The sequence below is a fragment of the Carcharodon carcharias genome, chromosome 7 (assembly GCF_017639515.1).
Source record: "Carcharodon carcharias isolate sCarCar2 chromosome 7, sCarCar2.pri, whole genome shotgun sequence".
Classification (NCBI taxonomy): domain Eukaryota; kingdom Metazoa; phylum Chordata; class Chondrichthyes; order Lamniformes; family Lamnidae; genus Carcharodon; species Carcharodon carcharias.
Window position 1 is genome coordinate 104,131,801 of NC_054473.1, and position 576,716 is coordinate 104,708,516.

The 576,716-nt window shown below is 42.1% G+C and overlaps 1 protein-coding gene across 1 annotated transcript; it reads left to right on the forward strand.

Moving 5' to 3' along the window:
* Positions 1–429,679: 429,679 nt before the first annotated feature.
* LOC121280384 (tyrosine-protein phosphatase non-receptor type substrate 1-like) lies at positions 429,680–440,634 on the forward strand. Its single transcript, XM_041192332.1, has 6 exons — positions 429,680–429,970; positions 434,145–434,426; positions 437,576–437,677; positions 438,533–438,576; positions 439,322–439,432; positions 439,573–440,634. Exons 1-6 carry the CDS (start codon positions 429,835–429,837, stop codon positions 439,768–439,770), a joined length of 873 nt encoding a protein of 290 aa, XP_041048266.1. The 5' UTR covers positions 429,680–429,834; the 3' UTR covers positions 439,771–440,634.
* Positions 440,635–576,716: the final 136,082 nt, after the last annotated feature.

The window sequence follows — 576,716 nt, forward strand, 5'->3', positions numbered from 1 at the left end:
GGGACAAATCTACAGTGCTCACCTGCCAATCTACATGCGACCTGCAAATGATGTCATAGTTAGTTTATTTTCTTGTTACTTTTATTGATTCTTACATGCATCACACTCATTTTAGCCGACATAAAAGTGATCCTGGTATGCTCGAACATGATTCACGCACATTCCAGAATAGGAATAATGTGCAAGGCTAGATAAGAATGTGGGAGAGCAGCACTCGTTGAATTGTGTTTTCGAAGAGCAGGCACAAACACCGTAGATACTCCGTCTGTGGTTCAACCAGTCGATAAATCTGCATGGAAGCTAAATGTATTTCGGTTTCAAAATATTTGCAGAAGGTACGGGCTGAGTGCATGAGTGAGCTCCACATCGAACATTTTATTGATTGCATTACAGCAGCACAAGGTCCATCTGGAGAATGTTTTGTCCTTGCCAACTGCCATGGAAGGTCGCCCCATTTGAATGCTACCCATTGAACATTAAGAACATCATGAATCTGACATTTAATTGGAAGTCTGGGATAACCACGTTTCGACACAGGTTTAGATTAATATCTGTTTTCTTCAATGTTATCCTTCTGCACTTGAACCCCTGGTTCTGATTTTAATGGTTTTTGCTCACCTTTGAAGAAACATTTGATGATTGGCGAATTCGTAGTTGAAAATCCCTATATTATTTTATCCCACCTAAACATGCATTGTGCAAGTAATACGTGACCTCACTTATTTCCCTTCATAATATGCTACTTCACATTAATAGGTATTGAAATTAATTTTAACAGTAAATGTGCCCATTTTCCCTGTTTACTAATGCCTTCCAATATTTTGCTGTAGTTCGCCTTAGTATTGCTTATTCTTCGCCCCCCCCCCCCTCCCGCCCCACTCGCACGATACCCCAAACACGCCCCTCCCCAAACAGAAAAATGCTTTCGATCTTAAGGTTAGGAATTGTCTTTTTACTGAAAATTCAAAATCGATCGTATAACTTGGGTATAGCATGGCAAATCATTTTCTTATCTACTTAGCCTGCTATCATCTGTCGAATAAAGAAATCAACACGAAACTTGCAAATCAAATATTCGCAAAAATAGCAAACCTCTGTAGAAATAAGAACATCTCCATAAGAAGCAGAATGAGGTTACAAAAATGCTCAAACAGAACAATGTAGCTCAATGAATGCGGAAGTTGAAATATAAAAAAACAGTGGCAGATGTTTGAAATGCTTGGTAATATCGAAAAAAGGAATTACAAAAAGATCAAAATATAACAGTGGAATCGAAAGAAACAAACCTAGCTTAAGCGATGGAATAGGTGACCATGTCATCCAGAAGCACATAACACTTGCATAAAAATGCATTAAAATGCCAGGTAATTAACAAATACGAACACGTGTATGAATATGAAAAAAAACAAGAAGTGAATAAAAAATGCTGCCAATGATTAATTTTAGAATATGAATGTGGTGTTTGAATATAGTGGAAGATACATTTAAAGCCACATGGATACATGTTTTTTCAGATGCATGATGTTGATTAGTTAGACAATACATAACTAGTACGTACATTTTGAACAAAGCACGTAGACAAGAAGTACTTTTGCAAATGACCAACACCAGACAAATACAACAGTTGTACAGTTGCTTAAGAGAAAAAAAAATAAACATGGGCTAGTCACTGGAATAAAGGGGGTAGCAGAGAAAGATGATGACAAGTGAGGAAATACACAGAAGATGGACAAGATTTGAGACCAACAAAAGCTAAAGTGGGCAGTTATGAAGAACCCTGCAAATTGGACAGCCACGAGTGCCTACATTGTAAAAGGAAGAAGAAGAAGAACCGCAGCGGTGGCTCGAGCAAAGATCAGGTGGAATACCTCCTTCCAGCATAATTAACGATATTGTATCCCTGTTTCTGTCTCGAAACCAGCATGCAATTCAGTCTCCCACTTCTCCTCTGACATCACAATCGCAACATTCGCTTGTCTGCGATGAAGGCATTTTGAAAAGTAAGAACAATTAAATGAATGACTTACTATTGCCTAATCGCTTTTGACAGCAAGAGCTGGTTGTCTATGATCCGTACCTTGCCCGTAGCGGACAGCAACTGGGACTGCTGTTTGGGACTAACGGACTGCATACCAGGAATCACACTGGCACTGAAATCCTTAGGCAACATTATTCATCAGTTTGATAGGCAAAACTCATTTTTGGCTTGATATGTTACCACTTCGGTTGCTACTGCACAGTAGCAGAGTGAAACAATTAGCTTCACTTGTTGCTCGTATTTTTGAGATGGCTTGCATCTCCAAGGTAAGATGAGTAAAATTGGGCGCTTTTCATGTCAAAGGTATCAGCCTTAGGCCCGTTCTTGAGTTTGCGCGACATATATTTTAAGAGTATCTGATCATGGTAGATATCATCCAGCGGGATTTCTTTGATGCGCCCTATTTCTGCGTCAAGCTAGAATTATAAACACATGGTTCGGGCACTATTTGCGAGTTTGCTGGTGAGGTCAACCATCTAGCCTGTGCAAAAGCAAGAGTTCTAATGTGCGAATTGAACAGTGAATGTGGGATTACTGCAGAACGTGGTTGAGAACCCATTGGCAGGTTTCGCAACTATTACTTCAAGGGAAGCGAGTTCATTTGTCTGCTCCTTTTCAAAGTTGAATTTCAGCACAGGATGAGACCCATTAAGACTTGCATGTAAATTCCATCTTTGAGCTTTCAGATTTCCCCAGCAGTAGCAACGCGAGTACTATTAACCACAAACAAAATGCTGCCATCAAGCCAAATTGACGTTCAGCTTACCGCATCAATGAATAATGTTGTATATGAATTTCAATGACAGCGCAATGATAGTTATATAGACAGCACGTCCGAAAGGCTTGCGGACACTAGAAAACAACATGCCCCTTCTGCTGTTCGCAACAGACAAACTATGGACTGTACCCAACTAACCCGTGCTTACAAATCTCAAAGCACAACGCCCAACATTTGACATGATTCTGCGATTGGACAACGTTTGTTAACTAATTCTCAGTGTCCTAAGGATTACGCTGACAGGCGGGTTAAGTTTGTCAAACGGGCTGGAAATGTCGCATATTTGCATGTACGGGAAGAACCATATAGTAATACACAATACCCTGTTCTTTTCCGGCAGAAAAAAAACGTGCACAGGCGTACCGGTTGAACTGTCGGCGCGACATTAGTCGTCTCAATTTCTCTGCTCCTCTCACCCATTCTAACCTTTCTCTCTCTGAACTTACTGCACTCCATTCTCTCAGGTCCAACCCCAACATTGTCATCAAACCCGCTGACAAGGGTGGTGCTGTTGTTGTCTGGCGCACTGACCTCTACCTCGCGGAGGCTGAGCGTCAACTCGCAGACACTTCCTCCTACCTCTCCCTGGACCATGACCCCACCACTGAACATCAAGCCATTGTTTCCAGGACTGTCACTGACCTCATCTCCTCTGGGGATCTCCCTCCCACAGCTTCCAACCCGATAGTCGCCCAACCTCGGACGGCCCGCTTCTATCTCCTACCCAAAATCCACAAACAGAACTGCCCCGGTAGACTGATCGTCTCAGCTTGCTCCTGCCCCACAGAACTCATTTCTCGTTATCTTGACTCCCTTCTCTCTCCCCTTCTCCAGTCCCTTCCCACCTACATCCGTGATTCCTCTGACACCTTACGTCACATCAACAATTTCCAGTTCCCTGGCCCCAACCGCTTCCTCTTCACCATGGACGTCCAATCCCTCTACACCTCCATCCCCCACCAGAATGATCTGAGGGCACTTAGCTTCTTCCTCGAACAGAGGCCCGAACAATCCCCATCCACCACTACTCTCCTCCGTCTGGCTGAACTTGTTCTCACGCTGAACAATTTCTCCTTCAACTCCTCTCACTTCCTCCAAATAAAAGGTGTGGCTATGGGTACCCGCATGGGCCCCAGCTATGCCTGTCTCTTTATGGGGTATGTGGAACATTCCTTGTTGCAGTCCTACTCCGGCCCCCTTCCACAACTCTTTCTCCGGTACATCAATGATTACTTCGGTGTCGCTTCATGCTCTCATCAGGACTTGGAAAAATTTATTAATTTTGCTTCCAATCTCCACCCCTCCATCATTTTCACGTGGTCCATCTGTGACACTTCCCTTCCCTTCCTTGACCTCTCTGTCTCAATCTCTGGTGATAGACTGTCCACCAATATCCATTACAAACCCACCGACTCCCACAGCTATCTTGACTATAGTTCCTCACACCCCGCTTCCTGTAAGGACTCCATCCCATTCTCTCAGTTCCTTCGCCTCCGTCGCATCTGTTCCGATGATGCTACATTCAAAAACAGTTCCTCTGACATGTCCTCCTTCTTCCTTAACCGAGGTTTTCCACCCACAGTCGTTGACAGGGCCCTCAACCGTGTCCGGCCCATCTCCCGCGCCTCCGCCCTCACGCCTTCTCCTCCCTCCCAGAAACATGATAGGGGCCCCTTGTCCTCACTTATCACCCCACCAGCCTCCGCTTTCAAAGGATCATCCTCCGCCATTTCCGCCAACTCCAGCATTATGCCACCACCAAACACATCTTCCATGCACCCCCGTTATCGGCATTCCATAGGGATCGCTCCCTCCGGGACACCCTGGTCCACTCCTCCATCACCCCCTACTCCTCAACCCCCTCCTATGGCACCACCCCATGCCCACGCAAAAGATGCAACACCTGCCCCTTCACTTCCTCTCTCCTCACCGTCCAAGGACCCAAACGCTCCTTTCAAGTGAAGCAGCATTTCACTTGCATTTCCCCCAACTTAGTCTACTGCATTCGTTGCTCCCAATGTGGTCTCCTCTACATTGGAGAGACCAAACGTAAACTGGGCGACCGCTTTGCAGAACACCTGCGGTCTGTCCGCAAGAATGACCCAAACCTCCCTGTCGCTTGCCATTTTAACACTCCACCCTGCTCTCTTGCCCACATGTCTGTCCTTGGCTTGCTGCATTGTTCCAGTGAAGCCCAACGCAAACTGGAGGAACAACACCTCATCTTCCGACTAGGCACTTTACAGCCATCCGGACTGAATATTGAATTCAACAACTTTAGGTCGTGAGCTCCCTCCCCCATCCCCACCCCCTTTCTGTTTCCCCCTTCCCTTTTTTTTCCAATAAATTATAAAGATTTTCCTTTTCCCACCTATTTCCATTATAAAAAAAATAAAAAAAAACACTAGAGCTATACCTTGAGTGCCCTACCATCCATTCTTAATTAGCACATTCGTTTAGATAATATCACCAACTTTAACTTTAACACCTATGTGTTCTATTGTACTATTGTCGTTGACATCTTTTGATGATCTGCTTCTATCACTGCTTGTTTGTCCCTACAACCACACCCCCCAACCTTCACCTCTCTGTCTCTCTATCTCTCCGCCCCCCCCCCCCCCCCCCACACACACCTTAAACCAGCTTATATTTCAACTCTTTCTTGGACTCGAACTCAAGTTCTGTCGAAGGGTCATGAGGACTCGAAACGTCAACTCTTTTCTTCTCCGCCGATGCTGCCATACCTGCTGAGTTTTTCCAGGTAATTCTGTTTTTGTTTTGGATTTCCAGCATCCGCAGTTTTTTTGTTTTTATCTAAGGCGTACAGGTTGTGCCTGTTTCAACTAAACAAAGTAATTGACAGACATTGGCTGGTTCCTTCCTCAAGACAATATTTTGACCAATCAGAGTCCAGCTGCCTGGCGCAAATGTGAAACGAGTACTGGAAGTTAGCTATCAGTGACGGACCACTGATGCATTCTCCACGCAACGCCTCTACCAATCAGTGTCCAATTGGGGCGGGTTTTCAAACTGCAGCTTAGAATAAAGTCTTAGCCTTGCAGTTCAGAAAGCTCTGGCCACATCGAGTGTTCATTTAAATGGACCTTGCATTATCCTTGGATTATGGACCTTGGATTATCCTTCTTTCGAAGAGCTGCCCTCTCAGTGGCAGAGGTCTTCAGCACTCTCAATTTTCACCATATGAATGTTCCATATCATTCCTTAAATAATTTGACCAATACTCTCGCCAGTATATCAAATGTGGTCTCACTAGTGTCCCGTACAACTGAAGCGTAACCTCTCTTCCTGAAAAGGTGGTGGAAGTAGAGTCTTGGAATATTCTGAAATAGAGGTGAATAGATAATGTTATCGGCGTTAGTGAGATGCAGCTTTCAGGTTGTTATCAGATCAGCCATGATCTTACTAAATGCCGGAGCAGGTAAGAGGAGCTGAATGGCCCACTCCTGCTCCCATTTAATAGTTTCGTAACTGAATGCCTTACTGAAATATTCAATTATTGTTCACTGTGAGGCTGCAGAAATACATAAACATCAATTAGCCATGAATTTACCTCCGTACAGTGCAAAGGAATATCATGATCTCTGGTGCACAGTTCATTTCCCTTCGGGATTCCTTTAGGGCTCCCTTGACTCAGCATGCTGATCTGCCTTGAGTCGATAGGATACCTTGATGAATGTCATCCCAGGCTGCCAAAGAAGTTGGGATAGAAACAGCGTAAAAGGGCAGCCATAACCTACCAATCTTTCCTGCATGTGAGGAGAGGAGCCACAGGATTGGAAAGTAGCAACGGTGATACCATTATTCAATAACGGTGTTAAAGACAGGCCTCGCAGCTGCAGGTCGCATAGTTTAACATCAGGCAAATTAAGCTTTCAGGTTCAATTGTCAGGGAAAATAATCAACGGTCGCTCGGAGACGTCTGAGCAAATTAATGATATTTAATAACAAAAAAGAAAGTCTTGCTTGATTGAAACATCTATTTTTTAAACATGAAGTCGCATATAAGGTTGATGAATCGAATGCCGTAGATTAAGTCCGTATGAGCTTTAACAAATCAATATCGCATAGAAGGCTAGTTAACACTATTGACGTTCATATAACAGGATGGATGGCTTTCTATTAGATAATATAAAACTATTTAAGGACAGAGAACAGTGAGGATTGATGACATTAATTTTGTAGACTGGAGAATTGTAGCCACTGCTCTTTTTGCTACAACTACATGACCTGCATTTTGAAATTCAGAGTAAAATGTCATTTTTTTACCAAAGATACCAAACTGAAAAGAATTGCAAACAGTGAGGATGAAAATTCAGTATGATGACGCCAAGTGTCAGCTGGTAGTTAATACCGCGAAGTGTGTGGTTATGCGTTTTGCAGATCCCATGGGGAGGGAATATAGACTTGACGGGATAGTTCTCCAGAATCTGCAGGAACAGAGCGACCTGGGGTTTTCATTTGCTTCAAACTTCGGATGTGGTAGGGTACATTGAGAAAGTGCCTAGCAAAACATATGGGATCATGAGTTTCATAAAGATAGGTTAGTAGTGCAAAAAACGAGGACGTTATGCACACGGGTGGCGGATGCCAAAATAATGAATGATCGGAAAATGAATTGAAACTAGCAGTTGCAAGACTACGCTGGTCAAGCGAGCATTGCCAGGGGCAGTGCAGGTATAGGCCGAATAATCTCTGTGTGTTAATTGATTCTTTGACTCTCTGAACCGATGTCCACACAGGGCGCAAGATCTGCTATTACGAAAGATTAAACAAAGCATGCCGATTCGAGCATGTTGATATCTATGTTAGTTATATTTACAAAGCTAGTTGTTTGTACGTTTAGGCAATAGCAGATGGACCCCTGAAATCTGAATATCGTGAAATAGAAAGTGATTTGGCACCAGTAAGAATTAGGAAAAAATGTGGTTAGGACGTCGATGAATATGGATACGTGTGTTTTTACTTACTGACAGCAATGAGGAGATGTTATGCAGGAGAATTTGCTTTATCTCGTTATGTTCTATTCAATATAGCTCCACCCTCACCCCTGAGGATTGAAACCATGACATCGGAAAGAGGCACCTCTTACTTCCCGAGACTACAGTGCCGATCGGCTGCTTTTTACCCGAACGAATTTAATCTCACATGGCATAAAAACGGTACCGAAATTGTGGCCGGATTTAGAACTGAACAGCAGATGACGCAAAGGGGTTTGTATAAAGCCAACAGTGTTTTAGACGACACACAAGCAATCTGGCCGGGCACAGTCTACATCTGCCAAGTCCATCATATTTCAAATCCAATTCCAGCAAACGCCAGCTACACCGTTGTTGATAAAGGTACTGCAATATAATATGTGAAATATTTGCCCAATTCTGTTTTTTTTCATGCAAGAATCGGGCGTCCATCATAGATAATGTGCTAATGGAACCAGTTATCTTTACTGAAGTTTGCATATTTTTCTGGCAACTACGAACGCTATACGGAAAGCTCCAATGATTAGATCGGCATTACAAACTGATGCGCGCACACCATATATATAAATTGAAATATAGTTTCCATGATCCACATGAACAGCCATATAATTTCAAATTCACTTAAAGATGCCACACTGAGAGCTTGCGCCAAAAATCGCTCAACGTATTGAAGCGATTGGAAAAGTTGCTGAAATTTGGAAGTCTAGAGTGAGGAAATGTAAGAAGTTAGCAAAACGCAGCCGTGAAGCAAACCAAGTTGAGTCTCCGCAACAGTACGTTGTCAGTGCTACGCCCGCCATAGGTCATCAGGCATTCAACAATAAGTACTTTGGTCGCTCCTGGAGGAAGCCTTGGTAAATTCTGACTCCGAAGGATATATCATGGCAATTTGTAAACGCCTTCACTTATTAACATTTTTCAGTGTTACGTCAGTGTAAACAGGTTTAAAAAAAGAGATAATGACGTGTAAAAAGAGATAATGACGTGGAATTGATGTATATTTCTTCACTGTAGTACTGTATTCTAACAAGACGATACTTGGGAAAAGGCGCTTGTGACGGAGAAACCTCTAAGTTACCGTTTTATATTCAACAGTTTAGACTTTTTCTTTTATCCGAAAGGAACAGGTTTTGGTTCCAAGGTCAATATGGCTCAGGTCGCCAGATGTGTTGTGGGTGCGGCAGTTATTTTAATGTTGACAGTGATGATTATAAAGGAACTTCAAACAATTACATCTAAAAGTAAGAACAACTTCGGCTTTCTTGATCATTGATTTTCTGCAGCAGAGTACAACACTGCTTTTAGAAATGGATACTGTAACTTTGTACGCTAGTGGAAATAAAAGATCAGATTGCAACATGTCCCCAAGATTTTAAGAGCTGTTAAGTACAGCTGACAGATGAAATCGAAGCAATTTTAAAAATAACATCTCCATATCTATTTATTTGGGCTCAAGTGCTGATTCATTACTTGACATCAACAGTCTGGTAGCCGTGGTTTCTGAAAACCTTCTGCAGCAGTGGTATCAATATGTATCAATTGTCATGAATTTTCGACATCTTCACTACAGACTGAAAAACAATTTGCGAAGCGTGCCCTATTTAACGCTCCATATCGATGGCATTATACTTGTTAAAACATGTGACAGAACATAATTCGATATACTTTAGCTGGTCTGGAGATAAATCAAAATTATTTCATGAACTCAGGGCATCATTGTTTTATTAGTATTTCCTGCCAGTTACAACGAGAAACTCACTCGTAATTCAATTCAATGGAATGTAATTCACAATGAAGATCGGGTAAAGTTCTTCTTAATTTTCCTTCCACTTTTTTTTTATATTTCAACTGACTTATTGAAGTTTTTTGCTCAAACAAACATGCCATCATTACGTTTTCATGCTTGGTATTTCGCTTTTTTTTGTTAATAATATATATGATTGATAAGAAACGTGCAATTATAGTCAATGAAAAAGTCATTTTAAATGATCTTGCATCGATTTTAAACATACTGGCATATCATTACATTTAGAATGTAATATTAATTGTACTGTAATGTTCCTTAAACCAAATCACCATTGTAAATGAATCAATGTTCATCTTTAGTGCTCGGCAGGAAATACTACATGGATAAAAGTTGCAGCATTGAACGACCGGATGAAATAACGGAATACTCAGTTCCAGCAGTCTCTGTGTATTTCCATAAGAGCACATTATTTAAAACCTACAGCTCCACGCAAAGAATTATGCACAAAATGAAAGAAACATTTTTTTCTTTCCCCCCAGGGAACTAATGTGGAATCTCGCAGGTGAACTAATACAGAGAATTTGTGCTGTGCAGCCAGTTTGTTGTATTTCGCAAACAGGCAGCTGAATGGTACGACATTAATGACAAGCTATTAATTTCCTTCGACTAACGAGCCGTGATGTCAGGGCAACTGGACTGTGTAGATTTCGTGTTAGAGTGCCGAATTCCTAAAGGACATTTTTGAATCTGCCGAGTAGTTAGGACACTCCAACAGCAACATTGGCATTTTTACCAATATTAATTTGTTTTTGTCATTCCCATGTTTTTCTTTCCGAATTCAAACGCTCAAAAAATCAGCGGACGTATTATGTTAAGAATTATTGCCCTGGCTCTTGAATAAGTTAAACAAATACATGGGGGAAATCTGTTTATTGGGTTATGTTTTTGGATGATTGTAGTAATAATGAAAACTGTATCCTTCTATTAATATAAATATTGAATTATTGCCAAGTATTTACTTAGTACAAGATGATAAAATAACTAGGCAGCTCAAAAAATGTGGTTGATATTTGGAGATATTGTATAATATAAAGCAATATAAACTTATTAAGATATCAAGTCCTACCAATGAGAGATTATTGATAGATTAATCAACTTTCCAGAAGCTAAAAACGCTGGTCTAGGTGAATTATATCTTCACATATTAACTTAAATGAGAGAAGAGCACTTGAACAAGTGTTGCATCAAGGAGCCCGACTAAAATTATTTTTCTATGGAAATCAGTGAAACAAAATATCCGTTGTTCGGTTTTATACCTAACATAAAGCAATGTGGTTGTGAATGTTGATGAGTTGTTTCTCAGGAAAGCACCCCAGTCTATAACGCCTAATGAAATGAAGTTCGCTCCATTAAAATTGAGAATTGCGGATGTACATTGATGGTAGCAAAATGTTATTCATTGCTCCCTATTTGCTGAGGCATGGGGCAAAAAAGCCAAGAAGTTACGTTAAGAATATATGAAACAATTGTCTGGCCTCAACTGATGTTCAGTTATGGCCATACCACTCTACCAAGTATGTGAAGGGGTTTGGGTGGGACAGCAAAGGTTCACGAGGATGGTTTCAGAGATGAGGGTTTCCAATTACCAAGATAGGATAGAAATGTTGGTTTGTCATTCTTGGAGAACAGATGCTTGAGAAGAGATTCGAGGGAGGTATTCAAAATTGTGAGTGCGTTGGACAGAATACATCGGGGGAAACAATTCGCAGTATTTGGAGTATTGAGAAGCAAAGGCCACAGATTTAAGGTTATGGCCAAAAAATGGCATCATTCGCATTTTTTTTAGCCAGAGGGTGGTTAGGATCGGAATGGGTGTTTACTAAAACCCACTTTCATAGCCAAATCCGACAAGGTGTTTACTAAAACCCGCTTTCACAGCCATATCTACAAGATGTTTACTAAAACCCGCTTTCACAGCCATCTTTCCTTTCTCAGTGACTGTCTCCATCTCCAAATTACCTCCTGTGGATTTCAACTGAAATTCCATCCCTCTTGTTTCGAACCCACCCAGAATTACAGTTATCTCCAGGACATAAAACCTTTCTCGGACTGCTGTTCCCGTAACATTCTGAGATCCACAATCAGTGCCACGTGCAGCCATATGAACACACTCGACTTCTCCCTCCAGCAGCACCACCACACCATTGTCACAGCTGTGCATGCCCCCAGTTACCTTCTATTCTTCGCCTCATCCAACGCCTCACCAAGAAACATTTTCTCTTTCTCTCAAATGCTAAGGAATGCCACCTCCAACAACTCATCAACACCAACACTGATCAAGAACCCTCCAGCCCAGCCAATCTCTCCATCGCCACCATATCTTCCAATCTCAGCCCCAGCCGTGTATTCCATATACACCCTGACCTTCCCCTCTCCCGCGCTGAGCATTCGGTGTTCAGCAAAGGACTTAGTTTCATACCCTTACGCACTCATCTCAATGAATTTAGGGCTCGGCACGATGCTGAACTCTTCTTCCGCCGTCTTTGTCTCCGTGCTCACTTCTTTGGGCAGGCGTCCTCTCCCCGTTTAATGAACCTTTTAGACACCTCCAATATTCCCGTTCAACCTAGAACCCTTCCTCTGGATTCTTACCTTCTCTTGTTCTTTTCATTGAGAACTGTCGGTGCGGCATTAGTCATCTCATTTACTGTGCTCCTCCCACCCATTCTAATCTGTCTCTCTCTGAACTTACTGCTCTCCGTTCTCTCAGGTCCAACCCCAGCATTGGCCTCCACCCCGCTGACAAGGGTGGTGCTGTTGTTGTTTGGCCCACTGACCTCTATCTCGCAGATGCTGAGCGTCAACTCACAGACAATTCCTCCTACCTCTCCCTGGACCATGACCCTACCACTGAACATCAAGCCGTTGTTTCCAGGACTGTCACTGACCTCATCTCCTCTGGAGATCTTCCTCCCACAGCTTCCAACCTGATAGTCGCACAACCGCGGACGGCCCACTTCCACCTCCTGCCCAAAAGCCACAAACAGAATTGTCCCGGTAGCCTGAATGTGTCAGCTTGCTCCTGCCCCACGGAACTCATTTCTCATTATCTTGACTCCCTTCTCTCTCCCCTTCTCCAGTCCCTTCCCACCGACATCCGTGATTCCTCTGACACATTACGTCACATCAACAATTTCGAGTTCCCTGGCCCCAACTGCTTCCTCTTCACCATGGACATCCAATCCCTATACACCTCCATCACCCACCAGGATGGTCCGAGGGCCCTTAGCTTCTTCCTCGAACAGAGGCCCGAACAATCCCCATCCATCACTACTCTCCTCTGTCTGGCTGAACATGTTCACACTCTGAACATTTTCTCCTTCAACTCCTCTCACTTCCTCCAAATAAAAGGTGTGGCTATGGGTACCTGCATGGGCCACAGCTATGCCTGTCTCTTTATGGGGTATGTGGAACATTCCTTGTTCCAGTTCTACTCCGGCCCCCTTCTACAACTCTTTCTCCGGTACATCAATGATTACTTCGGTGCTGCTTCATGCTCTCGTTGGGACATGGAAAATGTTTTAAATTTTGCTTCCAATCTCCACCCCTCGAACATTTTAACATGGTCCATCTCTGACACTTCCCTTCCCTTCCTTGACCTATCTGTCTCAATCTCTGGTGATAGACTGTCCACCAATATCCATTACAAGGCTACTGACTCCCACAGCTACCTTGACTACAGCTCCTCACACCCCGCTTCCTGTAAAGACTTCATCCTATTCTTTCAGTTCCTTCGCCTCCGTCTCATCTGCTCTGATGATGCTACCTTCAAAAACAGTTCCTCTGACATGTCCTCCTTCTTCCTTCACCGAGGATTTCCACCCACGGTTGTTGACAGGGTGCTCAACCGTGTCCGGCCCATCGCCCGCACATCCACCCTCATGCCTTCTCCTCCCTCCCACAAACATGATAGGGTCCCACTTTGCCTCAATCATCACCCCACCAGCCTCCACATTCAAAGGATCAATTCTCTGCCATTTCCGCCAACACCAGCATGATGCCACCATCAAACACATCTTCCCTTCAACCGCCAACCCCCCCCCCCCCCCCACGGCAGCATTCTGTAGGGATCTTTCCCTCCAGGACACCCTGGTCCACTCCTCCATCACCCCCTACTCCTCAAACCCCACCTATGGCACCACCCCATGCCCACACAATGTATGCCACACCTGCCCCTTCACTTCCTCTCTCCTCACCGCCCAAGGGTGAAAACACTCCTTTCAAGTGAAACAGCATTTCACTTACATTTCCCCCAACTTAGTCTACTGCATTCGTTGTGTCCAATGCAGTCTCCTCTACATTGGAGAGACCAAACGTAAACTGGGTGACTGCTTTGCAGAACACCTGCATCTGTCCGCAAAAGTGACCCAAACCTCCCTGTCGCTTGCCAATTTAACACTCCACCCTGCTCTCTTGCCCACATATCTCTCCTTGGCTAGCTGCATTGTTCCAGTGAAGCCCAACACAAACTGAAGGAACAGCACCTCATCTTCTGACTAGGCACTTTACAGCCTTCCAGACAGAATATGAATTCAACAACTTTAGATCTTGAACTCCCTCCTCCATCCCCAACCCCTTTCTGTTTCTTCCCCCTTTCTTTTGTTTTTTTTTCCAATAATTTATGTAGATTTTTCTTTCCCTACCTGTTTCCATTATTTTTAAAATATTTTATGCCCTATTAGCCTTTCCAGCCCAACCCCACTAGCGCTGTACCTTGAGTGTCCTACCATCCATTCTTAATAAGCATATTCGTTTAGATAATATCACCACCTTCAACAGCTCTGTGTTCTTTGTTCTTTTGGCTGTGACATCTTTTGATTATCTGCTCCTATCACTGCTTGCTTGTCCCTACAACCACAAACCCCCTACTTCTCTCCCCCACACAACCCCCCCCCTCCCCCCCTCCACCTTAAACTAGCTTATATTTCATTATATTTCACTCCTCTCCTTAGATTCACTCAGTTATTTTGAAGGGTCATGAGGACTCGAAACGTCAACTCTTTTCTTCTCCACCAATACTGCCAGACCTGCTTAGTTTTTCCAGGTAATTCTGTTTTTGTTTTGTATTTCCAGCATCTGCAGTTTTCTGCTTTTACCTCTTAAATTATGTTTGATGCAGTTTCAATCGAGAAAATCAAAAAGGACTCGTATCAATATGTTATCTTAAACTGAATATTTATAAATGAATAGATGTGTAGATTTATGTGCAATGGCGGAAGAGTGGCACAATTTGATTTGTAACTGCAGAGAGTTGGCAGAGGCACAACGATCTGAACGACATCCTTCTTCGCTGTAACCATGCTCTGATTCTGTGTTGAAGAGAATTTAGAATTATCAGGTGAAAATACGTGGAGATATGTTTAACACAAATGATAGATTGTTCAAGATAACACTTGCAGGTTCACCATACAATTTGGCAAATATACTTCCAAACAGGTTAGTTAGCTTTATGGAACGTCTGGATTTCGGACAAGACAGGAGGTGCCAAATGCTCTAATTTTGTTTTGTAACTATTGTGCGAGTGTACGACAAGTTAAATGAGTACGACCGATGTGTTATATTTTGGTTGGATTAATAACGGGATCATCAATGCAATCAATAGCAAAAATAAACATGAGATATTGGAGAAATACGATCGAGGTATGAAGGCAAACAAACCAAAAGAGGTATCAATGTAGGCCTATAAGATCACCATAAAGCAAATCAAACACTGGGGTTCATTTCACTGCATCGATTAAGCAAGATAAATAAAGCGAGGGGATGTTAGATTTCTATTGCAGTTTGCAACAAGCCTGGAATAAAATGCCAAGTGAAACTTGCAAAACCTACTTGGAACCGTATGCGGAAATGTGCTGAAATTAGTAGAACGGTCCGAGAGAGTAGTCAAGCAGCTGTATGACATAATAATATACTTAGAACAATTTATTTCAGCCTGCAACCTATACAGCTTCATTACAATCTCCTTGTGTACACAGTTTCATGATAGGGCAGGCCTATTAGACTAAGTGGCACATGATATGCATTTGGCGTGGAGGGTGCCTGAGAGTCTGCAACAATACTCATAACTGCAATGCGATATTATGTAATTATGTAAGACAAATGTCAAGTAAAAGCGTAAGCTGCTTAGTACATACTGCGTTTTGACCTTTGTGCTGGTTGGCAGAATTGGTAGAAAAGTATTCTATTAACTGAAAGGACAGAAACTACAGAATGCTGCAGCGTAGACAAATCATCGAATCACAAAATTACTAGCATGCAAATAAAACATCAATTAAGAATGCAAATGGAATGTTTGCCTTGTGAGAGAGTAGCAGAGGAGTACATTAAGAATCTATTGTAAGGGAGTAACATTGTCTGAATCTCCAAACAGGAAGTACCTGCAAGTGCATAAACCATTAAAAACCACCAAATGAACTTGGCACACACCCTCACGGCCTGTGATCATCAGAAAGTCCTGGGGGGCAGGCTTGACATAGAAGAATGCAAATAATTGGTATCCTAGGGGTAAGTCTGGAGACTTAGGTTGAAAAGTAACTAAGATTGAGCCTGTTTTCCATAGACAGGGGAAGAACAGATGGTCCTAGTTAAGATTGGGAGAAAGGTCTCTGCCTGGTGAAAATAGGGATATACGATGTATGTACCTGCTACCAGGGGTAAATGTTAAATGTAAACCTACATGTTGACGACAATGGAATCTGAAAAATGTGCTTGGACGTCACCAGTAATTTATAAATATTCTGAACACTTGCAATTTAACCTCAAGCTGCTTGAGGAGGGTCAGTCCATGCAATTGTTTGAACAAACTACCGTAACGTGTACCTGAGACTCATGTAGTCGATTGGTCAAAGTAACCATAACAATAGGTAGGATACCCAGATCGGATCCTCCAGATGGCTCTGCGAAGTGGGGTGGGTCAGTAAGTTTATTTACCACCCATGGTTAGTGCAGTAAGTGTAACCAAGAAGGTATGGTCTAGCATCAAAACGACTGGGAGGAGGACGCAGGAGAGGAGGAGCTGGGGTAGGAGGCAGTGCCAGGTGAGAGAACTAGCAGAGCCAAATTCGTGCATGGAGGCCGGACCACTACCGAATATAGGAGGCGGTACTGTGCTGGCCGGCTACGATTAAAATGACCATAGCTGAAGCTACGCAGGGAGGCCAGGCCCCAGTGAAAGAAGTCAACTGCAGTTACCAAAAGTAACTAAGCTGTCAAGGCTGCACAAAATAAGTGTGTGGAGGCAGACAGGAATATAAGAATGGATTGCCATAAGGAAAACCAGAAAGTGCTATGGAAATTGACTGGGGAACAGCGGACTGCATCACGGCATACCTGAGAGGCTTATGAAGAAAGTTATGCTCATACCATTAAGTCCGAGGGAGAAACAGGTATTTCTGAGACTTAAACCTTGCCCGGACAATCCAGATTTTTGGACCAAACTGCGGGAAATGCAAGATACCCATTTAGTGGCAATGGCCAAATGCCCAGAGGATATTTGGGGAAGATTGCCCCTGAACTTTCGGAGTGGTGATTGTGTGAAGCCTGGGGACAACCAAGGACTGTAAGGTAGCAGATAAGGAAGCCTTGGGGGTGCAAGAAATGAACTGCAGTTGAGTAAAGTCCGTGGTACATAAGAAGAGTGAGTCCGTAATGTTCCATGAAGAATGGAAGTGTGAAATATATGTACAATCCTCAGGACAACCACATCCCGTGCGAGATGAGGGGATTTCCCTGAAAATATTGAAGGAAAGGTTCAGGTCCGAATATCAGGATGGACCTCTCAGTAGGAGGAAACTGCCTGGACATTATGCATTGGGCCATAGGGTTGGCCGCTACGGAGGTAAAGTGGCCACAGTGGCAGTGGATAGTTGAGGGATAAAATCTGTTAATTGTGGAAAGGAGGGACACATGGCCAGGGAAGGTAGGAGTTGGTGAAAGGTGCCTGCTAATATGGGGTTGTTGTGTAGGAACTGTAAGGAAGGGCGGAGATCCAGATTGATATTTAGTCTACAGGAGGGGGAGTGGAAGGCCAGGATCCCATATGTCCCCTTGCAGTTTCTGAGCAATAAAAAGATCATATCAACATTGTATCACTACGCTACCATAATCCGATTCTGCGTGTCTCAACGTATCGCACATTGCCTGGCAGATAATAGCCAGTCTATTGTGGAACCCCTGCGGCAAGGGTATTTTTCAACAAAGCAGTCGCCTGTGACTGGCAGGATGTCTAGGTGCATAGCAGCACTTGACTGCGCATTCTGGGCTTTGAGAGCCTAGGCACCAATGTTAATGACTGGGGACTTGGTATCACGCAGAATGCATACTATAGTGGAATTACTCAATACGGGAAAATGAAGAGCCGTTTCAGATAGTGGGCAAATGGCATGGAAATTCACGTCACTCCCGCAAGATAAATTGGTTGTAATAGTTTGTGATTCAGGAACTCACCCAGCAGGGTTGCTGTCAGATGGGAAGGAACATGGTATTGAACTCGAGCATGAGTGCTCGCAGAAGATAAATGAGGAGAATCCAAAGGCACTGAGGGAAAATTTGTTAGAAGTTCTGGAAAGGGTCCTGTAGATATGTGCATGATATGCTGTGCAATGGGTGAGCTGTGTTAGATGGAGAAGGACGGACCTTGGCTAGGGGAACAATAACAGGTAATTCTTCAGCTCAAATAGCAGAGTTAGTGGCACTGAAAGCGGCTTTGCATATAGCACGGGGGAAAAAATGTTAATATTTATACCGACAGTGGATACGTTTTTGGGGTAATACATGGTTATATATATGATTAGTAATACATGCCTGAAGCCACAGGGGTTATGTTACTTCGTGCAGAGTTCAGGTGCAGCATGATGTGATTTTTAGAGGCCTTGTAGAAGCTGCTAATATGCCCATTGATGCAACAGTATAAAAACTTAATGCACATCAGAAAATAGCGCACCCCTCGAGCTGAGTAAACAGCGCTTGGAAAAAGCGGCTAAAGAGGCTGCCGCTACTGGCCCAGAGTATCTGGTGGCAGCAAAGGCGGCTGGGTTAGAGGAGGTGAATGTAACGGATTTGCACCGAGATTCTAAGAAAGAGCAGTGAAGGCAATTGAAGGGGTTGGGTGCAATGGAAGGCAGGGATGGGGAGTGGCAGAAAGACGGGAAGCACCCCAGAGTACCCAACAGAGTCTGATGAGAATATCACTTGGGAACTCTCATCATGGAAGGGAAGCCATGTTAGGGCGGATGGACATATGCATGTGGTGGCGGGGAATGGGAAGCGATGTAGCCAAATATTGCCAGTAATGTTTAATATATGCCCAAAATAACACAGGTAGTCCCATCAAAATTTAAAAGTCACACCAAACTCGGCCTAGGTGTCCCTAGGAACAGATACAAATAGGCTTTAACGACTTCTCCCGCCAAGCGGAGAGAAAAAAATGTATTATCGCCTGGATATTATCGATCAATTCCGGAGATGGATAGAGGCTTTCCCAAAACAGGATTCTTCAGCCACCATGGAAAAACTCAGCAGGTCTGGCAGCATCTGCAGAGAAGAAAAGAGTTGACGCTTCGAGGCCTCATGACCCTTCAACAGCAGTTGAGGTCTGTTGAAGTGTCATGTGGACTGGAAATGTCAGCTCTATTCTTCTCCGCCGATGCTGCCAGACCTGCTGAGTTTTTCCAGGTAATTCTGTTTTTGTTTTGGATCTCCAGCATCCGCAGTTTTTTGGTTTGTCTCTTTGTTCAGCCACCATTGTGCCCCCAATAATGTTAGGGGAAGTAATTCCACGCTGGGGAATAAACTTGCAGATTTATTCAGACCAGGGTATGCATTTTAAGGGGCGCATACTCAAATGAATTTGTAGATGGATAGGAATTAAACAGGAGCTCCATATTCCCTATCGTCTACAGAGCTCAGGCATGGTTGAACCCACAGTCTTCAAAATATCTGGTATTGCAATGCCCCAGTGGTGCACAAGCCACACTCGAGTCGTTTGTACGGCTCTAATGGGCGAGTTGATGACTGAAGCAGTTCAGTTAAATGGTGGGATATAATCACATTTCGAAGGAAACCTGGATAAATGCAGCCTGATGAATGACGCTGCCATGATATTCAACATAGGGGCATCAATGGTTATTCTACCGGCCTGGTAACTTTTGACCATAGGCCCTTTCCTTGAGCTCTAAGCTTAAGGATTTTTTAGAGCGGGAACAGTGAATTCATAACATCAAATTAAATACAGACCAGGACATGACAAGGCTAATTCAATCCATGACTATCGTGTTCAAAAGTCATTCGGAGACTATGAATAAGCTGATTGGGATAGGGAAAATATTTCCGGCGAAGCAAGCAGAAATTATATTTCCAACACCTATGGATCCTTGGCACTGGAACAAGCCCGAGGGAATTTAAGACAATTTAATGAAGGGATAGCTCCTTTATGGTTAGCTAATGAATGTTTATTTAATCCTACACAAAATCAGGATCATGACTTGACTGGTTGCCAGCGCAAAGGTTTAACAAGTGTATATAGAATGGATGCTGAATGCATAGTGAACAACAATATGCTAATAGACATTACCTTCCTAATACCTGTTAAAAGTAAGTCAACAACTGACAGGACATTATATAGAGCAGAAATATTGGGGTGATACGGGGGGATTGTTATCTTAACTAGCATGGTATTCCACCATAAAAGTAGGCATAGAAGGGAATATATTTAGCACCACATTGCAAGAATGTAGTATGGGAACCACCCCAGTACTATGTGCATACATATCGATATATGAGATGGAAGAAGCTGGGTGTGGATGTAAAGCAGCAGCAAATTGCACAATGGAAAGTATATGAGTTGCAAAATAACCAACCAATATTGCATATATGGGATATGGGAGATTTTGTATTGCCACATGACAGTAAAAGATCCAGTATGGGAACAACCGGATGTGTTCATCCACATTCATTCAGTTTCGCTATATCTGCAAGGGTGGAACTGGTCAAAATATACAAGAGGGAAATTACTACTGCTCAGGTCATGGAAAACCTTAAGGATAACGCAGCACGGTTTTTGAAGCAGTTCGCTTGCGAAATTCCCTAACTTCCAGCAAACTTAACAGCGATTTGGGGACAGGCTCAGCCAATGTGTAACGCTGACTATATGCTGCAAAAACATGCTTAAAAGAGGATACAGATCAAATAGTTTTCTGCACATGGTGGGGGGAGCTGTGGAATTGAAGATCAAACTTAAAGTTACATCTTGATTCGGAATATCTCCCTTGTCCTAGTTAAACTTCAGCTGATATTAATTCTAAATCTAAGGTCACAAGAAAGGTGCCGCTGTGGGAGTTATAAAAGATGGAGAACGAATTTAGCAAGTCAGAGGTCTGAATTGAAGTGCCAGATGATACATATGGTCTGACCTGTGCCTTTTTATGTGACAAAGCTGGATAGCTGACCAGTATCAATGGGTGAGGGTATGTAAAGGGCAGCAGCACTGCAGTTGTCTACCTTGGGCTAGGCCAAGGGCCAACAGGAGGGACTTTTAGAGGGAAATATAGTAGAACAGTAAGAATCTATTGTAAGGAATTACAATGCTTGTATCTCCAGTAAGCCAATTCCTGCAAGTACCCGAGCAGTTAAAAACCACCATCTGACACTTTTACCAGCCTAGCTGGACATAGAAGAATGCAATCAAATCAAAAATATCATCAACAACACTGCGGGTCTGACAGCATCTGGGGAGAGGGATACGTTTCGAGTCTGTACGATCCTTCATCAGTACTGAGGCATATAGAAATGAGATGTAATATAAGCTGAAAGAAAGGAGTGGGTGGGACAGGTAGAGCTCGATAGGGGGCGAGTGATAGGTGGAGGCCAAGAAGAGACTGCCAAAGATATAATAGACAAAAGGACAAACGGGTGTTGATGGTGGTGATATTATCTGAAGCATCAAAGGCCCCTCTATCGAGCTCTACCTGTCTCAACCACCCCCTCTACCAGCTTATATTTCATCGCATTTCTATATGCCTTAGCTCTGATGAAGAGTCATACGGACTCGAAATGTCAACTGTATCCCTCTCTTCAGATGCTGTCACATTTTCTAAGTTTTTCCAGGTATTTTTGTTTTTGTTCTAGATTTCCAGCATGCGCAGTATTTTGCTTTTATTCCATAGAAGAATGCAAAGAAATAAATTAGGCGTCATAGGAGTCAGCATGGAGACCTGAGTTGAGGAACAATTATGATTGACCCTGTTCTCCGCTGTTAGCAGAATAAAATATGGCCCAATTTAGATAGGAGGGAAGGTCTCGGCCTGGATGAAAATACGGAAAAACGATGCATGTACCTGCTGACAGGGACATCTGTGTAATATAAATCTATATGTTGACGACATTGGAATCTGAAAAATGTTCTTTTACGTGACCCAGTAACGTTTAAATATTCTGAACACTTATAATTAAGAAGAGTGCTACCTTACGCTGCTTGAGTGGGTCTCTCCTTGCAACTGGCCGAATAAATGATCGTAACCGATACGTAACTCTCCTGTGCTCCATTTGTCAAAGTTACCACAACAGCTTTGATTGCAAGGTCTTTGGTATGAAAAAATGCAATTATTGCTACAACTGTACAGGTCATTATTGAGAATACACCTGGCCTACAATGCACAGTCTTCGCCTGCTTAACGTAGGAAGGGAATTATTTTGTTGGAAGCATTTCATGGTTCACTAGGCTGAATCCTGGCACGCAATTGTTGTATGGTGAGAAAAGGTTGATTTGGTTGGGTTTTTACTAATTAGAATTTAGGAGAATGAGAGATGATCTTATTGAAATATGTAAGTTTCTGAGGAGGCTTTACAATGTCGATGCTGAAAGAATGTTCCATTTCATGGAGGAATCAAAAACTCGGATATGCAGTGCAATAATAGCTGTTTCCCATTCAAGCCCATGTTAAGGAGGAATCTCTTCTCTCAGAGTGCGGTTTGTCACTGGGATTTCCTTCCTGAAAATGCAATGGAGGCTGGGTAATCGAATATGTTCAAGGCTGAGTTGGACAGATTTTGATTGACAAGACAGTCAAGGGTTATGTGTAACAGGCAGGAAAGTGAAGTTAAGGCGTCATTCATATCAGTCATGAATACTTTGAATATAAGAGTGTCATCGATTGGCCATGAAGCCTATTTCTTTTATTGTTTCTTATGATGTCTTTTAATGAGTCGTTGTTGATTAGAATTTGGAGAACACTATTCACGTGTTCTTTGTGTTAAAGCATGTGTTCCAACTTGAAAACCTATGAATTAATGCTGTTAAAAAGCCACCCTAGCCTCTACCATCGTGCCCCAGTCCACGTATTGAAAACCCAGTGGAAAAATTGATTTTGTCAGGGGCAACAAAGCCCAGTAATAGGGGAAGCAGCACGAATATACGAGGATAAAGTTGATAGCCAATCTTTTGCAAAAACGAGCTCAGACAGCGCTGTGGATACCATCGCTCTACAAGAAATCTGCCTTCTCAGCCATACAGCATGATTATCAAGAATCGCAAGCAGATATAAAAAGACATGCAGCCTAGAACCCTACACTAAGAAGAGCTAAATCAAAGATGCAGGGGACTCAATTCAGTTTACCTCTACTATAACTCAACGAAAGTACGTAAAGCGGACATCAACAGTGTCTTAGAGCCACAAAATATCCTATCAAGGTACCAAAATGGAGCAGAAGTAGTCTATACGGCCCCTCGAGCCCGCTGCGTAATTCATTACTCTCATGGATGTTCTATTTTTGCTTAGAATCCCACTTTCCCATCTACTCCAGATAACCTTTGACTTCCCTGCATAAAAATGACCCAGCAGCCTCGCCCTTAAATATGTTCAATGAAACGCCTCCAGTGTGGTCTGAGGCAGATTTCCAAAGCCATACAGCCCCTGAGAGAAAAAGAAGTTCTCCCAACATTTGTCCGAAAGAGTAAGCTCTAATTTTCAAACAGTGCCCCCTTGTTCTGAACTCGCTTACAAGAGAAAGCATCATATCCACGTCCAGTTTGTCAATACCTTTTAGAATTTCATAAACTTCAATCAAGTCACTCCTCACGCTTCTAAACTTCAGTAAAATCAAGCCCCATCAAACTCATGTTTCCTCATGAAGCAACCTGCTCATTCCACATCTCAATCGAGTAAACCCCCTTGAACACCATCTGAAGCATGTATAAACTGCACAGAATATTCGAGAAGTGGTATCAACAATGTCCTCTATAAGTCAACCATAACATCCTTTCTTTTATGTTCAATTCCTGTCGTAATAAAGGATAACATCCCATTAGCCTGCTTAGTTACTAGATGTGCCTGCATACTAACTTTGACCTGAAGTCAATATCACAAAACAATTGCAGCACACCAAGCAATCTAAGTTGGCGCCTTCAACAACAAGCTTTCATGACAAGGTATCCCAATATCCTGAAAATGCAGTGATGGCTGGGTAAGCGAATATGTTCAAGGCTGAGTTGGACAGATTTTGAGTGACAAGACAGTCAAGGGTTATGTCTGACAGGCAGTAAAGTGAAGTTAAGGCCTGATTCATGTAAGTTATTATCCTTTGAATGTAAGAGCGTCATCAATCGGCCACAAAGCCTTTTTCTTTCATTATTTCTTAGGATGTCTTTTAATGAGTCTATGTTGATTAGAAGTTGGAGAACATTATTCACATGGTCGTTGTGTTAAAGCATATTTTTAAACTTGAAAAACTGCGAATTAATGCTGTCAAAAAAGCCGACCTAGCCTCTACCATTGTGCCCCAATCCACGCATTGAAAACCCATTGAAAAAATGGATTTTGTCAGGGGCAACATAGCCCTGTAATAGGAGAAGCAACACGAATATACCAGGATAACGTTGATGGCCAATCTTTTGCAAAAACGAGCTCTGACAGGACCGTGGATAACATCACTCTACAAGAAATCTGCCTTTTCAGCCATGCGGTAGAACAAATGTCAGGCTACACCTCCGTGAAGTAATGAAAGCTTGTATACAGTGCAAGGCATCATAGAACATTATATTTTGCCAGGCGAGAAAATAAGTATTCTTTTGACCTATGTTTCAAGACCCACGACAGCAATCATTGTCTGCTGATTTGGCCCTGGCAACTGCTACCATCTTCACCCAATCGCAAAGCTCGCCCATGTCTTATTTAGATTGATCTAGAGCTCCCAGACATAAAATCAAAGCAAATCATCTCTGTAATCAATGGGGTGGCAACTGAGATTCTTTTAGCAGATGCAGATAACAACTGGATCATAACCATCGCTTACAGGACAGCCGAAACAGTAGATTTTGCCTGTAGACAGACATCAAATGTGTTCCAAGGACTTCAAAGAAAAATATTTTCGTTCCATCCTGGGCTTTGCCACGTGAATAATACCAGGAAAAGTACAGATGTATTAAGATGCCAATGTTGCAAAGGCACTCCTCAAGCCCCTTGATGAAGGATGCATCATAAAATGGTGTGGAGCAGAGGAGGCCATTTGAATTCATGCACTAAACCTACCAGGCATGGAATCTACTGCACGACTAAGGGGAAGCTTACCAACAAGCAAACCAGAAGCCCAGGAACAACCCTGGTGTCATTGCTTCACAGCTCCTAATAAACTTTTTTTTTCAGTTCCAAGTAAATGAGAGGGATGGACGGAGCAAACATGATGCAACGACTTATGAATTTCCTAGTGCATACATATTCACAAGCGGTTACAATATAACGGAAGAGGGTAGCGTGCTAACAGCTACCAAATAAGTCAAATCAGTAGGAGCCAAGAATATTTTCTCAGAATTCCCCAAGAACTTTGGAACACAGGGATGGAAGTGAGTAAAAAAGTGACTGGACAACATCCGCAGCAGAATTACCATTCCAAACATCTGGCGCTATTTCCAAGTAGTGACCATTGCCAAGTTAGAGAAACCAGTTGACGACCCATGTAGCTGCGGCGTATAACGTCTAAGGTCTGGGAAATCCTTCTAAAGTGACTGAGGCCCATACTTGAAGCATCAATGCACCCCCTCAACAGAGAGGTTTTCACACAACCTGCAGCTGTGTTCAACAGGTCCTAATACTGACCTCGCACAATGACTGACGTTTCCAGACTTGCCTGAATATGCTAAATATAGGAATACTATTTTGCCTAGTAAAGAAGGCAGGAAGGATCTATACAAATATACATCAGTCTATCATTGACGTTATTATTTTATTTCTTTAAATGGACCAAGGCACCAATCACTAATTCTGACTAGCCGTTACTCATATTAGGGGAATTCCTAACCCTCAGAAACCAGTTAAGACTATCTTCTATTGAAAGATGCGCTAATATCCCAGGGAATGCTGAATATCAAATGCCAAAGAAATGCAAAGACTCCTTTGACATTTCCAACACAGAGCTCTGGCCAATGGAGTATTCCTCTCTGCAAGGATTTGTCCTAGAGGACAGCCCCTCCTGTACTAAACAACTCACAATTCTGGAGATGGGAAATAGATCTTTTGCCCAGAAACCCGGAGAAGAAGGGGGAGGCATGTTTCATGACCTTCCGAACCTGCTTGAATCTGTAGTATTACGGTGTAGAACTGAAACCAGGCAGTCTACCATTTTACCATCTAATTTGTAGCAGCAGAAAGAGTTCTGCCCAGGTAATGTGGCTGACCCTAATCTACTCTGTAAACTAATGGAATATCTGTACTCCCGTATCTGTACCTAAAAAAAAATCTCATTAATCTCTACTTGTCGTCTTGCACCTGGAAGTTATTTCTCCTGGAAAGCCGGTTCACCCTGAAACATTTTCAGCCTCCTGAACCCCGAGGATATACCTCATTGGACATTTTTCTTTCTGGACGCTGGACTCAGGTGTAACCATTTTTATTTTTTTTTATTTTTTTCTTGGCGTTTACCCTTTCTTTCCCTTAACTTTCTTTAATTTTGAGTGCAAAAAGGAGTGAACATTTAAAAACGGCTTTCCCGCGTTTTCTGCATAAGTGTTTGTGTGTGAAATAAACTTATTTCACATTACCTCTAGTTTTCTGCGGGTTTAATAATACAGCACTGGACCACTGCAAAGTAAATGCTTGGGGAAAATACGCCACCACATTGAAAGGAGGAAATCAGACAGCAAAAACGCCTTTTCACTTGCAGAGGCGTAGTAAGCGTGGAAAGAGTGCTGTTTAAAACAATTCTCTCCTGTTCGTAACATTTTTTTTTATCCTCTGCCTATAATACAGTTTGACCTACAGGCATGATACATAAGCTCTCCAATGCTGGTGTGAAAATCCTGCAATCAATAAACTCCATGCTCAGCAACTAACAGTTCCCTGTGCAATTTGGAAATCAAATCAGCTGCCCACGCATAGCCAAACAACAGCCTCCCACAGGGATCACTCCTCAAACTCCTCTTTAGCATATATACAATTGATCTCCGTATAACAATGTCACGGGCTTTCTGTTATCATGCCGAATTGATCCCTTCAGCCTTCTCAGACGTCATAACCACAGGGCATTTAGAAAACAATCAGCAAAGGCCTATTTTCCTGGAAACCTGCTTCAGAAAATTAAGACCTCGAGCAAATGATGCAGAGAGCGCCATGTCAGCCTTTTCTCTGAAAAATTATGAAGCCAAGGAAAAACTTCATGTACACTTTTTACCACCAGTGACGCAAGGCACAGCACTGCAATAGCCAAAAGACATAAGAGCAGAAATTAGGCCATTTGGCCCATCGGGTCTGCTCCGGCATTCAATCTTGGCTGATAAGTTTCTCAATCCCATTCTCCCGCCTTCTCCCTGCTTATCCCCGTAACCTTTCATCCCCTTACCAGTCAAGAACCTATCTCTCTCGCTCTTAAATGCACTCAATTACATGGCCTCCACAACCAACGGTGGCAATGAATTCCATAGATTCACCACTCACTGGCTGAAGAAGTTTCTCCTCATCTCTGTTCCAAAAGGTCTTCCCTTTACTTTGAGGTTGTGCCTCCGGGTGCTTGCCTCTCCAATATTGGAAACATCTTCACCACGTCCACTCTATCCAGGCCTTTCAGTATTCTGTAAGTTTCAGTCAGATCCCCCCTCATCCTTCTAAACTCAATCGAGTATAAAACCAGAACCCTCAAATGTTCCTCATATGTGAATGTTTTCATTCTTGGGATCATTCCTGGGTTCATTGTTGTGAACATCCTCTGGACCATCTACAGGTCCAGCACATCCTTCCTGAGATACCGGGCCCAAAAATGATCACAATATCCTAAATGTGGTCTGACCAGAGCTTTATAAATCACCAGCAGAAAACCCCTGCTTTTATATTCTAGTCGTCTCGAAATAAATGCCAACATTGCATTTGCCTTCCAAACCTGCAAGTTAACCTGAAGAGAATCTTGGACTAGGAATCACAAGACCCTTTGCACTCCAGATTTCTGAATTCTCTGCCAATTTAGAAAATAGTCTACGCCTCTATTCTTACTACCAAAGTGCATAACCTCACACTTCCCCACGTTGTATTCCATCTGTCACTCCTTTGCCCATTCTCTTAACCGGTCTAAATCCTTCTGCAGCCTCCCTACCTCCCCAGTTCTACCTGTCCCTCCAGCTGTCTTTTTATCATCTGCAAAGTTAGCCAGGATGCCTTCAGTTCCTTCATCTAGCTCATTAATGTATAAAGTGAAAAAGTTATGGTCCTAACACTGACCCCTGCAGAACTCCACTAGGCACCAGCCGTCGTCCTGAGAAGGACCCTCTTATCCCCACTCTCTGCCTCCAGCCAGAGAGCCAATTTTCTATCCATGCTGGTAACTTGCCTCTATCACCATGGGCAGGCACTTAACTTACTAAGCATCCTCCTGTGTAGCACCTTGCCAAAAGCCTTCTGGAAGTCCAACTAATGACATCTATTTGCTCTCCTTTGATTATCCTACTCATTACCTCCTCAAAGAATTCTAACAGATTTGTCAGGCATGACCTTCCCTTGATGAAACCACACTGACATTGCCCTATTTTACCAAGCACTTTCAAGTATTCTGAAATCTCATCCTTAGTAATGAACTCTAAAATCTTACCAATGACTGAGGTCAGGCTAATCGACCTGTAATTTCTGGTCTTTTGCCTCACTCCCTTCTTAAACAGGCAGGTTACATTAGCGTTTTACCAGCTCTCTGGGACCCTCCCTGACTCCAATGATCCCTGCAAGATTACTGCTAATGCCTCCAAGATCTCTTCAGCTATCTCCTTCAGAACTCTGGGGAGTAGTCCATCTGGTCCAGCTGACCTATCCACCTTCAGACCTTTCAGTTTTGATAGGACCTTCTCCTTGGTAATGGCCACCATACTCTCCTCTGCCCCCTGAGTCTCTTGAACTTTCGGGATACTACTCGTGTCTTCCACTGTGAAGATTGATGCAAAGTACCTACTCAGTTCCTCTGCCATTTCTTTGTTTCCCACTACCACTTCTCCAGTGTCATTTTCCAGCAGCCTAATGCCCATTTAGTCTTCTCTCTTACCCTTTATATATCTATAAACAGCTGTTGCAATCTTATTTTATATTACTGAAATCATATTTAATCTTCTCCCTCCTTATTTCTTTTTTTAGTTGTCCTCTGTTGCTCTTTGTACTCTTCCCAATCCCTTGGTTTCCCACTGCTCTTCGCAGCATTGTATGCTATCTCTTTAGCATTTATGCTGTCCCTGACTTCCCTTGTCAGCGGTAGTTGCCTCACCCACCCTTTTGCATGCTTCTTCTTCCTACAGGTGAATTTTTGCTTTGGCTCCCAAATAACTCCCAGAAATTACTGTCATTGTTGTGGCATGGCAACACTCTTCCTGAATAATTGCCAGAAACATCTTTATAACACTGGGGCCATGGCCAAGATGCTACCTGTGAAAGCAGGACCAGCACTTTAGGCAGTACATCTCTCGACCTGGTTGCCAACAGTTGAGACCAGCTGCTCAATCTGAGTCATGAACCGCCACACATTCGTGGGAGATATTCACTTCCATGATGTCATGGGAGTTATTTCTGGAATGCTGGGATGAATACAGTTTGTGTGGACCCCTATACTAACAAACAACAAACTTCCGTCCATTAAGAAGCAATGCTCCGTTAAGAACACCATTGGCTGCTAGAGAATAAAGCACCCCCACTGACGAAGTAACTGAGTATTAAAAAAAACGAAACGAATACATCGACCTGAAATCCTGTAGAATTTACTGGAAGACATTCACCGCCATATAAACTGATGGCAAATGCACCTCTCGTTGGAGCACCTCCGAGTTTGATCCAAGAATTTCCCACAAAATCCTGACAACCAACGCTAGTGGTGAAGTACGAGTTTTCAAACTTCTCTGAGAAAACTGGGCCAAAATTGTTATCGTGGAAGGGAGGTGTAATGAATGTCTACTTCATTTTTCATGTTAACATTTAGGGGTAATGTTTAGTTCTGGGTAGATTGTTTTTGTAAAGTTAATGTAACTAAAGTGACGAGCTTTAGTGATTGCCAGGACACCTCATAGAAAATGGCAGTCCACTAGCTTTACCATGCTAGTGTAATATAAATAGAATGGAAGAGATAGATCAGTCAAACAGAAAGTGGGATTAATTAGCTGGAGAAATGGAGGTGTCCACAGTGCTTGGAAATAAGTGTAGCCCAGGGTGCTGCTGTGTATTCTGAGGTAGATCGATCTTCATTTAAAATCATTCACTGAAAGGCTACATGTCATCGAGATGGGTGGAGCTGAAGGAGGTTCTCTGGTTTCAATTTACCTGTATTTTTGCTTGGCGAGAGGCTTGGTGCATTTTGGGCCTAGTGTGTTTTGCAGTTCATAGAGATGCCAAAGGAGCTGCCAGCAGTCTTCACGGAGTTATGGATCAGGAAAGCTCTGAGAGCTATTTATAAATGGGGGCAGCCGGGAGAGCTGTTTTACAAAAACTCAGGGGCAATGCCATCTAGGTGAAGCCAGCTGTTTGCAAGGCATCTGGAATTGTGTCCATAATTAGCAGTGAGAATGCAGCCTTGGGGATTCGATGGAGCACCATCTCAGGAGAAGAGACTGAGCAATCAGGATGTGGTCAGAGATTGAGGCAGTCACAGCCTAATCGGCTTTTGCGATAAATCAGATGCTAGGTCTGCCAACTTGAGGAAATGAAATCACTTGAGAGGGAGACAGAGTTTTAAACATATTTTGTGACACACATTATTTACCGACGTCTGAGTGGTGTGCTGAGAAATCCATGGAATCTGCCTTGGTCCCATCTGCTAGTTCATATGCAACACTTTTACAACTCTTTGCCTGCTAACTATTATTGATTTTAAGTTACTCCTGAATGTTAGGTTATATGATAGGGACTTTAGGTTATTTTAAGTTTCTGACTTTGTATATTAAAGCTTATTTTATTTTTATATAAGTGCTGAATAGTGGGGCTTTATTTTCCTCGCCGGGAACAGGGATTTCAAACCTTGCTCACTATAAATAAAAAAAAACATTGATCATTAAAACCATTTCAAAAACCTAAAGAAAAGCACAATATTGGCTTTGTTTCCGTTTCTTTCATAATAAATTTCCGACTTCCTGATCAAAATATTTTTCAGCTTTTCCTGTTTTTTTATAGGTCATCTCATTATTATGGGTTACTAGTGTTTTTGACAACATCATATGTCAAATCCTTTGATCTCTCATGATTTTAACCTCGCTTGTTTACAACGATTGAAGCACACGTTGTGTTTCTTTTTGTCCCTTAAATGGTTGTACCTTTGATGAAAATGATCCATTAACGACATAATTGGTAGCCATTCCTTGCCTAGCCCAGCTTATATATTAATGTAGTTGGGGGGAAAATTAATTCGCCCATGACCAAATTACTGGGCTTCTGTGTATAGTATTTATAGGAAGCACGGCATTAAATGCCATTGTTGGTTCAGTGGCAATTTCTAAACCAATAATTTCTCCTGGATACAACAGGGATGGTATGAGTATGGGAACACCATAATATGCAAATTCCTATCGAAACAAAATAGGACCCTGATTCAAGTATCAAGTGTTGAGGGCAGAATTCATTTATTTGGTTGATAAACACTAATCTATGGAACATCTAATCAGAGTATTTGCCTCAGTTTAATTTTTCATCCTTATTAATCTGAATAAAACAACTTGATATGTACTTGTATTATTTTTTTTATAAATATATTTTAACGTCAATTCATTGTTGAGCACTTGAGTATTATACAACAAGCATTCTAAATTCAGAATACTATGCCACTGATGCACAGCATCATGTCGCTGAACGAATACTTCTGCGCTGACGCAAACATTTCTCCTTGGAAGCTGCATAACTTAACACCACATCCAGTAATTTTCAAAATGTTAAACACAATAAAAGTAAATTGTTGATGAAGAGATTACCATTTTCTAGCCCATAAGATTAGGGAATAGTGCTGAATGGTGCACTGTTTGCGGAATGAAAAACAAACAGTTTTACATATCAACAAAACTCATAACGCACGATTCAGCTGAGCTGCCTTACATATTAATTATATGTGAAGACTTCTCAAGAAGTGAAATATCATGAAAAGTTAATCTACAATTTTGAATGTTGACTTCGTAGGAAGATCAATCGGCAGCTGAAAACAAGGTGATATTCGCGGCTCTGCATTTGATGCCTCCGAGTCAATCTACAAAAGTTAAGCAAAGGGAAGAGACTACAATTTATGCACAGGTATAGCTGACGTTGCACGTGAAAATTATAGACATGTAAATGAGAATATCTTTCATCGTGGGATTTGTCTGAGATATTGTGTAATATAATTGTTATTCAACTTAAATTTATGTTTTTGTAACAGAATTTTTTACAGACCAGGCATAGCAGTCCTGAAAACAAATTGACATATGCTGCTTTGATCCTGACTAATTCCAAGAAAGTTGAAAAGGAAAGTGAAAGAAACGCAACCATTATCTGCAACGATGAGGCCTAGCAACTAAACTGGACAGAGATGGATACACTAAAAAGTTTCAACTGATGTTGTTGTCACAGATGTGTTTACATTGCCGATCTAATTCACTTAGTCCTCATTTATTCAGGCGTTGCATTCTTACTCAGTACTCGAGGGAGCTGTCGGTTTCCATGATTCTTTTTTGGACAATCCCACATCTGTATCCTAATACACACACTGGGTTCAATCAAAATGGTTTATTTGCAACTTTCAAGAATCTGCTGTAAAACCTTTTGGTCTCGAGCTTGAGACTTGAACCATTGCACTATTCTACAGTTGTTTTAGTGGCAATCTGATACCGTAGCACAGGCTCTTGTGATTTCGGTTGTACATTCAATAAAGGCGATTATTTTATTTTTTTTATCCATTTCCTTCATGTAATTTCCTCTCTGACCGATGTGCACTGCTAAGGAATGAACATTCCCTGTAATTTCTTCAAATCTTTTATGTCCAAATCTAATTCTTGGAGAGTAACGGTTCTTGCAACATATGAGGACCCCAGCGATACTTCCCTCCTTTGTTTACTGCAGAGCTCCGAAGCACTCTCCATTTTTGAGGAACAATAACGCAACACTTTACCTGTCAGTTCTCTGGGTAGTTTCTGCCTAGCTCCTCTCTTTCCTGTTTGTTTTTCTTGGTGTAATTCAGAAATTGCAGTGTGTTGGCATTATAACACGCCCAAAGCATTGCCGCCCCTTGTCTAAAAGATCAACTAAAGTTTGCCCAGTGATCCCTAAAATGTCACTGTTCAAATGTAATTTCTTTCAATATTTTTTGACTTTATGCTTTCTTAGATATGCGCTACTTACATTTTTGTTAGTGTATAATTTTATCCTACTCTTCAAATTTAAGCTTCCAGGCACAGTGGGCACAATTGTCACTTGAGACTGTGGCATTCCTATTATCGTGTGCAGCAGTTCTCTTAGAAACCAGAATCAGGAATTTCGCTGTGTGCTGGCTCTCAGTGGACAAGAAACCACAAGCCAGAAGGGGCAAGCCCAAAAAAAGGAGGAGGGCATTCAAAAAATTTATGGCATTCTTGGAACAGCCTCCCAAAGACATTGAGCACTCTGCAAGGCCAGAATGGTCACTACTGGAACCTAACTTGGGCTATATTAATGAAAATAAGTATGCTGCCTGAAAGCATATGGGAGGGTGCTTTCTTAACTAGCCGTTTTCACAGACCAGGGAACAAATGCGGAAGAGCAGATGAAACCCCAGGCAAGGCGGCAGTGCATGGGGGTAACAGATAACTTCATTCTAACACTCTAAGTTATGGAGCATTATACAAACAGCTTGCGCTTGGAGTCAAATAAAACTGATGCCAATCAACTTTTCTGTCATCTTCTTACAGTAGTGTTAAACCAAGGAACTAGACTGAGGATTTTCGTTGTTGTTTTGAAGATGGATTCCTGGAATGCACGGCACCATCCGCCCTGCCTGTTCAGGGAGCACACGTCTTAGAAACTGGAGTGCGTTATTTATTGTGCTTTCAATTCATAGGCATTGATAAACGTCCAAGATTCCGTGAAAGGTACTTTCTGAGAATATATTCTAAGTCCTTCTTCTAACTGGCATTGAACATGGATGAGTTGTTATTCGCCTACTGAAGGCAGATACAAATTGGTAATAAACGGCAAATTTCCGTTAGCCAATATTGACTTGACACCATGATCTTTCACGGTGTCTAGAGTCAACCCGGGGCCACTCAATCCCAAATGTATATCATTGTGGTGCCGCCTCTGGGCTCTCTGGTCCTCCATACAGAGAAGTTATTCCTAAGGGTGGTGCCGGTGGAGTCTTTCAGTTTAGATGAACGGTATGATTCTCGGATTGTAACGGACAAGACCAGTGCGGAGATGCAGTCAATTCTGTGCGTATTCTAAATTCTCCACGAGTCATTGTGAAAGGCCATGACAAATCAATTGGCAACACGTTAGAGACAGGTCTAACATTTCGTAACCATTAGTTGTACTGCAGAGTATATAAGTAAATATCTAAATGGAACACTCACCTTTACATCTTTCGGCAGTGCCCGATTCGTCCTATATTTTAAATGAGCTTAGTTGGTGGTGAAATTATGCTCCTATGTTTCACAGATGCCTTTAACAAAATGTAACATTGTATGCAATGCCAAATTTAAAGCAAAATATGTGCTCCCGCAATCACTTCCTAATGTCGTATCCTGTACAACAGACATTATAATTATGACAGTAAAGCGTGAGGCCCTGTGCAACGGATGACGTACCAGTCAACTCAGCTAACATGAAAAGAATTATTAATGAATGACATAACGTTTGAGCCAGAGCCAATAAAAAATGTTATACAGTTACCTCTTAGGATCTAAGTTCCCTTTGGGGATTTTGCAGATTGATTACAATAGGTCATTCAGTTCGTATTCTTAACAATTGGCTGTGTTTTTTTTTCAAAAGAGGATTTGCAGGAATTACATGAAAATGTTTTGAGTTAATAGGGTACATTAAGTGATAAGTGTATTAGGGAGAAGGAAGGATATTATTTTGCACCTTTTCTACTGTGAGACACTACAGCAGGCCTTTCGTTTTCGAAAACGTGGTGTATTTAAAAGCTTGTTTAAGAGTCAGAGCCCAGAAGTTATGGCATGCATTCGTTTGAGTAATAATGTTAAAGTGCTTTTTTTAGCTGTGTAAAATATATTTTTGTTTATCTATATTGTTTATTGTAGTTATATGATTTTGTTATATTGTAGCCACATATTTTAAACGACAGCTGGAAGAAAAAGAAAATGGAGGGCGGCTTAAGTCAGAAGATTTCAAGAAGAAGGTGCCAATATTGGTTCATATTACGTTAAGAAATATGAGCAGGAGCATGCTACTCAGTCCATCAGACCTTCTTCAACATTTAATACGGTTATTAATGAACCTGTAGTGGTCTTAACAACATTTTCTTGCCTATTCTGCATGGCTCTATAATCCCTTGACAATCATAGGGCTGTCTAATTCAGCCTTGAATGTACTCAATAATTCAACCTCTATTGCTATCTGCCCAAGAGCAGTTCAAACACTCACGACCCTCTGAGAAAAACAAAAATGTTCCCCTATCTGTCTTAAGTTGGAAGCATCTTAGACTTGGCATTTTGTTTCTTACTTATTGAATAACCTGATTTGGGCATTCTTGGCTGGAACAAATTGTACTTCCAATCTTAATGGTCATTGTGGTCGTAGTGAATGCCCTTTTTGAAACTGCAGCAACATACATTGCTTACGTACACCCATAGGCTAGTCTGAAGGAGAATTCCAGGACTTTGACCCAGCGACAGTGAAAGAACAGTGATACAGTTCTAAATGAGGATGTTGTGTGGCTTGGAGGTAAATATTCATTTGTCAGTGTTCCCATGCATCTGTTGCCCTTGTCATTCTAGATGGCAGATATCGCGGGTTTGGAATGTATCACAACGGAGACTTGGTGACATGGTGCAGTGCATCTGCTACCGCATCACTTCTGGTCTTACGATTGAGGGGAGGTCATTGATGAAGCAGCTGAAAATGATTGGCTCCAAGAAGCAGCACTGAGGAACGGTTACAGTAAAGCTCTGGTTCTGAGGTGCTTGACATCCAGAAACGAGAACCACCTTCTTTTTGCTAGGTATGACGCCAAACATTGTGCAGGTTTCCCCCGGATTCCCAATGGTACCAGTTTTGCGAATTCTCCTTGATTCCACACTCGGAAAAATGCTTCCTTGATATCGAGGCTAGTCATTCTCACCTCTCCTCCTGAATTGAGCCAATTTGTCCATGTTTGGACCAAGGTTGTTATACAGGTCAGGAGGTGAGTGGCCCTGGTGGGAACAAACCTGAGCGTCAGTGAACAAGATATTTTTGACTAAGTGCCACTAGATCGTACTCTCCATGACCAGTTCGGTGATCTTGTTGAAGATTGAGAGGAGACTGATGGGGGTGTAACCGACCGGGTTTTATGTGCCCTGCTTTTTGTTGAATTCAACTGATGCAATTGTCTAATGATGTTTTCTTTTGAAAGAAAGCGTCATTTAATTTTCGTTCCCTCGTTATGTTTAGGCGTTGCTGCCAAATCGACAATTATATTCCATTCTCGATTTATTTGAAATCCACCCTCTGGAATCACCAGAACCTATTTGCTGTGGGTATTGCTGAAGTGCAATTAGGTGAGCAGCTCAAAGATTGTGACAAACGACGGTGATAAAACTATTATATATTTCTGAATTAATGCTGGATGACTTTGAGATTTGCTTGCAGCCTTTGTTCTTCTGGATTGTCGGGGTTGCGCCTTTGAAATGTGCTATCGAAGGATGCTCAGTAAATTGGTAAATTCCAACCTATAGATGGTACTCAATGCATTCAAAAGTGTGATTTTTGTTGAATGTGAAAGGCTTTGAATGTTATAAAATGGAAAGAGTTATCGACAGTGCTATCAAACAGCAATTACTCAGCAGCAACCTGCTCCATGACGCTCTGCCTGGGTTCCACAGGAGCCATTCATATCCTGACCTAATTGCAACCTAGGACCAAGAATTGTAAAAGAACTGAAGTCAAGAGATGAAGTAAGATTGATTTCCCTTGACGCCGATATTGCATTTGATGGAGTGTGGCATTAAGGAGACCTAGCAAAACTGGAATGAATAGGGGTAAGGGTGAAAAAAAGTTCCTTTGCTTGTAGTCATACCTAGCACGAAGGAGATTGCTTGTGGTTATTAAGGTGAATCATCTCAGCCCCAGGGCATCATTGCAGTAATTCCTTTGGGTGGTGTCCTGTGCTCAACTATGTTAAGCTACTTCATAGTTGAAATTCCCTCCATCATAAGTTGAGCAATGGGGATGTTCAGTGAAGGTTACACAATATTCAGCACAACTTGAGACTCCTCAAAATCCAATTGCCACCCACCCACTCCACCCCAACGACCGCCCCCACCCGCCCCACCCCCCCCCCCACGACATTTGATGGCATTACCATCACAGAATGATGCACTATCAGCACACTAAGGGTTACCAGTTATTAGAAACTGAATTCCACCAGCCATATAAATGTTGTTAGTACAATACCAGAGCATTGGAGAGAAATCTGCGGCGGATAACTCACATCCATCGTCCAAAAAACGTCCTGCGTAATGATTTTAAATGTTTAAGTGCTTCAAGAAATGCTTTCTAGCACTTCGTATAATTTGTCTAATTTTTTCAATATTCCTCACTACTTCAAAATTCTTTGAATTTCAAGATCTTTTCAACTTGGTTGACAATTTATTTTCTCACCTGGATTCTGCATTTTACCTTCGCGTTTGGATTTGACATTTTCCCAGCAATGAAGCCTTTGGAATACTTTAAAAGCAAATTGTTGTTTCAATCTCGCCACGCAGCCACCGTTCCCCAACCCATTCAGGGAAATCGCACCCACAAAGAAAAACACAGAACCAGCAATGCACCAGGTAGCCACATTGCCGTATACGGCATCCAAGGGACACTAAACATCACTTTGCCTCCCAGATAAACGCAGATTTGAACCGAGTTGAAGGAACAAATCCGCATCTTCAATTAAGCTCGTTCAGATTCACTGAAACCTTCATAAACTATATGCAAAAACATCATATGAACTCAATTAAACGTTCAGTTCGTCCTATCTGCAAACTTGGCTGCTCAGTTCAGCAGCAGAATTTACAATTATTCTACCGTCAGCTTAATTTCAGCTCTAACAAACAACACGCGAAAACGTGTGATGTTTGTGGTAAATTTGGGCCAAGTTCCAACAATAATGAACACTGCCGCATTAGCCACAATCTCGTGCGATGATCTTTAAGATTCTCCAGAAGTTCGTTGAGAAATATAACAACTTCCAATGTTCGGCTAATCCGTGATGAGCAGAATTTCTGGTGCCATTCCCGGTTTCAATAGCAGCGAAGAATGCAGTGCTTGCTGCTGTTAAGGCAACACAATTACGGTCATCGGATTAACTTCTCCAATTTGCACTTTATGGTTTAGGCAATCGTTGACTCGACGAGGTTTCCTAAATCTGATTGGTTAAGGAGTTGAAATTGTCTTTAATAGACCCCCCACTCCACCCTACCACACATACCCGCACGATCCACTCTAAAGGGAGAGACATTTGCCTTGAATATCTAATAGTCTAGGCTTCAAGTCCAAAAGTCAATGCGAAGCTTACGGGTAATGTTACGTGCAATAGACGTCGCTTTCCATTTCGTTGTTCCTTACCAAAATCTCGGGAATAGAGAAGATCGCTGACAAAGTACGTGTTTTTTTTTCGTTTTAGCGCACCAGGCTGAAATGGCTCCACCGTCTTTATGTAATGTTGCTTACTGCTGTAAGGTCGGGGGATATTGACTGCAACGGTCTCACTGAATGCTTAGCAGCACTTCAACTGGGACCAGTCGCGTATCAACATGTGGAATTGTTTGATCATGGAACATAGATTCATGCTTCCCATTTTTGGAAGTTTTACTTTTGCATGTTTATACTGGTTATATTTATATATATATATATGTTCATGAGTTCGGTGAATTGTAGCCTTCTGACAGCCAACAGAGTTGAAAACAGCATCACTGCTTCCATGTGTGTTTTGCAGAATAACTGAAAATTGCCAACTCTTCGTTTTCTGGTTTAATTCTCATCTAACTATCCATTCATAACACAGAGAACATTGCTCCTGTTGTTAACGTATTCTGCATTCAAGGCATAAATCCCTATCTTAAGAGCACACCACGGGGCTCATTAACTGACATTTACTAAGACTTTCCTGTTGGTGTTAAATTAAAACATCTGTCACTAATATAATTGCCATATTGATGTCAAAATCTACATTTATTTCGCCCTGCAGGGAACGTTCAGCCGAATCGTTCAATCTTAGTTTGAAAAAAAAAAAATAGCTCTCCATTACACCTGCTTCATGGCATGAACACACTTGAGTTGCGCCAATTAGGCGGTACCTGAACTTTCAGCGAGGATTCTTGGAATTTCAAGTGATATTTTGAAAGAAAAATATCCATCCCTATTGTTCTCATCTGATGACTTTGAATGAGCGTGTGTGTGTTTGCGCGCGTCTGCACAAATCTATGCAGTTGCTTTTTTGCCATTGTGTTGCATATGTCTTTTATGATGATATTTTTGTGTGTACTTCTTATGTTTTCTTTGTGCGTTTTCTTTTGTACATGTTTGTATTTCTGTTGTTTTTGAGAGAGATAGAGAGAGAGAGAGAGAGAAAGTGCGCGTGTGCATTTCAATGTCATTGTGAGCTGAGGTTTAGAACCTGACGGGCCAGGAACAGAGGAGGTCGATCTCTAAAAGCAACGACACCGTGCGACATGGTTGCTTCATCCAGCCGCACCCACCACCCCACCCATTACCGTCCATTTTCTCTGTGAAGGGTTTGGGGTGGGGCAAATGACTACAGCCAATGGAAGTAATCAAAATTCCATTGAGACAACTTGAAGGTGAACAGGCATTTTGTATTCGGCAGCCAGGTCCGTGATGGCTTTGGGGAAATCCACATGCATCGAAAGGGGCAGCATTCCCCTTAGTCTTTGAGGCCTTCCTTGCCTGCCAGGGCTCAGCAACCACAGGCTTCCATCTCGATTGTCCAGACTCTACTATGCCAATAAAATGTGCTTTAGCTTCGAATGTTATTGCTGATTCATTTCTTTCAATGTTGGAAATGGGGGCATTCTCTATTTTGGGAGCCCTCTCTCTCATCAATCGCCCATGACATCATATTGCACCTTTTAAACACGAAGGCCAATAAGGACATGTTGGACTAACATTGGCCAAAATTCAGAAAAAAAAAAGTTACATGTTACTGAATCTGATCCACAGAAGAGAGGCTTCGGACCCACAGTTGGGCCTAAGGGTACTGTCTGAAAGTGCATAAGAACGTGCCGCCATTTGTGCATACATCTATTATGTGTCTTTGTCCCCTAAATGTGTGTGTTTGTTGCTTTATGCCTCTGTCAAGTTTGCCTGTGTTTCTATTTCCTATGTGCCTGAATTAATATGCACCAGCCCTTTTATGTATGTGCTATCTGTTGTTTTTGGTCATACGGACTCGAAACATTAACCCTGTTTCGATCTCCACAGATTATGCTAGGCCTGCTGGGTTTTTCCAGCATTGTCTGTGTCTTTTTCAGATCCTGGCATCCGCAGTACTTTGCTTCTAACTTGCATATGTCTATTTAGATAGGTGGAGATGAGCTATTGAACAGAATCATGGGAGTCAGCCAATGAACTTTCAACATAAACATAACGCATTTATTAGACAGCAAAATATGAACGATATCACAATAATTCTTCACCCACAATTATACCTTTAAAGGTATATATCAATTTGTAAGGATAACACAAGTTAAAAAAGCTGCCTTACACTCTTGTGTTAACAGTAAGTGTGCAGTCCACGTAAACCAATTGGCGACCTGTGGTCGGATACTTCACCCTCTGAAACACGTGACCGATGCCACCTCAAACATTGATCTCTACTCAGCTTCCCCCAGACGCTTGTTACACAGTGTGCCAGTCAGTCTCACGGACTTTTAAAGGTGGGCTTCCAATCTCCACTTTCCAATACCTCGTTTTGGAATGTTCTCCCAAACCGACGCTTTCTTTTAGGAGTCTTCTACAGCTTGAAGCTTTTTGACTGAACCTTGCAGCCTTTCTCTACCCCACACGATTAACTTTAGTTCACAGGAGCATTTCCAGTTTTCTGTTCCTCAATTGACTAGAAAGTATGTTTCGGAGGTTCTCGTGTTCCACTCTGCTTGATTCTTGGGAACTACTTTTTTTTCCTTGAGACGGACTATGTGTCTTCTTTGTTCTCCATGACAGCTATGTTCCACGAAACTTACCTTGGAATTGGCTTCATAAGCCTTCTATGATGCTTCTTCTAGGCAGCTAGCTTCCGAATGGAACTCAAAAAATGTGGCTTCCAGTTTCCTTTGTGTGTTTCTGAGAGGGACCTGCGTCTCCGCCAGGCAACAGCACAGTTTTTGGACGCTTGTGTTTATTTAACATCTCTTTCATTCGCAATCTCTCATTTGAAACTCAAGCACCCTTTAATGTGAAACTAAAACTCTACGTGACCTTTTCTTAATACAGATTACAGACATATAAAGCACACTTGAACATAAAAGCTAAAAGTCATTCATAACACCGACAACTACCAATCTAATTTACTTAAACAATCCATATTTCCCCACAATTCTTCTTTCTCTGCGTACATGTTTGATTGTGTTTGTGTTCCTACGTTTCCTCTAATGTCTGTTTCTGAGTGTGCACAGGATGTAAATAAATGTATATTTCTCTCGCTAGAGATGGCATCAGGCCTTCTGAATCCGTACACAATTTTCTGAATTTACTTCAAATTTCCAGTTCAGCAGATTATTGCTCTTTGTTTATTGCTTGTCCGTGTGTCTGATCTATGTGTGCCTTTCCATCTGTGCCAATACATTACTGTTTGTGTTGGCTGCCTTCATTTTCCTCTATTCGTATCTGTGCATTGCATGGCTTGCTGTGTGTATATATTTGTGCTTGTGTACAAGAGCATGTCTACGTGTGAGTATGACTTGTATGGCATGAGAATGTCACTGACAAGACCAACATTTGTTAGCCATACTAAATTGCAATTGAAATGGTGGTAAGCATCAAAATTGAGCTGCTGCGGTGTATGTAGTCCAGGTGCACCCACATAACTCTTTCTGAGGGGTTTCGAAAGTCTTGGCCTCGAGGAGATGAAGCAATTGTCACACACTTCCAAATCGGTTCTCTCTGTGGCGTGGATGATACTTTGGAATTGATTCAGTTCCCTTGCAACTACTCCTGCTCTTCCTCTAGGTTGTAATGATTGCGACTTTAGAAGTGTCTGTAAAAGGAAGTTTGGCGAGTTCCAGCAGTGCGCCTTGCACTTGGTATCCCATTGTCACGGTTCACTGGCATTTTAAAGAATGGATGTTTAAGCTGGTGAATGTGGTGATGATCAATTCTGCTTCTTTTTTGCTGCATGATGTCCAGATTAGTCAGTATAGTTCGAGCTGCAGTTAATCAGGCAAGCGGAGAATAAATGAAATTCAAGATTTGTTCCTTGTAGATGATGGACAGGGGTTGAACAATAAGAAAGTGAGCTGCTCGTTATAGATTGCAGCCTCTGGCTGGCTCTTGTCTTTAAAATATTTATGTCTGGCCCAATTAGGTTTCTGATCATATTGTGAGCCCCTGGATGTTGATTGTGAGCAATCCAGCGATGGCAACATCAGTGGATCTCAAGGGGAGATGACTATGTCCTGTAATGTCAGAGATGGTCATTTGTTGGAACTTGAGTGATTTGAGTTTGTTACAGTCTTGTCAAATAAAGCCCGGCTCCCCCAACATCCTGCCGAAAATTCCCAATCTGATAAACTTGTTGTGGTTGTCACTGCTTACATTCTCGTATCCCCACTGCTCCCAGACTCACATAACAATCCAAGAAATTACAAAGCCCTGGCCATTCCGCTTTAAAAAAAATAAACGCTTCTCGTTTCAACCGCCAACCGCTCAGGAATCGCAGAAAACATACAGACGTATGAAACTGCACATCGCAACCCCATTCCTACCCTTCCATATGACCCAATGTAAGATACTCCCGCGGCATGTCACCGCAGTCCCAAAGCCCGGGAATATCCAAAATCCTTTTGAAAGTCAACTAGTGGGGGACTCCAAACACCAATCTGATACTGCAGAGTTTTCACGAGCACCAGGCGGCCTATCCTGAGCCTAGACGTAGTAAGGATTTTAAATTTACTTAACATGGAAAGTCACAATCAGTCCTCACTCAGGAGTATTGGTTCAGCATAATAAATTAGTGGGGATTAAAATAAAAGGCTTATAATTGTTTGAGACAGGATTTTAACCTGGCAAAGTGCAACGAGACACATTTAATTATATAAATTGTATATTTTGATAATCAAAGTGGTGCAAGACAGAGCGAGATTTGGCGGAGGCTCTTGGCAAGCTGCTGCCACTGCTGCCGCAGCAGCATGGAAATCGAATCGTGACATCATAGGGAAGTGGCAAATTGATTGGTTAGTGAGTATTGCTGCTCATGCGCTAAATATCACCAACTGGAAGGGAGAAAACCGGACAAATATATTGAAATAAGGCAAAGCATGAGTAGCTGATGATTTTTTTTAAATAAGGTTTGCCACAACAGGGAAAGTGTGTTAAATATTGGGAGAAATTACCATTGCTAGAAGTTCTAACTAATACTAGAGGAGCAATGGCATTGGTTTCATATTTTTGCCCCAAGATGATTATTGGATAAATGAAGAAATGGAAGAGCTGCTCCAACCTCGAGAAATGAAACCTCCGCAATGTGTAACTTTGAGGACCCTTCCCGTGTCCTGGAGAACCAATTGTGCAGGCAGTGTCATCAATTGCAGCAGCTTGATCTGCGTGTTTCGGAACTTGAGCAGAGATTGGATTATTGCGTTGCATCCATGTGGCTAAGAGCCACGTGGAACACAGGTTTATGTATGACGTCTGACCACAGCTTAAGAGTAAAGAGGGAGAGAGAGAAGGGTTGTCTATCAGACAGTGAAAATTATCAGATATGTAATGCAGGACTTCCTTCAGTGCACCGCACTCTCAAATCAATATATAATTCAGAATGCTCATGACAGTGATCTTTCCACTGGGGAGAGCACCCACAGCAAATTCCTGGTCTTACGGGTTGTTCAGCTGCACAGGGGAGTGTGGGAGTGTGAGCGGCAGTATAAGGAAGTCTAGGAGAGCAATATTGATAGGTGCCTCGATAGTTAGGGGGACTGTTAGACATTTATGAAGCTGAAGACCTGAAGGATGGTGTTACATCAATCTGATGCCAGGGCCAACTATGTCACTGGGCGGCTGCAGAGCACGCTAAGTGTGGAGCGTTACTAGCAAGGAGCCATGCTTCATATCAATACCAACGACATGGCTAGAAAGTGGGATGCGATTCTGCAGTCAGAATGTAGTGAGCAAGCTTTTAAACTAACAAGCAGCGGCTCAAAATGAATACGCTCTGGATTTCACATAGTGACACACCTAAGGAAAAACAGAAAAAGGCATATAATACAGATGGATGTGTGGCTAGAAGGATAGCAGAAGGGAGGAGGGCTTTATATTCTTGGGGCATTCGGACTGATTATGGGAGAGGAGGACCTCTACAGACTGGACGTATTGCAGTTGAACAGCATTGCTACTGAGTTCCTTTTTAGTGCTGTTGGACAGGCATTAAACTAATTCGCAACTGATCTCGGAACGCAATGATTAGAGAGAAAGAAAAGGTGTGCATGATATTTGGAAATATAGATAACACTACAGTGGAAAATGATAATTTACTAGGTGGAGTCGGAGTACACGAGAAAGTAATATAGTTTAATGCAGGGTTAGGGTGCATGTATGTGAATGCACGGAGGGTGGTAAATAAGATTGGTGAGTTACAGCCACAGAGTGCCACATGGAAAAATGATGCTGTGTCTTTAACAGAAACATGGCTCAAAGAACAGTAGGGCTATGTCTTATTCCTCAATACAAAGTGTTCGGCAATGATAGGAACTGAAGCAACGGAGGAAGGGTGACCGTATTGATCAGGAAGACCATGGCAGTGCTGGATAAACAAAATGACCCAGAGCATTCAATGACATAATCTACTTGACTAGAGGCAAGTAACGAAAAATATGCAATTTGATTGCTTGGAGGACTTGATACGGCACCGAATACAAGGAACTATATATAGGAACAAGTTTTCAGGCAAATTACAGAGAGGTACAAAGAGTAAAGACCACTTTTGCAATGGTTAATTATCAAAATATCGACTCACATAGCGTTTCTGTAAAGAGCAGAGATGGTCAGTAGTTTCTAGAGTTTGATCAGGAATTTCCATTCTCATAAAAGGGTCATGAGGACTCGAAGTATCAAATCTTTTCTTCTCCGCCAATGCTGCCAGATCTGCTGAGCTTTTCAAGGTAATTCTGTTTTTGTTTAAAAATAATTTCAGCATGTTTCCAGCCTAACAAAGAAGGACGCAACTGTTCTTGGGAATATATTGGGCCAATTGTCAATGGGGGGGTCATCTAGTGAACACTGAACGTTGTGTCATCAGGTATAGGCTAATTATGGTGATAACAAAGAACAGTGTGTAGTGAGAGAAAATAACTGGTCGTAGGTGATCTTGACTGGGATAACAACAGATGTGGGCCAAACCATTTAGAATCAAAGACTGACAGGGAAAATAGGACTGATCAAAGGGCCCCGTTCAATGAACTGTTAATTCGATCACAGTCAAGATGTAATCACCTCGAAAGGGAAAAGGTAAGGCAAAAATGAAAATCATATCGAAGACTCTCTGAACAACGAAATTATGATACAGAAGAAAAAACGTTCTTTTGACCAGAATCCTGTAGAAACTTGAACTGAGTACCAGGTGATTACAGAAAGCTCAGTGAAATGCTGAAGAAACAAGTATGACAACTAAAGATTGAGTTTGAAAAGAGACAGGCAGGCAACATAATAGGGAATCCAAAATTCCTCGATAGACAGCGACGTAGTAATAGCGTGGTAAAGCAATGAATAGGGATGGCAATGGGACAGAGAGGAAAATTACACATGAAAACGAAAGCAGTGATGAAGTATTAAATTAGTACTTTGCATCTGTATGTAGCAATGAGTAGGTGCGACCAGGCTATGGTAAAAGAGGAGACATTTCACGCATGAGAAGTGGTCAAAAATCATAAACCAGGGATATTGGATAGGTTATCTGCAATTAAAGTTAATAAGGCGAATGGGCAGGACAAGAAGCAGAGAAGTATGCTGCGAGAATTTACAATATATATGGCGGAGACACTGGCCATATGTTTTGTGTATTCCTTAGACTCAAGGATAATTGCAATTATTACAACCTTGATCAACAATGAGTGCAAGGATAAGATCGCCATTGACCGGCTAGTCTAACTTCAGCGATGAGGAAACTTCTGGAAACAATAATTCGGCACAATGTTAATGGTGACGTAAAGGCCACCAAGGTAATGAAGGAAAGCCGGTATGCATTAATTAAGTGGCTTGCTGGATTTTATTTTGAAGAGGTGACTGAGAGGGTGATGAGGGCAATGTTGTTGATGTTGTGGGCATGGACTTCAGAAAGGCGTTTGATACAGTGCCGAACAACAGACCTATGAACAATAGCTATTGGAATAAAAGTGATGTCAGCAAGTTGTACACGGAATTGGCTGAGGAGCAGGAACACGAGAGCAGTGATTAATGGATGGTTTATGGATGGGGAGTTTATGTAGTGGAATTCCCCAGGGGTCCGTTTTGGACACTTGTTTGTCCAGCCAAATATGTATTGTCTAGACCTTCGTGTAAAAAATAGAATTTCAAAGTATTTGGACGATTCAAAACATGGAAGCAATGGGAAATATGAAGAGCATGATGTAAACTTCAAAGGGGTACCGGCAATTTTGTGGAATGGCCGGCAGGTGGCAGATGAAGTTCAATGGACAGTAATTTGAAGTGATTCATTTTGGTAGAAGAAATATGCAGAGGCCTAACAAAGTAAGGAGTCGAGTTATACAGGGGGTTCAGGAATAAAGGGACGTCTGTGAGTATGCGCATAAGTCATTGAAGTTGGCAGGACAGGTCGGCAAAACGGTCGGGTAGCAAAGTAATTTTCTTCCTGGGCGTCATTTTTAGTGTGATCGAGTATAAGATCAACGACGTTATGTTGAACTTATGTATGTCACTATTTAGACATCTGCTGAAATATTGCGGTCAGTTCTTCGAAACAAACTTTGGCAATGATATGAAAACATTGGGGGCAATGCAGAAGAAGTGCACGAGAACGTTGCCAGAGGTGATGAACTTTACGAATGACGATAGATTGGAGAACGGAGGAATATTTTCTCTACAGAAATGAAGGTTGAGAGGAGATTTCAAAGAGGTATTCATGATCACGAGTGGCCTGGACAAAGCAGACAGGGGAAATCTGTCCCCATTCGTCGATGGATCAAGAACGACAAAACAACAGTGATACTAGGAACATCGTCTTCACTCAGAGATTAGTTATGGCCAGAAATGCGCTTCTTGAGAATTTGATGAAGGCATATTCAAATGAAGCATTCGAAGGAACATTAGTATGTTATTTGAAAGGAAAGACGCTATAGGGAAGGAAAGGAGAATGCTGCTCATTCAGAGAACCAGGGGAAAAGTGATGGACCAAATGTCCTCCTTCAGCACAGCTAAAAACAAAGCGTGATTCTGCTGACAAGTCTCTGGATTTGATGGCCTGCATCCCATATTGTCAACGAAAGTAGTTGCACAGATAATGTATGGAATTGTTGTAGTCTTTGAAAAATCCTGAGATCCTGGAAGAAGTTTCTAGTGGTTCAGCAAAGCGCAAACACTGTTCAGGAATGGAGGGACTAAGAAAACAGGAAATTACAGCCCAGTCATTCCAATATCAGGCATTAGGAAATTGTCAGAATCATTTAGTGAAGAGGAAGCAACAGGGCATTTGGGAAATGGTAATATTATTACGCAATGTGAACACGGTTTTGTGAAGGCGGAATCATGTTAGACAATTATATGGGAGATGTTTGAGGATATAACAAGCAGAGTGACTGAAGGGGAAGCAATAAATGTAGACACTTTAGACTTTCAAAATCTATTCGACTAGGTGCCACATTAAAGTTGTCCACAAAAGCTAAGAGCCTAATGGTGTTGGGGCGTGCTTTATGAGCATGGGAAGAGGACTTGCTTGCGAACAGGAAATGGTGTTAGGATAAATGGATCATTTTCATGATGGCAAAATCTTACCAACAGACTGCATCTTGAATTACTTGCGATCTAGAATAATTAGTTAGATGAAGGGGCTAATTGAAGTGTCGCCAATTCTGCTAATGGTGCAAAGATAGATAGGAAAGCAAATTGTTAGGAGGGGATCAAGTGGTTGAAAAGGGACAGAAATACAGGGTTAACATTTCGAGACCATATGACTCTTATTTAGAGCTCTGAAGAAGAATCATATGGACTCGAAACTTTAACTCTGTCATCCTCTCCAATGATGCTGGTAGACATACTAAGTCTTTCCAGAATTTTCTGTATCTGTTCCAGATTTCGAGCACCCTCAGTATTTTGCTTTTGTCTTTAAAGCGATATTGGCAGGCGAAGTGAAAGGGCATAAAAGTTCCCAGTTCTGAAAATGCGAGCTTGTCAATTTTCTCAAGAAGGATAGCAAATCATAATACATTTAATTGAAGAATGGGCACAGAATGCAGAGTTATAGAAGGACTTGCGTATCTTTGTACATTATTGACATACAATTAGCATGCAGGTGCAATAAGTAATTTGGATGTCAAATTAAATAAATCCTAGAAACATTAAAAATAGGAGCAGGAGTTGGTCATTCTGCTCTTCGACCCTGCTCCGCCATTCAACAATGATGCTCTACCTCAACGCGATACTCCTGCACCCTCCCCATATTTCCTGAGCATTTGAAAGTCTAGAAATCTATATATTTCCTTCTTAAGCGACTTGGCCTACACAGCCTTCTGTGTCGAGAATGCAATAAGTTCACCACCTTCTGAATGAAGAAGTTGCTTCTCAAACCCAGATCGAAATGCTTTAGCATGCAGGTCGAGACTTTGGGAATTTATTCTTCACTTCCCAGCCAGAAGAAATATCTATCATGCATTCAGCCTGGCCAACACTCTCAGCATATTGTATGTTTCGGTGAGACCTCCTCTCATTTTCTTGAGCTCCTAATCGACCCCACCTCTCCTCAGAGGGCAACCATGTCATTCCAATAATCATTCTGGTTAACCCTCGCTGCACTCCTAAAATAGCAAGTATATCATTTTTAGGTAAGGAAACAAAAAAAGCACACGATGCTCCAGCTGTGGTCTTACCAGGGCCCCAACACATCTGCAATTAGAAATCCTTCCTATGCACTCAAGCTCTCCTGCAATTAAAGCAAACATGCCATTTGGCTTTTTAAATGATTGATACAAACCTATGCCTGTTTTCAGTGATTGGTGTACAAAGACACCCAGGTCCCTTTGTGCATCAACATTTCTCAATCCATTACAATTTAGCTAGTAATCTGCCATTCTGCTTTTCCTACCAAATTCGATAATTTCACACTTATCCAACTTAAACTCCATCTGCCGTGTTGTTGCCCAATCACTCAACTTAGTTAAGTCGCCTTGAAGCCTCTGAACTTCATGATAATCGCTCACAGTCCCACGAATTTTCGAGCTGCCAGCAAATCTAGAAATATTATATTGGGTTCCTTCATCCAAATCATTGATATATATAAAAAATAGCTGTGGTCAAAGCACTGATCTCCGCTCGTCACCGCCTACCACTAGGAAAGAGACCAATCTATTCTGACACTCTGCCTCCTATCTGCTAACCATTTCTCAGTCCATGCCAAAGTATTAACCTCAACCCCATGTGCTTTAATTTTGCACACTAGACATTGTTCTGGGGCTTTAGCAAAAACTTTCAGAAAATCCATATACAGCACACCCACTGGTTTTCCCTGATCTATTCAGCTCGTTATGGCCTCAAAGAACTGCAGGTAACTTGTTATTTATGATTTCTTTTTGATAAATCTACGTTTTCTTTGTCTAATCGGGATGATATTTTTCTCAGTAGTCTGTTATAGTGTCCTTTATAATAGACTCTTAGGATTTTTCCTACTACTGAGTTTGGCCTAACCCGTCTGCAATTCATTGTTTCCTTCCTCCTTCGATTTTAATTTAAATAATAGGGTTATATTTGACAGCCTCCAATTTGCCTGGGCATTGCCGGAATATACAAAATTTTGGCAAATGACAGCCAAAACACCCATTATTTCCATGGTCTCCTCCTTTAATATCCAGTGATATAGTTTATTGGGTCCTGTCGGTTTATCAGCTTTCAGTTTAATTAATTTCTCCATCACTATTGTGCAGTTTACTTAATTTTTCCAGCACTAATTTCCTTCAATTCCTCCTTGTCAATAGACCCTTGGATGCCCTATCATTTTTGGGAATTTACTTGTGTCTTCCTCTGTGAAGACAAAACTAAAGTAATTGTTTAGTTGCTCTACCATTTGGTTGTTTTCTGTTAAAGGTTTGCCAGTTTCTGACTGTAGGGGAGCTAGATGGGTCTTCGCTAATCGCTTTTCTTGTTACATACTTATATAAGATTTTAAACTATGCTTTTATATTCCCTGCAAGTTTACTCTCATGCCCCACTTTTCCCTTCTTAATCAATCTCTTTGCCCTTCTTTGCTGAATTCTGAACTGCTCTCAATCCTCAAGCTTGTTACTTTTTCCAGCAACTTCATATGGATCCTCACTGCATCTAATGTGCTCCTTTACTTCTTTCGTTAGCCATGGCTTGACAGTTTTTCCTGCTGTATTTTGGAGCCAGAAAGGAATGGATCACTATTGCAATACAAACATAAATTGCTTAAAAATTTGCCACTGGCTAATTTGTCATGCCTTTTTATTTCCCCAATCTATCTTAGCCTACTCACAACTCACACTTTCACATACTTTTGTGAAGGTTTAGGACCCTAGTTTCCAATCGGACCTTTTCACTTTCCACCCGAATGAAGAATTCAAACCGTTTTGGATGCTGTTCCTTAAAGGACCCCAGGCAAGAATATTATTAATTCAACCCTTCTCATTGCACAATAACAAAACTAGGATGGCCTGTTCCCTAGAGGCTTTCCTCGAAATACTGGTCCGAAACAAATCTCGTACACAGTTCAGGAACATATTCGCCCCAGTATTATTACTAATTTGATTTTCCTAGTCTATATATATGGTTTAGTAATCCATTATTATTGCCCTTGGCAGGCTGCACTTTGAATGGAACTCGGATTTGACTGAAGAGTAACATTGCAGAGTGCTAATGAGTGACGTTTGTTGATGCTAAATGTTGAATCGCATTGGTGTGAGTGGGAGGAAAGGCTGCTCTGTGGTGGAAAGCAGAACATAAGTACGTACTGTGTGGATTTGATGGCAAAGATCAGTGAGGGAAGCAGCCACGCCTTAGGGACAAATTATATAAAATGACCATTCCTCTACGGGATGTAAAGCTTGGGCGAGCCTCCAGCTTATTTGCCTAGGCAAGCCATGCAGAGCCAGGAAAGTACCAACAATTGATCCAGAGTTTTCCACCCCTCGGACGTTGACAGCAAAGTAATGAGTGTTTTAATGGAATGCAGAACAGCTGGATGACTGTACAGGATGTACAATCTCTTTGCTAAAGCTGGCCGTGGGGCAGTCATTTCTGCAGGCACTCACAGCAACTTACAAAGACTTCATTCTGTTATGGAGCATTCTCCCCAATGGTTCAAGGTAACAATGCAACTTAGCAGCGTGGGTTAGGAGAATGTCTGTGCCTCGGGTGAAAGCACAGCATGCAGCCCAGTTTGCAAAGCTGCCGCCAATTTTTCAGTTGGAGTTAGGTGGAGGAAGGAGGTATTTTGCGCAGCCAAGATGCGCACTAAACTCTAGCCACCCAAGTGGAGGGCAGGAATCTCTGGGGTGCATTAAGGGGCTTTCAGGCTTAAGCAAGGGAGGTTACTGTTACACTCATGATAACCCATACGCCTCTCTTTCTTTCAGCCTGCAGGAGGAATACATTGCGATCATGGAGACTCGGGAACTATCTGCATGCCTCGTGCCATAGAGAGAGTGAAGTTAATGGAGAAAATGGGAACTGAGGAACCTGGCTGTGCAAAGGGAAGATCAGCACGTTTTGGAATGAGAGCTGTCCTGGGCTCTAACACATGCCGCTGAAGAGGCACAATGAACCTTCACTGCATGATGCCTAGCTAGACTTAGGATCTTTAGATGACGCCTTTCATTCCTGCAGACAGGCGATAACAAGTGTCTCTGAAGTCTGTGCATGTCTTGGGAACTGTTTGGTCAGATCTGCCAGGTACGGCAGGATCTGGCGCCATTTGGGCATGGAGGGCATTCACTGTCAGTGGTCGTGACCATGACAGCGGTGCTGAATTTCTACCCTAGTGGCTCCTTTCAGGGCACCACAGGTGCCCTCTGTGGGACACCACCAGCCTCGAGCCACTAATACATCCATAATGTCACAGATGCCAGCTTCGCTTGGGCACATAGGAATTTGCATTTCACCTGGGACAATAAGGGAACAGGTGCTAATGGAATTGGGTTTGCCCAGATCTCGGGATTACACAGATGCAGGGTGCAATCGACTGCCCTCTCGTGATGCTCTTGTCTCCTTGTCAACACACAGTCAATTTTGTCAGGTGCAAGGGATACTATTCCTTGAATATGCAGCTGGTGATTGAACATCACAAACACATCCTGCATGTCTGTACATGTTCCAAGGTGGTGTGCACGGCTTCAATATCCTCAGTGGTTGGCACCACCCTCATGACCTCCAGGGTTTACAGATGCGCAGGGCTGGCTCATTGGTACAGTCTCTATCCATAGAGGACATATCTAATGACATCCATGCAGCAGCCTCAGACTGCAGCAGAGCGAAGCAACATGGAGGCCCATGATGCAAATCTTAACTGGGTGGAGCAGCTTATCTGTATGCTGAAAATGTGTTTCCGCTGTCGGGACTGGGCTGCTGAATCCCTGCAATTTAGTCCACAGAGGAGGTCAGGCATCGCCATTGCCTGCTGCACACTTTACAACCTGGCGTTGTAACATGAGAGGGGTTGGCTGAGGAGTAGATGCAAGAGCTGAATGTATCCTCTGATGAACTGGACATAGTGAAGATGTGGAGGACCTGGAAGACGTCAATGATGGCAATGAGGCACTCACACTGCCAGCTGAGGCAGATGGACTCGTGAGGCTGTCATAGCTGCTACATTTTTGGAGGATGACAACATGTGGGAAGGAGTCAACATAACTTTTTTACATTGCATCTATGAACGTTTGACTCCAGTCTGGATCCTGGCAGCGCACATACTGTCTCTGATAATGTGGAAAGGGTTCATATCTTAGAGCATGAAACCTGCTCATCAATACAAGGAAACGAAGGCAATGAGATACGCCTGGGAATTCATTGCTAAAAGACAACATTATGAACAAGTGATTAACACCCATGCCAAGAATGCGCAACTATATCCTCTTAAACATATTATGCGTAATTACTTGTTGCTCCACGGACATCCACAGAGGGGTTGTAGGCAGCATACTGACAGCTATGGGCTACTAGTGATTATGTTGTCCGGCTTAGTCTGGATGGCACAGCCCTGCAGGACATCGCAATGATTTTGGGACCTGCGGTGTGGCAGTGGCACACTCCTCAATCTGTGGTGCCGGAGCCGCTGGGTTCAGAGGCAGAGGTGTTCAGGTCGGCTGAACACCCCAGGAGTCATGTAGGTGGATGTCCTACCTGCTGATGTGTGTGCACCTGCTGATACTCCTCTCTATTGCTGTGCCTAGGTAACTTCTTCAGGAGAAAGGGAAGCTGGAGTGAGGTTGAGCAGCTTGGCACAGTTCCCACGTACACACAGTTGGAAGTGAAATATTGCATTAGCGATGATTCTCAGACCATGCACCTTTGCAGAAGTGATGTATTGGGCCAAGTCCCACATGATGACCAATATAATGACCTTTCTGCTGTTCGCAGCAGACAATCTATGGACTGTACCAAACTAACCCAGGCTTACACAAGCCAAAGCACAACGCCCAACATTAGACATAATTCTGCAATTGGACAACCTTTGCTAAATAAGCCTCAGTATGCTAGGAATTTCACTGACCAACTTAAGATTGCCATTCGGACTCGATGTGTGCCATATTTCATGTATGAGGGTAGGGTAAAACTCCAAGAATTATGACTAATGGGAAACAAAGCTGCAGGTTAACATGTTGGGGTGGGGGGCGGTGGGTGGGGGTGGATTTAACTTCACGGAAAATTATGAAAAAACATAAAAGAATGAAGAGCCCAGGAGACGCTATTAAAGGCCCCGTAACGCAAAATAGGACAGAGTGTTTGCAAAGGGCTAGGAATCTGACTTCAAGCACATCAAATAAAGGGACAACAATGAGAAAGGGGACGGGAAATACAGGACTGAAGGTGTTGTATGTGAATGCACACAGTATACGAAATAAGGTAAATGAACTTGTGGCGCAGATTGAAATTTGCAGGTATGATGTGGTGGGCGTCACGGAGACATGGCTGCAAGGGGATCAGGATTTGGCGCTAAATATCCAAGGATATACTTCCTATTGGAAAGATAGGCAGGTTGGCATTAGGGGTGGGGTTCCTTTGTTAGTAAGAAATTAATTTAATTCTATAGCAAGAAATGACGTAGGGTCAGATGATGTAGAATCTGTGTGGGTAGAGTTGGGGAACCGCAAAGTTAAAAAAAAAAGCATCATGGGTGTTATGTACAGGCCTCCAAACTGTAGTCAGGATGTCGAGCACAAGATACACCAGGAGATGGAAAAGGCATGTAAGAAAGGCAAGGTTACAGTGATCATGGGGGATTTCAATATGCAGGTCGGCCGGGGAAATTAGGTTGGTTGTGGATGCCAAGAAAAGGAATTGGTAGAATTTCTACGAGAGGGCTTTTTGGATCAGCTTGTGTTGGAGTCCACTAGGGAACAGGCAATTCTAGATTTAGTCATGTGTAATGAGGCAGATTTGATAAAGGAGCTATAAGATGAAGGAACCCTTAGGAGGAAATGACCATAATATGATAGAATTCACCCGGCAATTCGAGAGGAAAAAACTGGAATCGGGGCAACGGTATTACAATTGAATAAAGGCAATTACAGAGGCATGAGGGAGGAGTTGGCCAGAATTGACTGCTTCTCATCTGAGCCCGAAATGGTCTAGCCCGCAGGGCGTGACTTTGAGAATGTGTTCTTCACTTCCCAGCCAGAAGAAATATCTATCATGCATTCAGTCTGGCCAACACTCTAAGCATATTATATGTTTCAGTGAGACCTCCTCTCATTCTTCTGAGCTCCTAATCGGCCCAACCTCTCCTCAGAGGGCAACTATGGCATTCCAAGAATCATTCTGGTGAACCTTCGCTGCACTCCCTAAATAGCAAGTATATCGTTTTTAGGTAAGGAAGCAAAAACTGCACACGAACCTCCAGTTGTGGTCTTACCAGGGCCCCAACATATTTGCAATGAGAAATCCTTCCTATGCACGCAAGCACTCCAGCAATTAAAGCCAACATGCCATTTGGCTTTTTAAATGATTTCTGCAAATGTATGCCTGCTTTCAGTGATTGGTGTACAAGGACGCCCAGGTCCATTTATACAGCCACATTTCCAAATCTATTACCATTTAGCTAATAATCTGCCATTCTGTTTTTCCTACCAAGTTCGGTAACTTCACACTTATCCAAGTTTAACCGAATCTGCCATGTTTTTGCCCAATCACTCAACTTATGTAAGTCGCCTTGAAGCCTCTGAACTTCATGATCATCATTCACATTCCCATCAATTTTCGTGTAGCCAGCAAATCTGGAAATATTATATTGGGTTCCTTCATCCAAATCATTGATGTACATTGAAAATAGCTGGGGCCAAACCACTGATCTCCGCTAGTCACCGCCTGCCACCCTGAAAGAGACAGATCTATTCTGACACTCTGCCTCCTATCTGCTAAACCTTTCTCAGTCCATGCCATTGTATTAACCTCAACACCATGTGCTTTCATTTAACACACTAGACTCTTTTCTGGGGCTTTAGCAAAAAACTTGCAGAAAATCCATATACAGCACACAAACTGGATTTACCTGATCAATTCAGCTCTGTATGTCTTCAAATAACTGCAGGTAGCTTGTTAATTATGATTTCCCTTTGATAAATCTATGTTCACTTTGTCGAATCCCGGTGATATTTTTCTCAGTGGTCTGTAATTGTGTCCTTTACAATAGACTCTTAGCATTTTTCCTACTACTGAGGTTAGGCTAACCCGTCTGCAAATCGTTGTTTCCTTCCTCCTTCGATTTATTTAAATAATGGGGTTATATTTGACAGCCTCCAATTTGCATGGGCAGTGCATGAATATACAAAATTTTGACAGATGACAGCCAAAGCACCCATTATTTCCATGGCCACCTCCTTTAATATCCAGTGATATAGTTTATTGGGCCCTGAGTGTTTATCAGCTTTCCATTTAATTAATTTCTCCATCACTATTGTGCAGTTTAATTAATTTCTCGAGCACTAATTTCCTTCAATTCCTCCTTCTCAATAGACCCGTGGATGCCCTGTCATTTCTGGGAATTTGCTTGTGTCTTCCTCTGTGAAGACAAAATTAAAGTAATTGTTTAATTGCTCTGGGTGTTTTCTGTTGCAAGTTCGCCAGTCTCTTACTGTAGGGGAGCTACCTGTGTCTTTGCTAATCTTTTTTCTTGTTACATATTTATATAAGATTTTAAACTCTGCTTTTATGTTCCTTGCAATTTCACTCTCATGCTTCACTTTTCCCCTCTTAATCAATCCCTTGGCCCTTCTTGGCTGAATTCTGAACTGCTCTCAATCCTCAAGCTTGTTACTTTTTTGCAGCAACTTTATATGGATCCTCATTAGATCTAATGTTCTCCTTTACTTTTTTAGTTAGCCATGGCTTGACCGTTTTTCCTGTTGTATTTTGGAGCCAGAAAGGAATGGATAACTATTGCAATGCATACATAAATTCCTTAAAAATTAGCCACCTGCTGTCATTTGTCATGCCTTTACAGTTTCCCAATCTATCTTAGCTTACTCACAACTCATACATCCATAGTTAATTTTGTCAAGGTTTAGGACCCTAGTTTCCAATCGGACTATTTCACTTTCCACCTGAATGAAGAATTCAGCCCCGTTTTGGTCACTGTTCCTTAAAGGACCCCACTCAAGAATATTATTAATTCAACCCATCTCATTGCACAATACCAATACTAGGATAGCCTGTTCCCTAGAGGCGTTCCTCGACATACTTTTCTGAAACAAATCTCGTACACACTCCAGGAATGTATTCGCCCCGGTATTATTACTAACTTGATTTTGCTAGTCTATATGTAGGTTTTAGTGATCCATTATTATTGCCCTTGGCGGGCTGCACTTTGAGTGGAACTCGGATTTGACTGAACAGTAACGTTGTCGAGTGCTAATGACGGACGTTTGTTGACCCTAAATGTTGAAACACATTGGCTTGAGTTGGGGGGAAAGGCTGCTCTGTGGTTGAAAGCAGCACATAAGTACGTGTGGTGTGGATTTCAGGGCGCAGGTCGGTAAGGGATGCAGCCATGTATTAGGGACATATTATATAAAATGACCATTCCTCTACAGTATGTAAAGCTCAGGCGAGCCTCCAGCTTATTTGCCTGGGCAAGCAATGCAGAGCCAGGAAATTGTCTCCAAGTGATCCAGAGTTTTCCACCACTCGGACACTGACAGCAAAGTAATGAGTGTTTCAGTGGACTGCAGAACAGTGGACTGTACCGGATGTAAAATCTCTTTGCTAAAGCTGGCCGTGGGGCAGTCATTTTTGCAGGCTCTCACAGCATTTTGCAAAGACTTCATTTCGTTATGGACCTTTCTCCCCAAAGGTTCAAGGTAACCGTGTGGCTTAGCAGCGTGGGTTAGGAGAATGTCTGTGCCTCAGCTGAAAGCACAGCATGCAGTCCAATTGGCAAAACTGCTGCCAATTTGTCAGGTGGAGCGAGGTGGAGGAAGGTGGTATTTTGGGCAGCCGTGAAGTGCATTAATCTCTGCCACCCAAGTGGAGGTCAGGAATTTCTGTGTTGCATTAAGGGGCTTTCAGTCTTAAGCAAGGGTGGTTACTTTTACACTTATGATAACACATACGCCTCCTTCCCTTTCAGCCTGTAGGAGTAATATATCAGGATCATGGAGACTCGGGAACTATCTGCAGACCTCGTGCCATACAGAGAGTGAAGATAATGGAGAAAATGGGAACTGAGGCACATGGCTGTGCAGAGGGAAGAGCAGCACGTTCTGGAATGAGAACTGGCTTGGGCATCCACACATGCCGCTGAAGAGGCACAATTAACCATCACTGGAAGATGCCTAGCTAGACTTATGGTCTTTAGATCATGCTTTTCATTCCTGCAGAGAAGCGCTAACAAGTGGCGCTGAAGACTGTGCATGTCTAGGGAACTGATTGGTCAGATCTGCCAGGTACTGCCGGATTTGGCACCATGTGGACATGGAGGCCGTTCACTGTCAGCGGTAATGGCAATGACGGTGGTGCTGAATTTCCACCCCAGTGGCTCCTTTCAGGGCACCACAGGTGAACTCTGTGGGACACCACAATCCTCCAACCACTAATACATCCATGATGTCATGGATGCCATCTTCACTTGGCCGCACAGGATTGTGCATTTCGCCCGGGACAATAAGGGAAATGGTGCTAATGGAATTGAGTTTGCCCAGATCTTGGGTTTACACAGGTGCAGGGTGCAATCCACTGCCCTCTCGTAATGCTCGGGTCTCCTTAGCAAAACACAGGCAATTTTGTCAGGTGCAAGGAATACTATTGCTTGAATGTGCAGCTGGTGAGTGAGCATCACAAACACACCCTGCATGTCTGTGCATGTTCCAAGGTGGTGTGCACGGCTCCTACATCCTCAGTGGTTGGCACCACCCTGATGACTTCCATGGTTTACAGATGCAGCAGGCCTGGCTCATTTGTACAAGGTCTATCTGCAGAGGACACATCTAAAGGCATTCATGCAGCAGCCTCAGACTGCAGCAGAGCGAAGCAACAAGGAGGCCCATGATGCAAATCTTAACTTGGTGGAGCAGATTATTGGGCTGTTGAAAATGTGTTTCCACTGCCGGGACTGGGCTACTGAAGCCCTGAAATTTAGTCCACAAAGGATGTCAGGCATCACCATTGCCTGCTGCACACTTTACAACATGGCTTTGCAACACGAGAGTGGTTGGCTGAGGACTAGATGCAGGAGCTGAACGTATCCTGTGATGAGCTGGATGTACTGAAGATGTGGAGGTCCTGGTGACAATTATGGCGATGATACCATCCCTCTGGCCAGGCAAGGAAGACGGGCTTGAGAGGCTGTCACATCTGCTACATTCTTGGAGGATGACAACATGTGGAGAGGTGTCAACATAAGATTCTTACAATGCATCTATGAACGTTTGACACCAGTCTGGATCCTGGCAGTGCACATCCTCTCTCTGATAATGTGGAAAGGGTTCATATGTGTGAGGCATGAACCCTGCTCATCATTTCAAGTAGACAAAGGCAAGGAGAAAGCCCTGGGAATGTATTGCTGAAAGTCAACATTATGAACAATGATTAACACCCATGCCAAGGATGCACAACTATATCCTCTTAAACATATTATGTGCAATTTCTTGGTGCTCCACGGACATCCACAGTGGAGGTGTAGGCAGCATGCTGACAGCTATAGGCTACCAGTGATTACGTTGACCGGCTTACTCTGGATGGCACAGCCCTGCAGGACCTTGGAATGATTTTGGAAACTGCTGTATAACAGTGGCATTCTCCTCAATCTGTGGTGCTGGAGCTGCTGGGTTCAGAGGCAGGGGAGTTTCAGATCGGCTGAACACCCCAAGAGTCACGTGGTGTATGTCCCAGGTGTGGGCACGTGCTGATACTCCTGCCCGTTGGTTCGCCTAGGTGATTTCTTCAGGAGAAGGGGAAGCTGGAGTGAGGTCGAGCAGCTTAGGACAGTTCCCACATACACACAGTTGGAAGCAAACTACGGCGCTAGTGATGGAGCTCAGCTCACGCAGCAGTGCAGAAGTGATGTATTGGGCCCAGCTCCGCATGGTAACTAACATAATTCCAGTGTTGACCTCGGTTCATTTGCATTCTGGCGCTTTCACCTTAAACTTACACCTGCATAGTGCCTCGCAACCTGAGGACTGCACTGGATATCCCTCCCTGATGTTCACGAAATTGCCTTTGCAGCTCAAGCAACTGTGATATTACCGAGTCCAGAGGTTCGCCATTTGCCTCCGATTCAGCAGATCCCTGACCTGTAGCTGTGCCCTGAATGCCAGACACGTGGGGAGTCCCTGCCATCGCCTGCTGGGGATCAGAAAGTGTGATGTTTTAAAGAGGATGTATTTTTTTTGTTGGGCTGTGGCTTTTAGGCTGGGCTTTGGAGATGAAAAGCTACAATGGCTGCAAGTTAAATAATAAAACAGAATGTTTTTCTTAAGCAGAAAGTGAAGATCTACAAAGCGTTAGCTCCTTAGAACAATGTCTGTCATGCTGGATGATCATTCCGGAAAGGATATGTTTAAGAAAGAACAGCCTAGTGAAAGCGTTTGATTGCCTGCTCACCAGGTGGCCAGGGTTTTGTGATTTCAGTAGCCTGCAGAAGGATCCCAACCTGCCCATATAAATACCAAAAAGCCCCTCTCTCTTTCTTTCTCTGTCTTGTGTTTTTAGCAAATCGGCAATAATTCTGCTGTACTAATTAGCTGGCAAGCTCTCATATCTCCGTATCCTATTTTCTCTTTGAGAAATCATTATTAGAGACTTTAAAAACATGTTTTCAATTCGTAAACTACAGACTGGAAGCACTGAAGCAGCACCTCGTGTCAGCAGTACAGGCCTGCAAACAGCTTGGAAGACTTCAAACAAATCTCTTCACTTTACCCTGTACTCCAGATTGGTGCTATTAAACTGTTTTACCTCACCCTGAAAATCCTTGTTTTTTTTTTGTCTCATGTGCGTGCCTGCTTGTGTAAAGGAGTTAAAACGTGGTCGAATAAGTTACAGAGTTAAGGGTCAGCAGTTCAAACTTCTTTATTTGATTTTACTTAAAAACAATGTGTTTAATGAACATTTATCCATTTGTTACTTAACAAACCTGGTGCTCGTTTTCTATTAATCTATGTTAAATTAAACTTCACAGTTAGGTAATATGGAGGCAATTTGGTGGTCTGATTAAACTTTTCCCATTTGCAAGGCTCGGAGTGCAAGGGGGCTTGATATCACAGCGTGCAGTCAATTATGACAAAGTCCTCATCACGTTGTGATACGAAGTTTACTCTGAAGCGATGCCACGAGCTGTGTTTCCCTGCTGCTGGAAGGTGTGGGTGAGAACGGTGAATTCCTTCAGAAGTCTTTTCGGGGATTGATTGGACGCCACAGAATCTGATGGGGACAGAATTAGGCCATTCGGCCAATTGGGCATGCACCAGCTCTCCATATGAGCACGATGACCTCGTGCGATTGTTCTGCTTTTGCCCCGTGCCTCTGCACCTTCTTTCTATTCAAATAATAATCTAATGCCCTTTTGAATGCCTCAATTTATCCTGCATCCACCAGAGGTCCAGATGATGCATTCCACACTCAAACTTCTTGCTGTGTGAAAAGGTTTTTGCTCACATCACATTTTCTTCTTTTGCAAATGACTTTAAATCTGTGCTCCCACCTTCATCCTTTTACGAGTGGGAGCAGCTTCCCCCTCTCTACTCTGTCCAGACCTTTCATGGTTTTGTAAAGTCCTATCAAGTATCCTCGCAGCCTTCTCCTCTCCAAGCAAAACATTCCCAACTTGTCCAACCTATACTCATAGCAGAGGTTTCTCTTCCCTGAAGCGATTCCTGTAAACATCTTCTGCATTCTCTCCAACGTGTTCACATCCTTCTTATAATCAGAGATAATGGGAAGTGTCCAGATCTGTACACAATATTACAGTTGAGGTCTAACGACGGTCTTATATAAATTCAGCATAAACTCCCTGCACTTGTAATCTACGCCTTTATTAATAAAATGCAGAATACTAATTGCTTTATTTACTGCCCTCTCCACCTGTCCAGCCACCTTCAATGATCTGTGCACATTTACACCTCATCCTTTCTGTTCTTGTGACCCCCTTCATAATTACTTTATATTGTCTCTCCATGTTCTCCCAACAACAATGCATCAACTCACATTTCTCCACATTGAAACTTCATTTCCTCCTATCTGCCCGCTCCACCAACTTTACTACATTCTCTGGAATGTCCCCAATGTTCACCTTGCAGAATGCAATATTCCAAAGATTCGTATAATGCACAAACTTTGAAATTGTCCCTTGGGCACAAAGATCATTAAAATATATCTGGAAATGCAAGAGTCCCAATCCCAGCATCTGGGGAACTCCACAACAGCCCTTCCTCTAGCCAGAAAAGATATCCATTGGCCATTAGTCTCTTCTTCCTGTTTTTCATCCAATTTTCCATCCACGTTTCTATTGTGTCATGTATTCCATGAGCAACAGCTTTTCGCACAAGTCATTTATGTTACTCTGCGCCAAATGCCTTTTCAAATTCCATGGACACAACATCAACAGTATTATCCTAATTGACATTTTCGGTTACCTCTTCAGTGGTAGGATGGAAGATTGGGAAACATTGAAAGATCAACAAACGGTTGCTATAAAAATAATGAAAGAGCAAAGGTAAGTTATGAAAGAGAACTAGCACAATATGTAAAGGCTGATAGCAAAATATTCTACAAGTATATAAAGGCAACGGGAATAGTGAAAGTGAATTTTGGCCCCCTGGAGGACAGGACTGGGGAATTTTGGGGAATGCAGAATTGACAGAGATGCTTAATCAATATTTTGCCTCAGTTTTCACAATGCAGGACACGGGTCCCACCGCAATACTGCAGAGCAGAAAGAGAAGGAGGAACTTAGAAAATTCACCATCACGAGAGCAAAAGTACTGACCAACATATATGGATTAAAGTGCATCAAGTCTCCAGGACCTGATGTCCAACATCCAAGGCTCTTAAAAGAACTGGCAGCAGAGATAGTAGATGCATTGGCTATAATATTACAAGTTTCCTTGGATTCTGGAAAGGTTCCAGTGATTTGGAAAAATGGTAATATAACGCCCTTGATCAAACAGGGTGGAGGGGGTTTGGGGGGCGGGGGCGGGGAGGCAGAATGTAGGAAACTATAGACCGGTTAGTTTAACATCTGTCATTGGGAAATTGTTGGAATCCATTATTAAGGAAGTCGTATTGTGGCATTTGAAAGTCAAAATGCAATCCATCAGAGTCAGCACGATTTTACATAGAGTACACCACAATTCACTACTATGCTGGAGTTCTTTGAAGATGTGACAAGCAAAGTGGATAATGGGGATCCTGTAGCAGTAGTTTTATGACTGGACTTCCAGAAGGCATTTGATGAGAACCACAACAAAAGATTAATACACAAGGTAATATCACACTGATTTAATGGTAATATATTAGCTTGGATAGAGGATTGGCTAACCAAAATAAAGCATAGAGCCAGGAAAAAAGGGCCTTTTCCTGGATGGCATGTTGTAACTAGAGTACCAGAGGGTTCAGTGTTTGGGCCCCAACTATTTAAAATCGATATTAATGACTTGCATTCAGGGATACAGGGTACTATAGCTAAATTTGCAGATGACACCAAAATAGGTCAGAAAGCATGTTGCAATGAAGAAATAAGAAATTTACAAATGGATATTGTCAGGTTAGGCCAAAATGTCACAGATGGAGTTTAACATGGAAAAGTGTGAGGTTATCCATTTTTGCTGGAAGAATAAAAATGTGATGGATAAAAACTTCAGAATGCATCAGTGCAGAGGGATCTGGGTGTCCTCATGCATGAGTCACTGAAAGCTATATGCAGGAACAACAGGTAATAAGGAAGGCAAGTGGAATTTGGACAATTATTCCGAAAAGCATAGTGTATAAAAATAGAGAAATGTTGTTGCAAGTTTTCAAGGCATGGGAGTACTGTGCACAGTTTTGGTCCCCTTACTTGAGGAAAAATGTAATTGCAATGAAGGCCGTTCAGAAGAGGTTCACGAAATTGATTCTGAAGATGTGGTGCTTGTCTTATGAGGAGAGGTTGAATAGTTTAGGCGTAAAATCGCTAGAGTTTAGAAGTATGAGAGGAGATCTAATTGAGGTATATGCTAAAGGAGATAGACAAAGTACTCGTGGAGCTGATTTTTCCCCTTGTGAGGCATTCTAGAACGGGAGGCCATAGTTTTAGGCTAAGGGTTGGTAGGTTAAATCAGAGATGAGGAGGTATTACTTTTCTCAAATGGTGGGATGCTGTGGAATTCACTACCCCAGATGCAGTGGATATCGGGATGCTGAATAAATTTCAGGAGGAGATAGATAGATTTTTAATACGTAATGGTTTGAAAGGTTATGGGGAGATGGCAGAAATTGATTTGAGGCTGAAATGAGATTAGCCATGATCGTAATGAATGGTGGGGCAGGCTCGAGGTGCTGAATTGTTTACCCTGCTCATAGTTCTTTTGTTCTTATGTATGTTCTCTAAAATCTCCAGCATGTAAGCTAAACACTATTACTGCTGCATAAATTCACGCTGGCTCTTCCTTGATAACCCATTCCTTTCCATTTGACTACTAATTCTATTCCAAATAATTGTTTCTAGAAGCTTGCCAACCACTGAATTTAAACTGACTGGTCAGTAATTGCTGAGCTTATGCTTACAATGTTTTCGCAACAGGGCCGTAACTTTGGAAATTCTACAGTCTTCTGGCACCTACCCCGAATCAAGGGAAGACTGAAAGCTTAAGGCTAGTGCACCTGCAAATTCGCCTCTCAATTCCTTCAATATCCTTGAATGCAACACATTCCTGTTGTCTTGTCAACTTTATGTACCAACAGTCCATTCAACACTTTCTCCTTATCCAATTTGAACCCTTCGATTGACAAAATCTCCTCCTCTGTCACTATGGCCTGTGTAACATCTGCCTCCATGCTGAAGGGAGGTGCAAACTATTCATTCAGTACCTCAGCCATGTCCTCTTCTTCCATATGCAAATTCACTTTTAGGTCCCTAATGGACCCTGATCCTCATTTTAACACACAATTACTACATATATGCTGATCGAAGATTTTGGGATTCCCCTTTAAGTTGGCTGTCAGCCTTTTCTCATAATGCCTCTTCGTTTCTCAAATGTGATTTTCCCATCACCACTGAACCTGCTGTATTACTCTTGGTGCTCATGTATTTTCTACCTGACGCCTCTCAGAAGCGTACTTTTTCTTCTTTACCTTAATTTTTAGCTCTTTTCCCATCCAGGGAGCTATGGATATGTTTGTCCTACCTTTCCTTTTCGATGGAATATACCTGGACTGTGCCCCAACCAATTATTTTTTGAAGGTCGCCCATTATTGAGCTGCAGTTTCCCCTGACAGTCTTTCATTCCAGCTTATCTGGCCTCATCATATGCGGCTCTAGTCCAGTTAATTGTTTTTACTCTGGATTGACTGTCATCATTTTCTATCATCTGCCTACAACATACAATACAATGATCACTGTGTCCTAAATTTTCCCTACTGACACATGATCTACATGACCCACATTTTTGCCAAGAACCAGGTACAACAGTGCATCATATCTGGTTGGAAAAGACACATATTGCTGTAGAAAATTCTCCTGAACATTATCTATGAAATGTTGTCCCTCTCCACAATTTGTATTACCACTGTTCCAGTCTACATTCAGGTAATTATAGTCCCCCATTGCAACTACTCTATAATGGCTGAATCTCTCCTTAACATTCCTGCAGATTTGTTCTTCTACATCTTTCTCAATATTTTGTGGCGTACAGACAACACCGAGCATTGTATTTGCTCCCTTTTTGTTCTTTAGCTCTAGCCAAGTTAATTCTCCCATTCCACCCTCTGGGACACCAGTTATCTCCAGCACCGCCATGCTCTCCTTAACCAATACCAGTACATGACGTTTTCTTCCTTTTCTATCTCTTCTCAACACCCTATGGCTAGAAATATTTAACACCAAGTCCTGCCCTGCATTCAACCAGACCTCTGTTATCACCACAACATCATATTTGGAGTTGACAATCTGCAGCTGTAACTCCCCAATTATATTTACTATACTCTGTACTTTCATATACATGCATAGCAACACTGCTTTAGGTTTTGTTACTTTCTCCTTTACCCCGGCTTTACCTATTAACTTCCTATTCCTGTACTAGGGCTAGTCCCAGTTCTTTTCAGGTGTAACCCTTCCGTACAGGTGCCATCACTCCCAGAGACAGCCAATGCTCCACAATCACACACCCTCCCGCCTGCTTGATCCTTCCAGCTGTGCATTCATTTGTCTTACCTTCCTGTTTCTGTACTCATTGGCATGTGACACTAGGAGCAATCCAGAGATTACTACACTGGAGGTCATAATGGCTTGCTACTTTTCTACATAGGTCCCTAAATTCTGATTGCAGGGCCATATTCCCCCTTCCTACCTTAGTCATTGGCCGCAATGTGGGGCAAGACCGCTGACCTACCTCCCTCCTCCAGAAGAATTCCCTATAGCCACTATCTCAAATCATTGCCCCTGGCGTCGGGGAGGAAACATATTATCCTGGGGTCACATCCACCGCCACAGAAACGCCTGTCAGTTCACATAACCAATGGATCCACTATTGCTGTGGTGTTTCGTTCCATCTTATGCCCCGTATATACAGCCGAGCCATTCGTGCTGCCTCAAACCCGGTTCTAGCTGCACTCCACTGAGGAGCCAACGCCCTTATCAGCTTCCAAAATGGAAAACTGATTTTTGAGCGGGATCCCAGGGTATTCTTGCACTAGCTGCCAATTTATCCTGTACTGTCTGTTGGTCACCATTTTCTCTCTGTCTCCAGGCCTTTAAGCTACAGTATGACCATCTCCTTGAACGTGCTATCCATACAACTCTCTGACTCGCGGATGCACCACAGTGACTCCAGCTGTTGCTCGAGCTCTGAAACATGGAGTTCAAGGTGTTACAGCTGACAGCACTTCCTGCACTTTTGGTCGCCTCGGACACTGGTAGCGTCCATGACTTTGCACTTATTTAGAGATACGCATTCCACATTACTGGGCCGCCCTGCCATGTATTAATTCTACTTCCCTTACATTAATTATATTGTAATTTGAATTGTTTATATTAACTTATTATATTGCCCTTTAATCCCCATTATTCCTGGTGCTTCACACTTAAATCAAAGTATAGCAACTTTAAAAGCATTACAATTTTCTAATTTATTCACCAGTTTCTTCTTTCCAAGGCTGCCACTCTTCCTTCAGAGGAAATTCAGATAAAGAGCGGAGCACTCCATCCCTTCTCACCGAACTCCCTGTCACCAAATTCCAACTGAAGAACTCTACTGCAGTCAAACACAGCACTCCAGGGCAGACAAAGTCAGCACCATAAGGTAACCTACTTTAAATGCAGAGTTCAGTAAGAGCGATTGGCTCACTGTGTGTCAAACATCAGGAGAGAGGTTGAGGGATCCATAGTACCTGTTTGTGGTCGCATCTGTCACTTGATTTCTGACGGTGATGTCTCTAACCACAGGTCGTCTGTCGGTTTATATGGAATGTAAACGAGAGCATATACAACGGCTTTTGCAACTTTTGTTACGCTTAGCAATTTGGATATATCTGTAAATGTATAGTTGAGGGTGAAGGATTATTGCAAAGCACTTCGTCATTTCTTGTTTAACAAATGTTTCATTATTTTATTAAAAGTTCATCTGTTAGTCAGTTACATAGCCACACTCCACGTTTCCAAACAGGAAATTAAAGTTATGATCTATCAAACCGAGTTCCACACTGGGATATGGCGTGGGCAGAAATAAGGTCAGTTGGGATTTTAACACGGTGAAGATGAACTCCAGGTGTTTTCGTACTATTACACATTTAGAACACTGTCACAGAGTCTGTTGCAATTTATCCATTCTACCGGAATATTTCACCTCGGAGATCTCTGAATTAAATTGCGTGTAACGCTTGTCTGCCCATTACGCTCGTAAGTCTATGTTTTGTTGCAGCCCATGGCTTACATCCTCGCAATTTGTCGTTCCTCCAATGTCACGATGTTCCTACCTTCCTGCCGCTGCGCAGTGTTTAATCCCGCTACTTGCCAGCCTCTCATGTCATTCTCTGAAAATTCTATCGAGTTTCTCATCACTGCCTCCGCAGCAGCAGAAACCACTACAGCCCTTTCCTACACTTTTGGCGAACTTTCTGTCCAACGGGTCGAGGACTGGATTAATCTTATTGACCTCCTTCCTGCCCAGCGCACCCTTTCTTATATAATCTACTATTATTTCCCTGATATTCCTCTTGTTTCGCCATAGAACTTCAGAAGACATACTGCCATGGAACTGGCTCTGAATTAACTCGCGTGATGAAACATCGCCCCATTAAATATGCAGAACTCAGTAAAGTTTGGAGAGGGTTATGCACTCAGTTCACATACACAATTGCTGCATGTCAGGCCCGTTCCCTGTGCATGCATATCCTTAAAGCATGAGTTGAGCGTACACAGGCCGTATTATTCTTCTCATTTTCCCTTCCTTGATGCACAATGGTTTATATTTTATTTATTCTTTCATGTGATATAGGCATTGCATTTGTTGCCCATCCCTATTTGCCGTTTGATTGCGTAGCTTGCTATGACATTTTAGCTGGCAGTTTATAAATCTGGTGACACATGCAGGCTAGAACGGGCAAACAATGCAGATTTAATTCCCTGCAGATCTTCAGTGAGCCAAGTGAATTTTTACGACAATCTGTGATAGCTCCATGGTTACTGTTAATGGGATTGGCTTCACAATCCCGATTTATTAATTTAATTTCAATCCAAACAGCAACCGTGGGCCTCATGAATTTCGTGGTCAGCGACCTTAACGCTAACCACCGCCTCCTTATGTCAATTACTGCTCAGAATCCAACACTCAGAGAGAGAAATCCTTTGGCAGGCGAGTAGAGAAAACATTTACTCTAAATAAACATTTTAACGTGTGAAGACTTTATGTGGAGCGACAAATAAAATCCTTCATGAAGGCCCGTTTCAGCCCTCACCAGCATCCTCCCCCAGGGCAGAGGCACAAAACGTAGGGTAACCTAGCTTTAGGGTGGCCAGGGGGCCCCAATCTAATAAATATTTTCTAATCCACATCAGGCTGCGGAAGATACTTTCCTTGTGCCTGAGGCCCGGAAGACTGCATAAGGCCAGGCATGTACTGAGTAGTAGTCAGATGACGAGCCTCGGGACTCGGTCATGTTACAGTTGTTGGAGCTGTAATGACAAGCTCTGAAACAGCAGGCAGCAATGTCTGCAGCACACATCAGTTTGCATGGCATGGTGGGGGAATCTGTCCGCTTTCAGGCTGAGGTGCTAGTGCATTAATGCCAACGTGCTGAGGTCAACAATGGTGGGATAGCAGCAACCATGCAGACCTTTTTCCAGGAGCTCGCCTCTGCACTGTTGTGCAGGCTGAACTCCATCGCTCATGCAATAGTTGAACATCCAACTGCGTGCAGGTGAGAGTGTTGGGGAGCAGCTGGATCATACTACAGCTATACGTTCCATTCAAGAACTCACTCACGGGCCCGTGGGCACAGTAGGTTGAGGATCAGCATGCCTACCACCCGGGGACATATTTTCATGTCACTCCAAGAGTGCACAGCCAATCCAAATTCCCTCTTCCTGTGACCTCAGCAGCTCCAGCTCCACAGCCTGGGGAGAGCACATTTAACACATAGCAAGAACCCAAGTAAGGCAGGGGCTTTCCATTCTCCACCCTGCAGAGGATACCCCTCAAGTTCATCTCATAGGTAGGAGTCTGCCTCCATCTCTTCTATAGATGTCCGGAGAATACAAAGACATAGCAGCAGGTCTAAGAACGTTGGGGAGATGTAGTTACAAAGCCTGGGAAAGGGTGTTAACCGGTTGCAGATAATGTTCTCTATTGTAACTAAGATCTCAAAGATGTCTTGCTGCCTACTGCTCCTATCAAATATTTATGCACAAGAGAAAAGCTGGTGGCTCAGCACGGGGCCTTTTCACTGTGCTTTGTGCAGCTTTCAGACGAAATGGATGTCCAAACTTCACACTGCCTTGACACATAAATATACCTGCACTCCCACAGTGCTTGCTGGATCTGAAAAACTGTTTTCGGCAGGTTCCCCAGAGTTGCATCATACTTTTTCTGTGCTCTGAGAATTTTTAAAGTTGGGCAGGCCCCAATGTCTTCAGATTCTGTGACCTGTGACGCTGCAGGGCTCCTGAAGGGCTCAGGTGCTGAATGGAGACATATAATTAGGAGTTTTCAAAGTTTTTTTAGCTGCACCTCCATGATATAACTATGATCACAGAGCACAAGCAAGCATCCCTTGGCCAGACAGGTGTCAGGCATTCTCAGACACTAAATGAAGATAGATGGAGTGCCCCATTGCATGTCATCATCATCCTACCACAATCGAGCGACTGTTAGGCCATCCAAAGCATCCCATTGACATGAGCATTATTAGAGAAGTTATCTGCGTTGCCATTAGCCATACGGGAGTCAAGGATTCGGAGATGCAAGGTAAAGATCTATGGTGCAAGAATCATCATATTTTTCCAAACTAGGAGCTCTGATGGCCACTCGTCAGCTACTGTGAAGTCCCCATCCCTGATGTCGCCACATACAATGACCTTCTCACCCCCATCACCATCGACATCCTCCTGATAAGAGGTGGCCTCCAACCTCAGCATCTCCTCATCAACCAGGTCCTCTCCCTTTGGAACATAGGTTGTAAAGTGCGCACCAGGGATGACGGTGCGTGACACCCTCGTTAGACTATATGGCAGAGATTCACCAGACCGATCCAGGCACTGAAGCCCCAAGCACTTCTGCTCCACTCCATCTCAATGATTGGCGTCAGCCTAACCCATTTTCCTACACGGTGTGGTCTCGGATTAGGTGCAGATATTCCAGCACTGCAAGATACAACTGTTAGCTTGAAACACGTAGGAGACTACTCCAAACTGGTGTGCTGATATTGCAAGGTGCTATAAGTGCCTCCACCAGTGACTGCGCAACGCCAGCTTTAGCAAAGAGATTGAACAACGTGACAAGTCGTCCAAATGTTTTGCAGTCCACTAAAACGCTCATGGGTTTGTTTTTTCTATCCGATATGCTCAAATACTGTTCCTTAATATAAAGTAAATAGCACATGAATCAAACAACTGAGGCGAGCGAAGCAAGATTGAGCACTTCGGCCCATTCTGAAGAAAAACAGCCATTCAGCACTAGCGTCTATTTTTGAAGTTTAACTTATTGTCTTACTTTTTTCTTTTTTTGTTAAGGAAAATAGCAACTGTCATAACATGCAACCATAGAAAAAAAACACTTACATTATAGCAAAATTGCAATACACTCATATTTGGAAGAGAAAGAGAAAGAATGAAGAACAGAAGTAGGAGGAAGATGATGAAAAATGAGAGAAAAAATACACCCAACACCACACTGCCCCCACTCCCCCACCACCCTCCTCCCCCACATGAAAAGAAAATCAGCAACAACCACAGGCAGATATAGTTTTGCCTCATATAATACATAGAAAATAACGAGGGTCAGCTATATGAAGCTAGAGAGCTGTGGTTCCACTAAGCAATGTATGAAATGTTGCCAAGCTACAAAAAAACCATCAATGGAGCCCTCTAATGTATACTTCATTTTTTTCAAGTTTAAGAATCTGCATAAGATCACGTAGCCGATTAGTAAATGTAAGTGGGGCAGACTGTTTCCAATTTAATAGAATAATATGTCTGGCAGATCGTATTTCCAACAGAGAGTCAAAACGAACAAAAACATTATCAATGTATAAATACGCAACAGTTGACGCCTCTCGCGTGCCATATTTAAATAACGGAATCTCCTCATGAAGACGATATTAAATACTTGACATTAGTAGGGCTGCATAATGAGAGAGATTGTGACACAAAGTTTGTTCTAAACTAGGTCCAAAGCTGAAATGACTGTCTGAAAATAGGGTTTGAAGAAAAGTGACTAGCTCAGAAAAAAAAAGAAGGGGCACAACAGAGCAGGCAGCGAAGTGGATTGACAGGGGGCTGCCTCCAATCGCATCCACGCTAAACTAGCCCAGCTCAAACGAAGCAAAAAATAAATATTACGGATATTCGCAGACAAATAATAAAACTGAACATATGGCAGTCCCTACCACTTTTGGTGCTTTGGAGGAATAACAAAAAAAATACGAATTCTGGGTGCTTTCTTATCCCAAATAACGGAAGAAATTAATTGGTCTCCAAAAAAAAATAAAGAAAAAAGCTTGAAAATAAATAATGGAATTTATTAAAGAAGAACAGATATTCTGGCAAGGTATTGATCTTTGCAGATTGTATACGACCATCTACAGAAGGGGTAAGCGCCACCAACGTGACAAGTCCATCTTCGAACGTTCCATCAAAGGTTCAAATCTTAAAATTGTCTCCAAAGGATCGAGTAACTAAACTGCCTAAACTTTTAAAACGCTTTAATAAGAGCTTGAAGGGGAGGGAAGAGAAAAGCTAACTATTTGCAATAGAGTTAATATGAACAATTTCACTCGTTTGAAAATTAAATTTAGACGTTGAAATATGATCAAAACTCTCATGGATGGAGAAAAAAAAATGTGCCAGAGATTAAGCCGAATGCGAGATGTAAAGAAGCAGGTCAGCAGCATATATGGAGAGTTTCTGCTAGACTTCACCCCAGATAACACCCCAGATGTCCGCAATGAAATTGCCATGGATTCAATAGCAATAGCGAAAAGGAGGGGGAAAGGGGACAGCACTGTCTGATACCACGATGAAGGTCAAAGTGTTTAGAATGGACACCATTTACACGGAGTGAAATAACCGTGAGGAGTGCAATAAGTTTATCAAATTTACTAATGTTGGTCCAAATCCAAGTGTTTAAAGGGTGAACAAAATGTGGTCCAATTGCATTCTATGAAAAACTTTTTCTGTATCCATAGTTATAACAATCTCAGGAAGAGGAGCAGTGGAATCTGTACAAATAATTTTGAAAATATACCTTTACTAAGCGAAGGGTGGCCTGTCCTATATAAAACCGCTCTGGTCAGGAGATATAATAGATGGAATCATAGATGGGCTAAGGCATGATCTAATACATTAACATTTGCATTGAAAAGGGAAATAGGCCAGTATGAATTACAGTTCAGAGGGCCATTATCCCTCGTGAAAATAATAGACAAAGATTCCTCAAGCAGCATAGGAGGGAATATTTTAGAGGAACCATTCCGAAAATAGGGGTAGTAATAACGGAGAAATTTGTGATAAGATTTAAAAACAAACATTCCTTTGGAAATCCATCAGGGCCCGGTGCCCTAGTACTATGCATGCATTTAAGTGCTTTTCGTATTTCGTCTGGGGAAATGGGTACTTCTAAAGCATTCGTACAGTTAGAAATAAGATGTCCATGTTATAGAAAATGGTGAGAAAAAGGAGACTAAGGTGTAAAGAGTAGAATAAAAAAAACATTGAATATTTCATTGAGCTTCTAATCATCGGGGGTGGGTGACGCTGTTGGAGTGATAATTTCAACAATAAGCTTGTAAGGAGCAAGATGGCCCCAAAGAGACAGCTGGTTGTCTGTAATTCTTTGCCATGTGCATGTGAAGTAGTGGTGTACTGTTGTCTCTTTGAAACTTCTTGATCCTAGGAAGCCCTTCTCACTTTAAACCTAAGGCTTGGAGCACTTCTTTCTGCCCCTCAATCTTAACTTTACTTAACAGGGCGTTTTACCCAGGTTCCTGTCCTTCTTTTGTCTAAAAGGTTTCCTTCTAATTTTTCTCTCCGCAACCCGCCTGGTTTCCAGTTTTTTTCATCGCTTGGGGCCATGTTGTTCTTTCTGGTAAGTCTTCAGTTCTCTCTCCCTTTGTCCAGTCTCGCTGGAGTCCTTGCTTCAAGGTAACTTTAAACCGTTGTTTCTCTAGTTCTCTGTGTATATGTGTGAGAGAAACCTGCCTACCAGGCCCCTTGTTGTTATGCTCTTGAATTTTTGTTTTTACTTTATAGGGGTCATTGGAAATGCAAGCACCTTTTTTTAAGTGAAACGCAATTTGACTTTTCTTAACACAGAGCTACAGAATTTTACACAAACTTAAACTGTAAAGCGAAAATTCATTCCTAACATGCATAATTACTAATACAATGGAATTAAAATATCTCTGTTTCCGAAAACACGCCGCTTTAGAGAAAATGAATCTTCACGATGTGAAGATTCCTTTTCTATGGCCTTACATCTGCCTCACACATACTTAACATCATAAATCTCTAATAATACTACTCAAATATTACACAAATACACTTCCCATTTTGTTTCATAATTAGACATGTTACATCATACAATTACAAAAACACACCGAAAAAAAATCAATGAATGTATTAAAATGAGCAGGATCTGTGCATCATAGTATTATCATAAATCAAGCCTAGTGTTTCTTTTTCCTCTTAGTCCCAGCCTTGAACTCAGCAATTTTTTTTTTTCATTTATGTCTACAGCCCAATCGTCCTTTTCGTTAATGCCTGTTTAATTGCATCCTCAAGTTCATTTTCTAAACACAAATGTGGCAAATTCTTATTTAGATTTAGCAAAGTAATATTGGCATTTGTGTGTACTAACACATTTAATCTCCTCTTGTTAAAATCTATTTTCACAGTTTCAGGTATGTCTTTAAGATCTTTTTTTTTATATTCATACAAAGCAGTTTCATACTCCTGCTTGATTTGAATGTTAAAATTTTTGTGATTTGTTGTTTCTCCAGATCCTTTTTCAAACCGATCTTTTCAATTCTTATTCAAGACTGTCGATTTTATTCTCCCTGTTTGGTGTTCCAGAGATCGTTCCAACCCTTCAATTATTTTATATAGTCCGTGAACTATGACGGTTTGAAAGGCCTTTTGAAAACTGTCCACTTGCCTGGATTCCAGCTGCGCAAATTTGTATATAAGCATTGGCAAGCACTTGTAAATCAGCCATTGACTGGGAAAATACATTGTGTGCTTTCCATTATTTTTGTTGTCAATTCTTGATTTCCAGTTCTGCACACACATTAGTGGTTTTCAAATTTTCCATTACTGGATTACAAATATTAGTAATTTTACTTATGTCAGCTCTTTGCTCGACTGGATGACAATTCAACAAAGAATTTTGCTTCATATAAACAACTTTGTAAAAATGAAATTCGATATTAAATATACTATTTTTTTTTCTCATTGCTCTTTTCCCGACAAAGTTCCAACAGTTCGTTAGTTTTTTTTTATTTCGGCATTCAACAAATTATTATGATTTACCAACAATTGATTTTCTTGTTCAAGGCATTTTCCCTGATATTTCATAGCCACTATTGCTGCTCGAACTGCATCAAGTTTTAACTAAAGGTTGACTTTTGTTGTTAGCTGGTACAAGTTTATCATTTGGACATTTCAAGTCCTCAGTCAAGTGGTCTACTTTCTGTGACTGATTCTCAACTGATCACACCAATTCTCATATTTCGTTGGCAAACTCCTGGTTCAAATATGGCAGTTAATTTCCTACATTATTCTTGTTTTCCTTCAATTGCTTGTTATCTGCATTAAGTGTTTCATCGATGGCCGCAGTAGCTTCCTAACAAAAGATCATGAGGACTTGAAATGTCAACTCTTTTCTTCTCCGCCGATGCTGCCAGACCTGCTGAGTTTTTCTAGGTAATTCTGTTTTCGCTTTGGATTTCCAGCATCCGCAGTTTTTTTTTTGTCTTTATGTAGCTTCCTAACGTTTGTTCAGAACAACATGATCAACGGCTTGCTGCAATAATCATTGCCACATTGTTGCCTCCACTAGCCAAGTCATTGCCCATAATAAAATCCATCCCTTTAAGTAGGTGATGTGGGAATAATTACCACTGTAACATTTCAATTTATGAAGCAACCAGGCAAGTTAACTTCATCCAAGAAAAAGGTCAATCAATTCAATTAATATTCATTGTTAAAACATTTTCCTACAAGGAAAACTATCTGGAACACAAATTGTATCATCAGCCAGCATCACTGATTGATCTGTCCCTGTACCACTAAAATTTTTGATCTGTTTACTTATTGTGTTGGAGAAGTAAGGACAAACATCTCTCTTTGACACAAAACATCTGAGCCTCTAATAGCCTTACTTCCTTTGCCAATAATCAAGGATGACTTTTATGGACTTTCTGAACCAATTCCCCTTTTTATGTATGTTCCTGGGGAACTCATTTCACCTGTGCTGCAGTTTCAAAACTATATCCTTATCGGAAATAACATTTGCTGAGGATTCATTAGGCGTTCCCACTACTGCAATAGGACTAAAATTTAATTTCAGGCAGCCTTCCTTAATACGCCCACATTGTTATTTCCGAATGCCACTTCTGCCCTCAGCATCTTTCTTTCTTCTCTGAGGACAAACTTCGTGACGATTTCTAACTGTGTTTTCTCTTCTATGACTACCTGTTTTCCTTTGGCTTTCCTAACTTCTATGCTCATCGGCTATATGGCAATGACCGAATAAAGGTTTAAATTGATGGTCCATATCATAATCCTCAGACATCTCCGCTGTATTAGCCTTCTGGTCTTCATCATGAATTCCAACTACAAGATGGAGTGAAAAATTAAATCCTCCCAAGCTGCTTATTTCCCTAACAGCTGCATATGTTCCTTCTACTTTTTTTACAGCAGTAAATTTACTTCGCTTTATCCTTTAAAGTCAATATCCTCGTGACCTATGCTGTTCCATTATGTTCTGAAATGTCTTCTTGTATGCCTCAGGGGCGAACTCATGCACATTGAGGATAGCCTTTTTTTACCACATCATAATCCACATAAAGTTCTTCTGCTAGTGAAGCTTAAACCTCATGAGCTGAACCTAAAAAGTTAGACTTTAAAAGTAAAGTCCAGATATATTTTACCACTTAATTTGCCGAGTTATATTTTCAAACGAAATGAAGAATGCCACCACACCCCTTTCCTCAAACCTCGGAAGAGCTTGCACAAAGTCTAACTTCTTCCCATTGGTTTTGAATTAGGAAAAAAAATGTTTTCACCAAGACTGTTGTTTATTTTTTTAACTGCTAGCATTTCAAGCTGGAATTCTCTGTCTGTTTCTTCTTCTCTTGCTTCCTTTTTTAAATCCTCGCCATTCCTAACTCCCTTTCCTGCTTTCGTTCTTTCTCCTGCCATTCTACCTGTACTCGTTGGAGAGGCTTTTTTCTTTCCTTTTCCTCCTAATCATTTATTGTTTTCATTTGCAACAGAATGTGAGCCAATTCCAAGGATTTACACTTTGGGGAACTCAGTCTCTCGGTTATTCCTTCCAACTTTAAATGCTGTAATCTACCATAATTATTCATCATGCCCTTACCCCAGCAGGTAATCTTAATTGTAATGTACTTGTCAATCCCATCAGTTTACTCGTGGTTAATCTCTGTAAATTAGTCAGAATCATACTTTCCATCTGTCAACTGCCAATGCCATTTGAAATTCGAACCTGTATAATACCTCACATCAACTCCAATTCCTATGTACAGGGCCATTTTACTTGCATGTACTTGTTAAAAATATTCACAAATCCAACGAATATCAATTATCCCCTGTCCCAGAACAATTATTATTTTGCATCGAATCACATGTTGTACAAATTTCAAATTCTGGATAAGCCCCAACTTTTTAAATTCCCAGCTCAGATTACCCCTGGACAAGCCTGACTCTAGAATGCAACTCAGCTGGATACATCTAAACTTTTATTTGCTTCCCTATATACGTGCAGAGTAGCTACTGAACAGGGGGACATGAGTCAGCTCATGAACATTAAACAAACGAATAAAACATGTATTCAACATGAAAAGATGAATTATATTAAAATACTCCTTCACTCACAGCTATACCTTCACAGACGATTATAGATTTTTAAGGATAATACAAGTTACAAAAGCTATCTTATACTTTAATGTTCACAGAAAATACAAAGCCCATGTACACCTATGGCACACTTTGGTCAGCTACGCCACAAATTAAAATGTTATAACAGTCTTCACTTCAGCCAGATGCAATGGATCTCTTCTCAACTCCCAAGCGCCGCCAGAAGCTTGTCACACCGTGAGGAAACCAGTTCTGCTGAATTCAGCCCTTCATGCGAGGGTTTGCCGTCTGCACTCTCCAAAAATTTGCTTTGGAATCTTCGTCTCTACTGATCTTTCTCTCAGACAACGTCCAAAACATTTCAACTTCAGGGCTTCGATCTCTGCTTCAGATGTTCCTCTTACTTGAGCCACCACATGCATTAAAGCTGCCTCCCATGTACTCTCTCTCTCACCAACTCAGCCTTAACACCACTGCTTCAAATGTCCACCGCAAATAATTACAGGTCTTCAGTTGTAAATTTGAACATTTTTTTTGCTTATTGCAAGCTGTTGTCCCTTTAAAATTGAAGCTTGGAGCCTTATCTATGCCCCTCATGCTTAACCTCACTTAACAGGACCGTCTCCCACGGTCCAGTCTTCCAACTGACTACAAAGCCTCCTTTGGACTTTCCCCTCTTATCACTTCTAGATGCTTAGGGTTTTTTTCTTCAATTGGAGCCTTTTTCTCCATTTCGGAAATCTGTAATTCTCTCTCGCAGTATCTACTCTCTCTGGGACCCTGACTTCAAATGATCATAAAACTGTTGTTTATTTAATTATGTGGGCATGCCTTTGCTAGTTACCTGCAGAACCTGAAAGTGAACACACGGGATGTCATTATGGATTAAAATTGACGCGCCTCTCACTTTACCATGAAAATAAGAATGCAACATCTGCCCAACCAATCCCTTCCACAATCGAAAACGGTCAGTTGTGCGTGAGTGAGTTTCCTGCAGGAAGGTAATTCGCACTTTCAAATGGTATAAGCATTTTAACTGGGTGATTTCGAACTTTCACCTTGCAGTTGGTGAACTGCATTGTACAGCCACCCCGTGAGACTTTAATGTCCCTGGATATTAAGATAAAAAAAGTGTATCAAGGCACATGGCTCCCAAAGGTTGCACAATGCAAATAAAGATTTAAACATTTTTGAACCAGAGCTATCCGTCTGAAGAATGCTGAAAATTGACCAAGAGGAAAGCATAATGCATTTTTGGAAACGACCAACTGAGAAAATGAAAGAAGATAAAAGGTAAATGAGAAAAAATAGAAGAACGAGAAGAAGGAAAGAAAATCTTACATCACCTCCCCAAACAAGATGTTGGCTACCCCTCACAGTTTGCGTGCTATTCATAACTATCTTACCAATCTCTCCCAAAACGATAGCCCACAGTCAAGCAATGCACCATCACATACCCCAAACAGAAGTATTGTAAAGCTCCGCATATACTGAACAAGGTCAGAAATCTGTCCGAAGCAACCATTTTGTAATGCAGTACTCATCAGGACAGGGAGAATATAAATAGCGCTTCACCTCTCAAAGATTTCAGTTGCATATGTTGTAATAGATGAACAAATAAACACCCATAGGATGTGTGAAAATTTCCCGTGATTATTGCAGTGGCCAAAAGATGTAAAGAGATAAGCATAACCAACATACTTACCATGTAACAGGACCGTCACACATAGTTACCTAATTAAGCATTGAGTGTCTTTTTGTCCTGAGTGAAGTCACCAGATGACTTATTAAGAATCGTATAATTGTGACGTTGGAAAAAGTTGAAGCTTCTTGTGCTGTGTTTAATAATCTTATTCACCACATTGAAAGCTACACTCGGGCGGGCAGGTTGGAGAAAGTTGGGCTTTAATAAATTTATATTCCCCACGACGTCGGGCTGGACCCACTATGAGGTCAGGGTAGATGAACACCTTTCTTCCACGAAAGAGTAGTTGACTTTTTTTCTCTCGAAATACGCACATTTCGCTCCTTCTGTAGCGCTATAATCTGAATATGAGCTGCCTTGGAGGCTCGCCCTGCTCTAATTGCGGCGCTAAAGACCTATGGGCTCAATGAACTATCGGTGGTGAATCGAAACTCTTCTTGCTAAAAACCTCCTAAAGGAGTGCCTCATTAAAATTTGTAGGTTTTCCCTGTTCCATACCCTCGGGCACCGACAGATTCCTTATATGTCGTCTTCGGTTGCGATTCTTCAAGCCTTCGTCTGTAATTTAGTATTTTGGGCTTCCAGCTGTGTGCAGTAGGCCTCTAGAGCAGCAATTGCATCAGTCGGGTCAACACACCGCAGCCTTAGATTGAAGGAGGCGACAAAGGATGGTAGAGCAGCGATGGAAGCTTGAAAATCAGCAATATAACAGTACAAATTCAGTGCGAATAATTCTCTAAGTCAGCAAGTTCTACCAGAATTAAATTCAAGTGGGAAACCTGTATAATGCTTACCAGCTGTAATATCGGACAGTGCCTGGTTTCATTCCAATTGCATTTTTCCACGGGTTTAGACATTTCAAATGCATGTTGAGCCTCAGAGCAAACCACAAAATACTAATCCTCAAAAAGCTGAACCTTTCAAGCCAACATCAGCAATTTCCACAAGGAGAAACCATATTAATCATGAGAGCTGTCTTCAGCCATAACCTACTCCATTCCCATCGCATGACGGCTCCCATTGCATGACATGATACTCCCTCAGCTGCTTTCTTTGGTCACTGAAATCTTCCAACTGTTGTTCTTCTTATGTGTGCACAAAAGCCCATTCCGTATGCATGCTGTAGGTTATTTTCAATCCCAAGTGTATTAGCAATTATTATATCGTGTGACACTTGCTCAGTCAAATGCTTTTTGACTGTACAAATTAATCATCCTAACAGCAGCCACGTCATCAATAATCAATTGTGCTACATCAAATAACGCAGACACGTTCAGCAAACATGATATGATTTTGCCTAATAAACCAGGGCTAACGTTCCTCGTGCGAACGACAACCAATTATGTCCCGATAAATTGTGCTGAATTCAGCAAAGTAAAAAAAAAAATACATGGGGAGAATCTTTTTAAGCTAGCAAGTGGTTGAAACCTGGAGTTTACTAACTGAGGGAGTAGTGGAGTGAGGTTCAATCAGGTATTCCGCTGAGAACTGCATTATTATTTTTATCTGAAAAGTAACAATCTGCAGTGCTATGGGAAGAACATGGGAAAGGCACTAGGGGGGTTGCTTTTTAGGAGCACCAACGAAAGCAAAGCAGGATAAATCCGATTCTTCTGTGTTGTAACAATTCTGCGATTTTAGATAGGCAAAGGGGGTTTTGCTACCATGCTTGAAAAAACACTGTGATGGTGGTCCGTGTTTGTTTGTGGAAGGGGTGGGGTGCTAGTGGGGGCAGGGTGGTTGCTAAGATTGTGGTGTGGAGGTACGTCAGAGTGCTGGAGTCCCCAATTCATTTTCCGTCAGCAGACAATTCAGAGGCTGCTGCTTGGTCTGCAATTCCCATGACCTATAGCAGCCTGTCCCATAAGCTGATGGCCCAATCATTGGTATATCAGCAGCCTCAGCAATGGTGGTCATTGCTGACTCTGCACCAGAACAAGGAGGTGCATCAGTGGCAATGCAACAGTCAGTGCTCTCTGTTACTTGTTAGGAACCACAGATCGTTAAGTAAGATATTTTTGCATTTGTATGTGTTAAGAATAAGTTATCTTCAAGGAATTTGAACCTTAAAGGTTAATTTCAATATACATTTTTATATTCGTGGATTGACATGGAACTGAGCTACATTTTATAGGGGCACAAAAGGACGAAGGCTTTATTTGTGTCTCTGCATTCTGATGACATTTTTCGAATCCTGAAGTGAAGTTAAAACAAACGCAAGGTGACAAAAACCTGTACTGCTGGCCAGCAACAGGAGACCCCACAGAGACAGAGGAAACCTGAAACGCAATGTTAGTGCTGTTGAAGCCAATATTCGACAGAGATCGGATGGGAGAGGGAAGTGCAAGGAGCAGGTTACAAAAACCGAAGAAAGTGCCCAAGACCAGGGTGTGGAACAGGAAATGTCCCAAGATTACAGTTCAGTCAAAGGACAAGGAAAGAAACACCGAGAAGGTAACCTTAAGAGAAGTTAAGAGTGAGTACCTGAAAAAGGCTTCTGGCCTACAGGCAGAAATCAGCAGGAAGTAACTGTAAAGCTATATATGCAAGGAGCCAAAAGATCCAAGGGGAGAGCTGAATGAATGCAACTATTTAGAGTGGAACTGTGAGGCAGTGGTGTTTAGTTGACATGGCTGAGCATTTGAGATATAGTGCGTAATGGAAAGTTTGAAGGCACGTGGTGATCCAAGGGAGTGGGTAACGGAGGATCAATTTCAAACCCTGGATCTTCACTATTATCAATTTTTCAATTTTTGACAAAAAAGCGTCGGTTTGGAAGAAGACTCCAAAGCCAGTCCTTTGGGAGTGGATATTGGAAATCCTCATTTGAAAGAGCTCAGTGAGATTGGGTGGCTCACGGTGTGGCAAGTGTCTGGGGGAAGTTGCGAACATAAAAACATAAGAAATAGGAGGAGATTAGATCATTAGGCCCCTCAAATCTGCTTCGCTATTCAGTAAGATGATGGATGATTTGCCCCAGGCCTCAACTCATCATTAGTGGCAGTCCCTCATAGACGTCACCTCCCCCTAGTTTCTGAAAAAAAAATAGAGAGTAATAGTCATAGAAGTCCACACAACACATAAAAGTCCTTCGGTCAGTCGAGTGTGCGACAGTCACATAATTATCTGACTATTCTAATCCGATTTCTCCAGCACTAGGCACACAGTCTTCTATGCCATGATATCAAATGTGCACATCCAAATATTTCATAACATTTATGAGGGTTTTTACCTCTACCGCCCTTTCAGGCAATGAGTTCCACGTTCCAAACACCCTCTGGGTGAAAATATTCTTCCTCACATCCCCTATGAACTTGCCCCTTACCTTAAATCTATGCGTAATGGTTATTGATCTACCACCAAGGGGAAATGTTCCTTCCTAACTACCCCACATGAACACCTCATAGTTTAATCACCTCAATCATGTACCCCCACAGGGAAAATAACACAAGTCTATCCAATCTTCTTTCATAACTAAAAACTTTAAGACCAGGCAACATCCTGGTAAATCTCCTCTGTACTTTGTCCAGTTCAATTACATCCTTCCTGTAATATGGATTCCAGAATGGGAGGCAATTCTCTGGCTGCTGTCTAACAAGTGTTTTATAATGTGCCAACATAACCCACCCTACAGTTATAATCTATGCCGCGGCTAATAAACGGCAAGTAGGTCATATGCCGTCTTGGCCACCTTATCTATCTGTCCCGCTAACTCAAGACATTGGTGGACATGCATAGCAATATCCCTCTGATCCTCGGTCCGTCCTGGAGTCCAACCATTCATCATATATTTCCGTCTCTTGTTTGTCCTGCCCAAGTGCATCACCTCACACTTATCCAGATTAAGTTCCATTTGTCACTGACATGCCCAACTGAAAAGCACTTCTATATCCTCTCGCAATCTAAGGCTGCCTTCCTCACTATTTAGCACTCCACCAATTTTCATATTATTAGCAAATGTACGAATACAATCTTCCTACATTCAAGTCTGAATCGTTTATATACACAACAAACAGTAAGGGAAGCAACACTGATCCCTGTGGAACCACACTGGACACTGGCCTCCAGTCACGAAAACACTCCTCAACCATCACACTCTGATTCCTGCCACTCAGCCAATGCTGGACTCAATTTGCCAAATTGCCTTGGATCTCATGGGCTTTTAACTTCAGTATCAGACTCCCATGGGGGACCTTATCAAAAGCCTAGCTGAAGTCCAATCAGACTACTACATCAAATGCATTGCTCTCATATACACACCTGGTCACCTATTCGAAAAATTCAATCAACTATGTCAGGCATGACCTCCCCTTAACAAAACCATGCGGACTGTCCTTGGTTAATCCGCAGTTACTTCCTTTGATTACGTTGAATGCGAACCATCAGATCTTGGCAACTTGGTGGCCTTTAGCCGGATTACTTTGTCAAATACTTTGTCCCTTGCGATAGAGACTGTTACCACGTATTTCCCCCAATTAGTTCCTTGCTTATCTGATCTCTTTGGGATATTGATAGTGTCCGATGCAAGATATTAGGTTAAGTTTTCCACCCCTTATTTAAATACATCCAATGATCTAGCCTCCACAACTCTCCGGGTTAGATAATTCCAAACATTCACTATCCTCTGAAAGAAAAAGTTCTTTCACTTTTCTGCTTCAGCTGGAGTGTGCCCTTATTTTGTAATTATGTCAAGTAGTTCGAGATTACCCCAATCTTCTGAACACCTATCCTGGGAAGTCCCCTCAGAATCTTGTACGTCTCATTAAGATCTTCTAAACTCGAATGAATAAAAGTCTTACTTGCTTAGCCATTCCTGCTATGTCAACATATTGATCCTTGGAATCAACCCAGTGAATCTATATTGATCTGCCTCCAATGCCAGTATATTATCTCTTAAATGTGGTGACCAAAGCTGTACACTGTACTCCAGACGAATTCCCTCTTTTTAAGCTCCAAACCCTAGCATTACTGACCAAAATTCAATTTGAGTTCTTAGTTACTTGCTCCAACTGCATGCTAAGTTGCGTTCTGTTTCATGCACAAGAACAGCCAGATCCCTCTGTGATGCACATTTTTGGATTCTCTCTCCATTTAAATAATAATCTGCCCGTTTGTTTTTCCTACCAAAGTGCATGACCACAGAATTCCGTGCATCAAACTGCCATGTTATGCCCCACTCACTCACCTATCTCTATCCGCTTGCAGATTTCTTATGCCCATCTCACAAAATGCCCCCCAACTTTGTTTGTATTATCAGCGAAGTTGGACACATTACACACTGCACTCTCCACCAAATCATTTATATCAATACTACGTACCTGAGGCCCTAGGGCTTATCTCTTTTGGCAATCCACTATTTATGTATTTCCAACCTAAAAGAAGACCCATTAATCGGACACTCTGTCATCTGTGTGCTGACTAATCCTCCATCATTGCTGATATATTACACACAAAACCATGAGCTCCTATCCTGTGCAACAACCTTTAATGTGGTGCCTTATTGAATCACTTCTGTAAATCCAAATACACTACAGCTACTGGTTCCCCATTACCAACCCTATGCGTTATATCCTCAAAGTTCTCTTACAAAGTTGTCAAACATGGTTTCTCTTTCAGAAAACCATGTTGGCTCCGTTTGGTTTTGTTATTTTTTTAAACACCTGCCATTCCTTCCTTAATATTGGACTCTAGCATTTTCTCAATGAGAGATTTTAGGCTGACTGGCCCTTCGTTTCCAGCTCTTTGTCTCCCTCCCTCCTTGAAAAGCAGCATCGCATTATTGGATTTTCAACATGTTGGAAACCTCGTGGAATCCTGTGAATTGTGGAACATTTTAAAAAGTGCATCCATCATCTGGGCAGTCACTTGCTTTAACACCGTTGGATGCAGGCCACCAGACCATGGCAACTTGTCTGTCTTTAGTACCATTAATTTGCCAAATGTGTTTTCCTTTGCGATAGAATTTTTTACAAGATATTTCCTCCCATGTGCTCCTTGAGTATCTGATATTTTTGTGATGTTGATAGTGTCGTGCACTCTGAGGTCCGATGTAAAATATTGGTTTACATTATCAAGCATCTCTCAGTTCCCTGTTACCAATCCTCCAGTTGCATCCTCCAATGGTCCCACGTTAACTTTAGCCATTCTTTGTTTTATTTACCCAGAAAAGTTCTTGCTGTTTGTTTTTATATGTCTTGCAAATTTATGTTCATAATCAATTTTCTCCTTCTTTAGAAGCTTTTTATTCATGCGCTGCAGGTTCCTAAAAAAAATCGATCCTCTGGCATCCCAATATTTTTTCAACTTACTTGTATGCCTCAATTTTAGATTGGATACTGTCCTTATGGTTCTTCGTCGTCAGCGACGGGTGGATGAACTATGAGTAGTTCTTGCTTTTCATCAAGTCCTTATTTTTGACTGGTATAAGTTTTTGCTGAGCGTTCTGATATATCTGCTTAAGTGCCTGCCACTACTCATCCACTGACGTTCCCCTTTGTCTACTTCCCCAGCTTGCATCACAGAAACCTTCCTTCATACCTCTGTAATTGTCCTTATTAAATTTAACGGCACTGATTGCAGAACTGATTTTCTCGCCCTCAAACTGAATTTGAAATTCTACCATGTTGTGATTGTTATCCTCTACACGTTCCTTAGCTACGATATTTCTTTTAATCCTACCTCATCACACATTACTAAATCTAAAATGGATTGTTCCCAGGGACATTCTGCGGAATATTGCTCAAAGAATCAGTCCCTGATGCACTCTCCAAATGTGCCCTCCATGTTACCCCTGGCCATCTAATTTTTCCAGTAAGTATTCAAATTAAAGTCATGACAATTTAGCTCCCTTCTCACACACCTCAGTTATTCCCGATTTATACATTGTTCTACAATGATGCAACTCTTCTGTGATCTACAGATAACTCCCACCTCTGACTTCTTCCCCTTGTTATTCCTTATTTTAACCCAAAACTGATTCTACATCACGATCAATTGCTTATATAGTACTATTCACCACAGCAATGACAACTTCCTTCATAAACAAAGCTAAGCTACCCCCTTTCCCTTATTGCCCACGTTTCAAGGATGTCAACAGCCCTTGAAAATTAAGTTCCTTTAGCCATGTCTTTTTAATAGCTATCAAGTCATACTCATGTATTTCTATTGGTGCAGTCAACTCACCCCTCTTGTTACAAACGCTGTGTGCATGCAGATAAAGTGCATTAAGCTTTGACTTTTTTCTCACTCTTGCTCAATCTGTTCTGATTTCTGCTGTACTCTTCTGCTGATATTTTCTTTCCAATCTTCTGACACTTTGACTATCGTTCGCCTCTTCTCTACCCTGCACCTCTGCTGTCTTGTTTCTATTTGCTTTTTCAAACTTCCCGTCACTGAATCCCCACCCCCACCACCAAACCCTCACTAATTAGTTTCAAGTCCTACCTTCAACATTAGTTATACGATTCACCTGGGCACTGGTCCCATCATGGGTCAAATGAAGCTTGTCCCAATGGAACAGCTCTCTCCTTCCTCCTTCCCCATTACTGGTGCCAGTGCCCAATGAATCAGAACCCTTTTCTCCCCACCAACGTTTGAGCCACTGGTTTGTCTCTCTAATCGGATTCATCATGCAGACATTTGTACCTGGTTCAGATCGTAATCCCGAGGTAATCACTTTTTTGGCTATGCTTTTTAATTTAATTCGGAGCTGCTCGTAGTCCCTCAGCAGAATCTCTTTCTTACACCTACCTATGTCGTAGGTAACTACATGGACCACAACAACTGGATCCTTCCCATTCCACTCCAAGTTCATCTCACACCCAGAAAAAAAGTCCTTAACCTTGACACCAAGTAGGCAACAAAGGCTTCGGGACTCTCTCTCACTTTGCTGCAGAGACATTATCAATCCCCTAATTAATGTATCGTCTATTACCATTACATCTCTCTTTTCACCCTTCACTTGAATAGCTATCTTTACCACACTGCTGTGCTAACTTTGTGCATCCTCCCTGCAGTCTGGGTTCCCGTCCACACTGGAAACAAGAACTTTGTATATATTAGAAAATGGAACTGGCTGAGTTTCCTTTAAGGCTAAATTTTGCATCTGCATGGCTGCCTCATTCACAGTCACACCCTCCTGTTTCTGATGACGGCACAAATTTGATGTTATTAATCTAATCATTGTGATTGCCTCCCGAAACATTGTGGGCAAGTAAATCTCCTTCCTGACGTAATGCAGAGTCCAGAGCTCGGCTTCCAGCTCATTTACTCTGAGCAGAAGGTCCTAGAGCAGGAAACACTTGGTGCAAGTGTGGTCACCGTGGAACCCACCAGCGCCCAGCAGCTCCCACAGAACTACGCATGCAGCATTTCAACTGCCCAGCCATCTCCATTCTATTTAATTAATTAAATAGGATTTTAAATATTTTAAATGTGAACATCTTAACTGTACTCTTCAGTTGTAATAACGTCTCCTGATTTAAGCCACTTGGCCTATCAAAAGAGATGTAGAAAAATACCCACCAAACACCTACATGTTTTCCTTTGACGTCACTCTTCATCCCTGACAGCTAGAAACAAGTCCTCCTCTTACGCTGTCCTCTTGGTGCTGTTGACTGTCTGTCCCGGAATCTTTTTTCACACTCTCCTCTTGAGGAGAAAGCCATTCCATATTTTTGGAGCGGCATCTGTCATTTGTTTTCAGAGTGCTGTGTGACTGAGCATGGGTTGCCTTTTAGTTTATATGCACACAGTGCTAAATGTCAACGATAGAGTATAATGTAGCTTTTGTATCAAATGTTTTGTTACAAACACGTAAATTCCTGTAAAGGTATACTTTTCGGTAAAGGAGTATTGTAATGCAGTCCATCTTTTGCTGTGTAATAAATGTTTCATTATTTTGTTAATAGTTCATCAACGGACTCCTGTGACTCTGTTCATTGGCATCTCTCCAAGCGTCCAAACAAGAAATGCAAGCTACTTTCTATTATGTAAGGCTCGACCCTGGGATCTGACTTGTCCAGTAGTAACATAAGCTGTGATCAAAACGTAGTTAATAGTAAAACATACAAAATGATCCAAACTCCGGTTTGCATACTTAAAATGAGAAATCAATAAATTGTTCTCGTTTCCCACATTTGTCAGATACCTTTGTCAGAAACTTTGATATAATTTTATCGCGTCAATATAGTGGGGGTTCACAAACATGGAAAGGTATGAAGATAATATAGCTACCTAGCCAGTTACCAGGAAAAGCATGCATGTATTGGAAAATTGTGAGCAAGCCAGTATGTATTAATGGTGCACTCTTTCCCAATCCAATCAATCAATCCTTTCCGTCACTGAAATGAACATTTACGAGTCTTTCTTCTCATTCTTTTGGATTTAAAATATCGTTGCATTTTTGGAACAAATACTTTTACGTTCTAAACCTGTTATCCACTCTCACACTCCTGCACTCTTCTTAATCACATGATTGTTTGACTGTCCTCAATCTGTATTCACTCGAGAATTTGATTTTTACACTGGCCTTACTTATGCTTGAGCAGTGGCGCTTACTAATGAAATTGCTTAGAAAGATAATTTGCCTGATTCATTGCCTGCAGAAAGAATTCAAAGCCATTATTCAAACATAATCGAAGGGCGAAAGTATCTGTGATATACAGCAATTAGCTGGGTGCTCGACTAAGCCATGTCCCAAAACGATATTAGTGGTTCAGTTGAGGCCCCTTGAGGTTAGTCTTCTTGTGAAAGCAGATGCGTGTATTAAAATTATTCTTTAATAAAGAAAATAAAGCTTTGAAACAAAGTTTCTGATAACCTTGAAATACTTACGAATGTATCTCTGAATGTCAAGAAATGTTCAAAGTGATTCTCAATTCATTGACTCATCTGGTTTCCGCAGTTTTACTTGCCTGGTTTAATTTGTTTTTGATGTCTTTCCCTCTATTAACAGGAGAGAATGCTTTGGATTAACTGAAAATCTTGCTTTCGTCCCTCCTGCTCCAACCGCCTAACTCCACCCACCTCGCCCTTATCCAACACCGCCCACCCCCACAAACACACAAAAACTCCCAGACGCACACACACCACACACAAACACACGGCTTTGCCAACTCATTGCGTTTGCCGAATGACGCACTGCAGTAAGTTATTCTATAATCGTCAGAAACACGTTCTTCTCCCAGTTAAATTGATTTGCCGAGCTTATACACCAATTTGGAATAACCGCATAAAATGTCCTTAAATGTTACTCAAATTTTGAACCGGTGTTTTTTCTTCCTTGTGCATTGAGGTCCAAAGTCCTACTATCCCGCTTGTAAACGAGCTCCTCCACCTCCTTCCCCACCCCACACGTCTACACCATGCCACCACCTCACTCACACAAACACAGATACATGCATCCTAGCCTGTGCTATCCCCATTTAAAATGCTCAAGGTAAACACTAAAATAATTTCCACCCACCTCCACCACGAAAATTATGTTTCTGGCCCATTGAATGAACTGGTTTGTATGATTCATTATAGTTCGTGCAGATATACTTATACATTCACCAAAGGTATGTAAAACAACAAAACCATGTTCTTATGAAATCTTTTGAAATTTCAGTACATCCTGCCTGCATATTTAGTCCTTTAATCAAAGCATCAGGATTTACATCTTCCCCTCTCAATTCTCACATAAGTAAGCTCAAATTTCAGCAACTTGTTGGCAAATAGCCCAAATTTGCGCAGTGCTGGACTCTGCTCCTAAATGGAGTGACCCTTTCAAACCATCATGGAGAACAGTTGTGACGCCCACTGAGTAACTCAGCAACTCCAAGTTTTGAACATTTCAGTCCTCAGCAGAATTTGTGTTGTCGTTCTCGCACACAATGGCAGTGAACAACACTGCGTTAACACCATCATTGGGAAAACAGAAGCCGGGCCATTGGATGAACTTTCTAAACTTACATTGTTTGGTTTAGTTTCTAGCTGCCTCAAGAAGGATTCTTAGCGCTGATTGTTTAATTGGTTATTCGTTGACTTTGCTGTTTACAGATCGTCCCATCCCCTGCAGAGGGAAACAAACACTTGACTTCTGATCATTTCTATTTCAAGCAGAAAAGCGCATAGGGATAGAATGGGAATGGGTAAGCACAGTGAATGGATAGCGATATTATATTACCCCTTACCGCAAATCCAGCAAAAATAGAAGATTAACGGCAGCGTGACATTTTTTTTTCGCTGTAGAGCACCAAAATGAAGGACACATCCGCTTTCAAATAGCCCTGCTTACCCGTGTAGGCACACCAACAATGATGTTTGGGGTTATCTGCACCACATGAGCTTAAGCGATTTTTAAAAATCGGCTGATCATCACCTTCCCCATATTCCACTACAGTATTTAAAAATGTATTTCATTGAAAAATGCAATTTTTCGCATGTTGTAATTTTATTGCACACTGCTAGAAAATCGGTACAACTTATTCCACAAGTATACATTCTTGAAGGGCCTTGACAGCGAAAAGAATAACTTTGGAGCAAACTTTCGTCAGTTGAGAGCTTTTTGCTTGATTTACATATGTTGGTTGGGAGACTTCAACAATAACTCTATGAATGCGTGTAGAATCACTGACAAGAAGATTTGGCTATCTACTTTTAAGTTTTTAAGTGTTAAGTAGTTCATGTCATATCAGACGAGTACTGACGATGAACATTAATAATTCTGCCTGCACTGCTCAAAATTGGCAGCCTTAAACTAGACTAGATGCAGAGTTTGAAACCTGATCTGATACTCCTCAGACCAGATTAACTGCAACTCGTCAACTGGTATCCGCCCAACTGTTCTCCATTTTCAGAATAGGAGATGCTCCTGTTTGGATACTCTGTTCTAATTACAATGTCAACGTTATAAATCAGTGGGGTTCCACGAAGGTTCATAATGAAAACATGCACATTGGTTGGGCCGGTACAATATTTTAAGGATCTGTGCATTATGCAATCATGAAAATGTTATTCAATCTTCATACAAAACTCTACACCAAAAAATCGCAGGGCCTAATCAAATTAGTATGTCATGATTTGCCTCAAGTCATTTACTACTATCAACTAACTTAATTTTTATAAGAAAAAATAAATTTTCCTCAAGGTTATGTCAATTAAAAATTTCCTCAGTGTACCGTCGGTGTTAGACGAATGGGCCTCGACTTATGGGGTTCTGGCCTCCCATATATAACAAAAGCAAAATAACGTGAAATTTGAGAATCTGGAAATAGAAGTGCTGGAAAAGATCGGCAAGAGTGGTAGGATCTGTGCCAAGCGAAATAGAGTTAACATTTCGAGTCCATTGTGGCTTTTCTGTAGCTTCTGAAGAACTGTCAAATTAGATTTGAAGCATTCATTCGTTTTCTCGCTTGTCAGACCTGCGAGCCCTTTCTTTCAACACTTCTATTTGTTTTGCATTTCAAGCCTCTCATTCTCTGCAAAAAGCTGTATACCATTCACAACATACCAAAATACTCAGGTCAGCCCCACATCTGGCCATGGCTGTAGAAGCACTGCCAGGGCCTCCACTACTTAGAAAATTACTTTCCTAACCTTGTTACTCAAAACCATCTCACATTTCATGTACATCACTTCTATCTATCAGGCTATTCATTTTACCTGCCCTCATATCTGTTGCTGTAATGTTTGCAAAATTCTCTTTTTTTGGGAAAGTCACATGCAACGTGTCCATGTTGAGACTCATCCATTAGCTTTGGATACATATGAAGCTGTTCTATTCAGCCTGTACTGAACACCAAATTTTCCATTCTCATTACTGTTACTTTTCTGTGTTCACCGATGGAGGAAAGCTCAGAAAGACAAAAAGTAAAAGGGTATCACGAACCTGTAAAACCCTCCTTACCAGTCCCTTTGAGATTGTAGAAGAATTGGCAGAACTCTCTGCAGACCAGTCAAGAAGGAGTCTGTGCTGACATTATCATACTCAAAGAATCGTCCCTTAAAGCCTATGTCCCAGATATGACGAGCAATGGTCTTTGGCATGTCTTGTCCCAACTGGAATTGTAGACACTGCAAAGGTTGAGGCAAAACGGTATACGATGTGAATGGAGTTACTGAAAGAATCCACAACATTTGCTCCTGGCCGCATGGGGGTTCATTGCATGAGGTCAAAGAGAAGCAAAGGGGCCCCACTCTGATTACCATCTACTTGCCTCTGAGAACTGATGAATATGGTCTCATATATTGTTGATGAAAGAGTGAAGGTAGCAAGAACAAGTTATGTAGTCTGGGAGGAGAGCATCAATACTCATCACGAAGTGTACCTCATTGGCATCACGACTGAACAATCTTGTTAAGCCCTTAACGATTTATGTACCAGGCGTAATCTGTGACAACTGTCGAGGGAAACATTAAAATTGGGGGTTGGGGTTTGGGGGGATTAATGACGGGAACCTTGTCCTCACAATCTACCTGTCACAGACGCATTTGCCATAAAAATATATACGGGAGTGATGACCACACATTCTTTGTGAATACGATGTTCCACCTTCATACTGAGGAGACCCTCCATTGTGTCATGTAGCATAAAGCATTGTTAAATTGAAAAATGTTCAGAATAGATATATGAACTCAAAAGCACCACCAGCTCTAAATGAATAGTCAATCTGGTCAAAGTACAACAAACAGCAGAAGCACCGTGTGATGTAAACAGGTGATCCCACAACCAATAGACGAATCACAGCACTGCTGCCCTGCAAGGTCCTGTCATGAATGGTGGTGGGCAATTAAGCAACTCGTTAGAGGATGCGGCTGTGGAAATACCCTTATCTTCATTGTTTGTGGAGATCAGTGTCCTGTGTAAAGGACAATGACATCCCCTTCATCATTAGGTGAGATATGGGGATGTTCGATGTTGATAGCAAAATGTGGAACGCCATTTAAATTCCGCTGATACTGATGAAACAACCTATGTCCTTATGCAGTAAAGCCTCAACAACATTCTGGCTTGAACTAGTATGTGACTGGTTTACTTTGATTAGCAACTGAACGAGACCAGACAAAGTAAGAATATGACTACAAAAGCATGGATATGCTACTTTGAACAACTGACCCCAGTCTCCACAAAGTATACTCAAAACTGACAAGGCACAATTCAGGTGTGGAGTAGAAAACTGTACACTTGCCTGGATGAGCGTTCCTCCAATATCAGTCAAGATGCTCAACACCTTCCTGGACAAAGCAGCCCGTTTGATCGGAAACTAATCCACCATCAAAAACATTCCCTACCTCCACCAGCAGCACAAAGTGGCAGCGCACCACATACACGATGCATTGTTGCAAGTTAACAAATTCATTTGATAGTGCCTTCCAAACACGCGACCTCTACCATCCAGGAAGACAAGGGCAGCATTGATGACTTTGAAGCATATTACAGCTCCTTCACACCTGTTAGTAATATGGGTAAATCTGCAGCAAAATTGCTGCAGCATTCAAGAAAGCGTATGACTACAACCCTTCCAAGAGAAATTACAAGCGGCCACGAACGAATGTTTGGCCAGCCTCGTCCGCAGCCCATGAAAGAGGTAAAGGAAACAGGTTTGCATTATGATGCCACTCTGTTATATCTCTTTATAAGAGGTTTTACTTTTTGGTTTCAGTTTCATATATTGTCCAATTGAGAGTATTTTCCTTTCTCACACGCAGCCGCAAATGTACAACCCGGCTTCTTTGCCTAGTCCACTTCAATCTCAATGTATTTAAACATCGAGGGAACTCTAAATGTGGAGAACATTTGTTGGCGACCGATGTGACAACGGACCCGACCCAAAGGAAATATGTAATCTCTCAAACTTTTCACCCTTGCATGGTCAGAACTCCAGCATCTGGAAATGTTTTTTTTTTATTCTGTCATAGAATGTCGATGCGACTGACAGGGCCAGAATTTGTTAACCTTCCGTAATTGCCCTTGAACTGAATTGTTTGCGATTTCAGAGGGCAATTAACAGTTAACCACATTGTCTTGTGCCTGGCATCACATGAAGGCCAGAAGAGGTAAGGATGGCATATTTCCTACCCTGGAGAAACTTAGTGTTACACTATGACAGCACCACTGCCGGTTTACTTTTCACAAGGAGCCCATTCGGCCGCTCGTGTCTGTACTGGCTCTCTGAAAGAACATTACACTTAGCCCCATTCCCCTGCCTTCACCCTTGCACGTTATTTCCTTTCAGGTGGCGATGCAATTTCCTTTTGAATACTTCACACGAACGTGGATACAACACCCTATCAGGAAATTTGTTTGCGACTTCAGCCACCCTCTGGTTGGAAAAAACATTTCCTTGCATTGCACTTACTCCTTTTTGCCAATTACTTTGAAACCTTACCCTCTAGTTCTTGACTTTATGTTGAATGGGAAGTGTTTTCCATTTGCTACCCTGTCTATACACGTCAGGATCTTGTATACCTCTTGTATTTCCTCTCCACCGTCTTTTTTTCATTGAAAACGTTCACAAACTCTCTAATTTCTCCTCATACCTACAGTTCTACATCCCAAAAACAACTATTGTGAATCTCCTCTGTACTCTATCTGCCTTCATTTTCTTCCTGAAATGTGGTGCCCGGAACTGGGTGCAGTGCTTCAGATGCGGTCTAACTAGTGACTAATAAAAATTCAAAATGACCTCCTTACTCTTGTACTCAATGTCGTTATTTATAAAGCCAAAGGTACGATATGTATTATTAACTGCTCTCTCAACATGCTCTGCCATCTTCAATGGCATAACTATGCATGCATCAAAGATCCTTTGTTTATGCACCTCTGTAAGAGACTTTCCCTCTTTTTAATGCCATAAAACCATATTCTGCCTGCCAAAACAAACGATCTGACATTTCGCTGCATTGAAATTCATCTGCCATTTATCTGCCCAGTCCACTAACATGTCTATTTATTTTTGAAGTTCAAGACAATCCCCTTCACAATTGACAACAATTCCAATCTTCAGGTCATCTGCAAATTTTGAAATCATGCACTGCATACGGCAGTTTATGTCATTAATATAGTTAATGACTATTAAATGCCTTTTAAGAATCCAGATGCACCACATCATCAGCGTTTCATTTAACCAACCTCTCTCATCTTCTCAAAAAAGTCCAGCTCGTAAAACATGATTTTCCCTTTATGAATCCACGCAGGCTTTCTTTAATTATGCTACACTTGTCTAAGCGATTATTGGATTTTATGCCTTACTATAGTTTCCTACAGCTGAGTTCAAACTGACTTGCCTGTCGTTGCTAGTTTCAGCCTTGCGCTCGTTTTTGAACAAGGGTGGAATATTTGCACTTCCCCAGTGCTCCAGCTCCTCCAACGTGTCTAAGTAAGAGTTGAAGATTATCACTTGCGTCACTGCAATTGCCACTCTCGCTTCCTTCAGTACCCTCATATGCAAATCATATGGTGGTTGGACCTTATCTAGTTTTCAGTAAAGCGAAGCTTTGGACCATCTCCGCCCCCTCTATTGTTAGTTATATAACTGTACCAGTTACCTCCTCTCCCACCTCGGCAAGCTCTTCTTTTGTAAAGAAAGGTTTGAAGTACTCGTTCAACAGCCCCGCTATTTCTCCAAACTTCACATGCAAGCCCACTTTTTCCCCTAAGCAGCATTTACCACCCTTTCATCATATACACACCTATATGAGACCTTGGTCTTCCCTTTTATTTTCGCTGCCAGTCTGCTTTCATGCACCGTACTTGCTTTTCTTATTAGTTTATTCACTTCCCCTCTGGTCCTTCTATATTGCGCTTGACTCTCCATTGTATTTCCTACCTGATACATGTGCTACATGCACGCCTTCCTTTTCATCTTTACCACAATATCTCTCTCGGCATCAAAGGTGCTCTGATTTATTTGTCCTACCTTTCTTATTCAAGGGATGATACCTTGACAATGCCGGCAATACATTTTCATTGATGGTGATGCATGGTTTAGCCATTGTATTTCCTGGTAACAATTGATTCCAACTCACTTGACTCAGAAGCATTCTCATTAATCAAAGTTGGTTTCCCACACCCCCAATTAATTATCCGTGCTCTGGATTATTTTCTGTCCTTTTCCAAAATTAACCTACACCTTAAGATACAATGATCACTGTCCCGTTAATGCTGTTCCTCTGATATTTGATCCACTTGGGACAACTCATCCCTCAGAACCAGGACCAAAGGTGAATGTCCTCTCATTGGACTGGAAACATATTGCTGCAAAAAATTACCTTGAACACATTCCAGGAACTCTTGTATTTTTTTAAATAATCCTATCCACACTATATTTGATAATTGAAGTCACCTGTTTTGAGTATTCTTTAACTCTTGCACCTTTCCATAATTTCATCGCATTTTTTTATCCACAGCTCTTCCTCTAACTGGTGGTTTATATACAATACCAGTCAAAGATATTGCACCGTTCCTATTCCTTACCTGTAGCCAGAGAGATTCAGTCCTTCACATCACTGCAACGTTCTTTCTCTCCCCTATTGTAACACCACCTTCAAACGATATCTCCATTCCCCATTTCCCACACTACTATCCCCGCACCATTCGCCCCTATTCCTTTCTTGTCTCTCCTAGACACCTCGTACCAAGGAATATTTAAAACCCAGTCCTGCTCTGCTTTGAGCCTGGCCTCTGCTGAGGCAATAATTCCATGATTCAATTTGTCAACTTATGTCTGCAGTCTCCAGTATTAATAATCGCACTTCGTGCATTTACATTTGCCCTGGTTAACTTGCTTTTTCTTTCCCGCATATTCCAGCCCCATCAAATGACTTACTGCTGCCTACTCCAATGATGCCAATCTCTCTAATTATTCCACCTACCTTGATGCAACATTCTGACATATCCTCATTATCACTTGAATCTTCACCACTTCCGGATGTCAGTTTTTCTCCTCTGCACTCTGAATTTCACCCCAGTTTGCGATCCCCCTGCCAATCTAGTTAAAACTCTTCCCGAGGGCACTAGAAAACCTGCCCGGGTTGACTATAATCTGAGCCCTGTCAGGTTGTAAACTGTCCTTCCTGTAAAGGTTACACCTGCCGTAGAACCGATCCCATTGCCTCAGGGGGGATTTTTTACAACAATCATAGTTGTCATTATGGCGAACTTTAATGAGGCTAGCTTTCAATTCCAGATTTTGTAGTTTGAATTTAAATTTCAACTGCTGGAATGCTGGGAGTTTAACCCACGACCCCAGAACATTTGCCTTGCCTACGGATTATTGGTCGCTGTGATATTAACAGTGCGTTGCCATTTTTCTGACTGGAAAAGTGGACAACGTAATCTGTGTAGAAGGATGCTGCCACGAATGTAGGAAACCCTATATAAAGCAGTGCTAAGTTTTCAAGTCGATGACATTTCATTCGACCGTTTTTTGTTTGACATGTAGCCACGAAAGGAGGTTGAATTGTATATAACGTTGTATGCGAAATTATGGCTCTTGAATAATATGCTTACCTTGTTGAATAATTCTTCTCTACATTGCATTATAGAATATGCAATTTATCTGCCAAAGATGTTGTGGATCCGCAGTAAATGATCCTGAAATGCTATTGGCGGGATATGGATGATCATCAGTTGGTGGTGCAGACTTACTTAACTAATAATGTAATATTTTTGAAATTACATGAGTTCGTTTTCTACATGAGGTTGATCGATTGTTTGGAATTCCATTTACATTTCTGAGTCCTACTTTCACCAAACGGACGCAATTGAGGCAGATTGTGCATCTATAGCCTTGCTTTTTTTGCGCCCATTATACTGTCTGCATTTATATGACCTGTTCAGTTCGGAGCAGAAAACACTTAGTCACTGCGCTGATGTGTGCCGTGCGGATAAATTTAAAATAGGGTTCAATGATATCAATTGCCAATTCTTTATTTTTGAATGGTCGTTTTTTGTCATCAATGTGCTCCTTCATTTTCATACACGTAATGTACCCGGCTCAATGTATTTATCGCACTTTTAATGTATTCTGCAGCCTGATAAATATATGTGTCGAATCAGCCCTAAACATCAGCCCCCAGCCGTGCCTTTGTGCTCTTTTAGTGACAATTACAAAGTATGCCGGCTTGTTATGACATGAAGCAGACTGTTATTTCATATTGTTGTAAGAAGGTTTTTGAAGTATAAATATTATGTTAGGTTACGAGAAATATTTTGTGCTTCATGGAAAAAAAGGCCATCTTGATCGTTCACTATGTCGCACAACATTCCATTTAACAGTTGGTGGCAAAAATACTCTATGGTGAAATTGGATGCCCATGGTAGTTTGCAAAGCAGCACGTATGGCTCGACTGACGCCTCATACAATTTCAATGCGGCCGTCAATCTGCAAACTTATTTTGCGAATGAATAAAACAATTTCCCTATTTGTTTATTTGAATTTATTTTTATTCTTCGGCTAGGGACTATGCATTCAACCTGCTGTCCGAAATGCGCGCAAAAATTGCTTATTGGAAAACACGAAGATATCCATTTCTTGGAAATTGATTTTCACAATCCTACTGCCAATGGATTGAAACAGCAACACACCATAAATTATTCGATCCTAACACAATAAAATTCAAGTCATAACAAAAAAACCCTGAACTTTCTCGTTTCATTTTCGTCGCAACAAACATTGACAAACACGGATGAACTTTTGATTCTCGTGACACAACGCAGCCACGTGAACATCACCATGTCGGTTTATTACGCAACACATACTATTCTGCTGACCAGAAAGCCAAATGGAAACATTGTCACGCGGATATAAGGTCAACGCATTCAGCTTCATTTTTTTTCCATTGTAATGGACATACTTTTACTAGATTATAGATGTTGTCTTTTGACAGTGCAACTTTTGAAAACACTTCGCTTTTTGTTACCTGCATACTTTAAGGGTATACTGCAGAATCACGAGCGTTATTTTCAGTCTTTACAAACTAAACGTCATCCTACAGAGAGCATAGCAGATGAAAGTTCTGCAGCCCTGTCACATTCAGTCATCATTTGTGGTGGACAATCAAACGTTAAACAGGGGGAGGAGCCACCTACCTTATCAACAGTAGAGGCAAGACAGAGTGCTAAGAACACATCTGTCACATCCTGGTGCCCTCACAGCACAGGTATCAATGTCCGTACAATTCGATTCATTCCATGCGACAGCACGTAACAACAGAGCGCAATAGTTACACCAAATCATCTGAGCACTAATAAAGCTCCGTCTCTACTTCTGAGGTCTTAGCTTTAACACTAGGAAAGTATCTAGCGCGCGTTTCCATCACAGCTGCCACGCTGCCAAATGTCTGACAACATGTGGATAAATACCAAGTTACCTCCAGCCCACAAACTGAAGAATGCATATAGTGCATTCAGTAAACTTCGCGCCGGCCCATTCTTATTATTGTGCACATTTATACAAGTTGCCATCAGTAGTGTCATAATGTGGAAACCAATTCACAAAGAAAAGCTTCAGCTATCGTCATCTGTGTGCTGCTGGAACCACTCACTTCCAAAATTATTTCATCCTTGGCCAAACATGGGAAAAATCATTGAGTTCTCATGAGGAGGAGACAAGGTCTATTTTGTCATTATTCAACATTTTCAGGATTGGGAAAGCAGCAGCTCCTTTAAATATGAGACGCTTATTTCAGTCGTAGGACTTCACAGTAGACATCGCTCGGGGTGAGATTAATGTTGCAATTATATTTCGCTGCCATAACAATGGCCATCCTTCCATCATGTCATTACATTAATACAGATACGCTGATTTATTGAGTGTTTTGTTTCATTTTTCGTTCTTTAAGCAATAAATGACCTCAAGCTGGCATAAATCAATGGTGAGAAAACATCAAGGCTTTGACTGATAAGTGAAAAGGGACATTTCTGCCACACAATTGTTAGCCGATGACCATCTCTCACGAGATAATATAGCATTATTCCCTTGACATTCAATGCACTGCCAACATCTTACAAACACCATTAACATCGTGGGGTGTTGTTTTGACCTGAAATTTTACCTGACCATGGAACTATATACTGTATCTTCAGGAAAACGTCAGTCAGATACCTGCGATTCTAATGTGTGTGATTGCTATCCTGTCTCAGTAATAATCAGCCCATAATTCCAATCCAGACCATCAGAAAACTGTTAGAGGTATTCTCCGACAGTGCAATCAAGCAACGCCGAGACAGCAATAAGCTTGTCACTGATGCCCATTTTGTGTTCCCCCAGCGCTATTCATGTTCTGACCGCATTACAGTCAAGCTACAATTATGGGAAAAACAAAGAAAACCAAGAGGCGTGCTGAAAGTGAATGCCGTTGACAGCTGAGCAGCATTCCACCGCTTGTGCCTCCAAGGAGGCCGTGCAAAACTGAAGTTAATAGGAATTAGGGGGGATCTGTCCACTGCCAGAGTAATAACGAGCGTTGTGGGACGTCTCTAGGCCCAACCGTCTTCAGATGCTTCATCAATGACCTTTCCTCCAACATAATGTCAGAGATAAAAATATTTGATGCCGATTCTGAAATTGTCAGAATATTCAAGACTGCTCGGATAAGGACCAAGTCACTTTCCATGTGGAGAAATTCGCGGACACCATTCAAGAACGAACTGATAACTGTCAAGGAACTGACGCACCAGAGAAGTGTAAAACAAGGTCCATGGCCCTCAAGAGTGAACGTAACCCTATACTCTTTAAATAAAACAGCATGACCTTCGCTGGTTCCTTAATTATCACCTTCCTGGTAACTACTATTGACCAACAACTGAGCCAGGTCAACCATAAAATACTGTGGTTACAGGTGCTGGTCAGAGGCAGCGGATTGTTCGGCAAGTAACTCACTTCCTGATTCTGTAAGAACAATCCACCATCACCAAGTCATAATTCAGGAGTACAATGGAATACTCTCCAATTTTCTAAATGAGTGCTGTTCCAACAATTGTCAGCTAAATGTTTCAAGCCAAATCACATCCCTTGCTCTCTGGGAAACTCATCGCCGTTCGTTCACTGTCGTTGAATCTAAATCATGGAACTCCGTTCCTGAGAAAACTGTTGGTGCAAGTACACTCCATGGATCACAGCTGCTGAAGCGGGAGCCACACCACTATGTTCTGCAAGGGCAATTAGGGAATGACATCAATGATGGCCTATCCAGGGGCGATCGCGCACAGTGAACTAATTTCGAAAAATCACAAAAGCAGATATTTCATCGTCAACACAACAATAGATGAATCAATATTAACTTTATCACGCGAGTCGTGAAACTTCAATTAATTTCAATTTCTAGCGGGAGTGTCCAAATTTTCCAACAGTGGGACACAAATTTTGGGGAAAATGTACTGAAGTGTCTCATGTGAAATAATCCTCCATCTCAATTCAAAACAAATTGTTTATTATCTGTCCACATTTTATTGCCCGTTGTATTAGACGGATTAGCTTGGCAGTAAGCACCTCAAACAGGCGCTGCTTGTCTGCAGTGAGCATTCCAGTGACTGAAACCTGACTGGCGAGTTTTGCATTAATTTAACTGCGGTCAAAATTAAGTGCCTGAAACCTAGCGTCCACAACGGGCTCCCAAAATTAGGATAGAATAACTAGAAGTTAAATTAGAAACTTTGCGCAGTTTTACGACCAGCATTAAACAACCTCGCCTCCCACAGCCCGGTCGTGGCGTCAAATCTCGCAAAGGTATCTTTCGCCAACAAAGTTCTGTCAGTTGCTCAATTTCAAAATGCGTTTCTTGCCCCAGTCCGCCTGAGAATCGGGCCTTTGGCGATCAAGCAATCAGCTTCTGGTCAACAGTTAACCAATGAGATTATTAAAGGAACTGAAATCGTGAAAACATGCAGAACTCAGCCTTCAGGGTGGCTGACCAGAAGTCGAATGAATTATGCCCTGGACATATAATATGCAACTTATTCATCGATCCGCCACCCCATTCAGATATAACTACAGCTCTATAATTACCACTACCGTTACCCCTCACAAATACGTTGCATAACTTGCACGACATGGGCACGCAGTTGTTCCACTCGCTAGTTAATTATTCATCTGTTTCCTGACATCTTAGGTCAGTAATTGATTATATTGAACACAGAACCGCCCATTCGACAAACGCTTGTCTGTTCAGATCACAGCCGCAGCGGGTCTCCAGCTATAATTTCATTGCTTGTATGTGCATGAGTGGATATCTGTGGGTGCAGGTTTTGTGGCCATTTTGTATCCAGGTAAAGCTTTCTTTCTCATGTTTCATGCATTAACTGTTCTTGGTCAAGCGGCAACATGAAGTTGGCCTTATAATTGGCGTCAAAGCGTTTTTTTATCCTTTTCAATTCCGTATTCATTCCCATGTCTTCTGTTCCTAGCAGAGGGAAAGCTCTTGGCTAGAAGATAAAATAATAATTTATGTAAGTTGAATAAGGAACAAGTTCAGGAACCGGAGAATATTTTTTGCAGCGAGGGTCCTAAAATTGTTGTAATATTAATGATTTGGACAGGGATGTTATTTTGGTGGTGCTGATCATATGTTGCACGTGAATAATTTAGTATGTGTGTGTAGCTTCTCTTGATAGTTGCTGTGGGGACATCGCACAATGTGCCTCCGGGTATTATGCAAATAAAAACGCTCAGTCGCCCTTTCTAATTCGACCTCGACGATTCAAAAGTAATCGCTTACCGGTGGAGAGATTGTGATAAGATCATTCTGCAGGAAGAGAGCTGAACACATTTCAATATAATGAGAGGTGGAGCCTACATTCATCTGATCAATGTGACTGTCTCGGACGCCGGGATATATTACTGTGCACTTAAATATGAGCATCGAAGGGTTGCAACTTATTGTATATGGTAAGTGACGCTGCAGTTTAAAAACTGAACTGTTAAATGTTTGAGACAATCAGCGACAGTTAAAAAAATATTTCAATAACTACATGAATGGCGCACAAAACTAATTCACTTATTTTCAACGATACATGTTAAGCAATGTGGAAAGTTCGCAAGAGCACTGCAACGTTTTACTACTGTCATGTTTTGGTAAATTGTATTTGCATTCATGTTGGTCGAGGGAAATACATACAAAACTGGCAATTAAAGCAAGTGTTCTATCTGGCAACGCAGTCTGAATAATCTTTGAGTTACCCGCATTATTGTGTACATTAGCGGGGGGGGGGGGGGGGGAGCGGGGGTGGGGGGGGTGGTGGGTGGTGGTGGGGTGGGGGGGGCGTTTCTAGTGACGTTGTTGCAAAACTTCTATTGAACTGCAGGCACGCTAAGTCCTGTTTAGTAATGCATACCGTGTGCCCCGAAATAGTTATGGGCTAGTTCATGAAACTAAGGAATTTTGAGCAGAAGTATTGTGATCTATCTGATTTTTGATATGTACCATTCAGCTACTCCGGCATCCTTGAAAATTGTTCACGAGCCATCGGAAGGATTTTCACCTGCTTCTCTCAGAATCCAGTGCAGGACTTCTGCTTTTTACCCTGAAACCTTCAACCTCACCTAGGATCAGAGCCGCACCGAAATTATTAATAGATTTAGAATTGAATAACCAAAGTACAGGGCCCTCTATAAAGTTGTCAGCTCCATAGAAGCACAGACAATCGAACGCGGCACAGTTTACACTAGCAAAGTATATCACGTTTCGAGCTCAATTCCAGCAAACGCATGCGATACTCTGGCAACTGAAGGTAACACTAGCTGAAAGGTGATACGTTATTCTTTCGTCCATCGCATAGGCTGGGTAGATGGAAACATGCACGGGAAATAATTACTGCAGCCATTTGTATATTCTCTGTAGAGACCTACATCTGGTTTTCTTACTTCGGAGAAGGTTTCCAACCGTTTGGTCATCTGGATCAGATGTGTCATAGATTGTCGCAAGCAACTTAGCTCATAACGGAAAACAGTCCTCATCACTGTTCCCATAATTCAGATCAACCACATAGCATTGCAGCTGACAAAATGCGGCCCGATCAGGGTTTCATCCGGACACCGGAAAAAATATTAATGTCCAGTGGAATTGAATCGAAATTTTTCAGCAGTTGACAGCCGTCCAACATTTTTTACCATTCGTTAGAGTGCGACTCATTCGATACTTTGCTAAAGATAGAATGATAGACAATTGTGTCCCCTCTGTGGAAATCTGAGGGGAAATGAATTAATGAGTCTGCTGTCGATTGACAATTTCAAACGAATTTGTGAATATGTCCCATTATAATGATTTATTTTCTTTCTAAGCTTCATCGACGTGAAATGCGATGATACTCGAAACACCAATCTATTCTGTTTCAGCATGACGCAACCATTTGAAAAACTAATGCAATTTTTTTGATTGCCATTAATCGGAAGATGACCATTCGAATCGACATTGTTCCCTGAATTGACCTGAGTGATTTTCTCCAAATTACTATATTCTAGGCATATTGTTTCAGACTGCATACAAAACAGCTGAATATATACATAATGACACGAATGTGTTGTGCTTTCATTTTCTGTATTATCATTTTAAATCGACAATTTATTTGAAATTGGCGCATACGATATTTAAGCTTGTTTATATCCAGCTTGCATTCCACTCTTTTTTTTTCATCAATCGTGCAGCTATTCCCTCTAAAATCAGTGTTGTTCTGATCACTGGATGTGCCAGTCATGCATTTCAACTTTTGGCGCTGCTGATTGTGATATGATTTATTATATCCAAAGATATGAATGACACATCTGACACTAAAGGACTCAATGACTCAAAGATAAAGGATTAAAATGTCTGATTAGAATTAACATAAGTGGGCCATTAACTGCTGAGTTACACAATTTAAATAATGCTTTGGTATGAAATTACTTTCAAACTTGCATGTTGATTCAGCTCAAATATTAAATGTGAAGTTGGCCTTACAAGACTTGCCGTTTCAGTAAGCTAAACTGCATCGTTGCAGATCTAAACCACTGAAAGTGAATTTAATTAGTGTAACAGTTTCTGCACAGCATCAACACAGAAATAGCTGCAAAGCCAATTAATTTGGTTTTAACATTTTGAGATAGATTGCGAACTCGTTCGTACTATTAAATCCTGCACGTAACCGAATTACATTTGAGTTTGTTGGAATGGTGAGGAAAGCAAATATCAGCATGAATTAACGATTCCTTTTTGAATATTATTTCTCACCAGGAGCTAAGAAAACTTCAATAAGTGCTACTTAGTATGAAGATAAGGTAAGTTCATTTTATTATTAACCCTGAACGTTATTTCAAAGTTCAGGTGGACGATTCATACATTGGATCAACTTTATGTGCTTTGAACATGTTTGGATTCAGTCTTAATGTTTCCTTGCTCCGTCCAATGCACAATACGTTCAGTCAAAACTGAAAATTCAAACACCGGCCAAAGTGTTTACAAACTCTCACACATTTTCTAAGCAGCTGGATACATTTTTCAACTTCAAACTAAATCAAAGTATCATAGGTTTTAGACTAACAATGACAGGTTTGAAGAGGACTCAAATGTATGCATTTTTTCGTTGCCCTTCGGAAGCGACAACAATGTGAAATAATGCCAACATTGCTTGCTGCACATAAAATTAGATTGGGTACCTTCCCATCTCAATGTAGGATTGCTAATGAAAATAGAGGCTGTTATGGATGCCATCCCTTTCTATGCCTTATAACATGAAAGCATCGGTTATTCATTCCTTAAGAATAAAACCCGGAACCTACAAGCGTTCTAGCCAAGAGACTCTTTACGCTTTAACGCTTGCCGAGGTTCTCTTTCACAAGCTAGCTGCATTAAACAATTCACATTTTCAGACCGTTCTTTTTGGTAGTGCAATGCGTTGCAGTAGCATGGTAATAATATTAGATTTGATGGTTGAAGCACTGCATTTTAGTATTAACTTTCAGATATGGATATCATTGATAAAGTAAGTGTCAACTGTGCTTCTTGCGAAGAGATGCATGGTCAGAGAGGGGTGACTTTGGCTTGAGCGAGAGAGAAACAAAGTGACGAGATTTGGGAATTTGGTTCAAAGCGGGAATTAAGTGCAAGGGAGAAAGAGGTGCTTTAGGTAAGCTTTACTAGAAGATTTAAATTGTTTCCAGTGGGGAGTTCGGCGAAGGGCGGGGAGGATGTGTTTTTCCCCCTTTCTACTTTTTTTTCAGCCACCAGTATTTGATTTACAAAACGGTGCATCATGAGGAGCAGGTTAACATTTGCCTGAAATTATTAGTTTTATCATTATGATAAGTATTGTATTGTGGTATAAGTGTCGTAAGGTTTACTGGCAGTGCCAAAGGATACCAGGAGGAGCATGCTTTATTTATCATAATACAATTATTAGCAATAATTATTTATGAATATATATTTGAGATGGCAGGGCAGGTGCTCTGCTGAGATAGCAGCATGTGACAGATTCTGGATACCGGTGTGTTCAAGGACAAACACATCTGCATGAATTTTTGCGGCTGTAGGAACCTTGGCGCCAAGCTATTGAGCTGGAGGGCGAGCTGCAGATCATCAGGGAGGGGAAAATTACTTGTACTTTTTATTCCAAGAGGCAGCCACACCACTTAGAATAGAGTCTTCTAATTTGGCCACTTGTCAGGGACAGGAGAGTCTGACTGCAAGTAAGGCAGATAAGGTGACCCAAAAGACAGGAGTGCATCAGAATCGGCCTTTGCAAGTTTTAACCAGGATAGATGGATGTTCACGTTGTTTGGAGGAGAGTGGGGTCTGCAGGGTACATGGGTTAACTGGGCATTTCATCGTGGTACTGAAAGCTATTAAAGTTGGGGGAGGTACTAGGAATGTATTGGTAGTAGATGGTGGTGTAGTCAGGGAGATTGATACAGTTCTCTGCAGCGAAGAGCATGACTCCAGACGGCTATGTTGCTAGACTGGTGCTCGGGCTCAGGACATCTGCACAGAGCTGGAGAGGAAATTGCAGTGGAAGGGGAGGCCCCATTCATCGCGCTCCATGCACGTATGAAGGTCAAAGTCAGGAAAGGAAGGAGGTTTGGCATTATCAGTATGAGGAACGTGGCATCAAATTAAGAAGCAGATCCTCAAAGTCCATAACCTTGCATTATCTGAGCAACGTGAAAATGGACAGAGAAAAAATCTGATTTTGGTGATGAATGTGTGGCTCAAAGACTGGATGGGAGAAGTTGGTTCTGGTTTTTGGGGCATTGAGTAATACTTTGGGGAAATGGGAGCTGTAGCATTGAGAGGGTTTACTCCTGAACAGTGCAGGGACTCGGGTTCTTGCGAACCACATAAGCAGGAAGTAGAGAGGGCTTTTAACTAAGCAGTGTGGACAAGAGATCAAATTTGGGAAGATGTGGTTAATTGAAGCGTAGAGGTCTGGCAAAAGAGAATGTTATTACTATGGGAAATCAAAAACAGACGGTGACAGAAAGTGATAAGAGTATAAATCTGACAGTAAATCAAAAGATGAAACCAGAGCTTTTAAGAAAAGTAAAACGTTAAAAGTAAAGTCTCAGCATCCGAATGCAAGAAGCATCTGAAAAGAAACAGACGAACTAAGAGTTCAAAAAGAAAGAAAGATGTCCAATTTGAAAGCCATTACAGTGGCATGGCTGTAGGAAAACCTGGACTAGGAGGTGAATATTAAAGTGCATGGGGCATTTAGGAAGGATGGGGAGCGAGACAGTGGAAAGATAAGTCTGTTAGTTAATAATGGCATGAGTACAATAGAAAGGAATAACCTAATTCAGGGAATGAGTCTCTGGAAATGCTTTTGGTAGAGATGAGAAATGGCAAAAACAAGATGTGAATTATGGGACTCGTGGGAGCCATAAAAGTGACCAAATGGTAGGATGGAGCATAAAGCAAGAAATAATGGGAGCTTTTCAGAAAGGTATGGCGACAATAAAGGGAGATGTTAATCTACATGCAGCCTGGAAAAGTCTGATGGCAAAGGTAGCATGAATTAAGAGTCCAGAGAACGTTTCAGGGATAGTTTCTTAGAAAATAATGTTATGGAGCCAACCAGAGAGCAGGCTGTATTGGACATGGAATTATGCAACAAGATGGAATTATTTAATGATTCATACAGAAGGCGCCCAATGTAGCAGCGACAATAATATCATTTAATTTTGCATATAGGTACAGGGAGAGAGGAGTGGTTCTCAGGCGATGTTTTTGAATTTAAATGAGAGCAATTAGGGGAGCATGAAAGGAGAGTTGGGCAAAAGTGAATTGGCAAATTGGGTTGAGCCATATGTGCATAAAGATGCAGTGGCAAATATTTAAGCAGATATTTCAGAATACACAGAATAGATACATTGAAACGAGTAAAAAAAATGTGGCTAACTAGAAAGGTTAAAAATAGTAACAAATTCAAAGGAAAAAGTATATACTTGTTCATAGATAGGCGGAGAAATGCCAGAAGATTGGGCAGAATGTAACACATTGCAAAGGATAGTTAAAAGGTTAATAATTGAAGGAAGCATTAGAGTACGGGGAAAACCTAGCCAAAAGTACACAAACAGATAGTAAGCGTGTCCACAAATATATACAAAAAAGAAACATGCTAACAAAGTGAGCATTGGTCCATTAGAAAGTGAGCCTGGCTAATTGATAATGAAAAACAAGGAAATTGAGCAGGTATTTTGCACCAATCTTCATATAGATTACACAAGAAACATCCCAAAAGCAGCAATAAATGAGGAAATAGAAGGTGGAGGAAACTAAGGAAAATGACAGTCAGCAGAGAACTGGTACTGAGTAAATTGTTGCAGCTGCAGGCTGACAGGTGCCCAGGTCCGGATGGAACTGATCCTAGGGTCTAAAAAGAATTGGCAAGTGAGACACATTTAACTTCCCGAAACTCCCTAGATTCGGGCGAGGCCCCATTAGATTGAAGATAGAAAATTTAATTCCATTATTCAAAATTGGAGGGAGACAGAAAGCGGTGAAACTACATATCAGTTAGCTTAACATCTCTCATGGGGAAATGCTAGAAACTGTTATTGAAGAAGATATAGCAGCCTATTTGGTAAACAGGCATAGTCAAAATAATTTTGTGAAAGGAAACTAATGATAAACCAACTTACAGGAGTTATTTGAGGAAGCAACCTCAGTCGTGGATGAAGGGGTGCGGTTGCAATTGAATAAAGTGCCAGATCAAAGGTTATTGGAGAAAATATAAGTTCATAGCATAGGGGGTAGAACTTTGATCTGGATAGAATATTGGCTGGCCAAAAGGAAACAGATAGTACGCATAAATGGGCCTGTTTCTGGTTGGCAAGATGTAACGAGTAGTCTGCCAAAGGAGACAGTTTACATTAGTACGTTGGACGAAGGGATGGATGGGCTGATTGCCAAATTTGCTGATGACACAAGGATAGGTAAGAAAGTATTTCTGAAGTTAGGAGACTACAAAAAAAGGATATAGATATGTTATGTGAGTGCGCAAACACTTGCCAAATCAAGTATAATGCGACATTCTCCATTTTTGCACTAAGAATACACGTGGAACAGTATATTTACATGGTGAGAGATCGAAGACCTCTTAGATGCAGAGGGATCTGAGGGTCTGAGTGCATGAATCGAAAAAGGCTTTTATGCAGGTACTGCAAGTTATTAGGAAAACAATAAAAAACTATGATTTACTTCGAGGGGAAGTGAATGCAAAATCAGGGAGGTTATGTTCAGTTATAGGGAGCATTAGTGAGACCAATTCTTGATTTCTGTACAGTATTGGTCACCTTATTTAAAGAAGGATGTATGTGCATTGGGAACAGTTCAGAGATGGTTTATTGAACTAATGCCTCAAATGAGCGGGTTGCCTAATAAGGAAACGTTGTGCAGGCTTGGCTTATACCCGCTGGAATTTAGAAGAGTAAGTGGAGACTTGATTGATATGTATAAGATCATGAGGGAACTTGACAGGTTGGATGTGGAAAAATGTTTTCTCTTGAGGAGAATCTAAAGCAAGAGGCCTCTGTTTTTTTAAAAAATGTGGCCGCCCATTTAATTTATATTACGAGTATGTGTTCCATTTTTGCAGGCTTAATTCTTTAGGAAATCTCGTGCAGGTACACTGAAGGAGGTGACCCATAATGTTGCCTCTCCGCACGTGCAAAGCTCCACGTGTGATGCCTGTTTTCCTGTGCAATGGTTCAGATGAATAGAAAATACAGGATTCCCCATGTCTGAGTAGAGTTAAATAGACGATTCAAAAACATGATTTTAATGTAAAACAGCTTGTCAATTCTTGCGATTCGTGTTTTGGGTAAAAAAGAGGCAACACCCGTTAGCTGGTAAATTGAACAATTGTTATATATGCGTGCTTGTTCTTCATTAATTCATTGGCACATGTGTCTACAAAATAAAAACTAACTACATGATATTAAATCAATAATTTGCTATGAAGTTCTGTGAGACATCAAGGGTACGTCGACTCTTTCATGTCAATGTATTGTATTTTCATCGTCATCTTCACACTTCGCTGCCTGAAGTATAACTTTTAGATGGACCTAGAGGTGTTTTACCTTCCCTTTCTTAGAGGAGGCACAGATACTATTTTTTGTTATTTACGAAAATATAACAGTTGCTTCTTTACTCTAATAAATTTCGTAATTGATTTGTTAACCGTACATGTGAGGGAATGCATTATTTTACCCATTTGTTGCACCATGAACCCCACGGTAAGGAAGTTATTTCACAAAACTTGCACTTGTAGTTTTACTTCCGAACAAGGTAACTTGTGATACAATTATTTTTATTCATTGTTATAAAGCAAATTCATACCAATTTCATTTTGAGCTATCCATCCCAAATTAAAAACTTTGAGTAAAACAACAGGGCATTACTTACCTGAATTTCGAAAATCAGTCACTATGCGCTGATGCCTAAAACATATTCTTCAGGAAATAAAATATTTGCATCTGTCATTTAATGACTTATAACGTTGGACAATGTTTTTTTAAATTATTTTGAGAACAGCTTACAACCTTCAAATCAAGTAAATTTAGGTTTTTGTTTCATGTTGAGAAGCAAACCGAGGACAGAAAGAGAAAAATATTAAGATTTTAACTTACCTGAAGGAGACAAGGCAGCAATGCAAATGTTCCCTATAACAATGGCTTACTGTGAAACGTGACAGAATTAATTAATTTTCTCATTGTAAGGACACCCGAGCTATCAGTGGTGAAAACATGATTAAATTTTGCATTCAGTTCGACAGAGTGATGAGTGTTTCTAAGGACTGCTTTGAAGTTAAATAAGGGCAATAATGTGGGTTTGAAGGAATAACTGGCTAAACTGAATTGGGGAATTAGGTGAAGAGATAAGTCTGAGAAATGCTGAGGCAGACGTTAGAGAGACATTTGGTAAAACACGGAAAAAAAAAATCCCAGTGAGAAAGAAAGGCATAGGGGAAGGATTTATCATCGGAGAGTCACAAAGGAAGCAGTAGCATCAAATTGAAAGAAGAAAAAAAATCATACAGTTCTGGGAAGTTCAGTAAAAGGTAGATCAAAATAATGGACAGAATGCAAAATACAACAAAGGACTTCGGAAAAAAAATATAATGACAGACACTTGCAATCCAGAGACTAAGTGTAATGTTCTGGGGACCATGGTTCCGATCCTGCCATAATAGATGGTGGAACTTGAATTAAATAAAAACCTGGAATATGAAGTCTAACGATGGCCCTGGGACCATTAATGATTGTATCAAAAACACACCTGGTTCTCTAAACTGGTCCTTTAGGGAAGAAGATGTATAGTCCTTACCGGCACTGGCCTGCAGAAAACTCTAGAACCACAGCAATGTGGTTTAATCAAACATGCCCCCTGAAGTGGACTAACACACCACTCAGTTGTAGCAAAACACTGCAAAGTCACAAAATAAGAATGAAAACTGATGCACCACCCGGCATCGACCTAGGAACTGGAAATGACAATGGCAATCGCAGTCTTGTGGACCCTGCAAAGCCCTCAAAACTAACATCTGGGGGTTAATGCCAGAAATGGAAGAGCTGTCTCACAGATTAGACAAGCAACAGCCTGACATATTCATCCTCATGGAATTATGCCTCCCAGATAAGATCCCAGACATGTCCATCACCATCGCTGGGGACATCCTGTCCCACCAGCAGAACAGGTCGATCAGGCGTGGGCACAATGATATACCATTGGGAGGGAGCTGTCTTGGGAGTTCTCAACATCGACTCTGGACCCCATGAAGTCTCATGGCATCAGGTCATAAATTGGGCAAGGAAACATCCTGCTGATTACCATGTACCATAGATGCTCACCTGATGAATGAATGCTCCTCCATGTTGAAAACAACTTTGAGGAAGCAGTGACGGGGGCAAGGCGCAGAATGTTCTCTGGGAGCGGGAATTAAATACCCATCACCAAGCGTGGCTTGGTGTCACCACTCCGGGACGGGCTGGGCAAGTACTAAATGACATAGCTGCTAAACTGGATCTACGGCATGCAGTGAGGGAACCAACAAGAGGGGAAAACATATGTGACGTCATCCTCACCAACGTGCCCGCCACAGATGTATCTGTCCATGACAGTTTTTGCAGGACTGACCATTGCACATTCTTTCTGTAGACCAAGTCGCTCCTTCCTCTTGCGAAGGCCCTTAATCATGTTGTGTGGCAGTATCACGGTCCTAAATAGGATAGATTTCGAACAGGCCTAGCCACTCAAGACTGGACATCTATGACGCGCTGTAGGCCATAGGTAGAAGGTGAATTGTGCTCGAACATCAAATGTAATCTCATCTCCCGACATATCCTTCAAACTCCCATTGCCGCCAAGCCATGGGATGAACAGGAATTCAATGAAATGTTCAGGAGGGCATGCCAAGAGCAGCACCAGGCATGCCAAAAAATAAGGTGTCATCCCGGTGAAGCAATAACATGGGTCTACTTGCGTGTCAACCGAACTAAGCAGCTAGTGATAGACGGGGCTGAGCCATTTCACAACCAACGGATCAATTCAAGGTTCTGCAGTCCTACCACATCATGTCCTGAGTGGTGGTGGTCAATTAAAAAACACACTGGAGGAGGAAGGTCCACAAATATCCCCAACAACAGTGATAGAGGAGCTCGGCAGAGCAGTAGAAAAAGTAAGGCCTTATCAATTGCTACAACCTTAAGCCAGAAGTGTGCAGTGGATTACCCATCTCGGCCGCCTCTGGAGGTCCCTGCATTACAGATGCCATTCTTCAGCCAATTCGATTTATTCCATGTGATATCAAGAAACGGTTGAAGCCACTGGTTGCCACAAAAGCTTCGGGCACTGACAATACATCGACAATAGTATTGAACACCACCGCTTCAAAACTGGCTGCACACCTAGTCAAACATTTCCAGTGCAGCTACACTACTGACATCTACCCAGATATGTAGAAAACAGACCTACACACAAAAATCAAGAGAAGTCCAAGCAGGTCAGTTGCCTCGCCATCAGTCTATTCTCTATGATGGGGGAAGAGGTTATCAACAGTTATATCAAATGGCTCTTGCTAGCAACAACGTTCTCGCTGACACTCAGCATGGATTCCGTGAGGGCAACTCAACTGTTGACCCCATTACAGCCTTGGTTCAAGCATGGACAAACTAACAGATTTCCCGAGGTGAGATGAAAGTGAGTGCCCTTGATATCACGGCAGCTTATGACAATGTGTGGCACCAAGGAGATCCAGCAAAACGGGAGACAATGGGAATCAGGGGAGAATCTCTACAGTGGTTGGAGATATAGCTTGCTCAAAGGAAGATGGACGTAGTTGCTGGAGATCAGTCATCCCAGCTCCAGGGCATGACCACAGGAACTCCTCATGGTAGTGTCCTCTTCCCAACCATCTTCAGTTGCTTCATAAATAACCTTTCTTCCATCATAAGGTCAGGAGAGGTGATGTCCGCTGATGATTGCAAGTGTTCAGCACCATTCACGAACCAACAGATACTGAAGCTTTCCATGTCCAAATGCAGCAAGACCTGGACAATATCTAGGCTTGGGCATTCAAACGGCAAGTTCCATTTGCACCACACAAGTAAAAGGACAATGACTATCTCCAACAAGAGAGAACCCAACCATGGCCCCTTGATGTTCAATGGCATTAACATCACTGAATCGCCCACTATCAACAGTCTCGGGGTGACCATTAAGCAGAATCTGAACTCGACTAGCTACATAATCACTGTGGCTAGAAGGCCACATCAGGGACTCGGAATCTTCTGATGAATAACTGACCTCCTGACTCCCCAAAGCCTGTCCACCATCTAGAAGGCACAAGTCAGGAATGTGATGGACTACTCTGTATTTTCCTGGATGACAGCAGCTCCCACAAGACCCAAGAAATTTAACAGTGTTCAGGACAACGAGGCTTGCTCAATTGGTTCCCCAGCCATAAGCATTCATTACCTCCACCACCGCCGCATGATAGCAGCAGTGTATACCATCTTAAAGAAGCAGTTCAGTAATTCACCAAGGCCCCTTTGAGAGCAAATTCCAAACCCACAACTATTACCCTCTTTAACGGGTATATGCAGGAGCATATGGACGGGAGGACCAACACCGGGATGTTCCACTCCTAGTCACACAATCCTTACATGCAATTATGTCGCCGATCTTGCACTGTCACTTTTTCAAAACCCTGAAACTCCCTTCCAAACAGCACATTGGGCGCACCTACACCACAAGGACTGCCGAGCTTTAAGAAGGCAGCTCTCCACATCCTTCTCAAGGTCAACTATGGGTGAGCATTAAATGCTAGCCCTAGCAGCGAATCGCAAAACTCATGAATGAGTGTAACAAGAGCACAAATGAAAGCTCGGTTAGACAAATACGTGTTTCCAGAGGTAACATCTAAAATGAAAAGACCAAGCAAAGCCAACATTGGTCTTCTCCAGAGGTCATCTGCACAAGTCCTAATAAAACATAAGGAGGTGTCGAATGAAGTGAACAGATAATTTTTTTCTCTGTCTTCACTCGAAAGGGTACAAACAGCATCCTAGTGATAATTTTATATCAAGAGTTGAAAGGCGTTGAAGAACATAAAGCCATTGCATTCACCAGAGAAATGGTATGGAAACAATTATTAGGGCTGAAACTGATAAGTTCCCAAGTCTGGATGAAATTCGTGATTGGGCCATAAAATAATTAACTGCTGAGATAGCAAATGCTATGGTTTTAATCTTGTAAGATCACCTAGGTTCTGGAAAGTTCCAATCAAATTGGAAACAAGTGAAAGCATTTCATCCACTTAAGTAAGGAGGGAGACAGAAAGCATGGAACTGCAGGCCAGTTAGCTTGACATCTGTCATAGGGAAAATGATGGAATCTATTACTAAAAACGTTATAGCAGGACATTTGGAATACCTCAAGACAATTACGCAGCGAGAACCTAGTTTTCTAAAAAGGAAATCATGTTTAAATAATTTATTAGCGTTAGGAAATGGTAAACAAAGAGTTGGCATCAATGGGACTTTTTCATGTTTTCAAGATGTGACAACTGTAATGAATGTCACATACGTCAGTAGTGGGGCCTCAACAATTTTTAATCTATATTAATAACTTGGATGGCAGGACCGCATGCCTGGTGCTAAATGTGTTGATGATATCAAAATTAATTTATGAACAGGACATGAATAGTCTGCAAATTGATCTGGATAGTTTATTAAGTTTGGAAAAACCTTGGCAGATGGTGATATGACGAGAGAAAATGTGAACATGACCACTTCGCCGGATGCATAAACATATTCTTTTTTTGAATGGTGAGATATTTTAGAACTCAGCTGCACAGAGGGATCCAGATGTTCAGTTACATGAATAATAACAACGGTAGTGCACCGGGACGACAGGTGAGTGTGAAGGAAAATGGAATATTGACGTTTATTGCAAGGGGGATGGACAATAAATATGGATATTCTGCTACAGCTTCATAGGGTAGCCGTGAGGCCATATCACAATAACAGTTTACTGTTTGGTCTACTTAGACCATAAGGCAAAGGACCAGAAATTAGGCCATTTGGCCCATCTAGTCTGGTCCGCCATTCAATCATGGCTGATAAGTTTCGCAAACCCATTCTCCCACCCTCTCCCCGTAACCTTTGATTCCCTTTCCAATCAAGAACCTATCCATCACGATCTTAAGTACACTCAATGACCTGGCCTCCACAGCCTTCTGTGACAATGAATTCCACAGATTCACCACTCTCTGTCTAAAGAACTTTCTCTTCATCTCTGTTCTAAATGGTTTTCCCTTTATTCTGAGGCTGAGCCCTCGGGTCCTCGTCTCTTCTACTAATGGAAACATCTTCCCCACGTCCACTCTGTCCAGGCCTTTCAGTATTCTGTAAGTTTCAATTAGAGCGCCCCCCGCCCCCCCCACCCACCCCCCCCCCCCCCCCCCCCCCCCCCCCCCCCCCCCCCATAATTCTAAACTCCATCGACTTTAGACCCAGAATCCTCAAACGTTCCGCATATGTTAAGCCTTTCATTCCTGTGATCGTTCTCAATTAAGAAATAAAATGATTGCATTCGAAACAGTTCGGGGAAGTTTCACTAAACCGAATCTGCTGAATGGGCTATCCTATGAGAAATGTGTGTGGAGATTGAGCATGTATCAACAGAGTTTAGAGGAATGAGAGGTGATCTCATAAATTGGCATAAAATCTTGAGTGGCCTTAACAGGCTGGATGCTTGTCGGAAAGGCTAAAACTAGGGAGCACTACTTAAAAAAAAAACAAGTCTCCATTAAGACGGCGATAAGGCGATTTGTTTCTTTCTCAAGCTGTCGTGTATCTGTGCAACTCTTCCCCATAGAGCGGTGTAGACAGCGTCACTGAATATTTTTAAGGCTAACTTAGGTAGCGTTTTGATTGACAAGTGGGTCAAAGAAGTTGAGGTCAGGCGCAGTTCTACGACGATCTTATGGATTCGTGGAGCAAGCTCGAGGGGCTGAATGGCTTAACCGTGTTCCTAAAGTGAATTCTCGCATGTATGTTCTTGACTTCTGCAGATGTAACTTGCTGAATTGTAAACATTGACTTTCTAGAAGGAGCGAAATGCAGGTGTACAGAGGCGGGCGTACGGTTCTCTTGATCTGGCCCGTTCCAAGCCTCGTGAAATGGCTGAAAAACATGAGAAAAGATACTATATGCAGAGGTACATTTCATTTCACACGTGGAAACTATAATATTGTGAATTAAAAGTTGCTTTTTAATGATATCAAAAATCATTTCGATGCAATTTTCATTCCGTATATTTGAAGAAATAGCAAACAACTCTCGATTTCTCTTATACAACCTAAACAGAGCACCGCTGAGAGACAACTGACTAACCTTGCCCTTAATTTGGCTGCTTCCCAGCATCGTCGAAACCTCAATTCATAGAATCAAATTTAACACACGCAGCGGTGAAAACCAACAGCTAATTTAGACCAAAAAAATTCGATTTAAAGATTCAAGCGACGAATGCATCACAGATGCGTTTACGTTGCTTGCTAATTTACGCTGCAGCTGGCATTTTATTGGGCCTTTGCTATTTTGGAAAATCGCTGAAGGAGCAATTTATTACACAACTTCTGCGTGGACGTTTTGTTTCGGCTTCAACCCCACGCAACGTTTGCCATCTAAAATGAATACTGTTTTTTATAACTGTTAACAATCTCCTAATTTCATTGACAATTCCATCAAGTTTGACACTGTGAATGATCACAATATTCTCTAACATTTTTGCCCACAGTCCTGTACCGCCGGACATTCGTTTTCTAGTTGTTCTGGATGTGCGGTTAAACAGGTGAAAACACCAGAATTTCTGCTCTTCTATCCACTGCGATTTATGTTTAGGTTGTATGGATGTGAAGGTTCTTAATGCGCCAAATGTTCTGGAGTTATTGTTGCTTTATGTTCTTTAATCTGTAGATGTTTCATTGCATTTCATCACATGAATTGCTGATTGACGCATTAGGAAGTCAACAATACATCAACTCTATTTTACTCTCTCAGGCATTCCTTTTTACCATGTTACATGAAAAAAAAAATTCAGATGATTCAGAACATTCAACATATAGTCGCTATTTCCCTAGGTACGGTTTAGTTCGTTTTCCATCCTTGATATTTCACGCTTTCAGCGTTGGTGTGCGATCTCATCCAATAAGATCAAGCACGTCAGGGTCATGTACCACAATGTGTTGCGAATAGACACTTTGTTTCAAAAGCGTTTTAACATTTCGGATGTCCAGACCTTGCAGTCAACAGCCTATTAATTGAACGCTTATAATTCGTTTCTCTTGCATTTCTTTAGTTCAGCAACTGCTCCAGTTGCATTGTAGTGCAAATCATCATCTTGAAATATTCAGATTTTAGGTTCGCTGCAAGCGAAAGTGAACCCCAAGTTTCGCATTCATTTGGCTAACTAGATAACTTATGTGCTTCCCCTCAGCATCTTATCTTTCCAGCGTTCACCCCGCCATTGTACGTCCTTGTACGCCGACGGTTACCTCCCAAGCTACGGCTACCTCTCACATTCTACCTCTACGCCGCCGCATGCTTAACTCACATCGCAGTTTAATGTTGTTAAAAATGCCACTATCACATCTGCTTCCAACCTCCATAAATTTCAAATTCTTCAGAACTCTGGACTCTGTTCTCTGTACCGCCAGTCGTGACCCGAGTTCCAAGCCTTTCGGAGCCTCAAAGGTTAATTCTGCTACACCATTCTCGACTTAATTTACAACTCCATCCTGGCATTATGGTACTTTAGAGAGTTCTTTCAGCCACCACTCATACAAAAGCAACCCCGGCTTCTCCGACACGAGGCCATGTTATCTCCCCTTGTGCTCCAAGCCTGTGGGAAGCAGTTCTAAGCAGCCCGTCTCTGCCCCAAATAATACACGGTATATCTGGTGTACCCTTTCCGTCCCTGATCCGCAATAACGAAGAGTATCATTCATATTTACCTCCGCACCCTCCACAAAAATATGCCATGCATCCAATCTCCTCAACCCAACATGGAATCACGTGCAATATATAAGACCTCCTGCCGATTCTACAAAGATAGACATTTTTTTCCCTTTAACCATACTTGCTACCAGCATACATGTGTGACTTTCGGAAAATTTGCATTTCTGTATACATTTTTAGTAATTACAATTTCAGTCATCAAACTGTTTAACGTCTTTTAGCTTCAATATCGCTTTTCCAATTATCATTTATGTGACCAGCAAGCACCATGTATGGCGCATTATGCTTGTAAAAAAGCACGGCGCGGGAAGTTAAGGAATAAGGTAAACTTATGCTTGAGATGAAGTTAGAGAAATAAACCGATTTATTTTTGAAGCAAACATGCTAATATATGCCGAAGCAATACTGTAAATGGATGCATATCAAAACTGGGAGCAGAGTATTACAGCTTCGAATAAAAGTGTAACGTAAGGTAGGAGGTCTCACGTATCATTTTGTGAAATGCAAAACAAAAATAGAAGTACCTGGAAAAACTCAGCAGGTCTGGCAGCATCGGCGGAGAAGAAGAGTTGACATTTCGAGTCCTCATGACCCTTCAACAGAACTGTGAAATGCAGTGCTTATCCCCAACGTTATTGTTCAGGAAAAGATCCAAATAATTGTTTGATTATGAATTTGACTTGCATTTCAAAGTATATTATGATTTTCCTATCAGGGCCTCAAAAACACGCAAATACAAACGCACACACACACACACACACACACACATGTAATCTTATGAATACAGGATTGGTAACAGGTCGCTTGGAAAATGTCGACATGGCTAGGCAACGTTTATGAAAAGAAAACTGTGCTTGACAAAACTTTGCTAATTTCTTGGGATGTAACCAAGGAAGAAGCAGTATTTGGTATGACTGAATTTACAAAAGGGATTCCAAGAGGTTACACACAATAATGTAACACATAATGCTCGAACTCACGGAACTGGTGTAATATGGTAATCTAACACGGGTGTACCTGTTTGATTTTTGCAGGCTGTCCGTCCGTTGTTTCGTTTGTTTTTTTTTAACTGTTCGTTTGATTTCATTTAGAATTTGTCTATCTACCCATCTATTTTTGTATTTCTTTTGTATTTATCTATCTATTCATTTATATATGTATTTATTTATGTATGAATGGAAGTATGTATTCATTTATGTATTCGCTATGTTAGTAATTGCATTTGCATGCATAATATTGCTTCTAGTTTTATTGTGATATTGTTCTAATATCGCTTGTATAATCGGCCACAGCCATACCAAAATCATAAATTTAGGGCCTGAGGTCAGGATAAGGAACATCCATAACGTATAAATAAAAGGCTAATTGCTTCGATTGGACAAATATCAGCATTTGGGTGTCAACTACCTACATTTTATATCAACTAAATAGAGGACACGGGATAATGCATCCAAGTTGGCTTAATATGCAAAGTAATCAGCGGTGAGGATTATAAATTTGCAAATAGGGTGCTATGTGATATAGACCGTTCTCCTGGTTCTTTAAGGAGAAAAGGGTAAAAATATCCGCTGCTGTAAGCATTATGAGAAAGTATGCTTGTTTCGCAGGTGAATGTGTGTTAATTTTTGCATTCAAATGGATTCTAGGTCCTTGTGCGGGAATGATAAACAAACAAGAGCTCCGCTAACGACACGTAGACGTGGAGGTAAAAGATAAGCTACCGTTTAGTGAAAGGAGTTAAGTGTATGAGCATAATGAGTTTTGTTGAAACTATACAGGGCTTTGTTGAGACCACAGAGTCATACGATGAATGTTTTTCGTCTCCTTGTCTAAGGTAAGATATACTTTCCTCAATGAAGGTTCAATTGGCATCAGAAGAGAAGGCTGTCGGAAGGGGATAGCAAAACGGAAAGTTATTACAAACAAAGTCGGAGATCCTTTACGATAAAATAAATATATAAAGAAAAAACGAAGCAGAAACTGGAGTTGTCCCGTTTATAACACAAGTCCGATCAAGGCTCAATTTAGAAACTTCAGAGGGGAGGTGACAAAACCAATTAAATAATGACATGTGAAGTATTGAGAGAGACTGGCAAATAAAATGAAGGGCAATTCGAAAGTCTCGTATAGGTAACAAATTAATAAACGTAGGAGCCAAATGAGGGGTGAGGCCTTTACGTAGTAAAATGGTTTTATGCAAGCAAGCAGGGAACAGGAAACATGTATTAAATGTTTATCTCCCCTTTGGCCTTTATCATGGATAGAGATGCATTCAAAATATTGCGAGTGTCAACAATATAGAACAAGGAAAAACATACTCCATTAGGTATATGAAATGAAAAATTGTGCACTACTTTGTTGTCAGATTATTTTGTTTTGTTTTGTTTTGTATATAATGGAAAAGTCGGATTCCAAAGTGTAACCTGGCTTGCTAGATCCTAACTTTTTTTGAAACCCTGCAAGACAGTTACGGAGCACATTCGTAGCAGTCTACTGATGAACTTTTAACATAAAACTCAAACATTTATTAGACAAGGAAGAAATAATGAGCAATATTTCACCAGACAGGAAGGTTGTAAAGGTTTCAAGAAAAACACAGGAAAATTACCTTAATATTCACGATTCCCTCATCCCAGCTATTTGTTTACAGGCACATATAGAAAGAAAACAACTTACCATAACAATCCTATACTCTAATATTCGGGTTAACTGTGTGGTAGATGCAAATTAACATATGATTTGTGGGAAGGCACCCTATGCCCAATGTTAATGTCAGGTGTGGCACAATGGCCAGGAATTGAAGCAGACATTCAGAAGAATCAAATTTCGTCGGAAAGAGCAGACCTTGATCGAATGGTGACAAAATTGTGGTCGGTTGCGAATTCATATTTCCAAAATATCTTTATGTAATCGATGATGAAAGAGTAATTGATAAATGAATCTACTGTATGGGAGCAGCAGCCGATTGTTGCATCCGATGGTCAATTGAATTTATGCACTATATGGTTTTTAGGAATGCTGAGGAAAAAAATAAGCCATCAACTAATTGAATCCGGCAAAACGCGTACATACGCACCCTATGTGTCAACATCAAGCAACTAGGCAATAGGCTTGAAAATATCCCTGACAACGGCATCAGCGGGCCTACACTTCCATCAAAAAAATTGTAATTAAATGTATAGTTTTCTATGACAGGTTCCCTGCTGAAAGAATATGTCCCCTGGTCGGAGAGACTCGGACACAGTTTAAGCATAAGGGACCTCCCATTTAAAACGGAGATGAGATTCTTTATTTCTTTCAGAGGGTCGTGAATGGTTTGAACTCTTCCAGAGAGAGTGGTGAATGCAAGATCAATTAATATTTTTAAGGTTGAGGTAAATTGTTTTTTGCCTAACTACAGAGTCAAGGTTTTTTGATTAGGCGGAAAGTGAATCAGATCAGCTATGATCTTTTTGAATGGTGGAGCAGGTTATGTTGTGCTACAACATCAATTAACTGGGCAATGGACATGAAAATAGTTATTCCTGACAATGAATTCAGTGGGCCTGCATTTCCATCAAAAAATTAAGTTAAATGCATCCTTTTCCAGAACACGTCCAGCGTGAAATAATCTTAAAAGTTCATAGTTGTCCATAATGGTCAATTTACCAGTAGATGGAGCTAAATATAATTGGTCCAGGCATGCTGTACCGTGACATATATTCTCTGCTGAAACTCATCTGGAAGAAGCAGTAAATATGGGCCTGGAAGTTCACTGTCCTTTATCCTGTCATCAAATTACATGAACAATACAATGAATACTTCTGAATCCCTGTGGCTAACCTGAATGCCCCTGATTTAAAGTGATTGCACTTAATAAACCTGAGCTCCACTGACTGCAATGGATACCCCTGAAGCTCAGTAACAGTTACGAATACCCCTGAAGCTGTCACGTCCCCTCAAGGTGCCCTATATCTTTTGAAGGTAACCTCTCAATCTTCTAAACTCCAATGGACACAGGACCAGCCTGTTCCACCTTGCTCATGAGATCTTCCACCATCCCTATCTTTGTAAGATTAGACGAAAAGCCTTTTAATCGTGGCTTAAGGAGGAGCAGTGATATGATTAGTTTCTTTTTTTAAAATTTTTGTACAAGAGCATGGTTGGAGTCGGGAACGAACTTCCTGAGTGGTTGGTGAATGTACGTTCGATCGAGGTACGCAAAAGAGAATTGGATTGTGATCTGAAAGTAAGGAATGTGCAACATTGCGAGGCTAAGCCAAGAGAGTGGGACTAATTAAAGTAGTCTTTCAGAGAGCCAATGTAGGTTAGAGTGGCGAAATGTCTTCCTTCTGAGTTGTAAATACTCTGTGATTCTCTGAAAATAAAACCATCCCGTTTTTCCACCTCGTGGCTTCTCTGGGGCGCTCTACGTTCTGGGTCTTTTGGAGATGTAGTGTAGAATTAATTGCTCCTAGATACGAACATAGGAATTAAGAGCATTAGTAAACCACTGAGCGCGTAGAGGCTGGTCCACCAATCAATAAGGTCATAGTTGGTCTAACATTTCCTCCTAAAACACACTACTCATCTTAGTTGTAAATCTGGTAAAAGCTCATCTGAGCAGCCTCCAAAGCATTTACACCCTTGTTTAAATAAAGAGACAAAAACTGCACAAAAAATTCGATATATGGTCTCAGCAATTCCCTATAGTATGGAAGCGGAACATGGTCACTTTCATTCTCAATCTCACTCATAATAAAGCATAGAATGCCATTAGCATCCTTAATTACATGCTGCATCTGTATGCTAACTTGTTGCATCACATGGCCGAGATCACGTAGATCCCTCTGAAGCTTCGAATGTTGCTGCCGTTCTCCATTCAAGTCACACTGTTTTTACATTCTTCCTGCCAAAGTGAACAATTTCACATTTGCCCACGTTATATTCCTTCTACCATATCTTGCCGACTTACTCAACCTACAAATGTCGGTCTGCAACCTCCTTATGTCCTTTTCATAACAGACTTTGCCGTTCTTTATGTTCTGAAAACTCATCTGATCGTCGCACAGTTTCCTTAAGTTTGATGTTTCCCTTAACGTATTGACTTAACCACGGATGGTGCCCCCCAACGCCGCCACCCCCTCCCCCACACACACCATTTAGAATGTTTTTTTTGTGATATGAAGGTTCCTATTCAGGGTATTGTGAATTGTCCCCTTAATCATCAGCCACTATTTCACTATTCGTCTATCCCCTACTCTGGTATCCCAGTTCGCTTCAGCTAGATCAGCTTTCAGGCTCAGATTGTTGCCCTTATTTAAATTTTAACCACTTGTCTTAGATACACTCTTCTGTCTTTCAATCTGAATGCTTTCGTCAATTATAATGTGGTCATTGCTACCTTGGGTTTCTTACGTTCTGAGGTAATTAATTAATACTATCACGATACAGCACATAAACCTGCTTTCTGGTTGGTTCCAGTACACATTACTCTAAGAAACTAGCTGGAATGTATACTATGAACTCGTTGTCCAGGCTATTTTTTTCCAATTTTTATGTAAACTACAATCACCAATGATCATTGTTGTCCCTTTATCATCGTCACCCAATATTTATTCCTGTTCAATTTGTCCTAAATTGTGGTTCCTTTTAGGTGGCCTGCAGCCCACTGTCACTGGTGATGTATTTCACCTTTTATTCTCCATCTCCACCAAAACCGATTCCACATCCTGATCTCCTGAACCAAGGTCATATCTAACTATTGTGAAAATGCCATCCTTGATCAACAGTGCTCCCTGTTCACCTTTACCTGACTTCTATTTCATCTAGAAATTCTATACCCCGCAATGTTCAGAGTCCAATCCTTGCATCATGCATCCTTGTCTCCGTGATGGTTATTGTACCATATGTATTTACGCCAATGTGTGATATCATTTGACTAACTTTGTATTAAATGCTATGGTCATTCAGGTACATAGCCTTTAGCTTTGTTTCTTTTTAGCTATGAAACATCTTGCCTTAACCATTAATGCAATTTAGGTTTAATCTCTCTGCCCCATCCTGCTATTTTATGACCCTCGTTTATGTTAAGGTCTGCTGCCTTGAGGCTGCCACTTGAATTGCCAAATCTATCAAAGCTTTATCCATCACCCCCTTGTATAATTTAAAGCCTCTCTTCCCCAGTTATAAGATTCACAAGATCATCCATCCCCCTCACTGTTCACGTGCACACAGTCCCGAGGACACAGCCCCCACTCTCCATGGTACTGATGCCAGTGCCACACAAACCGGAACAAACTTCTCCCACACGATTTTCTGAGCCAAACGTTCATCTTTCAAAATTTATTTGCCCAATGCTAGTTTAAACGTGGTCCAGGCAACAATGCAGGGGAGCACTGACCTTGCAGTTCTGCTACCTCATTTGGTAACCAGCTTCTAATACTAGCCTTGCAGCACTCCCTTTCATCTCCTGCATATGTTGCTGATACCTACATGGGCCACAACAATTGGATACTCTGCCTCCTACTGCAAGTTCCTCTCCAGCCGGGAGAATATGTCCTGAATCCTGCCACCAGGCAGTCAGCACAGCCCTTTGGATTCTCACGTTTTGCTGCAGAGAAGAGTGTCAATTCCCTTTACTGGTCTCTCCACTATTACGACTTCATTCCTGTTTGCTCCCCCTACTTGAACGGTTTCCTGTTTCCTGCTGCCATGGCCAGCCTGCCCATCTGCCTTTCCGACATTACTATTGGCTGTGCAGTTTTGTGAGTGCCTCGTACTTGTTTTTTTTTAAATTGCAAAGTCTGAAAGTCATCCACTGCTGTCTGCTCTGTCCCATTACCTGCCTCGCCTACGATGACATCCTGTCATCCCTCACTGCTGATCAAAACAGGCGACTCCATTGCCAGAGGCCTGGCCGCCTTCTGGAAGTAAGCATACAGGCATTTGTTCCCCTTCCATTATCTTATGCAGTGCCTGCAGTTCGCCTTCGAGATCCATAATCTTGATTGGAAATGCCTCCACCTGCTTACAATTTCTGCAGGTGTGTTTGTCCTAGATCATATTGACATCCAAAAACCCCACATTCCACAGCTGCAACATAATACCTGTCCTGCTGTTTTCGCTCATGACCTTTAGCTAAATTAATTAAATTACTCACTTAATTAACTTCAAATAATTCCTATGTATATCAGACATCTTACCCTGTGCACTGTATTCCCTTGTGTGTCGAATTCTCTCCACTTATTTTCTGTCTTATTCTAGCGTGGTCGCCTGCCTGCTCATGTACCACTTACTGATCATTTGGTTCGAAAAGCCTGTCTCTATTATAGGACCTCTGATGTGTCGCCAGCTGGCTTAGCTTTCTGCTACATTAACTAACAGCACTAGAAAAAATGCTTTCAAATGACTGCTACTACAGGCAGTTCTCTACTAACTAGAACAATCTAACTTACTTAAAGTTTAGTACTATGTCAGATCTTCATGCTTAATCTATAGTTAAAACCTGAGTAGGACTCACCACAAATTGCCACGAGAACTTCATTATCTACTCAGCCAGTCACCGTCTCACTCCAGTGTAGTCACCTTTCTTCTAGCCTGCCCCTTACTGAAGGGGAATGATCCTCTCCTCATTCATCCTGTTCAGTCTGCTCAGGACCTTAAAACGTTGAATCAGGTTGTGTCTTACTCTCCAAATTTCTACGGGAAACAAGCAGAGCCTGTCCAAACTTTCCTCATGAGACCACACGTCCATTACTCGTTTTAGTCCAGTATAGCTTCATGGAATTGTTCCAAAGCATCGCATCCTTCCTTGAATAAGGAGACCAATACTTTACACTGTATTCGAAATGTGGTCACACCAGTGCCACGAACAACTGAACCATAGCTTCCCAACTGCTGCCCTCATTTTCTCTAGCAATAAACTATAAGGCTTTATTAGCTTTCCTAATCCCCTGCTGTAATTTCATGGCAGCTTTTTGGGAGTCATGCAATAGGGCACATATATCCCTCTGTAACTCAGAGCTCAGCAACCTCGTGCCAGTAGGATAATATACATTTTTTATTCTTCAATCTTCCTTCCAAAATGATACAACCACATGTTTCCACATTATCCTCCATTAGCCAGATGTTTACCTACTCGAGTTATCTACCTATATGATTTCGTAGCCTCCTCATATCATTTTCGCAACTCACTTACCTCCTAACTTTGTATCATCAGCAAATTTAGCAACCATCCCTTTCGCCCTTTCCTCCATGTCATACACATAAATTGTAAAAGGTTGAGGCCTCAGTGCTGATCACTGCCGTAGAGCACTCCTTACAAACTGCCAGTCGGAAAAACACCGATTGATGTACATCATTTAACTCCTGTCTGCTGGAACCTATCCCTAAAATGTCAAATGAACTATTCACCTTGCCTACCTTGGCTCATCTGTCTTTTTGCCCAAATCTTTATTTATAGTCAGATTCCCCCATGCTTATCGTTGTACTTTTCTGACCATGTTCCATTTTTTTTCTCCTGTATGCCTTGCCTTACCATGTAATTATTGTTAGGAGGCCTGTACAGCACTCCCTCAAGTGTCTTATAGGCTTTATCATATTTATTTCAAAATAATCTACTTCTACACCTTGATTCCCTGAAAGTATGTCGTCCTTTAATATTGCATCATTAAAATCATTCATTAACAGAGCCACCCCTTCAGCTTTTCCTAGCTTCCTGTCCCTTCACATGTCACATAGTCCTCAATATTCAGGTCAAATCGATATCTTCCTGCACCAATTTATGTGTAATGGATATCATATCGTACTAATCTATTTGTATTTGCACTTTCAGTTCATGTTTTGTTACGAATACGGAGCGCATTCAGATACTGAGCTCAAAGTTTTGGATTTTCTGAACCTGTAGCCTTTCCAAATGTTGTGCCCTTAGATGTCTGCTGTCAATCTCTTCCTGTCACGGTTTATCATTTCCGATTGTTGATAACTTTTTTCTATCGTCTTGTCTCTCAGATTTTATTTAACCCATCTAAACAACTTCGATCCCTTTCCCCCAAGATGTTAGTTAAAACGCCCTTGACTTCACTATCGGCCCCAGATCAGTTCATGTGCACACCGTCCAAACAGTAAACCCCCCTACGTAACCCAATACTGGTGTCGGTGCTGCACGAACTGGAACTGCTTCCCCCACACTAGTGTTTAAGTCAAACATTCAGTCCACTAATCTTATTTGTCCAATGCCAATGTGGACGTGCCTGAAGTAATGATACAGAGTATTACCTTTGAGTTTCTGCTTCTTAATTTGGTGCCTGTTCCTCATACTGACTATGCAGGAACTATTTCATTGCCCTGTCTACATCTTTAGTACCTACACGGGCCATGACTACAGGACCTTCTGCCTCCCACTACAAGTTGTTCACCAGCCCTCAGCAGATGCCCCAAATTCTGGCACAGGACAGGCAACACAACTGTCTGGCTTTCACTTTTTGTTGCAGGGAGCAGTATGGATCGCCCCATTATTTTGTCCAATACTACCACTGGATTCATTTGTGCTACCCCAAATTGAATGGCTTCATGCAACACAGTGCCATGTTGGAGGTTCCTTTTCCCCGCGTTGCTTTCTATACTGCTCTTGGGGTCTACTGGCCGTTTCCCTCTCTGGTCCGTTTACAGGTTAGGCCTCGAGGTTTGTCACCCGCTGCTGGCTCATGCTTTGGCTTTGTCTTTATTCTGTTTCCGGGCTTTTGACACTGCTTTTCCCTGGGTTCTTGTCACTGCTGCCACGATCTGTTGTTCTTGGGTCCTCTTGAAAGAAGTGCTGTGTTTTAGATTTATCAAGAGGTCTGGCTGAAGGCCAAGCTCATCCTTTCAAAGTAGAGATTATTTACATGCTCAACCATAAAGAGCAGTGCAAACTGTTAGGAATGAGTGAGTGTTCCTCTCTCAGATTCTCTGCGTTCCCTTTTGTGTGACATCATTTTTACATCACGCATAAGGAACGTGCTCAATAACTATTGTTAGAGCAGTATTAGAGGCAACCCTTTACCCTACAAGAACAGCTTTTACCCGACTTTCCTCCTGAATTAGTCATCCAAGGAATAGGCAAGAAGTGTCCTGGAGTTCTGACATGTAAAAGATTACCCAGTGCAGGACGAGTTCACTGCCCTGCCATGACCTATCTTTTAGGCGATCAAATTTGTAATTATAAAAAACTGAAGGCGCTCTTACCTACTCACACCTCTTCTTCAGTTGCCACTTTAATATAGATACATTATTTGAAATGTTGCATTGAACACATATTATTAAGCAATGAAATTACTAATTGGCCAGCTCCACCAACTCTCTTCATAACTTCGATGAATCGGACAATGCTACTGTATACACCTGGCAATCCACACACGACTTTCATGTGATGTCATAGCTAGTATATTTTCTTGATACCTTTATTGTTTTATACATGCATCAGACTCCTGTCCGTCGATATCAAAGTAATCCTAGCCTGCTCGAGCATGATTGCGATCAGTTTCATGCCAATTGCAGAATAGGAATAAAGGGCAAGTCTAGAAGAGAATGCAGGAGAGTGGCACCAGTTGAACTGTGTTTTCAAAGAGCAGGGCCAGACACTTTGGGGCACTTTCTATGGTGCAACCATTCGATAATTCTTCGATTTGATTATTCAATGCATTCAATTGAGTGAGAGGTCTGGAATGAGTATGTGAAAGCCAAATGTATTTATCTTTCAAAATAGGTGCAAAATGTACGGGCTGAATGCATGAGTGAGCTCCACTTCGTGCATCTTATTGATTGTATTACAACAGAACAATGTAATTCTCCCTGCTCACCCCTGTGGAAGGTCTCCCTATCTATTCACTTCCCATTCAACATAAAGAGCATCATAAATCTGACAGGTTTGGAAATTTGGGATAACCACGTTTCGAAACAGGATTGTTTTGGGTCTGTATCCTTCAACCCTACAAATGAATACCTGGTTTCGAATTTAATGGCCTTGCTCACCTATGAAAAATCATTTGATGATTGGCGAATTCGCAGTTGAAAATCCTTATATGATTTTATTTCACCAACACATGCATCATTCAAGTCATAGGTGACATTTTGCATCTCCCTTCAAAGTATGCTCATTCACATTAATAAAATACTCAACTTGATTTAACAATAAATTTGCCGATGCTCCCAATTTACGAATGCCTTTCCAGCAATTTGCTGCAGTTCTCCTTAGTATTGCTTTTTCCCCTACCCATCCCCCACCCGCTAAAAAGCTAGTCCGAAGCCTCCACAATCAAAAAAATGCAAATGTGCTTGAAGTTAGAAATTGTGTTTTTTTTTTCTGAAAATTCGAAATCGATCATGTAAATTGTTATTTCCATGTCAAACCATTTTTAAAAAAAATCTGTTTACCCTGCTATCATCTGACGGGTAAAAAGATAAATACATGAAAGTTGCAATCAATCATTCACACAACTGGACGAACTCTTTAGAAATAAGCACATCTCCATAGAAGCAGAATGAGGTTACAAATATGCCAAACTAAACAACGTTGCCAAATGAATGCGGAAGTTGAAACATAAGGAAGCAATGGCCGATGTTTGAAATGCTTGGTAATATCAAAAAAAAGAGATTAAAGAAAGTTGAAAACGTAACAGTGCAGTCGAAAGAAATAAAACTAGCTTGAGTGGTTCTATTACCTGGGTAGCCTCATAGAAAGCGATGGGATAGGAGACCAAGGCAATGAGAAGCGCATAACAGTTGCAGAATAAATGCATTAACATGCCAGACAATTTACAAATACGAACACCGCTATATAATAAAAAGAATAAGTGAATCCAAAATGCTATAATTGATCCATTTTAGGATATGGATGCGAAATTTTAAAAGAAGCGAGATAGTGGAAGGTAAATTAAAGTCCACATAGATACCTGATTTTTTTCAAATGCATGATGTTTGATAAGTTAGACAACACCTAAATATTGAGGACATTTTGAGGAAAGCAAACATATAAAAATAGCTTTTCCATATGAACAAGAGACAAATACAATTGTTTGAGCAGCTGCTTAGAGAAAGAATATTGACCCTCAGTTACTGACTGGAATAAGGGAGTGTAGCCGAGAAAGCGGAAGGTAATTGAATAAATCCACAGAACATGTACAAGATTTGAGAGGAACAAAAGCTAAAATTGACAGTTATAAATGACCATGCAAATTGGGCAGCCACGAGCGCCTACATTGTAACTGCAGGAGGAAAAACGGCAGCAGTGACTCCTGCACTGATCAGGTAGAATATCTCCTTCCGCCTAGATAACTACCATTTGTCCCAATCTCTGTCTAGAAACAGGCTTGCAATTTAGTCTCCCACTTCTCGTTTTACATCATATTTATGAACATTCTCTGGTGTATCATGAAGGCGTTTTGAAAAGTAAGAAAATGTATATGTAATGAATTACCATTGAATACTCTCTTTTGACAGCATGAGCTGGTTGGCTATAGTCGGTATCTTGCCTGTTGCGAACAGCAACTGGGTCATGCTACTTGAGGCTAACGACCTACATTCCAAGAATCACACTGGCACTGTAATTCATATAAAGCATTATTCATTAATGTGATAGGCAGACCATATGTTTGGCTTGACCTGTTAGCGCTCCGGTTGTTCTTGCATAGTAGCAGAGTGAACCAGTTAGCTTCACTTGTTGCTCAAAATCTTGACGTGGCTTGCAGCTCCAACGTAAACTGAGGAAAACTGGGCACTTTTCATGTCAAAGGTATCAGTCTTAGGCCTGTTCATGGGTTTGGGCGAGATGCAGTGAAAAATGACCTGATCTTGGTAGCTATTATTCCCAGGGATTTCCTTGATGTGCCCTATTTCTGCATCAATTTTGCATTGTGAACATATGGTTCAGGTGCTTTTTGCGAGTTTGCCGATGAGGTCAACTTTCTATCACTTGGAAATGCAAGAGTCCTGATGTCCGTATAGACCAATGAAGGTCAGCTTGCGGCAGACAGTGGTGGAGAAACACCTGGTAGGTTTCTCGACCAGTACGGCAAGGAAAGGAAGTTCACATGACTGCTCCATTTCAAAGGTGAATCTGAGCGCAGGATGGAACCCATTTAGACATGCATGAAAATTACGTACTTGAGCTTTCAGATTTCCCCAGCAGTAGCAACACGTGTGCTGTTCACCACAAACATGATGCTGCCGTCAAGCCAGTAGTATGTCTGCTTACGGCACTAATGAGTAACATGTTATATGAATTTCAATGCCAGTGTGATGCCAGGTATATAGGCCACATGTCCCAAAGACTCAGGGATCATAGCAAACAACATGCCCTTTCTGCTGCTCACAGCAGACAAACTATGGGCGGCACCCAACTAACCCAAGCTTAAGCAAGTCAAAGTGCAGTGCCCAACATTAGACATAATTCTGTGATTGCACAACATTAGCTAAATAAGCCTCAGTGTGCTAAGAATTATGCTGGCAACCCACTTAAAGTTGTCTTTCGGACTTGAGGTGTTTTCATATTTCATGCATGAAGTTAGGGTAAAACTCCAAGTATTATGACTAAAGGGAAACAAAGCTGCAGATTAGCGAGTGCATGGGGGGTCCGGGGGGGGGGGGGGGGGGGGGGGGGGTGGGGGGGGGGGTGGGGGGGTGCGCGGTGGGTCATTTCAACTTCATGGAAAATTATGAAAAAACGGAAAAGAAAGGAGAGCCCAGCAGAGGCTATTAAAGTCCCCATCACACAAAATAGGATGGAGTGTTTGGAAAGTGCTAGGAATCTAACTTCAAGCACATCTGTTAAAGGGACGACAATGAGAAAGGGGACGGGAAATACAGGAATTAAGATGCTGTATCTGAATGCACGCAGTATATGAAATAAGGTAATTGAGCTTGTAGCGCAGATTGAAATTGGTAGGTATGATGTGGTGGGCATCACGGAGACATGGCTGCAAGGGGATCAGGACTGGGAGCTAAGTATCCAAGGATATACCTCCTATCGAAAATATAGGCAGGTTGGCATAGGGGGTGAGGATGCTTTCTAAGTAAGAAATGAAATGAAATGTATAGAAAGAAATGACAAATGTCAGATAATGTAGCATTTGTTTGGGTAGAGTTGAGGAACCACAACGGTGAAAAAAAGATAATGGGAGTTATGTACAAGCTTCCAAACTGTAGTCAGGATGTGGGGCACAAAATACACCAGGAGATGGAAAAGGCATTTAAGAAGGGCAAGGTTACAGTGAACATGGGGAATTTCAATTTGCATTCAGACTGGGAAAATCAGGTTGGTAATGGATCCCAAGAAAAGGAATGTCTACGGGATGGCTTTTTGGAGCAGCTTGTATTGGAGTCCACTAGGGAACAGGAAATTCTAGATTTAGTAATATGATTTAGTGTAATGAGGCAGATTTGATAAGGGAGCTTAAGGTGAAGGAACCCTTAGGAGGAAGTTACCATAATATGATAGAATTTATTCTGCAATTTGAGAGGAAAAAGCCAGAATCAGGTGCAATGGTATTAGAGTTGAATAAAGGCATGAGGGAGGACCTGGCCAGAATTGACTGGGATATGCGCCTAGCAGGAAAGAGAGTGGAACAGCAAAGGCAGGAGTTTCTGGGATTAATTTGGTAGACACAGCAAAATTTCTTCCCTAGGGAGAAGCAGCATACTAAGGGAGGACGAGGCAAGCATGGCTGACAAGGGGCAGCATAAAAGCTAAAGAGAAAGTATACATTGCAGCGAAGAACGGTAGGAAACCAAGGGATTGGGAAGCCTACAAAGACCAGCAGAGGACAACCATAAAAGAAATAAGGAGGGAGAAGATTAAATATGATGGTAAAGTATCCAGTATATAAAAGAAGATTGCAAGAGCGTTTTCCTTAGGGATATGAAGGGTAAGAGAGAGGCAAAAGTGGACAGTAGGTTGGAGAAGTAGCTGTGGGTCATAAGGAAATGTGGAAAAACTGAATAGGTACTTTGCGTCAGTATTCATGCTGGAAGACAAGAGTGACATCCCCAAAGTACAAGAGAGTTTGGGGGCAGAGGTGAGTATGATGGCCATTAACAAGGAGAAGTTGCTAGGAAAATTGAAAAGTCTGAAGGTGGACCAGATAGATTACACCATCGGGTTCTGAAGGAGATAGCTGAATAGATAGTGGAGCCGTTAGTGGTGATCTTTCAGGAATCACTGGAGACAGTGAGGGTCCCAGAGGCATTGAAAATCGCTAATGTAAGCCCTCTGTTTAAGAAGGGGGTGAGGCAAAAGACAGGAAATTACAGGCCGATTAGCCCGACCTCGGTCGTTGGTTAGATTTTACAGTCCGTTATTAAGGGATGAGATTTCAGAATGCTGGGCAGTTCATGGTAAAATAGGTCAAAGTCAGCATGGCTTCATCAAGTGGAGGTCATGCCTGACAAATATGTTAGAATGTTTGAGGAGTTAATGAGTGGGTTAGACGAAGGAGAGCCAATGGATGTTATCTACTTGGACAAGGTGCTGCACACGAGGCTACTCACTAACATAAGAGCCCACTGTGTGAGAGGCAAGGTAACAGCATGTATAGAAGCTTGCCTGTCTGGCTGGAGACATAGAATGGGGATAAGGGTGTCCTTCTCAGGATGGCAGCCGGTGACAAGTGGAGTTCCGCAGGGGTCAGTGTTGGGGACACCAATGTTCACTTTATATATTCATGATTTAGATGAAGGAACTGAATGCATTCTGGCTAAGTTTGCAGATGATACAAAGATAGATGGAAGGACAGGTCGTGTTGAGGAGACGGGGAGGCTGCAGAAGGTTTTGGACAGTTTAGAAGAATGGGCAGATGGAATACAACGTGGGGAAATGTTAGGTCATGCACTTTGGTAGGCAGAAGAGAGGCATAGACTGTTTTCTAAATGGGGAGAGAATTCAGAATCTGGAGTGCAAAAGCTCAGGATTCTCTTAATGTTAACTTGCAGGTTGAGCTAGTAGTTAGGAAGGAAAATGCAATGTTGGCATTTATTTCGAGAGGACTAGGATATAAAAGCAGGCATGTGCTGCTGCGGCTTTATAAGGTTTCTGTCAGGCCATGTTTAGAATATTATGAGCAATTTTGGGCCCCGTACCCGAAGGATTTTCTGGCCCTAGAGAGTGTCCAGAGGAGGTTCACGTGAACGATCCCAGGAATGAAAGGAACGTTTGAGTGCACTGGGTCTATAGTCGATGGAGTTTAGAAGAATGAGGGGGGATTTGTTTGAAATTTACAGAATACTGAAAGGCCTGGGTAGAGCGAACATGGGGACGATGTTTCCATTAGTAAGAGAAACTAGGACACGAGGGCTCAGCCTCAGAGTAAAGGGAAGACCTTTTAGCGCAGAGATGAGGGGAAACTTCTTTAGCCAGAGAGTGGTGAATCTCTGGAATTCATTGCCACAGTAGGCTGTGGAGGCCAGGTCATTGAGTGCATTTAAGACTGAGATAGATAGTTTCTTGATAGGCAAGGGGATCAAAGGTTACGGGGCGAAGTCGGGAGAAAGGGGTTGAGAAACTTATCAGCCATGATTGAATGACGGAGCAGACTCGATGGGCCGAATGGCCTAATTTCTCCTCCTCTGTCCTATGGTCTTATTTGCAAGTACCGGAAGCTACACAAAGTAATACACTGAACCCTGTTCTTTTCCGGCAGAAAGAATGTGCTTATAGGTTGCGCCTCTTACAGCTCAACAAAGTAAATGACGGACATTGGCTGGCTCATTCCCCAGGTCATTGTATTGACCAATCAGAGTCAAGCTGCTTGGCTTAAATGTCAAACGATTATTGGAAGTTAGCTGTCAGTCACGATCCACTGATGCAGCCTCTATGCAAAGCCTCTACCAATCTGTCCAATTGCGACGGGTTTTCAAACTGCAGCTGAGAGCAGAGTGTTAGCCTTGTAGTTCAGAAAGCTCTGCTTACAGAGAGCATTCATTTCAGTGGATCTTGCAGAATTTATTGAGAAATACTGCGCTCTCATTGGCAGATATCTTTAGGAATCTTAATTTTCACCATCAACCCAAGGTGAGTGTTGTATTTCCTTCCTTAAATTAACAGACCAATACTGTCGACAGTACATCAAATGTGTTCTCACTGGTGCCCTTTACAATTGAAGCCTAACCTCTCTTACTGAAAAGGTGGTCGAAGTAGATTATTGGAATAGTTTGAAGCAAGATTGGATTGATAATGTTAAGCAAGGGGGCGCTAGGTTATCGGAGGTCGTGGGATGCAAATTTCAGGTTACTGAAATGATCTTATTAAATGCCATAGCAGGCTGAATAGCCTATTCTTGCTCCTAGTTAGTATGTTCCTAACCTTCAATGCCTTACTGAAATATTCAATTATAGCTCACTGTGAGGGTGCAGACAGACCGAAGCAATCATTAACCATGAATTTCCCTTCGAACAGTGCAAAGTAATATAATGATCACTGTTCCACAGTTGATTTGCGTTCGCTATTTCTTTAGGGCTCCCCTGACACTGCGAGCTAATCAGAGGCCTTTTCAACTGCGCTGACTTGACACCGGGCCATGGCAGAGTTATACGACCTAACTCCGGACTTCAGGGCCGCTTTGGGTGGGATGACTGTGCTACACCCGCCCTGTCCAATAATTGGAGGCAATTTTAGCATTACCATGAGCTCCCTAATGCTAAATCCTGAAGTCGGAACATCGCTGCCTCCCGGGTGCGGGGCAGCCGTCGGCGCGCGAATTAAAATCCAGTCTTCGATCTCTGGTCTCCCTCTCCAGGGATTTCATGTATACATATATATATATATATATATATATATTTAAAAGCACGATGAGATCATCTTCACGTTTTTTGAGTATGTCCTTTTTAGTCGATTCGATCTCTTATTCCTGAATACGTTAACACGCAAATACGTTAAGCAAAAGATATACATAGGCATTTCTGCTAAGTGCGGGGAACTCTGCCCGACTACACAAAGACAAGCAGCACGCTAAATGGCTTGCTGTTTATAGACTGATAAGTATATGAAAGCAATATTAAAGCCTTATATTCAGACGCACGTAATGAAGCATCATTCCCCTGCCTTTGCGGTTTGCTATTTAACATGCAAGAACTCACAGCATACAAGGGTTGCATGATGTTACTGGAATCAAACGAAATACAAGAACCCGCATTCACAGATGCTTATTGTGCAACACCTTCACTTCACTCAACCATAAAACCAAGCCTAAAACCAAATGGAAATATTGCAGTGCTAACCCAACGTCGGAGAAACAGCTTAATTTCCACGAAGCCTTTTTTTGAAGTGTTTCTGTTTGATTATAGATGCTATGATATGGTACACGAAGCATACAATTATTTACAATATGTTTCGGTAAACCGCAGATTCGCTAACTGTATCTGCAATAAATCTCTAAAACTCAGCCCTTCTCTCAATTGGGTAATCTAAATTCCATAGCAGGCTCAGGACATATATTAGCAGGTTAAGATGCCGTAAAAAGGGAAGTCATTGTCGGCATGCTACCCCTCATGCCTTCCGTAACCGTCTTCTGCTGTAGCCAACTACAGCAAACTGAGGAAAAATAAATATTCGACATGGCTTTCTTAGCAGTTCCAACTAATATTTCCCCAATATCATGGCACGAGTTGTGAAGCAGGGCTGCGAAAATCTCAGGAAATTTATTTGTAACAAGAGTTGAACAAAATTATATTTGGCACCGGCTAAATATACAGGACCATTAAAATTATTAATTACGGTGCACGTTTATTTCAGCGTACTCTCAAAAAATACTTTTCTTCTAAATTTTAATTTGTGATTTATTTCAGTTGTTAAACGAGACTTGTTTTCCGCTTCGAGTTAATTGTTTTTTTTCTATTTCCTTGGTGAAGCGCCTACGGTGAATTGTATCTTTGCCGCTAAGGTGAACCCATGAATTCTTAATGAATGGGTAACTAAAATTTCACATCGCGTGGGTAAACTTGTAAAATACTAATAAAAAAATAACAACACATTCCCCTGCCTTTACTACAAACACCCATAGAATTACTTTGAATCACAGAGCGGGAGAGCGTAAACATGCTATCACATTTTCCTATTAAGATTGCTGACAATAAGGGGTTATCTCAAACTCATGAGGATAGCAAACACGACTTGACATATTGTAAGTGATAGAGTACGGAATTTTAGAGAAATTGGTGAAAGGGGAGCTACTTCAAAACATGACTCTCAATTATATTTCAATACATTGTTTTACAGCATATGTCATCGAAAGTACATGCCCAGCCTGCTAATTTTGAGGATGAATTATCCGGGAAGTGGACATCCCACACACGCAGAGTTTGTCTCCAGTAAACTCACCAATAAATTCGGAATCTGACGTCCAGTTACTCCGACAAATTAACCTCGGACGTTGCCGGAAAATACGCTGGACATTGTTAACATCCATAGTCAAAATGACTTTCAAATTTGTAGAATTAGCCTGAATATGAACTGGAAGATTTACCCGCTGCTGAACACGTAATCTAATCAACCCCCATTCTAATTATTCCGTGCTCGCAACATGCAACCGAGTCAATGTAAATAAGACAGAAATTTTCGGCAATATTCAGCATGCGTGACAGTCTCTGTGAAGAAAGGAACAATTTTACAACTAACAACTGTTTTAATCTATAGGTATTATATGATTTACGGGCGATTTTCTTGTGCAATTCACCCTGATAGAGAGCACCTTTAAAATTGAGGTGACCTCTTCTAGTCAAGAATGAACCCATAAACAGGATTTTGCAGAACTAGAAAGACAGAAGGAATGCAACAATATATCAGCCTGGCGGGAGTAAAACGATGAATTATGAATTGTTGAATCAGATGCAGCCTTGTTAAACCTGTCTCCTATTTTTTTTTCGGGAATTTCAATGCCCAGCTGTTGCTCGCAGATAGACTGATTCCAAAGGATTGGCGTTTCTCCTCTCCACAGTTAAACTACAGTGTGATACTTGTCGTCACATGTTAGTATGACGCATGATATTAGACCCAAAAGCTTCATTCAATGTGTAACATTCGCAACGGTTTTCAGTCAATGGTCTTTTTTCATCATGTTAGGGGTTGGAAAAAGACGGTGCATAAATTTCCTGAGAACTTTCTATACAGGTAAACTTTTCTGTTTTTTGTGCATTAATATTTTCAGAAAGAATAAACAACACATTATATTTAACATAAAACTGGGAAAAAATCCGTTTAGAATTGCTGCAATGTTATCATGTTCCCTGACAGCGCGAAATATAGACGGGAAAGAGAACTTAAATTTAAATGTATTTTGAGAACCATTCTAACAGTTCGTTCAACTCGTTGTTAAATTATCTATGGGCTTCCCGTGCGATGTTTTCTGATGCTAAAGATCACTTTCTCTTTATAATATGTGATTTAAACCCAGTGGGTTATTTTGCTTTTTAGTTATTGCAATTACTTCAGCAAAGCCGACTCCAGGAAGTGAGAAAATTACGGCTCTCAGAGGTGCAAATCTTACACTGCAATGCCCTTTCCCATTCCAGTTGGACCATTCAGACATGAAAGTGTACTGGGTCAGGAAGGAAAACGGTACGTTTTTGCAAGAAGATAACAGAAAATATTTCGAAGTAAAGAAAGGCGGCGCCTACCTTCACCTCCTCAATGTGACTATCATGGATGCCGGAACGTATCAGTGCGTATTCAAATATCGGGACACAATGGCTGGGAAACGACCCCTTGTAAAACTTGTCGTACACGGTAAGTGACAATAAAACAGAATCCTGAAGCGTTTATTTGGTAGCAATATTAATGCTGCGTTTTGCAAGCAATGCCTATAGAGAAAACCCTCCACGTGAAAGAGCAGCGCTTTCTCCTTCTTAATCGCGGATTTTTCTCAAGAATGTGGAACGTTTTCTACCGGGCTTATATGATTAACTCTAGTTCAGCTCTCAGCGAGAGTGATTTCAAGACTGTAATCTGACAGGTCTCTTCCAAATTTTGCATTGTGCGTTAGCGCGTGTATTCATCAGGTTGCTTACAACTGAATGCATCTTCAAAAACTCAAGGCATTATTCTGAAAAATAAATCCCATCCCTGTCATCTGGACGGCGCACTTGCAGTTGCTGCCATTCAGAAAAGAAAATTCCGAACTGGCGATGGGTGAAATCGAACAAATGTACACAGCAAAACAAATACTAAACCGAAGGCTAAGTTTCTGACTAGATATTTCGCTGCAGAAGAAGAAAAATATCTCTGCAAGATAAAATGTTTGAGGTACAGACTAAGTACTTTCCAATTGGGGCTAACGTTAGGCGTTTCAAAATCTGGCTCTTTAGGTAAGGAGGAAGATAGCAATTATGATAACACCGAAGACGGCAGCAAATAATGCACGTCCGGAGTATCACTGACATGGAAACCATTACAATGCAGTGACAGGTGGGATTGGGTGTGGGGAGGGGGGCACGAATTGGAAAGTAAGGCCTGAAAAGAAGGAACACGTGAATAAAATGACAGTGAATATTCAAGAAAACAATTCTCTTCTACCGGCATTCAAATAGTTAGCGGGTGGTAATATGTGGAAACGGTTCCATTAGCGACAACGGGGCTGATATGTTGGTGCCTTCAGTGTTAGGCTAGAATACCTAACGTGTACTTTTTATTTGTGCGTGCTAAAAAGGAGGAACCTTGCAAAAAAAAAATGATAGTAGCAGAGATAATAATGATAATGGATAAGGAATAAGGAGTAGGAGTTACTGGAAAAGCCGTTCTGCCTTGAGTACATAAGTTACCTAGCCCGGCTGAATGGCAACCCAAGCTGCTAAAGAAGTTGGGGTAGAAATAGCGTAAAACGGCAGCCATAGCCTTCCAATATTTCCTAGAGGTTGGGTAGGAGCCAGAAGATTCGAAAGTAGCAAAGGTGACCCTTATTCAGAAAACGTGTTAAGGACAGTCCTCGTAACTGCAGGTCAGGCAGTTTAACATGAGGCAGATTAAGGTTTCAGAAACAATTGTCATGGAAAATAATCACAGTCCCTCGGACACGTTTGAGTAACTTTATGATATTTAATAAGAAAAACACAGGGAAATCGTGCTTAATTGAAAAAATCTACAGTTTTTTGTTTTGGTTGACTAGAGAGAAGTTTGATGAATCGAATGCCGTAGATGAAGCCAGTATGGGCTTTAATAAAGTAGCATCGCATAGAAGGCTGGTTACCACATTTGAGGTTCATATAATAGAAGGGATGGCTTTCTATTAGATAACATAACACGATTGAAGGACCGGGAACATCGAACATTGATTAAGTGCTATTTTTTAGACTGGAGAATTGTAGCCAGTGCGTTTCCCAAGGCTTAGTGCTTGACCACTGCTCTTTCTGCTGTATGACCTGCAGCTTCGAATTCATTTTTCATGAAGATACCAAACTCAGAAAAATTACGAACAGTGAGGATGTAAAGTCACTATAATGGCAATCAAGTGGCAGATGGTATCTAATACTCAAAAATGTGTGGTTATGTGTTTTGTAGATGCCATGGGTAGGAAATATAGACCTGAAGGTACTGTTCTCCAGAATCTGCAGGAACAGAGGGACCTGGGGGTATCATGTGCTTCGGAGGTGGTAGGGCATATTTAGAGAATGGTTAGAAAATCATATGAGATCACGAGTTTCATAAAGATCGGCTATTAGTGTATATACGGGGATGTTGTGCAGAAGGGTGGTGGAAGCCAAAATAATGAATGATTGGAAAAGGGACTTAAACTAGTAATTGCAAGGTTATGCTTGTCAAGCCGACAGAAGGACATTGAATGGATTGCTTGGGGCAGCGCCAGTATAGACTAAACTGTATCTGTTTCGGAATTGACTCTATGAGACTATGAATATATGTATACACAGAGCGCAAGCTCTGCTATTGCGACTCTTGAAACAGAGCATCTTGATATCCAGGTTAGTTTCATTTATAAAGATATTTATATCTACGTTCATACTGTAGCGAATGGATCCCTGAAAAGTCTGAATACAGTGAACCATAAAATGATTTGGTTCCAGCAAGATTCTGGAACAATTGTGGTTACAACGTCAACGAGTTAGGGACACGTGTGATGGCTATTTGCTTTTTTTTTTCTGACAGCATTGAGGAGATGTTATGCAGGAGAGTTTTCTTCATTTCTTTATGATCTTTTCAATATAGCTCCACCCTCTCCCCTGAGGATTGAAACCATGGCATCCGAAAGGGCTTCACCTTCCTTTCCGAGACTGCAATGCCAATCGGCTGCTTTTTACCCGAAGGAATTTAACCTTACTTGGCATAGAAATGGTACCAAAATTATGGCCGGATTTAGAACCGAACAGCAGGTGACGCAAAGAGGCTTATATAAGGTTATCAGTATTTTAGACGACACACAAGCAATCCAACAGGGCACAGTTTACACCTGCCAAGTCCACCACATCTCAAATCCAAATCCAGCAAACGCCAGCTACACCGTTGTTGATAAAGGTACTGTAATAGAATATGTGAATCATTTTCCCATTTCGTAATTTTTTCATGCAAGATTCGGGCGTCCATCAAAAATATTGACTTAATGTAAACATTTGTTTTTACTGAAGTTTGCATATTGTTCTGTCAACTACGAAAGCTATACAGAAATTCCGGTCGATTAAAGGAAGTAAACGTTTATTTTGGGTACTAAAAACTGATCAGAAATAAATTGAGGACGCACACATACCATATGTATATATATATATATATATATATATGTATGTATACAGTTTCCATAATCTATATTAACAGTCATGTAATTTCAAATGTACTTAGAGATGCCACACTGAGAATTTGCGCCAAAAATTGTTCAATGTATAAGAGCAATCGGCAAAGTTGCTGAGCTTTGGAAAGCTAGAGTGAGGAAATGTAAGACGTTAACAAAACGCAGCTGTGAAGCAAGGCACGTTGAGTCCCGCAATATTACGTTGCCAGTGCTACATCCACAATAGGGCATCGTGCAATGGACAATAAGTACTTTGGTTGCTCCTGGAGGAAGCCTTCACAAATGTGTGCTCTGAAGGGCATCTCATGGCAATCTGTAAACGCCTTCACTTATTAATGTTTTTCAGTGTTGTTTCAGTATAAAAAGGTTTTTTTAAAAAGACACAATGCAGTGGCATTGATGTACGTTTATGCACTATATTATTGTATTCTAACAAGAATGTATTTGGGAAAAAGGTGCATGTCACGATGAGACGAGCAAGTTACCGTTTTATATTCAATACTTTCGACTTTTTCTTTCGTCCCTAAGTAACCGATTTTGGCTCCAAGATCAAGGTTGCTCTGATGGCCGGATGTGTTGCGGGTGCAGCGCTGATTTTAATGTTGACAGTTATGATTGTAAAGGGGCTTCGAATAATTACATACAAAGGTAAGAGCAATTTTGACTTTCTTGAACACTGATTCTCTGCAACACAGTGTAACGCATTACTTTTCCAAATGGATACTCTAACTTAGGCGAGTGAAAATGAAAGCTCAGGTTGCAACGTGTCTCCATGAGTTTGAGAGCTGCTAAATACAGCTGATGGATGAAAGTGAAGATGTTTTCAAAAAAAATCTCCATATCTATTTATTTTGAATCGAGTGCTATTGAATTACCTGACCTCAACAGGCTAGTAGCAGTGGTTCCTGAATACCGTGTGTTGCACTGGTGGACATAGAAGAACGTATTGATCGATTATCATGAACTTTCGACCTCCTCAATACAGACTGAGCAACCATTTCCGAAGCGTGCTCTACTTAATGTCACTGTGCTTGTTAAAACATGTGAAGTAACCTAATTCAATTTGGTTTAGCTGTTCTGGAGATAAATCGAAAATATTTCATGACCGCAGCGTCTCATTATGTTCTTTTTATTTCCTGCCAGTTACAACGAGAAACTCACTGAACGTAATTCATCATGAAGATCTGGTAAGGCAGTTCTTATTTTCCCTTCCACTTTTTTTTTCGAAGAACAACTGACTTATTCAAGTTTTGTACTCAATCAAACATGCCATCATTACGTTTACATCGTTGGCATTTTGCAATGTTTCTTTGTTCTTTGATATATATGATCTAAAATAAAGGGGCAAATCTAGTCTGATGAACAAAGCGTTTATGTGATCTTGCGTCGACTTTCAATATGCTGATATGGTTTTCAACCTAGAACGCTCTATTGATTGTGCTGTAATCTTCCGTAAAGCAAACGTCCATTCTTACTGAATCATCCTTGTTCATCATTCAGTGCGCGTCAGGAAATATTACAAGGAATAAAATTTCCAACACTGACCCAAAACTCAGTTCTAGTAGTATATGTGCACATCCAAAAGAGCACATTATTGTAAACGTGCAGATCCACGCAAAGATTTATGCTCAAAACTAATTTAACATTTTTATTTCGCTTAGAGAGCTATTCTGGGACCACCGAAATGACCTAATGTAAAGCAATTGTGCTGTGCAGCCAGCTTGTTGTATTTCACAAACAGGCAGCTGGATGTTTGTACTTTACTTACACACTCTCTTTGCTCTTCGACCAGATTGGGGTGATTGCTGGACCGTGTAAATTTAGTGCTCGAGTGCAGGTTTCCTGAAGTCCATTATTGAATCAGCCCATAGTTAAAGCAGTCCAGCAGCAACATGGTCATTTTTACTAGCATTATTTGTTTTGTCTTGCAAGATTTTATAACTGAATTCAAACTCCCAAACGATCAATTGACGTTATATGTTAAGCATTAATGTCCAACTCTTGGATAAGGTGAAAAACGTGCTGTTTGGGTTATGTTTTCTTCAAGATTATAACAAAAATTCAAATAATGCAAAGAGTGTCCTTATATTTAAATAAACATTGGGTTAGTACTAAAAGTTTATTTAGGACTGATTGAATAAATGCATAGAGAGCTAAAACATGGGATTATGTAAAATAGAAAGCAATATAAGCACATTAACATATGAAGCCGGATCAATGAGAGATTATTGATACAGTAATATATTTTAGAGAGGCTGAAACCGCTGTTTTATGTGAATTATATCTACACATATTAACATAAATGCGGAAAGAACATTTGACCGAGTGTTGCATCAAGGAGCACGACTAAAATTGTATGTCTACAGGAATGAGGGAAACAAAATCTCCGTTGGTTGGTTTCATACCTGGCATAAAGGAAGGGTTTTGTGGATATTGATGATTGTAGTTGTTTCTCCTGGGTGCGTCTAGGTCTCAGCGGTATTTTGGAATGAAATTCGCTCCATTGTATCTTCCGAAGTGGGGACATTCACTGGCCATAGCAAAATGTTAAATACCAGCCGTTGCTCCCCATGTGCTAGTGCATGGAGCAAAAAAAAAAGTATGTTAAACTTTTAGGAAACAATTGACCGGCCTCAACTGGCGTCCAGTTATGGCCGTAACACTTTATGAAGGATGTGAAGTGATTTCGATGGGGGCAGGAAAGCTTCAAGAGAATAGCTTCAGAGATGAGGAGCTCCAATCACCAAAATATAATGGAAATGTTGCTCTGTTAGCTTTGGAGAACAGATGGTTTAGAGGAGATTCCAGAGAGGTATTCAAAATTATTAGTGGGCTGGACAGAACACGTTGGGAACAGCTCCTCCCACTGTTATTAGTATTGAGAAACGGAAGGCACAGGTTTAAGATAATTGGACAAAAATGGCAAAATTAGGATTTTATTTACGCAGAGGGTGGCTAAAATCGGACTGCAGCCTCTTAAAAATCTGTTGAACACAGATTATTCGAGATGTTTAAAGGGAGTTTTATCACAATGTTATCAAAAATGAAAATAAGTACATGAATAGACGTGTAGATTTACGTGCAATGGCGCGAGTGTCGCATATGTTGTACTGCACCTGCAGAGAGTTGGCAGAGACAAAACTACCTGAATGGCATTCATCTTCGCTGTAACCATTCTCTGATTCTGTATTGAATTGTAATTAGAATTAGAAGGTTAAAATACGCAGACTCATGTTTAATACAAATGCATTGATGATTCACTAGAAAATTAAGCGAAGAGATATCAGATTTTAATGTAATTTTGTTGTCACCCGCCTGGATTAAAACACCAAGTGGAACCTGCAAACAATTTTCAGAAGCGGATGAGGACATGTCTAAAGTTAGCAGAACGTTCCGATAGAGCAGTAAAGCAACTGTATGAGATACAAATACGCTAATAACATTTTATTTCAGTGTGCAACCTAGACGCCTTCATTACGACCTCCGTGTATACACAGTTTCATGCTAGGACAGGCCTACTAGACTAACTGGCACATGATATATATTTGGAATGGAGGGCGCCTGTGAGTCTTCAACAATACACCTTACTTCAATGTGATATCATGCCATTATGTAAAATCATCAACAAGTAATGCTTGTGCTGGTTACCACATGCTGCATTTCGTCATTTGCCCAGTTTGGCACAATTGGTAGAAAAGTATATTTTCTGAATGGATAGAAACTGCAGAATTGTGCATTGCAGAGAGATCCGTGAATCACAAAATTACTAGCACTAACAATAATTTTAAAAAATGCAAGTTGAATGTTGGTCTTGATTGCAAGTGCTGGGGGAATAGAAAAAAAAGGGAAACTCTTGATACAACTGTAATGGGCATTGATGAAAATGCACCTGGAGTATTATGCACAGTTTTCACCTGCTTAACGTCGGTAAGGGATACATTTGTTGGAAGCAGTTCTTGGTTCATTAGGCTGAATCCTGGCATCAAAGTGCTGTCTGATTGGAAAATGTTGATTAGGTTGGACTTTTACTATTTGGAATTTAGAAGACTGAGAGATGATCTTATTGAAACATATAAGATTCTGAGGAGGATTTACAGGGTATATGCTGATAAAATGTTCCCTATTTTGGAGGAAGCAAAAACTCGGATCTTCAGTTCAATAATAGCGATCTTTCATTCCAGCCAAATATGTGGATTGATTTCATCTCTCAGTCGTTTGTTAGCCTATGGAATTTTCTTGTACAAAATGTAGTGTCAGCTCGGTCATGGAATATGTTCAAGGCTGAGTTGGGCAGATTTTGGATTCACAAGACAGTCACAGCTTATTTGTGACAGGCAAGAAAGTGAAGTTATGGACACAATCAGATCAGCCATGATTTTCTTGAATGTAGGAGTTTCATCGATGGGCTAAAAAGCTTATTTCTTTTGCTATTTCTTATGATCTGATTGATTTATCTTCGTTGAATAGAAGATTGAGAACACTCTTCACGTGGTCTTTCTGTTAAGTCAAGTTTTTTAACTTGAATATCTGTGAACAAATGCTGTTAAAAATATGTCCTAAACCTCTACCACCGTGCTCCCAGTCCACGTATTAAAAACTCAGTGGAAAATTAATTTTAACAGGGAAAAGAATGCTCAGTAATAGGAGAAGCAAAACGAATATGCCAGGATAAATTTGATGGCTAATCTTGTGCAAAACCAGTTCTGGCCGGAACGTGGATGTCATCACCCTGCCAGAAACCTGCCATTCCAGCCATAGAGGTAACTGGCATGGGCATCAACACATTGAGAGCATGGAAAACAAAACATGCAGCCAAGACCCCTAAAGCAAAGAGAGCTTAATCAAAGATGCAAAGGCCTGAAATGAGATTGCTTGTACTTTATCTCAATGAAAGTAAGTAACGCAGAAATCACCAGCTTCTAAAAGCCACGATGTTGACTTCGAATATACAAAACTGGACAGAAGTAGGCAGCTCAGCCCCTCAAGCATGCAGCGCCAATTCATTACGGTCATGACTGATCTGTTTTTCCTTCGAATTCCAAACTCCCGTCTACCGCCGATAACCTTTGATCCCCCTGCCTAAAAATGATCCAACAGCCTCTCACTTAAATGTGTTCAATGACCCGCCTCCACTGCCATCTGAGATGGAGGGCTTTAAAGCCGCACAATCCCCGAGAGAATAAACGAGTTCTCCTTATTTGTGTCCTTATAGGTAACCTCTAATATTAAAGCACTGTTCCCTAGTTTTGGACTCGCTGACAAGAGGAAACATCATTTCCATGTCCAGCGTGTCAATACCGTTCAGAATGCGATATACCTCAATGAAGTCCTCCTTCAGTCTTCTAAACTCCAGTGGAATCAAGCCCCGTCTGTCTCAACTTTCCTCATAAAACAACCCGCTCATTCCACAGATCAATCTATTAAACCGCCTCTGACCCATATCCAAAGCATTTACAAAGCTGCTCACAATACTCGAGATGTGGTCTCACCAATGCCCTGTATAATTGAAGCATATGTACATCTATGTACAATAAATGCATTAGCCTTCTAAATTACTAGGTGTGCCTGCACAGTAACTTTGACCTGTGGCTAATATCGCAAAATAGTAGCAACTTAACAAGCCATAGAAATTGGTGAATTAATAAGCCAGCATTATGTGACAAAATATTCCAATGTCAACTTTGCAGTAGAACAACTGTCAGACGAGACCTCTGTGAAGTAATTAACACTTGCATACAGTGCATTGCTTGCTGGAGCATTACATTCTACCAGGCAGAAGATTAACTATTCACTAGAGGTTTGCTTCAGGATCCACGACAGCAATGGCTGACTGCTGATTTGGTCCTCACAAGTGCTACTCGTCCTCCCCCATTTGCAATCTCACCCATGTGTAATAAAGATTGATCTCGAACTACCAGACATAAAATCAAAGTCAAATCATCTCTGTAATCTATGGGGCGGCAACTGAGATCTTTATGATAGAAACATATAAACCACCAGTAATTGGATCCTAACCGTCGCTTTCAAGACAGTCAAGGCACTCGAATTATCCAATTAACAGACATCAAATGCACTCCCAAGAATTAAAAAGAAAATCATCCCCTCCTCGACTTTGCGAAGTAAATGGCACCAGCAACAATAAAGAGAGATTAAGATACCAAGGCGGAAAAGGCACTCCTCGAGTCAGCTCGGATGTCTCATAAAATGGAGGGGAGCAAAGGTGGTCGTTGCAATTCATGCACTAAAGCCACCAGGCATGTGACATTCTGCACCACTAAGGGTAAGCTTATCAACGAGCACACCAGAGGCCCAGAAACAACCTTGTTTCACAGGTCGTAATAAACTTAAAATAATCAGTTTGCAGTGAAATGAGGGGGTGGGAAAAACAAACCTGGCACAATGCCTTAAGACTATCCGAGAGCAAACGGATTCTCAAGCCCATCAAATAAAGAGGAACTGGGTAGTTTGCTAATAGCTACAAAGTCAGTCAAATTAGCAGGAGCCAATGTTAATTACCCAGAGTTCCCGAAGAACTTCGTATCAAATAGAAGGAAATGTCCAACGAAGCTGTTTGCCAACATCCACAGCAGAGGTACCATTCCAAAAGTCTGGCGCCAATCCTAGGTTGCGACTATTGCCCAGCCAGGGAAACCACTCGACGACCCACGTAGCTGCGGCCAAATTGCCTTATTTTCAATCACGTATAAGGTCCTGGAAAGCCATCTAAACAGACGGAGGCCCACTCTTGAAGCAGCAATGCGCCCTCCTCAACAGGCAGGTTTCTACACAATCTGCAGCTGCGTTCCACGGGTCCTCATGCTAACCTCACATAATAAGGGCCGTTTCCAGAAATACCTGAATATGCTCAAGTTAGGAATACCATTTTGCCCAGTCCTGAAGGCAGGAATGATATATACATATACATCAGCGTCTCTGTAAAGTTATTATCTTTCTGTTAAAATTGACCATTTATCCTGACTAGCCGTAATTCAACCCAGATGAATTCCAAACTCTCGGAAGCCTGCAGAGACCTCGTTATGTTGAAAGACGCGCTAATGCCCCAGTGAATGAAGATTATCAAATGCCAAAAAAATTCTTCCACTCAATGTCATTTCCAAGTCATGGCTCTGGGCAATGGAGAGATATTCCCTGCAAGGACGAAAGGGACATTCCTTCCTCTACTAAACACCTCAAGATTTTGGACATGGGAAATACATCATTTGTCAACACACAGGAGAAAAAGTGGGAGGCATGTCTCCTGACCTTCCCAAGCCGCTAGAATCTGTAATAGTACCGTGTAGAACTGAAAACAGGCAGCCCACAATTTCACCATCTAACAGGCAGCAGCAGAAAGAGTTTTGTCCTGGTAAAGTGCCTGACCGTATTCTACACTGTCAACTTTTGGAATATCGGAAATCCTGTATCTATGCCTAGAAACTCATTAATCTCTGCGTGCGTTCTTCCCTTGGGGAAGTTATTTCTCCTGGAAAGCCGAATCACCCTGAAAATGTTTCAGCTTCCTAAACCCCGAGAAAATACGGCACTGGATTTTTATTTCTGGACTCAGGTGTAATCATACTATTGTATTTTTTATCGTCGTCTTGGCCTTAACCCTCGTTATCCCCTTATCTCTCTTTAATTGTGTGAGTGCATAAAGGGGCGGACGTGTCAAAACAGCTTTCGCGAGTTTTGTCCGTGTGCGTGCGTGTGTTTCTTTGTGAAATAAACCAACCCTCTTAATTTGCCTTACATCGAGTTTGCTGTGGGATTATTATTACAGGACTGGATGACTGCAAAGAGTAGGGCTGGGGAAAACACGCTACCACTTTTAAAGGGGGAAATCAAAAAGCAAAAACACGTTTCTGTTCGCGGATGTAGTGTGTCTGGAAACGGTGCTGTTTAAATTGATGCACTCTTGTTCGTAACATTTTGTTTTATTGTCCCCTGCCTGTGATACAGTCTGGCCTAGAGCAATGATGCATAAGCTCTCCAATATTATATGCTGGTGTGAAAATCCTACAATCAGCAAACTCCGTATTCAGCAACTAAATGCATTTTGGGGATCAAATCAGCAGCCCACGCATAGCCAAAAACAGGTTCCCGGAGGGAGCATTCCTCACAGCGCCCCTCTTCACCATATACAAATGTCCTCCGTACAACAATGTTCCGGGTCTTCTGTAATGTTACTGAATGACTCCTTCAGGCTTTCCAGGCTATAGAAGTCCAGGGCATTGAGAAAACAATCAGCAAAGGCTTATGTCCCTGGGATCCTGCCTCAGAAAATTTCGACTTTGACAAAACGCTGCCAAGACTGTCAAATCCGCCTTTTCCCTGAATAATTATGTAACCAGAGAGGAACATCATGTACAGTTTCTTTTTTGCCGACCACTCACTACGCCAGACACAACATTGAAATGCCATGGAATCACTCCTCTCCGTATGAACACCTGCCAGAAACGTTTTTATAATACTAGGAACATGGTCAGGATATTACGTGGGACAGCAGGGCCAACAGGCTGCACATCACTTCCCTTGACATTCTTGCCAATAGCAGAGCCCTTCTACTCAATCTGGGTCAGGAGTTACCACACATTCGTGGGGGATACTCACTTCCAAGATATCATGGGTGTTATTTCTGGGGCGCTGGGATGAGTACAGTTTTTGTGGTCTCTAATGCCCACAAACAACGAACCTCGTGTCCATTGGGAAGCAAACGTCTGCAAGGAACACCATTGGCTGCTAGATAGCAAAGCACCCCCACTGTCACAGTAACTCAGCTTAAAAAAAAACGAAACAAACACTTCAACATGAAATCCCATAGCTCCCACTTGAAGACATTTCACGTCATAGAATCTGACGATAGCCTCACCTTTCGATGGAGCACCCCCGAGTTTAATGCAAACAACCCCCACTAGAACCTAACTACCGACGTGAGTGTTGAGGTAGAATGTTTCAATCTTCAACAACAAATCTGGACAACCCTCAAAAGTTTGAGGGCAGGCCAATCATTCTATTGTGAAGGGGAGGTGTGACTAATGTCTACTTCGTGCTTCATGTTAAAATTTAGGGGTAATGTTTAGTTCTGGGCAGATTGTTTTTGTGAAGATAATGCAACTAAAATGATGACCTTTAAAGATTGTCAGGACACCTCAAATAGAATGTCAGCCCACTAGGTTTCCAAAGTTTGTGTAATACAATCAGAATGGAAGAGATAGATCCATCAAACTGAAGGTGGACTTACTTAGCTGCAGAACTCAACGTGTCTACAGTGCTTTCAAATAAGATTAGCCCTGGGTGATGTTGTGTTTTCAGAGGTAGATCGACATAAGTTAACAAGCATTCAGCGAGCCCTGGAAGGGTACATGTCATCGGGATGGGTGGAGCTTAAGGAGGTTTCCTGGTTTCAATTTACCTGTATTTTTTCTGGGCGAGGGGCTTCGTGCCGTTTGGACCTCGCGCATTTTGCAGCTCACAGAGATACCCTTGGAGCAGCCAGCAGTCTGCAGGCAGTTATGGTTCAGAAAAACCCTGAGAGCCATTTATAGATGGGGCAGCCGGGAGTCTTATGGCATGAGAAACAAAGGGGCAATCTCAGTTTAGTGAAACCAGCAGTCTACAAAGGTATTGGAAATGTGGCAGTAATTAGAGGTGGGAGTGCAACCTTGGGAATCCCCTGGAACTTAATCTCAGAACAGACTGAATCAATAGGATGTGAGTAGTCGCTGAAGCTGTCAGAGCCGGAGCGACCTTTGTGATAACTCTGATGCTAGATCTTCGAAATTGAGGAGTTGAAATCCCTGGTGTGGGAGAAAGAGTTTTAAACACATTTTGTGACTCACAGCCTTTAATGATGTCTGAGCGATGTGCTGCCTTGGTGTAATCTGCCTTGGTCTCACGTTTCATTAATATGCAACATGCCGTGTGTGGCAATACTTTGCCCGCTAATTATTTTGATTTTAAGTCTAATTGTGTGATTATAAGATAGTACTGCAGGTTGTTTTACTTTTCTGATTTTATATATTCAAGATTATTTTATTTGCATATAACTGTGGAATAGTGTGGCTTTATTTTCCTTGTACGGAACGGGATTTCAAACTTTCTTCACTTTAAGTTAAAGAAAAATATTGATCCCTAACCGGATTGCAACAACCAGCAGAAAGTCAAAGCATTTGCTTTGTTTCCGTTTCTCTCATATTCAATTTCCTATTTCCTGATAAATGTATTTGTCACCTTACGTGTTTTTTTTTTCAATTTAATTTCCCTCATTATCGAGGGTTGCTAATGTTTTTGGCAACATAATAATTCTCATACTTTGATCTACCATGGATTTTAAAACCACTGTTAACAATGATTGGAACACATGTTGTGTTCCCTTTCGTCCCTTAAATGGGTTTAAATTTGTTGAAAACTATGCAGTAAGAATGTTACGTGTCCGCCTCAATGTATATTTTTACATAGTTAGGTGAAACATTATGTCCCTTCCTCCCGCCCCCACCAGCATCAGGTCACCGGGGCTTATGTGTATAGTATCTATAGCAGGCACGGCAATGAATTCCAGTGCTCCTTCGATGGCATTTTCTGAACCAATGATTTCTCCCAGACACAAAGGTGGTGGAATTATGTCAACACCATAATATGCAAATTCCTATACAAACGAAGCAATTTCCAGATTCAAGTATCACATGTTGAGGGCAGAATTCATTTCTCCAGATGTTAAAGACTAATCAATGGAAATTCTCATTAATGTGTGCGCCTCAATGTAATTCCTCATCCTTTTCGATCTGAATAAAACAACTTCAGATGTGCTGGTATTATTATTGGTATAAATACATTTACTGTAAATTCAAGGTTGAGCACTTGAGTTTTATATAATGAGTATTATAAATTTAGAATACCATGCCACTGATACAAAGCATCATATCGCTGAACAACTACTTTGTGCTGACTCAAACATTTGTTCCTGGAAATTGGATAATTTAACACCTCCTCCAGTAACATTCAAAATGTTAAAAACAATGAAGTTAAATTGTTTACGAAGAGGTTACCATTTTCTAGCCCATGTGATTTGGAGATAGTGCTTAATGGTGAGTTGCTTGAGGAAAGAAAAGTAAAAAGTATTACGTATCTACAGAACTGATAAAGCACGATGCAGCTGTGCTGCCTTACACATCAATTATATGGGAAGGCTTCTCGACCAGTGAAATTCCATGAAAATTTAATCTATGCATTTTGAACGTTGACTTACTAGGAAGAACGATCGCTAGCTGACAACAAGCAGACTTATGCCACTCTGGATTTCATGACTCCCAAGCAAACTGCAAAAGTTAAGCAAAAAGAAGAGATTACAGTGTATGCACAGGTACAGGTGAAGTTAAACGTAAAAAATTTTGACATATGCATGAGAATAACTTTCAGTTTCTGAGAGTTGATTTAATAAATTTGTTACTTAATTTATGTTTTTTTAAAACATTTTTACAGACCAAACATAGCTCCACTGAAAACAAACTGACATATGCTGCGTTGATCCTAACTACTTCAAAGGAAGATGCGAAACCCAAAGCGAAAGAAACGCAACTACTATACACCACAATAAAGCCGAACACCTAAACGGGGCTGGAAAGATTCAACTGATGTTGTTGTCACAGATGTGTTTACGTTGCATATATAATTCACTTTACCGTAGTTTATTCAGGCGTTGTATTCTTACCCAGTCCTCGTGGAGCTGTCAGCTTCCGCCACTCTTTTCTGGACAATCCCACTTCTGACTCCTGATATCCATACTGAATTGAATCAAAATGTTTTATTTGCAACGTTGAAGCATCTGCTCCCATACTCTTTAATCACACCATTACATTTGAGACATGAACCGTTGCACTATTCTGCAATTGTTTTAGATGCAATCTGACGCTTTAGCATACTCTCTGTGATTTTGGTTGTGCAGATGAAAAAGACGAGCATATTATATTTTTATCCATTTATTTTCACTAATTTCTTCTCCGGCTGATTTTCACCCTTAAGGAATGAACTGTCTCTTTAATTTCTTTAATTCCTTTATGTATAATTCTATTTCTTGACTGATTAACGGTTCCTGCAACCTGTTACCACTCCAGCTATCGTTCCGTTCTTTGTTTATTGCAGATCACCAAAGTACTCTCCATTTTGAGGAACAAGGACCCAGGCATTAACTTTCAGTTTTTTTTTTGGGTAGTTTCTGTCTGGATTCTTTGTTTCCCGTTTGTTTCATTGGTTGGATTTCATAAATTGCAGTGTTGGCATTACAACACGCCCATTGCATTCTTGCCCCCTGTCTGCAATAACAACTAAACTTTCACCCGGTAATCCAGATAATGTCACTGTTCCAATGACATTTCCTTTAATAACTTGCGATTTTATGCTTTTTTAGCTTTTGTGTTAATTATATTCAAGTGTTATTGCATTATTTTATCCTCCTCTTCAAAGTTAAGCTTCAGGCACAGTGGGCACACTTGTCATATGAGACTGTGGTATTCCTGTTATCGCGTGCAGTACTTCTCTGAGTGACCCGAATAAGCAACTTTGCAGTGCGTTGGCTCTCAGCAGACAAGAAAACTCAAGTGAGAAGGGGCAAGTCCAAATAAGGGAGTAGAGAACTAGAGAAATCTATGGTATTCCTGGAACAGCCATCCAAAGATACTAAGCACTGTGCAAAGTCAGGATGGTCAGTCAATTACCTGAAACTACCTTTGGCTAAAGTAATGAAAACCATTATGCTCCCTGAAGGCATGTATATGGAAGGATGATTTTTTTTAACTTGATGTTTTCAAGGGCCATGGACAAATATGGGGAAGAGGAGTTGAAAACCCAAGAAACACGGCACAGCGAGGAGGGTGGGGAACAGGCACTTTCATTCTAACGATGTTAAAGTTATTTGCATGTTGCTACCACCTTGTGTTTGGAATAAAATAAAACTGTTGACAATCACATTTCCTGCCCGCTATTTACAGTACTGTTAAGTCCAGGAATATGATTGATGGTTTCTGTCATTTTGCGGAGGATGGGTTTCCGAAATGCCCAGGACCCATCTGTTCCGCTTGTTCAGGGAGCACACGCCTTTAAAACTGGAGGGCAGTATTTATTGTGCTTTCGATTTATAGACGTTGATAGACATCGACATTTCCATTCAGAGTACTTTCTCAGAGAACATGTTGAGTCCGTGTTGAACTCAGTGCTTCCTTTAATGGGTATTGAACGTAGAGGAGCACTTATTCACCTAAATAATGCGGACAACAATTGGTAATTAAGTTTCGTTTTGGCAATTTTGACTTCTTGCCGTGATATTTCATGGTGCCTAGAATCAATCGTGAGTACACCCAGGGCCAGTCGGTCCCAACGCTATATCATTGCCGCGCCGCCTCTGGGCTGTCTGGAACTCCATACGGAGAAGTTATACCTAAGTATGGCCGGAGGGGACTTTCAATTTCGCTAACGAGTATGATTCTGGGATTGTGTCTGACAATAGGAAGCGCTAAGATGCAGTCAATTCCACCCGCATTCTAAATTCGCCGGAGTCATTGGGAAATGCAAGACAAATCAACGAGTCAAGACGCTGGACACAAGACTAACGTTTGGGAACCAGCTGTAGTATTGCAGCGTAAAATAGTGAAAATGAAAGTCCAACGATCACATTTACATCTTTCCGGGTTGCAGGATCAGTCACTATGTTTTAAATGAATTTTGTCGGTGGTCAAATGTATGCACCTAACGTTCACAGAGGCCTTTAACAAAATGTAAATTTGTGCAATACCAAATTTACAGTAGAACGTGCCATCCCACAGTCACTTACTAACGTGCTATTCTGTAGAACGGACATTATAATGTTGACAGTAAGGCGCGAGGACAATTGCAACGCATGACGTGCCCATGAACTCAGCAACTGTGAAATAAATTATTAATACATGACACAATGTTTGAACCAGATCCAGTAAAAATATGTTACATTATTACATCTTAGAATCTAAATTCCCACTGGGGATTTTGCACATTGATTACAACATGTCATTCAGTTCGTATTCTTCACAATTGGCTGTTTTTTTTTCAAATGAGGATCTGTAGGAATCATATTAATTCGCTTTAAGTTAAGAGGAAACATTAATTTATAAGTGTATTTAAAAAAAGGGAAGGAAAATGCTTTCTACCCTTTCCAATGTGATAAACTACAGCAGGTCTTTCTTTTTCGAAACGTGGTGTCTTTAAAATCTTAGTTAAAGTCAGGGCCCAAAAGTTATGGTAAGCATTCGTTTGAGTCATAATGTTAAAGGTTTGTTTAGTTGTGAAAATATGCTTTTGTTCATCTATATTGCTTATTGTACTTTTGTAGTACTTATATATTGTAGTTACATATTTTAATCGACAGCTGAAGGAAGAAAAAAATGGAGGATGGTGCCGCTATTGGTTCATATTACCTGCTGAAATAGGAGCAGGAGAAGACTCTTCACTCCATCACACCTTCTCCGCCCATTTAATAAGATTTTTGCTGAAACTTCTGTGGTCTTGACAACATTTTATTTTCTATCCAACACGAATATTGAATCTCTTGTCAATCATCGAACTCTCTAAATCAGCCTTGAATATATTCAATGATCCATCCCCTATTAATACCTGTTCAAGAGGAGTTCAAATACTCACGACCCTCTGAGAGGAAGAAAAACCTTCCCATATCTGTCTTAAATCGGAAACGTCTTAGGTTTGTCTTTTTACTCCTTACTTATTGGTTCATCGGATTTGGGCGTTTTTGGTTCGACCACATTTTACGCCTCATGCTAATTATCATTGAGAAGGTGGTGGTAAGTGCCCTTCATGAACCATAGCATTCTTTGTTGTTTAGTGACACCCATAGTGCAGTCAGAAAGATAATTCGAAGATTTTGACGCAGCGACAGTGAAGGAACAGCGATATATCTAAAAATGAGGACGCTGTGTGGCTTAGAGGGGAACTTTGATTTGGTAGTGTTCCCATGCATCTATTGCCCTTGTCATTCTATGTGGCAGACCCTGGGTGTTTGGAATGTATTGCCGAAGGAGCTTGGTGAAATGTTGCAGTTAATCTGCTGCCACTGCACCTCTGGCCTTACGATTGAGCGATGGTCATTCTCCGAAGCAGCTGAAAACGGTTGCCTCCAGGTTGCGACACTGAGGAACTCTTCCAGTAAAGCTCCGGTACTGAGGTGATGACATCCAGAAACCAGAACCATATTCTTCTGTGCTAGTTGTTATGGCCAATTGTGGACAGTTTAAAACCTAATTCACTATGAAACCCCCTTGCTCCCTAAGGCTCTCCTTGAAGCCACATGCTGCCTTGATGTCAAGTGTAGTAATTCTCACCTCTTCTCTTGAATCAGCCGATTTGTCCATGTTTGCACGCAGGCAGTAATGCAGTCAGGAGTTGAGTTGCCCTCGTGAAACGCAACATAATTCTCAGTGAGCAGGTTATTGCTGAGCAAGTAAATCTAGAGTGGAATATAACTGCTGATTTGGCAGCGACGCCTAAATATAACGAGGGAACAAAATAAAAATTTGTTTGCTAGCACTCTCCATGACCACTTCGATAACCTTTTTGAAGATTGAGAGTAGGCTGGTGGGGCGGTAATTGGCTGGTCTGAATGTATCCTGCTTTTTTGTACAATCCAACTGATTCAACTGTTTGATGATGTTTTCTTGTGAAACAAAATATCATTTTTATTTCGTTCCCTCGTTATATTTAGGCGTCGCTGTCAAATCAGCTGTTATATTCCATTCTTGATTTAATTGAGATCTGCCTTCTTGAATCGCCAGAGCCTATGAGCTGTGGGTATTGCTGAAGTTCAATTAGTAAGCATTTCAAGGGTTGTGAAACAGCGTTGAAAATTTAACACGTATATATATTTCTGAAACAATGCTGCATGGCTTTGAGGTTTGCATGCAAGTATTGATTTCCCAGTGCATCGACTGCCTTTGTTCTTCTGGATGGGCGAGTTCGCACATTTGAAACGTGTTAGCAAGTGATCCTTGGTAAGTTGCTAAAATCCATCCTATAGATGGCAAACACTGCAGTCAAAAGTGAAACTTTGGTGATTGGTTGAATGTGAAAAGTATTGAATGTTAAAAGATGTAAAGTGTTCTCGAGAGTGCTATCAAACTCCAACATCTCAGCAACAACCTGCTCCCTGGAGCTCTGTCTGGGCTCTGCCAGGACCACTCAGATGCTGACCTAATTGCGGCTTTGGCCCAAACATGGAAAAAGCACTGAACTCAAAAGATGAAGTGAGATTGGCTTCCCTTCACATCAATGCAGCTTTAGAAGGAGGATGACATCAAGGAGCCCTAGCAAAACTGTTATCAATGGGAATTAGGGGGGAAAAGATCCATTGGTTGAAGTCATACCTAGCACAAAAAAATTGTTTGTGGTTATTGAAGGTCAATCATCTCAGTTCCAGGATATCACTGCAGTAGTTCATTAGGGTAGTGTCCTGGGCTCAACAATGTTTATCTGCTTCATCACTGAACTTCCTTCCATCATAAGCTCTGCAGTGGGGATTTTTGCTGATGATCATACAATATGCAGCACAACTTGTGACTCCTCAAAGTCCAAGTACCCCCCCCCCCCGCCCCCATATTGACATTGAATGGCATTACCATCACAGAATAATGCACTATCAGCGCCCTAAGCGTTACTTGTTATGAGAAACTGAACTCGACTAGCTATATAAAAACATTTAATACAAGGCAGAATACAGGTGGAGAATCTACGGCGGGTAACTCACATCCTGGCTGCAAAAAAAAACTGTCCACCATCTACAAGGCACAAGTCAGCGGTCTGACGAAATATTCTCCTGTAGCCTTCATGTGCGCAGCTCCAACAACACTCAGTAAGCTAGACAACATCTCGGACTTGATTGGTAACACATTCCACACCCTCCACATTCACTGCCTCCATCACCAACTTACAGTGACAGCTGTGTTTACAATGTAGAACATTCAATGCCACAACTCAACAAGCGTCCATCGACAGCACTTGCTAAATCCGCTGCCTCTACCACCCAGAACGACCCGGGCAGCATATGCATGGGAATAGCAGCAACTGCATGTTCAGCCTCATTGACACACTATAATGAATTTGACACTATTTCAACGCTTCTTCACAGTTGCTGGATCAATATCATGGAGAGTTCTTCCCTACAACATTGTGTGTATACTTAGACTACCTGCACTTGAGCGGTTGAAGGAGGCGATATGCCACCACCTCCAAAGTACAATTAAGTTTGGGCAATACATGTTGGCTTAGTCAGTGACGACCAAATCACAAATAAAGTTTTTTTTCAACTATGTGAGAAATATTTCATCACTGTCCTGAATTGTTCCTTGTAAATAGTATCTAGATTTTCGAGATTAAGAGATGAGTTACTCACCACAGAATATCCAGCCTCTGATTTGTTCTGTAGCCATAATACTACTATGGTTCTTCTTTAGAGCTAAAGGGAAGTAGAAATGTCAAATGCTTTATACTGTTTAAGCGGGGGACAGTGGGGGTGCTGTTGTTGGTGGTGCAGGTGGAGCAAGTTGGCAGGACAGGGATAGTTGTCATAGTTGTCATTGGAACAAAACAGAGGGAGCATTAGTGGTAGTGCAGAGAGCTTGGTTAAACACCTTGTAAAACACGAGGAGCAAAATGGAAAGCAATGAAGATTAATAGGCTGAAAGAACCAAACAAAAAACTTGTCGGACAGAAGATTTGTTTTACTTCTAGGTAGGCATCACTGGAAAAGAGGTGGCAGTGAAGTAAGCAGTGAGCTGAAGGTGGAATACTGTGAATACTGGAAATCTAAAATAACAACAGAAAATTCTGAAAAGCTCAGCAGCTATGGCAGTATATTTGCAGAGAGAAACAGAGTTGGTATTTTGAGTGCTTATGACTCTCCTTCAGAGCTAAAGTGAAGCAGAAATGTACTGGATTTTATACTGCTTAAGAGGGGCTGGAGCAGGAGAAGCAAGATAGAAGGTCATTGCTAATTGTGGGCTAAGGAGGATTCGGCAAAGATGTCATGGACACAAGAAAACAATGGTATTAATGGTAGTGGTGAGGACTAATGAATGTGCTGATAGTGGCATAAGAACATAAGTGCGAGAAGCAGGGGTTGGCAATTCAGCCCCTCAAGCTTGTCCCGCCATTCAAAACGATTATTGATGATCTCATTTAGGCCTCAAATCCAATTTGCCGCCCTCCCCCAATAATCTTCAAACCCGTTACTAATTTAAAATCTGCATTTCTCCTCAGTAAATTTAACCACATAAAATCACGACCCTTTAAGAAAAGTAATTCCTCCTCATGTCTGACTGAAATCTGTACCCGTTAGCCTGAAACTATGGCTTCTCAATCTGGAATGCGCCACAACAGGAAAGAGCCACTGGATGTCGACTTTGCCTATCACTTTTATCAGCTTATATGCCTCAATCTGATCTCTGCTCATGCTTCTAAACTCTAGCGAATATAGGCCTAAGCTGCTCAATATCTCCTCATAAGACAAGCCCCTCATCTCTGGAATCACCTCCTCTGAACCACCCCCAATGCAGCAACATCATCCCTCAATTAAGGGGAATGAAACTGTGCACAGTACTCCAGGTGGGGTCTCACCAATGCCTTGTACATTTTCGACAACACTCCCCTATTATTTAATCTATTCCTCTAACAATAAATACAAAACATCCATTTTCCATCCTTATTGCCTGCTGTACCAGCATACTACCTTTCAGCGATTCATGCATGAGGACACCCAGATCCGTGTGCATTAAAGCATTCTGAAGTTTCTCTCCTTTTGAATAATAAGACACACTTTTATTCTTCCGAACAAAATGGATAACCTGACACAATTCCATGTCAAACTCCGTTTGCTAACATTTGGCCCATGCACCTAACCTGTCCATATCCAATTGTAAATTTTCTATTTCTTCATTGCAACTTACCTTCTCACCAATTTTGGTGCCATCTGCAAATTTTGCCGTAGTATCTCCTATCCCTGAATCCATATTGTTAATATATATTGTGAGTAGCAAGGGCCCAAGGACTGAACCCGGTGGTACCCCACTAGTTACAGCTTGCCATTTAGAAATAATTACCCATTTGCCCGACTCTCTGCTGTCTGTTGGTTAGCCAATCTCTATCCAAGCTAATGTATTGTGCCTAATTCCTTGTGATCTTATCGTGTGTATTAATCTTTTGTCTGGCACCTTATAAAAGGCCTTCTGGAATTCCAGATATACTAAATCTAAAGGATCCCTATTATCAATTTGCTCGTCACATCTTCAAAAACTCTAGAAAATTAGTCACAAACGAATTAAACTTCTTAAAGCCATGCTGACTCTGCTGGATTGCATTTTGGATGACCAAATGTCCCATTATTACTTCCTGAATAATGGATTCCAACAAATTCCCAATGACAGACATTAACCTAACTGATCTACACTTTCCTACTTTCTGCCTCCCGCCCCTCCCTTTTTGAATAAGGGCATTATAATAGCATTTTTCCAATCCACTGGAACCATTCCAGAATTGAGTGAATTTTGGAATATTACAGTCAATGCATCCAGTATTTCCACTGTCACTTCGATAAAGGACCTGGGATGTAGGCCATCATGACCTGGCGACTTGTCACCCTTTGAACTCAGTTGTTTGCTCAGTACTTTTTCTCTAGTGATGGCAATTGTTCTAAGTTATTTATTCTCGACATCGTCTGTATTACCTGTTACATTTGGGTTGGCACTAATGTCCTCCACCGTGTAAACTGCGGGAAAATATTGATTAAGCGTCTCTGCTATTTCTGTGCTCCTCACTACTAACTCCTCAGCCTCATCCTGCAAGGGAACAACATTCACTTTAGTTACTCTCTTTCCTTTTATATACTTATAGAATCTTTTGCTCTCAGTTTTTACATTTTGTGCTAATTTGGTTTCATAATTTATATTTTCCATTTCTATTTTTTATTTAGTAACCCTTTGTTGGTCTTTAAAATCTTCCCAATCTTCCAGCTTACCACTGAGCTTTGCAATTTGGTCTGACTGAGTTTTTGCCTTTCTGTTCTCTGCGCTTCCTTGTTTAGCCATGGATGCTTGTCACCCTTTAAGATGTTTCTTCCTTATTGGGATACATTTTACTTGGGAGCAATTGAATACCTCCTTAATTATCTGCCACTGTTCTACCTTGTAGTCTCCCTTGCCCAGCACACTAGAGACCAAATCTACCCTCATGAGGACGTTGTTATCTTTGTTTAACTCCAGAATACTAGTGTCAGACTCACATTTCTCACTCTCAAACTGATTTTGAAATGCAGGCATGCAATGATCAGACTTCCCTTCAGGATACCTTACTATGAGATTATTAATTTATCCCATCTCATTACACAAAACCAAATCCAGAATAGCGTGTTCCCCGGTTGGTTCCAGGAAATATTTCTCCAGGAAACAGTCTTTAATACACTCTATAAACTCTACCTCTTGGCAACCTATGCCAAATTAATTAGTCCAATATTCGTATGAGAATCGCCCATGATTGTTGCCTGCCTTTCTTACAAGCTCCTAGTATTTCCTGAGTTATACTGTGGAACTACTGTTTGGGGACCTGTAGAATACTCCCACCAGTGAGTTATTTATCTCAATGTTTGATATTTCAACCCAGACTGACTCTGTATCATGCTCTCCAGTGCCTATATAATTCCTCACTGTGGCACTGTTCACTTTTTTTCTAGGAAAGCTACACCACCTCATTTTCCTTTCTGCTTAACCTTCCAAAACACTGAGTACCCTTGGATATTCAATTCCCAAACATTGTCTGCCTGTAACCATTAATCTCACTAAATCATACCTATTTACCTTTATTTGCGCTGTTAACTCATTAGTTTTATTCCGAACACTACAGACATTCAGGCACAAAGCATTTAAGTTTGCCCCACTGTCAATTTGGCGTTCGCGCTCTCTGTCCCTTCCTTTCACCTTTTGGTAACAATGAGCCACTTAACTAACCTGCATTCTTACCCTCTCCTTAAACATTGTTTTTTTTTTCTGTTGCATTCCCATGAAACTTAACCCTCCCCTCCCCCCCCCCCCCAACTATTGAGCTTTAAACCCTCTCTAACTATCTACAACCCGAGCTATGTGATTCGCCAGGTCACTGGTCCCTGCAAGATGCACTTGGGGCCTTTCTGAACGCAATAGCTACCTCTTTCCCCAGTACTGATGCCAATGCCCAATGAATTTGAACCCATTTCTCCCACACCAGTCTTTGAGCCACGCAACTACTTTTTTATTCTTACTGACCTTATGCCAATTAGCTTCAGGTAGCAATACGGACATTATTACCTTTTTTGGTTCTGCTTTTAGTTTAGACCTATCTGCTCGCATTCCCTCAGCAGAACATCTTTCCACATTCTATCTTTATCTTTGGTACCTACACGGACATAGAGGACTGGATGTTTTGACTCCCACTCTAATTTCCTCTGCAGACCAGATAAGATATCTTTAACCCTTGTACCAGGCCGGCAACACAGCCTTGGGGATTTTTGATTCTGGCTGCAGAAAACAGCTTAACTACAGTATCCCCAATGACAACTACAAGTCTATTTCCTTCCCGACTTGAATGGCTCTCTCTACCATTGTGCTGTGGTCAGTTTGCTCATCTAACCTACAGCCCGCACGCCCATCTACACAGGGAGCAAGACTCTTAAACATGTTGGATAAGGAAAAGTGCTGAGGCTCCTGCCGTACTCCTTCCTGGATCTGTCTACTTGCTTCACATATAGTCACACCCTCCTGTTCCTGACAAATACACGAATTTAAGGTACCTAATCTGACAGGTGCTATGTCTGCTGAAACTGTCCAGGTAACTCACCCCGTCCCTGATGTGTCACAGTATCTGAAGCTCACACTCCAGCTCATCAACTCTGAGTTGGAGTTCCTGGAGCCACCAACATTTGAGATAGATATGGTCAGTAGAAGCCCAATGGGGTCCACCAGGTTCCACATTATGCAACTGCACCACATCGCCTGGCCCTGCATTTCTGTTTTATATAATTCATTTTTCAATGTGATTTTAAAATTCAGACCGGTCTTTGGTTTATCATCTGTAAAAGATTTATCCTATTTACGTTTAATCTGCAAGCAACTTAGATAGAGATTCAAAATGCACTTTTTTAAAAATCAACTGGAACTCGCCCTCTCTGCTGAGTTCAAGCTGAAGTGCTAGGACCCCAGTAGGCATCTTTAAGCTGAAATCAACTTAGAATAGATAGTTCAAACTCGCAGCTAATTACCAATCAATGAACTTCCGGTTTTCCTGTGATGTGACTCTTTGTTATTTTTCACTCCGCTACTGTGACTGCAGTGGTCGCTATCCCCTGACTGCTTCTCGGAAATGGTGACTGCACAGGACACACTTCACAGGCTGCTTCACAGTGCCGGTGACCTCAGGAGACACTCTCCCCTACCAGAAACTTTCTCACCATCTCAAACATATCTCATAGTAAAAATGTGCCCATAAAGACAGGCACAAACAATACTGTAATTGAACCAGAAGAAAAGACAGATCTGGTACAGTATCACTTCTTGAAATAATCAGCTTTAAGAATACATTATCAGGAAAAAAAAAACCCAGGGACACGTGGCACAAAAGGAATAAAGTAGTATATGTTAATAGCAGAAAATAAGTGTTAGTAAAACATGATTGGCAAGGTGCTTACCGAAACTAGATTTCTGCCAAAAACACATTCTGTTTTCTTACCTTTATGCAATTGTTAGCACCTTATTTCATCTTCACCACTACCATTTACACATCTTTTGTTTTGTGCCCATGCCATCAATGTCAATTGCTCCTTAGCACCTGCCTACCCCTGACCTTCTATTATCAAACAACAACTCAACCACTGCCCCAGCTTACTTAAGACTTCCTTCTATTTCACCTGATTCCTATAGGTATTATTATTAGTCGGGCTCCATTACACCACATTCCTTCAAACTCTGCCATAATGTCAAAGATTGTAATTCCCAATTTGCCTAGTGAATTCGAGTCGTCTGTTCATGCTTGGTCAATGTTCTGTCAATGTAATGATCACACTAGGGCTGGGCCTGTGGAATTCACGGGGAACATTGATGAGAAGGTTGTGGGGGACTCAGTGTAAATTGTTAGAACTGTCAACCACTACCTCTTAAACAGCATAAAAGCCATCACATTTCTACTCTTTATCTGTGTGGAAGTGCCATACTGGTTCGAAACGTTAGCCTTGCTTCTTTCTTCACAGATGTTGTCAGAATAATTGAGTTTCTCCAGCACGTTCTGCTTTATTCCAGGCGGGAACAAACCACAACATTTTGTATTCATACCACTAGTACTGTCCAGTTAGGTTCCTTTTCAATTGCACCCCTTAGAAGATGGCTGGTGGGGCATTCAACCAGCTTAAATCCATTGTAAATCAAGGGATGTTAGGTACCATTTGTTGGAGATATAAATTTATGGCATTTTTGTCTTGCAACTGATACCTGCCAGCTATCAGCATAAATCTGAGCGTTGTTCAGGTCTTTCCTTTTGGACACGAAATATTTCATTATGTGAGTAGACTGAATGAATGTGACTGCTGTGCAATCTTCGGTGAACATTCTAACTTCTGGCATTATCATAGCGGGGGAGACCGTTGATGAAGTAAATGAAGATTCTTGTGCCTGTTGCACTGCCTGGTGGAACTCCTGCAGTCGTGCACTGGATCTAAGAATGTTGTCTCCAGAAATCGAATCCAGCTTACTTAAGACTTCCTTCTATTTCACCTGATTCCTATAGGTATTATTATTACTCGGGCTCCATTACACCACATTCCTTCAAACTCTGCCATAATGTCAAAGATTGTAATTCTTAATTTGCCTAGTGAATTCGAGTCGTCTGTTCATGCTTGGTCAATGTTCTGTCAATGTAATGATCCCACTAGGGCTGGGCCTGTGGAATTCATGGGGAACATTGATGAGCAGGTTGTGGGGGACTCAGTGTAAATTGTTAGAACTGTCAACAGCACTTTTATCATCATTGAAAATGGACTTGACAGACTGGACTTTTGCTACTTTTGTGGGCCGGATATATCTCGGTAATTTGCAAAAAATCAGGAATGATGCCTGTGTGCTAGCTACACTGTAACGATCTGGTAATAAGCACAGCTACTTCTGGAGCACCAGTCTCGGGTACTACCATAGTCTGACTTCATAAGCAGCTCAGCCTTCATTGTTTTCAGTGCAGACAACCGTTTATTGAAATCACATGGAATAGATTGAAGTGGTTCAAGACTTGCACCTGTAATCGTTTGGGGATCATCGAGAACCCAGAAGAATTGTCCACTTATCAAATCTGCCTAGAAATCGTTGCCAATACTTCAGCCAATGTCTTTTGCAGCAGCTTGCAAGGCTCTACCATCTTCAAGTGTAGGAATGTTCGCGAAACATCCTTTTCTAGTTAGTCGTCAATTTGTCCTCTACAATTCAAGCCTTCAAGGGCCTGACTGTAGAGATTTATCTGCTAGTTATAGTTTTGTTTAGCTCTTTCCATAGTATGTCGATACACTTGCAGCATGCGTGAAGTTCTGCCCCATAACATCGCCAGTTCTGAGCCATTTTATTCATGTTATGCCTGATGCTGCTCGGAGCCTGCAATTCCAAACTGTTGATTAGAACAATGTTGGTGCGCAGAGGTGACTGCAGTGGTAGAATGAATGATATGCCCTACCTTGTGCTCATAGATGGGCGGTGAATGGAATTCTGCTCATCCTAACAGCACAATAGGTGTTCCTGCCAAAGAAGCCCTGCAGCATTGCAATAAGGCAGCACACCCCAACTTTCTTAGGGGCAACTTAGGATCACAATTAATCTTAGCTACGACAACGACGCCCACATCACATCAAGGGACATAAAAATGGCCAGATTTAAGCTGCTACATCTTGTCTTTATCTATCCGATTTATCACTGTCATAGTCCCCACAACGCCATGGAAGGTGCCCTAAGTGGGGGTAAAGAGCTTCGTTTCACCATGATCTATGCAATGGTAACTTCTAATAATTCTGTCGTGCCTCTGCAAGAGCGAGACTTCAGGGAACACAATCAAGTACGCATTTCTTTTCTGTTCAAGCTCTCACCACTGGAACAAAAATAGAATTACCTGGAAAAACTCAGCAGGTCTGGCAGCATTGGCGGAGAAGAAAAGAGTCGATGTTTCAAGTCCTCATGACCCTTCGACAGAACAGTTCTGTCGAAGGGTCATGAGGACTCGAAATGTCAACTCTTTTCTTCTCCGCCAATGCTGCCAGACCTGCTGAGTTTTCCCAGGTAATTCTGTTTTTGTGTTGGATTTCCAGCATCCGCAGTTTTTTTTTATCTCACCACTGGACTATTTTGGCATATAAGCCATTCAGGATTTGGAAAAATCTGTCCGTAAAGGCATGCTTAATAATGGATATTTGAGATCAACACCCAGGTAAGTTCTGTGTTCTTTAAACCTTGAGTTCTAGTTCACAAATGTGATCCACATGAAGAGTAATGACTTAGCAGTAGAAAGGGTTAAGGCACAGGTGTTAATCGGCAGCAAACTTCCTTGGTCATCCTGGATCTGATGCCCTGAAATTTCATGGTGTCCAAAGAAAATAGTGATTCCTGTCAGGTGCACTCCCAGATCCCAGCTGCCTACGAATGTGCCAATACCTCATATGAGTATGGGACAGGACAATTCAACGAAGAGTGATTTAGCTATCTAGCATATTGGATGCAGTGCGTGATTCTGCCTGAATAACTATGATAAGCTAATGCCTGCCTCATCATTGGGAAATCTCTGTGAATTGTAAGGCTCTAGATGTTCGCAAGGAGAAATTTGCAGAATTAACTCGGCGGAATAATTCATAACTATGTTTGGCTTCTGAGACAATGCTGGGCTGTTCCTGCGGTTCAATTCTTAGACAATTTATTTTTTGGTAATGCATTGCTCTAATATGTACCATGCTTTTTCCAGTAAACTACGGTGCTTTGGATCAGGAGTCACATACGGCACCTTGGGATTGGACAGAATATATATTTCCTAAGGAAGTTGAGTGTGCCAGTGGGCTGCTACGACAATTTAGTTTTATGTTCATCGCTACGCAGTTTGAGGTTCAGCATTACTGGGACTAACTTTTGTTATTTGACACTTATGTCATTAATTAAATTTAGAATTCAAGTTAGATGCCATCAAGGGATTTGAACAAGTATGCAAATCATTAATTCTACCCTCTGGTGCATGTGTGCAGCAACATAATTATTGTGAATCTTCTGCCTAAATTGTCTTATAGGCGTCTTTTTGTAGTTCACCAAACAGCATGTTTAGCGTCATTGAAATTGAAGAATCATTGAGCATATAATGTTGTACATCCCTTTGTTAAAATGGATTTTCCACCCCACCGACTGAAAAAAATATAATGCATTAAGACATAACGGGCTTTGCGCTGAAGAAATGCCAGATTTCTCATGTTTTCTCTTATTGTTTTTTTTTTCTTTTTCTGTTCAATTAATAAGACGGCCCTCGCCTTCAGGAGAGAATGGTTGTCGATGCTGCTGCATTTTTGGAGATGGTCCCCACATGAGGTGATATTATCTAAGTGCAGGAAGTGATCCTGAATATATTCAAAGACGTTTCAAGATTATGAACAAAGATCGGCAAAGAAGCAATATCAAAATTTGACCAACTGTTCACCTTTTCAAATTGTGGGCTTTCATTTATTCAGGCATATGTATTATTTTTCAGGGCACAATTCAGCTGGAATGGGAAAGGGAACTGATTCATGTGCTCTGCCTCCAAATCTAACTACAATATATTATCTCCATAAAGTAAAGCTGCCAGGCCTTTGCAGCATTCGTTTTGGGAATTGTAAATTACAAGATACATTGGAATGAGGTGACGTTTGAAATACCCATGAGTGGAAAAGTAGCTTTATGTTTTCAGAAAAAATAATTTACTTTGCAAATAGGTAACAGCAGTTCAGACTCATCTTTTGCAATGATTTGTATTAGTGGGGAATATAGGAGAAGAGTAAGAGCTTATTGAAGGGAAATGAATTACCTAAGATCACCAAGCAATGAGTGCTACCAAGCACATTAGCAGTTAAAGGTTACCAGATAGGTATTGCACAACCTTAAGGGCCTGCAATCAATAAAAAGGCCTTGGAAGCCGGACTGTAGTTAGTGGATGTCAATAGCAGCTAAGATTATGTGTGCTCATCAACTGATAGGGGAAGAACAGATGGGCCGAGTGTAGGGAGGAGGGAAGGTTCTTACCTGGGTGAAAACAAATAGGGACATACGGTGCATATTCTTTTTTTTACCAGAGATGTCTGGTTAATGTGAACCAATATGTTGACGAGATCGGAATCTGGAAACTGTTCTTGTGCATGACCAATAATGTAGAAATATGTTGAAGACTTGTAATTTTATAGAATTCTATCTCAATCTGCATTGGGATGGTTCTCTCCTTGCAATTGCTAGAATAATCGATTGTGGCCTGTATCCGAAACTCTGGTGTTTGGTTTGTCAAAGTCACCACAGCAGTTTTGGGTATACAGCACGATACTTGGACCAGATCCTCTAGATGGATCTGCAGTGTCTGAGTAGATCTTAGTTACCAATCATAGTTAGTGCATTAAGCCTATCCGAGAATGGTCCATTTGAATATCAAAAGAATCTGGAGGACGACACAGGACAGGAGACAGAAGGCACCAATACGAGGCAGAAATGTGAGACGGGCTACGGTTTGAGATACGACCTTAGCTAAAGTCGCGCAGGCCAGACCCCAGTAAAACAAATAGACCACACACAAAGCAAATAACTAAGTAGTCAGTGCCACATGAATTAATTGTGCAGAGACAGACAAATAGAATGCAGTTAGCAAAACAGGAAAGTGCTATGTAACTCGACTGGGAAGTTGCAGACTCCATTCCGAGAGTCATAATGGAACAAAAGTCAAGATTAATCAGAAAAATGCATAATGGAGGGTGGAATCCACAGGGAATCCCCAGAGATCAAAAACAGTGGCGGATAGAACATGAAAAATATTCAGGAAAAGAAAGGGATGATGGTTATTATTACCTTTTGTAATTGATATAAGATACAAAAGCTTGTGCTGAAGAGAGAGGGAGAGAACGAGAGGAAACTGGGGTATCCCTTGGGTGTTAATAAGCACTGACATGCAGCAGCAGGGGAAATGTGAGCTTTTGCAAATTTGATGGTCCCTACATATGGAGCCTTCAACATCCCTTTATTTCACCCACTGCTCTTTGAAGTTTCGTTTAGAATATGACAGTTTTGAGACGGTAAGTTAAGGATGCAGGAATATGAATACAAACCACACCGACTGACCCATCTTGTCCAAATATGCATTCAGGAGCGACTGGTTAATCAGACGTTTCGTGCGATAATGTGCACCATGAGCTGACACCTGCAGTCTTGAATATATCTGGAATTGCCCCGTCCCTGTGGTGTTCAACCCATATTCGAGCACTATACGGCTCTAATGGGCCAGCTCATGACTGAAACAATTAAGTTCAATGGCTGGATGCGATCAGGTCTAGAAGGAAACCGAAATAATCAAAGCCTGTTGAATAATGCTGCCATGATATCCAGTACAGGGATATCAATAATTAATTCCATCGACCTATAAACTGTTCATCTTAAGTTCTGGACCCTGATCTGTAAGGTTTAGGATATTTTAGAGTGGAGAGAGGGAATTCATAGCGCAATTAAATGCAGGCCAGAAAATGGCATGGTAATCCAAAGGCTGGCTACCGTGCTCGAAAGTCATGTGGGGACTATCAATAAACTGATTGAAATACGAAAAATATTTCAGACAAAGCGAGTAGAAATGATTTTTGCAGCAGCTAAGGGGCTTGCACTCTGGAACAAGCCCGAGATAATTGAAGAAAGATTAATGAAGGGGTAGTTTCTTTATAGGTAACTAATGAATATTTATTTAAACGTTCACAACATAAGAATCATGAATTGACCATTGAAAGCTCAGCGGTTTAACATGAATATATAGAATGAATGTTTAATGGATGGTAAATAATAATATGCAAATTGTCTCAGTGATAACTATTATACCTATGTCAACACCCAGCAGAACGTTACATGGAGTAGAAACTATTGGGGTGATACGGAGGGAATATTATATTTGGCATCATGACATTCCTACATATGCACTAGGCATGGAAGGGAATATAGTTAGCACCACGTTAGAAGACTGTAGGATAGAGGCCACTGCAGTAGCATGCTCACCCAATATATGAGATAGATGAAACTAAGTGCCGATTTGAAGCAGCAACATAATTGAACAATGGAAACCATATGGGCTGCAAAAGAACTGACTCATGTTGCATACAAGGGGAAAATGGAGATATTGTGCTACCACATGGCAGCAGCAGATCCAACACGAGAACAACCAGATGTGCCCCATCCATACTCAACCAGTGTGCCTATACCCACATGTGCCAGCAAGCTTAGGGAGAGTGGAACTGTTCGAAATATACAAGAGAAGCGCGACTACTATTCATGTCAAGGAAAGCCGTAAGGATAACCTGACATAGTATTTGAACCAGTTGTCCTATTAAATTCCCTTACTACCTGAGCACCTAACCATGATTCGGAGACAGGCTCAGGATATATACAGAACTTACTATAAATTGCAGCAACAGGTTAGATCCTTAAATGAGGATATCGAACTAATTGATTCCCCAACATAGCGTTGGTGGAATGGGGGCTGCAAGGTACAAATAAACCCGAGGGTTCGGATGATCTCCAATGCCCTGGTTCTGATTCAGCTGATATTAGTTATTTATTTATCATACTTGATTCATCGTACCCAAAGGTAGCAAAAGAGTTGGTGCTGTGGTGGGTTTAGAAGCCAGAGGGCTGAATTGCAGGTCCAGATTATATAGATGATCTCACTGTACCCTTTGTAACCCAAAGCTGAATGACTGGCCAGCATCAATGGGTGGCGCTGTGTAAAGGGATGGGCAGCACCATTGTAGATGTCTACCTTAGCCTAGGCCAATGTCTAAAAGGTAGGACTATCAGTGGGGAATATAGGGGTACAGTAAGAAGTTATTAAAACGGAATAAATTACTTAGAATCTGCAAGCAGAGTTTGCTACCAAGCACACTGGCAGTTAAAGTTTACCAGATGAATTTTGCCCAGCCTTAAAGGCTTGTGAACAACAGAAAGGTCTTGAAAGCCTGACTGTCGTCAGAGGACGGTAATAACAACTAAGATTAAATGTGCTCTTCAACACATAGAGGAAGAAGTGTCTTTCCTAGTTTCGGTAGGAGGGAAGGTCCTTGCCTGGGTGAAAACAAAAAGGGACATAAGGCGGATATACTTGTTACCAGAAATGTCTTTTTAACGTAAACCGATATGTTGACGAGATCGGAATCTGGAAACTGTTCTTGAATGTGACCAATAATGTAGAAATATGTTGAACACTTGTAATTTAATAGAGTGCTATCTCAATCTGCATTGGGGTGGTTATTTCCTTGCAATTGGTCGAATAAACGATCGTGACGTGTATCTGAGTCTCTTGCGGTTCATTGGTCAAAGCGAGGACAACAGCTTCGCGAAGCCGACAGGATTCCCACATAAGCTGACATTAGATAAGTGCACAAAGTGGTCCCGCATATTTTCAAAGACCTTTAGAGGTTATGAGCCAAGATCAGCAAAAAAGCAATGTCAAAACTGACCGAATGTTGTCCTTTTCAAATTGTGGGCTTTATTCTATTTAGGCATATGTATTATTTTCCTAGACTCAATTCAGCCGGAATGGGAAAGTGGGCTGTTGCATGTGTTCCGCCTCCTTCTGATGTAAAGCATCTAACCCTTTGCATCATTCCTTTCGGGAATTGGAAATCACAAGATACATTGGAATGAGTTGTTCTTTCAAGTGTTCAAGAGCGAAAAATTATCTGGAAGTTTAAAGCCTTAACAATTTATTTTGCAAGGAGGTGGTTGCAGTTCAGTCTTTTATTTTCCAATGATGTGTATCAAGCAAGTAAATAGAAAAATATTAACAAGCCCTGTTAGTTCAAGAACTCTATTCTTTGATTTTGAGATTAGTGCTAAATAATAAAATGCTTTCAAGCACAAAACAATGGGTCATACGTGGAAATAAACGAGTGAGAAGCGTATTAAACAAGTGACGTAGGCAACAACATGTATTTGCACCTTGGAGCCCGCTGGGTACATTAAGCTATGTACCAAACCATTACGTTACTTTTGTCTTGGAGAGTAAGGTTCCTGCAGGACTCGGGAATGAGATGAAACGGCAATTGCGGCTGTATTTTGACTTGCCACCCATATATATTGTAATGAAAGCAAGGCAACTCTCGTTCAAATAGTTAACAGATTGCCGCCCCGTTGAAATACTTGTGTCTGCATATACTGAAAAACAGGAAAACTGGATTTCCATACCTGACCACTACACTAGATATAGGAATCAAGCAGGAAGTAGGGCAGGGGATAATATGACATCAAAAAGCACGTTCGCTCTGTTCATAAACAAGTGCAGGCCCAGTAACGGTTTCTACCCGATTGCACTTTGTGGATTTTTTCCTATTGTGCGGCTAAATTCATTCCATGAGGCAATCCGCACTTTACCTACCCTTCTAGGCTTCATTCCAACTATTTTACCTAACCTTAACGCTTGCCGAACTGACGTTTCAGCTTGAGAGTCTATCTTATCCTTGAGCTGACAAGAAACAAGGATGTATTAGATTCAATACTGGCTAATAAACCAGGTTTACTGAACACATAATTGAGCATGGACATTCAATTATCTCTTTATTGATTCACTTATTGATTTATTGGTTCTGGGGATATGGCCGTTGCTGATTCGGTCGGCATTTACAGCCCATCCATCCCCAATGGCCTTGAGATTGTTGCATATAATTTCGATCATAACATAATCGCAATGAAGGTTGAATTTGGAAATAACAAACACGAAACACTTGTCCAAGCCTGATATCCTCCAGAAAGAATTCAACATACTCAAATACAACATGTCATCTCAGGTTGAAGTGATGTTAACATAGCCATGCATGTTCGGTCAAAACGTACACAATGTTTTTAGCAGCCAGTTTTACATTTCGCCAGATTTTTTTTTTTGCATCCCTTAGTGAACAGTTCGATATGCGCCAAATGCATCATAGCCTGTTTTGTGGTGTTACCTAATCTGCAGCCCGAAGGTTTGGAAAGATGACCCATCTCATTTTCTTCCTTTGGAACAGCATTACAGATGCTGGTCTTCAGTAGATTCGATTCACTCCAGGCGAAACCAAGAAACGGCTGAAGGCACTGGATACAATAAAGGCCCAGAAAAAATCTCGGCTGTTGCACTGAAGAATTGTGTACCAGAACTAGCCTACGTGATGGCCAAAACGTTCCCTCACATCTACAATGCTAGCTGGTACCTGACAACTGATTGAAGAATTGGCTTTGTCTGCTATGTCCACAAATCGTAGGACACATCCAATTCAATAAATGCACTGTAATCAATAATTAACAAAGTGATCGAAGAAATCATTGTCAGCGTTATCCAGCAGCATGCCCTGACAAATAATGTGTTAACCGTTGTTCACTTTGGGTTCTGTCATCGACACTTCTCTCGGGTCTTTTGACAACCTTCCTCAGAACAAGGAGTTTAATTCAAGATGTGAGGGAACAGCGACTAGCTGTAGCATCAGGGTAGAACAGTTAAGCTGAACCAATGAAAGTCAGAGTGAAAACGCCATGCTGATTAGGTTCATAGCTGAAATAAAGGAAGATTAATTGTGGTTGTTGGAGGAGAATCATCTCAACCACAGAACATCTTTTTAGGAGCTTCTCAGAGTTGTGTCCTCGGCCCAATCTTCGTAAGTTGCTTTACCAATGGTACCCGCTATATCATATGGTGAGGAGTGGGAATTTGCACTGGGTATTGCACAGAATTAATTTAAATAGAGCCCTTGGATACCGATGAAACCCATGCCCCGAAACAGCAAAACTGCATAAGATTTCGTTTTTGGCTGATTGGTGGCACGAGCGTTCACACCACACAACTGCCAAAAAATAAAAGAGCTACAAGAGAAAATCTAGCCTTACCTCGTCTTAGACTTCAACGGTATTACGCTTGCTGAAACCCTAGTCAATAATATCCTGGAAGGGTCACAATCGGCCAGAAAATTAACAAGACCAGCATAGAGTTATTCTTTATACACCATCAATTCTGCGGCAAGCAGCTCCCTTCCTGATGACACTCGACAAGGCACAGAGGAATGAAAAACGTATAAATGTATATCATGTAGAGGGCGCTGGCAATGATGATGACATGTATAATGAGGCACATATATTTTCAGTCAAAGATTGGAACAAGAGAATTTCCAGTGTTAATTACTGGACTTAAATCAACATCATCGTGGATTCTGCATTTGATTATAATGCGAATAATAGGGAACTTTGGGAATAATTGAAGAAGAGAGTCAAGTGCACACGATGGAAATCTGTAATTAATTTATTCCTAGTCATGTTCCAAATACCACTTCAGTTTGTGGGGTACTTCAAGGCTGTAGGTGGCAGTAAGGTAGTTGCAGATTTTGAAATAATCAAAAAAAAATTGGAGCCAGTCATGAGCTAATGAACAACTCAAAACCCAGGGGTGTCACAAAATAGAGTGAAAATGAAATCTGGAATCACATATGCTTAACCTGTTTTCGATTGACTTAGGCAGGAGGTGAAGCTGATCATTGATGTCAACTGATGCCAGTAGCTCAGCCTGTGCCAAGTTCAGCCTTTGAATTGAGGAGCAAGGTTGAATCCAACGTCCATGAGCTGGTCAACTCAGATATTGTTCAACCAGCAGAAGTACCAGCAGCTTGGCTAAATGTATTACATTTTGTGTCCGAAGTAAACGGACACATACGACTGTGAATCAACATTAAACAGGGGAATGAGACGAATGAGGCGAATGATCATGGAATGCTATTCTGCATCAACTGTAGATGAGGTGCTCTAAGATTTGTCTGGAAGCAAAGTGTTTTCCATGTTGTTCCTGAAGCTTTTATACAGCCCACCAGAACTTCACCCAGATGTCAGGAAGGTGACAACTCCTCTCATATACTCGGAATTGAGCAAAAACAAGAGGCTATCATTTGGTATAAATTCAACATCTGAGAAGCACCAGTGCGGGTTTCATGTATAAAATAATTTACTGTGTCCCATCATCGTTCACTGTGCTTCTTGTGAGAATCATAATGAAATACTTAGATGGATGCTTCCTGGACCAAAAGCTGTGTTGGTAACAGTGAATGCAGACAAATGTGCACTCGAAGAGTGAGAATTGGTGTTTTTCTGGCACAAATTTGCAAGTCAAGGTATGAATCCAACCAAAGAGAAAGTTAAGAAAGTGGCAATGTAAAAATAACCAGAAAATGCAAGTGACGTGAGGTGTTTGCTTCACCTACTAAACTGTTGTGCAAAATGCTGGATTGCAGGGTTTACTATAGAGAAATAATTTGAATCGAGTGTGCAATTTTTGCGGTACCCTAGATAGAATTTCCCTGATACACTCTCCAAGGCAACGACTCTACCAGTTGCAGTTGAGTTTTCAACTAATCAGCATCCTTTTCCCAAACCATATACGTTTTTGCTCTCAATATTTTTTTACATTCTTCATCTGCCATGATGTGTGCAAAAGAAAAAGCTTCGACAGCATTCCTCTTTAATCGGCTGTACTAAAGTTTTGTACTCGCAAACGACTCTTGTTCCGCATGCTTCATCGATAATTTAGCTATCGGGAAATCAATTAAATTGAGAGTGGAATCAATAAGAAGCCGAAGAGGCTGAACTACATTATATGTAAATACATGTCGGATTGCTCCAAGTTATTTGTGACTCCATAAAGCGATTATTCATTGTATGTTTTGATTGAAAATCAAATGTAAGTGCATTTCCGTTTGTACTTGTGTTGACGACCGAGTGCCAAAACGATTAAGGAACTATTGGTGCAATGGATCCCATGGTTCCTCCAACGACATCTGTGCCATTATATCAGATCAGAGAGCGGTTTAGGGGGCGCAATCTTAACAATAATAGCCTAGCACATTATGCTGAACAGAAGGAGTCCTGCATAGCCCGATGCATTGATTGTCCCATGCAACAGCAAAAAAAAGAGCAGCAAGCCCGTGTCCTTTAATAACCAATAACTGAAAAACTAGCCTCTCGTCCGCTTGTTGCGCAAGATTGCTGAATGTAGTGTACATTTTGAAGTAAGAAAGATGAAATATAAATCTTACTGTCACAGCAGGCAATAAAATTAAGCTGGACTCAAAACCAGCTAAGACTATTTGTCTTACTGTGCTGTTTATCTTTTTTTCGCTTTTCTTCCCATGATATTCCCTATCATTTTCTCGGTACGTAACAGGTGAGCGATCCAGTCGTGTCTACTGGAAATGTTCCGTGGGCCATTTGTATGGTTGCCAGATTATTTGTTTCTGTATATAATGGTGCTGAAATGTGGATATCTACTTCTTTGTGAGAAAAAAACAGCGACAACAGACATCGAATCGTAAATGGCAGTCATTAAGGAGTTTGGATATGATCGTAAATATGCATTGGCCATAACAATGAACGCTGCGATCATTGATACAATTCCATTAGGTATTTCGTCAGGTAGAAAGAATTCAGACGCGAAATTCCCTGCTGGATCAGCGTTTAATAACATTATCTAAATGTACCCAATATTGCTACATATTCCACAAACGAATTAAAAACAGTAGTCGCACGATCTCAGTATTGCAAAGTCCAATTGGTTACGCGAACCTTTGCCTGGGAGATCTCAAAACATCCTTCACGCTTTGTGCATACAAACCGTTTTGCGATTTCGGTCCACGGGCGCTTAATTTTAATTTTAAGCGATGACGATTTATTTTTTCATTCCACAAGGGATGAAAATGTTCGTCGGTATCTAGCCTGTTATGCCGGAGCATGCAGCTGTTGCCCGCCTATTGCGGAGTTTCTGGATGGGCCTTGGTGCTGCTATGTGCGTCTGAGCCCAGTTTAGGGAGAAATATCAGCGGCGGGCGCTTGCCAAGCCCCTCGCCAGTATCTCGACAGAAATTGCCGGAGCTGGCTACTCAATTGAAGACAGCTTATTTGGGAGAATTCCAGAGCGATCGCTTGACCAAGCATCGCGACGCAGAAGATGCCCACGTGTTTGACGTCGACGCGAAAACGGGGCTCAAGTCACCAGCCAGGGAAGAGAAAAAAGTGGCGGTGCAGGTTAGACAAAATGGTTGAAAGGAAGTCTACATCTGAGAGTGAAAAAGTTTTTAAAAAGTTACCGCAGCTTCTTCAGTTATTTCTTGAAGGCACCGATTAACGAGAATCGACTATACAGTGCACATTGCATTACATTATACATTCCAGGATAAAGCGATTTCCGGTTCACCCACGCCATTCAAACAGCCTTTAGCAGAGCCGTCCATCACTTATGATGAAGACTGTGCACCTGGAAGTTGGGGTTTCTGGGAACTGCTATCGCGTGAGAATGATTGGATTTACCCTTGAATAAAACGAACTATTATTCCATCAGAGGACGCTTAGAGCTTAGAATGACTTTATGTCTGAAATCTATACATATATTCCAAAATGAATTGCCCATTGGCATTTTGAGATCAATATTTGTCGTTTCCGCTCTTCAATGTACATTTCTTCATGATAGCAAATTAACTGCTAGTTCATATTATGTTAAAGATGATTTTGGTTTGATTACTGAAATATATGTTATCAAATAGTGACATCGTGTCCATTGGTTTGCTCGGGGGCGCTGTTTGCTTAATCCGATTGGTTTATGTGGTGACCTCGGCGGGGACAAAGACATAATTGTGCAATCATCTATGATGTATTCAAGTTAAACTGTGAACTGGTTTTACTGGAACTTGTTTAAATAAACACCGTTTCGCATTTATTTTTTCTTCTTTCACTGGGGCATGACGAAGTGTAAATTACATTCTTGGGAGCTTGCGGGGAGAGAGGGTTTATTCCTTACTTTCTTTTAGCATTTGAGAAAAATGCTGAAACAGTGGAAATGGAGATCAGCTTAAAATTAGGAACTAATTTAGGCAGAGACCATTGAAGAATTGACCCCTCACTTGAGTTCCCTTAAGACAAGAATGTCTGCTCTTCGTCGAGTAGAACAGGCCAGCGTTTAACAAGAAAAATAAAAGGTGAAATTAAAAAATGAAGGGAAAAGAAAAGTTATAATTCAAAAGGAACATGAATAATTAACATGAAAATGAAAGAGATAAATTAGAGGGGAAAATTGGTAAAAAATAGTCAACACACGCGCGTTGGAGGGGAATAGTGAGGATGGCCCAGAATAAATCGCTTGTAGCATCGATTCAGCAACCAATATACGCTTGATACCAATGTTTAGTGAAGAAGAAGTGGACATGTAGTTTGTGTTTTCCCGACAATCGGCAGAAAAATGAATTCGCCTAAATTATCTTGGACAATGCTCCGACAAAGTGATATCTGAGGGAAAGCTCACGAGATGTAAACATCTCTTTTAGAAGATCATTCCGGCAACTGTGACGGAGTGAACAACGCTCCTCTCGGTGCCTGTGCGTTGATAATGGAGGCCGACAGGCAGAAATTCAGCAATTTGGCAATGTGAAAAGGAAACAGGGCCAGAACGGTTGAAAAAATGCTAAATGAATGTAGTCGTGTTCAATAGCTTTTATGTATAGACGAAGGAGACATTTCAGAGGCTTCAAATGCGCTTCTGTTGAAAGAGTTTAATAATAATGTCCCTGCCAGAAGAAAGTTTTATCTGGAAGAATATTTAATTTGTAAAATAAAAGAACTGCCCATAGTGACTGATGATTATGATTTTTCAAAGCACCAATGTGTTTAGGCCCAACTTATTCAACCTTTCTTCATTACATAAGCCCACATCTCAGGAACGAATCGACTGAACCTTCTCTGAACTGCTTCTATTCGAATTGTATATTTTGCTCCATTAAGAAAACAGCGATTGTACCCAAGACTGCAGATGTTGTATTACTATAGCGGCAGCAAAATTTCCATACTTCTATATTTCACACACTTACAATAATTTACAGTATTCCATTTGTTTTCCAAATCATTTTCTGTTCCGGCATGCTAACGCTTTTGTGATTCATGTGCCAGGACGGCGAAATCCCTATATGCACTGAGTTCTGCAATTGTTCTCCCTTTAACTGGTATACCATTTTACTATTCTTCCTGATCAGTGGGACTAGTTCACATCTCCCATATTATATTGCATCTGCATGTTTTGCACAGTCAATTCATCTCTATATGTCCCGTTGGAAGCTCTCAACCTGCCTTTGCCAACTTACCGTCATTACTATCTTCGAATCTTTGGCAAATTTGGCGAACATACAATCGGCCCCTGTATTTAAATCTTTGCTCCAGGTTGTGAATAGTTGAGGGCCCAGCACTGATCCATCTGGCGGTTCACTTATTACGGTTTCCAACCTGAAAAACACACATGTGTTCCTGCTGTCTGTTTCCTGTTAGCTAACTAATTCTTCATCCGTGATAATATGCTAGCCACTACACCTTGTAATATTACCTATGATGTGGCACCTTATGAAATGGTCTTTTGAAAATCGAAGGATGGAACATCTCCAGGTTGCTCTTTACCCAGCTTGCTTGTCATTTCCACAAAATCTCTAATAAATTACTTAAAGAGTGTCTCCCTTTTACAAAGCCATGTTAATGATTATGATTTTATGATTTTCTAAGTATCCTGCTTTAAACTCCTTATTAATAGATTCTAGCAATTTCCATACGACGGATCTTAGACTAACTGGTCCATAGTATTCTAATGTTTTCCTCCCTACTTTCATGAATAACCTTGTTACATTAGTTACCTTCTGCTCCATTGTGACTCTGCAAGGATCCAAGGAATTTTGAAAAATGTTAAAGAATTAATCTATTATCTCTGCAGAAACTGTTTTTAAGACCGGAGGATGCAGGTGATCCATTTCGGGAGATTTGTCAGACTTTAGGCCTATTAGATTTCCCAGTGCCTTTTCCATAGTAACGGTGATTGTTTGAAGTCTTATTTCCTTCCGTTCATCCTCGATATACAAGCAGGTTTTGGAATTTTTGTTCTACAGTGAAGGAGACACAAAAAACCGGCTCAGCGCCTCTGCCGTTAAATTGTTTTCCATTATTGATTCTTCAGAATCCCAAAGGACGAATATTGGCTTTAATTACTGTTTTTTTCCTCTTGACATATTTATATTTGTCGGTCTCGACAGTGATCATAAAATATCAAATTGTTGAAATAATTAGAACAGCTCGACAAGTCACTATTCAACGTTCTAAACATGAGGAAGAACACTGCGTTGTAATGCACATTATCCCTCTAATTTTACTCTCTAAGCCATGATATGGTTCTAGTGAATCTGTGCTGCAGATACTCCATTGAACTCATTTCCTTCGTGGCAAGACACGCCCGAAAATGACCGCCGTTTCCAAAATGTATTGAACCAAATCGTCACATAAGTGAAGCATAAATTATTATTTATTGTATGTGTTTGGTAGGGAGTCTTACAGAAGTGTTAATCACAGGAAAGCAGGCGTTCTTACAGATTATATGATCACTTTGAATAATAACGTTGTAATAGGCTATTAGGATAGGAATATTGAACTCCGAAATGCATTTAACTATATGTTTCTTAACATATAATAATAAGGTGCTATAGAAGCTTAGATTAAATGACTGACGCAGCGGCAGGGGAGGTTAATCGAACAGTCGTGCCATAGCCGACTATTTGACCTAGCTTGCCTTCTAATGCCATTCGCTTGGTTTTACCCCACAGCCCTGCATATTCCCCGGTATTTGTTCTAGATTTACAGATTTTAAAGGATACAAATATTTATAGCGTTTTTTTATATTCAATGTATTTGTTACAAAATGTTCAGACTGCAAATTACCTAAATGCTTCAAGAAAATACGGGAGCTTTATTGGTCGCTGAACCAGCGCATCCTGATTCATGTTAAATTCTTTGCTTTTTTTTTATTCATCCATGGGATAGGGCTTCGCTGGCTGGACCAGCACTTATTACCCATCCCTAGTTTACCTTGAGAAGGTGGTAATGAGCTTCCTTACGGGACCGCCGCTGCCCATGTCATGTTTGTACAATCACAGTTCTATTAGGCAGGGAGTTCCACAACTTGACTCTGCGACAGTGAAGGAACGGAGTTTTAATTCCATGTGGCAGATGGTGAGTGACCTTGGAAGGGAACTTCCAAGCGCTGTTGTTACCATGTATCTGCTGCCCTTCTCCTTGTAGGTGGTAATGGTCATGGGCTTCGAAGGTGCTGTCGAAGGAGCCTTGGTGAATTCCTGCAGTGCAGCTTGTAGTTGGCACACACAGCTGTTAATACGCGTCAGTGATGGGGGCAGGGAATGCTGGTGGATGCTGTGGCAATCAGGCAGGCTACTTTGTCATAGATTATATAACGTTTCTTGAGTATTGTGGGGGGTGCACTCATCCCGGTCAGAGGGAATTATTTCATTACACTCCTGACCTGCGTCTTGTTGATGATGGACAGGCTTTGGGGAGTCAGGATGTAGGTTGCTCGACGAACTATGCTTAGCCTGAGAACTACTTTTGTAGCCACAATATGTATATGGTTAGTACAGTTCAGTATCTGATTAATGGTAATCCTGAGCATGTTGATATTGGGAGATTCAGTGATGGTAATGTCATTGAACAGCCAGGCGCGATGGTTGCACTCTCTCTTGCTGGAGATGGTCATTTCCTGACATTTGTCTGGTGTGAATATTACATGCCACTTGTCAGCGCAAGCCTGGATATTGTCATGGTATTGCTGCATTTGGACAAACAGCGCCAGTGTCTGGGAGTCGCAAATGCTGCTAAACATTGTGCAATAATCAGCGAACATCCCCAATTCTGACCTTATGATAGAAGGAAACTCATTGATGAAGCAGCTGAAGATGTTTGGGCCAAGGACATTCCCATGAGGAACTCTTGCAGTGATGTCCTGGAGTTGCGATGACTGCCTTGAATAATTACAACGACCTTCATTTGTGCTTACTGTGACTCCAACCACCAACGTTTTTCCCCCGATTCCTATTGACTCCAATGTTCCTCGGGCCCCTTGATGCCACACTAGGTCAAATGCTCCCTTGATATCGAGGACATTCACTCACACCTCAGCTCGGAGGTTCAGCTATTTTTTCCATGTTTAAACGAAGGCTGTAATAAGGTTAGGAGCTGAGTGTTCCTGGCTGAACTCCAACTGGGTATCCATGAGAAATGTATCGCTAACCAATTTTGCTTGGTGGCATTGCTGATGACCCATTTCTAGTAGTTTTCTGATTATTGAGAGTGAACTGATGGGGTGGTAATTTGTTGGGTTGGATTTGTCCGCCTTTTTGTTAGCAGAGCATAGCAGGACAATTTTCATCATTGCCCAGCAGATACCAGTGTTGTCACTATACTGGAACAGCTTGGCTAGGGGTGCCGCAAGATCTGGGGCACATGCCTTCAGTGCCATTGCTCGAATATTGTCAGAGCCAAAAGCATTAGCAGTGTCCAGTAATTCCGCTGATTCTTTATATCACAGGGATTGAATCGAACTGGCTGAAAACTGGCATCTGTGGTGCTCGGAATCGGCGGGGTAGGCCAAGGTGGATCATTCACCCGGTGATTCTGGATTAAGATTATAGCAAATATTTCAGCCTTATCTGTTGCACAAATGTGTTGGACCCCTCTGTTCCTAAGGATGGCGTAGTTGTGGAACCTTCTCCTCCAGTGAGTTGCTTAATTGTCCACCACAGTTTACGACTGGATGTGGCAGGACTGCAGAGCTTAGAATGGTTGTTGGATGGCTTAGCCTTATCACTTGCTGATTAAGTTGTCTGACATGCAAGTAACCCTGTGCTATAGCTTCACCAGGTTGGCACTTCATTTTTACGGATGCTTGGTGCTATTTCTAGCATGTCCTCCTGAATTCTTCATTGAACCAGTGTTGATCCCCAGGTTTGATGGCAATTATGGAGTTGCGGATATGCCGGGCCATCCAGTTACAGATTGTGTTCGTGTACAATTCTGCTGCTGCTGTTGGCCCTTAGTGCCTCGTGGATGCCCAGTCTTGATTTGCTAGATATGTTCGATAGATACCTCATTTAGCACGGTGGTTTGGCTACATAATAGGATGGAGGGTATCCTCAAGGGAAGGCTGACTTCGTCTCCACAAGGACTGTGTGGTGGTCACGCCCACGGACACTGTCATGGACAGATGCATCTGTGGCAGGTAAGTTGGTAAGGATGAGGTAATGTATGATTTTTCCAAATTGTTTGTTCCCTCACCACCTGCCACAGGCCCAGTCTAGAAGTTTTGCCCTTTAGGACTCGGCCAGCTCAGTCAGTAACAGTGCTACCGAGCCACGATTGGTGCTGGAAATGGAAGCCCCCCACCCAGAGTACATTCTGAGCCCTTGCTAGCCTCAATGCTTCCTCCAAGTGCTATTAAAGTTGGAGGATCACTGATTCATCAGCTGAGAGAGAATGGTACGTGGTACTCAGCAGGAGGTTGCCTTGCCCATATTTGACATGATGTTTATGACACTTCTAGGGGTCTCGAGTCGATGTTGAGCATTCCCAGGGCAACTGCATCCCGACTCTATACGGCTGTGCCGCCACGTCTGCAAGGCCTGTCCTGCTGGTAGTACAGGACAAACACAACAATGGTAATGGTGGTATCTGGGCCAAGATCTGTAAGGTATGATTCCATGAGGATTACTATGTCAGGCTGTTGTTTGGCTAGTCGGTGACTAGCTTGCTGCAACCAAATTGAATTAACTGAAATCAAATATGAGAAAATCTGTGTGAGCGCAGATTTCATGGCACACCAGCTGATACACATACATGGCGAGATTGCTTGCTGAAATAAATCAAAATATGATTTTAGTTAAAAAATCGAGTGTTGTGGGTGTTATTGTTCTGGCTTTCGCTATGAGTCGATGAACATTCAATGATAATACCCTCGTTAACCAATTTAATGATCTTTAGAACCCATTGCCATTGTCTGGCATGGTTTTCATTTCTACCATTTTATTTTGCTACTGTATGCTTATGTACACAGAATAACGATTTTTTAAAACGAGAAATGTGGGAAGAAAATGGTCATCCGGATGTGTAGAATACCCAAATATCCTAACGGCAGCGCAAGTGGTTATTGCAGCAGACAAATGGTGTTCAGCCCTTTGCAGTTGCTTTATTACAATTTTCATAAGATTTATATTATCCTCCTCATTCACTGGGCGTGTAATTCATTATTATTTTGCATTTTTGCTAAAGGAATTTAGATCACTGCATGCAGCTCCATTATTGTATGTCGCTTATGTGACCTGTAATACAATATTTCATGTGTTTTGTTCATTCCATTTTTTAAATTAATGTTGAGTTCTCTGTTTATGCCATTTACTTTCAAGTTGATGAGGCATCAGAGAAAAACATATTTTATTTTTAAGGATACGATAACAATGAACATTCTCCCAAAACCTTGAATGTTAAAGTGGAGAAGGAACCCTTTGGCCAATGTTAACACTCTGAAAAGGCTACCAATTACTTCCACTGGCTCGCTTTCCCCGAGACGGTAAACTTATAACCTTTATCATGAAGTTACAAGTCCCTTTTGAACTATACCAATGAATCTGCTTTTGGCGTGTTTTGGCAAATGTATTCCAGATAATAACCAGACATTGACGAAAGTAAATTCTCGTCATATTTTCCTGGCGCTTTTAGCACATATTTTAAATACGTGTCGTCCATTAACATATTCTTCTAGCGATGGCAGATGCCTCGTGATGTCAACGCCTTTAAAACATTTCACAAATTTGAGCAGCAATATGATAGTTCTCTTTAATCTTCATTTCAATGAAAATCCATTAACCTGAACCTTTAAGTCTGTTTCTCTTTCATTCTATTTGGTCTGACCTGCTGACGTATTTCCAGCATTTCGTTTATATCAGCTTAACATTATCTGTGGTAAGGGAAGCAGTGCTACCTTTTCCACTCTCTACTGTTAGTTGAAACAAAAAACTCCACCCTGGAATCATCCTAGTGAGCATCCAACGCATCCCTGGTGTGTGTTGGCGGGGAGGGCGGGGGGGGGGGAGGGGGGCGCTTTTTGCCGTAGAAGCAACAATCACGCTGTTACACGCCGAAACATAGAAGTCCCATTCTGAAATTATGTGCTGTTCTAAAAGCTTAATTGTGGGGGCAACAAGCCAGCACCTCGCCACAACCCACCCCCACCCCGCCAACCCCACGTTATTTTATACTGTCTGCTCATATTCATCCCGCCAAAATGAATCAGGTCACATTTCTGCATTGAGCTTCATCTGCCATTTGCCACCAACATATCAATATCCGTTTGAAGTTCAAGACTATCCTCATCACAGGTGTCAAAGCTTCCATAAATCCTTTTATCTGCAAATTTTTAAAGAATGTCCTGCACAACACAGTCTGGGTAATTAATATACATATATCAATAAGAACAAGAGACCCTTCAGTGACCCATGGGGAACTCGACTACAGGCTTTCCTTCAATCGGAAAAGCAATCATTTATCAGTACTCTCTGTTTCCTTTCATTCAGGCAATTTCTTATCCAAGTACTTTCTTTTCCTTTTATTACATGAACCAGAATTTTGCTCACAAGTCTCTTGTATTGCTTTAAATGAAATGCCATTTAAAAACCCATATTCATCAATCAACAAGATTGTCTCTATTAACATTCGACGCTGCCACCTCAGAAAACTCCAGTGAGTTATTTAAACATGGTTTTCCTTTAACAAAACTCTGCTGTCTGGGTGACTATGGATTTTGTCACGAACAAAGGTTTCCAGAAGTTTCCCTACCCCTGATGTCAAACTGACCAGTGTGCATATGCTGGCATTCTCGTCGCACCTCTTTTTAAACGAGGGCCTACCATTAATATTTTTTTGCCTTGCGGCACCACGCCTGTTACTAGGGAAGACAGAAAGATTATGACTAGTACCTCTGAAATTTCCACTCACTTCTCTCAGTGATCTTGGATGGATCTCATCTGGACCTGGACAATTTAAGTAAAGATAGCTTTTCTACTACCTCCTGCTTCTGAGTTGCAAATTCATTATGCCTCATTGTGCCTCAACTCGGCCTGGGTAGCAACCTCTGCCTTTGTAAAAACTGATGCAATGGATTCATTCAATATCTCCAATAGTTCTCCAGGAAGGAGATACCGCACACAAGTTTCCTTTTTTATCCCTAATCGGTCTTACCCTTCCTTGTACCACCTTTTTATTAACAACATTTTAGTAATTTGTCTAGTTTATTCAAAATTGTGAATATGTTAACTCCGAAGTGCCAATGTGTCTGCAGCTCCAAAATAATTTGACGATATATTTTATGCTGCCGGTCATTAATCTTCCTTTCATAACGGGTCATTCATATTTCTCTGCCGTCAACTGTGCCTTCCATGTGCTTGCCCAATTTAAAATTCTGTCCATGTCCATTGTAATAAGCTATCATTCTGTCATATTCCTGCATTGTTTCACCAAGATTTTTTTTTTATTTTTACATTTCACTCCGAATATCCATGCCTGATTAATGCGGGAAAAGCGACTGTAGTGCAAATAATAACCTATTGTGGCCCCGCTGCAAACACTCCTTCAGTCAGAATGAAAGACTGTCGCCGAAATTCCGTGATTCCTGCCTCGCAAGCCAATGACGAACCCACGATGCTATTTCAATTATAAGCCTATGGTCTTCAAAATGTTTTTTTTTTTAAATCACTTTAACGTAATCAAATGTGAAAAGCCAGTTCACATGATGTAAATTTAAATCTATTTTCCTGCATTGGTTCTTCAAATTTCAGCTTTACCCTGTGCATAAACTGCACTCATTTTCTTCTCGGTGTTCTCTCCGAGCCTTGAAGAGCCACAGCAGAGTACGTCACATTATTCTTGCTTGTTCCTTGCTTAGTCTATGAATACAAACATTTGGGGCTAAAGTTAAACTTATGAAATCCACTTCGTGTGTTCCTATTTACTAGCAATACATGTGACCAAAGATCTGTTAACTACATGATCCTGTTACCGTAATTATTTAACGGTCATGCAGTTTACAAACATTTTGCAACTCAATACTTGAATAATAAATAAGGAAAGCTTTCAGTGTCTGTCGCATCATTTGCCTACAATGTGGCTATTTTGTGTAAATAATTGAACTTAACTATTGCTTTATATTTTTCATTTTCGATCTTGTAGAAATCACTGAAACTCTGTGGTGGAAAATTATTTTCATGTGAATTGTCTAGCCCATTCAGTCATATAACCAATTCAATGAGCTCTGATAGAAACTAAAAGTGATGTGTACTCATTCTGCAAATATAATGGCCCACACACAGACACAACTCTACAATATCACCATAAATGTTGTTATTCTGGAATAGCTGATTCATTCATGCAAAAGTGAAAATACTATCGATCCAGGAATTCTGAGATAATAATATTTCTAAAAACAAGTTGTGGAAATGAGCAACAATTGTGGCAGCATTGGTCGATGAACATTCAACACAACATTGTTACAAACTCGTGGACTCTTACAACGACAATTATTACACGCCCTCGCACCTAGCTTTCTGCAAGGATTCTATTATAATCTTCCAGTTTCTCCCTCTCCATCGCAATGTTCAGAAAATGCAACCTTCCACACTAGCAGGACTGTATGTTTTCATTCTTTGCTCACGCAAGCTTTCCCACCCGCCATAGTTGATTGGGTTCACCACTGTGTCAGATCCGTTTCACACGTTTTGATCTCTCCCTTCCCCTTTCAATTGGAAGGGCAAGGTTTCCCGTTGTCCCCATCTTCCACCTAAGAGCCTCCATATTCAACATATCAACCTCCCTTTATTTTTCAGCTGCGGTGTGAAGCCACCAGCAAATACATTTTCCCATGTCCTTCACTTTCAACATTGAGAAGGGACTGTTCTGTCCATGAGGCCCTGTACATTTCTCAGCAAAAACAAATGCCCCCTCCATTGCCTGCAACACTTTTCCAGTCAAGCACAGAAGATGCATCACGTGTTCTTTTACCTCTTCCCTTTTCAACATCCAAGGTCGCAGAGCCCTCCTCCAAATGAAAAAAAAAGATTTAATTGCACTCCTTCAATTTATTAAACTGTATTCCCTGCCCACTGCGTTTTCCCCTCTACATTGTGGAGAGCAAATGTGTTTTGGAACATCTCTCTTCAGTCTGACCCTATGCTTCCTATGGCACATGTCCAATGTTGGTTAATGCAAGTTCGAGGAACAACACCTCATCTATTGATCCAGCATTCTACAGTCCTCTGTAATAAACATTGTGTTCAAAACGTTGGATTATGACATCTGCCTCATTGTTCTACATTTTTCCTTCTTCTGGCTAGACATTGTTTCGTTTTTTTTATCCCTTCATGTTGCATTCAGATGGCTACGATGTAGCTATTCACAGCACTTCTAAACACATACTTTGTTTTATTACCATAGTTATTACCAGTCCATTTGGCTAATACATCATGAATTTGCTTTGCTATTCAATCGCACGTATCCTCCACCCTATCACAGATATTTTGCTCTTCCTCTCTTCTTCCCTTACCACAATCATAAAACTCTTACAGTTCGTCATCTCTTTTGTTCCAGTGTCAGCGACCTGAAATTTTAAATGTTTCTCTCTACAGTTGCTGACTGGCCTATTGAATATTTCTAGTTTGCTTTCTTTATTGTTTCATTTCATGTTGATTTAGGTTCCCCCTACCTGTGCATATATTTTGATATCATCAGTACGTCTGGATTTAGTCATTTTCTTGGGTGCCAGTGAGATTCAGGGTGACCGAAGTTAAACTCTCCTTAGCTCCTGTATATATGATCTGAAAATAACGAGATTATATTAACAAAGGATATCCATAAGCGCTGGATAAACAATAGCTTGGTGCTGTCCAGGCGAATGCAGGACTATTCTGATATAACAAACAAAAGGCAAGCCCCTTGAGTTATGCATTCAGATGAATGACAAGTAAGTGTTTATAATGCTCATTGTTGCATATTCATATTGGTCGTACTGTTAGTTGAAGCTCTCCCTCACCCCCAACATCAGTGCACTAGCAACACCAGCTCATCTCCTGCCCAGCAATCCCCACCACCCGGCTTCAATCTTGCACGGAGTGTAGAAGTCACTCAACATCCTTTATTACTATCCTCCACTCAAACTTACTCGGGCTTGCCAGCTTTTCTCTGACATCTCAGGACTGGGGAGCTTAAAGGATCTGGATGTGCGAGGTATTGAGCAGAGCCGTTGGTGAGAGTGGGGTGCCATGGTAGATGAGTAGGTCCGGGAATGTCATGTTGGTGGTGCGGCTGAAAGTGAGCTGAGGATGGGCGTACCAGGGATTCTGGAGTGCACTGGAGCCATGCCCAATGGGTGCCAGGAGGGATGTTGAGTGTGCGAAGGGTACCTGTGATGCTAGGGTGAAGAACTGTTCGTACAATCCTGTTGCTTTAAAAACTCGTGCTCCTGAGCAGGATCGGCGGGGGGACCATCATCTTGGTTCCCCTTCACTCCTCCGCCCCCCCAAACACCCCTAAAACTCCAACATGCTGGAGCCACTCAGGTGCTCCACAACATCCAGATTTCGGCATAAGTGGGTTCCTGGGAAGATTAGGTGCCTTTGGTGCGTGCATGAGAAGCCAATATTTGCCACTATTTGGGTAGCATGTTACACTTCTATTAGTTTCTCCTTGTTGTGGAGAAATAAACTACCAATTATACGAGTCGACTCAACCAACATCCCCAGCCTCAACAGCCTGCACACTAATACTCAGTTTTGGTTCCATCAGGAAGACTCGACTCCAGAAGCCATTACAGCATTGGTCGAACATGGAAAAATAGCTCAATTACAGAGGTGAGACCAGAGAGACTGTCAATGAACTCAAGGAAACATTTCATCCAGTATGGCATCAAGGAGCCCTGCCTAATTTGAAGTTAATGATGATAAGCGGGAACAAAACCTGCACTGGTTGCATTGATACCTCACGCAAAGTCGTGTTTAATGGAGGCCAATGTTCTCAAGTGAAACACTTATCTACAAGAGGTTTTTAGCCTAGACCAAAGCATATTTAATTTATGCTTAAATGACCTTCGGTCCATAATTTGGTCAGAAGGGGGATGCTAGTTGAATATTTTATATAATTCGCAACCATTAGTAGCTCATTAGTTACTGAATCAGTCAAAGGCCGCATGCTGAAGTAAAACTGGACAACATTCATACTCATGCTGTGAGGGACACATAACATTCGTGCCACAGAAGCACCATCTCCAATAAGAACGAATTTAACTATCTCCCAATGACATTCAACAGCATTACTTTTGCTGAAACCAGAACCATGAACATCGTGGGCTTTGCATTTGACCAGGTGGTCAACGCCAGCCATATACATATTCGAACAACAAAGCAGGTTAGCCTCTGGGAATTCTGCAGTGAATTGCACACCTCTGGGCTCCACAAAACCTGTTCACCATTTACAAGACATAGATCAGTGGTCAATCACACTTTTTATGCCTATTGAGGACACATCCTTAAGGGCGGCATATGGAGAATTTCTGACCAAATTGAAAAATCTTCCCTTTCTTAAGATTATATTAAATATCCAAGATATACCGCCCTCATAAAAATGCAGCTGATAATGGGATATTCTCTAGCTGCTAGGATGAGTTCATCTCCAAAAACAGTGAAGAAGCCCCCCTCTGCCCACAACCTTCAACATCAACTCTGTCTACCAACGACATGCAGTGGACAGCAGCATTTACTATCCATGTGATACATTGACGCAATTAGCCAAACCCCTTTCAGAAACACCTTCAAAATCCATAATTCTACGACCGCGGAAGGCAAGAGAAGCATACGCAATGGAACATCACCACATGCAAGCGCCCTTCCAATCCATACACAGTTATGAAGTGCATCTACAAAGCCTTTTTTTCATTATCCTCGGTGAATATACTGGAACTCCCTTTGTAGCGGCACTAGAGCCTTATCTACACCACTGGACTGAGTAGTTCAGTAAAATGGCTCAATCAACTCCTTTTTAAGAGAAATGAAGAATAGACCTATGCACAGCCAGCCAGCAGTGCTCATGTTCCAAGAAAAGCATAATACAAGTAAACTGAATATAAAATTATTAAAGTGGAATGGAAGATTGTGAAGGGGAAATTGCCTCTGATCCTGCTGAAAATACACGAAATGATTTCAAGACAAGAGTAGAATCAGGAAACAACAGGGTTCACTCTAGCCACTGGCCCCTGAACAATTATAAAAGACTTTGTTTAGAAGTAATTGCCACCTAGGCAAATTGTCTTCTTCCGTGGTGACTCCAGTGATGCCCGAGTATTTATGTTGCGTTGGCAGTATTGTGGTTGGTCAATTTACATTCAGAGGCATTGCTGGAAATTATGACATTTCGTGGGTACCACAAATTTGCTTCAACAAAGTGGATCCATCAGGCACTAGAAAGGGCAATTATGAATCCCTGAAATTAATATCTCCCAGGAGTCGGCTAACGGCCAGAGTGAAAAAAAAGTCTCAAACTTGCTGGGTTCAACTTCTATTTGTAGCTGCATCATTAGCAGAGCAGCAACAACTGGGTGTCGAGCATTCTCCGGCCTATGAGTCAAATCTCCAATTATGCAACAACAGGCAACTTTCAATTTACAGGGAGTAATCCGTTATTTCAACTAACTCACCAGCTGCATCTATCCTTTTTGTACTTGGGGATACTTTAGAGATTTAAAATAATCCTTAGAAAGAGAATATTTTTCAATTTAGCCTAAACCCTGAAATTTGCTTACGTCTGAAAAATGGGTGAAGAGTCTTGAGGATTCATGTGTAACTATACTTATCAGCAACTGCTTTTAAAAACCTAGTCTCCACATGCCGTCCTTTAAAAGGTGTTCTAAATAGCATGTCAGGTTTGAAGCTCAGACGGAGGGCCATGCTCAGATACCAACCTAATCTGTGAGCAAATTTATCTGGCAAAAACGTATCATTGAACATGAGCAATAGGTCGAGCAAGGAGTTCCTTTAATGTAAGTTGTCGCTTCTGCTGTTGCAATGGTGTTGTGAGGTAGCTGATTAAGCTAGCGTCTGAAAATTACTCAAATTGTCTAAGCATATCACAATACAATATAATTAATTCACACTACCCAAACTAGTGAAGGTGTAGCTGACATTGGTGGGCATCCGAAGAGAGATGTCAGAGAAATGGCACATGTAGACCATCTCGCTCTCCACAGGCTCTGTCTTAGTTATATTGCTCGAAACCTCATAGAGTACTGTCATGCTCTGCTGCGTGATTTGTTCCAAAGCTTCACCTGCTTCTTACCCATTTTTTATACCAAGTGATTTTCAGATGCTCCAGGAAAAGTGCAGCCGTTATACAAACAAGAGTCAGAGGAACTAATGAACGGCCCGCTGACCGTTTGATGACTATCTGGAAAGCTGTCGGAGTGACTACAAAAAAAGCTTTTGTTTTTAAGTCTGGGCTTAGGTACCAGAACGGAAGCAATCTCTAACGCAGGGAAACCCAGAAAGACAACATAAAACCACAGTGAACGTTCAGAACGTAATTTCCTTTTTTTCTAGTATTGTAATCGCCTCGTCCAAGTAAAGGTCCCTCCTGAGACCGCAAAAATCTACCATCTTAATATTGCAACTGGATATTATAAACTGGGTCGAACTCACATTCAAAGAGAAAAAACGAATTTAATGTAATTTCGATGTATGCTCAATGTGATGATTGGGTAAATAATGTGAAAACTTTACCTGACAGTTCTACAGCCAGACGTGAATAAAAGCCCCCGACTAAATTGCTGATTAATTAATTGTTAACAGTGAGACCTAGATTCTGGGCAAAACATTCCAAACTATCGTCGGGACAGAACAATGAATGCACTCTCCATTAAATAGCTGTTTGTGTGCGTTTTTTTAAACAGAAAAACTTCTGAAATTTTATTTGAAGGATTAGAGTTTTGCATCTTCTTTCTTTATCAGTTAAATTTGCATTTTAGAGTTATCGTGATTCAAGTAAATGCTTTGTTTTTACTTTGAACCTGGCGGATAAAGGTGCACTGTCATTTCACAACATGTAAAAAAGTGATACCGTGTATGATAAACGTTAAAAGTGATCTAACTTGGAAACTAATGCTGGCTGCAAATACAAATGCACATTGTTTTCATTTTAACGCATGGAATGAGTCATATCTCGGCTTTTTGTGTAAAGCAAACATGCAGGGAGATCAAATGTATTTGGATTATCAATGATTATTTGCACATCTGAGTGCTTGGATTATTTAGTCCCTTTTATAACTCAATAAAAATTCCAGTTTATATATAAAGGTTATAGCATAAAACAAAAAGGATGCGTTTTCCCACATTTTCGACTACTTTCCCCCAATATTTAGCTTCCTATATATTATATTCCATTCATTCTACTTCTTGAAGCTCCGAATGGTAGTTGAATATATAATTTCATGCACACAATTCTCATTATTGACAGAATTTCTCAAAACAAGGTGAAAGAATATGCAGAAACAATAGCTAATCAATAACCATTTCAAAACTGTTCATGACAAATATTGAGGTGAAAAATCCGCATTGAACTGAAATCATCCAGAATGAGGAGAAGCGCTCTTTTCTGGCTGGAGTTATACTTTATATAAAGGATAATGTTGTGCTGTTGCACGACAATCACCTCAGCACTGGTACATGTCTCCCAACTTCCACTGTACTGCGGCTTAGACACGTTCAGCTGCTTCATCAATGAACATCCATCCATCCAAAGTCAGCATTTGTCTTTGGTTCAGTCCCATTCACAATTCGGGTTCACTGACAAATGATAAGCAGCATTCATGCGAAAATTGTGCCGAGTCTATCCTTCTACACTTCACATGCAAAGGCATTACAATCAACATTCTGGATTTCACAATTAGCAATATAAACTTTCTGGCTTCTTAACGCGGTAATAGCATCTAGCGAGCAAATTAGGATTCTGGCGCGACTGACCCACCACCCAATTCCCCGATTAGTTTGCATCACCTCCACTGCGCAGTTCAGGAAAGTGAAAGAATTGTCTCCACTTAGCTGAATGATTTCAGCTATATCAACTTTCAACAAGAGATCAAACACCCAAGGTGAAGTATTAAGATTGTTTGGTACCACATCCGTGACTCGAAACATTTAATCTGCCCCGCCAACAGCGCTACCGTTTCGAGTGCCTATTCTCAACAAAGAACACTGCAGCAATACGCCAAGACTGCTGCGACTACACGTTCCAACTCCTGGACCTCGAATACCCAGAATTACATGTGTAGAAAGCACCTAGGAATACGCAGCCGTCCAGACAGTAATTCACACATCATCCTGATGTAGGCAGATGTCGCAATTTGTCATGTCGTAGTTGGATCAAAATCCAGGAACTAACTACTTAATAGAATTGTGGCATTATTTTCAATGCGCGAGATACAACCTTTCGTGAAGGCGACTTACCACCACTCTAAACAGAACTAACAATGGGAAGTAAATGCTGCACCTGTCATTAACGCTCAAAACTATTGAATGAATCAATAAAAATCCCTTTTCTTATTCAAAAAACAAATAATCGCCCTGAAATTATACGAAGTACGCGGTGCCCAAGGGAGTGACGGGAGGGAGGGGGGAGGGGTGGGAGTAGGTATGATTATGCCACTCGCTAACACTCACCATATGCAAACAGTTTAGTGCCGAATCCGTTTACATCCACTGGATATGTTAGCCAGCAGCAATAGAGCCGGCAATTTCGTATCTCACGTCCTCCAAATTTAAGGCAGATCCACCTTGATTTTGGAAATAAAGCCGGATTCTACTGTCCAAACTTTCCTCCATAAAGCTTTCCCTCCTGTCTCTCTGCCAATGAAATTTACGGGCCTCTTGATGAAAAGATTCGATACGTGCAGTAAAGAGTAAGTGTGTTGCCTCTCGTCACTTTGGATTCGGCAGCTTCTGTCCCGGTCGATGATGGTTCACGGGCGCCTGTCAAAAAAAACCCATTAAACTCACCATTAATGAAACAAACAAAGAATTTGACAGCCTAGCTGACAAAAATTGAGATAGATAAAAGGAACACAAATACGCACCGAAAAAGGAGCAGACAGTGATGCAAAAACTAATGAAGAACTTTATATTCATCAATCAACATAATGAACGAGCGTTAATTCTTAGAAAATTGGGTTACAGAGTAAATTTGCCTGTGCAACTTAATGGCAGAATAATCATGCAGTGAAGCAAGGCTCTGAACATCTTGAGTAGCTAAATTGAAGTGATCATTTTCATTCAAATGTGTCTTGAATTAAGAATACGCGAGGATGTTCGGTTCCATATGCGTTGATGTACGTGTGTTTTCCTGACACTTGAGCTCTCTATCTACCAGTTGACTATAATCTAAAACATGAACCCTCGTTATTCAAGGCTGCCGCTGACGATATTAACCCTGAAGGACATCCTCTTTGTATGTGCATCTCTGCTGCAGTTACAAATAAAGGATTTCGTAAATTGTTGTATGGATTCTCCGGCAGGGATTTATTTGCAGACATGTGCCATTAACAAGAGTACATTTAAGCCACGTACCACCTGCGCCGGATTCCATGTCCATATCAATCTAGGGTATTTGCTTTCGACTTTCCAAATTGTTCCTTGAACTACAAGGAGACCAGCCGATTGAGTGCACATTAAGCTTTGCAATGTTTGGGCAGCGGCGATCAGAGAATGACGATGACCTTTGCCCGCAAATGAGACATTCCAGACCAACTACATTCAATGTTCATAATGTCTGGAACACTGCCACATGTTCGGCCATTCGGTGCTAAATAGCTGAAGGGCATCTCTCTTGTTGGCCTACTGCTCAGTGCCAACATATGAAGGGAAGATTATTCCTTCTGCTCCTTTCTGCCTCTTTCTTCTAAAGTCCACTGCTTCGAATAAGGATGATCAGGAATCCATTGAGGATGCCGTTACAAACCGCGCTCATAATATTCCTTTCACCCATCCCCCTAATTAGAAGCGAAAGGAAGGTCGACGCCTGAAAGGATATCGAAGCAGGCCTTACTTGATCTCAATCACAGCAGCATGGAAGGCAATGAGCTTGCCACACTGTGAAGTTAGGAAGTACATTATGCTTGATTGATGATGCAATACTGTCCAACGCCGGGTTCATCGGCAAACCGCACACGCAGCCTGCCCCACGAATCCCACCACCTGCGGCCAATTAAGCATTTGTTTGTTTTTTTTTTTCTCATAGATTGCTATGTGTAAATTGTTTCAATCTGTGAAGAAGAAAGTATGTAATAATTGGACATTTAATTTAACGGCCTAACCAACGGGGTTGATTTCGTGTAATATCCCCTTGAGTTTCGAAGATACAGCAATTCAATAAGGTTAATAAATACAGATAGGCTAGATACAGGAAACTAATTCCTCTGCTGAGGGTACAGGTTCCGTTGCTATGAACGTAATATTGGAGCAAGGTTATTCAGACCGAGATCAGTAAGTAAACATTCAGAAAATGACGAGGAATTGTGAATTTCTCGCCGGAAATAGTATGTTGGTGCTCATTGATATGTTCAGAAATAGGAACGACAGGAACTTCATCCAGAGCAGTGTGCACTGAATGGACAAGCGACATTTAATTGGTGTTGACGTGCAGCTTAGTCAAGATGTAATGAAAAGGCAAAGCAGTCAAAGTATCTTCTTGTGATTCCTTATCATAGCAACTATATATATTTGTTTATGTCCTAATGGTGCTACCATACTGGCGTGATTTTTATTACACAGAGAACTGTGCAGAACATTGATTGCCAATGTGGGTGCGAATTAGATTTAGTGAGAATAACCTAGAAAAATAAATGATTGTTGTTTTCGGTTCTGTAAACCCGGAAATCCGTTTACGCAAAATGCTAAACAAATGACAAGTGGCCTTATCTTGGGGCGGAGTGGTGGCGGGGTGGGGGGGTGGGGGGGGGGGGGGGGGGGGGGGGGGCGTGGATGGTGGGGGGGTGGTGGTGGTAGGGGGAGGGCTTCCTTCTCCGAATTACATGAAACTGTAATATTGCTGGCCTATTGCCGGGCATTGCCAGTATGTTGCTCGATTTATTTATTCTTTAAGCATGTTCTGCATTCCATGTAGGTAGATTAAGTCAACCAACAGGCAGTTTATAGCATATATATAAATATAAATATAAATATAAATATACCGTGTCCGAATCGTACAAAGAACATTGACCAATTAGCAGACGTCGAAAACTCAAGCAGCTGGCCAGGAAAGTTAACTTTCGACTGCGTCACAAAGTAGGTCAGTAAGCATCAACTAATTCATTTTCTCCAAAGTGAGACAAAGTAACATGCTTTTAACGGAACAGAAGGAAGACGTACGGCCCACCGTTCTCATACACGACCCAGCGAAGCAATCCATTCAGTGGCACTTTAAGACTCAACTCCCATTACTCTGCCAGGTTATTTATTTCGAATGACTCATACTGTACTTCGCTGTATTGAATCTCCTCCACTACTAGTCTACCCATTCTCCTAGCTTGTCCATGCCCTACTGCAGCCGAATGGCATCTTGCTAACTTCTTGACAATCCTCCGAGTTAATATCACCAGTACATTTTGAAATTATTGCTCCTATTCCAAGGCTACTGGCTGCTGGCGGATCCAACGGTCTAGCAACCTCCATTTTGAGGAACAGCCATTTACCACGACTTCTGTTTGTATTACGTCCCTATAGAACTAATAATACACGATGCAGCGGTGCTGCCTTACCCATCGATTATATGGGATGGCTTCTCGACCAGGGAAATTCTATGAAAATTTATTCTATACATTTTAAACGTTGACATACTAGAAGAACAATCGGTAGCTGACAACAAGCTGACTTACGCAGCTCTGGATTTGATGAAATTACAAACGTTAAGCAAAGATAAGAGACTACAGTTTATGCACAGGTACAGGTGACGTTATGCGTGCAAATTGTTGACATGTGCATGAGAATAACTTCCAGTTTCTGAGAGGTGATGTAATATTATTGTTACTTAACTTAATTTATGTTTTTTAACAAACTATTTTACAGACCAGACATAGCTCTACTGAAAACAAACTGACATATGCTGCATTGATCCTAACTAATTCAAAGAAAGAGTCGAAAGCCAAAGCAAAAGAAACGCAACTATTATACGCCACGATAAATCCGAACAACTAAACTGGGCAGAGATGAACACGCTAAAAAATTCAACTGATGTTGTTGTCACAGATGTGTTTATGTTGCATATCTAATTCACTTTACCGTCATTTATTCCAGCGTTGTATTCTTACCCAGTCCCCATGCATCTAATGCCTTTGTTCTTCTGGATGGTCGAGGTCGCACGTTTGAAAGGTGCTATCAAATGCTCCTTGGTAATTTGGTAAATTCCATTCCATAGATGGCACAGAGTGCAGTCAAAAGTGCGATTTTGGTGAATGAGCAAAGTATTGAATTTTAAAAGATGGAAAGTGCTCTCGACAGTGCTATGAAACTCCAATTCTCAGCAACAACCTGCTCCCTGATGCTCTGTCTAGGTTCTGCTGGGGCCACTCAGATGCTGACTTATTTGCAGCCTTGGTACAAAAATGGATAACGAACTGAACTCAAGAGGTGAAGTGACATTGGCTTCCTTTGACATCAATGCAGCATTTGCCAGAGGATGACATAAAGGAGCCCTAGCAAAACTTTTCTCAATGGCAATTAGGGGGGTGGGGGGAAGATCCATTCATTGAAATCATACCTCACAAAAAGAAAAGTGGTTGTGTTTTTTGAAGGCCAATCATCTCAGTTACAGGATAAAACTGCAGTAGTTCATGAGGGTAGTGCCCTGGGTCCAAGTATGTTTATCTGCTTCATCATTGAACGTCCCTCCATCATAAGTTCAGCAGTGGGGATGCTCGCTGATGATTACATAATATTCAGCATAACTTGTGGCTCCTCAAAATCCAACTATCTCCCACCTCGACATTCAATGGCATTACCATCACAGAATAATGCACCATCAGTGCCCTAAGGGTTACCGGTTATTAGAAACTGAACTCAACCAGCCACATAAACACTGTTAGTATAAGGCAGAACACAGGTGGGAAATCTACGGTGGGTAACTCACATCCTAGCTGCAAAAAAACTGTCCACCAGCTACAAGGCATAAATCAGGGGTCTGACGAAATAATCTTGTGTTGCCTTGATGGGCACAGCTCCAAAATCACTCAATAAGCTAGACACAATCTCGGACTTGCTTGGAACCACATCCACCACCTTCCACATTCACTGCCTCCATCACTGACGTACAGTGACAGCGGTGTGTAAAATTTGGAAGATTCAGTGGAAGACTCAACAATCATCCATCAACAGCACTTGATAAAGCCCCCACATCTACCACCCAAAAGAAGCAGGGCAGCTGATGCTTGCAAAAAGCAGCAGCTGCATGTTCACCTCCCACTGGCATGACTGAATTTGGCACTATCTCACAGTTTCTTTACAGTTGCTCAGTCAATATCGTGGAGTGTCCTTCCCCACAGCATTGACAGTATACCTATACGACCTGCACTTGAGCAGTTGAAAGAGGCTTTTCACCACTACCTCCAAACTTCAATTAAGTTCACACAATCCATGCTGGCTTACTCAGTGACGTCAACAACCCCAGGAACTTTTGTTTTAATGAAGTAGGAAATATTTCATCACTGTCCTGAATTGGTCCTTGTAAATAGCGTCTTGATTTTCGAGATGAAGAGATGAGTTACTCACCGCAGATTCTCCAACCTCTTATTTTTTCTGTAGCCATAATACTACTATCGTTCTTCTTTAGAGCTAAAGGGAAGTAGAATTGTGAAAGATGTTACACTTTGTAAGCACGGAGAGTGGGTCGGGGGAGGGGGTGCGGCGATGTTGGTGGTGGTGCATGTGGAGCAAGTTGGGAGGCCAGGGATAGTTGTCATAGGTGTCATTGGCACAAAGCAAATAGAGTGTTACTGGTTTACTGGTAGTTTAGACTAAAGAAGGTACTGATAGTGGAATGACGGTGATAAAGCAGATGTGTTAATAACAGAAAGAGAGCTTTGTTAAACAATTTGTAAAACACCAGGAGCGAAATGGAAAGCAATGAAGGTTAACAGGGTGAAAGAACCAAACGGAAAACTTGTTGGACAGAAGAGTTGTATTTCTTCATGGAGGCATCCCTGGAAAAGAAGTGGCAGTGATATAAGCAGTGAGATGAAGGCAGAACACTGCGAATGCCGGAAATCTAAAGTAACAGCAGAAAACCTCAGCAGTATGGCAGTATCTTTGCAGAGACAAACAAAGTTAACATTTTGAGTGCTTTTGACTCTCCTTCAGAGCTAAAGCGACGTAGAAATGTATTGGATTTCATTCCATTTATGAGGCACTGGAGCAGGAGGAGCAAGACAGAAGGTCAATGGGAAATGCGGACTAAGGAGGTATTAGCAAAGATGTCATGGACACAAGACGAAAGGGGTATTAATGGTAGTGGTGAGGACTAATGAAGGTGCTGCTAGTGGCATAAGAACATAAGTGCTAGAAGCAGGAGTAGGCAATTCAGCCCCTCAAGCCTGCCCCATCATTCCACGCAATCATGGCTAATCTCAGTTCAGCCTCAAATCCAATTTAACCTCCTCTCCCAATAATCTTCAAACCCGTTCCTAATTTGAAATTTGTCTAACTCCTCAGTAAATTTATCCAGCATCACGGCATCCACTGCACTCTGACGTAGTGAAGGCCATAGATTCACAACCCTTTGAGAAAAGTAATTCCTCATCATCCCTGACTTAAATCTGTACCCTTAGCCTAAAACTATGGCTTCTCGTACTGGAATGTCCCACAAGGGACGTCCCCACTCGACGTCGACTTTGTCTATCCCTTTTATCAACTTTAATACCTCAATTAGGTCTCTTCTCCTGCTTCTAAATTCTTCCAAATATAGGCCTAATCTTCCCAATCGCACCTCATAAAACAAGCTCCGCATCGCTGGAATCGATCTAGTGAATCTCCTCTGAACCACCTCTAATGTAACGACATCCTACCTCAGGCAAGGGGAACAAAACTGTGCACAGTACTCCAGGTGGGGTCTCACCAATGCGTTGTACACTTTCAACAACACACCTCTATTTTTAAACTCTATTCCATTAGCAATAAATGCCAAAATTCAATTTGCCTTCCTTATCGCCTGCTGTACTTGTATACTTCTTTCAATGATTCATGCACAAGGACACTCAGATACGTCTACTTTGTAGCATTCTGAAGTTTCTCCCCATTTGAATAATAAGTCATCCTTTTATTCTTCAGGCCAAAATACATAACCTCACACTTATCTACATTAAAATCCACATGCTAAAATTTGGTCCATGAACCTAATCTGTCCATATCCAGTTGGAAGTTCATTATTTATTCATTGCAACTTACTTTCTCACATTTTTTGGTGCCATCTGCAAATTTTGTTATCGTATCTTCTATCCCTGAATCCAAGGTGTTCCAAGGGGTCAGTGTTGGGACCACAACTTTTCACTTTATACATTAATGATCTAGATGAAGGAACTGAGGGCATCCTGGCTAAGTTTGCATATGATTCAAAGAAAGGTGGAGGGACAGGTAGTATTGAGGAGGTGGGGAGGCTGCAGAAGGACTTGGACAGGTTAGGAGAATGGGCAAAGAAGTGGCAGATGGAACACAAGTTGGGGTAGTGTGAGTTTATGCAATTTGGTAGGAAGAATAGAGGCATAGACTATTTTCTAAATGAGAAGAGAATTCAGAAATCTGGAGTGCAAAGGGACTTGGGAGTCCTAGTCCAGGATTCTCTTATGGTTAACTTGCAGGTTGAGTTGGTAGTTAGGAAGGCAAATGCAATGCTGTCATTTATTTCGAGAGGTCTAGAATATAAAAACAGGGATGTGCTGCTGAGGCTTTATAAGGCTCTGGTCAGACCATGTTTAGAATATTGTGAGCAATTTTCGGCCCCATATCTCAGGAAGGATGTGCTGGCTTGGGAGAGGGTCCAGAGGAGGTTCACGAGAATGAACCCAGGAATGAAACGCTTAACATATGAGGGATGTTTGAGGACTCTGGGTCTATACTCGATGGAGTTTAGAAGGATAAGGAGGGATCTGATTGAAATTTACAGAATACTGAAATGCCTGGATGGAGTAGACATGGCGAAGCTGCTTCCATTAGTAGGAGAGATTAAGACCCGAGGGCATAGCCTCAGAGTAAAGGGAAGACCTTTTAAAACAGAGATGAGGAGAAACTTCGTTAGCCAGAGAGTGGTGAATCTATGGAATTCATTGCCACAGAAGGCTGCGGAAGCCAGGTCATTGAGTGTATTTAAGACCGAGATAAATAGGTTCTTGACTGGTAAGGGGATCAAACATTATGCAGAGAAGGTGGGAGAATGGGGTTGAGAAATTTATCAGCCATGATTGAATGACAGGGCAGACTCGATGAGCCGAGTGGCTTAATTTCTGCTCCTATGTCTTCTGGTCTTATGGTCCTGTTAATATAGATTGTAAGTGGCTGAGGCCCAAGGACCGAACCCTCTGGTACCCCACTTGTTACAGCTTGACATTTAGAAATAAATACCCATTTGTCTGACTCTGCTTTCTGCTGGTTAGACAATCTCTATCCAAGCTAATATATTACCCATAACTCCTTGTGATCTTTTGTCTGGCACCTTATCAAAGGCCTTCTGGAGGTCAAGATATACTAAATCCCTATTATTAATTTGCTTGTCACATCTTCAAAAAATCTCTAGGAAATTAAAACGATGCTGACTGTGATGGATTGCACTTTGGGTAACCAAAAGCCCCATTATTATTTCCTGAATAAGGGATTCCAACAATTTCTCAATGACAGAATGCTAACCTAACTGATCTATAGTTTCCTACTGTCTGCACACCCGCAACCCCGCACCCACCCCCCCAACCACCCCCCCCCCCCCCCCCCACCCCACCCCCCCACCGCCCACCCCCTTCCTCCCTTTTAGAATCAGGGCATTATAACAGCATTTTTCCAATCCACTGGAACCCTTCCAGAATGCAGGGAATTTTGGAATATTACAGCCTATTCATTCAGTATCTCCGCTGTCACTTCCATTAAGACCCTGGGATGTAGGCCATCAGGCCCTGGCGATTTGTCACCCTTTTAACCCAATTGTTTGTTCAGTATTTTTTCTCTAGTGATGGCAATTGTTGTAAGTTCCTCCTTCTCTGTACCCTCTGTACTACCTGTTGCATTTGGGGTAGCACTGATGTCCTCCACCATCTAAACTGAGATAAAATATTGATTGAGCGTCTCTGCCATTGCTGTGCTCCACACTACTAACTCCCCATACTCATCCTCCAAGACTCTAACATTCAATTTAGCAACTCTCTTTCATTTTTATACTTGTAGAGACGTTTGCTCTCAGTTTTTTTTTAGATTTTGTGCTAGTTTTATTTCATAATATACCTTTTGTCTTTTTATTTTTATTTTTTTTAGTACCCCTTTGTTTACCTGTAGAGGTTTCCCAATCTTCCACCCTGCCACTGAGCTTTGCAATTTGGCATGCCTGTGTTTTTGCCTTTGTGTTCTCTTTACTTCCTTGCTTAACCAAGGATGCTTTTCCCCCACTAGCAAGTTTTTTCCTCAGTGGGCTATGTTTTACTTGGGAGGAATTTAATACCTGCTTAAGTATCTGCCACTGTTCATCAACTGTCCTACCTTGTAGTCTCCCTGCCCAGTAGAGTAGGACCAAATCTGCCCTCATGACTACTTAGGTATCTTTGCTTAACTCCAGAACACTACAGCGGGACTTAAGTTTCTCACTCTAACACTAAAGTTGAATTGCGAGCCTGCTATGATCACTCTTCCCTTCAGCATACTTTACTATGAGATCACTGATTAATCCCATCTCATTATACAAAACAAAATCCAGAATAGCGTGCTCCCTGGTTGGTTCCACGACATATTTATCCAAGGAACATTCCTTAATACACTCTATAAACTCTGCCGGATCAACTCGGCAGGAGAATTCATATATATTTGGTGTCTGAGTTCTCCTCCGGTTCTATTCTTAGATTTTTTTTTCTGGTAACGTGTTGACCAATATGTAGCATGCTTTGCCAATAAACCACGGTGCTTAGGATCAGGAGTGACATAAGGCAGCTTGGGTATGGATGGAATATTTATTTTCCTCAAAAACCCTAGGGTGCCAGTGAGCTGCTAGGACAATTTAGATTTATGTTCATCACTACGTAGTTTGAGATTCACCATTACTGAGACTAGCTTTTGTTCTTTGACACTAATGTCATTAATTGAATTTAGAGTTCAATTTAGATGCCATCAAGGGATTTGAACACATGTATGCAAATTGTTAATTCCACCCTCTGGTGCGCTGCACAGCAGCATAATCATGGTGAATCTTCAGTATAAAAATGGCTTACAGCCATCTTTTTTTAGTTCACCACCAGCATATTTAGCACCATTGAACTTGAAGAACATTTGAGCATAGAGAGTTGTATGTACCTTTATTTAAATGAATTTTCCACCACACCGACTGAACAAAATAATGAATTATGAAAATAAATGACTCTGCACTAAAGAAATGCTCATGTTTTCTTTTTGTGTTTTCTTCTCCGTTCAATTAATAATAGTGCCATTGCTTTCAGGAGAGAATGCGTGACAATGATGCTGCATTTCCTAGAGATGCTCCACACATAAGGTGACATTACATAAGTGCACAAAGTGGTCTGGTATATATTCAAAGACCGTTAGAAGTTATGAGCAAAGATCGGCAAAGAATCAATATCAAAATTTGGCCAAGGTTCGCCTTTTCAAACTGTAGGCTTTAATTTATTCAGGCAATTGTATTATTTTTCTGGACAGAATTCGGCTGGAATGGGAAATGGGGCTGATTCATGGGTCCAACCTCCAAATCTAACTGCAATCATTTCTCTCTCCAGTGTAAAGCTGCCAAGCCTTTGCAGCATTTCTTTCAGGAATTCGAAATCACAAGATACAGGAATGAGTTGTTTCAAATATCCAAGAGGGGAAAATGATCTTGTCGTTTTCAGCCAAAATAATTTATTTTGCAAGTAGGTAACTGCAGATCAGGCTCATCTTTTCCAATGATGTGTGTTAGGGGGGAATATAGGGGTTCAGTAAGAGCATATTGAAGGGGAATGAATTACTTAAAATCTCCAAGCAACGAGTGCTACCAAGCACATTGGCAGTTAAATGTTACCAGATGAGCCTTGCACAACCTTAAGAGCCTGCAAGAAATAGAAAGGCCTTGAAAGCTGGACTTTAGCCAGAGGATGTCAATATCAGCTAAGATTACGTGTGCTCTTCAACAGATGGGGGAAGAACAGATGGTCCTAGTTTAGGTAGGTAAGGTCTCTGCCTGGGTGAAAACAAATAGGGACATACGATGCATGTATTTCTAACCAAAGATGTCTGTTTAATGTAAACATATATGTTCACGAGATCGGAATCTGGAAACTGTTCTAGTAGGTGAATAATAATGTCTCAATACGTTGAACATTTGTAATTTAGTAGAGTCCTATCTCAAGCTGCGTTAGTACGGTTTTCTATATTACAATTGCTCAAATAAACGATTGCGACCGGTTGGTGTGTCTCCGGTGGTCGGTTTGTCAAATCGACCACAATGGTTTGTCGTATTCAGCGGGATACTCGGATCGCAACCTGTGGATGGATCTGCAAAGTGTGTCAGTATATTTTATTTACCAACCATAGTTAGTGCAGTAAACCGACCCAAGAACGGTCCGCTCGAGTTTCAAAAGAATCGGGAGGTGGATTCAGGACAGGAGACAGGAAACGCCGATAGGAGGCAGAGCCGCGAGGCTAGCTCCTGTTTGAGATACGACCTTAGCCGATGACGCGCAGGCGATTACCCAGTTGAGGGGAGGCAGAGCTGAGCAGGCGTGCTATGGTTTGTGATAGAACCTTAGCCGAAGCCATGCAGGCCAGACCCCAGTGAAACAAGTAAACCGCACACACCGCAAATAACTAAGTTGTCAGAGCTGCATGAATTTATTGTGCCGAGGCAGACAAATAGAATGTTGTGAGCAAAACAAGAAAGTGCTATGGAACTCGACTGGGTAGCCGCGGTCTCCATTATGAGATTTATAGCTGAATCAGAAAAAATGCATAAAAAGGGGTGAAATACACAAGGAACCCCCGGAGAGCAAAAACAGTGGTGGATAGAACAGGATATAGGTTCAGGAAAAGAAAGGGGCAATGGTTATTGTTACCTTGTATAATTGATTTAAGTTACAAGAGCTGCCTGTGCTGAAGAGAGAGAGAGAGAGAACGAGATAAAAGGGTGGTACCCCTTGGGTTTTAATTAGCACTGACAGGCAGGAGCAGGATTAGTGTGAGCTTTTGTAAGTTTGATGGCCCCTATAGATGGAGCCTTCAAGATCCCACTGCTCTTTGAAATTTTGTATAGAATATGAGACTTTTAAGATGTTAAGTTAAGGATCCAGGAATATAAGTATAAACCACACCGACTGACCCACATTGTCCAACTATGCATCCAGGACGGACTGGTTAATCAGAAGTTTTACACAATAATGTATACTATGAGCCGACACCCGCAGTCTTGAAATTATCCGGAACTGCTCCGCCCCTTTGGTTCTCAACCCATTTTCGAGCACTATTCGGATCTAATGGGCCAGTTGATGACTGAGGCAGTTCAGTTCAATGGCGGGATGCGATCAGGTCTAAAAGGAAACCGAAATAAGCATAGCATGATGAATGACGCCGCCATGATATTCAATACAGGGACATCAATACTTAATTCCATCGACCTATAAACTGTTGATCTGAACGTCCGTACCCTGAGCTTTAACGTTAAGAATATTTTAGAGCGGGGACCGGGAATTCATGACACGCAATTAAATGCAGGCCAGGAAATGACATGCTTAATCCGAGGCCTGGCTACCGTGCTCGAAAGTCATGCGCGGTCTATCAATAAAATGATTGAAATAGGGAAAAATATTTCAGACGAAATGAGCAGCAATTATGTTTGCAGCACCTAAGGATCTTGGACACTGGAACAAGCCCGAGATAATTTAAGACAGATTAACGAAGGTGTAGTTCCTTTATAGCTAACTAATGAATATTTATTTCAACTTTCACAACATAAGAATCATTGCTTGACCGATTGCCAGCTCAGGGCTTCAACACGCCTATATAGAATGAATGTTGAATGTATAGTAAATAATATTTTGCAATTGTCTTAGTGATACCTGTTATACCTATGCCAACGCCCAGCAGAACATTACATGGACTAGAAAATATTGGGGAGATGGGGGGGTGGTTTATTATATTTGGCATCATGCCATTCCACCATATGCAGTTGACATACAAGGGAATATAGTTAGTACCACATTAGAAGAGTGTAGGATACAGGTAGATAGATACCGTAGTATATGCACACGCAATATATGAGATCGATACAATGAAGTGCTGATTTAAAGCAGCAACATAATTTTACAATGGAAACTATATGGGCTGCAAAATAACTGACTCATGTTGCAGCCACGAGGAAAAGGGAGATATTGTGTTACCACATGGCAGCAGAAGATCCAATATGAGAACAACCGGAGTGCCCCATCCATAATCATTCAGTGTGCTTACAACCACAGGCGCCAGCAAGCGTACGGAGAGTGGAACTGGTCGAAATATACAAGAGAAGAAGGCCCACTATTCAGGTCAAGGAAAGCCTTAAAAATAACCTGATACAGTATTTAAACCACTTGTCCTATGGCATTCCCTTATTACCTGAGCACCTAATCACGATTCGAAAATAGGCTCAGCATACATACAGAATTTACTATACACGGCAGCAACAGGTTAGATAAAAACAAAAACAAAAAAACTGCGGATGCTGGAAATCCAAAACAAAAACAAAAACAGAATTACGTGGAAAAACTCAGCAGGTTTGGCAGCATTGGCAGAGAAGAAAAGAGTTGACGTTTCGAGTACTCATGACCCTTCGACAGAACTTGAGTTCGAGTCCAAAAAAGAGTTGAAATATAAGCTGGTTTAAGGTGTGTGTGTTGGGGGCGGTGAGAGAGAGAGAGAGAGAAGTGGAGGGGGGGGGTGTGGTTGTAGGGACAAACAAGCAGTGATAGAAGCAGATCATCAAAAGATGTCAACAACAATAGTACAAAAGAACAAATAGGTGTTAAAGTTAAAGTTGGTGATATTATCTAAACGAATGTGCTAATTAAGAATGGATGGTAGGGCACTCAAGGTATAGCTCTAGTGGGGGTGGGGAGAGCATAAAAGATTTAAAAAAAAATTAAGTAATGGAAATAGGTGGGAAAAGGAAAATCTTTATAATTTATTGGGGAAAAAAGGGAAGGGGGAAACAGAAAGGGGGTGGGGATCGGGGAGGGAGCTCACGACCTAAAGTTGTTGAATTCAATATTCAGTCCGGAAGGCTGTAAAGTGCCTAGTCGGAAGATGAGGTGTTCTTCCTCCAGTTTGCGTTGGGCTTCACTGGAACAATGCAGCAAGCCAAGGACAGACATGTGGGCAAGAGAGCAGGGCGGAGTGTTAAAATGGCAAGCGACAGGGAGGTTTGGGTCATTCTTGCGGACAGACCGCAGGTGTTCTGCAAAGCGGTCGCCCCGTTTACGTTTGGTCTCTCCAATGTAGAGGAGACCACATTGGGAGCAACAAATGCAGTAGACTAAGTTGGGGGAAATGCAAGTGAAATGTTGCTTCACTTGAAAGGGGTGTTTGGGTCCTTGGACGGTGAGGGGAGAGGTAGTGAAGGGCTCCATCCCGTTCTCTCAGTTCCTTCCCCTCCGTTGCATCTGTTCCGATGATGCTACCTTCAAAATCAGTTCCTCTGACATGTCCTCCTTCTTCCTTCACCGAGGTTTTCCACCCACGGTCGTTGACAGGGGCCTCAACCATGTCCGGCCCATCTCCTGCGCATCCACCCTCATGCCTTCTCCTCCCTCCCAGAAACATTATACGGTCCCCCTAATCCTCACTTAGCACCCCACCAGCCTTCGCATTCAAAGGATCATCCTCCGCCATTTCCGCCAACTCCAGCATGATGCCACCACCAAACACATCTTCCCTTCACCCCACTTATCGGCATTCCATAGGGATCGCTCCCTCTGGGACACCCTGGTCCACTCCTCCATCACCCCCTACTCCTCAACCCCTTCCTATGACACCACCCCATGCCCACGCAAAAGATGCAACACCTGCCCCTTCACTTCTTCTCTCCTCACCGTCCAAGGACCCAAACATTCCTTTCAAGTGAAGCAGCATTTCACTTGCATTTCCCCCAACTTAGTCTACTGCATTCGTTGCTCCCAATGTGGTCTCCTCTACATTGGAGAGACCAAACGTAAACTGGGCGACCACTTTGCAGAACATCTGCGGTCTGTCCGCAAGAATGACCCAAACCTCCCTGTCGCTTGCCATTTTAACACTCCACCCTACTCTCTTGCCCACATGTCTGTCCTTGGCTTGCTGCATTGTTCCAGCGAAGCCCAACGCAAACTGGAGGAACAACAACTCATCTTCCGACTAGGCAATTTACAGCCTTCCGGACTGAATATTGAATTCAACAACTTTAGGTCGTGAGCTCCCTCCCCCATCCCCACCCCCTTTCTGTTTCCCCCTTCCCTTTTTTTTCCCAATAAATTATAAAGATTTTCCTTTTCCCACCTATTCCATTATTTAATTTTTTTTTTAAATCTTTTATGCTCTCCCCACCCCCACTAGAGCTATACATTGAGTGCCCTACCATCCATTCTTAATTAGCACATTCGTTTAGATAATATCACCAACTTTAACTTTAACACCTATTTGTTCTTTTGTACTATTGTTGTTGACATCTTTTGATGATCTGCTTCTATCACTGCTTGTTTGTCCCTACAACCACACCCCCCTCCCTCCACTTCTGTCTCTCTCTCTCTCTCCGCCCCCCACACATACACCTTAAACCAGCTTATATCTCACCTCTTTCTTGGACTCGAACTCAAGTTCTGTCGAAGGGTCATGAGGACTCGAAACGTCAACTCTTTTCTTCTCTGCCGATGCTGCCAGACCTGCTGAGTTTTTCCAGGTAATTCTGTTTTTGTTTTTGTTTAGCAACAGGTTAGAGTCTGAAAAGAGGATGTAGAGCAAATAGAATCCTCCACGTCGTATTCGTGGAATGGGGGCTCAAATGTACAAATAAACCCGGGGATTCGGATGACCTCCTATGCCCTTGTTGTGATTCAGCTGATGCTAGTTATATATTTACCATACTTTATTCATCGTACCCAAAGATAGCACAATAGATGGTGCTGTGGATGTTCTAGAATCCAGAGGCCTAAACTCAAGTGCCAGATAACAGAGATGGTGTGCCAGTACCCTTTATATCCCAAAGCTGGATGACTGGCCAGCATCAATGGATGGTGCTGCGTAAAGGGATGCACAGCACCACTGTAGTTCGCTACCTGAGGCTAGGCTAAGGGCTAAAAGGAAGGACTGTCAGTAGGGAATATTGTGGGACAGTAGGAACTTATTGAAAGGGAATGAATTACCTAGAATCTCCAAGCAGAGTGCTACCAAGCACACTGGCAGTTAAAAGTTACCAGATGAATTGTGCACAGCCTTTAGGGCCTGTAAACAACAGGACAGCCTTGAAAGCCTGACTGTATACAAAAGATGGCAATAACAACTAAGACTAGTTGTGCTATTCAAAAGATAGAAGAAGAAGAGACGGTCCTAGTTTAGGTAGGAAGGAAGGCACTTACCTGAGTAAAAACAAATAGGGACATACGGTGCATATACTTGTTACTAGAGAGGTCTGTTTAATATAAAACGATATGTTGACGAGATCAGAATCTGGAAACTGTTCTTGCACGTGACCAATAATGTAGAAATATGTTGAGCACTTGTAATTTAATAGCGTGCTATCTCAATCTGCATTGGGATGGTTCTCTCCTTGGAATTGCTCGAATAAACGATCGTGACCTGTATCTGTGTCTCCTGTGATCAGCTGGTCAAAGTGAGCACAACAGTATGGCCAAGTTGGCAGGATTCCCCAAAAAGGTCACATAATATAAGTGCACGAATTGGTTCTGCATATATTCAAAGACCTTTAGAGGTTATGAGCAAAGATCGGCAAAGAGTCAATGTCAAGATTTGACCAAGTGTTATGCGTTTCAAATTGTGGGCTTTAATATATTCAGGCATATGCATAATTTGTCTAGACACAATTCGGCTGGAATGGGAAAGCGCGATGATTCATGGGTTCTGCCTCCAAATCTAACTGCAATGAGTTATGTCTCTGATGTAAAGCCATTAAGCCTTTGCAGCATTCCTTTCGGGATTTGGAAATCACAAGATTCATTGGAATGAGTTGTTGATTCAAGTGCCCAACAGCGAAAAATTAGCTTGAAGTTTTAAGCCTTAATAATTTATTTGAAAGGAGGAAATTGCAGTTCAGGATATTATTTTCCAATGATGTGTATCAAGCAGGTAAATGGAAAAATATTAACATGTCCTGTTATTTCAACAATACTATTCTTTGGATTTGAGATTAGTGCTAAATAATAAAATGCGTTCAAACACAAAATAATGAGTCATACGTGGAAATAAACGACTGAGAAGGGGATTAACTAAGTGACATAAGCAACAAAATGTATTTGCACCTTGGAGCACGCTGGGCACTTTAAGCTATGTACCAAGCTATTACATTACTTTTTTATTGGAGAGTAGTGATTCTGCAGGACTCAGGAATGAGAGGAAATGGCAATTGCTGCTGTAGAATGACTTGCTACCCATGTATAATGAAGTGAAGGCAAGGCAACTGTCGTTCAAATAGTTAACTGATAGGTGCCCTGGTGAAATATTTTTGTCATTGCTTATATTGAAAAACAGGGAAACTGGATTTCCAAACCTGACCACTACACTAGTTATTGGAATCATGCAGGAAGTTGGGCAAGGGATAATAATACATCAACAGGCACGTCCGCGCTGTTCAGAAACAACTGCAGGCCCAGTAACAGATTGTACCCAATTGCACTTTGAAGAATTATTTCTAATGTGCATCAGAAGTCATTCCATGAGGCAATCAGCACTTAACCTACCCACCTAGACCTCATTCCAATTTTTTTACCTAACATTAACGCATGCCAAACTGATGTTTCAGCTTGAGAGTCTATCTTGTCCTCGAGCTGACAGGAAAGAAGGATGTATTAGATTAAAACATGGCTAATAAACCAGGTTTACTTAACATCTAATTGTGTGCGGATATTCAATTATCTCTTTATTCATTAATTTATTGATTTATTGGTTCTGGGGATGTGGTCATTGCTGGTTCAGTCGGCATTTACTGCCCATCCATCCTTAATGCCCTTGATATTGTTGTATCTAATTTCGATCATAGCATGATTGCAATTAAGGTTGAATTTGGAAATAACAAACAAGAAACAGTTGTCCAAGCCTGATATTCTCCAGAAAGAGTGCAACATAATAAAATACAACATGTAATCTTCAGTAGAAGGTTTGTAAAAATATCGATGCATGTTCGGTCAAAACGAGCACAATGATTTTAGCAGCCAGTTTTACATTTCGCCAGATTTTATTTCTGGACCTCTAAATGAACAGTTTGATATGCGCGAAATGTATCATAGCTCGTTTTGTGGTGTTACCTAATCTGCAGCCCGAATGTTTCAAAAGATGACCCATCTGTATATTTTCCTTAGGGGCAGCATTACAGATGCTGTTCTTCAGTAAATTCGATTCACTCCAGGTGCAACCAAGAAATGGCTGAAGTCACTAGATACAGTAAAGGCCCAGAGAATATCCCGGCTGTTGCACTGAAGAATTGTGTTCCAGCACCAGCCTAGGTAATAGCCACAAAGTTCCCTTACAGTTACAACGCTAGCTGGTACCTGACAACGATTGGCAGAATTGCCTCTGTCTGCTGTGTTCACAAATCGTAGGACGAATCCAATTCAACATACGTACTATAGTTATACCCTCAATGATTAACAAAGTGATGGAAGAAATCATTATCAACGTTATCAAGCAGCATTCCCTGAGAAATAACTTGTTAACTGTTGATCAGTTTTGGTTCTGCCATGGACACGTCTCTCCGGGCCTCAAAACAAATAGTTTAATTCAAGATGTGAGGGAAGAGCGACTAGCTGTAGCATCAAGGTAGACTAGTTAAGCTGCATTAATGAAAGTCAGAGTGAAAACGCCATGCTGATTCGGTTCATACTTAAAACAAGGGAAGATGAAATGTGATTGTTGGAGGAGAATCATGTCAACCACAGAACATCTTTTTAGGATCTTCTCAGAGTTGTGTCCTAGGCCCAATCATCATAAATTGCTTTACCAATGCTATCCAATATAATATATGGAGTGGGAATTTTCACTTGGTATTGCACAGAATTCATTGCTAAATAGAGCCCTCAAATACCGAAGAAACCCATGCCCCGAAACAGCAACCGTGGATAAGATTTAGTTTCTGGATGTTATGTGGCAAGAGCATTCACACCACACAAATGCCAAACAATAAAAGAGCTACAAGAGAAAATCTAGCCTTACCTCATATTTAAATTGAACGGTATTACTCTTGATGAAACCCCGGTCAATAATATCCTGGAAGGGTCTGAATCGGCCAGAAAATTAACAGGACTAGTCATATAGTTATTGTGGATACACCATTAACTAGATGCTGGAAATTCTCAGGCAAGTAGCTCCCTCCCTGACGCCCCTCGACAAGGCACAGAGGAATGAGCAAAGAATAAATGTGTACCATGAAGAGGGCGATGGCAAGGATGATGACCTATATAATGAGGGAAATACATTTCAAGTCAGTGATTGGAAATCTGTTAATTTCTGGGCTTACAATGGACACCATCGTGGATTCTGCACCCGATTGTAATGCGAATAATACGGAACTTTGGGAAGAATTGAAGAAGAGGGTCAAGTGCATACGATGGAAACTTGTGTGTAACTTATTCCTAGTCATATTCCAAATACCTCTTCAATTTGTGGGGTATTTCAAGGCTGTAGGTGGCAGTAAGGTAGATGCTGAATTTGAAGTAATCAAAAAGAAATTGGAGCCAGTCATCAGCTAATGGACAACTCAAAATCCAGGCGTGTCATATAATAGACTGAAGATGAAATCTGAAATCACATATGCTTAACCTGTTTTAGATGGAATAAGGCAGTTTCATGATCATCAGGAGTTGAACCTGATCACTGATGTCAACTGATGCCAGTAGCTCAGCTTGTGCCAAGGTCAGCCTTTGAATTGAGGGGCAAGGTTGCATCCAAAGTACATGAGCTGGCCAACTAAGATATTGTTCAACCAGTAGAAGTACCAACAGCTTGGGTAAATCTACTACATTTAGTGTCCAAGGCAAATGGATAGATAAGACTGTGGATCAACATTAAACAGGGGAATGAGACGAATGAGGCGAATTATCATGGAATGCTATTCTGCATCAACTGTAGATCAGGTGCTCTAAGATTTGTCTGAAAGCAAAGTATTCTTCACGTTGTACCTGAAGCTTTTGTACCGCCCACCAGAACTTCACCCAGATGTCAGGAAGATGACAACTCCTTTCATATACTCGGAATTGAACAAAAAACAAGAGGCTATCATTTGGCATAAATTCAACATCTGAGCAGTAGCAGTGCGAGATTCTTGCATAAAGTAATTCACTGTGTCCCAGAAGCCGTCAACGTTTCAGATAACATCATCGTTCATTGTGCTTCTTATGGGAAACATAATGAAATGTTCAGGTGGGTGCTTGCTGGGTCAGAAGCTGTGTTGGTAACAGTGAAAGCAGACAAATGTGTACTCGAAGAGTGAGAACGGGTATTATTGCAGCACAAATTTGCAAGCCAAGGTATGAATCCAACCAGAGAGAAAATTTAAAAAGTGGCAATGGCGAAATAAGCAGAAAATGCAAGTGAGGTGAGGTGTTTGCTTCCCCTAATGAATTTCTGTGCAAAGGGCTGGCTTGGAGTTTTTATGCTAGAGAAATAATTTGAATCGTGTGAGCAATTTTCGTGGTACTCTCGATAAAATATACCAGATACATCCTTCAAGGCAATCATTGTACCAGTTGCAGTTGAGTTGTCAACGAATCAGCACCATTTTGGTTTTTGCTCTCAATAAAATTTTACATTCTTCATCTGTCCTGACGTGTGCAAGGGAATAAGTTTCGACAGCATCCCTCTTTTATCGGCTACACTCAAGTTTTGTACTCATAAACGACTCTTTTTTCCTCATGCTTTATTGTTACCTTAACTATAGGGAAATTAATTAAATTGAGAGTGGAATCAATGAGAAGACAAAGTGACTGGAAGACATTATAGGTAAATATACGTCTGATTGTTCTAGGTTATTTGTGACTCCAGAAATCTATGATTCATTCTATTTTTTGATTGAAAATCAACTGTAAATGCATTGCAGTGTGTATGTGTGTGCCAAAACGATAAAGGCACAATTGATGCTATGGATCCCGTGACTCCTGCAATGACAACTGTGCCAATATATCAGATCAGATAACGGATTAGGGGGCCTATTCTTAACGATAAGCGCCTAGCACATTTATGCTGAACAGAACGAGTCATACATAGCCCGATGAACTGATTGTCCAATACAACAGCAAAAAGAAACAGAGCAGCAAGCTCCTGTCCTTTACTAATCAATAACTGAAATATTAGTCTCTGGTCCGCTTGTTGCGCAAGGTTGTTAAATGTAATATACATTTTTGAAGTAAGAAAAATGGAAATATCAATCTTACTGTCGCAGCAGGCAATAAACGTAAGCTGGATTCAAAAACCAGCTAAGACTACTTCTCTTACTGCGCTGTTTTTTTTTTGCTTTTCTTTCCAAGATCGTCTCTATTATTCTCTTGGTCCGTATCAGTTGAGCATTCCTGTCGTGCCTACTGAAAATGTTCTGTGGGCCATTTGCATCGTTGCCAGATTCTTTGTTTCTGTATATAATGGTGCTGAAATGTAGATATCTACTTGTGAGAAAAACAGCGACAACAGACATCAGATCGTTAATGGCCGTCATTAAACAGTTTGGATATGATCTTAAGTATGCACTGACCGTAACAATGAACACTGGGATCATTAATACGATTCCATTGGGTATTTCGTCAGGTAGTCACATTAGAAGGAATTCAGGCTCGAACATCCCTACCCGCACCAGCGTTTAATAACATTGCCTTAATGTACCGAGTATTGCTACACATTCGTTAGTGTCCTCAATCGAATTAAAATAATAGTCCCACCATCTCAGTTTTGTAAAGTCCAACTGATTACGCGAACTTTTGCTTGGGAGACCTCAAAACCTCCTTTACGCTTTGTGCATACAAACCGTTTTGCGATTTCGGTCCTCGGGCGCGTATTTCTAAGTTTAAGCGATGACGCTTTGTTTTTTACATTCCACAACCGATGAAAATGTTCATCAGCTCTATCCTATTATGCCGGAGCATGCAGCTGTTGCCCGCCTATTGCGGAGTTTCTCGATTGGCCTTGGTGCTGCTATGTGCGTCTGAGCCGACTTTAGGGAAATACATCAGCGGCGGGAGCATGTCAGGCCTCTCTCCAGCATCTCGGTAGAAATTGCCGAGTTACAGTTGGAGCTTTCTATTCCGGTGGGAACAGCTTATTTGAGAGAAACCAGAGCGATCGCTTGACCAAGCATCGGGACGCAGAAGAGGCCCACGTGTTCGAAGTTGACGCTAAAAGTGGCTCAAGCCACCAGCCAGTTAAGGGAAAAAAATGTAGCGGTGCAGGTTAGAAAAAATGGTTGAGAGGAAGTCTATATCTGAGAGTGAAAACGTTAAAAAAGAAGTTACTGCAGCTTCTTCCGTTACTTACTAAAAGCACCGAATAACCAGAAATGAATATACAGTGCACAGGTACATTACAGGATAAAGCAGTTTCCAGTTGACCCACGCCATTCAAACAGCCTTCAGCAGAGCCGTCCATCACTTTGGTGAAGACTGTGCGCATGGATTTTGGGTTTTCTGGGAGCTGTTGTCGCGTGAGAATTATTGGATTGACCCTTGAAGTAAATGAGCTATTCTTCCATCCGAGGCTGCTTAGAGCTTTAAATAACTTTATGCCGGAAATGTGTACATATATTCCAAAATGAATTCCCATTGGCTTTGTGAGATCAATCTTTGCCGTATCCGCTATTCAATGTGCATTTCTTAATGACAACAAACTACCTGCTAGTTCATGTTAAGTTAATGCTGATTTTGACTTGATTATTGAAATAGACGTTATCAAAGATTGAAATCTTGTCCATTGGTTTGCTCGTTGGCGCCGTTTGCTTAATCGGATTGGTAACTTTTGGTGTCCCCGGCGGGGACAAAGACAAAAGTGTGCCATTATCTATGATGTATTCAGGTTAAACTGTGAACAGGTTTCACTGGAACTTGTTTAAACAAACACCGTTTCGCATTTGTTTTTTTCTTCTTTCACTGCGGCATGAGCAAGTGTAAATTAACTTGCTGGGATATTGCGGCTAGAGAGGGTTTAGTACTTAGTTTCTTTTAGCATTTGAGAAAAAGAAACTCGAAGGCTGAAACAGTGGAAATGGAGATCAGCTTAAAATAAGGAACTAATAAGGCAGAGACCATTGAAGAATTGACCCACCACTTGAGTCTCCCTTAGGACAAGAATGTCTGCTCAACGTCGCGTAGAACAGGCCAGCATTTAACAAGCAAAATAAAAGGCGAAATTAAAAATTGAAGGAAAAAGAAAAGTTATAATTCAAAAGGAAAAGGCACAGGTAACATGAAAACGAAATGGAAAAATTAGAGGGGAAAATTGGAAAAAAAATGTTCAACACACGCGCGTTGGAGGGGAATTGTAAGGATGGCCCAGAGTAAATACCTCGTAGCATTGTTTTAGCAACGAATATTCGCTTTATAACCATGCTTAATGAAGAAGAAGTGGACATGCAGTTTGCGTTTTTCCCGACAATCGCCATAAAAATGAATTCGCGTAAATGATGTAAGACAATGCTCCTACAAAAGTGATATCTGAGGGAAAGCTTAGGATCGTACACATCTCTTTAAGAAGCTCATTCAGGCGACTGTGACGGAGTGAACAACGCTACCCTCGGTCCCTCTGTGTTGATAACAGAGGTCAACAGGCATAAATTCAGCAATTTAGAAATGTGAAAAAGAAACAGGACCAGAACGCGTGAAAAACGCTAAAGGGAAGGGAGTCGTGTTTGAGAGCTTTTATGTATCGGTGAAGGTGACATTTCCGAGGCTTTAATGTCCCTGCCGGAAGAAAGTTTTACCTGGAAGAGCATTTACTAGTGACTGATGATTATGATTTTTGTAAGCACCAATGTTTTTAGGCCCAACGTATTCTATCTTTCTACATAACATAAGCCCACACCCCAGGAACGATTCGAGTGAACCTTCTCTGAACTGCTTCTAATGCAATTTTATATTTTACTCCATTAAGAAAACAAAGATTGTACACAAGATTGCAGATACTGTCTTACTACAGCAGCAGCAAGAATTCCATACTTCTATATTCCACACCCTTACAATAACTTACAGTATTCCATTCGCTTTCCAAATCATTTTTTGTTCTTGCATGCTATTTTTTTGTGATTCCCAAATGCCTGTGCGCACCGAGTTCTGCAATTTCTCTCCATTTAAATGACATACCCTTTTTCTATTCTTCCTGATAAGTGGGCCAAGTTCACATTTCGCACATTGTATTGCATCTGCATGTTTTGCACAGTCGATTAATCTGTATATATCCCTTTGCACGCTCTCAACCTGCCTTTGACAATGTACTTTCATACCTATCTTCGTGTCATTGGCAAATATGGCTAACATACGTTTGGCACCTTTATCTCAATCTTTGCTGTAGGTTGTGAATAGTTGAGGACCCAGCACTGATTGATCTGGCACTTCACTTATTACAGTTCCCAACCTGAAAAAACACATTTGTTCCTGCTCTGTTTCCTGTTAGCTAATTAATTCTTCATCTGTGATAATATGCTAGCCCCTACACCATGTAATATAATCATGTGTAGTAACATTTGATGTGGCACTTTATCAAATGTCTTTTGAAAATCCAATATGTCACATTGCCAGGTTCCTCTTTACCCAGCTTGACTGTCATTTCCACAAAATCTCTAATAAATTAGTTAAACAGTGTCTTCCTTTGACAAAGCCATGTTGACTCTGTCTGATCAAATTATGATTTTCTAAGTATCCTGCTATAAACTCCTTCTTAATGGATTCTAGCAATTTCCATAGGATAGATCTTAGATTAACTAGCCAGTAGTATTCTAATTTCTGCCCCCCAACTTTCATGAATAACGGCGTTGCATTGGTTACATCCTACTCCACTGTGTTTCTCCGGGGATCTAAGGAATTTTGAAAATTTTTATCCAATTAATCTATTATCGCTGCAGCAACTGTTTTTTTTTAAGACCAGAGGATGCAGACGATCCTTTTCGGGAGACTTGTCAGACTTTAGGTCCAATAGATTTCCCAATGCTTTTTCCATAATAATACTGATTGTTTGAAGTCTTTTTTTCCTTCCGTTCATCCTTGACATACAAGCAGGTTTTGGAATTTTTCTAAATATTCTACAGTAAAAGAGACATAAAAAACAGGCTCAGCGCCTCTGCCTTTAAATTGTTTTCCATTATTAATTCTCCAGACTCCTAAAGGATGAACACTGGCTTTAATTACTGTTTTTCTTTCCTATTCAAATAATTATGGTTCTTGGTCTCCCCACTGATCATAAAATATCAAAATGTTGGAATAATTAGAACACCTCGTCAGGTCACCATTCAATGTTATAAACATAAGAACGAACAGTGCCTTGTAATGCACATTATCCCTATGATTTTACTCTCTAAGCTACGGCATGGTTCTATTGAATCTGTGCTGCAAGCACGCAAATGAATACATTTCCATCGTGGCAAGCCACGCCCGAAAATGACCGCAGTTTCCACAATGTATTGAAACAAATCGTCAAATAAGTGAAACATAAATTATTCTCTTTTGTATGTTTTTGGTAGGGAGTTTTACAAAAGTGGTAATCACAGGAAAGCCAGGCCTTCTTAGAGATTATATGATCATTTTGAATAATAAAGTTGTAATAGGTTTTTAGGACAAGAATATGGAACTCCATAATGCATTAATCTATGGCACTTTACAGCATTCCGGACTGAATATTGAGTTCAACAATTTTAGATCATGAACTCTCTCCTTCATCCCCACCCCCTTTCCGATTTACCCCCTCCTTTTTGTTTTTTCCAATAAATTATGTAGATTTATCTTTTCCCACCTCTTTCCATTATTTTTAAATATATTTAGATCCATTGTTTCATCTCCCTATCTTTTATTCTTTTTCGATTCCTTTAACCCACCCCACACCCAGTAGGGCTATCGGTACCTTGCTCGTCCTGCATTCTACCCTTAATTGGCAGATTCCTTTGGAGAATATCACCACCTTCAACACCTCTTTGTCCTTTTGTCTGTGACATATTTTGGTTATCTCCATCTATCACTGGCCGTCTATCCAGCTGTTCTTGTCACTGCCCCCCCCACCCCCCCCACCAAACCAGCTTATATTTAACCCCTTTTCTATTTTTCCTTAGTTCTGTTGCAGTCATGCGGACTCGAAACGTTAACTGTGCTCCTTTCCACAGATCCTGCCAGGCCTGCTGAGTTTTTCCAGGTATTTTTGTCTTTGTTTTGCATTAAACTATATGGTTGTTAACATATAATAAAGTGCCAAAGAATCTTAGAGCAAATGACTGATGCAGCGGCAGGGGAGGCTATTCGAACAGTCGTGCCAATGCCAACACTTTGACCTAGCTTGCCTTCTAATCCCATTCGCTTGATCTTACTCCAAAGCCCTGCATCTTCCCAACTATTTGTTCTGGGTTTCCAGATTTTAAAAGATACAAATATTTATTGTTTTTTTAAATATTCAAACAATGTATTTGTTATAACATATTCAGACTGCGAATTTCCTAAATGCTTCATGGAAATGCTGGAGCTTTATTGGTCACTGAGCCAGCGCATCCTGATTCATTTTTAATTCTTTGTTTTTTTTTCATTCATTCATCGGATATGGGCCTCGCTGGCTGGGCCAGCATTTATTGACCATCCCTAGTTGACCTTGAGAAGGTGCTGATGAGCTGCCTTCTGGGACAGCTGCTGCCAATGTAATGTTGGTACAAACACAGTGCTGTTAGGCAGGGAGTTACAGGTTTTGACCCTATGCCAGTGAAGGATGGGCGATCTATTTCCAAGTCAGGATGGTGTGACCTTGGAGGCGAACTTCCAGGTGCTGTTTTTTCCATTTATCTGCTATCCTTTTCCTTGTAGTGATCGTGGGCTTGGAAGGTGCTGTCAAAGGAGCCTTTGTGAATTCCTGCAGTGCATCTTGTACATGGCACACACAGATGTTAATGTGCATCGGTGGTGGGGGTAGTGAATGCTTGTGAATGATGTGCCAATCAAGCAGGCTGCTTTGTCATGGATTCTATCAAGGTCCTTGAGTGTAGTGTGTGCTGCACTCATCCAGGTAAGTGGGCGTTATTCCATCACACTCCTGATTTGTGCCTTGCAGATGATGGATATGATTTGGGGAGTCGGGAAATGGGTTTCTCGTAGAACGATGCTTAGCCTGAGAACTGCTTTTGTAGCTACAATATTTATATGGTTAGTACAGTTCAATTTCTGGTTAATGGCAACCTTGAGCATATTGATAGTGTGGCATTCGTTGATCACAATGTCATTGAACAGTCAGGCACGATGATTGCACTCTCTCTTGCTGGAGATGGTCATTTCCTGACATTTGTGTCGTGTGAATATTACATGCCACTTGTCAACCCAAGCCTGGATATTGTCCAGGTATTACTGCATTTGGACAAACTGCATCATTGTCTGGGCAGTTGTGAATGCTGCTGAATATAGTGCAATACTTAGCGAACACCCCCAATTCTGACCTTATGATAGAAGGAAACACATTAATGAAGCAACTGAATATGATTTGACCAACGACATTCCCATAAGGAACTCTTGCAGTGATGTCCTGGAGTTGATGTGACTGCCTTAAACAACTACAACGATCTTTCTTTGTGCTTACTCTGACTCCAACCAGTGACGAGTTGTCCCCCTGATTCCAATTGACTCCAATGTTGCTAGGGCCCCTTGATGCCACACTTGGTCAAATGCTGCCTTGATGTCAAGGGCACTCAATCCCACATCACCTCTGGAGTTCAGCTATTTTTTCCATGTTTAAACGAAGCCTGTAATAATGTGAGGAACTGAGTGGCCCTGGCGGAATCCAAACTGGGCGTCAGTGTGAAATTTATTGCTAAGCAAGTTTTCATTGATAGCACTGCTGATGACCCATTTCCTTTACTTTACTGATGATGGAGAATGAACTGATGGGGTGGTAACTGGCCGGGTTGGATTTGTCCTGCTTTTTCTGTGCAGGACATACCTGGACAATTGGCAAATGCCAGTGTTGTCACTATACTGGAATAGCTTGGCTAGGGGTGGGGCAAGATCAGGGGCACAAGCCTTCAGTGCCATTGCTAGAATCTTGTCAGGGCCAATAACATTTGCAGTGTCCAGTAATTCAGCTGTTTCTTGATATCACGTGGAGTGAATCGAATTGGCTGAAAAGTGGCATCTGTGGTGATGGGAATCGCGGAGGAGCCCAAGGTGCATATCCACTCAGTACTTCTGGATTAAGATTGGATCAATTGTTTCAGCCTTATTTGTTGCACAGATGTGCTGTACTCCTCTGTTGTTAAGGATGGCGATATTTGTGGAGCATTCTCCTCCAGTGAATTGCTTAATTGTCCACCACAATTTATGACTGGATGTGGCAGGACTGCAGAGCTTAGATTGGTTGTGGGATGGCTTAGCCCAATCGCTTGTCAATTATGTTGTCTGACATGCAAGTAGCCCTGTGCTATAGCTTCACCAGGTTGACACCTCATTTTTACATGTGCGTGGTGCTGCTCCTGGCATATTCTCCTGAACTCTTTATTGAACCAGGGTTGATCCCCAGGCTTGATGGCAATGATAGAGTTGCAGATATGCCAGGCCATCCAGTGACAGATTCTGTTCGAGTATAATTCTGCTGCTGCTGTTGGCCCAAAGCCAACACAGGACTGTGTTCGCCTCACAGAGGACTGTTCGATATGTACCTCATTTAGCACAGTGATTGGGCTACACAACAAGATGAAGGGTATCCTCAAGTGAAGGCAGGCTTCGTCTCCACAAGGACTGTTCGGTGGTCGCTCCCACTGATACTGCCATGGACAGATGCATCTGTGGGAGGTAAGTTGGTAAGGATGAGGGCATGTATGTATATGCATCTTGTTGGCTCCCTAGCCATCTGCCACAGCCCCAGTCTAGCAGTTATGCCCTTAGGACTCTGTTAGTTCTGTTAGTAGTAGTGCTACCGAGCCACTATTGGTGGTGGAAATTGAAGACCCCACCCATAGTACATTATGAGCCCTTGCCAGTTTCAGTGCTTTCCCCAAGTGCTGTTCAACATGGTGGAGCACTGATTCATCAGCTGAGAGAGGGCAGTATGTGATAATCTGCAAGAGGTCTCCTTGCCCGTGTTTAACATGAAGCCATGAGACTTCATGGGGTCCCTAGTCGAGGTTGAGGACTCCCAGGGAGAGTCCATTCCGACACTATACCACAGTGCGTCCACGTCTGCTAAGCCTGTCTTCCCGGTGGTACAGGGCATACACAACAATGGTGATGGTTGTGTCTGGGACAAGATCTGTAATGCAGGATTCCGTGAGGATGAGTATGTCAGGCTGTTGCTTGGCTAGTCTGTGACTAGCTTGCTGCAACCAAATTAAATTAACTGAAATCAAATCTGGGAAAATCTATGTGAGTGCAAGCAATTCGTGGCCCACCAGCGGATAGCATTTAAGACTAGATTGCTTTCTGAAATCAATCAAAAATAGATTTTATATTAAAAATCGAGTGGTGTGGGCGTCATAATAGTGACTTTCGCTATGAGTCGATGAAGATTCAATGATAAGACCCTCGTTAACGAACTTAATAATCTTAAGAAAACATTGCTATTGCGTGGTATGGTTTTCATTTACAACATTTTATTTTGCTATTGCATGCCTACGAATACAGAATAAGGATTATATAAACCGAGAAATGTTGGAAGAAAATGGTCACCCGGATGCGTAGAATACCCAAATATACTAACGGCAGTGCAAACGGTTATTGCGACAAACAAATGATGTTCAGCCCTCTGCAGTTGTTTGATGACAGTATTCATAAGATTTATATTATCCTCCTTATTCACTGGGCGTGGAATTCACTGTTATTTTGCAGTTTTGCGAAAGCAATTTAGATCGCTGCATGCAGCTCCATTATCAGATGTCGCTCATGTGATCTGTAATACAACATTTCTTGCATTATGATCATCCCATTTTGTGTAATTAATGTTCACCTCTCTGTTTAAGCTGTTTAAATTCAAATTAATGAGTCATCAGAAAAATTAATATTTTACTTTTAAGGATACGATAACAATGAGCATTCTCCCAAAGCTTTGAATGTTAAAGTGCAGGAGGAAACGTTTGGCCAACGTAAACCCTCTGAAAAGGCTACTAATTACTTCCACTGGCTCGCTTTCTCAGAGACGGTAAACTTAGAATCTTTATCATGAAGTTACAAGTCCCTTTTGAATTATACCACTGAATCTGCTTTCGGCATGTTTTGGCAAATGCATTCCAGATAATAACAAGACATTGACGAAAGCAAATTCTCTTCATATTTTCCTGGCGCTTTTACAACATATTTTAAATACATATCGTCAGTTAACATGTTCGTCTAGCGATGGAAGATGCCTCGTCATGTCTATGCCGTCAAAACAATTCACAAATTTGAACAGCTATATGATAGTTCTCTTTAATCTTCATGTCAATGAAATTGCATTGGCCTGAACCGTTAACTCGGTTTCTCCTTCGTTATATTCAGTCTGACCTGCTGACGTAATTCCAGCATTTCCGTTTCTGTCACATTAACATACCGGTGGTAAGGGAAGTAGTGGTACCTTCTCAACTCTCTATTGTTAGTTCGAAACCCAGAAGTCCCATTCTGAAATCCTGTGCTGTTCTAAAAGCTTAATTAAGGGGACACCAACACACCATCCACCCAACACCACCACCCGCCCCCCACCACCCCGCTCACCACGATACGCCACACCGGTCTGAGCACCGTTCAAATTGAATGCACGGCATCAAGTTACCATTCGAAACGCAGACATGGGAACAAAACACACCAGCGAAAAAACACAAAGGCTCCGTTCCAGTTTATTCACACTTTTGAGATATTGGTAAATATTGATTGCGGCCACGCAATCTCCCTGTACGTCTCAGTAGGATAGTATCTTGCATCTTCAGAAGTTAATGCCTATCCGCAATTTCAGAAAATTAAAGCTATTTTTTTATTTGCTGTCTCCTTTATCTCTCGCTTTTATCCTAACACTTGACTCCCATTTGCAATGCGTACTATACTTGATGTGGCATTAAATTCAATAGTTTGACTTGAATTCCCTAATTCATAATTTCTGTTGCTATTTAAATATTCTTCTTCATGATGTTTGAGTGGATCTGGCTTTGTTCGCAAAGGTTGCCGGTGCACTGTAGTGGGTTTGGCACATTTAGTTTCTCTGCTTCAATTTATATAATCAAAGTATCATATGTTATTTCGAACAGAATTAGAGAATCACAGAATCTTCACAGTGCAGAAGGAGGTCATTCGGCCCATCGAGACTGCACTAGCTAGCTGAAAGAGCAATCTACATAACTCCACCCCTTGCCTTATCCAAGTAACCTTGCAGAATATTTCTTTTCAGATAGCAATCCAATTTCCTTTTGAATTCCTCGATCGAAGCTGCCTCCATCCCCCTTTCAGGAAGCTCATTCCAGTCTTCAGCCACCCTCTGTGTGAAAAAAAAATCCTCACATCACTTCTACTCATTTTATCCATTGTGTTCATCAGTGCCCGCTAGTTGACCTAGTTCCACCAGTACCATTCAGAGGGAGCAGTTTCTCACAAATTGCCCTGTCTATACCACTCAGGATCTTGAATAACTTGATCAGCTCTCCTCTCAGCCTTCTTTTCTCCAATAAAAACAGACCCAAAATTTCCAATCTATCCTCATAGCGACAGTTGCTTATCCCTGGAATCATTCTTCTGAAAGTCCTCTGTACTCTCTCCAAGGCCTTCACTTAACTCCTCAAGTATGGAGCCCAGAACTAGATACAGTACTCAGATGATGCCTAACTACTGCCTTTTTCCAATTCAATATGACCTCCTTACTCTTGTACTCTATGCCGGTTTTCATAAAGCCTAGGATACCATATGCTTTATTTACTGCTTTCTCAACATGCCCTCCCATTTTCAATAATTTATGTGTATTTAGGCCGAGGCCCCTTGATCCCGAATCTCTTTTAAAGTTTCTCCCATTATTTTATACTGTCTGCCCATATTAATCCTGCCAAAATGAATCACTTCACACTTCAGAATTGAGCGTCATCTGCCATTTGCCTGCCCAATCCACCAAGATGTCAATGTCCACTTGAAGTTCAAGACTATCCTCATTACATGTGACAACGCTTCCAAAATTCCTATCATCCGCAAAGTTTGAAAGAATGCTCTGCACAACACAGTCTCGGTAATTATTATATATATCAATAAGAAAAAGAGTCCCTTCAGTGACCGATGGGGAACCCGACTACAGGTCTTCCTTCCATCAGAAATGCAACCATTTATCAGCACTCTCTGTTTCCTGTCATTCAGGCAATTTCTTATCCAAGTGCTTACTTTCCATTTTATTCCATGAACTAGACTTTTGCTCACAAGTCTGTTGTATTGCATTGACGCAAATGCCTTTTGAAAACCCATATTCATCAATGAACAACATTGTCTTTATCAACATTCAATGCTGCAGCCTCAGAAGGCTCCAGTGACTTAGTTAAACATGATTTTCCACTAACAAAACCATGCTGGCTTTCCTGCATTTTCCTGCATCTGTCCAGGTGACTATGAATTTTGTCACTAACAAAAGTTTCCAGAAGTTTCCCTACCACTGAAGGCAAACAGACCGGTGTGCATATGCTGGCATTATCGTCACACCTCTTTTTGAATGAGGGTCTACCATTAATAATTTTATATCTTCCGGCACCACCCCTGTTACGAGGGAAGACTGAAAGATTCTGACTAGTGCCGCTGAAATTTCCGCTCTCGCTTCTCTCAGTGTCCTTGGATGCATCTCATCTGGACCTAGGGACTTATCAATTTATGTAAAGATAGCTTTTCTACTACCTCCTGGTTCTCAATTGCAAATTCCTCTCGTACAATAATTACATCTTGTCTCAACTCGGCCTGGGTAGCAACCTCTTCCTTTGTAAAAACTGATGCAAAGTATTCGTTCAATATCTGCAAAACTTCTCCTGCCTTCACATGCAAGTCTCCTTTTCATCCCTAATTGGCCCCACCCTTCTTTTTACCACCATTGTATTAACGACTTTAGCAATTTTTCTAGCTCATTCAAAATTGTGAATATGTGAACTCCAAAGTGCCAATCTGTCTACAGCTCCAAAATAATTTGACAATCTATTTTATGCTGCCACTCATTAATCTCACTTTTATATTGGGTTATTCATGTTTCTCTGCCTTCAGCTGTGCCTTCCAAGTGCTTGCCAATTCAAAATTCTGCCCATCTCCATTGGAATAAGCTATCATTCTCTCATTGTTAATCAAAGTTCCCAGCATTGTTTCACCAAGATTTTCTTTTACATTTCACTCCAAATATCCATGTCTGATTAATGCGTAAAAAGCGACTGGTGTCCAAATAACAACCCATTTTAGACCCGCTGCACATACTCCTTCAGTCAGAATAAAAGACTGTCACCGAATCTCTCTGCTTCCTGCATCGCAAGCCAATGACGAACCCATGATGCCATTTCAATTATAAGCCTATGGTCTTCAATTTGTTAAGAAAAATCACTTTAATATAACCAAATGTGAAAAGACAGTTTACATGGTGATTAATTTAAATCTATTTTCCTGCGTTGGTTCTTCAAATCACAGCTTTATCCTGCGCATAAACTGCACTCATTTTCTTCTCGGTGTTCTCCCCAAGCCTCGAAGAGCCACAACAGTGTACGTTACATTTTTTCTCACTTGTTCCTTGCTTAGTCTGTAAATACAAACATTTGGGGCTAAAGTTAAACTTATGACATCCACTGCTCATGTTCCTATTTATTAGCGATACATGTGACCAAAGACCTGTTAAGTACGCATTCCTGTTACCATAATTAATTAATGGTCACACAATTTGCAAAATTTAGCAACTCATTACTTGAATAATAAATAAGGAAAGCATTCAGTGTCCGTCGCATCAGTTGCCTACATTTTGGCTATTTTCCGTAAGTAGTAACATTTAACTATTGCTTTATATTTTTCATTTGTAGAACTTGTAGAAATCACTGGAACTCTGCAGTGGAATGTTATTTTCAGTGTGAATAGTCTAGCCTATTCAGACATGTACCCAATGCAATGAGCTCTGATCGAAAATAAAAGTGATGTGTACTCATTCTGCAGATATAATGACCCACACACAGCAACAACTCTACAATATTTCCATAAATGTCAAGTTATTCTGGAATTGCTGATTCATTCATGCAAAAGCGAAAATACTATGGATCCAGGAATTCTGAGATAAAAATATTTCTAAAAACAAATTGTGGAAATAAGGAACAGTTGTGGCAGCATTGGTCGATGGACATTCAACACCATATTCAATACAAACTCAAGAACTCTTACAATTGCAATTATTACATGCCCTCGCACCTAGCTTTCTGCAAGGATTCTATTCTAATCTCCCAGTTTCTTGCTCTCCATTGCATCTGTTCAGAAAATATAACCTTCCACATTAGCACGATTGTATGTCTTCTTTCTTTGCTCACACAAAATTTCCCACCCACCGTGGCTGATTAGGCTCACCACTGTGTCCGATCTGTTTCACACATTTTGATATCTTCCTTGCCCTTCGAAGCTCCCCATCTTGCACCGACAAGCCTCCATATTCAACATGTCAGCTTCTATTTATTTTGCAGCTCCACTGTGATGCCACCAGCAATAACATTTTCCCATGTCCTCCCCATTCAACATTGCGAAGGGACTGTTCCCTCCATGAGGCCCTGTACAGTCCTCAGCAAAAACAAATGCTCTCTCCATTCCCTGCAACACTTTCCCAGTCAAGCACAGAAGATTCATCACCTGTTCTTAGACCTCTTCCCTTTTCAACATCAAAGGTCGCAAACCACTCTTCCAAGTGAAAAACGATTTAACTGCACACCTTCAATTTATTAAACTGTATTCCCTGTCCAATGCGTTTTCCCCTCTACATTGTGGAGAGCAAATGGATTTTGGAACATCTCTGTTCAGTCTGACCCTAAGCTTCCTATGGCAAACAACAGTCATCCAGTGTTGGTTAATGCAAGTTCGAGGAACAACACCTCATTTATTGACTCAGCATTCTACAGTCCTCTGGAATCAACACTGTGTTCAAGAATTTTGGATAATGACATCTGCCTCCTTGTTCTACATTTTTTCCTTCTTCTGACGGGATATTGTTCCTTTTTTTTTTCCTTTCATGTTGTATTCAGATGGCTACGATGAAGCCGTTCACAGTGGTTCTGAACACATACTTTGTTTTCGTACCATCCTTATTAGCAGTGCCTTTGCGTAATACATCATGAATTTGCTTTGCTATTCAATCTCATGTATCCTCCACCCTATCAAAGATCTTTTGCTCTTCCTCCCCTCTTCCCTTTCCACTATTATAAAACTCTAACATTTCATTATTTCTTTTGTTCCGATGTCAGCGACCTGAACTTTTAACTCTTTCTCTCCACAGTTGCTGCCTGGCCTATTGAATATTTCTAGTATGCTTTCTTTATTGTATTATTTCAGGTGGTTTCATGTTCCCCCTACCTGTGCATATATTGTGGTATCTTCAGAACGTCTGGATTCAGTCATTTTCTGGGTGCCAGTGAGATTCAGCGTTACATAAATTAAACTTTCCTGAGCTCCTGTATATATGATCTGAAAATAAAGAGATTTTATTGATGAAGGATATCCATATGCGCGGGATACGAAATGGCTTGGCGCAGTCCAGGCAAAGGCAGGACTCTTCTGACATAATAAACCAAAGGCACGCCCATTCAGTTATGCGTTCAGCTGAATGACAGGTAAGTGTTTATAATGCTCATTATTATATGTTCATATTGGTTTTACTTTTAATTGAAGCTCCCCCTCACCCCCAACATCAGTGTACTAGCAACACCGGCTCATCTCCTGCCAAACCAGCACACCACCCCTCCCCCATCATTCCCACCAACTGGCATTGTTCTTGCACGGAGTGTAGACGCCACTCAACGTCCTCCATTACCATCATCCATTCCACTTTGCTCGGTTTTGCCAGCTTTCCTCTGACATTGCAGGACTGGGGAGACTAAAGGTGCTAGAGATGCGAGGTATTAAGCAGAGCCGGTGGTGAGAGTAGGGTGCCACGGCAGATGAGTAGACCCGGAATTGTCACAGTGGTGGTGTGGCTGAAAGTGAGCTGAGGATGGGCACGCCAGGCGTTCTGGAATGTGCTGTGGCCATGCCCAATAGGTGCCAGGTGGTATGTTGAGTGTACCACGGGTACCTACGTTGCCAGAATGAAGAACAGTTTGTACCTTTCTGTCACTTTTAAGACTCGTGCTCCTGAACAGGATCACTGATGGGACGATCAGCTTGGTCCCCTTTCAGCCTTCCATCCCCCAAGCCTCCAGCACGCTGGAGCCACTCAGGTGCTCCACAACTTTCGGATTTCAGCATAAGTGGGATCCCGGGAAGATCAGGTACCTTTGGTGCCCGCACGAGAAGTGAATATATGCTGCTATTTGGGACTGTGTAATAGGCATCTATTAGTTTATAAAATGCTATACTACATTTTTGGCAGCTCTTGTTCAATCTCTGCCTTAATCCTCATATGTCTCCATTATTATTTGTCTCCGCTACATTTACTTGTATTCTGTTTGATTTTTACTTGCATTACTATGCTGAATTTGTATTATAATTATTTGATAGTGTCATTCAAAAAATACTATTTGGTGAATTGACCGCCTTTGCTGTTATTTTGGGAACTCTTCTGGGAATATAGCAAATTTATATCTAATCACCTCAGAGCTGGAACTTGTTATTCATTGTTGATCAATTATATTATATGCTCATTTTTATTTCCAGTGTATTAATTTCGTTTGGCTTTCATTTACTGCGCTGAAATATGTCATTCATTCCAAAATATCATGCTAATGAACCTCCTCGCATCATTTTACATATAATGATATCAACAAATCAGTTATTCATTTAACCATATGCGATTATATTTCTTTTTGCTTAATTACATCAATTACAGTTGCCCCAAATATACATTCTGGTTGCGAGTTCAGATTGTGACCATTCTCCGGAGAAAGAATTTTTTTCAGGAATTACTTTTGATCTTCTTATTGCCTATTGAATAGAAACGATCCCTAAATTGGGTCTTCCCTGAAATTGGAAACATTGTTTTCTGCGTCTGCCTTCTCAAACTCTTTCCCTATCTCAAACATCTCCGACAGGCTACCACTCAGTCTGCCCTTTTATCCGAGCTCAGTTGCTGGGAGTGTTAAATTTTCCTGAAAAGTGTAACATCTCAGTCCGTTCATTGTTTCATGCACATTATTGCACCTCCAATGGTGCCTTTCTATCCTCCATATAACATACAGACTCGAATGTTCACGGTGTGCAAATGAGCTTTAATTAATGCTCTAAAACGTTTGTGCAATATTTCTGTTTTTCAATTTGATCCCCCTAGAAATGACGTCATCTTGTTGTTGTGGTTGTTGTTTTATGGCTTACTATCCTCAATCATTATTTTAGTGATTTCCGGATTGGTACCCCCAGATTTTGGATTAATTGTATTTTCAGTTTCATATTTGAATACGATTCCCATATTTGCTTCTATCTCTGAAATTAAACTATTTTCTATCGTTTTCTGGTCATTTTTCATATTTTTTTCTTTTTCCAGAGTTCTACCGTCACTCACTTTATTGATCATATTTTGTTATATATATATGGAATAAATGCACAGATGCAATCCTCCAGACCAGGTGCACGTCCTTTCTGAATGTGAGGAGCATATCAATTATCAATTCGCTTTGTAGCTTAAATGTCCACAACTAAATAGGAAAAAAAACCTCGTCTTCTGATGTGATACCCACTACGTTCGCTTACCTTTAAGTGCAGAGGGAAGTTCATTATTTGCTATTTGGTGTATGTCAGTGTCATTACCTTGCGTCAGCCCCGTGCATTCCTAGGCTGTCCTAATTGTACAGCCATTGTGTCTTTCCTGCGGCTGTGCAATTCTATTTATTTTAAATTAATTGATAATTGGACTTTGTACATTGTGTTTGCTTTCCTATTTTTTGCTACTATTTTACTGAGGATTTTTTTTTCTTCCAATTAATTTTCCACTAGTGTTCTGGATATGGGTTTCGTGTATTTTATTTCCTTTGTTTTCAATCCTGCTCTTGTTTTGTTACTCAAACTTAATGTCGCACTGCTGGGCAGAATGTTCTCGGATAGTTTCTTTTTCATATAAATTAAGTGTCTTTTTAAGGGCTAAGCACTTGTGCTTTTGACGGTTGCTTCTACATTACAAGGAAACAAGATGACTATCTTCACCACAATGCTAACTCTTCTAATCCAGCCAAAATCAGCAGGCTGTATTTCTCTCTATGGAACACCTGAAAATAATTTGTTTCATTTCAAGTGTTATCTAAATTGAAGTTCGTGTGTGTATAAAGATTAGATAACGGAATGGACAGGGGTTAATTATGTCTTTTGAAAGAGGTAAAGCCACGTATTCTAAATTAATTTAGTGATAAAGTGACATAACGTAAGTTGTTGGTGGATCTTTTGGATGTCATTGTTGCTGTTTGATGTCATCTAATAGCATCGTACAATCATACAGGGAATGTGTGAGGAAGTAATGGTAAAAATCGCAGGGTTCTTTAAAATTCCCTCCTATTTCTAAGTATGAAATTTACCTGTTCATTGCGCTGATTATGTTCTTTTGGTTTTCTGAATATCCCTAAAGGAGAAGTAAATGAGGAAATAGACGCGTCAATTCGTTTGAAACAGCATAGTAAAATGCTACAACTGGTATCAGGATGGTGGATCTTTAAAAAGACAGAAGCCTGGTTACCAAGTTCATATGCAATTCTTCATCAGCTCTGTTCAATAATACATATAACAGTCGATCATCTACTGTTGCGTTTTTAAGCATGTGCGTAAAGAAAAAAATAAATCCTAGAAAATGAATGAGTTAAAATCCAGGCGGTACTAACAGGTCACAATTTTACGATATTTGCTGTCTTCAGTGCAAAACCTGAAACATGCTGTTCAAGATTAACTTCGCCCCAAACCAGGCTCCAGTAACGAATCAAAGGATCAAAGGTACTGGGAGCAATGCAACCGCAGGGTAAATCAAATTGGCTAACTGCGCTGAAGCACATGACAATGAGCCTTGTTCCAATGAATGAACTCACCAAGTGCAGATAACGGAAACTGATATAGCACCATAAAATTGGAGCAATTATTAGTGTGCAGTATATTTGTGGACTTTGCGCTTAGTATTGACACTTTGCGAGCAATTAACCCCATCTGAACTCAAGGAAGCACTTCATCCAGTATGGTATCAAGGAGCCCTGCCTATACTGAAGCTAATGAGAATAAGCGGGTGGGGTGGGGGGGTGGGGTGGGGGGGGGAATACCTGCACTGTTTGCATTCATACCTCACGCAAAGGCAAGGTGGTCGTGTTTATTGGAAGCCAATGCTTCCAGCTGAAACACATAACTGCAAGAGGTTTTAACCTGACCCAAAGCATCGTTAATTCATTAATGAAAGACCTTCGCTCCATAATTTGGTAAGAAGGGGGATGTTCATTAATGATTGTATATAATTCACTACCATTAGTGGCTCCTTAGGTACTGCATCAGTCAAAGACCGCATGCTGAAATAAAACTGGACAACATTCAGAGACCGGCTAGTAGGGGCATACACCATTCGCTCCACAGAAGCACCATCTCCAATAAGAATGAATCTATATATCTCACCATGATATTCAACAGCATTACCTTTGCTGAAACCACAACCATCAACATCCTGGGGGTTGTTTTTGACCAGGTAGTCAACGCCAGCCATATATATATTGTAACAACAAAGCAGGTAATGCACTGGGAATTCAGCAGCGAATAGCATACCTCCAGGCTTCACAACACCTGTTCACCTTTTACAAGACATAGGTCAATAGTCAATCACATTTGAGATGCCTATTCATGGCACATCCTTCAGGGCAGCATGTGGAGACTTTCTGACCAAATTGAAAAATCTTCCCTTTCTTAAGATTATATTTAATATAAAAGATATTCCGTCCTCACAGAAAAAGCAGCTGGTGATGGGATATTGTCCAGCTGCAAGGATGAGTTCAGCACCAAAAAAAGTGAAGAAGCTCGACTCTGTCCAGAACCTTCAACATTAGCCTTGTCCACCACCGACACGAGGTGGACAGCAGCGTTTATTATTCATATGATGCATTGACGCAACTCGCCAAACCTCTTTCGAAAACACCTTTAAAATACGTAATTCTACCACCTCGTAAGGCATGGGAAGCAAACGCAAAGGAACATCGCCACATGCAAGTACCCTTCCAATCCATACGCAGTTATGACGTCCATCTACAAAGCCGTTTCCTCATTTTCCTCGGTGAATATACTGGAACTCTCTAGCCACACCATGGACTTAACTACGCCCATGGACTGAGCAGTTTAATAATATGGCTCTCTCAACTCCTTTTCAAGGGAATTGAAGAATAGACATATACACACTGAGCCAGTGGTGCTCATGTTCCAAGAAGGAATAATACAAGTAAACTGAATATAGACTTATTAAAGTGGAAATGAATATTCGGAAGTGGAAGTTGCCCCCGATCCAGTTAAAAATGCACGAAATGATTTGAAGACAAGATTAGAATCAGCAAAAAGCAGGGTTCGCTGCCTCAGGACCCTGAATAATTATAAAAGACTTCGTTTGCAACTAATTGTCATCTGGGCAAATTGTCTTCACCTGTGGTGACTCCAGTAACGCCCAAGTACATCTGTTGTGATAGTAGGATTCTGCTTATTCAATTTCCAGTCAGAGGCATTGCTGAAAGTTACGCCATTTCGTGTGTACCACAAATTGGCCTAAACTAGGTGTTTCCCTCAGGCACTACAAAAAGTAATTATGAGTCCCTGAAGTTAATATCTTCCAGCGGTCGGCTAACGGCCAGAACTTTTTAAAAATCTCAAATTTGCAGTTTTCAACTTCTATTTGTAGCTGCGTCATGAACAGAGCATTAACTGCTAGGTGTCCAGCCTTCTGCGGGCTACGAGTCAAATCTCCAATTACGTAACAACAGGCAAGTTTCAATTTACAGGCAGTAAACCCTTAATTTAGCGAAATCACCAGCTGCATCTATCCTTTTTTGTGCTTGGGATAGTTTACAGATTTGATATAATCTTTAGAAAGGGAAGATTTTTCAATTTAGCCTTAAACCTGAAAGGTGCTTACGTCTGCAACATGGGCAAAGAGCCTTGAGGATTCATTTGTAACTACCTGTATCTGCAACTGCTTTAAAGGACCTAGTCTCCACACGCCGTTCTTAAGGAGGTGTTCTGAATAGCTTATCAAGTTTGAAGCTCAAAAGGACGGCCATGCTCAAATACCAAACTACTCTGTGAGCAAATCTACCCTGCAAAAAAATATCGTTGGACATGAGCAATAGGTCGAGCATTCCCTAACTGTAAGTTATATCTTCTATTGTTGCAATGTTGTTGTGCGGTGGCTGATGCAACTAGCGCCTGAAAATTACCATAATTGTCCAAGCATATCACAATACAACATAATTAATATAATTTGTTCACCCTACCCAAACTGGAGAAGGTGTAGCTGACATTGGCTGGCATCCGAAGAGAGATGTGAGACACCTGAGACGTGAAAACTGTCTAGCTCTCCACAGGCTCTGTCTCAGTTAGATTACTCGAAACCTCATACAATCCTTTCGTGTTCTGCTGCTTGATTTGTTCCATCACCTCTCCAAATTCTGATCCATTTTTATACCAAGTGATGTTCAGATGCTCCGGGAAAAACGCAGCTGTTACACACACAAGAGTCAGAGGAACTGATGAGTGGCCTTCCGACCGTTTGATGACTATCTGGAGAGGTGTTGGAGGGACTACAAAAAAAAATGTTTGTTTTTAAGTCTGGTCTTAGGTACTAGAACTTAAGGCAAATTCTATCGCTGGGAAACCCAGAAAGACATCATAAAATCACAGCGAACGTTCACAACCTTATTACGTTTTTTCCTGAGTATCCTTATGGCCTCGTACAACTAAAGGTCTCTGCTGAGACCGCAAAAAGCTGCCACCCACAACATTGTATCCAGATATTATAAATTGGGTCGAAATCGCATTCAAAGATGTAAAACTTATTTAATGTAAATTCGATGGATGCTCAATGTGATGTTTGTGTAAATAAAGTGGTATCTTTACCCTAACTGTTCTACAGCCAGATGTAGATAAAAGCCCCCGACTGAACTCCTGATTAATCTGCTTGTTAATAGTGAGAACTAGATTCTGCGCAAATCATTCCCAGCTATCGTCGGGACAGAGCAATGACTGCACTCTCCATTAATTGGCTGCTTGTGTGCGTTTTTTTTAAAGAGAACAACTTGTGAAATTTGAGTTGAAGGATTAGAGTATTGCATATTCTTTCTTTATAGGTTACATTCGCATTTTAGAGTTATCGTGATTCAAGTTAATGCTTTGTTTTTTCTTTGAACCTGGCACTCAGATGTCATTTCACAACATGTGGAAAAGTGATACCCTGTAAGGTAAACGTTACAAATGATCTATCTTGGAAACTAATGCTGTCTGCAAATACAAATGCACATTGTTTTCAATTGAATGCATGGAACGCAACGACTGAGTCATATCGCGGCTTTTTAAGGAAAGCGAACATACATGGAGGTCAAATGTATTTGCATTATCAATGCTTATTTGCACATCTGAGTGATTGGTTTATTTAGTACCTTTTATAGTTCAGTAAAAAATCTAATTTATATATAAAGGTTATAACGCAGCTTCCTATAAATTATATTTCATTCAATTTACTTCTTGAAGCTCCGAATGCTAGTTGAAAACATAATTTCATTCATTCAATACTCATTATTGACAGAATTTCTCAAATAAAGGCGAAAGTTTATGTAGAAACAATAGCTAACCAATAACGTATTTCAAATCTGTTCATGACAAATATTCAGGTGAAAAATGGGTGTTCAAATTCAATCATCCAGAATGAGGGGAAGCTCTCTTTTCTAGCTGGAGTTATACTTTGAATTAATGATAAGGGTTGTGCTGTTGCATGACAATCATCTCAGCACTGGCAGATCTCATCAAACTTCCACTGTTCTGCCGCTTAGGTGTAGCCACATTCAGCTGCTTCATCAATGAACATCCTTCCATCCAAAGTCAGCATTTGTCTTTGGATCAGTTCCATTCACAATTCACGTTCTCTGAAAAATGATAAGCAACATTCGTGCGAAAAGGGTGACAATTACTTGCCATCTCGCATAAGTGTCTATACTTCTACACGTGACGTGAATGGCATTACAATCAACAATCTGGATTTCAGAATTAGGAGTATACACTTTCTGGCTTCTTAATACGGTAATAAAATGTAGCGAGCAAATAAGGATTCTGGCGCGAGTGACTCACCATCCAACTCTCCGAATAGTTTGCATCACCTCCGCTGCGCAGTTCAGGAAAGTGAGAGAACTATCTCCACTTACCTGGATGATTTCAGCTGTATCAAATTTCAACAAGAGATCAAACACCGAAAGTGAAGTATTCGGATTGTCTAATACCCCAGCCATGACTCGAAACATTAAATCTGTCCGCCAACAGCGCTAACGTTTCAAATGCCTATTCACAACAAAGTACAATGCAGCAATACGTCAAGAATGCTGCTACTACACGTTCCAACTCCTGCACCGCGATTACATAGAAGTACAGGTGTAGAAAGCACCTGGGAATATGCAGCCGTTCAGACAATAACTCAAACATCATCCTGATGTATGCAGCTATCGCAATTCGTCTTGTCGTGGTTGGGTCAAAATCCAGGAACTAATTACTTAATAGCATTGTGGCATTATTTTCAATGAACGAGATACAAGGCTTCGTGAAAGCGACTTACCACCACTTCGAAACACAAATAGAGATGGGAAATAAATGCTGCACCTGTCATTAAAGCTCAAAATTATTGAAATTATTGAATGAATCAATAAAGACCCATTTTCTTAATCAAAGAGCAAATAATCGCTTCGAAATTTAGCAACGTATGCGGTCACCAAGGGAGTGTGTGTGTGTGTGTGTGTCTGTAGGGTGGGGAGGCTCTGATTACGCCTCTCGCTGACACTCACCATATACAACTAGTGTAGTGCCGGTTCCGTTTAAAACCACTGGATACGTAACACTGCAGCAATAGAGACAGGCATCCTCGTATCTCACATCCTCCAATTTTAAGGCAGCTCCACCTTGATTTAAGTAATAAAGCCGGATTCTACTGTCCAAACTTTCCTCGAAAATCCCTTCCCTCCTGTCTTTCCACCAATGCACGTTCGCTGGCCTCTGGTCTGAAAAGATGGGATACTTGCAGTAAAGAGTAACTGTGTCGCCTCTCGTCACTGCGAACTCGGCAGCTTCTGTCCCGGTCGATGAAGGTTGACGAGCGCCTGTCAAAAAAAAAGATTAAACTCAACATTTAGCAGCCTAGCTGACAAAAATTCAGAGAGAGAAAAGAAACACAAATACACACCGAAAAAGGAGCGGACAGTAATGCAAAAACTAATGAAGAACTTTATATTCATCAATCAACGTAATAGAGAGCGTTCATTCTTAGAAAAGAGGGCTACAGAGTAAATTTACCTGCGCAACTTAATGGCAGAATGGTCATGCAGTGAAGCAAGACTCTGAACATCTTGAGTAGCTGAATTGAAGTGATCATTTTCATTAAAATGTGTCTTGAATAAAGAATCAGAACGGAATTACGAGAGGATGTCCCGTTTCATATGGGCGTTAATGTATGTGCGTTTCCTGATACTTGAGATCTCTACCTACCAATTGACTATAAACTAAAACTTGCACCATCGTTATTCAATACTGCCGCTGAATATATTAATCTCTGAATGACTTCCTATTTGTATTTACATCTCTGCTGCAGTTACACGGAAAGGATTTCATAAATTGTTGTATGGAGCCTCCGGCAGGGATTTGTTTGCAGACATGTGCCAATAACAAGAGTACATTCAAGCCACGTAGTACCTGCGCCAGATTCCCTGTCTATTTGAAACTAGAGTAGTTTGCTTTCGACTTTCCAAATTGGTCCTTCAACTGCAAGGACACCAGCCGATTGAGTGCTCATTCAGCTTTGCTATGTTTGGGCAGCCGCGATCACAGAATGGCGATGACCTTTGCCCGCATATGAGGCACTCCAGACCATCTACATTCATTGCTCATAATGTCTGAAACACTTCCAGATGTTCGGCCATTGGGTGTTAAATAGCTAAAGGGAATATTTATTGTTAGCCTGCTGGTCAGTGCCAACATATGTTGGGGGATTATACCTTCTGCTCCATTCCTCCTCTTTCTTCTGGAGTTCACACCTTCGACAAAAGTGATCAGGAATCCATTCAAGACGCCGCTTCAAACGCGTTCATAATTTTCCTTTCACCCATCCCTCTAATTAGAAGCGAAAGGAGGGTCGACGCCTGAAAGCATATTCACTTAGGCCTTACTTGACCTCAATGACAGAGTCATGGAAGGCAATGGGATTGCTACACTGTGAAGTTGGGAATGACATTATGCTTGACTGACGATGCAATACCGTCCAAGGCCGGTTTCATCGGCAAACCCCACACCCAGCCTCCCGCACAAATCTCACCACCTGTGGCCATTGAAGCATTTTTTTGTGTGTTTGTTTTTGTCATAGCTTGCTATGTGTAAGTTGTTTCAATCTGTGAGGAAGAAAATATGTAATAATTGGAATTTAAATTCAACGGAATAACCGGTTGATTTCGGCATATATTTCCTTGAGTTTCGAAGGTTCAGTAGTTCAATAAGTTTAACAAATACCGATAGGCCAGATACAGAGAAACTAATTCCTCCGCTGAGGGTACAAATTCCTTTGCTATGAACGTAAAATTGGAGCTAGGTCTTTCAGACCAAGATCAGTAAGTAAGCATTCAGAAAATGATGAGGAATTGTGAATTTCTCCCCGGAAATAATATGTGATTGCACACTGATATGTGCAGAAATAAGAACGACAGAAACTTGATCCAGAGCAGCGTCCACTGAATGGACAACCGGCGTTTAATTGGTGTTGACGTGCAGAGTAGTCAAGCTGTAATGGAAAGGCAAAACAGTCATGGTGTCTTCGAGTGATTCTTGAACATAGTAACTATTTATGCTTGTTTATATGCTAATGGTGCAAAATTACTGTCCTGATTTTTAACCCACAGAGGCCTGTGCATAACATTGGGTGCCCATGTGGCTGCGAATTAGATTCAATCAAGATAACCTAGAAATGGAATTATTGTTGTTTTCGGATCTGTAAACCCGGAAATCAATTTACGCAAAATAATAAACAATTGTCAAGTGGTCAAGTGGTCTTTTCTTAGTGTGGTAGGGGGGCGGGGGGTGTGGGACGGTGTTCTTCCTTCTCCGAATGACATGAAATTGTAATATTGCTGGTCTATAGACGCTCATTGGTAGTATGTTGCTCGATTTATTTATTCTTAAAGCATGTTATGCATTCCATATTGGTAGAGTAAGTCAGCCAGCAGACAGCGCATAGCATACATAAATATGACTATACCTTGTTGGAATCGTACGAAGAACATTGACCAATTAGACGACGTCGAAAACTCAAGCAGCTGGTAAGAACAGTGTAACTTTCGACTGCGTCACAAAGTATGTCAGTAAGCATCAAATACTTCATTGTCTCCAAAGTGAGACAAAGTAACATGTTTTTCAATGGTACAGAAGGCAGATATACGGCCCACCGAGCCAGCGGAATAATCCATCCAGTGGCCCTCCAGCGCTCAAATCCCGCAACTCTGCGAGTTTATTTATTTCGAATACGTCATACTGTGCTTCGTTGTATTGAATTTGATCTGCCACTACTCTACCCCTTCTGCTAGGTTGCCCATGTCCCATTGCAGTCGATTGTCATCTTGCTCACCAGCTTGCCAAACCACCGAGTTAATATCACGAGTACAATTTGAAATTATTGCTTCTATTCCAAGGCCGTCCTGCTGGCTCCTGGCGGATCCAACGGCCAAACACCCACCACTTTGAAGAACTGCCAGTTACCACGGCTTCTGCTTGTCTTTAAGTCTATTGTTTTTATCCAATTGAATACTCACCCGCGTATTCCATCAGGCCCAGTTTTGTTAACAGTACTTTGACGTGATATTTTGTCAAACACTTCCTTAACACACACATAGACAACGTCCACCAAATTCCTATCGTCAACCTTCTTTGTTACTTGGTCAATAAAAAAGATTGGTCAAGCAAGATCGGCCTTTTACAATTCAGTGCTGCCTCTCCCTAATCGTCGCACACCTATCCAAGTGCCTGTTGATTTTTATTTCCCTGATTATGGACACTAAAACTATTGCCAACCGCTAGTGCCAAACCAAGAGGCCCGTTGTTGCTGGCCTTCTGGAATAAGGGTGTAATAGTGAGCTTTCTACAATGTTATGCTCCCTCCCCCATATCTGGGGAAGATTGAAAGATTATGGAAACTCCTTCCCTTATCTTCATTCGAGCTTTCTTTAGCAACCATGTATGAAAGCCAAATAGACAAAGTAGTTTACCGAACTTAGATATAGTCATCCTTTCCAAGGCCCTATTTCTTTCAATCATCACAATATCCATTGCCTGCACTTTCTCATCCTCTGCCGATATTTTGTCAGATTCATCCTCATCAGTAATTACCAAAGCAAAAAGCCCCATTCAGAGCTCTAGTCTCATACTGCGCCTTCGAGTATATGTCATCCTCATTGTCCCAGATAGAACCACCCGCTAACTATTTACCTGCTGGTAGCGGATGGTTACGTTCCTTTATGGTTGAGTGCCAATCTGCTCTCATACTCTCTTTGTCAGTCGTATTTTCTTCTCCATGTCCCCTGTCACCCTACTATATATGAACTTCTTCTCATTTTAAAAATTCGCTTAACATGCATTATATTTCCTCCGTTTTGATTCATTATAATTACTATCTCCTTTGTCTGTCAAAGCAAACTGTTTGTGGCTCGCTTTCAATTCGATCTTCCGGGAAAGTACCAAATCTGTACCTGAAACATCTCTTAATTAAAGATTACGAAATATTGCTTTATACTTTATCCTCTCAGTCTCTTCTTCTATTTCATTATGCTGACTACATCTCTGGTCGCGACAATGAAATTAGCGCTCTTGCAATTTACAAGATCTATATTAGATGTGTCCTTGTTCTTTCTCCATTACTTACTATACAGTGATCACACTTATACAAGTGTTAGCCCACAGCTAATCGGTCCAACTAGACCAGCTCATTTATCACCACTACATTAAACAATATTCCCTTCTAGGTAGAATATCAAGATACTGGTCAAGTGTGCTCCCTTGAACGCAGGACAGGAAGCAATCCGCCCTCTTAACAGTTACTCTAACATTATCTCAATCTATAATTGAATGAGTAAACTGACCCAATTCTAGTACCTGTACTTGTGACTCGCCGACCTTATTCATGGCACTCTGCTAGTTTACGCGCACGCATTTTAGTCATGTCATTGCATGCTTTTGTGTCCCTTTTCGCCCGCTCCAATCAAATGTGATACTATTCCCTTATCTTACACGGCCCACGTTTTTCACCTGTGACTATTATTCTTTTTCTCTACTTGTACTTGCTGGTATCCAACCATCTCCTTAATTACATTAAAACCGTCCTCACCCACATTAATGGAGTTCCCCGCATGGGCATTAATTTCAGTTCCATTGAGGTGAGATGTGGCTCTTCTGATTTAAAAAAAAAATCTTTGATAGGATATCGGCATTGCTGACATTGCCAGCATTTCTTACCAGTCCTCAGTTGCCTTGCATTGAGTTACTTGCTACGCCGATTTAGAGAACACTTAATGCTAAACCACATTACTGTGGGTTTGGGCTCACGGGTAGGTCAGGCCAGGAAAGGGTGGCATATTTACTCCCATAAAGAAATTAGTGAAGCAGATGTGTTCAATGCCAACCTATCACAGTTTCATGGCCACTATTAGTGAGATTGGCTTTCCATTCCAGATTTTATTAATTAAATTTAAATTGAACCTGCTGCCATAGCAGAACGGAAACCAATGTCTAACAGAGAAAAGATTTGGCCTCCAATTTACTAATCCATGAGTAATCCATTACGGAAATTCGACCAGCTCCAACCCACCAATATTGCCTTCTTTTGAGAAAAAGTCCAGAGGCCCAATGCAAACTAGCGTAGATCCCTACCTCCCTTGGTACTGTAAGTAATTAAGAGATTACTAACGAGAGGGTCTACTTGTTTCAGTTCCACATTAACCCTCAAAAATATGACCATTGCACCTAAATAACCGCCCTTTCTACGTCGTTGGTACAAAGATATGGCTCACTCCCTTTCCCAATCTGCACCCTGCCTATGATGCCTTTTAAGTTGGCACCAGAGAGGGAACACAACATGCCGAATTCATGACGATGGTTAGAAAGATGCCAGTATGCTTCTGTAACGATTGGATCTCATCTTACAACAGTATTTCTACATTTTGATGTTGTCCCCTGTACACCCCTTGGCCCATTGATACCTTGGGATGGGTTACATTACGTCAGGATAGTGTCAAGTACAGCATGCTCCAACACTGAGTGCTAATTGCGGACTGGTACACACTCTGTGGAATCCTGTACCTAATGCTTCTTCCAAATCATAGTATGGTCACCTACCTACTATCCTGACTTGCCATTGACTGTAGGGTGATCAATTCCTGGAACGAAGAGCCCAGGAAGCTCTTGTCACCAATGATGTTTCACAGTGAGTCGAGGTGCCCCTCACCAGTGGATATTGTGAGCTCGAGTTAGAGCAACTGGAGACATTGCCTACACACGTGTTTACACAAGGCTCGTGACGTGCCCTGAAGATCTCACATGGTGCAGGAACTGCAAGCAATAGGTCTGAGATGTCCATCCATGATGCAAAATAAATCTCTTGTACCCTGTTCATAAGAAAAATGTTGATGAATATGGCTCGACCGTGCTGATTAATGTACATACGATTGCACTAAATGAATTGAATATTTGCAATTTCCCTTCATTTTATTTGAACGAGTACTCTTGTTTGGAGAAACAGAAGACAAAACTACAACTAAACACTTACATATTTTTCTCTGACAGCCCCTATCATCCCTCAACCCATGTGCTCCCGCCTACTGCACGCGGTTCGTTGATCTTAAATCATGCCCATCCCGACGGTCTCTGGTCTTTCTATTGCTGCTGCTGCCGCTCTTTCACTTCCGCCTGGTGTTTCTGACTCCCTCTGCCACCAGACATATTTTATTGTATTACTTGTCTCTCTGTTCCAAGGCATGCCATCGTTATCCATTTCAAACATGGGTGAAATCCTGTCACAAATCCGAGTTTGTTAATTTACCAGTAAGATACTTTTAGAGCTATGTTAATTCTATATTAGAGCAGATAGGTTTTACAACATGTAGAGTTGCAACATTGAAACGAATCCTCACTTTAATTGTTCACTGTTTAGAATTCGGTTTCAATTATGAAAATTAATTTGAAGTGGGGAACAATATTTTGCATCCTGTTATATTCTATGTCCCCCGCCCCCATCCTCCACCTGCAACCCAGCAGCCCCCTCCACACCCCCACACCGCAACCGCAACCCCACCCCCCCCCCCCCCCCCCCCCCCCACCGTCCGTCCATCCCACACGCATGCCAACTTTATCGAATTCGGCTTCACTTGCGCACATTATGAATCATAACCTTCCCCTTGTGACTGTTTTGATTCAACAAATTTACAGTATGAATATTGGTAAATCAGCAAATTGTCGATCATAGTAGTGATAAACTGTATTCTAACCTTTGCAATACACGCTTATATATGTTAAATCAGGATTGTGTCGATCTTGAACAGTAACTGGAGTCCTGGATGAACGTTTTCCTTGCTATTGCACTCAATAGCTATCCTGCTAACTGCATGAAAAGTGTATGCGTCCATATATGATCAACTAACTTGGAACAGGAAATAATTTTGGCATGGAGCCTACATTTTCTGCATGATCATTTACCAAACTATGGATCAGCTATCAGTTGTTAGCAGAAATCTGTTGCCCTATTGTTTGAAGAGAATGCAATATGGCTTTTAACGTTCTGCAATCAACTGCACGTATCATCAATGCTTTGTAATGAGCATTATTTTCTGTGAGCAGCTCTGTATCTGCATTGTATTTTATAGAAGAAATAAGTCACGAAACTATAATAATTTTCATAATATTATTGTGTTTTATTGTAACGGGTTTATGGGTGTGATAATATATGTGTAAGCCTGTGTGGTTTGATCAAATTAGAATTGATCAAAATAAGTTGGAGGAAAAGGCATTTGAAATGCTGGTGAGTAAGCATGGATCAGGGGATAGCATGTAAGGTGTGAATCAGTTCTTTGGGTTCCAAGCGGATGGCAGGATTTTTGCAACAAATTAGATAAAGAGGGAGAGGTTATTATGTTTATTTTATCCCCAAAAAAGTAATGACCATGTCGGCAACATGAAAGATTTTTATATCCTGGTAAAAGAAAAGGTCTAAAGATAAATGGAAAAATGGAATTTAGAATCTAAAGAGAGAGAGAGATACATGTATAAAGTGGAATGAAAAGACATGTTTCAGGGCCACATAAGGTCTAATATGAGTATGTGAAACAGCCTTTGGGAAGCCTCCAGACATTTTGAAAGACTCTGCTGTGTCCAACAACTAAAGTTGGAAGAAGGCTCTAGAATTCCACTTTCGAGTGTGTGCAGTGGTAAACGTGCTGACTTGCAGCTTAACTTTCAAAACGATGTTGAGCAGTTGCCTTAAAGATTGTGTATATTTGGCAGTAAGTTTAATTACGAATTTTGGGACTTAGAAAACATTAATCATCCATAATCTTATATATGTGATTTATTTTTTTAGTCAATGTTGTAATGTACTTTTAAAATTCCCTATAGGTGTCAATGGACTCATTGATTCTGAATTCAGCGCCCAGTTGTTCTAATTAAAAACAGAAGTTGAAGAACCGTTGTGATAGACTGGCCAAGTTTTCCGTGTGGATTTCATCCACCTGGCACGCATCACCTGCCAATGCATCACAAAATTGTGGGTTATTTACGTGATATTTGAAAGCTCTTGATTGGTTTCTAGTTGGTGAATCTTCATGCTCGGAATATGAGACACGCATTAAACGTTGTAAGTGAATTAAAACTGGTGAGACAGAAAATGTGGCGTCATCCATAGCTAAGACTTTTGTGGAAGTAGAACATATACTCTGATTGGTTTACCAATGCAGAATATGTGGATAAGATGCAGTTCAGATAAATGATTGCAGCAAACAATGCAAACAATGTTGAAACGATAGCACAGTATTTGAATTTGGAAAGGATACCTGAAAGTAATGAGTCACAGTTGGAGATAGTGAGAAATCAGCTACAAATAAAGAAGCTTCGACACGAACAAACAGTCGAAAGACTGGAATTCGAGGCAAAGGAAAAGGAAAAAGAAAGAGGAAAGGCAATTCAAAGGGAGGAAGAAGAAAAGCAAAAATAGAACGAAAACAGGAAAGGGAGTTGGCACAGGAGAAATTAGGAAGGGAGAAAAAGGGAAGGAGAGGGGAAAAGGAAATTAGCTTAAAAAAAACAGAAGTTCAAAAAGAGGTACCTGGGGCTGAGGGAGGTTCTAATGTGAAAATGAGGATTTCTGGTCTACAGCCCAGTGGGGAGATGTTTAAATTTGTGCAAGCCCTTCCAAAGTTCTAAGAAAGCGAGGTAGAGATGCTCTTTATTTCATTTGAGAAGATAGCTAAGCAAATGAAATGGCAACAAAGAAATTTAGACGTTGCTTTTACACGCTAGCTGGGTAGATGGCGGTCATGAGGTTTATGCCTTACTGTCAAAATAAGTATCAAATGACGATGATGCCGTAAAAACGCTATTATGAGTGCACACTGGTAGCTCCTGAAACGTAGAGGCAGAAAATTAGGAATATATGGAAAGGCTCTGGCCAAATGTTCATTGAGTTTGAGGGAGTGAAACAAAGTAATTATTAATGGTGGACACGACCATTAAAGCTGGAGACAACAACTGCAGCCCTTGGAGAATTAATTCTTTTGTGAAAATTTAAAGGTTTAATTTCTTCCGTAGTGAGAGCTCATGTGGAAGAACAGAGAGTAAAAATAGCAAGGCAAGCGGCGAAGGTCAGTGATAATAATGAGTTAGTTGATGGATCTAAATCGTTTCTTTTCGGCAGCCTTTTCAATCCAAGCTGTATGGAATGTGGGAAGGTATAAAGAAAGTAATTAGCCAAGAAAAATTAATTCTCAGGAAGTTTTTTTTTCCTCTCTCAGAACAGAAAAGAAGGTGCTGAGGGTTGAAGTCACTCACGAAATCTGAGGTGCCTTCATGTATTATGTTTGGGCACACAAATTCAATGTGTTGGAGGTTATGAGGAAAATCTGGTGTGGCAAATGGAATACAGAAAAGTTCTGTAAATAAGAGTACTGTAGATCCTGAGGTACAGGCACAGGGTAAAACATTTGAATATGTAGAAATGAAGCAGGGAGAATCAGTGATCGGTAAAGAAATTGGACTGTGTTCACGATTTAACAGAATGAGTGCTGTGGGGCAGGCTACGGAAATGGTTAAAGATTTTGGATATGACCGGAAGGTCTTTCCACGTGTACAGGGTGGAATAGGCAAATATATTAAAATTTTAAGAGACACATGACCTAGCCAATGATTAAAACATTGTTATAGTGATATTTGTTGTTCAGAGAAAGGGTTGCAGGAGGAAATAATAATAAAGGGGGGTTCATAGATAATGAACAATTATTCCATTTTGGAATTTAAATTTAGGGAGTATTTGGAAAACAGGAGATGTGATTGTTGGAGTAGTGCAAAAATGCACATTGTAAAGGTTAAATTTATTTTTGGTGATGATATAGCTGTGTCACCTTATGTAGTCGAACAGCCTGTGCAGGTGCAGTAAACAGATATCTTACAGAAAGTGGATGTGCATTGTTTCTAGATTGTGAAGTAATGAGATCACAAGCTCGCAGGTTAAATCTGGAATAGGAGGAATGTAAAAGACAGGGGTAAGATGTTGATATTCAATTAGTGGATACTTTATTTGATAAGATTGTTCATGAATCTAGAATTAAGAAACAAAAAGCTGAGGTTTTTAGCTTAAGGACGTAGGCATAGTTACAGAAGAAAGATCCACGAGAAAAAGTGTTATATCAGGCATCTTACAGTGAAACAGAGGCTAAATGCATTCTTGAAAGCCATTAACTTTTAATGATGAAGCCGAGGATCAACCTCCGAATTCAGATTTTGAGAATAGCTGATGAAATTGCAATTTGGGGAAATTTAGGAATTAAGAAGATTGAGGGGAACATGCAAAAACATTTCTATTGACCTGGGCTGCATGGGAATGTCGTCGTACTTTGCAGAACATATAACACATGTCAGCTGACAGGAAAACCTTAAATAGCCATTAAACCAGCACATTTAGTTCTGTTTCAGGCATTTGAGTCCACTGTTACCAGGGTCACGATTGGTTACATGGGGCTATCCCAAAGACTAAATGTAGAAATCAGCTATTTGCTGTCAGTAATGTGTTTGTCTACAAGGTGACAAAATCTATATCTTCACATATTAATGCAGCAAAGAAAATTCTGGAAGCGTTGAGTAAATGTTTAACCAGGTATAGTCTGTCAAAAGAAATACAATCAGGTCAAGGTTGCACTTTCATCTCACCACTGTTTAAGGAAGCAATGAGCAGTTTTGGGATAAATGTTGTTATGACAACAGCCTATCCTCCTGAATCACAAGGTGATTTGGGAAAAATGGCATCAAGGTTTAAAAAGTATCATGAAGGCTTATACTTAAGACTATCCACTGAACTTGGATATGGGAAGTCTATTCTTCTTTTTGCTATTAAGGATGTTCCTGGCGAATAGACAACATCTAATTATTTTGAATTATTCTATGTTCTTCAGGTAAGTGGAGCATTGAGGTTGATTCAGGAGAAATTAGTGCCTCTAAATTCAAACTCTACTCCGCTGGATTATATGACAACCTTCAGGGAAAGGCTGAAAAGGGCATGCGAGTTAGCAAGGGAACATTTAAATATACAAAAGCATGTGATGACGACGAAGGTAGATAATGGGTCCAAAACTGATGCTTTGGAATCTGGGGGAAAAGTGTTAGTTTTATTACCAGCATTGGTTGGACCATTAAAGGCAAGATTTGGTGGGCCTCAAATAAGTGAAAATAAACTCTGAAGTAAATTATGTAATAAATTCTCCAAATTCAAGAAAGAAGCAGATGGTGTGTCATGTAAACATGTTTACAAATTACTTTGTCAGGGAACATGACTAAAAGGAGATAGTAGGGTAGATAAAGGGAAGAGAAATAAAGGATTCTGAACTTCATTTTCCTCCAATCAAATTTGAGAATAAGGGGAATTCTTGAATATTTAAGGGCAATATTGAGTTACATTCCAAAGAAGGGCCAAAGTGATTTGGAGAAGCAATTGCGGCCACACAAAGCTATTTATGGGAATAAGAGAGGGACAGCAAATTTAGTTGCACATGGTGTAAACGTGACTGATTCCATATCAATAAGGCGACATTCCTATAGATTGAATGCAGCTAATTTATCACAAGTACAGAAATTATCGAATTCATTCTTCAACATGTCATAATTGAGTCCAGCTGCAGCAACTGGAGTTTGCCTATTATGAGACTTCAGAAACCAGTTGGAACAGCAAAACCATGTGTGGATTATCGAAAAGTAAGTGCAGTCATCACAGCGAATTCACAGCCTATTCCATGGTTAGAAGATTGCATTTAAAAAGTTGTACAATCAAAGTTTATTATAAAGATTGTCTTGCTGAGGGGCTTATAAAGTGCCATTATCAGAGACAGCAATTGAGATGTCAACTTTTGTGATGCCAAATGGTCTATATCAGTTCAACGTTATGCCTTTTGGTATGAAAAATGCATTAGCAACATGTCAAAGGCTGAACAAAACAGTAATGCAGGTCTGAGCAATTGGGTTGTCAATATTGGTGAATGATAGTTTTGAGGAGGAGCTTTTATAGCAAATGAAAGAAGTGCTTGATCTGCACGAAGTGAATTTGGTGATGAACCTAGCTAAGGGTGAGTTTACAAAAGCATAATTTAGGTATCGATGCCATAAAATTGGGCACAGTCAGTTGGGTGCAAGACATGTGAAAGTTAATAACATTGTGAGTTTCCCCATACCCACAGCAAAACAAGAAGCTTTAAGCATTCTGGGTATAAGTGGATTTTACTGGAGGTTTTCGCAGTGTGGTTGCTCCATTGACTGAACTATTTAAAAAGAACGAGAAGTTTCAATGAGCACACAAGTGTCAGAATACATTTGACAGGATTAAAAACTGTATTGACCATGACATCAATTTTGACATTACTTACTTACACCAATAAATTCAACTTGGCAGTCGACACAGTCACTGGTGCTGTGCTGTTGCTTGAAGATAAAACTGCAATTGAGAAACCAATAGGATATTTTTTCACCAAAGCTGAATATACATCAGAGAAGATAGTCAATCATTGAAACTTACACTCTGGGCCTGCTGTTAGCGTTGCAGCATTTCGATTTTTAATTTGCAATCACTTCTTGAGAAAGAATTGCTTATAGACACAAAATGTTTTAATATTTCTGGAAAAATTTCGGGACTGAAGTGTGAAACTGTTCAGATGGAGTTTGTTACGTCAACGGTTTAATGTACAAATTTTACATGTGGCTGGATGATCAAATCTAATTGCAGATGCACTGTCGAGAGTTTAAAGGTCAAAGGAAACCGGACATTTAAGAATCTGGACACTGGACTGAAATGAATTGAGAAAAAGGATTTGTATATTTTCTTATGTTAAGGCATGCGCCTGGTAATGCAGTGGTTTGTGTATATGGATAAGCATTGTAAGTAATGTAAAATTGGTTGAGAAAATGAAGCAGTCTTTTACAATTATGGCAGCTATTTTTTTTCTGTAAGGATGGAGGTGTTACGAAACTATAATAACCTTCAAAATATTGTGGTTGACGTCAAGTAGATTTATGAGTTGAATATAGATGGTTCTGCGCGAGTGATTTAATTAAATTAGAGTCAGATGGGCTGCAAGCTTGAAATTATGAAAAAATAAGTTCGGGAAAAGGCACTTGAAATGTTAATGAGTAAACATGGTTGAGGGCATAACATGTAATATGTGAAGGAAAGTTGCATGTTTCGATAAGTGAAGAATTTATTTGCATTTCAAATGGATGGCAGGATGTTTACAACTAGCAACATAAATAGGACAAGGTTATTATATTTATTTATTTCCAAAAGGTACTGAACGTGTTGGCAATATGAAAGATTTTTATATTGAGTGAAGTTCCAATGTCATATGGAACACTGGATTTTGCACATTAAAGAGAGAAAAATGAATATGGAGCAGAATGCAAAATTTTGTTGAGAGGGTGGGTGGGGCATGTAAGCAAGAACAAAACAATGTGAATCACCCTTGGGGACGTCAAACACTTTTGCAAAACTCTGCTGTGTGCATTAACTAAAGTTGGAGGAAAACATTTGGAATTCTAGGGTCGAGTGTGTGTTGTGGTAAACATGCTTATTTGCTTTTAAACTTAAACCTATGTTGGATCGCTATCTTAAAGATGGTGTGTGCTTGGACTTAGGTTACTTAGGAATGTTGGGATTTGTTATTATAATAATTAACGAGAATCATATGTACGAGCTTGAAATGTTTTGTTTCGTTTATCAATTTTATAGTTTAATTTTTAAAACCCATAAAGGTGTCAGCAGACTCATTACTTCTGAATTCAATGCTCAAATAGTCTCATAATAAATACAAATTTCAAAACCGTTGCAATAGTGTGCCCAAGTCACCCTTGTGGATTTGGTCCACCTGGCACAGATCACCTGCCACGTCTTAACATATATAATAAATGTAAAAAAATTGCGTCACCACCGGCGTTTATTTGCATGGCAGTTTACTGCCTACCTTTTTGATACTCAAATACTAGTTTGAACTAAACTCAAACTGAAGAGACAAACTCGCCTTTGCTCTTTCTCTTTGAGACTCTTACGAAAATATGTTGCACCATTATAATAGATATACTACTTATAATCGACACAAGAATAACATCAGGGCATGAAGATTCAGTTTCCATGTTGCAGTTTGGATAGCGAACTGAGTACAACAAAGAAAGCAGACCGCTTGGCAGAAGTTGCAAAGTGGAGTCCCAACACGATTAATTCTGGAATCAATGTTCATCAGAACTTTTATTCAAATGATAGACTGTGGAAACCAACGCACAATTTCTCAGTTTGTGGATGGACCCGAATTATTGCGACCAGTTTAGCCAAAATTGAGAAGGACAACGCCATGGTGCCCAATGAATTTGTCAGTAAGACAAATGATAACTGATTCTGCAAAGGTACTGCAGAAAGATATCGTCAAAATCAAAATTTAAAAATGTTGACTACCAATTAATTCTTAGTACAATTCAATCTTATTTTGAAGAATTTATGTCGCATGCCACGCAGGCAAACTAAACTACAACGATAATTTAAACAAATAGCCGTGTGGAAACGCAACACAATAATGATTAACAATTAGAAACATCTAAAGGGACAGTTTTGCTTCACCAACCTCAGTGATATATTTGAAGAGTTGCAGCGAGATTATAGAAATGTAATGTGGTTGCCATAATCTATTTATAATTCCAGTTGGCCTTCGAGTAAATAACCTATAATAGACACACGACTAACATCAGGGCATGAAGGTTCATTTTCCATGTTGCAGATTGGATAGCGAGCTGAGTACAACGAAGAAACAGACCGCTTGGCAGAAGATGAAAAGTGGAGTCCCATCATGGTTAATTCTGGAATGATTGTTGATCAGAATTTTTATTCAAATGTTTTTATTCATATGACTGCGGGATCCAACGCACAATTTCTAAATATGTTGGCCCCGAATTATTGCGACCGGTTTAGCCAAAATTGAGAAGGACAACAACAAATTACAAAGAACACTCACAAATAGGTTAACTGGAGTATGGGAATCTAATTGCATATGACTTTGAACAAAAAATAGTGTTAAATATTACATTTTATTACGAAAAATAGGGCGTCCCAACTTACATAGGAACAAAGAGGACGAGTAAAGAAATCGAGAAGCAGAAATAGAGGAAATGCAATACATAATTGCGCCACTTATTTCTTCTTTAATATAAGAATTGGCACCTCCAACCTAATATTAGATAGGTTACCGGGCATACAAGCAAAAATTGTATCTTTATCCAGTGCTTCTATAACGGTTCCCTCAAATCCACACATCATACTTCTGAAACATAAGGCTGAGGCAGTCCTTGCACCCACGTTTCAGCAGCTGCTTTTCTCCCTTAAAACACGGTAGTAGGCTGTGTAAAGCAGTGCTGCTCCACTTTTAATAACAACATTTATGGTAAACAAAATCTCATAATATTCTTAGGCCAAGATAATAAGCGGGTCTCAATGTCAACATCATAATGCCTAGAAAGAAGGCATCGCGGTATATTCAGGTTGTAAAACAAAGTCAATCTCCAGACTGAAATCTAAAGCGAAGAATATGAAAAGGTAGCCGATGTGTTCCCTTGGGTTCTGTGTTCCCAATCGTAGTGAATGCTGAATCATCCAATGTTATTTAGGGAAGCAGCGGAACTGCAGCAAATGGAGAGTCGACTCATGATTGAATCTAAAACTGATGATTCCCAAGGAAAGGCTCGAAAGCAGCGCATCCTGATGCGCCCACCAGGACGCACCAGCAGGCGTAGAGACTGTTCATTAGGAGAGTCAATTAAAGCAAGGGGAGTGCCAGAGTTTCCCCATACATCTCCCAGCAACCCCACCGCACCGCCCTCCATCCTCACCCTGCATCCCCATGACCAGAAATCCCTTTCAAACGCGCCCCGTCAAAGCGCGTTACCAGACATCAAAGCATATTAAATGAAGCATTTACACGATTAAGCCCTTTGAAAAATGCATTAAACACTCGTCACTGACATTGCACTGAAGGCGCGTCTCAAGGGGCAGTGACATCAGCCTTTGAGGCCAAATGGGGCACGGATTCAGTGGAATTTTCTCCAGAGACTCCGCAGAACTCTTGAGATAAGATATAATATTCCATTTCTCCTTCTGAGTGCTCTTCGTTTATGCTCTTTAGCCGTTCCTGTTTGACCCTTCCAGAGTGCTTCATCTCTCAGGGAAAAAATCAGAAACTATTCCATTCTTTTGTTCTTATAATTTAAATGCAAACCATCTTATACTCCCCGGATTACACATAATTTGCTCAAACTTGTTCAGTTGCTTAATCCTGTATGCTGCTCCGCTTCCAGCTGTCCAACTTATCCAGTATCGGCATTCTTCTTAAACTTGGGTACGCATCTCTCTGTTCTAGAAAAAAATTAGTAAAATTGTGAGGGGCAGAGTTCCCATTGTGTATTTATGAGAAATGCCAATTTTCATACCTTGTGTATAAAGCTCAGCAACCTGTGGAAGCATGGCGTATCATCTACAACATGCAGCAACTTGACAAGCCTACTTCGATAGCACATTCCAAACCCATGATATCTACTACCAAATGTTCAGACGCAGCAGACACATCCGAAAACCACCACCTGTAACTTGCCCGCCTAATTGCTCTACCCTAATTTGGAGCAATATTGACCTTCGCTGTCTCTGGGCAACAAACCATGAACTTCCTTCATAACAGCAGTACGGCTGTACCTCCGCAATATTGACCACAGCGTTTCATCAAGACGCTCAACAACATCTTCTTATCGTTGATTGTGGATCAGCAACAAAGGCTGGCCTTGCGAATGACATTCAGAACGCAAGATTGAATTAAAACAACACCACCCAATCTCCTGCTTTCAAATCAATTAGCAAACAACTTGCCAAAGCATGCTCGAATCTGTGCCCTTTTCTTCTTTTTAACGAACAATTTCATGTGTTGCAGCTCATTACATGCAACCTGTAAGTGCATACAGCAACGCCTGTACACAATATTCTATTTGTGATGTCAGTGAGTTCTCCAAATAAAATGAGTAAAGTGAGACATGATCTATCTTTCATTAGGCCACATTGGTTCTCTTTAATCAGAGTGCTTTTGTACTATATTGTAATCAATTTGCTTTTGGTAATTGATTTCGAGAATCTTCCCACATACAATGTTAAACTGATGTCAACATTGAATCAATTTCCCTCTCAACCCTCATAGGTTTTGTATTCCCCATGGCAGCTTGAAACTGAACATTACACGTTGAGAGCAAAGATCAAAATTCATTCCATAGCCACTGGTGATATGAAGTGAATATCAATTATTTACTTGGAAAATATGTTTCGTGAGTATTCATTTACAAGATGATCGGCAGTTTCGATATTATATCCACAGACATGCAATGAGCCATTCTGCAACTTCCAATCGCATGTCAGATAGATTCAGGCCTGCTCTCGGTACTGATGCATTTGTTTTGATCGATAATGTTGTAGCAAAAATGAATTGTTTTCATACTAAAAGCGCCATCCCCGAAATGGCGTGTGTTTTAGTAAAAAAAAAACGCCTGAGTCATTACAATTTCCGCACCAATGAATTTAACGTCCCATGGCAGAAACAATGCACTCTGACCCACTTGGAAATCTTCACCCCATTATTTTTCCCAATATTACATTGCTACTTATTTAAGTACTCTTAGTATTTCCTGATGACGTAGTTTCAGTCACTGTTGATCATCCCACTTTCTTTAATGCAAAACCCGATACAAAGTAGTAATTTTACAATGCCTTGAACTACCTTACTTTCCAATATAGTTCCACTTTGTCTTCAATGAAGCCTCATCTGTTGATGCAATTCCTTAAAACTCCATTGGGCCCTTTGAAATTAATTGCAATTTTCCATATTCCCTATTACTAATTTTGTGTCATTCATTGGATTTCTTGATTTTCATCTATTTCCCAATCAGCAAAGTTAATATTATTCCTGAAGTATGACTGAAAAAAAAGAAACACACCATGAAATCTTTTCTTCTTGCACTCCCAAGGCAAACACAAGAATTATAATTTTCAAAGGGAAGTAGGTTAATATGCTTTTTTTATTCATTCATGGGATGTGCGCATCTCTGGCTAGGCCACCATTTCTTGAACGGCCCCTTTGAGAAAGTGGAGATGAAGTGCCTTATTTAAACTCTGCAGTCTCTGTGATGTAGGGGTACATCCACAGTGCAGATGGCAAGGGAGTTTCAGGATCTTGGCAAAGCGACAGTGAAGGAACTGCAATATATTTCCAATTCTGTATGGTTCATGGCTGGAAACTGACCTTCCGGGTGCTGGTTTTCGTATGTGTCTGCTGCCGTTGTCCTTTGAAATGGCAGCGGTCGTGGGTTTTGGATGTTCCATGTAAGGAGCCTTGGTGACCTGCGACAGTGCTTCCTGTAGATGGTGCACAATGCTGCCATTGTGAAACTGTATTGCAGGGGCTGAATGTTTGTGTATGGGGTACCAATCAAGCGGGACATTGTGTTCTCAATGGTGGCGAGCTTCTTTGCTGTTGTTGGGGCTGCACTCATCCAGGCAAATGGAGAGTGTTGCCTCATACTCCTGGCTTGTGTCTTGTAGATGGTGTACAAGTTTTGGGGAGTCAGGAGGCGAGTTACTCGCCGCAGGATTCCTAGTCTCTGACCTGTTCTGGTGACCACAGAATTTATATAACTAGTCCAGTTCAGTTCCTGCTCAATGGTAACCCCTAGGATTTTGAAAGTGGAGAATTTAGCGATGGTCATGGCCATTGATTGTCAGAGTATGCTGTTTAGATTCACTCTTGTTTGAAATGGCCAATGCCTGACATTTGTGTGGTGCAAGTAATATTTTCTACTTGTCATTCCAAGCCTGGATATTGTCAAGGTCTTGCTGCATTTAGACGTGGACACATTCAGTATCTGAAAACTCGCAAATTCTGCTGCAGATTGTGTACTCATTAGCGAGCATCCACACTTCTGATCTTATAAATGAAGAAAGCTCATTGAAGAAGCAACTGAAGATGTTTCGGCCTAGGACACTGCCCTGAGGAACTCCTGTAGTGATATCCAGGAGGGAATATGACTGACCTCCAACAACCACAACGATCTTCCTTTGTGCTAGGTATGATGCCAACGAACGGGGTATTTTCCCCCTCATTCCGATTGACTGCAGTGTGTATAGGATACCTCAATTCCATACTCGGTCAAATGCTGCCTCCATGACTAGCACAGTCACTCTCACCTCATGTTTGATCCAAGGTTGTAATGAAGTTGGAGTGGCGTGATCCTGACAGAAGTCAAACTGAGGGTCAGTTAAAAGGTTATTGCTAAGCCATTGCCCCTTAATAATCCTGTTGATGGCTTGCATCCCTTTATGGATGAGCAAGGGTAGGCTGAAGGGACAGTGGTTGGCTGGGTCGAATTTGTTCCTTTATTGGTGCAGGGGGCATCCTTGAGCAATTTTCCACATTTCTGCTTCAACGAATGTGTTTTAGCTGCAATAGGACAGCTTGGGTAGGGCGCAGCATTTTCTGAAACACAATCCTTCACTGTAACTGCCAACGTGGTGTCACGGCCCATAGGCTTTTCAGTATCCAATGTTTCCAGCTGTTGTTTGTTTTTTTTTAATATCACTTAGAATGTGTCTAATTGGCTGACGACTGGCATTTGTGATGTTGGCGACCTCTGGACGATGTCGACATGGATCATCCATTTTGCACTTTTGGCTGAACATGGTGGCAAATGCTTCAGGTTTGTTTAATACACTTTTCTGCTGAGCTCCTCAACGTTGAGAATGGGAATATGTGTGCACATCCTTCATCAGTGCTTTACTTTTCAATTGTTCACCACCATTCAGACTGGTTGGACTCCGGGGCTGCAGAGTATAGGTCCATTGGTTGCGGGGTTGCTTAGCTCTGTCTATCACACGTTTTTTGGCACGTAAGTATTCCTGAGTGTAGCTTCACCAGGTTGACACCTCATTTTTATTTATGCCTGGTGCTCCTAATAGCATTCCCTCTTGTGCACGTTCTTGACCAGGGTTGATCCCCTGGCTTGTAGATAATGCTAGATTGGGAGTTAAGTTGCGGCATCATGTTACAGATTGTGGTTGAGTACAATTCAGCTGCGTCTAACCTACAGCACCTCATGAATGTCCGATCTTGAGTTGCTAGATCTGTACGAAATCTATCCCATTTGGCACGTTGATGGTATCACACAGCACCATAGAGGGTATCCTCAGTGTGAATTCGGAATTTGGCCTACATCAATGACTCTCCGATGGTCACTCATACCGATGCTGTCATGGACAGAGGAACCCGAGGCAGAAAGATTGGTAAGTATGGGGTGAAGCTTGTTATTCCCTCTCCTTGCTTCCCTCACCCATGCCACAGTACCAGTCGAGCATCTAACTCATTTTGAACTCGGCCAGCTCGGTCAGTAGTGGTTCCACTGCGCCACTCTTGGTGATGTTCATAGAAGTCTCCAACCAGAGTGCACACTGCGCCCTTGCCACGCTCAATGCTTCCTGCAACTGGTGTTCAACATGAAGAAATATTGGTTCATGATCTGAGTGCTCACCGTTGGTGGTTATCAGCAGGATGTTTATTTGCCCATGTGCGAGCTGATTCCATGTGAGTTTCAGCTGTTCAGAGTCTATGCTGAGGATTTTCAGGGCCACTCTCTCCTGACTGTATTTCACTGTGTCCCCACCTCTGCTGTGTTAGTCCAACCTTTGGGACAGGACACCCCATGGATGGTGAAACCATTTTCTGTGTGATTATCTGCGAAGTGTGATCCTGTGCATATGAGTATGTCAGATGGTCCATCTGGCTCCATTCCTAATGCACTTCCTAAGCGTTCGATACGGCTGAGTGGCATTCTAGGCCAAGGGTAGGTGGAGTGAGTCACATGTAGTCCAGGCCAAGGGAGGATGGTAGATTGCTCTATAAACGCTGATGCGTTTTAAGTTGAACGACAATGATTTGACGGATATCATCAGATATGTTTACTTCCAGACTTTTCATAAATTAATTCAATTTCTACCATTTGCCATGGGGGAATTCTAACCCGGGTCACAGAGCATTGGCCTGGGGATGTGCATGACTAGTCCGGTGAAAGAACCATACTACTGTCGGCTCCCAATTCTGAAAAAACGAAATAGCGCTGGTTCGTTGACAATTCGGCTCTGAAAGGCCGAAGCGTAGCCATGGAGAATGCTCCAGGAAGCTATTGTCCGCCATACTTTAGTTCTATTCAACAAATAAATATATATATATATATAAATGCACAGAAATTGAACCAGTTTGCTTGCCTGACTGTCAACATTTTGTAACAAAAACAGAATTACCTGGAAAAACTCAGCAGGTCTGGCAGCATCGGCGGAGAAGAAAAGAGTTGACGTTTCGAGTCCTCATGACCCTTCAAAATTTTATGTTTGCTTGATACCTGATTTTAAATCATTTTTCCTCGAAGTTATTGCCTCATGCGTTTTTGTTGTCCCGATTTTCACTTGCATAACTTTCACAGGTTTCGCCTGTTTATCAGCAGTTCAGCTGCAATAGTGTAGCTAAATTATTTCTTATTTATTCTCTTAATTAAAAGTAACCCTGTTGTTTTCCATTTACTTGGCCTTGCTATCTAATCAGCAAATATCAATATTGGTGGAAATATCCGGCATTTATTCATTCCTGCGCCACCCTTAAATATCTCCAAAACGCAGTGAACACGACATTAGATCTAAATTAATGCGCCGCCTGTCAAACATTGCTGACTATCTAGTAAGTAATTCTTGATAACCAAAGTTTAAAAAATCTTGAATTAACAGGCTGAACTCTGCTGCTTCGTCGCTGGCTTGTGCTCTGCCCCTTATTTGTGACATGTCCAACATTGCCTTCAGGCATCTAGAGCCGAGACAAATACAGAGATATGGAAATAAGACTAGATGATTTACAATATCCAACCTGTTTCGCCATTCAAAGACAGAATGCATAATCCACCGCATACTGATTTGCACATGCGGTTATACCGTATGTCTTAATTAAAAATAATATGTACGTAACCTGTCTGGAACACGTTCGAAGGAAATGTATTAGTTTCACAGACTTCATAATCATGGAAAAGATTCAGTCCAGGCGCTCTCTAACTACATAGTTATTCCCTGCTACTCGGTCCAGTGATAATCCACGAATTCGCAACCCGTACGGAAACTGGAAGGGGTTTACAAGAGATGAAAACCAAGTAAATTAGACCCAGAGGTCCTTTCTGAGCGTCCCTACGGGAATTCCGTGCTACAGTGGATTCAAAATGTCTTTTCACTATGCGTAGATGTAGCTGCGAAATGGAACATTTTTGCACCGAAGCCAGACCTGCTGAGTTTTTCCAGGTAATTCTGTTTTTGTTTTGGATTTCCAGCATCCGCAGTTTTTTGTTTTTATCTATGAGGTTGGAAGCTCTGGATGTAAGATCTCCAGAGGAGATGAGGTCAGTGACAGTCCTAGAAACAATGGCTTGATGTTCAATGGTGGAGTCATGGTACAGGGGAGGTAGGAAGATGCGTTTGCATGTTGAAACTTAGCCTCTGCGAGGTAGAGGTTAGTGTTCCAGACAACAACAGCATCACCCTTGTCAGAAGGTTTGATGATACTGTCAGGGTTGGACCTGAGAGAAGGGAATGGAGCAAGTTCAGAGAGATGCAGGTTAGAGAGAGAGGGTGGAGCAGAGAAATTGAGATGAAAGATGTCACACCAACAGTTCTCAATGAAAAGATCAAGAGCACGTAAGAATCCAGAGGGTGTGGTCCAGGTGGAGGGAGAACACTGGAGGTGGGTAAAAGGATCCATTCAACGGGGTGAGGACTCCTGCCAAAAGAAGTGAGCATGGAGTTGAACCAGAAGAAGTGAGCATGGAGTTGAAGGTGGCAGAAAAAGTGTTTAACATTGTGCCGGGCCCGAAATCCATTGAGCTGAGGGTATAAGGGTATGAAACACAGTGCTTTGCTGAGCACTGAACGTTCTGAATCAGAGAGGGGAAGGTCAGGGTGGATGATGAATGCACTGCCAGTGTTGGGCTTGGAAGACTGGATGGGGACAGAGGGATGGGCAGGGTTGGAGGGTCCTGGATGGCTGTTGGTTTCCATGAGTTGTTGGAGCTTGCATTCCTTTGCACCTGAAAGAAAGAGAGAAAGATTCTTGTTGAGGCGTCAGATGAGATGAAGAATTTAATGAAACTGAGGACTAGGGCAGCTTAGAAATAGGGTGTGTCCGTGAAGCTGGAGGGAGAGGTCGAGTGTGTTCATTTGGAAGTGCATGGCACTGTGTGTGGATCTCAGGACAAGAACAGCAGTCTGAAGAGTGTTGTATGTCCCGGAGATGCCTGTAATCCTGGGTGCGTTCGAAACAAGAGGAACGAAACTTCACTTGTAATCCACCTGGGGTTAGAAGGAGATGGAGATAGTCACTGAGCAAGGAAAAATGACTGTGAAAGCGAGTTTTAGGAAACACCTTGTCAAACACCAGGAGAGAAATGGAAAGCAATGAAGATAAACAGGGCAAAAGGTAAAGGTGGAAATCCTGTTGGAGAGAAGAGCAATACTTCTTCAAGTTAGGCTTTCGTTGAAGAGAAGTGGCAGTCAATAAAACATTAATATATAAACAAAAAACCTGCGAATACTAGCAATCCAAAACAAAAACAAAAACTCCTGGAAAAACTCTGCATGTCTGCCAGCATCTGCAAAGCGGTATACAATTAGCGTTTCGAGTCCAAATGACGCTTCATCAGAACTAAGGAAAAATAGAAGAGGTGAAATATAAGCTGGTTTAAAGGGAGTTGGAGAGGTAGAGCTGGATAGAGGGCCAGTGATAGGTGGAGATTGCGAAAAGCTGTCATAGACAGAAGAAAAAAAGAGATTTTGACGGTGGTGATATTAGCTAAGAAATGTGCTAATTTTGACATTAACGGTAGAAAGCAGGACGAGCAAGGTACAGGTAGCCCTAGTGGGGTGGGCTGTGGGGAAGGGATCGAAATGGGCTAACAGGTAGAGATATAACAATGGATGGAAATACATTTAAAAATAATGGAAACAGATGGGAAAAGAAAAAAGTATATATAAATCATTGGAAAAAAGGCGGATCAGAAAGGAGGTGGGGATGGAGGAGAGAGCTCATGATCTAAAGTTGCTGAACTCAATATTCAGTTGCGGAAGGCTGTAAAGTGCCGAGTCAGAAGATGAGGTGCTGCTCCACCAGTTTGCGCTGAGCACCACTAGTACAATGCAGCAGCCCAATTCCCCAATCCGTTTTTCCATATGCCAGCACGTGGCTCAGGTGATAATCCAAAGATTATTACCTTTGAGGTTGTACTTCATAATTTGGTGCCTATTTCCTCCTAGTGACAGTGCAGAACTTTTTCCTTGCTTTGCTTATGTCGTTAGTGTCCACAGTGGGAATGATAATTAGATCGTCCTCCATACACTCAAAGGCTCTTCCAGCCTTGAGCAGGTGCCTTGATCTCTAGTACAAGGCAGACAAAATAGCCCTCTGGACTCTCACTCTTTGCTGCAGAGGATGGTGTAAATCACTCTCACTATACTGTCCACTACTCTACCACCACATTTCTTTTTGCTTCCCTTCAATACATAAGCCCCCCACCCGCCAACCCCCCACCCCCCACCACCTCCCCCCTCCCACCACCACCACCACCACCAACCATCCCCCTCCCCCCCACCCCCCCCAACCCCACGCAGTTTAATGCCTTTCTGTATCATAGCCCCATGGACAGTTACCTCATCCATGCTGCGGGCCGCACTCTCATCCAATCATCCTGAGAGAACCTCAAATCTGCTGGCAAATTACAAAAGCTGGAATTTCTCCACTCTTGCGTCCTGGGTCCCCTTATCTGCCTCAGTTGCAGTCGCAATATCCTTGACCCAGGTGGCTGACCAAAACAGGAGGCCCTATCCTAAAAGGTGTAACTGTCTCATGATACAAGGCATCCCGGTAAAGATCCTGCTCCATGATGTTTCGCAGTGCCTCCAGCTCGACCTCCAGCTCAATGACTCTGAGCCAAAGCTCCTCAGAGCACATACACTAACGGCAGACGTTTTTGACCTGAATCACAATGGCATCAAAGATCATCCAAGTGCTAGAGCAATGACACACCATCAGTTCTGCCTTTTTTAATGTGTTTTAATTAATTAATATTTTATTCGTTTCTTTATTTGCTTACATGTATATTCACAAAGTAAATAAGAACAAAGGGGCACCTCCTTTTTTTCCTCAGCTAACTCACCCCACTCATAAAACTCCCAGGTGTCTTCTAAATGACAACCTGCACTATTGCTTCCTATTTTATATCAACTGAACTGCAGCTACAGGAGCCAGAGTAAACCAGTTATCCAATTAACTACACCGCTACTCGCAGTACAGAGTGTTTCCGCTGACTAAGGTTGTCAGAAACGTGCTCTACTTACAGAGTACTTTTCAGTAACTGCTAACTACAGGCAAGACTACATTTTTGAAGAACAAGATTAACACTTTGAGTTCCCCAACTCACCAAACTCCCAAGTATCCACGAAGTAATAGGCTGCACTGAAGCAATGAGCAATCATCAACCATTTTGAGTAGTTGAAGCTGATAAGACATTATAAATGCATGAGATATAAACAAGTAGAAGGGTGAATGCTTTATAAATACAGTTAGACAAAATAAAGCGATAGGAATCAGAGAGTGGCATGAACGCTGACTTGGACCGTTAGACGGAAGGAACTATTCATGTGTTATCAATTTGTAATACGTGATTCTACCATTCTATCAGAATGCATTGTATGCGACAGAAGTTAACAAATGATTGTTGCATGGCTCAGACTCAGATTGCGCAGGCGAATGGTAAATAAGGAATAATTCCAGATTTATGCAACTTAAGGAGCATAAAAGAGATTTGATGCATCCATATAGGACGTTTTCAGGTAACGAGAGCAGGATTTCTCTTTACGCGATAAACTATTTGAAGCGAAACGGCCGGTTTACCGCTCGTCCGAATTCACTTTCATTGAAGTCAAACACAATATAGCCAAATATGTGTAGCTTCCACTTGTAGCTATCATGGCACAGTGTGATACGTGAAACTATTCCAAATGATCAACTACGCAGAAGAAGTGAAAAACCGAAAAGTTCGCCTGAGGGCGGAGTGCATGACGTACAGCATTGTCACCTACCGTTATGATAGCATGCAATGAATTTAGAAGACTTGCAAGTAATCTCAAATCTTTGAGGTTTAGACCGGGTCATCTGACATTGACCATCAAGGCCTCTAAATATGTTCAATTAGGGGCTGATAGCTCGGATCTATTGGTTCACTGATTGTGGGCATGGGCACTGGGGCAACTAATACGTTTATAACTGGGTAGACGTATGAACTTGCTTGGACTTTCTGTTTACAAAAATGATAATTAGTGTGTTCCTTTGACCAAACATCCACGTTAATTCTCATCCAAATTCCTATATTTCTCTCTCATTTCCTTTCTTGGAGGATGAAATATTCGGCTAAAAGCACAGCTGTGGAAATCGCTCCCAATGGGGATGACGGTAGAAAATGACAATTGTCAATTGTCAATCCAGGGTAAAAATAATTTATTAGGGAGAAGCGGCTTTAAAAGAGCAATATCGGACCACCGACAGAAAATCTGGAACCAAAGATTAGCTGGATAAAACTGTAGATGAACAATCTGCTATTTTAAAAGAAGGGATGCCTCTGGCATAGTGAAGGTACTTTTCCTCAAAAGGGAAAGGTTTGGCAAGCAAATCCGGAAACCCCTGGAGGAAAAAGAAGGTAAAAATTAACAGAAGTAAGGAAAAGTGTGCTTATGAAACCTGCCAGCTACAAAACAAAATTGAGAACTGAGTTGAACATAGAAGCTTCAGAGAAGAGGTGACAAAGCTAATCAGAGAAGCGAAGAAGAATAATGAGAAAAGGCTTGCAGCCGACATAAAGGCGAATCCCAAAGTTTTACATAGCGGCATAAAAGTCAGAGGCTGGTAAAAGGAAGAATAGGGCTGGCCAGCGACAAAAAACGGGATTTACACATGGAGCAGAGAGCATGGCTGAGGTGTTAAATCAACACATTGCATGTGTGTTTACCAGGGAAGCAGTTATGCCAGTACATGTTGACTGAGCAGGAAACTCTGTCACCAGAAATGTTAAAATTTGATCTAAAACAGGTATTGGATAAAGTGACAGTAATTAAAATTGACAAGGCACCGGGACCGGAGGAGATAAGAGAATCACAGAATCACAGTGTGCAGAAGAGGCCCCTCGGCCTATCGAGTCTGCAAAGACGGATGCATCCAAGGATATTAAAGGAAGCGAAAGTAGAAATTGTTGGAGCACTGGCCAAAATATTTCAGCCTTGTTGCCCTCCGGGGAGGTGCTAGGTGACGGCAGAATTGCAAATATGACGCGCTTGGTCAAGAAATGTTGTAAGGATAAGCCCAGTAATTCCAGGCCAGCCAGTTTAATTTCGGTGGTGGTGAAGTTTCTAGAAACAATATTCATGATAGGATTAATAATCACATAGAAACATGTGGATTGATTAGGAAGAGCCAGCGCGGATTTCTTAAGGGAAAATTGTTTTTCCCTAACTTGCAGGAATTATTTGAAGAAGTAACAGTTAGAGTTGATGAGGATTGATGAGGGATCAGGTGTGCATGGGCTTCAAGAAGTAATTTGATACAGTGCGAGCACAACAGATTTGGGAGAAAAGTTATAGCCCATGGATTAAACGGGTCAGTCGAAATGTGGATACAAAATTGGCTGAGTAATAAGAAGCAGCGAGTAATGGTCAATGGGTATTTTTCGGGCTGGAGGAAGCTTTGTAGTGGAGATCCCTAGGGGCCGGTATTGGGAGGCTTACTTTCCCTGATATATCTTAATGGTCAGTACTTTGGCATGCAGGGGCAATTTTAACGTTTGTGGGTGATACAAAACTTGTAAGTATTGTCAACTGTTAGGAGGGCAGTGTAAAAATTCAAAAGGACAAAGACAAGTTGTAGAGTGGGCAGATAGGTGGCAGGTGAATTTCAATGCAGACAATTGTGAGGTCTTTCATTTCGGTAGGAAACCGTGAGACACAATGTAAACAAAATGGGTACAAATCCTAAAGAGCACAGAGGCCTGGGTGTATATCTGCATAAGTCTTTAAACGTGTCCGGACAGGTGGAGAGAACTGTTAACAAAGCATACAGTATCCTAGGCTTTATTAATAGAGGCATAGAGTACAACTGCAAGGAGATTATGCTGAATTTGTATAGGATGCTAGTTAGAATTCGGCTGCAGCATTTTGCATAGTTCTGGGTGCCACATTTCAGGAAGGAAGTGACCGTCTTAGAGAAAGTGCAGAATAGGTAGAGAAAATACTTCCAAGTTTGGGAAACTTCAGTTATGAAGGTAGGTTGGAGCTGTTCTCCTTGGAGAGGGGAAGGCTGGGATGAGGTTGGATATACGTGTTCAAAATCGTGTGGGCGCTGGACAGCGTAAAAAGGGAGATACCATTCCCACTCATAAAAGTATCAAGAATGAGGGGGCACAGATTTAAAGTGATTTGCAAAGAAAAAAGTATGATTTAAGAAACAACTAGTTGTTCAGGTCTGGAATGCATTGCCTGAAATTGTGGTGGAGCCTGTCCAATTGCGGCATTCGAGAGGGCATTAGATGATTACTTGACCAGAAAAAATGCGCAGAGTTACAGAAGAAAGGCAGGAGAATAGCACGGAGTGATAATGCTCATTAGGAGAGCCGCTGCAGGCATGATGCGCCAAATGGCATCCTTCGATATCGCACAAATTCTGTGATACTATGAAGAGCACAATTGGAGAGATCATATTTCAATTCATTGTGAGCCCTGAAAGCAGTATTTTGGCTACTTTGTGCACGTCAGGTTTGGAGCCAGAAGCATATTACAGGGGCTGATACTGGGTAGTCACTGATAAGCACGATTTTATTAATTCCTTGAGCCGTATCAGTCCTTTTAGTCCTCCCATGAAGGGAACAATGAGGTTTGTGGAAATCTAAAATACCTGCAGACTATAAGCATGGGTGCAGGCAGGCGAAACTAGTTTGGACGGCTTTCGGAGCCTGATGGTGCGTTCAGCAATTCTCTGACGTGATGCTCTGACGGGGGGATCTGGAGGTTTGGCATATACTGCTGTGCGCAGAAAGGAATAAGACAGCGGGATCAGTTTATCACCATACTAGAACATGCTTAATTGTTGGACTTGCTGCAACACTGTTCTCCCATACCTGAGACGAAATTGCAATTCACTACTACTGGAACCGGGTAGAATAAATTGCATTCTGGGCAGGCGTAAGGGCACCAACTCCTAGGATAGTTTGGAATGAAACACGGCAACACTGCTCCTATCTCATTTTACTGACCGCTTGCCTGGTACTGAAATAAGTTGGATGGTAATTGCCTCAAATAGTTCGGCTGATTAAATGCATTTTCAAAGGTTTACATAACTTATAGAAAGAATTGGAAAGCCAATTATGTCATTATCTGAGGAAATTATTTTTCTTTGGATACTAGAAAGATCTGAGTAACTGTTGGGTATTAGTCAATTCCAATTCTTCTCATTGGTGGCCGTATTTAATTTTAAGCACGCCATTGCAAAAAATCTCTTTGTATATATTAAGAACTTCAATTGATTCATATGAAGTTAATTATTATTAACCGCAGTGAATTTTTCTAGATTCGTACGTGGAGCAGAAGTTTTGTACAGGCCAAAAGCTTTGCAACAACAACTCTGACATTTTACTACATGGTGTCTCAAATGTAATTAAATGTTCCTAGGCGCTCCATTGGATCATTACACAACAAAGGTATAGTGCCGAGCCAAATAATTGCGGTTAGGTCAGATGGCCAAAAGCTTTTCAATAATAGGTAGGTTTAAAAAACGTCTTAAAGGAGAAAAACCATGCAAAGATGTGGAGAGGTGAAGGGAGAGTATTCTTGAGCTTGGGGCCTAGATAAACAAAGGCGCAGTTGTGAATAGCAAAGCGACTGAAATCCGTGATTTGCAGTGTTAGTGGAGAGCAGTTGTCTGGTAAGTTTGTGGGCCTGACTGAGATTGCCGTCAAAAGGAGGGGCGAGGCCACGATTTGATTTAAAAAACAAGAATGAGAATTTTAAAATCAAAATATATTTTACCAGCAACCAACCGGATAACCCTGAGTTACGGGATGCCGACAGGCAAATAGCTTGCTGCACTGTGTCGTTACCAGCTGGGTGGCATGTGGACCTAGACACTATGACAGAGAAACTCACCAAAACTTATTGTGTTATACAGTGCCCCCAGTGCCCCCAGTAATCCCACCCACAAACTCACGACTTGTATCCATATAAGTTATAGAGAAGATCCCAGGGAATGGTTTGCGAGGCAATTGCCCAGAAATGCACACTTCTTCTGGGCAATTGCGCTGTGAACCATCCAAATTTTTATTTTATATTGCTAACTTCGGATGGTTGCGCCCGGGTTACACCAGTCGTTACCCAGGAAGAATTAGCAGAGGTAAAACCTCTTCTAACCTATGAGTAACTGTTGCATATCCACAGACCTAATCCCCATAACTCTGAGCCCCAAGGGAAGGAGTCCACCCAGGAGAACATCATCTTCTCCCCGCCACACACCACTGTGCCAAGCTGGCAACAACCTATACGATTCCCCCCACCCGCACGGGAGCGCACACCCTACGGCCCGGCCCCCCAACTCCACCGCGAGCCTGAATCTTACCCTCCAACCCGACATGCCATCTCTCCATGTTGGACCCACAGACTCCAAAACTGCAATACCACAAGCTCCTCAATGGCTGACCAGCCCACCCTTTACCGACTTCCGATTACCCCAAGTACCAACCCCCCAATATCCGACCCACAAGTTCCTCCAAATGTCTGACCACTCGCCCCCTCCTCGTTGTTCGACTGTCCCCCAAATACCCTATATCCGAACCCCCTGCTCCCCATCTCCCCACCCCACCAAATGGCCTGTCTGCTCCACCCTCTCCCGATGTACGATGCCGCAGGACCCCCCTAAGATGCCTGTACCCCCAACACCCAGCCCCAAATTCCGACCGAACAACCGAGCACTGGATTGCCCAGCCAGCTGCACCGGCCGGATGTCCAATTCCACCCACAGTACCCCAAAGTCCGAGCCCCTGCCCCCATCCCCACCCGATATCTGAACACCCCTACCCCCAAAAACCTTTTTCACTTACCTTCGGCACTTACCTTTCCCTAACTTTGTAATTTGAATTGGTGATTTAAACTTAGACTGCCGTTTTCCTGAAAGGTGCAGATCTTGATTGTTCTTGGAGCAGAGATCAACTTGACAATCGAGAATATTCCGTGACTCCCCTGCTTTCAGCCCTGTTTAAGGTGCAAATTATTTAGGAAGGCAGGAATTGAGTCAATAGCAACAGAATACCTTTTGCTTTTTCGTTACAATATCATATCGAAGAGCTCCTGAAGCGATGCCCTGGAACTGATGTAATGGACCTGAACAAACCACAGCCATTTTTTTTTGCTATATGCTACTTATAACTCCAGCCACTGGCGGCCCCCCGGCCCCCGATTGACTTCAGCTTTACCATCACTTTTTTTTTATAAAAAATACAATACTTATTACTCAAAATATGGAAATATTAGATTTTTTGCCTACTTTTCCACACGATTGTTTTCACCTTATTTGAGTAGTCTGCTGAAAAAGCAAAACACATTTACAAATAATATTTATTTGGTCAAACCTTACTCGGAAATAGACGTTGAACAATTAAATAAATGAATGATTGCATATTTAAAACAACCCTGAAAATATCTGTAAACTCATTGTACCGCTTTTTCCGTTTAACTTTTGTCTTGCATTCTATTTCGTACTGGGATAGAAACAGAATTGAAAGAATACTGATAAACCTATGAACAACTGAGCAAGAGTTGACAATCGGGTAACTTTGAGATCAGTGATCATTTGCTCTCGCCAACAGGGACATGTGTCAATCAATATATGTCACCATTGGACTGAGCACAGTTCTGTCTTTTTAACTAGTGTCAGTTTACAAAAGATGATGTTTCAAGTACTTTTTCGACCTATCACCCTCCTTTAAATATTGCAAACTATCAGTTCACTTTTAGCTCAGACGCGAAACCAGAATTTGAAAAATTAGCCTGGAAAAGAGTAATTGTTAAAATGCAAATTTTTTCACCGGATGTGTAATGTTTGCGTTATTTTAGCTTTCAAACGGTTCCAAACTGAGCAGCCGAATGGCTGGACTGGATTTCCAGCATCAAGATCTCACTGTCAGCTATCTTTGTGATCAGGAGTCAATCCAGCTTGATGCAAAATCAAATTCTGCAGATGAGCGAACCTGAAATAAAAGCCGAACATGCGTTGAAATCGAAGCAAGTCTGGTAAACTTTTGAAATGTTTCATTAGCGAAGGTCATCGACCCTAAAGGTAACCTTAATTTCTCTCTCCACAGGTGCTGTCAGGCTTGTTGTGCATTTTTTATTTTATTAGCAATTAATATTAAATTAGTTTCATCAGTTGACTGGGGAGAAGAGTGTCGGTTACGGGTTTGATCCCTTTCTGTCGAATACGATCTTTATTATTGTGTAGGGGAGAATAAATGTTCAATGCTGCATGTGGAAAAGGACAACTGTTGCAATGTAGCACTCCAACGGGCACTGCAGAATTCCCATGGAATTTTTGATTCGAGGTTTTACCCACGTCTGGTTGAAGCAAGGCAAGTGTAAACCCCGCTGAAGCAAAATATCATTACATTTGTTCAGACGCTGTACTGGAATTGCATTCAATTTACATTAAATGATTTTTGCTTGGTGCATGCAAGCTCGGTTAAGTTTATAATATCTAGTTCTAAAGTTGCTGGTTGGAAATCCAGTCCTGGTTTAATGTCACGTTGTCTTCGACGGACCTGGCCATATGGATCCAACGCCAAAGTCTAAACACTTATTGAAAGGTCAGACATTTCACTATTGTTCTGGGCTTTAGGAGAGTAAAGATAATTAATCTTTTAAATGGCTGTGAAAATGTTCGCAACATTGGAACTTACTGTCAAATGTGAAATTCAATTATTTCAAAGATAAAATGTTTCTGCGCCTATAATATATTGTTAAATCCTTTCCTAAAGTGGTGTTAAAAATGTACATGAATTGAAATGGTTGTCCTTAAAACTTTCCAGATCAATGGCATTTACTGTGTTTTTTCAACCTCGGAGCTTTCTTGTGCATCCTAAAAAACACGTTAATTTGTCTTGCTCAATGTCAGCCATAGACCACTGGGAACGTGCCTCTAATAGGCATATAAGATATTCGTTACCAAAGCAAAATATTGTGGATGCTGGTATCTGAAATTAAGAAAACAGCATCTGTGGAGAGAGAACAAATAATGTTACAAGTCAACGTGACTTTTCCAGAAACGTCGGCTACTTTGATGGTTAAAGAACCATGGCGTTCCACTGATGTCTCTTCGTCGGCTTATTACGTGCGCCCTTATCGCCAAACTGAATCACTGTTTAAAATCAAAGGTTTACTCTCTTTTTGCGGACTCTGCCACACTTATCCACGTGGTCCACAACGGATTAGCAGTTCATCTGAGTCTCGCTTGTGTAACGGTTGCGCGGCTTTAATTCACGTTTCTGCCCCTGAAGCTTTCAACAAACATCGCGCAGACGGCATTTGTTAACATTTCCTGCATCACTTTGATATGATTGATGTAACAGCCGATTACCTGTATAAGCATTGCCTGTTATATAACAGCGGGAAAGTGACATTAAACGAGAACGGGCACTGTGGTTTCATGGTGCCTTGCTTGGACGTTCAGCCTTGGAATGTATTTAAGAATCTCCTAACTAATTCTTAGAAATAAGCACCTTTTGTCTTCTTGTAGCCCCTCCGACCCCTCTCGAGATCGTCATCAAAAAGCAGCAGGGCAGATCATCAATTCCTCTGACTTTTGAGTATATAACGGCTGCGTTTTTCCCCGCGTATTTGAACGCATGGTTCAAAAATGGATCAACAACTGTGACAGTGAGGGACCAAATCTAACGGCAGAATGCAACAAAACTGTATGAAGTTCACAGCAAATTAACTGAGACGGAGGCTCCGGAGAGCGTCACGGTTTACAAGTGTCAGGTATCTCACATCTCTCTTCGGACGCCTGCCAATGTCAGCTGCACTTGCTGTAATTTGGGTAACTTCAATTTATTTATGTATTTATTTTTGTTCCCTTTAACGGTTCGAAACGGTTGTTTATTGTGTGCAGTTCAGATCAACTTAAAAAGCCACTTTAACAGTTTTCATTTGAACTCATGTTTGTCACTTAATTTTTATACATCACATCTATAGGTGGTGCAAATTCATGACAGCAATATTCTAACTGACTGATGCCGTTAAACAATGGCACAAAAATATTGAGGGAAAAAGGATAGACTCTCAGACCTGCTGCTCCTGTCAATAATTTCCCAAGTTTATCACCCACCCTCACTCCTCTTTCCTATTATTATTCCACAACCAATGTTTCTCTTCAAAGTTCCTAAAACTGCAACCGAGCAAATATAGCATCAGGCAAGTCGAAACGAAAACGTCAAATAGCGAATTCTACACGCCATACTCTGTGTGCGGCAAACATGCCAACAGGTTAATAGCTGGTTCCAAAATTGTTTATGAAAAGAGGGGGCCGCCGGCTGGATCGCTTTCGAATAAGCAAATCATTTTATGCTGCAAAAAAATCCGAAAGATGTTTGGAACTGCACTCGCACAGGCAAGAGGTTGAGTGATCAAGATAAGGAATTTACAAGCTTACAGACAAAAGGCCGCAGTGACTAAGCCCGTCTTTGTATTTATTTTAATAAAACCACGGAGCACAGATGGACAATGTGGTTACTTCGGTGCTATTTTTGTCCATTTTGTTATGTTTTTAATATAATCAGGACAAAATAACATTGTGAATATGTCTTCAACATCTTCTGTGTGCCAAAATCATAGATATTTATGTTTACAAAAACTTAATGAATCTGTTGCGCGCAACGAAAGGAAAATGTATCAGCATGATGTTTTCAGATATGGGAATTTAGAATGAACAGCACAGAAGAGGTAATTGGTCCCACCATTTTAACACTGCATCTTTGGAACAGTGTAACAAACTTGGTATTTTTGATACAAAAACAGAACGTGTTGAAAAAATCTCAGCAGGTCTGGCAGTAACTGTGGAGAGAGAAACAGTGTTAACCTGTTGAGATCAGTATGACCATTTCGTAGAAGAGCCTCGACGGAGATTCCTATCTCCAGAATCCACAATATTTTCCTTTGGTTCAGGTACCTTTGTACCAAACTCTAGATTTATCTTTGCACATCTGTATATTCCTTGTCCTCAAATAGCTGGCAAGCTATGTTTATGGATTCAACTTTTCTTCCCTCCGTATGTCGATCGTTCCAGATCTGGAGTGTAATTGAAAAAAAAAATCCTAATCTCTCCTCTATGTCTGCTGTTAACCATGTTATCATGTGTCAGAGCAAACCTAACATTCCCACCATTTCTTCATAGCCCTTTTTTCGCATCATTGATTAGCCATAATAATTATCATCTGCCCCCTCATTAAACCCCTTGACTCTTTCCCGATGTTTCGTACACAAAATTGAACAAAGTGCTCCAGCTCAGGCAAAACTAGTGATTCATAATATTCACTCACGTTCTTCAGCAGAATGAGGGGTGATCTCATAGAAACCTGTAAAATTCTAACATGACTAGATAGTGTAGATGCAGGAAGGATGTCCCCGATGGTAGGGGAGTCCAGAGCCAGGGGTCACAGTCTGAGGATATCTGGTGGACCATTTAAGACTGTGTTGAGGAGATGTTTCTTCACCCAGAGAGTGATGAGCCTGTGGAATTCGTTACAACAGAAAGTAGTTGAGACCAAAGCATTGTAATGTTTTCAAAAAGGATTTCGATATAGCTTTTGTGGGGAAAGGGATCAAAGGATATGGGGACAAAGTGGAAGCGGGCTGTTGAGTTGGATGTTCAACCAAGTTCAGAATGAATGGTGGAGCAGGTTCGAGGGGCCAAATGGCCTACTCCTGCTCCTAGTTTCTATGTTTCTATGTTTCTTACTGTTATATATCAATGACTTGGATTTGGGAACGAAATATGTTACTTCCAATTTCAGGGATGAGACAAAGCTTGGTGGGAATGTGTTTTGTCAGAAGGTGCAAAGCGGCCTCAAGGGGATTCGCACAGAGTCAGTGAATGGGCAAGAACATGGTAGATGGAATATATTGTGGAAAACTGTAAGGATATCCAACTTGGTAGGAGGAAAAGTTGTGCAAAGTATATTTTAAGGTAAGAGATTAGAAAGAAAAGGTACACAATGGGACCTGGATGCCCTCGTCATATGGGCACTGAAAGCGAATATTGCATGTACAGTAAGCAATTAGGAAGCCCAATGGTATGTTAGCCTTTAATGCAAGAGGATTTGAGTATAGGAGTATCGAAACCTTGTTTCTATTTTATAGAGCCTTGATTAAACCACCCCTAGAGTATTCTGTGCAGTTCTGGTTCCCTTAAGTTAGGAGGGCTGTCATTGTCATAGTGGGAGTGCAACAGAAGTTCACTACACTTGTCCACGAGATGGCAGCATTTTCCTTTCAATTAAGAATAGGGGAACTGGGTATGTATTCTCTATAATTTCGAAGAATAAGAGATAATTTTATTGAAACGTGTAAAATGCTGAAAAAGGCTGGGCAGGGTAGATGCAGGTAAGATTTTTCCCTTTGTAGGGGATTCTAGAACAAGGGGGCACATTTTCAAAATATGCACGGTGGTCGGGGGGGACGTGGGGTCAGGAGCCACTTAGGACTAAGGTGCAGAGAGCTTTGTTTTTAATTTAATGTTTGTGATTCTTTGGAATTTCTTACCCCAGAGAGCTCTGAAAACTCAGTAATAAAGCATTATTGAAGCAGATATTGGCAAGTTTCTAAATGCCAGTTACATAAAGGGATATGGGGATAATATTTGGAAAAGGCGTTGCCGTAGATGATGAGCCATGATGAAATTCAATGGCGGGGCAGGCTCGAACGGCTGAATTGCCTGCTCCTATTGTTATTTTCCGATATGGCATTCCTCTGTTTGAGAACTCAGTTAAGTTAAATGCCTCAGTAGCTTGCCGGACTATATTTAAAAATTGTGAACATTGACACCAAAGTGCACCATGACTTGACAAAGCTGCACGATTTCTAATATGCTATCTATCCATTTTAGTCATCCCAACCTTCATTAAGAAAGAAACAACATAGACTTATTGCTGAACCAACTACCCGCTCTCCCCTATGTATATACATATGTATGTAAGATATCCGTCTATCACAACATTTGTCTTTCTATCACGGTGCCAACTTCGTACCCATGCTACTGCTTTGCTCATAAATGATCCACCTTCTTAACAAAGCTATTGTCTGAAAGTGCCTTTCCAGAATCCGATGTGGAATGGCAGATTACCCCTTGTTCTACATGTTCTTCTTTAAGCCAACCTTCGTAATAGCCAAACTGATGTAATGGAACAATCGGAGAATGTTGCAGCATGGAATTAAGTCGTCACATTTTTCCAGTTCATGCTGGTTCTCTGCAAAACGAACTTCTATCTCCTACCCAAAATCCACAAACAGAACTGCCCCGGTAGCTTCTATCTCCTACCCAAAATCCACAAACAGAACTGCCCCGGTAGACCGATCGTCTCAGCTTGCTCCTGCCCCACAGAACTCATTTCTCATTATCTTTACTCCCTTCTCTCTCCCCTTGTCCAGTCCCTTCCCACCTACATCCGTGATTCCTCTGACACCTTACGTCACATCAACAATTTCCAGTTCCCTGGCCCCTACCGCTTCCTCTTCACCATGGACGTCCAATCCCTCTACACCTCCATCCCCCACCAGGATGGTCTGAGGGCCCTCAGCTTCTTCCTCGAACAGAGGCCCGAACAATCCCCATCCACCACTACTCTCCTCCGTCTGGCTGAACTTGTTCTCACGCTGAACAATTTCTCCTTCAACTCTTCTCACTTCCTCCAAATAAAAGGTGTGGCTATGGGTACCCGCATGGGCCCCAGCTATGCCTGTCTCTTTATGGGGTATGTGGAACATTCCTTGTTGCAGTCCTACTCCGGCCCCCTTCCACAACTCTTTCTCCGGTACATCGATGATTATTTCGGTGCTGCTTCATGCTCTCGTCAGGACTTGGAAAAATTTATTAATTTTGCTTCCAATCCCCACCCCTCCATCACTTTCACGTGGTCCATCTCTGACACTTCCCTTCCCTTCCTTGACCTCTCTGTCTCAATCTCTGGTGATAGACTGTCCACCAATATCCATTACAAACCCACCGACACCCACAGCTATCTCGACTACAGCTCCTCACACCCCACTTCCTGTAAGGACTCCATCCCATTCTCTCAGTTCCTTCGCCTCCGTCGCATCTGTTCCGATGATGCTATATTCAAAAACAGTTCCTCTGACATTTCCTCCTTCTTCCTTAACCGAGGTTTTCCACCCACGGTCGTTGACAGGGCCCTCAACCGTGTCCGGCCCATCTCCCGCGCATCCGCCCTCACTCCTTCTCCTCCCTCCCAGAAACATGATAGGGTCCCCCTTGTCCTCACTTATCACCCCACCAGCCTCCGCATTCAAAGGATCATCCTCCGCCATTTCCGCCAACTCCAGCATGATGCCACTACCAAACACATCTTCCCTTCACCCCCCTTATCGGCATTCCGTAGGGATCGCTCCCTCCGGGACACCCTGGTCCACTCCTCCATCACCCCCTACTCCTCAACCCCCTCCTATGGCACAACCCCTTGCCCACGCAAAAGATGCAACACCTGCCCCTTCACTTCCTCTCTCCTCACCGTCCAAGGACCCAAACACTCCTTTCAAGTGAAGCAGCATTTCACTTGCATTTCCCCCAACTTAGTCTACTGCATTCGTTGCTCCCAATGTGGTCTCCTCTACATTGGAGAGACCAAACGTAAACTGGGCGACCGCTTTGCAGAACACCTGCGGTCTGTCCGCAAGAATGACCCAAACCTCCCTGTCGCTTGCCATTTTAACACTCCACCCTGCTCTCTTGCCCACATGTCTGTCCTTGGCTTGCTGCATTGTTCCAGTGAAGCCCAACGCAAACTGGAGGAACAACACCTCATCTTCCGACTAGGGACTTTACAGCCTTCCGGACTGAATATTGAATTCAACAACTTTAGGTCGTGAGTCCCCTCTCCCATCCCCACCCCCTTTCTGTTTCCCCCTTTTTTTTTCCCCAATAAATTATAAAGATTTTCCTTTTCCCACCTATTTCCATTATATAAAAAAAAAACCCACTAGAGCTATACCTTGAGTGCCCTACCATCCATTCTTAATTAGCACATTCGTTTAGATAATATCACCAACTTTAACTTTAACACCTATGTGTTCTATTGTACTATTGTTGTTGACATCTTTTGATGATCTGCTTCTATCACTGCTTGTTTGTCGCTACAACCACACCAACCCCCTCCACCTCTCTGTCTCTCTATCTCTCCGCCCCCCACACACACACCTTAAACCAGCTTATATTTCAGCTCTTTCCTGGACTCGAACTCAAGTTCTGTCGAAGGGTCATGAGGACTCGAAACGTCAACTCTTTTCTTCTCCGCCAATGCTGCCAGACCTGCTGAGTTTTTCCAGGTAATTCTGTTTTTGTTTTGGATTTCCAACATCCGCAGTTTTTTTGTTTTTATCTCTGTGTTTAATTGACTGCCACTGCTCTTCAAGAAATGCCAACCTCCTTGAAGAAGTTCTGTTCCTCTCTGCAACAAGATTTCCGGATTTCTCTGTTGCCTTGTTCACCTTCATTGCTTTCCATTTCTCTCCTAGTGTTTGACAAGGTGTTTACTAAAACCCGCTTTCACAGCCATATCTCCTTTCTCAGTGACTGTCTCGTCTCCGACTTACCCCACATGGATTTCAACTGAAATTCCACCCCTCATGTTTCGAACCCACCCAGGATTACAGGTATCTCCGGGACATAAAACGTTTCTCGGACTGCTGTTCCTGTCACATTCTGAAATCCACTCTCAGTGCCACGCGCCGCCATATGAACACACTCGACCTCTCCCTCCAGCAGCACCGCCGTACCCTTTTTCAAAGCTGCGCGTGCCCCATGTTTCATTTTATCCTTCGGCTCATCCGACGCCTCAACAAGAAACTTTTTCTCTTTCTCTCAAGTGCTAAGGAACGCAAGCTCCAACAACTCATCGACACCAACACCCATCTAGGACCCTCCACCCCTGCCTGTCCCTCCGTCCCCACCCCATCTTCCAATCCCAACCCCAGCCGTGTATTCACTATACCCCCTGACCTTCCCCTCTCCGATGCTGAACGTTCAGTGCTCAGCAAAGGACTTAGTTTCATACCCTTACGCCCTCACCTCAATGAATTTCGGGCTCGGCATGATACTGAACTCTTCTTCCGCCGTCTTCGTCTCCGGGCTCACTTCTTTGGGCAGGAGTCCTCTCCCAGTTCAACGGATCCTTTTACCCATCTTCAATATTCTCCCTCCACCTGGACCCCTCCCTCTGGATTCTTACCTTCTCTCGATCTTTTCATTGAGAACTGTCGGCGCGACATTAGTCGTCTCAATTTCTCTGCTCCTCTCACCCATTCTAACCTGTCTCTCTCTGAACTTACTGCACTCCATTCTCTCAGGTCCAACCCTGACATTGTCATCAAACCCGCTGACAAGGGTGGTGCTGTTGTTGTCTGGCGCACTGACCTCTACCACGCGGAGGCTGAGCGTCAACTCGCAGACACTTCCTCCTACCTCTCCCTGGACCATGACCCCACCACTGAACATCAAGCCATTGTTTCCAGGACTGTCACTGACCTCATCTCCTCTGGGGATCTCCCTCCCACAGCTTCCAACCTGATAGTTGCCCAACCTCGGACGGCCCTTTTCTATCTCCTACCCAAAATCCACAAACAGAACTGCCCCGGTAGACCGATCGTCTCAGCTTGCTCCTGCCCCACAGAACTCATTTCTCGTTATCTTGACTCCCTTCTCTCTCCCCTTGTCCAGTCCCTTCCCACCTACATCCGTGATTCCTCTGACACCTTACGTCACATCAACAATTTCCAGTTCCCTGGCCCCTACCGCTTCCTCTTCACCATGGACGTCCAATCCCTCTACACCTCCATCCCCCACCAGGATGGTCTGAGGACCCTTAGCTTCTTCCTCGAACAGAGGCCCGAACAATCCCCATCCACCACTACTCTCCTCCGTCTGGCTGAACTTGTTCTCACGCTGAACAATTTCTCCTTCAACTCCTCTCACTTCCTCCAAATAAAAGGTGTGGCTATGGGTACCCGCATGGGCCCCAGCTATGCCTGTCTCTTTATGGGGTATGTGGAACATTCCTTGTTGCAGTCCTACTCCGGCCCCCTTCCACAACTCTTTCTCCGGTACATCGATGATTATTTCGGTGCTGCTTCATGCTCTCGTCAGGACTTGGAAAAATTTATTAATTTTGCTTCCAATCCCCACCCCTCCATCATTTTCACGTGGTCCATCTCTGACACTTCCCTTCCCTTCCTTGACCTCTCTGTCTCAATCTCTGGTGATAGACTGTCCACCAATATCCATTACAAACCCACCGACACCCACAGCTATCTCGACTACAGCTCCTCACACCCCACTTCCTGTAAGGACTCCATCCCATTCTGTCAGTTCCTTCGCCTCCGTTGCATCTGTTCCGATGATGCTACATTCAAAAACAGTTCCTCTGACATGTCCTCCTTCTTCCTTAACCGAGGTTTTCCACCCACGGTCGTTGACAGGGCCCTCAACCGTGTCCGGCCCATCTCCCGCGCATCCGCCCTCACTCCTTCTCCTCCCTCCCAGAAACATGATAGGGTCCCCCTTGTCCTCACTTATCACCCCACCAGCCTCCGCATTCAAAGGACCATCCTCCGCCATTTCCGCCAACTCCAGCATGATGCCACTACCAAACACATCTTCCCTTCACCCCCCTTATCGGCATTCCGTAGGGATCGCTCCCTCCGGGACACCCTGGTCCACTCCTCCATCACCCCCTACTCCTCAACCCCCTCCTATGGCACAACCCCTTGCCCACGCAAAAGATGCAACACCTGCCCCTTCACTTCCTCTCTCCTCACCGTCCAAGGACCCAAACACTCCTTTCAAGTGAAGCAGCATTTCACTTGCATTTCCCCCAACTTAGTCTACTGCATTCGCTGCTCCCAATGTGGTCTCCTCTACATTGGAGAGACCAAACGTAAACTGGGCGACCGCTTTGCAGAACACCTGCGGTCTGTCCGCAAGAATGACCCAAACCTCCCTGTCGCTTGCCATTTTAACACTCCACCCTGCTCTCTTGCCCACATGTCTGTCCTTGGCTTGCTGCATTGTTCCAGTGAAGCCCAACGCAAACTGGAGGAACAACACCTCATCTTCCGACTAGGGACTTTAAAGCCTTCCGGACTGAATATTGAATTCAACAACTTTAGGTCGTGAGTCCCCTCCCCCATCCCCACCCCCTTTCTGTTTCCCCCTTTTTTTTTTCCCAATAAATTATAAAGATTTTCCTTTTCCCACCTATTTCCATTATATAAAAAAAAAAACCACTAGAGCTATACCTTGAATGCCCTACCATCCATTCTTAATTAGCACATTCGTTTAGATAATATCACCAACTTTAACTTTAACACCTATGTGTTCTATTGTACTATTGTTGTTGACATCTTTTGATGATCTGCTTCTATCACTGCTTGTTTGTCGCTACAACCACACCAACCCCCTCCACCTCTCTGTCTCTCTATCTCTCCGCCCCCCACACACACACCTTAAACCAGCTTATATTTCAGCTCTTTCCTGGACTCGAACTCAAGTTCTGTCGAAGGGTCATGAGGACTCGAAACGTCAACTCTTTTCTTCTCCGCCGATGCTGCCAGACCTGCTGAGTTTTTCCAGGTAATTCTGTTTTTGTTTTAGCCAATCCCAACTCCGTTTCTCTCCCTGTAACACTGTATTTTCCCTTCAAATATTAATCAAATTTCTTTTGAAGCACAAGAAAGTCATGTGGTCGTTTCTAAAACCTTTCCGATACAGATCATAAACTGACGGTGTTGTTTTGATCGGTACTTTCTTTTTGATGAAGGGTAAAACATTTGCAGGTCTACGGTCCTCTGGAAATAGCCCTTTGCATCAGGACGATTGGAAGATTATGGCCCACAACTTGGCATTTTCCATGTCTACTACCCTTAGTCTTCTCGGATGTTCCTGATGGATTCTTGGGGATTTACCAACCTTAAGGACAACAAACCCTTCTAACAGCTCACCATTGTCACTTTTGATGTGTCTATTGACGAAAATGCCTCTTATTTCACTGTGACTTTGACAACATTCTGTTTTCCTTGGAAAAGGCAGAGGAAAATTACTGATTAGCAAACTGGGCCATGCCCTTGTGCTCCACTTTTTCACCTCAGTCCAGCCTAATCTCTTCTCTTATTAGTCCTTCATTATTAAAAAAGCCACAGTCTATAGAAATTGGTTTATGTTTATTTTGTAATTACAGGCCCTACGAGCGGGGATATCGTGAAATGAATAACCCTATCCTCACAAATAGTATCAGAGAGTCTTTCCTGGTGCACATTTAAGTTGTTACTGCAAATACTGCAAGAGACACTCCAAAAATACATTTGCCATGCAAATGAGCATAATACCACATTGCAACTGCAGGGAGACAATTAGGCTGTAGCATCATAGAGCACTAGAAAACATATTCAGAAATGCATTTCCCTTATGGGTGGGTGGATGCTGACAAGAGTCTCCAGGAATAATTAACCCAAAGGACTCTACTGCAAAAAACCAATATTCAGCGAGGCATTTCACTGTAACTGTATACATAATAGAGGGACCAAACGACCAGGTGAAAATACTCTCCACATTACAACACCTTGGCGACAGTCATATATTCAGCAATGTTCTACAACGGCTAGCACGATTGTTCTGTTTCTTGGACAGCCATGCATTGGAATTGAAAGTGTCTCGTTGAACAAATGTCTTCTTTTAATTTAAACACAAAACAATTTCAGGAATTTGGCTTCCAAAGCTGCCACATAAGCTATCACATAACTTTCCTTGCTGTTACTAGCTATGTGCCTGTGTTTTCTTTAACCAATGAAATAATCGGATTAACGTCATGAATTACAAATGAATGTCATGTAATGGCCAGGGGCTTCACCAAGTAGAATGCATCTACCTCTAAGTGGCAGGAATGTTGTTTACGTGTGGGATCAGGGATTGGCAGCAATTGTTATTCATTTCAACTTCTTTGTGGAATTTGGCACGTTACCACGCAAATGGTTATTAGCAAAAAGAAACAAAATGTACGTGCATTTGGATATATTCATGTCCATGAGTGCATGATTGTGCAATCAAATGTTACACCGCTCCCCTGCTCTTTGCAATAAACTTGTAGTATTGGTCCTTCATTTCAGCTTTGGACTATGAAAGAAAAACAATGCTTTGAAACCACAGTCAGCATAAACAACAACTTGCAGAGTACAGATTTCATGGAATGCATATTGAAGCCCCCAGCCAGAGTACATTCGGTGCCCTTCCTACCCTCAGTCCATCATATATGTTGTGTTCAAGAAGGAGGAATAATGGTTCATCAGTGCATGGAGGCCTATGTTTGAACTAATGCAATGAGAATGCCTGGGGTCTAGAGTCAATGTCGAGGAAGTTTTCGGCCACTCACTCCGGATGTAGACATCTGGTGGGAATATGAATGACGTACACGCTGGAGTCTGAGATATTGTGTTGAAGATATGACTTTGTGAGTATGTATATTTTAGAGTGATGCGTGCATAGCCTGAGGAGCAGCTCTGTCAATTTTGACATAATTCCCCAAAAGTTCGTTGAAAGGGGTTTGTAGAATTAGCACTGCAATATCACTTCCTTAATGATATTAGTAAATCAGGTGCGATTATACAACAACCCTTAGTAGAATTATCACCATTGTATTTTATTCCACGTCCAACCCCGAGTCAGGAGTTAAACATTACTTCCTGAATGAATGATGAAAAAAAATGTCATTGCTACGACACCTTTTACATGTGCAGGGCATAACATTAAGATTCACAGCTAATAGAATGTTTTGGCGGGCTATTTTTACAGAATTGCCCCTCAAGCAACAATGACATAATTAATGCCTCTGCTATTCCAGTGTTTGCTTTACTCTGCATCAGTTTCTTGCCCATCACAGTGTGTATGTTCTTCCAATGGAATCCTGTTCAAATCGGAAAATAAATTATGAATATCTAAAGACGAAATGTTGAAATGTTGGAAGTACGCCAAACAAATAGCAGAAACTATGCTTTGTGTGGTATCATAGTCGCAATATTGCTTCCACGCAATAAATATGATAGCTGATAAATGTTATACATATTTTTGAAATAGGCTGAAGAAAGGCGGACGTTTCGAGTCCTCATGACCCTTCAACAGAACTGAGTGAATCTTAGCAAAGGGGTGAAATATAAGCTGGTTTAAGGAGGTGGGTGGGGGTGGGGAGAGAAGTGGGGGTGTGGTGTGGTTGTAGGGACAAGCAAGCAGTGGTAGGAGCAGATAATCAAAAGATGTCACAGACAAAAGAACAAAAGAACAAAGAGGCGTTGAAGGTGGTGATATTATCTAAATGAATGTGCGAATTAAGAATGGATGATAGAGCACTCAAGGTACAGCTCCAGTCGGGGTGGGGTGGAAAGGCTAGCAGGGGATAAAAGATTTAAAAATAATGGAAATAGGTGTGAAAAGAAAAATCTATATAAATTATTGGAAAAAAACTAATGGAAGCAGGAAGAAACAGAAAGGTGTTGGGGATGGAGGAGGGAGTTCAACATCTAAGTTGTTGAATTCAATATTCAGTCCACAAGGCTGTAAAGTGCCTAGTCAGAAGATGAGGTGCTGTTCCTCCAGTTTGCGTTGGGCTTCACTGGAACAATGCAACAAGCCAAGGAGAGACATGTGGGCAATAGAGCAGGGAGGAGTGTTAAAATGTAAGCGACAGGGAGGTTTGGGTCATGCTTGTGGACAGACCGCAAGTGTTCTGCAAATCGATCACCCACTTTACGTTTGGTCACTCCAATGTAGAACAGAGCGCATTGGGAGCAACGAATGCAGTAGACTAAGTTGCGGGACATGCAAGTGAAATGCTGCTTCACTTGAAAGGAGTGTTTGGGCCCTTGCACAGTGAGGAGAGAGGAAGTGAAGGAGCAGGTGTTGCATCTTTTGCGTGGGCATGGGGGCGTGCCATAGGTCGGGATGAGGAGTAGGTGGTGATGGAGGAGTGGACCAGGGTGTCCCGGAGGTGACGATCCCTATGGAATGCCACCACGGGGGTGAAGTGAAGATGTGTTTGGTGGTGGCATCATGCTGGAGTTGGCGGAAATGGTGTAGGATGATCCATTGAATGTAGAGGCTGGAGGGGTGATAAGTGAGGACAAGGGGAAGTCTATCATGTTTCTGGGAGGGAGGAGAAGGCATGAGGGGGGATGCGTGGGAGATGGGCCAGACACGATTGAGGGCCCTGTCAATGACCTTGGGTGGAAAACCTTGGGTAAGGAAGAAGGAGGACATGTCAGAGGAACTGGTTTTGAAGGTAGCATCATCAGAACAGATGCAACGGAGGCGAAGGAACTGAGAGAATTCAATGGAGTCCTTACAGGAAGTGGGGTGTGAGGAGCTGTAGTCCAGGTAGCTGTAGGAGTTGGTAGGCCTGTAATGGATATTGGTGGACAGTCTATCACCAGAGATTGAGACAGAGAGGTCAAGGAAGGGAAGGTAAGTGTCAGAGATGGACCACGTGAAAATGATGGAGGGGTGGAGATAGGAAGCAAAATTAATAAATTTTTCCAAGTCCCGACAAGAGCATGAAGCAGCACCAAAGTAATCATCGATGTACCTGAGAAAGTGTTGTGGAAGGGGGCCGGAGTAGGACTGGAACAAAGAATGTTTCACATACCCATAAAGAGACAGGCATAGCTGGGGCCCATGCGGGTACCCATAACCACACCTTTTATTTGGAGGAAGTGAGAGGAGTTGAAGGAGAAATTGTTCAGTGTGAGAACAAGTTCAGCCAGACCAAGGAGAGTAGTGGTGGATGGGGATTGTTTAGGCTTCTGTTCGAGGAAGAAGCTAAGGGCCCTCAGACCATCCTTGGGGAATGGAGGTGTAGAGGGATTGGACACCCATGGGGCCAGGGAACTGGAAATTGCAGATGTGATGTAGGTGGGAAGGGACTGAACAAGTGGAGAGAGAAGGGAGTCAAGATAACAAGAAATGAATTCCATGGGGCAGGAGCAAGCTGACACGATCGGTCTACCAGGACAGTTTTGTTTGTGTATTTTGGGTAGGAGGTAGAAGCGGGCCGTCTGAGGTTGGGCGACTATCAAGTTGGAAGCTGTGGAAGGAAGATCTCCAGAGGTGATGAAGTCAGTGACAGTCCTGGAAACAATGGCTTGATGTTCAGTGTTGGAGTCATGGTCCAGGGAGAGGTACGAGGACGTGTCTGCGAGTTGATTCTCAGCCTCCACGAGGTAGGGGTCAGTCCATCGGACAACAACAGCTCCAACCTTGTCAGCGGTTTTGATGACAATGTTGGGGTTGGACCTGACAGAACGGAGTGCAGTAAGTTCAGAGAGAGACAGATTAGAATGGGTGAGAGTAGCAGAGAAATTGAGATGACTAATGTCACGCCAACAGTTCAGAATGAAAAGATCAAGAGATGTTAAGAATCCACATGGAAGGGTCCAGGTGGAGGGAGAATATTGGAGGTGTGTAAAAGGATCCGTTGAATGGGGAGAGGAATCCTGGCCAAAGAAGTGAGCACAGAGATGAAGACGGCGCAAGATGAGTTCAGCATCATGCCGAGCGCAAAATTCACTGAGATGAGGGCGTAAGGGTATGAAACTAAGTCCTTTGCTGAGCACTGAACGTTCAGAGCCGGAGAAGGGAAGGCCAGGGGTTATAGTGAATACACGGCCGGGGCTGGGATTGGAAGATGGGGTGGGGACGGAGAGACTGGTAGGAGTGGAGGGTCCTAGATGGGTGTTGGTGTCGATGAGTTGTTGGAGCTTGTGTTCCTTAGCACTTGAGAGAAAGAGAAAAAGTTTCTTGTTGAGGCATTGGATGAGACACGTCTCATCGTCTGGGGTGGGCCATTATCGGTAGCATAGTTTAGTTGACCCGAATAACCTATTTCTGTGCAGTATATATTATGTAATCCTCTACATTCAAGTTCAGAACAATTCTCTCTGGAGTGTTTTCCCCCATCATAGAGTGTTGAGTTAAGCTAGACAAAGACAAGTCCTTCTCATTAGTAGATGCCTAAAGTGTTGGTGGCTATGATTTAAAGCTTTCAACAAGTCTGGCAGGGAAGATGTGTGCTTTCTTAGGCAATGAGTGATTCGAACCCTCAGACCTGAAGCCCATGAGTGAATGACACTGTAGACGATGAATGAATTCACATGAAATTGAATGGGCTCTTGGGGGAAATAGCCTTGCTGGGTTATTGGTATACAGTGGGGAATGGGGAAGACTGTACTGTTCTACAGAATCCAGCCATGGGCTTGATGGATCGAACAGTCGCCCTTTGTGTCGTAATAATTATATGACTTTATGACTCTGTGATGGGGGAAAATACTCTAGAGAGAATTGTTCTGAACTTGAATGTATAGGATTACATAAGGTATACTCCACAGAAATAGGCTATTCGGGTCAACCAACCTATGCTACCGATAATGGCCCACCCCATTGCTCTCCCATGGTTACCTAATCTTCATCTATCATCAACACTGATTACACCTTCTTCAGTATATGAATTTATAGCGTAGGGAAAACACATGCATACATGAAACTGAAAAATTGCTGGTCTTTTGATATTTAACAGAGAGCGTGACGAATGCATTAAAACTTTCAAAAAACGACAAACGGATGATTGGCCCGTATGGGCTCCATGTATTCAACATAATTTTATGAATCTGAGAATCACAGCTTTGTACTCATTACTTAACAGCAATCGGTGAGGATACAATAGGTGCTCGAAATAAAATAGCAATGGATGAAGGTTCCAACAGTTATATGGCTCGTGATGGCCAAATAACAGTATTTCTAATTGCGTTTCGTATTTTACGAATTCCGAGGATATTTGTCTCCGTATTCGTGTGCACTGCAGCTGCTGCTAATTTTGGAGTGTCAAGTTTAATTCCTATAAAGAAGAAGGGAGATTTCAAAATTATCCTAAATCAGTCGGCAGTTAAACAACGCAGCAGCGAATCTCACAGCAGCACTCGGAGTTTCCTTTAACTGATTCACTCGGAGTTTTCTTTTACTGATCTATTGCCGGTTCATTGGGCTAGGTGATTCAAACTAGACATTAATATCTCTGTCATTTAATGCAATGAACTCCCCTAAAGGATTCGCATTAGTAGATGTGAAATTGAAAAAAAAAACATGGACAGACGGGAACTAATAGTCTGGTGAAGCATAGGCTTCATATGGAGACAAAGAAAACTTTGTCGAGAAATGCAAAATGAAATATTTAACTCAGCACCTTTTGCACTGAGGAGAATGACACGGCGAGTTGCATTACGAATATTAGTCACTGTTGGAGTTGCACATTCCTGATGGCCACGACATTTGAAGGAGAATAAAGGTCACCCACGGTTTCTGGTTCTGATTGTGGTCACCCACAAGCGGAATTGTTTTCAGCTGGGATAACATCACTTGACAGTCGGCTACCGTGTACACATGAGGCTTGGCACTGGGAGGCACCATATCCGGGCTGATCCAGGAAGAATTCACATGAGTAAGATCTGTGCACATTTCAGTGCCTTGAAAATGGACTGCCGCAAACGGCAGGTGTTGTTGCAGTGAATGTAAACTTGCAAGCACTTCCACATCCAAAACAACGGGCAGCCTGAACAAGCCGCTACCTGGACATATACGCAATCTTGTTTTGCTTTAATTATTTAGAGATAAATATACAGTATAAAAGTTAGTTCGTATTTCACCTGTCAAAGGATATCTGTGGTATGGTTCCTTGTGCAAAGTTGGACGTTATGTCCGCACAAAAATAACTATTCTGCTAAACTTCGAACTCTGTAGCTGCACTGCATTCAAATTATTATAGCGAATAGAACTAATATACTCAATGAGATATATCTATCAGTTTAGGCCTGCTGCAGGTGATGAAGGAAACCAGTACCCCAAAAAGTATGAAACTTGTCCTCAGTAATGTATCAGTTGTAGATGCATACGCCCATGATAGTATTGCTTGAAGTGACAACCGCACAGTCCTTGTGGAGAAGAAATCAAATCGTCACAGTGTGTGTCTCAGCCGTTGCGTTGTGTGTCACTACCAACTTTCTCAATTGTATAGATTCAGAGCAGATCTGGCAGCTCAAAACTGAACATCGATGTGATGTTGCTGGCTACCAGCGGAAGCAGAATTGCATTTAACCACATTGCCTCACCATATGCCATGCCCCGCATCTTCATTCCAGGGCATCAACTCTCGTTCAGTGAGGCATTTTGAACAACACAGCATGTTCAAAACGAGGCATAATTCAAAATGAGCTGCCATCCGATTGAATCTACAACACAGGACTACGTGCATCCAAACAGCAGATGCAACATGCATACAGAGGTAAGCGACAGTACATCTAACGGATCAAAAAAAACTGACATATTGAATCCAGTCGTGACTGGTGGTGGACATTTGAACAACTAACCAGAGGAAGAGGCACTATAAATATCCAAATATCCCATGATCCATCACATCAAGGCGAAACTGAAGTATTTGCAAATATCTTCCGTCAAAAGTGCCGAGAGGACAATCAATCTCCGCATTCTCCTGCGGTTTCCAGCCTTCAGTTAATTCAATTCATTAGGCGATGTCAGGGCACGACTGAATGCATTGGACACAGCAAAAGCTATGGGGCATAGAAAACCTCCCGATAGTGGTAATAAAGACATGTGCTTCAGAACTAACCGCACGCCTAGCCAGTCTGTTCTAGTACAGCGGCAAGAGTGATATTTACCCAGCAATGCAGAAAATTGCCCTTATATGTCCTGTCAACAGAAATCAGGACAACTCCAATCTGGCCATCTATCTCCCATAAATGTAATCTCAATCATCCACAGGGAAGCATCGCCAGCAGTGAGACCAATTTGCACCAGCCGAGCAATAACTTAACAACAGGTGGGAGCAGGGCAACTAGGCCTCTGTGGCAACCTCGGTACAAAAATAAAAAATCAAACTGGCTGAGCTTACGAGATGAGACGAGCATGACTGCCCAGTACATCAAGACAATATTTAACTGATCGTTGTATCAAGGAACTCAAGAATGAAATCAATAGTAATCAGGGGAAACAAAACTCCAATGGCTGGAATCGCATCTGGCACAAACGGAGATATTTGTGGATCTTCGCGACCAATCAGCTTAGCCTCGTAATATCATTTCAGGAGTTCCTTGGGCGAGCGTACATGCAATAATCATCTTTAGCTGCTACAATAAGGGCTTTCACTTAATTATAATCCCAACATTTAGGAAGCCCAAAAATTATTGCACAGCATCCAATAGCGTTCAGGAAGCCATTAGGAAGTGACTTAGGCATTTCCCGCAGCAAGACCTGGACAACATTCGGGTTTAGTCTGTAAAATGTGTGCCAATGCATGAGGGAGATACGGGATAGTGTGTATATCAGTGGGAGAGGCTTAATTGGTGGGTAACAGGGAGGGACTTTTTCACATTCATTGTGATGTATTTCTCCTGTTTCAAAAGCTAGGATGAATAATAACGTCCAGAATGAGTGTGAAGTACCAAAGGGAAAAGAAACAATCTACCGCAATCTCTAAAATCATATTTTTTTAAGAGTTAGGTCCCTTCTTACTGCGCCGCACTATTATAATTCATGGTGATAAACCGGATTATGAATAACAAAATAAAAATTTACCTTTCAAAGGGCACTGATTTCACATGGTCCAAAAACAACTTAATCCCTGCGAGAGTCATTTTTAGCCCCAAAAGGAAACGGCACGAATTGAAGATTTGCAATCGATGAGTAGCAGCTGGAGAGGAAGAATAAAATATACATTTAAAATAAGTTGTTCATAAGCGGCGGGGCAAGGAAGAGAGAGAGAGAGAGAGCGAGAAAGAGACAGAGAAAGAGAGAGATATGGATATCAATCCGCTGCGTTCTATTTCTTTAACAAATATTCTACCTTTCTGCAGCCTAACTGTTCGTACTGGCTATTTATTTGCCAACTGACGCTGCCTTTCTCGAGCCTGATATTTTAAAAGTACGGGTAATATTTATTAGCTATCATATTTATTGCCTGGAAACAACTTGCGACTATGATACCACATAAAGCATAGTTTTTGGTATTTATCTGGTGCATGTCCAGCATTTTAACAGTTCGTTTTTACATACTCATAATTTGTTTTTCGATTTGAACAGGATTCCACGGAAGAATATACACACTGTGCTAGGCAGGTAACTGGTGCAGAGTAAAGCAAACACTGTAATAGCAGAAACGTTACTGAAAATGTAATTTCTGCTTGAGAGCCAATTATGCAAACATATTCCCCAAAAGCATTCCATTAGCTGTGAACCTTAATTTCATGTCCTGCAGACGTGAAAGGTGCCGTAGCAATGTTTTTTTTTCAACATTCATTCAGGATCTAATATTTTGCCCCTCATTCGGGGTCGTACGTCGAATAATATACAATTGTCAGCATCCACCCACCAATAACGAAAATGCATTCCTCAATATATTTTCTGGTGCTCTATCATGCGAACGTCTTATTGCCTCCCTGCAGTTGCAGTGTGGTATTATGCTCAGTTGCATGGTAAATATATTCTTGGAGTGCCTCTTGCAATATTTGCAGTCACAGACTAAATGCGTACCAAGAAAGTCTCTCTGATACTACATGTTAGGATAGGGATAATAATTTCAGGATGTTCCCGCTCGTATTGCCTGTAATTACAAGATAAACATAAATCGATTTCTTTAGACTGTGGCTTTTTTTAATAATGAAAGAGTAGTAAGAGAAGGTATTGTGCTAGACTGAGATCAAAAACGGGAGGCCGAGGGCATGGCTTAGTTTGCTAATCAATAATTTCCCTCTGCTTTTTCCAAGAAAAAAAAATGCTGTCAAGGTCACAGTGAAAGAAGAGGCACTTTCGGCATTAAAAACACACCAAACGTGACAAGGGTGAGTCATTAGAAGTGTTTGCTGTCCTTAAAGTTCGGATATCACCAGGATTCGATTGGGAAACGTCCGAGAAAGGTAAGGATAGTAGACATGGAAATTGCCAATTCAAGGCCATAATCTTCCAATTTTCATTGCACAAAGGGGTGTTTCCAGTGGAAAGTAGATTTATAATTGTTTGACCCTTCATCCAAAAATAGTGCCGCTAACAAAAGCATTGTCAGTTTATGCACTGCATCGGAAAGGGTTTAGAAACGACCGAGTGAATTTCTTCTGTTTCAAAAGGAAGTTGAACATCTGACGGGAAAATGGACGGTTGGGGGTGGGGTGGGGGTGGGAGGGGAGGGGTAGTTGGGACTGGCTAGTTGGTTTTGCAGAAAACCAGCACGAACTGGAAAAATATAATTAATTATTTCCTTACTGCGATAATCTCCACTGTTCGATTACATCAATTTGGCTATTTCGAGGGATGGCTTAAAGAAGAAAAAATAGGACATGGTTTGGTCTGTGATTCCACATCGGATTCTCGAAAAACACTTTCGGACAATAGGTGTGTTAAGAAGGTGTATCATTTACGAGGGAGGTGGTGGTGTGGCTACGAAGCTGTCACCATGATACAAAGCAAAACGTTGCGTTAGATGGATATATTATATATATCTCCATATATGTAGGTGGGAGCTGGTAGTGGGTTCAGCAATAATTTTATTTTGTTGTTTTCTTAACGGAGCTTGAGATGACTAATATGGATAGACGGCATGTTATAAACAACACGACTTTGACAAGTCAAGCTGAGTTGATGGACCTTGGTGTCGATGTTCACAATTTCTAAATGTAGTCCGGGAATTGGGATCAGGAAAAGTGTCAATCCTGCTCCCAGACAACAGAAAATCACTGAATAAGAAAGGTCATCGTAGCCTGCGAGATTAATTTTGCGTATATATACGTAATTTGCAAAATATATGCAACGTTAGTAGATAATAAAAAAAGCCAAATAAATTCCAAATGCTTCTTTTTCCTTTTGGGCCACGTGTTGTATACATAGTTAACGTACTTAAATATTGCCAATGAGGATTCTGGGTTAGATAGAAAGTAAACACAGGGATACATTCCTGCGAAGATTCTGTGTCAGATACAAAGCAACAGCAGTAAAATAAAAATCCTATGAGGGTCTAGTGGCAGACACAATGAAAACAGGGGAATATTCTCTGCGATCACTCACAATTGAACTGCCAGTCCCAATTATTGTTGCGCCAACCAGTTGAGTCTGAGGAAGCTTCCTGAGACAGCAAAGTACTACAGGCGCTGGAAATCTGAAATACGTTTATTTTAAAAAAAACGATGGAAATACGCGCAAGTTCTGACTGTATCTTCAAAGAAAGACACATTTAGCGTATTAGCCCTATGGCCTTTTGTCAGGTTTAATTATTACATTTGCTCGTGTTGTTCTATTTGTTTTGTTAGTATGTTAGAAAAAGCACATGAAATATATCACAGGTTCAGAACAAAATACCCATCAGCTTTAAGTTGGACATCCACGAGGTGCTGGGGAGAATATGTAGAATTATAACTGTACTCAACTAGAATCTCTAAACTCATGGCCAGGCAGATCGCCCATGCCGCCTTTATCGTCATGCCTGGGGATCAATCTCGTTCAATGGGGAATGCAGGAATTCAGCAATAAGTATAACTAAACATCATGTGCCAACCTGGTGAAAACACAGCACAAAACAACATGCATACTAAACAGCAGAGGGAACATGTGATGAACAAAGCTCACCAAACTCACAATTAATTAATCAGGTCAAATTATGCAGCCTTGTCACCACCACGCAATAATTGTTGTGGAGAAATTGAAAGTCGACTCCAACAACATCCCCACCCTCAACAGCCTGCGCACTAATACTCAGTTTGGGGTCCATCACGATGACTCGACTCCAGAAGCCATTACAGCATTGGTCCAACATGGAATAATAGCTCAATTACAAATGTGAGACCAGGGAGGCTGTCACTGAAATCAAGGAAGAATTCCATCCAGTATGGTATCAAGGAGCCCTGCCTAAATTGAAGTTAATGAGAATAAGTGGGATGTGGGGGGGGGGGGGGGGGGGGGGGGGGGGCGGTGACCTTCATGGTTGCATTCATCCCTCACGCAAAGGCCGGTGGTTGTGTTTATTGGAGGCCAATGCTTTCAGCTGAAACACATAACTACAAGAGGTTTTTAGCCTAGACCAAAACATCTTTAACTTATTCATGCATGGCCTTCTCTCCATAATTTTGTCAGAAGGAGGATGTTCGTTGATGATTTTATATAATTCACAACCATTAGTGACTCTTAGGTCACTAATCAGTCAAAGGCCGCATGCTGAAATGAAACTGGACAGCATTCAGAGTCCGGACATTAGGGGCACATAATATTCGCACCACAGAAGCACCAGCTCCATAAGAACGAATCTAGTTATCTCCCCATAACATTCAACAGCATTACCTTTGATGAAGCCGCAACCATCAACATCCTGGGAGTTGCTTTTGACCAGGAGGACATCGCCAGCCATATACATATTGTAGCAACAAAATAAGTTAGGCGCCAGGAATTCTGCGGCGATTAGCACACCCCCGGGCTCCACAAAACATGTTCACCATTTAAAAGACATAGGCCAGTATTCCATCACACTGGACATGCCTATTGAGGACACGTCCTTAAGACGGCTTATGCAGACTTACTGACCAAATTGAAAAATCTTCCCTTTCTTAAGATGATATTAAATATATAAGATATCCCGCCCTCACAAAAAGTGCAGCTCGTGATGAGATATTCTCCACCTGCCAGGATGAGCTTAGCTCCAAAAACAGTGAAGAAGCTCGACTTTGTCTAAAACTTTCAACATTAACTCTTTCCACCACCGACACGCAATGAAAAGCAGCGTGTACTATCCATATGATACATTGACGCAACTCGCCAAACCTCTTTCGAAAAGACCTTCAAAATCTGTAATTCGAACACCTCGGAAGGCAAGGGAAGCATACGCAAAGGAAACATTGACACATACAAGTGCCCCTCCAGCCCAAACGCAACTATAACGTGCACCTATAAAGCCGTTTCTTCGTTTTCCTCGATGAATATACTGTAACTCCCTTTCGAGCAGCACTATGGGCTTATATACACCACTGGACTGAGCAGTTCAATAATACGGCTCAACCAATTCCTTTTCAAGGGAAATGAAGAATAGACATATCCAAACCAGCCAGCGGAGCTCACGATCCAAAAAAGAATAATATAAATAAACAGAACATAAAATTATTAAAGTGGAATTGAATGCTCTGATGGGGAAATTGCCACCTATCCGGCTGAAATTGCGCGAAATTATTTCAAGACAAGACTAGAATCAGGAAAAAAATATGGTTCACTGCCTCTGGCCCCTGATCAATTATAAAAGCCTTCGTATGGAACTAATTGCCATCTGTGAAAATTGTCTTTACGTTTGGTGACTTCAGTAACGCCGAGTATTTCTGTTGCGATAGCAGGATTGTACTTACTCAATTTACAGTCAGAGTCATTGCTGGAAATAGCGCCATTTCGCGTGTAAAACAAATGTGATTCAACTAAGTGGGTCCCTCGGGCAATACCAAGGGGAATTATGAGTCCCTGAAGATAATATATTCCAGGGGTCGGCTAAAGGCCAGAATGGAGAAAAAAAAAGTTATCAAACCTGCAGATCTCAGCTTCTATTTATAGCTGCATCATTAACAGAGCAGCAACAACTGATCTTCGAACCTTATGCGGGCTAAGAGTCCAATATCCAATCACGAAACAAAAGGCAAGTTTCAACTTACAGGGTGTTATCGGTTATTTCAACTAAATTACCATCTACATCTATATGTTTGTGGGTGGGATAGATTACAGATTTAATATAATATTTAGAAAGGGAAGATTTTTCAATTTAGCCTAAAACCTGAAAGTTGTTTACGTCTGCCACATGGGCAAAGAACCTTAAGGATTCATTTGTATCTGCAAGTATTTGCAACTGCTTTTAAAGACCAGGTCTTCACACGCCGTCCTTAAGGAGGTGTTCGGAATAGTATATCAAGTTTTAAGCTCAAATGGACGGCCATGCTCAAAAAACCAAACCAATCTGTGAGCAAATCTACCCGGCCAGAACATATCGTTGGACATGAGCAATAGGTTGTACAAGGAATTATGTAACTGTAAGTTGCATCAGTGTTGTGCGGTGGCTGATAGAACTAGCGACAAAAATTAACATACTTTTCTAAGCATATCACAATACAACATAATTAATATAATTGATTCAGCCTACCCAAAGTGGAGAAGGTGTAGCTGACATTGGCTGGCATCCAAAGAGAGATGTGAGACACCTGGCAGCGTGTAAACCGTCTCGCTCTCCACAGGCTCTGTCTCAGTTAGATAGCTTGAAACCTCATACAGTCCTGTCGTGTTCTGCTGCTTGATTTGTTCCATCGCCTCTCTAACTTCTGATCCATTGTTATACAAAGTGATGTTCATATGCTCCAGGAAAAACACAGACGTTATACACACAAGAGTCAGAGGAACTGATGAGCGGCCCTCCGACCGTTTGATGACTATCTGGAGAAGTGTCGGAGGGACTACAAAAAAAAGTGTTAGTTTTTAGTTTGGGCTGAGGTAGGAGCACCTGAAGCAAATTCTATCACTGGGAAACCGGGAAAAACATCATAAAACCGCACTGAACGTCCAGACACTAATTACGTTTTTTCTTTAGTGTCATTATGGCCTCATCCATCTAGAGACGCCTCCTGAGACCGCAATAAGCTAACACCCACAACATTGTAACTGGATATTATAAAATGAGTCAAACTCACATTCAAAGAAGTTAAACGATTTTAATGTAAGTTCGATGGATGCTCAATGTGATGTCTGTGTAAATAATTTGCCCTGGCTGTTCAACAGCCAGATGTAGATAAAAGCCCTCGATTAAACTCCTGATTAATCTGCTTGTTAATAGTGAGATTTAGATTCTGGGCAAAACATTCCCAAGTATCAGCGGGACAGAACAATGACTGCACTCTCCAGTAATTAGCTGATTGTGTGCGTTTTTTTAAATAGAACAACTTATGAAATTTCAGTTGAAGGATTAGAGTCCTGCATGTTCTTTCTTTATAGGTTACATTCATATTTTAGAGTTATCGTAATTCAAGTTAATGCTTTGTTTTTCCTTTGAAACTGGCACTTAGGTAAAGGTGAACTATCATTTCGCAACATGTAGAAAAGTGAGACCATGTAAGGTAAAGGTTACAAATGATCTACCTTGCAAAGTAAGACCGGCTGCATATACAAATGCACATTGTTTTCATTTTAACGCATGGCACGCAACGACTGAGGCATATCTCGGTTTTTAAGCAAAGCAAACATACATGGAGGTCAATCGTATTTGGATTGTCAAAGCCTATTTGCCGTTTTGAGTGCTTGGTTTATTTAGTACATTTTATAGTAAAAATTCCAATTTATATATAAGTTTTATAACGCAAAACTATTGGAATGTATTTTTCATAATTTTTGGCTAGGCTTTTTCCCAACGTTTAGCTTTTTATATATTATATTTTATTCAATTTACTTCTTGAAGCTCTGAATGATAGATGAAAATATAAGTTCAGACGAACAATAATCGTTATTGACAGAATTTCTCAAATAAATGGCTAAAAATTATGCAGAAACAATAGCTAATGAATAACGTATTTCGAAACTGTTCATGACAAATATTGAGTTGGAAATATGTGTTCAAGATAAATCATTGTGAATGAGGGGAAACACTCTTTCCTGGCTGGAGTTATACTTTATACAATGGATAATAATTGTGCTGTTGCATGTCAATCATCCAAGCGCTGGCACATCTCTCCAAATTTCCACTCTACTCTGGATTAGGTACAGCCACATTCAGCTGTTTCATCAGTGAACATCCTTCCATCCAAAGTCAGCTTTTGTCTTTGGTTCAGTTCCATTCAAAATTCGCGTTTTCAGACAAACGATAAGCAACATTCATGCGACAAGGGTGTCAAGTATTTACCATCTCGAGTAAGAGCCTATCCTTCTACATGTGACAGGCAATGTCTTTACAATCAACAACATGGAGTTCAGAATTAAGAGTATAAACAGAATGGCCTGTTAATACGGCAAATTGGGTAGCACACAAATAAGGATTCTGGCACGGTTGACTCACCATTCAACTCTCTGAATAGTTTGCGCCACCTACACCGTGCAGTTCAGGAAAGTGAGAGAATTGTCTCCACTTACCTGGGTGATTTCAGCTGTATCAACTTTCAGCAAGAGATCAAACACCCAAGGTGAGGAATTCTGATTGTTTGGTACCCCTTCCACAGCTCTAAACACTAAAGCTGTCCGCCAACGGTGCTGATGTTTCGAGTGCCTGGGAATACGCATCCGTTGATGCAATAATTCACACATCATCCAGATTTAGGTAGATATCGCAATTCGTCTTGTCGTGGTTGGGTCAATGTCCAAGAGCTAACTGCTTAATGGCATTGTGGCATTATTTTCAAAGCACGAGATACAAAGTATCGTGAAGGCGACTTACAACCACTTCTAAACAGCAAACAGATGGGAAATAAACGCTGCAAATGTAATTAACGCTCATTATTACTGAATGAATCAATGAAGCCGGCTTTCCTAAAGCAAAAATCAAATAATGGCCCTAAAATTGTGCACAGTACGTGTTACTCAAGGGGGTGAACTATGATTATGCCTCTCGCTGACACTCACCATATACAACCAGTTTAGTGCTGGTTCCGTTTACAACAACTGGATACGTCACCCTGCAGCTATAGAGCCCGGCATCCTCATATCTCACGTCCTCTAATTTTAAGGCAGCTCCACCTTGATTTAGGTAATAAAGCCGGATTCTACTGTCCAGATTTCCTCCAAAAACCTTTCCCTCCTGTCTCTCCACCAATGCACTTTCGCTGGTCTCCTGTCTGAAAGGATGGGATACGTGCAGTAAAGAGTAACTGTGTCGCCTTCCCTCACTGCGGACTCGGCAGCTTCTGTCCCGGTCGATGAAGGTTCACGAGCGTCTGTCAAAAAAAAAATAAACTCAACGTTACTGAAACAAACATCAGATTTAGCAGCCTAGCTGACAAAAATTGAGAGAGAGAAAAGAAACTCAAATACACACCGGAAAAGGAGCGGACAGTAATGCAAAAACTAACAAAGAACTTTATATCCATCAATCACGGTAATGAAAGAACGTTCATTCTTAAAAAAAGAGGGCTACAGAGTAAATTTACCTGTGCAACTTAATGGCAGAACGATCATGCAGTGAAGCAAGGCTCTGAACATCTTTAGTAGCTGAATTGAAGTGATCATTTTCATTAAAATGTGTCTTGAATAAAGAATAAGAACTGAATTACACGAGGATATCTGATTTCATGTGGGCGTTACAGTACGTGTGTTTTCCTGATACTTGAGATCTCTATCTACCAATTGACTATTAACTAAAACTTGCACTATCGTCATTCAAGATTGCCGGTGAAGATATTAACCCTGAAGGACATCCTGTTTGTATTTGCATCTCTGCTGCAGTTACACAGAAAGGATTTTGTAAATTGTTGCATGGAGTTTCCGGCAGGGATTTCTTTGCAGACATGCGTCAATAATAAGAGTGCATTCAAGCCATGTATTACCTGCGCCAGATTCTCTGTCTGTATGAAACTAGGGTAGTTTACTTTCGACTTTCCAAATTGTACCTTCAACTGCAAGGACACCAGCCGATTGAGTGATCATTCAGCTTTGCAATGTTTGGGCACCGCGATCATAGAATGACAATGATCTTTGCTCGCAAATCAGACATTCCTGACCACAAGAGATATTTGGGTAATTCATCACAGCAGACTATAGACCCCTGAAGTCTTGGTTCCAGATCTTGGGCTGTAGAAGTTCCACCTTGGAACATGCTTCTTCTCCTCGAACTGGCCCCAGTAACCAACAAATCTGAAGCCGCCTGTTCTGCACTATGTTTCAAACCATGGATAGGTCCTCCCTATTTTCCTATTTCTACGTTTGATGCTAACTGCCACTGTGAACTGTCCAGATTACCATCACCAATGCCTTATATTTTACCTTCTCCCAAGATCATGAAAATCTTGCAATTAAGGCATCGATACATGCCCTGTCTGTGATATTGTATTCGACATGGCCTCTCTATGAAAGCTCTTAATGATAACGAAGAAATATCTTATATGTCCACTTGGTTTATTCATTGATGGCATGTAGATGTCGCCACCTGGGCCAACGTTTATTTACCACTCGTATTGCCTTTGAGAAGCTGGTGGTGAGCTGCTTCCTTGAGACACCACAGTCCGTGTGATGTCGGAACACCCACAGTGTGGTTAGGGAAGGAGTTCCAGGATCTTGACGCCACGACAGTGAAGGAACGGCAACATATTTCTAAGTCAGGATGTCGACTGGCTTGGAACGGAACTTATAGGTCGTGTTGTTAACTTCTGCTGCGGCGTTTGCCCTTCTAAGTGCTAGTAGAATTAGGTTTGGAATGTGCTCTCTAAGGTTTCTTGTTGAGTTCCTGCAGGGCCTCTTGTAGATGGTGCACAATGCTGCCATCGTGTGTCGGTGGTGGTGGGAGTGAGTGTTTGTGGATGAGGTGCAAATCAAGCAGGCTGAGTGATGTTGAGCATCTTGAGTGTCCTGGGAGCCGCAGTCATTCAGGCAAGTGGATGGTATTCCATCACATTTCTGACATGTGCCATGTAGAAGGTGGATAGACTTTGGGGAGTCATAAGGTCAGTTTTTCGATGCAGAACTCCTGGCATCTGAACAATATTTATCTGACCCGTCCAGTTCAGCTCCTAGCAATGGTAGCCCCCAGAATGTTGATGGCGTTCGGATGTTTAACGATGGCAACGACCTTGAATGTCAAGGGGCGATGGTTAGGTTTTCTGTTGTAGTCATTACATAGCATAAATGGTACTTGCCACTTGGCAGACAAAGCCTGGATGCTTTCTAGGTCTTTCTTCATTTGGAATGTTTCAGTAGCTGAGGAACCACGAAGATAAGTGAACATTGGACAATCATCAGCGAGAAACCCTGCTTCTGACCTTATGATGTTGGGAAGGTCATCAAAGAAGCCGCTGAAGATGGCTGGGCCTAGGATATTACCCTGAGGAGCTCCTGCAGTGATATTCTGGAGCTGAGATGATTGACTATTAACAATCACTCTTCTTCTAGCTATAGGTCCAACCAGTGGAGATCTTTCCCACTGACTCGAGTTTTGAAAGGGCTCTTTGATGATACACTTGGTAAAATGCAGCCAAGGACAAGCACTTCCAACTCAGCACTGCCGCTTAGCTCTTTCGTAGATGCTGGACCGAGGGCTGTGATTAAATAAAGAGTTGACATGCCCTGCTGGAACCCAAACTGAGCGTTGATGAGCCATGTATTGTTTGAATGTCATCCCCTTCCATCACTTCACTGATGACCGAGAGCAGACTGATGGAGCAGTAGTTTACTGGGTTGGATTTGTCCTGCTTTCTGTGTACAGGACATACCTTGGAAGCTTCATAAATTGCTGGGTAAATGCCAGTGTTCTAGCTGCATTGGAAAAAGCTTAGGTAGGGGCATGGCAAGTTGTGGAGCACAGAACTTCAGCACTATTACCAGCATCTGCGTGGTGGGATTTGAACCCAGGTCCCGGACCATTAACCCAGAATTCTGGACTACTAGTCCAGTGACAATACCACGATGCCACAGCTTCCCTATTCAGCCAGTCACTGCTTAAACCCCACCCCCCCCACCCCCCACACACCCTTGACTCCCTTTTCTATGAAAAATATGTCTAACACTACCTTGAATAAATTCAATGGCACAGAGACCACTGCTTCTGAAGAATAGAATTTCACATCTTATGGCTGTTTGAGAGGAATAAAAATTCCTCACCTCAATTTCAAACGGTAGACTTCTTGTTCCTAAATGGTGACCCATGGTCCTTGTCCCTCTCACAAGTTGAAACATTCTCCCTGTGTCTACAATATAAAATACGCTCATGATCTGATATGTTTCAGCATGATCACTTTGCATTATTCTAAACTCCAACGGGTATATGTTCAAACTTTCTTCATAATATAAGAACGTCAGACCAGGAATGAGTAGTGTGAACCTTCTCTGTGCACAGTATTCCAGATGTGGTCTCTCCAACGCCCTGTTCAGATGCAGCAAATCTTTGGTAGAATTATATTCTATTTGTCTGCACTAAATTGCAGCATTCTATTTGCCTCCCTACTGAACTGTTGTACTCACATACTAACTTTATGTTTTTTTTTGTTCATTCAGGGGACACAGGCTTCGCTGGTTGGGCCAGCATTTAATGCCCATCACTACTTTCCATTGAGAAGGTGGTGGTGAGCTGCCATCTTGAACCGCTGCAGTTCATGTGGCGTTGGCACACCCACAGTGCCCTTTGCAAAGGAGTTCCAGGGTTTTGACCCAGTGACAGTGAAGGAGCGTGGATAAAATTTCAAGTGAGGGCAATGTGCGACCTGGAGGGGAACGTGCAAGTAGTGGTGTTCGGGTGCAACGGTTGCCCTTGTCCACCTAGGTGCGACAAGTCACAATTTCAGAAGATGCTGTGGAAGGACACTCGATGAACTGCAGCGTCTTGTAGATGGTACAAAGTGCTTCCACTGTATTTCGATGGTGGGTGAGTGAATGGTGTGCCTTTCAGGCGAGCTGCCTAACCTAGATGGTGTCCAACTTCTTGAATGTAGCTCCAAATGCACTTTTCTAATCAGGGGGAGAATTTTCCATCATGCTCCTGACTTCTGCCTTCAATAAGGTGGGTTTGGGGAGTCAGGAGTTGAGCTCCTCGCCTTAGATCTCCGAACTTCTGAACTGCTCCTGTAGCTACAGTTTGTATATAGAAGGTCCAGTTTAGCTTCTGGTCCATGGTAATTCCCAGGGTGCTAAGAGCAGGTGATTCAATTTCCCTTGTCCTTCTAGATGGTATCGGTCGTGGGTTGTGAAATTTCTGTTTAAGGAGCTTTGGTGACTTTGTGCAGTGCATCTTGAAGATTTTGGAAACTGTTGCCGCTGTGCTTCAATGGTGGAAGGATTGAATGTTTGTTGACGTAGTGCCAATCAAGTGGACTGTTTCGTCCTCTCAAACTTCCACAGTCTTGTCGGGGTTGCACCCATCCAGGCTGGGCCATTGAATTTATTCAAGGCAGAGTTCGACAGATGTTTTATAGAAATTGGAGTTAAGGATTGGGAAGGGCAATGTGGGGATCATGAGGGCATAAGGCCGGCAGTGTGATTCATGTACCACACCACCGAGGACTGGCTACACCATCAAGCTCTGCATATTTTATGCATTTGAATTATACACTGTTTTTCGATATTTATTACCAAATTGGGTATGTTCACATTTTCCCCAGCTGCTATTTTCTTCCCACTCACATCACCTGCCTTTATCCCTTTGCATGCTGTCTACCTCCTCTTAACAGGCTTCATTCCCATATATCATGGTGCCATCTGTAAATTTAGTTCCATACAATCGACTCCTTCATCCAAATCATTGATGTAGATTGCAAATAAGTGAGGGCCCAGCAATAATTCGCGTGGCAGTTTACTTGTTATGGCTTGGCAATCAGAAAAACACCTATTTATCCATCCCTCCCGCTTCCTCTTAGGTAGCTAATCTTTTACCCATGCTAATATGTGACTCTCTACACTGTATAACCTCATCCTCTGTGAGGTGAACCTTTGGAGCAGTGGCATTCATCCCGATATGTCTGAAGAGCTTGAGGTTGTGCCTTTGAGTATGTATTGCTGTGCAGGCAAGGGAATCCAAGGGGACGTATTCTCAGGATTTGTGATTGAAAACCTGGGAGGTGCGCAGTCGTTGAGCCAGTCCGAGTCGGAATGAGATTTATAGGGTATTCTGGGTCAAGGTCTTTCAAACAGAAGAGAACTGATTGGAACCCCTCCTCAGATAGGCAGAATTTTAACGAGATTGTGTACTCACAGTGAACATCGACTCCTGGGGGTGGTTTGCTCATATTGATACCATCTGTCTTGGTCATATGAGCAATTTAATGTGCAGTGTGGTTCTTACGTCCACAGTTTGCTTGGCATTTCATATTTCGGACTTTGGCAATTAAAGTTTTTTTCAAAAACCGTGGAGTCTTGTAGCAGTAATCTCGAATGAAATGGCTTGGATCTCAATCTTTGTCAACTTTAATAAAAAGAAGTTGCTGGTCCCTAACTGAATTGTACCAAAACCTGGCGATCTGGTGCAATACCATAACAATGGCATGAAATGGGGAAAGTCCGCGAATATGAATTTAGTTTTTCAGGATCCGATACGTTGGTCAGAACGCATTATTGCTTAGCCATTAAACAGGCCTCATTTTATCAGAGTTTTATTTTGTCGGTGAGATTATAGCACCAGAAATGTGAGTTTATGTAAGTTCATTAATATCCAAGATTTCTGCATGAAGTCATCACCAGCGCATCCTTAAGTGGAGTGAAGAAGCACACACAACTTTCTGGGTTTCCACAATTAAGTGCGAATGTGCAGGCAGCAGTAGATCCTGTAGGTTTCAGAGTGAAATGGCACTTGAGGCTCACAATTCCACGAGCATAATCTAGGCTATGATCATCCAGTGTTATTTGAAGATTAAGGGAAAAATGCAAAACCTGCACAAAGATTTGAGATGGAGGTTTGTGACTTCTTCAAAAGAAAACTGTGCAAATCGTTTAATGGGCAAATGTGCAGAAAATCAGTGGCAGGTGTTCAAGAAGTTAACACTGTCCCATTTCAGTTCCCTACCCTAAACGGCAAAAGCATTGTTTCCTATAAAATAAAGTCATGAACGACAAGTTAGTTAAAGGGATGAACATTAACCTAAAAAAAACTTGCACAGTTTTGAAAAGAGCAGCTGCTGGCAACTGGGAGAGATGTATACAATAACAGAAAATTGCAGCAGAAACAACTTATCTGGATCCACTCTGTAACATCCTGTAATAATATCTGTAAGTTTCAATAAGCGCACCGGTCATTCTTCGAAATTCCAGAGAATACAGACCAAATCTGCTCAATCTCTCCTCATATGAGAATCCCGCTATCTCATAGATTAATGTGAGGAACAACCGTTGCATTCTATCTGTGGCAAGTATATCCTTCTTCAATAAGGGGATCCAAACTGTGCACAATACTCCAGTTTAGGCCTCAACAAGGCTCTATATAACAGCAGCAAGACGTCATTACTCCAGCACTCAGATCCCCTCACAATGAAGGGCAATCTAACATTTCCCCTCCTTATTGCTTGCTATACATGCATGTTAGCTTTTTAATAGCTCTTGAACAGGGACATCCAGTCTCTTTAGACAATGTTAGGATGATGAAAGTAGGACTGCTTTGTAAGGAAATAAAATAATTAAATTAGAATCTACAGGCAAGCCAGCGCAAACCAATACATCAAGAGTTAAAGAGTTAAACCAGATGTACCATATACACTCTCGAACTTTGTATACCCCAGGGGTTGCAATCACCAACAAGGTCCTAGGAGTTAGACTGGGGACTTAGGTTGCAAAACAACTACGATTAATTGTGCTTTTCAACAGATAGGAGAATGACAGATGTTCCCAGGAGGGAATGTATCTGTCTGTGTGAAAATAGGGATTACAATGTGTGTACCTGTTACCAGAGATGTCTGTTTAATATTAACCTAAACGTTGGGGAGATTGGAACTTGTAGAATGTTCTTCTACATGACCAATAATGTACAAATATGGTGAAAACTTGTAATTTAGCAGAATGTTATCTCTATCTGCTTGGAGATGGTTTCCTTCCTGCAATTTCTGGAACAAACGACCTGAGACTCCTGTGGTCCATTTGTTAAAGTTACAATAACAGACACCAACACTTCCCAAACTCTCACTATTTAAGAAAGATCCTGCTGTTTTCTTTATTTTTCTGCAAAATGAAAAACTTCGCACTGTCAGATTGAATTCTCCTTGCCAAGTTCCAGCTCATTCACTTAGCCTTTCCAAATCCTCTATTAAATTGTTCATTTAGTTTGAAGAATCGTGCATGCCTTTCTGTTGCTTAAATTCTATGAGGTAGAAACAAGAGAGTAATAAACCAATTAGCCTAATATCAGGAAATTACTAGAATAAATAATTACGATATCGTCACTCAATATATTTATGCTTTTCCAGCTAATCAGGGCAAGACAACATGACTTGAAAGGGTGGATAATGTCTGACGAAGCTGGGCGAATTTGCTGAAGAGGTGAGTAAGCAGTGGGCAGGAAAACTAAAATGGATAATAATTAAATATACTTACTGAAAACATTTATTCCTGCAGGGCAGCAACTGGGGTCAAAACCTGCACATTACCTCGAAAGTAAATCCATTAAGTTAGCTCTGTTACATTCACCTTTTTTATGTTGGACTTTAAGAACAACGCCCAGGCTGAAATAAAGGCAAGATTGTTTTCCGTGTTAGTGTAACAGTTAGATACTTTATGCAGCTATCTTACAGAATGCAATGCCTCCCCATTGACTAAGTTTCAAAGTAGATTAAACAGAAATGGCCAATACTTCACGGTGTTGAAGTCCTGGAATTCCTTCCCGAACAGAATATGGTTATACGTTCAACATGCCGACTGCAGCGGTTGAAGCAGGCAGCTCACCGTCACCTTCTCAAGGGCAATTCTGGACGTGAAATTAATGCTTGCCTTGCCAACGACGCGTACATTCTATGAACGAATAAAACAACCGAAGGCGTAAATCACAGAGAAGTGCCTGACAATAGTTTCAAGGCATCGCACTGGCTGATTCTTTAACTGGGTCTTTTGTTAGTTGCAGTGCACAGGCATAGAGTCGTTCCTCAGGCATTGCAAATGAAGGCAAGAAGGAAATAAAAACAAACCAAAATTAATCTCGCAATAACTTTCCCTACACTCCAGCTGCTAAAGGGTCTAGCTGCCTGACTGTCATTCTTTTTTTTTGCTAATGTAAAAGAGCGATTTTAACTAATTTCTGTTAATTCACAGTGCCTGCAACACCTGTCAAGATTACCCGCCTGTCCTCACCGCCGCTCACACTCCTCTGTACAACAGCTGGCTTCTTTCCGGCTGCGGTTAACATCACTCGGTATGAAAACGGCTTCGAACGGATTTATGGGATAAACTCCACGCTAATGTGGAACGAAGAGGTATTATGTAAAGCTTCCAGCTCCGTCCGCCCTGTGGAGATAGAATTGGTTTATACATGTCAGGTTTCTCTTTGTCTCTGTCGAGGTCCCAGCCAGCGACAGCTACAGCGTTCATTGTTAGGGTAAGGTTAACACATTCAAAATAAACTTGACCTGTGAAAAATATAGGGGCCTGTCAAGCACTTTTTGTTTCCTTAATCTGTACCACAACTTTCTTTTGGGTGAGTTTGTAGAAATTCAGTGCGCTCATTGCAATATCAAAAATATTTTCACAAAGTGCAAGATAATAACTTGTTACTTAAGGTACAGTGGTATGTGATTAGAAGACAAAGAGAGGGTTGAAAATAAAATTGGTTTCATTCTGAACGGAAGAGTATTATCAGTTGTGATAGCATTCTTTTTATTCTTTCAAGGGCTCAGGGAATCGCTCGCAAGGCCAGAACTTTTGCAATATACAATTATCCTTCACAAAGTTGTAGTGAGCCGCCATCTTGAACCACTGCTGTCCATGTGTGGGGACACAGCCAGTGCTGTTATGAAGGGGATTCTAGAATTTTGACGTACTGGCAGTGAAGGAATGGTGGTGCAGCTCGAAGTTGGGATGGCATGTGTTTTGCAGGGGAATTTGCAGGTGATCGTGTTTCTACACAACTTCTGTCCTTACTCTTCAAGGTGGTCGATGTCGAGGGTTTGCACGGTACTGATGAAGGGTCTTTGGTGAGCTTCTGCAGCGCATCTTGTAGATGGTATAGACTGTTGCCACTGTACATCTCTGCTGGAGGTAGTGAATATCTAACGTGTGGACAAGGTGCCAATCAAGCTGGTTGCTTTGTTCTGGATGGTTTCCAGCTTCTTGAGTGTTGGAGCTGCAGTCATCCATGCAAGTGGAGAGTATTCCATTACACATCCGACTTGAACCGTGTAGATTGTGCACAGTCTGTGAACAGTCAGGAGTTGAGTTACTCGCCACCGAATGCCTACACTTGGACATGCTTGTGTTGCCAAAATATGTATCTGTCTCGTCTAGTTCAATTTCTAGTTAATAGTAGCCGCTAGGACGTTGCTAGAGGGGCATTCAGCGATGGAAAAGCCATTAGATTTCAAGGGGAGAAGGTAAAATTCTCTCTTCTTGGAGATGTCCATTGATTGGCACTTGTTTGGCGCCATTAGTATTTTCCAGGCCTCAATCATGCACTTATGTACTCGGACTGTTTCACTTTCTGAGACACACCAATCGTACTGAACATTGCGCAATCATCAGTTATCAGTGCAACTTACGATGGAGGGAAGGTCACTGGTGAAGCAGCGGAAGGTGGTTGGGCCTAGGACACTACCCTGAGGAACTGCTGCAGCAATGTCCAGAGACTGAGAGCATTGAGCTCCAACGGCCAAAAACAGCTTCCATAGTTCTAGATCTGACAAGAGACATTGGAGACCTTACCTGCCTCCCATTGATCCAGTTTTGCTAGGGCTCCTTGATGGCCCATTCAGCCAAACACTGCCTTGACTTTTAGGGCACTCACTTTCACCTCACCTCTTGAGTTCAGCTTATTTGTCCATGTTTGGACAAAGACGATAATGAGCTCAACAACTGAATGGTCTCGGCAGAACCCAAAGTAGGCGGTTATTCCTGAGTAAGTGCCACTTGTTTGCAGATTCAGTGACACTTCTAATAACTTTGCTGAAGATTGAGGGCAAATTCATGGGGCAGTGATTGCTGGGTTCGCTCTATTCTCCTTTTTTGTTGTCAGGGCGTACCTGGGGAAGCATCCACATTGTTAGGCAGATCCCAGTGTTGTAGCTGTACTGGATCAGCTTGGGTAAGCGAGCAAGTGGTTCTACAGCACAAGTCTTCCTTACTATTACAGGAATGTTTTCAGGGTCCATTGGTTTTGTAGTGCCCAATGTCTTCAACTGTTTCTTGATAACACGTGGAGTGAATCGATTTGGCTGATGACTGGCATCTGTGATATCTGAAAATACAACTCCATTGCTAATATCGACACTTGAGTACCATCAATGAATGCCGTCTTGCACTCTTGAACAATTACCCTTGACCACTACTCTCTATTGGAGCCCTTTGACATTTTTGCATGCAACGTGCAGTTGTCCCTTCAATCGCATGGAATTTTTGTTACACAACATCCAAACATGTGGTCCTTTTCTCTGAAGCCCTTTGAATATCAATATATAGAAAAACAACCACAGTGCTTATAGACCTTTCTCAATTAATTTTCCAAAAAACTTAGTCAAGTAAGTCAAACCCGATTTGTCTTTAACAATCTGTACTCTCTTTCATTCAGCAGCCCCTTTTTTTTTTCAAATGCCAAATAATTTTGTCCTCATTTATTGTATTTAAATATCGCTGTACTCCATTAGCTCACTGGCCAGTAGTACTGCATTTACACATCGCCACATATTAAATAGATATATAACAGTTGCATTCCTCTAATCATTTTACACCAATCCGTAGACTTCCCACAATGATATCTCTGAAAACAGGAGACGGATCACGTCCTGTTTGATGCAATTGATGCCATTCCCTAGAACTCATTGTTCATCACCTTCGAGTAAAATCCCCATAATCTATATTCGATGGCTTGAACTGGGTTTCTTTATCATCCAGTCTAAATGTTTGTTCTTTCTGACACACTGTTACAGGGAGAGGGACAGACAGAAACTCCCAAATATAGTTAATCCTAAACGCATGCATACACTCAGAAATCATGAATAAAGCTGCATAAGGATTGAGTAAAATGTAACCATTAATCAGAATGAAAGTTGACATTCTTACAGATACCTTAAGTGTTTTACACTGTTGTGTACTTTAGCCGTTGAATCCTGCTACAATATGATCCCAGAGTAAGAGAGAGAGAGAATGTAATTAGCTTAATATATCCGTGAGAGACGATGGCTGCAACGTGCCGATTCTGCCTGACATCTGACGTTGCTTAATTATTTAGCGGCTTTCCCTTTGTTGATGCTAACATTCGACTTTCTCTACCCCTTTCGCTATCGGTTCGGGTAATTTGCCCTCTATGTTTCGATGTGCTGCGGGGGTGCTAATAATTCTGCTGCTGATAATTCTTGTCAAGCCTCAGAAAATGTGCATAACTGAAGGTAAGGCGAGAGAATTGTTTTTTATGGTCTAATAACTGTTCAACCCTGCTTATAAGCCTTGGTAGGTTCTAGATTTCCAGGGCAGTGCCGATTGCACTGAGAGCTACTGTTCACCTGGAAACCAGGGATCTGATGAGAACGGACTTACAAAGCAACACAATCTTTCGATCGTTTTCACTATGCGTGTGCAATGACCCTGCCGGCGTTTCATTTTTTTAGGGCATCAGGGCATCGTGTGAAGTCTCTAACTTAAAACCCGCCAATTTTCGGTTATAAAGGGACGGACAAAACCGTGCGTAGTAATCGTGAACAAAGCAGTGGAAATATAACATGTCACAGATGTTTAGCTATAACATGAACATCTTTTCATTCAACAGCAGGAAGGGATGTGACGTCCCTACTCATGATAAGTCTGATCAGTTCGTTTGTATGTGTGATAACCTTTGCTGGACATGTGACCACATCGAGTTTTGATGAAATTGTATATTGATGCAACATTTGTTTTCTAATAGGCACAGAGATTGTGGATACTATACGCGGCCAGTTCGAGCAGCAGGTCTATTTCATGCTGATGTATCATGATCCTCGTTTTATCAGTAAAGCTTTGACAACAGCTTCTACCGCCAAGTCCGTCTGTCGCCTGTGCCGTTCTCTGAACCGATCAGGCGATCAGTCAGCCATAAGACCAGCAATACATGCATTTCACTAGCCCTCGTAGACAGTTGAGGATTTGCTCTGCGTAAATGAGGATTTGGAAGTTGTTCAATCGCGTGAAGCGGCAGAACTTAGCTCAAAGAACAGAAAATACGGGAAATACTAACTAGGTCAGGCAGCTTTTGTAAAGGGAAACGTAGTTAACGTTTCATATCGATATCCATTCATGACCTAGTTCAATTGTTTTATCAACGACATCGTCGTCCATTAACATTTTGGAGAGTGAGGTTGAGAGGGAGGGGCCGTGAGTTTTTACTGGAAGTTGCCCCTGCCATTACCTATCCCCAGCCCCAATCCTTCCTGTGCCCAGAGCCACAGAGGCCAAATGCTTGCTGCTGAATTCAGCAAACCCTGATCTTGGTGTTGCGTTAAATGATCAGTTGCACAGTCGCATGCCGTGGGGAAATTGATTTCGAAAATATATTTAGGTAATTAGCATGTGCTTTGGGAATTAGTTGTTTCTGTTTCCTTGCATGACTATTACTACAAAAATCGCGTTCATGATTTATTTGATTTAGAATATTGCCTTTAGTTTTAGGAATTAATGCTTTAGCTGTAGATAAATGCACACACCTGGTTGGAAAATGAGACAAGCAACTCTGATGTAAATGCAGCTCAAAAACTTTGCTTTATTACATTTTAACGGTAGTTTGCATTAATATTGCAAGCGCAGAGTTGATAGTGAAACACTCGAACAATTAATTATCCAGCGCTAAGCTTGTAGTAAAAGAAAGAGTCATACAACTAAATTAGAAATACAAATTATTCATATGGGTTATCAAGAGAAGCGTGGAAAGTAACATCATTAATTTACATTTATTCATGAGAACACCCCTGTGTAAGCAACGTGGTCATGGAGGGGATCTTTTTTGCTGTTGTTTGTTTGAAATAGTTGTTTGCGTTGCTGAGAGAAGCGAGCAATTCACTTTGGGGAACAGAAAGGGGCTGATGTGGCTTTGATCTCCGTGCAGCTCACTGAACTGAGATACGAAAGAAAATAAATGTTAATCAGTTAGGTCTGCCCTTCAATCTGAGGAAATACCAACATAATCGTTAACTGTGTGGAATACAGGTGGGCCTGTATCTCAGATTGGATTTTGTGAAGTGCAAATGCAGCTGGAAAATTTCTTGTAGGATGCAGCTCATGAGTTAAATCTACTCTGCCCCTTGTAGAGCCTTGTGGCAGAAAGTAGTCAGTAGAGTTAGCTTGGGAAACTGTGAGAACGCAGTTGGGCATCTGACGGCAGCCGGAACAAGAAGCTGGGACACCAATAGTCGCGAGGTCTGTATTAGAAAAGTGGAGAGTTCCATAGCCAAAATGCTAATGGAAGGACCCCGGTAGAATATTGCTCTGGAGGATAGCTTGAATACCAGAGAGATTGAAAGTGAATTCCCGGGGGCTGTGACATAACGTTCGGATGCTTCCGAAAGAAGTAAATTTGTTGCAACATATTAAGGAATTCAAAGGGTGCGGTTAGGTAAAAAGTAGGACTGAGCTCATAGCATAAGTAATGATAACTTATGGTGTTAAATTACTAATGTTAACATTGTTTCGTTCTTTATGATATTACATTGTTTGGTTATTTTTTGTTTTTTTAAAAACTTGCTGTCTTGTGCCATGACACTGTGGGTTAATTTCTGCGTGTTCGCATATCTGCTTTAAAAATTAACAGCCCCTTGCAGGATTGTGACACTATTACCGCACGGGCAATGTTATTGAATCCTATGAACGTCTGTCTTATGTTTGATGACTTGATATTCATCTCTGTTGCTACACGGCCCCTCCTCAGAACAAGCATGAAGGAGAGGCAGACATTCTAGCTTACACTGCTGTGAAATTCTGTGAACAGAAGAAAAATGGGAAATGCAGACATCAGTAAGAGCAGACCGTCTATGCTCAGGTAAGACTGAGAAACATAACAGCCCATTCCAAATTGGATGACTAGTGCTTGACCTCAGTGATGTACATTGACAATCTGTAACTATAATTTGAGTAACAGGTGCTACTGACATTTCATTGTTGCTTCCACAGATCAAGCAAGGGGTGGGATTTAAACTGACATACGTGGCTTTGGATTTTGCCACTTCCTGGAAAAGGGAAAGAAGGAAACAGAAGGAAAGAGGAACAGACTATACAGAGATAAAGATAAATGAGGCAAACAGAAAACAGGGGATTGTATGACAAACTTAAAAGTTCCACGATTATTTCAGTTAAATGCAGGCTGGCTGTCCCGCTGTAAGAATATTACGTCTATCTGGACATAGTATGGATATTAAAAGCTGCATTGTTATTTATCAAGAAGGGAAGAAAGAGCAGAGGATATAAGGACAGCAAAACGCTGACACATCGAACCAGGCCTTTTCTTCCAATCTTCAAACCCTGCAAAATCAAGGCATCTGTATTTCGCAGCCAGTTTTGCATCGCCTTCCTGAGATAAATTAACTCTAAGGAACCGCAATGAAATTGAAATTTTCCAGGTACAATGGTTTAATTTCAATCGTGCAACACTGAGCAATTGATTTATTCATCTGCTTCTGGACAATTGTTCCATTCTGCCCATTTCAGCCTCGGTGACAGCACACTCTTGTTCCTTTGTCTGCGGCTGTTGTATACATTTCAGGCTCATTTAATGTGGTTATCTTTAAGAAATGTTGTATACGATGAAAAACTCAATATAAACATTAATGAAGAGGGCTGTATTTCTACAGCTGGTCTTAGTCCACCCCCCCAAAAAAAAAACACGCTGCTTCCAATAACAGATTCATTCAAACTAATTGGTGACTCCGATCTGGCATTTGATCTTCCGCAAATTAATGCACCTTACATATTCCAGGAATAGTTGTAAATCAAAGTGGGGAAGGGCATGGGGAACATGGTGAAATAATAATTACTAGGAAGTGGTATTTTGCCAACTGGTGGACCTGCAGGCTGGCAACTCTCCAAATCTCAAAATAGGTGACTAATTAGGTAGTAGATGCGTTTTGCCACTTTTTCAAGATTCACTAGATTCTGGAAAGGCTCCACCAGTCTTGAAATTAGCAAATATAACAGGGTTGAGATTTGTTTCCTCTCTCTCTCAGAGGGTTGTGCAACTTTGGAACTTTCTGCCGCAGAAAGTGGTTGAGGCGGGGCTATTGGCTAATTTAAGCGGAGCTAGACAAGTTCTTCTTAGACAAGGGAATCAAAACTCATTGGGGGTAGTTAGGAATGTGGAATCCGAAACACTAATGGTTCAGCCATGATCATATCGAATGAATTATCAACTATATTGATAGTATCACAAACGACATTGATGGGACTAAAAAGGAAGTTCTTCTTAAATAATTTGAACAGTTATGGGCAAAATTAAAAAGCAGAAACTCGAATGTAAAAATCCCGGGATTACTACCTGAGGCACAGGCAAACTGGTATAAGGTGAGTAAACTCTAGCAGTTAAATGTGTGGCCTAAAGATTAGTGTGGAACTAATGTGTTTCAGTTCATGGGGCATTGATACCAGTATTGGGGTAGAAGGGAACTGTTACGGTGGGCCGGGCTTCACTTGAAATGCGCTGTGACTTGCGTCCTGGTGAACTGAATCAGCAGGACTGTAAAGAAGTCTTTAAAGTAAATGGATTGTACGGGGAGGTGGGGCGGGTTGGGGGGGGGGGCGTTGCTGTCCCTATTGACAGGATATATAGGCTAACAAAGCAAAGGGATATGCCAGCATTGAAAGGCCACTATTTAGACGTTGATACCCAGAATGTGGCAGGAAGGGACAGAGTCCACAAAGATAAAAACATGGCAGCAAATAAGTTAAGTGAGGAATAATTGTTGAAAAGTCCAACTCAATGTTCTTCAGTTGAATGTATGTAATATTAGGAATAGAATCAATGAAATAACGGCACAAAGAAGGTTGGATGGGTATAATCCTGCAGCCATTATGGAGATATTGTCAAGGAGAATAAACCTGGGAACTAAATATTCAGGGGTATGTAACGTTTCGAAAGGACAGCCAGGAAGGAAAGTGTGATGGGGCAGCTTTCTTTTGTACGGAATTAAATAAGAACGATAGCAAGAAATGGTCTTGGATCGGAAGATGTAGAATACATATGGGTGGACGTAAGAAATAACAAGCAGAAATAGGCACTGGCAGGAGCATTCTTTAAGCCCCCGAATAATAGTTACACTGTAGGACAGACAATAAATCAGGAGATAACGAGGGCATATAAACAAGGTAGTGCAATCACCATGGGTGACATTAATCTTCAAGTAAATTGGGAAAATCAATTTGGCAGATGTAAACACGAGCAAGAATTCATAGAGTGTCTTCGGGACAGGTTCTTGGAACAATATGTTGTGGCTCCAACGAGGTATCAGGTTATTTTGGAGCTAGCAATGTGTAATGGGGCTATTAACTATCAATAAATTATCTCAGTGTAAATGATGTTCGAGTAAACAATGAGCATAACATTATAGAGTTTAGCATTCAATTTGATAGTGAGAAACCTTGTCAGAAACAACTGTGCTAAAACTAAATAAGGGCTATTACAAAGGAATGAGGGCAGAGTTGGCTGGAGTGGACTGGGAGAGAAATTTAACAGAAAAGACTGTTGATGAAGAATGGCAAATGTTGAAGAAAAATGTTCCTAACTCACAGCAAAGATATATCCTAGTGAGAAAGAAGGGTTTTAGGAAGGTGACAAACCAAGCATGGTTAAGAAAGGAAGTAAATGATAGTATTAAATTGATAGAAAACACATGCAATGTCACAAATTTAGTGGCAAGCCAGAGGATTTGGAAAGTTTTAAAAACGTACAAAAGATGAACAAGGAATTAATAAATAGGGAGAAAAAAAAGCTTGAGGGCAAACGAGCAAGGAATTTAAAAATGGACATTAAGAGCTTATTTAAATATACAAAAAGGAAAAGATGGGCTGAAGTGAACATAGTCCCCTTAGAGAATAAAGCTGGGCAAATAATAATGGGGAGCCAGGTAATGGCAAAGGAATTGAATAGATATTTTGCATCAGCATTACGATAGAAATCACCAAAAGCATACCAAAAGCACAAAACAGTCAAGGGGAAAAAGGGGTGCAGGAATTAAATACAATAACCACCACTAGAGAAAAAATACCAGGAAAACTAAAGGGACTACATGCCGATAAGTTCCTTGAACCTGATGGGTTCCAGCATATGATATTAAAGGAAGTAGCTACAGAACTAGTGGATGCAATGTTCGTAATCTTCCAAGAGTCCTTAAATTCTGGAAAAGCCCCAGAAGATGGGAAAACTGCCACAGTAACATCCTTATTAAAAAAGCGAGGGAGGCAAAAAAAACTTACTGTTCAATTAGCTTTACATCCGTCACTGTGAAAGTGTTGGAGCCTATTATAAAGAATTTGATGTCAGGACATTTAAGAATGCATAATATAAACAAGCAGAGTCAATATGGCTACAAGAATGGGAAATCATGCCTGGCAAATTTATTACAATCGTTTGAGGGGATAACAAGCAGGGTAGATAAAGGGGAACCAGTTAATGTAAATAGTTGGATTTTGAAAAGCTGTTCAATAAGATGTCTCACAAAAGCCTACTTAATAAGATAAGGGCCCATGGTGCTCGGGGTAGTGTAATAGCATGGAAAGAGGATTGGCTAACTAATGGAAGATAGAGATTTGTGAAAAACGGGGCATTTTCAGGGTGGCAACCTGTAACTAATGGAGTGGCACAGGGATCAGTGCTGGGGCCACACTTACTTACAACATATATTAATTTCTTGGATGAGGGAAGATACTGTGATATCGCCAAGTTTGTGGATGAAACAAAAATAGGTGGGGAGGCAAGTGTGAGGATCACACAAAGAGTCTACAGAGGGATATAGACAGGTTAAGTGAGTGCACAAAAACTTCGCAGATGGAATGCAATGAGCGAAAATGTGAGGTTAAGTCATTTGGCGGGAAGAGCAGCTGAGCTAAAATGATTAAATTGAGAAAGCTTGCAGGAGGCTACAGCAAAGAGCGATTTGGGGTCCTTTTGCATGAATCCCAATAAAGCTAATGCACAGGTTCAGCAGGTAATACGGAAGGCAAATTGAATGTTGCCTTTATTTCAAAGGGAATTGTGTATAAAATACGGAAGCATTGCTAAAACTATACAAGGCAAAAGTGATGCGACACCTAGAATGTTGTGAACAGTTTTGGCCCACTAACCTGAAGAACGATATCCTGGCCTTGGAGGCAGTCCAGAGAAGATTCAATAAGTAAATCCAGGGTATGAAGGGATTTTCTTATGAGGAGAGGCTGAGCACGTTGGGCCAGTATACACTGGAAATTAGAAGAATGAAAGGGAAACTTATCTTGAGATATAAGATTCTTAGGGGGCTTTCCAAGTTAGAAGCTGAAAGATTGTTTCCCATTACGGGGGAATCTGGGACCTGGGGCATAATTTCAGAGTAAGGGTTCGCCTATTAAAGGCAGAGATGAGGAGGAATTTCGTCTCTCAGAGGCTCGTGAATCTGTATAATTCTTTAGGAGAGAAGAGTTGTAGAGGCTGGATCGTTAAGTAAATTCAAGGATGAGGAAGACAGAATTTTAATATGTAAGGGAATCAAGGATTATGGTGAAAAGGCAGGAATGTGGAGTTGAGGATGAGCAGATCAACCATGACTCGTTAAATGTCGTAGCAGACTCGATGAGCCAAATGGCCTACTTCTGCTCCTACGTCTTATGGAGGGGGAGACCCGTGGGGCCGAATAACCTCCTTCTCCTCCAATTGCATATATTTTGTTTTTATGTTCATATGTGGGCCCCGCAGCCCTTTGAGCTTGTTTCGCCATTCAGTACGATGATGGCAGATCTGATTGTAACATCAACTTGACATTTCCGCCTACCCTCGATCACCTTTCACTCGCACGCTAATCAATAGTATTTCTACATCTGCCATAAAAACATGCAAAGACTCTGCTTCGCCACCTTTTGAGGAAGAGAAGAGTTCCAGAGACTCTCGAACCTCTGAGAGAAAGAAAAACTACTCACCTCCTTCCTAAATGGGCCATATGTATTCGTTGAACAGTACCCGCTAGTTCTAGATTTTCTTACAAGAGGAAACATCGCCTCTGCATCCACTGATAAAAACACCTAATGATTTATACGTTTCAATAAGTTCACCTTTCTCTCCTAAACCACAGCGGGAATAAGCCTAGCCTGTCCAATTTTTCTATATAAAGCAATCAGACCATTCCATAAATTAGCCTAGGAAACCTTCTGTGGACGGCTTCAAACACTTTTTCATCCTCCCTTGAATAACAAAGCCAGTGCCGCACACAGTACTCCAGGTGTAGCCTCATGAATGCCTTGAATAAGTGAAGAATAAGGTTTCTACATTTGTATTCAATTCCTCTCGCAATGATCCATAAAATTCTATTAGATTTCTTTATTACTTGCGGTAACTTCATATTAATGTTTCACGATTTATTCACGATAGCCTGGTTCCCCTGCAACTCAGAGCTCTGCAATCTCTTACAATTTAGATAATATGCTTCTTTTCTATTCTTCCTGCCAACACGGGCAGTTTCACATTCTCCCACGTAATATTCCAGTTGCAAAATATATATTCCTTTGACAACTGCTTATGTCTTCTTCACAGCTTAATTTCCTGCTTATCTTTGAAATATCAGCAAATTTAGCAAACAGGCCTTCAGTCCCTTCATCCAATAGAATGTTAACAGGAAGTGAAAAGATTATTCATGATGGCCGTACAGTGAAAGTTTTAGAGATTGATTTTTGTAAGGCATTTGAGAAGGTCCCACATGGAAGATTGGTTTTAAAATCGTGGTGCCATGGGATACAGAGGAAGGTGACGAGTTGAATCCATAATTTACTCAGTGCCACGAGAAAAAGGGAATTGGTCAATGCATTTTTTCACAACTAGAAAGCAGTTTTGAATTGCATATCACAGGGTTCAGTGTTGGATCCCTTGTTCTTGATCGTATATATTAAATATTTGGCCTTAAGCATGGGAAGCATGATTAGGAAATTTATAGTTGACATGAAAACTGGTTGCTTAATTGATATTGAAGAAGAGAGCTGTTGTCTCCAGAGTCACATCAATGGTTTGGTTGAGTGACCAGAAACGTCGCAAATTGAATTCAATCCGCTAAATATCAGGTAAACTCTGGGGAGGGCAAACAAAGCAAGGAGATACTGAATAAACTGAAGGGCTGGGAGGAGGGTTCTGGAATAAGGTGTGCATGTTAACAAATCCCTGAAGGTGACATAAGGTCGCAAATAAAGCTTATGGAAAGTTTTCTTTATTGGACGAGTTTTTGAATACAAAACGGGGATGTCATGCTGGCACTGTATAAAATTCTTGGTGTCCATAGCTGCAATTTTGTGCACGTGTCTGGTCATCAAATTACAGGGAGATCATAATTACCCTGGAGAGAGTACACAGGAGATTTAATAGAATATCGGCAGTGATTGAAAACTGCACTATGAAGAACGACTGGGTACTGTTAACTGGTGACCTCATAGTCAAGCCGCCCCTAGGTATCAGCGATCATAATATGATTGAATTTTACTTTCAGCTTTAGGGAGACAAATGTCGGTCAAAACTGAGCATTTTAAAATTAAACATGCGCAACTATGCGGGCATGAAAGTATATCAATTGAGATGCAGTGGCATGGGTCTAAGGGAATATTTCAGAACACACAGAACAGACACATTCCAACAAGAAAGGAAAGTTCCAAGGGGATGACCCACCATCAGCTGTTAACTAAAAAGTTAAAGATAATATCAAACTTCAAGAAAAAAAAAACATTTGATTGCGAAAAGATGGGTGGCAGGTGAGAAGACTAGACATAATTATAATTAGAAAGAACACAGCAAGGAAGACAAAAAGAGTAATAAGAATCGAAAATCTGGAGGAGCTCGTTGCACAATATAAGGTCTGGTATAGCATGCTCACTGGTTGGTGCCAGAACATGCTGTTCTAAGATATTATTCTGAAAACATGGACGAATTTCTCCTCTTGGCTAACTTTTGCCCGCCTGTTTTTGCATCCTATCAGTAAATTGAAAGCCCCCATCATTTCTGCATTACTTTCCAACAAGTTTCTACTATTCCTTCCTTTGCACCCAATCCTACAACATGGCTTCTGTTAGGGACCTGCACATCACTCCCACAATAACTTCAAGCCTTTATCAATTCTTATCTCTACCCAAACCAATTACCCATTCTAGTTTCCTGAACTTAAGTCATCGATCTCTATTATGCAAATACCATCATTAATTTTTAGGCCCTTTCAGCTTTTCCCAGCAGCTGTTCTTCCTAGATGTCATGCTACCTTCAACATGCAGGTGCCAATTTATGTCAACCTGCAGCCATGTCTCCACAATGTCTATCAGATCGTGCTTAGTTCTTTCTATTTGACCTATCAGTTCATAATTTTTCCAACACTATACACATTCAGATACAAAGCCTTTAGTTCCGCTCATTATTATTTTTCCAACCTGTAGCCTTATTTGCTAATTTTCTCTTGCTTTGTATTATCGGTCTGTTCCAGTAATAGGCTGTGTGTCAGTTCCCATAGTAATGCAATTCTTTCTTACTTTGTCTCTACTCTTTGATGTAACACACCTTCCCAAATTGAGAACTCTCTCTACTTTCCTAATTGTGCATCTGGTCAGAAAACTGCTCGAAGCATTGTTCAGGTGCAGACGGTCCCTGTGGGACAACCTGCACTCTCCCGACAGTTAATGCCAATGGAAAAGTGAGAGAAACTTACTTCTCCCACATCAATCCCCATGCCACCTCTCTTTTCTCTTTCTCTGAAAAAAATTGAACATTTTTAGGGACACAGAGGCCAAGACAAGGCAGGGACAAATGTCACAATATTTGTGTTCCCAGCAGTGGGAGCACTGGACGCTAAAAACATTCCAAACCCGGTAGCAAGAAGCCACCTAGTGTCTTCCACACTGGCTTTATCTAGAAAAGTATTCCCAGCAAAAGGTAAACTAAAAAAATGACTTTTTGTTAAGTGATGGACAGCGGGGAAGTGATCATCCCGCCACCTCGGGTACCTGTCGTGCATTGTTTTTTAGAAAGATTAAAGCAAATGATTACCATTCGGTGAAATAGTAGTTTCTGGAGAGAAGATATATCAGTATATTAGGGTGCTCAGAGACAAGGAGAGGTCCTGGTCAGTTTGCATTCCTCGTCAGGCAACCTCTTTCTTCACATGGAAAATGCACCAGGAAAGCATTAGCTAGTCCAACGGAACAGTTACCTAACCCTTCAGCCAGACAATAGAAAGCTCCTATCACAAGCTGCTGAAATCAGCACATTTTGTGCCAACCATCTGTTTGTACTCTGGGATCAGTGAACCTCTCTGAACTGTCATAGGTTCGCTATTTTTATTCTCTGTTTAACTAATGCATCATGTCTGAACAATTATTTCTCCATAGACTTACTAAACCACCATAAAATTACTTACAGGTAAAGATCCACATACCTAAAGTATCTGTGGCTACAGAGCCAAACAACAGCATAGGCAATTGTAAAGGCTTAGGCTCCTCCACTCCTACCTTATCAGGCCCCTTCCCTGTCTCACTCACACTCACACCCTCCTGTTCCTGAACATGATCCAAACCAAATGACTCTTGGAACGAAGGTTAACGTTTCCTCTCCACTGTGTGTCGCAAAGCCTACAGTGGGTTTACGGTTATTTGGTTCTAAGCCATAGGCAATTAATATGGACATGTTTGCCTTGTCTCGCACTGGTGTCCATGAGCTATCACATTCTGCAGCTTGAACGTATCACCTTCGATGCCTTTTGAGAGCAATTAATTAATTAGTTATTTTACTGATTACATTTGAATTAATTTCTCAAACCCTGCCTGCGTTTATATTCTTCTTATTTCAACGAATGTTATGGTGACCCTGATTGAAATTCCTAGTTGACTCGCCACTCAACGTTTTGAGCTTTACTGCTATCAACAAATATTCTATTTGTGATAACAACTTATTATTACTAAAACTACCTGGGTTTTGAAGGGAAAATCAGAATAATGCTTGCCAACCAATGAACTACATGTTTCCCTGTGATGTCACACTTGGTTTACTCAGAACTCACGCTATATATTCTGAAGCCAAGAACTGAGCTTGTTCTTTATGAATTCCCCGGGCCCACCGACCCGGTGTTCTTTTATACGGTTTATTGAAAATACAGCTATTTAGGTGAGCAACAACTCTTCCCTTGCTGCACTGAATTCCCTCACTCACCACTATCAGACATTGACACTCTGTGTTCAGCTGCACTCAGCTACAAGCTGCTGTCTTCATTCTTACTCAATTCCACAAAGAAAGGAGACAGCTAAATGTTTACCATTGCTTAGACTAGCTTTCAAATACAGGCAGTTTTTAATTCATTTAACGTGCTCATTTATTTGAAAGCCCACCATTCGCCACATAGGGCTTTTAGCCTGTGCCCAGAGCATATTAGAAATATGGTGATCATGGGGAATAAGAAGACGCCAAAGCAAATTTATGAAAGGTTAAGAGGAAGATCCGAATTCAGCATTTCAAAAGTACAACCGCGAATATGATTCTAGTTTATATACAAAAAATGAAGATCATCATGCAATAATATTCAGAATAAACTTCCTCGCGCTGACTGAGCACAGCTGAAGCCTGATGAACAATTCGCTGTAAAACCTAATGTTCCAGTTTATCCCTTTCTGGTTGGGGGAGTGCTCCTTTGAAATCGTCCAGTAAAGTTGGAAGAATCATCAGAAAACAGAAAAACGCGTAGGCAATTCATCATTTCCACCCAGTTCCCCAGCTTAGTAAAATCATAGATATATTGCACCTCAATTCCAATTACCAGCCTACCATCCAGAACTATTGATCCCTTAACATAATAGCAATACATTTACCTCAGCCTTGACATCATCAGTTAACCCAGTATCCACAGCCTATGGAAATACTTATAGAGGCCTTTGTGCCACAAAGTGATTTTTGATTCCACTCCTGAATGGTGTCTTGCAGCATTTCCAACTAGGCAAAACAGTTCTCTCCAACTAGCATAACAAATGCTTCTTATCATTTTGAACACCATGATTGTGCCACCAATTAAAATTTAAAATTCAGTGCAATTAGCACAATATCTATTCAATCTTCCCCTGAAATGTAACCCTCAAAACCCCGTGAGTCTGCATTGTACATCTCTAAGGCCATTAAATAATTCCTGAGATGAATAGCCCACTAGATGGGTCTGAGAATGTTAGAGAATTTAACAGAACATTAAGCCATCATTATCCAATATCCTATTTCTGAACTTATAATGGAATGAACTTCACTGAAGCAGCAGCTAAAGATGGTTGGACCGAGTGCAATGCCCTGAGGAACTCCTGCAGTGATGTGCTGGAACTTAGATGGCTAAAGTCCAACAACCACAATCATCTTTCTTCCTGCTAGGTATGACTCCAACCAGCGCTGTTTCCCCCTGATTCGCATTAACTCCAGTTTTGCGAAAGTTCCTTGATGCCGCATTTTATTAAATGCTGCATTCATGCCCAAAGTTGTCAATTTATCTCCCCTCGGGAAGTCAACGCTTTTGTGCATGTTTGAACAAAAGCTATCATGAGGTCAGTAGTTGAGTCATCCTGGCGGAAATCAATTCCACATCCGTGGGCAGATTATTCCAAAGCAAGTGCTGCTTGATAGCACTGTTGATGACCCCTTCCATCATTTTACCATGATCGAACGTAGACCGATGGGGTGATAATTGGCCGGGATAGACTTGTTCTGCTTTTTGTGGACGGGACATACCTAGGTACTTTTTTCAGATTGTCGGGTATATGTCGGTCTTGTAGCTGTACCAGAATAAATTGGCTAGGGACACGGCAAGTTCTAGGTAACAGGCCTTCATTATTATTGCCACAATAATGTCAGGGTCAACAACTTTTTTAATACCTGCTGCCTTCTGGATTTCTTTTATATCACGTGAAGTGAATTGAATAGGGTAAACAGTGGCGTCTGTGATGCGGGGGGCTCCGCAGAAGGTCGGGATGGACCATCCACTCGAAACTTCTGGCTGAAGATTGTAGTAAATCCTTCAGCCTTAGCTTTTGAATTAATGCGCTGAACTTCCCCATCATTGAGGAATGAGGTGTTTGTGAAGCCTCCTTCTCCAGTGTGTTGTTTCATCACCGCTCTTCACTGTGCCAGGAATGCAGAGCTTAGATCTAATTCATTTGTTGTGGTATCATTTACAACTGTCTGCTGCATTGTTCCTTACAATCTCTGATACCCATTAGTCCTGAGTTGCAACATCACCAGTTTAGGTGCTGATTCTGGCATGCCCTTCTGCACACTCAGGGCTTGGTGATAATGGTAGCATGCGATATAAGCCGGTCCACGATGTTGCAGATTGTGGTTGAGTCCAATTCTGCAGCTGCTGCTGGCACAAAGGGCCTCATGGATAGCCAGTCTATAGTTGCTGGACTTGTACAAAGTTTGAGAATGATGGTCGTGCCACAGATCAAGATGGAAGGCATCTTCAATGCGAAGACAGAACTTTGTCTCCACAAGGACTGTGCAATCATCACTTGCATCGATGCTGTCAAGGAAACATGCCACTGTACCACCTCTGCCTGGTTTGTACTGCTGCTGGAAATGGCCATGCCCAGGGATGGTGATGGTGGCGTCTGAGAGCTTCCATGAACGTGAATGTGTCATCAACAGCTCAGGCATCTCTCCAATTTTGGCACAAGCTGATGCTGAGTGGCCCGTTTGGATTCATTCATTTCAGGTTTCATGGTGGTTAGGCCATTTCAGAGTCAACCATATTGCTGTGGGCCTGGTGTCACAAGCAGTTGTGCTCGCTAAAGGGGGGAGCACATTGTTTTTTACGACACTCATTTAATGGTCATCATTATGATTTTAATTGAGGATTGATATTGAATTCAAATTCCACCATCTGCCATGCTGGGATTCGAACCCACACACCTGAGGCATTACACAGAGTCCCTCTGCCAAGTCCACTACGCCACCAATTACACGCACACACGAGCTATCTGCAGCTTTCAACACAGTTAGCCTCAATCCACCCCTTCCATCTTCCAGCTGGTTGGAAATGCCCTTGCTTGATTCCATTCATATCAATAGACGTATACCAAGAGATTCAGCTGCCATTGGTTTTGTTCCCTCTCCCGCTCCATTACATTTGGAGACTCCAAGGATCTAGCATTACCACAGTTTACTTCACATCTCCATTTGCTTTCCACCAAAGTTCAAGAGGAAGGCATAGCGGTGCAGTGGTGAAGTCACTAAGCCAGAGGCACAAACTAGTCCTTGTTGGTCATATGTTCAAATTGAAACAGAGCAGCTGCTTGATTTGGGATTCAACTAATAAATCTGCAATTATAAATAAAGTCTGACTATGAAAACTCTCATCCATTTTTGCAAAAACTAGCCTGCTTGATCAGTGCGCATTTAGGAGATAAATTGTCACACTTAGACTGTCTGACCTACATGTGACACAACACGCAGAACAATATTGTTGACATAACAGAAAATGCTGCTTCAGGGCAGTGGAGACATAAGAGTCACATGTAGGCAGGCAGATTTTGTTCTGTGCAGTACATTAGTGAATCAAATGGGAATTTTCGGACCATCAATGATCATCACCATTCTGGAACAAAAACTGAATTACCTGGAAAAACTCAGGAGGTCTGGCAGCATCTATGCAGAAGAAAAAAGTTGATGTTACGAGTCCTCATGACCCTTCAACAGAATTGATTTTTCTTTACAAGGAGAGGGGTGAAATATAAGCTTGGTTAAGGTTGGGGGGTGGGGGGAGAGAAGTGGAGGGGGGGTGTTGTTGTAGGGACAAGCAAGCAGTGAAAGGAGCAGATCATCAAAAGATGTCACAGACAAAAGAACAAAAGAACACAGAGGTGTTGAAGTTGGTGATATTATCTAAATGAATGTGCTAATTAAGAATGGATGGTAGGGCACTCAAGGTGGAGCTCGAGTGGGGGTGTGGGGGCATAAAAGATTTAAAAATAATGGAAATAGGTGGGAAAAGAAAAAATCTATATAAATTATTGGAAAAAAACAAAAGGAAGGGGGAAGAAAAAGAAAGGGGGTGGGGATGGAGGAAGGAGCTCAAGACCTAAAGTTGTTGAATTCAATATTCAATCCGGAAGGCTGTAAAGTGCCTAGTCAGAAGATGAGGTGCTGCTCCTCCAGTTTGCATTGGGCTTCACTGGAACAATGCAGCAGGCCAAGCACAGACATGTGGGCAAGAGAGCAGGGTAGAATGTTAAAATGGCAAGCGACAGGGAGGTTTGGGTCATTCTTGTAGACAGACCGCAGGTGCTCTGCAAAGTGGTCGCCCAGTTCAAATTTGGTCTCTCCAATGTAGAGGCACCGCATTGGGAGCAACGAAAACAGTAGACTAGGTTGGGGGAAATGCAAGTGAGTTGCTGCTTCACTTGAAAGGAGTGTTTGGGCCCTTGGACTGTGAGGAGAGAGGAAGTGAAGAGGCAGGTGTTACATCTTTTGCTTGGGCATGGGGCGGTGCCATAGGTGGAGGCTGAGGGGTAGGGGGTGATGGAGGAGTGGACCAGGGTGGGAACGATCCCTACGGAATGCCGTCAGGGCATTTTGTTTGACAAGGTGTTTACTAAAACCCGCTTTCACAGCCATTTCTCTTTTCTCAGTGACTGTCTCTGTCTCCAACTTACCCCACGTGCAGTTCAACTGAAATTCCACCCCTCATGTTTCGAACCCACGCAGGATTACAGGTATATCTAGGACATAAAACGTTTCTCGGACTGCTGTTCCCGTCACATTCTGAGATCCACACTCAGTGCCATGCACCGCCAGATGAACACACTTGAACTCTCTCTCCAGCAGCACCGCCGTACCATTTTTCAAAGCTGCATGTGCCCCCAGTTTCATTTTATTCATCGTCTCACTGGACGCCTCAACAAGAAACTTATTCTCAATCTTTCAAGTGCTAAGGAACGCAAGCTCCAACAACTCATCGACACCAACACCCATCTAGGACCCTCCAACCCTGCCTGTCACTCCGTCCCCACCCCATCTTCCAATCCCAGCCCCAGCCGTGTATTCACTATACCCCCTGACCTTCTCCTCTCATACGCTGAACGTTCAGTGCTTAGCAAAGGATTTTGTTTCATACCCTTATGCCCTCATCTCAATGAATTTCGGGATTGGCATGATGCTGAACTCTTCTTCCGCCGTCCTTGTGTCTGGGCTAACTTGTTTGGGCACGAGTCCTCTCCCTGTTCAACGGAACCTTTTACCAACCTCCAATAATCTCCCTCCACCAGGACTCCTCCCTCTGGATTCTTACCTTCTCTTGATCTTTTCATTGAGAACTGTCAGCATGACCTTAGTCGTCTCAATTTCTCTGCTTCTCTCACCCATTCTAACCTCTCTCTCTCTGAACGTACTGCACTCCATTCTCTCAGGTCCAACCCTGACATTATCATCAAACCCGCTGACAAGGGTGGTGCTGTTGTTGTCTGGCACACTGATCTCTACCTCGCGGAGGCTGAGCGTCAACTCGCAGACACTTCCTCCTACCTCTCCCTGGACTATAACCCCACCACTGAACATCAAGCCATTGTTTCCAGAACTGTCACTGACCTCATCTCCGCTGGGGATCTTCCTCCCACAGCTTCCAACCTGATAGTCGCCCAACCTCGGACGGCCCACTTCTACCTCCTACCCAAAATCCACAAAGAGAACTGTCCCGGTAGACAGATCGTGTCAGCTTGCTCCTGCCCCATGGAACTAATTTCTCGTAATCTTTACTCCCTTATCTCTCCCCTTGTCCAGTCCCTTCCCACCTACATCCGTAATTCCTCTGACACCTTATGTCACATCAACAATTTGCAGTTCCCTGGCCCCAACCGCTTCCTCTTCACCATGGACGTCCAATCCCTCTACACCTCCTCCGCCACCAGGATGGTCTGAGGGCCCTTAGCTTCTTCCTTAAACAGAGGCCCGAACAATCCCCATCCACCACTACTCTCCACTGTCTGGCTGCACTTGTTCTCACACTGAACAATTTCTCCTTCAACTCCTCTCACTTCCTTCAAATAAAAGGTGTGGCTATGGGTGCCCGCATGGGCCCCACCTATGCCTGTCTCTTTATGGGGTATGTGAAACATTCTTTGTTCCAGTCCTACTCCAGCCCCCTTCCACAACACTTTCTCCGGTACATTGATGATTACTTCGGTGCTGCTTCATGCTCTTGTCGGGACTTGGAAAAATTTATTAATTCTGCTTCCAATCTCCACCCCTCCATCATTTTCATGTGGTCCATCTCTGACAATTACCTTCCCTTCCTTGACCTCTCTGTCTCAATCTCTGGTGATAGACTGTCCACCAATATCCATTACAAGCCTACTGACTCCCACAACTACCTCGACTACAGCTCCTCACACCCTGCTTCCTGTAAGGACTCCATCCCATTTCTCAGTTCCTTCACCTCCATCGCATCTGTTCTGATGATGCTGCCTTCAAAAACAGTTCCTCTGACATGTCCTCCTTCTTCCTTAACCGAGGTATTCCGCCCAATGTCGTTGACAGGGCCCTCAATCGTGTCCGGCCATCTCCCATGCATCCGCCCTCACGCCTTCTCCTCCCTCCCAGAAACATGATAGTGTCCCCCTTGTCCTCACTTATCACCCCACCAGTCTCCATATTCAAATGATCATCCTCCACCATTTCCGCCAACTCCAGCATGATGCCACCACCAAACACATATTCCATTCACCCCCCTGGCGGCATTCCGTAGGGATCGTTGCCTCTGGGACACCCTGGTACACTCCTCCATCACCCCCTACTCCTGGACCCCCACCTATGGCACCTCACCATGCCCACACAGAAGCTGTAACAACTGCCCTTTCACTTACTCTCTCCTCACCTTCCAAGGGCCCAAACGCTCCTGTCAAGTGAAGCAGCATTTCACTTGCATTTCCCCCAACTTAGTCTACTATATTTGTTGCTCCCAATGTGGTCTCCTCTACATTGGAGAGACCAAACATGAACTGGGCGACCACTGTGCAGAACACCTGTGGTGTGTCTGCAAGAATGACCCAAACCTCCCTGTCACTTGCCAATTTAACACTCCACCCTGCTCTCTTGCCCACATCACTGTTCTTGGCCTGCTGCATTGTTCCAGTGAAGCCCAAAACGTGCTAGAGGTACAGCACCTCATCTTCCGATTAGGCACTTTACCGCCTTCCGGACTGAATATTGAATTCAACAACTTTAGGTCTTGAGCTCCCTCCTCCATCCCCAGCCCCTTTCTGTTTCTTCCCCCTTCCTTTTGTTTTTTTTCCAATAATTTATATAGATTTTTCTTTTCCCACCTATTTCCATTATTTTTAAATCTTTTGTGCCCCCACACCCCCACTAGAGCTATACCTTGAGTGCTCTACCATCCATTTCTAATTAGCACATTTGTTTAGATAATATCACCAACTTCAACACCTCTGTGCTCTTTTCTTCTTTTTTCTGTGACATCTTTTGATGATCTGCTCCTACCACTGCTTGCATGTCCCTACAACAACACCCCCCTCTCCACTTCTCTACCCCTACACCACCCCCCCCTCCCCCACCCCGCCACCACCTTAAACCAGCTTCTATTTCACCCCTCTCCTTGTAAAAAAATATCAGTTCTGTTGAAGGGTCATGAGGACTCGAAATGTCAACTCTTTTCTTCTCCGCCGATGCTGCCAGACCTGCTGAGTTTTTCCCGGTAATTCTGTTTTTGTTTTGGATTTCCAGAATCTGCAGGTTTTTGTTTTTGTCACCACTCTGGAGATTAGCTTTCTTTTCCAGAATGTGTAAATTAAATTTAAGTTCCACCAGCTGTCCAGAAGATATTTGAAATCATACCCCCAGCGGGTTGGCCTGGGGCTCAAATTTCCTACTGCATGACATTATAATTATGCTGCCATCTCCGTCTGGCTTTGCCAGCGACACCACAAGACTATTTTTAAAGCACCACCACCTGCACATTTACCTCGAAATTGCACGCCAAACGCTGGAACTCCCTTCTCAGCAGCACTGTGAGTGTATATATACTAGATGGAGTGGAAAAATTCAAGGAGGCATCTCACCACCCTCTTTGCAAGGTTAATTATGGATATACAACAAAGGTTTGCCTTGCCAACGTCGACCACATCCCATAAAAATAGTTTTACTTGCTACTCCATTTCACATCAAGGCAAAATTACGTTTGACTTGTGTGCTAATACCACACTGCTTTATCTCATCACCACCTCTCTGGAGCCTTCCGTGATCTTAAGCTGTTCTCTCTCAACCTGTCTTTCCATCATCAGTGACTTTTTCACTGATACACAAACGTTACTCTATTGCATTTTATTTGTTTGGTAGTACAGAACTTGAATGTTGCTGAAAGAAAGGGATTTTGTTCAAACTTTTCATCTTGAACTCATTGGGACAATCGCAGGAATACCAAAGTCAGGGTAAACAGCAACTTTATAGTGCATGAATAGAAATCGTTGGTTGGTTGGAATCTGGGTTCTGATTGATAGAGGCATTGCCATGGAGAATGTTACAACTAATGGTGCCTGATAGTTAAATGCCAACTATTGCTAAAAATTTAAACCAGGCAGCTTGACTCTAATTGGTCAAGACATTGCCTTTGAGAATAAACCAGTGAATGACAATTACTTATTCTGTTGAGCTGAAACAGGAGCAATGTGTGTATATGTTCTCTCTATCCGAAAAGAGCTGTACCTTCTGTGTTAACTTATCTTGCTTGCAGTGCATGCAAATGCATTACCCTCCGAGCCTGGTAGGCAACAGTAAATTGGCTGTCAGTATATTTTTTAGCATACTGAGGATTTTTAGCAACTGTTGTCCAATCGGAGAACGATATCTAATGCTGGACACTGCGTTTTGAGTTTTGCAAGCACAGACTGGTTGGATGTGGCCTGTACCATGCCCATTGCGAAGAGCAGCTGGGGCATGCTGTCTGGTACGATCCTACAATCTTTGGGACGAATGGCCTACATAGCTAGAATAGCACTGGCACTGAAATTCATATAGCACATTATTCATTCCCGTTACCGGCAAATACCACTCGTGATTCTCCAACACAGTGGCAGCTTTAAGCAGCATGCTTCACCTGTTGCTCAAACTTTGGCATACCCAGCCCTTCCAGTGTCAGTTTGATCCCATCACCACCAGAATTGTTCAGTCGCAATAAACATTACCTGGTTATGAGAAGTAGCAGCCAGTCATAATGAGATACATTCAGTCCCCACGAGCGCCATAAATCTACCACTACCAACATGCAGTCACATTCAGAAACATACTCCTTAAAGCGTAGATAGGTATCAACTACTCACAGTGACAGATGGAGGCAATAGCAGAGAACATTGATTTAAGGTGATACGAAAAAAGTGGAGATGACAACTTGAAGAACAGTGTTTTTTCTAAAAAAGACGAGTGTTTAGGACCTGGAATGAACTGTGTTCAAAAGGGAATTGGAAAGTTTCCTAGGGAGAACTCCAGTGCATCACAGCATGAAAATGGATAGGTGGGCTGAAGTAAGTTGCTCTTGCAGGGGGCCGGAATGCGCACTGGCAAATTGCCTTCTTCTGTGATGTAAACTTTCTATGATTCTGTAATTACATGTTACAATAAACACAGAAACACCAGTGGTGCCACCCAGTAATCACCCTGAATACCATTGTAGAGTCACCAACGGCGGCATCCCCCATTCACAAGCTCCATTAGCCATTCAGCAGCAGCACAACACAATTAAGAGAAACATCATCCGTCAGTCTGCAGTAAAAGCATTGTCACCTGAAGAAGCAGACAACAAGTCGCAAAAGTACCAATCACCATCAGCGTAGCCCAGTCACCATTTCACAATCACCAGCAATAAACCCCTCAGCCTTTTATCATTACCAAACGCTAGTCCTTAGCAAGATCTTGAATAACTAGGAATATTTCCTATCAACACAAACCATAATTTATCAAAAGTGCGTTCACATTCCAGAGAAAATGCGCAGTTGCCAGCAACATCCAGACTCCAACAGGATCATAGAGTCACCAGCAGCATCAAGCAGACACTGGAACATCATCACCCAGTTATCAACATGAAAGCGGGTCACCAGTATCAATAACAAGTTAACAGAATAAATGCCTACACACCAGCAGCATCACTTAGTGATGTGCAAGAAAATAACAATCCCCAACTTTTCAATAACCAGCAACTGTATCAGGTAGTCTCAAGCAGCAGCATCCAGTTACCAAAGGAATCAACCAAATATCAAGAAATTAATCCATTCACCAGCGCGACCATTGTACAGTCAGCAAAAACAACAGCTCCTAGTTGCCAATGCCAACCTTTCCAGAGATTGTGGTGTAGTGGAAACATCATGGGGCGAATAATCCAAGGTCGTAGACTAATGGTCTGGTGGTAACAGCGTTTTAAATCCCACCACAGCAAGCAGTGGAATTGTAATTCAGTAAATAATTCCTCAATTGACAATCAACTTCACTACTGTTGGCTATGAAACTACTGTTGATTGTCACCAAAACCGATGTATTTCCTTCAGGGAAGTAAATCTGCCATCTGCTAAATATCATGTTTTCATGTTCTGGCCCACATGTGACTCCAGGTCTACAGCAATTGACTCATAACTGCATCCTGAAAGGGCCAAGCAAGCTATTCAGTTCACGTTCAATTAAGGATGTGCGTTAAATTCTGGCCTTGCCAGTGGCACCCACATCCCATGAACGAGTAAAGAAAAAGCAGCCAACTTATTCAATCGCCAGCAGCATTGGCCATTTGCCAGCAAAATCGCACAGTTGATAGCAGCACAATGCTGGCAACAACAGAATTAGTCAGACACCATCAGTAATCAACTGAACATGAAGTACAATCTCTTCTACCTAAGTATCATAGTGTCATAGAAGTCCACAGCATAGAAAAAGGCCCTTTGGCCCATCGAGTCTGCGCCAGTTAAACAAGTGCCGAACTATTCTAATTCAATTATCTAGCACAAGGCCCATAGCTGTGCATGCCATGGCATCGCAGGTGCACATCCCATTACTTCTTATATCTTATGAGGGTTTCTGTCGCTACCACCCTTTCACACAGTGACTTCTAGATTCCCATCACCCTCTGGGTGAAAAAATTCTTCCTCACATCCTCTCTTAACGGTCTGCCCCTTATCTTAAATTTATGCCCCCTGGTTACTGATCACTCTACCAATGGCAATAGTTTCTTCCTGTCTAAAATATATATGCCCCTCATGTTTTTACACACCTCGATTTTGTCCCCCCTACTCAATCGATTCTGCTTCATTGAAAATAACCCCACTCTTTCCAATCATTCCTCACAACCAAAATTTTCCAGCTCAGGCAACATCCTGATAAATCTCCTGTACAATCTGTCCACTGCAATCACATCCTTCCGATAATGCAAATCCCAGAACTGCATGCAATACTCCAGCTATGGCATAACAAGCATTTCATACAGTTCCAGCAAAACCTTCCTACTCTAACATTCTATGCCTATATTTTTGGAATATGCTGGCTCAGTACTCTCCCTATTTCCTTCTTGAATGAGTCTCATTGCTCTGACGCAGATTTACATAAAGGTAGCTGCTCCCAGTCCACTCAGGCAAAATTATTTCTGATCTTATTAAAATCTGCCTTCCCACAATGTAGAACTCTGATTTTTGACCCATTCTTGTACTTGTCCATAAGATCCTTGAATCTAACGAAGTTATCATCACTATCTGCAAAATTATGCACCCACCCCAACATCGCAATTGTTCATTGAGGGCCTGTCGTATAATTTGAGTCGATGTTCTATCATTTCTACCAACCTGGCTGCCTTCAGTTCGTAACCTCCAAGCCTGCTGCCTGCCTGGCACATTGCAGTAGTATGTAAGGGCCTAGGTAGCGAGGGACTCCTGAAAAAAATACGATGTTGCCCTGTCTTCCATCTGTGTTTATTTTGTGTACTTGCAGTTCCCTGAGACCAAACGATGCAGGAAAACCTGCATGAAGCACCTTCACGGCAACCGAACCACACTATCAGTGAGAAATTTGTTCAGAGCTGCAGCAGTTCGGAAACTGTCATGTGCTGCGAACATGTTCATTTTCTCTTCAACAACGAAGATATGTCCGCGGCTTTAACTCTCACGAAGTGTTCTCAACTCTGACGTGAAACTAAAGTCAGTGTATTGAAGTTGTAACTTCAGCTATCTTGTGAATCTTTATAATACCACACGTTCTTGCTCCGACGTTACACTGGGCCTTTATTCAATATACATTAAAGTCATTGTACTTTGGTGCATGAACGTTCGGTTAACTTAATAACCTCTAGTTCTAAAAGTGTGGGTTGGAAATGCAATCCTTGTTTAATGTTGTTTCGACGGACCTGGCCATATGGATACCATGCCAACGTGTAAGCACTTACTGAAAGGCCAGACATTTCTCTATTGTTCTAGACTGCAGGAGAGGAAAGATAATGAATCTCTTAAGCAGCTGTGAAAATGTGGGCAATATTGTAAGTTACTGTTAACTGTGTAATTCAATTATTTTAGAGATTAAATGTATCGGCGAATATAACATGTTGCTTATTCCTTTATTAAATAGTGACGAAAAGTTACATAGATTGAAATGGTTGTCCTTAAAACTTTCCAAATCATTGGTATGTATTGTGGATCTTTCCCCCTGTGACTTTTCTTGTGCATCCTGAACAACAAGCAAATTTGTGTTTTTCAATGCCAGCCATAGAACACGGGGAACATGCCTTTAATAGACATATATATATTGGTTACAACTGTGGATGCTCGATATCTGAAATAAAAAAAAACCTCATCTGTGGAGAGATGAGGTTTTTTAAGTCGAGGCGACTTTTCATATAATGTCCGCTACATTGTCAGGTTCAAGAGCCAACGCGTTCCATTAATGTCTCTTCGACGGCTGTTAACTTGAGCCCTTATCGCCAAACAGAATCATTGATTAAAATCAAACACTTACTCCATTTTGCAGAATCTCCCACAGCTGTCCATGTGGCCTGCATACGGCCTGACAACGGATTAGCAGTTCCTCTCAGTCTCGCTTGTGTAATGGTTGCGCGGCATTAATTCAAATGACCTGAAGCTTTCAAAAAACATCGCTCATACGGCATTTGTTAATATTGTCTCTAGCCCTTTGATACAAACGATGTAACAGGCGATTACCTGTCTACGCAATTTCCGCTATTAAACACCGGGAATGTGGCATTAAAGGAGAACGGGCATTGTGGTTCCATGATGCCTTTCTTAGACATTCAGCGATAGACGGTGTTGAACATTCTGCGAACTAATTCGGACTCAAAAAATAAACACTCTTCGTCGTCTTGTAGTCCCTCCGACCCCTCTCGAGAACGCCATCAGAATGCAGTAGGGCGTGTCGTTAGTTCCTCTGACTCATGTGTGTATAACCGTTGCGTTTTTCCCGAGCATCTGAATATCTTTTGATTCAAAAATGGATCAGATTTAGGACAGTGAGGGACCAAATCTAACGGCAGAATGCAACAGAACTGTATGAGGTTTCGAGCAAACTAACTGAGGCAGCGAAACTGCAGAGAGGGACGGTTTACATGTGCCAGGGATCTCACATCTCTCTTCGGATGCCAGCCCATCTCAGCTGCACTTTTTGTAATTTGGCCAAGTTCAATTTGTTACTTTATTTTATTATTTTGCTTCCATTAATGGTTAGAAACGTTTGACTTTTGTGTGCATTACAGACCATCTTAGAAATCTACATTAACAGTTTTATTTTAAGCACGTGTGGCACTTAATTGTTATAACTCTATGTGGTGCTGATTCATGACGGCAATATCCTATCTGACTAATGACATTTAACAAGGACACAAAATAGGAAGGGGAGGGGGGCGGGGCAGGGGATGAGGGGGATTGGGTGGTGGAGTGTTGGTAAAACAAGACAGACGGCCCCGCAGGCCTCCTACTCCAGTAAAGAAGTTCCAAAGTTTTTCACCTACCCTCACTGCTCTTTCCTATTATATTCCCACAGTCAATGTTTTTCATCAACATTTGTAAAACTGCAGCCGAGGAAATATAGCATTGGGCAAGTCGAAACCAAAACCTCAAACAACGAATGCTATAGGAGTAGCGAAATATTGTTTCCATTGCATAGAGCCTGCTTAAACCGCACCGAAAGTATTGTGTGCAGTTTTGGCTCGCTTAACTAAGGAGGGATGTTATTGTCATAGAGGGAGTGCAACAAAAGCACACAGCACTTGTCTTCGAAATGGCAGGATTTTCCAATATATAAAAGATTGGAGAAACCGGGTATGTATTCTCTAGGGTTTCGAAGAATAAGAGGTGATTCTATTGAAACGTATAAAACGTTGAAAAGGGCTGGAAAGTGTAGGTGTAGGTAAGATGTTTCCCCTTGCTGGGGAGCCTAGAACAAGGGGACACGTTTTCAATATATGCGGGGTGGTCGGGTGAGGGCGGGAGCCACGTACGACTGAGATGTCGAGATTATTGTTTTGAATTTGAGGGTTGTGATTCTTTGGAATTCCTTACCCCCGAGGACTGTGGCAGCTCAGTAACTGAGTATGGTTAAAGCAGATATTGGCAAGATTTAAAATATCAGCGGCATAAAGGGTTATGGGGATAATTTTGGAAAAAGGCATTGATGTGATGACATTAAATGGCGGGGCAGGCTCTATCGGCTGAATTACCTACTCCTATTCCATGCTTTATATACCATTCCTCTTTTTGAGAACTCAGTTCTGCAATACGCTTCGCTAAATGCCTCAGTAGCTTGCTGGACTATATTTAAAAATTGTGAACATCGACACCAAGGTCCATCAATTCATCTTGACTTGCCAAAGCCGTACTATTTATAATATCCTATCTATCCATATTTGTCATCTCAAACTTCATTTAAAAATAGATGTATTGCTGAAGCCATTACTGGCTCCCCCTATATAAATATATACATATACAGATAGATAGATAGATGGATAGATAGATAGATAGATAGATAGATAGATATGCATGCAATATATCCATCCAACACAACGTTTTGTTTTCTAACATGTTGCCAACTTCGTATCCATGCCACCAATATCCTCATAAATGAGCCACCTTCTTAACACACCTATTGTCCGAAAGTGCCTTTCGAAAATCCAATGAGGAATGACAGATCACACCATGTTCTATATTTTTCTTCGTTTAGCCACCCCTCGAAAAGCCAAATTGATGCAATCGAGCAATCGGAGAATGGTACAGAATGGAAAGAAGTCATTGCATTCTTCCAGTTCGTGCTGGTTCTCTGCAAAACCAACTTGCCAACCCAGTAACCCTGCCCTTTCCCTTCAGATATTCATCGAAATTCCTTTTGAAACACAAGAAAATCAGGCGGTCGTTTCTAAAAGTTTTCCGATACAGAGCAGAAACTGATGGTGATGTTGTTATCGTGCCTTTTTTTTGATGAAGGGTTAAATATTTGCAAGTCTACTATACTCTGGAAACACCCCTTTGTGTAAGGAAGCTTGGAAGATTATGACCAGTAACTTGGCAATATCCATGTCTAATACCCTTAGCCTTCTCGGACGTTCCCAATTGTGTCCTGGTGATTTAAGAACAATAAACCCTTCTAATAACTCACCTTTGTCACTTTTGGTTAATTTATTTCCGAAAATGCATCTTCTATCACTGAGATTTTGACAGCATTCTTTTTTCCTGGGAAAATGCAGAGGAATATTATTGATTAACAGAGAAGGCCATGCCCTCGGCCTACATTTGCGATCTCAGTCCAGCCTAACCCGTTCTCTTACTACCCATTCCTTATTTAAAAAAAGCCACAGCCTGAAGAAATGGGTTTACGTTTATCTCATAACGACAGGCACTATGAGCGGGAACCTCCTGAAAAGGATTAACCCTGTCCTAATATGTGTCAAAGAGACTTTTCTGGAACGCATTTAACCTGTAACTGAAAATACTGCCAGAGACACTACAAGAATATATTTGCCATGCAATTGAGCATAATACCGCATTGCAACTGCAGGGAAACAATTAGGCTGTAGCATCATAGCGTACTAGAAAATATATTCAGGAATGCATTTTCCTTATGGGTGGGCGGATGTTGACAAGGATATCCAGGAGCAACTAACCCTATGACCCGAGCTCTAAGGACAATATCCAGCGAGACAATTCACTCTATCTATATAGGTTTCAAGGTGAGCAAAGGACCAGATGAAAATACTCTCCACATTACAAAACATTTGCGACTGTAATATGCTCAGCAATATTATAGAAAGGCTAGCACGATTGTTCTGCTTCTTAGTTGCAGACAAGCCATCAATGCATTCGAAATGAATGTACCTCGTCAAGCAAATATTTTATTTTAAATAAAATACAAAATCGTTACAGGAATTTGGCTTTCAAAGCTGCCACTTAAGGTATCATTTAACTTTCCTTACTGGTATTAGCTCTGTGCCTCTATTTCTTTTTAACCAATGCAATATTCGCATTAACGCCATGAATTAAATAATAACGGTCATATAATGGCTTAACCTTGTGCCATGGACTTCCCCAAGTAGGATACATCTCTCTCTAATGGTCAGGTATGTTGTTCTCGTGGTGGAACAGGAATTGTCAACAGCTGCTGTTCAATTGAAATTCTTTATGGCATTTGGCAAATTACCACACAAATGAGTATTATCAAAAAGTACGTGCATTTGGATATATTAATGTGCATGAATGCATAATTAGGCAATCAAGAGTGATACCACTCCACATCCTTTGCAAGAAAACTGGAGTTTTGACTCTTTGTGCAGCTTTGGACAGGCAAAAGAAAACAATGCTTTGAAACCACAATCAGGGTAAACAACAGCTTGCAGAGTACAGGTTTCACGGAATGCGTATTGAAAACCCAGCCAGAGTACCTTCCGGGCCCTTCCTACCCTCAAGTACATCGTATATGTTGTGTTCAAGATGGAGGAACAGTGATTCATCAGCGCATGGAGGCCCATTTTTGAACTAATGCAATGAGACTCCCTGGGAGTCTAAATTTAATGTTGAGCACTTTCACTTTGGATGTATACTTCTAGTGGGAATATGAATGACGTATCTGCAGGAGCCTAGGATATTGGGTTTAAGATATGACTTTTTGAGTATATCAATTTTAAAGTGTTGCTTGACTAGCCTGAGGGGCAGCTCTGTCAATTTTGGCATGATTCCCCAAACGTTCGTTGCAAGGGCTTTATAGGATGGGCACTGCAATATCCCTTCCCTGAGGATATTAGTAAATTAGGCGCGATTTTACAGCAATCCTGTTGTTGACTTATCACCATTGTATTTTATTCAACGCACAACCCCGCGTCATGAGCTAAATATCACTTCCTGAACGTAGGATGAGGAAACAAAAGTCATTGCGACGGCACCTTTCACGCCTGCATGACATAAAATTAAGATTAAAGCTAATGGGATGTTTTTGTGAACTACATTAACATAATTGCCCCTCAAGCAACAATGACATACTTAAAAATGCCTCTGCCATCCGAGTGCTTGCTATATCTCTGCATCCGATTTCTGCCTAGTATGTTCTTCCAATGGGAGTCTTGTTCCAATCGGAAAACAAATTAAGAGTGTGTATAAACGAAATATTAAGTTGTTCGAAATGCACCAAATAAATGCCAAAAACTATGCTTTGCGTGGTAACATAGTCGCAAGAAGCTTCCAAGCAATAAATATGATAGTTGATAAATGTTGCCTGTGTTTTTAAAATATCAGGCTCGAGGAAGACCGCGTCAGTTGGAAAATAAATAACCAGTCCGAACAGTTAGGCTGCGGTAAGGTGGAATATTTGTTAAAGAAATAGAATGCCTCTGATTGATACCCATATCTCTCTCTCTTTCTGTCTCTCTTTCTCGCGCTCGCTCTCCCTCTCCCTCTCTCTCTCTCCCTCTCTGACTTGCCCCGCCGCTTATGAGCTAAGTATTTTAAATGTATAGTTTGTTCCGCCTCTCCAGCTGCTACACATCGATTGCAAATCATCAACCTGTGCCGTTTCCTTTTGGGGCTAATAATGACTCTCACAGGGATTACATTGGTTTTGGACCATGTGAAATCAGCGCCTTTTGAAAGGTAAGTTTTTTAATGTTTATTTTTAATCCGCTTTGTCGCCACGAATTATAGTAGTCCAGCACAGTAACAATAGATCTAACTCTTAAATTTATGATTTTAGAGATTGGGGTCGATTTTTTTTCTTTTCACTTTGGTACTCCACATTCATTCCGGACTTTATCATGTATCCTAGCTTGTGCAACAGGAGAAATACATTGCAATGACTGTGAAAAAGCCCCTCACTGTTAACCCACCAAATAAGCCTCTCCCACTCGTATCCACACTAACCAGTATCTCCCTCATGCGTTTGCACCCATTTTACAGAGTAAACCCAAATGTTGTCCAGGTCTAGCTGCAGTAATCGTCTAATTCAGTATCTAAGGGAGTCCTCATAGCTACTCGATAATGTGCAATAATTAACGGGCACCGCAATTCCTGAGCTTATAATGGAGAGAAGGCCGTTTTTGATGCAGCTGAAGATGGTTTGGGCATGTACCCTAGCCCAATGCACTCCTGAAATGATGTTGTGTGCCTGAGCTGATTGGTCGCCAAAATCCACAAACATCTCCCCTTGTGCTAGATGTGATTCCAACTGTTGGAGATCTGTTTCCCCTGATTACTACTGATTTCATTTTTGATCGAGTTCCTGGATATAACACTCAGTGAAATATTGTCTTGATGGAATAGGCAGTCATGCGTGACATATCTCGTGAGCTTTGCTACTTATTTTGTCATATTTGTACCAAGGTTGCCACAGATTCAGCGTGGCCTTGCTACTAGTATGCCAGATAAAAGGACAGATTGGCCTTTTACCTATGCCTCGATTTGACCCTGTCGTGTTGATCAGAATGCATCACTGAATCGGTGTTGATGCCCTGGCTTGAAGTTGTGGGAGATGGCGGAACATACGGTGACTCAAGATGGTTGAGATCGATCCTGCTGCTGCTGACAGCCAACAACACCACATCGATGTTCAGTTTTGAGCTGCCAGATATGATCTGAATCTATCAATTTGAGAAAGGTAGTAGTCATACAAAACTCAACGGATGACAAGTGCACTGTGAAGACTTGACAATGCCTCCACAAGGACTGTGCGGTGGTTAGCCCAAGCAAAACTTTCATGAGCGTATGCATCTGCAAATGCTGGACTAGTGAAGAATACATCAAGTGGCATATTTTTGTGGATATGGGGTTCCTTCAACCCCTGGAGCAGACCTAATCTGACAGATATACCTCATTTAGTGAATTAGTACTATTCTCTATAATAATTTGAATGCAGTGCCGCTATGTAGTTTGAAGTTTCGGAGAATAGTTTTTTTTTATGTGGGAATAACGTCTAGATTACTTAAGGATCCATGCCACAGAAATCCCATGACAGATCATACTTTTTGAATCGCCCGTAGTTAAATTTCGCTAGTATCAAAACATTAGCTTACTATTATAATCGATATTTTGTTCTACTTAATTAATGTCTAAAATGATTACGTATATGTCCAGGCAGCGGGTTTCCAAGGCAGCCAGTTCTTCTGTATGTGGAACTTCTTGCAATTTTCCACTCACAGAAACAACACCTGCCGGTTTCGGCAGCCCTGTTTCAAGGAACTGACAAGTGCAGAGGTCTCACTAAATGAGAATTCTTCCTGGATGAGCCCAGACCTGGAGCCTCCGAGTGCCAAACTTCACGTGTACACGATAGCCGAGTGTCAACTGATGTTAAGCAAGCTGCAAACAATTGCACATGTGGGTGACCACAATCAGAACCAGGAACCGTGGATGACCGTTATTCTCATTTAAATGTCTTAGCCAACAGGAAGTGTGCAGCTCCAACAGCGGCTAATGTCCGAAATGCAATCTGTCATGCCATTATCCTCAGTGCAAACGGTGCCTACCTGAGCTAAAGATATAACTCGGCATTTCTCAGCAATGTTTTCTTTGTCTCCATTTGCAGCCTGCGTTGCACCAGGCTATTAGTTCCCGTCTGTACGTGTTTTTTTTCCAATTTTACACCTATTTATTTTATTACGTTTACGGGAGTTTATTGCATTATATTGTAGATATATTCATGTCTAGATTGAATCAGCTGGTGCAATGAGCCGTTAATAAATCAGTTAAAGAAAACTTCGAGTACTGCTGCGAGATTTGCAGATGCTTTATTTAATTGCCTATTGTTTTCGGATAATTCTGAAATCTCCTTTCTTTTTATAGGAATGAAACTGGATGAGGACTTGACACTCCAAATTTAGCAGCTGCTGCAGTGCACACAACTACAGAGACAGGTATCCCTCGGAATTCGCAAAATACGAAACGCAATTAGAAATACTGTTCTTTGGCCACCACGGACCATATAACTCTTTGAACCGTCATCCATTCACATTTTATTTCTAGTACCTGTTGTATCCTAACCGATTGCTGTTAAGTATTTAGGACAAAGCTGTGATTCACAGGATCATAAAATGATGTTGAATAGATGGAGCATATACGGACCAATCATTCATCTCTGGGTTTTTAAACGATATAACGCGTTCGTCGCGCTTCTGTTTATTATCAAAAGATCAGCAACTTTTCACTTTCATGTATGCAGGTGTTTTAACTATGCTATTAAATCATATACTGAAGAATGGGTAACCAGTGTTGATGATCGATGAAGATTAGGAACCAGTGGGAGAGCAATGGTTTGGACGATAATCGGTAGCATAGGTTGGTTGACCCGAATAACCTGTTTCTGTGCAGTATATCTTATGTAATCCTGTACATTCAAGTTCAGAACAATTCTCTCTGGAGTGTTTTCCCATCATAGAATCATAAAGTCATGTAATTATTACGACACAAAAGGCGACTGTTTGATCCATCAATCCCATGTCTGGATTCTGCAGCACAGTACAGTCTTGCTCATTCCCCACTCTATACCAATAACCCAGCAAACTTATTTCCTCAAGAGCCCATGCAATTTGATTTGAATTCATTCATCGTCTATTGTCTCATTCACTCATGAGATTCAGGTCCCAGATTAGAATCACTCGTTGCATAATAAAGCGTGCATCATCTCCGCCATTCTTGTCGAAAGCTTTCAATCAGAACCAGCAGCCCTTTAGTCATCGACTAATGAGAAGAGCTCGTCTTTGTCCACCTTAATTCAACATATCGTTATTTTGTACATGATAATAAAAGCAAAATACTGCACATGCTGTAAATCTGAAATAACAACAGAACCTGCCGAACAATAAAAAAACTCAGAAGGTCTGGCAGCATGGCTTTCTCAGAGGGAGGTCATGGCTAACAAATTTGATTAAATTTTTCTGAGGAGGTGACCATGTGTGTAGCAGAGGGTTGCGCAGTTCAAGTAGCCTCTATGCATTTGAGCAAAGGCGTTGACATGTCCCATATGGGAGACTTATAAAGACGGCAAATGTGTATGGGATTCAGGTTAATTTGATATGGTGGATTCATAATTGGCTTAGTTGTTGGAGACAGAGCGTGATGACAGAATGCTGCTTTAGTGGATGGAAGCCAGTGTCCAGTGGTGTACCTCAGGGATGTGTGCTGGATCCCCTATTATTCTTCATTATATAAACAACATAGGTGACAATGTGGGGGGTAGGATTAGTAAGTTTTTGGATGACAAAAAGATTGGCCGGGTAGTATACAGTGAGATTGAGAGCCTTGGCCTACAGTAAGATATAGAGGGGATTGTCAAATGGGCAGATAAGTGGTAGATGAAATTTAACCCTAAAAAGTTTGAAGTGATACACTTTGGAAGGAGTACGGGCATGGCACTAGAAAGTTGTGAGGAACAAAGTGACCTTGGCATGTGTGTTCATTGATCGCTGAAGGTGATAGTTGGGTGATGGAAAGTATATGGGACACTTGCCTCTCCCAATCTAGGCATATATTACAAACGTAGGGAGGTCATGTTGGAGTTGTATGGAACCTTCGTGAGGCCACAGCTGGAGTATTGTGCGCAGTTCTAGTCACCGCATTATAAGAAGGATGTGATTGCACTGTAGGGGCTGCAGCAGAGGTACACCAGGATGTTGCCTTTTTTGAAACATTTAAGTTATGAAGAGAGATTGGATAGACTTGGGTTGGTTTCGTTGGAGCAGAGAAGACTGAGGGGCAACCTGATCAAGATGTTCAAAATTATGAGGGGCATGGACAGAATGGATAGGGAGCTGATGTTCCCCTTATTTGAAGGGTCAGTCGCGAGGGGACACAAGTTCAATGTGAGGGGCAGGACGTTTAGGGGGATGTGAGGAAGAACATTTTTACCCAGAGGGTGGTGACGGTCTGGAAAGGGCTGACTTGGAGGGTGGTGGAGGCGGGTTGCCTCACCTCCTTTAAAAAAGCACCTGGATGAGCACTTGGCACATCATAAAATTCAAGGCAGTGGGCCAAGTGCTGGTAAATGGGGTTAGGTAGGTAGGCCAGATGTTTCTCACGTGTCGGTGCATACTCAATGGGCCAAAGGGCCTCTTCTGCACTGTGATATTCTGTGATTCTGCGAATCTTTGATCTTGACGGCGTGACAGTGATGGAATGGCAATATATTTCTGAGCCAGGATGTTGATTGGCAAGGAGGGGAGTTCCAGTTGCTCATGTTAACTTTTGCTGCTGCCTTCGCCCTTCTAATTTGCAGTAGTCGTGGGATTGGTATGTGCTCTCTAAGGAGGCTTGCTGAGTTCCTGCAGGGCATCTTGTAGGTGGTACACAATGCTGCCAACCTGCGTCGATGGTGGGGGAAGTGAATGTTTGTGGATGAGGTGACATTCAAGCGAGCTGAATGGTATCAAGCTTCTTGAGTGTTGTGGGAGCCGCAATCATTCAGGCAAGTGGGCAGAAGTCCATCACATTCCTGAAATTTCATATAGATGGTGGATAAACTTTGGGGAGCCAGGAGGTCAGTTTTTTCAAGCAGAATTCACGGCTTCTGAACAATATTTATCTGACTTGTCCAGTTCAGTTTCTGGAAATGGTAGCTCCCAGAATGTTCATGGGGGGTGGGAGATGATTAACGATGGCAACAAAATTGAATATCAAGGGACGATTGTTAGATTTTCATTTGTGGTCATTACATGGCACAAATATTACTTGCCGCTTGTCAGGCAAACCCTGAATGCTTTCTAGATTTTGCTCCATTTGCTCTGTTTCAGTATCTGAGGAGCCGTGAAGACAACTGAATATTGCACAATGATCAGTGAGAATCCCCACTTCTGACGTTATGATGTAGGGAAGGTCATCAAAGAAGCAGTTGAAGATGGCTGGGCCTGTGAGATTACTCTGAGGAACTCCTCCAGAGATGTCCTGGAGCTGAGATGACTGACCATCAACAATGACAGCCAGCTTCCTTTCTGCTAGCTATGATTCCAACCAGTGGAGAGTTTTCCGACCGACTCCTGTTTTGATAGCGCTCCTTTTGATACACTCTGTCGAATGCAGCCAAGGACAGGCACTCTCAACTCACCTCTGTAGCTCAGCTCTTTCATCCACGTCTGAATCAGGGCTGAAATCAAGTCAAGAGTTGGCTTGCCGTGTTGAAACCCAAGCTGAAAGTTAATGAGCAATTTGCTGTTTGATTGTCATCCCTTTCCATCAATTCACTGATGATCGAGAGTAGACTGAGGGGGCAGTGTTTAACTGAGTTTGATTTGTCCTGCTTCTTGTGTACAGGACATAACTGGGACATTTTATACATTGTGGAGTAAATGCCAGTTTTCCAGCTGCATTGGAAAAGCTTAGCTAAGGACGAGGCAAGTTCTGGAGCACAGGCCTTCATGACTATTGCCAGTATCACCGTGGTGGGACTTGAACCCAGGTCTCGGAGCATTACCCTGGAATTCTGGGTTACTAGTCCAGTGACAATAACATGAGGTCACTGCCTCCTTTATCCTCCCTGCCACCGCTAACCACAACACTGCCCCGCCTCCACACCATTGACTCCCTTCTCTATGAAACTTATGTCGAATCCTACCTTCCATTAATTCAATGGCACAGCGACCACTGTTTTCTGAGGAATAGAATTCCACAGAGTATGACCCTTTGAGAGGAACAGAAACTCCCCATCTCAATGCCAAACGGTGGACCTCTTATTCTTAAGTGAAGACCCCCTGTCCTAATCCCTCCTACAAGTGCAAACACCCTCTCTGTATCTACCCTATAAAATCCCCTCAAGATCTTACATGTATCAGTGAGACCACTTCACATTCTTGTAACCTTCAACGGGTATAGATTCAAGCTCTCTTCATATGATAAAACTATCATTCCAGAAATGAGTCGAGTGGACCTTCACTGAACAGATATACAATGCCCTGTTAACTGCAGTAAATCTTTGGTAGATTTATATTCTATTCTTCTGCACTAAATTCCAACATCCTATTTGCATCCCTACTGAACTGTTGTGCTCACATACTAAATTCAGCTCTATTCTATTCATTGATTGAACAAAGGCTTCGCTGGTTAAGCCAGCTTTTATTGCCTTGAGTTGTCCTTGAGAACGTGGTGGTGAGCTGCTGTCTTGAACCGCTGCAGTCCAATGTGGTGTTGGTACAGCCACAGTGCTGTTAGGAAGGAAGTTGCAGGGTTTTGAGCCAGCGACAGTAAAGGAACGGGGATGTATTTCCAAGTCAAGTTGGTGTGCAACGTGGCTGGGAAATTGCACGTGGTGGCATTCATATGCATCTGTTGCCCTTGTCCACCTAGGTGCGACAAGTCACGATTTTAGAAGGTGCTGTTGAAGGGGACTTGGTGACTCCGAGCAACTTGCAAATGGCACAGATTGTTTCCACTGTATTTCACTGGTGGAGGAGTGAATTGTGTGACATTCAAGCGTACTGCCTGACCTACGTGGTGTCCAGCTTATTGAATGTACTTCTGACTCACTTATCTAGGCAAGTAGGGAGTGCTCCATAACGCTCCTCAATTCTGCCTTCAGGATGGTGGCTTTACTGAATCAGGAAGTGTGTTATTCGCTGCAGTTTTCCCAACTTCTGAACTGCTCCTGTGCCCTCAGTTTTTATACAGCTGACACAGTTGAGTTCCTGGTCAATGGTAACTCCCACGATGTTGATGGGGATGCAATTTCCCTTGTCCTTCCAGATGGTATAGGTCGTGGCTTTGGAAGGTGATGTATAAGGAGCTTTGGTGAGTCTCTGCAGTGACTCTTATCGATGGTACAAATTGCTGCTATTGTGCATCTGCGGTGTAGGGAGTGAATGTTTGTGAAAGTGGTGTCAATCAACTGGGCTGTTATGTCCTGTCAAACTTCTTTAGTGTTGTGGGATTTGCATTCATCCTGGCTGGGCCATTGAACTGATTCAAGGTAAAGTTCGGCAGATCTTTCACAGACATGAGTGTCAAGAGTTGGGGATGGAGTGGTGGGGAGCATAAGGCCATAAGGCAGGCAGTGTGATACGTGTACCAGGCCACCAAGAACCGTCTGCACCACCGAGTTCAGCTTTTATTATGCATTTCAATTGTACACTGTTTTTTGATCTTTACTGCCAAATTCAGAAAGTAAACATTTTCCCCATTTCACTCCACTTGCTATTTTGTTCTCACTTACATAATCTGTCTATATTCCTTTGCAAACTCTCTACGTCCTCCTAATAGGATTAATTCTTATATATTGTGGTGCCATCAGCATATTTAGTTCCACACAGGCGGCTCCTTCATCCAAATCATTGATGGAGATTGTAAATATTTGAGGCCCCAACACAGATCCATGTGGCACTCCACTTGTTATGGCTTGGCAATCCGAAAAATACCAATTCATCAGTACTCTCTGCTTCCTGTTAGGTAGCCAATATTTTCTCATTGCTAATATGTTACTCCCTACACTATGTAACCTCATCCGGTGTGAAGAGAATCCTTGGAGCAGTGGTGATCTTCTCGATATAGCTGAAGAGCTTGAAACTGAGCCTGTGAGGAGGTGCTGGAGTGCAGACACGGGAATCCAGGGAGATGTATTCTTGGGAGGTGAGATGGAAACACTGGGAGGTGAGCAGTCGTTGAGCCAGTCCGAGTCGCAATGAGATTTACAGGGGATTCTGAGTCTTTCAAATGGAAGAGAGCTGACTTGGAACATCTCCTGAGATAAAACAGAGCTTGAACGAGGTTGCCTATTCACAGTGAACATTGACTTCTGGGTGGGTTGCTGAGTATCGAAACTATCAGTCTTCGGCACATAGGCCATTTATTGTACGGCGTGGTGCTTACAACTATTGTTTGCTTAGTATTTCCTACTTAGCTCAAATTAAATCTGAATGTTAGATCATAAGATAGATTTTGTTGATTTCTGGACATTGAATAGTACCGTTTATTTTATTTTATTTTTCAATAACCATGGAGTCTTGTGGCATTAATCTTGCAGCAAATGGCTTGGATCTCAAACTTTGTCGACTTTAATCAAAAAGGTTACTGGTCCCTAACTGAATCGTAACAAAACCTTGGGGGTCTAGTACAGTACAATAACAATAGGTTGGAATAGGGAAAATCCACGAATAAGAAATTAACTTTTTCAGGGTCTGATATGTCGGTCAGCACTAGTTATTGTTTAGCCATCAAACAGGTCTCATTTTGACAGAGTTTAATTTTGTCAGTGAGATTACAACCCCTGAAATGGGAATTTATATAAATTAATTGATATCCAAGATTTCTGTACGAAGTCTTCACCAGCGAATCCTTAAGTGGAGTGAAGAAGCACACATGCAAACTTCTGGTTTTCAGCAATTAAGTGTGAATTTGCGGGCAGCAGCAGTTCCTATAGGTTTAACAGTGAAGTGACATTTGAGGCTCACTTTGTCTCAATCATAATCTAGACCACGATCATCAAGTGCAATATGAAGTTTTGGGGAAAAATGCAATACTGGAACTAAGATTCGAGGTAGAGGTTTGAGACTTCTACAAAAAAAAATGTAAATCTTTTAATGGGTAAATGTGCAGAAGATAAGCGGAAGGTTTTCAGAAAGTAAGCACTATGCCATATCATTTCCTTACCCTAAACTGCAAAAGCATTACTTCATATCAATTAAAGTCATGAACGACAAGTTAGTCAAAGGGACATCATTAACGTAAAAAAAATACTTGCAAAGTTTTGAAAAGAGCAGCTACTGGCAACTGGGGGAGGCATAAACAGTAACAAAAATTTGCAGAAGAAACAACTTATCTGGACCCATGCAGTAACGTCCTGTAAGAATATTGTAAGTTTCAATTAGGCCACCCGTCATTCTTAGAAATTTCAGAGAATACAGACCAAATCTGCTCAATCTCCCCTGATACAACAACAGTGCCATCTCATGGATTAAACTGCTGAACCCCCATTGCATTCCATCTATGGCAAATGTACCCTTTTTCAATAAGGTGATAAACATTGTGCACAATACTTCAGTTGAGGCCTCAACAAGCCTCTATATAACTGCAGATAAAAGCAAAAAACTGTGGATGCTGGAAATCCAAAACAAAAATAAAAATAGCTGGAAAAACTCAACTGGTCTGACAGCATCTGTGGAGAGGAACACAGTTAACGTATCGAGTCTGTATGACTCTTCAACAGAACTAAGGACAAATAGAAAATAGGTGAAATATAAGCTGGTTTAAGAGGGTGGGACAGGATGAGCTGGATAGAGGGCCAGTGATAGGTGGAGATAGCAAAAAGATGATGTTGAAGGTGGTAATATTATCTAAGGAATGTGATAATAGGTGACATTCAGGGTAGAAAGCAGGACGAGCAAGGTACAGTTTGCCATAGTGGGGGTAGGCTGGGGGGAAGGGATTGAAATAGGCTAAAAGGTAGAGATAAAATAATCAATGATCTCATCTCTCACAACGGTCTCACAAAGCGACATTCCTTTTGGATCAGATGCCAGATACTTAAAAAAAAAATCCTGGGAAAGCTGTCATTTCCAGGAACATTCATGGAATAAGGTCGGACATTGAGAACTGTCAGAGAAGATGGAAGAGTCAACGATTTTCGCTAGCAACCAGATGATTAAGATAGAAGCAATAGGCAGCAGTGCGACAGAGGAATTATAGACAAAATGAATGAAAATGTAGACATTTTGGCGTATCAGTCAGCCGATAGGATTGGTATAATCGTAATAGACCGGCTGACCCCAGGAATTCCAGGGATAGTGTCCAAATGTGTTTTGGAAGTGACTCAAAATGTCATTATGCAGTAAATTGTCCAAGGCGGTACCATGGGATCTTTGACGTGACGCATGACAGGGAAAGTTGAGGAGTTGAAAATTATGATATGCTTTAGTCTGAGGGAATTGCCTTGGCCACAAGAAGCTTCAGTCCGGTAATCAGTGTTCGAATCATGGATTCAATTAATTACACCACTTTGGACAGTTGTTAAACATCACCGCTAAGTGAAACGAATTCGGGAAAATGTTATTTAGAACCATATTTTAGTAGGGATGGAATTAAGGTAAAGGAATATGAAATTTCTACTTGCTTCAGCTTCAGGGATGGCAACTCATTAGGCTTATTAACAAGAGTGGTGATTACATTTAGATTAGCTGTAGTAAACCATATTAGTCGCAAAAGTGTGGCATCTAGAGAGAAAACCTTGCTGCTGTGCAAGCCTTCCATGGAAAACGGCAGAAATGAAGTTGAACATGGGATGTGATAAATCAATTTTCTTTAAAAGTTAAGCAGATTCGCAATTTACCCAATGCGTACCTTATTGCGGCCCTTTAACAAAACCTAGCACCTCGGATCAGCATGCAATGCAGTTTTAATGGCACCACGAACGAGGAGTTTGAAAGAAAAAAAATCAATTTGTCTTCAGGTAGCACCGACACGTCTCTAACTCCTCTATCACGGATTCGAATCCTACCAAAAGACGCACGTGTTGTTGATGATGAGTACAAAAATATCTTTAAAGTTAGGAGTTTAAAAAAATGTGACATATGCAACAAAGTATCAGAGGGCACGGTGTTGGTCCTCTAAGGCAATTTACATTCTTACCTATCTTTGGGTCAACAGCAAATTTAGCTCCCACATTTGGAGGTATTGCGTACAGTTCCATCATATAAATCATGAATATATATTGTGAATAGCTGAGGCTCCAGCACCGATTCTTGCGGTACTCCATTAGTTCCTGCCTGCCGTTCGGAAAAAAATAAACGTTGATTCCTACTGTTTGTTTCCTTTCTGCCAACCAGTTTCCTATCCATCTCATTACACTACACCGAGTTCCACACCCTTTAATTTTACATGCTAATTTCGTATGTGGGACTTTACCGAAAGCCTTCTGATAGTCCAAATAAAACATACCGTCTGACTCCACCTCATCAACTCTACGAGTTGCATCCTCGAAAATTTCCTGTGGAGTTGTCAAGCATGATTTCCCTTTCGTAAATCCATGCTGACTCTATTCGATTCTGCCACTGTTTTCCAAGCTCCCAGCTATTAAACCTTTTTTTCCCCACTACTGACGCCAACCTGACTGGTCAATAATTCCGTATTTTCTCTCTACCTCCCTTTATATATAGTGGACGTACGTTAGCTATCCTCCAGTCTTTAGGGACTGCACCAGGGCCTATAGAATCACGGAAGATGGCTACCAAAGCATCCACTATTCCCACGGCCACTTACCTTAGCACTCTATGATGTAGATTATCAGGTGCTGGGGATTTATTGGCCTTCATTTCCATCAATTTCCCCAGCACCATTTCCCTATCAATACTGATTTCTTTCAGTTCCACCCTCTCACTGAACCCTATGTCTCCCCAGATTTCTGGTATGTTAGTTTTGCCCTCCTTTGTGATGACAGAATTAGAGTTTGTATTTAGTTGGACAGCCATTTCTTTTTTCCGCATTATAAATTACCCTGTTTCTGACTGCAAGGGACCTACATTTTGCTTCACCCTTTCTGTCCCTCTTCGCATATCTATAGAAACTTTTACAGTCAGTTTTCTTTTAATGTTCCCCACAAGGTTACTCACGAACTCAATTTTTCCCACCTTAATCAATGCCTTGGCCCTCCTTTTCTGAATTCTAAACTGCTCCAATCCTCAGGTCTTCTTTTTTTAGCCAATTTGTATGCCTCTTCCTTGGATCTTTTACTATCTCTAATTTCCCTTGAAGCAAGGCTTTGGCCGCCCTTCCTGGTTTACTTTTGTGCCAGACAGGAATAAACAATTGTTGCAGTTCACCCATTGCCTATCCACCGTCATCCATTTAAGTATTGTATCTCAGTCCATCATAGTCAACTCGTGCCTCATACCATCGTAGCTTCCTTTAGTAAGACTCAGGGCCTTAGGCTCAGTATCAACAAAGTCACTCTCCATTGTTAGGAAGAATTCTATCATACCATAGTGGCTAATCCCCAAGAGGCCTCGCATAGCTAGATTGCTAATTATTCCTTATGGAATTCTCGATAGGGTGCTAGGGTCTGATGGGAAGACAATGGTTCAACAATATCATCGTCAAAGTGTTAAACTTCATTCACCTCGGTTAATCTGGATTGATTATAAAAATTCAGATCCTGAGCAATAAATAAAAGGTGATAAGGCATCCTGTACTTCACATACTCAAATGTTTGACAGCTATAAGGAGCAGAATACAGTAGACAAGGGGTCGCATGATAACAGATCAAATGATACGAATGCACAGGAAATAGCTGTCGCACACAAAAGGCAGTTGCCTGCAGTCGGTCTTTGGAGGACCTATATAGCAGGAGCATAGAGTAAATGGAGGAATGCGGCCATTGTGGGCAGCGCAGGGGAATTCACCAGCAGGTTCAACGCTTGGCTTAGTGTCCAAGATAACAGGCATGGGGTAAGATCAAGGGATGGTAAAATGGCGTGAAATGATGGAAAACAAGGAAATGGAGAGTGAGCCCCCAAAATGGGTGCGGTAGTGAATCTGGCACCATGAAACGACCACAAACTTGACACAGAATCTCTGTTCAGTGGATGGAGAGATCCTGCAGCAATAATACAGAAAGGCATTGAAGGAAAGTAAAGGCCATAGCTTGACTCGGGAATGCGGTAGCACAGATCAACCTCGGAACAATATTAGAAGTGGAATCCCTTATAATCGGTAAGTATCGGTGGTGCAAACAAATTAGAAGGCAATTCAATAAGAGACCAACACACAAATGTTGGATATTTGGCAGGAATTTGGCGTCCACTCTGAAGTGCCAGATAGCAGACAACCAGCTTTATCACACAATGGATACATACACCAAGAGCACCCAAAATGGGAAAGCTTAGTCTGAAGCGAGACCAGTGGCTCGAGGTTTTGAAGAGACACTTGGAGATGAAGGTGTTTGATTGGGATCCTTCAAGACAGTAACCATGAGCTTGAAAGTTTTATTCGTTCTGTTAGCCCGGTCTTCATGGGGATGTTGGCTGATGGATATAAATACTGCATCTTACACAGGATGAAAGCAAGCAAAAAGTCAAGCAGATTTGTTTTGGAAACAACCCATGGAAACAAACGCAGAAGGTGAAGGTGTTGAAATTAAGCAAATATGGTTATGCATTGAATGGCGTGTCAAGAGTGTGCAATTTCTTGGCTAGGTCTGTTTCTGTAACAAGTCTATATGCATCTTAAATCAGGTCCAGAAATGTTCTACTGGTATCAAAATTTGAAACTCCCATGATGCATGTCAATGATTTTCCATGCGGAGGTAATGCAAAATATGCCCGATCTGGCTACTCACTCCCCCGACTCGACTGGTCGCATCCTTGACCTGACCACCCATTCCCCCGACCTGAGTTCCACTCGACGTGTGACATCTGAAACTAAAAAGGGAGATTGGTTGGGCATTGCAGGGATTAGGCTTCCATGACTAATGACATTGCACCCGGATGTCTTGGTGAAAAAGTTGGCAAATTAAAAAACGGTAAAGTATTTACTGGATGCCTAAAGTCCCCAAACGCACATGGAAAGAATAATAGACTGGAGAAGTGCAGACTACTATTGTAGCCACGGAGTCCTGATATGGTGTCCTGTAAGAAGTTGAATTATCTAAAATCAGCTGTAATGCACAATTAATTCATCTTCAAATGCTATATCCTACCTACAGCAACACTTACCTAAGACTCTGCTTATTTTGACGCAACTTTATTACTGACTTATTACAAATGTGTATCAATTCGATCTCAAAATTAACATATATATATATATCAGTTCACAATCACACAGATAGCACTGTTATTCAAGTCCTCATCTCTTTGCTTGCAGACAATGCAGGCTTTTCAAGCATAATTAACACTCATCTGAACAAGTAGTGCGATATTCTCCAACACAGTTCTTTCTGTCTTGCAGATGAACCTGGTCCAGAATCAAATGCAGCAGGAAATAACCACAACTGAAGAGGCACGTTAGCATGCTCTAAACCCATTGAATAAGGTTATGTTAGGCATTATAAAAACAACTCTTACAGAGTGCAATGGTGACAGTGAGTCTGAAAGTTTTCGAAATGATGGTTCCTCTTATGTAATGTTCCTTCTCCTATTCCATAACCTGGTCAATCCATAGAATCTTCTCATAACCCTGCAGATGGTACATCCATACACCTCCTATCTTTCCCCTCCCTATAACTTTCGATTCAACTTTACTTCCTACCCTCCAACCCCCGGAAATTTCAAATATCCAAAACGTGCAATAAAGAAGTTGTGGGCCACCAGCATGATATGAGCCATGGAGACTTTCCCAGATACTTGATTTCACAATCGTAACCACCAGCCTAGAAATTGACATTGGATATATATTAGAAGATAGATTAGAGGCTTGAAGTTCACGTGGTGAAATGCAGCAATGACAAGGTGAAAGGATAGTAACCGCAACAGCTTCCCAGGTGGCAAAGTAATGCACTAAATCTGCCAGTGAGAAATAAGATGAGATGTTCAGTATGGCAGGCTACAACTATACATTAATGGTTATGCACCAAGAAATACTTCGGGTTTTTGGAAGCCTCAAAGACAGTTTGTGCTCAATGTCCAGAAGCATGGGGGACTCCAGCACCAACGTTTTACGTTACTTTAAGGAGAGATTGGAACACATACTTTCCAGTATGGTAGTGCTGTCCAATTCATTTCGTATTCTGTTGTAAAGCCAAAATGCTGCGCATAATGGCAATCTGAAACAAAAACAAAAAATGATGGAAAAACTCAGCATCCGACAGCATCTGTGGAGAGAGAGAGAGAGAGACGGAGTGAACGTTTCGTTTCGCACCCATTCGCCTCTTCTTCAGAGCTTTTTCAATGCTCTGAAGAAGAGTCAAACAGCCTCAAAAGATTAACTCTGTCTTTCTCTCTACACATGCTGTCAGACCTGCTGAGCTTTTGCAGCATTTTATATTTTATTTTGGTATTCTAGTGTACCTGGCTATGATGGCTTTTGTGGTGCCTGGTGTCTCAGCTTGCATGGCCAAAGTAGTAGCTTCAACAGATGTTTGAGTGCTTCCATTACAGCTCCAGATAATACGCTTCAAGCTGGGATCATGGCTGATGCAGTGGTGGCTGCGAATATCCGTGCTCAAAGGAGTGTTAAATGTCTCACTGCAGCTCATTAAGAACCCTATCTCTGCCAGTCCTTTTGTGGTTTTCTGTCAGTCAGGAATAACAGAACTGCTGACGCACATGTTCAGCAGGCACAGCCTGACGCAGCACATTCAAAGCCCAGAACTGTTCAATGTTTTACTCCTGGCTCTCCACAGTCTTCGCCACTTAATATCCGCGCTGCCTCCCGCCACCGCCCCCCCACCCCCCACCCCTCCTCCAACAACGCCCCCACTCCGCCCCCGCCCCCAATCCCCAGATAGTGTTTCAGCCAATGGCGTAGAAATGCGTAGGAGTATTACTATTCTTATCAAAAGTGACAACAATGCACTGTCCCATAGTGATTAGTAAAAGTTTGGCGGCGCAACTTCTCAATTTGATCGGGGACGTTTACCTGGTGGTCACGAGACTGTCTGGTTCAGTGGTAGAGGAAAGGTAAGAAGTATGTCACCATTGGTAAGCGGGGAATTTTGGCTACAGTTCCTGATAATAGACCCGAATGCGTGCAGCTTCTTATAATTGGAAGAAAAAGACCATTCAGATTATGGCTATTTAATATTTCTTCCCAGAATGGCTCGAGGAATTCCTCCTCTTCATGCTTCCCCTCCTCAGTATCTCTTGGCATGATAGCTGATGCCAAGATTTGGCTCCTCAATGGTAGCCAGCTTGAGCAGTTTACCGTCATGAATATTGAACATCGCCCTCCCCCCCACCCCCCCCCACCCCCCCACCCAGCGCCCATCGAATACTAATTAGATCAGTCTAGATAGATAAATTGCTGCTCCAGCACGACAATGATCTGTTATGTTATATTTGTTGTTGCAGAATGGCCATCATTGCGCATAATTTGCGTGTTTTGCAAAAACGGGTCATGAATTATGTGTTTGGAAAATTGGCCGCGTCACCCAACAGTCACGCCGAGGTTTCTGCAGTGGTTGAAATATCGCAGGGACAGTAAAAAGCTTAATAATGAAATGTTCATGATTTGTGCCAGGCTACCGCTATGTGACCTGCGGGTACAACTGTCGTGATCACACCATTGGAGCGCTAGGGAACCACGATGTTTTCTGCTTCTTGTTAGTGTAAGAGTGAAACGCAATCCCATTGCAGTAAATGGCGCATAACAAAATGGAGAAGGCTGTGATCTCGGAAACCCTCATTCGATATGTTGTTGCCAGTCCTGGCAATATATAATTGATTAAAACTACGTGTTTGTGAACCAAACTTCAATGACCTTCATTATAAAAGAGCGGTCTGTAGATTATGTAATTTACATCAGCTCCACCATCAGTCTGAAAGGAGCCAGGAAAGGGCAGTTATTGCTCTGAGCTCTGGCTGCAGCCGTTTGCGGATTGCAATGATGAAGTCGTTGTTGAAGCGAATGCATCTCCTACACATTTTCTCCTTTAGGTTCCATCAGGAGAATTGATCCCTTGACACCAGGGACAGATATGGGCAATATGGGAAAGTTCGGCCTTGCTGCTGATATTTTGGAAGCAGAATCACAGAGGCTTGAACTTAACATACCGTCCTATTATAGCAATGATAGACTAATAATACAAAACAGCAACACGAAAGTCAAATGCTGCGCATGGTTTGTGTTGAGCTGCAAGAAGTGTCCGGTGCTAACACTGGAGCATACCATTCAATCTGTAGGTCGTAGCGTATTAAATATTTCGCAATTTCCTACATTGCGGCATGCAGTATGCCTTTTGTCCCATCTGAAATGTAATACAGGGTTTAAGGGTTGTATTACACTAGCGTTCTCACAATTTCCGGCTAGTCCTTCAAGGGACGTTGAAAGGAAACCCCGCACAAACAAGAAACGGTCGGAATTAGCCAATCTTGCAGATTGCCAGTGATCCTGCAACCATCAGAGAATTTCTCGGAGCTAAACGTTGAAATCCCGAATTCCACAATAGCGCCGGAAATTCTCATAGCAGATTTCCGGAGGGTAGCAGGTCCCCAACGATTTCGCCCAACCTGTTGTGTGCAGAAACTTGAAATTGTAGCTTCTTATGCGAATTTCTCTTTTAGCAGATCTCAACAATGAAAAGAGAAAGCGCGTTCTTAAATCAACGACCGGATGTTACACTTCACCGTGATGTCTTCGATACGTCAGACGCCTTCGCGCGTTCTTGTAAAGCAGCAGCCAGTCCGGCTGTGTCTCTCCGGCTAATCGATCGGTTTACAATGTCGTCGGGTGTTGGACTTCAGTACATTTCGGTTCTGGCGCTCATTTTCACAGGTATGTGTTCCTTTTTTGGGTTGGTTTCTCATTAAATCGCAATTACATAACTTTCAGTTAATACATCATATTTGCTTGTCTTTAGTGCCTGAATGAACCCCGCGCTTTGCTTCTCTAATTACATCTCATTAATTCGTTTTTGATTATGTGCAGGCTCCGGCGAAACTTCGGAGAAGATTATTCACTGCCTGGGAACGTGACTAAAACACGGGAGCAAACGTTTCCTTTCATTGCTCGGTTCCTTTATTTCAAGGCGACTCAGCTGTGAGTGTACTCCAATGGAAAGAGGGCGAGGTCCAATATCTCTTCACGGAACAAGATGACAGAAAAGTTCGTGGCTCCAAGAATAAAATCATCGGCTTCCTTCAGATAATCAATGTGAGTGTGCAGGACGCAAGAGTATGCTATTACACTGTCACCCGTCGAGGTAAATTCGTCGGAAAAGGAACGGGGCCCAAGTTATTAGTATGGGGTAGGTATGAAGAAAAACGATCATTAAATGCCTGTAACTATTAATTCGCACGTGGTGGAATGTTCCGATTGTTCTTTGAAAAGTTCACATTGCGGAAACTAACATAACATCGTTTTTTCTATTCTTTCATCGGGTGTGGAGGGCCAACGTTTGCCTTCCATCCTTGAACTGAACATCTCCCAAGGCCATTTCCGAGGGCATTTAAGAGCCAAACCACATTGCAGCAGACATGGAGTCACATGTAGGCCAGACTAGGAATGGAATGCAGGAGAAAACAATATACCCCGTTGGGGCAGCAAGGCAGTTTCCAGTTGTTGTATATGTCCATATTAAAATGGCACCGTTGGCCACTACAATTCATGTTATTTTATGTATTACAATATTTCAACAATGTTGATCACGTTGAGCATTACTTATTAGTCGTTCTTTCGAAATTGTTGTTATCTTGTATTGTTGCAGGATCAGTAAAGGATGAGTGTATCTTAAAAAAATGTTACTGCTAAGAGTTCGACACAGTGCACACTGATTTAATAATTTTCGATTCTTTATTTTGTTTACGTTGGTTAGCAAAGGATGAGCTGTCCTACTAGGATTATGATTTGCGCAACTCTTTAATAAGATATATGCTAAGAACTTTTAAAGCATCTACTACCAATAAACAAAGACTGCACTACATTTTCAAACCTCTAATGATCACCAATAAGTAAGGCATCGCCTTGAAACATCTCAATCCTGCGTAAATTCTAATGTTCATCAGTTGCTATATTTAATAAAATTGTCGTTTTTCGTGATGCTGTTAGAGCTGCTGGGGTTCTCCAGCGTTTTCTGTTTTGCTTCAGTTTTCCAGCATCCGCGGTATTTTGCACATATGCTATTTTCTCTCAGTCGTTGCGCAAAACAGATGATATTCATTCGGAGGCTAATTTACAATCCCTCGATATTATTTACCCGCAGAATAAAAAGCGTAACACAGGAGACCCGGTTGCTATCACTTGCCATTCGTCCGCTCATAACTTAAAATTAGCGTCGATATTACATTGAACTTTCTGAAGGCATTGCTTAGGGTGTGGGTATCTATAGCGCACAGTCGAAATCCATGCTAAACACCGCCACCGCTTTCGAATCAGAAAGCCGGGTAGTGCAGTCAGGAAAGGGCTATAACAAATTTTGAGCTGCTAACATATTCTCATCTCCAAGTAAGGATTTTTCTTTCCCGTTCATTTTCCTAGTTCCACCTACATCCCTGAAAATTACTTCTGAGGAATCTGGGAGGCATTCATCTGCGTCCACTGCTGTTCGTTGCTCGATATCTCGATATCAGCTTTATTTGGTACATGGATGGCAACGAAATTACAACAGGAATAAATATCGCCATTAAACCCACGGCCTATGGACTATATGAGGCTTCTAGTCGGTTGCAAGAGACGCAAGCTATCCGGTCGGGAGCTGCGTATATCTGCCTGGTAACACACAGTACCCTCGAAGTTTCTGCCTCGGTTAGACGCATTGCCACCTCGCTCAGCACAGGTAAGGATTCTGACAGAGGATGAAAATTTTTAAACATTTCCGATCTGGCCATTGCAGCACAGGTTCCTTGGAAGAGTCGCCTAATTTATCCACACGCCGCAGGTTTATTTTGTTTTACCTTTTTTTTTTCATTTCCCACTGCCTTTGTTGATATTTTCTATGAAAATAACTCCAACAAGCGTTAGGTTGGATCTTCCTAATCCTCCATGAGAATTTCTGGCCAATACATTTAACCATGTTAATGCGGATTATTTATTCATTCTGACGTGGACATAGTTCCACTTTACACTCCCTCCATCAAAAGCCATCACAATTCTGCGAGCCTCTTTTAGGCAGCCTTTAATCTTCTTTGTTCTTATAAGAAAACTCCGGTTTCCCATTCTCTACAAATAATAGAATACGTCCATCCCTGCAAACGTCCTCTGTACCTTGACAATGCCTTGACATCCATGGTAAACACTGCCTCCCAGGATTGTGGAAAGTAGTGCAGTTGAGGACTAATCATAGATTTGTAAAGATTTAGCATCACTTCAACTTCTACTGATTTAATGTCGCTCTCTACAAAGTCAATGAATTCCAGGAGCATCCATGATCACCTTATAATCTTGTCCTGTCAGCTTCAAAGGCTGCTGGATATGCAGCCCGATTTTCTACTGTTTTTGTCTTAAAATGATTTTATTTACGTTATGCTTCCCCTCGACATTTTATTCACCCAAAAGGCACACTTCATTGTTTACGCAATAATTAGCCCTTATGTTGTGTCTAACAATTTCGTTATCCTGAATGTTGCTCCTGTCTTCCATGGTGTGGACTGCGTTACCATCATTTTTTTTTTCTATCATTCACGAACTTCGAAACGGTACTCTTTATGTCCCATTTCAAGTCCTTTTCGTGTATCAAGTAAAACATTGACCATCATAACTATGACTGGGGGAGCAGAAATAAAACTAGCCCTTATGAAAATGTCTCCCAGTGCAGCGACCAAGAGCCCAGAGTGTAAACTCCTGCCGAACAAAGCAGTCCTTCCCCTTCACAGTATCTTCAAACCAGGAATGTGCTGAATCACCAAGATAGAGTAACAAATCTTATCCCCTCTCCGAGAAACATTGTTTGCCTCTATCCACTGGAAATCAACTCTCAGCCACATGAAAATGATTCATCTGCATTTTTCATTGTTTTATGTCTTGTTTATTTGTGGCATCTCCACTTTTCTGAGGAATATTAGCTTAACTTGACGTAAAAAAGCCTCCATAACAATAACAGTTGTAAATATCATTGCTATCCTGTTAGCGATGTACAAAATGAAGTTTCCAGTCCATTGGCAGGCACGTGTTCATGACTTAACTGTTATAGGTGTCTGATAACTCACAGTACCATCCAAATTCAGCCACAGCAACTCTCATTGTCACTTATCTCAACAAACGTACGACGTCTAATAATATCTTTGAATCTTCAAGCATATTCGGTCTCGCATGCCAGTGCGTACCTTTGAAGGAGGTATCTAATTCAATCCCTCGCAGCAGATTATTTCTTATAAATTGGCAAATTAGCCCTCATAAAACACATATTATCTACCTTTACTGAATCTTGCTACGTCAATTGCTCCGACAATCCTTTCAGGTGGAATCTTTCTCCATCTCCCCAATCCTCTGCGAGAACATGCTTCCCTTCTTTGATCTTCTAGTTCTTTAACAATATATATATATAGTTGTGTGACTGCGGGTTTCATGTTCATTTGCTTCTGGACATTGTTCCACCTTGCTCAAGGCATTCAACGCCTTCATAATTATGTGCCCTTCTATTAGAGAGTCCCTTACACTTCTCTGCCCCAACGAGAAGATGTCAACTTCTGCAATCTCTCAAATCACTGGAGTTACACATTCTCTAAACCACCTCCGTACCACGCCACGTCTCCTCGCCCTTGCTAAAATGCGTTGCCCACAATTATGCATACTGGTGCGGCTCAGGACGAGCCAGTGAATAGTAAGCCTTTAGCATAACTTAATTGCTTTTTGCATTAAATGCCACTGTCAAATAAGTGAATTATGCCCATGAGCAAACGGCAACACCTTATGTCCTTGCCCTGACATCTTCAATAGATGGCAAAAACGTACCTTCAGTTTCTTTTGCTTTTGCTTGCCCCTTCAAAAAAGTATTAATCACATTATATGACCTCACTCTCATTTACCCCAAAGTGGACACCTCAAATATATTCTCATTAATTGCGTTTATTGTTTGTGAACATGTCGTTAGTCTACCTTTGTCACCCTGAGGTCCGCTGCTGTCTCCCACATTGTATATTAAGTCCGAACCACCCTTGTATCTACCATCAACGCAATTCAAAATTGTCCTCGCGATATTCCACCCCAGTTCTTTTTCGAATAACAAGTAACACATTCACACTGATTCATGGGGGGAGGTGGGGTGAGGGGAGGGGTGGGGCTATGCCTAACGCTCTCTTATCGAGCAAAAGAAAAATCTGTCAACTGTCGCTTAGCTAGTTATCTGTAGAAAGTACCTTTTTTGGCAGCCTTCCATCTTGTGAAAAGATGGTTGGTGTTTTGCTGGTCAGCTCTGTGCTAATCATCGTCTGCTGTGCTAAGTAGCCACACTGCATTGGAAGCTTCTGCTGCATCTGATTCAGATGAAGCCAATGAGCTGAGAGGCTGCAGCATTCACTGCTACCCGTTCTTTTTGTTTTTGCTTTTTGTTGTTACCGTTCATTCAATCAGGTATGTTTGTCGAATAAGCATACTTAGGGTAACTTTAATGAAATGCCTTTAAAAGCATCATCACATGGTCTTCGCCAACTCTCCGTGTTATTGATCAAATAAATCAATCAGCCTAATCTGGCGCATTTTCTGTTTAAAAGTCCCGTGATGGACGTCCCTTATAAACCATACTTCTCTGAGTTTTTTTTTACGTTGTCAATGGTCACTAGTATTTTTCCCAGCACCAACGTTACTCTTCCAGACCTGCAGTTTATCACGCAAGAAACTAACATGGTGATTCCCCCAGCCATCACTGTTTAATTGCTACTTATTCTGCCAGGCATTTTGTTCGAACGCCTCTGCAACTAATGCTTGGCACCTGCTATCTCAGTTTCTGCCATGGCAAATCAACAACAAGGCAACTACTCAACCTCAAACAACACATCGAAGATGGTTTTGAGCAAGGGATGGTAACAGCTGCTGTTTTTGTAGACCTGTCAGCAGCATACAATCCAGTGAACCATAGACGTCTCCTCTGCAAAATCCTAGAGTTGACAAAATATATTCACTTAACAAAGCTGTTAGAAAGCATGCTTCAAAATCGTTATATCTATGTTGAACTAGGTGGGAAGTGCAGAAGGTGGTGTATTCAGATGAATGGTCTTCCTCAAGGAAGCGCACTTGCACCACTGCTGTACAACATCTACACGAATGACCAACCTATAGACAGTGTCATACGCCGTTTTATATATGCTGATGACTTATGTGTCACTGCCCATAAAGCTTTCTGAGGCCTTGGAGGGACTAACATCCTACTATGAAGAAAACCACTTTCACGCAAACCCATCAAAGACGCAAGTTTGTGCATTCCTCCTCAGAAACTGTGAAGCCACACGCCAGCTTAATGTAACCTGGTTTGGAGCAACACTGACTCATTGCGAGCACCCTATCTACTTAGGAGTCACCCTTGACAGATGCCTCACCTTCCAGAACCACATGGAAAAGTCAAAGGCAAATGTGAGCACACGAAACAACATCCTGAATAGGCTCACTAACACAAAATGGGGGGCAAGCTCGAAAATATTGCGAACCAGTGTACTTGCTCTTTGCTATTCCACTGCCGAATACACCTGCCTTGCATGGGAAAGATCTACTCATGCTAACAAGATGGATGCAATTCTGAATGCATGCTGCTGACTTATCACAGATTGTTTAAAACCAACAAACACCAACAGCCTATGCATCATGGCAGGTATCTCTCCCCCTGATATAAGGAGAACGGAAGCCAGCAAGAAAGAGCGACTCTGTCAAACATCAAGTGAGAGGAAACCTCTTCATAGTCATGCAACTACACCCAGCCGCCTAAAGTCAAGGAAAGGCTTCATGAACAGTGTTGTTCCATTACAATCAAATCCATCTGAAGCCCACATCGCCTTGTGGAAAGACCGGCTCGCCAGTCTTGAACAACGCCCAGCGATGGAAACTCTACCAGATGAAAGCCTTCTCCCAGGAGCTAATTGCAACTGGGCAACCTGGAAGTGCCTTAACAGACCTAGGACTGATGTAGGTCGTTCAAAGGTGTCACTAAGCAAATGGTGATACAAAACCTGCCTGACAACTTGTGAATGTGGAACTGAGCCACAGACTATACGACATCTCCTACAATGCCTCTCGCTAGAAGAACCCTGCACTGTTGCAGATCTTGCCGAATTCAACAACAAGGCGCAGAAATGTGCCCAGTTCTCGCTGGGCCATTTAAAGACTGTCCGTGGAGATGATAAGAATAATTCCAGTGGGACTAACGGTCACTATGCGGAGCAGATGTGGTGGAGAGCATTTGTCTGTAATTCAGATTTTAGGGTTCGACTGTAAACTTGTCGCAGATGGACCAATGTGTTCTGCATTCATTAAGGTATGCCAGAATCTGCAACATGCTTTAAATTTAGCAACATTTTATAGCCGTTTAGAAAAGAACACAGCAAACATTGCACTAGGTTAGTGGCAGGTAAATGTGAATCAGTCCGTTGATTGGTTCTTGTCAATTTTGTACTAAAACACAAAGTAAATACTACCGATTGACTGCAGTCTAGTTTCAACAAGAAATATGCATACAATCACAGTTAAGATTAAGCCAAGGTCGTGTTGTGGTATCTTTGACAAACGTATCACTGGAGGCTCAGATACAGGTCACTATTGTTTATTCGAGCAATTGCAAAGAGAGAACTATAAAAAGGCAGTTCGAGATAGCACTCTGCTAATTTACAAGTGCTCAGAATATTAATACATAATTGGTCACGTACAAGAATATTTTTTTTCAGATTCCAATCTCGTCAACATATAGGTTTACATTAAAACAACATCTCTGGTAACAGGTATGTGCATCGTATGCCCCTATTTTCACCCAGGCAGAGACTTTCCCTCCTATCTAATCTAGAACCATATGTTCTTTCCATATCTGCTGTAAATAGGCTCAAACTTAATTCTTTTTCAACCTAAGTCTCCACTCTGACTCCAAGGGCACCTAACCTATCTGATTTGCATACCTCTATGTCCAGCTGGCTCCCAGGGCCTTGCTGATATCAAAGGTCCTGAGGATGTGCAAGGTTCATGTGGTGGTTTTTAACTGTTTATGTACTGTCACGCACTGGCTGCTTGGAGATTGAAACAGTACCATTCTCTTACAATAAATTCTTACTGTACTCCTGTATTCCCTCTAACAGTCCCATCTTTTCGCCCTTGGCCTAGCCCAAGGTAACCGATTACAGCGCTGATATCCGCCCCCTTTACGTACTGCCACCCAATGATACTGGTCAGGTATCGAGCTTTGGCATGTAAAAAGTACGGGTCAGACCATCTGTATCACCAGGCCCTTCAATTCAGACCTCTGACTTGCCACGTTCCTTGTGCCTCTGTTAAAACTCCCTCAGTGACATATTGTTGTGACTTTCGGGTGCGATGAATCAGGTGTATTAGATATATAATCAATATCAGATGAATTATAACTAGGGCATGGGAGATAATCCGAATCCAGGGGTGTACTTGGACTTTTGAGCCCCAAATCCGCAGATTCCCCCACCATGTGGAGGAACTTATTTGCTCGATATCCTCTTTCAAAGCCCTTGCAGTGTTGTTGAAGTGTATAGTAAGTTCTGCTGAGCCTGTCGCCGAATCATGGCTCGGTGGTCTGGTAATAAAGGAATTCCAGAGGGCAACTGGTTCAAATACTGCGCCAGGTTATCCTTAAGGCTTTCCGTGCCCTGGATAGTAGTCATTCTTCTCTTGTATATTTCGACCACTTCCACCTTCTCCACCTTTGCTGGCACCTGTGGGTGTAGGCAGACTGAATGATTGTGGATGAGCACATCCTGTTGCTCCTGCAATGGATATTTTAGTGCCACGTGGTGATACAATATCTCCCATTCCCTGTACATGCAACATGGGCCTGTTCCTTTGTAGCCCTCATAGATTCCATTGTACAGTTTGCTGCTGCTTTAGATCTGCACTTAATTTCTTCCATCTCATATATTAGATGTGTCTGTACTACTGCGGCGGCCTCTATACTACACCCTTCTAATGTGGTGCTAATTGTATTCCCTTCCATGTCAACTTCATATGGCAGAATATCATGGTACTTAATATAATAATCCACCCGTACCACGCCAACATTTTCTAATCTATATGATGTTCTGCCAGGTATTGATATAGGTATGACATTTTGGACTAAGACAATGCCTATAAGAATATTATTACGCACTATACATTCAAAATTAACTCTATATACTCGTGTTAAGCCTCTGACCTGGCAACCAGTCATGCCATGGTCCTTATGTCGTGTAATATTAAATAATTGTTCATTAGTTACCCATAAAGGTACCATCCCTTCATTAACCTGCATTAAATTATCTCGGGCTTGTTCCAGTGCCCAGGATCCATCGGTGCTGCAAACATCATTTTGCTTGCTTCGCCTGAAATATTTTTCCCTATGCCGATTAGCACATTGAGAGTCCCCGCATGACTTTCGAGCACAGTAGTCAGGTTTTGGATTAACTATGTCATGTACTAGTCTGTATTAAATTTGGTGTTGCGAATTCCCTGCCCCCGTTCTACATTACCCTTAAGCTTAGAGCTCAAGGTACAAACCATCTGGTCAACAGTTGCTAGGTCGATGGAATTAACCACTGATGCCCTTATGTTGAATATCTTCGCAGCGTCATTCATCGGGCTGCACCTACCTCCGTTTCATTACAGACCTGATCTCATCCCGGCGTTAAACTGAACTGCATCAGTCATCAACTGGCCAATCAGAGCCGCATAAAATACTGGAGTATGGCTTGAGCACCACTGGGTTAGGAACAACGGATATGTTGAAGGCTACGGCTATTTGCTCATAGTGTACATTATCATATAAAGCTTTATTTTGATTAATCAACACGAGACAGTTCGTCGGCCCTGGATGCATGGCCGGGCAAGGTTGGTCTGTTGGTGTGGTTTGAACGGCTTCGGTTGCCTCTGCTCACATTGTGGAGGTAGTCGTGGGAGCTGGCTAATGTTCCCTTTTGGGGGGAACCTCCCACGCCCACCTGCCGTCACTGTTTCCCCAAGTCGGTATATCATTATTTTGTGGATTACAAATGTTCCGTTTAGAATCCCTAGCGTGAGGATGAGTAATCATGTTCTCGTACATTATCAAAAGTGCTTCTTAAACATTGCTCTCTAACTCACATACACAATCGAACTGTACTGATCATTCCATATGCTTAAAACACACAGTAGTTGTTTTTTTTGCGAATTTAAGGTAAGAGCCAACTGTCGCAAACAGCCCCCACCAACCATTCACATTTCTCATATCTCTGACAATTACGCCGCCAATCTGAAACAAGCCTTTAATACAATTCAAAAGCACTTGTTCCCCTCCTGTTATATTTATCATTCGCCTTTATATGTCGCATTCGGCACTGTCCGTGCTGTACCACAGTCTCTCCGTCGGTGCAGTACGAACAGTGATCACTCCCGACCTTGTTGGCCGTATCGCCATTCCCACAAGCGTTGACCTTGCGATTTACATTCTGTGAATTTAAGCAGATAATCTTCCCAATCGTCACCGGTCGGTGGCAGAAGTTAGTTCTGCGGATAAAAATCAGTTAATGAAACGCTTCAATTTTTGCCAGTGTTTCCGGTTCTCCTTGCAGCTAAAGTCCACGCATGCGCATGCACCGCTTGTCATGATTACCTCATACGGTCCCACCCACTTGGGTGCAAACGCAGGTTTCTCGGGATCTTCTTTGACCACAACTTTCTCCCCTCTACCAGGCAATTCAGGTTTATCTGACCTGACGTCCCCTTCCAAGTCCCGTATAATCTGATGATCTCTGGCCCCCTGACTTCTACCGTGAAGCTGTCAGCATAGCTCCCGGACAAATTGTTTTACTCTCTCCCTCATCGAACCCACTTCCTCACTGCCAGCTATGGCGTCTCTTGACAACCTCATGGTTCTTCCCGTCATCAGCTTAAAGGAGTTAACCCCCTTGTTCTGTTAGGCGTCGCCCGAGGTCCCATTAGAATGTTGAGCAATAAGTCAGGCCACTCTCACCCCGTATCCTGGCTGGCTTTTGCAAATGCTCGCTTTAAGGTCCTCTTCTTTCGTTCAACCATGCCTGAGCACTGTGGATGATAGAGAACCTGGAACTTATGTTTAATTCCCAGCCACCTACATATTTCTTTGAATACGAGCCCCGTAAAATGCGTACTATAGTCATAATCCATCTGCAAGGGTATTCCCCAGCGTGGAATTACTTTTTCTAACATTATCCGGGCCATAGTAGGGGTTGAACAATCCCGTGTGGGGAATGCCTCTACCCATCTCGTGAATTGATCGATAATAACCAGGCAACAGTTTTCCCCTCGGCTCGGCGGCGGGGTACCCGGAAAACCTATTTGTATCTGATCCCAGGGACCCCTAGGCCGAGGTTGGTGCGACTTATAAATTTTGATGGTCTTACCTGAATTATGTTGGGCGTAGATTAGACACTGCTGGCAATATTTAGGTACATCACTTCACATTCTCCGCCATCAGCAGCATCTGCCCTTCCATCATAACATGGCTTCCCTTCCATGATGAGTGACCCTATGGTATATTCTCATAAAGATCTGTTGGATGCACTGGGGTGCTAATACCTTCCCGTCTTTCCACCACACTCCACCCGTGCTACCCATTGCGCCTGGCCCCTTCAAATGCAGTCGCTCCTCTTTCTGAGCACTTCGGTGCAAATCCACTCATTTCACCTACTCTAACCCAGCCGCCGTTACCGCGACCGAATACTCTGAGCCGGTAGCTGCGGCCTCTTTAGCCGCTTTATCCGCAGGCTGGTTGCCCAGCTCGACGGGGTCTGCTATCTTCCGATGGGCTTTAGCTTTTATTACTGCTGCTTCTAGGGGTAGGTTAGCAGCTTCTATTAGGTCTCTAACTATCGCTTCTTGCTGTACCTGACCTCCTCCGGAAGTGACATAACTCCTGGGGCTCGAGGCAAACATTTAATCATGTACTACCCCAAATTTGTACCCACTGTCCGTACAAATATTAACTATTTTACCTTGCGCTATCCGCGAAGCCTCTTTCATTGCCACTAGCACCGCTACTTGAGCTGATACATTACCTGTCAATGTTAATGTTCCCCTCCGCAAGACCCGTCCTTCTCCATCCATCCCAGTGCACGGAATACTATCCACATACCTACTGGGCCCGTGCACGAACAGAGAGAGATCCGCATCTTCTAACTCACTTCCCAACTGTGCCTTTGAATTCTCATTTATCTCCCGCGAGCAATCATGCTCGAGTTCACTAACAAGATCCTTCCCTTCTGTCAGCTGGTTTTGTCTGTGAATCGTGAACTATTACAAATGATTTATCTCGCGGAAGTAACACAGCTTCCCAAGCCGCTCGCTGACTATCTGAATCCATTCTTGATTTTCCCTTTTTGAGTAATTCTACGGTCCTGTGCCTTGTATCTAATACCAGGTCCCTTGTCAATACTATTGGTTCACAGGCTCGCACAGCCCACGATGCGCAGTCAATTGCTGCTACGCACCGAAGCGGGATGCCAGTCATAAACGATTGCTTCGTTGAAAATTACCCTCCAGGTCTCATCCGATCCCCCTGCTCTTGGGTCAGCACTGAACTGTAAAACCCTCCCTCATTATGAGTATAAAGATGAAACACTTTGTCCTTACAGGGCAACCCTAAAGCTGGCGCTGGAGTGAGCGCCGGTTTCCGAACAGTATTAGCTATTTCTTGTTTCTCACCCCATTCTATGCAATCCTTTCCCCCCTTTTATCAATTCCTCTATTGGTGCTGCTGACTTCGCAAAATCCTCCACGAAGTTCCCACAGTAATTAAACAACCCCAAAATTTGCCTAACCCTTCGCACATATACTTGTCTCTGCATCCTTTCAGTAGCTTCCTTCCGACTGCGGGGAATCTCTCGTTTCCCTTGCGATATCACATAATCCAAGTACTGAACCTCCCATTTTCCCAACTGAGCTTTGTTTACATTGAATTTAAACCCTGCTGCTTCTAATAATTCCAAAATGTGTAACCGCGCCCCTATGTGTCCTTTTGCCGTTTCGGAGGCTGTCAAAGGATCGGCAACATATTAGATCACTACGCTGCCCTGATATATTTCTGCGTGAGTCAATGTATCACACATCACCCGGTGAAAAATAGCCGGACTATTGTGGAAGCCCTGCGGCAAGCGCGTCCAAATGTATTGCCGGTGCCCTATCGTGAAAGCGAATTTATCCTGGGAGTCCTCATTCAACGGTATTGCCCAAAATCCATTTGCGATAACCAGGGCCGAAAAAGTTGTCTGGCTGAATCCTAGTTTGTTGAATATGGTGGCAGGGCTTTCTAGTATTGGTTGTTGCTGAGGCCTTTCCACAGCCCTCCTCCCCCCACCCCAACCCCGTTCCCCTCCTGGAGCCTAACAATTATTCCCGAGGTGCCCAGTGTTCCCAATATTCGTACACCGCAGCTTCGTTTTCGCAGGCGTCTTTCGCCGACTCTTGCATTCCCTAGCCATGTGCGTCTCCTTTCCACAATTAAAGCATTCTGTCCCCGAACTATCCGCTGCCACTGGGGCCGTAATACGTCCCTGGGCCTCGAACTCCGTGGCCCAACGCATGATGTCCATATAGTTCCCTCCTACTGAGAGACCCATGCTGATGACTTTCTAATGTTCGGCTCCGAAAACTTCCTTTAACATTTTCAGGAAGATCTCGTCATCCCGCACGGGATGCGTTTGTCCTGAAAACTGTACGTACGTCTCCCACTTCTGCTCAGCGTAGTCCATTACGGACTCGCCCTTCTTCTGTTCTACGGACGTTATACAACCCCAATTCGTCGCTCGCTCCCTCAAAGCTTCCTTAACTGCCTCCTCAAAGTCCCTGTGCAGGGCTGCCGCCTTCTTCCGATCTGGGATGTCCCCCAGTTTCACACAGTCTCCACTTCTGAACTGCAGCGGTAATCTTCCCCAGGCATCCGCTTGGCACTTAGCCTTTACCAATATATGTGTATCAAGGGGATGCATTGCATGGAAATCTTGCATTTCCAGCAGTTTGGTGAAAAATTGGGGATGTTATGTCGAGCTTTAAACCTCGGCAATTCTGTCAGCAAAACCTGCTTCTCCTCCGAGCTGAATGGTAAGTGCTTCATTTTCTCCGGAACCCTCTCAAGCTCCTCATCCTCTTCCCATTTCTCAGCCCAGCTACCTTTCCCTTCGGTTTTTAATCCGCCCTTTTCTTCTTTACTATTTGAATAATTACTGCCATAGTGGCCAGGGTATTCGAAGAGCACAGTGGGGCGCTTGGTATATTGTTGTATGAGGGCATTTTCGATTTTCGTCCCAATGTTGTCATTAGCTTCACCTTCGGAGCGCTCTTCCTCCTGATCAGAATCACTCCAAACTGCCGCCACCGATCTGATCCGTCCTGGATCTGTCTTTGTCTCTCACTCTCTAATCGACTGTCCCTTGGTATTAATCCGTCCACACAACTACAGGCAGAAGGCAATAAAACCATTACCCCTTTTCTTTCCTTATCCTTTTTCTGTTCTACCCACCACTGCTTTTGTTCTCCGGGAATTCCCTATCGATTCCACCCCTCCTTCTGCTCTATTGTGACTAATCTTGACTGCTGTCCCGCGACGAACTTCGTGATGGAATCCGCCGCTCCCCAATCCAACTCCATAGCACTTTCCTGATTTCCGAACGGCATTCTGTTCTTATATTCCCGTCTGCCTCGGAGCGCTAAATTCGCCGACTGTAAACTTAATTACTTGCCGTACATGCGGTCTAAATATTTCACTGGGGTCTGCCCTCCATGCGCGGCTTCGGCTAAGGTTTTCTTTCAAGCCGTAGCCCGCCAGCGCGGCTCCGCCTCCTACACCGTGCCTCCTATCTCCTGAGTCCCGCTCCCGATTCTTTCGCTACTTGACAGGACTATTCTCGGGTAAGCTTACTGCAATAACTACTAGTGGTAAATAACATATATTCACCCGCTTTGCAGAGCCGTCGCGAGGAACGCCGATTATGCCAAACTGTTGTGGTCTCTTTGACAAACAGACCATAGGAGGCTCAGGTACAAGCCACGATCATTTACTCGCGCAATTGCAAGGCGAGAATCATCTCAAGGCAGCTTGAGATAGCACTCTGCTAATTTGCAATTGTTCAGCATATTTAAACATTATTGGTCTCGTACAAGGACATTTTGTTTCCATATTCCAATCACCTCAATTTAGAGGTTTAGATTAAACCGACAACTCTGGTAAAAGGTGCATGCATCGTATGTCCCTATTTTCACCGAGGCAGAAACCTTCTCTCTTATCAAAACTAAGACCATCTGTTCTCTCCCTATCTGCTGTAAACAGGCTCAATCTAAGTTACTTTCAACCTAATTCTCCAGTCTGACTCCTAGGACACCTAATCTATCTTACTTACATTCCTCGATTTCCAGCTTGGCTCCACAGGGTCTTGCTGATGATCAGAGGCCCTGAGAGTGCACAAGATTCATGTGGCGGTTTTTAACTTTGTTTTCTTGCAGGCATTGGCAGCTCGGAGATTCAAGCAGTATCATTCCCGAACAATAAATTCCTATTTTACTCTTATATTCCCCCCTAACAAACGGATTTAAAAAACAAGGGTGAGGATTTTAAAAACAAAATATATTTTTAGTAGCAGCAAATATTGGTAAGGTAAATGGCATAATAGGAGAATAGGAGTTGATGCGTTAAGACACGTGCAGCAGAGTCTTCCATGACCTCATATTTAGGGAGGGTACAATGTGAGAAATCAGGTCTGATTGCTTTGGTATAGTTGCATCCAGAGGTAACGAAGGCACGAATGAAATCATGAGTCTTGAAAGTATCTGCGTTAAAAGCTAATTTATTCTGAGTTTGGCTGGTGTTGATTCAGAGATGAGTGATATTCAGCGAAACATGTCAAACACTGGAGCAGAACGCTTGACATTGACCGTTTCTTTGGAAAATGCAGCATTTGTGTTTAGCATAGTGCATCATTTACCTCATTGTTTTCCTCATATGCCCATCATTTCAGTAAATATCCTTAATTTGACATTATAGAAAATGGCTGAATTTTTGACCAGGGTCCAAAATTGATGCATCAATATTCCCCTTGTCCAGTTGGTCGATATTATGATTCATTCAAGTCATCTGACACACAGTTTGTCAATTACCTGAGAGTTAGACGCCGTATTGAGAACAAATATGAGCAAGGCTGGAACTAGATGCATTTAGCACAAATATAAATTAGATTGTTGGACATTCGGTGAGTCTTCAGGGATTGCTTTTACTCTCTAGTTACCTAAGCTCTCTGCACTTCAGTCTTCGGCATTCAAGAGATTTCTGAAAAGGTTTGCATTTCAGTCGCTTATTTGAAATATGATGTGCGGGCCTTTGGGAAGTTATTTTATATGATTCCTAAGTGATGATCCAGGGGGCTACACTGTTGCTTGAAATAGAGGGTGTAGAAATCATGCAGACTAACTAAAGCCTTGGTCTTGAAGAAGGACAGTAGTGGTAAATGCATGTTGGGTACATAGTTTGACTGATTGCACAATTGCCCAATTATGGGAGGGCTTTTGTATAACAGCTGTACGGTGAAAACATGGGCATTATTGGCGTGTTTCTCCACATTTTTATATTAAAATAAAATTCTGCCAATACTGTAAATCCGAAATAAAAAACAGAAAATGCTGGAGAAGCTTATCATATCTGGCAGCATCTGCTGAGCAAGAAACAGGGTTAGCGTTTCCAGTCCGTGTGATTTATCTTCTCCATGATTTTCCTTGTTTCCAGTAATTCACGGGCATTCTGCCGATCGAATTCTTCTGGAATTCGACTGTATCACTTAACGGAAACCCGCTACTTTCAGTTGATATATGCTTAATTGGGCCTGTGCTCTTTTGCCATGACTTCGCTACTTTTGATTACTTCTTTCTCAATAAATGTATTCCTGCAGTTTGAGAGTGGCATTTCAAGTTTTTTTTCTTCACTTTCCCTATGAGCATAAACGTTTAACACATTGCAATTATGCAAGTGTTAAGTCAAATAATTGATTCGTTTTACTATATGCACCTCACGTACTGGATGAGGTGAATATTGTTAGTTCAAAGTATAGGCTGGACTGTAAAGGAAAACTTAGTGATACCCAATGTTTAATTTTTTCATGTATTCTTCTGATACTGTTACCTCCTGATGTACTTAAGAAATCCTCTGCGGCATGTTTTAAACATTTAACAGATGTAGGTAATGACTTAACTGTCAATGTCAATGGGCCCAAGTTCGGGATTTATGTTTAATTTACTTAAGATGGCCCAGTAGAGTAATACTCGGATGAAGTGTTGGCTGGATTACAGAAAAGGTCTAATGCAGGTTGAAATTATGTAATGAAATTTTGTTTTTCAAATGCAAACCACTGATTTGGTCATCTTCGGATCATCAACATTCAAAATTGGTTCATATTTGTTTTCCTGTCGGATTATTTTCACTACTTTCTCCAAAATTTATAAAGAGGCGAACTGCCTGACTAAGAACCCACGTACGTTGGTCTAACCATGCCACTGGACGACATTGGAGCATCCATCACTGGCCCCTGGCAGAGCTGTAAATCCCTCTTACTGAAACCAGATACAACCCTGCAACCTCTTGACTTTATGCCACCTGGTTACCAACACACCGAGCAACATTCTTAGAGTTTACTGATTAAATTTCCCATAACCTCTTACGCCATTAAACATCGCCTCTCCACACATCTCTTTGCCTTCCTTATTCCAATGGGCAGTCCGGCTGTGCGACGGCGTCAAAGGCAGAGCTGAACCAGCCAGACGCAATGCTGAGCATAGATGCAACGGGCTCAGCGTTTTCACCGAAATGACACTTTAGCTTATGGAAGTAAATGTTAATAATGTAAACCATTTTACGTCTGGCTATGCAAGCTATTAGGATCCTCAGCATAACTTCTGTTTGGTGAGTTTTTTTTTAAAGGAACGGAAACGTTATTCAAGTTCAATAATAGAGTGACGGCAGGCTGAAAATTAAAGAGTTGGAAATCACAGGACCATTAATCCGAAAAAGTATGTCATATTTTCATGGCATCATTGAAAGTAAAGCGTACAACAGTAAGCGAAGGTGCTTCTCAAGCCTCAAACTAAAACTGAACAGAGCTACAAAAAACAAGATTGCGGGTTGGAAAAACATTTTTTATTCAAATTAAGGACGGTAATGTATGATTTCACCATGTGCTTACCGAAAAAAAGAGGTGAAGCTACCGCTTATTACAAACATAAACCGGTAAAAAAATAGTAAATGCACGGGTATCAAAACATAAGTTTAAAAGGGACAATGCTTAATCAAAATGCCAACTACTGCAGTTATTATTCGCGAGGTTCTGGACGCAAAACCTCCATTGACTTTAGACAAGGAAACAAAATGTTTTTAATTCACTCATAACTCATGACAGGAGACAATATTTTCTCCAGGCCCAAACATATCAAACAGAGCTCGGACTTTGCTGATGTCAATTATGTGACGATTTAACAGCTTCCCGCCTCAGTACCGCCTCAGATCCGCGATTGCGCAACTCAGGGCCATATACAGAAATTTTCCAGCCCTAGAACAAACCACCTCCTTCCAGAGCCTCAGCCTCATCGGCACCAAAATACCATTTGAAGCTTATTCGTTTCACATGCTTCTAAGCGATGTGATTAATTTCTGTTCCGTCATTCAGACATGCAGGTTAGTTTGCTTAAGACAAATGAAAGAAAAAAAAATCAAGATTAAAATTCGAATCTTCAAAATAAGCAGCAACGTACATTGTTTCATGCTGGGCGTTCCATCTTTTAAGCATTAACAAACTCAATAGTTCAGTTTCACTGACGCTACTTTCTTATCGATATATCGTTATTCCGTTTTATGTTGATACTAAATAGGTTCCTGTATACCTCCTGTCTCTTAACCCCCGTTATGTATCGATCCTGTGCATTTAAAAAAATATTGCTATATACCTATTCGTGCCGTTCCCTCGCAATATTCATTATTATCCTTAACTTCCTTGGCTTTTGATTTTTTTTCCTGGCAAATGCATCCCTCTGTTTCTGTGAATCATCAGTATGTTTCGATTACACAGTGCCCTTTTCATCTTAATTATGTCTTTATCCATTCTGTGAACTTTTACTCTCGATTGCGTTCGCACCTGTCAGATATCCTTTAACTTCATGTCATGCAACCGTGAATTCTAAGCCCTTTAGGAACTCATTGTATATGTACGCACCGGTCCTCGTCCAATTCTCATTCGAAGGAGAGTGGTTAAAGATCATCTGACATGGAACGACGCAAGAAGATATAAGGGCATTTTGCCGAAAAATTTGTGAAAGATGTAGGTGTAAAGACATGTTTGGAAGAATAGAACAGGTTGACAGAGGCACAGACGCTGCTTCTGTATACGCGTCCGTGTGTGTGTGTGTGTGTGTGTGTGTGTGTGGGGGTGGGGGGGGGGGCGGGTGGGGGTTGGGGGAGGCGATGGGGTGTGGAGAGTGGTACTGGTGGTGTGCGGTTAGTATCTGTTTTATTCTAGAAATTCGAGCCTCAGTCCAGAGATTCAGATTGGAGATCTGCAGGAAGCCAAAATTAGTGGCGCCACGTATCACGGAGTGTTCTAGGGATTGAAGATGCCACAGTAATCGGAAGCGGTGAATCCATGGAGGTATTTCAAAGCAAATTTTGAAATCAAGGCTTTTCTTTGCTTGAGGCCAATGTAAGTCAACAAGCACGGAGCGGATGGAAATCGTGACTTCAGTTAGAATTGGAGGAGCAAACTCTCGTGTGATCTCAAGTATACGGAATGTAGAACATGGGAGGCTCCCAGCCATGCATTGCAAGACTCGAATCTAAAGGTAACAAAACTAAGGATGGGGACCTCAGCAATATTTGAAACAGGGACTGGGTTAGAGATGGTCTTTATATGTGTATTATGCATCAGTAAATACGTGTATCTTTATTCTATAATGAATCCAATTTTCAGTGAATATTTAACATTTAGTAAGGACCTTTCCCACCACCTCCAAATAATGCTCATTAAATACCATTTAATTCAATTGCGTATAATTTTAATTCCTATTATGTTACTATACAACCTCATCCTTTTAATTCTCATTAGCAGTCTAACTATATCAAGTGTTTTAAGACTCATTTTGCACTGAACTATTCGGTTTATGTGAAGTATCATTAAGTATCCAGCTATCGGCCTCCTTTAATTCCTCATGTTGTCTCTATACATTGCGTTCCCTATAACTGTTTCATCACTAGCGACCCGTGTACTTTTTGTTCAAATTTTTTACTATCTATCCCCTGTTCTTTAGAATCTCAATATATCTGACTGCCCGCTGTCGTCCTCATCCTTCATATGCACCTACGGTAACGGGCACTCTTTTTTCCTGTCTTCACCCATGTGAAACAAAAATTGCTTTCACGTAGTGCCTTTAGCGCATTAAAACAACCCAAGCTGTTCTCCATGTGTGTTATCAAATATTTGACACCGACCCGCTTCGGAGGATGTTAGGGCAGAACTGCAAATGTTGGGGCAAATATATGAGCAGATGTTCCTTGAAATACGAAAGGGAAGTTGAGACCGAAGGAATTAAAGGGCGCATTCCAGAGCTTACGAAATCGGCAGTGGGAGGCATGGCGTCTAATAAGAGTGTTTAAAGCCACGAATTTGCAAGAGGCGAGAATTCGAGCAGTCCAAATATATTACAACAGAAGAAGTAAGAATATAGGAACATACGAAAAGGGAGACGTCATTTTGTCCCTCGAATCTATTCGGCGATTCAATAAGATCTTGGCCGATTTTCAACCTAATTCCATTTACCCGCTTTGGCTAAGAAAAATCTAGCAAAGTGGACTTTAAAACTGTTTCCGAGAGATCCACAATTTTACCAACCTTCAGATGAAGGGAACTGTCTCAATAGCGATATAATGCCTACCACTCTACGATATCAGTCTACCAGGACATGTTGACGACAGATATAAAATAATATCTTAATCTTCTAAATTGCAGTGAACAAATTAGTAACTTGTTTCAGCTCCAGCCACGGCCTAACTCAGAGTCCAAAATTCGGAAAAAATCTACGCTGCACCCTCACCGAGGCATTAACTAAAATCTCCAAGTATGGCCACTTAGCGCATTTAATATCTGAGATTAGTAATGACCTCTACTGTCTTACATTACATTTCTCTAAGCGTAAAGGGCAGCATCCCATTAGCCTTCTTCATTATTTTATGTACCTGCTCATAATATGTACATGGACGCCCCTGTCTCTTTGGACGTTACATTGTTTTTCGATGCCCGTCATTCGAAAAGTAGCCTGTTATACACGTTACATGTCGAAAGTTGGTGTAATTGAAATTAATTTGCCAGTTTTGCAAATTAATCTATCAATTCTGTCTTTGCAAACCTACAAATCCGTACACAGTTCATAATTCCACCTATCTCCATACCATTGTCAAATTTGGATATGTGTATTTCGATATCATCATCTCGGTGGTTAATGAAAAGATTGAACATTGTGGGACTCAGCAAACTTCAATGCGGGCCACCTTTATAGCATGCTGCCAATCTGACTATTTTCTATTATCGTGACTCCAGTTCCATCCAGTCAGCCAATGTTCGAACCAGGTAAATAATATGCCTTCGTTACACTTTAATTAACTGACTGTTATGAAGGACTTCATCAAATGCCTTCCACAAGTCAGCATGAACAGCGTTTATTGATATTCCCCGGTCCAATTTTTAGTGAACTCTTGACAAAAAAAAAAGACACTGCGGGTATCGTCTGCACTTCAGAAATCGATGCCGAATTTCTACGGCCACCTGAGTTTTCAGGGTTCTCCGACAAGTGATTTACTATGGAATGAAGTAATTTTCGACAATAGATGTTAGGACAACCAGCCAATGATCCCCATCTGTACTATGCCCTAATGAGTGAAGCGTTAAGAAGGAAGAAAGCACATCATTTATTTAGCTCTTTCCAGAACATTTCACGTCTAAAATCGCTTTGCAGCCAATCAAGTACAGTTGAGGTGTAGGCATTGTTTTAATGTAGAAGCATTTTAGACTGGAGGGGGTATCGAGATATGAAGGGGCGAGGATATTGATGAATATGATTGACCTAACGATTATATAGGGTAGAACGTAGGAGGCTCGCAGTAATGCGCTGGGTTATTGGAGCAGAAAAGTAATAAAACTTTTGAAGATGGTTTCATCAGCAGCTGAACTGTGACTGGAGGAATAATGCAATGGCCTTTAAATCTGCATTAGTTAGCTATATATGTTATCTCCATGTAATCCTCATCATGGATCATATATATCGTACATGTTTAATTTCCATTTTGTAGCTCCCTTTCCCTGTCAATTCAATTCTTAAAATACATGTCCTTGAGCTTTTAAAAAAAAAATCATTAACTATCTATGTATTCTGTGCTTTAATGTTCTGGTGAACTACGGACCGCTCACTTTTTCTTAATCCTAATGGATTGTCTACCTAACAGACGCCCTAAAGTTGGTATTAGTTATTATTTCCTTATATATTTCCCCTCCCCTCTAAAGTTATTTTCTTGTCACATTTTTTTCTACCACTGCTCGCTAGAATGTAATCCGTGAAAGAGGATATTCCCATGTTATTCTGGTTATTTCCATGTTAATCTACTCTGATTCATTTTTCAGGATATATTTTAATTAAAGTGACCGCTTTACTTCCCGCTTTCTTAATGCATAGGCGATATAATATTAATGATATTATTTGTTCTGATGCATCATGAGTAGGAGCTTTATTTATTCATTCAGAATATGTGAAAGTTGATTTCAAGTGCAGCGATTATTGACTATGCATAATCGCGTTTTAGAATGGTTGGATTGCTGTCTTCTTGGAACGTTGCAACACGTGTCGGAGGGGAGAAACAAATCTTTATCTGGACAGTTCCTGGATTTTTACCCGCGGTATCGCAAAAACAGCAATAAGTGTGTAAGCCATGCAAGTTGGAGTAAATGGAGGTCAGATTTCCGGGCTCCCGCTGCTCTATAACTTATAGGCGATAGAAGTCTTCAGTTTGCTGGTGGGGTTACTGAGGGCACGGTAGGCACTGGCAGTAATTAGGACTCTCGGTTAATTTCCCTATCATGATGTCTAGATCTCCATGCCGTCCAGCTGGTAACGACACAGTGAGACCAGCTAGCTGTCTGCTTGTATATCGTACCCCTGGGTTATCCGGTTGGTCTTGCCGTGCCAGCAAATCAGTATGTGCGACACTAACTTCATCTGGCATGGTTTGCGGAAGCCATTAGGAATTAGTAAACGACAAATGGATGGATAGAAACCCAATCCAGTACGATGGGGTTTACACTTTCAGGATACCCGTGTTTTCCTATATATTGCGGCAGAGAAAGAGAAATAACCCTATCGGGAAATAAAGAGATCGAAATTTGTCAGTGATAGTGAACATGAGGTTGAATCGACTGAGTCCATAAAGACCCAAACATCTCAGGAAGGCTTCAGAAGAGTTTTTACAAAAGCCACGGACATTACGGGATTTGTGAAACCAAGTAATATTGCAGAGAACAATACGGCCCTTTTAATTAGGTAGAAAGAAAAAAAGCGATAACTTATGAGAGGGAAGAAGGCAGTCAGACCGCCTTTTTAAAGGGCCCCATCAAATGGTCCCTAACCTCCGAGTTCCCCAGCATCGGATTTGGGGCTTCTCCAAAAATGCGCTGGGGAACGCCTCTGGAAAGTTCCCAGGTAATGGTTTGCAAGACAATCGCCCAGAAGTGCACACTTTCTCCGGGCAATTGTGCTGCGAAACAACCGAAAATGCGATTTAAATAGCAAACTTCGGATAGTTCCGCCGGGGCGATACCGATAGTCACCCAGAAAAATTGAGCAGAATTAAAACCTCTTCTAACCTCTGAGTAACTACTGTAAAGACAGTCCAATTCCCCCTAGCTCTGAACACACAAGTGACTAGCCCAATCCTGACAACAACAGCAAGCACCCCGCCCCCCCCACCCCCCCACCGCCCCCCACCCGCCTCCCAACATAGTGACAACCTGGCGACCCCTCTGGGATTCCCGCCACCCACACGGGACTACCCACTGGACATCCCCTCTCCCACCAACGCAGGCCCGACACTTGCACTCCGAGCCGACCCGATCCTCCTCTCTCTCCATGTCCGACCCAGAGCCCCCAAAATTCCAACACCCCTAGAACCCTCAATGTCTGACCCCCACCCCACCCTCTCCCGACGTCCGACTTCGCCCAGCATCCCCCGGGCTAACCGACCCACAAGCCTCTCCTGATGACCAACAACGCCAGGCCCCTCGATGTCCGAACACCCTGCCCCTCAACTTCCCAACCCACCGAATGGCCGGCCTGCTTCACCCCGTCCCGACCTGAGACCCTCCAGGACCTTCCCAAGATTACCGACTCCCACTCCAATATCCGACCCCACGACCTATTCCCGGAATGTCCGGCCCGCTGCACTCCGGCTCAATGTCCGATTCGCCCGACAGCACTCCCGTTATCTGTCATCCTCCCCGGCCCCCAATCCCCATCTGATCTCCGAACACCCCAACCCCGCAACTTTCGGCACTTACCTTCTCCCCATCCTGTCAATTTTCAACGGGACCTTTAAGGTTACCTTCTTCACGGCGCCTAATGCCGTATAAAGGGTTCGTGACCTCATTGAATTAGACGGTGCTTGTATGCGATGCTGGACGTCGGAGGTAGCTGCGCTGCGTGGATTTCGCCCCGCCTGAGTTGGAGGGTCGAGCGAGACAGGCATGGACGAAACTTGGTGGATATAAATGGGCACTCCTGAGGGTGACTCATTTTTTTTCTTATCCCAAGTACGCGGGTTTGACGCTATATCAGATATTAGACAATCATGGACGAGTTGCGGCAAATCACGAAAGATATGTTCAATTATTTTGGCTATATATTTAAAGCCTTTCCAAGTTTGTGCACTGCACTTTGTAGATAGTACTTCCTGCAACCACTATGCGTCACTTGTGGAGTGGTGGGTCAATGTTGATGGTGATGGATGGTGTGCTGATCCAGCTGCATGCCTGTGTCCTAAAAGGTGCATGCATGTCTTGAGCGTTCTTGAAGCAGCGTTCAACCTGACAAGTGGAGAGTATTCCCTGACTCCCCTGCTTTCAGCCCTAATTAAGGTGCAAATTATTTAGGGAGGAAGGAATTGAATCAATGCCAACAGAATCTCTTTTGCTTTTTCGTTGCAACATTATTTAGACGAGTCCCCGAAGCGATGCACTGGGACTGAGATAATGGCCCTCCAGAAACCACAGCCATTGTTTCTATATTCTAATTATAACTCCAGCCAATGGCGGCCTCCCGGCCTCCGGTTGACTTCAGGTTTAACATCACTTTAAAAAAAACCATGTGTTCCTCTATATTATGGAAATATGAGATTGTTTATCTATTTTTTCTGCATGAGCGTTTTCCCTTTATTTGAGTAATCGTCTGAAAAAGCAAGACACATTTATTTACAAATCGCATTCCTTTTGTCAAAGCTTATTTGGGTATAGGCGTTCAACAGTTAAAGAATTAAATGATTGCTTATTTAGAAAAAACTGACAGAATCTGCACACTCAATTTTCCGCTTTGCCCTTTTAACTTTTGCCTTGCAATGTAATTCGTACAGGTTTAGAAAGAGAATTGATAAAATGCTGATAAACCAATATGCAATTAAGAAAGAGTTGACAATCGGGTAACAGTGAGATCAGTGCTCCTTTGCTTTCGTCAACAGAGACTTGTGTCAATCAATGTATGTCATCTTTGGAGTGAACACAGTTCTGTCTTTTTAACTAATGTCAGTTTGCAAGGTATGATGCTTCAAACACTTATTCCATATGACTATCACCCTTTTTATAAATATTGCGAATGTTCAGTTCACTTTTAGCTTAGACGCGCACGAAACCAGAATCAGGCAATAACTTTTGAAAAATTAGCCTGGAACAGGATAATTGTTAAAATTCGGATTTTTCTCACAAGTGGAGTAATTTCTGTATTATTTTAACTTTCAGTGGTTCCAAACTATTAACTGATAGCAGAATGCCTGGATTGTTTTCACTGCATCAATATCTCACTGTCAGCTTTCTTTTTGATCAGAAGTCAATCTAGCTTGGTGTAAAATCAAATACTGCAGAAGAGAGAATCTAAAATAAAAGAGGATGTGTTGAATTCTAAGCAAATCTCGCAAAATATTGCGAAGTTTCCTCAGTGAAGGTCATCGACCTGAAATATAACCTTAATTTCCCTCTCCACAGATGCGAAGACACTTGTTGTGCATTTTTAATTTTATTAATAACTAATTAACTTAGATTCGTCAGTTGACAGGGGAGAAGAGTCCAGGTTATGTGCTTGATCCTTTACCGTCGAATACGGTTGTTATTCTCATTTATGTACAGGAGAATAAAGCTTTGTTTAAAGTTGCATTTGGAAAAGGACAACTGTTGCACTGCAGTACTCCAACCGGCACTGCAGAATGCCCATGGAATTTCTGTTCCGACTTTGTACCCACATCTGGTTGAAGCAAAATTGGAGTACACCCAACTGACGCAAAATATGACTACATTTGCTCCGACGTTACACTGGACCTTTATTCAATTTACATTAAATTAATTTTACTTTGGTGCATGAAAGCTCGGTTAACTTTATAACTTCTAGTTCTAAAGGCGTGGCTTGGAAATCCAGTACTTGTTTGATGTTGCTTCGACGGACCTGGCCATATGGATCCCACGACAAAGTGTAAGCGCTTATTGAAAGGCCAGACATTTCTCTATTGTTCTAGACTGCAGGAGAGGAAACATAATGAATCTCTTAAGGAGCTGTGAAAACGTGGGCAATATTGTCAACAGTGTAATTCAATCATTTCAGAGATAAAATGTATCGGCGAATAAAACATATTGCATATTCCTTTCTTAAAGTAGTGATAACAAGTTACATAGATTGAAATGGTTGCCCTTAAAACTTTCCAAATCATTGATATTTCCTGTGGATCTTTCCCCCGTGACCTTTCTTGTGCATCCTGAACAACACGCTAATTTGTGTTGTTCAATGCCAGCCGTTGAACACCGGGAACATGCCTTTAATGGACATATAAGATATTGATTACAATTGTGGATGCTGGATAGCTGAAATAAAAAACCTCATCTGTGGAGAGATGAGGTTGTTTAAGTCGAGACGACTTTTCATGTAACGTCTGCTACATTGTCAGGTTCAAGATCCATCGCGTTCCATTAATGTCTCTTCGTCGGGTGATAACTGGAGCCCTTCTCGCCAAGCAGAATCCCTGATTAAAATCAAACGCTTACTCCATTTTGCAGACTCTCTCACAGTTGTACATGTGATCTGCATACGGCTTGACAACGGATTAGCAGTTCCTCTCAGTCTCGCTTGTGTAACGGTTGCGCGGCATTAATTCAAATGGTTTCTCCTGAAGCTTTCAAAAAAACATCGCGCATACGGCATTTGTTAATATTTTCTCTATCGCTTTGATATGAACGATGTAACAGTCGATTACCTGTCTATGCAATGTCCGCTATTTAACACCGGGAAAGTGATATTAAAGGAGAACGGACATTGTGGTTTCATGATGCCTTTCTTGGACATTCAGCGATAGACGATGTTTAACATTCTCCGAACTAATTCAGACTTAAAAAATAAACACTCTTTGTCTTTTTGTAGTCCCTCCGACCCCTCTCGAGAACGCCATCACAAGGCAGGAGGACGTGTCGTCTGTTCCTCTGACTCATGTGCGTATAACCGTTGCGTTTTTACCGAGCATCTGAATATCTATTGGTTCAAAAATGGATCAGATTTAGGACAGTGAGGGACCAAATCTAACGGCAGAATGCAACAGAACTGTATGAGGTGTCGAGCAAACTAACTGAGGAAGCGAACCTGCAGAGAGGTACGGTTTACACGTGCCAGGCATCTCTCATCTCTCTTTGGGTGCCAGCCCATGTCAGCTGCACTTTCTGTAATTTGGGCAAGTTCAGTTTGTTAATTTATTTTATTATTTTGCTTCCATTTATGGTTTGAAACGTTTGACGTTTGTGTGCATTAGAGACCATCTTAGAAATCTACTTTAGCAATTTTCTTTTAAGCACATGTTTGGCACTTAATTTTTATAAATCACAGCTTTATGTGGTGCTGATGCATGACCGCAATATCCTATCTGACTAATAACATTTAACAAGGACACAAAAATAGCAAGGGTGGGGCGGAGGGAGAGTGTGTGGGCGAGCGGGGTGGGGGTGTAATATGACAGACCGCCCCCCCAGGTCTGCTCCTCTAGTAAAGAATTTCCCAACTTTATCACCCACCCGCACTGCTCTTTCCTATTATATTCCCTCAGTTAATGTTTTTCATCAACATTGATAAAACTGCAGCCGAGGAAATATAGCATTGGGCAAGTCGAAACCAAAACCTCAAACAACCAATGTTACAGGAGTAGCGAAATATTGTTCCATTGCATAGAGCCTGCTTAAACTGCATCGAAGGTATAGTGTGCGGTTTTGGGTCCCTTAACTTAGGAGGGATATTATTGTCACAGTCGGAGTGCAACAAAAGTTCACTGTACTTGTCCTTGAAATGGCAGGATTTTCCAATTTACAAAGAATGGAGAAATTGGGTATTGTGTTCTTTCCGGTTTCGAAGAATAAGAGGTGATTTTACTGAAACGTATAAAATGTTGAAAAGGGCTAGACACGGTAAATGCACGTAAGACGTTTCCCTTGTTGGGGAGCCAAGAACAAGGGGACACGTTTTCAAAATAAGCGTGGTGGTCGGGTGAGGGTGAGAGCCACTTAGGACTGAGATGCCGAGATTTTTGTTTTGAATTTGAGAATTGTAATTCTTTCGGATTCCTTACCCCAGAGGGCTGTAGAAGCTCAGTAATTGAGTAAGATTAAAGCAGATATTGGCAAGATTTTAAATGCCAGTGGCATAAAGGCATATGGGGATAATTTGGGAAAAAGGCGTTGATGTAATGAAATTAAATGGCGGGGCAGGCTCGAACGGTCGAATTTGCTACTCCTATTCCATGCTTTATATACTATTCCTCTTTTTGAGAACTCAGTCAAGCTATACGCTTCGCTAAATGCCTCAGTACCTTTTCGGACTATATTTAAAAATTGTGAACATCAACACCAAGGTATATCAATTCATCTTAATTTGCCAAAGCCGTACTTTTTATAATATGCTATCTCTCCATATTAGCCATCTCAACCTTCATTAAAAAAGACTTATTGCTGAACCCATTACCAGCTCCCCCACCCCATATATATATATATATATAAATGTGTGTGTGTGTTTATGTATATATATATATATATATATATATATATATAGATAGATAATAGACATTTATGTAACACATCCATCTAACAGATCGTTTTGCTTTCTATCATGGTGCCAACTTTGTATCCATGCCAACACTACACTGATAAATGATTCACCTTCTTAACACGCCTATTGTCCAAAAGTGCCTTTCGAAAATCGGATGAGGAATGACAGATGTTCTATATTTTTCTTCTTTTAGCCATCCCTCGAAAAAGCCAAATTGATTCAATCGAGCAATCGGAAAATGGTACAGAACTGAAAGAAGTCATTACATTCTTCCAGTTCGTGCTGGTTCTCTGCAAAACCAATTTGCCAACCCCGTAACCCTGCATTTTCCCTTCAGATATTAATCGAAATTCCTTTTGAAACACAAGAAAATCAGGCGGTCGTTTCTAAAAGCTTTCCGATACAGAGCATAAACTGACGGTGCTGATGTTATCGGTGTCTTTTGTTTTGATGAAGTGTTAAATACTTGCAAGTCTACTGTACTCTGGAAAAACCCCTTTGTGTAAGGAAGCTTGGAAGATTATGACCAGTACCTTGACAATATCCATGTCTACTACCCTTAGCCTTCTTGGACGTTCCCAATTCAGTCCTGATTTCAGAACAACAAACCTTTCCAATAACTCTTCTTTGTCACTTTTGATCTATTTACTTCCAAAAATGCCACTTCTTTTCACTGCGACTTTGACAGCATTCATTTTTCCTGGGAAAAGGCAAAGGAAATTACTGATTAACAAACTAGGCCATGCCTTCGGCCTCCATTTTCTGATATCAGTCCTGCCCAGTCCGTTCTCTGACGACTTCTTCATTATTAAAACAAGCCACAGCCTGAAGGAATGGGTCTACGTTTATCTTATAACGACAGGCACTACGAGCGGGAACCTCCTGAAGAGAATTAACCCTGTCCTAACATGTATCAGAGAGACTTTCCGGAACGCATTTAATCTGTAACTGAAAACAGTGCAAGAGACACTACAAGAATATATGTGCCATGCAATTGAGCAAAATACCGCATTGCAACTGCAGGGAGAAAATTAGGCTGTAGCATCATAGTGTACTAGAAAATATATTCAGGAATGCATTTTCCTAATGGGTGGGCGGATGTTGGCAAGGATCTCCAGGAACAATTAACCATTTGACTCGATTGTTAAAGACAATATCCAGCGGGACAATTCACCCTAACTATATAGGTATCAGGGGGAGAGAAGGACCAGGCGAAAATATTCTCCAGATTACAATGCATTTGCGTCTGTAATATGTTGAGTAATATTATTGAAATGCTAGCACGATCGTTCTGCTTCTTAGCTGCAGACAAGACATCAATGCATTCGAATTGAATGTATCGTGTCAAGCAAATATTTTCTTTTAATTAAAATACAAAATGGTTTCAGGAATTTGGCTTGCAGAGCTGCCAACTAAGCTATCATTTAACTTTCCTTGCTGTTACTAGCTCTGTGCCTCTGTTTCTTTTTAACCAATGGAATATTCGGATTAACGTCATGAATTACAAATACTGGTCATATAATGGCTTAACCTTGTGCCAGGGACTTCTCCAAGTAGGATGCATCTCTCTCTAACGGTCAGGTATGTTGTTCTCGATTGTCAACAGTTGCTGTTCAATTGAAATTATTTATGGCATTCGGCAAGTTACCGCACAAATGAGTATTATCATATAGAAACAAAAAGGACGGGCATTTGGATATATTAATATGCATGAATGCATAATTGGCTAATCAAGAGTGACACCGCTCCACAGTTCTTTGCAAGAAACCTGGAGTTTTGGCTGTTTGTGCAGCTTTGGACAGTCAAAACAAAACAATGCTTTGAAACAACAGTCAACGCAAACAACAGCTTGTAGAGTACAAGTTTCACGGAATGCGTATTGAAGCCCCTAGCCAGAGTAGATTGAGTGCCCTTCCTACCCTCAGTACATCATATATGTTGTGTTCAAGATGGAGGAATAGTGCTTCATCAGCGCATGGAGGCTCATTTTTGAACTAGTACAATGAGACCCCCTGGGGTCTAAATTCACTGTTGAGGACCTTCAGGTCCATTCACTCCGGATGCATACTTCTAATGCGAATATGAATGACGTAGCTGCAGGAGTCCTGGATATTGGGTTTAAGATGTGACTTTGTGAGTATGTCAATTTTAAAGTGTTGCTTGACTAGCCAGTGGGACAACTCTGTCAATTTTGGCATGATTCCCCAAATGTACGTTGGAAGGGCTTTGTAGGATTGACACTGCAATATCCCTTCCCTAAGGATATTAGTAAACTAGGTTCGATTATACAACAATCCTGTAGTTGAATTATCACCATTGTATTTTATTCGACGCACAGCCCCGCGTCAGGAGCTAAATATCACTTCCTGAATGTATGATGAAGAAACAACAAATCATTGCGAACGCACCTTTCACGCCTGCATGACATAAAATTAAAATTAAAACTAATGGAATGTTTTTGTGAACTACATTTATACAATGGCCCCTCAAGCAGGAATGACATACTTTAAAATGCCTCTGTTATTCGAGTGCTTGCTATATCTCTGCATCAGTTCTCTGCCTAGTGTGTTCTTCCAATGGGAGCCTTGTTCAAATCGGAAAACAAATTATGAGTATGTATACACGAAATATTAAACTGTTGGAAATGCACCAAATAAATGCCAAAAACTATGATTTGTGTGGTATCATAGTCGCAAGATGCTTCCAAGCAATAAATATGATAGCTGATAAATGTTGCCCGTACTTTTAAAATACCAGGCTCGAGAAAGACCGCGTTAGTTGACAAATAAAAAGCCAGTCCGAAAAGTTAGGCTGCGGTAAGGTAGAATATTTCTTGAAGAAATGGAACGCCTCGGATTGATAACCATCTCTCTCTCTCTTTCTCGCTCACTCTCTCTCCCTGCTTTGCCCCGCCACTTATGAGCAAATTACTCTAAATGTATTTTTTGTACTTCCTCTCCAGCTGCTACTCATGGATTGCAAATCATCAACCTGGGCCGTTCCCTTTTGGGACTATTAGTGACTCTCGCAAGGATTACATTGATTTTGGACCATGTGAAATCAGTGCCCTTTGAAAGGTAACTTTTTATGTTTATTTTAATCCGGTTTATCGCCATGAATTATAATAGTCCAGCACAGGAAAATGAGATCTAACTCTTAAATTTATGATTTTAGAGATTGGGGTCGATTTTTTTTCTTTTCACTTTGGTACTCCACACTCATCCTCGTTTTTGCAACAGGAGAAATACATTGCTGTTAACTCACCAATTCACCCTCTCCCACTCGTATCCACACTAGCCCGTATCTCCCTCATGCGTTTGCACCCATTTTTCAGACTAAATGTTGTCCAGATCTTGCTGCGGGAATCGTCTAATTCAGTATCTAAGGGAGTCCTGAAAGCTACTGGATAATGTACAATAATTAGCGGGCACCGCAGATTTTGAGCTTATAATGCAGAGAAGGCCGTTATTGAAGCAGCTGAAGAAGAACTCCTGAAATGATGTCGTGTGCCTGAGCTGATTGGTCGCCAAAATCCACAAACATCTACCCTTTTGCTGGATGTGATTCCAGCTATTGGTGATCTTTTCCCCTGATTACTACTGATTTCATTTTTGATCGAGTTCCCGGATACAGCACTGAGTGAACTAGTGTCTTGATGTGATGGGCAGTCATGCTCGACTCATCTCGTGAGTTCTGCTACTTTTTTTTCATTTTTGTACCAAGGTTTCCACAGAGTCCGAATGGCTCTGGCCCTAGTTGTTGTTAAGTTATTGCTTGGCTAGTGCAAATTATTATCATTGCTGAGGACGCATCCATTCACGTTGTTAATGATTGAGAGTCGGTTTTTGGGAGATAAATGCCCAGATTGGGTTTGTCCGGCTTTCAGTGGACAGGACATATTAGTGCAATTTCCCACATTGCTGGGTAGATGTCACTCTTGCTGCTGTGCTAGAACTGACTGGCTAGGCGTGCGGTTAGTTCTGCAGCATTTCTCTTCATTGCTTGAATCAGGATGTTTTCTATGCCCCATAGTCTTTGCTGTGCATTCAGCCGCGTCCGGATGCCCATTAGTGAATCCAATCAGCTGAAGGCTGGGAAACGCAGGAGAATGCCTAGATTGATTATGCTCTTGGCACTTCTGACCGAATACATTTGCAATGCTTCATTTTTGTCTTGATGAGATGCACCCTGGAATATTTAGATATATATAGAGCCTCTTCCTCTGGTACATTGTTCAAATGAATGGATGTTGAATCCCTGGCTTTAAGATGTGGGACATGGCGGACGACATGGTGATGCAAGGTGGTTGAGTGCAATCCTGTTGCTGCTGATAGCCAACAACACCACATCGATGTTCAGTTTCGAACTGCCAGATATGTTCAGAATCTGTACAACTGAGAAAGGTGGTAGTCACACAAAACTCAACCAATGACAACCACATGGTGAAGACTTGACTTCGCCTCCACAAGGACTGTGTGGTGGTCGACCCTAAATTCGTAAATTATATAAATGACATAGATAACTATGTGGGGGTAGGATTAGTAAGTTTATGGATGACACAAAGATTGGTCGGGTGTTTAACAGTGAGGTTGAGTGCCTTGGCCTAAAGGAAGATATAGATGGGATGGTCAAATGGGCAGATTAATGGCAGATGGAATTTAATCCTAAAAAGTGTGAGGTTATGCACTTTGGAAGGAATAGGGGCATGGCATTAGAAAGTTGTGAGGAAAAAAATGACGTTGGTGTTTGAGTTCATTGATCTCTGAAGGCAGAGGGGCTTGTTAGTTGGCTGATGGGAAAGGCATATGGGACACTTGCCTTTATTAATCCAGACATATATTACAAACGAAGGGAGGTCATGTTGGAGATGTATGGAACCTTGGTGAGGCCACAGCTGGAGTATTGTGCGCAGTTCTGGTCCCCGCATTATAAGAAGGATGTGATTGCACTGTAGTGGGTGCAGCAGAGGTACACCAGTATGTTCCCTGGGCTGAAACATTTAAGTTATGAAGACAGGTTGGAGATACTTGGGTTGTTTTCGCTGAAGCAGAGAAGACTGAGGTGGACCTAATCGAGGTGCACAATATTATGAGGGGTATGGACAGGGTGGATAGGGAGCAGCTGTTCCTCTTAGTTGAAGGGTCAGTCACGAGGGGACACAAGTTCAATGTGAGGGTCAGGATGTTTAGGGGGATTTGAGGAAAAACCTTTCTACCCAGAGGGTGGTGACGGTGTGGAATGCGCTGCCTGGGAGGGTGGTGGAGGCGGGTTGCCCCACATCCTTTAAGAAGTACCTGGATAAGCACTTGGCACGTGATAAAATTCAAGGCAACGGGCCGAGTGCTAGAAAATGGGATTAGGTAGGTAGGCCAGGTGTTTTTCAGGTGCCGGTGCATACTCAATGCGCCAAGGGGCCTCTTCTGCACTGTGATATTCTGTGAGTCTGCGATTCTTTGATCTTGATGGCGTGACAGTGAAGGAACGGCAATGTATTTCTGAGCCAGGATCTTGATTGGCCTGGAGGGGAAATTCCAGTTGCTGATGCTAACTTCTGCTGCTGCCTTGCCCTTCTAATTGTCAGTAGTCATGGGTTTGAAATCTGCTCTCTAAGGCGGCTTGCTGAGCTCCTGCAGGGCATCATGTACGTGGTACACAATGCTGCCACCATGCATCGGTGGTGGAGGGAATGAATGTTTGTGGATGAGGGGCCAATCAAGTGGGCTGAATGGTGTCAAGCTTCTTGAGTATTGTGGGAACTGCAAACACTCAGGCAAGTGGACAGTGGTCCATCACATTCCTGCAATGTGTCATGCAGATGCTGGATAGACTTTGGGGAGCGAGGAGGTCAGTTTTTCGAAGCAGAATTACCAGCTTCTGAACAATATTTATCTGAATGGTACAGTTCAGTTTCTGGCAATGGTGGCCCCCAGAATGTTGATGGGGGGTGGGGGCAGTGGAGATGATTAGCGATGGCAACAAAATTGAATGTCAAGGGGCAATGGTTAGATTTTCTTTTGTGGTTGTTACAAGGCACCAACATTGCTTGCCCCTTGTCAGACAAATCCTGGATTTTTTCTAGATTTTTCTCCTTTTGGGCTGCTTCAGTATCTGAGGAGCTGCGAAGACAACTGAACATTGTACAATCACTAGTGAGAATCCCCACTTCTGACGATATGATGTAGGGATGGTCATCAAAGTAGCATTTGAAGAAGGCTGGGCCTAGGACATTAATCTGAGGAACTCCTGCAGAGATGTCCTGGAGCTGAGATGACTCACCATCAACAATGACAGCCATCTTCCTTTCTGCTAGCTATGACTCCAACCAGTGGAGAGTTTTCCCACTGACTCCAGTTTTGATAGCGCTCCTTGTTGAAACACGCTGTCAAATGCAGGCAAGGACAGGCACTCTCAAGTCACCTCTGAAACTCAGCTCTTTCGTCCATGTTTGAACCAGGGCTGTAATGAGGTCAAGAGTTGACTTGCCGTTTTGCATCCCAATCTGAACGTTAATGAACAATTTATTGTTTGATTGTCATCCGCTTCCATCACTTCACTGATAATCGAGAGTAGACTGATGGGGCATCATTTAACTGGGTTGGATTTGTCCTGCTTCTTGTGTACAGGGCATAACTGGGACATTTCCAATCCCAGTTTTCCAGCTGCATTGGAAAAGCTTAGCTAAGGGTGTGGAAGATTCTGGAGCACAAGCCTTCAGGAATATTGCCAGCATCACCGTGGTGGGACTTGAAACCAGGTCACAGAGCATTACCCTGGAATTCTGCATTACTAGTCCAGTGACAATATCACGACACCACTTATCCCCCCTGCCACCGCTAACCGCCACCCCACCCCAGCCCCACACCCTTGACTACCTTGCCTATGAAAATTATGTCGATTCCTACTTTCCATAAATTCAATGGCACAGCGACCATTGTTTTCAGCGGAATAGAACTCCACATAGTATGACCCATTCAGAGGAACAAAAACTCTCCATCTCTAAGCCAAACGGTGGACCACTTATTCTTAAATGGTGATTTTCAGTCCTAGTCACTCCCACAAGTGCAAACACCCTCTCTGTATCTACCCTCTAAAATCCCCTCATGATCTTCATGTTTCAGTGAGACCACTTCACATTCTTCTAAACTCCAACGGGTATAGGTTCAAACTCTCTTCATATGATAAAACCATCATCACAGAAATGAGTCGAGTGAACCTTCTCTGAATGGATATCCAAAGCCCTGTTCAGCCGCAGTAAATCTTTGGTAGAATTATATTCCATTCATCTGCACTATATTTCAACATTCTATTTGCCTCCCTACTGAACTGTTGTGCTCACATATTAACTTTATCTCTTTTTTATTCATTCACACGATGAAGGCTTCTCTGGTTGGGCCAGCATTTGTTGCCCATCTCTAGTTGCTCTTGAGAACGTGGCGATGAGCTGTCGTCTTGAGCCCCTGCTGTCCAGTGTGGGGTTGGCACAGCCACAGCGCTCTTTCAAAGGGAGTTCCAGGGTTTTGACCCAGTGACAGTGAAGGAACGGTGATATATTTCCAAGTCAAGATGATGTACAACTTGGGTGGGAAGTTGCACGTGGTGGCGTTCACATGCATCTGTTGCCCTTGTCCATCCAGGTGCGACACGTCACGATTTTAGAAGGTGCTGTTGAAGGAGACTTGGTGTATTGCAGCATTTTGCAGATGGCACAAAGTTTTTCCACTGTATCTCGATGGTGGAGGAGTGAATGGTGTGCCATTCAAGCGGAATGCCTGACCTATATGGTGTGCAGCTACTTGAATGTAGTTCTGACGGCACTTATCTAGACAAGTAGAGAGTGTTCCATCATGGTCCTTATTCTTTCTTCAAGATTGTGGCTTTGGGGAATCAGGAGGTGAGTAACTCACCACAGTTTTTCCAACTTATCAACTGCTCCTGTGGCCTCAGTTTTTATATAGCTGGCCCAGTTGAATTACTGGCCAATGGTAATTCCCAGGATGTTGATAGCAGGGGATTAAATTTCCCTTGTCCTTCCAGATGATATCGGTCATGGGTTTGGAAGGAGCTGTATAAGGAGCTTTGGTGAGTTCCTGCAGTGAATCATGTCGATGGTACAAATTGCTGCTAATGTGTATCTGCGGTGGATGGAGTGAATTTCTGTGAATGTGGTGCCAATCAGGCGGGATATTTTGTTCCTTCAAACTTGTTCAGTGTTGTGGGAGTTGCACTCATCCTGGCTGGGCCATTGAATTGTTTCAAGTAGGAGTTTGGCAGAACTTTTGCTGACATGAGTGTCAGGAATTGGGAAGGACGTGCTGTGGAGCATAAGGCCATAAGGCAGGGAGCGTGATTCATGTACCATGCCACCATAAACCGTCTGCACCACCGAGTTCAGCATTTCTTATGCATTTAAATTGTACTCTGTTTTTCGATCTTTACTGCCAAATTGAGCAAGTTCACACTTTGCCCATTATACTCCACCTGCTATTTTGTTCTCACTTACATAACCTGTTTATATCCCTTTGAAGACTCTCTAACTCCTCCTAATAGGTTTAATTCTATGTATAGTGGTGCCATCAGCAAATTTAGTTCCACACAGGTGGCTCCTTCATCCAAATCATTGATGAAGATTGTAAATAGTTTAGGCCCCTGCACTGATCCGTGTGGTATTCCATTTGTTATGGCTTGGGAATCCAAAAAATACCAATTCATCAGTACTCTCTGCTTCTTGTTAGGTAGCCAATATTTTCCCATTCTAATATGTTACTCACTACACTATGTAACCTCATCTGGTGTGAAGTGAATCTTTGGAGTAGTGGTGCTCTTCTCAATATGGCTGAAGAGCTTGAAGCTGTGCCTGTGAGGACGTGCCGGAGAGCAAACACGGGAATCCGGGGGATGTATTCCCGGGAGTTGAGATTGAAAACCTGGGTGGTGAGCAGTCGTTGATCCAGTCGAAGTGGGAATGAGATTTACAGGGGATTCTGAGTCACGGTCTTTCAAACAGAAGAGAGATGACTTGGAACATTTCCTGAGACAGACAGATCTTGAACGAGGTTGTCTATTCACAGAGAACATTGACTTCTTGGTGAGTTGCTGAGTATCGATACCATCTGCCTTGGGCACATTGGTCATTTATTGTGCGGTGTGGTGCTTACGACCATTGTTTGCTTAGTTTTTCTTACTTAGCTGAAGTTAAACCTGAATGTTAGATCGTAAGATAGATCTTGTAGATTTCTTTACTTTTTGGACTTTGAATAGTGCCATTTATTTTATTTTTTTCTCAAAAACCATGGAGTTTTGTGGCATTCATCTCGTAGCAAATGGCTTGGATTTCAAACTTTTTCGACTTTAATCAAAAATATTACTAGTCCCTAAATGAATCGTAACAAAACCCTGAGAGTCTAGTACATTACAGGGTGGAATGGGGAAAAATCCAGAATAAGAAATTAGTTTTTCAGTGTCCGATATGTCGGTCAGCACTGATTACTGCTTAGCCATTAAATAGGCCTCATTTTGTCAGAGTTTATTTTTGTCAGTGAGATTACGGCACCCGAACTGGGAATTTATGTAAATTAATTGATATCCAAGATTTCCGTATGAAGTCTTCACCGGCGAATCCTTAAGTGGAGTGAAGAAGCACCCACGCAACCTTCTGGTTTTCAGCAATGAAGTGTGAATTTGCAGACAGCAGTAGTTCCTATAGGTTTAACAGTGAAATGACATTTGGGGCTCACAATGTCTCAATCATAACCTCGGCCACGATCATCAAGTGTAATATGATGTGTTTGGGAAAAACACAAAACCAACACTAAGATTCGAGGTAGAGGTTTAAGACTTCTACCCAAAAAAAGTTGCAAATCGTTTAATGGGCAAATGTGAAGAAAATAAGTTGGAAGGTTTTCAGAAAGTAAACACTATGCCATATCAATTCCTTACCCTAAACTGCAAAATCATTACTTCATATAAATCAAAGTCATGAACGACAATATAGTCAAAGGGACGCCACTAACATAAAAAAAAATGCTTGCAAAGTTTTAAAAGCTACTGGCCACTGGGGGAGGTATAAACAATAACAAACAATTGCAGCAGAAAGAAATTATCTGGACCCACCCTTTAACGTCCTGTAAGTATACTGTAAGTTTCAATTAGGTCGCCCGTCATCCTTCGAAATTTCAGAGAATGCAGACCAAACATACTCAATCTCTCCTCATACGACAATCCCGCCATCTCATGGATTAATCTGGTGAACCTCCATTGCATTCCCTCTATGGCAAGTATACCCTTCTTCAAGAAGGTGATACAAGCTGTGCACAATACTCCAGTTGAGGCCTCAACAAGGCTCTATATAGCTGCAGATAAAAGCAAAATACTGCGGATGTTGGAAATCCAAAAAAAAATAAAAATATCTGGAAAAACTCAGCGGGTCTGACAGCATCTGCGGAGAGGAATACAGTTAACATTTCGAGCCTTTGTGCCTGTTCAACAGGACTAAGGAAAAATAGAAAAGGGGTGAAATATAAGCTGGTTTAAGTTGGTGGGGGGGGGAGGTGGGGGGACATGTAGAGCAGGATAGAGGGCCAGCGATAGGTGGAGATAGCCAAAAGATGTCATAAACAAAAGGGCAAAGAGGTGTTGAAGGTGATGATATTATCTAAGGAATGTGATAACTGCTGACATTAAGGGTAGAAAGCAGGACGAGCAAGGTACAGATAGCCCTAGTGGGGGTGCGATGGGGGTAAGGGATTGAAATAGGCTGAAAGGTAGAGATAAAACAATGGGTGGAAATACATTTAAAAATAATGGTTTTAGGTGGGAAAAAAATCTAAATAAATTATTGGAAAAAAGGGGGATCGGAAAGGGGGTGGGGATGGAGAAGAGAGTTCGTGATCTGAAATTGTTGAACTCAATATTCAGGCCGGAAAGCTGTAAAGTGCCCAGTCGGAAGATGAGGTCCTGTTCCTCCAGTTTGTGTTGAGCTTGTCTGGAACAATGCAGCACTCCAAGGACTGGCATGTCGGCATGAGAACAGGGTGGAGTGTTGAAATGGCAAGCGACAGGGAGGTCTGGGTCATGCTTGCGGACAGATCGAAGGTGTTCTGCAAAGCGATCACCAAGCCTGCGTTTCATCTCTCCAATGTAGAGGAAGTCACATTGGGAGCAGCGAATGCAGTAGACCAATTTGAGGGAAGTGCATGTGAAATACTGCTTCACTTGAAAAGAGTATTTGGACCGTTGGACGGTGAGGAGAGTGGAAGTAAAGGGGCAGTTGTTGTACCTTCTGCGGTTGCATGGGAAGGTGCCATGGGATGGGGTTGATGTGGAGGGGGTGATGGAAGACTGAACCAGCGTGTCCCGAAGGGAATGATCCCTGTGGTATGTCGCCAGGCGGGCGTGCAGGGGGTGTGAAGGGGGGGGGGAGGATTAAGGTAAGATGTGCTTGGTGGTGGCATCATGCTGGATTTGGTGGAAATGTCAGAGGATGTTCCTTTGAATGTGAAGGCTGGTGGGGTGATAAGTGAGGAAAAGGGGGACCCTATCATGGTTCTTGGAGGGAGATGAAGATGTAAGGATGGATGCACGAGAGTTGGGCCAGACACGGTTGTGGGCCCTGTCAACCACCGTGGGTGCAAAACCTCAGTTAAGGAAGAAGGAAGACATGTCAGAGGATCTGTTTTTGAAACTGGCTTCATCAGAACAGATGAGATGGAGGTGAAGGAACTGAGAGAATGGGATGGAGTCCTTACAGGAAGTGGGGTGTGGGGAGTTGCAGTCAAGGTAGTTATGGAAGTCGGTAGGCTTGTAATGAATATTGGTGGACAGTTTATCAACAGAAATTCAGACAGAGAGGTCAAGGAACGGAAGGGAAGTGTCAGAGATGGACCATGTGAAAATGATGGAGGGATGGAATTTGGAAGCAAAATTAATAATTTTTTCCAGGTCCAGACAAGAGCATGAAGCAGCACTGAGAAGCAATCATCGATATACTGGAGAAGAGTTGTTGGAGGGGCCCGGAGTGGGACTGAAATAGGGAATTTTCCACCACCACCCCCCCGCCCCACCTTCTGATCCCCCTTTTTTCCGATAATATATACAGATTTTTCTTTTCCTACCTATTTCAATTATATTTAAATATATTTCCATTTATTGTTTTATCTCTACCTTTTAGCCTACTTCAATCCCTTGCTCCCACCCCACCCCCACTAGGGTTATCTGTACATTGCTCGTCCTGCTTTCTACCCTTAATGTCACCTGTTATCATATTCCTTAGATAATATCATCACTTTCAACTCCTCTTCGTCCTTTAGTTTATGACATCTTTTGGCTATCTGCACCTATCCCTGGCCCACTATCCAGCTCTACCTGTCCCATCCACCCCCACCTTAAATCAGCTTATATTTGACCTCTTTTCTATTTTTCCTTTGATTTGGTGAAGAGTCATACAGACTCGAAATGTTAACTCTGTTCCTGTCCGCAGATGCTGTCAGACCTGCTGAGTTTTTCCAGGTATTTTTATTTTTCTTTTCTATATAACTGAAGCAAGACATCATTACTCATGTCATCAGATCCCCTCGCAATGAAGGGCAATCTACCATTTGCCTTCCTAATTGCTTGTTATGCCTGCATAATAGCTCATGAACAAGGGCATCCAAATCTCTTTGGACACTGTTCGGGGGAAGAAAGTAGAACTGCATTGTAAGGGAATGAATTAATTAAGTTAGGATCTATTGGCAGGCTAGTGCAAACCAGTATATCAACAGTTAGCCAGTTAACCCAGATAAACCTTATACACTCTCGAACTTTGTAGACCCCCGGTGTTTGCAATCACCAGCAAGGTACTGGGAGTTAGACTGCAGACTTAGGTAGGGAAACAACTAAGACTAAGTATGTTCTTCAACAGATAGGTGAAGGACAGATGGTCCCAGCTTAGATAGGAGGGGAAGTCTCTACCTGGGTGAAAATAGGGACATACAATTCATGTACCTGTTGCCAGATTTGGCTGTTTAATGTAAAGCTATATGTTGACAAGATTGGAACCCAGAGAATGTTCTTCTCCGTGGCAAGTAATGTATAAATATGGTGAGCACTTGTAATTTATCAGCGTGCTATCTCAAGCTGCCTTGAGATGGATCTCTCCTTGCAATTGCTCGAAAAGGTGATAGCGACCTGCATCTGAGAATTCTGTGGTCCATTTGTCAAAGTTACCGCAACAGACACCAACTTCCCAATGTCTCACTATTTAAGAAATATCCTGCTATTTTGTTCATTTTTCTGCAAAATGAAAAACTTCACACTTAGTCACATTGCCTTCCACCTGCAAAGTTTCAGACCGTTCACTTAGCCTGCCCAAATCCTCTTAAAGTCACCTTGCTTCCTCCTCACAACTCAGATGCCCATCTCACTTCATGTCATCAGCAAAGGTGGAAATATTGCAATTAGTCACCACACCCAAATAATTTATATAGCTGTGAGCAGCTGTGGACATAGCACTGATCCTTGTGCCAAGGATCAGCCTGCCATCCCGAGAATGACTTGATATTCCTGCTCTCTGCTTCCTGTCTGTTAATCAATTCACAATCCATACTAATACAAATCTCCCAATCCCATGCCCTCTATTATTTTTTACTGACCTCCTGTTTTGCATCATATCAAACGCCTTCTGAACATCCAAATATACCACATCCACTGGTTCAGTGTTCATTCAGTAGCGATAGTATATGAATGGATAACGTGCTTCAAATCTCAAGGAACCACTTATCAAATCATGCACGCTATCCATTGGTAGTCGGCCTAATGAAATCACAGTAATAAATAAAGTGATGACACTCAAAAGTAACAAACCCCTAGGAACCAATGGTTCCCTCGTAAGATTTAAAGGAAGTAGCTGGGACTGTAGTGGATGCTTTCATTTTAACCTTACAATGTTCGGTTGCTTATTAAATTGATCACTTAGTTTGAGGAATCCTGCATGCCATACTGTTACTTAAAAATCTAAGAGGTAGGAACAAGAGAATAATAAACCAGTTAGTCTAATATCAGGAAATTACTAGAATCAATAATTAAGATATCGTCACTTAATATATTTATTCCTTTCCAGCTTATCAGAGAACATTACTTGGAAGGGTTGGTGAAGCTGGACGAATTTCTGAAGAGGTGATTAAACAATGGGCAGGAAAACTGAAATGGATAATAATTAAATATACTTACTGAAAACATTTGATAAACTCCCTCATAAGGGACTAAAACCTACAATTGAAACTCGTTAGAGTTTGTTTGTTAATGAATTACATGAGGGAAGAGAGCAATATGTAGAAGTTTGCCCATGACACAAAGATAGGCAGCAATCTATTCTGTTCCAAGTGGGGATTAATATTATCAGTAGAACGAGCAGATAATAGATGGGATGAAAACAGCGAGGGAGGAGGTATTGAACAGAAAGGGTATGCTTGGAGTAGGTGCCCCGCCAGATCACAATGGTGTGTATCCCAAATGACTAAATAAAGTACTGTTGGATATAACAAACAGCCAAGATTTGGTTTGACGTGCTTTGATGCCAATCAGCTTTTAATCATCCCATGGATACGGCTGAGCAGCTGATGACCTTGGTGCTAGGTTTTCTTCTTATCGTGTCAAAGAACAATCTATACATGGCTCAGCCAGAACTGGACACATGTTTGCACCTTGTTGAATTCGGCAAGATCTGCAAAAGTGCAGAGTTCCTCTAGCGAATAAGTATTGCACGAGATGTGCATAGTCTGTGGCTCAGTTCCACATTCATTAGTTGTCGGGCTGGTTGTATATCCACATTTGTTTAGTGACACCTTTGAACGATCTACATCAGTCCTAAGTCTGTTAAGGCACTTTCAGGTTGTTCAGTTGCAATTAACTCCTGGGGGAAGGCTTTCATCTGGTAGAATTTCCATCACTGGGGGTTGTCAAGACTGGTGAACCGATCTTTCCACAAGGCGATGCGGGCTTCATATGGGGTTGACTGTAATGGAACAACACTGTTCATGAAGCTATTCCATGACTTTAGGTGGCTGGGTGTAGGTATATGACCATGTAGAGGGTGCCTCTCATCTGATGTTTGATAGACTCGCTCTTTCTTGCTGGCTACCGTTCTTCTTAAATCAGGGGGAACGATACCCACCAGGATATATAGGCTGTTGGTGTTTATTGGTTTTAAGTTTGTGCAAGGTTATTGTATCTCACTCTAACTTTCTGTGCCTCTAAAATATGTTTTATTTCACTGTCTCCGCACAGCAGGTTATCTCTTCTCACACATTGCTACATTTCCCCTTTTGTCAGCTGCATAGCCATTCTGCTTCTTTTCCAAATTTGGAACGATAAGAAATTTGGTCAATGAAGGTCGAAAATTACTTCCCCATTTTTTTTCTACCTGCTAAACATCCTTAGCCAGTGGGTAATGACTTTGGGAACAAATACAACATATGTGTAACATCAACATTAAATTTGAAGAGTATCGTCAGCAATAGTACTTAAGTTAGTGATCATTAATTAGCAAGAAAGCTTGAAGTCATGTCTCGCAGGATTTATAAAGAAGGGTTTATGGTAATATTACAACTTTCGTTGAATATGGGGAGGTAGCAGTTTTGGAAAGGTAGAAAATGTTACAAGAAAAAATGTCAGAATAATAGGGATGGTCATTTAAAACCACTGGTGAGTAAGGTTTCAAACACAATAATCATGGAAAAATAACCAGGCATTTGGAAGGGCTTGAATGTATTATCCAGAACGTGCACCGATTTGTAAAAGCCAGGTCCAGTTGCATTAATCAAATTGATTTTGATTACTCAAATGAAAGATTGATGAAGGGAATGCAGTGAATGCTTTCTGCATATATTTTATGAAAGTTTTTGAGAAATTATCACATCCAAAGTTCGCTTTAAAACATGTGGCCAGTGTCAACTTAGAGAAAAAAACTGGTTAAGGGAAGAAAGTGAACAGCCGTGTTAAGGCTGGAAATTTATGGAAGGTGCTGCTCCCAATGCGTAAGTGTTAGGGCCATTGTTCTTTTGTTGTTGCTATAGATAAATGACGTGGATCTTTGAATACAGAACAACCGCTTCAAATTTCCGATCATATCAAATTTTGAGATATGGCAAACATTGAGGATGATACTAATCGAAAGCAACAAGGTTTAGATAGCCAAGAACAAAGGGCAGATAATTTGCAGATCCATTTCAAAACAGAGAAACCCCAGGTGACACATTCCATACAGAAGGGATGGCGGGAAATAATACAGAAACAATGGCACAGTGCCAACTGGTGTGCAGGAACACAGGGGCCTGGTCGTGCTTGTTGATCTTTGCGAGTGGCAAGACATATTCACAGAATAGTTAGAAAGCATGTTGGACTCTGGTGTTCATAAACAGAAGTACTTATTAAAGTAAAGGAGATAATAATGAACTGGAAGTCTACAAATCGATTTTTGTGTCCAACCCTGATCAGTAGAGTTTCTTAGGGATGCAACTCTTATTCAAAGGGTGCAGATAAGATTTCCGAGAATTGTTCCAGAGATGGATAATATTAGATATCACATAGGAGAAGCTAAGGATCTTCTTAGAGCAAAGGAGATTTAGGAGAGTGTTGAGCAAGATGTTAAAGATTATGAAAGCTTTTGAAGATGAACAGAAGAGACAAGCTGTTCCCACTAGCTGTTTATACAAGGACTGGGGCGCAGGTATAATGCTTTTAGCATAACATATATTGTTATTGGGGGTGGGCGGGAGGTGATGTGAGGTTCAATTTTTTTATTTAATTTAATTTAATTACTCTTTCATGGAATGTGGGCCTTGCTGGATAGACTATCATTTATTGACCATCCATAATTGCCCGAGAGAACGTGGTGTTGAGACGCCCTGAACAACTACAGTCCACGTGCTGTAGGTACAGCTAGAGTGAAATAGTTTCCAGGACTTATATCCAGTGACAGTGATGGAACGGCTATGTAGTTCCAAGTCAGAGTGATGTAGGACTTGGATGGAAACTTATGTAGTGGTGTTCACATGCATCTGTTGCCATCGGCCATCTAGAGAGTAAAGGTCGCGAGTTTAGAAGGTACTGATGAAGGAGCTTTGGTGACTTGGAGTATCTTGAACATGGTACAAAGTGCTGTCACTACGTTCTGATGGTGGGAGAGTGAATGGTTTGCCATTAAAGTGAGCTACTTTCCCTCGATTGTGTCCACCTTCTTGAATGTAATTCCGACTGCACTTATCCAGGCAAGTAGAGAGCGTGCAATCATGCTCCTGAACTCTGCTTTGTAGATGCTGGACAGGTTTTGGGGAATCATGAGGTGAGTCATTCGACTCAGGTTTCCCAGCTTCTGAGCTCCTGTTGTAGATATAATTTTTATATAGCTGGTCCAGTTCGGCGTCTGGTCAATGGTAACTCTTAGTATGTTGATAGCAGGGGACTTAGCAAATGCAATGCCAGTGAATTTAACGGGATGAAGGTTAGTTCATCTCTTGTTAGAGGTGCGCATTCTCCGGCTCTCGTGGAACAAAATTGTTATTTGCCACTTGTCAACCCAAGTATAAATAGTGTCCAGATCTTGCTGAATATGAGCACAGGCTACATCAGTATCTGAGAAGCCACAAAGTGAAGAACTTTGTGCAAGCATCAGCGGACATCCACAGTTCTGACGTTATGAAGGAGTGGCCGTCGAATATGGTTGGGCCTAGAACTGTATCCTAAGAAACTCCAGCAGTGATGTCCTAGGAATGAGATGATTGAGCTCTAACCGTCACAGCTATCTTCATTTGTGCAAAGTATGGTTAGCATTAGTGGAGTTTCCACCCGAACCCGCTGCTTCACATTGCCTCCATTTTTGCTGGGGCTCGTTGATTCCCCACTCTGGCAAATGCTGCCTTGAATTAAAGGGCAGACGCCCTCACCTCACAACTTGAGTTCAGCTATTTTATCCATGTTTGGATCAAACTTCTCATGAGGTGAGGGGGCGAACGGCCCTGTTGGAAGCCAAACTGAGCATGAGTAGGCGCGAGTTATTGTTGAGTAGGAGCTGCTTGATAGCACTGACGCTGACACCATCCTTCACATTGCTGATGATTGGGAGTGGACTGGTGGAGCCAGGGTATGATTTGTCCTCCTGTTTGTGGATAGGCCCTATCTGGAAAATTTTCCACAACTGTATGTTGGCTGCCCTGGAACTGGTTGGTTAAATGTGCAACTAGTTCTGCAGCAAAAAGCCTTCAGCACAATTGGCGAATGTTGTCAGGGCACATAGCCATTGCACTGTCAAGTGCCTTCAACTGTTACTGATATTACTTGGACCCACTGTTATTTGCTGAAGATTGTAACCTCTATAGCTGCAGACAACAGAGTGGAGCCGAGATTGGTCATCCATTCGCAAGTTATGGTTGAAAATTGTTGAAAATGCTGCAGTTTTTTCTTTTGCACCAAAGTGTTGGGCTCCCCCTCCATTGAAAATCAGGATACTCTTGGAGCTTCCTTCCCCAGTTAGTTGTTTAATTTCCAACACCAATCACGAATGGATTGGAAGTACTCTAGAGCTTAGACTTGATCCATTGGCTCTGGGATCGCACAGCTCTGTCTATTGTATGCTGCTTCCACTGTTTGGCATTCATGTCGCCCTGTGTTTTAGCTTCAACAGTTTGACAATTCATTGTTAAGTATGTCTGGTTCTGCTCCAGGCATGTCCTCCTGCACTCTTCATTACGTAGCATGATTGCACTCTATTGATGCTAACGGTAGGTTGGGAATTTGCTGGACTTTGATATTATGCATTGTGGTTGAATACAAGTCTGCTGATGCTAATGGCACATGGCACCTCATGGATGACGAGTTTTGAGTTGCTAGACCATTTTGATAAGTGCCACACAATATGATGCATGGCATTTTCAAGGTGAAGATGGGACTTCTACTCCACAAGTGTTGCTCGTCACTACCAATATTGTGACAGACGGATGCATCTATCTCAAGTGGATTGGTTATGACTAGGTCAAGTCGGTTTTTCCCTCTTGTTGATTCCTTCATCAGCTGTCGCAGACCATGCCTAATTGTTCTGCCCTTTAGGTTTCGGCCTGCTCTGTCAGTAGTGGTTCTACTCAAGCCACTCTAGGTGGTGGACATTGACGCCTCCAAGCAGAGGACATTCTATGTCCTGTCACCCTCAAATCTTCTCCCAATTGGTGCTCAACATGCACAACTACGAATTCATTAGCTGAGGTGGTTACGCAGTTTGTCATAATCAACAGGCGATCCCCTTGCCTATTTTGGAGGAAGTACCATGAGACTTCAAGGAGTCTGGAATCAATGGGAAGAATCAGCGCAGATTTGCACAAAGTGTGATAGTAGGCTGGAAAAATAATATGCTATTTGTCAACGGCAATGGCTGATTTTTGCACCCTATGGTCCCGTTCCTGACACATCAATAATGCATTCCTGGGAAACATGGCTGATCGCTGGTGGGGCGGCCTCTGGTTTGCCAACCTCGCTGTCACCTCAGGCCTTCAGTAATCTGGGCACCATATTTAAAGGACCCCCCTCTACAGAGCTAGCATTCTCTAAGGTATCAGATGCTGCTGGAAAGTCATGGCTGCCAATGGAAAGAAACATGCTGCTCCCAAATTTAGCAACAGCTCCCTCCGGTGCCTACTGGGTGCTGTGGAGTCCCACAGTGAAGTCCTCTGCTCCCACTCTGGGTGAAGACCAGCAGGCAATGTCACCAATCCAGCATGGGAGGCGGAGGCAGCAGCAGCACCAATTTCCTGCAAAAGAGGACAGCCACCCAGTGCCAAAGAGGTTGAGTGATCTCCTTCATTCAGCCAGGGTAATTCACTCTTCTCATCACTTTCAACTCACACACTCACAAACAAAGCACCTACCCACAGGGATCTCACAGATTGACCATTCAATAGACTTCACCATTCACTCTCCTACACACCTTCATCTGCCCTGTCGGCCATGTCCTCATCCCACCCATGACAGCTCTCATCACAACACATGCTAGGCATTCTTATCATCTGGACTAGCAGACGTCCTGCTAACATTCTCTGCATATGTATTCATGCAGGACAAGCTGGCCCAATACAGAGAGACATTGCATTTTGGCTCCAGAATGCCTGACATCAAGATCCTCATAGGCTTTACAAATAGTAATCAATTTGGCCGGCGACAACCTAGACCATTCCTGTGCTGGTGGCGAGATTGACGGTGGGTGCACAATAATGTGAGGAGCCAGCAGTGCAAGGTCCATCATACAACCATGTTGAGAGTCAGTGCCAACATTCCATTAGCCCATGCCATGCAGTAATCACAGATCACAGAATCATAGACTTTTAAAGGCTGAGGAGACCAATTGGCCGTCCTGTCTGCACCGGCTCTCCAAATGGGCATGTTGAACTAGTGCCATTGCCTTGCCCCCATACCCCTGCACATTGTTTCTATTCAAATAATCATCAACCTCTCACTTTAATGCCTCTATTGAACCTAGCCCCACCACACTTCCGGGCAGTTCATTCCAGACCCGAAGCACTCGTTGTGTGAGGAAGTATTTTTCTTCCCATCACATTGCTTATTTTTCAAATCGTTTTAAATATGTGTCCTGTCATTCTTCGTCCTTTTATGAGTGGGAACAGCTTCTCCATATCTACTCTGTCTAGTCCCCTTATGATTTTGAACATCTCTAATTCGCTAATCATTACTTGACTTCCTTGCTTTCACAGGCACCTCTGAGAAGTAGCCAAGGCAGCCCATGACCAGAATGCTCGACTCAAACCCCGCTGACATTTCGGAAGAAGAATCTGATGACATCCCAATTGAAGACCTGTCAGAGCACTGACCCACACCTTCTACCAGCACAGGGACAAACGCCTCATTGAGATGTAGCTCTAGAGTAGACTCGGGGTGAAAATCTGTTAAGCACCTCGCAATATCTGATCCACAGCAGGCAATGAAGCAACTTTTCAGTTTTCTTGCACTTTGAGTACTTCTGGAGGCCAGACACCCGTTGAATCCGAGTCAGGCGAGGAGCATCCGGACTCTGTCATGTCTCAGTTGCTTGATCTGCAAAGGAAAGCTCGGGAACATTAAGAAGGGATGTCTGGCGCACTTCTTGGATTTCAAGGCATGATGTAGGAATCCATCTGCCTTCGGTTTGAGGGTCCAGGACATCGCTCTTCCACTGCTGCAAGGGCTGAACTCTATCGCTGACATCATAGTTGGCCTCCAATAGTTTCAATACAAGAGTGGTGTGGGAATACTCAATCTCACCCCAGCTTTCCTTTCGACTCAAGAAGGCCAGCAGGGGCCGTCAGCCGCCATAAGAGAGGAGGGTCGGCTGGTACAAAACCCAAGGCCACTAACCCAGTTGGCACCTCGAGTACCTGGTTCATCCAAATCCCCTCAGCCCGTGACCCCAGCCAGCAGCTCCAGCTCGACAGCCCCAGGTGAGGTGCCACTGCCACACAGCCAAACCCGGAAAGCAGGCTGGGGGCCTTCAGGTGTCGGCCCTCCTTAGGACTCCCGTCATCACAGGCAAGGACATCACAGGCAAGTTGCAACAGTCAGCAGGCGGCCTCCAGCTCAGCTGTGGGTGCCAGGGTAGCGCCAAGATGGATCAGCAGGGTAAGCAAGCTTAAGATTATGTGACTCTTTGGAGTCAAACAATTAAAATAATTTCCCAAAACGAGATATAAGTTAAAAGCAGTCGCTAAGTTAGAGTCATTGCAAAACCACTGGTTTAGAATATGGGGCTCTTTTTTTTAAGCCAACCAAATAAACTAAATTAACAAAATGAGAGATAAAATAAACACAGCCCCTAAATTAGGTGAACTGGAAAAAAAACAAAGACAAAGTTTAAAGAAAACTTACAAACGTCAAATCAAAATGTAATTAAGAGGGTCGATAAAGCACCCCATCTGCCGCGGTGCCCACTGGGCATGGAAGGCCTCGAAAGTGCCAGCAGACAATGATTGGTCCCTCTCCAAGGACACACAGCCATGAACGTAGCCGCGGAAGAGTGGCAAACAGTCAGGTAGGACACCCTCGATCACCTGCTGTCTGGACCTGTTGATGGCTAAATTGGCCAAGTCCAGCAGCAGTTTCACGAGGAGGTCCTCCTTCTGAGCCCCGTATCTCAGGAAGGACGTTCTGGCCCTGGAGAGGGTCCAGAGGAGTCCACAAGAATGATCTCAGGAATGAAAGGCTTAACATATGATGAACATTTGAGAACTCTGGGTCTATACTCGATGGAGTTTAGAAGGGTGAGGGATGATCTGATTTAAACTTACAGAATGCCGAATGGACTGGATAGTGTGGACGTGGGGAAGACGTTTCCATTAGTAGGAGAGACTAGGACCCAAGAGCACGGCCTCAAAGTAAAGGGAAGACCTTTTTGAACAGAAATGAGGAGAAACCTCTTTAGCCAGAGAGTGGTGAATCTGTGGAATTCTATGCCACAGAAGGCTGTGGAGTCCAGGGGATTGAGTGTATCTAAGACCGAGATAGATAGGTTCTTGATTGGTAAGGAGATCAAAGGTTACGGGGAGATGGCAGGAGAATGTGGTTGAGAAACATAACAGCCATGATTGAATGGCGGAGCAGACTCGATGGGCCGAATGGCCTAATTTCTGCTCCAATGGCTTATGCTCTTACGGTCTAACCAGCACATTCTACAACTGTAGGGGAATGCTGCATGCAGCACCCTCCATCCCACTTCCCCGATGGACTGCAGGAGGACAGCTCTGCAGCAGGAATCCCAACAGGGACCTCCACCGATGGACGGAAACAAAGCACGTCAGGGCTGGGCGGCAGGAGAGAGCAAGGAAGTGAAGGGTGTGCAGCAGCAGTCCACACAGGAAAGTCCTCCGCGCCCTGCTGAATGACACGGAGGGAAATTCTGTGAGGCAGCTCATATTTTTGCGGGTCACCGGCTCCCTAGGGAGGTTTCGGGTGCTTGGGTCCAATGTGCAATTCTGTCTGAACAGGGGAAAGCTCTGATGGAAGAACACTGTGCACCTGAGTCAATTCAAGATCCAGTATGACATCGGGGCCGAGCACGTCCATCCTGACGTCTTGAATGGCACCAGCCGCGAGCTGAATGCCCGCAGATGCACGCGCACCAACTCCTGTCGACGCAGCCTGCCCACTCGTCCACCATCCAGCACATCATCTATCTTGGTCCCACTAGCAGCGACAGCCCTCCTCTCTTCCAGCCACTGAAACGGATTGAGGGGTGGATTGCTGAGCAGTGGCTCTCTGATGATAGCCGCTGCTCCTGACAGTGGAGAGCTGTGTCACGAGGCGACCATGTTCCAGGCGTTCATCAGGTACTGGTAATAGACGGGCAATGCCTGCAAGGAGCGATGAAGGCCCCTCAGGTCAAATACGAGCTGCACATCATAATTGAGGCTGTGCACCTGGCGGAAGAAACACGTCGCTGGGGCACACCATCTTGGAGGAGGCTCAATGTTATGGTTTCGCTGCCGGGCGTCAAGGTGGAAAATCACCACCTGGGTGCTTAGGCACACCAGCTCCTGCCAGCCCTCCCTAAGCCGGAGACTCAGAACCTCAGCAGCGGCCCAGTGCATTCTTTTGCCCTATAAGAAGTCAAAGAGCATTCTCTGGATTTTCATGACAAATTCTAGGAGGAGTCAAAGTGGCCCGCCGGTAGCACAACATAGCAGCAATCACGTGGTTTATGACCAGAACCCAACCCCAGAAAGACAGCACTCGGAGCAGTCCTGTCCAGCATTGCAGGCGGGCAGTGACTTTCATCTCCAGTTCCTGCCAATTCGCCTGCCAGGATTCCTCAGCAGGGCACAGATGGACCCCCAGGCAGAGGAGGCTGGTCCTGCTCCTGGTAAAAGGCCAGAGCTCCTAGGATAGGGGATCTATCTGCTACTGGCCGTCCATGAGTCCAGAACATTTACCCCAGTTGATCCAGGCAGAAGGCGCAGTAGAGTAGAGCTCCTGGCAATTGCGCAGCCCCCGCCGGTCAGGTGAGTCATTAAACATAAGGAGCACATCATCCGTGTAAGCCGAAAGGACCACCCCAATGCCTGGTCTATGCATAACCATTCCCAACAACCTCCTCCACAAGAGGCGCATGAAAGCCTACACCTAAATAGAATACAAAAGGCCAGACAGGGGGCAGCCCTGATGCACTCCTCTCCCAAAGCGAAGGGCCACCATTAGGGTTCCATTACACTTAACTAGACACTCAGTGGCAGTGTGTAGAAGTCGGATCCAGGCAACAAAATGCGACCCAAACGCGAATTCTGGCAGGGTTCCGATTAAATATTTGTGATCCACCCTGTCAAATACCTTCTCCTGATCAAGAGACACAAAGACATTGGACAGAGCAGCCCTCTGGGAATAATGGACAATGTTCCAGACCAGATGGATGTTATCAAAAATGGTGTGGTCCAGGACAGTAAAGGACTGGTCACCGTGGATCATCTGGTCCAGCATGGTGCCAAGCCTAGAAGACATGACCCTGGCAAAAATTTAGTAATCTGTGCTGAGAAGGGAGACCAGGCACTAGTTTTTTAGGAGGCAGAGATCCCCCTTCTTAGGCAGCAGGCCAATCACGGCCATGCACCACAAAATGGCATCTCCCCAGTTGCAATACTTTCCCCCAGGACCCCCGTGTAGTCGCTCCCGAGGATGTCCCAGAATGCCCTGAGCAACTCCACGGTCAGCCTCTCCAGCCCCGGGGATTGTCCCCTAGAGGCTGTCGAAAGTGCTGGTCAGCTCTGCCAGACTTATATGGGAGTCAAGCATTCTGGTGCCCTCCGGCCGACCTGCAGCAGGTTCTCCCACAAAACTCTGTGAGCATCCTCGCTGGATGGATCCGGAGAGAAGAGTCCAATATAGAAGGTTCTGGCAATGGCACTGATGCCCTCCGGATACGAGAAATGGGATCCGTCATCAACCAGCAGCGCAAGGAGCTGCTGACGGACACTGTGCCTTTTTTCCAGCAAGTAGCAGAAGTGGGAGCCACGGTCCAGGTCCTGGAGAAACTGGATCAGTGACCTCACGAATGTGCCATGAGGCCCGATGAGTTGCAGGTCCTGCAGATCACCATTCTTCTCATCGTACACTGACTGCAGGGCAGGGTGCTCATCGGGTTGATGGGGAAATGCCTCCATTTCAAGCACCTCCTTCTTCAACTCCTCGACCCTGGATTTCCACCTCTTTGACCACACCCTCGCGCACTCCTGACAGTAAACCTGGACGTGAGTATTGCCCACGTCCAACCATAGACTCAGGAAGTGGAGGACACCGCACTTCCTTCTCCAGATGGCCTTGAAATGACAAAACAAGTCCAGGAACCACTCGTCCTCGAGCAGCAGTTGGTTAAAGTGCTAGTGGGCAGATTCCGTCCGAGTGCAGAATGAACAGAGCTCTGCCCATACCAGATGGTTGTCCATGCATGGCACCCAGCACACAGAAACTGAGGGAACACAGGACACCTAGGCCCTCGAAACATAAAGGTGGTAGAGTTTGGATGCTATGACTCCAGGTAACACAAAGGTGAAAATGTTGGAGTCAGGATGACATTTTGCCAGACATCCACCAAGTCAAAGGACCCGACCAGGTCACACAACTTACTAACACCTCGCTATGGTGCTGGGCACAGTGACAGTCCCGGGCCTTGAAGGTGCAGTTGAAATCCCGCTCAAGGACGAGTACTCACCCGCGTCAATGGAGCCAAGATGAGCGGGCACTTCCTCAAAGAAGCCCGCCTGCAGCTGCACGGCGAGGGGAGCAAACACATTCACAAAGTGAAGTGCCGCGTCCCCCAGGTGCACACTAAGGTGCAGCAACCAGCCTGGCATCAGCTCCTTGATCCCCAAGAACTCCAGCTGAAAATGTGGGGCCAAAAAGATAGCCACCCCACCAGAATTGGAGGCAAGGTGACTAATGTAGACCTACTCTCCTCCCCTCCAGGAGCCACGTGACTTTGCTTCCCAGAATGGTTTGGGTTTGCTACAGGAAGCACAGAGCATACTTCATGTCCCAGAAGACCACAAAGTTCTGGAACCTGCACTGTGTGTCACTGCTGCAGATGTTGAGGCTGGCTATGGTAGTCTTCATTCTCACAAGTATGTGCAACCATCACCTGAGATAAAAGAAGGAGATGACTTTTGTTAAGCCTTTCTCTCCTTCAGGAGCCCAGTGAGAAATGTATGGACCCTCTAGCGCACGTTCCTGTCCAATTTGGTGACGTTGTGTGCCTCATGAGTGGACCAGAACACCAGCGGAAAAGAATACCAGCTGTCCAGGGCCAAGTGAACTCTGTCTCGGCGACCACAATGCTCGGTAAAATGTCTTGGAGTTCCCATACAGGGATGAGGGGAAAGTGAGCTGGGGGCACCAGATGATCCACCGCCACACCCGATATCGACTCTAGGTCATCCCCGGTGCTCACCACTGAAACTCCGTCGTCCTCCAGGTCATCGCCTTCAGCTTCCAAACCCTCCACCGTATTGAGTACAGGGGCTGGTATACAGCTGCCAGTCAGCTCCAGCTCTACCTCGATTCCACCCACAGGATCAAAGCCAGAGGGGTCCACTCTAGTCTCCGCTATAGGTTTTGCATCAGAGGGCAGTGGCATTTCGGAATGCAGTAAGAAATGATTCCTGAACCATGGAACTTTTCTCTCACTCCGATAAGTAAGTTTTGATAATGTTTCTACCCAGTTTCAAACTGGGGACCTTTCACATGTCAGGCAGATAACTCCCCACCTGCACCACCAACCCCCCCCCATCCCCTCCCACCCCGCCCCCCCCCCCCCCCCACCCCCACCACCCCACCAAAGCCACTGGGTCATCCAGCGAGCTCAGGAGAAGCTCCTGACCTAAAACAAGGATGCACGGTGCTAAAGGTTGGGAGGGTGCAGGACGGCCTTCTTCGCCACCACTACCCATTGTCCCACTTGTAGAAATTAAAAACAGGGTGCTGTAGACCCCGACGGACCAGATAATATCTTGGGGTATTACGTGGGTCTGTGAGTGGAACCTCCTCAAGGGAGGTACCCAGAGTGACCACCGAGGGGCCCTGCTCAGTGGACTGAAGCAAGGTGATGTGGGAGACAATAGGGACAGGGGATTGGGGTTGCCCCAGATGGATGAGTGAGGATTTCAATTGTGGAGACGCCACCACCTATTCACCAGGGGAGGGGAAACACCTAGCCTGTTCGGCCTGGATGTCTCCCTCATCCTTTTCCTCCTCCCAGGGGTGACATCTCTTCCAGAGTAGGCTGGGGGCACCTCCATTTGTGAGGCCTCCTCCACCTCGTCAAGCCCTCCTGGATGCTCCACCCTCTGGGGTTTGGGCAGGTCCACACTTTTTAACAAGACCACCACCTCGGGGTCCTTTGTATCACCACCGCTGGCCCTGGGAACACACACAGGGACGACGCCAGGCCTAGCATATTGCGCTTCAGCACACATGGCCTGGGAGGATGCACAGAGATGACACCGGGGCCAGATGTTTGAATTTCCCCCGAGGCGGTGAGTCAAGGCATTAGAGGTCCGGGGTGTTCTGGGGGCTTTGGGGAGTCTCGGGGGCTGCCCTCAAGTTGTGGGACTTCCTCTGTGTCCTCCTGTGGACCAGGACCTCTTCCCTCACCTCAATGGCAGCCGAGATGGCGGTGGCTATCAGCGACACCTTTCATTCCTGGGAGGCAGATTGAGTGGTAGTGGAGGGAGGAACAGTGGTGCCAGCTGTGGCCGCTTGGATGGAGTTGGCAGCTCTGGAGATGAGACAATTTTTTCCTAAAGTGCTCCACCTCCTTGCAAGCATGGAACCTCATGCCATCCGCTGTCGAACAGACCCAGTAGGCAGAATCCTCAAAATCTATTGAAAAGAGCCCCTCCATGCACTCTGCTCGGGCCAAGCATTTGAAAAGCTGGCGCCAGAAGGAGGACACGTGGTGGAGGGCCGTGTCTTGCATGCCGAGCAGGATCGTGCCAACCCCAGACCTGACGTCCTCCAGTTGATGGAGGTGGGGGAGCAGGAGCTCACTGGAGACAAAAGGCGGGACATTTCATATTTTGAGTCTCTGGGAGGTGGTCTCAAGGTGGTCCACCGCCAGAAAAGTCCTGTCCAGAGTGAGCCCCTTTTGCAGGGCCAGGTGCACCATCTGCTCGGACCTCCAGAAAAGATGGCTTTGCCACAAATCTTTGAGGTGGCGACTATGGCTGAGGATGCCGATGACCCCAGCCATAGCCCTTACACATGCCTCAATTGTCATCTCGGGATGGGTGTAGCCCTTCACCCCAAAAGCCTTGGTGAAGAGGCGGAAATGTGATGGGGCCCTGGGAGCAGCAGGGGCCACAGAAGCAGCTGCCCCTGGTAGGTTTCTCTGGGGGTCCCCACCATCGGTGACAGCACCATCTCCACACTTGCCCTGGAAGGCCCGGCCACAGGTGACCCTGTTGTATTTGTCTTAGGGGCTGTGCCATACCCACCCCAAGAAATATTTGTAATAATATTAATGATTAATGGCTCTGTGCCTTCCTGAGGGAGAAGTGGAGAAAGGTAGCTTAGCCTCCCCCTCTGAGATGTTAGTAGAGGAGAGCAGAGGAGGGAGAGGGGTAGAGGACAGAGAGGCACAGGAGGGAAAGGGGAAGGCGTAGGTGGGTACCTTGATGGGAAATGAATGATGGGTGGGGGCCTTGATGATCTTCTGTCAGGGGGAGGGCGATGTCTTCACCATGCAGCCGGTACTGCCTGACACACAGGACTAAGGCCTGCCCCTCTTTACCAGGCAGCACCAGCTGCTGGGCTCAGGCTGAGCGAGATTCACTGATGGAAAAGGGGGGAGGGGTCATGGCAAGATTTTACAGACAGACACAATCACCCTTTTTCTCCCCCAAGTCTCTAGGGCTGTCTTCTGCCCTCCACCTACAAAACACAGTTCTTGTACAGCCCCCACTTGAACAAATTTAATTCCAGACAACCACCTAGGATGTTTGAAACACAGTCCTGGCCTCCTGGCCTCCCTTTCCAGTAGCAGCATTAAACACAGCAAACAGGAGCAGCAGCAGCACTTCCTCACTCTCTCTCTCTTCCTTCCTCTGCAGGCCCCACAGCATGCCTTCCAATCTCCAATTCCCCTGGCAATGGAAGGTAATGGTGATGATAACAAAACAGAAGGCTTCTTGAGGCAGGCAGAAGAATTGGAATAATACAGTAGTAGTATTCACGAGCAGGCAGGAGCACAAAGCCAGAGCACCCTACTCTCCTCAGTCTCTGGCTGCAACTGGAGCAACAACGAGCAGGACACGAGCCAGAGGTGAGAGCAATCGAGGAGATGCAGATTGCTAAGCCTAGGCACTGGTGTTAATCACTTGTACTTAATGTTACCTATTGCAAATTAGCACCCAAGAATGTCTCCTTGTCTATGGTTCCTTCTAATTGTGAGGGCTGTGAAACCTTGGATCTTGCACAAGGTAACGGCAGCTGTCTCCGTCCAGGGCCTCTTCCCTGTACAGTGTGTAACCTTCAGACCAAAGTAATGCTCTGGCTACTCACTCACTGGAGAAATTACTGATGCTTGCGCCTCAGTGGTGCTTGTCATTGCTGCCAGGTCGTCGTGCGCAGGCACCACAGAGTTCTCTGTGTTTTCTAAACACATTTGAGGTGGGTCTGCCCCTTCCCATCAATACCTTCAGCATCTGTGACCAGTCACGGCGTGCTCCTGAAGCGGCCAGCTGCTGAAGGTTGAGAAAGGATCAGCTGCATTTAACGTTTCATGGCTGTGTCTCGATGATGTCATCCTGATTGCATAGGGCAAGCGGGTTGCCCTCAGCACGACAGGAATCAGACATTCCCAGAGGTAATGTGAAGGTCTATGGAGTGTTTTCACTGCATGTCGTCATCATCCTCCTGGCATCTAGCGGCTATTCAAGCTTTCATTGCATCTCCATGACATGAGCCTGAGCACGGAGGATTTGTGTGCTCCTGTCAGCCAGACAGGGGTCAAATGTTCACAGCAGCTAGGCGAGGATGTCAGGACTGTTATCCCTGCACCTTGCCATCGTCTTCCATAAACCTTGCGGTTACGAGGGGCTCACGAGCACACCTGCAATGTCTAGCCATAGTGATGGCGTCATCGCTGGCACCCTCACCTTTAAGGACCTCATCACTATCATCCCCTTCAACATCCTCATCACTGGAGGATACTTGCAGCTTCTCCATCTCCTCCTCAGCAGTTCCTCTCCCGGTTGCCGTGCCAGGTTGTGGAGCATGCAGTAGGTGACGGAGATGTGCAAACCCTCTGTGGATTGTATAGTTCTCCACTGGACCTGAGGAGGCACCAGAACCTCATTTTCAAAATGCTTATAATTTGCTCCACTAATGTCCCGGTCATCGCAAGAGCCACATTGCACCCTTGGCCAGCTACAGCCTGATGCTGCTGCATGAGTGTAATCAACCACATTCTCTTTATGCAGTCCTTGCCGCCGAAGAGGCAAGCCCATAGTATCCCTGAGCCCTGGAAGATGCCACGGACCTGAGACATGCTAAGGATGTAGAAATTGTGAACCCTCCCAGGGAACCATGTGCAGAACTGCAGGATGTATTTGTGGTGGTCGTATACTAGCTGAACATTTTGGTAGATGTAGTTGACTGATTGTTGCCATGGAAAACTAAGCGGCACATGAATGCTGTTGATGGCATCCTGCAAGGCACCTACGAGCAATGGCTCCCTGTGGATCTCAGCTGCTTATGTAACAGGCCCTGCCACCCCAGCATGTTCTGCCACACCTTCATCCTGAGGGAGGTGAGCTTCCCTTTGCTGAGCCAGGCGCCTCCAATGCTCTTCTCTTTCTCTGGCCTCTGTAAGCCAAAAAGCACACCACTAAATCACCAATTTGCATGATATTGTCGTTCTCCTTCTATAGGATCAAAGCGAGAGACACTTGTGTTAGCATATGTGTCCTAAAAACCTATCATCCTTAAGTCTGATGCATGCATGAAAGTCCTGGTCATCACTTGGATGGCCAGTGTGCAGTGCACTTCATTGCTCCCGATATCCCACCCACCTCCACCACAATCCACTTGACCGATTGTCAGCAGTTTTGCCACCGGACTGCATGCCGTGCTCTCAGCTCAGGTGCAGGCATTCTCCTAGCCTGCACTGCAAGGTGGCGCTGTTAGGTTGAACCATAATGGCCACTGGTCCACCCATTAATGAAGGCACTGTAAGAGCCTGTGAGTGCTTCGGTCAATGGCTGTGCCATGGCCACCTTTCCCAAGGTACTGAACAACTTGCCCAGATGGCCAATTTTTCTACTGTCCCCAATGATACATTTTTTTTGTCATGTACACCAGAGGGAAGAAACATTCTGGCGCATATGGTGGCAATTTCATGTGTTTCTTGAGTGAGCAAAGAAGATTCAGAGGCTCAGCACGAAACATGTCAATGGAGCTGCAGTTGAACGGTCTCAGCACTCAGTTGCAGGAAAATGCTCACTTTTATTTTGAGAAGCACCACCCCACCCCTTCTCCCCATGCACGCCCTACCCCGACCCCTCCTGCCCTGCTCTGCCCTCACTGGATCCCTTGCCATGGCATGACAGAGTAAGCAAGCTAAGAGAAGGTGACTTGCCTGTGCCCCCTGGAATTGTGCAACATCTCATCCTTGATGACCTATGGGAGATGCTCATGATCATAGCAAACAGTTCTGTGTACTTAGTTCCGAGTTCCCCTCGAAGTGCAGGTGGGCCAGGCACATGCCTTTCAAAGGCAGTCGTGAAGCACATTCTGAAGGCATGCCGACATAGGGGATACATTTCAGGTGGGGGCAGGATTCCTGCTTGCTGGGCTTACAATTGTACGCAAATATATCAAAATGATGTTCCCGATGTCCGGAGGTGTGAAAGACCATTGGCGGGTGGAGCGGATGATGGCAAAGACATTTCACAATGGCATAAAACAGATTTTTGCCTTCTCACCACACTAGAGCAGTGCATAATTATCAAAATGATATCTGGACTCAAAGGGATGCATTATTAGGAGAGACTGTGCAAACAATGCTTCTATTTCCTCTAATTTGCATGGAGCAAGGGCTATTTGATCAACATTTCAGCATATTAAGGGGAACAGAGCAACTCATTATCAGTTTATTAAATCTAAGTTGAGATCTGTTTGTCAGTTTGATATGGATTGTGGAAAAACCTTGGGTACTTCCAACATTAACTATCCAGTTGTTACAATAGCTTGCAATCAAAACCTTGGTGGTTAAAAACATTGCGGCACTTAAATGACCATGGTATCGAATATTTGTCATTATGAGGACAACTTTCAGGAGAGAAGCTGGAAGCAGTACCAAGGCAGCATGATGAAAGTGCCAGCATAGGGGGAGCAGAAAACTCTACAAGAGTTCTGAGCACATGGAATTCCATTTTCTGGAAGATAGAAAGGCGTTCCTGCAACTGACACTATACCTACTGTAGGCAATATTGCCTCTATGCTGTCCGGATGAAGCTGATCACAGAAATGCAGTCCTCATTAGGGCGGAAATATTTGGTTCAAAAACCTGAGGCATGTGGGAAGCAATAAGAGAGCAAGGAAAGGCCCTGGCGGATTTCGTTCAAAATAGGGCATTGAAAAATGTAATATTTGGATTTCTGCCAGTGCCATGGCATTGAGAGCACATGAAGAGGAGGATAAAGAGTGCCAATTTGTGACCAGATGAATAGTGCAGGAGGAGTGTCTTCATAATCCTTTGGGAATTCTGATTAGCTGTGGAGCATGTGGAACTTTTCAAGTCGGCAGGTTGCACTTCAAGTAACTTGGGACAAATAGACAAACTCAAAGGTGAATGAGAGCTGTGGGGCAGGACATAAACTAAGGTGACCTGGTTGAGGAGTTATGGGGCTGTGTGCACTCAAAAACAGAGAACGTTGCAAGGTGCACAGAGGATTCAGAGAGACAAGCAGCACGAGAGCAAAAAATAAATTGTTCTCCAGAAATAGGAGGGATTAACTATGGGAACAATGTGAAGCAATTAGGATGGGTTTCGAGAGCATTTGCATTAATACACTTAACATGTTAAATAACGTTAGTGAACTGCAGGTAGATGTCGCTAATTCGCAATAGTGGAAACAATAAATCATGGCTCAAAGAAGTAAACAGCATATGGGCAATTGGCAACTGAGTTTTAGTGGGTACAAGGTACCTAGGACAGGAAGGGAAGAAAAAGAGGCTACGACAGTATTTATCAAGAAAACTATTATTATGTCAAAGTCAGAATGCACATTTTAAAAATAAGGAACACAGGGCCTGCCATCCCACGCGATAATGCAAAACAACAGATCTTGGAAGGAGATAGAGGACAGAATACGCAGGACAATTTCAGGAAAAGCTGTGGGAGCCACAGAGTAATTATAATGCCAGCTATGGAATTCAATATTTTCGCACTTTCTTCACAACACCGTAAAGGAGATAATGGAGGAATTTATGAAACGAAAACAAAACGGTATTCATAACCAGCATGTTTTTAATCAAATGCGAAAGTAATCAGTGTTAGAAATAGTTTTGGAGGATGAAATGCAGAAAGTTGTTGTGACGACAGACCATTTGGAGGGCGGTGAGCATATCGCCAGCTTTAGAGTAGATTCTGAGTTTTATATCTAAGAACGGATGACACAAATGAGGAGGGTTACCTTTCAAAAGTCGGGAACTGGTAAGGCCAAGGTGGATGAGAATAAAATATTGCTCGACAAAATAGCTAGATTACAGAATGGGAAAAAAATGCACACAAGCGTAACAGGAAGTGCATTCACATTTGAAGCCCCCTGGATGACTAATAATATGGAGGTTAAAAAGAGAACGAAAAAAAATTGATTATAGCAAGTTTAAGGCTTATAATGCAGGAGAGAACAAAGCTGGACATAGAAAGCATGGACAGCATATAACAAGATCAATGAACAACAGGGCAGAAATGAGTACATGAAGAGCCTAACATCAAGCAGAGCCCTAAAGTGATTTGTGACAAATCCGTTTGAAAATGCTTTCTAAAGGAGACGGGGCCAGTTGGTTACAAAAAACAAGATGCTTGATTGGATAGAGAGACGAATTGTCTCGGACCTTAAAAAAAACAAAATCCATCTGTATTCAAAGAGAAGCTGCCATGAATGTACTTGCTAATGAGGAGAGAGTAGAAATATTGGATTGATGAAAATTGTTTAAGGATGAGCGTATTGAAACGGTTGGTAATCGGTAAAAGCAAGCAATGAAATGACCTGGCCCAGATGGGATGAATCCTAGGTTCTGGAGAGCAGAAGGGGATGAAATTTTTGAAACTCTGAACAGTATCTTCTAATTGTCGGCGCACATTGAGTTAGCACTGTGCGCTGGTGGGCTTCCAAACTTGGACCTCTGTACATTAATGTGGTGAACGCTGAACACTTTAACTGCAGAGCCATCAATATAATTTCGATGATGTGAAATCTTTTAGGGATGATAAAGCTCGAAAAAAATAATTAGCATTTGGCAAAGTATTGACTAACGTAGATTTTCTGGGAACAAATCGTGCTTGAATAAATTGTCGGAGTCCCATGATAAAGTAAAGGAGATGATTAATGAAGACACTGTGCTTTAGCTATCAAAGAGTATTCTACAAATGCTCAAATAAACTAAACTCGATTTGAGTAAAAAGGGACAGTGACTGCATGGACACTAAATTGGCTCCGGGATAGAAATTAGAGAGGTGGCTGACCAGTTGATCCATATACTGGAAAGAGGTAAACGGTTGGGCTTCGTAACCATTCAGAGTTAGGACAACTCCTTTATTTTATATATGTTAATTCATTGAATTAGTGAATAAAGGGCATAAGTGCAAGTTTTCATATCAAACGAAAGTCAGAGAGGAAGGTAAAATTAGAAAGATGGTAACTGAACTCAGGAAAATATAGAAACACTGTCAAATGAAATTAAACATAGAGAAGCATGAAGTGATTAATTTTGCTATCAGGAATGATGAAAGGTATTATGAAGTCATTGGTTCTTTAAAATAAGTTTATAGAGGGTGCAGAAGCTGTGCTGAACCTTACTGTGGAAGTCCCTAGTATCCAGGCCATAGCATCTATCCCGCATTTATCTACTTTCCAAGTGTTGATAAAAGGAAATAAGTCACAGTTTCTTCCAGCTTGCGTCAGCCAATCAAATTTCACTCTCTGATTACACCTCACATACACTTGAACAATCAGTTCGACTTTCCAAGACCCGGCATGACACACTATCATTATCAACTGTTCAGATAGTCACTAACCATGAACAACTGCTACTATTTCCGAAAACGCTAATATTATACATGTATGGAATTATTTGTGCTGTATTTTCTTTGCTTCCTTAAGGATGTGATTCATGCTTGGCGCGGACGCTATTTTTGAATTGTGACTGGAAGAAACAGAATAAAAAATTCGATTAGATATTGCCACAAGATACTTCGCTCACCTTTCCTTTCGCCCCAAAAGCCATTTCGCTGCCACCATCAACGCTTTTCCTGTCTTTTCTCCAATACAGTTGAGTGTTAGACAGAGGAGAATGGCAAGGGAAGATATACTCGATTTCAGAGTCACTGTTCTGCGCTCCTTTTTTTAACTAATGTGTAGGTTGTAGGCAGGGAAGGGGACGGTGGTTCAAAGGGGCCTGCTGCATTCCGTCGGGACACGGCGCCGTGACTTTAAAGGATCATGAACAACGATTCATTGCAGTTACGGCAGGAAGCTCCAGAGACTGGGGCTCGGGGCGTCCGCGTAAGTCGAGGCCCACAATGTCGCTGCCGGATGGACCGGGAGAACAGGTGGAATACGCTATGGGCCACAATCCACAGCAGACAGGTGTTTTTTTTTCGAGAAATCTGAATGTCTAGAGTTCCGCAGAGGAGTGAACACGAATTCAGTATTTCATTTTTAAGTAAAAACAACAAACGAATCTGTGATCTGGGCGCAAAGTTTGACAAAGAGAAACATTGATCAGGAGTGGGCGCAGTAAAGCCACTCGGGGATGAGTTAAAAACGCATCAGGGAAAAATAATTCAATTGTGTGTTATCAGTTGGCAACTATGCACACGTAATGCAGAACAAACACCTAATAAACATCTGCACACTCAGACACACACGCTGAATAAATTGTGAAGAGTAAAGGAGACAAACGTATAACAGAACACATACACATATAACACAAATCTAACACAAACACACGCATGCGCACACACACGGTCACACAAACAAATAACGCGTCGCATGCATAAAGTATACGCACACGGACACTCATGACAAATGCAAAAATTACACACATACAAAATGTACATATCGTGACGTATAATTTCATAAAACTTACAAAATCGCATAACACACATAGCCGTGTGTGCAGGAAGCGCTTGGAAATTCACACCAGCAACATCGAAAATGCAAAAGAAAATACTTGGATGTGCACATGCACACACAAACGGACCCACATATAATGGAGAAGCACCAGTCAGTAACAGCACTAACAACCAGTCACCAATAACGGAGGTGCCCAAGCACAAGTAACGGAATTCAATTAGCAGCAACAAGGCCCGGTCACCATTATCGTTAGCCAGTCCTAAGCAGCATTATCTAGCAGAATCACCAGCAGCAGTATCTAACTTCCCCTGGTTCATAACTAGCAGCATCCTGTCTCCAGCACAAACACACGGTCACCAGAAACATTTAACCGTCGATGGGATACCATGATACAGATCACCATCAATGCACACCAGCAGAAGTGCCTTGTCAGCAGCAGCAACACAATCAACAGAATAAGTACCTCCTCGTAAGGCGAAAACCCAGATCACCAGCAACTTTCCGTTGACCAGCAGTTCGTCCAACAGACACGCACAGAATCATCCAAAGATTAAGAACTTTATCGAGTCACCATCACTCAGTCAACGGCAGAAAAAATAGACCATCATCATGAAATCCCACTCAACAGTAGCATTATCTGTCACCGGTAAAATTTAGCAGTCAACATAATGCTGTGATTAAAAACATTAACCTGTCCTATGTTAGACATAAAGTAAAATCCCTTCCCCAAATGGATTATTGAGTGGTTACTGATCGTTGAGAACCGTTTCATTCAATTTGGAATTCTATCATTTCCATCAATCCGCTTGTATCTGGAGTGCCGATCTACAATTTCAAAATAGCATGTCAGCTGAATGTCTGTCTATATGTCAGTTTCTGTGTAGCGGCCTTAATGCCAAAGGAACTTTTGCTCAAGCAAACAACTAAGCTCAGCGGGTCTGGCAGCATCGGCGGAGAAGAAAAGAGTTGACGTTTCGAGTCCTCATGACCCTTCGACAGAACTTGCGTTCGAGTCCAAGAAAGAGTTGAAATATAAGCTGGTTTAAGGTGTTTGTGTGCGGGGCGGAGAGATAGAGAGACAAAGAGGTGGAGGGGGGGGTGGGGGGGTGTGATTGTAGGGACAAACAAGCAGTGATAGAAGCAGATCATCAAAAGATGTCAACGACAATAGTACAATAGAACACATAGGTGTTAAAATTAAAGTTGGTGATATTATCTAAACGAATGTGCTAATTAAGAATGGATGGTAGGGCACTCAAGGTATAGCTCTAGTGGGTTTTTTTTTATATATAATGGAAATAGGTGGGAAAAGGAAAATCTTTATAATTTATTGGAAAAAAAAGGGGAAGGGGGAAACAGAAAGGGGGTGGGGATGGGGGAGGGAGCTTACGACCTAAAGTTGTTGAATTCAATATTCAGTCCAGAAGGCTGTAAAGTCCCTAGTCGGAAGATGAGGTGTTGTTCCTCCAGTTTGCGTTGGGCTTCACTGGAACAATGCAGCAAGCCAAGGACTGACATGTGGGCAAGAGAGCAGGGTGGAGTGTTGAAATGGCAAGCGACAGGGAGGTTTGGGTCATTCTTGTGGACAGACCGCAGGTGTTCTGCAAAGCGGTCGCCCAGTTTATGTTTGGTCTCTCCAATGTAGAGGAGACCACATTGGGAGCAACGGATGCAGTAGACTAAGTTGGGGGAAATGCAAGTGAAATGCTGCTTCACTTGAAAGGAGTGTTTGGGTCCTTGGACGGTGAGGAGAGAGGAAGTGAAGGGGCAGGTATTGCATTTTTTGCGTGGACATGGGGTGGTGCCATAGGAGGGGGTTGAGGAGTAGGGGATGATGGAGGAGTGGACCAGGGTGTCCCGGAGGGAGCGATCCCTACGGAATGCTGATAAGGGGGGTGAAGGGAAGATGTGTTTGGTGGTGGCATCATGCTGGAGTTGGCGGAAATGGCGGAGTATGATCCTTTGAATGCGGAGGCTGGTGGGGTGATAAGTGAGGACAAGGGGGACCCTATCATGTTTCTGGGAGGGAGGAGAAGGCGTGAGGGCGGATGCGCAGGAGATGGGCCGGACACGGTTGAGGGCCCTGTCAACGACCGTGGGTGGAAAGCCTCGGTTAAGGAAGAAGGAGGACATGTCAGAGGAACTGTTTTTGAATGTAGCATCATCGGAACAGATGCGACGGAGGCGAAGGAACTGAGAGAATGGGATGGAGTCCTTACAGGAAGCAGGGTGTGAGGAGCTGTAGTCGAGATAGCTGTGGGAGTCGGTGGGTTTGTAATGGATATTGGTGAACAGTCTATCACCAGAGATTGAGACAGAGAGGTCAAGGAAGGGAAGGGAAGTGTCACAGATGGACCACGTGAAAATGATGGAGGGGTGGAGATTGGAAGCAAAATTAATAAATTTTTCCAAGTCCTGATGAGAGCATGAAGCGGCACCGAAGTAATCATTGATGTACCAGAGAAAGAGTTGTGGAAGGGGGCCGGAGTAGGACTGCAACAAGGAATGTTCCACATACCCCATAAAGAGACAGGCATAGCTGAGGCCCATGCGGGGACCCATAGCCACACCTTTTATTTTATTTGTGCCGACATGTCAGTCCTTGGCTTGCTGCATTGTTCCAGTGAAGCCCAACGCAAACTGAAGGAACAACACCTCATCTTCCGACTAGGGACTTTACAGCCTTAAACCAGCTTATGTTTCAACTCTTTCTTGGACTCGAACGCAAGTTCTGTCGAAGGGTCATGAGGACTCGAAACGTCAACTCTTTTCTTCTCCGCCGATGCTGCCAGACCTGCTGAGTTTTTCCAGGTAATTCTGTTTTTGTTTTGGATTTCCAGCATCCGCAGTTTTTTTGTTTTTAAACAACTAAGCTGTTGGTCCGCCTTGCGGCTGAGTTTCCATTGCATCGGCCCACCACTCTAAGACCGAGCGATACAGGGAAATGGGTCAATCGAGGCATACCGCTGTCAGCACAGCTGCAATGACGTGCCAGTAAAAACTGGCAAACATTGCAATTATTCAGTAATTGCATTAATCCGGAAAATTTCACGTGATGCAGAAATGTTCCATGTTCCATTACACAACAGTGAGATGTGGGTGGCTTTAAATTCCACATTGCGTTCTCCGCTCTGACGTAAAAATGAAACCAGTACATTGTAGTTGTAGTTTCAGTTATGTTATACTGCGGTATATTGCAACACGCACATTGCCAGATAATCTCCAAACACTTCTACCCCCGCCAATTTACAGTGCGAGTGATCAAGGTTTATCGGAATTTGCTCCGAATGTCAGCATTTGATTTGCCGTCGTACCTCTCGGTCCTGGGCATTATTTATATAGGTTTATGCACAGGTGACCTTTCTAATAAACAGATAAGTGAACAAGAACTGTGTAGAGGCCTCTTATGTTGAATGTTTATTATAAGATTTTCCATTTGATTTTGTTTTATTTCGTAGTTATTATATCCGTATCTATAATAATGATCATCATTATCTCCGTCTGTAAACCATGCTCTTCTTTTATGACAGTGACTGACGGGTGCTCTCTATCAGTTCGCCAGCTCCCCATCCGTGTGACGGTGGTCAAACGTGCAAATGTGTCAATTTATTGCTCCATCCCATTTTTCGATCGCAACACATGGGTGGATGTTTATTGGCGGAGAGACAGCCAGAAGGGGATTTTGGATTTGATTGCAGACACAACGAAAATAATGACACCTTTCAGACAGGGATCTGCCGAAATCCGCCTGCTAAATGTGAATTTCCAGGACTCCGGAGTCTATTATTGCAGCGCCAGAGTGAGCGGGAGGATTTCCAATGGGAATGGAACGGAGTTAATTGTATACGGTGAGTGTCACTGAGCTGCTTTAACGGGTGTAAACTTATGCAGCTGTATTTCAGAGCACATTTAATGAAAAGTCACTTTTCCCTCAGTTCAGTTAATCCTGTCTGTGAACGTACAGCTGTCGCGTAGAGCAAACATTGGAACTAAGAATATCTGACTTCGGACAATCGTTGTTCTCAAATCCAGTCTCACTTATTCAAATAACTCAAATGTGTTTAAATGTTTTCAAAGAATGCGGGCGTCTTTGGCACACCCAAGATTCATTGCATATTCGTACTTCTTCTTGATAATGTGGTTTGGTGTCGTTATCTCGAATCGCTGCATTTGGTATGGACAACGGTTTAGCACCGTGCTCTGAGCTATGGAGAAGTTGCCGCATTTTGTTATCCCGCAATGATGAAGGAACGGTGATATATGTTCTAGTCAGCATTCCGTGCGTACTGGAGTGAATTTAGAGGTGTTGGTGTTCCCATGTGGTGTTCTGCCTTCACTTTCTATGTGATAATCTCACGGACTCGGGAGGTGGTGTCGAAGAATCTTTGGCGCGTAGTGTAGTGCACCGCAAACACGATGCCCCTGCAGTGAAATGAGTGAGCGTTTCAAGTGTTGGATAAAGTGCCTTCAGTGGATTTGTTTTACGGGATCGTATGGAGTATTGTTGCATCAATATACATCCAGACCGTAGTGAGAATTTCATCACACTCATGAGCTGTAGGTGGTGCGGACGCTTTGAGGAGAGAATACCTGAGCCACTCATTGTAGTACATAAAGCCTCTGACCTCTTCCAGTAACGATCGCATTTTAATGGTCATTTGTTTTGCATAATTATAATTGGAAAATGTTGGGTGTGCAAACGTTAATCTACGTTAAAACAACTATGGCAAAAGGATATAGACGCGCATCAACCTCTCAATGAAATCCTGCTTGAATCATTGCATCCAATCCTCTTATCGCCAAAGAATGGAAATTCACTGTATTTACCCGTGCCCCAGAGTTTAATACCATTTCCAGATTACTTGTGGAATCAAACCAGGGATGCAATGTGTGAACTGATAGCAAGTATATGTAAATGTTAAAAATAGAGGGAAGAGATACAGGGTAGTGTGGCATAAATGAAATCAAAGTTGTAAAAACAAAGCGCCGTTACAACGCCGACATTAAACAGAAGCATGATTAAATGAATGGTCATAATTGCTGATACCAGGTTATATATATATATATATATATATGCTGATAGATTTGAAAGTAACAATGATGACATATTTGCTTGCATCACCCATTGCATTTGCACAAGCAGGTTATTTTCACAATGTTAAGATATTACAGTTGAATTCACTGATTAGATTTACAATAGGACGGTGCGTCCATGCATTGACCATTCTGCTTGCACAAATTGTAGATCAAACATGCACTTACGTTAATTTGTTGGATCAAATTACAGTAATTTATATGATTTCAACTATGATTTCCATGATTAAATGCATAGTTGATGGCTGAAAATGAGATTTTTCAAGCACTGGAGGGGGAACATTTCAACAAAACACCATCAATGATAATAAAATAATAAATCTCCCATGTCAAGTGGCCCGCCTGCGGACTCAATCTGAGACTCTAGTAGGATAGCACCGGTGAAGGCGAAGTATCTCGATTCAGCTTCTGAAGGTCACGCAGGAGACTGATTCTGTTAATGTAATAATTACTGAGATACTGTTTAACATGCAGTCGGGGGTAACGCTAGAAGTCGAATGGGATCACTGTCAGATAGCTGGAAAACTTCAGAGATTGAGTATGTTGTGAACTCAAAGGTAAAACATTCCTGATGAAGCAGGAAGTGTTTTTTGACGTTACTGTTTGTTTCAGCGAGCGCCGGCGGATGGAATGGTTTAGATCTGCGGACAGGAGAATGGAGGCTAGTTTCTGAAAATAAAATACTGGATTATGAAAGAGGTATTAAAGATTAGAAGTGGACTAGTCGGTGTTACTCCAATGATTCGAGTTCAACTGTTACCTCGGCAGTCTGATTGAGTTTGGAGTGATCAAAAAAGAAATTCAAGGTTTTGCAAGCAGTGCGATGTCTCGGAGCCTTGCTACGTGTGAAATTATTAATCAAACGAACATGGTAAATTTAAGTAGAAAGCGAACAAACTGTCAGCGGGCCTGTAGGAGATGAAAACAGCACGCGCTGGAAACGCTTAGTACGCCTAACAGCAGCAACTGTGCAAAGGGAAACAGTTAACGTTCCGAGTCGAATATGACTCTTCTTCGGAACGATAGGGTAGATTGGGTGTGCTGTGAGTTATGTGGTCATTTGCACTGGACCCTGATCCAAAACTCAAAGGTATACACAAAATTCGACGGTTCAACAGAAATATAGTTTAACCCGCTTCATCAGTTATTCAATACCACTGCTCAAGAAGCACCCCGATCCTGAATTATGAAATTGCTGTGTACGTATTGTCGACATTCTATAGTTATGTTGGCGATTGCTAAACCCCGTTTCCTTATGCCCTCCGACATGCTTCAAGCACCCACTAACACTCTACCACGTTTTTTCGGTGACAATGTAAGTGCTGACCCAGGTTTGTCTGGAAATTCAGCGCCAGTAACTTGAGGGAAGTGGAAGGAATTTGCTTTACCGAGACGGGGCTCTGCTGGTGATTTGCACCACGGTGCGTGTGCTTATCATTAAGGAAAATAATGACGTTGATCTATAGATTAATTTCGCGACATGTTATGGTTCAGAGAGGCAGCGCACTCTACATTTGGCTGTCTAAAGCCATTGACTCGGCCGCAGTTGTAGCAGTGCCTATGAATATGGGGTATAATGAGGCAAAGCAGAAGGTACAGGGTGAATTTACTTATTGAAATTGGGTTTAAATACTGCAGATCAATCATGATTAAAGGTAATCCAAAAAGAAGGGTTTTCAGGGCGTTATCATTGGTGACAAATGTCCGTTAATTTAGATTTGCTGGATAAACTGGGGGGCGGGGTGGTGTTAGAAGACAAGAAGACACTTTTTACTCAAAGATGAATGAGACCATGGCATAATTAAGCCAAGGCTTGCTGGAGGATATCACATGGGGTGGGGTGGTTGTGGGATCAGGGTTAAATCAGATAAACACTTCAGGAGAAATATTAACTAATGTTGAAAATGATACTTTAGCGGAATGGGGTAGAGAGCTTACAGTCCAGCTGTCAAGGCGCCTTTCTGTCTTAAACATCTGAAAATTAACGGTAAAGTAAATATGGATGTACTTAGAGCACCGAGACAATTAGTTCAACGAATCATAGCGAATCAGTGATGCGTTACCACATAAAGATTCGTAATGTCTCAACAAAGCTTGAACCAGAACCTCAGGGAATTGGATTACCACTATGGAATGCTGGACACGTATTTGCATAAGTGCGCAATACTGGGATACCGGCTTTTTAATATTCTATGGCCTAATTATCTTGTTATTTATGATAACTGAATTGCAATGAAGGCTTGACTTTATTCACGCTGAGCACTAACTGGGATCAGAGCTTAGATACACTCTCGCAAATGCATCAATCACGTTAGCATTGCTTTCGCCAAGTTCGCCCTGGACTGAAATAGCTACGAATTGTGTTCGAAGCTAACAATAATGATAATAATATAAGCTGTGAAAATGAATTACATCAAGTCATGTCACCCTCTAGGAAGTTTGAAACCCATATGAATTGACGGCCAATAACTGTTGGTCTTGTCAATGACATCTAAACCCCATAAATGAGTGAAAACAACATCAACAAGAAACAACACCACAGCGAAACACCCGCATGGAATTTTAAGCTATCGGACGGACTGATTCTGCTAAACGGGGTCCGAAATTGGATTCAATCCGCTGAAGTGGGGTCTCACCTCAACCAATGTTGGATGAGGACAAATGAAAGGAACATTGTCATGTACTTCTTCATGTAATAAAATCTCTATCGCAATAAAGATTTCCTACTACAGGAATACTCCAGTGCGAACTGATTTCCTTTTCCATTTACATTTGATAGCTTTGCAAACCTGTCCTGATGAGTTCAAGACGAAAGGTTTCATCGAAAAGCATCTCTTTTTTCAGCAGTGCTCAATATATAATTTTGTTCATTTTCTAATGGAATGTGCAAGTAGCGATTTGATCGATTTCCTTTAATTCCTTTTTCAGTGCCACCAACACCGGTGAAGATTACTCGCGTTTCCTCTACCTTACTCAAAATCCTCTGCACAACAGCTGGCTTCTTCCCGAAGGAAATTAACCTCACGTGGTACAAAAATGACATCGAAATTACAACTGGGATGAAAATCACGGAAATACAGAACGAGGGGGGATTATATCATGTTTCCAGCTTTCTCAATCTCCCGGAAGCCGGATTGGTTTATACCTGCCAAGTTTCACACATCTCCCTCGAGTCCCCAGCCAATGACAGTTATACGGTTCGTAGTCAGGGTAAGAGATTCAGATTAGCAATACCCTCGTGAAATGCAGCTGTGTTTAACGTCCCGCGGAAAACTTTATATCCCCACTAATGTGCACCAACGGATTTTAATAGTGTGTTTATGAAGGACGTTGTTGCGCTTCTTACACTGTATTTTCTTTTCGCGAGGTATTAAACAAAATATCGCTATGTAAATTTCAGCTGCGTTTGATTAGAATAAAGACCGTGGTTTGAATAGCAAATTGGTTTCATCTTCATAGAAAGAGGGCTCTCATTGATCGTAGTGACCCTGTATGGAGGACGGCTACTAATTGGTCCCTTTGGCCAAAGCGATAAGACTCATTGCATTTCACGATTACCACTGATGTTCTGGATGGAGCCGTTGGCAATATCTCTGATGGTGCACAAATATTTTCTGAGACACATCGAAAATGATTATGATTTGATTTAAATGCGATCAGGGCATGGGTTTGCATCTGGCAGATTATATTAGCGTACATATTGCAGAGGAATATTCGTGGGTAGGTTTAATGCCAAGGTGTATATAGTGTGCTGGGATCTGAGATAAAATAAGTCGAAAGAGAAAGTGATCTGAGCGCAATTGCGTATGGAAATTTAAATGTCTACAATCACTGTCAAGTGGTTGGAGCCAAAATTCAAGCATTGGTTTCTCTAACAGGGGCAAATCAAGAAAAAATTTGTCAAATGTCCCTATCTTTCGTCCATCCTCATCTATCAGATCATGGCCTGTTCAGGATCATTTTTTTAAAATTCCCCTTTGTGTTTTCGGTTGAAAGTGATCATTTCCACATCAGAACTTTCCTCAGCCTCTGAGATCCCATTTTTAGCTTCCAGTTTTTAAGCTGATGCTCTCTTTCTCTTTCCTTTCTTATTTCCCCCAGTGCTAACTGTAGCCAGTTCAAGGTGACTCAGAGAGTCATAAGTATTGGGGCACTATGTGAAAACGTTCCAAAGAGCATTCGTAGGTTAGTATCTGGTTATGCTCATTTCTAGCTTAGAATGGCATAAAACTGAGGCGGGTGAGGGCAGAGGAAGCTAATTTTAATTGCATAATAACGGGCTGGACTGTGTACACGGAGATAGAGGACACATTTAAATGAATGAATGGGGCATGTCATATACAGACAGCGTTGTTTTAGCTTGCATTACATAAGCCTTCTGCCAAAAAGGCTCGGGCAGTAAGTGCATATTAGCTGCAAGTGCTTTAAAAGACCTGGGCTAGTTTCTATAATCGGTCTATAACCAAGAATTATTGAGAACAAAAGGAAGCTATTTGGTCCATCGTGCATATGGAAACTCGTTTATAGAGTTATGTATTTAGCCCTACTCACCCAGTCTTTGCGTTGCCTCTTAAGAATTAGCCCTCCAAGTATTGATACAATGCCCTTTGAACGTTATTAGTCACTTTGCTTTCAGGCAGTACATTTCGGATTACAGGATCACAGCGTGGAATAATAATTTTCCTCATGTCCTCTCTGCATGGCTGCCATCACTTCTGAGCCGTGTCCTCGCCTTACCGACCCAGCTCCAATAAAACTGTTAATTAATTAAAGCACCTCTATAAATTAGATTGTTCATCATCTTTAATTCATGAAAAACATCCTACCTCCACTGGTCTCTCCAAAATTAAAATCCTATATCGGAGTTATCATCTGAGTAACATGTACTACACTCCCTCTAACCCCCAACATCCTTCTTTAAGCGCAATGCCCAGACTTCGAATCCGTATTCCACATAAGAGCTAACGAGTGTTTGAAAAACATTAGACATAACTCCCTTTGCTTCAAACCCGTTTACTCTATTAGCAAAGCCACTGATCCCACGCTTTTACAGTTTTCTGAACCTGTCCTACCGCTATGAAACAATTGATTATATCTACCACACCACTCTGATCGAGAGCACCATATAGGTTATATAACTTACTTCATACTGCCTCTTCACATTCTTGTCACCAAAATGCACCATTTCACATTTCTTCATTAAACTTCATTTTCTACGTGTCTACCTAATTTAATAATCGTCCTATGCATGCCTGGAATCTGTTAATCGCTCCCTCACTGTTTGCTAATTTTCTGCTTAAGTTTATCTGCAAGTTTGAAATTATACGCAAGGTTGTGTCATTAACATATGAAAAAAATAGGGCTGTTCCTAATATCAACCATTTTGTAACACCAGTGCATGCCACTCTCAGTTTACCGATCATTAGCAAAATGTATATCCAATGTGGCGCCTTCTCTTGAATCTCCCGGGTGTTAACTGTGCGAAGGTTACTTTAAGGAGCGCCACTGACAGTAACAACATATCAAATCAACTACATGATCTTCATTGACCGTCTCAATTATTATAACGAATAATCCAGCAAGCTAACCGAACCCTATTTGCCTTTAACAGTTCTTGCTCACCTTCATTTATCTGCCCATGCTTTTCTCATAAAAGTCAACTAATTTTGTCCTGGAGCATTGTATTTAAAAAGATTCGGCTGAGATAAGGCTGTCTTGCCTGCAGTTATTGACAGTACCCCTCATCTCATTTATTTAAACAGAGGCGCAATACTTGCATTCATCGAAGCCCCTGATGTGACTCCAAAATCCAATGTTGTGATTAGGGACAGATCTGAAACTCAGCAGTTACCTCAGAATAATGGGCTTGTACACAAAAGGCAAATGGAGCCCTAAACGGCAGATGGGATCTTGCCTGATATACCAGATGGTCAACATCATCGAATTGAACTCAATTATCATTGCCTTAGGATAATGTTCTTTGTTTTAATTTCTGGAATTGGCACAGTATTTTTTTTGAATGCGTTTGGGTGTTGGCTGGTACAATGATACAGAGAGAGAGGGAAGTACATATACATGGTAAAATCCACACGCATATAATCAGGTACACAGGATGAGCAAAGCTATATAATTATTCATTAGGATTTGGGAATTATTCAAAATTAAAGTTGCTGATTGTCACACACGGATAGTTCATTTCTGAATTACCATTGATGCACGTTAATAGAATAATGCTTCACCAATAAAATGTCAGAATGAAAGAAACGATTAAGCTTCCTTCAGGGAGGATAGATGCAAGGTTGCCTGTGATTTTGACGTTGTTTCATATTTCGACACTTTTTTCTCTGTACAATGCGAAGGTTGGTATCCCTACACCTTGGTAACTGGATGTACAGTGGGCGGGTTAATAATCCTTGTGCTGGCAATTCTCGTCATATGTTGGAGATTGGCCAAAACTGAAGGTAAGTTCTGATACGATCTTAGTTCAGAGTTATCGTCTAATTGTTGTTTAACGTTTCAATAGCGGGAAACTTCAAATGTCCAGGCTGGGATTGAGGTTTCCAGAGCACTCCCGATTGCATGCAGAGCAATTGCCCTTCCAGGCACAGTGCTGTGATGAGGAAGGGCGTAAAACGCAACACACCCGCCAGAATAATTAAACACATTTCGATATTAAATCGAACGGTATTTCTGTTCTTTACGGGAACTAAACGTTCTACATGAAGTATGACTAAGGTTGGAGCAGAAGGAGGGTGCAACCTTCTGGTAAAAAGCTTGAAGTATGTCATGCACTTATGCAGTCTGTACAGTGGGCCCTAAAGCGTAATTCTATTTGACGCTGGACTCATAATACAGAGGCCCAGAATAATTATTTTGAGACCTGGGTTCGAATTCCACCGCCGAAGATGGTGAAATTTGAATTAAGTAAAAACCTGGAATTAAAAGCTCTGATGATAACCATGAAATCATTGCCCATTTAAAAAACGATCTTGTTCACTAATGTCATTTCGGGAAGGAAATCTGCCACCCTTGCCTGGCCTGACCTCCACGTGACTCCAGACCCTCAGTAATGTGAGTGCCTCTTAAATGCCCCCTGAACAAGGGCAATTATGAATGGGCAATAAATGCTGGCCTAGCCAGCAATGCCCACATTTCGTGAACGAATAACAAAGGAACCAGCAGCAAAACGGGTTGCGATTTTGGACTGAGGGCGTGTCTCGCCCCTTTGCTCGAATTTTGGGTAGCTTTTGGCGGACATGTTGCGCATGTACTTCACGCTGACTTGCATTGTTCATGTAAATTTCGTTCTCAAATAGGTACAGAGATTACAGAGAACATACCGAACCAGCTTGAGGAGCAGGTCAGTTTTACACTGATGATACATTGAAATGCACTGAACGTCTACACCATAGAGATAGCAATACTCCTGCGGCCTCAGAAAAGCTTCGACTCACGCCGGAACAAGGGGCGAACACTGCCAATCTCTGTTTCTTTTTCTCCCTGTATTCTACACCTGTGACATTGCGGTGAATGACTAATCAGGGCTGCAGCGTTAATGATTTCACGCAATCCTCCTGTTCTCGCAGTAACCTGTGTTGATGTTTGCGCCCTTTCAATATTAGTTGGACAGCTATCAAATGCGTGAAATATCCTACTCTAGCTCTAACCTGTTGCCACCGCCGCTCCTGCCTTTAACGTTGTATGCGGACCCTCTGTGTTTTAACCAGGGCTGGCACCTTGAGCGGAAACATCCAATCTGGGCGAAAAGCCACTCAGGCCAAATGCATTTTCTGCAATTTGCATAGTCAAATTTTGGACATGCGTTAACAGGTCAGTAGCACCACGAGTCATACAATGGCAATTATTGCATACATTGCAAGTATTTGGCCTGACAACCTGGATAGTGCCTAAAGGGCATCCACTAGCAATCAGTTCTACTTATATAAGTATTCTTAGATAGATAATGCTACCTAAAGCTGCGACCTACACTAATCTACACTAAAAATGGTTACACCATTATAAGGCATCTGTGATATGTTTGTGGTTCTGTACCATGTTTATGTTATTTGATATGCATCTAGCATTTCTCCAAAATCTCCCTTCAGGTTGTGCATGGAGAAGTGATGGGTAGTCCGCCTTATGCTGCTCTCAACCACAGCGGGCACGGAAATGCCTTGAAATCCAGATGTGTGGAAGGGGGCCCCATCCGTGTACAGGTACTTACGGAAATCTTAATGCTCCATCTCAAGCATTGGCGTTCATTTTCTTGTCTCCGATGTCAGCAATGTGCCTTCAGAATCTGGAACCAGTAGTTTGAGTAGAAGGTGCCACTGATCTTTCATTGTTGTTTTCACAGGCCATGCAAGATACAGGTGTTAAACTGACTTACGCGTCTCTAGATTTCACCGCTTCCCAGAAAAGTGCGAAAAGGAAACAGAAGAAAATTGGGGCTGAGTATGCAGGGATCAAGATAAACAAGCCAAACGGAGAATCTTTTGTTGTATTAGCAGTATCAATGTCCGGTGATGTTGCAGTTACACCGGCCCTGCCATAATGGTGTCTGAATGCTGCAATTAACAGTGTGTTGTTCATTGATCGTAAACGCATTGCCATGTATTGGACTCTGGATAAGCAGCATGAAATTTACAGACAGAAAGACATGGGGAACTGGACATGTGCATATTGTTGAAATCTGAAATCCCTAAGATAAAATAATCAAAGAAGCACCTGTCAATAAGATATAATAATTGTCCTAATATTACTGGATTTTATCGTAAAATAGAGTAATAGCAGGATGTGCCTATTTGTGTGATTTAATGGAATTCGAGGCAGCTAGTCTGGTGCTTTGATGCAAAAAGCGAAGCTAACTTTGAAATGTTAATGAGGTAAACATGGAGAAGTTTGAAAACATAGATATCAAGGGGAAGGAACATTTACATTTTTAAATAAGCCGGAGTAGGTTGTTTTCAAAGGATGGGAGAAATGTTTCACCCAGCCAGGTGAAGTTTAGAAACAGTGTGTTTATTTTTCCCTAAGCTATGACAGGTGTGTTTTTATTATCAGGGAGATAAAGTCCAAGGACAAAGTGAAACGATTCGTATTTGCATTCAAAGTGGAAGATGTCTATAAATGAGAGAAAACTGCTTACAAGGGAAGACATTTTGAAGATCTTGCATGTATGAAAAAGTGTTCAGCATCTTTGCCACAAGCTACTGTTTCCAGGTCTGAAGTGAAGGGAACTCACTTTGAATTCGACTTGCTCAGCATACCATGCTTCTTTGCCTTGACATTTTAAAAACTATGTGTCTTATTGTTGCCTTAACGAAAGTGTAAGTGGGGACTAGATTGATTAGGAGAATTTAGAAGTTATCATAGTAGTAATTTGTAGATCTATGATTGTATTTTAATTAATTATCTTATTAAAATATGTTTAATTTACTTCTATCAAAAATATATATGACTTGGTGGTCTTATTACTACTGAATTCAAGGCACGCCTTTCGAAATTTATATGAACTGCAAAGCAAATTGTGGCAGTTCAGACTCTGAGGAGAGTGTCCTCTAGCCAGTGTCGTGGTGAAGCAGTCTGGGAAGAGTGTCTGGCAGTCAGAATCGTGGTGAAGCAGTCTGGGAAGAGTGTACTGCAGTCATCATTGCTGTGAAGCAGTCTGGGAAGTGTGTCCTGCAGTCACCATCATGGTGAAGCAGTCTGGTGTGAGTGCCTGCAGTCAGTTCTTATTGAAACTAACAAGAGTTATCACAAGACAGCACGAGAGAGCGATGGAGATGTTAGAGCCAGCGCTAGTGTGGGAAAAGTAAGAGTTCTAGTTTTTATTTAAAGTACATAAATAATTTAACATTTTTTCTACTGAATTTAAGTTAAAGTAAAGATCTTTTCAACCAGATTTATGGCATGGCAGAGCAGCTCAGTCCCGTGTTATGTACCACCTGCAACATGTGGGAAGGGCTAGATGCTCCTTACGCTCTGGCCAACCATGTGTCTAGGAAGTGCCACCAGCAGCAGAAACATGAACTCCAAGTTTTGGAGCTTGAGCAGCAGCTGGAGGCACTGAGGTACATGCGCAAGGCTGAGAGATTTGTGGATAGCACATCTTTAGACATCGTCACACCTAATGGAAATGCAGACAGAGAGCGAATGGGTGACCATCAGACAGAAGAAAAGTGTCAGTTAGGTGGTCAGGGAATCCCCGCAGTGCATCTCCCTCGAGAACAGCTTTTTCTGTGTTGAAAAGTGATGAGATTGGCAGTTCCTCTGAGGAGTGCAGCCATGCTCATGGAATTGACATTAGCTCAGCTGCACAGCGGGAGAGAAAAACAGGGGAAGATCAATAGTGGTCGAAGACTCAATAGTAAGAGGAACAGAGATGGTTTCTGCAGCCACAAATGTGAATTCAGGATGATACATTGAAAACCGGAAGGGCTAACAGATAGAGATCATGGTGCATATTGGTACTCACGACATTGACAGAAAGAGGAATGAGCTCCTGCAAGCAGAATTTAGGGAGTTAGGAAACAGAATAAAAAACATGACCTCAAAGGCAGTAATCTCTAGGTTTCTTCTGGTGCCATACGCTAGTTACTATAAAAATATGGTGTTAGCCGAGATGAATGTGTGGTGAAGAAATGGTATGGGAGGGAGGGCTTTAGATTTCTGGCGGATTTGGGAACTTTTCTGTGGGCGGCATGGCCTTTACAAGGCGGATGGGTTGCACCTGAACCAGAATGGGACCAACATCATTGTGGGGAGATTTTCTAGTTCTGCTGGTGAGATTTTAAACTAACTTGGCAGGGGGTGGGACCCTGATAGAAGGGACAGCAGGGGGAGATGCACAGCCAAAATTAGAAGGGAGAGCAAGTGAAGTGAGTCTGGAAGCCATAGACTTTAGAGGTCAGCTAAGGCACAAGGTAGTTTGGCAGGGTTGGATGGTGTTTATTTTAATGCAAATAGTCTGATGAATAAGGCAGATGCAGTGAGGGCAAAAATTAACACGTGGAAGTGTGATATAATTGACGTAGCAGAGATATGGTTGAGAGAGGGACAGGAATGGCAGCTCAATAATCCAGGTTTTCAGTCTTCAAGTGAGATAGGGAAGGAGGTAAAAGAGGATGGGGTATCACAATATTGATCAAAGAATCAATTAGAGCAGTAAGGAGGGATGACATCTTAGAAGACTCCTCAAATGAAGCCATATGGATAGAGCTTAAAAACAAGAAAGGAACAATCACATTTCTGGGATGTACCATAGGCCCCCAAACAGTGACAGAGGAATAGAAGCGCAGATAAGTAACCAAATTTCAGAGGAGTATAAAAATGATAAGGTAGTAATACGAGGGGATGGGGGAGTGGTGGGATTTCAAGTTCCCCAACATTTACTGAGTTAGTCATATTGTGATAGGTTTATAGGGAGCTGAACTCTTAAAATGCATCCAGGAGAGCTGTTTAAGCCGGTACACAGAAAGTCCTGCAAGAGAGGGGGCTGTCCAGGACTTCATTTTAAGAAATGAAGCTGGGAAAGTGGTAGAGTTATCAGTGGGGGAGCACTCTGCAGATAGTGATCATATCTCTGTTACTTTCCAGGTTATTATGGAAAAGTACAAGAATGGATCAGAAATCACAGTTCTGATTTGGGGGCAGGCCAACTTTAATAAGATCAGATATTATTTGGCCAGACTGTACTAGGAGTAGCTAAGTTCAGGTAAATATGCTTCAGAGCAGTAGGACTCATTCAAGAAGGAAATAAGGAGAGTACAGGGCCAACATATTCCAGTAAAGGTAAAAGGTGGGACCAACAAATTGAGGGAACCCTGGATGTCGAGGGATATACAGGATTGTGTAAAGAGAAAAATGGAGGCTTATGGCAGATTCCGAGGGCTCAAAACAGCGGAGCCATGGAGGAGTATAGATTGTGTAGTGGAGAACTTAAAAAGCAAATTAGGAGATCAAACAGGGGGCATGAAAAATATTGGTAGGTAAAATAAAGGAAAATCCAGAAGTACTCTACAATTACATTAAGAATGAAAGGTTAACTAGGGAAAGATTAGCGCCCATTAAGGACCATTGCAGTAAATTGCGTGCGGAACCATAAGAAGTAGGTAGGGTTCTACATGACTACTTTGTGTCGGTGTTCACAAATGAGGGGGAAATCATGCAGTAGGACTCGGATATAACTGAAGAAATTAGCAGAGAAAAGAAGGAGGTTTTAAGTAGTCTCACAGAACTTAAAGTAGGTAAATCTCCAGGCCTAGATAAAATGTATCCCAGACTTTTGAGTGAGGCAAGAGAGGAGATAGCAGGGGCGCTGGCCATAATTTCCAATGCCTCTCTGGCCACAGGTCAGGTGCCAGAGGAATGGAGGGCAGCCAAAATGATACTGTTATTCAAGAAGTGAGGAAGGGATAAACCAGGGCCAGTCAGTCTAACCTCAAAGGTGGGGAAATATTGGAAGCAATTCTGAGAGACAGAATTAAACTAGACCTGACAAGGCAGGAATTAATCAAGGACAGTCAGCATGGTTTTGTTAAGGGGAAGTCACATCCGACCAATTTGATTGAACTTTTCGAAAAGTTGACCAGGTGTGTATACGAGGGCAATGCATTTGATGTAGTCTACTTGGGCTTCAGCAAGGCTTTTAACGAGGTCCTGCATCGAATATAAGAGTCCAGGGGATGCAAGGCTATACGGCTAGTGCTGGGAAATGGGATTAGAATAGTTAGGTACATCCTCTTCATCTCAGTATTATTTGGGAGAGTCCGTATTTTAAATTTTGCTCCCTTGTTCTTGACGTCCCAGGAAGGGAAACATCCTCTCAGCATCCACACTGTCAAATGCATACTTAACCTTATGTATTTCAGTAAGGCCACCTGTCATTCCCATGAACTTCAATTAGCATAGACCCAGCCTGCACAACATTTCCTCATAAGGCAACCCAGTTACCCAAGGAAACATTGGATTAGCATTCTGTGAAGGGCTTGCAATATAATTAATCTCCTTAAGCAAAGAGACCAAAATTCTACACAGTGCTTCAGATAAGGCCTCAAGAAAACCCTTTTCACAGCTAACATTTCCATGCTTTTAAAGTGCGTTCCCCTTGCAAATAAGGCCAACATTCCAATTAACTTCCCAATCTCCACAACTATCCATGTTTTTCGCCCACCTTTCTGGAATAGAGGTGTTACATTTTTCTGTTCTCAGATTGGGTAGATTGTGTCGAGAATCCAGCTAAGTTGGTAAATTACAAAAATGAATACCTAATTTCTGCAGCCATTTCTTTTGATCCCTATTATTCAGACCATCAGGTCAAGAGGACTTGTCAGCCTTCAGTCCCATTCGTTATCCCAAATCATTTTCCCTAGTGATCATGTTTCTTTAAAGAGTAAGACGAGTTTCCCACGAATATATTTTTGAATTTATTAGTGAACATATTTCATTTATGACCTCTCACGTTTGTCTCACCCACATGTGCAAGTGTGTCGTCGATGTTTACCCTGTTAATAATTGATTTAACATTAAAGATAAGGTCTACCTGATCATCTGTCAGTTTTAAAATCACAGAATAGGAACAAGGGTAGGTCATGCAATACGATTATTGCTAATATTCTACGTCAGGTCCACCTCCCCTGCATTGTCCAAATACCCTTTCCTTTCGCTCCCAAGATTCCAGCCATTGCTGGTTTGAATACGCTCAGTGATGATGTATCAACATTGTTTCGGGTAGAAATTCCCAAGATCCACAAACTTTCGAGTGCATAAATGTATCTCCCCCTCAGTACCTAATGGTCTTACTCTTATGCTCCAACAAGTAGTTCTAGATTAGCTAGCTAGGGAAACAACCACCCGACTATATCAAGTCCCTTAAAAATGTTACATGCTTCACCAAGTTCATTCTCGTTCTGTTACACTCTAGAGAGTTCAAAAAATTTGACTAAATCACTCCTCATAGGACAATCCCCTATCCGAGCAAGCAATCAAATGAACATTCTTTGTACTCCCCTGGGACAGGTGTATTCTTCCTTAAATAAAGGGAAAAAGTATGGGATCTCCCTGAGGCCCTAAATACTGATATAAACAATCCTGCGCTCTTATCTTGCAACTAATTCGTAAAAATTAACAACATTGATAAGCAACTATAGTGATTGCTCCCTGCGCCATCATGTTTCTTAGATTCGTGCACAAAAGCTATGCAGATCCCGGTGAATATCAACATATCCCAGTTTCTCTTCCTTCCACAGCTTCCAACCTGTCCAGAAGCATTGCCCGGACCTCCTTATCGCTTGCCATTTCAACACTCTACTCTGCTCCCATGCCCACAAGTCCGTCCTTGGCTCACTGCATTGTTCCAGTGAAGCTCAACGCAAACTGGAAGAACAACACCTCATCTTCCGACTAGACACTTTACAGCCTTCCAGACTGAATATTGAGTTCAACAATTATAGATCATGAACTCTCGCCTCCATCCCCTCCGCTTTCCAATTCCACCCCTCCCCCCTTATTCCAATATTTTATATAGGTTTTTTTTATTTTCCCACCTATTTCAATTATTTTTAAATTTATTTCGATCCATTGTTTTATCTCTACCTTTTAGCCTTTTTTGATTCCTTCACCCCACCCTACCCCACTAGCGTTATCTCTACCTTGCTTGTCCTGCTTTCTACCCTTAATTAGCACATTCCTTCGATGATATCACCACCTTCAACATCTCTTTGTCCTTTTGTCTGTGACATCTTTTGGTGATCTCCACCTATCACTGGCCCTCTATCAAGCTCTACTTGTCCCACCAACCACCCCCCCCCACCCCCCCCCCACGCCCCCCCCCCCCCGCCCCCCATCCCACACTTAAACCAGCATATATTTCACCTCTCTTTTATGTTTACTTAGTTCTGTTGACGGGTCGTTCGGACTCGAAACTTTAAGTGTATTCCTCACCGCAGATACTGCCAGACTTGCTGAGTTTTTCCAGGTATTTTTTGTTTTTGTTATCCCAGTCGCTCAATCGTTATAATTTCTGCGTTTTTTGTTTCCTTCCAATTCGCTAAACAACGCTTTACTACGTTATACGCCAAATAGTAACTTCTCGCCCATTAATTCAAGCTGCAATGATCCCTTTGGAGTCAGTTAGGCCTTTTATTAATGGACCAATTCCGCACCCATCTATGCATCATGAGAAAAATTGAATATGTCAAATTTGGTCCCCTCCTCTAAGTCACGACTAGAGGTTATTAGTAGCTGAAGCTGACTCATGCAGCACCGGTTTCCTACTCGACCATTAAAATGATTCCTAACTTTTGATTTATAAACCTTAATGCATTCTCAATCCTCACTTCTATGAGCCTCGATTTTTTTATTCTAAAATCTTCTGGGGGAACGGCTGTTATTTTAATGCTTTTGCTTGAAAATCAAATACATGCTTCACTGCTTCCCAGTTACATGGCTTGCAATTTATGCCCTCAAAAAATAAATGGATTTTTCAAATCCATGATTTTTCGCTCATAAGCCCGTATGGCCTGCATAAGCATCTGCTTTTCAAAATGCAGTGTTACCATGTCCATAAAATATGTGCTGGTAGTTTATTTGCTCCTGATGTCAGGCCAATTAGTTTATAGCGCCCCGCTATTTTCACTAGCTCCTGTTTTGAATAACGGTTTTAAGTTTGCTACCTAACATTCAAAGTGGAAGTTCTGGGAATAAAGGGAATATAGGGAAATCAAAACCAATCATTGCAGTCAACTTCTTTTCAACGCCTCTGTGCAAGTCATCGGGTATACAGTATTTGTTAAATTTAAGTCCCATTAATTTCTGCATATAGTTTCATTACTAATAATAACAACTCTAAGTCTTCTGCTTCTAAAAGGAGAACAGTTCCTTGCCATTCAATAGTTTTCCGATAAATATACTGTCTCGGTTCTGGTGTCATTCTAATCATATTTTTTGCATCCTATCCAAGGTCTATTATAAAATAGACATGAGAAAATTTCACAGTGCTCCAAATGTTGTCCCACTCTCCTTGCAAGGTTACCTTAATTGCTCAGTGTTGCAATTCTCATTGTTGATATAAATATAGCTAAATGTATCAAATATTGCGGATAAATTGGTGAACTCTAATACAAAATAAAATGGTAGGAGATTGATATCAGATATTTAACTCTATGCATATTCTAAAGAATGATTCAAAGCTGAACAATCGACTGAGATATAATAGGGAAAATAAGGAAAAAATATAAATGGGTGGATCTATTTCCATTGCTTACATTAAAGGAACTTGAATGTCTGCTGATAGCAGAAATTCTTATATTAAGGATGCTTGATAGCATATCAACCACAAGAAAGCATATAAAGTTAACACCATGTGGACAAATAGAAGAATAAAGAAACAGAAGAGCAATAGTAAAGGAAGATTTCAAATATCCACACATAGACCTGGTTGAAAAAGGAGGATAGCTTTTACATTGTGATGAGTGCTGCTATGAAGAAAAAAGAACTTAAATTTAAGCTTATAAGGAAGGATGTAGTGCTCGTTTTAGTACTAGCAAGCGTGCTGGCCAAGTAGATAATAGAATGCCAGGGGGATGTTTAGGAGACAGCATTAAACAAACAAACAGACAAATGAAAAGCAGATGAAAGAATCACAAAAAAACTTGAAAATAAGACAGCTTCAATTCTTGAGAGCATTTAAGAGTCAACTGCATTGAAGCGGGACTGGAGTTACATGCAGTGGAGACCAGGTAATGGCGGCACTTTTTTTCCCCTGAAGGGCACTAGAGAACCAGTTGTGAACATAGGAACATAGCATCAAGAGTAGGCCATTCAGCCTGTCGAGCCTGCTCCGCCATTCAACTAGGCGATGGCTGACCTTTCACCTCAAAACATGTTATCCCCATATCTTTTCATATGCTTATTATTGAGAAATATATCTATCTCTGTCTTGAAGATAATCAATGACTGTGCCCCCAGAGCTTTCTAGTTTAGAGGAGTCCAAAGATTCATTACCCTCTGGCTGAAGAAATTGAACATCAACTCAATCGTAAATGGCCTATGTCTTATCCTACGATGGTGTTCACTGGTTCCCGACTCCCAAGCCAGGGGAAGCATCCTTGCTGCGTCTACCAAGGCAAGCCCTGCATTCTTTCATGACATCACCTGTCACTCTTCTAAAGTCTAAAGAGTACAGGGCCCATATCCTCAATCTCTCCTCATAGGAAATTCCCGCCATCCCAGCAATCAATCTGGTGAACCTTGCCTGCACACCCTCTATGGCAAATATATCCTTCCTCCTGTAATGCACAAAAACTGTGCATTATACTCCAGGTGCATTTTCACCAGGGATCTATTCAATTACAGCAAGACATCTTTACTCCTGCACTCAAATCCTATTGCAATAATGAGCAACATACCATTTGCCTTCCTAATTAATTGCTGCACCTGTATGTTAGCTTTCAGTGATTACAAATACGAACACCCAGACCCCTTTGGGCAACAACACTTCTCAATCTCATACCATGTAATAAATACTATGAATTTTGGATTTTCATGTCCAAAATGGATAACTTCAGATGTTCAACATTCTATCCCATCTGCCATGTTCTTGCCCATTCAGTTAGCCAGTTTAAATCACCTTTAAGACTCTTTGAATCCTTCTCACAGCTCACCCTCTCACCAAGTTTCAGTCATAAGCAAACTTGGAAATTTTACATTTCACCTCCATATCCAAATCACTGAGAAGATTATGAATATCTGGGTGAAAATCACTGATCCTTGTGGTGCCATTCACTAGTAACAGCCTAACAACCTGAAAATGAACCGTTTGCACAAACGCTCTGCTTTCTGTACCGTAATCAAATTCAATCCATGCCTTATATTATCTCCAAACTCATTTTACTTAGTCACCTCTTTTGTGTGAGAAATTATCGAAAGCCTTCTGTACGTTCCATTGCACCAGATCTGCAGACCACCCCTCCACCACCTGCCTTCCACCACAGACACACACACACACACGCACGCACAAGCATTTAGTATCTCAACAGCCACCTCTTTCAACACATGGGAATGTAGGTCGTCAGTTTCAAGGGATTTCTCAACTTTCAATCCAAATAATTTCGCCAGTAAAGTTTTTTTTTTCTGCAATGCTAATACTTTCCAGTTCTTCAATCTCACGTTCTTTTGTTTCCCTAGTATTTTAGGTATTTTTTCTCTATATTCCTTTTACTCTATTATAAATTCTCCTGTCTCTGCCTGTAAAGGGTCCACATTTGATTTCGCTAATCATTTCCTTTTTTAGATGCCTATAGGATACTTTCCAGTCCATTTTTATGCGTTTTGCTAAATTACTTGGATATTCTAATTTCCTCTAATTTCAGATCCTTGGCTCGCCTTTGCTGAATGCTAAAATGTTTCCAATCCTCAGTCTTACCACTTTTTTTGGCAAATTCATAAGCCTTTGATCTGATAAAATCCTTAATTTAAGTTTATCCACCATCATTAAATCCCTTTAACTGCCATGTTTTTTGCACCTTAAAAGAATGGAAATATATTGTAATCCACTTATTTATCATTTAAATACTAATCATGTCAGAATACAGCCATGCCTATTAATGTAGTTTCCAAAACTACTACCACCAACTTGTCATTCGTGGTTACCTTTGTTTAAGTTTAACATCCTTGTTTCATCCTGGTTGAATGTCAACACATTCATTCTTGGCGTGAACCTAATACATATTATGGTCTCATCCTCCTCAAATGATCATCAGTGTTTATTAATTCGTGATTTCTCAGTGTGCAAAACTAGGTCTAAAATATATCATCCACTGGTTGGTTCCTCAACATACTGCTCTAGAAAGCCATCTTGTATACATTTCAGGACTTCGTCCTTCATGGCATTAGTGCTACTTGGGTTTGCCCAGGCTATACGCTGATTGAAGTCTGCAATGGTTACTGTGTTGCCTTTATTGCATGCACTTCCAATCTCCTGATTCGTACATGTCGTGCATTTCCATTAACATCCCATAGCCTGCAAACAATTCTTTCCAATGTTTTCTGCCGTTGCTTTGACTTAGGTCCAGCTAAACCGATTAAATATCAGGGTCTTCTGATCAAAGACCTTCTCTCACTTATGTACTGATTGCATCCTTTATCAACAGTGCTACCCCACCTCATTTTAGTTCCTCCCTATCCTTCCTAAATGTCGAATAACCTTGAAAATGCAGTTCCCAGCCTTGGACACCCTGCAGCCATGCCTTTGTAATGGGAATTAGATCATTTCTGCTTACTTATATTTGCCCCACAATTCACCTGACTTGTTGCAAATGCTGCATGCTTTCACATAGAGTGCCTTTACTGCTGTACTTTTTCTCTATTGTTATTATAGCAAACTTTAGCCTCACCTGCTGGCACACTCTTAAGTTTGCTCGCTCTGTCCCTTCATGCCACATTTCCCTTCCTGAAACCTTGCTCTTGTACGTGCCTTTCTCTCTTTCATTTCTCACATCGTCCCTCACATGATCCCTTTCCCCCAGTATTTAGTTTATAACCCTCTCTACCACCCTAGATTTATGAATTACCAGAAGACTTGTCCCTGCACAGGTCAGTGAACACCGCCCCAATGCGACAGCTCCCAATTTCCCCGGTAATGCTGTCGGAACCCCACAAAACCAGATCCATTTCTCCCACATCTATATTTCAGGCACGCATTCAAATCTACAATGTTAATTTCCCGACACCGACTTGCATGTGGCTCAGGTGGTAAACCAACTTTGAGGATATGCCAAATAATTTAGCCCCTAACTGCAAGCAGTCTATAAGCAGAGACTCTTTTCTAGTCCTACATATGTCATTGTTACCTGCGTGGACCACAACAACAGGATACTCCCCCTCCCCACTGCAAGTTCCTCTGCTGCCCAAGGATAGTGACACAAAGCCTGGCACCGGCCGGGAAATACGGCCTTCTGCATTCTAACATGCAGCTGCAGAGAACTGTCTCTATCACAGTAACAATACAGTTCTCTACTGCCACCACGTTCCCAAAAAAATCCGTCCAATTGAACGGCTTCCTTTACCTTAGTGTCATGGTCATTTTGCACATTCACCCTGCAGACCCAACATTAACCAATCAAGGCTGCAAGAACCTGAAACTGGTTGAATGTATGAAATAGGGATTTTAAAGAAATTGTGTTTTTTGACCTGTGTTGAGCTCTCCGGGAAACAGCTGGCACAGCATTTATATACACACGGACATATAAATTATGAGCAGGAAAGGGAGTTAATAATGGATAATATGGAAATGGTGCATGAAATGACCAAAATATATTTTCTGTCTTCACTATAAGCGATGAATAAAATATTCCAGTAATAGCTGTAAATCAAGTCGCAGACAGGGCGAGGAGAACAGGATGAAATTACAATCAATAGGAATGGGTATTTATCCAACTGGTGGTGCTGCGAGCTGACAAGTCTCCACGTCTCAAAAGGGGTAGCTAATTAGGTAGTAAATGCGTTGGTGTTAATTTTCTAAGATTCGCTAGATTCTGGAAATGTTCCATCAGACTGGAAAGTAGCTAATATAACCTTTCTAGTCAAGAACGGAGGGAGGCAGAAATCAGGAAACTATAGGGCAGTCAGTTTGAAGTCTGTTTTAGGAAAAGTGTTAGAATCAATAATTAGTGAGGTTACAGCTGGATACTTAGAAAAACTCAAAGGTAATCAGGATGACTCAGCATGTTTTTGTGAAAATAAAATAATGTTTAACAAACGTATTAGAGCTTTTTGAAGGAGTAACATGAACTATGGATAAAGGGGAGCATGTAGACATGTTAAACTTGGATTTCCAGAGAGCATTTGATATGGTGCCACATCAAAGGTTATTGAGGAAAACAAAAATTCATGGTTTAGGTGGCAACAAACTGATTTGCATAGAAGATTGGCTGGCTGGCAGAAAACAGAGTGTATGCATAAATTTTGTTTTGGCAGGCAGGATGTGACGAGTGAAGTCCCGGAGGGGTGTGTGCTGTGGCCTCAAATTTACAATTTATATCAATGACTTGGACAAAGCGAGTGAATGTGTGGTAGTTAAATTTGCAGATGGCAGAGAGATAAATAGGAACATATATGCTTAGCTGGACATAAGGAAACTGCAGACAGGTATTCATAGGTTCAGAGAGCAGGCAAAGCCCCGGCAGATGGAGTATAATGTGGGAAAATGTGGCAGGATGAATAATAAACAAATGTATTACTAAAATGGAGAACGGCTGCAAATTCCAAGGTGCAGAGGGATTTAGATGTTCTTGTGATTAAAAGTAAAAGTTACTATGCAGATACATCAAGTAATTAAGGCAGCAAATGGAATGCTACATTTTATTACAAGAGGAATTGAACATAAAAGTAAGGATGTTATGCTTCAGTAAACAGGGCACTTGTGAGACAACATCTTGAATATAGTGTGCAGTTTTATTCTCCTTATTTAAGGAAGGATGTAAAAGAGTTGGAGATGGTTCAGAGGATGTTTACTAGATTGGTACCTCGAATGAGCACATAGTTTTTCGAGGAATGGTTAGACAGACTGGGCTTGTTTCCACCGGAGTTTGGAAGAATGAGGGTTGGCTTGAACAAAATACATAAAATCCTGAGGACATTGAGAAGGGGGACTTGTAAATGATGTTTCCTCTTGTTTCCAGAACTACGGGGCACTGTTGTAAAATTAGGAGTTACCTATTTAGGACAGAGATAAGATTTGTTTTTTTTTTCTTTCTCAGAGGGCTGTCTGTCACTGAAAGTGATGGAGGTGGGGTCATTGGCTAGTTTAAGAGGAGGTAGATCGATTCTTGTTAGGCAAGGGAATGGAAGGTTATTGGTGTATTTAGGAACGTGGAACTCGACACACTAATGGAGCAGTCATGATCTTATCAAATGGATTATCAAGGATATTGACAGTACTACCAACGATACTGATGGGACGAGAAAGGAAGTTCTTCTCAAATAATTTGAACAATTGTGGGCTAAATTGAAAAGTACAACCTAGAACCTCGGGATTACGGCATGAGCCAGAGTACATAAAGTCTACAAGTCAAATGCCTGGCTCAAAGGTTGGTGTGGAAGGAATGGGTTTCAGTTCATGGGGAACTCGCACCAGTATTGGGGTAGAAGGGAGCTGTTACGCTGGCACAGGCTTCACTGGAACTGAGCTGTGACCTGTGTCCTGACGAACTGAATAACCAGGACTGTAGAAATGTCTTTAAACTAAATGTTTGGCAAAGGTGGGGGTGGGGGGGGGGGGTGAATGGTGTTGCTGGAGAGGAGATATGTGGGCTAACAAAGCAAATGGATATGGAAGCATTGAACGGCAACTATTTATGTATTGATACCTAGAGTGTGACAGAAAGGAACAGAGGGCATAAGTTAAAAAAGGCAGCAAATAGTGGGGAAGAATGGTTAAAAAGGCAAAATTAGTATTACTTAGTTGAATGCATGTAATATTCGGAATATAATTAATGGATTAACGGCACTACTAGGGGTGAACTTGCATGATTTTGTAACCATTAGGGAGATGTGGTCAAGGAGAAAAAAAGCTGGAAACTAAATCTTCATGGTATGTGACTTTTCGAAATGACAGGCAGGAAGGAAAGGATGGTGGGGTAGCTTTCTTAGCACGAGATGAAATAAGAACGATAGCAATAAATGATTTTGGATCAGAAGATGTAGAATCCGTATGGGTGACCTAAAAAATAACAAGGAGAAGAAGGCATAGATGAGAGTAATCTACAGGACTCCGAACAGTAGCTATACTGTAGGACAGAATAAATATTGTTTTTACACACCTCCGCAAATTGAGGAGCAAATATGTGCTCAACTTGTGGAGGTGTGTAAAAACAATAACAATAGGGTAATTATATTAGGTGATTTCAACTTTCCCAACATTAATTGGGATAGACATAGTGTTACAGGTTTGGATGGAGTGGATATCTTACAGGAGAATTTTTTAGGTCAATTAGTAGAGGGTCCAACAAGGGACAGTGCAATGCTGGATCTAATTCTGGGGAATGAAGCCATACAGGTGGCTCAGGTGGTGGTGGGCGAGCATTTTACTGATAGCGACCATAACATGATACAGTTTAAATTTGTTATAAGACAAAGAAATCGACAAGCTGCAAAAAAAATGTTTTGGATTGGGGGAAGAGTGGATTTCAGTAAAATATGGGAACAGTTAATGTGGGGAAATCTACAGAGGAACAGTGGGGGGGTGATCAAAAAGGAAATGGGGAGGGTACAGGCTCAAAATATTCCCTCTAGGGTAATAGGAAGGAGTAACAAGTCCAGAGAACCATGGATGACCAGGGATATTCAGCTTACCATGGGAAGGAAAATATAGGCTTTTAGCTGGTACAAGGAAGCTGCAGAGGCATTAATGGAGCACAGAGAGTGCTGGGAGGCCCTCAAGAAAGCAAAGAGGGGATATGAGAAAGCTCTGGCTGGTACATTTAGGGAAAATCCCAAGATATTCTATAAGTATATCAAAATGGAAGCAGATAACCAGGGAAAGAGTAAGGCCTATAAGGGACCAAGGGAGCAATCTATGGGTGGAGCCAAAGAACATCACTAGAGTGTTGAATGAATACTTCATGTTCATCTTCACCCAAGAGAAGGCGGGTGAAGGTATCAAACTCGGAGAGAGAGACTGCGAGGTCTTTAAGCAAACTGATATAGGGAATGACAAGGGATTGGAGGTGTTGGCAGGCTTAAAGGTGGACAAATCGCCAGGTCCCAGACCCTTGAGGGAGGCAAGGGAGGAGATCGCAGGTGCTCTGACTAAAATGTTTAATTCCTCTCTGGCCATGGGGGAGGTGCCAAAGTACTGGAGAACAGCTAATGTGGTTCCGCTATTTAAGAAGGGTAGTAGAGATAAGCCAGGGAACTACAGGCCAGTGAGTCTCTCGTCAGTGGTAGGGAAGCTATTGAAGAAATTTCTGAAGGAGAGAATCTATCTCCACTTGGAGAGGCAATGTTTGATCAGGGATAGTCAGCATGGCTTTGTCAGAGGGAGGTCATGCCTAACAAATTTAATTGAATATTTTGAGGAGGTGACCAGGTGTGTAGATAATGGTAGCGTAGCTGATGGAGTTTATATGGATTTCAGCAAAGCCTTTGAAAAGGCCCCACATGGAAGATGTATAAAGAAGGCAAAAACACATGGAAAATAGGGTAATTTGATAAGTTGGATTCAAAATTGGCTTAGTTGTAGGAGGCAGAGGGCGATGATAGAATGATGCTTTGGTGGCTGGAAGCCAGTATCCAGTGACGTACCACAGGGATCTGTGCTCAGTCCCCTCTTATTTGTCATTTAACTAAACGACATATGTGACTATGTGGGGGCTAGGATTAATAAGTTTGCGGATGGCACAAAGATTGGCCGGTGGTTAACAGTGAGGTTGAGTGTCTTGGGCTACAGGACAATATAGAGTGGATGGTCAAATTGGCAGATAAGAGGCAGGTGGAAATTAACACTGAAAAATGTGAGGTGATACACGTTGGAGGGAGTAATTTGACAAAGAATTATTCAATGAACGGGCATGGCATTAGGAAATTCTGAGGAACAAAGGGACCTTGGTGTGTGTGTCCATTGATCTCTGAAGCTGGAGGAGACTGTTAGTGGGGTGGTGAAAAAAGCATTTGGGACTCTTAACTTTAACAATCGAGGCATAGATTACCAAAGTGGGGAGGTCATACTGGAGTTGTATGGTACCTTGGTGAGGCCATAGCTGGAGTACTGCGTGCAGTTCTGTTTGCCACCTTATAGGAAGGATGTGATTGCACTGCAGGGGGTGCAGAGGAGATTCAACAGCATGTTGTCTGTGATGACACATTTAAGTTATGAGGAGAGGTTTGATAGACTTGGGTTCTTTGCAGTGAAGCAGAGAAGAATGAGGGGTGACCTTATCGAGGTTACAAGATTATGAGGGGCATGGACAGGGCGGGTAGGGAGCAGCTTTTCCCCTTAGTTGAAGGTTCAGTCACAAGGGGTCATAAGTTGAAACTGAAGGTCATGGGGATTAGGGGGGATGTGAGGAAAAACTGTTTTACCCAGAGGGTGGTGACGGTCTAGAACGCACTGTTTGGGAGGGTGGTGTATGATGGTTGCCTCACATCCTTTAAAAAGTAGCTGGATGAGAACTTGGCACGTAATAACATTCATGGCTATGGGCCAAGTGCTGGTAAATGGGATTAGGTAGGTAGGTAAAGTATTTGTCATGTGCTGGTGCAGACTCGAAGGCCTGAAGGGCCTCTTCTGCACTGTGATTCTATGATTTTGCTATTCCGATTCTTTGAAATCAGGAGATGCAAAATATTCAGAACACGAACCACGGGTGATGTTAATCTTAATGAAAATTGGGAAAATCGAATTGGCAGACATAGCCACGAGCAATAATTCATAGGGTATTCAGGACAGTTTATTGGAACAATATGTTGTTGATACAACCAGGGATCAGGTTATTATGGATCTGGCGATGTGTAATGAGGCAGGTTTAAATGGTCTGAGTGAAAGATGCCAGAGGAAACAATGAGCATAACATGGTAGAATTTAGCATTCGATTTGAGAGTGAGAAACCTGGTCAGAAGCAAATGTGCTAAACATGAATAAAGGTTATTACAAAGGAATGAGGGCAGAGTTGCTTGGACTGGACTGGGAGAGAAGTTTAACAGAAAAGGCAGCTGATGAACAAAGGCAGATGCTTAAGAAAATTGCTGATGACTCACAGCAAATATACATCCCAGTGGAAACGAAGGATTCTAGAAAGGTAATAAACAAAATATGGTTAACCCAAGGAAGTAAATTATACTCTTACATTGAAAGAAAACACATACAATGTGGCAAAATTAGTGGTAGCGCAGTGGATTCAGAAAGTTTTAAAAACAAATAAAAGATGGCCAAGATAATGATAAATAGGCAGGAAACAAACTTGGGGGTAGACGAGCAAGTAATTTAAAAATAGACATTAAAAGCTCCATTAAATATACAACAGGGAAGAGAGAGGCCGACGTGAACATAGACTAAAGCTGTGCAAATAAAAATGGGGATTTAGGAAATGGCAGAGGAATTACATAGACACTTTGCATCAGTCTTCACGGTAGAAGGCACTAGTGGCATTCCAAAAGTAGTAAATAATCAAGGGGCAAAAGGGGTGGAGGAAATAAATACAATAACTACCACTTGAGAAAAAATTACTCGGGTTACTAATGGGACTAAAGGCTAATAACTCCCCTGGACCTGATGGGTTGCCTCCAAGGATATTAAAGGAAGTCGGGACAAATAGGGGATGCACTGTTAGTAATCTTCCAAGCATCCTTAAATTCTGGAACAGCCCCAGAAGTTTGGAAAACTGCCTAAAGTAACATCCTTATTAATAAAGGAAGGGAGACAGAAAACAGATAACGCTAGGTGAATTAGCTTAACACCGTAACTGGGAAACTGTTAGAGTCTATTATCAAGGATGTGATAGCAGGACTTTTAGAAATGTATAATATAATCCAGCAGAGCCAGTATGGCTTCAGGAAGGGGAAATCATGCCTGAAAATTTGTTAGAATCCTGTGAGGAGGTAACAAGCATGGTAGTTAAAGGGAACCAGTGAATGTAAATGTATGGATTTTGAAAAGGTGTTTGATAAGGTGCCGCACATTCAACTACATAATAAGAGCCCGTGGTGCTGGGCATAGCATAATAGCATGGATAGAGGTGTGGCTAACTAATGGAAGACAAGGAGTTTGGATAAAGGGGGCCTTTTCTAGGATGGCAACCTGTAACTAATGAGCGCTGCAGGGATCAGTGCTGGGGCCACAATTAGTTACAATATGTATTAATGAATTAGATGAGGGAAGAGACTATACTATCGCCAGGTTTGTTGATCAAACACAAATCGGTGAGGAGGCAAGTGTGAGGATCACACAAAGAGGCTACAGAGGGATATAGACAGGTTAATGAGTGTGCAAAACTTCACAGGTGAAATATAATGCGAGAAAAAGTGGGGTTATGCATTTTGGCGGGAATAATAGTTGAGCTAAAAGTTACTTAAATGGAGAAAGGCTGCAGGAAACTACAGCACACACGAATTTGGGGGTCCTCATGCATGAATCCCAAAAAAGCTAATGCACAGGTTCAGCACGTAATATGGAAGGCACATTGAATCTTGGCCTTCGTTTCAAAAGGAATGGTGTATAAAAATAGTGAAGCCTTGCTAAAACTAGACAAGACATTGGTTGTGCCACACCTAGAATGCTGTGAACAGTTTTGGTCCCCTTATCTGAGGAAGGATATACTGGCATTTGAGGTTAGAAGAATGTGAGATGACCTTACTTTGACATATAAGCTTCATAGTGGGCTTTACAAGGTAGAAGCTGAGAGATTGATTCCCCTTACGGGAGAACCTATGAGCAGAGGGCATAATCTCAGAGTAAGGAGTCGAAGATTTAAGGCAAAGATGAGGAGGAATTTCTTCTCTCAGAGGATAGTGAATCTGTATAATTCTTTAACAGAGAGGGCTGTAGGGGAGGGGTCGTTAAGCATATTCAAGGCTGAGATAGACAGACAAATCAGTAAGGCAAGCAACGATTTGACTCATTGAATGACGGAGCAGGCTTGACGAGCCGGATGGCCGACGCCTGCTCCTACCACTTATGGTATTATGGAGGGACAGGTTCGAGGGGCTGAATAACCTCCTCCCTCTCCAATTTAATTTGTTTTTTTTTATGTTCATATGTAGGCCACTCAGCAGCTCGAGTTTGTTTCGCCATTCATTACGATTATCTGATTGCCAACATCACATTTCTGCCAACCGTCGATAACCTTTCACTCGCTCGCTGATAAATTATATACATACATCTGCCATAAAAATATGCAAAGACTGTGTTTCTGCCTGTGCTTCTCTTTTGAGGAAGAGAGTTCCAAAGACTCACGAACCTCTGAAATAGAAAAAAAATCATCTCCTTCTTAAATGGGTCATATGTATTTCTGGAACAGTGACCGCTGGTTCTAGACTTTCTCACAAACGGAAACATCGTCTCTGCATCCACCTGTCAAAATCCTTATACATCTTATATGCTATAATAAATGCATGTCTTAATCTGCAAAACCCCAGCCGGTACAATCTTACACAGTCCAATTTTTATTCATAAAGCAATCGGTCCACCCTATAAATTAGACTAGGAAGCCTTCTCTAAACAGCTTCCAACACATTTTCATCCTCCCTTAAATAACAGGGCCAATGCCGCACGCAGTACTCCACATGTGTCATGAATGCATTGTATAAGTGAAGAATAAGGTCTCTATATTTGTATTCAATTCCCATTGCATGGGTCCTATAATTCTACAATATTTCCTAATTACTTGCCGTAACTTCGTACTAATGTTTCACAATTTTTGCACTAAGGTAGCTAGGCTCCCCTGCATCTCAGAGCTCTGCAATCTCTTACCATTTAGATAATAGGCTCATTTTTTATTCTTCTTGCCAGCATCAGCAATTTCACATTTTCCCACATAATACTCCAATTGTCAGTTATTTTCCCACTCACTCAATCAATCTGTATTCTTTTGATGCCTCCTTATGTCCTCTTCACAACTTAATTTCCCATTTATCTTGAATCATCAGCCAATTTAGCAAACAGGCCTTCGGTCCCTTCTTCCAATAGGATCTTTTGAGGAAGTGAAAAGAAGGATTGATGAGGTCAGCACGGTGGATGTTTTCCAGATGGATTTTGTAAGGCATCTAAGAAGGCCCCAGATGGCAGACTGGTCTGAAAAGCGAGGTCTCATTGGATACAGGGGTAGGTGACGAGTTGAATCCAGAATTGGCTAAGTAACAGGAAAACAAGGGAATTGGTCGATGCATGTTTTTGCAAGTGGAAAGCAGTTTCCAGTGGCGTACCACAGGTCTCTGTGCTGGATACCTTGCTGTTTGTCGTATATATTAAATATTAGACATAAAGCGTGTGAGGCATGTTTGGGAAATTTGTAGGTGACAAAAAACTGGCTATGTAGTTGATATAGAAGAGGATAGCTGTTGTCTCCAGCGACATATCACCAGAAAAGTGGCAAATGTAATTCAATCCGGAAAATACCAGGTAATGCACTGGGGAGGGAAAGCAAAGCTAGGAAAAATTGAATAAGCAGGATGGTTTTGAGTAATGAGAGACTTTGGAGTGCATATCAACAAGTACCTGAAGGTGACATAAGGTGATAGATTAAGCATATGGAATGCTTGCTTTTATTGAACGAAGCATTCAATGCAAAAACGGGGATGTAATGCGGGAACTGTATAAAACTCCTGTTGTCCACAGCTTCAATTGTCTGTACATGTCTGGACACAATTACAAGGAGGACATAATTACTCTGGGGAGAGTACAGATGAGATTTAAAATACAGTTGCCAGTATTTGAAAACTGCACTATGAAGAACGATTGGGTAGTGTTAATTTGTGACCTCATAGTCAAGGCGCCTCTAGGTAGCAGCGATCACAATATGATTGATTTTTAGATTCAGTTTTAGGGAGAGAAACGTGGGCCTAAAACGAGTATTTTAAAATTCAATATGGGCAGTTGTGAGGGCATGAAAGTAGAGCTAGCTGAAATGAACTGGTCAATTAATTTAAGGGATATGTCAACAGAGATGCAATGGCAGGCATTTAAGAGAATATTTCAGAGCACACAGAATCAACACATTCCATCAATTAAGGAAAAGTCCAAGGGGATTACCCACCATCAGTGGTTACTTAAAAAGTTTAAAGATAATTTCAAGCTTCAAGAAAACGAGTTTTGATTGCACAAAGATGGGTGGCAGGTCAGAACAATGGACATAATATAACAAAAATAAACAACAGCCAGGGAGGGAAAAAGAGTAATAAGGAGGGAAAGTTTAGAACAGCTCGTTGCACAATACCAGGCCTGGTATATCCTGCTCACTGGCTGGTTTCAGAACAGGCTGTTCTAAGATATTATTTAGAAAATATGGTTGATTTGCTCTTCTAGACTAACTTTTACCCATCTGATTTTTGCATCCTATAAGTAAATTGTATTCCCCCATCATGTCCGTGTTACTTTCTGACAAGCTCCCATTATTCCTTCCTTTCCACCCTGTCCTACCATTTCCCTAGTCTTAGCAGCCTGCACACCACTCCCACAAATGACTTCTCACCTATGTAATTTTTTATCTCTACCCAGACTACTTCTACATTCTAGCTTCCTGAACTTAAGCCATCCGTCTCTATTGTGCTAATGCCATCATTAATTTACAGGGCCACCCTTTCAGCTTTTTCCAGCTTCCTGTGCTTCCTAGAGGTCATGCCACCTTCAACGTTCAGGTGCCAATTTGTGTCATCCTGCAGCCATGTCACCATAATGGCTATCAGGTTGTTCTGATTTATTTCTATTTGCGCTATCAGTTCATTAATTTTCCAATGCTTTGTGCATTCAGATACAGAGCCATTGGTTTTGCTCGTTATTATTTTTCCAACCTCTAGCATTATTTGCTGAGTTGCTCTTTGCTTTTTATTCTCAGTTCCTTCCAGTCATGGTCTGTGTGTTCATTCTCATTGCCTTTCTCTCTTGCCTTGTCTCTACCCTTTGATGTAACACACTTTCCCAAATTTAGAATTCTCTCTACTTTCCAAAATATGCAGCTTGTCAGAACACTGCTCGATTCATGGTCCAGGTGCAGACCGTCCCCATGAGTCAGGCTCACTTTCCCCAAAATTGGTGTCAGCGGACAAGGAACAGAAACTCACTTCTCCCATATCTTGATGCCATCTCTCTTCTCTCTCTGTCTTAAAAAAAATGAACAACTTAAAGGAGTCAGAGATCAAGACGAGGTAAAGACAAATGTCACAAGTTTGCACCCCCCACACTGTGATCACTATACGTTAAAAACATTCCAGACCCGATAGGAGGAAGCCTTCTGGCGCCCTGCACACTGGCTTTATCAAGAAAAGGATTCCTAGCACGAGGTAAACTAAAAAATGATCCCTTGTTAATTGGTGGGCAGCAGCGAAGTGACCATTCCGACACCTTGGGTACCTGTCGTGCATTGATTTGTTAGAAAGGTTAAAGCAAATGTTTACCATTGGGTAAAACAGCAGTTTCCAGAGAAAAAAACATAACAGTTTATGAGGGTCCTCGATGTTAAGGCAAGGTCCTAGTCAGGTAACACTCCTCATCAGGCATCATTTCTTCACATGGAAAATGCACTAGGAAAGCTGGAGCTAGACCAATGGAAGAGTTCCCCAACACCTCAACCGGACAGCATAAAGCAGCTATCGTGAGCTACCGAAATCAGCACATTCTATGCCAACCATCTGTTTGTCCGCTTGGATCAGTGAACCTCTCTGAACTGTCATAGGGATTGTCAATTTTTACTCTCTAGTTAGCTAATGCATCTTGCCTGAACAATTATCTCTCAATAAACTTACTAAACCACAATAAAATTACATACAGGTGCAGATCTACATACCTTAAGTATCTGTGGCTCCCGAACCAAACAATTGCATAGACAATTGCAAACGCTCAGGCTCCTCCACTCCTACCTTATCGAGCTCCTTCCATCTGGCTCACAGTCACACCCTCCTGTCCCTGAACATGAACCAAATCAAACGACTCATGGAACGAAGGGTCCAGTTAACTCTCCAATATCTAAAGTTCACAATCTGTGTCCAGCTGCACTCAGCGACAAGCTGCTGTCTTCATGCTTGCTCAATTCCTAAAAAAAGATGATACCTAAATGTTTACCATTGCTAAGACTAGCTTTAAGACACAGGCATTTCATTTCACGTGATCCTATATTTGAAAGCACACTATCCGCCACGTTGAGCCTGTGCCCGGAGCATGTTAGAATATGGTGAACATGGGAAATAAGAAGGCGCTGAAGCCAATGTACACAGGTTAAGAGAAAGATTGGAACTCAGCTGTTTAAAGTACAACCATGAATGTGATTGCAGAATATATACATAAAATGTAGATCGTCTTTGAATACTAATCGGAATAATAATCCCCGCGCTCACTGAACATTATTCAACCTGATGGACAATTCGCTGTGAAACCTAATGTTCTGGTTTCTTTCTTTCCGGTTGGGGGAGTGTTCCTTTGAAATCATCCAATAAAATTGAAATGTTCATCAGAAAAGAGAAAAAAAGAGTAGGCAATTCAGCATTTCAAACCTATCCCCTAGCTCAACAAAATCATGGCTGATTTGCACCTCAATTCCATTTACCAGCCTGCCATCCTGAACTATTGATCCCTTAACATAATAGCAATACGATTACTTCAGCCTTGACATCATCATGTAACCCCGTATCCACAGCCTACAGGTGGAAATATTTAGACCGGCCTTTGTGCCACAAAGTGATTTTTGATTCCACTCCTGAATGACGTGCTGCAGCATTTCCAACCAGGCAAAATGCTTTCCTTGCAACTGGCATAACGAATAGTTCTTCTCATTTTGAACACCGCAATTGTGTCATCAATTAAAATTAAACACTCAGTGGAATAAGCACAATATCGATTCAACATTTCCTTGTAATGTAACTCTTGAAAACCCCTGAGTCTGCACTATTCATCTCCAAGGCCATTAATAATTTCTGAGTTTAAGAGTACGCCAGATGGGGTCTGAAACTGATAGCGATTGGAATTGAAGTTCATGTAATCATTATCGAATATCCCCATTCCTGAACTTATGATGGAAGGAACTTCATTGATGAAGCAGCTGAAGATGGTTGCCCTGAGGGCGCTGCCCTGAGGAACTCATGCAGTGATGTCCTGGAAATAAGATCGTTGAAGTCCAACAACCACAACCACCTTTCTTTGTGCTATGTATGACACTAACCAGTGGTGATTTTTCCCCTGATCCCCATTGAGTCCAGTTTTGCTCGGGTTCCTTGATGCCACATTGGGTTAAATGTTGCGTCCGTGCCCAAAGTTGTCACTTTCATCGCCCTGCTTGAAGTGGGAGATTTTCTCCATGTTTGAACAAAAGCTATCATGAGGTCAGTAGCTGAGTCATCCTGGCAGAACCCAAAGTAAGCGTCCGTGAGCAGGTTATTTCTAAGCAAGTGCCTCTTTATAGGACTCTTGATGACCCTTTCCATCATTTACCGATGATTGAATGTAGACTGATGGGGCGGTAATTGGTCGGGTTAGATTTGTCCTGCTGAACATACCTGGGTATTTTCTTCACATTGTCAGGTAGATCTCATTGTTGTAGCTTTACTGGAACAACTTGGCTAGGAACATGGCAAGTTCTGGGGAACAGACCTTCATTACTGTTGCCACAATAGTGTCAGGGCCCAGAACATTTGCAATACCTGGTGCCTTAAGGTTTTCTTTTATATCACGTACAGTGAATTGCATAGGCTAAACACTGGCACCTGTGATGCTGGCGGCTGCGGAGAAGGTCGAAATAGGCCATCCACTCGACACTTCTGGCTGATGATTGGTGTACATGCTTCAGCCTTATTTTTGTGCTGATGTGCTGAGCTCCGCCATCATTAAGGAATGAGGTGTTTGTGGAGCCTCCTTCTTCAGTGAGTTGTTTCATCACCACTATTCACTACTGGATGTGCCAGGAATGCAGAGCTTAGATCTAATCAATTGGTTGTGGTATCGCTTAGAACTGTCTATTACATGGTACTTACACTCTCTGGTACCCATACAGTCCTGAGTTGCAACTTCTTCAGGTTGACACCTCATTTTCAGATATGTCTGGTGCTGATTCTGGCATGCCCTCCTACATACTCAGGGCTTTCTGATAATAGCGTGGTGTATAAGCCGGTCCATGGTGTTGCAAATTGTGGTTGAGTACAATTCTGCAGCTGCTGGTGGCCCACAGCGCCTCATGGATAGCCAGACTATAGTTGCTGGACCTGTACGAAGTCTATCAATTTTAGTACGATTGTCGTTCCACAGACCTAGATGGAGGGCAACCTCAATGTGAAGATGGAACAGGACATGAGGATGAGGCGGCCAGTTTGGTGAGGATGAGGTCAAGTAGGTTTTTTTGCTTCCTCTTGTCAGCTCCTGCACCATCTGCCGCAGAAACTCTCTAACTGATATGTCCTTCAGGCCTTGGGCAGCTCAGTCTACAGCGGTGCTACCACGCCACTCTTGGTGGTGGATATTGAATTCCCCCATCTAGATACATTCTGCGCCCTTGCCACTCTCTAATCTCTTCAAGCGGTGTTTAACATCGAGGAGGAGCACTGATTCATCAGCTGAGGGTTGGGTGGGTTGGTGTGCGCTACAGGGATTTCCTTGTTCATAACTGACCTGATGTCATGCGACTTCGTGATGTCCAGAGTCGATGTTGAGTCCCTCTCGTCTACATGCAACTGTACAAACTCTGGTGGGTCTTTCCTGCTGCTGGGACTGCACATACCCAAGGATGGTGATGTCTGTGAGTTTCCGTGAGCATGACTATGAGGGGAAATCTCTACAATGTTGGCACAAGCTGATGCCGAGTGGCCCGTTTGGATTCATTCCTTACAGGTTTTATGGTGGCTCGGTCATTTCAGAGTCAACCATGTTGCTGTGGGCCTGGTGTCACATGTGCACAAGTAGATACCATTCGCTACAGGGGAACCACATGTGTTTTTGCGACAGTGGTTTCATGGTCATCTTTATGCTTTTCATTCCAGGTTTAAATTGAATTAAAGTTCCACCTTTTGCCATGCTGGGATTCGAACCCGGGTACAGCAGGTATTACCCGGTGTCCGTAAGACACGGCCAAGACCACTATGCTGCCACCTCCCCTCATTCATGAGCTATCAGCAGCCTTCGACACAATTAACTGCAATCCCGCCCCTCCATCATCCAGCCGGCTGGAATTGCGCTTGCTTGATTCCATTCATATCAACAGACCTGCAAACAGAGAATCAGCTCTCATGGCTTCTTTTCCGTCTCCCGCGCCATTACATTTGGAAACGCCAAGGATCTAGCACTATCCCATTCTATTTCCCGTCTCCATTTTGTTTCACCAAAGTGGAAGAGGGAGGGATACTGGTGCAGTGGTGAAGTCATTCAACTAATAAGCCAGAGGCGCAAAGTAATCCTGTGTGGGCATACATTCAAATTGAAATAGAGCAGCTGCTTGAATTGAAATTCAATTAATAAATCTCTAATTATAAAGTCTGACCATGAAAACGGTCATCCATTTTTGCAAAAGCCCGTCTGTTGATTAATGCGCACTTAGAAGAAAAACTTTCACCCTTACACTGCCTGGCCTACAAGTGACACCAGACACAGAGCAATATTTTTGACATAACAGAAGATGCTGCTTGAGGGCTGGGGGGAGATAAGAGTCACATGTAGGCAGGCAAGTTGTGATCTGCGGAGAACATTAGTGAATCAAATGGGAATCTTACAACAATCAATTATAGTCACAGTTCTGGAGATTAGCTTTCCATTCCAGAATTTGTGAATTAAATTTAAATTCCACTAGTTGCTGAGAAGGTGTTTGCAATCATATCCCCAGAATGTTGGCCTGGGCCTCAATGTTGCTGCTCCATGAAATAACAATTATGCCTCCATCTCCCTCTGGCTTTGCCAGCGACACTATATGACTATATTTAAGCACCACCACCTGCCAGTTCCCCTCCAAAGTGCACACCACCCTGACGCTGGACCCAAATGCTGCAACTCCCTTCTGAACAGCACTGTGAGTGTGTTTATACTAGATGGATTGGAGAGATTCAAAGATGCATCTCACCATCACCTTTTCAAGGTTAATTGTGGATACACAACAACTGCTTGCCTTGCCAACGTCGACCACATCCCACGAATAAAAAAAAAAGGTTTACTTGCTACTCCATCACACATCAAGGCAATATTAGGTTCCAAATGTGCGCTAGCTAATAGCGCACAACTCTATCTCGCCACCACCACTCTGGAGCCGTCCATTATCTTAAACTTTTCTCTCTCAACCTGTCCTGCCACTTTCAGTGACATGCATTCATACAAAAACGTCGCCCAATCGCAGTTTAATAGTTTGGTGGTACAGAACTTGAATATTGCTGAATGAAAGGGATTTTGTTCAAATATTTCATCTTGAAATCATTGGGGCAATCGCAAGAATATCAAAGTCAGGGTAAGCAGCAAATTTATAGTTTATGAGTAGATAGCGTTGATTGGTGGGAAACTGGGTTCTGATTGGTAGAGGCATTGCCACGGAGAATGCATCAACTAATGGTGCTTAGCATTGTTTTAAATTTAAACCAGGCAGCCTGACGGTGATTGGTCAAAGCATTGCCCTTAGGAATGAACCAGCGAATGACAATCGCTTGTTTAGTTTACCTGAAACAGGAGCAATGTGTGTACACGTTCTTTCCGTTCCTAAATAACAATGTCCTGTGTATTAATATATCTAACTTCCAATGCATGCAAATATATCACACTCCGAGCCTCAGTGACAATCTTAAATTGGTTGTCAGTGTAATTTTTAGCACACTGAGGATATTTAGCAAATGTTGTCCAAAAGCAGTGTGATATCTAATGTTGGACGCCGGGTTTTCAGTTTTGCAAGCATGGGCTGTTTCTATGTGGTCTGTACCTTGCCCTTTGCGAATAGCGTCTGGGACATGCTGATTGGTACGATCCTCCAGCCTTTTCGACGTACGGCCTACGTACCGAGAATCGCAATGGTAATGAAAATCATATAACGCATTGACATTTGTGTGATAGGCAAAACGTTCGTTGCGAATATCATTCGTGTTGCTCCTGCACAGTGGCAGCGTGAACCAGCAAGCTTCACCTGCTGCTCAAATTTTTGAGGTACCTTGCCCTTCCAGTGCCAGTTGATCTTGTCACCAGCAGAATTGTTCAGTCGCAATAAACATTACCAAATTATGAGAAGTAGCAGCCAATCATGATGAGCTACATTCAGTCACCACCAGCGCCATCAATCTGTCGCTATCATCACGCAGTCACATTCAGAAACATATTGCTAAAAGTGCTGATAAGGATTCATTACTCATATTGGCAGATGAATGTAACAGAGAACATCGATTTAAGGTGATACGAGAAAATTGGAGACAGCAACTTGAGGAACAGCGTTTCTTATTTTAAACAGCGAGTGTTTAGGACCTGGAATGAACTGTCTTCAAAAGAGAATTGGATAATTTTCTGCAGGGGAGAACTGCCGTGCAAAGCAGAATAAAAATAGGGAGGCGAGTCGAGGTAAGTTGCTCTTGCACAGGGCCAGAATGAGCACGGGCGAATTGCCTCCTTATGTGCTGTAAACATTCTATGATTCTTTAAGTATATGATACTAGAAACACAGAAACACCAGTGGTGGCAACCAGTCATCACCGGCACCTGGTCACCCTGAACGCCAGTGCCCACTCACCAGCAGCGGCATCCCCCGTTCACAAGCTCCATTAGCCATCCAGCAGCAGTACAACACAAGCACGAGACACGACATCTTTCAGTCTACAGTAAAAGCACTGCCTCCTGAAAAAGCATCCAATAACTAGCAAAAATACAAATCGCCATCAGCGTAGCCCAGTCACCAACAGCACCATTTCACAATCAACACCAAATATACTCCTCCCACTGTTATCATCACCAATAGCTAGTCGTTAGCAACATCATGAATAACCAGGAATATTCCCTATCAACAAAAACTCTAACTTATCAAAAGTGCATTCACTTTCCATAGAAAATGCACGGTCGCCAGCAACATCCAAACTCCAACAGGAACATGGGTCACAAGCAGTATCAACCAGACACTGCAACATCATCACCCAGTCATCAACACCAATATGGGTCACCAGTAGCAACATCTAATTAACAGAATAAATACCTAGACACCAGCACCATCACTTAGTGACAAGCAAGAAAATCGCGATCACCAGCAATTGTATTACTTAGTCTCAAACAGCAAGCAGCAGCATCCAGTTACCAAAATAATCAACCAGATATCAAGAAATTCATCCATTCATCAGCAGGACCATTGCACAGTCAACAACAACAACAGCTCCTAGTTACCATTACCAACACTTCGGGAGATGGTGGTGTAGTGGTAACATCAATGGGCAAATCGTTCAGAGGCCAAGGCTAATGGTCTGTTCAAGGGGTTTCAAAACCCACCACGGCAAACAGTGGGGTTGTAATTCAGTTAATACTTCTGCAATTGAAAGCCAACTTCAGCAATGTTGCCCGTGAAACTATTAATTGTCACCAAAACCTATTTGTTCCTTCAGGGAAATAAATCTGTCATCTGCTAAATATGACGTTGCCCTGGTCTGGCCTACATGTGACTCCAGACCTAAAGCAATTGACTCTTAACTGTCAACTGAAACGGCCGGGCCAGCCATTCAGTTCACGGTCAATTAGGGGTGAGCAGTAAATTCTGGCTTTGCCTGTCACCCCCATATCCCATGAAAGAGTAAAGAAACAGTAGCCAGATTACCCAATCACCAGCATCATTGCCCAGTTGCCAGCAAATCGCACAATTAGTAGCAGAACGTTGGTGGCACCAAGAGAATTAGCCAGACACAATCAGTAACCTGCACAATATAAAGAACAATTTATTTGAGCGAAGTATCATAGAGTCATAGAAGTCTACAGCACAGAAAAAGGCCTCTCGGCCCATCGAGTCTGTGCTGATCAAACAAGTACCTAACTATTTTAATTCAATTTTCCAGCACTAGGCCCATAGACTTGTATGCCATGGTATTGCAAGTGCACATCCAAATATTTCTTAAATATTATGAGGGTTCATGCCTCTACCATCCTTTCAGGCAGTGAGTTCCTGATTCCTGCCACCCTCTGGGTGAAAAAAAAATCTTCCTCACATCCCCTCGAATCCTCCTGACCCCTCAATCAAGGAGAAAATTCCTTCCCATCTACCCTATCTATGCCCCTCATAATTTTACACACATCAATCATGCCCCAGCAACCCCCACCCCCCCTCCTCCTCCGCCCACCAACCCCGCCCCCCCCCCCCCCCCATCCCTTCAATCTCCTCTGCTCCAGGGAAAATAACCCCAGTACATCCAATCTCTCCTCATAACTCTCCTCAAATTCTCCAGCCCAGGGAACATCCAGGTAAATCTCCTCTATACTCTGTCCAGTGCAATTAGATCCTTCCTATAATGCAAATCCCAGAACTGTGCACAATACCCTAGCTGTAGCCTAACAAATGTTTTATACAGCTCCAGCATAAACCCATACTCTTACATTCTTTGCCTATTTTCTAGGAATATGTTGGCTCAGTACTCTCCCTATTTCCTTCTTGAATGAGTCCCACTGGTCTAAAGTTGGCTGCTCCTATTCCACTCTGACCAAATCATACTTGATCTTGTTGAAATCGCCCTTCCCCCAATGTAGAACTCTGACTTCTGACCCATCCTTGTCCATGACAACCTTGAATCTATCGGAGTTATGATTATTATCTGCAAAATGCCACCCCCACCCCCACATCGCAACAGTTCACTGAGAGCCGTGATCTATAATTTGAGTGGAGGTACTATCATTTCGACCAACCTGGCTGTCATCAGTTCCAATCCTCCAAGTCTGCTGCGTGCCTGACACATTGTCGGCAGTGGCGTGTAACGTCCTAGGTAGCGAAGGACTGTTGAGAAAAATGCGATGTTGTCCTGTGTCCAGCTGTGTTTCCATTGTGTAGTCACAGTTCCCTGTGACCAAACGATGCAGGGAAACGTGAATGGAGCAAGAGCACTTCCACCGCAACCGAACAACAGTCTCAGTAAGACATTTGTTCAGAGCTGCAGCAGTTCGAAAACTATCATCTGATGCGAAAATGATCCATCTTCACATCAACAACAAAGATATGCGGACGGCTTTAACTGCCACGGCGTCTTATCAGCTCTGACGTGAAAGCAAAGTCAGTGTATTGAAGTTGTCGCTTCAGCGACCTTGTGAATCTTTACATCATAACAAGTTCAATGTCAGGTTTTCTTCAAATCTTTCCATACGGCACCATCCAGTGTTGCCCACAGACTTGGAGCAACAGTGGTTGAGTTGTTTGTGTGCGCAAAATGCCTATGCTGGGTGTGCTGTGATAGGTCTCAACACTGTCAAAGCCTGAGAACTCGAACATTGCACATGTATCCCTCCTCGTTGCTGTCTCCTCACCAACCGACTATTCATGCTACTGGATAAACCCCGACTTCATAATCTTGACCATTAACGTTTTGTATGGCACCTTATCAAATGATTTTTGGAAATCCAATTGTAGAACGTCGACTTTTTCATTTTCGTTTACCCTACCAGTTACAGCCTGAAACACAAACTCTGAAACATGCAATACACGTGTCAAATACGAGTTCCGTTTCTTGAAAGCACGATAGCATTGTCACACTATATTTTTCGAACTACATTGTTAAGAATTGTTACATAAGAAGGTCTAGCACTTTCCCGAAGGTGATTCCAGGCTCATTGTCCTGCTATTTTCTGTTTTCTTTCTAACATTGTTCTCCAAAGCGGCGTTACATTTGCTAACTTTTAATCTGGTGGGACCCTTCAGCACCTAGAGGATTTTGGAAAATCGTAACCAGCACATTCACCGTCTCTGCAGACATATATTTTCGCAATTTAGGATGTAGGCCATCAAGACCTCTTGGTTTGTCGGATTTTAGATATTCAAATATTCTTCAGTACAGTTTCTCTACTGATGTTTAAATGAGATTTTGTACTGATATCAAGCACCTGGTGCAGCATGACTGGGTACAATATATTCCTGGATACAAAGCGTTAAGGAAGGATAGGAAATCAAAGTAAGGCAGTCAAATCGCAGTATTGATTAAACAGCGTTGCAATATGGGAGATATACTGCGAACAGCAACGGGATATGTTCGGTTAGAGCCATGAAATAATGGTTGTATTTCAAGTACTCGATGTATTTTATAGGAAATCAACTCGTGCAGACGATACAGAGGGACAAATTTGCAAGAAACGTGGAGAATTGCAAGAGTTATGGGCTAATTATAATGAAGGACATTTTTTTTCAAAATGGGCTAGGGTGCTATGGGCAAAGGTTCCTCCAGGGTCTTCAAGATTTTGTTGTACATCAGTATGTTTTCAGTGCAACGAGGAAGGAGGCAATACTGGAATTAGTTCTGATGAATGAAGTAGTACAAATGAATCAAGTGTCGGTAGGGTTACCAGGAGGAGAGAGCCATTATAGTATCCTAAGCATTGCGTTGGCTATGGAGCAAAAAAGCAAAGAAGAAACCAAGTAAAAATAAGTAAGTCTGGGCGAGTCAAATTTAATGATGTGAGAATATGCCTGAGCCAGGAAAAATGATATTGAAGATTGGCGCACCAAACTGTGATGGAAAGACCTTTAAAGGCGATATATTTCAAGTAAATTTTTGGCCTAGGGTCAGGAAACGGCGGATGGTGGTGAACAGTTTTTTTTTTCAAATAGGAGGAATTTTGTCACGGGGTTCACCAGGTGCCCGTGCTAGAACCACAGTTTTTCTTAACAAATATTAATGACCTAGAATTGAGTGTACAGGGTACAATTTCAAAGGTTTCATGTGACATATAAATTGGAAATATTGTTACCTGAGAGGAGGTTAGTTGTAAACTTCAGAGCACAGCGACCGGCTAAGTCAATGGGCGGACAAGTCACGGCAAATTTTAATGCAGAGAACTTTGAAGTGTGTTTAAGACCAGAGGGGCCTGAGTTTTTGTGCGAGTAATTGAAGTTGGCGGTATTGATTGCGGAAGCGCTTAATCAGCAAATGGGGTCCATGGCTTTATAAATGCCTCACATTTAGGGCCTTATCATTAGAACCCATTGGAATATTGTGTCCGGCTCTAAGCATCAAAATTTAGAAATGAAGCGAAACATTATAGAAGTTGCAGAACGATTCACAAGAATGGTTCCACAGATGAGAAGCTTCTGTATTGTGGAATGACTTGGGAAGTTGGGTGGTTCTCCTTAGATGAGAAGATTAAGAGCACATTTGATAGAGGCGACAAAAATCATCAGCGATCTGGACAGAGCAAATAAAAACAATTGTTGCCGTTAGCGATGCTATCAAGAATTTGAGAACATATTGGCAAGAGGTTTGATCCAGAAAGCAACCAGAACACAAAGAACACATTGTAGGCGGCGAGTGGTTACTATCCGGAAGACGCTGCTTGAGAGAGTGATACAAGCAGATTCAATTAACCCCTTCAAAATAAAAAATCTTCCAGAGCTACCGGATAAAGGCAGGGGAGTGCAATTAGTGGGTTTCACTTGGAAGGAGCCGACGTGTTGAATGCTACATTTCTCTGTTGGAAGCGTTCTAGGATTCTGGCATACACACGGATCTCCGTAAGTACACTTGCTTGGGATAACATATTTTGTATACATTTATTTGGCTTTTCGCTCTTTTTATTTGTCTTCCGTGAACTGTGACAAAGACTCGAAATTATTTCTGCAGTGCGGGAACTGGGATCAAAACCTGTACCTTATCTCTAAAGTGAATCCATTAAGTTAGTTTTATTGCACACATCTTTTTTATGTTAGACTTTAAGAACAACGCCCAGGCTGAACTAAAGGCAAGATTGTTTTCCGTGTTACTGTAACTATTAAACACTTCGTGCAACTATCTTACAGAATGCAATGCCTCCCTATTGGCAAAGCTGCAAACTAGATTAAACAGATATGGCCAATACTTCGCGGCGTTGAAACTCTGGAAATCCTTTCCGAACAGAATGTGGAATGGGGTTCACCATGCGGACTGCAGCTGTTCAAGCAGGCAGCTCACTGTCACCTTCTCAAGGGCAATTCTGGATGTGCAATTAATGCTTGCCTTGCCAACGACGCCTACTTCCTACGAACGAATAAAACAACCAAAGGTGTAAATCACAGAGAAGTACCTGACAACAGTTTTAAGATGTCGCACTGGCGGATTCTGTTTAACTGCGTCTTATGCTAGTTGCAGTGCACACGCATAGAGTCGTTCCTCAGCCATTGCAGAATGAGGGTAAGAATGAAATAAAAACAAATCAAAATTAATCTCGCGATAACTATCCCTACACTCCAGCTGCGAAAGGGTCTAGCTTCTTGACTGGCATTCATCTTTTCCCTGATGTAATACACGAATTCCAATTGTAACTAGTTTATGTTAAATAATTCCCAGTGCCGCCAACACCTGTCAAGATTATCCGCCTGTCCTATCCGCCCCTCACACTCCTCTGTACAACTGCTGGCTCCGGAGGCGGTTAACATCACTTGGTATGGAAATTGCATCGAACGTACATCTGGGATAAACTCCACGGTAATGAAGAAAGAGGAGAGATTATATGAAGCTTCCAACTTCGTCCGCCCTATGGAGATAGAACCGGTTTATGCATATCAGGTTTCTCCATGTCTCTCTCGAGGACCCAGCCAGTGAAAGCTACAGAGTTCGTGGTCAGGGTAACATTCAGGCATTCAAAATAAGCTGTACCTCTGAAAAATATAGAGGCCTGTGAAGCACGTTTTGGTTCCTTAATCTGTACCAGAACTTTCTTATGGGTGAGTTTGTAGAAATTTGCTGTGCTCAATGCAATATCAAAAATATTTTCACCAAGTGCCAGACTATAACGTTTTACTTAAAGTACAGTGGTGTGCGATTGGAGGACATATAATGGTTTGAAAATAAAATTGGCTTCATTCTGAAAGGAAGAGTATTATAATTTGTAATAACATTATTTTTATTCTTTCACGGGCTCAGGGAATTGCTGGCTAGGCCAGCATTTTTGACATACAACTGCACTTGAGAACGTGGTAGTGAGACGGCTTCTTGAACCATTGCAGGCCATGTGATGCAGATATACATCCAGTGCTGGTATGAAGGGGATCCTAGGACTTTGACGTAATGGCAGTGAAGCAATGGTGGTGCAGTTCCAAGTTGGGATGGCATATGTGTTGCAGGGGAATTTGCAGGTGAGCATGATCCCATGCAGCTGCTGCCATTTCTCTTCGAGGTGATAGAGCTCGAGGGTTTGGCTGGTGCTGTTCAAGGTTCTTTGGTGAGCTCCTGCAGCGCATGTAGCAGATGGTACACACTGCTACCACTGTGCGCCCTGCTGGAGGTAGTGAATATGTAATGCGTGGACTGTGTCCCAACCAAGCAGCCTGCTTTGTTCTTGATGGTTTCCAGCTTCTTAAGTGTTGGAGCTGCAGTCATCCAGGCAAGTGGAGAGTATCCCATCACGCTCCCATCTTGAACCTTGTAGATTGTGGACAGTCTGTGGAACAGTCAGGAGTTGAGCTACTCGCCGCAGAATGCAAACCCTTGGACATGCTTCTGATGGCAAAATATTTATATGTCTGGTCCAGTTCACTTTCTGGTCAATAATAGCCCCCACGATGTTGCTAGAAGGGCTTTCAGCGATGGCAAAGCCATTGAATATCAAGGGGAGATGGTACAATTCTGTCCTCTTGGAGATGGCCATTGATTGGCACATGTGTGGCGTCGTTAGCATGTTCCAGGCCTGAATGTTATCCAGGCCTTGCTGTGTATGGACACGGACTGCTTCAGCTTATGAGACTCGCCAATCGTACTGAACATTGTGAAATCATCAGTTAACTGCTCCACTTATGATGGAGGGAAGGTCACTGGTGGAGCAGCTGAAGGTGGTTGGGTCTAGGACACTACCCTGAGGAGCCTCTTCAGCAATGCCTAGAGACGGAGAGCATTGAGCTGCAACAGCCAAAACCAGCTTCCTTGGTGCTAGATATAATTCCAACTATTGGAGACCTTACCTGCTTCCCATTGACTCCAGTTGTGTGAGGGCTCCTTGATGCCCCATTCAGCCAAATACTGCCTTTATTTTAAGGGCACTCACTTTTACCTCACCTCTTGAGTTCTGCTTATTTGTCCATGTTTGGACAAAGGCTGTCATGATATCAGGAACTGAATGGCCTTGGCAGAACCCAGAGTGGGCGGTTATTGCTGTGTAAGTGCCGCTTGTGTGCAGATTCATTGATATTTCCAATAACTTTGTGGATGATCAAGGGCAAACTTATGGGGCAGTCGTTGCTGGGTTGGCTGGATTCTCATTTTTTGTTCACAGGGCATACCTGGGGAAGCATCCATATAGTTCTGCAGATCCCAGTGTTATAGCTGTACTGGAACAGCTTGGGATAGCGGGCGAATAGTTCTGCAGCACAAGTCGTCATTTCTATTACAGGAATGTTTTCAGAGTCCATTGTCTTTGTTGTACGCAAAGTCTTAAGCTGTTTCTTGATAAAACGTGGGGTGAACCAATTTGGCTGATGACTGGCATCTGTGATATCTGAAAATACAAATTCATTGCTAATATCGACAGTTGGGTGCCATCACTGAATGCTTTCTAGCACTCTTGAAAAAGCACCCTTGACCACTATTGTTTGTGTAGAATCCCTTTGACATTTTTGCATGCAATGTGCAGTTGTCCCTTCAATCGCATGGGTTTTGTGTTTAAAACCATTCAAATATGTGGTCCTTTTCTCTGAAGCCCTTTGAGTGTCAATATATAGAAAAACAACCATAGTGCTTATGGACCTTTTCAATTAATTTACCAAATAAATCAGCCAAGTAAGTCAAACCCGATTTGTTTTTAACAATCTGTGCTCACTTTCATTCAGCAGCCTATTCTATTTTTCAAATACGAAGTAATTTTGTCCCGATATGAGGTATTTAAATATGATTGTACTACGTTAGCTCACTGGCCGGTAGTTACTACATTTACACATCGCCACACTTTGAAAAGAGGTGTAACAGTTGTCTTCCCCTAATCGGTTTACACGAATCCATGACGAGGGCCTGACCAACAGATTTCCTACAATAATATCTCCGAAAACAGGAGGCAGATCACCTTTGATGTAGTTGATGTCATTCCCTACAACACATTTTTCATCACCTTCGACTAAATCCCCCATAATTTATGCTCGGTGTCTGGAACTGTGTTTCTTTATTAAACAGTCTATTTGATGTTTCTTTCTGACACACTGTTATAGAGGGAGGGACGGACAGAAGCTCCCAAATATAGTTCAGCCTAAACGCATGTATACGCTCATCAATCATGAACAATGCTGCATAATGATTGAATAAATTATGATAATTAATGATAATGAAATGCTGATATTATCACTGATATTTAATGTGTTGTTACACTGTTGTGTATTTTAGCCGTTGAATCCTGCTATTATATGACCCCCAGAATAAGAGGTAATTAGATTGGTATCTTCTTGAGGTTTGATGGCTGTGATTTGCCGATTCTGTCTGATATCTGACGTTTCCTCATTATTTAGCGTCCTTCCATTTGTAAGATGCTAACATTCGACTTTTTCCACCCGTTTAGCTAACGGTTCCCGTACTGTCCCCTATATTTTTGGATGTTCTGCGGGAGGGTTAATAATTCTACTCCTGAAAATTGTTTTCAAACTTCGGAAATATGTATAACTAAAGGTAAGGCGTGAAACTACAGTCGTTCAAAATTGGGTTTTATCGTCTAATTACTGTTCAACCCCGCCGTAGCAGAGCTTATAAGGCTCAGTGGGTTCTCGATTTCCAGGGCGGTGCCCATTGCACTGAAAGTAATTGTTCATCTGGAACCCAGTGAGCTGACGAGAACGGACCTAAAATGCAATATAATGTTTAGATTGTTTTCACTATTGGTGGGCAGTAAGCCTGACGGTTTTTCATTATTTACGGCAACAGGGCATCGTGTGAAATCGATAAATTAAAAACCATCAATTTTCGACTGTGAAGGGAGGGACAAAACATTGAATAGAAATAGTCAACGAAGCCGTGGGAATATAACATGTAACAGATGTTCAGCTGTAAAATGAACACATTTTCATTCAGCAGCAGGAAGGGATGTGACGTCCATACTGATGATAAGTCTGATCACTTCGTTTCAATTTTGGACAACTTTTGCCGATATGTCCCCGCATCAAGTTTATGATGAAATTCTTCATTGATGTAGCTTTTGTTGTCTTAAGGGCGCAGAGAATACGGATGCTATACCTGGCCAGTTCGAGGAGCAGGTCTGTTTCAGGCTGATGTACTATTGAAATATGCTGCGCACTTAAGTCATCGTTATATCAGTAATGCTGTGACATCAGAGCTTCTCCCGCCAAGTCCGTACGTCCCCCAGTGCCCTTCTCTGCTCTGATCATGCGGTCAATAACCCATAAGCAATGGTACGTGAATACATACAATTCTCCAGTCCTTGTAGACAGTTGAGGATTTGCATCCTGTAAATGCGGATCCGATGGTTGGTCAAGCGTGTGAAGCATAGCTGAGCTCAAAGAACAGAAAATGCAGGAAAGGTAAGGCAGCTATTGCGAACGGAAACATATTCAACGCTTCATATTGATAATCAGTCATGACCATTTCAATTCAGTTATCAACAACATCGCCGCCCATGAACATTTTATGGAGTGAGGGTGGGGGGAGGGGCCATGAGTGTTTACTGGGAGTTACCCCTGTCATTACCCATCCCCAGCCCCAATTCTTCCTCCGCCCAGACCCACTGAGGCCAAATCCATGCTTCTGAACTCAGCAAACTCTGAACTTTCTGTTGCATTAAATGATCAGTTGCACGATCCCACGCCGTGGGCAAATTGATTTCGAGCAGATATTAAGGTAATTGGCATGTGCTTCAGGGAGTTAGTAGTTTCTGTTTCCTTGCATGACTATTGCTGCAAATAAAGCGTGTTCATGATTTATTTCTTTTAGAATATTGCGTTTAGTTTTGGGAATTAAAGCTTTAGCTGTACATAAATGCGGACAACTGGTTGAGCAAATGACAGTAACAACACTGATGTAAATGTAACTCAAAACACTTTGGTTTATTACACTTCAACGCTAGTTTGTGTGAATCTTGCAAGTTCAGAGTTGATAGTGAAACACTCGAACAATGAATTATCCAGCTCTAAGCTTGTAGTGAATGAAAGATTTATACAACTGAATTTGAAATTCAAATTATTAATATGGCTTACTAAGAGAAGCGTGGAAAGTAAAAAATTAATTTACATTTATGTTTGACAATATCCCAGTGCAAGCAACGGCATCATGGAGACGAGCTGTGGGGGTAGTGCTTTTTTGTTGTTGTTTGTTTAAAATAGTTTTGTGTGTCGTTGACAGAAGCGAGCATTTCACTTTGGGGAACAGGAAGAGGCAGTTGTAGCTTTGATCTCCGTGTAGCCCTCGGAATTGGGATGCGAAAGAAAATAAATGTTAATCAGATCGGTCTGCCCTTCAATCTGAAGAAATACTAACAATCGTTAACCGTGTGGAACGCAGGTGAGGCTGTATCTCAGATTGGATTTTGTGGGGCTAAAATGCAGTTGGGAGATTTGCTGTAGCTTGCAGCTCATGGGGTAAATCTACTGTGCTCCTTGTGGAGCCTTGTGGCAGAAAGTAGTCAGTAGAGTTAGCTTGGAAAACTGTGAGAACGCAGTTGGCCACCTGAGGCAGCCCGAACAAGAAGCTGAGACATCTATAGCCGTGCAATCTGTATTGGAAAGGTAGACAGTTTCATGGCGAAAAATCAAATGGAAGGACCCCAGTAGAATATTGCTGTGGAGCATAGCTGGAACATCGGAGAGATTAAAAGTGAGTTCTGGATGGCTGTGACATAGCGTTGGGATGTTTCCCAAAGAAATAAATGAACCTTCAAATTTGTTGCAATGCCTTAAGGAATTATACGGGTGCGGTTAAATAAAAAGTCGGACTGAGCTCATAGCATAATTAATGATAACAGAAGGTGTTAAATTTCTAACGTTAACACTGTTTGGTTATTTTTCATATTACATTGTTTGGTTCTTTTTTGTTTGTTTAAAAATGTGAAATCTTGTGCCTTGGTGCTGTGGGTTAATTTCTGGGTGTTCCGCTATCTGTTTTAAACATTAACTAGATTGTGACACTATTACCACACGGGCAATGTCATACTATCCTATGACCTGCACAATGTATACACTTTCTTCATTGCTATATTGCGTTTGATGACTTGATATCCATATCATGTTTCTACACTACAGCTCCTTAGGTAATGCAAGAAGGAGAGGCAGAGATTATATCTTACACTGCTGTGAAATTTCGTGAACAGAAGAAAAATGGGAACCATCAGGAAGACCAGACTGTCTATGCTCAGGTACGACTGAGAAACATAACAGCACATTCCAACTAGGACCACTATTGCCTGACCTCAGTAACTCTTTCAAGTACAAACCCTTTCCATCTGTTTCAGATGAAGTTACATTGTTTCATAGTTTGCCATTGTGAGATTTGAACTCTTGATACTCTTTTGAGTAAACCTGTTTCCATCTGTTTCAGATGAAGTTACATTGTTTCATAGTTTGCCATTGTGAGATTTGAACTCTTGATACTCTTTTGAGTAAACCTGTTTCCATCTGTTTCAGATGAAGTTACATTGTTTCATAGTTTGCCATTGTGAGATTTGAACTCTTGATCTTGGGGTTACAAACCCAGTACCATAACCACTTGGCTATTTAGGCCGAGTCATGTGCATTGACAATCTGCAACTATAATTTGAGTAACAGGTGCTACTGACATTTCATTGCTGCTCCCACAGGTCATTCAGAGGCGGATGTTAAACTGACGTATGTGTCTTTGGATTTCGCCTCTTCCCAGAAAACGGAAAGAAGGAAACAGAAGGAAAGGAGAACAGCGTATACAGAGATAAAGATAAATTAGGCAGACGGAGAACACTGGATTGTACAACAAACTTAAAAGGTCCACGACTATTGCAGGCTGGCCATCCCGTTGTAAGAATATTACATCTATCTGAACACAGTAGGTTTTTTGTAAGATGCATTTATATTTATCAGGAAGGGAGGAAAGATCAGAGGATGAAAGGACAGGAAAACTATGGCACATGGACCCGGGCCTTTTCTTTAAATCTTCAAACCCTGCAAAATCAAGGTATCTGTGATATTGTAGGTAACCAATGCGAACAAAGAAGATGGGAGCCACTTGTATCATCAGATGGGAGTCGATAAGGCTAATCCGTTGATCCATTTCTGTATTTATATTATTGCATAGCAGTTTTAAATAGTATTTAAATTACAAAAAAAATCTACTTGGCTGTATACCTCTCCCCAAGTGTTTATGTTCCACAGAAACCGCCTCCCTCCCTTATTTGTCAAAACCGCTATTTGTTTCTCTATTCCATTATGTATCATTTGTTTATCAAACTTCTCCTGAAATGTGTCTACGTGAGTAGCATCGACTATTCCTTGTCATGGCGAACTGTGTGTGGTAAACATTTTCTGACTGCAGAGATTCCTCACAGATTTATTTATTTATATATATATATATATATATGTATATATACATACAATCTTGTGTTTATGCCTAAAGTTGTTGCCTCAGCCAAAAGTGGAAGTATCTGTTCTATATCTGCTCTGTCACCCGCTTTTATTGTCTTGAATCGTTTTCGCTAACCTCATATCCCTTGATTATTTTAATATGAACAATTATATCTATTTAGTTATCGGGTATACTCAGCGAAAGCGTATTGAAAGACATTTGGGGGATAAATCCAAATATCTACAAGCCTTTGAGTGAAGAACTTCCCCCTGATCTCCTTTGAATCACATTCTCAGTTGTTCTCCTTGAATAGGCAGAGGGATTCGATTACTCCCTCTGTCTCCCAGTATTGTATGTACAAATTCATCACCAATCTGCAATAGAGGATAGACATGTCACCACCAGTAATGTATTGGTTGTAGTAAGAACAACTTATTGACTCTGCCATAATTGTTATTGTACCATGGAACTTCCCCAGCTCACGAACTGGTTAGTTTGGAATAAACTGGATATTCCAACACTCTCTGTTTTTATCACCCGGTTGTGTTTCCAATTATTGCCAATAATATTTTAATTGTCTCTTCATTCCCACACACTTGCTACGACTGTGTGTCCTAACAATATATTTCATCGTTCTCCTATATTTTTGAATAATTGTTAATAACTAGTTTCACATAATCCATCTGACATTTTCAAGTTCAGCTTACATAATACCACTACAACTTCCATAATTCACTTTGTTAAGTCTCACCCTCCGTACCTCAGTGTTCTGGTGCTGGGTTGTACTGTTCTTTAGGCGGTGTGTCATTCCTTGGTTTCACAGTTAGCCTACAGGAAAGGTCACGCCATCTATTCCTCTTGCATGGTCGCAATGGGTGTTCGTCCATCACCTTTCTGTTAGTGGTGACCATATCAGTTAATTCAGTGTTTTGGTTCTTGTGAATCCAATCCGAAAGGTTTCATGGAAGTCTTCCTTATCTCCAGCACACAGATTTCCTAAATATTACACGGTACCCGCCTTCATGTCCCTTCCAAAAATATCATCAAACCAATGCTGTGGAAAGAGTATTACACCGTCTATCAACGAATTGGCACTAAATAACAGAGATTGGATTGAACAGAAATATTTTCGTGTCCTTTGATCTCATGCCTCACGTGATTGTTGTTTTTGGTATGTGCCCTGCAAGGCATGTCCTCTCTCTCTCCGACCTTCAACTTCTAATTGATTTACATACAACGGTGTCCACTTGTCAATCAGAGATAAACCCAGGCCTCCTTTTCTTTATCTTCCCTACAAACTTTCCTTGTTCACCAATGAACAAAAGGCTCGACGCTGGATGCCATTCTAGTGACAATGAAATTCCAGATTGAGGAATATTTGCTTTCGTATCAATTTTAAACCCTTGTCAGATATCAGTGTTTGAGCCCCGATATATATATATATATATATATATATATATTTAAAGTTGGTTTATCTGTCAAGCATTCAATAGCGCCTTGATGATTTAACCAAGTTTTCTTATACCTTCTGTGATTTTCTACAAAAGTAAATCTCGTTTAATTGCAAATTGTCTCCTGACCTGTCAATTGAAATTCCAGGTCGCTTCCTTGCATAAAAACTATTTAGAAACAGGAGCGTATCATTTCGCCTAGCTAGCCTGTTCGGACATTCAAGAATATAGTGGCTGAACTGTGACACAGCCCCATATTACCAACTTTGACTCACACACCTTATTATGTTCTGAAAACCGGAAGTCAGCAGCCAGAGAATTTTTGGAATATAAAAATAGAAATTAATCTAGCACCGATTGTCATTTATGAAATTAATATACAGGTGTCCACCACCCATTACGTGTAGAGGTGCTTGTCCACTTTGTTCCTAATTCTGGATTTCCAACCAACAGCAATAGTTTTTCTCTACACTAACAGATTATTCATATCTCGAAAACTTCAATCAAATCACAATTTCCCCATTTGAATTGCAAGGAATGTCACCATTGTGTATGTAATATCCCTTCGTAATTTGATTCTGAGACTTTGCTAAATCAATGCTGTCGTGACAAGAGGGCAAATTTTACTTTCCCTCAGACTTCTCCATTAATTCAATTGACTCTAGATGTGGTGCACAGAATTGCTCAAAACAATTCTCGATCACTTTCAGGCAAATTCGCCTGCTTTTAGTAGGGGCAAATTTTAATTGCGACACATGAGTACAACGCAATAACACTTAAGCACTTTAGCACCTTTTGTATTGACTTCTGCCGAATCATCGTCGCTGGGGAATTAAAAGGATATTCGCAATAATGTACATAAGTACGCAATTCCGGAGATGGAATTTTGTCTTTTAAAGTGCTCAGTGTAATGCCACACATGAGTAGTTTATCAGAGCGCAGAATGCAAGAGGCATGCGGAGACATGAATGGTTTGACCGGTCCATTTGACATTATCAGAGAATCCAATGAAGCTTTAAATTTATCGTTTGAGGCCTGATAAGTAATACGACAGATGGTGAATCTTGTTTCTAGGAGTACTGTCCAATTATCTATCCATATCTGTGTGTAATTGGATGATATACCCAGCGCCATCCGGGCGTCATCCATTCACTGACATGTTAGCGCACATCAGTGAATAAACTGAGTGATTTAATGCTACCCTATCCATTCCGAGAGATATCGTGGCTAGTTTTACCTCACCTTCCTGAGATAAATTAACTCAAAGGAACGGCAATGAAACTGAGATCTTCCAGGTATAATGGTTTAATTGTAGTCGTGCAACACTGAGCAACTGATGTACACCTCTGTTTCTGGACAATTGCTCCATTACGTCCATGTCAGCCTCAGGTACAACAGGCTTTCCTTCCTGTGTTTCTGGCGGTTCAAATGTTATTAGGAATGTGGAATTCGAAACACTAATGGTTCAGTCATGACCTTATCGAATGGTTTATTAACAATATTGATAGTACTACCAACGACATTGATGGGATGAAAGTAGAGCTAGCTGAAATGAACTGGCCATTTAGGTTAAGGGATAGGTCTATAGATATACAGTGGCAGGCCTTCGGAGGAATATTTCATAAAACACGGAATAGGCACATTCCAACAAGAAAGAAAAGTTCCAATGGGCGACCTTAATCAGTGATTAACTAATATCAAGTTTCAAGAAAAAAAACATTTGATTACGAAAAGGTGGGTGAGAGGTCAGAAGACTGGACAGAATTAAAATTAGAAAAAACAGCAGCAAGGAAAAAAAAAAGATTAATAAGGAGGGAAAAGTTAGAGTAGCTCGTTGCACACCAGGCCTGGTGTAGCCTGCTCACAAGTTGGAACTAGAACATGCTGTTCTATGATATTATTCCGAAAACCTGAATGAATTACTCCTCTAAGCTACTTTTTGCCCATCTGATTTTGCGTCCTATAAGTAAATTGAAACACCACCCCCGCCCCCCCCCCCCACCCCCCCGCTCCCCCATCATTTCCGTGTTACTTTCAGACAAGCTCCTACTATTCCTTCCTTTCCACCCTGTCCTACCATGTGGCTACTGTTAGGGGCCTGCGCACCACTCCCACAAATACCTTCTCGCCTTTATCATTTGTTATCTCTACACAAACCAGTTCTCCATTTTAATTTCCTGAACTCAAGTCGTCCGTCTTTTTTGTGCTAATACCATCATTAATTTAAAGGGCCTTTCAGCTTTTCCCAGTGTCCTGTGCGTCCTAGATGTTCAACGTCCAGGTGCTAATTTATGTCATCCTGCAGCCCTGTCTCTGCAATGGATATCAGATTGTACTTATTTATTTCTATTTGCGCGATCAGTTCATCATTTTTCCAACGTTGTGTGCATTCAGATAATGAGTCATTAGATTTTCTCGGTATTATTTTACCAACCTCTGGCCTTATTCGCTGATTTGCTCTTTGGTTTGTATTTTCAGTCCCTTCCAGTCATGGTCTGTGTGTCCGTTCCCATATTAATGCGTTTCTCTTTTGCCTTGTCTCTACTCTTTGACGTAACACAGCTTTCCAAACTTAGGACGCTCTCTACTAACCTAATATTGCAGTTCGTGAGAACACTGCTGGGAGCATTGATGGTTCAGGTACAGACCTCCGACGTGGGACAACCCCACTTGCCCCAAGATTGGTGTCAGTGGGCCAGGAACAGAAACGCACTTCTCCCACATCAATATTCATGCCATCGCTCTTATCTCCCCCTCTGAAAATACATTGAACAATTTTAAGGAGCTAGAGACCAAGTCAAAGTAGAGACAAATGTCACAGGTTTGCTTTCCCAGCACTAGAAGCACTAAACGCTAAAAACATTCCAGGCCCGATAGCAGGAAGCCCCCAGGAGCCCTGTGCACTGGCATTATCTAGAAAAAGATTCCTAGCATGAGGTAAACTAAAAAAGGACCTCTTGTTGAGTTATGGACAGCGGGGAAGCGACCATCCTGAAACCTCGGGTAAGTGTCGTGTATTGATTTGTTAAAAAGATTAAAGCAAACGATTACCATTGGGGAAAATAGCAGTTTCTAGATTTTAAAAAATATATCAGTATATTAGGGTGCTCGGACACAAGGAGAGGTCCCAGTCAAGTAACACACCTGGTTCTTCACATGGAAAATGCACTAGGAAAGCTCGAGCTAGACCGACGGAAGAGTTCCTTTGCACCTCAACCAGACAGCAGAAAGCTGCTATCGCAAGCTACCGAAATCAGCACATTCTGGGCGAACCATCTGTTTGTCCTTTGGGACCAGTGAAACTCTCTGAACTGTCATAGGCTGTCTATTTTTACTCTCTATTTGGCGAATGCATCATGCCTCAAAAATTGTTTCTCGATAAACTTACGAAACCACAATAAAATTTCTTACAGGTACAGATCTACATATCTTAAGTTACTGCGGCTCCCGAGCCAAACAATTACACAGATAATTGCAAAGGCGTCCTCCATTCATACCATATCGAACCCCTTCCCTGTCTCGCTCACAGTCACACCCTCCTGTCGCTGAACATGAACCAAACCAGACGCCTCTTGGAACGAAGGATCGAGTTAAATTTCCTCCGCCCCCACACCACCCCCTCCCCGCCCCCCCTCCCCCCACGCACCCCCGCCTCGCTATGTGTCACAACGCTTACAGTAAGTTTCCGCTTGTTTGGCTCTGAGCCGCAATCAATTACCGCGGGCATGTTTGCCTTGAATCGTACTGCGTCCATGAGCTTTCACGTTCTGCAGCTGCCACATATCACCTTCGAAGCATTTTTAGAGCAATTGAATAATTAGTTATTTTACTGATTACATTTTAATTAACTTCTGAAGCCCTGTCGATGTTTATATTATTATTATTTCAACGAATGTTCTCGTAACCGCGATTGAAATTCCTACTTAAGATAAACAAGAATTACTCGCCAGTCAACCTTACAAGCTTTACTAATATCAACAAAACTTCTACTTGTGAAAACAACTTACTATTAGTACAACTACCCGAGTTTTCAAAGGGAAATCAGAATAATTCTTGCCATCAACTACCTGTTTCCTTGTGATGAGGCACTTGATTCTCTCACGACTCAAACTATCCCTTCTGGAGCCAAGATCTGAGCTTTTTCTTTCTGGATTTCCCGGGACCACCGATCCCGTGATCTTTTCTGAAGTTTCTTGAAAATGTAGCTATTTAAGTGAACAGCATCTCTTCCCTTGCTACACTGAATTTCCTCACTCACCAATATCAAAAGTACACACTCTGTGTTCAGCTGCACTTAGCGACATGCTGTTGTCTTCATGCTTGCTCAATTCCACGACAAAAGATGATATCTAAATGTTTACCATTGCAAAGACTAGCTTTAAAATACAGGCAGTTTTTTAATTCATTTCACGTGATCATGTATTTGAAAGCCCACCAATCGCCACGTTGAACTTGCGCCCCGAGCATATTAGAAATATGGCGAGAATGGGAAGTAAGAAGAAGCTGAAGCCAATGTATAAAGCTTAAGAGGAAGATTGGAACTCAGCTGTTTAAAAGTACAACCGCGAATGTGATTACAGAATATATAAATAAAATGAAAATCGTCATTGAACACGAATCGGAATAAACATCGTCGCGCTGACTGAATACTATTCAAGCCTGTTGGACAATTCACTGTGACACCTAATATTTCGGTTCATTTCTTTCTGGTTGGGGGAGTGCTCCTTTGAAATCGTCCAATAAAGTTGAAAGAATCATGGAAAACAGAAAAAAGAGAAGGCAATTCAGCATTTCCAACCTGTCCCCCAGCTCAATAAAATCATGGCTGATCTGTATCTTAATTCCATTTACCAGCCTACGGTCCATAACTGTTGATCCCTTAACATAATAGCAAAACGTTTACCTCATCCTTGACATGATCACATAACCCCGTATCCACAGTCTACAGGTGGAAACATTTAGACTGGCCTTTGTGCCACAAAGTGATTTTAGATTCCATTCCTGAATGACGTGCTGCAGCATTTCCAACCAGGCAAAACGCTTTCTCTCTAACTGGCATAACGAATACTTATTATCATTTTGAACACAGCGATTGTGCCACAAATTAAAATTAAAAACTCAGTGGAATTAGCACAATATCGATTCAATCTGTTCCTGTAATGTAATATACATCTCCAAGGCCATTATCTAATTCCTGAGATGAAGAGCACGCCAGATGGGCTCTGAAAATGGTAGCGAATAGTACTGAACATTGCGCAATCAATATCGAATATCCCAATTTCCGAGCTTATAATGAAGGAACTTCATTGATGAAGCAGGTGAAGATGGTTGGGCCGAGGGCTCTGCCCTGAGAAACTGCTGCAGTGATATCCTGGAAGTGACATGGTTGAAGTACAACAACCACAACAATTTTTAATTTGTACTAGGTATGACGTCAACAAGCGGAGAGTTGCCCCGCTGATTCCCATTGAGTTCAGTTTTGATAGGGTGCCTCGTTGCCACATTGGATTAAGCATTGCATAAATGTCCAAGGTTGTCACGTTGACCACCCCTCGGGAGGTCAGCACTTTTGTCCATGTTTGAACAAAAGCTATCATGAGGTCCATAGCTCAGTCATCCTGGTGGAACCCAAACTGATCGGTCGTGAGCAGGTTATTCCTAAGCAAGTGCCGCTTGATAGCACTGTTGATGACCCCTTCCATAATATTACCATGATCGAGCTTAGACTGATGGCGTGGTATTGGCTGGGTTAAATTTGACCTGCTTTTTGCGGATGGCCTATACATCGGCATTTTTTATCACATTGCCGGGTATGTGTCAGTGTTCTAGCTGTACCGGAACAACTTGGCTAGGGACACGGCAAGTTCTGGGGAAAAGGCCTTCATTACTATTACCATAATAGTGTCAAGGTCCACAACTTTTTTAATACTTGGTGCCTTCAGGATGTCTTTTTTATCACGTGCTGTGAACTAAATAGGCTAAAAATTGGCGTCTGTGATACTGGGGTCTCTGGAGAAGGTCGAGATGGACCATCCTCTCATCACTTCTGGCTGACGATTGTTGCAAATCCTTCAGCCTTAACATTTGCACTGATGTGCTGAGCTACCCCATCATTGAAGAATGAGGTGTTTGTGGAGCCCCTTCTCCAGTGAGTTGTTTCATCGCCACTATTCACTATTGGATGTGCCAGGAATGCAGAGCTTAGATCTAATCCATTGGTTGTGGTGTCGCTTCAAACTGTCTATTGCATGCTACTTACTCCCTCTGGTGCCCATGTAGTCCTGGGCTGCAACTTCACCAGGCCTGATGCTGATCCTGGCATGCCCTTGTGCACACTCAGGGCTTGTTGATAATGTCAGCGTGGGGTATAAGCTGGTCAATTATGTATCAGATTGTAGTTGAGCACAATCCTGCAGCAGCTGGTGGTCCACAGCGCCTCATGGCTAGCCAGTCTATTGTTGCTAGGCCTGTACGAAGTCTATCACTTTTAGCACGTTGGTCAAGATGGAGGGCATCCTCAATGCAAAGATGGACCTTCGTTTCCACAAGTACTGTGCAATGATCACTTGAACCGATATTGTCATGCACAGATGCCTCTCCGGCAGCCAGGTTGGTGAGAGTGACTTCAAATATGTTTTTTCCCTCTTGTTAGTTCCCTCACCACCTGCCGCAGAACCTGTCTAGCTGCTATGTCCCTTAGGACTGTCCATCTCGGTCTACAGCGATGCTACTGAGCCATTTCTGCTCATGGATATTGAAGTCCCCCACCAAGGGTGCATTCTGGACCCTTTCCACTCTCTGGCCTTCTTCCAAGTGATCTTCAACATGGAGGAGCATTGATTCATCAGCTGACGGTGTGGGGGTGGGGGTGTGTTGGGCGCTGTGCACTACCTGGGAAGCAGCAGGGTATTTCCTTGCTCATATCTGACCTGATGCCATGAGACTTCATGAAGTCCAGAGTCGATGTTGAGTCCCACCCGTCAACGTGCCAATGTACAACCTTTACTTGATCTATCCGGCTGCTGGAACTGGATATACCCAGGGACAGTGATGCTGGCATCTGGGAGTTTCCATGAGTATGATTATATCAGAAAAAGCTGATTAATCTCCCTAATAACCAGCAGCTGCAGAATGTTGTTCAACTACAATCTGTAACATCATGAACTGGCTTATGTCCCAGGCTAACACTATCACCAAGCCCTGTGAGTGCAGAAGCATATGGCAGGATCAGCACCAGGCATATCTGAAAATGAGGTGTCAACGTGGTGAAGTTGCAACTCAGGACGACATGGGTACCAGAGAGTGTAGGTAGCGTGCAATAAACAGTTCTAAGTGGTACCACAAGCAACGGGTTAGATCTGAGCTCTGCATTCCTGGCACATCCAGTAGTGAATATTCGCTATAAAACAACTCACTGGACAGGGAGGCTCCACAAACACCTGATTCCTCAATGATGGGGGAGCTCAGCACATCAGTGCATTCGCAGCAGTCGTCAGCTAGAAGTGACGAATCATCCATCTCGAACTTCTCCAGAGCACCCAGCATCACAGACACCAGTTTTTAAATATCGAGTGGTCTGTGTGGATTCATTCCTTGCATGTCTCATGGTGGCGAGGCTATTTCAGAGCCAACCACATTGCTGCGGGGTTGGTATCACATGCAAACAACTAAATTCCATTCGCTAAAGAGGGACCGCATGGGATTTTACGACAGTAATTTCATGGTCGTCATTATGCTTTTAATTGCCGATTTGTATTGAATTCAAATTCCACCATCTGCTGTGGTGGGATTCAAACGCGGTTACCTAAGGAATTATTCTGAGTTCCTAATCCTCTGCCAAGACCACTACGCCGCCACCTCCCCTCAGTCATTAGCTTTCTGCAGCCTTCGACGCAGTAAACTGCAATCCCTCCCCTCCATCATCCAGCTGGTTGAAATTGCCCTTGCTTGATTCCATTCCTGTCAATAGACCGGTACCCAGAAAAGCAGCTGCCATGGCTTCTCTTCCCTCTCCCACACCATCACATTCGGAGATTCCAAGGATTTTGCATTACCCCATTCTATTTCACGTCTCCATTTGTTTTCCACCAACATGGAAGAAGCAGGGACGGTGGTGCACTGGTGAAGTCATTGAACTAATAAGCCAGTGGCGCAAAGTAATCTTAGGTGGGCGTGCATTCAAATCGCAACAGAGCTGGTTGAATTCAAATTCAATTAATACATTTGTAATTATAAGGATAGTCCGACCATGAAAATTGTTATCCATTTTGGCTAAAACCCGTCTGCTTGATTAATGCGCATTTAGAAGAAAAGCTATCACCCTTACACTGCTTGACCTACACGTGACACTAGGAGCAGAACAATATTCATGACATAACAGAAAATGCGACTTGAAGGCAGAGAGATAAGAGTCACATGTAGGCAGGCAAATTTTGTTCTGCGCCGAACATTTGTGAATCAAACGGGAATTTTACGACAATCAATTATAGTTACCGTTCTGGAGATAAGCTTTGTATACCAGAATTTGTGAATTAAATTTAACTTCCACCAGCTGCCGAGATGGTGTTTGAAATCATATCCCCAGAACGTTGGCCTGGGCCCCAATGTTACTGCTCCATGATAGTGCAATTATTCCGCCATCTCCCTCTGGCTTTTCCAGCCACACCACATGACTATTTCAAAGCACCACCACATGGAAGTTCCCCTCCAAACTGCACAGCACCCTGACGCCGGACTCAAATGTTGGAACTCCCTTCACAGCAGCAGTGTGAGCGTCTTTATACTAGATAGAGTGGGGATATTCAAGGCGGCATCTCACCATCAACTTTTCAAGGTTAATTATGGATATGCAACAAATACTTGCCTTGCCAAGGTCGACCACATTCCATAAATTTTAAAAAAATGTTCACTTGCTACTCCATCACCCATCAAGGCAACATTAAGTTCCACTTGTGTGTTAGTAGCACACAGCTTTATCTCATCACCACCTCTCTGGAGCCGTTCATTATCTTTAACTTGTCTCTCTAAACTTCTCCTGCCATTTTCAGTGACTTTTGCATTGATACATAAGCAACGCTCCATCGCATTTTAATTGCTTGGTAGTACAGAACTTGAATATTGCTGAAAGAAAGGGATTTTGTTGAAATTTCTCATCTCGAGTTTATTGGGACCATCGCAAGAATACCAATGTCAGTGTAAGCAACAACTTTAGGGTGTATGAGTAGAGAGTGCTGATTGGTTGGAAACTGGGCTCTATTTGGTAGAGGAATTGACATGGAGAATATACCAACTAATGGTGCCTGGTGCATGAATGGCTAATCAGCTTGTGAATGGGAGCTTTAAAAAAAAACAGCGAGAGTTTAGGACCTAGAATGAACTGTCTTTAAATGAGAATTGGATAATTTTCTGGAGAGAAGAACTGCAGTGCAAAGCAGAATAAAAATGGGGAGGTGGGTCAAGGTAAATTGCTCTTGCAGGGGGCCGGAATAGGCACGGGCTAATTGCCTTTTTCTGTGCTGTAAACTTTCAATGATTCTGTAATTATATGATACCAGAAACACAGAAACACCAGTGGCAGCATCCAGTCATCACTGGCACCTGGTCACCCTGAACGCCCTTGCCCAGTCACTAACAGCGGCATCCCCCATTCTCAAGCTGATTAGCCATTCAGCAGCAGCACAACACAATCATGAGATACATCATCCATCAGCCTACCGCAAAAGCACTGCCACCTGAAAAAGCATCCAATAGCTGGTAAAAGTACTAATCATGATCAGCGTATTCCAGTCACCATTTCACAATCACCAGCAAATAAACTCCTCAGTCTGTTATCATTACCAATAACTAGTCCTTAGCAACATCATGAATAACCAGGAATATTCCCTATCAACATAAACTCTAGGTTACCAAAAGTGCATTCACTTTCCAGAGAAAATGCATGGTCTCCTGCAACATCCAGACTCTAACAGGAACATAGGGTGACCAGCAGAATCAAGCAGACACTGGAACATCATCATCCAGTCATCAATACCAGTACAATTCAGTCACCAGTAGCAACATCTAATTAACAGGATAAATACTTAGACATCAGCAGCATCACTTAGTGACAAGCAAGAAAATCGTGATCACCAACCTTTCATTCACCAGCAACTGTATTACTTAGTCTCAAGCAGCAACATCCAGTAACCAAAAGGATCAACCACACATCAAGAAATCAATCCAGTCACCAGCACGACCATTGCACAGTCAGCCACAACAATAGCTTCTAGTTACCAATACCAAGCTTTTGGGAGATGGTGTTGTAGTGGTAACATCACTGGGCAAACAAACCAGAGGCCCAAACTAATGGTCTAGTAACAGGGTTTCAAATCCCTCTCCGGCATCTAGTGGGATTGTAATTCCGTTAAAAATTCTGCAATTGAAAGCCAACTTCAGCAATGTTGGCCGTGCAACTATTGTTGATTGTCACCAAAACCTATCTGTTTCCTTCAGGGAAAAAATCTGCCATCTGCTAAATATGATATTGTCCTGGTCTGGCCTACATGTGACTCCAAACCTACAGCAACTGACTCTTAACTACCTGCTGAAATGGCCTGTCAAGCCATTTAGTTCACAGTCAATTAGGGGTGAGTAGTAAATTCTGGTCTTGGCAGGGCCACCCACATCCCTTGAATGAGTAAAGAAACACCAGCCAGATTATCCAATCACCAGCAGCATTGCCCAGTTGCCAGCAAAATCATGCAATTAGTGGCAGCACTATCGAGGCACCAGCAAAATTAGCCAGACACCGTCATTAAACTAGTGAACATAAAGTACAATTTCTTCTGCCGAAGTATCATACAGTCATAGATTTATAGTAGTCTATAGCACAGAAAAAGGCCCCTTAGCCCATCGAGTCTGTGCTGGTCAAAAAAGTGCCTAAATATTCTAATTCAATTTTCCAGCACTAGGCCCATAGCCTTGTATGCCATGGCATCGCAAGTGCTCATCCAAATTCTTCTTAAATGCTATGAGGGATTCTGCCTGTACCAGACTTTCACGCAGTGAGTTCCAGATTCCCACCCCCCTCTGGGTGAAACAGAATCTTTTTCACATCCCCTCTAATCCTCCTGCCCCTTAAATTAAATCTATGGCCCCTGGTTTTTGATCCCTCTGCCAAGGGGAAAGGTTCCTTCCCGCCTATCCTATCTATGCCCCTCATAATTTTACACACATCAATCATGCCCCCCTACCCCGCCCCCCCCCCAACCCCATCCCCCCTCAATTTTCTCTGCTCAAGGGAAAATAACTCCAGTCTCTCCAATCTATCCTCAAAACTAAAATTCTCCAGCCCAGGCAACATCCTCGTAAACCTCCTCTGTCTAGTGCAATCACATCCTTCCTATAATGCGGATCCCAGGACTGCACGCAATACTCTGGCTGTGGCCTAACAAGCGTTTTATACAGCTCAGCATGACCTACCTGTTTTTACATTCTATGCCTACATTCTAGAAATATGTTGGATCAGTAATCTCCCTATTTCCTTCTTGAACGAGTCCCACTGATCTGATGCTGATTTACCTAAAAGCAGCATCTGCCAGTCCACTCTCGCCAAATCACATCTGATCTTATTGAAATCTGCCTACCCCCAATGTAGAACTCTGATATCTGACCCATCCTTGTCCTTGAACATGAAAACCTTGAATCTATCGGAGTTATGATCACTATCTGGAAAATGCCCTCACACCCACACACATCCCACCCCGGCCCACATCGCAACTGTTCATTGAGAGCCTGCCGTATAAATTCAATGGAGGTTCTATCGTTTCTACCAACCTGGCTGTCATCAGTTCCAAACCTCCAAGTCTGCTGCATGCCTGACAGATTATCTGCAGTGGTGTATAACGTCCTAGGTAGCGAAGGACTCTTGAAAAAAATGCGATGTTGTCCTGTCGTCCAGCTGCGTTTCCATTGTGTAGTCGCAGTTCTCTGAGACCAAACGATGCAGGGAAACCTGAATAGAGCCAGAGCACTTTCACAGTAACCGTACAATAGTATCAGTAAAAAATTTCTTCAGAGCTGCAGCAGTTCGGAAACTATCACGTGATGCGAAAATGTTTCATCTTCTCTTCAACAACGAAGATATGTGGGCGGCTTTAACCCTCACGGCCTCTTCTCAGCTCTGATGTGAAAGTAAAGTCAGTGTATTGAAGTTGTAGCTTCAGCCAACTTGTGAATCTTTACATCACAACACGTTCAATGTCAGGTTATCTTCATATCGTTCCATACGGCACCCCCCCCCCAGTGTTTGCCACGGACTTGAAGCAACAGCGATTGAGTTGTTTGAGTGCGCAAAATGCGCCAGCTCGATGTGCTGCGATACGTCTCAACACTGGGCATCATTTACACGGGTATATATATTTACACATGTCTGATAAATAAGAAGAGAGATGAGAACTGAGTAGATATCACTTAGGTAAAATGTTTATTGTACAGTTTCCCAGTTCCTTTTGTTCTATAATTTGTAATACTTCCTCTTTATTCGTGTTGCTAATCATTGTCTTTGCGCATAAACAGTATTTGTGCTTATTTCTGACAGTAGCTGATGGGGCCACTCTCTCGGCGACTCAGTTCCCCGTTCGTGTGACTTCAGTGAAAGGTGCAAATGTTTCTATGAATTGTTCGTTCGGGCTTTTCGATTCCAACGCATGGATGGATGTTTATTGGCGGAGAGGCAGTAAGAACAGGACACTGGATGTGACTGCAGACGAAAGGAAAGTAATGATACCGTTGAAGCAAGGAATCATCCGAACTCCACCTGCTGAATGTGAGTTTCCAGGATGCAGGAGTCTATCATTGCAGCGTGAGAGACAGGGCAGGAAAGATTTCCAATGGGAATGGGACTGAGCTGATTGTACACGGTGAGTGAGAGGGAACGGGTAAAGAGTTAGAATAAACTTATGAAGGTATATCTTACAAAATAGTTAACAGAAGAGCAGCAAGGCATTTGTCTTTCTTTGGAACTGTTATTGCGTATCGCAATTGGCAGCGATCCCTTTCCGTTCACCCGGAGCTGCAACATTCATCGATCTGCGGATATCAACACTACTGATCTCAGCCAATCATTGTTGCTTAATGCTCTATCATTTAGTTAACTGTATTTTATTTAATTTAGTTAATTTCCTGAGTATGAAAATCTCTGGATGGGCTGGAATTTATTGATTATTCATATTTCTCGTTGAGAAAATGGTAGTGTCTATTTTTCTTGAATCAATCTTGCGACGTGGTGAAGGTCCTAGCACCGTGCTATCACGGAGGGGTTCCAGGATGTTGATTCAATGAGGACCACCCTCTTAGCTGAGACATATCTCCCGTGTTCAAAGTTCCTCAGGCAGTGGAAACAGCCGCTCCGTTTCTACCCTGTTAAGTCCCCATCAGAACCTTGTATGTTTCAACGTGATCACGTCTCATTCTCCTGACCTCTGGAAAACATAAACCCAATTTGCTCATTCTGTCATCATAAGGCAATCCTCTCTATCCGTAGACCAATCTAAAGAACCTTCCCTCCATTGCTTCTAATTCAATAATAGGATGTATTAAACATGGCGATCAAGCAAAAGATAGCATGACAGTGTTGGGTCGCTAAAGCCCGGTGCAAGCGTAGCAAAAGTTATTTATTCTTGTCCTCCAATCCCAGTACAATAAAGGTCAACATGCCATTTTTCTTCCTAATTGCCTATTGCTCCTGCATGACAATGTTCTATCTTCCTTGTACGAGTACCCAAGTCCCTCTAAACACCATCATTGACAGGATTCATGTTAACAACATATTCTGCTTTACCGTTGTTACGAACGAAATTCATGCCTCGCACTTGCCCACGTCTTACTCAATCTGCGAACGTGTTGCTCGCTCACTTAACTATCTGTCTCTCTTTGCAGCCTCTTTGTGTCCTAATCACAACTTATATTCCCACGTAGCTTTGTGCTGAAGGAAGCTAAGATACATTCCGTCTCTTTGGTGAAGTCAATAACATAGATTCTAAAAAGCTGTGCCTCCAGAGCCGTTTCTCGTGGCATTCCACTTGTCACAGCCTGCGAACTCGGACATGGCATATATGTCCCTCCTCGCTGCTGTCTCTTCACCAACCGACTATTCATGCTGATATATTACCCCGAACTCCGCATACTTGGCCATATGCATTAACCTTTTGTATGGCACCTTATCGAATGACTTTTGGAAATCCAATTACACAACGTCGACTTTTTCATTTTTATTTAACTTACTAGTTACATCCTCAAACAAAAAAACAATAAAACATGCAATAAATGGGTCAAACACGAGTACCGTTTCTTGAAAGCCGGATAGCATTGTCACACTATGATTTTCGACGTACTTTATTAAGAATTGCTTCATAAGAAGGCCTTGCACTTTCCCGAAGGTGATTCCAGGCTCATTGCCCTGCTATGTACTGTTTACTTTCTCCCTTCGTTCCCTAATAGCGGTGTTGCATTTGCTAACTTTTAATCTGGTGGGACCCTTCAGCACCTAGAGGATTTTGGAAAATCGTAACCAGTACATCCCCCGTCTTTGCAGACAAATATTTTCACAATTTAGGATGTAGGCCATCAGGTTCTCGCAGTTTGTCGGATTTTAGATTTTCAAATTTTCTTCAATACAATTTCTCTATTGATGTTAAAATGATATTTGTGCTAATATCAAGCACCTGGCTCAGCAGGGTGCATGACAGGGCATTACGTATTCCTGGATAGAACGCATTAAGGATGGATTGGAAATCAAAATAAGGCAGACAAGTAGCATTATTGATCAAACAGTGTTTGCAAAATGGGAGAGATAGTGCGGGCAAGAACGGGATTTGTTCGGTTAGAGCCATGAAATAATATTTGTATTTCAAGTGTTCGATGTATTTTCCAGGAAATCAATTAGTTCACACGATACAGAGGGGCAAATTTGCAAGACATTTAGAGAATTGCAAGAATTATAGGCTAATTATAATGAAGGACTTTTTTTTTCAAAATGGGCTGGCGTGTTAATACAGTTAAGGGCAAGATTTTCTCCAGAGTGTTCAAGATAATGTACATCAGCATGTTTTCAGTCCAACGAGGAAGTAGGCAATACTGGATTTATTTCTCAGGGATGAAGTGGTTGAAATGAATCAAGGTGTGTTACCAGTATTAGAAAGTCATTATAGTGTCCTGAGCTTTACGTTGGTTATGGAATAAAAAATCAAAGAAGAATCGAAGTAAAGATAATTAAGTGGGGGAGAGCCAAATTTCCTGATGTGAGGACTTGTCTGAGCCCGCTAAAATGATATTGAAGATTGACACACCAAAGTGTAATGGAAAGACCTTTAAAGGCGATATGTTTCAAGTAAATTTCTGGCCTAGAGACAGGAAACGGAGTGTGGTGATGAACAGTTTTTCTTTCAAAGAGGAGGAAATTTTGTGATGGCGTTCAGAGGATGAAGAGAATTTTGAAGTGAGTATAAGACTACAGAGGCCTGCAAGCGTTTTGTGCAAGTAACATACGTTGGCGGCATCGATTGCAAAAGTGGTTTATCAGCAAATGGGGCCCATGGCTTTATAAATGCTTCACATTCAGGGCCTTATGAATGGACCCCATTGGAGTATTCTGTCTAGCTCTAAGCATCACGCTTTAGCAATGAAGCGACACATTATAGAAGGTGCAGAAAGATTCACAAGAATGGGTCCACAGATGAGAAGCTTCAGTAACGCGGAGTGATTTGGGAAGCTGGGTGGTTCTCCTTGAAGAAGAGAAGATTAAGAGCACATTTTGTAGAGGCGGTAACAACCATAAGCGATCTGGACAGAGCAGATAAAAACAATTGTTGCCGTTGGCGATGCTATCGAGAAATTGAGAACATATTGGCAAGAGGTTTGGTCAAAGAGGCAAACAGAACTCAAAGAGTAACTTTGTAGACGGCAAGTGGTTAGAATCCGGAAGTCACTGCCTGGGAGTGTGATTCAAGCAGTTTCAAACAAGCCCTTCAAAATATAATTTGGAGCTTTTAAAGAATCTTTCAGAGCTACGGGATAAAGGCAGGGGAGTGGAATTAGTGGGTTTCAGTTGCAGGGAGCTGACGTGTTGAATGCTACATTTCTCTGTTGGAAGCGTTCTATGATTCTACATACACACTGATCTCCGGAACTACACTTGCTTGGGATAACATTTTTGTGTACATTTATTTGGCTTTTCTCTCTTTTGATTTGTGTTACATGAACTGTGACAAAGACTCGAAATTATTCCTGCAGAGCGCGAACTGTGGTCAAAGCCTGTACATTATCTCGGAAGTGAATCCATTACGTTAGCTCTGTTACATACAACCTGTTTTATGTTAGACTTTATGAACAACGCCCAGGCTGAACTAAAGGCAAGACTGTTTTCCCTGTTAGTGTAACTATTACACACTTGGTGCAGCTATCTTACAGAATGCAATGCCTCCCTATTGACAAAGTTGTTAACTAGATTAAACAGATACGGCCAATACTTCACGGCATTAAAGCTCTGGAATTCCATGCGGACTGCAGCGGTTCAAGAAGGCTGTTCACCGTCACCTTCTCAAGGGCAATTCTGGCTATGCAATAAATGCTTGCCTTGCCAACAACGCCTACACCCTATGAACGAATAAAGCAACTGAAGGTGTAAATCACACAGAAGTACCTGGCAACAGTTTTAAGATATCGCATTGGCGGATTCTGTTTAACTGGGTCTTATGTTAGTTGCAGTGCACAGGCATAGTGTGGTTCCTCAGCCATTGCAGAATGAAAGCAGGAATGAAATAAAAACAAACCAAAATTAATCTCGGGAGAACTATCCCTGCACTCCAGCTGCTAAAGATTGTAGCTTCTTGGCTGTCATTCTTTTTTTCTGGAACGTCATACACGAATAGCGATTTTAACTAGTTTCTGTTAATTAATTCCCAGTGCCGCCAACGCCTGTGAAAGTTACCCTCCTGTCCTCTTCGCCCCTCACACTTCTCTGTACAACAGCTAGCTTCTTTCCAGCGGCGGTTAACATCCCTTGGTATGGAAATTACATCGAACTTACATCTGGGATAAACTCCATGGTAAAATGGAACGAGGAGGGATTATATGAAGCTTCCAGCTCCGTCCACCCTGTGGAGATCGAACAGGTTTATAAATGCCAGGTTTCTCATGTCTCTCTCGAGGTCCCAACCAACGGTAGCTACAGAGTTCGTGGTCAGGGTAAGATTCACACATTGAAAATACTGCTCTAAGCTGTATCTGTGAAAGATATAGGGGCCTGTCAAGCACTTTTTGGTTCCTTAACCTGTCCCAGAACTTTCTTAATGGGTAAGTTTGTAAAGATTTACTGTGTTCATTACAATATCGAAAATTGTTTGACGATGTGCCAGATTATAACGTACTACTTAAGATACCTTGCTGTGTGATTAGAGGACATATACTGGCTTGGATAGAAAATTGGCTTCATTTTGAAGGGAAGAGATTTATCATCTGTGATAGCATTCTTTTTATTCTTTCACGGGCTCAGGGAATCGCGAGCTAGGCCAGCATTTATTGCCATATATAACTGCCCTTGGGAAGGTGATAGTGAGCCGGCTTCTTGTACCACTGCAGTACATACCCAGAGCTGTTATGAAGGGGTTTCTTGAATTTTGTTGTACTGGCAGTGAAGTAAAGGTAGTGCAGTTGCAAGCCGGGATGGTATGTGCTTTGCAGGGTAATTTTCAGGAGATCGTGTCCCCATGCAGCTGCTGCCCTTGCCCTTCGAGGTGGTAGAGTTTCAGGGTTCGGACAGTGCTGTCGAAGGATCTTTGGTGAGTTCCTGCAGCGCATCTGATAGATGGCACACAGTGCTGGCACTGTGCGACCCTGCTGGATGTAGTGAATATCTAACGTGTTGACAGGGTGTCAATCAAGCCGGCTGCTTTGTTCTTGGTAGTTTCCAGCTTCTTCAGTGTTGAAGATGCACTCATTCAGGCAAGTGGAGAGTGTTCCATCATACTCCCGACTTGAACCTTGTAGATTGTGGACAGTCTGTGAACAGCCAGGAGTTGAGTTACTCGCCACAGAATGCCTACCCCTGGGCATGCTGGTCTTGCCAAAATATGTATGTGTCTGGTCCAGTTCAATTTCTGCTCAATGGTGGCCCCCACGATGTTGATAGAGGGGCACTCAGCGATGGCAATGCCATTGAGTGTCACGTGTAGATGGTAAAATTCTCTCTTGTTGAAGATGGCCATTGATTGGCACTTGTGTGGTGCGGATAGTATGCTCCAGGCCTGAATGTTGTCCAGACCTTGCTGCGTATGGACACGGACTATTTCAGTATCTAAGAAGCGCCAATCATACTGAACACTGTGCAATCATCATTAACAGCCTCACTTATGATGGAGTGAGGGTCGCTGGTGAAGCAGCTGAAGATGGTTAGGTCTAGCACACTACCCTGAGGAATTCCCTCAGCAATGTCCAGAGATTGAGAGCATTGACCTGAACAGCCAAAACCAGCTTCCTTAGTGCTAGTAGATATGACTCCAGCAATTGGAGACCTTACCTGATACCCATTGACTCCGGTTTTGCTGGGGCTCCTTCAGCCAAATACTGCCTTGATTTTGAGGGCACTCACTTTCCCCTCACCTCCTGAGTTCAGTTTATTTGTCCATGTTTGGACAAAGGCTCCAATGAGGTCAGGAACTGAATGGCCTTGGCAGAAGCAAAAGTGGGCGGTTATTGTTGAGTAAGTGCCGCTTGTTTGCTGAATCAATTCATTGCATGGATTTATTTGTTTAAAAGTATCCTAATATCTGTTCCTTTCTCTAAAACCCTTTGAATGTCAATTTATAGAAAAACAACCACAGTGCCTATAGACCTTTTCAATTAATTTCCAAAAAGCTCAGTCAAGTAAGTCAAAATCAATTTGTTTTTAACAATTTGTGCTCACTTTCAGTTAGCAGCCCATTCTTTTTTTTTCAACTGCCAAGTAATTTTGTCCTGATTTATTGTATTTAAATATTTTTGTGCTAAATTAGCTCACCGGCTGGCAGTTACTGAATTTACACATCGCCATATTTTGAATAGAGATGTAACAGTTGCATTTGTCTAATCATTTTACACCAGTCCATGATGAAGGCCTGACCAACAGATTTCCCACAATGATAACTCCGAAAACAGGAGACAGATCATGGCCTGGTTCATATAGTTGATGCCATTCCCAAGAACTCATTTTTCATCACCTTCAACTAAATCCCCCATAATCCATGCTCGATGGCTGGAACTGGGTCTCTTTATTAACCAGTCTAATTGATGTATCTTTCCGACACACTGTTACAGGGAGAGGGACAGACAGAAACTCCCAAATATAGTTAAGCCTAAACGCATGTATACACTCATCAATCATGAACAATGCTGCATAATGATTGAATAAAATATGACAATTAATCAGAATTAAATGCTGATATTATCACACATAGTTTAAGTGTTTTACACTGTTTTGTACTTTAGTCGTTCAATCATGATACAATATGATCCCAGAATAAGAGGGAGAATGTAATTAGCTTAGTATCTCAGTGAGAGACGATGGCTGTGATTTGCCGATTGTGCCTGACATCTGATGTTGCTTAATTATTTAGCGTACTTCCCTCTATAAGATGCTAACATTCGACTTTTTCTACCCGTTTAGCTCACGGTTCCGGTACTTTCCCCTATATATTTGGATGTGCTGGGGGAGGACTAATAATCCTATTGCTGATAATTCTTGTCAAGCTTCGGAAAATATGCATAACTAAAGGTAAGACGTACCACTATACTAGTTCAGAATTGGGTTTTATCGTCTAATTACTGTTCAACGCTGCCATAACAGGGAGCTTTTATGACGCAGTGGGTCCTAAAATGCAATATAATCTTTAGATTGTTTTCACTATGCGTGGGCAATAATCCTGATGGCATTTCATTTTCTACTGTAACAGGGCGTGGATCTGTAATCTATAAATCTATAAATTAATAAAACCACCAATGTTCGAATGTGAAGAGAGGGGCAAAACCTTGAGTAGAAATAGTCAACCAAGCCCTGGGAATATAACATGTTCCGCTGTAAAATGAACACCTTTTCATTCAGTAGCAGAAAGGGATGTGACGTCCCTACTGATAAGTATGATCACTTCGTTTGAATGTTGGATAAGTTTTGCCGGACATGTTCCCGTATCGAGGTCATGATGAAATTGTTCATTGATATAACTTATGCTGTCCAACAGGCACAGAGATGACGGATACTATACCCGGCCAATTCGAGAAGCAGGTCAGTTTAATGCTAATGTGATATTGAAATATGCTGTGCACGTACTTCACCGTTATATCAGTAATGCTGTGACACCAGTGCTCCCCCTGCCAAGTCCGTACGTCCCTCAGTGCCCATCTCTGCTACGATCATGCAGTCAATCACCCATAAGTCCAGCGATGGAACCCGGGTACATGCAATACACCAGCCCTTGTAGGCATTCGAGGATTTGCATTCTGTAAATGCGGATCCGATAGTTGTTCAAACGCGTGAAGCAGAATAGCTTAGCTCAAAGAACAGAACATGCAGAACATACTCAGTAGGTCAGGCAGCATTTGTAAAGGGAAACAGAGTTAACGTTTCATTTTCATAACCAGTCATAACCCAGCTCAATACTGTTATAAACGACATCGCCACCCATGAACATTTCGGGGAATGAGGGAGGGGGGCTGCTGGGAGGGGCTGTGAGTGTTTACAGGGAGTTGCCCCTGCCACTACCTATCCACAGCCCCAATCCTTCCTGCACGCAGGGCCACTGAGGCCAAATGTATGGTTCTGAACTCAACAAACCCTGAACTTCGTCTTCCGTTAAATCAGTTGCACAATCCCACGCCTTGCATAAATTGACTTGGAATAGGTATTTAGGTCATTATCAAGTGCTTCAGGGAATTAGTTGTCTCTGTTTCCTTGCTTGACTATTGCTGCAAAAAGAGTGTTCATCATTTAATTGTTTTAGAATATTGCCTTTAGGTATAGCAATTAAAACTTTAGCTGTAGATAAATGCGGACATCTAGTTGAGAAAATGAGATAAACAACTCTGATAGAAATGCAGCTCAATGAACTTGGGTTTATTACGCTTCAACTGTGGTTTGTGTGACTCTTGTAAGTTTGGAGTTGAGAGTGAAATACTCCAACAATGAATTATCCAGCTCTAAGCTTGTAGTAAAAGAAAGAGTCACACAACTAAATTATAAATACAAATTATTCATATGGGTTAACAAGGGAAGCGTGGAAAGTAAAATAATTTATGTTTGAGGACATCCATGTTCAAGCAATGTCGTTATGGAAGCGAGGTGAAGCTTTTTTGCCGTTGTTTGTTTAAAATAGTTGTGTGTGTTTGCTGACAGAAGCGAGCAGTTCACTTTGGGGAACAGAAGGAGACATTTGTAGCTTTGATCTCCGTGGAGCTCTAGGAATTGGGGTAGGAAAGAAAATAAATGTTAATCAGTTAGTCCTGCCCTTCAATCTGAGTAAATACAAATTTCATCGTTTACCATGTGGAATACAAGTGGGGCAGTATCTCAGATCGGATTTTCTGAGATGAAAATACAGCTCATGGGTTAAGTTAACTGTGCTCCCTGTAGAGCGTTGTGGCAGAAAGTAGTTAGTAGAGTTAGCTTGGAAAACTGACAACACAGTTGGGCACCTGAAGGCAATCCGAACAAGAAGCTGAGACATGTATAGTCGTGAGGTGTGTATCGGAAAGGTAGAGAGTTTCATAGCGAAAAAGCTAATGGAAGGTTGTAGAATCTTACGCTGGAGGTTCACTGGAACACTGGAGAGATTATAAATGAATTCTGGAGGGCTGTGTTATAGGCGTTGGGATGCTTCTTAAATAAGTAAATGAAACTTCAAATTTGTTGCAATGTGTTAAGGAATTATAGGGGTGCGGTTAAGTAAAAAGTAGAACAGAGCTCATAGCATAATTAATGATAACCTATGATGTTAAATTTCTAATGCCAACATTGTATGGCTCTTTTTGATATTACATTGTTTGGTTCTTCATTGTTTGTTTAAAGACGTGAAATCTTGTGCCATGATGTTATGGGTTAATTTCTGGGTGCTCAGATATCTGCTTGAAAAATTAACGGTACCTTGCAGGATTGTGACACTATTACCACACGGGCTATGTCATGTAATCCTATGTCCTGCACAATTTATACGCTTCCTTCGTTGCTCTATTGCATTTGATGACTTGATATTCATCTCATGCTTCTGCACTACCCTTCCTCAGACACAGCATGAAGGAGAGGCGGAGATTCCAACATACACTGCTGTGAAATTCCGTGAACAGAAGAAAAATGGGAAACGCAGACATCAGGAAGACCAGACTGTTTATGCTCAGGTATGACTGAGAAACATAACAGCCCATTCGAACTAGGACCACTAGTATCTGACCTCAGTAATGTGCATTGACAATCTGCAACTATAATTTTGAGTAACAAGTGCTGCTGACATGTCATTGTTGCTTCCACAGATCAAGCAAGGGGCGGACGTTAAACTGACGTATGTGTCTTTGGATTTTGCCACTTCCCAGAAAACGGAATGAAGGAAGCAGAAGGATATGGGAACAGAGAATACAGAGATAAAGAAAAAATAGGCAAACGGTGAACACTGGATTTTATAACAAACTTAAAATGTCAATGCCTTTTGCAGTTACATTGCCTGGCCATCTTGCTGTATGAATATTACGTCTATCTGAACATAGTAGGTTTCTTTCAAGCTGAATTGTTATTCATCAGGAAGGCAGGAAAAAGCAGAGGATATTAGGAAATCAAAACGCTGACACCTGGACCCGGGCCTTTTGTTTTAATCTTCAAACTCTACAAAATCAAGGAATCTGTGTTTGATATATAGTAGGTTGGGAATCGATAAGGCTAATGATTTGGGCCATTATTATATAAGACTGCGTTGCAGTCTTAAATTGTATTTAAAGCACATAAAAAGCTAATCAGCTTTCTACCTTTCCCTCGGTGTTCATGTTCTACAGGGACCTCCTCCTAATCTTATTTATCAAAATCCATATTTGTTTTTCTATTCCATTCTATATCATTTGTTGATCAAACTTCTGAAATGTGTCTTTGTGAGTCGCATCGATTTTCCCTTGTGATGGCAAACTGTGTGTGCTAAACATTTTCTGACTGGAGATTCCTCACAGATTTATTTATATATATATATATCTATAACACCTTGTGTTTATGACTAAAGTTGTTGTCTCAGCCAAAAGTGGAAATATCTGTTCTATATCTACACTGCCAACGGCTTTTATCATTTTGGAATCCTCCATTAGATCACCTATCAGCTTTAAAGTCAATCATAAATAAGAACATGAGTCAGCTATTCAATAGCATGATGGACAATATTCTACCTGAACTTTTCGTTTTCGCTATTGCCATATCCCTTGACTATTTTAATATGCAATAATATATCTATTTATTTAAATGATATACTCAACGGTAGAGCATCCAAAGACATTTGGGAAATAAATCCAAGTATCTACAAGCCTTTAAGTGAAGAGATGTCCCCTGATCTCGATTGAACCACATTCCCAGTTGTTCTCCATGAATAGGAAAAGGGATTCGATTACTCCCTATGTCTCACAGCATTGTATGTACAAATTCATCACAAGTGTGCAATACAGGATAGGCATGACACCACTAGTAATATCTTGGTTACAGTGAGCCTCATTGTTTGACCATGCCATAATTGTTGCTGTACCATGCAGCTTCCCCGGCTCACGAACTGATTATTTTGCAATGAACCGCATATTCCAACAATCCCTATTTTTAACACCCTGTTGTGATTCCAATTTGCCAATAATATTTTTAATTGCCTCTTCATTCCCACACACTTACTTCGACTGTTTGTTCATCCAAGCCCTGCTGTGGCTGTTAATCCTCGGCATTCTGACAAACGTCACTTTCTTGACGATTTTAATTGGTTCTCATTACATCCCCCATCTTCCTTACCCCTTCCTTCCAGTTTGCAGTTACCTCCTGATGATACATTTTATAGTTCTCCTATATTTTCGAATAATTGTTAATAACTCGTTTCACATAACCCAAGTGACAGACTCAAATTTAGATTAAAAACAACCACTTCAACTTCCATAATCCACGTTGTTAAGCTTCACCCTCAATTTTTCAATGCTCTAGTGCTGGAATGTACTGTCCTTTAGGTGGCGTGACCTTTCTTGTTTTTACAGTTAGTCTGCAGGAAAGGTCATGGCATCCATTCTTCTTGCATCGTCGCAATGTGTATTTGCCCTTCACTTTTCTAATAGTGGTGACCACATCCCTGGTCCATTTAGTTTTTGGGTTCATGTGCATCCCATCCGAGAGTGTTCAGCAAAGTTTCCCTTATCTCCAGTATATATAATTCCTATATATTATATAATGACCCTTCTAAAAATATCATCAAATCTATGCTGTGGAAATGATATTACCCAGTTTATCAACGAATCGACACTAAACAACAGACATGGGTTTGAACAGAAATGTTTTCGTGTCCTTTGATGTCATGCCTCACATGATTGTTGCTTTCGCTATGTGCCCTGCAAGGCATGTCCTCATTCCCTTCAACCTTCAACTTCTAATTGATTGATTTACAGCCGTGTCCCCTTGCCAATCAGAGATTAGGCCCAGGCGTCCCTTTCTTTACCTTCCCTAGAAACTTTCCTTCTTCACCAGTGGGCAAAGGGTTCGACGCTGGAGGCCATGCTAGTGGCAATGAAATTCTAAATTGAAGTATATTCGCTTTAGGATCAATTTTAAACCCTTGTCAGATATCAGTGTTTGAACCCTGATAGATATATTTTAAACTTGGTTTAGCTATGGTGCATTCATCAGTGCATTGATGATTTAACCAAGTTGTCTCAAACGATCTCTGAAATTCTGGAAAACATATATTTTGTTTTATTGCAAATGTCTCCTTACATGTCAATTGAAATTCCAGGTCCCTCCCTTACATGAAAAATTATATAGAAACAGGAGTATATCATTTCGCCTCTCGAGTCTGTTCGGCCATTCAAGAATATAGTGGCTGATCTGTGAAAAAGCCCCATGTCCCCAATTTTGACTCATGCCCCTTATTATGTTTTAATGACCAGCAATCATCAACCAGATATTTTTTTAAATATAAAAATAGAAATTAATCTAACACCGATTGTCATTTATGGAATAAATATACAGATGTCCACCATCCGTTACGTGTAGAGGTGCTTGTGCACTTCATTCCTAATTCTAGACTTCCGACAAACAGAAATAGCTTTCTTCACACCAACAGACCTATTCATATCTCGCAAACTTCAAGCAAATCACAATTTTCCCATCTGAATTCCAAGGAATGTTGTCTTTGTGTACGTAATATCCCTTTATAATTTGATCCTGAGACAATGTTGTATTGACACGAGGGCAAATTATATATTCCATCAGATTTCTCCATTAATTAATTTGACGCTAGATGTGGTGCCTAGAATTGCTACCCCCCAAAACACTTCTCACTCTCTTTCAGGCAACTTCTCTTCCCTTTTAGTTAGTGATAATTTTAATTTCGATCCATGAGTAAACCCCAATAACACTTTAACACCTCTTGTATTGACTTCTGCCGAATCCTCATCGTTAGGGATGTAAAAAAACACTCGTAATAGTGTTCTGCTACATCACGACTCCAGAGATGTAATTTTTACTTTTAAAGTGCTCAATGTAATGCAGCATGCGAGTAGTTTATTACAACACAGACTGCAGGGGGCACAGAGACCTGAAATGGTTTGCCATGTACATTTGACATTATCAGATAATCCAATGGAACTTTAAATTTATACTTTGGGACCTGATAAATAATACGCGACACACGGTGAATCTTTTTTTCCATGATTACTGTCTACATATCTATCTATACCTGTGTGTAATTGGATGACAAACCCAGCGCCATCCGGGCATCATCCATGACCTGACATATTAGCGTACATCAATGGATAAACTAAGTGATTTATCACTACCCTATCCATTCCGAGGGATATCGCGCCCATTTTACCTCACATTCCTGAGATAAATTAACTCAAAAGAACGGTGATGAAACTGAGATCTTCAAGCTATAATCGTTTAATTCTAGATAAAAACAAAAAAACTGCGGATGCTGGAAATCCAAAACAAAAAAAAAAACAGAATTACCTGGAAAAATTCAGCAGGTCTGGCAGCATCGGCGGAGAAGAAAAGAGTTGACGTTTCGAGTCTCATGACTCGAAACACCGTTTAATTCTAGTCGCGCAACTCTGAGCAATTGATTTACTCCTCTGTTTCTGGACACTTTCTCCATTACGCCCATGTCAGCCTCAGTTGCAACAGGCTGTTGTTCCCGTTTAAGAGGCTGTTTTTTAACTTTCAGACTCATTTAATGTGGTGACTTTTAAGAAATGTCGCATTCCATGAAAAACGAGATATAAACATTAATGAACAGGATTTCCTTCTATATCTGATTTTATTCCAAAAAAGAAGCGCCCTGTTACTGGGTTCCGCTAACAGATTAAGTCAAACTAGTTGGTGACTCTGATCTGGCATTTGATCTTCCGCATCAGGGACGGCAGAAAAAGCAGTGAGTTCACGTCAACGCAGCAGCTGTGCTGACGGGAATGTAAAGTAGCAATTCAATTTGTAGAGGTTAATGTTGCATTATACAAAACTGGGAGCTAATGTATGTTTAATTTTTATTTGAACAAATAACCGTTCAGCTATTTGTATTTGCACAACACAGTTCATGTCAATAATTTGGAGTGTACATAATCAACTTTTTCAACGTGACGAGGAAGCCACTGTGAAGTTGTTCCCGCTCCCCATCGTTAGCGAAAATCAGGATTAAATTAATTGATGTTCTTTCCTATGACGCCATGATATATTTCTCCTGCAACGGCTTATAAAATGACTTCGACCTGACAAGTCGCTTTTCCTTCTTTTTTTCTCTTCCCGTGGATATGGTCTGATCAGAGTATTATCCCATGCATTTTCCCATTTTTATTTCAGATTTGCAGTATCTGCAGTACGTTGATATTACAACAAATGATTTATATCAATGTTGCATCCTTTGGGGTCGATTTAGGTTTTTACAACAATTGCTCAGGAGTTAGAAGAGGTTTTAATTAGTCTAACCTTTTCTGAGTAAGTATTGATATAACCCCGGCGGAACCATCCGAATGTTGTGATTTAACCCGCATTTTCGGATGGTTCCCAGTGCAGCGTAATTGTCCAGAGGAACTATGAATTTCTGGGCAATTGTCATGTAAACCTTACCTCGGAACTTCCCAGAGGGGTTCCCGAACTCGTCTTTGGAATACCCCCCCAAATCCGATGCTGGGGAGCAAGAAAGTAACGGGCCGTTATGTTAAGCATGCATAAAACAATACTTCCACATCAACTGATGTATTTCTTCGACTTCTAGCCATCGCACGTTAAAGGTGCAGAAACGAATCGTGGGAATGAGTCCAGCGATAAGAAACGTAAGCTACGCAGACAGACAGGAGAAGTTGGGATTGTTTCCCCTGGCAAAAAGAAACCTGAAAGATTTGATAGAGGGGTTCAAAAGCACTGACGGAGTAGATGGGGGGAAATAATCTTCCCATTAATAGTAGGATGCAGAACGAGAGGATACAGAATTAAACTTAAAGAAGTAATGAAGATATAAGGACCAATTGTTTCACAAAGCCAATCGTTAAAATCTAGAATGCACGGCCTGAGGGATAGAGGAAGCAGGTTCAATCTAGGCATTTCAGAAGGATTGGATTATTATGTAAAAAAGAAGACTTTGCAGGGCTAGAGAGAGAAGGTGGGGCATGGCATTAATTGCATTGTTCATTCGGAGAACCGGAAATCCGATTGGACGGATGTCCCTCTTCTATGCTGCAGCAACCCCGTAATTCTGTGAACTGTTCTTCTCCCCATATTCTGTGAACTGTTCTTCTCCCCATATTTCTCCTTAGACATGTACTGTCCACCTTCATGATTTTTGGCGCCCCGGTTGTCAATGCTCCTCTTGAAAATGACCCAGCGCTCCCTTGCAGATGTTCTTTGTTTAATGGGTACCAGTCATGCGGTGTTTGAGCGTGAATGAATCAATGACTAATGATAATGGAAGAAAGGAACATATAACTGCCAAGATGACGCAAGTATTAATGCAATGAAACAGTAAACAGGGTAAAACCAAAGAAAGTAGTGGAGAAAATCAGCAGGCCTGGCAGCATCTGTGGAAAGAGAGAAAGTTAACATTTCGAATCCACTACGGCTGGTCTTCAGAACTCCGGAATGAAGTGCAACTTGATTTATGGAGACCACATTTTGGAACAGGTCAAGCCATAGTACGCGGCAAACATTCTGAGATTGATCTCCCAGGCTTGCACCCCACCTACTTTATCAATGATATTAACAGCAGCCCTGTGGATATCAGAATTTTACTATCTGCTTTAGTTCAGTTGCACATGTGTAACACGTCACTCACTTCCCCTTTTCAATCACATTCTTGTTGTTCTTTCCCACTATTTGTTATGTAGCGCGCGCGTATCTGTGTGTGTGGTTTATTTCTGTCTCTTTCCATATCTATGCTGTATTGCTCTTTCTTCACTGCATTATTACCCTCGGTTGCTGCCTCTTGAGCGAGACAGTTCAAACGCATCAACAGCGATGCTGCTGACCGACGAACGTCCTGCAGCAATCGTCAGTACCTCTGTGCGCGAGCGCTCCACTGTTTCTGCTCCAATCCTTTGCATTTGCACCACTGCTGAGAACTGGATATGCTATTCTTCCTAGCAATGTCAATAACGTCAGGATGACCCATGCTATGCTCCAATAACCATTATTGTCTCACATTTAAACTATACATATTGATTTCCACACTCTTCATGTCCTCTTCACAATTTGCTTTCCCTACCTATCTTTGTAAATCCTATATTTGTATGGATACACAGGTCTGTTCTTTAACCTCTTTTGTTTCTAACTTCCCACCGTTTACTAAAAGACTTAAGTTTGAGGAGATTGAGTAAGATGGTGTTTATGGGTTGCAATCGTATATGCAATTGCTCGTACGCACATAATACAATTACACATGCGTAAAATGCATCTGCACATATATATGGAAAACAGAAAGCTTTCTTTCCCCGAAGGAAAATAGCAGGGGCAACACATACTAAAACAAAAGCAAAAACATCACAAATAGAATACATACATAACAGTTACTTAAAACATAAACACCCACATAAGGCATGCACACTCCAAGCACAAGAAACATGCACACGAAATACACATATTATTTCCTATGCACACATGAAACTCACATAAACATGCTAACTGCACAGACATGCAAAACTGAAGAATTAGTCTGGACATTCGTCCAGTGATGTTTCTTTATAGATCAGCTGGGTAAGTACAAATAACACAGAGATACACACAAACGCACCTATATAATATGGAGCAGCACTGCCAACCAGTTACCAACAGCACATTGAAAGAGACATGAGTCACCAGCAACACCATCACTCAGTCACCAATCGGATCACCTATCCGTCAGTAACACGACCTCCAATAGAACTAAACCATCACAATAAACATTAACAAGCTACCAGCAGCAGCAGCCAGCCATCATCGGCAGCACCAGGTCACCAGAATCATAAAGAAGGGAAAAGAAACACCACTGATCTGGCACAAGCATCAATCAGTCACCACCAGCCACATCCCAGTCACTAGCAAAATCACCCCGTCTCCTGAATGAATATGCACTTAACGAAAAGATAGCAACTCACCAGCATTCTCAGATATTGACCAGCGCCACCATCACAGACCCACCTGAAGTAGGGTCTACTTTCCAGCAGCATCATCCAGACACAAGCAACAGCGTCACCCAACCAACAGCACCAATACTTTATTCACCACCTGCTTCACACTAGCACTATGAGCACCAGCAATCACCAGCAGCGCCGTTACCCAGTCACCGAAAATATTATCACCCACTCACCATAAAAAAGCATTACCCAGTCACTTGCTGCACATCAGCTCATCACTTGATCACCAGCAATGGCATTAATGTGCCACCGGGAAGAGCACCACTCTATTGCCACCAGCAATATAGACTTCTTTTGCCAGCAATATCAACACAAATTACCTGGAGCACCTTCATCAGTTGCGAGAAACAGAAGAACCGTCATTGGAGAAAGACACAATAACTAGCACAAGTTGTCAGTCAACAACAGTGTATTATCATGCAGTTACTATCAGCATTGACAAAATCGCAGCAGCTTCACACAGTCACCACCATCATCACCCAGTCACCTAGTCACCAATGATAGCATTATGCAGAAACCAACAGAGACTCGATCAAGAGAATTGTAAACTAGGCACAATTGTCATCACCCTCATCAACATTGTCCAGTGACAAAATTATTCAGCACCGCCCAGTCATCAGCAAGAAGTCTGAGTCGTAAAAGCAGCATCGAGTCTCCAGCAGAAACATATGGATATCAGCAGCATTAATCAAAAATCAGAAATACCATCAACCAGTGATCAGCACCATCACGATTCACCAGCATAAATGCCTAGTTACCAGCAACATAGCCAGATCAATAACTCGATATTCAACAGCACAATCAACCATTCCCCAGACAAAGCCACAGTCACCAGCCATTTCTCAATCACTAGCAGCACCATCTCAAGACAGAGTAAGCAGCAGCCAGTCACCGGCAGCATCACACAGCAGGCAATAACTTCACCCAGTCACTAGTAACATTATCACACAGCAGCGACCAAAGTTATCAGCTAGTTACCAGCAGCAGCAGCATCAGTCACTAAACCATTATGAAATCCCCAGCAGCACTATGCCGTCACCAATTGCATTACCCAGTCAACATCAGCTGCCCACTGGGTATAAGTTAAACAATTTTATCCTGAGATGATAACAAATTGTGACTAACCTTTGAGAAAACTATCATTTAATTTCGGCTAAAGGTTCCATCCTAGCATTTCTATATATTTACTATCCTGAAGGTCTATCGCCTTAAAAGCCCCAGACGGCTATGTTCAGTTGATGTGCAGCGGTCTCGACAATGAAGAACACACTGATGAACAACGCTGTGGTGTGCAGTCTGCCAGGCGAATTTCCATTGAATATCCCCAGCATTCTGAGGCCAAACAAAATCACGCAGTCTCAAAACCTTTACAGTGCTGAAGGAGGCCATTTGGCATATCAATTCTGCACCGGCTTGCTGAAAGAGCATTCTACCTAATCCCACTCCCCTCTCTTATCTCCGTAATCTTGCACATTCTTTCTTTTCAGAGAGCAGGCCAATTTCCTTTTGACTACCTCAGTCGAACCTACCTCCACCCCCCTCTCACGAAGCTTTCTCCAGAACCCAACCACCCACTGGATCAAATAAAATGCTCACATCATTTCAATTCCTGATGGTCATTATTTTGCACCTGTGCTTTCTAATTCTTAATGTACTCTTGAGTTGACACAGCTTCTCACCATCTACCCTGTCCATACCCTCCGGGTTCTTGAATACCTCCATCAAATCTGCTCTAAACCTTCTTTTCTCCAAGGAATATCGTCCCAACCTCCCCAATCTACCCTCATAGCTACAGTTCTTTATCCCTGGAATCATTCTTGCGAATCTCCTCTGAACTGTTTCCAATTCCTTAACATCCTTCCTCATGCATGGTGCCCAGAACTGGACGCAGTACTCCAGATGAGGCCTAAATAATGTCTTATGCCAGTTTAACACGACCTCCGTATTCATGTATTGCATATCCTTGTTAATAAAACATTGGACAGCATACGTTTTATTAACTGCCCTCTCAACATGCCCTGCCACCTTCAATGATTTATGCACATATACACCGATGCCCCTTTGCTCCTGCACCTCCTTTAGAGTTCGTCCCTTTATTTTATGCTGTCCCTCAATATTCATCCTTCCAAAAGGCATCACCTCACATTTCACTGCTTTGAACTTAATCTACCATTTGTCTGCCCAATCCACCAACTTATCTATTTCCTTTTGAAGTTAAAGACTATCCCCATCACAGTTAACAATGTTTCCAGTCTTCGTATCATTTCCAAATTTTGAAATCATGCCCTGCACATCACAGTCTAGGCCACTAATATATTTCAAGAAGATCAAGGGACACGAAAATGAGCCCTGGCAAACTCCACAACAGGTCTTCCTCCAATCTGAAAAACAATCATTTATCACTACTCTCTGTTTCCTGTCACTCAACCAAGATCTTATCCAATGGCCTAATTTCTATTTTATTCCATGAGCTAGAATTTTGTTTTCAAGCCTGTATCAAATGCCTTTTGAAAATCCATATACACCACATCAACAGCATTGCCCTTATCAACCTTCACAGATACCTCGTCAAAAAGCTCCAGCAAGTTAGTTAAACATGATCTTCCCTTAATCAATCCGAGCTGGCTTTCCATAATATCCTGCACTTGTCTAAGCGACTATTGATTTTGTACCGAACTATAGCTTCCAGAAGTTTCCCTGCCACTGAAATCAAACTGACTGGTTTGTAGTTGCCGACATTATCCTTGCAGCCCTTTTTGGACAAGAGAACAAGAGTGTAACATTGGCAATTTTCCAGCCCTCCGGCACCATTACTTTGTCTAAGGACAACTGAAGGTTATCACCAATGCCTCTTGAATTTCCACCCTCACCTCCCTCAGTATCCTCATCCGGTCCTGTTACCTTACCTATTTCAAGTAAAGATGGCTTTTCCGATGAACGGAGTGATATGTTTGGTCAACACCTGCACGAACGTTCCGTAAACAATTGGACAACCTTGTACATTATATATAGATGTATCGATACAGAAAGTTTAACTTGATGTAAAAATGTTCCATTTTCCCTTGAAAAACATTAAGATATGGGTGGCTTCAACTTCCAGTCTATTTATTCTCACCTCTGACGTAAAGGTAAAATCAATGCTTTGACGCTATAGCATCGAGGATCTGCTTGTGCAACCATTTTGCAACAGGCCCAATGCCTGATTACCTTCAAAATCTTTCCATCCTCGCACCCTTCAGTGTTTCCCGCTAACTTGCAGCACGAGTGATTGAGTTCATAGTCAATGCGCAGAATGTCTATATTCGATGTACTGTATTACCTCTCAGCGCTGGATTATTTACGCGGGTTAGGTATTTGCACTTATCTGATAAATAGAAAGAGCAATTAGAACTGTGTAGGGATAATATCTCTTCAGCAATTATTGAAGATTATTTCATTTCCTTCGGTTATATTTCGCACATAATATTTCTTCACTTTTAACCATCCCAATCATTTCCTCTGCCTGTAATCCTGCCTATGTTTATATCTGAAAGCTACTGACGGGACCGCTCTCAGTGCTTCATATCCCGGGCCGTGTGACTCCGGTGAAAGGTACAAATGTAAACGTCATTTTCTGTGTGTCGGAAATATTCACATGATGCGAAATTATCCCATGTTCTCTGGAACAACAATGAGATGTGATTGGTTTCAACTTCCATTGCGTGTTCTCACCTTTGACGTAAAAATGAAACCGGTAAACTGAAGCTGGAGTTTCAGTTGTAGCAATGGTGGACCATATTGCAGCACGCTCAATGCCCAATCTTCAATTTTTTCCATTCTCCTACCCTTCAGTTTTTCCAGCTGATTTATAGCACGAATGACCAAGTTAATCGGCTTTGAGCAGAATGTATATATTCTGTGTTGAATTATCTCTCAGCGCTGGCATTATTTACAAAGGTGTCTATATTAGACCTGTTCGATAAATGTTTAATGTTGATTGTACATTTCCATTTTTTCGTTATATTACATGTGTTTTATTTCCTTCCTTTGAATCTTGCCGATCATTACCCTTACTGCAACCCCTGTTTGTGTTTATTTCTGACATTTACTGACGGGAGCGCGCTCTCACTGATTCAGGTCCCTGATCGTGTGACTCAGGTGGAAGTTACGAATGTGTCCATCAATTTCTCAGGGTCGCTTTTGTTTCTCAACGCAATACTGGATCTTTATTGGTGGCGAGAGGGCCAATACACGACTTTGGATACGGCTGCAGACATAAGGAAAACAGTGATGTCTTCCAAACAAGGATCTTACAAGTTCCACCTGCTGAATGTGAGTTCCTTATAGCAGCGTTCCAGAAGGGACAGGAATGATTTTCAATGGTGGCGGGGCTAACCTAATGACACAAGGTGACTGCTGCTGACAAGAAAATGGGTTCGCGTAAAATTATGAAGTGAATTTCAGAGAATATCTAACTGAAGGGCAAGAAGGTATTTTCTCTTAGACCTGATCTTCGTCTTTTCACTTGCCGTATTTGCAGTGAATCCTATCTGTTCACAAAGAGCAGCAACAATTACCGGGCTGTGTAAAAAAGAGCGCCTGACTTCAGTCAATAATTGTTCTCTTACCCCGTACCTTTTATTATTTTTGGAATATCCGTATTTGTTTAATGGGTTCTCGGTAACAGCATTGTTGGCACAAGTGACATTATTTGAATATCTCTATTTATGCTTGAGCAGGTAGTCGCGATCCTTTTTTTCTTGATTGTCTGCCGTCGATGTTTTGAATGTACTTGTACCTTGCTATCATATCTGAAGTTCCAAGCTTTGGATCCCGTGGGAAGAAACGGATGGTCATAAATGTCCAAGTCAAGATGATTCATGACCTCTACGAGGTTGCATGCAATGGTCATCACATCTAGCTGTCGCTCTTCACATTCCATATGATATAACTCACAGATTTGACGCGCCCCTGGTGCACAAGAAGCCTTACGAATGTTGCTATGCAACTTATAGACAGCGGACACTGCAACCGCCGTGCGCATATGGTAAAGGGAGTGGGTGTGTACACTGGCGGAATGATTGTCACCTAGTGGATTATTTCCCCTACGATCGTGTCGAGAATCCTCATCCAGAAACGAGGAGACTATGCCATCAGACTCCTGACTTGTAGCTGGTGGAGAGGCTTTGCACAGTTAGCAGCCATGTCACCTGCTGCAACATTTACAACTCCTGACGTGTATAATAACCACGACACATATATGACCATTTATACACATCAATTACAAGTAGAAAGAGCCAGATTTTAATCTATATTTCTCTGTTTATCCATTAAGGAAAATGTGCGTTCGCCTCTCAATAGGATGCTGCTTGGAATCACTTTATTCAATCCTCTCTTCACTGACATGCCGAGCTCCACAGGATTTCGCCAGACTCAGGAGCCCAATGTGCATTTTTCTGGTTGCCTGTTCAGTCAAATCCGGGAGACAACAATTAGATTGTCACTGACTGTTCGTAAGTTTATGCAAGAATTGCACAACGAGTTAAGGGGCACGGGGAGGCTGGGTGGGGGGTGGGGGAAGGAGCTATAGGAAAGGAGAGGTACTTTTCTGCATGCTTAAGGGAATAAGTGATGAGCATATTTGCTGAGAACAGATTTATTTATGCACGTACACGTTAGGTGACCAATGAAAATCCGTTGACCCCCCTGACGTGTTGCATTTGTACAATTAGAATTTGCGTACAGAGCAACTCGATTCTCTTTGCATACATATATATCATTTGCAGTAGAGACGTCAATGCATTGACTACCAACGCTAACGGGAGATTATAAGTGAATTTCTCTTGATTTGCAGTTGATCGTTTTATTTTCAGTGGGGCAGTAGAGTTATATTTACGGATCTTTTTATGTCTCCTACAGTGCTTAGATCTTTACAGTTGTGAAATGCGTTTTTCGAGCACTTGATCATGCAGCATTTCCAAAAGAAAACCACAATTAAGCCCCAAACGTACATCCCGTATTGGAATTGCCTGCTGTTTCAACTCAGCCTGAGGGTCGAGCAGGATCCCATTGTTTCTCAAAGATACTGGTGCCAGTCAGCAATACTTAGTTCAAACAATAGAGCAAAGCGTTGATGGGAAGTTGGTGACAGAAGTCCTGGATCAAAAATAATTTATCAAAGGCCTGTATCCTCTTCAGGAAACGTGAAGATGGCATTTTCAGCCAGGAGCCGGTGATTGTGTTTGGTGAATGTAACGTACGAACACACGTAAATAAGAATTATGAGCAAGATTAGTCTCCTCGGCCTCTCGAGCATGCTCTACCATTCAATAGATTAATGGCTAATCGTGTTATAACATCAGTTCCATATTCCTGACGACAGCCGATAACCTTTAACCCCCTTGTTTATCAATAATCTATCCAGCTTTGCCTTAGAAATATACAAGTTTCTGCTTCAGTGTCTTTTGCGGAAGAGAGTCCCAAACACTCATGACCCTCTGAGAGAAAAACAATTCTCATGATCTCTGTTTTAAATGATAGACCTCTTATTGTTAAACAGTGAAGCCGGGTTCTAGATTTTCCCATAAGAGGAAAAAGTATCTACGCATCCACCCCGTCAAGAACCTTCAGGATCTGAACAGTTTCAACCAAGCTGTCTCTTACTCTTCTAAACTCAAGTGAATACAAGACGAGAACAAAAATAAAAATACCTGCAAAACTCAGCAGGTCTGACAGCATCTGCGGCGAGGGATACAGTTGACATTTCGAGTCCATATGACCCTTAATCAGAACTAAGACATATAGAAATGAGATGAAATATAAGCTGGTAGAGACGGGTGGCTGGGACAGGTAGGGCTGGATAGGGGGCCAATGATAGGTGGAGGCAAAGAAGAGACTGCCAAAGATGTCATAGACAAAAGGACAAAGCGGTGTTGACGGTGGGGATCTGATATTGTTGAACTCAATATTAAGTCCGGAATACTGTAAAGTGCCTAGCCGGAAGATGAGGTGCCGTTCCTCCAGTTTATGTTGAGGTTCACTGGAACATTACAGCATGCCAAGAATGGATATGTGGGCATGAGAGCTGGCATGCGACAGGGAGGTCTGGGTCATACTTGCGGACAGAGTGAAAGTGTTCTGCAAAGCGGTCACCTAGTCTGTGTTTGGTCTCTCCAATGTAGGGCAGCCCACATTAGGAGTAGGGAATGCAGTAGACTAAGTTGAGGTAAGTGCCAGTGAAGTGCTGTTTCACTTGAAAGGAGTGTTCGGGATGTTGGACGGTGAGAAAGGGGGAAGTAAAGGGGCAGGTGTTGCACCTTCTGCAGTTGCATAGGAAGGTGCCATGGGAGGGGGTCGAGGTATATGGCGTGATGGAGGAGTGGACCAGAGTGTCCCAGTGGGAATGATCCCTGTGGAAAGCCGCCAGGGGGCGTGAAGGGAAGATATGTTTGATGGTGGCATCATGCTGGAGTTGGCAGAAGTTGTGGAGGATGATCCTTTGAATTTGGAGACTGGTAGGGTGATAAGTGAGGACAAGGAGGACCCTATTATGGTTCAGAGAGGGAGAGGAAGTTGTGAGGGTGGATGCGGAAGAGATGAGCCGGAAATGGTTGAGGGCCCTGTCAACTACTGTAGGTGGAAAACCTCGGTTAAGGAAGAAGGAAGAGATATCAGATGACCTGTTTGGGAAAGTGCATCATCAGAACATATGTGATGGAGGCTAAGGAACTGAAAGAAAGTGATGGGTTCCTTACAGGAAGTGGGGTGTGGGCAGCTGTAGCTGAGTTAGCTGTGGGAGTCGGTAGGCTTGTAATGAATATTGGTGGACAGACTATCTGCAGAAATTGAGACTGAGAGGTCAAGGAAGGGAAGGGAAGTGTCAGTGATGTACCACGTGAAAATGATGGAGGGATGGAAATTGAGAGCAAAATTAATAAACTTTTCCAGATCCAGAAGAGAGCATAAAGTGGCACTGAAGCAGTCATTGATGTACCAGGGAAAGAGTTCTGGGAGGGGCCCTGAAGGGGACTGGAACAAGGAATGTTCCACATTCCCCATAAAGAGAGAGGCATAACTGGGGCCCATGCGGGTACCCATAGCCACACCTTTTATTTGGAGGAAGTGAGACGAGTTTACGGAGAAATTGTTCAGTGACAGAATAAGTTCAGCCAGACAGAGGAGAGTTGTGGTGGATGGGGATTGTTTGGGCCTCTGTTCGAGGAGGATGAGGAGAGCCCTCAGACCATCCCAATGGGGGGTGGAGATGTAGATTGATTAGATATCCATGGTGAAGGGGAGGCAGTTGGGGGGCAGGGAACTGGAAATTGTTGATATGATCTAGGGTGTGCGAGGAATCATGGATGTCGGTGGGAAGAGATTGACAAGGTGAGAGAGAATAGACTCAAGATAGCAAGAAATGAGTTCCATGGGGCAGGAACATTGCTGACATGATCAGTCTGCCTGGATAGTCCTGTTTGTGGATTTTGGGTAGGAGGTAGAAGTGGGCCGTCCAAAGTTGGGAGTCTATGAGGATTGAAGCTGTGGAGGGAAGAGCTCCAGAGGTGATGAGGCAGTGACAGTCCTGGAAACAATGACTTGATGTTCAGTGGTGGGGTCATGGTCCAGAGGGAGACAGAAGGAAGTGTCTGTGTGTTGATGTTCAACCTCTGCGAGGTAGATGTCAGTGCAACAGCACCACCCTTATCAGCGAGTTTGATGACAAAGTTAGGGTTGGACCTGAGAGAAAGGAGTGTGGCAAGTTCAGAAAGAGAAAGATTAGAGTGGATGAGAGGGGCATAGAAATTGGGATGACTGATGTCATGCCAACAGTTCTCAATGAAAAGATCAAGAGCAGGTAAAAATCCAGAGGGAGGAGACCAGGTGGAGGGCGAATATTGGAGGCAGCTAAAAGGATCCGTTGAATGGGGAGATGACTACTGCCCAAAGAAGTGAAAACGAAAGCAGAAGGGATGGAAGAAGAGTTCTGCATCGTGCCAAGCACGAAATTCATTGAGGTGAGGGCGTAAGGGTGTGAAACTGTGTCCTTTGCTGAGCACTAAATGTTCAGCATCAGAGAGGGGACGGTCAGAGGGTATGTTGAATACACAGCCAGGGCTGGGATTGGAAGATTGGATGGGGACAGAGGGCCGGACAGGGGTGCAGGGTCCTGGGTGGGTGTCGGTGTTGATGGTTTGTTAGAGCTTGCATTCCTTTGCATCTGAAAGAAAGAGACAAAGTTTCTTGTTGAGGTGTCAGATGAGACGAAGAATAAAATGAAACTGGGAGCCAGGTCATCTTAGAAGTAGAGTGTGTCAGTGCTCCTATGGGGAGAGGTAGAGTGTATTCATTCGGCGGCAGACGGCACTGCGTGTGGAACTCAGGATGCGATGAGAAAAGCAGCCTGAGGAGCATTGTATGTCACAGAGATTCTTGTAGTCCTGTGCTGGTTTGAAACATGAGGGGTGGAACTTCAGTTGGAATCCACATGTGGTAAGTTGGAGACGAGGAAATTCACTGAGGAATGAAATGGGGCTGTGAAAGTGAGTTCTAGTAAACACCTTGTTAAACACCAGGAGAGAAATGGAAAGCAATGAAGGTGAACAGGACAAAAGAGACAGGCAGAAATCCTGTCGGAGAGAAGGGCAATACATCTTCAACGTAGATATCCTTTGAGGAGAAGTGGCAGTCAATTAAATGCTAAGATAAAAGCAAAATATTACTGGATGCTGGAAATCTAGAACTAAAACAAAAATACCTGGAAAAAGTCAACCGGTTTGATAGGATCTGTAGAGAGGGATACAGCTGACGTTTCAAGTCCATATGACCCTTCATCAGAACTAATACATATAGAAATTAGATGGAATATAAGCTGGTAGAGGGGGGTGGGTGAGACAGCTCGATAGGGGGCCAGTGATACGTGGAGGCCAAGAAGAGACTGCCAAAGTTTTCATAGACAAAAGGACAAAGGGGTGTTGACGGTCGTGATATTATCTAAAGAATGTGCTAATGGGGATATTAAGGGTAGAAATCAGGATGAGCAAGTGACAGATGGCCCTAGTGGGGGCGGGGTGGGGGAACGTGATCAAAATGGGTGAAAAGGTGGAGGTGAAACAATAGATCGAAATAAAAATAAAAATAAGAGGGAAAAGAAAAACATATTTGGAAAAAAATTATAAATTATTGGAAAAAGGGGGATCAGAAAGGGGGTGGGAATGGAGGAGAGAGTTCATGATCTGAAATTGTTGAAGTCAATATTAAGTCTGGAAGACTGTATAGTGCCTAGTCGGTAGATGAGGTGCTGTTCCTTCAGTTTGCGTTGAGCTTCACTGGATAATAGATCATATGCTTGCAGACTGGCCGAAGGTGTTCTGCAAAGCAATAACCCAGCCTGCATTTGGTCTCTTCAATGTAGAGAAGACCACATTGGGAGCAGCGAATGCAGTACACTAAATTGAGGGAAGTGCAAATGAAACACTGCTTCACTTGCAACGAGTGTTTGGGCCCTTGGGCAGTGAAGAGTGGGGAAGTAAATGTGTTACACCTTCTGCAGTTGCAAGGGAAGCTGCTATGGAAGGGGGTTGAGGTGTAGGCAGTGATGGAGGAGTGGACCAGGGTTTCTCAGAGGAAATGCTCCCTGCAGAATGCCACCAGTGGGCTGTAGGGAAGAGGTGTTTGGTGGTAGCATCATGCTGGAGTTGGGGGAAATGGCGGAGCATGATACTTTGAACACGGAGGTTGGTGGGGTGATAAGTGAGGACAAGGCGGACCCTATCATATTTCTGGGAGGGAGAGGAAGGTGTGAGGGCGGATGCGCGGGAGATGGGCCAGACACAATTGAGGGCCCTGTCAACCACCGTGTGTGGAAAACTTCGGTTAAAGAAGAAGGAAGACTTGTCAGATGAATTGTTTTGGAAGCTGGCATCATCAGAGCAGATGTAGTGGAGGCGAAGGAAGTAAGAGAATGGGATGGAGGCCTTACAGGAAGCGGGGTGTGAGAAGTTGTTTTCGAGGTATCTGTGGGAGCCGGTAGGCTTGTAAGGAATATTGCTTGACAGCCTACACCTCTTCAGTGGACAAGACTAACCTGTCCAGCCCTTCCTCCAAAGCCAACCTGCCCGCCTCTGGTGCTTTTCCAGTAATTCTTCTCTGAACTGCTACGATTGTTTTTACATCCTTCCATAAATAAGAAGACCAATACTGTGCACAATATGTCAGATGTGGTCTTACCAATGCCTTGTACAACTGAAACATAACCTACCTTCGTTTGCATTCAATTCCCTTTACAATAATTGATAGCATTAGCTTTCCTAAATATTTGCTGTACCTGCGTAGCAACCTTTTTGTGATTCATGCGCTAGGACAGTAAAAACCCTCTGATTCTCAGAGTTCTGCAATTTCTTATCATTTAGAAAACATGCTTACTTTTTATTTAATTACGGAGCCGCTGACTGGGGTGCAACCCGAGGTACTGCTAAAATAGGAATGGGAATACTGTCATGTATTTTGGAAATTTAATGCATAAAATACGTTTTGAACCCAGAGATGAAATATTGTTGTAAAGCAGGCAGTGGCTGTTCATTTTATTGTTTGCACATAGCTACACAATGTGGAGTAGGCGTGAGCTGTGGTCATTCGTGTGTAAGTTGGCTCCTGAGTAACAAAGATCAGCTTACAAAAGAAGACATTAAGATTTGAAAGTGGAGAGGACGTCGCTTGGACAGGATGGAGCTAAAGTGCATAATTGGCCGAGCATTATTAGTTTCAAATTGTAAATTCGCCGGTCTGACGGAGATTAAAGTGTTTAAAAATACCTTCAGCAATTAATCAAATAAATTAAGAGCCCAACACCGGGATTGTGGAGTCTTGGGTCGCAATATATTTGTAACGGAAATTCAGTGTAGACCTGAGGAATTTTCCATGAAGGTCTGTTGACGATACATGACTAATTATTCACCTGGAAAGGCTTCTCAGACTACTGCAAGCCTCAGATCTTTTCTGCTGACGCCGTTTGTTCTGTCCTATGTCTCTCGTTACAAGTGGAACTGCTGATTCCAGTAACTGGAGAGTGAATGTTTATTTTTTATTTAAATCATGTTGCTCTCATAGCCAGAAAAGGGAAACGGTTCGTTCCCCGGTCTGAGGTGTTCCCAATGGGGACAATAGATTCATATTGGACCTTATACATTTTCTTAACTCATCTATTATCCCGTTGATGAGGCTAGAGTAACATTGCGCATACTGAGCCGCTGGACTCTGCTATTTGCGATTGCGAATTCATAGTGTAACATTGCCTGCATTTGGGGTATTAAAATGTCAAGGAGAAGGTACAAGGTCAATTTACTTGATGATACCATGCCCAAATCCTGAAGATCAAAACGAGTGAAAGCCGGGTCCAGTGGAAGCGGTTTGAGCAGCATTACATCTGCAAGTAAGGCGGCATAACTTTAGAGTTAGTTGAAGAAACACAAAGGCATGTTAGAGGATTATTTATGCTGAGCGGATTGAGGAAGCCACTCACACAGTCTATCTATATCCGCCTGCAACTTCCTTATGCCCTCTTGATACAAGATTTCCTACCAATCTTTGTGTAATCTGCCAATTTAGCTACAATGGCCTCGCCCCGCTCTTGCACGGTATTGATGTAACTTGTAAAAAGTTGAGACCCAAGAGAGATCCCGGCGGGGCTCTACTCGTGTCATCATACCAATAAGAAAAATACTCATTTATGCAATTTATCCTTTTCTGCCAGCCAGCCAATCTTCTACCCATGCTAATACCGCCTGCACTAAGAGCTTTTATTTTCTGCAATAACGTTTGACCTGGCACCTTTAGAATCCCTTCTGGAAATCCAAGTACAGCACGTCTACAAGTTGCCCTTTATCCACAGCACATATTATTCCTTCAGAGAACTCCAATAAATTGGCTAAACATGATTTGGCTTTTACAAAATCATGCTGATTCATCCCAAATATCTTGAGTTGCTTTCGAAGGGCCCAGCCAGAACCTTTTAAATTATTAATTCTAACTGCTTCCACACGACAGGCATCAAACTAACTCGTCTATAGCTTTCTGCTTTCTGCCTCCATCCACTCCTGAATAGCGGTCACATTTGTTAATTTCCACTAATGGAACCTTTTCCGAATGCAGCAAATTTTGGAAAATTAGCACCAATGCATCGACTAACTCATTAGCCACCTCTTTTAAGTTCCATGGTTGAAGTCCATCTGGACCCAGACACTTGTCAGTCTCCAGCTCCATCAGTTTGCTCAGTACTTTTCCTTAAGTTTGATGCTTTCCTTAATTTATTTAGTGAACCACAGAAGTTTGGTCCTCCACTTACATTTGTTTCCTTATATTAGGGATTTACTTTATCTGAGTATTCTGAAATGTGCCCTTAAATGTCTGCCACTGCTTCTCTATTGATCTGTTCCGCAGCCTAGTAAACCAGTCACTTCAGTTAGCTCAGCATTCACGCCCACATATGTGCCTTCATTTAACTTTAAAATACATGCCTTAGTCCCACTCTTCTCCGTTTCAAAATGGATGAAAAATTCAAACACATTATGATCGCTGCTCCGAGCGGTGCCTTTACTTTGATTTCATTAATTAATCCTGTCACATTACACAACACTAAAACTAATATAACCTGGTCTATGGTTCGTTCCAAAACATGCTGGTCTAAGAAAATGCCTCGAATGCATTCTATGAGCTTCTCATCGGGCCATTACTACCAATCTGATGTTTCCAGTTTATACAGTGATTAAAGTCACCCATGATTATGGCCGTCCATTTATCATACGCAACCAATATGTTATTCTTGCATGCTTTGTCCAACATTTTGGTTACTATTATGGGGCTTGTAGACAACTCCCACTCGTGACATCTTTCCCCTACTATCCTCCATCTCCACTCATACTGACTATACATCTTGATCTCCTGAACCAAGGTCATCTCCAACTGTTGCACCAACTATTGGTAGATTACTTTTAACATGGATACCAGTATGTTAATATAAGTGGACAGGTCGAATGTGATGGGCTCTGAATTAAGTTATGTTGAAAGGGAAAGAAAGGTGGTTACTGTTGTGCGCAGTATCTAAAGGGTCATGATGACTGCCACAAGGCACTAGCCAATAAAAGCAATAGCATGGAGATTAAAACAAGGATAAATAAATAAAATAGTTTTCTAATCAGCTTGTCCTTAATCAGCTGCCATCTGCAACAATGCATGTAGTTCCATTCTCTCGTCTGAGGAAAGGTCTCAGAAAAATTTCTGAGGAGAGCTGACAGGTTGAACATTTCTTTTTTTTTTTGCGATCATTTTTTACCATGATTTCTACTTTAGAAAGGCATATAATTCGTTGGAAGGTAATTCAATCATGAGTCTGTGCACAGGTGGGTGAAAATTTCAATTGGATACACGTGAGAGAACGAGGGTTTAGGAAGACTTGTCATGTAAGCACAGGGCTACCTCAGATGTTAGGCCACTTGTTTTCTGCCATGATGTCGTCAGCTTCGTGGATAAGATGAAGGTCAGTGTAGTGAGTATACAAACGCTGCACATGTTTAAAAGGGGACGTCTATGTTCCTGGAAATCATAGACATTTGGTGAAGATATCGCCCGGAAGGAGGTCATTTGGATCATCGAATCAGTGCAAGCTGGTGCGGAGAGTTATCCAATTAGACCACTCATTATTTTTTCCCATTCCCAATTCTCTTCTGAATGTTACTGTTACATATGCTTCTCTTGTGCTTTCAGTCAAAGCCTCCCCGATCACATCAACACACTGGGTAAAATATCTCCTCCAGTGTTGCTGCTGATTTTGTGTAAATTGTGCTAATTAATCCTGTTTTCTTGGGTAACAGGACTGGAACTTTTCTTATTTAGCCTATCAGCCTAGTCAGGATTATAATCACCTCCTTCAAATTACTCTTACATTTCTCTGCACGTTGAAGAGTGGCCTTAGCTTCTCCTGTCATTCGACATTGTGAAAACACCACGACGCTGACACATTCTAGCAAATCCACACGCAAATCCACACGCCCTAAAATATTTTGATATCGTCCTTAGGTGTGGTGTCCAGATTTTAACACAATACTTCAGACGAGAACTAGCGAGTGTTTTATAAATGCTGAACGCAGCTTCATTTGTTTTGAACTGAATCCCTCTATTAATAAAGGCAAGGATAACCATAATGCAACATCAAATTTGTCCTCCCACAACGAAATATTTGTATCCGTATATCTTCAGAGCTTTCTGTTCCAGCAACTCATTCGAATTGCATAACTTAGCCAAACACACCACCACCCAACCCCAGCAATTGTTCTTATCAATATGCACCATTACACATTTTTCTGCGTCAAATTCCGCTATAACCATAGAGATAAAAACAAAAACAAAAAAACTGCGGATACTGGAAATCCAAAACAAAAACAAAGACAGAATTACCTGGAAAAACTCAGCATGTCTGGCAGCATCGGCGGAGAAGAAAAGAGTTGACGTTTCGAGTCCTCATGACCCTTCGACAGAACTTGAGTTCGAGTCCAAGAAAGAGTTGAAATATAAGCTGGTTTAAGGTGTGGGTGTGGGGGGCGGAGAGAGAGAGCAGCCTCTCTCTCTCTCTCCGACCCCCACACATACACCTTAAACCAGCTTATATTTCAACTCTTTCTTGGTCTCGAACTCAAGTTCTGTCGAAGGGTCATGGGGACTCGAAACGTCAACTCTTTTCTTCTCCGCCGATGCTGCCAGACATGTTGAGGTTTTCCAGGTAATTCTCTCTTTGTTTTTGTTTCCGCTATAACCATCTTCGTTGGTTACCGTATTTCTGCTTTTTTTGATCACCTGAGAACAATGAAATTATGCCATGTATACCCAGGTCCACATCATCATTGTGCATCTAAAGGAGCAGTATCCTCATAACAACGGTTGAGAAACTGGTTGCAAACCCACTCTGAAAATACAACCGTTCATCACTTGCCTCTGATAGTCGCCTCTTAGCCTGTTTTTCCCTCTTACTTTAATCCAATTGGTTTTAGTTTTTGGATGAGTCGAATAAACAGCATACGTTTCAGGCGCCTTTTGCAAATCCACATTATCGGAATCAACCGTCGATCCTCTCACATAATAATCAAATTTCTCCAACAAGCTCGCCAAATGTGTTTTGCCTTTAACATTCCGCACTCACTTTCATTTAACTAGCAAATACTTCCCTTAAAAAGCAACATTCCCGGGGAATTTTAATTGATGTTTTTCACGCCACATAAGGTATACTTGTTACATTCAACATTCTCCGCCTCAGGTGTAATATTTTTGATTTACCTAACCCTCCGATTGTTCTCCGAAACTTAATTTCGTGTCGAAGGCCAGACACGCAGTCGATCCCTCAGTATAATATCACCGAGAACAAAATGCAGATGGGATCCTGCATGATGCACTTAATGGTCATTCTCATTCACTGGAACTCCTTTCTTGGGCTCTTAGAGTAAAGTGCCATTAACGCAGTTTCTCTAACTCGCACAGGACATATTTTCGATCAGTTTGGGTGCTTTGGGGACTCAGAGAGACACAACGGCATTCATGCGCACTGTGAACAAAGTTGTATAATCTTTGAGTAAAGTATGGTGTATAATCTGAATAAAGGGCTGATGTTATCACCAGTGCATGCGGTGATCTGTTTCGCGCTTGGTTGTTTAATACTGCAACAATAGGGCCTCACGGTAAATGAAAAGTGAGAGGCTGCTTCATACCTCAATGAGAGAGGATGACTTGATATGTCAGTGCGGCCTATTAAGTGACGTTGCTTAATTATTTAGCATTATCCGCTCTTCAAAATGCTTACGGTCCACTTTCTCTGCCCCCTTTAGGTAAGCTGGACCGTAATTTCCCCCATGGCCTCGGTCTAGGTCAGCAGCAGGCGGGGTGATAATTTTAGTGATGATGCTGTTACTGGCACTTCTCAAACTATGCAAATTGGATAGATCTGATGGTAAGAGATGGCACGATCCTGATTCACAACTGGGTTTTATTGTCTACATACAGTTCAATGCTGCGGCAGAGGGGAGCTCCAATGGTGCAGACTTGATCTCCATTTCGAGAGCAGCGTCTATTGCACAGGGAGAATTTGTCCTTTTGCGCACAGTGAAGTGATGAGGGCAAGGCCCAAACACACCAGAATAATTTCACCAGCTACCATCATTAAACTTAACTGTGTTTTTGTTCTTGGCGATAACTGAATGTGATGATGGGAACTCTGTAGGTTAAATGACGCTAACTTTGGTCTGTGCAGGGAAGGACATCAAGCATGGGGCAGAATCCCTGAAGCAGGAGGGTAGATTTAACACGGTCTATATCAAGACAAAATATTCTGGAGGAACACAAGGATTCAGATAGTATCTGTAGAAGTGAAAGCCGAACCTAGATCTGGAAAATAGCTCCCTTTCTTCTCTCCACGGATAAAATCTGACCTTTTGAGTACTGACAGTAGCTTCTATTTTTATTTCACATTTTCAGCATTTGCGGGGAGTTTACTTTTGCTTATGACACGTGGTGTTCTGGTGTAAAATGGATACAATCGCATCCATCAGTTGAACTGGATGTCACTTTTCCATTGATGACCAGTCCAGGCATTTTGTTCGAATATTGAGTATTTTTCGGCAAATACATTGCAAAGAATGAAATTGATCATTGGTGTAATTTCACTCAGGATATGCCCAGCCAGTTCGAGGATCAGGTCAGTTTCAGTTTATTATACTGAGAAATTGGCTGTTAATTCAATGTACTGAACACTTACACCATAGATATATTGGTATTCCTGGAACATCAGAAGTATCTCGCTATTGATGGCGCAAATGGCAAATCAATTCTCAGTTCATGGAATCCTCAATTACCTCCTCTAATGTGAAATATGGTCAGTGACCCTTCAGGACAACAATGATACCGGAGTCCAGGCAATACTCCTAATCCAGCAGATATGGTTGTTGATGTTTGGCTGAATTCAGTGACGGTTGGGGGGCTATTCAGCCGCATGAAGGGACAAAGCCAACTCGATTCTGTGATCACATTTATCCCCACGCATGAACTTTTCAGCGTGACCCCTGAGCATTGACCGCGGCTGCTCACTGACAGGGATACCGCCCCTTCCTTGGCCTCAGCGCCTCTGTGAAAATAGATATCTGCTGAAATAGTCAAATTCAGAACTCGGATTTACGTTAACTGCTGGGTGGCGCATGCGCGAGTTTTTGGCCCACTCGGTTAGGGCGAGCTCCTGATAACACAGATTGTGATTGAATGTTCAGAAATATGAAACCAATTAGTAAAGGATTGTGTCCGATGTCCTTGTAAGAATATTGTCACTGGGACAATGACATTTTCAGGTTTGATCTGCAGTCATTAAACCCACCCAATGTGTTTATTTCCGGTTGTTGTTTTTGTCTTCTATTGGTAATATAACATATTGCTAATATTTCTCAAAAGTCTCCCCACAGACCATACACGGAGGAGAGGAGGGTAGTCCGAATTCCGCTGCTCCCTCCTTCAGAGAGCAGAAGAAAACTGGGAAACCCAGACGTGAGGAAGAGAGCACAGTCTATGCACAGGCACGGACGGCAAACGTAACAGTCCATTGCAAACTGGGACGCTCTGACGTAGCTCTGATCTCAGTAATGTGCAGTAACAGACGGAAATAATTAATCTGAGTAACAGGCGTCGCTGAAATGTTAATGTTGCTTCCACAGACCAATCACGAGACCAATAGTAAACTGATTTATGCGCCTTTGTATTTAACCGATTCACAGAATGGAGCAAGAAGGAAACAGCAGAAACACGGAGTTGAGTAAGCAGAGCTCAAGATAAACAAACCAAGCCGAGAATCTGGCGTTGCATGAGCAGCAACAATGTCCAAAAATGTTGCAGTTACACGGGGGCCATTCTTCATGTTGTCTCAATACTACAACTAACTGTATGTAGTGCGCTGTTCCTGAACAGTATCGTTGAAGAGGGTATTCCCTCCAATCCTGCAACTATCACATAGGCCAGTTGAAGAGGAGAAAATACAATCCCTGACCACATAGCGACCAGAGATACTCAAGCTTCCTTTACCGGTTTCTTTTCAAGTATATGCAAGGGAGCCGCAATCATTCCTAAGAATGAAGACCCAGCTTCCTGACTGATTGCATTTCATTACTTTTGTACTTTTTTCTTATCACAATACATTTGAGTACATTTGAATATATCCAATCGGTAACCTACACATAGGTACTATGTTAAAACTATTCAGTACATTTTGCGAACGAATAATTCTAAAGGGTGTATACATAGTTATATTATCCAATCAAAATTAAAACACGTACGCAAAGACCTTGGTTCTCACCACTCAAGACTGCTTGTGTTTCATCAAAGACCTCTCTTGTCTTTGTATGTCTTCTCATAGCTAAGCTAAACCATCTGCCCTGTTCTTATCTGAGAGAGTAGTATACCTAAACTAACTTCCTGTTATGTTTTAACTCCATTCCAGTTCTCAAGGCTTCACTGCATCGTTGCACCATTTGAACGGTTCTGCCTGTGTAAATCACACAAACTGAAAGCTCCTTTGTGTGCAATGTCCATCTACTTACGTTCAGCTGTCAATAGGTTTAACATCCATGGCTGTTTGGAGATTTGAAGTGCTCTTCAGCAAATTCTTACAGTGTTCTCTTTCAGCATTTTTAATTTCCCCTAACAATCGTAATTAACTGAAATAGATGGAAGGAGCAGGAGATGTAATTGCAGCAAGAATCTGGCATCAGGACCTGCGCCTATTCGTGAAAGTTTCAATTCAGGAAAAATCAATGGAAACGATGCATTACTTATCATCGGCTTCTGATGATGGGAAAGAAGGGAATTGAGGACACTTGTCTAGTCCGATTGGAGACAACATGACTGTTTAGCTGGTTCAATTTGACACATTGTATTCCATGGCAGTTTTATATAGTATTTACAACAGAGAAGCACGCCACTCGTCTCAACAGCTCTATACCAAGGCCTCAAAAAATCTATACGAATTTATTTCAAAGCTTCTTCAACAACCCGCAATGACTATCCACCCATTTATTTCTACCTCCTTTATTTCTCTAACTTCCACTTAAATGTATTGTTAGTGGTGTCAATACTCACTATGCTCGCGAATTGCACATTCTAAACATACACTTTGTAAAGCATTTCCTCAGAATTGGATTAGCGACTAATTTATATTTATGATTTCTAGTTCTATGATTGCCCACATTTGTGTCATGCCTAACCTGTTAATCCCTTTTATAGGCTAAAAGCAGCCATCAGATTATGGCTTCTACTAAAATCATAACAAATATGAACAGGGGTAGACTATTGAAGAAGATCCTCGATGATGTTTCAAACTAAAATAATAAATTTCCAAAAATAGTGTTACCTCTGTGAAATCATATTCATTGTTTCCAAAAGCTCAGTTACCACTTTCTCAATAAGTGATTCTGGCATTTCCCTAAAACGAATGACAGGCTAACTGATCCATCGTGTATTTTATCCGCTCTCACATCCATCATTCAACCCACCCCATAAATTCACCACTTTGGCAGAACCGCACCCCCTCTCCCCATACACATAGACACACACACACACACACACACACACACCTCCACACCACCCCCCACCCCACCCTCACCCCTCTACCTTTCCAAATTGTGCGGTTACGTTTGTACATTCGTGACCTTCAGGTCCATGCACTGGGAGGTAAAAACCAAAGCGGCCGCGATCTCTGCAGCTAACACTTCAGAAACGATAGGATACAAATCCACTATTCCAGGAGCTGTGTTCACTTTCAGGGTCATTAATAAAGATCCCAGCGTCTCTGTCATTTGTTCTCTAACATATTTAAATGTGTAAGAGCGTATTTCAGCCTCACTAAGTTATTTCAGTTTATTAGTTTTCTATCATCTTCCAATCTTGAATATTTCTCTTTTGTCTGATACCTTCTTCCAATGTCACATTCACTATATAAGCACTTCTAACCAGCAATGAAGTAAGTTAATTATTTAATTACCCACTCTTTGCTGTCAGCAGTGATGTAAGTAACGATGAAGATCATTACTGGATTTGAAGAAAATGTCCCACAAAAATCTAATTATGTCCATGGCAGGTATTGTATTTCTCCATGTTTCTGTGAATTTGGCAGCAACGTCACTAGACGTCCAGTAACAATGAGGTTATCAAGCAAAGTAGAAGCATCCAATCACATTGAAGTATTCTCACAGACAGCAAGCACGTCATTAGACTGCACTGAATATCTTCATTATTTAACATCATCACACAGACTGTATTAATGGAAAATGTAAGGTCGAATCTGAAAAAATAGAAAGAAACTTTAGAAAAAGAAAATTGTGACCAACTATTGCCTGCCAATGGTGAAACAGAGTGCTTGACATTGAGCCGAAGGTAAGCTGCAGCAGAGATACAGAAATCTCTGTGGCATGTTTCACTAATCTGAATGGGGTTTAAGTCTGGTGCCGAGACAGAAGATAATGTCGTATGTGACAACCTGACGTTAGCAAGCAGGCAAATATCCAATGATACTTAGTTACTCACACATCTTCAGCTAGAAAGTTAACAGCAATTGATGCCCTTAATTCGCGATTTATATTCAGTTAGAGAAGCAGATGGTTTTGTTTCTATTTAGATGTCGATGAAATAAAATGAATGCGACCTTAAACACAGGGATGATAAAAGAAATGTGGAGCTTCTTATCATTGTGGAGATGGTGATAATCCGCTTTTATAATTAACTACTCATGAACATTGTGACTGTTTAGTAACAATTATGAGGTTAGTAAACTATTACAAACTCAGGTACACCTCATTCAACAAGGTGTTACTTGCTCAGTGGTTTACAATTTGAAACTCTCAGCTGAAGAGTGAAAGTTCCGCTCACCGGCTTTCCCACTGAGTGTTGTTCTGTAGCGCACCCTCTCGAGATGCGTAGAATTGCTGACAACAGCTTCAGACTTTGGGTTTATTCTGAGCAGGTGCAGACCCCAGACTTTGTTGTCCAATTCAGTAGAATAATAACGACAATTGCAGACAGTTACATCAATTTAGACCTAATAAAGTGGCAGTTACTTCGGGACTCTGCACAAACTCAGTTCAAAACAGAAATCTAGAAGTTGCTGCCGCAATTCTATGATTCGGTATAAGGTGTGTTGTTGAAGAACCCGCAAACTTCAATCCATTTGGTGTCACTGGAGGATGACAAGAACTCCTTTTAGGCTATTAGTCTCGCTGTAAACAGTTACACCTTATTAAATGAGGGGTAACTGGCATTTTAAACAAATACCAAGGCTATAATTACTGCTGCATAAACTCTCTAGAAGCAATAAACCGATATTCAATTTGTGGAATGTCCAAATTATTCTTTGGGATAAATATTTCCAGCAAGGGTTAATTCTGCAATTTTGCTGCCACTTACTGTGAGTACAAGGCATCAGGGCCTATCTCTACCATATTGCTTTCTCTGTAACATATGTGACAGTATAACCCATTACTATTTATTGTCATTGTATGTACTACATTTTATTTAGAAATTTCTCAGTCGACTTCCAAATTGTTTTTCGGCATTTCCACAAACTTTTCATATTCATTTTGTTCATCCACTCCTTTACTGTCTTTGTATTGAGTGTAGCTAGTTGTAATCTTCTCCATATTCCCAAGTTTATCAATGACTTGCATTACTCGTTAGTGTGATCTTTGTTGGATATATTTATCCTGTGCTCTATGATTCACCGTTTCAAATGTTTCCCTCTCCTGCTCTGTTTATTTGTCACTATTTTACTCAGTTTATTTTCCAGGTTTACATTACCACTCACAAATGTCACCCTTTTTCTGATTCATTATTTAGGCTTTTGCCTCCCTTGTGCTCTTAAAATGTCGTCAAACCCTGACATGTTTTTATCGCTGTTGCCTTGATGCCCCCTTAACTTATTTATCTGGCCTTGTCTGGGTCATTTCCCCTTAATTAATCAGCTGTACCCCTCATTTCCTGGGATTTTTAAATACAGGACAAGAAAGAATCCTCCACACGTTGTAAATGCCCTATCAGTTTTATCACTGCCGCTAACTTTTCATGCTAGTTTATTTGAGGGCAGTAAACATGACTATTCTCCCTTATCATTTCAAATGTTTGTTTTCATATGTCTTACCCATACAATTTTCCTTTAAGGTATTCTGTATCATAACCCTATTAGTCTGACTGATGTTTCCTTATCTTTTATGTTACTCCATGTAGTTCCTGTTTTTAACCTCCTGCTGGTTGTAAAACTTTCCTTCTGCTACGATTATATTATCATTAATTAGTACAGTTCCCCAACACAAAAATTACCTCTTTGGATTTCTGTTCAAGTTATAACCTGCAATATTTTATACCTAGTCCCATTCTTAATATACGAATCCTTCAGTTATTCCTACTGTGCCTGCATTTCCGCTAGTGTTTATTCCTCCACATCTCCATTTTCTTTTCAATATTGTGTATATTTCTGTACAGGCAATATGATTCCTCTTCAACACCTATTCATATTACTTTATGTATAGCTTGCAATTGATACGTGTAATTTTCTAACTATTCCATATAGCTTCCTGGCAATTTATGCTAATTTGGAGGCTCGGAACATTGGTATTTATTTTAGATTTTTTTTTCGCGAAGAAATCTGAGTATGAAGAGAGTGCTGAATAAGGTCTATGTAGATGATGAATAACATTTATCGGGCTCCTAACGGGCCCTTGGCATAATGTTTGGTGACTGGACACCATTCATCAAAGACAGTTCGGTTGAGGAACTGCTGCTTTTTCATCTTAATCCAGTTGAATTAAAATTTTGAAGGTTTAAACTCCTTTCACTTCCGGATTTACATTTTGCGGATGCATTCATGTTGTAAGGAGAATATGTCTACTTCATTGAAAAGATTGGATATGCGTTAGTGGTTGCATGGTGCCAGCTATTTGTAAGGGCCATTTGGACGGACTGTCAACTGCCTATATCTCTTGCTTCAAGGTCCCGTTGACATCTCATGGGTTCTTTCAATCTCAAGCCAGCGGAGAATGAAGATAGCACGGGGCTGGAAAGTCTTGAGGCCAGCTACCACCATGAACCCCTGTGTCTCTCCGTGAAGAAGAACGTGACCGATCTGCATCAGTCTGAATATGGTTCAATCAGATATCAGCATGTTAATGTTACAGTAGCTTAATGGTTACAATGCTTCAATTCAATTCGTCGAAGCCTGAAATGATGACTTGGAGAGCTGAGTTCAAATCCCACAGCGACAGATGAGGAGTTTAAATTCATTTCATTAACACATTTGGAATTTAACGAAAACTGGTAATTTTAGCAGAACAGAAAACGCCAGAAATACACAGCAGGTTTGGCAGCAACTGTCGGGGGAGAAACAAAGCTAATGTTTTTGTTCGATGGACTACAATCAGAACCAGATAACGAATTGGGTTTTCCGAGGTTTTAAGAAGGCAGCTCTTGCTGAACATTCTGCATAAAAATCAGGACAAATCTAATCCAGCTAATTACTGCCCCATCAGTCTGTTCACTGCTGCCAGCACAGTAATGGAATGTGTCTTCCACAGTGCTAACAAGTGACACTTGCACAGCAATAAACTGCACTGTGGTGCTCCGTTTAAGACACTTGACTCATTCCCTCATTATAATCTCGGTCCACCCATGGACAAAAGAGCCAAACCCATGAGGTGACGTGAGAGAGTGCGACCTTGGAGTCAGTATTTGACTGAGTATGAGATCAAGGGCGCTGGCAAAATTGAAGTATGTGGAACATACCTGGGCAAATCTCCATCTTGTTGGATAGATGCGTGTATGGTGTATATACTGGACCATCTTGACTCAGACAGACCTCGCTCTGGGGCACACGTATTTTGCACTAAAGCTCTGATATTGTAAGGGTCTATACAGTTTACAGTATCCAGTGGCTTCAGCCGTTCCCTGAAATCACGTGGAGTGAATTAAAATCTGACACATGGACCTGAAGAAGTGGCCAAGATGCATCATCCACTCTGAATTTCTGACTGAAGACATTTGTAAATGTTTTTCATGTGAATGTATTGAGCTCGCTGATCATTGAGATTGGGGAAATTAGTGGAGCCTCCTCCTATGCTTAGCTGTTTAATATTCCACCACCATTCTTGAAGGTATGTAGCATGACAACAGATCTTATTATTAGTTTCTGGATGGTTAAGGCCTGTTGATCGCATGTTACTCCCGCTATTTGGAAAGCCTGCACTGCTGTGCTGTAGTGTCACTAGGAACATACCTCATTTTGTATGTGTTTAACACTGTTGTGGGTTTGCCTCCTCCGCTGCTGATTGGACCACGTTTGCTCTCCTAGCTTGATGCCTATATTGCAGTGTGAGACATACTAGGCCAAGAGATTACAGACTGTGGTTCAACATAATTCAGTTGCCACTGATGGCCCCCAACTCTGCAAAGAAGCCCAGTTATGAGCTCCTAAATCAATTTTGACACTATCATATTTAGTGCGGTGTGCCTGCCACACAATAAAATGGAAGATATTTGCAGTGTGATTAAGATTGTGTGATGGTCAGTATGACCAGTCCTGCCTTCGATGGATGCACCCACGACAGGAAATTTGATGAGTGCGTTGTTTGCCTCTTGATGGTTCTCTCAACAACTATCACAGGGCTAGACTAGCAAATATGTCTTTCAGGAAGTGACCTATTTGGTCAGTATATGTAATACCGAGCTATCTATCAAGCTGGGCAATGAAGCCCGCCATCCAGAGGAGATTCCCTGCCCTTGCTACTCTCAGTGCATCTTCAACGCAGCGTTCAGCATGGAGGAGTGCTGACTTATGAATCGAGGACTGTGTTTGGTGGCAATCAGCAGGGAATATTCATTGCGCAATTTTGACTTCACACCATTACACTTCATGGACTCCGAGGTCGACATTGAGGACTCCCAGGTCAACCTTTTCCCGCATGAGCCGTGACATGTGGTGGATCTGTCCGGCCGGTGGGGCATGACCTACCCAGAGTTGGTGATGGAGGTGCCTGAGACATTGGCTCAATGGTGTGATTCACCGAGTGTGATCATTTCTGTATGTTGTTTGAATAATTATTGTTACTAGACAGTCTTCGTACAATAGCAAACTATTTTCCTGTGCTCACACCACAGCTTTACATTTTCTACAGAGCTAAATTTGAATCTGAAACACGGGTCACGATCAGGTCTGCTGAAATGATTCTGGTAGATCTGTTGGTGTTCAGACCTCTCCGTCATCACGGCATTTGGAGTTTTGCTCTTTTATCTGTTCTTCCTAAGAAGCTGACCTTGGATTTCCCACTGATGCCGCAACTATATATTACGCACTTGCTTCACTTAAGGATATCCACTTTAGATATTCTTCCTGACCTCTTCACAGTTTGATTTCCAACTTACACTTTGAATTGGGTCATGTGCCTACACACACAACTTTTTTTGAACTTCTACAGTTTTACCTTTTCAAAATTTAGAAAAGATGTAAGAACGTTTCGGAAAGTTGATGATTATGAGTTGGTAACCCATATTCAGTTGCTCATATGCACAAGAAACGCCAACGCATATAGTCACAAACATGCATCTGCACACACCTGCATGCAAACTGGAAAACTTACCTGAGAAGTCAGTGGAAGGGAGCAGAACACACGCTTAAAAGACAGCACAGGGAGACAAAACAAATATAACATATACTTAACTCATAAAGTCATCCATAGGGAAATACAAAGAGAGCCAAAGCTCACATAACACGCACACAATATAGCCAAGTTCTGGGGAACACACACAAAGAACTTACATAAGCAGACAAAACGCTCATACATGCAAAACTGAGGGGCTTGCCTGCAAAGTCACTCCAACAGTCGCTCTAATCGGTCACCAGGGAAAGTACAACTAACACTCCCATATATGCAAACACATCAATAGATGGTCATGCTATCGCCTGATTGCCAGCAGCACAATCACACGGCCACCAGCAGCGTTCCCCATTCATCAGTGACACCATTAGCCAGTAGCCAGCAGAATGACTCTGCTATAGTAAACATTACCAAGGTACCAACAGCAGTATCCAAACATCATCAGAGGTAACCAGAAATGAGTACGGCCATCAGTCTGTCCACCAGCAGCAATCAGTCAACAGCAGAAACACACCAGTTACCAGCAGCATCACTCAATTTCAGACGTGACATACAAACACCTGCCGAAAAACTAGCAGTTTCACATAATGACAAGCAGCACCATGGCCCAGCCACCAGAAGTAGCGTCCAGACACCAGCAGCAGCATCGCCTAGAAACCAGCAACAGCACCAACAGCCAGAAGCTCCAACACACAATAATTATAATATTTACATTGACATAATGGGCATCATCAGCCAGTAACGAGCGGTTCAATCACTCAGTCCTCAGCAATAACAGTACCCAATCAACAGCAGTGGCATTAATCACCCATCAGCAATAACATCACCCAGGCACCTGCAATGACATCAGCCCGTCTCCAGCAGCGGATTTTCTGAGTCACCAGCAATCGCAGCACTCAGTCACGAGCAATAGCATTAAACAGCCATCAGCAATGGTATCATTCAGCAAGCAGGATTATTATTACCAGCCATCAACAGGTGCACGTCTCAATCACAAGTGACAGTGTCACCCAGTCACCAAGATTGGCACAATTTGTCACCAGTAATCTCATCAACCAATCCAGAAACACGATAACCTAATCGCCAGGACAGCGTGATAATTGGAGACTCATCCTGTAACTAGCAGAAATAAGCATTAACCATCATGCTCAACCATTCAACAGCACTGATATAGTTCAGTCACCACAATCCTTTGTCACTAACCAGAAGTTCATTGAAATCACCAGCAGCAGCATCAGAGAATTGCTAACAATGAGGCTCCATCGCCAGCATTATTGTGTTCAGTCAGTATTATCATTGCCCTTGGTAAAATGACCCAGCAGCATCACCAACAGCGTTGTCCAGTTACCATCAGAAACTCTGAGTTAACTCCAACAGTATCCAGTCTAAAGCATAAACATTCGGTCACCAACAGTATTAAACAGCCACTGTCACTCAGTCATCAACCCCATCATCAGCAATAATGAGCAGTCGACAGAATAACTATATATTCGTCAGAACCATCACTTAGTCACCATCCGAAAGACCGGTCACCAGCAACTTCTCAACCACAAACAGGTCAATCCCCTGGACAGAAGCAGCAGCATCCAGTTCACCCAGCAGCATCACACAGACATCACGAACTTCACCCAATCACAAGTAACATTATCACACAGTCATCAGCAACAACATCATCTCGTTACAAGGAGCAACATCGATCGTCAACAACATTTTGCAATCACCAGCAACTCTATAAAACCACCAGTTGCATTAGCCAGTCAAAAGTAGCTATCCGCTAAACAAAAATTAAAATCCGTTCTTCCAAGGAAATAGCAAAAACTGACGAACCTTCGAGAACCATGCAAGCTAATTAGGACTGAGATTGAATTCAAACATTTCTATATTTTTGGTACCCAAAGTGTCCTGCAATTTCACCGCTCCATATCTGCTCAAGGTCTGACGGATTGTGTTAGGTTAGTTTTCAGGGATCTCGATAGCAAAGGACACACTGATAGCCAAAACCACGCTTACAGTCGTCTGGTTGTGTTTGCACTGAACAACCCCAACAGCCTGGGCTCAAGATACAGGGAATAGAACCAAACGGTATTCACGGCGCCTGCAGGCAGATACTTGCAAACGTATCCTTACATTTTAAATTATTTAAGAGTTGCATCAATACGGAAACATTCACACCATTCAAAAATGTTCCATGTTCACTTGGGAAACATTGAGATGCGGGTGGTGTCAACTCCCAGTGAATGTTCTCACCGCTCACGTTGACGTGAAACCTGAACATTGATGTTGTAGCTTCAGCTATCTTGCCCTGCGCCATAATGCAGCACGTCGAATCTCTGGTTATCTTTAAATCTTTCCATTTTCGCACACTTCAGTTTTCCCCACTGACTTGCAACTCGAGTGACCGATGTCATCGCCATAGGATGCCTATATTCGATGTGCTGAATTACCTCTCATCACTGACATTATTTGCACAGGTGTCTTTATTTATAACTGCTTGACGAATTAGGGAAGGGAATTTCCCTTCAATATCTAACGTCGTTTCTTCCCTTGTAATTCTGCCAATCATTACCTCTGCACTAAATTCCTGTTTGTCTTTATCTCTGACAGTTAGTGACGGGAGCACGCTCTCACTGCTTCAGGACCCCGACCGTGTGAGTCCGGTGAAAGGTACAAATCTGTCAATCAATCGCTCTGTTTGACTTTTTGTTCCCGACGCAATGCTGGATGTTTCTTCATGGAGAGAGGGCCATGACACGACTCCGGATCCGACGACAGACACAAGGAAATAAATGATGCCTTCCAAACAAGGATCTTCCCAGTTACACCTGCAGAATGTGAGTTTCCAAGACTCCGGAGCCTATTATTGCAGCGTTAAAGAAGGGGCAGGAATGATTTCCATTGGCGGCGGGACTGATCTTAGTGCGCATGGTAAGTGATGCTGAGGGGGAATGGACCCGCGTACAATTGAACAAGTGAATATCAGAGAGTATGTAACTGAATAAGAAGAGGAATTTTCCCTCAGGTCCGATTTGAGGCGTTATTTTCTCGCATTTGCAGTGCATTCTGTCTGTTCACAAAGAGCGGCAACATTTACCGGACTATGCAAATTAGAATGACAGCAATCAGCCAATCATTGCTTTCCTATGGGACATCTCTAATGGAGGCTTTTAACATCCGTTATTTGGCCTAAATTATTCTCAGGATAAGAGCCTCTTTAGCACGCTAAGCATTAATTCCTTATTCCTATTCCTCCTTGAGGAGGTAGTCCCGCACGTTTTCCTTTATAGGCTGCAGTCGATGCTTTGAAGGTGCTGGAGCCATGCTGCCATGTCCGGATTTCCGGAGTTTTGATCCTGTGATAAGGGATGGACTGTGATAAACTCAGCATCATGCCTGACTGGGGGGGAAGATGGAGTCCTGCTCGTCCCATATGGCTGCAGCCCTTGTCATTTTCGATGCAGCAGCTCACGGATTTGACAGATGATGCACAACAAGCCCTGGGGGTGGTGTTATGCATCTTGTAGACGACGCAGATTGCAACACCGAGACGCATTTGATGAAGACAAAGGATGTATAATGTAGTGAGCTGACTGACGTTAGGTGTATATTTTGCGGGACCATGTCGAGCCTTCTTGCAGCTATTCTCATGCAGACAAGAGGAGACTTTTCCATCAGAATCCTGTCTCGTAAATAGTGGAGATTCTTCTGGGAGTCAACAGCTGCATCACTCGGTGCAGAACATCCAGCCTCTGGCCTGTTCTAGTAACTTCGGCACTTATATCCCCTAGTTACAAACAGAAAGTGTCGAACTAGTAGACTTTATTTCTCAACATTTATCCAATCAGGAAAAAATGTGTTAGTCTTTGAATATATTCGTGCTATGAATCACTTAATTTAATATTCTATGAAAATGCAGAGCTACAGTCAGGAGTCAAGTGATTCCCCCACATCCACTGCCTCTACCCAACAATTCCATCTCCCCCTAACGCACCCCGCCCCCACTGCCGCCCCCATCCCCTATTGTAAAAAAGCAGGAATATAAACAGTGAAATTGTCAGTCAGTGTCAGGAAATATATGTAATTATACACAGAGACAGGTGGCATCAGGAGTCTGAGAAAGAAAAGTGATAGCAAGGGAGAATAGTAACAATATAAACACTAAAGAGTCGTTTACTACATAATTAATGTAATAAAGTAATGAGCACATTTTGTCACTGCAGATTTTATTATGCGGATAAAAGTTACTTTATCAATGATGATTTATTTCCTTCCATTATCCGTTCCATTTGTACAATTTAAATAGCATTTACAGACAAACAACTTGCATTTAGATTTACATATTTTACTCCAGTGAAGACACTCCCTGTACTTGCATAATCTACTCACGCTAACGGGAGAATATAGCTGGATTTCTCTTAAATTGCAATTGGTGGATATATTTAGAGTAATACATATGCAATCCATTTCTGATCTATTTATGAATGCTACAGACTTTAGATCTGAACTGCTAAGAAGTGGGGTTTTGAAACACTGGATAAGGAACATTTCCACAAAGCAGAACTCAGCCTCAGACTGTGAAAACCATGTGCGGAATATCTCCTGCTTCAACTTGGCCTAAGACTCCAGCAGGATAGCGATGATGAAACCAAAATATCCCCCATAGCTCCTGGTGCCAGGGAGCAAGACATGTTTCAAACAAGGAATGGAAGGCCTGGAGGAGAAATTATTGGGAAAAGCACCTGGGTAGCAAATAATTTAACAACCGTGTGTAATCATCTTCAGATTATTTGATGATTGCACTCTCATAGAGGCGCTGAAGATTGTGGTTCGTGAATCTAACAATGAGTGAGTTGCTGAATGGGGCGCAGCAGGAGGTAATGCTAGGAGAGGAATGGAACCAATGTAACATGTTGGAAAGATGTGTGGAAAACGACGTTTGAAATTGAAATGAATACAAATTGTAAGTGAAGATATTAAGATATTAAGAGTGGGAAGTGGACTAATGGGGGTTTGCACGGGGCAGAGGTAAAGTAAATAATTAACCCAGAAATTCCATTTTGGTTATTACTAAAAAGAAACAACTCGATGCTTTTCATTTGGCATTCATCAGAGCACTTGCAAGAATAGCAAAAAAAGGGGAAAAGAACCATTTATTCTGTATGTGAAGGGAATGCTGATTGGTTGTATGTTTGCCGTGGACAATGCACCATAGCTGGTGATTGACAGTTAAGTGCCAAGCATTGTTTGAAATTTTAAACCTGGCAGTTTGGCACTGATTCGTCAAGGCATTGCGTTGCGGAATGAGTCAGCGAATTTAGTTTAGAGGAAACAGGCGCAACTTGGGTACATGTTCTTACTATCTGCAAAGAACAGGGCCCTGTGCATTAATATATGTAGCTTCGAGCACACGCGAATGTGTCAAATCGAGAGGCCAACTGACACTTTTTTTTGAGATTTCCAACCACGGGCAGGTTAGGTACGGTCTGTATCTTGCCCAATGCGAACAGCAAAAGGAACATATGGTCCTCCAGTCTAAGGGACGTACGGTCTGCAAACCTAGCATCACACTGGCACTGAAATACATACACCACATTATGCATTTGTGTGATAGCCAGAACATCGTTTTAGCTTAATGGTAGCATACTGTTAGTGGCGAATACCACCCTGTCGCTCCTAACCCATAGTAGCAGCGTGAAACAGCCGAACTGATGGAGATTAGAGTGCGCTAGAAAGAACTTCAACAATTATTCAAAGACAGTGAAAAGAACGCACTATGATTGTCAGATACATTGCCCCTCCAAGGTAATCTGTGGTAAACTGGGCACTTTTCAGGGCCGAAAGTGACAGCCATAGGCCCGTTCATGAGTTTTCGTGCTATAAAAGCAAAATGTTCTGCAGGATGCCTTTAATGCGCCCTACTTCAGCATTAAGCTTGCGTGGTGATCAAATAGATTGAACCTATTTACAAGTTGATGATAAGATCAACCTTATAGAATGTTGGACGATAAGAATCCCAAAACGTATACTAACTAGTAGGCGTGCTGTAGACCATGGTAGAGAACCCCCTGGGGGAATCCCCCAATAAGTACGTCAAGGAAGGGGAGTTCATCTTACTGTTCTATTTCATGGATGAATTTGAGCACAGAATGGAGCCCATGAAAACATGTAAGGAAATTGTTACATGCAGCGGCGGATTTAAACATTGTAAACGAATCATCCATATATCGGACATATGCGAGTGTTGGGGCCATTTTCAAACTGAGACCTCGTCGATCTGATAGAAATTGGAGTGAGCTAGAAAGAACTTCAACACTTTTTCAAAGAAATTGAAGAGGAAACTCTTGAAATGTGGAACGTTGCATCACAATGCATTTGTAGCCGAAAACCCGGACAGATTTGAGGAACTTTCCATCAAGATATGTTGAAGATGGCTGAATCCTGGTAATTATTCCTTTCGCCCTAATCTGAAAGTGAACATTCTTAAAGAAATTAGATGAAGGACGCTACCGTGAATAAGTTACGATGTAGCTTGTTGTTGCGTGCGATTCTAGGGCAGGGCGTGGTTGGGATGGGTAACCCGGAGAATAGCTGTTGATGTTATCGATACCAAGCGAATGTTGGCTGCTAGTTGGCTTCAGTAAGGATAGGTCTATGGGCCGTTACCTTTCATGTTTTCCAGCAGTGTTCTAACAGGAATCATCGGGAAATCGGATGGTACGTATCTGTAATCGTGTCAGAACCGCTGAGGAGCAAAGCAAAATACATTGTCGTTTGATAGGGTGCCGAAGCGCACTTGACACTAGTAGATTATGTTTAACGTGGATATCGATATATTAATACAAGTGCGCAGAACGAATGTCAAGAATCTGCAGAGTGTGATGAGCTCTGGAGTAATTATGTCGAACGGGAAAGAAAATGAGACGGTGGCGTAGTGCTAATGCCACTGGCTAGTAACCCAGTGGCCGAGTTTAATGCTCTGGGGAATTGGGTTCAAATTGGAGTTTGAATTTAATAAATAACATCCAGGATTGAAAGCTAGTCTGGACCATGAAACCGTTTTCGATTGTTGGACAAACCCGCCTGATTCGTTCATTTCCTTTAGGGAGGAAAATCTGCAGCCTTTACCTAGGTTGGCCCACATATGATTCCAGCCCCACAACGACGTTGTTGACTTTGAAATGGCCGAGCAGGCCACGCTTCTTAGAGGAAACAAATGCTGGTCTTGCCAGCGACGCTCACATCCCATGATAAAAGCAAGAAAAAATAGGTAGGGTTCATTGTGTACATTATCTAAAGGGTCACAGTGAATTCCATGAGGATAAAGGCAAAACAAAAAGCATTAGGGTGTATAGCAGTGATAAGCCACTAAAAGAGTGCTCTAATGGCCTTGCTCTTGCTCAGCTCCCATCTATAACACAGTGTGCAGTTCGGCTCCTGCATGTGACCAGAGGGAATGAGTAACATTTCATACTATATACCAGCTAGGAGCAGGAGTAGACCTCTGCCATTTCATAAGACCATGGCTGATGCGAATGTAACCTCAACTCCACGATCCCACTTACCTTTGTTTAACAAGAAACTATCTACCTCTGCCCTAAAATATTCAAAGACTCTGCTTCTATCGTCGTTTATACAGAGTTCAGAAGGCTCATGATCCTCTGAGAGAAAGAAAATCCCTTCATATCTGTATTAAATGAGCGCCCCCTTATTTTTATTCAGTGACCCTTAGTTCTAGATTCTCCCACAAGAGGGAACATCCTCTCCACACACACTTTCTCAAAGCCTCTCAGGACCTGCTAAGTTTCAATCAGGTCGCGTCTTATCCTTCAAAACTCCAATGGATACAAGGCTAATTGCTCATCTTTTCATTTTAATACAACCCGTCCTTTCCAGGTATTAGCCCTGTTAACCTTCTCTGAATTGCTTCCAGTGCATTACATACTTCCTTAAATAAGGAGTCCAAAACGGCACCCAATACTCCAGACATGGTCTCAGCAACGCCCTCTATAACTCAATCATAACCTCCCTTATTTTGTACTTGGCCAGTTGATGGGGGTGGGGGGGTTGGGGGGGGGCGGGTGGAGGAGGTAGTCAATAGGTTGATCACTAGTTATCATGATTTGCACTCTAGAAAAAGATAGACCTCACGGGGAAGTAAATGAATCAGAAAGCCTGTTTACATGTGGAGAAAATATTTGAATTGAATGCATTGACAGAGAAGGCCCCAGGAAGACCAGCCATGTAAGTGCTGGACTACTTCAACTGTTTGGTGATTTGTCTTCTGCCATAATTTCAATAGTCTCGGGAATAAGATTAAGGCCAGTGTAGTGAGTGCAGATTCGCTACACACGTTTAAAATGATCTGTCCAAGTCCCCGGAAGTGATAGATGTCATAGTGATCATACAGCACGGAACGAGACCATTTGGCTCATCGAGTCAGTGCCAGCTGTTTCGTAGAGGTATCCAGTTAGACCCAGTCATCCGTTTTCTCCATACCCCTGTAGCGATCAAGCTTTTCTCCAAACCTATTTTGAATATTACTATTGAAGATGCTTATATAGTGACTTCGGGCAATCCATTCCTGATCACATCAACACACTGTTAATAAAATTTTCTACCCATGTGTCCTCTCATATTCTGCAAATCGCCCTCATTCTTTATTTTTGGTTAACCATACTGGGACGTTTCTTATTTACCCTATCAAGCTGATCAGAGTTATAAACATCTCCATCAAACCTCTATCAAGCTTCTCTGCACCATAAAGAATGGCCCGAGCTAATCCTGTCTCTCCACATAATGGAAGTACCATTGCCCTGGTAATATTCTAGCAAATTTCCTCTATACGCCCTGAAAGACTTTGAAATCCTTCCGAAAGTGTGGTGTTCAGATTTTGACACAATTCTTTAGGTGAAAACTAACGAGTGTTTTATAAAGTTGAACAAAACTGCTTTCATTTTGATTTCTATTCCAATATTAACAAAGCCGAGCATAACCATTTTGTAAACTCAACTTGGCCTGCCACCATGAAATATTTGTATACTTATATCCTCATGGCTTTCTGTTCCAGCAACTCATTTACATTCCATAATTTAGTCATGCTACCCCACCCAGCACCCATAGCCCCACGCCCCACTCCACCTCAACTCCTCCATGTTCTTCTAATCAAAACGCACCATTACATATCTATCTTCATTAAATTTAATTAATGCTGAGCCTGCTCAATCTGCCATCATGTATGTAGCCGCCTGCATTTTGCCACTAGCCTGTTGATTGTTACCATATTTCTGGGCTTTTTAATAACCTGATAATGTTGACAGTATGCCCGAAATATGCAATTCCACATCATTAAGCGCTATCGAAAAGAGTTTTCCTAATAACAGCGTGGAAAAACAACACTCGATGCACCACCACCCCACATTCCCCCAGCGCCCACCCCCCCCCCTCCACCCCCACTACCACCGCCACCCCGCCCCCCAACTTCCCCCCCCCCCACCCCCTACCACTCCAAAAAAAATCAACTGCTTCTCACTACACTTTGATTGTCGTCCTTTGGTCTATTGCAGACTGTTCCTTTAATCCAGATAGCCTTAAGTTAGTTAATAACTTTAATATGCAGAACTTTGGCAACGGCCTTTTGAAAATCCAAACCAACCATCGGTCATCTCAGGTAATTTAGCAAAAAACACCATCAAATTTGCCGAACCCCCTTTTGCCTTCAACAATCAGTATTAACTTTCATTTGACTAGAAAATACGATTCCCAAAGGCCAACTTTCCCTGGGTTACGATAGTTAAAGTTTTTCACCCCACTTTAGGATAACTTGGCCATGGTTGTTCGTATTAACATTTATATTCATGGAGCAAAGGTGCAGCATTTTTATTCCCCTGACACTGCTCAGAAATCCAATACCGCTTTTATGGCCAGACGAAACCGAGCAGATCCCTCAGCATAATATCACTCAGCACGAAAAGCAGATGGGGGACTCCGTAATGTATTGAATGGTCAATTTCATCCACTGGAACGAGATTCTTAAACTCTCAGAGAAACTTTCCTTTAATGCATTTTATCAATAGAACAAGATTTATTTTTAATCTATTTGTGTGCTTTGGGGGCACAGAGTGAGACAAACAAATGCATCCGAACGCATCCGCAAGAAAGCTGTACAAACATTAAGTAAAATGCGATATATAACCTGAACAAAGTGTTGATGTTCTCATGAATAGTTACTGTATGCGTCGACCTGTGTTGCACTTTGGTTGTTTAATACTACTACTATAGTGTTCAAGGCAAATAAAAAATGGAATGTTCCTTGGTCCCTCCATCAGAGAGGATGATTTTGATATGTCAGTTAAATGACGTTTCTTAATTATTTAGCATCATCTGCTCTTTAAAATGCTCACATTCCACTTTCCCTGTCCCTTTTAGGTAAGCAAGGCCGTACTTTCCCCTATCGCTGGTGTCTGGTTCTGCAGCGGGCGGATTAATGATTTCATTAATGATGCTGTTGCTGGCAGTTCTTGTCAAGCGATGCAAAATAGATAGACCTGATGGCACGGTCCTGATTTAAAACTGGGTGCTACCGTCTAGACACAGTGAAATGCTATGGCAGGAGGCCGGGAGCTTATATGGTGCAGCCTGCATCTCGATTTCTAGACCAGCGTCTATCGCACAGGGAGAGTTTGTCGGTTTTGTCCCAGTGAGGTGATGAGGATAAGGACTCAACTCGAGAGGCAGATCAGAATAGGTTCACCAGCAACGACCATTAAAATTGACTGTGTTTCTGTTCTTGGCGATTACTCAAGGTGATGGTGTGAACTCCATGTGTTAAATGCCGCTAAGGTTGGACTGTACAGGGAGGAGCAGCAAACTTGGGGCAGAAAACCTGAACCAGGAGTATAAATTTAATGCGTGATATCTAAAGACAGAAAATGTTGGAAATGTTCACCAGTACATGTGGAGATAAAAGCAGCATTGATGCTTCATGCGTATGACCTTTGGTCAGAACCGGGACCTGGAAAAATAACTCTGCTTTTCAGCATCGGTTGTGTTTTATTTCTATGTAAAACCGTAAAATGGACACCATCTCGTCCACCTGTAGAACCCTATCGTAATTTTCTACTGATGATGAGTCTGGTCACGTTGCTCGAAAGTTGGGTAATTTTTGGCGGACACTTCGCACATGATTAAATTGATCGTTGATGTAATTTATTTCTCCGAAAGGCAGGGCGATTCCAGAGCTCATGACCAACCAGTTCGAGCAGCAGTCAGTTTCAGGTTAATTTAATGAGAAATAGGCTGCTATTTCACTGTCCTGAACACTCACAGCATAGTTATACTGGTTATTCTGGGGCGTCAGAAATGCTCCTGCTCATGTTGGAGCACACGGCAAAAACATCTGAGTTCATGGTATCCTCAATATCCTCCGTAATGTGAAGTATGCTCAGAGGCCCATCAGCACAACAATGATACCCGAGTCCAGGCAACCCTCCAGCTCTCGCAGACACCGGCATTCTTGTTTCCGTTTAGTCAGTGCCGGTTAGGCGCCTACTCAACCATATTCAGCTCAATTCTGTGATCACCCGATACCCCCACCCATGAACTACTGAGCGGCATCTGCAAGTTGACTGGGGCTGCTCACTGAGTGATACCGCTCCTCTCCAGGCCCCAAAGCCCCCGAAAAAAGTTAACTTCTAAAATAATCAAACTCCGAACTTGTTTGTGCGTTAAATGTTGAGTAGCGCATGGGCCAGTTCTTGGCCTAATTGCTGATAACACAGATGATGAATGCATCTTCAAATAAATGAAGACAATTGCGAATGAGATGTCTGCAATGTACTTGTAAGACTATTATCACAAGGACATTACCAACTACAGGCCTGACCTGCAGTAATTAAACTCAGCCAAAATGTTTATTTTTCGTTGCTTTGGTTCCCCTCTATCTTCGTTTGCTGATTTAATATATAGCAGCTAATATTTCTCCAAACTATCTCCACAGAGCATGCACGGAGGAGACGCGGGGAGTCCGACTTCCCCTGCTCACCTTCAGAGAGCAGAGCAAAACTGAGATACCAAGGCGGGAGGAAAAAACACCTCCTATGCCCATGTTCGGCCGATAAACAGAAGTCTATTCCAAACATGCCCGCTCTGACACAACGTCTGATCTCAGTAATGTGCATTGACAGATTGAAATAATTAATGTGAGCAATAGGTGCGAATGGTCCTTGTTTCCACAGACCAAGCATGGGACAAATGGTAAGCTAACTTATGGGTTTTTGGATTTCACCGATTTCCAGAATGGGCAAGGAGGAAACAGGGGAAAAGCGGAGTGGAGCATGCAGAGAACGATATAAGCAAACCAAACGGATAGACCCGGGTTCGCTGAGCGTCACCAAAGTCCAGCACTGTTACAGTTACGCCGGGGCTAACTTTGTTGTAACCTGAATTCTACACTAACCATGTATAATACACCGGCAATACATTGTGTTGTACTTGATTGTGTCATGAAAATATAATAATTCGCGTAACATTGATATGAGTTATTGTAAAAGTGGGTTAATAGTGGCGTTTGGATAATGTATGTATGTGTGTATCTGGTATTCAATTGAATTTCAGCAGCTGGTCTGGGGGTTCAGAGTAATCAAGAAGAAGCTAAGTTAGAAATACTAAATACATAAACATTGGTTAAATTTTAGAATATGAGGTGTAAGGAAATTTGCATGTTTCGGTAAATTAGGTTAAATTAAGTTTCAAAGAGATGATAAGATGTTTCGGCTGGCCAGCAGAAGCTAAGACAAACAGTCCGTTTATTTTTTTTCCCAAATGCTGGTGATAAAATTAGTATTTTGAAAAGATTTATATTATGAGAGAGGTGAACATCCAAACATATATCGGAACAATGGAATTTGCATTAAGAAAGGAGAAACATGAATAAAGAAGATGAGGCTGTGTGCCAGAAGCAAGGATTTCTAAGCCCTAACACAAGTGTGAACAGCCTCCAGCCTCTGTGCATCAAGCAGCTGTCTGCAGGAACCGAAGCTGAGAAAATTAAGTTTGAATTATGCTATCCATGATATTGTGTTGCTTTTCCTGCGTCTGTTTAAATCTATTTATTTTTACTGTTGCCTTAACGGGGTTGTAATTGGAAGCCAGATTAATTAGGAGTTTTATCAGTTAATATAGTAGTAATTTGTAGACCTATACACGTGCTTGAAATATGGCATTTTATAAATAAATGTTTAATTTAGTTTTCTAAAAAATTCTGAATTCGTGATGGCCTTATTTTCTCCGAATTCAGGACACGCATCCCGAAGTAAAATACAAATTACAAAATAGTTGTGACCACGTGATCAAGTTTCCCTCGTGAATTTGATCCGCCTGGCACGCATAGCCTGCTACGTCAAAACAATTGGAACAGGAGGAAGGAGCAGGAGATTTAAGGCAGAAAGACTCTGGCATTATGACCTGCGTCTATTCTTGAAATATGCATTCCCTGTAAAATCAACGAGAACAATGCGTTACTTATCATAGGCTTCAAATGGGAACGAAGGAAATTGAAGACCAGTGTCTAGTCTGATGGGATGCTATATGACTATTTAGTTGCATCAATTTGTCATATAGCGTTAAATAACAGTCTTGCATACTACTTACAGCGGAGAAACACGCCACTCGTCTCAAAATGTCTAGGTCAGTGTTTATGCTCTTCACGATTCTTCTCCAAACTTTTTTGTCAAGCTCCAATGACCATCGTTCCGTTTCTTTTTACCTTTAGCATGTTTCTAGCTTCCACTTAAATACGTCTATGTCAGTGGTGTCAACTGCTCATGGGGTCGCGAAGTCCACATCCTAAAGGTGCCCTGGCTAAAGAGGTCCCTCACAATTCGGTTAGCCACTATCTTTTATTTGTAATGTTACAGTTCTACTATCTCACACATGTGTAAATATATTTGTCACAACTATCCTGCTAATCCATTTTATAAAGTCAAAACCATTTTTCAAATTATCCCTTCGCATTAAAATCATAAGAAATAGCAACAGAAGTAGACTACTCAAGGCGATATTCGATGATATTTTACTTAAGATTTACCATTCCTTGGAATCTATGCAAAACTATCCATCCCTACCTATCAAATGTAAAATAAAGGTTACACTTATGTAGCGCTTTCGCAGCCTGATGATGAGGCAATTGACTTTCCTGCAAATAAAATATTTTTGGAAGTGTTCTCAAAGTAGTGATATATTAATAGACTCAACAATAAATGCAGGGCTTCATCACCTTACTTGCACCTCACAGATGCCTCTACCCCAGCAGTCCTCTGAAGGCTGGGGAGCTCAGCTGAACCTGCCTCTTCCTGCTGCAGTCATGTGTCCATGCATGGAGCACCAGATTGTGAACCTGAGTCTGATTCATATCTAGGTTCCACCAAGGCGTGTGTCTCTGAAACTGCAGGCAACGTGCCCCTTTACGCTATGAGTCTCGCTGTAAACAGCTGCACATTGTTGAATGAGGAGTAACTGGCATGTTAACTGGATATTAACCTTATAATTACTGCCGAATAACCTCTCGCGAAACAGTACACCAATATTGAATTTGTGAGATGTTCAAGTTATTCATTATGATAAATGAAATGTTTTGAACAAAAATTATTACTGCAATTTCGCTGCCACTTCTTTTGAGTTCATAATGTGATGTTCTATCTCTATCACATTTTTTTCTTTGCCATATATTTGACTGTATAATTCATCACTATTCATTGTCATTGGATCTTCAAACTTTAATTTAGAACTTCCTTTGTTGATTTCCAAACTGCTCATTTGGCTTTTTGATTAAACCTTTAACATTCTCTTTTTCATCAATACCTTTGTTAGTTGCAATCTTCTATAGATTCCCTTATTTATCAATGGCATGTGCTACTCGTTATTGTGCTCTTTATCTTTATTGGATATATTTATCCTGTAGCCTATGGATCACCATTTCAAATGATTCCCGCTTCTGCTTTGTTTATGTGTCATCATTTTTCCTAGCTTTTTTCCGTGTTTCGATTATCATTCACAAAATGTCGCTTTTCTGATTTATTACTTTGGTTTTCGTCTTGTGTTCTTAAAATGTTGTTATATACGAATATGTTGCTATCACTATTGCCCAGATGCCCCCCTATGTTTATTTATCTTACCTTGTTTAGGTCATTTCCTATTACCGTATCCTGCGATGCCAGTCATTTGTTGGGATTTTTAAATACTGTGTAAGAAAGAAATCCCCCACACATTTTAAAAGCCCCATCAGTTTTATCAGTACTGCTAAGTTTACATTGTGGTTATTTGAGGGCAGTAAAATTGATTAATCTCCTTTGCCCTCTGTCATTCCATATGTTTGGTCACATATTGCTTCCTCCATACCCTTTTCCCAATGAGGTACTTTGTATCATGAACCCCATTAGTCTAATTGATCTTTACCTATACTGTATGCCACTCCATGTGGATTTGGTTTCTCACCTCCTGTTAGTTATATCCCGTTTATTCTGCTACTCATATATTAGCATTAATTAGTGCAAGCACCGCCTATCCCCCAACTGCCCCCCCCCCCCCCATCCCCACCCCACCCAACCCCACCCCTCACCCCACCCATCACAGGCCCTGTTTCAACCTCAAGCTAGTGGAGAGTGATCACAACCACGGGCTGGAGATCACTGAGCCCAGCTCGGGGCGAGCTGTATCTGTCCGTGAAGGACATCATGATCGATATATTTCAATAAAAATATGTATTATCTGACAATCAGCAAGTTAATGGAGCAGTAGCATAATGGCAAGAATGCTGAACTTGAGGTCGTAGAGGCCTGGGACAATAATCTAGAGAGGTGAGTTCAAAACCCCTCAGGGCAGGTGAGGAATTTTAATTTAATTAATACATTTCGAATTTAACGAAAGCTAGTTATATGGACAGAACAAAAAAAAACGAAATATGCAGCCGGCTTGGTAGCACCGATGACGAGAGTAACAGAGTTAATGCTTTAGTTCGATGAGCTATCATCAGAACTAGAGGAAAAATAGTTGCATTTTAAGAGGTTTTAAGGAGTACAAAGGCAATATTGTGTTGCCAGTCCACTTCTAAATATTCTCATCCTTTAGCGACAGCTTCTGCATCTAGTTCACTGCTTTGGATTATTATTTCTGAAACGCCCAGGATGCGGGCAAGATCGCGTTAGATCGGTAGATGGAAAATGTCATTCCATTATTGAAAAAAGGGAGGGAGACAGAAATCCCGGCACTACCGGCCTATTACTTAACATCTGCCATCAGGAAAATGTTACAAGCTATTAATGAAAAAGTAATAGCAGAGCACTCGGATCAACTCAAGACCATCAAGCAGAGTCAACGTGGGTTTTGTGAAAAAGAAATCGTGTATGAGCAACTTACTGGGGTCCCTTGAGGAAGGGACCTGTGCATGATCTGTGGATAAAGGGGAATCGGAGGAAGTAATGTATTTTGATTTACTGAAAGGATTTGCTAAAGTGGCACATCATACGAACATACTATCAAGGAGCAGGAGTAGGCTAGTCGGCCCTTCGAAACTACTTTGCCATTGAACAAGATCATGGCTGATCTAATAGTCACCTGAAATCTGCATCGCACCTACCCTCGATAAGCTATCGCCCCCCTTGCTTGCCCAAGACTCTATCCACCTTTGCATTACAACTATCGAAAGACACTGGTTCCACCACATTTTCAGGAAAGGAGTTCCTAAGGCTCATGAACCCCTGAGTGAAAAAAACGCCTCATTCCTGTTTTAAGTGAGTGACCCCTTATTTTTAAAGAATGACACGTAGTTCTAGATTCTTGCACAAGAGGAAACATCCTCTCCACATCCACCTTGACAAAATCTCTCAGGGCTATATATGTTTCAATCAAGTCGCCTCCTACTCTTCTAAACTCCTGCGGAAGCAAACCTAGTCTGTCGAAACTTTCTTCCTAAGACAACCCACCCATTCCAGGTTTAAGTCTGGTAAACCTTCTCTGAGCTGCTTCCAATGCATTTGCATCCTTCCTTAAATAAGGTGACCAAAATTCTGAACTGTACCCCAAATCTAGTCTCACTAGTGCTCGTACCAACTGAAACATATGTTTCCTGCTTTTGTATTCAATTCCCCTCAAAATAAACGATAACATTCTATTAGCGTTCCTAATTACTTGCTTTACTTGCATACTAGACTTCTGAAATTCATGCTCTAGGACAGCAAGATCCCTCTGCACCTCAGAGCTCTGCTATCTCTCACCATTTAGATAATATGTTTCTCTTTTATTCTTTCAGCCAAAATGGACAATTTCACATTTCCCCACATTATACTTCATCTGCCAGATCCTTGCTCACTCGCCTAACCTTTCAATGTCTTTTTGTAGCCTCTTTGTTCCCTCTTCACAACTTACTTTGCTACATAACTTTGTGTCATCAGCGAATTTCGCAACCATTCATTCATCTAAGTCTCATACATTAATTGTGAACAGTTGAGGTTTAAGCGCTGATCCATGAAGCTCACCACTCGAGACATCTTGCCAAACTGAAAAAGACCCATGTATGCCTACTCTCTATTTTCTGTTAGCTAGCCAATCTTCTATCCATGCCAATGTGCTACCCACTGTACCATAGATTTTATTTTCCGGAATAACCTTTGCAGTGGCACTTCATCAAATACCTTCTGGAATTCTAAATACAGAACATCCTCTGCTTCCCTTTGATCTAAAGCACATGTTGCTTCCTCAAAGGACTCCAATAGGTTTCATGAACACCATTGTCCTTTCACAAAAGCACGTTAACTCCGCCTGATGATCTTCAGCTGACTCGAGTGCCCTGCTATAACTTATTTAATAATAGCTTGTAACATGTTCCCTAAGACAGATGTTAAATTAATTGGCCTGTAGATTCCTGCTTGCTGTCCCCCTCCATTTTTGCATAATAGAAATACATTTGCAATCTTCCAATCTATTGGGGCGTTGCCCAAACGGAGGGATTTTGGAAAATTTAAACCAGTGCATCAACTATTGGACTAGCCACTTCTTTTAAGACCCTGGGATGAAGTCCATGAGGACCTGGCTCCTGTCAGCCGCAGCTCCAACAATTTACTCAGTACCACTCTCTTGTGGCTGTACTTTTCCTGACTTCCTTATGCACTTCCATTTCCTGGTTTATAGCGGCTTCTGCGTTGTCAGTTGTATCCCCTATAGTGAAAACTGATGCAAACTACCTATTCAATTCGTCCGCCATCTCCTTGTTTCCCATTATCAATTCTGCAGATACGCTTTCTTTCGGACCAACGCTCACTTCGATAACTCGATTCTTTGTAAAATATTCATAAAAGCTATTACTATATCTTCCAATATTTCTGGCTAGTTTTCTCTAACACTCTAAACAACTCCTTCCCCCACCCCCTTTCCGACCCCCACGCCGCCCCCCCCCACCCCCCCCCCCCCCACCTCCACACCCCAGCCCCCGACCTCGTATCATTAGTATTTTAGTTATTATTTGCTGTTCTTTGTATTCTGTCCAATCTTCTGACCTGCCACCTTTCTTTGCACAATTATATGTTTTTCTTTGAAGCTTGATACTAACTTGAACCTTTCTAGTTAACCACGGATGGTGTGTCCGTCCCTTGGAATCTTTCCTACTCGTTGGAAGGTATTTATTCTGTGCATTCAGAAATAACCCATTAAATATTAGCCACCACATCTTTATTGGCAGATACTTAATGTAAATTTCCAATTCACTTGAAGCAGCTCAGCTTTATGGCCTCGCAATTGTCCTTATTTAAGGTTTAAAAACTTAGTCTCATACCCACTCCTCTCTCCATTAAATTGAATGTAAAATTCAAACATATTATAGTCGCTGCCAAACAGGAGCACCTTAACTATGAGATCATTAATTTCTCCCACCTCATACCAGCATAGATCTAGAATAGCCTGCTCTCTGGTTGGCTCCAGAACATGTTGTTCTAACAAACTACCCCAAAAACATTCAACGTACTTCTCAACTTGGCTACTTTTGCCCGTCTGACTTTTCCAGACTGTATGCAAGTTAATCTCTCCCACGGTCATCACCGTGCTTTTCTAATTAGCTCCAATTATTTCTACCTTTATGGTCAACCCTACAATGTGGTTACTGATTGTGAGCTTGTAAAAAACTCCAACAAGTGGATTTTTCCCTTTGCCATTTCGCATTTCTACCCAAACCGTTTCCACATCCTGGTTTCCTGACCATCCGTCTCTATCTTCGAATGCCACCATTAACTAACTGAGCCACCCCTTCACCTTTCTTTTCGCGTCCTGTCCTCCCTAAACATCATGGAGCCGTCAATATTCAGGTCCCGATATATGTCCTCCTGCAGCCATGTATCCATAGTGGCTATGAAATCATGATTATTTATTTCTACATGCACTCTCAGTTCGTCTGTTCTGTTTTCATTGCTACTTCCATTCAGATGCAGAGCTTTTAGTTTTATCATTGTTATCATTTTTATAAACTCTAGTTTCATCTGTTAATTTACGGTTAGATTTGAACGCTCTCTCCCTTGATTGCTTGGTCTGCTTGTCATTTCCCATAATGGTACCATTATCTAATGCGTTGTCTCTCCTTTTTGATTTACTACAACTTTTCAAAAATGATCGCTTGCCTGCACTTTTTAGTTTAAAACCCTCCTACCTCCACGTTATGTGGCTTACAAGAACAATTGTCACAGCATTGTTTGAGTGTAGACCGTCCCGATGGTACAGACCCCCCGTGCCCCAATACTGGTACCAGGGCCCCAGGAACCAGAGCCCACTTCGAACACACCAGTCTTTAAGCCACGCATGCAGCTCCCCAATCTCATTTGTGCTGTGACAATTTGCACGCCGTTGATGTAATAATACAGAGATTATGAGTTTGCCAGTTCTGCTTCCTAATTTTGTGCCTACGTCCTCATACTGACAGTGCAGGTGCTCCTTCTTTGTCTTGCCTATGTCCTTGGTACCTACATGGACCACGACGACTGGATCTTCCACTCCCATTGCAAGTTCTTCTCCAGCCCCAAGTATATGTATCGAACCATGGCACCGGGCAGTCAACACAGCCTTCTGGAATTATGCCCTTTGCTGCAGAGAACGGTGTTAATCCCTCTGCTGTCCTCTACTACCACTACATTGTTTTTTTGCTCCCCCATTTGAATGGCTTCCTGCACCTCAGTTCCATGGTCGGTTAGAACATCCACCCTGCTGTCCCAACTCTCATCCAAACAATATGCAAAAATCCCAAACCTGTTGGACCATTACAAAGGCTCAGACACTTCTGCTCCTACCCTCTGAGTCCCTTTACCTGCCTCATTCTCAGTCATACTCTCCTGTCCCCTACCACTGCCCAATTCAGAAGCCGCTGTCTTAAGAGGTGTTACTGCCTCATGTTACAAACAATCCAGATAAGTTTCGCCCTCCCTGATGTGCCCCAGTGCCTGTAATTCAACCTCTAGTTCATAAACCCAGAGCTGAAACTGGTCAAACTTTAAATACTGACTGCAGACATGTTTGCACCGTATTAAATGGGCAACCAGGAAACCCATATGTTGCAGCTGCGAGACATCACCCGTTCTGACTTCCTTAACCTGTTTTAATAACTATGTGATTACTTTATTTAATTAAATATTCTGATTTTGTTTTTAGATATTGTATTAACCTTACCAGCAGTTGCCAAATTACTTTGAAATTTGGCAATAGAATAGACTTCAGCACTTACCAGATGCTCACCACATTACCAGTTTCTTCTCTTGTAGCAGAGTACAGCTACTCCCTGAAAACAGAGAAAGATCGAAAGCAGAAAGAAAAAGAACACCTCGTACCCTTCCTTCCCTAACGCCCTTAATTACCCAACTCCAAGCACTATTGTAAGTCGTACTTCTTGCTATAAACCTGACTTACAGTATCTCTTTCCCCGTATGCACCGAATCCCCACTTTGAACCAATATCCCAATTGCACTCATTCAGTTTCTGTCCCACTCTGGCCAAAGTCCCCAGTTGCTGATCATGCGCCTCTTGCTAATCATGCGCTTTTCAAGTTCCCTTCTTAAATTAATTTGTGATAAGTCACTCTCTAGCCTTGCTTCCTGCTCCAGCTATCAACACCTACCTTAGGCCATATTCTGGCAAAGGTGATTCAGGTGATTGAGAGTTAACTGCCACTAAGACAGGTGCCCATTTAACTCGGCTACTTATCTTAAAGACTGTTAATTCAGTGTTGTTAGATTTAGGTCAGAAACGGACTCTTAATCGAAAATTGAAATTGAAAAAGATTTATTAGTTGAATTCCCACTTTAAACCAAACTCCCAAATATATTCACCTGCTCTCTGTCTCACATAGACCAAATTCTTTCATCACTGATCTTGCGCCTCTTACTGATCAAAGGTTATTTGCAGAAAATAAAAGCTCATGGCATGCGGTTAACACATTGACATGGACAGTAGATCATCGGCTAGCTAACAGGAATCAGAGTAGGTATAACTGAGCCTTTATCAGGTTGGTAAGATATTTGTCACAGGGATCATTGCTAGCACCTCAACTGTTTACAATTTATATTAATGACTTGGATGAAGGGATGGATGGGATGGTTTCCAAATTTGCTGATGATACAAAGATAGGTAGGAAGGTAAGTTGTGAACAAGACATAAGGAGGCTACAAAAAGATAGGGAATGGTTAAGTGAGTGGGCAGAGATCTGACCATTCGACTATAATGTGAGAACATGTGGAATTGTCAATTTTGTCAGGAAGGATAAAAGAGAAGCATATTATCCAAATGGTGAGAGATTGCAGAGCTCTGAGATGCAGAGGGATGTGAGTGTCCTAGTGCATGAATCACAAAAGTCTAGGATGCAGGTACAGCAAGCAATGAGGGAAGCTAATAAAATGTTATATAATGCGAGAAGATTTGAATACAAAAGTAGAATGTTCTGCTTCAGTTAAACAGAGCACAGGTGAGACCACATTTGGAATACAGTGCACAGCATTGGTCACCTTATTTAAGAAAGGATGTAACCGTTTTGGAAGCAGCTCAGAGTTTTACCATAATAATGGGCGGGTTGCCTTACGGGGAAATGCATCCGCTGGAGTTTGGAAAAGGAAGAGGCGACTTGATTGAAATGTCTAAGATCCTGAGGGCTCTTGAGAGGATGGATGTGGAGAGGATGTTTCCTATTGTGATATAATCTAGAACCAGGGGTCACTCTCAAAATAACGGGTCACCAATTTAAAATGGAGATGAGGTGAAACGTTTTTTTTTTCTCCCAGAGTCGTGAGTCTTTGGAACTCTCTTCCTGAAAAGGTGGTGGAAGCTTGATCTTTTTTTAAGACAGATGCGGATAGATTCTTGGTAAGCAAGGGATAATAGATGATTGCGGTAGGCAGGAAGCAGACTTCAGGTGACTATCAGATCAACCATGATCTTATTAAGTGGCGAAGAAGGCTAGAACGGCCAAATGGCTTACCCCTACTCCTCGTTTGTATATTCGTTCCGTTTTCTTCTGAATGTTGTGTTCATTGTCGTACAGTAGGTATAATTTCTCTGCAATACTCATTCCTGTTACTTTATTCTTAGCAAGCAATAAAACATGCGATTTATTAATTATTCTATTAATTCAGTCTATTATTTAGATCTCTTTCCTGGCAGCTTATTTTAATTTGGAAGCTTTGAACGTTGGTATTTATTTTAGGCCCTTGTCGTCAATAAATCAGAGTCCAAAGAGGCTTCTGAATGCAGTCTATGTCGGTAATGATCAAGCAATCAGAAAATTAATGGTTCTGAAGCGGACTGGCTATAATGCTGAAATTGAAAACCTAGAAGTCTCAAAACATGAGCTATAGATGTGAGTGCAAATCCCACAACGACAGATGGGACATTGAATCCAAGTGATTGCACTGCAGTGGTTCAAGAAGGCAGCTCACCTTCACCTTCTCAAGGGCAATTAGGGGTGGGCAATAAATGCTGACCTAGACAGCGATGCCCACATCCCTTGAATGAATATATTATAATGGAATTTAAAGAAAACTACTGATGTGAACAGAACAGGACATGTTAGAAATACGCAGCAAACATAATACCAACTGTTGGGAGAGAATCAGTGTTTACGATTTAGTTCGATGAACCATAACCAGAATCAGAAAATAAGTTGAATTGTAAGAGGTTTTAAATGGCAGGGCCAGTGTGTAAGGGACAAAGAGAAAAGGGGAAGCTCTGCGATAGGCTGCAAGGAAAGGAAGATTCATGGACAAACTGGACTATGGTGCAAGGCAAAAGGAGATGGTGGTGATACAAATGAAGAAACAATGTGTCTACGGGGCATATAAATGTGAAAGCGGAATCATCACTAACTGCTCAACCATCGCCAACATGCCCTCCATTTCCTAACGCACCATCACTTTCAAACAAACGAAATTCAACACAGGCCTTTGTACCGCATCCCTTCTCAATATCGGAGAACCCAGCACTCCCTCCTCAGTAAAAGAGATTTTATTGTATTTTCCTAGTTTAGTATGCATCCATTCACTGTTCCAGATGCTGCTTCATCAACATTCGGGAGACTAAACACAGATTTTGTGATCACACATTAGAGGATACTTTTGTTCATCCCCCCCATCAGGACCCCAAGAACCATGATGGTTGTCAATTTACTTATGCACTCCATTCCCTCCTCTGACCTCTCTGTCCTCGGCCTCCGACGCTGTTCTAATGATGTGCTTGAGGAACAGCACATCACTTTACAGGCGCTTTACAGCTACCTGGGCTCAAGATTAAGTTCTACAAATTCCGATCACAGCCTTCCCTTCTCCAATGCCTTATTTATGTTGTATTTTCAAATAACAGTTGTTTGTGAATATTCTGCATAAAAAGCAGGACGAATCTAATCCAGCCAATCACTAGCCTATCAGTCTGCTCATTGTCACAAGCAGAGTAATGAAATGTGCCGTCCACAGTGCAATCAAGTGACACTTACACAGCAGTAGATGGCAAAGTGGTGTTCAGTTTGAGACTTACCAGGGACACAGGACTCCTCCCCTCATTACAATCTCGGTCAACCATGGAACAAAGAGCAGAGCACATGAGGAGAGTTACTAGAGTGCGCCCTTGGAGTCAGCATTTGATGGGCTATGGGATCAAGAAGCTGTGGTAAAATTGATGTTGATGGAACTACCTGGGCAAATCTCCACATTTTTGGATGCTTATATGGTATCTGTACTAGAACAGCTTGACTCAGACAGAGGTAGCTTGGAACACACGTTTTTGCTCTACATCGATAATGTTGTTGGGGTTTACATTCTTTGCAAAATTCAGTCCCTTTAGCCTTTTCCTGATATCGCATGGAGTGCATTGAAAATGTTGAAGAATGAGATCAATGATGCATGGATCTTAGGAGGAGGCCTAGGTACATCATCCAATCAGATTTTCAATCTGAATATGGTTGTAAACGCTACAGCTGCAGTGTATTGATAAGAATGTATTGCGCTCGCCCATCATTCAGGGTGGGGTATCATTGGGGCCTGCTGTTCGGGGTTAGTTGTTTAACAGTTCACAATCATTCTCGTAGGAATGTGGCAGGAGTACAGAGCTTTGGTCTCAACCATTAGTTTATGGATCACTTACATCTGTTGATTGCATCTTGCTTCCACTCTTTGGCAAGCATGTGGTCCTTTGCTGTAGCTTTACTCGGATGTTGCCTCATTTTGCATGTGCTTGATTCTGCTGCTGGTTTGCACTCTAGCGCTCCTCGTTGAACCAGGTTTGATCCCCTAGCCTGCTGGCTGTTTTAGAATGTGAGAGATACTGGACCATGATGTTACAGATAGTGGTTCAATATAATTCACTGAAGGTCCACATTGCTGCAAGGAGTCCCAGTTATCAGCTCCGTGATCTGTCCTGAGGCCATCCTATTTAGCAAGGTAATAGTGCTGCACAACATGATGGAATATATTTTCAGCCTGAAGAAGATTGTGTAATTGTCGCTCTAACCATTACTGCCTTGGATAGATGCATCGAGGACAGGAGATTTTGTGAGGGAGAGATAAAGTACATTGTTTCCCTCTTGTTAGTTTTCTCACCACCTATCACAGGACCTTGCAGAACTTGGCCCGTTTGGTCAGTATTAGTGAAAGTGAATGAATCTTGATGCTGGGCACTGAGGACCGCCATTTGAAATACATTATCTGCCCTCAGTGCTTCTTCCACTTAGTGTTCAATATGGAGGAGTACTGAATCGTCTGTTAAGGGACAGTGGTTGGGGGCAATAAGCAGGAAATATTCATTGCCTAATTGTGATCTCACACAATTTCATTTCATGGGCTCCATTGAAGATGTTGAGGGCTTTCCTGTCAACATTCAAATGAGCGTATAACTGTGCCGCCACCAGTGGTCGATCTGTCCTACCAATGGGGCGGTGATTACCCAGGTTTGGTGATGGAGATGCCTGGGACATTGGCTGCTTGGCATGATTCGTTGAGTATGATCATCTCAGTATGATGTTTGACTAATTCTTGTTACCAGACTCTTCTGACGGTCTTCATACAACAGCAGATAATTTTCCTGTGTTCATGCCACAACCTTAACTTTTCTACAGAGTTATGTTTGAACAAGAAATATGGGCCACGATGAAATCTGCTGAAATTACTCTGATGGAAAGTTGGTGCTCAGGTCTCTCCCTCATCAAAACATTCGAAATTTTGTTTTGCTGTTCTTCCTACCAAGAGAAACTAAAACTTTCCCACCTGATGCTCCTTCCATATTTTCCCACTCATTTCGCTAAAGGATTCCCTTATATACCTTATCACCACCTTACAGGTTCATCTCCAGTTTATCTTTTGAATTGATCCATGCGCCTGTACACACAACTCTCTTTTACCTCTACTGCGTTTTCAATATTTAGAAAAGATTTAAAGAAAGTTTCGGGAAGCTATGCCAAGTAGATGATGATAACTTTATAACACAAATACAACTGCTCATACGCTCAAGAATTGCTGCCACATTAATGCATATAACATGCAACTGCACATATATCTTCACATACATGCATACCATCTGAAAAACGTACCTGCCAAAGCACTGGAACAGAACAGAATACTCACTAAAGGGAAAGTCGCCGAGTGAACTCAAACATAACATATACTTAACGCATAAACACACCCATGGAGAAATACTCAAAGGGACAGTAGCAACATCATCCAGACATCAGGAACAGCACCAACAGCTGGCAGCATCAAGACACAATAATCAGAATATTCACACAGACATAATGAACACCATCTGCCTGTAACAAGCAGCGCAATCACTCAGTCCTCAACAATAGCATTACCCAATCAGCAGCAGCGGCATTAATCGTACACGAACAATAACATCACCCAGGCACCTGCAATGACATCAGCCAGTCTCCAGCAACGGATTCACCGAGTCACCAGCAATAGCAGCACTCAGGCACAAGCAAGAGTTTTAAACAGCCATCGGCAATGGCATCACTCAGCAACGAGGAATATTATTAGCAGCCATCATCAGTTTCATGTCTCAATCACCAGCTACAGTATCACCCAGTCACTGTAACAATTAGTCACAATTAGCTCATTAGCTAATCGTCCGAAACACCATCGCCCAATCACCAGGAGTAGGACAATCATTGGAGAATCACTCTGTCGCTTATTTCACCCATAACCATCGTGTTCAACCATTCAATAGCACTGACATAGTTCAATCACCATCAGCTATCGTCAATAACCAGCATTTCCCCGCACTCAGCAGCATCAACCAGTCGACAACATCATTATTAGACAATCACCAACAACGAGAATTAATTGCCAGCATGAAGCAGAATTGCTAGTACCCTCAGTAAAATGACCCAGCAGCATCACCAGCAACACTTCCCATCTCCATCAGCCTCTAGCTTGAAGCACTAACTTAGGGTCAGCAGTACATCAAGCAGTCATAACGAACGGCTTTACCCTGTCATTCGCACTGTTACCAGAAAATGTGCTCGGTCACCAGCAGCAACAAGCAGTCGGCAGACCAATTACCTATTCACTAGCTCCATCACTTCACCACAGCTGAAAACCCGGTTCACCAGCAACTTCTCAGTCACAAATAGCTCTATTCCACTGGACAGAAGCAGCAGCAACCAGTCACCCAGCAGAATCAGACAGACACCAAGAAAGTCACCCAACCACAAGTCACATAATCACCCAGTCACCAACAACAACATCTACTTCCAAGGAGCAACATCGATCATCAACAACATTTAGCAATCACGAGCAGTTCTATAGAATCACCAGCTGCTGCACTAGCCAGTCAGAATTAGTCATCCACAGGACATCAATTATAATTAGTTTTTTAAAGGAAATAACAAACGCTGACTAACTTTTGAGAACCGTGTAAGTTAATTAGGACTGAGATTGAATTCAATAATTTCAATTTTTTGGATTCCTAAAGGTCTATCTATTTCACCGCTCCATATCTGCTAAATGTCTGGCGGATTTTTTTCAGTTCGGGTCCCAATAGCAAAGGACACACTATAAACCGCACCATGCTTACAATCGTCCGGCCGTTTTTCCACAAGCAATCCCAGCAGTCTGACCTCACGATTCAGGGGATAAAACCAGACAGTATTCACCGCGCCTGCAGGAACGTATTTGTGAACATTGAGTCATACTTTAAAGTGGTTAAGAGCTGCATCAATACGGAAACTCGCACGTGGTTCAAAATGTTCCATGTTCTCTTGGCAAATAATGAGCTGTGGGTGGTTTCAACTGTCACTGTGTTCTCACCTCTGACGTTAAAGGGAAACCAACATATTAATGTCGCTTCGGCTATCTTGTGTTGCGCCACATTATAACACTTCCTACTCCTGGTGAACTTCAAATCTTTCGATTCTTATATCCTTCAGTGTTGCCCGCTGACTTCCACCACGACTGACCGATTTCAGCGCCACACAATGCCCCTATTCCATGTGTTAAATTACCTCTCAGCACTGGGCGTTACTTACACAGGTGTCTATTTTTATGATTGCTTGATAAATAGGGAAGAGAATAAGTTTAGAAGGCAATTCTCTCCAATATTTATTGCAGTCTACATTTTATTTCCGTATATTTCATGCATATAATTTCCCCTTGAATCCTGCCAATCATTGTCTCTTCTGATAATTCCTGTTTCTGTTTATTTCTGACAGTTACTGACGGGAACGCGCTCTCAGTGTTTCAGACCCCCGACCATGTGACTCCGGTGAAAGGTACAAATGTGTCCATGAATTGCTCTGCGTCGCTTTTCGATCTCAAGGCAATGGTGGAAATTTATTGGTGGACTGACCGCCAAGGAACGGCTTTGGATCCGGCAGCGGACAAACGGAAAATAATAAAGTCTTCCAAACAAGGAACTTCCCAGTTGCACCTGCTGGATGTGACTTTCCAAGACTCCGGAGTCTATTACTGCAGCGTTAAAGAAGGGGCAGGAAAGCTGTCCAGTGGCGATGGGACTGAGATTATTGTACACGGTGAGTATCAGAGAATATGTTACCGAAGAACTGGAAAGAATTTTCACACAGGTCTGATTTATGTTATGATTATCCCGCATTTGCAGTGAATTCTGTCTGTTTACAAAGAGCATTGACCGGGCTGTGCAAACTAGAATGTCAGCATTCAGCTCATCGTTGCTCTCCTATGGGGTATCTGTCATGAAGATTTTTAATACCCGTTATTTGCATTAATTAATTTTCTGAATAAGAGCCGCGTTGGCACGGCCAACAATCAAGTAATCATGTATTGTCCCTATTTATGCTTGAGAAGGTGAACCCCGTGTTTTTTCCTTTAACGGCTGCAGTCGATGCTTTGAAGTCATGATACCTTGATATCGTGTTCAAAGTTCCATGTTCTTGATCCCGTGACAAGGGATGGACGGTGATATATGACCAAGTCAGCATGATGCCTGCCTTGATGGGAAGATGGAGCCCTGTTCGTCTCATGCGGCTGCCGCCCTTGTCATTTTAGATGATGCAGCTCACGGACTTGACATGAAATGTAGTACAATCTTTGGAAAGTGGTGTTATGCATTTTGTGGATGGCACAGACTGCAACACCAAGACGCAGATGATGAAGACAATGGTTGTTTAAAGTGGTGAGTTGACTGACGTCAAGCATTCTTGCAACTGCTCTCACCCAAACATGTGTAGAGTTTGCCATCAGAATCCTGCCTGGCAAGATGCGGAGATACTTTGGGGAGTCAATGGTGCACAATGTCCAGCCGCTAAGCTGTCCCAGTAACTTTGACACTTATATACAATGGTTACAAACACTTTAACCATGTTTATTTATGTATATTTAATGCATTTGTCAACATTTATTGAATAAAGACAAAGTGAATTTGTCTCCAAATAGATTCCTTTTGAAATCACTTCATTCAATCTTCTTATCACGGAAGCACCCCGCATGCAGCGACGTTCAAGAATCGTTCCCCCCACACACAGCCCACCAGCCCCCGCCCCACCACCCCCCCCCCCCCCCCCCACCCACCCCCCACCCCCCACGTCCCGCTATTGTCCTTTGAATAAAAGCTGGGGTACAACAATGAGATTGGAAGTAATTATCAAAAAATATGCGCAAGAATTAGAAACAGATTAAGGGGCACAGGGAGGCTGGCGGTTAAAGGCGATCACAAGGGAGAGTGTTAACAGGATATTTTCTAAATAGTATTTTGCTGCATAATTAATGAATCAATGAGCACCTTTACTGACAGCAGATATAGTTTATGCTCAGAGAAGTTAGTTTATCAATGATAATTTATTTACTTCCATAGCCCTTTGCATTTGTAAGATTAAATTTTGTATTAAGTGCAATCAAATTGCATTTAGCTCTATATATATATTTTGCAGTGAGGACGCCGCATGCATTGAATATTCTCCAAACGTTTACAGGAGATTATAATTGGATTTATCATAATTTACAGTTGATGGATATATTTACAGTGATAGAGATGATTGCAATTTTAGATTAATTAAAACATGCGACAAACTTTAGATATCAACAGCTGTGAAGTGTTTTTTTTTAAACCACTTGGATGGAGAATATTTCCATAAAACATTTCTCAGCCTCAGACTGTGTAACCCGTGTGCGGAATGTTTCCTTTATCAACACTATCTGAGACTCCAGCAGGACAGCGGTGATGAAACCGAAATAATCTCCATAGGTCCCGGTGCCAGGGAGCAAGACATGTTTCAAATAAGGAACGGATCGCATGGAGATGTCATTGGAAGAAGGCCATGGATAGAAAGTAATCTAACACCGGCCTGTAATCATGTTCAGGCTGCGTGACGATAACATTGTGCTTAGCGTATCTAACAATGAAAGAGTCGCTGACCGGGGTACAGTTGGAGGTAATACTAGAACCGGGTAAGGGTATTTGGGAAAATTTAAGCATAACATTCGTTGGAACCAAGGTAAAATATTCCTGATACAGCAGGTAGCGGCCGCTGAGCTTCAAGTTTTCACAGACCAACATGAGGGCGATGTGAATGTGAGCTGCGGTCTTTTCATGGAGGTCCATTCCTGTAAATAAAAATAATATAAGTTGTAAATAGGGTTGTTAAGATTGAGAAGTGGAATAGTGTGGTTAGCACAGGATGGAGGTAAAGTCAATAACTACCCCTAGTTCCAAACTGATCAGATGGAGATTGGAGTGATGGCGAAAGAAAGTCAACAATTATCCCAAGAAAGTGAGGAATAAACACTGGGATTGGGGGATCTTGGGTCATAACGTGTTTATAGTCCAATTTCCCTGCGGATTTGAGGAATTTTCAATGAAGGCTTGTTGCCGGTGATTGAGCCTAGGTAATTATTCCCCTCGACATGCTTCATTGACTCGATTCTCAAACCTCAGAATGTCGGTTACAGTGTAAACGCGCTAGAACTTGAACTCCTGAACCCAGTGACCTGAGAGGGGATGCGATGCTTTTAAAGTGAGATTAGGGGAACGGATTTGCTCCCCTGCATAAAGAGTTGTCAATGCTGAAAATAGAGAGATTGGGTCTTTCACATGTTTAAATTCACAACTATTGCCCCCTGTGAGATAATGGATGAGCCTGGCGGTATAATGACCCTCACAGAGGCACTGGACTCCACGTCATGACATTTTGGGTACCATAGTAATATATATGAGACAGTACAAAATGCAATTACTTGCTGACATTAGGCCTGTAGCCTGGGCATCAAAGCGAGTTAAAGGCAGGCCCAGTAGAAGGGATTGAAACGCGTTCCCACAGTGGATAAAGGCGCATAAATTGACGGTGATTTACAGAAACGGAAAGGAAATGTTAAAAGACATTATTCTGATGTATAGATTATGGGAACGAGACACAGATTAGCACAACGACCATTAGATTACATCAGACGGAGGGGCCATGAGTGAATTAATTTCATACTTGCAGGCAAATATTAAAGAATGCGGGGAAAGGATACCGGGCTGACTGCGGTAGAGCATTAGCAGTGCGGCTTGTAACGTGCTTATCTGCTGAGGACTTCATAACCGGAAAGGATCACAAGGGGCACTGAGGCAGTCAGATTAAGCGACACTCAGGCCCAAAGCGGTCATAGATGAGACACTCAATGAGATTTCGCATTGCGTCAGCAGGATATTCGCCCTGAAATGAGTCTCGGGAATTCAATTCATTCTTGAGGAATCAGGCACGGATCTCCGTAAAGGCACAATGTTGGGATGACGGGTTTATTGATATTTGTTTGTCCTGTCTAACATTGTATTCTGAATATCTGAACTGTAGCGAAACACCTGCAGTGAGGGTTGAGACACCATACTGGTGGGTTCATGATTTTATTTCAGTATCACAGATACCAGGCCTTCCCTCGCCATGCTGGCTGAAGACATGATTAAAAACACATTGCATTTGCTTTCAAATATTCTGCCTTCTAGGCAGCCATTCTGTCATATGTGTTTCGAATGTAGAGCACGAATAACAATTTTAACTCATTCCCTTTAACTCATTCACAGTGCCTCCAACACCTGTGAAGATTATCCTCCTATCCTCTCCGTCCCTCACACTCCTCTGCACAACAGTTGGCTTCTTCCCAGGAGAGTTTAACCTCAGTTGGTACAAAGATGAAGCCGAAATTACGTCGGGAGCAAACACAACGAAAAGAGAGAACGAGGAGGGATTATATCAAGTTTCCAGCTCCCTCAACCTTGTGGAGAGTTGGGCGGTTTATACCTGTCAGATTTCTCATGTCTCCCTCGGGGCCCCAGCCAACGACAGCTACACAGTTCGGGATGCGGGTAAGGATCCTCAATTACTCTTGTGAATTGTCCCTTGTTAATTTTATTTTTATTCATTCACGGGGTGTGAGCGTCGCTGGCTGGGTCAGCATTTATTGCTCATCCTTAGCTGCCCTTCAGAAGGTGGTTGTGAGCTGCCTTCTTGAACCTCTGCAGGCCCTGTGGTGTAGGTACACTCACAATTCTGATAGGGAGGGTGTTCCAGGGTTTTAACCAAGCAACAGTGAAGGAACGGCAATATATTTCCAAGTCAGGATGATGAGTGACTTGGAGGGGAGCTTCCAGGTGGTGATGTTCTCATTTATTTGCCTCCCGTGTCCTTCTAGATGCTAGTGACCTTGGGTTTGGAAGGTGCTGTCTGAGGAGCCTTGAAAATTTCTTGTAGTTAGCCTTGTAGATGGTACACACTGCTGCTACTGTGCGTCAGTGGTGGAGGGAGTGAACGTTTGAGGATTTGGTGCCAATGAAGTGGTCTGCTTTGTCCTGGACGGTGTCAAGCTTCTTCAGCGTTGTCTGAGCTGCACTCATCCAGGCAAGTGGGGAGTTTTCTATCACACTCCTGACTTTTGCCTTGTAGATGGTGGACAGGCTTTGGGGAGTCTGGAGGCGTGTTACTTGTCGCATGATTCCTAGCCTCTGACCTGCTCTTGTAACAGCAATATTTATATGGTTAATCCAGTTCGGTTTCTGGTCAATGGTAACTGTAAAGGTCTTGATAGTGTGGGATTCAGTGATGGTAATGCCAATGAACATCAAGGGGGTGGGGGGCGTTGGATTCTCTCCCGTTGGAGTTGATCATTGCCTGACACTTGTGTGGCACGAATATTATTTGCCACATGCCAGCCCAAGCATGGGTAATGTCCAGGTCTTGCTGCATTTGGGCATGGACTGCTTTAGCATCTGAAGAGTCATCAATGGTGCTGACCATTGTGCAATCATCAGCGAACACCCCCACTTCTAACCTTATGATAGAAGGAAGGTCATTGATGAAGCAGCTGAAGATGGTTGGGCATAGCACATTCTCCTGAGGAATTCCTCCAGTGATGTCCTGGAGCTACTATGACTGACCTCCATCAACCACAACAATTTTCCATTGTGCTCGGTATGACTCCAACCAATGGAGAGTTTTCCCCCTGATTTCCATTGGCTCCAATTTTGCTCGGGCTCCTTGATGCCACACTCACCCAAGTGCAGGCTTGATGTCAAGGGTAGTCGCTCTCACCTCGTCTCGGGATATTAGCTCGTTTGTCCATGTTTGAAACAAGGCTGTAACGAGTTCAGAGGCTGAGTAGCCCTGGTGGAACTTAAACTGGACATGAGTGAGCAGGTTATTGCTAAGCAAGTGCCACTTGGCAGTGTTGATGACCCCTTCCATTACTTTGCTGATGATCGAGAGTAGCCTGGTGGGGTAGTAATTGGCCGGGTTGTATTTGTCCTGTTTTTTGTGTACAGCACATGCCTGGGTAATTTTCCACTTAGCCGGATAGATGCCTGTGTTGTAGCTGCACTGGGACAGCTTGACTAGGGGTGCAGCAAGTTCTGTAGCACAAGTCTTCAGTGCTATTGCCGGAATGTTGTTAGTGCCCATAGCCTTGCATTATCCGTTCTTTTAGCCGTTTCTTGATATCATGTAGAGTGAATCAAATTGGCTGAAGAATGGCGCCTGTGATACTGGGGACCACCTGGGACACTGGCATCATCCACTCAGTGCTTCTGGCTGAAGAATGTTGCAAATGCTTCAGCCTTATTTTTTGCACTGCTGTACTCGGCTCCTCCATCATTGAGGATGGGGATATTTGTGGAGCTTCCTCCTCCAGTGAGTTTTCTAATTGTCCACCACCATTCACCACTGAATTTGGCAGGACTGCAGAGCTTAGATCTCATCCATTGGCAATGGGATCGCTTAGTTCTGTCTATCACTTGCTGCTTATGCTGTTTGGCACGCAAGTAGTCCTGCTTTATAGCTTCACCAGGTTGACTCATTTTTAGGTATGCCAGGTGCTGCTCCTGCAATCTTCATTGAACCAGGGTAGATCCCATGGCATGATGACAATGATAGAGTGGGGGATATGCCGGGCCATGAGGTTACAGATCATTCTCGAGAACGATTATTCTGCTACTGATGACCAACAGTGCCTCAAGGATGCCCAGCCATGAGCTGCTAGATATATTCGAAATCTGCCCCATTTAGCACGGTGGTAGTGCTAAACAACACGATGGAGGGTATCCACAATGTGAAGGCGGTTCTTCATATCCAAAATGACTGTGCAGTGGTTACTCCAACTAATACTGTCATGGGCAGATGCATCTGCAGCAGGCAGTTTGGCGAGGATGAGGTCAGGTATGTTTTTTCCCCCTTGTTGGTTTCCTCACCACCTGCTGCGGACCCAGTCTAGCAGCTATGCCCTTTAGGACACGGCCAACTCGGTGAACAGTGGTGCTACTGAGCTACTCTTGGTGATGGACATTGAAGTTTCTCCATCCAGAGAACATTCTGTGCCCTTGCCTCCCTCAGTTCTTCCTCCAAGTGATGTTCAAAATGAAGGAGCATGGATTTAACAACTGAGGGAGAGCAGTACGTGGTAATCAGCCGGAGATTTCCTTGCCCATGAGGCTTCATTGGGTCCAGAGTCGATGTTGAGGACTCCCTGGGCAACTCCCTCCCGCCTGTATACCACTGTGCCACCACCTCTACTGGGCCTGTCCTGCTAGTGGCACAGGATATGCCCAGGGATGGTGATGTTTGGAAAATCATCTGTGAGGTATGATTCTGTGAGGACGACTTTGTCAGGCTGTTGCATGACTAGCCTGTGAGACCACTCTTCCGCTTTTGGCATTAGCCACAGATGTTAGTAAGGAGGACCGGTCTGCAATTGTGTTGTGGTTTCCGGTGCCTAGGTCAATGCTGGGTGGTCCGTCTGGTTTCATTCCTTTTCTGTGTCTTTGCGGCGGTTTTTTACAACTGAGTGGCTTGCTAGGCCATTTCAGAGGGCAGTTAAGAGTCAGTTACATTGCTGTGGGTCTGGAGTGACATGTAGGACAGATCAGGTAGATTTCCTTCCCTAAAGGAAATTGGTGAATCAGAACGATTTTTACAACAATCAACAATGGTTTCATGGTCATCATTGGACTTATAATTCCAGTTTTATTTCCTTGAATTCAAATTGCTAACCCAATGACATTACCACTACACCATCGCCTCCCATCAAGGGCCTGATAGGGGCTTTCAATCTCCCCTCATTGGCAACAGAACATTTTGGAAGGAATTAGGTGAAGGATGTTAGCGCGTTCTTTGGGATGCCAATAAGTGTTTGTCAAGTTGCCAGGACAATATGTCATGATGTAGTTTACACTGGCGTTAGATTCTAGGGCAGATCGTGCTTGGGATAGGTAACTGGTTTCATTCGCATACCCAGGGAATGGTTATTGATGATACCAATTCCTTTTTGAGGGTGATTACTAGTTGGTTCCAGTAAGGATCAGTATGGGCGGTTAAATTTCATCTTTTCTCGCAATGCTCGAGCAGGAATCATCCGCAAGTCACTTGGTATATATCAGTGACTGGGCCAGAACTGCTGAGGAACAAAATAAATAGATTATAGCCTGATTCCATTGGAAAACAGACTTGACATTGGTACATAACGATGATACAATATAGAGCAGAAGTAGGCCATTTGGCCCCTTGTGCCTGCCTGCCGTTCAATAAGATCATGGCTGATCTGTTTATGTTTTGAATTCCACATTCCCATCTACCCACGATAGCCCTTGATTCCCTTGCCTAACACAAATCTACCTACCTTCACCTTAAAAATATTCAATGATTTCACTTCCACTGCCTTTGAAAGCAAAGAATGCCAAAGTCGCACAACCCACTGACAGAAAAAAAAATTCCCTTCATCTCTGTCTTAAAATGCCGAATCCTAATTTTAAAACAGTTCCCATACTTCTCGACTCACCGACAGGAGGAAATATCCTTTCCACACCCACCCTATCGAGACCATTCAGAATCTCATATACTTCAGTGAGGTCCACTCACTCTCTAAACTCCAGTGGAAACAAGCCTGATCTGTCCGAACTTTTCTCAAAAGATAACCCGCTCACTCTAGGCATCAAACTAGTAAACCTCCTCTGAACCGGCTCCAATGCATTTACATTCTTCCTTAAATAAGGAGCCAAAACTGCACACAACATTCTAGGTGTGGTCTCACCAATGCCCTGTATAACTGAAGCATAACATACTTACTTTTATGTTTAATTCCTTTTTTAAAAAGGAAAGCATTCCATTAGCCTTATTGATTACTTGCAGTACCTGCATACTAACATTTTGCGACTCATGCACGAGCATACCTAGATCCCTCTGCACTTCAGAATTCTGCAGTCATCCTCCATTTAAGTAATACTCTGCCTTTTTATTCTTCCTGCCAAAGTGAATGACTTCACGTTTTCGCACATTAAACTCCATCTGCCAGATTTCTGCCACTCACACAGCTTATCTATATCCACCTGCAACCTCCTTTGGCGTTCCTCATAACATTATTTCCTACCTATCTTTGTGTCATCTGCCAATTTTGCTACCATGCCTTCACTCCCCTATTGCACGGTATTGGTGTAACTTGTAAAAGGTTCAGGGCCAGTAGAGACCCCTGCGGGGCTCTACTCGTCTCATCCTGCCAATCAGAAAAAGACCCATTTATGCAATGTCTCCTTTTCTGCCAGCCAGCCAATCATGCCTGCACTAAGAGCTTTTATTTTCTGCAATAACGTTTGATCTGGTGCCTTATCAAATCCCTTCTGGAAATACAAGTACAGCACGTCTAAAAGTTGCCCTTTATCCACAGCACATGTTATTCCTTCAGAGAACTCCAATAAATTGGGTTAACATGATT

Excerpts from the sequence above, each read along its gene's own strand:
- LOC121280384 (XM_041192332.1), top strand. The coding sequence starts at position 429,835 with ATGACACCTTTCAGACAGGGATCTGCCGAAATCCGCCTGCTAAATGTG. Across the intron at positions 429,971-434,144 it reads AACGGAGTTAATTGTATACG|TGCCACCAACACCGGTGAAG; the intron begins GTGAGTGTCACT and ends TTCCTTTTTCAG. Across the intron at positions 434,427-437,575 it reads TTATACGGTTCGTAGTCAGG|GTTGGTATCCCTACACCTTG; the intron begins GTAAGAGATTCA and ends TACAATGCGAAG.